The sequence below is a fragment of the Camarhynchus parvulus genome, chromosome 2, assembly GCF_901933205.1.
Source record: "Camarhynchus parvulus chromosome 2, STF_HiC, whole genome shotgun sequence".
Lineage (NCBI taxonomy): Eukaryota > Metazoa > Chordata > Aves > Passeriformes > Thraupidae > Camarhynchus > Camarhynchus parvulus.
In genome coordinates this window covers 37,563,072-38,139,787 of record NC_044572.1, presented here as the reverse complement: position 1 = coordinate 38,139,787, position 576,716 = coordinate 37,563,072, and the positions used below count along the sequence as shown (strand labels likewise).

Here is a 576,716-nt window from a genome sequence, read left to right as displayed (position 1 = left end):
ATTGCTGTATTTCAAGGGATGTAAATCCCTTGACTTTCATAGACGGACCTTGGGCAAGGTAATGGTGTTGAAGGATTAAATAAATGAAAGAGTTGAGGCTGGGGGGAAGGGGAGCTGGAGCGCCCAAATATTGGTGGATGATCATGTAATTGTGGTGAGAAACACGTGGTAGTTGGGCTAATCTGGAAGCATGGATGAATCTGAATTCCTCAAATCAAGATTAAAACCTCCTGCGTTCTTCAGATAAATTGGAAAAGAAATTATCTCTTAGGCATTCATGCACTTAATTACTTTCTCTCCTCCTCCCTCCTCTGCCAACAGCAAAAAATAACTGTGAACTTCTACATTCTTGTTTAAAGGGTGATGTCAGCTGTCAGGCTGTGGCTGACTACTCCTGGGGATAGGTGGTCAGCCTACAGTGGGTGCTCTGCACTCAGTACAGTAAGGAGATGGGTACTTGGTAGTGTTAATGAACCTAAAACATCGGGAAGCACTATGGAGAGCAGGAGGCTTGAACTGCGATGTCATAGCTACAGAGGAGAGATAATGTATTGAGGAATCTTTGCAGATGATGGATAGAATTTGTTTGTGGGAATGTAATGTCTGTGATCTCTATGATCATTGTAAATACTGTTCTCTAACCTCCTTAACTTTCCCTTTCTGAAGGGACCTCTTGTCTTGCTCCTATGTCTTGATTGAATTGTTTTCAGATTTCCTGAAAGTTAAGGCTTTTCCCCCGCCTTTTTTCTTTTACAAATTTGGTCTTGTGTGAGGCCATCCTCTCCCCTTCAGCAAGCTTGACCCCAGTTGCCTTCTTGATCTCCTGTTAACTAGTTCCACAAGCTGTGACTACTAGTGCAGCATGCTAGCTTTTAAAAACGGAGCTTCACAAGGGAGCCTGGGGATGATAGAGGATAGCGTGGAGTGTAGGGCAGGAGGTACTGAGGGCTCTGGTAGCACAAGGTTGGCCCCGTTCTCCACACATTCCAGTGTGAGGAATGCAGTGTGCTCCTCTGTGTGTGCGTGATAGGAGGGGAGGCTGTGCAGAATGATTCGTATGGGAAATATGCCATGACCACATTGAAAAAAAACCAACATCAGCTCAAATTCTGGTGGGGTTTTGGAGTGAGGAGAAATGCTTTTTACTTTTTATTAGGTGGTTTGTGGTCTATATGAATAGGCTTGAGGATTCAGCTTAGTGCTTTGTGAGCTGGTGCCCACCACAGGCATTGTTGTTCCTGCAGGAGAAGGACTTGGTGAGCTTAAGAAATCCCTCCAGAGTATGACTTGGGAATGGGATAACATGTGGAAGTTCTCATTGCTCTGCTTCTGGGTAAAATGAGAACTTCAGCAACATAAACATAGGATTTCTAATGCATAATACAAATAAGTGTACTCAAAATTTGTGTTAAATGTACTAAAAAGAAAAGTTAATTATTGGATATTTTTAAACAGCAAATGCCATAGAATTTTTATTAATCAGCCACATGGCTGTGGGAACTAGCTCAAATGATGCTTAAAAATACATGAATGCTCCTTTTTTCCATTTTGTTTTTGTTGTTATTTTAACTCTCCCTGCTTCTCCCATTTCCTGCCTCATATTTTTATTGAAAATGAAACAAGACCATTCCCATGCATCAAACAAAAGCAGTTCTCTGATGGTGCTTGAAACACACTCTGCCTCTGGATTTCCATGTGGGTCTTAGGGGAAAGAAAATAGCCTGTACAGATCAATCATGACAGGAGCAGGTCTGCTGCCATCCTTTCCCCACCCGGACTATTCCCCTTAGAGGAGTTTCTTCTCCAAAGGAGTCCTTTCTCATTAGCAGTTTGCTCCCTCTGTCTGTGAGAGATGATAGAGCAAGGGCAGCAGAAGAGCCGATTTGAAACCATTATTTATCCTTATTGTGGTTTTAGGGGAATGTGTGACTGCTTGTGAGTTGCAGATAAGATTAAAGTTACTAAGAACAGAAATCTCCGTGAGCTTTTCTTCATCTTCCTGAGAGCCAAAGCACTGACTGATCAACTTGGTTATAGTTTGTGCAGTTTCAGACTTGAGAAAGTTTGTGGATAATTGAACAATTGTCTGAAAAAGGCATAGAATTCAATGAACTTAAAGCTTTTGGGGAGATTGCATTCTTTTTGAATAAACAAAGAGTGAAGGTTTTTTAATTTTCTTTTTGACAAGATTTTCTAAGGTGATGCTGTTTAGGGGGAGGAGATGAGTTTAGTTATCTTCCCTGCTGCCTGCTACCCACTCTTAGATTTTTACAAAGGCTGTGTGTCAAATGAGGAACCAATGGGTCAAATGACGAACTTTGGAAATGGGCTATCCAGGCAATGCTGGGAAAGAGGCTGGAGGCAGATAACTTTATGTACCTGCCCCCTGAAATACGGTTCTTTTGCTTCTAGGTTCCATGCAGGTATTTCAGGGAAGGTCACATTTTTTCTGCCACCTCTCCTTCTGTTCATGTGGCCTGGTGGCCACTAAAACAGTTCAGACATGCATCCTCTGCTTGCTGATTTTCTCATGATAGTGCAGAGGAAACACCCCCAACAGTTCGCTAACAAGCAAATAAAACCGTGCAGAAACTAAGCTTTCCATTAAGAAAAACAACTTCTTCAAAACAAGGTCTCAGCTTTTCCCATAATCAACCAAAATATTTACTGAGCGTACGCATTAACGAACTTAATTTATGGCGTGAGTAGTGACTGTGTATACAAAACCCAAGTGAACTGAGAAGTGAGCAGTTTCATCAGTGCTTGTTAGAGTGTCAATGGAAAAACAAGTGTGTGAGCTAATTAAGTCATGTGTTAGCAAATGGCATTGCTGTGTAGCCACAGGAATAGGAGAGAACACTGGTGCTCAGCACAGAATGAAACCTGACTGAACAATATTCTGCAGCATGCAAAACAACTTGAAATGTTAAATGGTTGGAAAAAATAAACTTCCTTTGTATCTTTCTTGTACTCATGTACAAGAATCATAAGCCTTTTCCTTTTAAACAAATGCTATCTTTAATTTCCAGATACTCCTTAAAAAAGGCAGATAGATTCTCCCTTGGCTGCAATTAAATATAAAAACGTCTTTATCAATTTTTCAAGGAATAAGCCTGCACTGTGTCTTGTTATTTCTAGCCTGACAAAGCAGAAGTTGTATATTTTCAACATATTAAGATCCATTTTGCTAGATATTTCATCACAGGAAGGGCACTACTTTAATTAAGAGGCTATTTGCATTCATGTATGATTTTGTCCAAATCTGAGTGTTTAAAACAGCTGATCTATATCTGAACTTCGAACAGGATTTTTGGTGAACATGCAAATTAACGACATCGTGTTACGAAAGTACCCGTTCATGACTAATAGAAATTACCAGGGTAATGCTGCCTTTGTTCTCCTTTCATTATCCTCTTGTCCCGTAGTGTAATATTGCACCTTTGGTAGTGTTTAATTTTATGTAAGAGGAATAATGAGAGGAAAAACGTTGTAGAGAATAAAGATGTCTTTTGTTACACACGGGAACGATTGGTGCTGCTGCTTGCCACATGGAGGAGCTCGGGTATCATGTTAGGAATTACCATGAGCCTGGTGAGCCCGGCAAAGCCGCTCTGGAAAAGTAACTCTGGGATTACCTTGGCCTCGTGTCTGCCCTTGGGTGTGTGGATAAGTTTGCTGCAACCCTGTGGCAGTAATGCATAAGAGCATAATTTGTTCTGTAGTAGTCCTAATACTCTTTTCTACTCGTACCACGAGGATCTCAAACCTACTTAAACTGGTGCAAACCCTGGCTATGGTTTTTCTGTGGTTTATAGATATGTTTCCACAACTCCTCCTCCTGCTACAACATAGGATAACTAAGAGGAGAAGAAAAAAAATGAGATAAAAGTCCTTCCTACCTTACTGTGCCACACCAAACTGTAGATTTAAATAATGTAATTCAGCTCAACAATCTGGCTGTTCCAACATAAAGGGCCATTGACCTGTAGCTATTTTTGTCTCTTTCTGACCTACAAAGAGACTTTTTTTTTTCCTTGAGTACACTTCCAGTGGAGAAGTTTATGTGAAAATTCCCTGGATAGGTTCAGGAAAATCTGTCTGTGCTAGGTAGTCCGTGCCAGCGTCAGTCCTATGGCAGGTGGATCAGTGCAGATCAGGACAGTTCTTTGTCTTAGTGGGTGGACCTGGGAGTGGGGCTTTGGGCTGTGCATGTTCAGTCTGACCTGTTGGACCATCTTGATATCCACTGGCTGGGGAGGGTGTCCCTGGTTTTGCTCCCCATGGTCATGCTCTTTTATGTAGGCTGGATAGTGCATGTAAACTAAAAACATCAGCTCTGATGAACTAGAAAAAAGAGGAAAATGAGATGTGCACCAACAGGAGGGAGTGGAAGAGAGGCTAGAGGTCTCCCATGCCATTAATTTCTTAAGATCAGGTTTTCACAACCTGTTGGCTCATTAAACATGTTGGCCCTCAGTTTGAAGCACCAGTTTCAGGTGATCTGTGAGACTCTGCCTGAGGTGTGTGAGGAGGTGCCTGTGGGAGATGCTCATCTGGCAGCTCTTGGGGGGCACAGCCAGCCACAGTGAGGTTCTGAGTTAGAGGCTGGGATGGGAATGGAAAAGCAGTCCAAGGACCTTATCTTCCAAAACTACAGTCTTGTGCTGATCATTTCTGGTTAAAAACAGGATTTCACTCCTTTCACAGTAGTAAAATCACAACTCATGGCTTTTTTTTTCAGATTAATTCCTTTTGTTATCAGGCTTTACTGATGAATTATTGTCAGAGTATTACTCCTCCTCTCCTTCAGAGGAAGTATAATAATTTTTTCTCACAGTCTACCTGCGCTGTTGGTGGGGTCAGGAGTGAAACTGGCACAGCTGTAGCACCTGTCCTGTGTTGCAGGCACACATAAGCTTCTGGGGAAAGGAGGAACCACCTCAGGGTTTGTGGTACTGCTGAACTTCTGCATTTTCCTTTTTATTGCTCCCATTAGTGGTCTCAGTTGCAACACTGTGCGCTGAAATAGCAGAAGCCTGAAGAACTTTGGGGTTCTCCAGCCTCTATTGCTTCCTGCAGCCAGCTCCTGAGGGAAACACCAGCCTGGTGTGTCTTGCAGGAGGAAAAGGTAAAGTAGCACTGCTGCTGCTAACCAGTTCATTTTAAGTTACTGTGCAGTTTTTTGCTGCATGACATGCTAAAACTACAAATGTCAGTCTTCCAAAGTAGATGACTACTGTGTATTCTTCCTGGGTCAGATCCATCAAAAAAATCTAAGTTTTAGCTTTTTAGATAGCCCTGAAAGACTTTGTGTTATTGTAAATCTTTGTTGGAAAGGTTAAGATAAATGGCATTGGTTGCAACCAGCCTTAATTACACAAACAGTTTCGTTTTTACGTTTGCCTCTGAAGCGTGTTAAATTTCTCAACTTGTTTGACAGGGATGTCTCACCTTATTTCCTGAGATTTGAGGCACAGAAAAAAAAGCTCATGACATTACTGTCTGAAGCAATTCAGAAATGTGACACACTTGATGGCTGCAAGGGTGACTGCTGCAGGTTCAGCTGGAAGAGTGGCAATAGGAAACACTTCTAGAAAGCCAAGATTCTTCTGTGAGCTAATAGATCTTTCTGGCCATATGTGTGAGTAAAATTCACTGATAATAAGTTAATTATGATTCAAGTGTTTGGATTGAAACTAGGCTTTAGTGAATCCTGCAAAATCTACCTTTGTACCCTTGACTTTTTTCTTACCTGCTGCAATATTAGCAAATACATTAAGTTAATTGGGTTAGAAGGGTGGTAAATGCAGTAACACAGCACAGAACTGGCTCTAGATTAGCAGTTATGGGTGATAAATGATCCATTTCTGATTTGACGAGGGTAGAACAAAAAAGTGTGCAGTACCAGCAATGACTGTTATTGCAAACACCAGTTCCAGAATATGCACTGCTGTACACTTTAAAAATAAATGGCATGCCATTAATTTTGTTGCTGGATTCCAGGGAAATAATAAAAAACTATGGAAAATTTACACCTTCTCTGAATTAAAACACACGCTCTTTGTATTAAGTTGCAGCAATACACAAAGTAATACATACTGTCCAAGACATGCAAGGTAGTCCTAATTCCATAGATTTGGGGTGTTAGGAAGATTATCTGAGGTTTGAGGTTTCCCTTCCAGAAACTGGAAGAGATCAAAGTGTGCAGCTGAGTAAATAGAGGGCTCCACTTCACTTGGTAGGAATTTGCATTGGTGGAATTGCATGGTGAATAAGAGAGAGGAGATTTTGGCTAGGAAAGTGCCTTTTGCTTCTGTTTCTTTGAAGTTTAATCTAAATAAAAGAAAGAAAGCTTTCCCAATATAGGTCTCCCATAAAAATGTAAGAACTTCATAAACCCCTTCTCTCCTTAGTTCAATCATTTAAGCAGCCCATAATGATGCTGAGGTTAAAGAAGGTCTTCAGTTCCATGCTGAAGTCTTCAGCTGTGATAATTCTTGAGGGATCTTTCAGTGAGCAGAGTTGTGCTGACCCTCTTGAACAAGTAATTAATGAAACAGCTTTGTGATAAGTAGTAGTGTGCTAATGACCTGCAGAGGTGGTTTATAGAGAAAGGCAGTGGTCTCTTGGGGTCAGTATAGCTGGTATTGCATTTTTAGGAAGAATGAATAAAGGTGTTAATACTGCAGTTGCCAGACACAATCCATCTCAAGAAGTTAAATCTCTACTGAAATCCCCACTACAGGGTCAATAACTTCTATACGCTTAACTTATGCCTCCTTTCTGAGTGCTGGATAGAACTGCAGCTGTGTGCAACAGCCACCAAGCTCATGACTGTTAAAAACCACCCTTCTGCTTCTGGAAGGATTTGCAAAGGTTTTTTTGGGGTCTTTTTTTCCAGTTAATGTTTATGAAGCCTTTTTGTGCTCCTGAGAGGGGAGCGTGAATTCAAGGCTTTCAGTTCCTACTGTGCCAAATCTGGAGTTTTCCCTCAGGCCTCCATTCTCTGGGAGTCATGTAGTGCTGAAAGAAGGGCTGTAGTGTGGCCAGAGAGCCTGGCATACCCGCCAGTGCATTGTGCCTTCTGCAAATCTTGAACTCCAGCTGTTTCAGTGACTTTGAGAGGATTTCAGGGAAAATTCCTTCCAGCAGGTGCTGTGTGTCCATGGTACTACTTTCTAGTTTCCCACTGATCTTGGAAATACAGCAGAAAAAAAAGAGGATCATATATGTCTTTTTTTCTCTTGAAGTTACCTTTTTTTTCTTTTCATTTTCTGTTTCACCCCCCTTCTTTGCATTCTAAAAATTAGGCATTAACATATTTGCAGTCTTGAAAACCTGAATGATTGTAAATTTATACAATCACTCTTCAAGGGTAAAATTGATTCTACTCCCCCTCAATTTCCTACTCAGCATTTCTGATATTCTTCAGAATGTTGGCCGTAGAAACTGAAGAAATATAAGTAAGTGTAATTAAGACTTGCTCCCTTTTCATTCCACCAAGCAACATCTTTGTGTCTCCTGTTCTCTATCCCCAGTGTAGTACAGACCCCAGCAAAGCAAAACATTTGCAAAATATTGCTATTCCAGCTATTTCAAAGGCAAAGATAATTAAAAATACCCACACCCCACCCAGAGGAAAGAAATACCAGGGACTGGAGACTCTGAAGTCAGTACTTTCTGCTTTTATGGCATGGCAGGGTTCTGGGTAGAAACAGTTGCAATACTGAAATGGCTGTGAACTTGATGGCCTCTTTTGGTGAAAATAATTTTTGTCTCTGTGTTTAAATTCTCCTCCTTTCCCTATAATTCATATCTACATTTGATAGGGAGAAAGATAATACTGGAGGATTTTGAAGAGAACTGTGTTTATTCATGTAACTCCATGAAACAGCAGGAGTAGTCTATTCATAAGATGGGAGAGGAAATGACCAAAACATTTTAAAATGTGTCTAAATATGGGTCCTAGATAACTTATCTGACTCTCTTCAGAAGTGGTCTCTAGATTCTATGGGCAGGAGCATTTAAGACCTTTTCAAATACACTTTTTTTTTTCTGATGGCCTAATCCACAAATTCATGTGCCTCAGGACAGAGGGGGAAAATCCAGAAATTTAGAAGTGTTTTAAATGTCCATTCCCTAACATGCATAAAGTGTGCTGTAGAAGAATGAGGAGGATATAGCTTCTGTATCTGTAAAGCACCAGAAATGAATTTGATGAGCTACCCCGATATCTCCCAGGCTAGATGAGATAATACATAATTAGAATATTTATGATCAATGGTGACAAGTAGGAATAATATTCACTAGCTGCAGCACTCAACTTCCCTGCAGGCTGAAATGTGCATTAAAGTGGATGTAGTATGTGGAGTGCTAATACAATAGATGCGGATCATTGTCGGGAGAAAAGGCTTTAAAATAACTTCCCAGTCTGCAGTTTTTCTCTTTGTCTGGGAACAGGATCTTGCTTTGCTCCCAGAAGTAAATCCTGTTTTAATGAAATGCCTTAGGAAAGCTACCTTTCAAGGTAGTGTTCTCTGTCTCCTTCAAGTGTTTATACATACTTAGAAGACATTCTGAAAAGTAATGCAGAGGAATTTTAAAACATTAACAAGACTCACTTTTTTTATTAATTGCTAGTGGCTTTGTGTTAAACTTGTACTTTTCCACTTCAAATACATGCAGCCTTTCTTTGAGCTGAGGGAAGGTATTTGCACTTTTCTAGCATGTGGTTGAGTTCCAGCTGCCCCTTTGAAGTGCTGTTTGAGGCCGTAATCCTCTGAGCACTCTGGCACAAAGCTCAGCTGGAACTGCACCAGGACGATTTGCAAGGTGGAAGCCACTGAAGCACTTTGCTTCAGTCTAGCAGAGAAATGGGAAAAGTCCCACAGATCCAACTGAGAGCTCACAAAATGGGAAAGTTTTCAGTCTCCCTATCTCCTTCCAGCCATTACCAAGAACCTGCTTTGTGAGTTTTTTTCAGCTAATATTTTTTTTCAAAATCTAGTCTCTTGTGTCTTTTCTGGAATAAGAGTTTTCAAAAAAACCATTGTGTAGGCTGAAGGACATGCCGTAATTAGGAGGTAACAATGCTGTATTATAGCCATTATTACTCTGCTCTTCAAATATTTCCTGCCAGCCCTTGTTCAGTCAGCTTTAGTCTTTTGTGTGATTCCAGTTTCCAGAAATCCAGCTTTGTAGTCCTTAGATACTCTGTCAAAATCTCCCACTCTCATGTCTTTTCCACTTGCTGCCTCTGAGGGTTTAGTCTTGCAAGATGTTGAATGTACTGGATATAATTAGAGTCAGGAGAAACTCTTGTGTGCATCAATTGTTGCTCACACCAACTACTTATCATACTCCAAGCACCTCACAGGCACCTAAGGTAGAGATGCCATTCCGGGTGTCCCTCCACACACTTAACAGTAGTGGTTATTTTTCATTCCTGAAATTACACACATACTTTACAGCACAGGGGTTGAAACACTCACCATTTTGCAGAATCACAATCCTGAGGAATATATGTGGTTTGAAGTTTGCTGTGCCTACCCAGAAAACACTTTGCATGCTGGTTATACAAAACAGGAAGCAAGCTGGGCATGTTCATAGTGGAGTAAGGGGCTGCAGACAGGGCTATGGCTGTAAGCTGCGCCTCAGATCCCAGTTCCTGCCCTCAACAAATTACCCCCTACACTGAAAAGTAGATTTCTGGGGATAGCCTGTCTCTTAGGACAGGAGGCTTTAGCTGATGGTGTAAGCAGCTATTTTTTCTGTGGAAGAAACTGGCGTGACAAACCCAATGCTTGGTAAATATGACAGATGAACAGAGTTTTACAGAGCAACAATATGTTGTGATGTTTGATTGCTCACTGTTTGGCAGAGCTGTTCCAGGGAAGCAGATGATTGCATGTGAGCTTCACCTCACTGGCTCAAAACGACTGTAATGCTCTTCTTTAATATATGGAATACTTTTGTTATATGCTGCTCCTTCAGATTTCCAATAGAAAATAATTTTTAGTGTTTCTGTGTCTACAACTTTTATAACAAGTGGTCCATAAATCCCCTCTCTAATATTGTGTAGCTCTGTAGTAATGGTGGTTTATCACAGGGATAATTTTATAACTTGTGTCATATGGGGACTCAGGTTGTAAACTGTATGCTTGTTCTAAATCTTCAGCAGTTTGTTCTGATCCAGCTCACTGCTGCACTTCTAATCCCCTCCTGAATATGCTTTAAGTAAGTTGTACAATGGAATTTTTGTATTTACCTTTATTGAGGTAAAATTTGTCCACTGAACACATGTACAGGGAAATATTATGTTGTGCTTTTGTGATTTTGCTCCTGATAAGAATTTTATTCTTAATCGATGTTTCTGCTTATAGACACAACTAATTTTAATTAAATCACTGAGGTTTGCCTATTAAGAATTTGTATGTATTTACCCTGCAAGGCCAAGAACTTTTCATTATTGTTGTTTTTTTGGTGGGTTTTTTTTGGTTCATTTTTTTTGTTGTTGTTTTGCAACTACACTGTGAGCTGATATAAGAAAAATTGCCTTCTGAAGAAAGCAAGCTTATCACTACACAGTTTCATGGATAAGAAATACTTAATTTTTTCTAAGACCTTGTCATAATGCTAGCTAGCTAAGATACAGGATATGTGTTAGGGAATGAACATCTATGGCTAGTCCAGTGGATGTGGAGTCCTTTGGCTGTCTCTCTTCACACCCCCCAAGCATAATGCAGCTCCTTGTTTGCATCGCATTACATGACATTGGTACAAAGTGCCAATCTTTAAGTACAGATTTGCATCCTTTCTGATAACAGAAAGAGAAGATAACTTTCTTTCCAAAGCATTTTGTATCTCTACACCAGTCAATTGCAAAGCTTCTCAAGGGACATCTCTTTTGTAGTCTTAATGCACTCCTTGTACATCCCAGACTTGATACATAATCTTTTAAACTGCACAAAGAGCTCTGCTCAGTGAAACTAAGTCTTCCACAAAGATGAGTCATATTTATTGCATTGGGCATATTTAAACTATTTATTCTGTCTATCTGTCTAAACTGATGTAGGTAAAATAGGCAGTTACTACGGACAGCCTGTAAATCTGGCATTCTTTCAAGGCCTGGAGCAACCAGCTATTGCTGGTGCAGAGTCATGGAATGAATTTTAAAGTAATCAGTTTATGCCAAGTCTTTCTTAATGTACTTGCAGGTCTAGTGGCAACAGGAAAGAAAAAGATAGTGGTGGCTCATCTGGGAATGATTCTATTGTGTTGAATAATCTGCAGCTATACAGCAAAATGTGCTTTGAGCAGGAGAGGTCTCTAGAGGTTTGCTGTGTTTTTTTAAATGTTGAAAGGCACAACTTTCTTGTGTCACTGACAAGGCTTTACATCAGAGAGTTGATTCAAAAAAGTGTGGAATTTATCTTAATTTTGCTCTTTTCAACTTCAGTGACACCATTTTGCCACTGAGTGGGAGTAAGATTAGAATAGTGCTGAACATCTTTGACAGATATTTTCAGCTTGGCAATTTTCTGGAATTGCAAAGAACTTTACCCGCTTGGTGCATAGAAAATACATTTCAGACTAAGTCTTGGGTGTTTAATGTGGCCATAGAAAATTCCAGAAAATCTGGAGCAAAGACATTACATGCATTTCTCTTCTCCAGCTGTAGTGAAAAAAAATATTTTTGTGTGTATGTATGTGTTTGAACTCTTTAGATAAACATATACAGAGATAGAATTTAGCTGATGCTTTGGTGCATTGAAAATTTTAGAGTATTGTTTTGTTGTTTTTTCTCTGATGAACAAACATTTATCCCTGTTTGGGACCATTGATGTAGAACTGTTGCTTCTTCTAATTATAAAAACGAAACATATCCATTTAAAGACAGCACCACTAGGCAGACTTTTAAAAATATTCTTTTAGTAAAGCTGCCTACATCGCAACTTCTGATATAGAGGCAAGATTGTATTTTGACACTGGAGTGCTTCTTGTGCTATCACATGTCGCAGTATATTGGTTTTTGTTTTCTCTTTCTCTGCTGCTGCCATTTCTCTCCTTCCTTTCTGCTCCTTAATTGAGATCCAGAGGCCGTTGGTCAGGAATGACTCTAGATTAACATTTCTGTCAGTCTAAAAGTCCTGTGGTCTGGTACTCTGTCCTTCTCTGGGTCTGACAGTCACTTCTGGTGCCTCCTGTTAACATCGCACAGGGCCCAGGGCTTCTTGCCAAGGCTATCTCTGAAGATATTTGGCAAATTCCATGAGTAACTGATGAAGTTTGAATGATTTTATGTTATTTGACTTGGATGGGATGAGTTGCTAAGATCAGATATGCCCCTTTCCCAGAGGTTTCAAGCCACTAGGATTTCAGGGTTGAGCAGTAAGGGAAGCAGCAAGCCCTGAGCCGTGAGTGATGCTCTTGTTTGGGCTGCGCTGGCCAACCCTTATGTTCCTGAAGCTTTGCAGAAAGGAAAAAGGAGAAAAGATTCTCTGAGCATAACCCCCTTCTCTACACCAGCTCAAAACAGAACTGGGGGAAGTAGTGGGGGCTTCCTTCTATCCTCTTTGAAGGAATGTTTTTAAAATAGGATTTCAAAGATACAATATTGGAAGTTTGGGAGACTGCTGATTGCTGCCTCTGAGAAGAGACCTGTAAAGCAAGTGAGATAACTGGGGCAGACACTTTGCCAGTAGGAACCTAATCTCAATTTAATAGGGCTCTGTGCCCACAAAACAGGATTTTGCTCTCTTCTGTAAAAGTTTTTATGTGAGCTTATGAAAGTCCTAATACCAGAGATGTTGAAAATACAACAGTTTTGGGAGTTAGGTTCTTCAGGCAATACCTCCAACACCATCTAAAGTTGTAACAGTGTTTGTATCTTTGTGTGTACTAGCAGATCACAAAAAATTCATCAAACAAACAAACCCCATCCCCCAAAACAAAGAAAAAACCCAACAACAAAAGCCACAAAAACCCCCACAAATTCGGAGACTGATTTTGCTTAGGGAAAAAAAAAAGAAAGACAAGGGGGAATTCAAACTGCAATGAAGAACTGTTTAAACAATCCTGAAACTATAAAGTTTTCTGTCAGAGTAACAGATGTTATAGCATACTACCCCTCCCCCATTTTTTAATGGAAAGTGAAAGTGTGGGACTCTCTCATTTGAAGGAGCTAGGCACAGGAGTATAGATCTTTGTTTCAGGGAATTTGAGAATGTGTCAGACATCTCTGAGTATAAGAGGTCTTTGAAGCATACTACTAAGCTTTGTACTTGAAAGAATTAAAGGATGCTGTATAGTTTTGTGTGAAAGAGAACTTCAAAGCATACTAAGAAGTAGTGAAAGATCTGCAGTTACTAAATTTACAGTAAAGAACGATAGTAAGTCTTCCTTTTTATGTATAATAGCAACATGATATTTATGGAGAAGGCACAAAAGATGGTGACTGAATGGATCAGTCAATGGGATAGACAGAATTTTGAATCACTTAGTGTTTGAAATCCATCAAACGGTGATGAAACAGCCATGACTGCTCAAGGTGCTGAGTTAAGTGTGTTGCTATGGTCTTCCACATTAAATGGTTTCTGCTCTTTAAAATTTCTGTGTATTTAGTTGAGCCTTGATTTTCCACAGTGGCAGCTGTGTTTTCATGTTAAGCTATTAGAAGTCTGCTAGACTGTTGGGCACTGATCATACTACTGAGCTCCAGCCTACACTAAGGTTTTTAGTGTTAAGGATATTTTTGTTATATTTCAAGAAAATTTCTCAAAAGATGGGTGAGAGAGAGAAATCCAAGAGATTATGTGTTGTAGGAAGAAGCTGAGAAGTGTGAAAGGAACACAGGACCTTATGGCATAAGTTAAAGCCCTCAACTCTAAGTTTCGCACAGATCATCAGTCACATGCTTGGTGCCAGTAGCATGCAACAGTTGAAGTTTTTAGCTTTTTCTCATCTTTTTCTCTGTTTATAAGGATGAATATAATGATTTTGTTTGAAGGGAACTAAGAGTTATCTTTCAGTTTGGAGGACCACGAATCCCTGGAGACGGGAGCAAGTGGGATGATGACCTGTGACTTGCTTTGGCTGAATTTGGATTCTGAAAGCTGTGTCTGACAGGTAGACTAGCACAAAAATAATATGTGAATTAATAGTGTACTATCTGCTCCATGCTAATTGCTTTTTTATGCATTTTGGTAAATTTGAGGGAAGTGATGCCTTCCAGAGGGACCTTGATAGGCTTGAGAAGTGGGTCAATGTAGGGAGAATTGTAAGGGGGCACAGTATTCCCCAATGAGTTGCAGCTGTGTTAACACCTGTAAGTAATTAAGAGCAAGGGACATAAAAGGGTGGAGTCAGCCAAAGTGTCAGAAGACTGCAAGAAGAGCTAGGAGAAGGCTGCCTGTGAGAAGACTGCTGCAAAGACCAGGAACCCCAGAAGAGAAGAATCCCAGGACCCCAAGAGAGGGTGAGGACCAGAAGAGTCCCTGGAGAAGATGGTGAGTTCCCCTGGAAGGGATGAATACTATCAGAAGAAGACTGACCCCAGGAGGGTAGACCCCAGGAGAGGGTTGGAGAAGCTTCGGACATGCCGGGGCTCTGTGGCAGTCTGGCAGCAATATCCTTCATTGGATTGCTGCTGGATTAGCTGCAGATGCTCCTGGCTGGATGCTTTGGGAAAAGCCCCTGGAGGGGATGGACTCTGTTGTTGTAATGCTCACTGTAATATATAAATGTGGTTGTAGTGTTTAATGTAATGTATAAGTATTAGTGTAAAGTGTTTAGGGCTACTGTGACCCACTGGGATGGAGTGGGGGAGGCGGCATTGGTGAAGCTGAGAGTGGCAGGTGGAAGCCACAAAGAGGTCTAGACCTGATTATCACAATCAAGACACCTGGGAATAGGTGAGCCACCAACAAGTAATAATTATGGGACATTTGAGAGATTTGGTTTGGGACATTTGAGGTATTTACTTTGAGTTATGACCTCCTCGACAAGTAGAGATAGATGCTGGTGTAATGTAACTGGTATAATGTATTTCTGTAATGTAGCAGTATTGTTGTGTAATGTATATGTATAAGTATTGTTGTAAACGTGTTTAATACAACAGGTCAATGTGAACATCATGAAGTTCAGCAAAGTCAGGTCCGGCACATGGGCTGGAGCAATCCCCAGTATCAGTAGAGTAGAGAGGAGTGAATAGACTGGGAGCAGCTGTGAGGAGGACTTGGGAATATTTGTGCATTCACAAACACACATTGGATATGAGGTGGCAGTGTGTGTTTGCAGCCCAGAATGCCAGCTGTGTCAAAAGCAGCGAGATCAGTAGTGTGAGGGAGGTGAGGTGATTCTCCCCCTCTGCTCTGCTCTCATGAGGCCCCACCTGGAGCACTGCACCAGCTCTGGGGCCCCCAACATAAGAAGGATGTGGACCTCTTAGAGTGCCACAAAAATGATCAAAGGGCTGGAGCACCTGTCCTATGCAGACTGAGAGCTGGGGCTCTTCAGCCTGGGGAGGAGAAGGCTCCAGGGAGATTTTGTTGTTTTCAATGCTTAAAGAGCCACAACAGATGGGCCAAAGTGATTGAGAGAGACACTGAAAAATGTTGCCCAGAGAAGCTGTGAATGCCTGGAAGTGCTCCCATTGAATGGGGCTTTGGGCAATGTGGTCTAGTGGAAGGTATTTCTGCTCATGGCAGGGGATTTGGACAAGGCAGTCTTTGAAGGTCTCTTTCAACCCAAAGTATTCTATGACTCTGTATTCCTCTATATTAGGTGTATTTTTGTTTTCATTAGAAGTAGGATAATCCATGTTGCACAAAAGAATCCTTTGTTTCCGTGTAAGTAGCGACTAATGCACACTTATTTCATTCCCTGTATCCATGCCTTTTAAGCTTATCCTAAGAAAGATGATGCTTGAAAGTATTTGGAAAAAAAGTGAGTGTAGCCAGGAGAAGTTGGCTGTTGCAAGGACTAGATTGGGGAATGGGGCAGGTAGGGCCAACACAGCTGCCACTGGTAGAAGACACTGACCATGATAAGGATCAGTGACCGGGGGCAGAGGAAAGGCGTGACTTGTGGGGGCTGACAGCTGACTCAGGGAGAGAAATTTGCTGCACAAACTTCTCTCCTATGCATTAACTTTGCCCTCTAGAGAAGACTTAATAACTGAAGGAAAACCATGTACCCAGAGAAACTGTTTAGAGCATAATTCTTCCAGATTATAAATTGGAAGAGCAAGTTTTATAATCTAGATTTTTGAAAAACTAAAAGAAATTCACTCACCCCCATTTTTGCTGCTTCTCTGAATGACAGCAGTATGTCATCAACTAAATCAATGTAAATGAGTGCTGACTCCAGTTTTTTTTCTCACTTAGCTGTGAAAAGTATTGAATGTTTCTTCAGTGATGTTTTATTCAAAATTTATTCAAAACCAGCTGGAAAGAAGAGGGAGAAACTGTGGCTCCAGAGATTCACTGTCAGCTGTGCCATACATCTCCAGAGCCTGTTATATCTTGCTTTGGGATCTTTGTTCTATACATAGCTTCTGAGGGCTGCCTACATGCTCATTATTCTACTGCCTTGATCCTTTTGTGTGTTTATGAGATGAATGAATGGCTAAGGTCAGTCTTGGACTCAGTGGTTTGTCAGGTGGCGCTGCTAGATGTTGGAAGAAGGTCACAATTCCTTTTTTGAAGATGAGATAATCTGGCAGTGCTGATGTCTCTTTAAATATAGAAAGAAAGATGAGGAGTCTGTAAGATCTTACATGTTATCCTCTTCTTATATTTTGAAATAAATACCGTACCAAAACCATTAAGTGAGGCACAGCTGTAATTCTAATATACTTTTACAGAGCAAGTACTTTCAAAAGTATCCATTGGAGGACAGTAGAACACTATGAATCAAGGAAGTATGGTGTTTCAACTTAAAAAAAAAAGCCACATCTCTCTTCGGAAAAGAAAAATTAAAGTAGAACATTTTTTGTTTATGTAACACGGTCTGAAAATCCATTATTACTTGACAGTTTTTCTCTGTCTCTCACACCTTCTATAGCTCCATTACTGCTTTGTTTTTGTTTTTGAAATTGGTGGCATGTACTCACTCCCTGGATGCTTGTATAATCACTTGTTCTAATTTTAAATAATTCTCAGATGAACTTGAGTTTTTCTGTTCATTTTTTAAAAATTATTTTTATTTTTAGTTTGTCAGCTTTTAGTAATTTGCAAGTCTTACATTAGCTTTTTAACCTAATTTATATTTAAAATGATTACTATCCTTCCATCTTTTTGCTTACATCTCACAGAAATGGTGCTGAAAATGAGTAGCCAATCATTAGAATATAACTGAGATATAACTCAGAAAACCTAGTGCTGGACTGAAGAACATTTTGGACTCAACATGGCTCTCTGGGAATGGAAAAAAAAGACTTCAGGCTTTCATTCAGTCTAACACAAATAAACTCTCATCTACCCTCTCATTGTTAGCATTATACTCCTTTCTGCTCACATCCATCGCACTCAAAATTGCAGCTGCTCAAATTATTTTTGTCCTCTGTCGTTCAGAGGTTAGAAGACAACTGCGTTGTATTTAAGATTTTCTTTTCTTTCTTTTTTCCCCTCTCCTTACTTCTACTGCCTCTCACAGCCTTGGACTTTTCTGTGTGTTGTATCCACACCTCTGAGAGTGAACTCGGATTTCCTCCCAAGTTCCTTGCCAGGCCGTCCTCTCCTTTTAAAGCAATATTTCCTTTCCACTTGAAACACACTGGTAGGATGTGAAGGATTGCCTTGAGATTTTCTCTTGGAATTGGTGTTTAAAAACAAAACATTTATATCTTTAATATCTGACTTCCATGTGAGAGTATTTGGAAGACTAATGTATGAATAAGAATTCAGTGGGGGTAGTGGAAGAGGGAGGAAGAGAGATGGGAATTGTGGAGGGGACAGCACCTGCTTTCTGGTTCTGCCACTCTGGTAACTTTGTTGTCCCTTTGCTGTCACATTTTTATGTTTCCTGTTTGCAGTATGTGTAAAGTACATTGTGCTGTTGCTTTTACATTAATTTCAAAAAACTCTGCATAAAGCATTTATTCAGTGGCTGATAATGTAATAGTAATTTCCAAAGAGAAAAATAGTACATTAAATGCTTTTTGCAAATAATTCAGCGGAATTTGGCTTTTCACTCCTTATTTTTACAAAGGGTCAAGCTCTAGAGCAGTAAGTATCTCTACACTTTGGTGACCTTTATACAATTCCAGCTTTAGTTCTCAGTTTAGTTCAAAGGAAAAACTAATGCTTTGCAAAGTTCAGAAATCAGTGTATGTACACACATAGAGAAACCATGATCACACATGACATTTCCATTTTATTGCACCCAAATTTAACTGTGGATAATGAGCTTGAATTAATATTTTGTGCTTCCCTTTCCCTGTTACATAGCATGTGGTGCTGTCTCTCTGTTTGTGTGCAAAGCTTGTCCATTGTATTTAGTTGTTTTAAATTGTAATATAATGGTGAAAAATAAGTACTTATGTGGGGGGATTTTCTAAGAAGTCAACTTCACAGTGATATCTGATTAATTTATTCCTATCCCCTACTGTTACTCTCCTCAAATGATTTCCAGATGCCTAGTCTAGGTATCAAAACATGTAATAATAAGTGGGATGAGATAAGAAGTCAAAGTCTGCTATTATTTAGTAAGAGGGACTATCCCTACCTTATTCTAGACAGTGTGGTGCCACACCATCTTCTGCAATCTTACAGGGACAGCCCTCTAGGAAAGCTATTTGTCACAAGTCGTTTGCATAATGTTTATTGTGTAAAGGAGGAGGGTGAATGGATTGCCTTTGTGCTGCTGGACCCCTCTGTGTGTAAGCAAAGCAGGGAAATCCCTAAGACTTGACCTACAGTTCTGCCTATAATGGGCCAGGCTGCTCCCCTGCTACTTGCATCACGGGTTGCCTTTCTTGTCTGATTGCCTTGCTGGCTTCCCTGCCCTCAGCAGTGTTTAACATTGTTCAGGTGTACCAGCACGGCCCAATGCTTCCAGTTAAGCAGTTCACATTTGAGAAGAATTATGAATTGTATAATATCGAATTGAAGCCCAAAAAATTCTAAATGAATCATGTCTGAAGTGATTAGAATTCCCTAAAAGGCTCCTATAATGTGATATTTGAGATTTAAAAATTTAGCATGGTTCCAAGTTTATGTGACTGTTTTCTCTGAGGAGTTACTTAAGCTCTACCTTTGATGGTTATAATTATTATCCAAATTGCATAATGTGATAAAATTGTTGCAGCTTTCAGAGGCCTTTAACCTTTATTATGGTGCCTCCAGTTCTTGCTTAACTGCAATTCATCAGGTACAAGTCTTATGTGTGTTGAAGCTCACAGATGGAATTGAATTTTTTCTTTACATTGATGATAAATTGCTAATGAATCCAATATAAGCAGCCTGAAGAAAAGTGGTGGCTGTCCCTGGCTTGCCACTTCTAGCCATGGACATTAATATTCAATATGACCAAGAACTTCTGTTAAAATTAAAGGTTATTTGATTCTAATAAATGTCAGGAACATTTCTCTGCATTTGTCGTCAATGTTGTGATTGGTTTGAGTCTATTCTAATCTGCCATACCCAAATTTCTCTTGCTTATGCATCAGGGGTTCCTAACATGGATGTTTTCTTAAACCAGATATCATTAGATTAATATGAAGAGCCATACTGTCATTTGCAAAAGATCAGGTGGGTACCCAGAGCTAAATTGAATCAATCTCCAGGACAGTGTTGTGAGACTTAGCTGGCAAGAACCTACTTACATAAGATGGGAAGTTTATTTCACTGGAACTTTTTACAGATTACAGTGGCCAAAACTTACAAAGATCCTTGGAAAAGTGGAGTGCTTTTTTCTCCCTGCTGTTCTTTTCCCACCCTAAATTAGTGAGTGGGGTGTTTTATATAAAATCTCTTATTTCAAAGTACAACCACATAGTCTAGGATTAGACTTAGAATAGACTTAGAATTGTCCAGAGGATAAAAAAAACCCTGATTTTAATCATATCAGTGGAAGATTAGAAAAGTTTTTGAATTTTTGAAAGAAATTCCTCTTCCATTAACAGTTCTGCCACATAATCAGAAAGAGATTGAGTCTTTTGTGCCTCCTATGCTCTCTAGGAAGCTAGATGCTATACTAGCTAAAGATCCACCTTCTAACTTTCATCCCAGATTTATTTATGGCTAGTTTCCTGCCTACGTGTTCTTGCTCCCCTTTGAGCTTGAATTTGGACACACAATTTCTCCCCTAGGGGTTTCTCTACCACTGTACTCCAGGACAGCAATGCGCTTCCTCAGGCTGTTTTGCCAGGTGTTGTCTCAGAAAAAGAAAGATGCTGCTTCAACTTCTGGTTGTGTGCCTCATCTGAGGAGAGAATGCACACAGCAAAATCCCTGTCATGGTTCCTGTCAGGGGTCAAAGTGACATTTTCTCTCTGCTGTCACCTTTGGACCTCAGATCTTTAGTGTTGGTTCTCAGAAGCAGCATCCTGCTGGGGAGTAAATTAAATGGTTCTGGAGCAAATTCCAGCACTACTGAGGAATGGACTTCTGGAAAACTGTAAACTGAAGAGTCACGAAAATTTTCTGCTGCAGACTTTGTACTGATTTTTAGGTGCAATGAGCCATCGTGTAACTGTTTGAAGGTGACTGACTCAGGTGTGTGGAATTTGAACCAGGCTCCATTGACACTGAATCTAATGGAGTGTACAAAGATGCTTGTCAGGTAAGAGAAAAGAGGAACCCAGCCTTCCGGAAAGGGGACAGAGAAGTGTTGGGGGATGAGATTAGCTGATGAAATGCTTATTATGAGAATTATAGGTAGTTAGATTAATGCTATCCTAAGTACAAAAACACAACCAAAAAAGAAGTCCATAGTAATTCCTTTAGAGGTAATTTTGCCACTTTTTCCTGCCTTCCTTGAGTTACAGTTTAACTATACAACCTTGTCTTCACTATAGAGCTAATTCAGAGGATGAAAGTGATTGGGTTCAGAGTTCTGACTGGATTTCTAGATAACTTCAGGCATGGGCCTCTCAGTTTTATTCCAAAATGAAGGACTGTGGTCTGGCAATAATTATTCTGGATTCACTTATAACTCCTTTCTGTGCAAGCAAACCTTCACTGCTGTCAGATACGTTTTGCATCTGGAGTATTTGTATCTGGATAATCAATAATTCAAACTATTTTATAATTTATTATAATAATTAATTAATTAGAACCGAATCCTATTGTTTCATGCAGTGGCGATGAAACTGGCTTAATGGTTGTGAAATTGGACTATTTCTGGTCTTAAACAACTGGACAATTGAAAAGTGGAGACAGAAAGGGACCAAGTAAGCATGAGGTTTTGCTATTATCCCCAGACAGCATACTCTGATACAAGAAGACAGTGAAGAAAATATATTTATTGCTACTTACTGCTTACCACAAAATCTTACCATGTGTTCTTTGGGCATGTCAGAGCTGGATTTCATAATTTCCCCTGTTTTCTGCAGTGGTTTTTGCTCTCCTCTTGGCTAGAGACCTGTTCCTTTCCTCCTGCTCCTCTGTTCTTTCTGCAGGAGCCAGGGGCATGGGGAAACTGGTGATTTTCTGCCCTGCTGCTGCAAAGGTGAGTGAGACTGAGCTTGCCTTTGTGACAGGCTGACAAAATCCAAGCAATATTGATTGTCATAGGTAACTGCAATCAAAGCTTGGTGTCTTGAGAAGTTTTTTGGCTTAGCTGAGGCATGCTGGAAGGCTTTCTTTGCATAGGAATAAAAAAAATCCTGCTTCAGAGGTAATTTAGTGCTTGCAAGGGACTGCCCCTCATGCCACTCCATTGCCATCACCACTATCCTTAGAATTTTTTGCTGCTGAGACTTGTTGCTCAACATCTCTACCCAAAGATCAGTGCCCTAATGAAAAACATGACAAGTTTTCAATGGTAACAGAAAATCTTCTTTTTAATTATAGTTTTTATTCTGATACTTTGTTTCTTGCTGTTACTGTATTTGTCAATGACCAACATCAGCTGACACTGTGAAGTCATGGCCTAACTTTGTGGATTTCCATCTTGACTGAAGAAATTCCAATTTAACCTTTCAGGCTGAATTCTTCTTCATTAGGCTGGAGTCTCTTATTAACTTACAGACTCCTCCATTCCATTTCATTTAATTAAAATAGTTTCTATTATATGAACAAGAATAGATTTTGATTTATGGAAAGCTTTGTGCAATGAGGAGTTAGTGTTCCCATTGTCCTTTCCTACCACTTGCAATCCCAGTGTAAATCAGTGGTTATGAAGTGAAGATGATAACCTGAATGCATTATGCTGGTAGTTTTTGGAAGTAGTCAGGTACAGCTTAAAGTTGCTTTGAAATTATTCAAGATAGACCTTAAAACTTTCAGAGTTATTGTAACACATTTAATTAGTATTTAAAACAAGATCTACATTTGCATGCTTCCTTTTGGTATGTAAGTGTGCACACCATCTGATAAGCTAGAATTGTGGAAGGTCATCTAGAGGAAGAATAGAATAAAATTTTCCCTGTCTGTGAAAACATCTGCAGACCCAAAATAAAAAATGGGGGGAGGGGAGAAGAGAGTGGAATGAGCTAGAAATTCTAACAGGGACATGGGTTGCTTACAAATAAGTATAAAGCAGAACTGGGGAACTGGATAACTGCAGCTGATGATCATTGACTTAGGATAGATTTATTTGGGGATGCCAATATCTACTCTTAAGTGTCAGTGAAAATACTAGATGTCAGTGTGCACTTCTTTCAGACCTTATGGCCCTGCTGAAGCTCATTTTTTTAGTCAGAGGTGGTTGTGTTGGAGTGGGGAGTAAGTTTCGAACTGATTAATTTTGTGACTGAGTTTTGTAGGAGCAACTTGGCTCTTACAGGAGCTGCCAGTTCACCCTGGGTGATTTCAGTGGTGAATTCTCTGACCCTGGTGTTCATGCTGTCTGTGCCAGTGCAGCATGGGAATGATGGTGCTGTAGAAAATGGGCCATGGTTTGGGGCATCTTATCTGTGCTTGGTTTGGACTAGGTGGTGCAAAAACATCTCATTCTTTTAAGGCCCCTTTTCCTTATTTTTATTGCCTGGGACCTCTGAAGACTATTATTTGAAGCACTAATTCTCCATGAAGCCTTGCTTGGCCATAATGCCTCCCAGAAATGGAATAGGTATGAGATACTCTCACATTTCCAAATACAGCACTATCAGGAGTCTGAGACGGGGTATTTCTGAGGGTATCCTTGTGCAAACCAGTAATATGTATCCAAAACCTGTTAAATTTTCTGGACCCCAGAAAAATACCAGGAAAAGAAACCCTGTTCACTGAAGGCCCAGCAGCTAGCTGTGCTGAGCATTTGCTGTTCCCCTGAGCATGAGGGTCAGCATCTCTCAGAAACAGAGGCTGAGCTGCCACCCTCAGTGGTGTTTTGCTCAGGTTTATTCTTCATTCTTGTAATTAGGACCTTCTGATCCCTTTGAGAATGCATAATTGAAAGCGTGTTAGCAGAGTATTTGTGATGGACGTGTATTTTGGCCAGCTTCCTAGATTCCTTTTTTCTTCTCATACCAGGAAGAGATTAAATACAGCCATATACTCCCACTGCATAGTGCCCTTACTTTCCTGCATTTTCTGTTGTTTATGAAGACCAGAGATCAATATACACCCAATGTAAACCTCTAAATACTTTTAATGTAAGTAAACTGATAATATTTGTTTGAATAATTTGAATCAAGTAAATATGAGTACATCTATTAAAATCTTTCACGTAGGTTTATATTGACCACTTTGCACTCAGTTTTTATTTTCATTTCACTATAACTAGATTGCATGCATTACTTTCCTCTAAATTTGACCAAGCTAAGTGCTAGATTACACTATGGGCTTGAACTTTGCTTTCTGTAAACAGCTTGTAAAACATTTAGGAATAGTAGCATTATGGTGACATTAAAAAACAAAAATGTAGATCAGCCAATTTCATACAGACAGCCCTCTTTATCTAATAAAAATTCATGAATAGTCATAAATTGTCTGTACCCTTGCTTTCATGGGGAAATAACAATAGTGTTTGCATGTTTATCTCTGAAAGAGCATCTGCAGCATGTTTGTCATTAATATAAGAAAACAAGAAGAGAAGCAAAGCTGACATGCATTTGCAAAGATGATGTTTTTATATTCATGTCCTAATGCTGTTATTGACATTGAGTGCCAATAGCAGAAGCTCTGTCACAGAGGCAATTTTAAATGCATGTAAAGAGGCTAACTTTCATCTTTCCTTAATTAACTTCATTTTGCATCCTGGAAAATACAGTAGGATATAATAGACCATGTGGACCCTCCTTAAGGAGACAAGATGTGGCAGAAGTCCCTTTAACAATTTCTATTCTATTACAAATCTAATTTAAAACTGAAGACAAGCCTCCTCAGGAAAAACACCTGGGACTGTAGATTATGTAGATGACCACCACCATGGGCTCCCAACTGGCTGTTTGTGGGCAGCGCCCATGGTGTGGTACGGCAGTGTGGTGTGCCCCAAATCCCTCCTCCTGCACCCTGGCTCTTGCCTCTGCTGCTTCCCTGTCTCTCAAGGAGTGCTGCTGCCATTCCACCTCCCCTGCAGGCTTTGCTTGATCTGCTAGACTGAGCCTGAAAGGTCCAGGGCCAATTGTGGCTGAGGTGTAGGCAAGCATCCCTTATCCTCCCAAACCTCCCTGTGGTTTCAGGACAAGGCTGGGAAGACAATGGAGCTGACCCTGCCCAGATTGCACATGCGCACTGGTGGGGCAGCATGAACTGCAAAGTTGGCTTGGGTGGGTGTCCTTCAGGAGATCAGCTGCTCTGTTTAAGCTCTACAGCTTCAGTGAGAACAGCCTTGCTCATCAACACCACATAAATCATGATGGACTACAAAGGCTTTTTTTGGGGAGGCAAGCCAGGCCTTCAGGAAAAGTGGACTGCTGCTCCAGATACACTATCTAACCTTCTCTGTCAGTCTGATAATAATAATGCTTAAATAGATATAGGACACTTATAATAATGGCCAAATTGATGTTTTTGCTTGGTGGTGTATAAGTAAAGCACATATAATTTGCCTTATGGGTAATTTATGTACTTGTGGGATTATAGCCCGGGGTTTGTTCTGGAGGTCTCAGGAAATTCACTGTATTTGAACACAGTTGATTTGTGATGTTTTGTGAAGCCGTGATGCCCAGACATACTGACAGCCATGCTGAGGGCATGGCTGCTTGATCAGGAGACATCTTGTATGGAGCAGACAGCATTGTGGGTTGGATCTTCCTCTTGAGTACAAGACCAGAGCATTGGGGAAGACCTCTGTGAAATTTCTTTCTCTTTTTTTCCCAGATGTATCCTAAAAGGGGGATTGCTATGTCTATAGGGACAATTTTGATGTAGTGGTGTTCTTTCTTAGCCTTAGTGTGTCAGTACCTCCCCCACATTATCCCCTTTTCTTGTATACACAAAAGTGTCAACCTTAAAGTACTCATCTTGAGAGTGAACAAACATAGCTGTAATTTGTCAACAGTTTTAAAATGTCCAAGCAACTGTCTCCCTTTCCATCACAATCGCTGTAGTTGTTGTTCTGCAGGATGACTTGAGGTTTTGCATACACGGGTGTGTGAATGAAATTCTTAGAGTTAGTTATTTCGGCTTACTTTCTGCATGGAGAAGGAATTAATTGCTAATTGTAAAAGGAAGTGTCTCTATAAGATGAAAAAAAGAGAGGTTTTATTTGTTTATTGTACCAGGCTGTCCCCACTCAGTTATCACTCATGCGCATTTAAGTTTACACTGGTGTGGTTGGTGGCTCTATGACACTATTAGTCTTACACTGTTTGATTCCTAAGAAGTCAGTTCAATAACCACAACGAGGATGGATTTTTTTGTTTGTGTTACAAACCTGTCAAGTAAAGGGATATTTTTCTAAGCAATTGCTCCCCAGGAGAAGCAGAAAGGCGGAAAAACGGCATTTGGTCTGACCTTGTGCTATTGAGCCAGGACAATATACTGCAGAAGAAAAGCTGTCAGCAGCCTATTGTGGCAAATCCTTGCTGCTCCTCAGGGCCTCACACCAATGAAAATCTGTGCCAAACAGATAACTTGCTTTCTAATCTCCCTGTTTGCCTTATTTGTGTCTGTGGCCTACTATAAAATATACTGTGCCTGAAAAGACTCAGAGTGGATGTCCTTAGACCTGTCCATGAACCCTTCTTCCATAACATGAGCCAGACTGCAGCTAAGATAAAACTATTTGTATGTCTGTTCTTGCTGACAGGGGCCACATTTCCCTTCCTGCTACATTGCACCTGGCTGGAGATCATCTTGAGTTATTCTGGAAGGACACTGATATGTGGTTCCAGAAGAATCTGGCTCTTTAGTGCTTGTTTACTCTGCTTGCATCTTCTGCTGCTGTGAAATACCAAACTGGTAAGGGCAGCGTGATTAACTACTTGCTTCTCTGTGCCAATCTTGGGCAGCAATTGTTGTTACAAATATGAACTTCTATTACTATGGCAGATGCTTCTGCTATGTAGCCCAGAGGAGACTTTTCCCCATCATTTCCTCTCCTCTCTTCCTTGTCCCCAGGCTTTTATAAGCAAATACTGTGAGAGCTTAACTCCAGCACTTCATCATTCAATAGCAGTGAGCTTGCTGTCTGATTAGGTGATGGGGGATTTTTTCCCTCCAAAATGAAGACTTTGGAAAATGAAACTGTTCAATACTTCATGCTGAAGTTTTTCATGTGTTTGAGTGCTCTTTGGATAGACGGTTATGTTTACACTGTTTTATTCCTCTTTGTATGAATAATTCATTTTGTAGGCAGTCATTTGGTAGACAAAAAATAAATTCTGGGATGGCAATGATCTATTTTAAATCTATTAGAGTTCATACTGGAGTTTTGATGTTGTTCTATTTAAACCTGATGGTTATGCTTTTCTACATAATAATTTTTTGATTTCTCAACCCAATGCAGTTCAAAGCAACTAGGAACTGTGCAAATGGCTTTTCTTTACCACACCTCCCTCACACACTGTCTCCAAAATATCCTAAAGATAATGCCAATTACACTTCCTGCAGCTAAAGTTAAATGTGTTTGTGCTGTGCTGAATTAAGGATTTTAAGGATCTCAACCAGGTATACATGAAGCAGCACCTCCAGTACATAAAATTTTGAAACAATGCTTGGTATTTACCAGGAAACATTGATTGGTACATTGGAAATGAGGGGAAGAATTTGACAAAGTTGCTTGGCATGAAGAAGAGAAACTATGTAAGCTATGTAAGCTATAAGCATATGTATGCAGAGTTTTTCTCAAATATATCTCCCTTCCAAACTCAGATCAACCTACTATAGTTTCTTCCCCGGTCTCCACACAAAAGCCACAAAGAAATTAAGTTTGTGGCCCCTGTGGCGCTATTAGTCTCAATTCTGTTGGAAAATTAGGCGCATGGCTGATCACTAATTCATAACGCTGTCCCTAACACTGTCCCTGCTCCTCTTCCATCCTTTTTTTCTTATTAAAAAAGGTACATTTCATAAAGTGTTTCTGTGTATTATCTCTCAAGGGAAAGCCCATCTGTTTAACAAGCTTTATCAGATACATTGCTCAGTATTCCTTACTACTCGAGCAAAGATGATTAGTTGGTATGTACATGAGATAAAAATCAAAGTGTTTAGGACATGAGCTATAGAAGAAACAGAGAGAAAAATGTAGCATGAGGGGTTATTTTTTTTTCTTAATCTCAACATTAATGAGCATTTAATGTGACTGTATTATCTCTAAAGAGTAGGAACATAATGAGATAGTAAATTGGTGCATCAAGAATTTTTTCAAGCAGAGCAATCTTTGTAACCAACTTGACTTCAGGCAAAATAGCCAAATTGCTGTCTTTTGACAGTGTATTATATATCAGCCAGGGATATAAAATATCTTAGGCCCTGGGAAATGTCTGTACTGGATAGGTGCAAATGCAATCTTGAGCTTGGGAACAGGGAAAGAGTTGAGGACCATTTAGTGTTGTGCAGGTTGTGTGCCTGGACCAAAGTTAGTGTTTTCAAGTCAACACACAGCCTATTTCTGCCCCACCGTTTACACTGTGGAGCTGAAAAGAGAAATCCTGATTGTACCTGCCCACAGGAGATTGTACCAGCTCACAGGAATGGAGCAGTTAATGGAGGAAAAGCCTGTGCGTAATTTTGTTGAAAGTTCTCCTCGTAGCCAGCTTTTTAATCTTTCCTCACCTCCTCCAGGGAGGAACACATGTTTCTATTTCTGATAATTGCCATAGTCCATAATAGCCCCTGTTATGAAGGTCTAGACAGAATTATTAAAGTAAAAGGTCTCAAAAAATCACTCTGGGTGGCTACCAAAAAGAAAAAAAAAGATTCAATCAGTCTTCAAGCATTCACATAAAGCAGTGACACTGATAGTGACACTTCACTTCAGCTGATTAGAGATTGAGTTTTAATGGTTAGAATACAAGCCTTTTTTTACAACCCCTTCTAAATTAGTCAGGGGGTTACACTCATGCAGGGTGGAACTGGTTGCCATGACTGGAGTTATCAAGAGCTCTGGATGGGGAGATTATTTTCCAGGCAGGAGACAGACAGACATACAACCAGTCAGGCCAGACCTGGCTGCTGTGTTTGAGCCTAAATGAAGCCCTGGGTAGTGGGCAGGGCGTGTGCAGGTGGTGGCCTTAGCTGAGGCCTCTCAGAGCAATCATAGCCTGCAGACATCCTCAGGTGCTCAGATTTAAATTGTATTCAGTGGCAGGGAGGTTTGTGTTGTGGAAAGATTCTGGTTAGACTATTCTTTATTCCTGTGAACGCTGCAGACATGGGGAAATGCAGGGAGTAGCTATAGTTCCCTGTGGATTTGTTCCAGTTCTCTTCAAAGGCAGAATGTGGTGGAGCCAGCCACTCGAGTTCCTCAGGTAATAATAAAAACTTCGTTTGTGTTTTAAGTGTAGCACTGCCGGGTAAAAACCTGTCCCTCTATGTGTCCTTGGGGATAGTGGGGAGTCAAGCTTGGGAGTGACCTTGTGAAACAGCTTTGCTCTGATAATTCCTTACCTGGCATGGAAAAGCAGCTGGAATACACATGAGGGAAGTTGTGCTTGATTGTACAAGTAGGTGCTTTCAAAACTCATCCAGAACTTTCACCTTGCTGAGTAGCTCCAATAAGGACACTGAAGCAGAGCACATAAATTTCAGTGAACGTGATGTAGTCAAGCTGAAAAAGTAATTTTTCTTTAAGTCAATAGTGTAATATCCAGGATTTAGCGTGTGCAGATGCAGTATTAAAGTTCAGCAAAAGTAGTTTCAGTGACCTTGAAAATGGGCCTTTCTATAGTAAAGATATAAGTAGTGCTGTCTGAAATGACCTGCATAGTCAGCAAATGTGTGGAAGCTGTTGGATACAGCTTTTAGCTCTATAATGTACTTAGAAGTCTAATCAATAAGCCTGACTTTGGGAAATACAATCTTTTTCTCCTCCCTTTGCAACAATTATGAATTATATTCCCTTTCAAATCAGCTGAAAAATACCTTTCCTATTTCCCAAAACTTTGAATTGGTAGGTACAAGGCAACTATTTTCTTGTTATTCCACTATTGAAGACTTTCAGATAAATATTTTCAGTACATCTGTGCTAAACCCCCCTCCCCTGCCCCCACTTCCAAGTATTTCCTCCGGGCTTGATTTAAGAAGGTTCTAAGGAAAAAAGAAAAATAAATCCCAACACATGATGAGGTCTTGTTCAAAATCTGATGTTTGCAAACAAAGGCTGAGGATAAAATACATGTTAGAGGCTAACTTCTTTAGTGCTGATATAGATGAAAACAGACATGGGGAAACTTGGGTTTGCATGAGGTCTCTTAAAGGCAACGAGAGCCTCTTGGCTCTTGTTGCAGCATTGGAGGTTAATGTGTTTCATGTTTGCTCCTCATGAGGCTTTAACAGGCCAGCTCAGGTGCTATGCAGCTTTGTAGGGATTCCTAGCCAGGAGCTGCACACAATCACAGCATTATGAGTGACTTGGAAAGCTTTCAAGCTTTTCCAAAGCTTTCTACTAATGATTGCAATTGCATTGTGTTCCTGAGGGCAAATAGGCTGTTGCAGGACCCCATTGCAGGCTGATTACTACCATTCCCACTGTGTTAATTGCTGAAAAGCCTCCTGAGGTTTTAATAGGAATCCTTGCAGAGTAAAGTGCTAGCTAGGTGAAGAAAGGAGGCAGCCCTCCGGTAAGATCCATCGCTTTCAGGCACAGGATAGAGAAATGTAAGGACAACGCGTATTCTCCTCATTTTGCAAAAGGTTGACTCATGAGAGGAGGAAGAGGAGAAACAACTCACACAGGGCTTGGGGATTTGGCAGACCCTGGGTGCTGCTGCAGTTGTTCATGCAATTATCATATGTCTGGCCCTATGTCAGTGAGTGTCAGTTATTAATATTTTATCTCAAGAAAGTTTCTGATTAAGACAATGTAATATTTCCTTTTTTTTTGATTACTCAGCCATTTTAACTTTAAAAAAAGAAGGCAACAAACAGGTCTACTTGGGAGAAAATCTTCAGTGTGTGAAGATGAAATTTTATTTGGGACATTTTAACGCCAGTCTCTGCTTTTCATAGGTCTCCCTTTTGTTTTTCTTTTGAAGTTCTTCAAAATGCTGAATGTATTTGGTGTCTATATCTGTCCATTCTGCTGGGATTTTTTTCCCCCGAGTTTACTTTTCTGCTGAGCTTTTATGAATATGTAAATTCATGTGCATACAGATCAGCAGTGTCTGGACTCTCAAAGTGATTAAATTGGCCTTTTTTTGCGCCTATTTTAAACTTAGACAGTTCTTGAATGTTTTTTCTTTCATTTTAAACAAAGGAAATTATTCATATCATACTGGTTTTTTTCCTTAATAGACCATAAGGGATTTTCTGTTTATTAATGCAAACATCTGGAAAGCACTTCAGCTGTTCTTTATGTTAATTTCCTTAACAAGGTTCATATTTTAAGAACAAGTTGTGTATTGAGAAACAATTTCTGGATGAGTTTATCCACAGCAGCTTGTTACCCTCTGAGTGCTCATTGCTAGTCTCTTGGTGGTAGCTGGAAAACAATCATCTTGGAAATGTCACAGTCTTGATACAGATTCCTAAACTTTCTGGAACAAATTCTGCACTCTGTTTTAAGTGTGTCTGGAGTCATTGGATTTGTGCTGGTGTAGGAACCAGATATGGCTGTCTCTGAGGGCCAGCTGGAACTTGTGTGCAGCCTGATTTATTAGAGGTCACACTAGTAGTAGACTTCATTATGGATCAAACAGTAAGATATTTCTAAACTATTTTGCACATGATTTTGTTAGTGCGCAGCTTGAATTCTCCCAGAGAGTGCGGACCTGGGGATTAAACCACAAAGCTCCAGTGTTATCATTGGAGAGATTTACTTTGGCTCAGCAGCCTTACTTCAGAGCAGTGATACAAAACACTGCATGTGTATGTCTGAAGCTCAGGGCTGGCTGTCTGCAACTTATATAAGTCCTGTTCACAGGCTATTTGACAACTTTTCAAATTCAAACTTTTTTGCTTTGATTTTTCTGCGGCTGCTGTCAGCTTGTTTTAAATGGTCATTTTTCTTGGAGAGGAGGACTGTGTCTTTTCATGTCTAGGTCAGGGCTCTGAGAGCAGTGACTCTCAACTGTACCCTATTCTTTCTTCTCAAGAGTTATGCCATTTTAGTGAGTCAGGATAATGGTTGCTTTCCTTCAGGATCTGAGGAGGATGGAGTGATGCAGCGACCTGTGGTCCTATTTGTCTTTTAGATTTATTTCTGCATAAATAAAAGGGTTTCTATTAAGTTCTATGGCATTTATTAAATGGTCATTTTTGCATGTAGATGTGGGTGTCTGGAAAGACTTACTGCTGCGTTGCTACTTGGATACTGAAGACAGGATCTTGTGAGAGCCTGCCAGATGTGCTGCTGGAGTCTGCAGGTGTTTCATGCCATGGATAGGAGAAACATAATACATAACTCAATGTAAATGCTGTTAGTATTGTCAGAAAAACCTAGCACCTATAGCAGCCTTTAAAAAGGCTTCTTTCTGCAGGATTCTTTTTTTTTTTTTTTTTTTTTTTTTGGGTACAATTCATGAATATGGATGGATGAACCCCAGACCTAGTAATGAGATGCAGAGCCTTTCAGTATGAGAACATTGCTTTAGAGATTTGGTTATGAAGCTAGTTATTACCTAGTGTAAGCTTTGCTGCTGTGAAGGGACCTTCCTCAACCCAGGTTTTATTATAAGCTCCTTCTTTGGTCTTGTATGGCTTTGTGTTCAAGCTACAGTTATTCATGTTTGAAAACGATGATGTGTTCAGTAGGAAATAAATCTGTCTCTGGAGATAGCCATCCTCATAATCTAATATTAGAGGGATCATAACTACTGGGGTCTGGAAGGCAAAAGAGGAAATGAACTTTTAATGTGAGTGGTGTTAAATTTTACAGGGGAATTTTGGCAACTTATTTTTATAAGGAAAGCCAAATCTCCATTTGGGTTTTGTTTCTTGTATATGCTGAAATATCAATGCTGAGTGGTGACCAAATCTCGTTTTACTATGGTTTGACAAGATTGAAATCCAAGAAAAGAAGGGTAGTTATTTTAAAATCAGTATTTAAAACAAATCTGATGCATATAGCTTGCACTTTAAAAAGAACTTGCTTAAATTTCTTCCTTAAAATGTTGCTGTATTCTTGCATAGTACTTTTCTGTCAAGAGCTCTCAGTAATTTATTAATGGAGGCAAATGTCATAATTCTGTTTTACAAATGGGGATCCCAAGGTGTGGGGAAGAAAAAGTGTTTTCCTTAAAGTCAATAAGGAGAGCAGTATCTAGTGTGATTGTGGGATCTAAATCTGTCACATCCATGTGAAATGCTCTGCTAGGATTTTGTGCTGTTTGCGTAAAAATAAGATCTTAAAATCAAGTCTGTTCCATCTATTGCTAGGAAAAAAATAAAATAAGCTCTCTTAGAGCTAAAATGTACCTCTTACCTTCCCCTGAAACCTGTATTTGTTTTTAGTAGACATTTTCTCACTAGTATTTAACAGTATAAAGTGCTGTAGCTGTGATTATCGGCCTGACAGAACATAAGCATTTCCTTAGTTTGATTGGCATCAAACATCTTGATTTGTGCAAAGCAGGTTTATCACAAGCTTTGGACTAAAAGTCTGTAGGTGAACTCCTTTTGCTTGAAAGTGCTTGAGGAAGGCATTGCATAAAAGGTAGAAAAAGTATTACTCTTTTTTTTTTTATGGCTGTAGAAGGTGTCCTATCTCATCAGATCAACAGGATCATTTCAAGAAATCTAGCTCAAGTTTTTTAACTCTGAAGAACCTTTACTGACTTAATGGTAGTTGACAATGTTTTCCTGACACTTGTGAATTCCAGGGTCTTACATTTTTAATGGATTCCTGAAGGTTACTAGACTGTACATTTCAAGCAGGAAATTTCACAGCTAAATATTTTCTAAATTCTCTGCACAGGAATCTTAGTTAGTGAACATGTAAGCTAAGATAAATTAACTTTGTCAATAAAAATATGCTTTGGACCTCTAAGTACTTGCTGATAGATATGCTTTGTATAGGTAAATAATATTGATGATTTCTTCAGGGATCCTTGCAAGCTTATGGAGTTCTTTTACAGAACTAAATTTAAAATGGCCATGGAGGAACCTAGGGGTTGGTCTAGTTTTAGACCTGAGACTTATTTCTGTGAATTCCCTAAACCTAGAAATTCAAGGGTGTTGCTTTCAACTGAGCCAGGAAACCACCTTTGTTCCAAAGCTGGAAATGAGCATGATAGCCTCAGCTTTACCCAAGATCTGGGTATAGCTCTTGATGCGTTACTACCATTGTGTCTGGTAGGCCAGTATGAAAGACTGATGCGAAGGCTGGTGTAGATCAGAAGCAATGGGAAAGCTCATATTGTTTAGATCATGCCAGCATTGCAGAGTGTTATAAGGAGAGGAAATTTTAAAGGCTGGTCAGGTTTGATGTTTGACTACTGAATCAGCTTTAGGAGTCAAACCAGTGTTGTCTCCATTTGATATTGGGTAGGTTCTTTATGAAGCAAACCCTGTGCAGTACAGGGTGTGAGAGCTAGGTGTGAAAGGCTGGAGGTGTGCTCTTAAAGAGATCTGCTTGCTTTTGGAACAGCAGAATGGGAAACATTAACAGAAGGAGAGTGCATAACTAACAATTTATTTCCTTGACCATCCGGGTTGTAATATATCTCTTTTTGGTCCACCTTTGAGACACTGAGGTACTCAGGAGTCCTCCTTTGCATGACTATTCATTCGCAGTGAATAAGTGCTTAAGTCCTTTGTGCTTTATTGCAAATATGGATATTAGGTCATGAAAAATAGTGGCCTGCTTATAATTAATTTACTGCCATTTATCAGAGACTTGAAACTTTTATGGCACAGAACAGTAGTTGGCCACAACACTGCTGAAACTTATGTGAACAGAGGATCTGGCTCAGTGCCCCCAGCTGCCTGTGAATAAAAAATGAGATTAATATTGTCCAACCCTTTCCTTTTGCACACTATTCAAAAGAAATATTTTGGCCCCTATTATCATTTAGCCAATTTGCCAAATGCTTGGTTTTTAGCATAGTGTCATTGGAGTATATATGAGATTTTTGTTATCTTAATTCTTCCAAATTAGTCCTTGTTATTCCACTCAGTAAAAGAGGGTTCAGTTTTCAGTACTCTAGTGTTCTGTCAGTGAAAGGCCAGAAACTCCTGATTTGAACAAAAAAGATCTTAAATAGAAGCGAAAGTAATCTCTCTTTTGTCGAGGGTGTTTTGTTCTAGCAGGCCACGTAAAACTTGTTCATTTTCATGCATTGCTTTTTGTCTAAGGATCTAATCTAACAGTTTTGATTTCAGTAACTGAAAGATGCTCAAAAATTTTATTTGCAAACCTCTGACTTTGCTGCTTTTGAGATCATTCTCTCTGAGTTGCTTTTGCTTTGTGGTGGCGAGTACCCTTTAGCTGAACTCCACTGGATGTTCTCTGCATCAAGCCACCACCACTGCTGAGCTTCCTATCTGTTGAGCTTGTGCCACTACCAGGCAGTAGAGCATCCTCTCCCACTGAGAGTTACTCAGCAGCTTCTCTCTGCCGCTTCAGTTACTCTGGTGAAGCCTTCAGGTGCATCTGTTGTGGTTCTGCAGTAGCTGGAAAAGAGCAAGCAACAGTTTCCTTTTGCCTCTGTCACCACTGACTACAGCACTGGTCCCTCAGACTTTCTTGGCTGCTGTTTTGCTGGCAGATTTTATTGCTTAACATGATTTTTTTTAAAAAGACACTTAGGAAAAAACAGAGTAGCAAGGTGGCAAGAAAAATGGGTAACTGTGTGGAGGGTCAAAGCGTGCAGAAAAATAGGAAAAAATGATTAGATAAGTTCAGAAAAAGAGAGGTGTGTGTGAATGACTAACATTTCACTGTGCTTCATGATCTCCTTTCTCATCCTGAATATGTCAGAGGGCTCACTATAATTAGATACAGTCTCTTCCTGAATAGCTGAGTGAGCCTTGTAAATATGAGGATCTCTCCTTTAGTTACATGTTCCTTTCTAAATCACTAATTAGACAGAATGATTTAATCCTGAATGAGGAAGATGTCATAGCTTTATAAAAAAAAAGCTCCACCTTACTTCCTTCATTCTACAATAGGACCACAATCCCTTTCATCTTCTACAGTATGTGTTCATGCAAATTAATCATGTTGATTAGTGAACAGACCCAGGGGTCAAAGTTAGGTCTGCATGGGAAACTTGTGTGTTTTCTGGCGTCTAAATCACTGGCTGACTTTTAAAAAAATTATTAAATTACATTTTAATTGATCTAATAGAACAGATCCAGTTGGACAAGATCTACAGTGGTCACTAGTCCAACTGCCTGACCATTTTAGGGCTGACTAGAAGCTAAAGCAGTTATTATGTCTAATAGTAGTTAATAATTATATTTATAATAGTTAATATTACAGTAATTTTCCCAATGCCTCTTAAACACTGATGGGCATGCGGCATCAACCACTTCTCTAGAAAACCTGTTACAGTGTTTGACCACACTCTCAGTAAATGACTCTTCCTCATGTTCAGTCTGAACTTCTCCTGGTGCAGATTTGAGCCGTGCCCATGTGTCCTATCAGCTACTCTCTCCCCTTCCCCTCCTCACGAAACTGCAGAGAGCAATGAGGCTGCCCCTTGGCCTCCAGCTCTCCAAACCAGGCAATCCCAAAGTCCTCCACTGATCCTCCCAGGACATCCCTTCCAGCCCTGTCAACAGCTTTGTTGCCTCCTCTGGATGCATCCAAGGACCTTTACATTCTTCTTTAGTTGTGGGTCCCAGGACTGCGCACAGTGTCCATGGTGAGGCCACACCAACGCTGAATGCAGTGGGATGGTCACCTCTGACTGGCTAGTGGTGCTGTGTCTGATGCACCCCAGGATGGGGTTTGCCTGCCAGCATTCCCAGACCCTTTCCTGCAGGGCTGCCCTCCACCACTCATCTCCCAATTTATACCTGTGCCCTGTGCTGCTGTCCCACGTGCAGAATCCAACATTTGCACTTGTTAAATTTCCTACTGTTAAGGATTGTCCAAATCTCTCTGTATCGCTCTGCAAGGCATGTTGTTCCTCCAGGGACTCAACAGCACCTCCCAGTTTAGCGTCACCAGGAGTCTCACCAAGTGTGCACTGTGTCATTAGTCATACTTTGGAATGCATACAGCTGAGGAAAGGAGGGGCACTTGTGAAATGTAACTATAAATGTAATAGTTGCATTTTTTTAATAGTTTTTTTTTCATGTCTCAAATGCTGATGCAAGACTTTGAGCTTAGTTTGTCATATTTTGAGGTTTTTTCAGTAATTTTCCAGTAATCTAGGTTTAAGATTATCTACTTGAAACTGCAAATACTTGAACTTTGTAAGGAATCATGTTACCCAGAGATTGGCATCCTTACTGTTTGCTGAAACTGGCAAAATGTGAAGGTTACAGTCTGGTGCACAACTGTTTATTAATTTATTTTGAAGCCTATAGGTAAATGTGCAGTATGATATTTCTACCTGTTGAATTCTAAAGAGGTGTCAAACGTGACTGGAATAAATCTGATGCAAAGGTTTGTTTCCACAGGTGTTTCACTAGACATCGCTGGGGGGTGGGAAGGAATAAAGTTGATATCATCAAGTCCTTGCTGGAAAAATCTATTTTTTTTTCTATCAGGAGAAACAGTGCATTCTTGAAAAATGTTCAGGAGAAAATCCAGTAACATTTGTATTCTTTATTTTATTTGGAGAGCGCTGGAAGCCTTTCCTTTTAAATTGTGTTTTCATAGTTTTTTACATAAAATATTTTGTTCTGTATTATGTAATAATCTTCAGTTGAAGTAACTATGGGAATTTGCATGCTTTCCTGACTGAAGCAAAAAAAATTGGTAATTCCTCTCATAAAAAAAAATTTCTTCCTTGAAGAGGAATAAGTGGATTAATTGTGAGTTTTGTACCTGCTATACTCAGTTTAAAACAAATATTTCAATTAAATTTGAGGGGATTTACTGGCAGTGAAAGTGGCAAAGAGGCATGGCTCGCTCAGTTTGACATTATTGGTTATTGGTTTGTATAATGAATAGAAGATAATGAAAAGATAATTGAAAAGCTGAACTTTTCTTCAGCAGCAGCATCAAAATTATCTACAAGCTTGCTGCTTTGCTTTAGATGAACTTAACAATTCCTTTTCTTTTATTAATTTGCTAATGAACAAAATTAATGGATATAGCCAAGCTCATACCACATACTAGAAAAGGATTTTTAGTTGACTTTGAGTTTTTTGATTTTTATTGTATAGCTTCTAATATTTGAGATCATGAGGAGTTTCAGATTATCTAGTATTTGAAGTCATGAGGGGTTTCACTGACACCGATTTACTTGCTCATTAAAGGAAGACAGCAAAGCTGTCTGTAATGGAATTTGTATCTTGCTGTTCAGGAAGATGCTCTTCTGAAGATCTTTTACCTTGTTATACAAGTTTAGCTGTAGCTCTGTTCTGCTCCTTGAAGAGAGGAGAGGGTCATCATTCCTCCTATACTGCCAGTGAGCTTTCTGGGACCATCTGTCAAATATTTTCATCTTTTAATGTCCTTAACTCTTGCAGATTTGAGGCATAAACTGAAGGGATTGGCAAGTGTGTGAGAAGGGGTGAGATGTTAAAGGATAACAGATCTTTTCCTCATACCTAATTTGTAGATTTGGACAGAATGGATTTTGTAGCACACAGTTGCCCAAGCTTAATGGTCCTTCAACAAGGTTGCTCTGCTCCTGCTAGACTGATGGCAGCTGTTTCTCATCCCCTGGAGAAGGGATTCAGCTGAAACTCAGAGATGCAAGGTGCTTCTTAGGCTTTTGCCGTCTTTCTATTTTCTCAACACTGTAATGAGGCTGATGCTGCAATAAAAGCTCAAGGAATGTCTCCCAGCAGTCCTCTTCTGTTCATAAAAAGAAAAAACTTCCCAACACAAGGCTTCATCCTCTTGATACAGGTTCATGAGAAAGAGCCTGACTTGGACTCGACTCACCTGGAAAGGTGTCCCATAACAGCCAGTGTTCTGTGAGCCAGGGCAGAAGTGTTGCAGCTCAAGCCTGCTGAATGGACCCTCTTGAAACAAGGGCTCCTTCTTTTCACTGCCTCCAATTCACTCTTGAGTTCCCTTCCCAATGGGATATAATTTCTTCTGTGTAATTTTTACCAAGAGCTAGTTTTCTTTTGGAAATGTGGAAACTCTCAAACCTGCAAAGGTTCTGGCAAGGGATAGATTTTTGTTGCTTGCCCCAAATAATCTGGGCTTCAGAATTTATCTTATATTACTTCTTATTGGTTTTATTTTGGATTTCTTGTTAAAGCCAAAAAGTAGAAGTCAGAAGTAGAAAAATGCAGCCAGTTTTAATCCTGTCTATGCATTGCTAAACATCTTATTCCAGGAAGAAAGCACACATGCTCTTTATAGATATGTATTTGTTCCAGAAGTCTTTATCTATTTCAGGTGTTAGAGGGTATAGAAACACATAATGGGTAGTTTTCCTTGAGAGTGACTGCAGTTAAACTGAAGAACAGGCTCAGTTTCTTTTAGTCTGTAAATTTGGATTTGATTCTGGACATTGTGCTCAAGACGTAGCTAATTTTATGTCATACAAGCCATTAAACAGTCTAATACAAATGGAATTGCAAAGAAATATTTCCAACCTGCATGCTGACAAATATTTGCTTAATTCCTTGAGTGGTAAGATTTTTTCCCCAAATTTAATTTATAGAGTATGCAAAAATCCTTTCTGAAGCTGTTCTTCAGACAGAGTCTGTGCCTTACATCAAGTCATTTCTTGGGAGCTGGCTTATCAACAAAGTAAAATAGCTCAGATATTGTCTTGGCTACAGCTGGGATTGCCCCTGCTGGAACTCCTATGCTTCTGCTAGGAATATACGACTAACAGTTGAAACATGCAGGAACTTAAACTGCCCAAGAGAAATCTTCAACATTTTCCAGTTATACAGATATATTTTTTGCACAAAAAAAAAAAAAACCAAAACAAACAAACAAAAAAAACCAAAAACAAACAAACAAAAAAACCAACCCATCTGAAGATTTGTAGTCCAAAGGTTGCCATATATTTAGGGAGGGGAATGGAGGATTTTGTTTTTAAAAGCAATGGGTTCTTTGAAGACTCTTTAGTTTTCTTGTTTGCTTGGTAATGTGTCTTTGAAACAGTACTTTTCTAAAGTGACTTGCCTATCTTATCTTACCTGAGGGTGTGGACTGGTTTTATGTAAATGATCATCAGTACTCTCAAGGACAATACTCTGTAGTGATGAGCCCCAGAGAAAAGTATAAAGTTAATGTTTTTTGTTTTTTTTTTTTTGTTTTTTTTTGGGGGGGAAGGTTGGGGTTTAATGCCTAAAAAAAAGCTATTGTAACAGCTAATTTCCACATAGGTATTTTTTTCCACCTGAGCAACCTATATACAATAAAGGAAACCCTTTGCTGCATTTAGGGAAAAAGGTATTAAATTTCTGGCTGAAAAAATACAAGAAACTGAGATTTGAAAGGTGTTGCTTTGAAAATATGCTGCAGAAATGGTTCATTAGTGTAGAGCTTTACCACTAACTTTCCTTATACATTACCTTGAAAAATGATTTTATTGCATTGCCATGATTGATAGCATAAAATACTTGAATTAAGAAATATGAGAGTGAAAGAAGACATCAAAGGTGTATATATCTCACTTTAGCAGGCCAAACTTCTTGTGGATTGGAGGGCTTCCAGTTCTTAAGGTTTAGGGAAAGAATATGAGAGTAGGCAGGCATAAAGTGAAGCTTTTCCCACTCCATCAATTGCTTTCAGCAATCTGTGGTTTAGGGACTCACTAAGTCAAAGGTTGTATCCATTTCTCCACATTTAATAGCTGTTGTTGGACTTTGTAACCTGAAGCTGTCTAAAAGGAAAGCTGCCCTAAAACTAACCCAAAGGCAAACAGCAGATAGCAACAGGCTTAACTCTGCTTTTTTCTTATTTTTTTAAAAGCATGATATTCTGTTTTGTTACTGAATGATTTTTGCAGCAAAAGCAGGATTGACATTTCCTTCAAAGAGGAGTTGCAAAACTGCATCATCCAGACCATGAAAAGCGGCCAGTCTGAGATTGAGGGATGAGATGGTTTTGCTCAGACAGGCTACTATTATTTGCAGAGTAGTTCTTGCTGCAAGGAAATGGGTGCTCTCAGATGAAAGAATTGGTGTGAAAGTGTTGCTTATTGCTTTTCTAAGGAACTTATCAACTCTGCCTCTAACTCAAGTTCATGGCAAGCTCTGCTTAATCCTGTTTAGAATTTTGTCCCTCTAGATATTTCTGATTATGTACATTTTATTGAATTAGTCCATATTGAGGGAGATTCTGCCTTTTGAATAGGCTTAATCAATTTTCTTGACAAAAATAGCGCTCAATCAATCTTATAAACACTGTGAGGCAAGTGTGTGCAGTTGCACACTTATCCTCTAATGTAGGGTGATGACCCTGTTAAAGGTTTTTTGGGAAGCATATTCAAATTCCCACTGTTTAATTCAAAGTGCTATTTACTAACAGCTGCTAACTTAAAATGCACTAAAAATATTACTTTTCAAAAAGAAAATGAAGTCAATGATGACTAAGGGGAATTAGGTATTTAGACCACTAAAACTTAATAGGATTGAATTTGTTGAGAATTCTTAGCCCTGTTTCTTACGATCAGGCTTTTATCCAAGAATGGGCAAGATTGCCCAGAAGTAGTCCTTCTAGATGGAATTTCTCTTGATAACTTACAAGCAAGAGAGAGAAAACCTAGTTTGTGAAATCCCAAAACTACATTTCTGCCTCTTTTATCAAAACGAACCATTGGTTTAAAAAAAAAAAAGCCAGAAGTTTGTGTAACTATCCTGGTTTATAAGCAGGGGATGCTTAATTGGGTAGAAAAATCAGGAAGCCAATACCCTGGGAAAGCAACATCGACTGTGAGTACCATGCTGCAGAGTTTGTGTGAAGTGCTTAGAATTAATCTAAGTGGAGTCTCAGGTTATGATTTATTTCCTTCAAGGCTACCCTGGCCATTATGTCCCTGCCAAATGCCATTTCTCCATTTACTTGACTTCCACTCTGTGAAGTCTTTAAGACCAGATGCTCCAGGTGATGAATTGGGAACAAAAATCTCTCTTGGTAGCTGTTCAGCAACTTCATCCAAATCACCTCAGAGACACAACTCCATATTACCTTCTGCTTTTCCGCTCTGTTCCATCCCTGCCCAGTGCAAGTGCCTGAGTGCTGCTGAGATTCACCACTTTTGGTCATGGTCACTGTAGTGTGGCGCCTGGAGATGGGCGCTGCTCTTCCCCTGCCCTCCTGCAATCAAGAGCCGTGTCTCATAAGCTGGATATAGGAAAACAATGTCACGGTTTTGCAAGGACTGCTGGCTTGAGCAAGGAGGATTTCATGTTCATTTCAAAAAGTAACTATAAGCAAGGAGCGCAGACCTGGTGCTGCTTAATGTGCTATGGGTAACACTAATTTCTTCCTCTTTCCTAAGGGAAATTTTTTTTTATTGGTTTTTATTTTTTCAGAAAAATTTCATACCATTGTCCTATTCTGTAAACATTTCAGTGAAGCATTTCAGTGGACTCAATGTTTTTGTAAATTTATAATGCTTTCTCTAAGTTTATATTATCAGATTAATAAGCGGGTCACATAATGGTATTACTTGCAGGATAAGGCAAACAAATTTAGACATCAAAGGCCAATTTTCCCTTTCTTTTACTGTGAAAATTTTCACTACCCTCATATGTGTAAATATGTTTGAGTAATACCAAAATAGGAAATTTGACTTGATTGAGGTTTACTCCCTTCAGTCCATGCAGTAGCACTCTTTATGAAGGGTCTCCTCTGAGTTTCTACTAAACTATCAACAGTTTAGTCATGAACAATTTTCTTTCTGCACTGGAGACAGCGTCTAGGGCAGTATTTCAGGTCAAGTGATTTATCTGATCTATTCCACCAGCAACCTTATCAGGTAGAGTTTTATCTTCTTTAAGTATTGCCTTCAGAGTCAGATACTCAATACAGAACAATGAATAGGAATTCTCAGGTTCTTATACAGAAAGTCTCACTTTTCCCCACCACCTAATTAAGAACCTGCTTCTGAGAGTTTGACTCTTAAACATGAGGCACAGGTGAAAAGAATGGCAATAGATTTAGGAAAAATCTAGAGATAAGTCTTCTAGATAATTAAACTTAGAGTACAATTAAGTGCTTTGGCCTGAAATATCAAGATCTTATTCTATGAGAGCTGGGATTTTTAACTCCCAAAAAAGCTCTCAACTTTTGACCCAGATATATGGGCTGACCTGACTTAAGAAGGAAATTTTAAATGAAATACATTGCTTATAAAAACTTATTAGGTAGGGAAATCAGGTTTGCTAGTTTACTGATATAGTCTTTTAATTAAAGACAAAATATGCTAAGGACAGAATTTTTTGTGAATGGCAGAATGAGAATCAAACAGAGAAGATAAAATTTTTCTTTTATGAAAAGTGCCCTTCTGAAGGAATGGTTACACACACCTACTAAAATTCAGCAGTAGCATGTCAGTCTTGTGACCATATAGCTAATGGAGATGTATGGACAAACCAGAGAAATGAAGCCCCAGAGGAAATTTATTAGCCACTGAAAAATAATTTCTGCAAATCTGAGAAGAGGCATTTATCTTTGTTTAAATCACTCTAGTCTGCAGCAGGATTTTGTTTGCATCTTACTATGTTTTCTTAAAACAGTATCAGGAGGAGAATTTAGCTGCTTCAGTATAGATTCTTAAAGAGAAGTAGTTATCCCTTAATAGGTAATATTCTTGCATGACACAAAATATGGTACTTCATTTGCATGGTTGTATGATTTGATCCTTTGAAATACCAGAACATTAATTGTCATATATGCTGTATAGCACTATATTGGTTATTGAAATAGATATCATTAAAATTCTTTGCTCTCAGTCTCTTCCTAACTAGTGTAACAGCCCATGGCTCGCTTATTTCTGTTGGCTTTGATGCTGCTCATGATACCATGGGATTCTTGGAGGCTCTCCTGGTGTCATTAGGTACTGGGTTAGAGCATGCCTGGGGGCATACTCCAAACCTGGATACAGGCCTGGCTATGGAACAAAGATTATCCACATAAAATAACTGCTCTAGTATTTTCTAACCAATTTTAAAGGGCTCTAGCTCACTACAGGACTTTGTTGCCATGAAACTTTTCCAAGCTTTTCAGGGAAATTCCGAAATAATTTTGTATTCTTTTGCCTCCAGGCTAAGAGCTTTGCTATCTACAGAATGCCAGGAAAGACTGTTGATTTCATACATTCACATCTCAAACATGCACTGTATCTATTTTTGAAACATCTATGCCTCAAATTCTGAATGCTTCTAGATATTACACACGTGTATTAAAGCAAAAAACATCCTGGCTTCTGGATGTGCCATGTCTACGGTTTCCACAGTGGATTAGCCCATTTTCAATTTAATTTTTTATCATTTGAGTCCTGATGGTCCAAACACATGTAACTCTATCACATGTTCTGTGACAAAGTTGTTTCTACTTATTCAGTTATGGGACTTCTGACCAAAACAAGATTTTGGGAAATTTTACTCTGTGGAAATTCCCCAGAGGGATTACTTAGTTTCTGGGAAAACAAACAATCAAACCTCTTAAAAATGGGAGTAGACAAATTTTCTACTCTAACTCTGCTTTGCTTTGCCTGTCTGGATGAGCTTACAGATAAAGACAGAAAGGATGAAGTAAGAACTTGTCATGAGTTGTCTGAGCTTTTTAAAACCGAAAACATTTTAGTACCACTACATTGCTTTATTGTCCCAAAAGTTTGAAGACTGATTTTAAAAATATTTTTGTTTTTCTTAACATGCTTTCAATTAAATTCTCCAATTAGTATTACCTGTGTTTATGTTGTTACAGATGTGTGTGGTTTGGCTTTTTGTGTTGGTGATTTTTGTGCAGAAGAACTAGTCATCTGTGTTTTCAGGAATTGGCCTTTATATGGTCAACAGCTTTTGCCTGGGTAGAGATAACTGAAGAAGCTGATATCACACACACAGAGTCTTCTTTGTTTGGAAACTTCATGCTAGATTACTTTGGATGCCTCTATTTTGCTTTCTTTTCCCAAACACATTCTGAATATTTTGGGTGTTGATTTTTAGTTAGTGACTGGTCTGAAGACACAATCTTTTCCACAGCAAAATTGCTCCTTAAGTTTTCTCCTTATTTGTTCTTCTGACTCTGGGTTGGAGTGCTATTACTTTGGAAGGTTAATTTGTTTTCCATTAACTCATTTGTTCTTCAACCTTTATGTCTAGTTTTGTTAGTAATTTAAACTTTCCTTTGTTTCCATTCCCACAAAAGCTTGGGAAAGATTTCTTCTCCCCTTACCCCTTGTTTCCTCTTGAGCATTTGTGTCTGAAATGAGGTTTTTCTCTAGACTGAAGTAATTTATTAAACCTTCATTATCGACCTCCCTTCAAAATTTTAACATAAAATGTGGACAACTTAAAATCACTGGTCCAGTAACTGTTTCTGCTTAGCACTAGACATGACAATCGGCCTGCCATACCATATGTCCTGCGCAGTCTACACATTGCCTGGTTAGCCTTGTGTCCATGATCAATAGTTAAAGGAACAAAGTGGTAGTGTTGAGCCCAGGATCTACAGATATCAAGTTTGGCCAGTGGGACATGGTTTAGTGCATGTACTTTAGTTTTAGTGTAATAAACAGCAGTTTTCGCATGTGAAAATAGACATTGTTGATAATAGATGTAGAAAAAACCCCAAAACAGAAGGCAATTTTACATCCTTGCCCCATCTCCATCCTCCCCTGTAAAGAACAGATATCCTTTGTATTTCTGGAAAATTTGTGACCTTGACTTCTGGGTACAAATGCATGGATAACCTTTTCTGTCCATTAATGGAACATTATGTCTGCTTTGCTGCTCCCGTAACAGTGTCACTTTATATAAACAGTGCATGTGCTGTACACAGTGACTTTTTAAACTTGCCACTTGATGTATGAACTCATGATCAAAATGAAATCTTTGTCATATGTACATAGCAATTGTCCCATTTATATAACCTTTGATCATCATTGCATTATCTGAGTGCCAGTTCTACCAACTAACTTAGAATAACTCTTTTATCCAGCCTTATAGCTTTTTATTTTTTTTGTAGGTTTTGGGTTTAATTTATTTGGGGGGCTTTTTGAAGAGATTTATAGTGCCTCACTTTCTTCTCTTAACCAAAATCCCTGAACTCAGTCTGGCTCTTTTTGGTCTTCAGGTTTTCTTAGATTTTTTTAAAATATACTTTATAATATAGTATATTACTATTTAAATATTGAAGTGCAGCCTTTTTAATAAAATATTGAACAACTTATCTCAGTACTTTTTGCCAGATTCCATTAGAACAGCTGAAAGATTGGGAGCTATTTTGTATGTCATTCTCATTATTGTTTTCCACTTACAAATTCTACTTAGTTTGAAATGGAGTGTCCCTGTGTTCTGCAGCCCTGTCCTTGCAAATGTCACTTTTACTGACATATGCCCTGTATATCACAATGTGTGTTTTGCTGACGTTCTGGCCTCTAGGGCTGTGTCTGGATTAATAAACTGCGCTCTGTGGACAGAGCTGTCCTGCTGAAAAGGGAGCACAGTTTAACCATGAGGATGCAGCTACACTGAGAGACTTCTCCTCAGATGCAGAGAAGGATCACTAAAACAGGCATAAGTTCTGTTTGCTCTCTGAAAGTGGGCACAGAGATCACTCCTTGTGCAACCTTAATTTGGTAGTGGTTATAGTGCCTTATGTGGTGTTTTCTTTTACTATGTAACATGCCACCATAGGGACACTGGCTTTCCTACTGTGGTCCTGGAATTTAATGTTCCTGTCTGGACTTAGTCCCTACAGACCTTCCCCATGAGGGAAAGATAGAAAAATACCTCAGAAAATGTTTTGGTTTGGAAAGGAAAAGTAAGGCTTCAAGGAGTCTCATAGAGAATTTGTTGTTTCACCTGTTTAACGTGAAAAGCAATGGGAAATTGCTGCATGGCTGTGGGAAGTCTTGAGATAAGACATATGGAAGAAATACATACAGCTGTGACTGGTGGGTCAGAAATGCTCCCTTTATTAATTCTGAAGAGAGAAGTAGTCTCTGCAGAGGTTGAAACAGGAATAAAAGCATAGATTTCAGCTGGTTTCTTTTTACAGTTGATTGGACCATGTGATAAGTACCCATTTCTCTATATGGGTATGACTTTGAGGGTTTTATGCCAAGATCTTATTTCCATAGCATTGGCTCAGTGGAATCATTGTAGATTAATTTTACATATGAAGAAATGACTAATAATAATCTAAGAGAGCACTCTCCCTTAAGTAAGGGAGAAAAGATGCTCCTTAATGCAGAAAGATATTATTGCCTTTGCTGTTTTGATACAGCATTAATGTATTGCCTTCTCTATAGTTATTAATGCACTTAAAATAGATTCTATCCTCCTTGACATCTTCCACTCTGAATTTAATAGAGACTTTAATGAAATTTTCATGGTAAAACAACTTGCCAGAAGGTCAAAAAGCCAAAAATAAAACTGGGAATGTAAGTCATCTAAATGTCCTTTTCCTTTTCATTTGTGATGATAGCTCTTCAGGCTGGAAAATGAGCTAGAAGCTGATTACCAAAGATGGGAAGGGGAGCATAGGGAGGGTGGGGGCTAAAGATAATGGAACATAGTATAAAGTGTTGAGAAACCAGTCTCTTTTGCTACAGTCTAAGAAGTTTCTATTCAATAGCTTGACAGTTATAAATGTTGTGCTTCCATAAATGCTTTCAGAATGACTTACACAGAACCTTGTTATTGCTTATTACATAGTCCCTTGAATCTATGTTTTTGGCTGGTGATTTCTTTCTATAGTACACTTTTCTTTCTTTAGAAAACAAATTTTTTAAAGGACTGTGTGAAATGTGCAGCACTGAGCTGTAAATGCAGCCACTCGGCTTAGTCGCAAATAATTCTGTGTGGAAGCACCTGAATTTATTTGGCTAATTGAGAGCTGTGTGGCATTGTTCATTTCTCTGCACTCTCTTGAGTCTTTCCAAAATACCTAGATCTACTAAGGATTTGTTCCTGTGCTCTCTGGAAGATAAGGTCGTGCACTGCTCTTAAGTGCTGGGACTCTGGTTGCAGAAATACAGTTTGTAAAGCATAAACCACCAAGATAAAGAGAATGGGTTTTGTAAGACATAATAGAGAGAAAAACATGTACCTATAACAAGAGCCACTAAGAAGGAATAAGTGCCTGTTTTCCTAAGGAATTATATTGCAGGACTAATGGACTGATTATTAAGGGCAAAATGGTAGTGCAGGCCTTTAGAAGCTGAAAGAAGAAATTATATTCTGCAGCCTGAGCTTCTTGCATAGGCATGAGCATGGCAAGCCCATGTGGAAGATGTGTGCCTCAGGCTGAGATTTGTTCTGCCTTTGTAGACTATCTATAGAAAATGAAGTGTTGTGATGAGGAAGACTAATCCACTTCCTTCTGATAGGTCTTGAGGGAATCAGCTATGGTGCTGGTGCTTGTGAAGTTTGTCTCAAACTGGAATTCTGAATTGTTTGAAAAGTCCGAGTTTTCCTTGGTGTTGACCATCACTGAGATTCAGCAGCATGAAGGAATACTTTGTCTTGAAAATGAAACTTCTTGGGGTGGGAAGGTATATTCCCTGCTTACACAGACAGGTGAAATACTTGGGGGATACCCTATGGTAATTTGGGGAGCACTGGTAGAGGTCAGCAGGGAAGGCAAAGCAGATGGAGAAGCTGTCAGCTACCAGCAAACTTCTGTTTTGGTGCAGTATAGATTTGTAATCAATTTTCTACATTCAAACCTTGCAGAGAAGCCTTACACAAACACCTCTATAGTTCTAGAACATCTACAAGGTCAAAAAGCAGAGATGAAATGACATGACCTGTTCCCGGCCCATATTATGGTGCCTGTTCTGAGATTTATGTGTGAAGGTTAAGTGATAAACAAAGCATGTGTAACTCCTAGACAGTGTCTGCTTGGAGTGTGTGTGTAAAGAGCTTGAGTAGTTAACATTGCTTATTAGTCTTCAACATGTTCATTAAGAATGGCTTTTTCTGTATCAAATCTTAACAGCATTAGACTTTTTTTCTGTTGCTAATGCTATCTTATTTAAAAAAATGAACCCAAATCATCAGTCACTTGGACAGGTGTCCATACAGTTTAACCTTTTGTAGAGACTGTTCCTCATCTAAGTATAAGCTTTGCTGGCATCTGTTTATAACTGCACACATTTAATAGTTACCATGCTTGCACAGTAAGACTATTTAAAAAATAAGATTTTAAATGCCATTTACTCTGTCGTTGAGTTAGTAGGGGGAAGAGTACAGTAGAAGTATCTCAGAAGTATCTTATCATCCCACCAAGTCATGGGAAGGGACTCCATCTGAACAAATGGTCTGGACATTATCCTGTCTGCTAAGTTGTAGTGGGATCCATAAGTAGATCTTCATCTAAATGAGATGGAAATTCTAGTAATCCAAAATAGCACCTTTTTTACAGCAAAATACAAAATATATTGAGTTTGAGTGCAGGCATGATCACAGATTATGGGCAGAATCACAGCTGATCCAAAGCACAGAACACCACATGATTTTAAAATGGATTTCTGCTTTGGAAGAGGAAAAAAAGTCACATTTTTATAAAAAATTGGTACAGCTGTAGACTCGACTAACTTGCTGTAAAATATTCTTTTACTGCCTGGAGGGAAAAATTGCAATAGGAATCTTGTTTCCAGAAAAATTCTGTTCCTCAGAGTAAGGATCTTTAACTGCAAATGAAGACAGGAAAAGAAGGATGTGTAATATAATCTAACTTAAAAGAAGTAAAACTACAAAATCAAACAAAAACCCCTAGAAAGGCATGTTGTACCACAAACCTTTCAAAGTGAGTTTGATTGGGAGAAGACTATTTAATATTGCATTGGATAGAGAATATCTGTGAGGTCAGACATCAGCCAAGATTTATCCCTATGCTGTTAGTTAGCTGGTAAAGCAAGTATGCAATAAAAATCCCTGCATACTATCTCTTCCTTATTTTTGGACTTTTAAGACTGTTCAGATGCATAAGTGATTGGAGAAGCAGGACCACTTTTTTTTTTGTTACAAGTATTAATAATAAGGAATATTTTCAGAATGAAGCATTCTGGTTTGAACTTGGTTTGACAATTTTATTTTTGAGTGTGCAAAAAAAAAAGCACTTGGCAGATGTAGGTGAGTGGGATAGAATGCCTCTATTACAAATCTTCTCTATAATGCCTGAGGAGAGGTCAGTTTTGTGATGCCCTTTGCCAAGAGTTGCAGAGGAATGTTCCTGGACTGAGCCTAGGAATTAAGGATTATGGCCACTATGTTTGCTCATGCATGTTCTGCTGTCTGGCAAGAGGGTTATTCACTTTTATCCTTTTCCCTCCCAGAATTATTTTTTTATTCCTGGCAGCAGTAATCTGTGCTAATGTGACAGAGAAAATTGGAGCTCTGATAGTCAGAATAGTGGGTACAGAGCAGTACAGATCATTAGGACAAGTTCATCATGTACCAGAGTAGTCGTGCTTCTGATACACTTGAAATCCTTGTAATTGATACTTTGCCAATATACTGAAAAAAGTTGCTGTAGTTTATAAAATTTGATATATGATTGATTTCTAGTAGCAGAGTGGACTGGGGTGTGTGATGGTTGTATTATCTCTGATGTAATGTGTCTCAACACATCTGAAATAATAAAAAACACTTAAATATTTTGGTCTCTTGATGGAAGGATAAAATATTTCATTCTCCCTAAATGGAGTAGGTAAAAGTGCAGACAAATAAAAGTTTTGATTTTGCTTTCAGAAAATCCATACAGTTAATTCCTGTTTTGGTTCAAGGTAGTATATAAAATAAAAAACCCTTGCCCAAGAAACCCTGAACCAAATGAAGCTATGCTTCATAATCAATAAAACTCAAGGAGAAATAAGGATTTCATGTCTGTCATTTAATAAGTGAGCAACATTACACATCCTGTGATCAGAATCACTTTCAATAAGTTAAGACATATGCAACATCTCCAGTTCCTGTCACAGAAAGCTTAATGCTGTATTACTCTGTCAAAACCACATTTACAACTTTTATTTCTGTAGCTGTAAATTATTTTAGCAGCAGTGAGCCCAGCAGAAATAGTTTGGTCCAAGAGGTATGTGTTGGATTATGCATAATGACAAATACAGTGAGAACCCTGCATTAATCCAATTGCATGGCACACGAAATATTACCACAGCTTTTTGTTTTTGTTTTAAACTCTCTTAAACAGTAGCTGTCCAGTGGAAGCACTTTACTTTTGAACACTTGAAGGCTGTTCACATGTGATGCAAGTCTCCTGTTAGCTGCTGAGTGATGTCAACTGCTTCAAATGCCCTTCGCACAATGCATTATATGGATGCTGCATTCTGGTCTTATATTTCTTTGTACTACATGCAATTGAAAACAACAAAGCTGACATTTAATACTCAGTCTTCCATATTTGTTTAGTGCGTGAAAGTTTAAAATAAATGTCTTTGAAATAACTCTTCAGAGGCCACTCAGGATTATTAAGAATAAATCAGACAACATGAGATCAGCTGAAGATCTGTGACTTTGGCTTCCAGCCAAGTCAGCCTTTAAAGTTAAATCTGTATTCTGCATCTTTCCATGAGGTGTACAGCTGGGCAGTTCAGAATGTCCAAGAGGGACTGAGGAACAGGGCCTTATCAGAAATCTACTTTCATCTGTTTGGCACTTCCATCTGTGAGACTGTATATACAGAAAGTAGATTAGTGTTTTAGCTCCCTATGGACTACAAAATATTGTTTTCTGCTATCTTCAAGAACCTCAATAAGGAAAAACTGCCAGTCTTTCTTTAGAATGATTCCTTGGAAAATAATGTTTGAAAAGTGTGGAGGGATGATGTTTTAATTCGAGGTAAATGCTTCACTTCCACTTACCTGTCTAATCAGTTGGCTGGGCTGACTTTAGCACTGCAGTGTGTGCCAAGGAGAAGGGAATATTTGGTTTCTCCTTGAAGCCACAGTCTTTATAGTCTTGCATCTGAGAATTCTCTTTTCTGAAGAAGCACCCCAGCATGAATGCTGTGGAAGTCGTGAAGCAGTGCAATCACGTGTAGGTTGTGTGCTCATGTGAGGGACATTCCTAGGGACCCAGAACTGCTGCATAAATTACAACAGTAATTAATTTCATTTAATACACAGTTTTGGCAGTGTTGGTCCAGGCTTTGGGCAACATCATGGCGGGGGGGTATGAAAGGTGTTTTAGAGCAACACTGGGTTTACTACTTCTCTGCTATGCAAAACATGGGTCGTTGTACCTGAGCTTTGAATGTTTTATGAGAAACCAAAAAAAGCATTGGGAGGGCTGGTGGCTGGTCTCATTGAGTCATCCTCCAAAATCCCTAAGGTTTCCACTTAAAAGTCTGACTTCAGTCCACTATGATTTTGTTTCCCAAAAATAAGAACAAAGTATTTCTTTTATATTCACTTCTTTATGAACATGTTGAGATGAATGCTTTGCCCAGGTTTATTTTAGCAAGGATGGTATGAGAAGGCATGGTCCTACCTAGCTATCCCAAGGTCCTGGTCGGCCCTCCAGTAGCCACTGCAACTTGGCCTTTCTTCCTCTGAAATAAGGAGGAAGCAAGAATTCCTTCTGCATAAGCCCAAACTCAAATGCCTGCCTCTCATGTCCAGATTTGATTAATGTAATTCACATGCTGTGCTCTGGACTAAACCTTTTAAATCAGCCTCAAGTTGATGAAAAATTACTTTGATACCTGTGGAGCCTGAGACTTTTCTGGATGCAATTCAAGATGCTGGGTTTTACATACAGGTCCATAAATGTCCCTGGAATTTTTTCATTTAGCAAAAGGATTTGATTTTTCTTATCCTCAATATGAAGTAGAGGCACGTGAACTGAATCAAACTTTGTTTAATGGTGTGAAATGCTGTTAACACTTTTTTTTGTGAGGGTAATTCTTTGTGGGGAACTGGGGGGAAATAGTAGGAAGAAGAGGAATATGATATGCCATTTTGTGATGAATTATTGCTGCTTATTTCCTGGTTTAATGTATTCTCTTGGCTTTTTTATGTTGTATCTTAAATGTACAGATATGCTCCAAAAACCAGATTAGTGCCGGTCTCCACAGCTTCCACATCTCTTCTGCTGCAGCCCCTTGCTGTGATTTCAAATAAAATGTCATACCTGCAAACTGGCACACTAATGAAGTTACTTTCAATCTTTTTCCATTTCAAATTGAGGCGTCTGAGGAGCTCAGCCAGGTTTAAAATTCTATATAATCTTATATAATTCTATGTGGGATTATAAATTACAGCAGACAAACTGTCTCTGTGTTCATGTTACAAGTCTAACTTGTCTATGACTTCATAGGATTATGGGTTAGATAGAAAGGAAATCTTTGCAGAAACTTCAGCAGCAGTGGAGGATCTAGCTAGTATGTTTAAACTATTTTGGGGATTCTTGTGCCCTAATCAGAGTTTTTCTATGGAAGTCAGTGATTATACTTCTCTAAATATGTTACCAGCTGCAGGTTAATTACTGCATATGAGGATTTGTCTCTTCAGAGCCTTTATTTAACTGAGCTATTGCCTTATGGTGTCTGAGTGGCACTGCTTCTCTACAGCTGGATGGTCCTCTCTCCTCAGGAGCACTTTGACCAGCAGGCATGTTTCTTGTTTAGTTGCTGATGCAGTCTTTCACGTGGAAGAAAATCAGTGAATTTAGCAATTCTAGTAAAATCCTTTGACAGAAGCTGGTTAGTTAATAACAGAGAGTTGTTGTCTTGAGCATCGTGTGGTTGATGAATGGACTTAGTAGTAATGTATTAGTTAACAGAAACAGACCATCTGCTTTTGTGTATTGTTGAATGATGAGCACAGTGGGTATGGAGTGAGGGGAAAGGAGAAAAAAATACTGGTGCTCCAACATGTCTTTCTCCCTCACTTTCCCCAGAAGAAAGCTGAAAGAGAAGAATGCATCTAAAAATCCAAGCACAGATATCAAGTAAAATTATCTTAAAATGGTTATATAGACAATATTTGGATTTTCTGGATATTTTTCAATTTTTGTACTAAGAATGCGCAGTGGCCCTACAGAAAGAAATTAACTGTATTTGTGTTGGTGGTGATATTTCTTTCCTGTAAGTTTTTCCATGAATGTTGTCTTCATATTTTTCAGAACACTTTCCTAACGTGTGCATCCATAGAGTTTGGAGACTCTAGTGGCAATTTATGCCCTGGAACTTAAGGGCACCTTCAGCCAAGGTAAGTGCATACTTTTTTTTTCTCTAAAACTCTGCTGCCAGTCTGAACAACTCAATCACCAATTCTGAGCAAGAGCATGTTTGGCTTTTACAGGCAGATAGTAGTGCAGACACTCCATCACTCCTGTGTTCAGGTTTACTTATCTTACCAGTATTAAGTGTGTGTAGGAAACTTACTTGTCCAATATTTTTTCTTGCTCCCTTTAGAGGGTAAGTGACTCTCCATCCACTCCCTCAGCAGTACACTCTGAAGGATCCAACATGATTGTGGCAACTGTGGGTTATGCCTGATTATACTTGCAGAAAATTATAAAAGTTGAATATAAAGACTATTTCATATAATTTCTCTTGTCTTTCTCTATTAAGCATTTTTCTTATTCAACTGTTTCCTGTATCCCATGATGTTGTTTGTTTGTTTTTTGGGTTTTTTCTTTGTTCTTAGTCATCCAATGTGAAATTTTTTCCCCCAAAAGGATAGTGTGAGAGATGTGACCTTCATCTAAACCTTACATGCTGCTGTACATCTCTTAACAGGAGCACCTGCTGTTGCCCTGGCCTTGCAGTGGATGCCAGACAGTTAAAAGGGCTGTAGCCTTTATAACTATGATTTTTGCAGTACTCATCTAATCTGTATTTAACTGGAATTTAATGTGTCCTGCAGGGGTTGACAGTACTTATATATTGTCATTAGCTTGGGATAGTAACCTTGAGGGAGGAGAAGCTTAATCAGACTTTATTTGCTTCTGACTCTTGCTATGAAAATGTTGGCCTTTCTTGTGGGTATGACATCCACTGCTTAATTGAGCGGGCACTGGTGTAGTGGCTGGGGAGGTCTCCAAAAGTACTTCAGTCATATTGTCCCATGCCAAGAGGCTCAGTACAGGGAACAATACAAACCTGAAGAGAAAATTGAGGCAAATCAGTGGCCCAATCCTCCTTAAAGCACAGAAGAGCAGCAGAAACCAGAAGGAGAAGGAAGGTGCTCCTGTCCAGGCAGTTGTTTTTCTCTTATGCTTCCTATCCCAAGTCATCCTCTTCCTTCCTCTCCCTAATCCTAAACCTTCCTATTCCTCTAGGAATTAATTTTGTATTCAGCAAGCATAAATTGTTTGTATAACGGTTCGCTCAGGAACACAAATGCACATTCACATTAACTTTACAAAATATACCCAAACAAAGTGCTTCTATGTATTCTGTGATTATTTTTTTAAGAGAGTTTTTGGGCAGGAGGCCAAAACTAGTGAACACTTGCTTTTAATGCAGTATAGTAGCAGATGGTCAGAAACAGCCCATGGACTCAATGCCTCTTTTGAAGTCAAATATGATACTAAGTAGTAGAAGTAAAGATAATAAGGTTAGCAATTTGGTTTATGACAAGCAGGGGAAGAAATTTGTTTTCAATTAACCTACCAACCTACCAAGGTTAAGGTTTTTAAGGATATAGCAGCATTTGGGTTTTAGTGCTGTTTAAAGTCTCATTGTATTTTGCCACAAAAAAAAAAAAGAAAAAAAATAAAATTAGCGAGTGCTTTTAGGCTAGATTTGTAGTCAAGGATCCTGGGAAGAGTTGCAGTAAAAAGCACTGAGGCCAGATGAGTTACCCTGGGTTTATAGGCTGGTACATTACATGGCGTTGCTCCCATTGTCCTCAATGATTAGCAAAGTGAAGCTTTCAGATGCTTTTCACATATATAGAATATTTACTTATAGGAAAAGGTGGAATTTATTCTAATTATTCATTTCCAATTACTAAACCATATGCACATCACCTAAACTTCTCAAAAATGTAAGTACTTGAGTTACTGAGTGTCCTGGTGTGTGTGTAGGTTCCCATGATGGTTTGATACTTAAATTTATGCTTTTATTAATACATTACTCTTATTAAAGGATGTCTTATACTCTTTATACCTACAGTTTTAGAAATTTAATTTTTATCTTTGTGTTCATATTCACGGATGACACTTTATACAAACTTATTTAGCAGAACAAGATTTTTATGTATTTACCAATGCGTATTTTTTTGTGCTTAGATACATTTCCTGGTCCTAAAAGAGAATGTACAGTATGAGGTGTGGAACTCCTCCTGGAATTTAGGGCTGGAGCACTGTTCACCACCTGACTTGGTTGGCAACTGTCCCAGTGTCGCAGTGTCAGGGAAGATGTGTGTGTTCCACCATTCACTCTACAGTGAAATACCAAGCCTGAGGATGTGCATGACTCAGATGTGGAGGTTACCTACAGCCCTTCTCACCTCAAACTGTTGTGTTTACCTCTTGAATTAACTAAATAGCAATAAAAGAACCTGAATATTCTGGGTAACACTAAATGGAGATCTCCAATGTTGTGTGCATCTGTAAACTATAGCTCTTAACCTTTTAATATAAGTTTCACTTTGCTCAGCATGCAATAATCTGTCATGCGAAGAACTGGTGTATGAATCCTAGAGGATGAGATCTTGCTACAATGACCAGTTGTATAATATCTTGGAAGATAAAAGTCACAGAAAATAAATTTTACCTGTATGTATATGGTAGGGTATTTGAAGATTTCATTTATTATGCTGGTACTGTGCCCATGTGCTTGTTGTAAACCTCTGGAAGTACTGAAGAGTGATACAGGTTGTCTTTTCAGTGCTTGCCTCTTGCTCCAAGGCCAATACTGGTTACAGACTTTTTTATGTCCTGGAGGTTGTTACTTCCAGGCTTTAATAGCTCGACATCCATTTCCATATGAAGTGCATTTCCTGCAGTCCCTTTGTAGGACTAATGAGTCCAATAAACTTGTTAAAGATATCTAAAGACTTTTCATGCAGTTCAAATGAGTTCATGTGGAAAAAATTAGCACTCCTCATGCCTGTTAAAATCATCCAATAAAAGAATGATAGAATTAACTTGTAAACAAATCACCTCCCTGCCACTGCTTTATCTTAGGAAGTAAGAGTCCAGCTCCTTGGTTGTACAACTGCAAGCAAAATATGTAAGGAGGAAAAAAAATTAAACAGTTTTAAAGGGCACTGTATAGCTTGTTTCTCCATTAGTTGAAGTAGTTGTGTGATGGGCTGCTAGGTCAGGCATCTTCTCCTCATGGTTTCTCATGAGATTTCCTCTGCACCTGTGTCTCCCCAGCCATGTGACAGCAACTGGCTTCTAGGTCTTAAGAGAGATGTCAATAACACACATAATATCATCGTAACCTAAGTTCTTTTTCCTTCCCTGCTACTTTTATAGTTTTTTTGAACATTCTACTGCTGCAAAAATTAATTGGATGCTCAAAACTATGACAATACAGTTGAGAGAAGGTTTTGTTACCCTTACAGTAGGATTGTAAATAAGCCATTTGTTGTCACTCTTTGTGCATCCTACTCTTTTTGAAGGGTTTATCCAGCATAACTTTAAAATCAGTGTTTATATTTCTTACAGAATTTGAATCCTTCCTGTATGTAAAGATGTTTTGTGCCAGTGAGTTGGCTTTTCTGGTAACTTGTAGCCTTAAAATGTATGAGTGACTATGGTTCAGGGAGGAGTCTCAGAAATAGTGTCTTCTGAAGTAGAAGAAAATAGCTGAGAGTATGGTATTTGGGGGTTTTCTTCTGCATTTTATATTTGGAAAAATGTTATTCTCTGAAGAAAAAAGTATTAACTTGCACTAGGGACATGGTGCTCTTCCAAGAGGAAAGCCATACTAGATTTTGAAAATACATATGATGTTTACTTCAGTGATTGTCACAATAGGCAAATAAGGGATTAAAAAACCCATTAAAATAATATGATTTTATTTTCTTAATAATATATCCCCTAGACTAAATCTTCTGCATTAAGTTAAGTGCTTTCTTCAACAGCAATTTATCTGTGTAGTACTAAATTTTGCAAAAGTAAAATATGGAAACATGAACTGTGCTTGGTCATGAAACGATGAGTTATGTTTGGTCTTGTCATAACCTAGTCATGAAAGATCTTGTCTTACATGTATGTAAATGTTTATTTGTTTAGATTTCTTCCAGCATATATCCTCTCAGTTCTCAGTCCTGTAAAGATCTTACAGGACTTGGATTTTTTTTATTGTCTATAAAATTATATATTTCAATAATTACACTTAGAATTTTACAATCCATTGAAGTAGCAGCTCTTCCCACATGTGAAGAATGTGCTGATTGGAAGTGGCCCACTTATGCTTCCAGACAAGCCCTGTGTGGTTTCTTTCTGAGGAACTGGGTCAATCTGTGCAACTTTCAGTCCAGCCTAATAAGCTACATTTTGACTGCAGGAATCAAACTTTCTTGCTGCCTCTTTTGTTGTGCAGACTTACTAATATCTACCTCTGCCTGATGCAGCTTGTTAGGATGCAAGGTAAACCTAGTTTTCTGCTCTTTTTTTTGTAATCCCATGTGTGTTTTCTTGATATCAGTTGAATAATGAGACTGAGGAAAAGTAATGAGAGGGAGAGTATTTTATCCTAGTTATTTTTACATATCTGAAGCAAAAGGTTCCCATACTGAGGGATGCATATGAAATGAAATTCCTCCAGTGATAACTGGGACTAGTCCCCAAAATAAGAACATTTCTAGGTCTAGTGATGTGTCTGCCAGCTAATTTTGCATTATTTTTGTTTACAGTCTTTTCTCTATACACTGTTTAGAAACTATAATCTTCAACTCCTAGAAACTAAGCATTGCTAACAGAACTGGTTTTTATGTGCTTAAAATTTTGAGATCTCATTTACAACAGCTGTTTGAAAAAAAAAGAAAGATAGTGATAATTCTGAAAAGAGTTTCTAAAAACTCAAAAGTAAACTGGAAAGTCCACATAACTTTTAAAAGAATGATTAAAAAATAGTATATTGCTGTTTAAGGAATACTGCACAGCATTGCTGTCTAACAGGAACAAAATCACTAAATGCATATTAGTACATCTGTCTTCAAATGGTAAAGCCAGTTTACAGTCTATCTGCTAGATCAGAGAAAATCTACCTTTCAATTGTGTTTTGTCACTTATGTGCATGAAAAAATGTTTGTATTAGTATGAATTTACTTACAATACTGAGGCTTGAAGCTGATCTTCTAGCAGTCTCCACATTTTTATGATAGTGCAGCCCTTTTTAGTTCCAAATTCTGCTCTTGCATCTTTTTTCCACATAAGCTTTGTGCTCCTAAAGAGCATAAAGGAAATTATAGGTATAAGCAAGTCCCCTGTGAGTTGAGTTCCAATGCTGTGATGGGATTAGATTAATTTTGCACAATTCTGATTCTCATTATGAGCCCTGTCAGAAAGCTGGATTCATATGGTGCCATTTTCTATCCTCATTACCACTTTTGTCACAAAAATGAAATTTTTCATCTGTCATACAGGCTGGAAAAGACTGAAGCTGGCAACAGTAGTGTGATAACCTTTCTAGTACTGTGCAGTTTGACAGGCTGTGCCTTTCTGCTTTGCTCTCTTTAATGGTTTCTCAACATGTGGGAAGGAGAGAAGGGATGGATATCCATCTCAAGGTATAATATAGGATTAATAGTGCTGTCTGTATTCAGAGGACTTCAACTTTCCAAACTGAGCTGGGTGCAAAAAGAATGGCAAATTTAGAAACAATGGTACTGCTAACTGGGCCCTGTTTTCATTTTCATGTGGTCTAAGAATTGAGATTATTCTAAAAATATTAAATAATCTAATTCATACCTGTGTTTCCACGAATTCTTGATGGCTTTAGTGTGCTAGTTTACATGTCCCAAATGACGAAGTTCCTCTGTAAAACAGATATGACCAACTGCCAGTGTTTTCCAATATTTAACCCAAAATTTCTTACTTTTAATTTATTTTCATTAACATAGTTGAATGTGCTGCAAATTGCCCTGCTATATAAAACTTCTGTCCTTCTTTACTGTTTATGTCAGTAGACCAAAGAAATATAGCTGTCTTTTCATTATTCCTCACATGCTCTGTAATGAAAACTACAACAAAGGGGTTTTGGGTAGATATCCTTCATTTTTATATCTCACATTTGTAATACCTCCTGACCTTCTCCATCTAGAAGAGAAAATAATTTATGGTGCTATGTCTATATCCTCCCTGTGATGATATCCTCATCACACTACCTGCATGATGAGGGAGTGTGATAGTACTGCTCCTGTAAGGACTAGCAGAGAGTTGCTGGGATGCTGCATGCTGAAGTTAATAAATTTTTGCCTGAGTGAGAGCTGCTGAAGTGTGGATGCCCAAAGGCCTCAGTTGTTAATAAATAAATGCCTCATAAGTGCTAATACACAGCAGTGTTTTGTAAGAATAGGGCAGGAACCACAACCTGTGCCTCTCAGAGGCAATATGTTTGTGAGAAGCTTCTTGCGATACACCCTTGTAAATAAGTCTGACCATTTCTTGCCCACGTTTCCCTTCTGAAATGTATTGACTGACCAAATGTCACGAAAGTGCTCATCCCATCTGCAGTACCTTTTAAGAATGAAACACATCATACAGGGTGTTATGCAAAGGACATCAGGCTTCATAAGTTTTGGTATTTGTCAAACTGATTTGTGTAACTAACCTTTTGTCAGCACGGTGGGTTCTTGGAAATAAACCCACTTTTCTTGCATTTAGATGTAACAGGTGTGCCTGCTTATTCAATAAATGTCTAAGAGCAATTCTACAGTAAATGTGAAAATATGGAAAAAATCTCCAATGTGCTAAATCCTTTCCTGTAAGGGAATTTTCAGGAGCACAGGGGTTATAAAACATGTCTGCCTCGGCTCCTAAGTGTTACAGAAGTGCACCTTTACATGAAGACATCTGGAACATAAAGTTCAACTAAATCACTGAAGATTCCATCCCAGATGCAATCTATTTCAATGTAACCTTACATCAGTGAGCACTTGAACTTTGCCTGTTGGCAAGCAAGGTCTGACTCCAGCTCTCTCTTATCCTTTCACAGAGCCACATAGCTTGCCCGAAGTGTTGTTTGGGGTTTTATTTTTGTTTTGTTTTTTTCCTATACTTTTGTTTTGTTTTGTCATAATGGAATGCAGCTTCTTTTCCTGGCTGCCCTGAAGGCTTGCAGCATCACTTGGTATGTCTTTGACCTTCCTCTTCCCACACAGGAAAATCTAGCTAATTCAGATTTTCTCAAGAGTTTTCTTAATTCAGTAAATTGTATTACAGTAAATGAAGGTATATAATAGCAACAACAAGAACAAAAGTTAATAGAGAAATTTCACCTCAGCATTAAAACCAATTAACCTAATGTTGCCTATGTTCAAAGGAAGCAAGCCAGACTAGTACTCTTGTAGTATATGTTATTTACTCTTTACTGTGTCCTATTTAAATCATGAAGTTGAGACAGAGGAATGTGCTTAAAAAAAGGTATTATTCTGATAAATTTCATTATTATGTATAACATCTTCTGAAAGCCCTTATGCTTTATTTGCTTCAGAGATGCTATGTATAAAACAGGCAGGAAAAGCTGAGTCTATGAAGTAATGAGGTTAGACCAGGAATGACTTTGGGTCCATTTTACTTGTAGCTATTCTTGAACTATTAACCTTTTATTTTGTTTGATTCTTCAGTAAATGAAAAGGTCTTAAGGATCCTAATCCATCCTGTGGAGTAGCTAAAATGACAAATCATTTTTAAATGTATGCTTAGAATTAGAGATTATATAGCAGGTTGGGGGATGGGAAAGCAGAGAAAGGAATGGTTAGTAACAGCTTGTCCAAGTGCCTCAGGGTGCCTGTAGAAAGAAATTTATTTATTTTTACTATCTCTTCCCCTGTAAGAAAATAAAAGCTAATTCAAGTGTACAGTCTTCATTTGCATCTGACTTGTGATGTGTTGTATCTCAGACGTGTCACGACTTGAAGACTATTTCCGTTCCTTTTTTTTAGCTCCTTTGTCAGCCTGTAAAGTGCCCCTGGCATATTGGGAGGCACTGACAGCCTTGTTACCCTGATAATTTCCTTTTGGAAGAGGTACATCTACTTGAAACAGTAACAGAAACACCATACCAAACAGAAGGGTAAAATCAAGCCAACACAGCAGAAATTGTTTAAGTGGCAAAAGAAGAGGGAGCTTTGTCTTCTGGGATAGGCAAATAGATAGATTTTAATTTTGTTTAGAGCTTCTAGGGAGGATATGTATTACTAAGAACTTATTTATTGATCCATTGGGAGAAAAATCTTCAAGTAGCTATTGTGTGTTACTGGACTACAATTTTTGGCCTTGTTTCTTCAGTTTCCTAGGACTGTTTCTCTCCTTTACCCTATGGCAGATTTCATGATGGAGAGAACCCTTAGGTAAGAAAATAAGTGATCTTTGCAGCATCCTATTTTCTGGCATGATGAGGTTAGAAAGTGGAGTATACCATTTTTATCTTCTTTCTTTTCCTTGTCCAGTTCCTATTTTGCTGTGAGATTTTTATGAGTGCATGGTGTAGACTCAGTTTTCTGTAGGTAATAAAACAAAATAAAAAAAGAGATTAGAAATCAAATCTAATATCTAATCAGCTCCCAATAGTGTGTGACTGTAGAAAATATCAATAATGTGCTGCTAGTCAGGCATGTTCTTGTAATCAGCTCCTACATTTCAGAATCATAATACCATGAAACTTCCTGCTTTTGAAACCATGGATGAAAGTCTGTGGCTTGTTTTGAGGATGTTTAGGAGCTCAGGTTTTATAATCAAATATGTTAACAGTAAGTGGATGTTCAGTAAATTGTATTACTGAATTGAAAATCAGTTTTAGAAAGAATAATGTTGGTAAATGTCTATGCAGATTGAAAGCTTTTTTGAAGCTATTATATTTGACCCCAGAAATAATGTTATTGCAATAAAAAACAAAAATCACTGAACTCTTACATTATGCAGGGTTAAAATTTGAACTGGTTTTGCTTATTTCTCTCCACTGATGAGTCATTATTTAAGTGTTATGATTTGTAAATTTTATGTCTATATTAAACAGCTGCTAAGTGCACACATTAATGGTTTTTTTTGGTTGGTTATTTTAATTTTTTTTACTTGAGTGAATCTGTTGTTGCTGCGTTAAGAGATGGGTTGTGCCTGCTGTACTTAATTCTCAAAGCCAATAACATTGTCTAATTCAAACTTCATGGAAAAAGTTAAAGCAGAGTCAGGCCTTCAGATTATATACCTTCAGACTTTCTAAGATTATCCTGCATACTATTTCCCAGATATAAGGAGCATATGGTTACTTACAGTCAGGGAATGCATAATTCTCTTTGATTTGCCATATATTATAAACTAGTAAAATATATTCTAGTTGGTAAAAGATGTATTAGCTGTGCAAGGCTCAATCTGGTCATGATAAAAGCCTCTACTGGAACATTCATTGTCACAATTTGTGACAGTTGTTCTGGATGCTACTGCCTAAAGCTCTTCAGTGATTGATATGAGGTGGTTTCTATCTTGATGAACTATTTGCCATCAGAGACTTTTGTTAGTAAACCAAGGTGTATCCATCTAAGTGTCTTTCTGTATCTGCACAATCATCTTTCTAACAGTATTTTTTTAGATTTTGTAGCATATTTTCTTTGTTTACCATTCCTAATGAAGGACAGAGTCAGAAAGAAACATTTTTGTAATTCCCATCCATTTAACACGTAAAGGATTTGCACTGGTTTCAACATAGGAAAGTTACTGCACTTGGGAGCAGGCTGCAATTGTTCCTCTTGGTTTCACTCCATGTTCCCCAAAGTGTGGGCCATTTGTTTTTCCCTTTGAAATTGTATTAGAATAATATCAGAAAGTGTTTGGTTATTTGATTTTTTGCCTTTGATTATGAACATGTGATCCTGTGTTAACATTGAGTAGAGGAAAAAGACAGCAGTGTGAAGGCAATGAACTGCATTTAAGCACTTTTTAAATGGTGCCAAATCTTTTCATAATTCCAAATCTTTCAGAGTAAAGATGATCTTTGGTTGGTGTAACATGATAGTTTAGATACTGCTAGAGAGCAATTGATGAAATCCATCATGTGGAAAAAGAATTTCATAGTGTAATACCTCTGGTTGTCAGAGTATATGAGCCAAGAGGTAATAATCACAGCTAAGAAATAGCCCTCATTCTTCAAGATGAATTTTTTTAATAGTAAAGAATGAATTGTTGCTTTGAACAGAGAAATGCAGTAGTTAGAAGAATTATCTGCTGCCTCCTGGTCAACAGATTATGCCAGTTTTGAATTAGATGAGTAGTGTTGGTTGAGAGCGCTGGTTTTTGTCTATTTATTTTTTAAATTAGAACTCATTTTTCAGTGTTGGTATTAGGAGCCCCATAGTGTGTACAGAAGCATACTGCGTATTTCAGAGGATGTGACTTCAGTTTGATTTTTTAAAAAAATAAGTAATTCATGTGGTTTAGATTGGAAAGGATCTTAAAAATAATCTAGTTTCAACCACCCTGATGTGGTCAATGATCCCTTCCATTGGACCCCATCCAACCTGGCCTTAACATTTCCAGAGATGGGACATCCACAATTTCTCTGGGCAACCTGTTCCAGTACCTCATCAGCCTCACAATAAAGAATTTCTTCCTAAAATCTAATCCAAACCCACTCTCATTTTAAAGCCATCACCGCATATCCTATTACTACATGCCCATTAAAAAAATACCTGTGAAATTAAAATGGCTTCTAGTTACAATGAGCTGGTGTGCATTTTGTTAATTTTTGTAAGCAAATGTCAAAATCCTTTTTCTGACATGTGTTAGAAGCTTGGTCTCTTTGAATAGTGGCCAAACTACAATATCTTTCACTGATTTAGCAAGGAAGTTGGAAATTTTGGATCAATAACATAAGTCATCACCAATCCTAGTTCTTTCTCAGAGAAAAAGCACAGCCAGGAATATCTACTATTGCAAAATGTTAGTTTTAAATAAAAACACTCAATTGTGCAAGGAAATAAACTAGTTTTTATGAATCCAGAACTATGAAACTAATTGTAATAACCTTTTTTTTTTTTTACCTTTCTTGATATATGGGACCAGAGCACTTGCACAAAGTTTGCATGCAAATGCTAGAAATTAACTTGAATTAAGAAAATACAATGCTGCTGTTTTGTGGTGTGGGAGAAGGATTCCTTGTCAGGAATGGGTTGGTCATGAGGTAAGTGCAGGATGCTCCCTGCTGCTGTATGTTCTTACCATCAATATTCATCCACATTGCAATTTCCATTTCAATTCCAAACCTCAAAATTGCTGTGCTTTTGTGTAATACACTGCTGGCACTAAATCATGCTACCTACTGATGTTTAGTGACCTGAATGAAATTGTTTCGATGTAATTGACTGACATCCTTTGTGTGTAGAAATCAGTCTGCTCAGCAAAGGCTAAATTATGTTTTTAAGCCATAAAAAGAAGGGGCTTGTCTACTTTAGATTTTGAAAAACAGAGTAGGCCCATTGATTTCATCCACAAGAGGTAAAATATATCAAAAAAGTATACAACCTTAAAAGCTATGCTCTAAAATTGCACTCTTCTGTTTCTCTCTGTTTTCCTATTATAAACTATATTTTTTCCCCTTGTGATAGCTTTCTCTGATCAACACTGTGCTGCTCTTGACTGGGTGTACAGCCTTAGTTTTTTTTGGAAGTAGGTTAGGTGTGGTTGCCAAAAGGAAACACAGCAATAGGAACATGCAACGTGGGTGGGTATGGGCTGTGTGGTGAGCGTGTTAAAAGTCCATTCTGCACCAAAGGCTCACTGTTTAGAGGTGCAACAGCACAGTATTTAAATCTTGTTTGGAAATGTTTGTTAGGTTAGATTTAAATATGCTCTGTGCTGTGTCTTCCTACTTTGCACCTGTACTCTCAGTGTTAGTGAAATGTGCTATAATTATCGCATAATATTTTGCCTTCATGAAAAAAAAGAAAAAGAATTGTCTGTGTTTTCTCTCAGCTTTAGGAGGGAGCATGTGTGATCTGGCCTGAGGGAAAAAAAACAGAGTAAGGGGAGACAGTAAAGTTCTATCATTATTTTATTGACTTGGGAACTAGCTAATAGTTCTGTCTAAAATCTGTCCTTTAGTAATTGTGTGAGCACCTGCAGAAAATCCCAAAGTCAGTCCCTATTTGTTTTGCGTCCTTGGATTTTCATCATCTTTGAGGAGCAGCTATGAACTGTTCTCAGACCTGACTGTCGCTGTCTGGGCTTGTTGCCCATGTGGCCAAACATTAACTCTCCTGACCTGACCCCTCCTCTTCGTTGTATGCCTCTTAATTTTAGCAGGAAAACTTAAATGACTTTTACTGCTTGACACAGGTCAAAGACAAAATTATGTCCTCTTCATTAACTCTCTTTCCTGATAAAAGAAATACCAATCAGGTCTCTGGCCCTTTGGCTCACTATGTCCTCTGGACCAAGTCACAACCTGTGTGATTTCCTTTGCCTTCACTTTCCTTACACTCTCTGAGTTGTTTTTATGTAACTTTTCTCTATAAGGTTTTGATTTGGGATATGTGCAGGATTTGAACAATGCCAGGTGTCAAATCTGTGTTCCTAGTTGTGGGTTCAGATTTTTCCTGGCTAGGGTGAGAAAATATAGCTTTAAAGGCACTAACTTTCTTTCTACCCCCCACTATCTTTGAGGATGGCTTTCAGACTTTAAAGAAATCTTAACAAAGGAATGCCGTGAAAAATGAATATCAAAACTACCATGCATATGTATTTTAAAAATATATATGATGCGTCATGATATCTCTTTATGGTTATAAACCTTTCCATTAAAATGATAATTTGTCCTGGCAATGTCTTGGAATGCCAATGGTAAATTCATTATTCCAACCCATACTATTTTAAAGAAATGTAAGCTGGTAAGTGTGTCTAGTGCTGGGCAGTTCAGCTGGTAAAAATGTGATAATCCTCCAACTGAGGTGTGTTAAAACAAGTATTTTGGAGAAAGGTAAGCCTTTATGTTGCATGAGCCTTGGCTGAGGGAAGCGACACATATTTCATGCCCTGAAGGCTGGCTCCAAAGGGAGAAATCTGTCAGGAGCTCAAAGGCCCTGAGGAGCCTTTTGGGTTTCAGCTTTATAACTTCTGTTCACTAAACAATGAATCTGCTGGAAAATGCTGCCCATTTTGGACCTGATGTCTGCAATGTTCTGTGGAGATAGCACACCTAATCAGTGAGTAGAGAGAAAGGGCAGGTCTGTAGCCTTGTAGGTGATGTGGAGCATGTGGCACATGGACAGCATTCTTGGAGCAGAGAGAGAGGGAGACACAGTCTCACACTCTGCACCATAAATCTTCCACTTCTCCTTTGCATTTCTCTCCACTGTCCTTGGTAATGTCTGGTTTGATTGAATAAGCTCTCTTCTCTTAGCCAGAGACACATGGAAATACCTTATGCTAAAAGAAAGCCAGAAGAGCCACTGGATCTGCTCTGCTGCCCAGAGCTCTGCAATAAAGTGAGACATGCTGCCTGCTGCAAAGGAAATGGTCAGTGCTCTGGTTTATTGGTGCATAGAGACAGGGGCTAAAATGTTGACATGCAATATTTTAAAGGAAGCTGATGATCTGAAAGCCTTCTGAAAGATACTTTATGTTAGATAGTAATAAATACAAAATAAGTATAGTATATATATACTATACTTATATATATAAGTATAGTGTGTATATATATATACTTATATAAGATTGACTTATACTTACAATATAAGTCAATATATTTTCTAAATATTCCTTTTAATCCTCAGTAACATTGTTTTTCAAAGAGAATTTACAGGTTTTTCCAGGCTTTGACTGTTACTAGGTTCTTGGGAAGTAATCTCGATTGCTTTTGCATGCAGTTTGTACCCCTTTAAATTGTCCCCTTAACTTTGGATCTGTACCTTGTATCACAGTATATTTCTTACAATGTTAGTAGAAGATCTGTTTTGTGTTTCCTGTCAGGTTTTTGCTTATGATTTTGCACAAGTGTGCAAAAATCTAAACACAATCCCATCATTCAGTCAGAAAATAATCTCCTAGTAAGGTGATATGTGAGGCTATGGTTAGCTGAAATTAATCTGGCTTAGAATAATTTTCTTCTTTTTCCTCCCTCCCTAAAAATAGGAGGTGTGCCTGACTCTTCAGCTAACTAAAGTTTTGCAGACCATGAAAACCAAGGATGATGGGTCAGTAGGCTTCTCTTTAAACACCTCATTATACTTTAACTGCAGCTAAATATTGAGGGAGTTGTTTGGTTTGTGATTGTACAGTACCTAACTGTCTATATATTCCTATCTGCCTCCTCTTAAATGGGACTGGAAGTCTACATTTGTACTGTTTTATCCAGTTACCTATTTATGTCCCTTAGGTGTGTCTCATATTTTTATCTCTGCTGTGACCTTTTCAGGAGATGATTTTTTGACTTCTTTGCATGCATAAATATTGTTCACATTCTTCAGGCCTATTTCTACATTTTGTTTTCTACAGCATTGCTGCTGCTGTGCAATTATAGGCACTTTTTCTTTTCCTCCATTTAGAGACTATGCAAAAGAAAACAGTATGATTTCCCTCATTCCATCTTTCCCTGCCATCTCCTACATAAATTGTTTTGTGCTGTGACTTTCCTAGTCTTATTAATGTTTATTGATTTAACCCTATCATTCCTGTACCTCTTGCTTTGTTTGATTGCTTTACTGTTACTTCACTGTGGTTAAAGCTAAAAGCACCACCCTTGTACTGCTGAGTGAAATAAGCTTGGCTTCACAATTCTCTATTCCCATCAACTGCCAGCACACACATCACTAAGAAATTCACATGTCCCAGGAAAAGAAGGACGTGTTCCTTCTTTGCTGAGCATAGGTTTCTAGGAAAATTTAGATTGACAAATTTGTTACTCAGATGAAAGCTTCATTTCTATGAATGTGCACAGGTCCAGTGGCCTCTTCTGTACAGGTGCTAACAGCTACATTCTGTGTGCATGACACCAGAATACTCAAATTGCTTTCACCTTTTTGCCCCCTTACTTTTAAGTTCCTTCTCTTTCTGCCTATCCCTCAAAGGAAAAGGATTATTCTGCTCTCGTAGGTCTTTAGCTGTCTTTTTTGTGATTTGTGTCACCTAGACAGAGCAGTGGATGAACATCCTGAAGCATGGTCAATTAGGACATGACCAAGTCCAGCTTGCCATAGCTAAATGCCTAACAGAATAAGTACTTCAAAGCCTTTTTTTTCCTAGCTCCCAGGTATGTTTTTGGTCTCTTGTACATCAAACCAGGTTATAAACATGATAGATTTTGTATATTTTTCATGTGCATCCAGCTTGCGGATGGGGACTTAAAAAGGGACTTTCTTGTTCACTTTCCTGCTGAGAGCTGCCTACAGATGCCAGGGAGACCTGTCAAATGTACAACTTTCCCTTATTATTCCCTGTTGTATTTTTTCTTATTTTGGACCTTTTGCATGTCTAGTACAAAAGCAGAGTCATAGACACCCAGTTTTGCAGCTAGTTTCTAGTCCCATATCTGCAAAAAATGCAAATGCTTGCTTTTACCCATTAGTTTTTTTGTTACCTTGTCTCATCAGCTTCCAAATAGAAGGTATTGGCAAGAAATGCACTGTAGAGTTTACTTTTTCTGACCTATTTTAGTTTACTGTATAATTTGAACACTGTTGAAAAATATACAGAACAATTACTCTCCTAAGAAAAAATGTCTTGGAATTGAGCTTACACATAGAGAGTATAGCAGAACAGTGGAGAAACTAAAAATACATTCTTAGGGCAAGCATTAAAGAGAATGAATAATTTTTTGGAATGATCTTGAGGAAAGAATTTTTATAAAAATGAACTAAATCAAACAAAGTCTCTTTATTCCTCTTTGTAAATGGTTTTGTATGGTAACAAGATTCTTTCCTTGTTCAGGATGATCTCATTCTTCTCAAATGGAAGTGAATGAGAGGACAGAGAAAAAAACTGATTATAGCCAAAAAAATTTCCAAAATGCCAGACAAATGAGGATCACTTCAAGCCCATAATGAATGAAAATACTTTTCTGTCTGCTAGCATTCTGTAGCTTAATCTATACCTGCATTCAGTGAAAAAAAAAATAATCCTCATAAAATGAAATACTGTGTGATAAGAGTCATACAAAAATATGATTTATAGGAAATAATAACCTTCTAAGTTATTACTTAACTTCTTTTCTTATCCAAAAGCTGGGATTAAAAAGTAGGTCAACAAGCCCATTTAAATAGCTTATTCCACAGTGTGGTTTAAATTAGTGCTAGTGACAAGTGTATGAAGTGCTGTGCATTTTATTTTTATGGCATTTTGGTTAAATTTAGAATTGTTCGAAGTGGCTGTTATATACAAGCCTCTATGCAAATCCTCAGATCTTTCAGTCAGTGGGCTTTGTTCTTGCTTTTAAACACATAAAATGTGTTGTCATTGTGTTTGTAAACCAGGTGTTTTATCTGAATGTGCAATTACTGTAATAAACATTAATGTTAGTCCAGTGGTAGAGCCTCTAGCATAGAGGAGCTACAATTCCAGCTCAAAGGGTAAGGCATTCATATTCTCTGGGCACGTGATTTCTGTTCCTAGTTTTGTTCACAAGTCCTTCCAGAAGAGTGATATTAATCTAGAGACAAGCTGAAACCGTTAAGTCTCACTGAACAGAACTGCCCTTGTAATGTTATTTAGTATTGATAGGTCAGGCAGCTTCCATCAGACAGATGGCCCGAGATGAAAGAGTGATTGTAGGCAAGGAAATGGCTTTTGCAGGAGCTCTGTTCTTGTTTCAAAAAGCCATTCTTTGGCTTGCAATCTCCCTCTCTGCTGCTTGAGAGCTGCCAGAAACAATTCTGGCCCTGAATTTCAGACGTACCTAGTGCCAAGGTGAGGAGAGAGGTTTCCAGCCCAGCTAGAAATTTTTCTCTCCCTCCTGCCTTTGCTGCTTTGCAGCATAGGGTTTTCATCTGCACCCTGACTGGGAAGATACCAGCAGAGATGAGTGAATAATGAGGAAATCTACTCACTAGTGTTTTGACAATTGCTAAATAGAGTTTTGCGTAGATCATGTTTGTACTTATTTTATCAGCTATGGAGCTTTTTCTGAAAAGCTGTGGGAGTGAAGTGTTTGCTCAAAAGAATACTTGCAGGGAACTATTTCTGGGCTGTATTCATGATTAATTTAATCAAACCCCAGTTTTTTCTCACTGTAAAAATAGCTGATTAATGATTACGTCATAAGTGAGGAAACAGAAACAGGGCATAAATCAGCGTGTTAAATTCGAGCTTGGTCTCTTTCAGAGCTCTACATAATTCAGCTGCAGCAGCATGTCTTCAGTAGCTTTCTTTGTATCCTGCTCTCCCAGTAATGATACCCTTGTCAGTCTCCTCCTGCCCTGCTCTTGTATGCCATTCTATTTTATGTAGGTTCTCATTCTGCTTTCATTGTGAAGTATATGAGCACCTAGCAAGTTTACGGTACGTGAGGTGACTAGCATCTGTCGTGTTTGTCTCATCCCTTCCCTGTGTGAAGCACTAGAGACTTAGTAGGAGTGCTTTGTTTTGGTAAGATTGTTATCTGCTTATGGGAAGCAAGATACACAGAAAAAGAGTGATTTGCATTTGGAGTGAGAATTTATGCCATTTTTAATAGTCCTTTGCCCCTGTAGGAATTTGTTTTGTAGCCTTGGCTGGCTGCTGACGAAGCCCTGTGTTTTAAGCCTGTAATAGCTGAAAGTTACATTTTTGTACTTGCATGTTCCAACAAAACTTTTTTGTCAAGTCTCTGACCTCACTTTATTCTTGATCATTCCATAACTGTCTCCTAATTTCAATGGACAACTGAAGATCCTGAGAAACCAAGGTACCAAAAGAGCTGCCGATGCAATGAAGTGCTTTTCTGCCCTTGCTGCTTTTTTCTTCCTTTTATAATTTTGCAGTTTTTGGACAGACTTTTTATTTGTGCTCTGAAAGTTGAGACAGTGACCAAGATAAGGGAATAGTAAGGAAAGTTACTACATATTTTCTAAGTAATTTATCAAGTGTTGTTAACTATCATACTGAGCACTGTTCAGTCAAGGCAATATATTTAAGCCACAGTAAACTTTGCTCGGCAATGACTTAAGTCGTTGGTAAGCTTTAGCTAACAATCCACTCCATTTGGGAAAGCACTTAAAGTGCATATTTATGTTCCCTTGACTGCAGTGGATTGAAGAAAATTATTAAGCACACTTCCAGTCAGGACGGATTTCCTGTATTGGACCTGTGTTGTAGGCATATCTTAATAGGAACTGTCACATCTTGTTTCTCTTCACTCCTTACATGAACAGTGAGAGGAGTTAGGTGTGATGCAGTGGGGTTCTATCATGTCACAACTAGTTACTAATATAAAAAGTAATTTGAACATATATTTTGGGGAGTGAATTGGTCTGAAAAATCCTCACAAATTTCTGTAAGAAACTCAAAGAAGTACCTCTCTAAGGTCTATTCATAAGTTATGATGTCATATTCAGATTAAAAGAAGCCTTTAAGAGTCAGTTAAGTTTGGAGAGCTTGATAGGCTTAAGAGCAGAAGGAATAAGCCTTTATTTGAGACACTATCGATTCTTATTAAATTTGATGAATCTGAAGGACATTTCAGGAATACCTCCTGTTTAGCATTGCAAGAGGAACTCTAAAGATGCTCTGAGAAGTTACTGCTACCAAAATATTGACAAATCACTCTGTCTCAGCACTAATAGACTACTTATTCATGAGCTGAAGATGAATATCTTGTTTTCCTGTGCAAGGAAGCAGCAAGCAGACAAGTATGAAAGCCCAGAAGTAATAGATTCCAAAACATGGCGTGAAGGTTGACAAAGAACTCATACCTTCCCAGCACAGCAATGACCACTGAAATTATGAGACTCCATCAGGAAGCTGAATCAAAATTTTTACATATTATTATACATATTCAACAGCGATTATAGAAAAGAAAATTCAAAAGTGATTATATCTTGTAGCAGAGGTAAACCCTGTATAAATTTGTTTAAAACAGCCCTATAGAGTGATTGTAGTTCAAACCAAGAGTTTGGACAAATAGTAAGACTTGATTGGAGTGCAATAAACTTATTACTGAATGGCTGTCTCTCCCATAAATTCAGATACTAATTTATTTATCTGATGTCATAGCACTGATGTATCGCCAGGTACCACTCAGATACACCACAGATATTTGCCATTTAAAATTTATTAGGCTTTCTATAATAAATGTGAGCATGTTCCACAGGTGAGTGAGATTTCATTTCCTATTCTAAAAGCTTATTTACCTAAGATGCTCCCTAAAATGTGTTTCAATTTGAAGAATTACAAACCTTGGGTCTGATATTAACCGCATTGTGAGAGGTCCCATTTGTGACTAAAGGTTTCTTTGGGGAAAAAAGGTCTAAATTAGGTAGCTGTTATTTTTTAGAAGCTAGTTAGATTTTTTAGAAGTACCACAACAATCATATTTAACCACTGCTTAACTGATAACATTTCTTCTTTTTAATTGTGTAATTTTCTGAGTTTTACAACCAAATTCCGTGATGATCCCATCCAAAGGTTTTTCTTGAGAGACAATCATTTACAGTTGTTCAGCTGTGTCTCGTTTCTCTAGGCACTTTTTGGTAATCTGGACACAATTTCTTGATGCTTGTTTATGTGGACATAATTCTGGTCGTAAGAGCTCATCTAGAAAGCCAAATTGAGTAATACTCAGTGTAAATCCTTAGAAAAGTATTTCTCTGTGAACAGACTGAGTAAGCAAGGCTCAGGTAATAAAGTTTATCTGGAATGGTGTTACCATACGTGATCCATATACCTTTGAAATATTTAGATCTCTAAATTGATTTATTGCTGTTCATTTTACCTTTGTTTTGTCAAAGCTTGCTTTTTGTTTCTCACAGTAAAAGGAAACAAATGCACTCATGCTTTAATAAAGGATGAAGTTTTTGTTTTGCCATCATTATTAGTCTTTCAACAGAAGCAAGGCAAGCTGGGCCAGCCAAACAAAAACTCTTTATTGCTACTTCTGCTGCACTGACATGGCTCTAGGTAAAACACACTTTGGTTTTGTTTCAGCTGCTCTTGACATATGCTCCCTATCTTAATCTGCAGCCCTGGAAAGAACCCAAATCTCATGGAGCTTGATTCTGAGGTAAAGGTTGCTAACAGGATAATGAGCTAATTTGTATGATTTTTTTTTAAAATTCTCTCCTGTTACTCTGTTTCGATACTGGATACATACAGCTAAATGACACCGTGTGGCACCTGGCTTGGAAAGTCAAACAGCTTGGATTTTTTGTCATGAAGCAATTTCAGTTAGATATGCACAGATGTAGTTACTTCAGGATACATCCACATAATATTCTCATGTTCTGTGACTCTTAAAACAGTAAAACTAAAACTTAGTTTTCATCTGGACAAATGGGTTCTCTCGCAGCATCAACATGACATTTTGCACAAGGATTGTCCTTTTCTACTAGAACTAATAAAAAGAAGTACCCACAATTTTTGAAGCGGAGCATGGGGATTAATTTCTTGGTGACTCTCTTGAGAATCTAGGTATGATTCAGCCATATCTTGATTTCAATCTCTGAAAAATTTGGGAGATGATTCTCAAAGTCTTATTCCTAAATGTGTTTTTAAATCCTGGTGATTTCACCTAGCATTGGCTAAAACTGCCTGTTGTGAGCAGTCATTTGTGGTTTTGTGGTGATTTGGCAACTCTGTTTGGAGTCACCTTTTTGCCATTGCTTCCATCTGTCAGAACTAAGGTCAGTGCAGGTGACAGACTTAATACTCTGGATCCTCTGTAAAATCATGAGTCTTTTTTCTGGTGTAGCTATGGCTGTGTCCCCCTAGAGATACAGGCCTGGGCATAATCTGGCTCATCTCAAATGGCCTTGCTGTCTTAAATGGAGCTGCCCATGCATAATGGTAAGGTTGTACCCAAATTCCCACAAGAAACTGGCTAAAGTTTGACCTGACAATATTCTGCAAGCAACAAGTTTCTTACTTATCAATTCCCTGACTCATTATGGTTTCCTTTATTGTTATTTATTACAATTAAAATTTCTCTTTCTCTTAGAAATAACCTTGGCATATAAAAAGTGTTACCAGCTGATTTGATAATGAATTCCTGGAGGCCAAACTTCTGGCAAAAGCCTGTAAATTAAAAGGATTGCAACATTTCAAAATTCCTTTGTCAGTCACTGTCCTTGCTTTAAATACTTTTTTTATTTTCCTACATTATTACTGTCTGTACAAGAATGATGGATGGCAGAGAATGAAGTTCCCATTAACTTAAGCTGTTACCCATAAATCCTCCAGAGAATTCTAATTAACATGTAAGTTTAGTAGTTTGGGCTCATTGTGAGAGTCTGCTCGTGGTGCTCTGTATTTCTACCAGTGCAGTCCAGAGGTCCATAAATCTTCATTGCTCTGGGATTCCCAGTATGTCCCATTACCATGACAAAGTGACATCTGATGCAAGAAGTGTAAATACTGTATAGAAGTTCAATAAAGTGTTTCATTCTTCACTGCTGAATTACAGTTTTATGGCCCATAAATAAAGGCAAACAAGGAAAACTAAAATATGAGGAATGGTTGTATATCACACACGTTATCTGGAATGACATTGTTTCTGCTCTGGTGACAAATGTCTCACCTTCAATTTGCATTCATGTCTTGTGTTATGCCACTCTAAGGGCAGAAGGTTGATGTTTTTATAAATGACCTCAAAGAATAAAATGATAGATTCTGGTATCATCCAGCTTTTCATGGGACAATATTAGATGGACATAGAGACCAAGGGATAAAGTTTATCAGCCTGGTAAAGTTTCAGTAAAACCAGTATTTTTTAGGGGTCAACTATTTATAGTTAAAAAATTAAGGTTTTTGGACACACAGTGCAACCCTTTTCCCCCAGCAAAACAGTATAAACATTCTAAAATGATCTGCTTTGTTCAGCAGCAGCTCATGATGGGTTCTGTTGTAGTGATACATGAATTTTCATAATTCAATTACTACAATAATCACTTACCAAAAGATGTGATGACAGAAGTGAAAAGGATTTCATAGATCATCAAATCCAAGCTGCTGTGCTAAGCATATTGGCATATCAACCAATAAATGCACCAGCTCCACCAAAATTGGTTCTGATGTCTTCTCTTACCTGCATGAGAAGAACATTCTGGATATGCATTTGTCTTATGGAGGGTCCCCTCTGTGCTTATCTATAGTCTGATTACATGCATTGACTCTTCAGTCTGCACTGCATTTCAATAGCTGTTTTCTCCCTCCAGTGTTCTTAACCCAGTGAATTCATGTATATCTCTCCAAAGTCTGCTGCTTAGCCCTCCTCTGACTTGTAGTAGTCCTAATGCATCATAAAACATGTAACCAAAATTTGTAAGCTTAATTCTAAACATGGTCTTACAGGGGTAATACATGGTGCTTGGACTTCTTCTACCATGTGTGGTGCAATAGCATTGCATTTGTCTTTTTTATGTTGATATTTATGGTTCACTGTCCTTGAAAGCTGTGTTACCAGGCTTTTCCAGCTACTGAACTCTGGGATTAACTCTGATCCCCAGCCCTTGGTAGTCTTTGGTAGAAAGTTTTGTTATGTGCCAAGACTTTGTCTGTCTGATGAGACCTGAAGTTGCCTTTCCTTTCCCAGCTGAAAGGGGAGCAAGCCCTAGTGGATAGGTAGGAGGAGATGCAGTGACCTTTGGTCATGTTCTAGACTGTCACAGGTCAGGGCTGTAGGCTGCAGAGTCTGCAATGCCTACGCTTATTTTGTGAATTATTTTATCAATTATATTGAATTTATCTCACATTCTTTATGTTTTTAATGTTGCCTTATTCTGTTATCAGTAGACTTTCTTAAGTTCAGAACAGTAAGTGGCTTGTTATGATTTAGGTAGGTGGTCCCATCTTCATAAATCAGGTATGAGTGAAGCACTGAGTGGGGTAGTTCTCTATTATTGCTGGCTTGATATGAAATTATTTTAAATCTGCCTCTGTCAATGTGTTTTCATTTTTTTTTTCTTTGTGTTTCTGGGCTCAATTGGAGTAATAGTACAGGTGGCATTTTTGGAGGTGTCTGTTTACATCTGGAACAAAGATTCAGAATTAAGATTGCTTCATTTGAACAAGCTGACTTCTTCCCTGGAGATTATACCTAGTATTTCCTGCATAACTGTGGAAAGAGCTGCTCCAAATATCCAATGTGTTAGTGGTCTTGGTTAACAGGAGATACCATAACTCTCACAGCTGTCTCTTCACTAAATTTACAGGTTAAATCAAGAGACAGTGCGCTTGGCTCACACGCAAGATTGAGGTCAAGGCATATGTGCTCTGTTCTCATTCCTGCCACAGATCTGCAGGATAAGTGTGAGTCAGATTCTACCCTTTAGTTCCTTTGTCTATAAAACTTACATACACATAATCAATTTAACAGTCTCTGACAACCTACAATTTGAGTTCAGCCATGGCCTCTGGCTCAGGGGTTTCAAACTGAGTGTCATATTCACGTATATTTGGCAATGTTGCAGAAATGTGGTAATTATTATACTAAGTCAGTGAAAGAGAAAAGAAATTAAATATATTTTGTATGTTCTATCAAGTTCAGCACCTGAGAGTCAGTGAAAATGGGGTTTTTAAGGTTATTTGCAGAAAGTCTTGTATTGTGGCAGACACACTGGCTGTACCTTAAGTGAAAGACTATAACCAGATATCTGGGGTTTTAGAATCAGAAGGTTTAGGAGCAGGTGCATATTCCACTTTTGTTGAGCTTCTCATTCCTTTCTTCTTTCAGAAGTTTTTCAGCCTCCCTCTAGGAGCAGCAGCACTAATATGCCACCTTCTCCTCATTGTTCAGTGCCAGGAGGGTAACGAGGCCTGACTTGGAAATGCTGTGTGAGTGGCAGGCAGCTGAGCAGTCTGACTCAGGGTATCTCTGCATTACAGCACTGCAAACCTGGCAAACCTAATTATGCTCACAGGGATAATGACAACTCCATATGGGATGGAAAATTGTTTGCATGTAGGCTTTGCTTCTTAACTCTTCTGCTTTTCCTGTAGTTAGTAGGCAGGCAGCAGCCTCCAAAGCTAACAGCAATGCTACTGCTGGTCCAGCTGGCACAGAAGATTTAACTTCACACGAGCCAGCTGGCTATCTCCTTGCCTCTTTTCACCTAAGAGACTGAAATATGTCATCCTTGAGATATGACCAGACTCCTGGAACTCAGAGCTCATTCTGGGAAAGAAACAGCATTATTAGTACCCTGTACATGCTTTCCTTCAGGAATGTATAAATATTAAATATGGATATATGTATTTATATGCTTTATCTATCTATGTTCATGCACAGATGTTAAAACTAAAATGCATACCAAGGAGACCTCAAGCTTAGAAATAGATATACAGAAAAAGAACCAGGAAATGAAGAAACAAGGTTCTCTCTTTTCATTTTGATACGACTGCCTTACTTGCACTACCCTGCATGTGTGGTAGCCTTAATTATCAGCTGGATTGTTTAAATATGCAGCCAATATTATTCTGTACTCAGAGTCATTGATACTAGCAGGATCACAATATTTTAATTTCCTGTGTTTTAGGATCTAATTTATTACTCTTCAAAATGGCCTCAGTGGTTTTCATAGTTATTTTCCTTTCCCTAGTAAATACAAATATATGGAGAAAGATAAAAATGGCTTTTTTAATATCATTGTTTTATAAGTAGCACTGCTAGGCTTTGAAAGTCATATCTGGAACAATGAATTGAATGGGACATTACATTTACTGGTGCTGCTGTTTGGCTGAATTGCAATTTTACAGAGGCAGCAATGTATCAGACTGAGCTATGAATCTTTCCCAAGAGAATGTAGGATTTGGAGATTACTGAAAGTGATAAAAACACAGAGAATTCCATCTATTTGGGTGTGGTGCTAGGGCAATATTGGTAATAACTCATTAAGGTACAGATGCTTCTTTTAATGCAAATTGCTCCAGCCAATCCTGACAAGCTGCTTTTTAATAGCATGAAAATTAAAGCAGCTTATTTTGCATCTCCCCTTTTGGCTGCTCAAAACTTAAGAAATGCTCAAATTAAACTATTTTAAAACTACCCAAGCTTGCAGAAATGAAATTAAAAGCATGACATAAAAGCGCTTTAAAAAGTTCTAATTGTGGATTCTCATCTTGTATCTCATGGAGAGCAGATGTGGCAGAAAGCTGTGGCAGTAGTCTGAGATGCCTACGTTGCAGAAGTTTATTAAAGGCAGCAAAGGAAAACCTTTACCTCACATAAGTAACAGATGCTGTTTATCCCCTGAGTGCCTACTCGTGGTGGCACTGAGTGACTTAGTTTATATTGGCTAAACCGAGAAGGCCTGTATTCAAACAAACCTGTAAATAAAGCTAAATATTTAGTTAGTGCAACTTTCTTCCGGGGTAACAAATGAGGATTGTGGCAAAGAAAGCACTGGATTGCACTTATTTATTGAAAATTAACACAAATGAAGGTAGGATTGAGAATATTTAAAATGGAAGGGCTACAGATATTAGGTTATTATAATCTGAACTAGTGAACTACAACCTTTCTTGCTCTATCCGTTTTATTAGAGCAATGTCCACAGTGTTGCTTAATGGCTGCAACTAGGTAAATACTCATGGCCCTTGGTCAAAGGAAGGGGCTCTCAAAAAGCATCTCAAAGGTTATCAGAGGCTGCTTGTGGCAAGGCTGCTCATCACACACTGCTCAGTGCTCTCACCTGTTCTGAGCATTTGATATCTGCTCTGTCATTTGGGATCCATGGGACCCATGGTTTGGAGTTCTTGGGAATTACACAACATCTGTTTTTATGGATGGCATCTAAACATGAGGCATCTTACTTAGCATCGAAAATCTACTGTTATGAATAATATATGTTTAGGAGGCTGAAAATCAAGCAAAATAGATCACATGTAATTCCAAGAAAATATCTCAAAGGCCATAGTATAAGACTGTTTTATAAGATGAATTTGGAAACTCTTGTCTACTTTGCCAAACATACAAAGATAAGCTGAAGTAAATAGATAGTGAAATGGCCTACTTAAGGTCTTCGCGTCTTTTGCAAGTTTTAAATGCTTTCACTGCAGGCAATGCTTAAAGTTGCTTAGCACCCAAATTTTTTGCAGTAGTTTTTCAGCTACAGCATCCTTCAGAGGCATCTGCAGAGATACACCCAGGAATGCATCCAACCATTCCAAGCGTTTTGACGCTAAGTAAGATGTGTCATGTTTGGATGCCACTCATAAGAAAGGATGTTGTGCAATTCCTAAATTCTAAGAATTCCAAACCATGGATTGCATTGTGAAAGTTCTCTTTAAACTTTTTAAGTGAAATATGTTGTTGGAGGTATCTTCCCCGAGGATTACTGGCAAACACCTCATGTTTATAGGGGTACCACACAATTTAGACAGCACAGACAGGATGTCTCTTTCATTCTAATTTGTCTCTGTACATGGTTTATAACATCCCCCAAAATTACTCCTTGATGTGCAATTCTTCATGCTTGTTCTGCTCTCAGAAGTGAGTCTTTTTCAAAGGATTTCAAAGAGGACCATTTTAGCTCCAAGTGTGCTGGGCGTGAAAAAGGATTGTTTTGACACACTTTTATGCTCTGGTTGCTCCAGAAGCATTTAAATCTGAAAACTGCACTTGTGATGGGTAAGTCTCAGCCTCTCAGATAAGGTGTTACAAGCACTCAAAAACAACATTAAAAGGACATGAAGGTTGTAAAGTTAAGCGCCTGCCAAAAAACAAATTAGGCAATGATAGAATGAACATCGATAGTGAATCCTTAGTTCAGTCCTGCTCTGTGTATAGGTTATGATAATTTTGAAGGGATAAGGTACCATTTTTTTTCATGAACTGTCTTTTCCTCTCCTGGGATTGTCTTTCCTTACTGCGTCTGTATTATCACATTTGTCTTTCCAGTTTTCTCACTCAGTCATTCCTTGCTTTATCCTTCCAGACTTCTCATTACCACCCTATCCCTAACATTTCCTTGCCTCAAATTCTTGCTTTACCTTCACTCCTAAATGTCTCTGTCTTCTTCTTTTTTCACTCTGCTGTCTTATATCTTTTTCCATTCTAGCAGTTGGCCAAGAAAAATGAAACTCTAAGGAATGACAATGACAAAATCCACATCATATTTTATATGTACTTTTCTTAAGGTGCAGAGAACTGATTTCTGTATGAGAAATGTTTGTAAGTAAACTTTTGGAGGAGGGGCTAATGGGAACCCTTCCAGACTGTTGCCAAAGTCAGCTGTCTCCATACATTTGTCTTGCAGCTCCTTTTGCCATGTCATGTGTTTTGGGATTACCAGTGGGGATTCGGCTTCTTTATTTCAATTAAAGTTATGCTGAGTTTTTAAAGACTCTGTTAATAAATTAAGATGTTAGAAAGGTCTTTTGGAGGATACTATCTAGAAAAAAAAATCAGAGATAAAAAATATAGTTGGTATTCCTCACATATTTGTATTTCACATGTGAGCATGCTAATTTTGCGTACAACTCCTCTGTGAAACTAAATGTTCCTTTCACTCTTACTTGCCTTATGTGTTCTCTCCATCCTTTCCTTTTATCTTTTTAATAAACTGACTTTTTCTGTGGTCTCTTAAATTAGTTAATGCCTTTGGGAAAGATTATTGTACTTATGTGGCATCAACTGGAACAATACCTTGCAGATTCAATGGGCATCACTGGTCTGTGCTCTGTACTCCTGCTATGCCTAGAGATCAATGTGCTGAGAGGTGTAAACACACTGAGAAAACCAGTGAGCCTGGCTCACTGGGTGAATTTTAATTTAATTTGAAAACTTCCAGAGCTTTCTCACTGATACTGCAAAAAATCTGACTTACATTCCTAATTTTCTACTCTGTAAGTAGATCTGGCTAATTTGTTCCCCAGCTGTTTAATTTGCAAAGGGGGCTGTCATTCTGTGTTAAATAAAACTGGAAAAGATGGAGCCCAAGGAAGATCTGTGTAATGATGAAAGTTTGTTCCAGTTCAAAGCTGCTGTTGATATTGGGTGTGATCCAAAAACCCTTGATGCCAGATGCAGTGCTTCCATTGATGTAATCAGATTGCAAATCAGGGCCGGTGTGTTCAGCCCACTACTCCTTAAGCTACTGCTCTGGTACCTGACTCTGGGAGGATAAGCTGAGCCAACAGCATTTAGAAAAACACCATTCCTTGTTGCCCTCTGCCTTCGTACTATATACAAGAGATGCTCACTCCCAGTTGTATAATTCGCTCTGTTTCTCCCCTCAGGAATGTAATGTGAGATATTTTTTTTTCGTTCTTCAGTCTAGCCTTGCTTTTAATTTGTTTTCCTCAGGCCAGATGTGCATGGTTTTGTGTAATCTACAGGTGTTGTGGACCAGATCTGGGTGACCCTCACTGCCCCTAAATCTGAGCTGCTGTCTCATTCAGCCAGGAACTGATTTCTGGATGATCTCTTTGGACTCAATACCTGAGTCTAGACATGCTTGGTGGCCTCATCATTGGCACTTTCTATACTTCTACATTAAAAAAAAATAAAAAAGAAAAAAAGTGAATGTTTTGAAAATCCAGGCAGTTTTATGAAAGATAATGGATGAATCAGGCTTTATAGCGATCTGCTCTCGTATTATTGTATGTTAGAGACTCATGCCAAATCATGGTCTTGGAGAGTGACTGGCCCTGGGGCTAAGAGAAGTTCCCTGGGGGGTGAGTCTGGAATTGGAGGTTTTCTATTTGACTCCACTTGTCAGGGAAATGCGCCTCATTGCACAGTCTCACAGCTGAATTGGTTTCTCAGTTGCCTTATGATTCATATTACCCTTTGTTGTTGCTGATCATACTGTTTTCTTTTTTGCTTCATCTGCCTGTTTTTTCCTGGCTTTATCTGTCTCTGTACTGCTAAAAGTTCCCATTTTCTTTTCCAATTTACTTTTAGAGGGAGCAGAATGGAGACCCCTGTCAGATAATCTGTCTCTGGTTAAAAAATGCTGCTGCCCTTAGCTAGGCAATGTCTTATATCAATTTGGTGGGCAAAGACACAAAAATACTTCTCCTGCTCTCAGAAAGGAGCAAGTATTTCACTCTTTCCAATAAATGTTTCCTCTATGATTTTTTACAATTGTTGATAGCAGCTAAGAAGTTATGGTCAAACTTTCCTTTATGGACTGTGTACTATTTTGGGCATTGTGCTGGTGGGTGAAGAATCCTGGTATAAGTCAATTTTCTATTCTGAATCTCTTCTCCCACATATAAAAGGAGAGTAAACATGCTGGCTGGCTTTGAAATCCACTGCCCAAAAATGTTATTTAGGAGTTGGACATTATGATCTATAATTATAATCAAACCCATATGGGCATTATGCATGAGAAGGCAGCCTGATAGCATATATGGTTGTGAGTATAAAGAAACCAGGAAATTCCTCTGCTGCTGTAGACAAGTGACAGTGGAGGCATTTTTAAGTTCATTGTGTCAGTAATGCAGAGAACCTGGGGAGGTGTGTTGCTACTTGTTAAAATTCCTTCCTGTATTTAATTTCTCTGCCATGGTTTTGCATTAGCATAATCCTTTGACCTAAAGATGAAAATATCAGCAAAGGCATGAAAACTGAAATCAGGTTTCAGAGTTGACTGTCGTGCTGTACTTTGTGAGCGGCATTAGTTGGTGGAGGTGAGTGGGACAGTAGGAATGATTCCCCCCAAAAATCTAGAATTGTATGTCAGAACCAAACTTATTTTTGAAGATTCAGCTTTTTGTTTGATGTATGCAGTTTTTACTTGTATTGAAGAATTCTCCTCTCTCCTGGACTGGGAAAACCTTGGAAGTACTTCAGGAAATCCTATCTAAACCATCAACTTCTTACTGGCTTACAAAAGTAAAAAAGGTTTTGTTATCTCAAACAAATGCACATTGTTATTGTTGATTTAGAAAGTATTTTTAGCTCGTGAACATACCCAAAGCATGAAGTGTCAACTATGAATCTTTGTTGTTTTATGATTTCAGGTACGTGAGTTGCATAGATCTGCACGCAATTCTATAGATGAGCAAGGTTTTAGATCTACCTCCAAAACTCCAGGTGCTCCTTTTGGTATTGTCACTTGCCTGGACACCACATAACAGTCCAAGGACAAGCTGCTGTCTGAGAGACCTGCATTATAAAAGTAGGTTCATCAAAATTAATGTCTTCTCCCTTACTAGATTTTTATTCTAGAATTAATTGGTTTCAACCCCTGGCATCAGGGCAGTAAATTTAAACTCCCTCAAATCTCTTGACTTCATTTAATACCTGTTACAAAGAATATATGTGTTTTGTTGTTTGGGTTTTTTTTTTTTGGTTTTTGTTTTTGGTTTTTTTTTACAGACCAAAGTAACTGTAATGGCTCAAGCTCCTTTGTTAAAGGAGTAATAAGGTTGCAAATTGCAGAATTCATCAATCTGGAAATGCTTGTTCAACCCAGTTCTGTTCTCCTATTTGTCTGCATCATGATACTGGCTTATAATATTTCACTTGTATAAAAACTCAGAACAAACCCTTGTTTACAAGTGAAGTAGATTACACTCAGTATAAATCAAGATAGTAAATTGAAGCTGAGACTATTAGACTATTTCTTTTTTCTGAACTACAACCCTTTCTTGCTACTGAGAATAATAATAATAATACAGTGTCTACAAGGTAAAACTAGCTACTGTGAGGTTTTGAAAGAGTTGTGACCATACTGTGTTACATACTTTAAATAAACCTGAGGAAATGTTGTGAATCTCCCTGAAGGGGAATTAAGACTGGTGTGGGAACACAGCACAACCAGACTTGTTAGAACACCTCTCATAAACTTGTTTTTTATTAGTAGACTTGAGATGATAATGGCAGAAAAGCTATTTCCTCTATTAATTCACTTACTCTTTAGTGCAGGTCGCACATCTGCACACAGCTGGAGCAGCAGTGGGACACCAATGCTGCAGCACACTTATTGAGAAGTGGTGGTCATCCTGGGCACAACTGTGTTTTCTAGAAAGCTGTTTGCAATCTCCTTTGAGGTGCCTGTGAGCAGGAGCTATGTGTTACACCTGTAGTTCCTCTCTGCACGCAGCAGCTCATTTCCTCCTTCAGCAGGGTCAGAGTACTCCCATCACCGGTTGATGGTCACCTTAATCAGCTTTTTGTCTTAAATTTACCAGTTCCTGGGAGACTTTGCATGTGCTATCTCATGGCACATACATTTCTCATGGTTTCCAGGTGATGGTCCCTCCATGCACATGTATAGGTCCCTTGTCCCCCTTCAGGGAGGCTGGTGCAGAGGGGTTTTGTGGCAGGAGCAGTGCTGCTGCTGAGCCTTCAGCTGTTACTGAGGGAGACAGAATGTGTGTGGGGGAAAGGAAGATCTGACCCTGTTGTGTAGGTGGGGAACTGGGCTACAGCATTTTGCTGATTTGCCTCACCCCTGGCAGGAAGCTGGCAGCAAGGCTGTGAACTGAGTCCAGGATGTCTGTGTCCTCCTGGCTTACCTTTCACCCTCAAGAACAACTGTCTCTGAAGTTTTCAGCTCCTGTTGCTCTTCTTGCTCTGCTGCAAGACGTGAAGTTACAGCACTCCTTCTTTCCTGGATATACTGGAGTAGACTCCAGTGTTTGGGGAAAACCTCAACATATTTGTGATTGGGTTTCTAGGGCTTGGTTGGCACACTTACTGGGACTTAGCCTAAGGTGTTTGTTCCTCTGAATGAGCTAGAGACATTTCTTCTGGTCTTTATTCCTCAAATTGTGAATGGAAAAGGAGCAGCCCGAAGATGTGTCAGGTATCTGAGGAGAACAATTGCCTAGAAGAGTCCCTTTTCCCTGTGACTTTTCTACTCAACATACCTAAATTATTCAGAAGAAAAGAAAAAAAAGGCTAAACACTTGTAAGAAATGTCCAAGAGGAAGTCTTGAAAGGATTAGGAGAAATTATTATTGAGGCTGCAATTACTTGTAATGTCTTTTGATGAAGTCACTTTGCTTTACCAGTCCTTATCTTTCTACCATTCCCCAGACCAAGTGCTGAAAAAAACAGCTGACAAACCAACCCTTGTTTTTATTTCAGTCTAGATGTTGTTAATATTTCTTTAGATAGCACTGAAAATTGTACTTCAGTGTTGTCATGCTGTCACGATTAGACTCTGATGAGGATCTGAGTCATGAGCAAGCCTAGCATTGTAACTTCATGTTAACCTTTTCCCTAGCTCTTTTTGTTTCACTCTCTGAAAGTTCAATAGCTTTTATAGATGAAAGACTGTGTGGAAATATCTTTTATCTTTAGGTAAATTCCGTTCATGGAATTCACTGAATCAAAGGCCCAGAAATTCCTTTAAATGCCAGTACTTCAGTAATTTGGAGTTATTCTCCACTGAATTGTCTTAGTTAATTACTGTCATATTTAAACTGGGTTTTGGTTGACCAAGGATGATTAAAATACACTTCGGGTTAGAACAGCATGTTTAAAAAGACTTGACAGAACTGTTTCTTTGACTGTCTTTTTGCTAGTTGAAAGAATTTCCTTTGAAGTTTCTCATCTTGAAGATGTTCTTGAGACTTTCACTCTCTTTTCCTGATAGACTTAGGAGTGATTATAATAATAAAACAATAAACTTCTTGTTGCAAACCATACCTACATGGAGGACATTATTCAGAACAAGAAAGGATTAGATAATTAAACTGTAATTAAGAGAATGAGAATGTCTTCTTGAAATACAATGGTGGGATGACCTGTAAATTCGGTAAGTAAACAGTCTATTGCTGACACCGGCAGGAAAATAATAAAATAAATTAATACAGGTATCTTTGCCTGAAATGAAATTTCCCATTTTATCACTGTTTTAATATAGGCTTACTGGTTTTGAAAATGCCACTTGCAGCAAATAGTTCTTCTGTTTATACATGAAAACCCCCTGGACTTTCTGGGAATTTAAGGAAGGGAAAATAACACTAGAACTTGGCTGACCACAATGCATGCAGTAATGTTTTGGTTGTCAGATGAAACATGTAGGAAAACTTATGCAGATGTCTTTTGGGTTAGGAAAATTGGTGTCCTCACCTAAAAGGAAAAAAAGACACCCTTTGGAGGTTAAAAATGAGAACAAATTCCAGTCTATACTGAAAGATTTAGCAAATTCATGTCAGTTTAGAAAACCAGAAAAATATAACTACAAGGGAACACTGTGATTATTTTCTCACGTGTAATTCAATTGGGACTCATCGCTCAGGAAGGTCATATGATCAATAAAGTCTTGTTCTGTTTAATTATTATAGAACAACTTGACAAACATCTGAGCCAATTTTCCCACACTGCCTCAAACTTGGAATAGATAGAAAAAGCATCAAGTTGATTAAATGCAGAGCTATGGATGAGTAGTCAGAAATGGAAGGAGAAATGTGGAACAGTTCTTTCAAAACCCTTGATCATGCGAAACAGGTAAGTATTGGACAACTTCGAAATGCTGAGATTATTTTTAATGCTGGGACTAGATTTGCCTAATGGTGCAATCAGTAAGAGATAAGTGCCTTACCTCCTTAATCATTTGTGTGTGTTGAAATGGATTACTGTGGACTTGTCTTTCAGCCCAGTGGCTTCACAGAGATGTGTGAATTCGATCTCATACCCAACCATTAAACAATTAGTGCTAGATGAGCAGGAGCACATGCACAGTGAAAACAGAATTTCTCAGTTTTCTCTAAGATTTCACATTATTTGATGATTTGGGGTTTTTTTGTTTTGTTTTGTTTGGTTTTTGGTTATTTTTTGTGGGTTTTTTTTTGGTTTTTTTTTTTTTTTTTTATCTAATTCTCTTTCCTGAGCTTTGGCTGTTTCAAATACTTTCTTGCAGGCTTCTTCTATTATAGACCTTCATTGCCCATATTCTGAAGACCAGATATAATCTCTTCATCTATCTTGTGTGGCAATTACTGCCTGCTGCAGCAAATCAGCACAGCTTTTGCAGCTTTAGATGGGTATCTGTGTAATCTCTTCATAGACTGGCCAGCAGAATCCCACTACTCAAGCACACTGATCCTACACATTCATCATGTGAATATTCAAGTGCTCAGATTTTACTAATGGAAGTGCCCTGGGGAGAAGATAATGAACTTCAAGCAAAGCAAACGTTAATCTTTGGTTTTGAGGTATTTGCTGAAAACATTTAAAATTGCGTGTCTATCTGATTTTAAAATTTCCAAGTTGAAGCATAGTTGGCTATTTACATTAGTTGGAGAACATGGTCAATAAAGTAGTACTTGTGTGAGTTTCAGTGGAAGTTAATTACAGATAATTAAGGAATAGACAAAGTATAAAATAATTGATCCTAATGCCACCAAGTTAATGAGAATTTTGTCATTGATTTCACAATGGACCAGATTTCATAAAAGACATATCTGGCTTTACAGAGAGGAAACTTTCCTCCTGCTTAAGCAAGTTTCATGTTACTAACCGTTTGCTGAAAGTGTTTTAGCAATTAAGAATGTATGAAAAATTAAATACAAACCAAATATTGTCAGAATGTGACAATTGTCAGATTTTGCTTTGTCCAATTCTTCTCTTTTCTGGCTGACAATATCAGCTAGTATCACTAGCTCTCTGTGGCTGAAAAAGTCAACATGATTGATGTGACACAGTTCAGTCCAGAGAAAAATCTGCGGTCAAAAACTGATCACAAAGTTAGTTATACAACAGGTCAGGGCGCTGAAGAATGAAAATGCTAATCTTTCTTTTTGTGAGTGGAAGAAGGATATGCAAAATGTGCCTTCTCCTTAGGGAGGAAGCTGTACATTTTATAATGATGCTTTTCATTGTAAATGTTTGTTTCAAATCAATATAGATATATTTGAAACATCAAAAATTCTATAAAGTTTTAAGGTTCAATTATTTCAAATCAATAGGGTTGTAAAAATAAACACAGTCCACTAACATTCTTTGGTTTTATTGCACAAGAGAATTTTTTCTGGTTTTTTTTTTGTTTGTTTGTTTGGGGGTTTTTTGGCATTTTTTTATTTTGTTTGTTTTTTGTTTGGTTGTTTGTTTGGTTTTATGTTTGTTTGGTTTTTTGTTTGAGTTTTTTTTTTGTGGATTTGGAGTTTTCATTATGCTTTGTTTTGGTCAAATTAAGACCTTCAAATTTGTCAAAATGTGAATCAGTGAGAATTTGGCAAAGAGAGGAGATGTTACATGGCCCAAGGTGCAAATGGACTTCTCTCTCTTCTTGAGTTTTCATGCCTAATTTTATTCTTATTTAACAAAGACTGGATTTTTAACTGTGGTTCATAACCAAGTTTGGGGTTCAGAACAATATTATAGAATTATTGGTGGCTGTATTTAAAGGGTCTGAAATTTTTAAGACAAATATCTGCAGATCTGAGGAGTGAGTGACCACAGGGCTGAAGAGGAAATGAAGTCCAAGAAAAGAGTGAGAAAATTAGTGGCTGTAAGCAATGAGGGAATTCCTTGGTCCTTATCACACTGAGTGAAAATGTGAGAGGAATGGGCTCTGAAAAGGCTGGTATAAACCAAAAACCAGAGGGACAAACAGTCAATTTCTCAGGAAAATCACATCACTAGGGATATTTACATATATAAACTTTGGTCTTATGGGGTTGTATTTTCATATTTCTAACACATGAGAATAACCACTAAAACTGAGAAAGTTGCTCATATCCTGTGGTGGAAGAATCAGCTCCAGGCATCAGCTCCAGCAGAATTTACTTTTGCTAAATAAATAAAATCCCCACTAGCTGCCAAATAAAAATCATTATCACATGAGTTTCTATTATGCTTGCTTAGTCTCTAGTGCATGGAGTAGATATTACTAATTTATCTCATATCTCACACTGCCCAGCATTTGGCTGATAATGGCTTTAGGCTGGTAGCAGGCAGGATCACAATGTATGGCAGTCACATCTCTAGTCTGTGTACTGGGCCACTTTTGAAAGCGCAGCACAAAACCACAGCTGTCATTCAGCATCCTCCCTACAAGACATTCTTGGCCTTCTGAATTCGCTTACAGCAATCATTTCACCCTTCGGGTCTTCTTCAGACAATTTAATTCACAAAGCAGACAAAACATAATGTATATGCTTTTATAATTTCTCTCCTGGTTTTTCTATTATTTTTTTCCAGTTAGTCAAATGTCTTTTCTTCTGTATATTACTACCTGTACAATGCAGAGCAGTACAATGTAAGACCAGAGGGCAGCGTAAAGTCAATTTTTTCCCATCTGTGCATTTTTTTTTTACTTTTGCAGTTCAGATCCCCAGAGGGAAAGGTATGCTATTTGTCTTTATCTTGTGTTTAATGCTAAATGTAGTCTGCAATGCAGAGATGGGTGCTGTTGCTTGGGGTACCCCTTCCAATTTATGTTGCGCCTACTCAAAAATTATATAAAAATGGTGATGTTACAACTGTTGGGAAATGATGTAAAACTCCCATACTCATTCCAGAATATGAAAAGTTGCCCCAAGTATGACTCTCATTCATTTAAAAGGGCTTCCTTATTTATCTTGGTTCCAACAAGACAAGATATAGGGCTGGTTTGTGTGTGTATTTCAGAGGCTGAACAGCGCTGGAGGGACTAATTTTTCTGCCTTCTGTAGCTCTCTTGCTTATTCTTTTAGCCAGATGTCAAGCAGAAGATGGAGAAAAACTTTAGGTGCTCTCAAGAATGATGGTAATAAGGGAAGATGATAGAACATAACTGGATTGTACTCTTGCAGCTGAATTGCTATTGATTTTAGAGAATGTAAAATCTCATTGCAGGACAGGCATCTCTCCAGCCCTTGGCAATGCTTTGCCACCTGCCTGCATGGGGCAGGGTTGGTTCCTCACAAACAGCTTTGCTCTTTCCAAGGAGATGACTTGTAGCAGGAAATTCTGCCTTGTACATTGACATTTGTCTCTCTGTATAGTCCTTCTCCTATTGCAACCATTTGTAGACATTATGTTGACTTCAGCTGTGTTGCTTTAGAGCAACATGTGATGACTTTGTATTCAATATAGAATTGTAGCATTATTTTCATATTTGAAGGTTCTGTTATAGATAAATAAGATACAGTCCCAATCTCATAAACTGGGAACTAATATGAGCCCAGAACATATTTCAGAAGCAGTTAAAATATAATTATTTTTTAAAATTATTTTTTAGTATGATTTTTTCCTTCTTACCTTTTACTTGCAGATTTTTTTTTTCAATGAAAGTATATTTTTCTTACCTAATTTAATTTTGTGCATAAGGAAGGAACAGAAGTGAAAATATTTTTGCCAGTGTTTTGCTTGTTTTCCTTATAAACAAACAATTCTAAAATTAAAAAAAGGGACTAATTCTTTATCAAGAAGATAGATCATATAGTTTATTATTTTCAAAATTTTAAAGCTTATCTGTAGTGTTCAGCTGTAGCAAATAATACTGCCCAATTTGCATTTTGTATGGCTTTATTACTATAAAGGACATAGGACAAAGGGAAATGATGCTATTTGTGGTTTAACTTTTATATTACCATGTATAAGAAATGTATGTTGTTCTAAATTGTTTCGTGGAATGGGTCCATCTCAGCAGAAAACCCTTCTGTTGAAAGATAGTGTTTTGCTGGATAGCCCATAGATGTCTCATAAACATATTCATGTCCTTTAGTCTTGAGAAAATACTTGTTTCCAGGCTGTATCAACACAAATTGTTTTTCTGTGTTGTGTATATATCTGCATAACTAAGGAAATATGTCACAAATAATTCTACAGGATGTAGCTTTCATTTTCTTCTCTAGTGATATCAAACAGCAGTATAATTATGAGGAGCACTGTGTAGGGATATCTTTAACTTGCAAAGACAAGGTGTCACATCTAATACAGAACAAATGTAATAGGGTAATACAGTATGACAGCAGAGAGTTCAGACTCTGCGTGCTCAGTTACACGCTGGAATACGTGTTGGAGCAAAGCAGGAGACAGAGTTCAGGATGTAGAAGTCTTGTGAGATTTATAGCTTTAAGTATAAAAATTATATTCTCCTGTCCTTTTCTTTTGTGTGTCAGCAAAATTCTGGTGGCCTAGAATCTGAATTCTTTTCCACATATCTTATTTATTATTAAACCCCATGATACTAAAAAGTGGCTTTTATATCCTACTTGTGTAGCCAGGCTATAGATTTTGTTAAATGTACAGGTTGTCTTCACCTTTTCTTCACTTCTACCCATTTTTGTGATGCAAAATGCCGTAAACATTGCATTCCAGGTTTCTTTTTGGGATTTAAAGTAAAATAAAAATTTAGACAATATGGGTGACCTGACTTCAAGGTCTGTTTTGGACCACTCTCAGTAAGGCTTTGTATGTGATCAGCCTGAACTGCTGTCTCTGCCAGGCTCCAGGAGCTCCATCATAGGTTCAAAAGGTTTCTGCTCCTGGGATAACCTCAATGATGCACAGCTGACAGAATAATTTATATTGTTATTAACAGATATGAATTAGGGAACTTATGATGTAGGCATTTAGGAGGATTGGAAAATACAAAGCAATGCTTGTTGAAGAGTTTGCATTGATTAAGTGCAGTGACAGTTGTTGTACCTCTGTTCAAGGGCCAATTTTATGCAATTCTGCTTGATAGATAAATTTGAGATAAGCTATTTTTATACTGTATATACTGCTTGGTAAGGATGCAAAAGTTTCTGATTTTCTCAGACAGTCCTGTCTCAGAGATACCTTGTGAGTCAACACAATTCTTCCTGGTGGATGATTTTTTATCATGCTTCTAGTTAAATCATTCAGTACTAGCAAGGCAGGGAAGGTATCCCAAACAAGGCTCATAACAATATTTTGGGAAAACTAGTGAGTGAAAGGCTGTTTGCATGGTTACTTGTTGATAGCAAGCATTGGCACAAAGAGAGCAAGAAGGTAATGTTAATACATTTAAAGGCCAGTGTGCCAGTACTTTATAGCTGAGTCCAGCTCCCACGTAAGTAAACTGTTTTTTTTTTTGCTAGAAAAGATACATGACCAACGCCTAAAACTTTATCAGTCAGGAGCAAATCATGAAAGATAGTTTAGAGGAGAAGTAAAATTCCTCAGTTCACTTTCCTGTCTGCAGGAAAGGACTGCTTTTGTTTTTCTGCCCTTGCAGGGCCGGAAACTCAATTTTTTCCCAAAAGACATAAATACTCCTGGAAAAGTTCAATCCAACATCTTCTGCATGCCAAGTGAAGCAATAGGTGTAGCTGGAGCAGCACACAGGACCTGGTTGTATGGCTGGGGTGCAGTCCTGAGTCTTGTGGGATGAGTCTTCCTTGGGCATTACCTTCTGGAGTCGCAGGATGTAAATTGTGGTACCAGCACAGTGGGCACAGACTCCTTAGTTGCTAGAGCTCTGTGTCCATCAGAAACAGCTGTGTCAAAAAGTTCCATCATGGCAGTGCTTTGTGGTCTGCACACTCACCCATGGACTGTGCTTCTGGAACCCCTGCTCCGAAAAGGTAACTTCAGCCAGGAGATGTTGCTTTCCAGAAACCTCATATGTAAGTAATTTCAGTATCTGAGGCCACTCATAAACAGCAGGCTGTTTCTGGAAGTCCTTTCTGGTATATGCTTCCCCACTCTGTGATCCTGGCCCCTTTCCCTACTCCTTGATTTGTCACTTGAGAATCCACATAAAATGAAGAATGCAGGACATTCAAAGGAAAGTTCCTGGAGCTGAAATGTTACAGCTGTTCTGTCTCGTTGTCTTTAAATCAGTTTCAGTTTGTTTTAGTGGTGTTAAGGAGAGCTAAAAACCTTAGAAAAAGTTACTGTTGACATTTGTGGCAGAGGGTACCAACTCCCTGCAACACAGGAGGGAATATGAGCTCTTGAGAGCTGAAAGAACTGGATTTTTTTTTTTTTGGTTTAACGTTAAGCATATATAGTATGCTTAACTATATATGCTTTATGTTAAGCATATATAGTATGCATTAAAGTAGCCTGAAGTCTTCAACCCTAACGACTGCTCTTAGGACAATTTAGTATGAATTTTAACTTAATGAAGGCTCCTGGCTCTGCAAGACACAAATATCCTGTCTGATTTCATGGCTGGAAGAGATCCTAACTGGTAAATTTCTATCACTGGCGTGTGGCTCATAATGGTTCTTTGCTGAAATAACATTTCAGATGCTAGGAAACATTAAGCATTCCTCTTTGAAAGGGATGCTTTCTCCTAAGTTTTACATAGTGTACTTTTCTGAATTTTGGTAATTTTTTCCCCCCTCATATACACTAATTGGACACTGCAGCTAGATACACCATGGAGAAATGAAAAATGAAAAAATCTATTTTAGCAGAGTTTATCATGAACTCTGATGAAGATGGCTGTGGGTTCAAACTCATTTAAAAATGAAATGTTGATACCCTTTTTATTCATTTGCATGTTGCTGTATGTAAGATGAAATGCATCCCTGATCTCTCTCTTGCCATCAAATTTGTAGACAGACAGACAAGCAGTGGCAGATGTACCATCTACACCTCCGATTAGGTTGCTGTGAGGTTGTTTTGTGCTTTGTCTTTGCACAGGAAGAGGATAAAAACTGGAATATTGTGGGACCTGGGCATTCAAATATCTTTAGCTACTTCTGGAAGAATCTGTCTGTCTGTGGAACTGTGCCTCAAAGTTGGTGCCTGACTGGTGGCAGGTTGGGTTGGAAATCAGTCAAATCTAAAGGCCAAACTAGAAGCAAAAACTATGTGTGGTTAAGGATCCATTTGGAATGTTAGTCTTGCTTTATTTTTTTTTATTTTATTTTATTGCACTTTTTTTTTTCACTAAGTAGAGTTACCTTCTTTGATGAATTGAATGTAACAAGGTTATTTAGAACTGGAAATTTGATCTCTACTGCATCAGACTTAACATTCATTTCTATCAGGGAATGGCTTCTTAGGGTCAGCCTCAGGATTACATTACAGCTCCTGTCTGAGCTAGAACTGCTGTGTATCACGAGGTCAGTGTAAATAGTGAAAATCTGCAGCCTGGAATGATCCAACCTGACACAGACACCCTAACTCCACATTATAATTAGCATGCCAGGACTTAATTCCTTGCTAAAACACAGCGCTTCTTTCACTTGGGAATGTAAAAGTGCTTATAAATCTAATTTAAATTCCCATTTAAAAAAAAAAAAAAAGATGATCTAGTCTTGAAGTCTCTTGGGCACTTAAAAGCTCAAATATGGAAGGGTATGTTCTTATACACAAGAAGATATTGATAATAGCACATAGATTGATAACATTATAAAAACATCAGTTTGTGAAATGATTTTACAAGACTATTTTTGTTTATCTTGGTCAGGCTTAATTTTCTGCCTTGAGAAATCAGCATTCTTTCAGCACTCTTCACGGAAAGGCTGTTGCTGACCCTGCTGGTTTCTATTGAACTAGCTCCCCAAAACATAGTTAGCAAAGTTACATTTGCCTTTTACTCAGCAGAATTTTCAGTGTTCCAGTCTGTCTCTAATTCCCAAACAATTACAAGAAAAGCCAGCTAAGGAACAACACAAAGGAACCGCCCCCCAGCCCCTCCCCAATCATTCCAGCATGAAAAAATGGTCTTGGGCGAATATACAAAGAGATCAGAAAGTGATATAAAGATATATAAAAAGATGTGAAACTTTTTCAGAAGTGGTTGCAATTTATACTTGAAAGAGCCATAATGACACTGTTCTCTGCACTTATATTAGGCATTTCATCTGAAGATCTCAAAAGGTACTAAGGGAGTGAATTTAGTAGCATTGTAGCCTCCTCCTTCACCTTTAACAGGTTGCAATAGCAGTAGAGGAAAAATTAAGGGTGGGCTATTACAGAATTCACAATGTCCTCTCCAACTTAGGCTGGCATTCTCTCTCCCATAACTGATCTGCTGCCACCTGACCTTGCCAGACTAGCACATAGAAAATCATAGGTGCTGCAAAAACCTGATCTGCTAGAAAACATTATGCAGGAGAAAGTCTGCAAAGTTCTGTCACAACCAGAGCCAGAGGTGCACGATGAAGCTGAGGGGCCCTCATGCCAGAGTTCTAAAACATAAAAAGCTACATGGGATCTTGGTTAGTTGTCTAGACCCCCCTGTATGCTCAAGGAATGGAACAGACACTTTTATCTCACAGTTTCTGACCTATTTTAGATGTTCCTTTTAGCACCATTAACTGAAATGGTTAGGTAGATGTTTAAAGTGAGGTGAAATTATCTCCCCACCAAAAGTAAGCACTTGGTGGTATTACAACTGGGCTACAAAGAGAACTTTTGATTTAGATCTTTTGATTCCTGGGTAAAGACTCTAGTAAAAAGAGAGCATTAAAGTCATTATGAATTTAATGGAAGTTTCCTGAACTGCTGTGCTTAGTGCTGGACTGCAGGTGGTCTTTATGCAATTGGCATGCTGTGAGTTGTCTTAAACAATGAGATCCTACAGGGACCAAAGCAGAGAAGTAATGTCTTATGTCTAATGCTTGGACCACAGCAGATGAATATTCAGATCCCTGGAGAGTCATGATTCTGAATGTGTAAGCACATTTTATCTCTCTGAGACTGTGCAGTTAGGTGGCTGCTGGAATGTGAGGTTTTGGTTTTTTTTTTGTGGATGCAGGATCACCAACAGTGCTGTTTTGTGTGACACAAGGAGTGTGGGATTTTAGGTAGCTTGCTTTGTATGGCACTGAAAGACTTTCTGGGAAATGGGAATGACAGCCTTAGCATTCAGAAGATGGAAAAGGCTATGGGTAGTATATTTTGTAGCTGTTTCTTGCAATCAGAGCAAGAATGAAACAGATCTGATTGTCTTGATACCTGGTGTGGACCAAACAGGGAAAGAAAATAGAGGAGAAAGGGCCCAGTCTGGCTTCCTTCAGTTAGTGAGACCTAATGAAGGTCTAATGTTGCTCCTGCCGGGATCTTTCAGCAGCTTTGAGGTAGCTGAAGAAATACCTTGTATATTCCCTAGAAATGGCTCCTACTTGTTCATAGACTGGAGTTTTGTGATCTTTATGGATGGTAAAGAGTCTGCAGACCAAAAACCTAACTCAAGTTTATGCTGTCGTATCCAAACAGGTTAAAGGTGTGGCGCTCATAACCTACTATGTTAAAAGCTTCTGTTCTTTCAATGGCTTCCTGCATTGTATTAGGTGGAATTTTTTTTTTTTTTGCTGTTGAGACTTCAGCCTGCAGAGCTTTCTCAAAAAGCTCCTAAAACACAAAATCTTGCATGCATTTGCAGAAGCAGTGGGTGCTGAGGAAGCGGCAGTTACAGGGCTGCCACCAATTTCAGTGGCACAGCAGGAAGGTCTTTAAGAGAGGAACTAGACTTACAAGCACTCCATGTTCTTGGGGAATATTCCTTATTACAAAACAAAACTCCTTTCTTAGAAGGCTTAAGGCGAAGAAATAACTCCTTGCCAAGATAATGTCTGCTGCACTTGGTTACTGGCTTCACTAGACCTCTCGGGAAAAACTTGGTTTAGGAATTGGTGAATTGAGCACTTTCAAGAGAGTATTTTTTAGGGAATGACTAAGCTGTGCCATATTCAATTCTGGTCTTGGCAGCTTAAAACCATTTGCTCAAGTGAGGGATTCAGCAGCCTCTAGGTTTCCCCTCCCTTTTGTGTATTTGTCCCATGTCCTTTGACACATTTTGTCATCTTAACATCTGCAGAGAGAACTAACTTAATGTCTGTGTACCATCTGCTGGGTAAGTAAATATCTATTTCACAGCATGACAAGGCACTACTTCCACTAATGAAAATCTATAGAGATGTGCCAAAAATCAAGGCACTCTTCAGAAATTAAATACTTCTCTTCAGTTTGTGTGCTCCATTTTCATGTACTTCTCCAAGGCTTAGACTTTTTCCTCTGAAAGAAGTATTTAGAATATGCTGGCAAAGACTTTTTTTCCTTTTTTTTTTTTGTGAACTGTCTCCAATTAGGAGGCAGGCAGAAGTGGTTAGTTGTGGAATTCAGGCAACATTGACAACCTGATTAATGCATAAGTGGCTTACTGCTTCTGTCTTTTTGTATCTGTACTGCATCTAGAGATCATAGTTCTGTGAGGTTGGTACTATACACACATGACCCCTTTACTACTGAGAAGATGCCTAGGCCCACAAATTAGAAAGAGCTGAAATGTTGTCTTTTTTCCCCATTCAGAGTTTTTGTATCCCTCACTGCCTTATTATTTTGTGACAGGGAGGAGGCTGTCTTGGTCTGGGCTTGCTGTCCTAGGTCTCTTGCTCTTTTTCATTTTCTCTTGGAGTCCAAGTGTAAGATTTTTGTCAACAATAGCATAATCTTACTGACAATTCATGGGGTTTTTCATAGTTTAAATTACCTCATGTCTTAAAAAGAAACCAATTAGAGGGGTAAATGTCAGCACTGAAGCTGATGGCCTGGATATTGGTGAAAGCTGGGGTAGAGCTTTGGGGAAGATCACATGGCTCTGACCTGAGTATCCTAGTAGTGATCAGTCAATTGAATAAAAAACTCAGTCATAAAAGAGAGCAAGCAAATTTATATTAGAAAGTGTATTAACTGTATGATGTTTTTCTGGGTCATTCTGAATGACATACTTTGAGAAAACCTTCTTTGATTTCATTTTTCGGAAACATTTGCTTCAGCCCTCCGGTATCTCCTAGCAACTTACTGTTAGTGATTTCATCTTATGCTGTATGACTTTTTAGTAATATATTGGGAATTTTTTTCTTTTATGGTGGCTCTTTTTTTCTTTTCGTTCTTCTGTTCAGACTGGAGAACTCAGAGTCTGGGCTTCCCTAGAGCTTCAGCTATATTATTCTCTTATTTTGCTGTTCCATCTCAGCTGCTAATTGCATTTTGTGTCTTTTTGTAACAGTGGGATGAGCTATTCTTGTCCCACCAGAAGTCTGGTTTCTTTTGGTTTATTTAGTACCTTTTTTACTTAAGAGACTTTATCTGTTCCTTAAGCATTCTGTTATGTTTTATTTACTTTATTGTCTATCTTGGTATTTAATAAGCCCAGTGCAGTGCCTTCCCAATGGATTTCCTTTGCCTCCTTGGTGTACAATCTTTTTTAGCAATTAGAGAGAGTGTTTTTCATTGGTTTCCATTTGTTTGGCCTGATGGACTCTTCCCTGCTGTTTGACTGGCACATTGCAATGCTGGCTTAGCCACTTTTCCCCAGACTGATTATCTATTTTCTTATCATAGCCTTCCAGAGCTTCAGCTATTTTCTAAATGTTAGTCTTGAAGTTTTTCTTGTCTTTCTGTTAGCTTGCTTGCAGGGACACAAAGTGATTTCTCCCTAAGGCAAACTGGATTTTTAGCTCTCTGGCCATAGTCATGCACTTATTATAAAAACCTTGTAGGGTCAAAGATGATTCAGTTGTTGTGACAGGGTGACTTCGGGAGTCTCTCAGCTCTGCTGCTGTGGTTGACCAAGAAATGGACCCTGGGACAGACCAATAGCTATCTTATGTGTGCCTAAGGTGGGCTTAAATGCTGGGATTTTTTGAAGTGGCACTCAGCCTCCCTAAGATCCTCATGGCAGCTGACCTTAAAGGATAATGATAGTGCACAGAAACCCCATGTTACAGACCCACCAGAACAGTAACTCATAGTGTTGCCCAACACAAGAAACGGAACCATTTCTATGTAGCAAAACCAGAAATGATAAGCAAGAAAACAAAAATCTAATCATCACTGAAATGTAAAGTCATATTCTTAAAGCATTTGTTGCTGTGTTTCTCACCAGCATGCTTCAGGGAATGGGATTTGGGAAGCTGAAACACAGGCTTGTATGCATTCAAACTTTTATGGTGATCCCCTGAAATACATAGCAGAATCATTTCTCTTGAATACGTAGAGTTGTGAAGTATACTGACCTCTGGCTCAGATTTTCTGGACTGAATCTTTCATCTTCATCCACATTCTGCCATAAATCATCACAATCCAGTCCTCATTTTGTGCACCTCTACATGGAAGACGGCAGAATAAGTCTCAGGAAGAAGCTCTGCTGTGTGGAGCTTCATCAGCATGAGCAAGTCACTAACCTTCTGCCAAGCTGGTGCAGGTCACCTCTTGTGAGCTGGATGTGCTGTTTGTTCCTTAGGTTGATCTGTTTCGAGCTCAGCATTGTACAGTCAGATCAAAGTGCTGCATGGAAAGGATCAATTTGCAGGACAGGCAGCATCTCTAAAGGCTTCCTGATCTGGGATTTTGTACTGACTGACTGAATGCAGTTCTTTTGATCAGTTTATTTATTTTTGTTCTTATAAACCCTTGCATTTCTTTCTCCCCATGTCCATGTCTAAACATCTCGCTTTAATTTTTCTGCATAAAACTCCCAGGTTGTAGTTAAAATTTGGAGAGTTGAAACGACTTTAACCAGCTTCCAGAAGGCATTTGTGAGAGGACAGGGACAGAATTTAGACCTTTAGAGACTTGACACCAACACTGTTTTCACTCCAGTGCTCCAGTCATTTGGGACGGCTTTCCTTTTGGAGATTTGCCTTATCTGTCTTTTAGGAACTTGCGGTTGAGCTTCATTTAGTGCAATCCCACAGTCCCCCTTCTAAAGATGTCTTTCAAACCATGGATTTTTTAAATGATCTTGTGAGTTTAACTCCCTTTTATGATAAAGAAACCTCATGATTGCAGACTCACATAATGGTTGAGGTTGGAATGGGCCTCTTCAGTTCATCTTACCCAATCTCCGTGCTCAAGCCAGTTCACCTAGAAATAGATTCTAGCCCATGGCTGGATGGCCTTTTAATGTCTATGAGGACAATATACCTTGGGCAACTTATGCCAGTGCTTGGTCACCCTCACAGTGAAAAATTGTTATCTAACGTTCAAAGGGAACCTCTTGTGTTTTTGTTTGTGTTCATCACTTCTTGTCGTATCACTGTGCACCTGGCTCTGTTGTCTTTATACTTTCCCTGCAGATATTTATACATTTTGATAAGATACTTTTGAGCTTTGCCTTCTCCAAGCTGGACAGGTATATCTTCTCAGCCTTTCCTCATGCTAGAGATGCTTCAGTCCCTTCAAGCCCTTCTTTGGACTTTCTCCAGCAGATCTCACTTGTATTGGGGACCCAGAAGAAGACCCAGCACTGCAGTTGTCTCACCAATGTTGAGTAGAAAGGAAGGATCACCTCCCTGAGTCTGCTGCCAACCCTCCTCCTAATGCAGCCTGGGATACCATTAGCCTTTGTTGTGGCAAGGGCAACTGTGTTTTCCTGATTTTAAGAAAGGTTTTGGGGTTGTATCTTTCCTCCCCAAGCCTGTTTGTAGGTCTGTGTTCTTAAATAAAATAACTGAACATCTTTTGGCAAAAACATTTTTTCAAAAACTCAGTACATTTAAAAGAGTATTATAAAAGTAATAAAACCTTTAAGGAAGTCTGGAAGAAAATACTTCCATTTTGTTTTTCTTAATTCTCTGTTATAATGATGCCTTAATTTCAATAGCTTTGGCAGCTCCACAATGTCTCAGTTTTCAGTAGAAAAAGGTATTTGAAAACTGCTTTTAAGAAATCTGTTTGAAAATAAAATAAACATAATATTTTTTCTTTTGCTGAGCAACCAGAAATGTTACATAGCTGCAGACTGCCAATGCCACTTCCTCTAGAGAGCATATGTAATGGTTTTTGATGGCTCCCTTGCTTTAGCCTATTTAGATTTCAATTTTTTTTCACTGTATAGTATTGTTTCAACAAAAATAACAAATAGATCATTAGGGGAATTATCTTTATCTTTTGTGTGGCTGTGAAGGAGATGACAGAACAAAAAGTTTCACTGCCAGTCCCTCAATAGAAGTGAGTGGTAATATCATCCTGTAGTTCATGTAGAGTGGTATACAGAGGTCTTCAAAGAGATTTCAGAATTGTATTTCTGTACAATCTGTGTGGTAGATACATTAAAAATGCATATTCCTCTTACATGCATATTCCTATTACATGATGTATCTCTAAGAATGTCTTCTGCCAGACTGGGAAATGGCACAGAAACTACTCCATTTCAGTGTTCGATCTTTGTGTTTGTGTTGTCGGGGGAAAATACACCCATATACCTCTATCAGTGTAGGGAAACCTCAATGATGTAATTCTGAGGACTAAGTCCTCCTGAAGGTTCCTTGTTAGCCAAACTTCAAGGTGACTGGCAGCTATGGATCTCCTGTGCCTGAACTGTAAATTGAGTACATCTATGAAAATGACCAAGTAGAAGATGAAAGAAGTATTCACAATGTTCTGCCCTTTTTTTCCAATAGCAATGCAAGCAAGCATCAGACTTGAATGTGAGGACTGAAAAAAAGAACACTTGGAGGTGAAATTTGGAAATAAGCACAGTTCCTTAGTGACAATGGAAAATCTCTGTTGAAGGAAGGCACTGCTGATTAGAAAGGGAGGTCAAAGAAGTGGGGTGTGAGAAGAAGTAAAAATGATTTCCAGGTGTTTGGAGGTGGGGAAGGTGATGGTGGCACAGAGAGCAGAGTGCAAAGTGTTCCTGGGAAAAATCTCAGTTTGGTTTGGAAAAACTCCCTAAAATCCAATGCTACTTCAGACCTCTGTCATCTGAGTAGGGCTCAGGAAACACCTCCCTCTGCCCTTGAGCACTTGGCATATCAGACCACCCTGACTCCTGAAAGTTTGATGAGAGACTGAAATCAGCAGGGTATTGTTGAATTCCTTGCAGCTAGAAAGGGCTTCATTGTGTTTTGAGTGGAAATTTTGAGATTACTTCTTTTAGGTAGAGTCTACTTGTGTGTGCATCCCTGGAGCCAGCATGAAGTGATGAGAACACACTTCTACTGAGCACCACAAATGGAAGCACAGGAAGCAGAAGACCTGTATCCTATTCTCACCTCTGTTTCTAATTTGTTTCTTAATTTTGAATTACTTATATGGTTACATCTCCAGAGCTCGGCTTGTATATCTATATGATATATGATAGCACCTTTAAAAGTTTACTTCACAGAAGGTGCTACTCAAAAAGGGATATTATTGCATAGTGGTTGGTAGAGAGAATTTAAGTGGCTTTAAGTTAAATGACTGATTTCTGTCCAGAGGTTTTGTATGAGAGCTATTTATACTACTACTGTCAAGTAGGAGCTTCACATTATGGGGAGGCTTAGACTGATCTTTTTCTATATTTCTTTCCTTCAGTTTTATTCTGTTAAAATCTTGATAGGCTAACAAGAGACTGTCCAGATTTCTATAACAAATAACTGCTATGTACAGCCCCGGAAAGACCCCTGCTCTAAATCTTTTATGATGCATTATTTGCCACATTTTAAACAAGAGCACTGGATATTCAACCTATCCTTTGGCATTGGAATTTACACCCTTGTTTTAAAATTTCATCTAAACCTAACAATTGCAATTAGCTGTAGTACATTTTCAAGAAAAATTTAAAAAATGTTTGAAGATATAAGAATAAAATAGCAGAGGGTTACAGGACTATCTAAATGTGATATGCTTTTCACATAGTTTGTAGGAACTGCCACTTTTAATCATAACCATACATCTTGAAAACTCTACTTGGTTTCAAATATTTTAGTGCTGCAAAATGGGTCATGAAAACTCCTTGACCTGAGAGTTTGCCAATTTAGAGAACGGAAAATCAGGTCTAGGAAATGTAAGGGTATTGAAGTGTTTATAATATATTGAATGAATTGTGTTAAACTCACTAAGTGGAGATTTGCAAACACATCAAGTTTATTCCTACAGCTTTGACTGGCTGCTTTGTGCAGGGCAGGTTTGAAACAGCTTTCTGAGAGTAAATTTCAGTGATTTATTAAATTGGCTCTCATTCAGTGAAAGTGGTGAAAGTTTTTTTGTATTCAAATCTGGGCATTGTAAGGAGATCTTTCATGCTCTGACATTTGCAGTAGTCGCAATGTATGCCTGCAATATGAAAAAAAGAGCTTGCCTTGTTCAACAAGAGTTTTTCAATCTCATTTGCATAAATTTTAAAGATTCATTTTGTATTAAACATTTACTCTGCTTTAATAAAAATCATAGCCAGTAGCCATGGATATCATCAGTATATGCTCTGTTATTAAAAAATGTACTCCCTCATGGCACATAATGTGGAACAAAACTAGTGCTGTCTAAAAGCTGACTCAGTTCAAGGCTCACAATCTGACTGCTGTTGAGCACAAAGATTTGTATTTCTTAGTAGGTGGAAGATTCTCATTTCTTAAACCTAATTTCCCATTAAGTTTTACTTTCTAACAGGATTAAGGAGGAATGATGCAGTTGTCTGGACCTTTTTCAGAGGAAAAAGAATGAACTGCCCTCAGGAGAAACGAAGTGTCTCATCAGTTTCTAGAGTTCCCTGTTAATGTGTTGTGGGAGGTAAATTTATACCTTTAAGACATAAAGGTCAATGTCAGACTCAAGCAGGGCAGAATCTGGAAGGCTGATAAGTACTGATGGTACCAGTCCTATCCTGTCTCATCCTAAGGATTGACTTGGTTCTTCCCATAAATGCTCTTGGGTCTAATCTTCTACACTGCCAGTCCAGCCTGTGTAGTAATAAAGATTTGGGTCTGTTTGACTATTGACAGCCCAGGAAAAAAATCCTTATTGCCAAATAGACTTGGGGAAAATGCAAAAATGAGGTTTTTCTTAGCACAAGGAATACTTCTGGCTCCAGTTTCTAATCAAGACCTGGATTTAAATGGTGCTTGCAAGTTGTTTGCATTCATAGTTGAATGTATTTTACTAGGGATAGCCACAATCATAGCCTGGCTTCCGGCCCCCAAATTCTCAAGCTTTTGTCCCTTTATTGTTTTTGGGAAGCTCATTGATTTGCCCTTCTTCCATTTCTTAAGGATATAAATATTTTTATGAAGCTTTCATATTCCAGTATGGGATCTTTGGAGCACTTCGAATTTGTGCCATCTCTATTTTTGACTAATCTTTTTAATACTCTTGCCTTCGTTTCAGCATGTGCTCTCAAGGCTTGGAAGGAGTGCTTAGCACTGCCTTTGAAATATACAGGGTAAAAATGTACAAGTGATCTCTCACAGCTTTGATACTATTATTTTTAATATTGAGGGGTAAAAAATGGATGTTCCACTGCATTTACCCATAACAAAGTTTGACAATGTACACAGGAAAAGGACAGTATAAAACTTGTATGATTTAGTTACCTTTCTTCAGCCTCCTCATTTATCATTTCACTTTAATTTTTAAATATTTCATTTCATCTTGATAATAAGCTTAAAATTAAGCTTGACATGAAATGCATAACCTGTATTATTAATATCCCATTATTTTATGGTTATACAAGAGCAGATTTGAATTGTCACTTTAAATCAGACTATAAGTCAAAGCAAAGGCTCTAATAGAATGCTAGATCTGTATCTTCACTGAATTAGACAGTAATTTGGCAGTCTCTTCTGCTAAATGTAGTGAAATAGCTAGTTAGTGTGATATGCTCAGGCAAATCTGTTGTGTTGCATTGATGGAGACAATTCCCTGTGGCCATTGCACTGGCAGTTGAGCTGATTCTTCTTGATACAGCGATTCAATGTGCTCTTAATGTTGAGCCAGGAAAATGTGTTTTAGAGCCTCCTAATGTGAATGCTAGGAATTGGGCTGAGAATCACTTTTGTCACCCAAGATAGCCTTCCTATTTTCTTGTGATATCTGTTCATTGTAGTCCATGCCTTTACATTTTAATGGTGGAAGGTATCTAATTGAAAATTATATTTTAACTGCATGCTATTGCTGAAAATGCTTAGTATTCAAAAAGAGCTTCCTGTACTTTAAAGGGAATAGACCTTATATATATACTTCATATTCTTTATATTATATCCTATAATATACTTTATAAGGACACCTGAGCTCCTTTTTTTTTTTTTTTTGGAGATATCCCACCATCAAGACTTCTGTGCATCCAGAATGTAACTACAATACTTTTGCTGGGAAACTGACCATGCTCACTACAAAGCAAGAGCTTGATCTAGAACCCTAGCAAAGTAGTCTTCCAAAGAGAAAAAGTGGTGTGTTAATAAAAGTCTATCTTATAAATTAAGTGATGGTGTTATTAATACATTAATGGAGACGTAAATGTTCAACCTGACTTGTCTTTGTGGTTTTCCAAAGAAAAATCTAATTTTTAGATGGTCAAATGGGCTTGGACTGGAAACGTTTAAGAGTTGTTTTCCCATAAGTGCACATTCATTAAGGAATATAATTTTTTTTTGCAAGTGAGGTAAATTTACATGCAGAAATATTCATTCAGATACTATTAACTGAAACAAAAGAAAGCAAAACTACCTAGCTGACCTTCTATGTTCTGCTCAAAAGAGGCTGTCTTTAGTAGGACATTAGCACTTTTTATCCTCCTTTAGTTGCTGTCCATTTATGTCAAAAATCCCCTCTTGGTGCTGATAGGTGAAGATGAAAAGATTCTGTGTAAAAATGAGTCACAAATTTCTTACTTTTCATGGGATTTTTAATCGGTCTAGAGAAAAATATTTGTATTGTCTGTGTTCCCGTACTTCAGGTGTTGTTCAAAAAGAGTTCAGTACGTATTTAAAATTTTATTTCAGAACAGAATTTTAGTTCTTCCAATAACATGGGAAAAGAGCAAGGTGATGGTAAAAAGCAAATACCTCAAGAGTAGGCATTATGGATGATTTGTGTTTCTTCTGGGAATAAAGCAGCAGTTTTTACCTTGGAACATGAATTTTAGTGAAACCAAAGCTTGTATTTCAAGAATTGCTAATATTGGAAAGAGGATTCGAAACCAATACTTAAAGCAATCATATGTGACACGAAGAAAGATCTTACAGATAAATACACTGAAAGAACAATTTAATCCTGTGTTTCTCATATTTCTTTTACTTCTTGTTCTTCCACTGAATGTTACCTCAGATCTTCCAAACATGATTATCATTTCAGTCTTGCTGTCAAATTAAGAGGACAGCAAGGCAGGAAACAAGTGTCATTGAACTGCTGCCTCTTGAAAGGGGAAACAGTAGCAGCCAGATGCTTGTATTCTAGTCTCCTCTAAGCTGCCAGCTTTGAACTTAAAGACTTTTTGCTTTCTTGTAGTGTAAGTGCATACTTTAAACCTCTTCAGACATCCTTGACTTCATCTGCAGTGAAAATATTCAGCTATACTGATATTCAGTGAAAACCACTCAGTACTTCCATTTGTAAATGTTTCCATCTTAAAAAAAAATTAAAATCCGCATTTCAGCTGCCATGAAAGTGTGCTTAGAACTATCTCCTCTCAAACAAAAAACACTTTTTGTCAGGCTTTATCTGGCACAACATCATCTCATAATTTCTGTTTTCTGCAAAAGAAATAATGTCCTTTCTCTGAACTTTGTTTCATGGTAGCAGTCATCTATAAAGATACCACTGGATTTTTCAAAAAAAATAAAGCACTTGAGCACTTCTTTCCCTGAGTTGATATTGAGAAACATATCCTCATTTCACTCCTGAGGACTTTCCTGTCCCACGCTGGTGAGGTTCTTCAGAAACCTATACTGAGAAAGAAAAGGATAAAAGGGTAAAGGCACAAGTCCCTGCTCCTGCATTCATCGCATTCATTGAACCTCAGTTTAAGAACAGGACCTTGTCCTTAGAGGTTGGGTCTCTGTTTCCTTCCACAGATTAAGCGGAATTATAAAGCAGCTAATTAGCAGCTGCTTTACTGCCAGAAAGCACTCCAAAATTTGCTTTTCCCCCCCTTTTTGGTGAAAATTTCTGTTTTCTTTAAATATTTTTACATTTGAGACTTTCCTAAGATTTTGTCCAGGCTATCCACCCACCTTTGAAATGTCACTGTTTTTGCAGTTCTGTGACGCTGAGGAACAGAGGGAAGTAGAGATACAGAAGTTAGCAGGAGCACCAGCACATGGGTCTCAAGAGTAAAAGGGAGGTCCTTTGAGGTAGAGACGCCTGACAAGAAAACCACAGTGAGTGTTCTTTAGGTTGATAGGATTGTTTTGAACTGCTGAAAAGATAAAATGTGAATTTTAACCTGGCTAGAGCTTGGTGGTGGATGAACTCCCCTGCTCCCTCTGAAATACTGGTTCATCTGATGCTAAAGAACAGGACTGGGAAGTAGTATGGATTGATTAGGGTGATATGGAGCCACATGATGCCCAAGTTACATTTCTGTAAGGGATTTTACTGAGGCGGGCATTTACTTAATGTTTCCATAACTGTAAAAAGGAATAAAATCTGTTTCCCTATGATTCTATGATTTTTCTCTTTGATTTTGTTGTCTAAAGAAATGTAAGCTTTCCCTTAATGTGAGAATTTATGACTAGTTGCCTTCTCATGTGGGCAGTTCCAGGGTTTTCCTACTTTTCATGGAGTTGTTAGGACCTGACAGGTCTTTCTGATCTCAGTCTTTCAAAGCCAGTTCAAATGAGTCAGTGTCCTCAATATTTATCGAGGGTGACAAATATGTAGGTGTGCACAAAGAAGCACCACCACACTGCAAAACAGACAAAACTGTAACAGGAAATCTTGTGCAAACGGAATATTTTTTTTGTTTCATAATGCTGAATATTTGTCTGGGTAGAGGAGTAGAGCTCCAAGCATATTGACGAGTTGAACATAGCATTTTGTACATAAGACAGTGTCAGCTTTCTTAGGTGGACTCAGTGTCTTGTAGGGAATCTGTCTAATGTGTTTCATTTCTGTGAAATGGCACTTATCAAAGTCACTCTTTTGCTCCTGGTGGCTATTAAGTTAATTTAATTTATTTAGATGTTATTTGTAGTGTGTTAGAGGCTAAATAAACAATCTACTGACTGCTTTCATTTTAGCTGTATACATAAATCTGGCCTAATGTTGGGATATTGAAAACATTTGTAATTTTTTAATAGGACCTCCATGTAAATTCCAAATATGGGTTTTTTTCTGAGTTGTTTTATAGATTATGTATCTTAAGTGTTCAGATTTTTTTTCAAATGCAATGAAAATCAAGTACTTATATATTTTTACAATATTGGTTTCTGCTATCTTACAAGTGTAACAATAATCAGTAATAATCCAACAACTCTGATGGCTCTCAACCTTTTTTGAACTGCAGGTATAAGAGAGATGAACAAATGTATATTATCAGCAGAGGAGGTTTTCATAAACCTGTCTGCATATAATTTGTCAATGCAGTAGAAAATCAAATTTAATCTATATATAATAAATTGAGCTGACATCCCCCAAACAAAGCTTATTACTCAGGAGTGGCAAAGCACTGGCTCTAGTAGTGACCTCAGCTCTGACTCTGCAAAAGTGGCTCAGTGCTAATTGCCAATTTTCATTTGCAAAGAGCCCTCAGAACCTCTTTCCTCCCTTGGAATTAGCTCTGGTTTGGCCTGACTCTGGATGTGTTACAGTTTTGTTTCTTTCTCTTGCCTTGGCATAGTTAAAGTTTCTCCTCTCTTCATGCGCTATAGGAAGAGTTTCAATGCAAAGTTAATGTAGCTAGGGGGTTTTTTCCCCATTTTTTTCTGTTCTCCACACAAACTTCCTTTAAAATCCAGGGCCAAATACTTGTTGGCTCCAGGGCCATACCACATTGCACCCCTGTCTTCAGACATACAGTGCCACAGATTCACTGCTCTTTCAGCTAGTGTTATCTAGGGCCAAACATGAGTTAAAATACAAAACTTTCTTTGTTATATTAGGCATCCAAGCTGTAAAAAGCCACCATACACAGCTGCTTCTGCCATTTGCATATTAGCTGAAAGGTTACCTTGGGGTTCAGTTACTATAGAAATGTCTGTGCCTCACTGTATTTTCATGACATGTTGGTTTTTTTCTGCAGAAAAGTTCTTTAAGGCCAGTTTTTTTCAGAAACTGATTTATTTGCCTTTTGGTTGTCCATCATAGGCTAGCAGCACTCTTAAACTCTGAAAAAATCAGTCCTAATTAAATGCAAATTAAAAACCCAAAAATATCAGCAGGATTTTAACTTTCTGGAGACTCAAAGTCCAGACTCCAAAGTATTTAATGTGAATAGGAATCCTTCTGAATGTCAAGTGAGTGAGATTTCATTGATTAATTTTGTGATAGTTTTTGAAATGCTTATGACATTGTCAACTTGTGGGAATAATCTTTTGGGAAGTCTCCTCAGTCTTCATAATGTTTATGTCCTTCAGCCATTGTTAATTTTAGCCACGACAGTTGCAACTAATCTTAACTGGCTTTTTTAGTATAAAGCATGTCATTATAGAAGTTGGAAAGCATCTTCCAATCTAGGAGGTAAACATATTTAAAAAAAGTAGCTCATTCATACTACTTTTTTGATCCAGCTGAGGTTTGAAAGACATCCTGTATGATATTTCTGGTGGGAAAGTTAAAGCAGTATTTGGAATTATAGCCACTCTTTAGTCATCAACAAACTGTTATTTTCACTCTCTGAATGAATGAGCACAGCTCTTAAATATTCTTTTTTCCACTTTCAGAGTCCTCACAGGTGAAATCTACAATCACATTTGCCCTCTGATGTATTACTTTACTGGTCTTGAGGGCTCTGGTGAGGAATTTTGTGAGTAAGGGCATCCTGTGATGAATTGTCCCAGTATGTAAAATAATACCAGCTAGGTGAGATTAATAGGTTATAAAGCTTTCATTAGCAAAGCAAACTTCTTTTCTCTGAGGTGCTTCAGTGCCTTGTGTGGGTGGCTCATTGTTTTCTTCTCTGTGGGATTTTGGAAGTGTTACCCATTTGAAATGTGGAGTACTGTCGTGTACCAAATGAACTGTGCTATATAATCTACTGTTATATTATTAACTGCAGTTTTTGCAAAAAATACTTATCTTTACTAGTTGTAATAGCATGCATACAAAGAAAAATGTGCCCTTATATGTCTCTGATATATCTCAGGATGGAAAGTTTGCTGACAAGTGCTCCTTGTCTTTGATAAACACCTTTAAAATCTATCAAACCAGGTTTTAAGTTTTATAGTACCTATACATACATTTTAACTGAAATCAAAGCAAACTCCAAACAAAATAGCAAAAATGTCTCAGTTTTCCCTTTTCCCCCTTTTCTCCTTTTTTCCCTTTTTCTCTTTTTCCCTTTTTCTCTTTTTCCCTTTTTCCTTTCCCCTTCATAATACAATGAGTTTGTCTTCAGATGGCTGATCTTTAGGAGCACTTCTTAAATGATTTTTTAAAAATTGTCTCTGTAAAGACTGCACTTGTCATCACAAGCCCTTGCCTCTGAGAAAACTCTTGCAAAAAAAGCAAAGACTCATTGAAATCCTGTGGAGAGAAAATTCAAAAGGGGTTGGGTACAATCATTGTCTCCATTGTGCAATCACTGGTCGTATGAATTCAAGTTAAAATTCAAATGAACACTTGCGATAATGTTCACCAATCTCACACATTTTATATAAATATGAGATACATGTTATTTATATACATGGTGTAAATAGCATCAGTTTCTTAGCTCTTTTAAAATGACTTGAAGAAATGAAGTAATCGCTTCAGCTGATGAGGCTTTGCAACATGTAATTTGCTATGGGCCCCATCATTTCTGAATGTGCTCAGATTATGTTTGATGTATTATTGAAAATGTGACTCCTTCATTTGAAATGCTTCTCAACTCTCAAACAATAAGAACAGTCACAACAAAGAAAAGAGTGTGGAGAAGGATTGAGAATGTCTGACAAAATAGCTAGAATAGCCATCTAATAAACACCGTGGTAAAGGAATATTTGGATAGGCTGAAGCTATCCTTTCTTTATTTTGCCTTTGCCTCCCTATATTTTGACTATTTTGCAATTTGTTTTCTGCAGCACATGCCTGGAGGTTTAAAGGTATTTCATATGTAAAAAACAGTTAAACTACTGGAAGAGTTCATCTATATGGAGAGTTGTAACAGTTGGGTTTTTTTTTTCTCCCCACAGAGCAGTGGGGTAACAACAGAGCAGTATCTACTAGATATTCTTTATCGCATCAGTGAATGCTGGGGAAAACAGGGAGCTTGCACAGGGAGAGGTGAGCCTCTGGTGCTTTTTTGCCAAAGGTGATTGAGAATGGAAGAATAGCCTAGGTCCCTTCAAGTGATCACAGGAGTCAGTTTTGTTTCATGGAAAGCGTATGTTAACCTTATTGTGATGAATACTTCCCTTTATCATCTCTTACCACCTTATTGAACTGGGTCAGCAATATTAAATTACTCCTTTGATAACAGAATTAGGACAGCTGCAAGGGCTGAACCGGGATTTATATGGCTAAACAAGATATGATTAGTCTCTTCATCTCTGTGTGAGGGTTGACTGTGGATATTTAGCTGGGGCATTCCTTGTAGGAGATAAAGATGAGTACTTATTCCACTGCAGTTGGCGGGAAAGTCTGCAAAATCATCCCTGATCTCAGGAGCAGCATGATTTCACCTGGCAGAGTGCAAGTTACTTGCAGTTATTCTGTACTTAACTTGTTTCTGCTTGATTGTTTTGTCACTGTTTTCCCTGAGATATGAAGCTCTGTCTCTTCGCCTACAATATAATGTGATAAATTGTGATATCTAGCAGATTTTACACTGCTTTCCTAACTTATTGTATGCTGCTGTCATAAGCAACAGTAGCAAAACCTTTTAAAGCAATGTTTGAAAAAGAAAAGAACACAAATGAAGGTTCAGAAATACTTTCTTAAAAGAGCACTTGAGAAAGAGTGGTTTTCCTTCCAACATTGCCTCACTGACAGACCAGTAATGACCCAAGAATTTGTGGCAGGAGTAGAGATCTGTAAATGATTCTAACTCTAATTTTTTTCTTTTTAATTTGAACTTGCCCAAGGAACCAAACAAAGAATGTTAAGGAACAACACAAAGGAAAATGTATCTTTATTTTTCTTTTCCACAAAATTTAAACAAAGCCCCAAACTGTAGGTTGATTTCAGACTGAGTGGGATGTTTTGCTTCAACAAAAAAATCAAAAACTACATTTAATTTTCATTTGTGTTTAACTGCTTCTAAACAAATAAAATGACAAAGCAAAACACACCAAGAAAATAGAGCAGCAAAGTGCTTAAGAAATCTGCTTGTTGCTCATCACAAAGTAAATTACAATTTCTGGTCAAAGTTTCAAATGCTGCTTCTTGAGGTTGTGTTTTCAAACAAATGTGATCTAGTCAGAGAGGAATTTCTTTTGTGTTCTTCCTGTGCTCAGGCAAAGCCTTTTCTCTGGACAGTGTATTCCCCTTACTTACCTTATTTTCTTTCCCTTCTTGTTCTCTGTTTTGTTTCACTACTCTACAGGATCCTGTCTGGAAAACCATGGTGTACATTTGTAATGCATAGAATCTAGTTAAGTTGAACCATAGTAAAATTAATGAAGCTCATAATAAATTCTAAAGCTGTGGTTTTTTCCTTGTATAAAATGTTGCTCTTATTTGATACTCTACAATGCACCCATCCCAAGTTATAATCAGCTTTAGACAAAGAGAGTTTCCCTATGGGTGAAAGCCCCCAACAAGAATTAGTGCACTGATTTGCAACCAGGTATTCGGGTTGATTTTATCTTTTTATTACCCTTTCTCCTCTGGTATAAATTTTGTGTGCAACCATATTTTATTTATTGAAAAATCATTTTTGTATGTTCCAGATGGACTTTGAGATCTTCATCTTCAGACAATCTTGTGTGCCCTCCTGCCTTTAGTCCCCTTATATGGAATGTGGTCATTCTGATTTGACTGAAGTCACAGAACTGCTGATCATCCCAACAGCAAGGTTTGATTCACATCCTTGTTTACAGAAAGTATCACCTCAGAAGTTTCATTTTGTCACATCATCCGACTGATCTGGAAATACTGATGATGCAGTGAGGCCATAGCTATGTTAAATTAATACACTGCTGTTCTCAGGCTTTTGTGAATAGTCTGGCATTAAAATATAAACTTATTCTGTCTGTACTTCTATGCTTCTGTTATTTCTTTTCCACCTTTTTTCTCCCACTGGGACATGGTAATAAATGAAAAGGGAACATGGTTCTGAAAAATCCTCAGATCTCCCTTTTTAAAAGGCCACAGAGGATGATTATAAAATTGCAATTTTTCTTTGTTCTTCTGAGAAAACACCTTAGTTTTGTGTTTATGTTGATCACAATCAGTAGAAAATGGAACTTCTCCATGGAATACTTAATTTGATCTAATGATATCCTATATTTTTAATATAACTGTATTTATATGATTCTAAAAGGGACAGAAGATTGAAGTCACTGGATATAATAAAAAGGAAGACAAAATATATAAATATATAATATATATAGCAGGACAAAAGAAATTGCAATTAAACTGGATAGTCTGTCAACACTGAATTCAAGCCCACTAGGCTCCTGGATGCCTATTTTTAGAAAGTGCTTTGTTTAGGCCCAAATAACATTGCTTTAACATTGACATTGGCAATCAATACAAAATCCATCAAAATGTGAATTTACATTGATGTCTAGAAGCTTCTTCCTTAGGCTAAGCCATCTTGAGAAGTTTACAGGAGCAGACACATTAGTTCAGAAGGTCTTTCCTGTTTTTTCTACTCTTTAATAATTAAAATAAATATTCCCTTGGAATCAAGCAGTTAGCAGCAGGAATAATGGTTAAAAAGCAAGATGGTTGGACTACATATGGTATCCCTTCCATATCCTATTTTATCCTGCTAATCCTGCAGATGCAGTAGAGTGGATTTCTACAGGGAGAAAAGGCAGTCAGGGGAGATGGGCTTTTTAAAGAGGATTTGGCACCACTCTGGGTCTTAGATGAAGGTCAAATGTTCAGAAGAGGCCAGCATTAAGCAGTTCCAACCATGACACTTGCACACTGATTTCTCAAAGAAGTCAGCATCTTGTATTCAGTGCTTGTTCTGATAATCTTATTTGTTTTGGTGGCAAAGCTGAAGTTAAGCCCTTCTGAAAATCTGACTGCTGTAGCCAATTATGTTGACAGAAGCCCAGCTAATGCATATTGAATTGTGATTTGGAATGGTCAGGAAATGGAAATTTTGTGTATGTTTCATACATAGATTTTGGAAAGTTTATTTTCAGAGAAAACTGATCAGAATTAAGAGCTTGTTGCAAGTTTCTTGTGTAGCCCACTGATGTTTAATCAGTGCAGTCTTTTCTCTGAAAGTTAGGGAGCAAAATGAGCAGCACTTCACTACTGGATTTAATTGTATTCTTTTGAAGGTTCATATATAAATTGATATATAAACAGTAGATATTTATGGGATGAGTAAGATCCAGCCCTGCTCATATGGTGGGTGTTTTACCATTAATCTCAGTAGAAGCAGCATTGATTCTAATTTTAAGGGAAAATAATTAATTTAAAACAATGGAATAAAAGTTCAATACTTCACCTAAACATAGTAAATGTTATTCTCCTGCTTTTCTAAATCAAAATTCTGAAAGCAGTTAAGGATATTGTTACTTTAAAATATATTGTTGTGGTTTCTCCAACCGTACTCTCATCTATACAACTTTGTGAGGAAGGCAGATATGTATGTGACTATGGCTAATTTTTCAATTCTTTTATTTACATCAAAATATTACAGTATATTGTTATGTATGTATATGTACTTGGTTACAGTAATTTAAAGAACTTGAGATAAAAATAATTTTTCTCTGAATTCATTAAAGAAAAACTTGAGAGAAGTTCAATAATGAATCACAATCCCAGCCTCCAGCAAGTTTTTTAGACCTGCTGCCAGGCATTAATGGGATATTTTTTCCAGAGTTATAAGACGGTTAAAAGACCAAAATTTTAGAAAAAATATTTTCAGCAACTTTAAATAAATGTTGAAATAAAAGATGTGTGAAGATATACTGTACAATGCACCCATCCCATGCGCATGCGCTAGTATTTCAGAAGTGTTCATCAAAAGACTTGCTGCTCACGTTACTCTTTCAATCTGTTTTCTTTTCTTTGCAGCCAAGCAGAATGTTCATTAGAATGTTCAAGACTGAAATAAGAATGGTGGAAAAGCCAGCAGCACCATACAAGTAATATTATTGTCCACAGCAATGAATAAAAGAGAGAAATTAATATACTTGTGATTTATTTTATCTCCTACACTGTATTTCTTTTCTCTGTGATTTGTCTGCATAAATCACAGGTTCCCAGGTATTCTTATTCTCATCTGGATATGCATAAGCTCATTTGTTGGAGGCAGGTTGGAGAGGATATAAAAGCATAAAAACGTCCAACTTTTTCCTGTTAGCCATAAATAGAGACAATATTGTCTAGGCTTTATCTGAAGTTTGATGGGGGTTTTGTTGTTGCTTTGTTTTGGTTTTTGTTTTCCTCCATATAACTGTTTTATTTCCTAGTGTAAGATAAGTTTTTAATTACAGACTCATTTATACCCCCATATATATGTAAGTGGTGTGCTGGTTTCTAGCTAGTGTGTGCTTCCACTGTGACCTATTTCCATGCAAACTTACTTGCTTGATATTCATTTCTAGGTGCAATGTGGAAACAGCAGCAATTTCAAACCTTGAGAAGTGTGTGTTCAGAGGAATTGATAAACAGAAGCATGCTCCCACTTCAGCTGTAAGTGAACATCAACAGGTGATGTTAAATGTACTGGTATCACTTGGAGAATCCCAGTTAACACAGTCCAAAGTGTAAGTGGTTCATTGACCTAAAACCAAAATGTGGCAAATTTTGCAGGCTACAGATATTTTTTCTTTATAACTGATAGAGGCAGGAGTTAGTTTTTTCTACATGTCTTTCTTGGTCTTTCTCAGTAGTTTCTTTCTCTCCTTGCAAATTTTGGCTCATAGCTAGCCTGAAAATATGAATTTCAATGCATAGATGCTGACTATGGCTTATATGGCCTTATGTTTGCTCTCTGCAGCATACAGGAGAAGCTAAAAGATGTGTTAGAGCACATATTCTTAGCAAATAAACCTCCCCCCCTCCTTCTACTGCATTCACTGATTATCCCTCTTAATTTTCTCCTTTTTACTCTGCAAAGTAACCAGAAATGCTGATATTGGATGATTTGCCTGAACCTCAGCCAGTTATTTTAAGCTAATTATTATGGATTTTAGGCCTGTTTGCATCTTCACAGGCAATTAAACAATATTAGAGAGTAGTCATTACAAAAGGAATCAGACTCAGTCTGAATTGAGGCTCTTCTATTTTTCTTCATCACCAGAGATGTAGGAAAAAAGGATCCCACCTAGGCACGCAGCACAAACATTTTGAGAACTGAGATATCATGAATTTTCCACTGTTCTTTTGCAATAACCACCAAAAGGAGGAAAGTTATAAGCAGATAAGTATATTTGGATTGTGGATTGTATCTGTTCAGCTGATCATGCTTAGTGAGTTAGAAAACCCCAAGAAATTAATCCCCTCTCCAGCCACCACCTTCATAAAACAACAACCAAGGAACAGTCTGAAAGCACAGTCATTGACTCTGAGTTTCATTTGCATATTCAGCAAGGTCCAGAACAAACATTAAGTAAGCCAATTCATAATATCAAGATAATCTTGCTTTTCACAGAAATACATTTTCATTGTTTATTTTGTAAAGGAACCATTCTAGAATTGAAATGGAAGCATTGCTTTTTTTTCCCTTACATTTTCATGCTGCATTCTTTCCCATCTTTCAAAAAATAATCAGATACTGAAACTTTAGCAATATTCTGTAAGCTTTAGATCTGTTTTCCAATAATATATAAACTCTGATTGTACCTACCTTATTGAAATGCAGAAGCCATTTAGCAAAGAACAAAGAGAATTTTTAGTTTAGTATGAGAAGGAAAGAAGGCAGATTAAAAGATCTTTTAATGTTTCTGTGTAAAAGATTTAGAAGTGGAGCTCTCCTACAAATTCGTGAAAATTATATAAAAGATTTAAAGCATTTTACAAAGCAAAGAAATGTAAGATGATTTTTAGATCTAGCAAGAAAACTGTAAACATTGTTTGACCATTATATGTTGTGAGTGATTGAAGAATGAACTGACAACACTGTTTAAAATGTGAAAAAGCATATGTATTTAAAAATCCTGTAAAAGAACTAGCAGATGGACTATGAAGAATGACAGCTGGATCAAACTTCTTGCTTCTATACATAACCCAGTCAAATACAGCTGGCTCCAACGAATTTTTGATAAATATTTTAATCTTGGTAAGAAAATGAATGCAGTGATGTGCAAAATGAGCATATGAGTATCAATAAGTTTTTTATGTGTTAATGCCATTTTTCTGGGGAAGAGTTTGGCAGGCAGGCACAATAAAGAGCATGCCAGAGGTGTGCACATGAGGCACCAAGGGCTGCTGACAAAAATCAGATATTAGCATAGACTGTGGGCAGGAAGAAATGGGCTAAATGTTGAAATAAACCCCCAAAATATCTTTATTTGTATTTGCCTTTGGAAATGATCAAAGCTAGCTGCCGAGAAGCAATGCTGTTAACAGGCGTGTGTAAGGAAGGACTCAAGTGGAGTCCATTGCAGCTGGAGTGCAGCAGTTATGTGAAATGCAGGCCTGGAGACCGTGCTGGAGTGGACTGGGCTATTTTGGAAGAAATCACAAGCCTTAGGTCTGACATGGATGGGTGAGTCCAGATATTATTCATAGATCCTGTTTAAAATAGGATTGAGAAGTGCAGGCTATTTTTTTCCCCCTGTGACATATCACAAAATGTGAAGGCAATCTGCATTTTCAGAACAACTAAACTAAAATCCTACTTGATCTACCTCTTGCTTATGCAGATTAGGTCGAATATTGAAGTGTTTTTGCATTTAATGTTCACTTTCTTCACAGTCTTCAAATAAGTGGGGGGAGAGGTGTGTTGAAAAATATGTATAACAATTATAATTCTGGTTTCTTTTCAATTATTTTAAACTTTTTTCATTTATAAAAAATCTAGATCTGTCTCAGGTGCTCTTTTTTGTTCAGCTTTTTCCTTTTTAAAATGGCTCAGTAAACACATTTTGACATGCACGTGAGCTATTATTTGTAATGTCATGTATGAATATATTCGTATATTCTAAGTTATCTGAAGTCTTTCACCTTACAAATGAAATAGTAAGTAGGGATTAAATTACACTGCAGTCATGTAGATAAAGCAAGCTTGAACTTTAATACAACAGAATCTCTAAACCCCTTTTGAAAGCTTCAGCTTTAACTGAATAAGATTTTTGTTAAAATTTTAACATTTTTAGGCAGTTTTTCTATCTATTTTTACAACAGTTGTTCAATTAAACACATGCATATATATGTCTGTTAAAGGAATGAAATAGTATGTAAAGCATGTAAAGGACACACATTTTTTTACCATGTTCTTTACTTAAACGTTCCTCTCCAAAGATAACTACAAAATAGGTCACAGTATAAAAATAGTATAGTAAGCAAGTTAAGGACTAGATTCTGTTTGCAAACTGAGTGTTCTAAATCTGCCCTAACTCCATTGATTTCCACAGTCTAACTTAGATTAAACTGTGTTGCTTCTAATGAACGTGCTTTAGCATAGGTAAGATACTAATTCCTCCAAAATCCTGACAGCAAGGACCATGATTTAGCTGGCAAAAGATAAGAAGGTGGAAGGAAATGCCTACCCTCTTTCATTCCATCTGCAAATTTTACCTTGACTCCTGTACTGCAAGGATGACCTTTCAAGCAGGTGGGTGCCATGTCTCTCTTGGAGATGCACAGGAGGCGCACTCAGCCTTCCTCTGCCAGACAACTGAGGGTGCCCATCATGGAGCTGCAGCCATCCCCTACACCAGGAGTGTCAGACAGACTCCAGATTCTGTTTCTGTGTACACAGTCTCTAAGCAGTGTGGGTGGATGAGCACTTGTGTTGAGGGTGCCCAGATTTCTGCAGCGGTATCGCACAGATGTCGGGACACGCGCTTAGGGGAGAGGGGGTTCATGAACCCTTGGGGAAGGCAGTGGTTGCTAGAGCAGCTGGAATTACTTCTGCCCTGTTTTTGGATTATGTCTCAGGTGTTCCTGAGGACTAAGTGAAACAGTATCTGAAATGATTATGCAGAATGGATCAAAAGATCATGGTAGGCCAACATCCTTGGACGCCATTAAGCATAATCCTGCTGGAGCACTTATTTTTTAATTATACACTACTTCTTCCCTAGTAGGCCAATAATGTAATAAAAAAATGGCTGTTAATGTTTTTTCTTTGTTTGCAACTAAAGCCTTCTTTCAAGTTCAGTGCAAGTTTGATTACTACTGAAGCCATTTGTTAAATACAAGGAGGAAAAACTAAGCCAAATGTTTCTCTTTTACTGAATTTTGGCAGCTGGAAAAACACCAAGGCTAGCAACTGCCAAGCAGAGACAGTTCTGAATAGAGGTTTAAAACAAAAAATTAATCTTTGTCAACAAATCTTTCATAAATTATTTGGTTCATGGCTGCTGAATCAAAATATTTTTCCCAAAAACTTTGTCAAAATATAGTCTATTATTTAGAATTCCTTTCTCCTCAGAGAAAAACTCCAAAACCAAGAGAAACTTCAGGTTCTTAATACTTACTACATATAGTTGGCCTTGAAATTACAAAAAGAGGTCCAGTACCTAATTAAGCTATTTTTTTCAAAAATCTGCCTGACTACAGTTACTTTCTGAGTTACTTCAGAGAGAGCGTAGGACTTTTCCCCACCTAGAATGCATAAAATTGCAAGTTTAATTATTAATCTTTATTTCACATATTGTATTCATAGTGATAGAGTTTTGTGCAACATTACTAGAATTTAGTGCAGTCATATTATTAGAGAACAGTTAAGAATTAAGCCCATTGTGCCCTTTTTAGATCCTCTAAGTACTGCTGAAGAATCCCTCATATAATTTGTCTTTACCAGGAGCATTAATGCAAGTGGACAGGTTTGAATGAATAATCAAACCTTCCTGATATTTATTCTGAAGTTCATGTGGAGGCAGTCAAAGCAGTAATAGGATGCATGTCAGACTAAGAAAAGCATTCAGGATATGTCAAGGTAGAAAAGTGAAATGATCATTGCACAAGAAATGGCCAAATGTCTGAAAGCTTTTTTATGACAAGAAAGAGTACTGAAGTATGTGATAATTCAGATAAGCTTTTTTTTTTTTTCTGATAAAAATAATCTCCCTGGTGCTGCTTTCATTTATCCTTGTATTCTACCAGTCTGTGCTTTTTACAATCTCTTTGTTGCTGTAACACTGGTTGATTGAAATTCTCAATTTGTAGGTCTCCTTGAACATGTTTATTCAGGGGATGGGACTTGCACAAAACAATTCACTTGTGTGAGGCAATCTCATCGCATCAGCCTTCATTATCATTTTTAAATTGTCTAACTGGAGTACTTGTCAGTGTTGTAGATCCTGTGCTCTCACAAAATGGCTTCAATTGTTGTGTGCTGATCTTTGGTACTACATCAGCCTTAGCTTTACTGTGATATCTGAATTAGACAAGAATCCAACTGCCAAAACTGTAACTCTTCTGCACTAATACAATGGCACATTTTGAGCACTGGAGCTGAGGTCTTTCTTCATATGCATTGTGGGATTTTTCCCACTCGACATATTTTTGTTTTTTAAAAATTTAAATACCATTATCCCTATCTATTTTGAGATCCTAAGTTTATGCACATGACGCAGCTTACTGCATTGCTCCACTTCAAACAAGGGTGAAGAGTTCTAAGTTAGTTTTGCATTTTCCACAGCTGGATGATGTGTCTATCCATTCCCCTCTTTGACACATTGCATGCCTTTAAATCCATCATGAGTCATTTTTCTTATGTGGAGGCTAATTAACATCTTGGGAACAGATTGCCTGCTTTGTCTTGATATTTTTTTGGAGAAACCAGATGCTGTAATTACTGTGTATACAGTGCTTTTTGCCTGTAGGTTGCTGGATAGCACTCCCCATCGCTTTAATTAATAGCATAAAGTTAATTTAAATAGTAAAAGATGAGACAGATTTGTTTAGAAGTCTTTGAATGTAATAGGAAGAAAGATTTTTCCTGAGTAGTAAAAGCAAAATAAACCTGTTTCAAATAATTCATGCTAGAACACTTAATCCCTTTCCTCTTTAGCGCTCCTAATATTTACTAGAAATTCTCCTACTTTTAATTATATTCCTTTTGTCTAATTTTTACCATGTATATGCTAGTACTCTGTGTTGATTTGCTGTAAAATAGATCTAGATTTCTCCATAATTATATTCCTGGTGAAACCTGTATTTATTGGTCCTTCTTCTCTATCTCAGCGTCTACTTTGATTACCTTATTCCTAGTGCTTCATTTCTTCTGATTTTCCATGAGAAGCTAAACAAACTGGATTGGTATTAAGAAGAAAGATAGCTTATAGTTAATTACTTTTTAGGTGACAAGAGGAAATAAACTTTCTGTGAGATCTGGTTTAAAAGGATCTATATAAAGAAGCAAAGGGAAAGAGAGACAAGGCATAGAAACATGAAGACATTTATAAGGGATGAGTCAAATCAAATAATTCTCCCTCTAGCCACTCTTGGTTATTTTTTCATTGCAGATTTACTTATGAACAGTGTCAGCTTGTCTATATTTTAATTGGTTCTGTATACAATGTCCTCTATAGTGCAGCTGAACACCTCTCAGATGAGAGGGGCTTGTTATATCAGACTTTCACCAGACGCTTTCTGAGATCCAGACATGCTGTGTCGTGTTTTAATCATCAGACTAGACTTCAGCATGTTCCAAGCAGCTAAGACAGATTTTGTCATGAAAGGTATTAAAGAAAGGTAAGGAAGAAAGAAAGAATTCAATGGCATGTGTCATCAGCTGAAATGCCAGACACATACACAATGAAAGGGTTTGAATTGAGGATGATACATCATATCCAGAAATATGGATAGTCTTCCTTCATGTTTAATTAATGACTATTACAACTTTTTTTCTTTGTCATAGTTTGTGAGTACTCAAAATATTCTTCCTACAGCCACTAAGTTACATTTACAATTATCAGTTACATGATGATGAATATCATAATCTTCTGTCCCAACCTTCAGCTCAGTAAGATGTGTGTTGCGCAGCTGTGATTGTAACTATAAAGTGATAGAAAAATATTACCTCTGCAAAATGCATCTTGTTTGTTGGGTTTTGTCCTGCCTTTTTACTAGTCATGGTGGACCCCAAATAAATAAGAAGAGCAGTATCAATGACCTTTAAGGTCTATGTGAACTGTTTATTAGTGTCAGCAGAACAACATAAAAATTATATTTCCAATAGGAAATCTTGTTTTATACCCTGGTCTCTGAAATCAGGAGGAAGTACAACATAAATGCCGCATAGGAAATAAAGAAAAAAAATGGAATAGCAATGGAATGAATCTGAGGAACCCTTAGAAGTCCAAGTGTTATTGACAAGACTTGGTGTGTGCCAAGAAAATAATACAGGATAAAAGAAAATACAAGCCCTGTGTGTCTTGTTTTGGGTATCTAGTTGGTTATTTTTCTGTATTTCAGGAAGCTTTTAAATGGAGAAGCTAAAAACATACTTGTTCCTCTTATATATTGTCTCTTTATAGACGAACATAACTTTTTTATGAGCAAAGTCAGTCCCTGCAATGTGCTGGCACTGTCAGAGCTGTGGAAAAACATGCAGTTCCAACAGCAGTGTCCACCTTGGGAATCAGTCAGCTAAAGACAGTTAAAGGAAGGTTTTCCATATTTTTTGAGATTGCTGATGATCTTGGTTAATTGTCAACATCAAAAGGTTTCAACCTGCAGTTGCCACACCATATAAGTGGTTTGTGGATTAAACCACTAGACCATACAATGCTTACCATACAGTTGCTAAGTTGGAGGTGGTGGTGGTGTGTGGATTGAGATATTTGTGGACTAAACAACCTTCTTACTCTTCTGCATGGGGAAAAAGAAGTGAGGCAGGGCAATCATGCAGCAGAAAATAGTAATCAAGTACAGAGCAGTCTGAGGAAGTAGCTGGAACAAAGAAGCAACAGGGAAATATGAGAGAGGACACAGACCAGGTCTCAAGGCAGGGAAGATGGGGAACAAGTCCAGAATAGGTGCAGGTTCTTCAGGCAAAGGAATAATCCGGTTAAGACAGAAATGATGAAAGGAGAATGACATAAATTTCCTAAGTGTTTGAAGTAAGCTAGGTGCTTGGTAAAGAGAAAAGGACCTTCATCCATCCCAGCTACTCTCTCTTTTGTCTCTTATTCATGCTGAGTCATCACCCAGCTTATTTTACTTACTAAACTGGCATAGCCTTAACAGTAACTGAAAGGCTGAATGGTTTTAATTTTACAGTATTTTGTGATATCAGTAGGCAGAAACACAACTCACTCTACAGAGAATTTTTATGAGGTTCAGGTTCATTAATTTTTTTTGCCCCCTGAAAGAGGCAGGAACTTTATATGCAGGATATGCCAGATGGAAAGCAGCCAGCTGGAGACCGTGGGTTTTGCCAAATTCCAGGTACTCTGACATGCTGCAAAGGAGCTGATCAGGGACCATAAATGGCATATAGGATGTGTTTGAAATCTACCTCAGCTCTGAATAAGCTTCACAGGAATCTGTGACTTCATAAAACAATTCTGACAAATTAGCAATTTCCAAACAATAATAAGCAGCTTCTCAACCCCTCAAACCACACATCACATTTAAAAGCAATTCTAGATCCATGCAGTTTCTACTGGGCTGAAGTTGGTATCAGTCAAAAGGCTGCTAGACTTAAATTTATTAGTGCGATTGCTGGCAGCCAATACTGGCTGAAGTGAAAACCTAAACTACTGTAATGTGTTGCTGGAGTGTGGTCTAAAGATGATGAGATTATTTATGTTCCTCTAAACTCTAGTAGTTTAGCTGAGTGCCATTTGACCAATTTGGATGGGGCATCCCTCACAACTGAGCTCCAGTGCTTTTTATAAAATCATCATATTCTGAGTGATGACAGCCCTGTGTCTTGTTCCCCTGTATTGCGTGTACTGCAGGGCTGAGATAACTGTTCTGGGCACACAGAATGAAGATGTTGTTATCTAATATTGGTATTCTGAAGGGCAGAGGGGTGAATGAGTGTCACTCTGGGAGCACACCTTATTTCTCTGCTGGTAAAGCACAGACTAATATGGAAAATCTCATCCTGCATTGCTTTTTCCCATATGACTGCCTGGAGTTGTAGCCTTCTCTTTTACTGTCAGATTATTTTCTTCAATACTGACTTGAATTAAGGTATTATTTATTAGGTACAGAAACATGAATTACAAATAAATGCTTTATAAAGTAATTAGTATTTTTTTGATAGTTTAGAAACTGAAAAACATGTAGGAATTTGGAAAAGTAGGCAGAACATAGCTCTTTAGTAGCCCATTATTCTTCTAAGAAAGCAGTAGCTGGAAACATTCTTTGCTGTGTTTTACACATTTTAAATAGCTGTAAAAGAAATCATGTATTTTTTTAATTTCATGAATGAGTGGAGAAAACTGCTGTGAATGGTAGTCAGTCACAAGAACTAATTGTTCCAAACTTCAACAGGAAAAGCGAGGTCAACCAATTTGCTTTTTCTCAATATTAATTCTGCTTCATGCTATGAATGTGCTGCATTTAATATTCATATTCATACAGATTTTAAATATGTTTTCCACAGGTTTTAGAAAGGAAGATGCAGAAGTGGAAACATTGCCTGTGAGTTTCCTGACACTCTCCATCCAGTCAGCATTATCTCTGTGATGCCTGCCTGTGAAATGCCCCACCGCATCCCAGCTGAACACAAGATCACTCCTTTTTTTTTCCCCCAATCTGAAGCTATCAGTGCTGCTCTACAGTCATAAACTGGCTTTGGTCCAGATGAGGGGCAGCTGCTTTGAGTGGTGGGTGGAGGTCTTGCCATACCAAGTTTGATTTCTCAGTGTCTGGTGGGTTTGGGACAGCCTCAAAAGTGACAAGAAATGCTGTGTGCTGTAACAGAGCAGCGCAGGCCTCCCTGCAGTTAACAGCATCCTGCCACTGACTGTGCTGGAGTGCAGGTTACCAGGTGTCACCAATGTTAAAGCAGTGACCTTTCAGCTTATGGACATCTGCCTCTACGCTGTGCTGTGCCTTTTCTGGGCTTTAAAACAGTCTGCAGATAAGTTAATGTACCTGTCATCTTGCCCCCAGTGAGATTTGTGCCTGGTCTTTCAGCGATCTCTCCGGTAATGCTGCTCACATTTTACGGTTTTGATTCCCTCATACTGTAGATTTAGTTTTATTTTTCTGTAGATATTCCCTGGGGCCAAAACAGAAGGAAGGGGAACTCTTTGCTGCAAAAGTCTTATATTTATGAGGCTTATGATGACAGGGAGGGGGAAGAGCCTTAAAAAATAACTCCAGTTGTTTTTAAATCTTTGTTCACATTTTAAAATTATCTGCAGAATGCAGATTTGCGCCTATAAAACAAACAAACAAGAAAATCTTGTGATGTTATTAATAAAGCAGGTGGCTTGTCTTTCAAAATCCCATTTTAACCAGGCAGTGATTTTCAATGAAACCTGGCATGTTCATTTTTGCCAAACTTAGCAGCCCCCAAGGCCTGGTGAAAGTCACTTGAAAAAAGCTTTCTTAACAGATCAGTTTTCTTTGCTGAAGCTCTAGCACCTCTTGTTTTTGTAAAGATTTGTTTCTTTTACATCTTATTAGTTGAGCAGCAAGCTGGCACTGGTGACACAGATTAACAAAGTAGGCTAGTTATACAACATTGAAGAACGATTCATCCTGGAAGTCATTTAGTTAGCACCTTTATGTATTGGCAAATATATTTTCCTTTTTCCATTTATTGTAGAGAATTAATACTTGTGAATCTATTGGCATAATTGATGTCAGCTGGGGAATTGGAGCCAGCCTTGCAAATATGTTAATTCTCACTGCAAATGATAGAAAGCAGTGGGAAAAATCCAGATCTAATTTGAATCCACTGACTTCTCTGAGTTCATTGAGCATTTTCCATGTTAAACACATGATTTTGTTCAAAAATGCCTCCCAGACTCTTGGTTCACATTTTATTGAGAAAGACACTCTTCTAGCTGCCCATTAAGATACTCTGCTTGACAGAGTCAATAAGCACTCATACTTTTTGAACAAGTGTGGCTATTTACTTATAGCTATGTCAGGAGAATAATAATGAGTTAAGAAATTTTGATGAAAGGCATTGCTTTTGTGGTCTTGCTTCTAGTACAGAATGAGAAAAGGATGGTTTTGGTTGAGCAAAAAAAAAAAAAAGAGCATGACTCTTTCTTTCCTCCTCCATATCCACAATCTCATTTTAGTTAGAGGGATGATCTGCAGATACTACATGCCTGCCAGCCTGACCTTGGTGCCAAGGAAGGTCATGAGGCAAATCATCTTGGGTGCCACTATGAGCTCTGTGCAAGACAACCAGGAGATCAGGCCCAGCCAGCATGAGTTTATGAAAGACAGGTCGTGTTTAACTAACCTGCTGTCCTTCTGTGGCAAGGTGACCCTCTTAGTGGGTGAGGGAGAGGCTGTGAATGTTGTCTACCTGGACTTCAGTAATGCCTTTGACACTGTGGAACTTTTATCTTTCCCCTGTGTGCAGTTTAAGAGATGCTGTGTGGGGTGGATATAGCACTGATGGCAGCAGGAGGGCCTGAACTCTTTCCCTGCATCTTTCCAGATTTGGGGATGTGGGCATGGTTTGAAGGGCTCAGTAGAGTCATCACTCCTCCTTAGATCTGTAGAGCATGACGGCTCTTTTTAGATGTGGCATCTGGATTTCTTTTCAAACTCTTGGTCCTGCCAAAGTGAATTTTTATGTATCCTACATTGTGAGTAGGAGCCAATTGTGGCAGAAATTCTCCCATCATGAGATGCTTACTAAGCCATAGGATGAATATTGATTGAACTTGTGAAAATCTTCCTCAGTACGAATTGGTCTCAACAAAAGCTGGTTGGGTGTTTGAAATTTGTCATGTATTTTCCACAGACAGCAAATAATGTTCCTTTTTCAGCTGTAGAATCCATATCTCTGAGCTTTGCATTGTAGGAAAGGACTAAGGTAAACTCCTGAGGGATCATGTATAGGACTTTCCACTTGACTCCTGCTGCTCCATCAAGAATAAATCCAGAGAATCACAAAAGTGCCTACCATCTGAATTAAACACCCTAAATTGATAGAATAGCACTGAAAGCAATGGCATCTTCAGGTATATGAGATATGAGTAGAGTGTGAATTGGAAAGTAGAAAAAGTCTGGAAAGCTCTATTCTGAAGGAGAAATGAGTCTTGGTGTCTCAGAGCAAGTGCTTGAATTCACAAATCACTTCTGTATCAAATATACAAAAAAAAAATCTTCAAAGTGGCACTGTTTTTGCATCTGGCTTCTGAAATTCCTCATTTTCTAAACTTGGGTACTGAGTGCACTGTGCATTGGGAATTTTCTTGCACAGTTTTCAGAATAATTATGATAATGAATTCAGTAACCCTCTCTTAATGTGGTTATCATTCTTCCCTGGTTTCAACAGGAAATTATAGGTTAATTTGAGCAGAACTTTTTAAATATGTTAACATTGTATAAGAGGTTCCATCTAAGGCTCACTACTTGAGGATTTTGCCATGATCTGATAATAAATGGTGAAACTGGAATTCCCATGTTGAGGAAAGAAATACTTCAATTTGACAATACAACAGTAATTTTCTCTTGCATGAATTTAGATGAGCTTTTTTTACAACATTATTTAGCTTGTGCTGTGTCTCTTTTTTTCTCTGCAGATAAGTGTTGACGCTCTGTGCTGATGTGCAGTGGTCTTCTGGTCGGATACTTCAGGTCTATAGAAAATATACATTTCAGCTAGAAGAGATTAGTCCTGTGCAAATTTCTTTTCTCATGTTGTTTTGCTTGTCTGACCTGTTTTTCTATTGTTTGGTTTTTTTCTGGTGGTGTTCTTTTTTTTTTTTTTATTACTTCATGCCAGCAATTTTATAATGACAGACTCTCCCCTTTCCTGTTATTTTCCATTTAGTATTGAAAAATTTCCCACAGACATATCTGTAAATTGTGAAAAATAGCCCTTTCTACCAGGTATATATTTTAAGGTATCTTTAAGTAAAATAAAGATGCTTTCTTTTCAGCACTTGTGAAGCTACATCTGCAGTGCTGGATCCTGCTCTGGGTTCCCCAATACAACAGAGATGTGGAACTGCAGGAGAAAATCCATCAAAATGTCACTAAAATGATGAAGGAATTGGAGCTTCTGTTGTATGACTAAAGGCTAAGACAACTGTGACTGTTCATCCCGAAGAGGATAAGGCTTAGGAGCATCTTATAAATGTGTGTAAGTACCTGAAGGGAGGGCACAAAGACAACAGAGTCAGGTTTTTCCCAAGAGTCAATGGTCACAAACTGAAGCACAGGAGATTCCCTTAGAACAGTAGAAAACACTGAGGATGATGGAGTGCCAGTGCAGGTTGCCCAGGGAGTTTTTGGAGTCTCTATCCTTGGAGAGATCCAAAAGCTGTCTGAAGAGGGTTCTGGATTGCTCTGCTCTAGGACCCTCCATGAGCAGGGGGTTTGAGCAGCATGACCTCCCCAGCCCCTTTCTAACCTCAGCTGTTCTGTGATTCTGTGAAATGCCAAACTTCATGATTTTGGGTAGAAAGCAAAAATCTCTGGTATCTCAGAGTTACATCCATGCTGACCTTCTAACAAATTTAGCATCACTGGAATGTTACAGTCTTTTGTTTTTTCTGCTCCCCTCTTCTTTCTCAGGGCATATATATACACATTGTAGTAAATTCTGGATTTTCAAATAGCTGATAGATACAGAAAGATATTTTCTTCCCCTTCTCTTGCTTTTCAAGCAAATTAGTTTGAACATGATAAAGACATTTATCAGGTTCTTGGAGATAGATGTGGATTTACTGGGAGATGCAGAGGCTTTTCCTCTCTTGAGGTGCCTCTTGATACAGCACACCTTAGCCTTTATGTGGAGGCTTCTTTGCACCTCCTAAGTCCAAACCAGTAGAATCCATCACTTTCCTTATGCTTAGCTACCTGAGACCTTCAGATCCCCAAAGTGCTGTCAGACACCTACAGCTAGCTATTTATTTATTTAGAGTTATGGTAGTTGCACAAGCAAATGTAGTTCTCGTCTAAGAGGCTTTGCTGATTACAAGCCCTGCTTACTCACAGCAAGGTAATTTACTGCCTGCAGGGCAGGACTTGGATATACCCAAGCTTCCTGGACGGCTAAATGGATCATTCCATTCCAGTGCTCATTCACTTGCTGGCCTCTCTCAGACTGTTTACAAAAGCACTTATCCTGCAAATGCTTACTCATGTAAGCTATAATACTCTAATCAGAAAGTAAGTGGGGCTTGGAGACATTAAGATTTTTTTTTTTTTAGTGAGTAAGCACTTTCAGGGCAAAACCCAAGGGTATCAGAAATGATGATAATTTTCTGCATGGTACATTGTCTATTTTTATCTCGAAGTCTGGATCTTTACATAACTTTCTATTAAATTGTTTGAGATCTTCCCTTCTAGATCAGTCGAAGTCCAGTAGGCAGACATTCTTATGCTTCAAAGCATTTTCTAATGACTCCCTATAAAATGAAATGAAACATTAGCCTGAATTATAGCTGTGATCTGCTTCTAAGTTCTTTTTTAAGCACTAAATTATATCCTAGCAGTGACTGTGTCCTTTCTTCTGTCCCTCTGAATCTCACTTTAAGCTTATCAAATAACTGCTTTAACAAAAGTTGGCATTGAGGTTCATGACTTGTCCTTTTAAATAAGATTGTTTACAAATGTCTTCTCAGCACCTAACGACTTACATGAAAGTGCACTTTTTCATCTCCAAGGATGAAGAAGAAAATGAAGATGTGCCTGTGCAGGGTCAGCTTTGTCCCAGAGACTGAAAGATAGTCATCAAAGCAAAAAATTCACTAATTTGATGAGTGGAAGACTGTGAACTACCCAGGCAGACATTAACTGGTATGTATATGCTTGACTTGCTGCTGCTGCTGCTATTACCACTCTTTTTAATAGTACTCTGACTGCCTTTAAAAGCAAGTTTCTAGTAAGAATGCTTTCATATCTCAAACAGTTCTGGTGATTTCACTCTTCAGCTATTTTCTTCCTTCAACAGTTAAACAGCCTTTATAAACTCAAACTCCAGAAACATTAAAGCAAAGGGAGATGTTTTGCCAAGCCATATGTTCTTAAATGGTGTATTTTATGAAGCTGATAATAAATACTTTAAGGCATAGTTGCTAAAAAAAAATTCCAACCTAATGTAAGCAGGCACAATTCCAGTGATTTCAACATTAACATTAGGGATTAATTTAACAGTCTATTTTCACTCAGGACTGGGTATAGTGTTCAAACTGTGTAGGTTTCATTGACATTAGATGTTGGGCTGGAATCTAGACAAAAATTGCATTTTTTTTACTCTACTCAATTTAAGAATTACTTCACTCTATTTCCAGCTTTATTGCTTTGCAGAGGTATTAAAATGCTGATATAAAGTGTTCACTAGGTATAAAATCTTGCCTGGTATTTGATCATTTTTCTATCTCAACAACTTTTTAAAGACATTGTTCATCTGCAAACATTTTAATCCTCTTTTAGATGAATAATAAACCTAAACCTCTAATACACTCACAATTCTATATAAAAACACCAACTGTAGGACTTAAAATGACTGTTCAATTGAATAATAAATTGCAATTCCAGGTAATCCCCAAGTAAGCAAAGCTTTTAGTCTTTCTACTTGGTATGCCAGGGAAATATAGATAACCTCAGATAGGTAAAGTAGTGATGTTTCCTTTATGCTTGTAGAAATGTGCTGCACAGATGTTGCTTATCTAAGTTTTGATAGATGAAGAGAGAACAGATAGCTTGGACTGCCAGGCTGAGCAGTCTTATTCAGTCACCTTTTCTCCATCTAGATAATTGGTTTTGGAGGTGGCTCCTTCTGCCTTCTCTTTCCTTAGATGTGAAACAAGAAGGTTTGAATATTGATAGATTATAAATTGTTCAAAACTTTCCTTTGTTCTCAGTCCTTCACTGAATATCTGATTTCTCTCTCCTTCCTAGATTGTATTCTATCCTGCACTTTACCACTTTAAATAGATATCTGAGGTATGAGGCAATGATATGAGGGTAAAACTCATCCTTACAGCTTAAATACCCTTTTCACATTGTTTGAAATTTTTTAGATTGGAATTACAATTTTAAAAAATCTATTTATGCCAGGAAACTAAAATCTCATCATGGCCAGAATTGAGAGGGTATCATGTCATCTTTCTGACTTGGTTTTTGGTCTTCAGAGAACCAGAAATTTCTATGTAAATTGCAACATTTAAGAAAAAGGTTTAAAATCCTTGTAAAACTTCAGATTTTTTCATTTCCATTCTTCCAAAGGATGTCAACATGAAAAAGGAAAGATAGAAGGGAATGGCACTTACTGGTATTTTGCTCTTTAAAATAATGCTGTATTAAATGGAGTAATGTGTTAAAAGGCCATAAGCAGACAAACCCAACTCATTGATTAACGGATAATTTTAATGAATGAAAGGAAATGTACAGCATACCTGTCGTTTTAACAACATTAAAGAAGTCTACAGAACATTAAATTCTCAAATAATTTATCTTTTAAAAAAATCTATTTTTCCCTTCAGGTACTTAAAAAAGGAGATCATAAACATGCTTTGGAATTAATAATTAATTATCAGATATTAAACTTTGATAATTGTCTCATGACTATATAATATTTTGGTTTCTTGTCTCATCACTGAATATGTTTACTTGTGTTAGTGTATGCAAAGTCCTTTCATGATACCATGGATTTTGACAGAAAGTTATGGTAAGTTTTGGAAAGCAGAGACTGGCCTCAATGTTACAACCTTGTCTTTATTCTTCTCTAAAACCTATTCAGGGATCCTTAAAAAAAGATCTGGTCTAATTTTTATCACTGCTGTTGAAACAAACAAGATATTAAGTAAATAATAGACTACTGATATTTATGGACAGGAAAAACCTACAGAGGAGCTGAAGATTATAAATATTGCTTATAAGAGTAGCTAATGACTACCTCCTAAACTAATCAAAAGCATTATTAAATTTTTGGGCATTTAAAAATATTGTCCTAATTTGATTTTATCCCCTGAATAATGAAATACAGAGTTTTTGCCAATGTCATTCAGTTTCTTAAATCCTCTGAACTATAAATCTATCTGTGCCACCTGTGTGACTCCAAAATCTCACTGGTTGGAGTCAGAGAGGCTGGGAAAAGAGGTTGTCTTACAAAAGAGACCAGAAAAGACTTAGAGAAAAAAATAATTACACACACTCAAAAAAAGGTAAAAGTTACTTGTAACTTTTGCAGATGAGAAAACCTATAAGAGTAAGAAAAGCATTCTGAAAAATGTCACTAGCAATCAGTGCCAGTGAAATCCATCCAGGAATGAAGAGGTACAGTAATTATTTGGCTCTAGTTTTGGTGATGTAACCTTTGGTCCTCCTCCCTGGTAAATGGCAAAAATCCAGTGACACTGATGGGGCCAATATTTCTCTCAATGTCCTGATGCAAGTTTGACACAATAACCAATAACCAACCCAGTAGGACTTTTGCCACTGACTTCACTGGCAGCACTGCTGAACCTTTTGCCCCTGGGCCATGAGGCTGAAATCAATGAGATATCTGCTTTAAATTAGGTCATGTATTCCTGTGTTGTTTGTTTGGGGTTTTTTGTTGTTTTTTTTTTTTTCTTATGATACATCAGGGTCAGATCCATACCATGGCACAGAAGTGGAACAATCAGCTTTCAGTGTACACATGAAGGTTTGCAGAGATGTGATGCTGTATTACAGATTCGATCAATCTGAGCTCATTTTGGCTGTGATGTAATTTCCATTGGTCCCTGGGAAAAAATAACAGAAACAAATCTGGCCTATTTAAGTAGCACTTTATTATTTCTGCTTTACTTTAAGGGCAATAATTGTCATTGCCATGGGTTTTGAAGATACATAGCATACATTATCAAGTACTCAAGTGGTGTACTTTGACATTGTATGTGAAGAGGAGAATATGTAGTCCAATATGATAATTATGGGAAAAAAGCCAACCCAGCTAACAGTAAACATCTAATTTGCAAATGAAGACCCACTGGGAAAACATAGACTGGATTGTGTGATTGGATTTTCAAAGAAAACTTTTTTTTAAAATTGCTTTTTATATTTATTTAGTTTGATTAGTTTATTTATTTTGATTAAACAGTCAGTGCTTTGCAGATTGTTCTCCATTAGCAAGTGTAATTTTCATTTTTCTCTCTCTACTGAACCCATTTTTCTCTTGTGCTATGTTTTGTACTGCATTTGTATGACCTCTTTCACTTTTATTTTACAAGCAGTGGGAGAACAGATGAAATTATCTCTGTTTTCCGTAAGGACGCGTTCACCCTGAGCCCTGGAGCCTGATGCTGATCTCCTTGAATCAATGTGGGTTTGAACAGATAAAGATGTACAGTGCAGCATTTCACCAGCACACTGGCACAAAAGCTGTTTGCACAGCACTGCTGCACCACTCTGAGCCTTGATCCAGCCTCATGAGTTGCTAGCTGTGTCTCAAATTCCTTACTGCCCCTGGCTAGTGGATGTGACACCAGCTCAGCTCAGCTCCAGCTCATCTACCTACTCTGAATAGATGTAAAAAGTAGGAAGCTACCAAACCTATATAAAATCTTGTTTCCTGTTGAATGAAGCTGTGTCCAATACGTCTTCATATCCTACAGCAAAATTATCTTTGCAGAATACTGCCTAAGTACTAACTAACCACTAAGTACTAACCAATACCACCTAACCACAGTACTAACTACACTGTGCAGTATAATTAAAAACACATTCCTATCATATAGGCTTCATGTAAACCTATAAACACTTTAAATCAGGGGTATTTCTCCAAATCTAGTGATAAAAAAGATTCTCTCTCTGCCAGTGTATTCTAGAAGAGGTTTCTCTTTGCTGAAAAGCATGCTTTGGCTTGAAGGAGTTGGCAAAGAGTGATGTTGGGTGAGTTGAGGCTCATTGAAACATCCTTGTAAACTGAAAGATTAATGTATAGACTTCTTTAAGCCAAGGCTGGTTACCCATTTTATGAATATTCCAAAAGAGCTGAGAATGTTGTTCAGATGAATATATCTGTACTTGCTGCTCAGACACACAAGTGTTTTTGACATGGTACCCACTGCAGATTTTGGATGGAAATCTCACAACTCACAGGTGAGTGTTTCTTGGATGCCTGATAAGGAATATGCATTCCCTGGAGTCTTGGACAAAATGTACTCCTTGATGATTCAGCATTAGGCCTGGTATTTGTGAAGTCATGGAAGTGACTCCTATGCTTAGAATATGGAAAGTAAAGAGAATTTTAATGCAAAAGGAAACCCCAATTACTAGGCAAAAGACAGCGAGAGCTCCAGTCTGAATCAAAGAGCAAAGAGTGTATTAAGCTGTACAAGGTAAGATAAAGCCTAGGATGTGGAAAAGGATAGAGGTATTGCAATGAATAACATTACTGTGCAGGAATTTTGAAGATTTGGTTGACACACATCATGAACCAAGAGAATGGTAAAATCCCTAGCTCTGGGCATAATGCCTCAGAAGAATAGTTAATATTGAAATGTATGTTTGGACTAACCACCTAGAGGCAAAAGGTGCCTTTTTGCCATGGGTGAATTTTGCACAAAGGCCAAAGTCAGATTTGGAACCAAAGATTTATGTGAGAAGCACCATGTGAAAGCATGGTGTTTCCCTGTGCAATGTATATCTGTGCCTCAGTGGAATAAAAGGGTTTCTGAAAAAGAGGGGAATGTATAAACCAGTAATTTTAACCCCTAATTTTAACTAGATTCCTTCACCAGCTCTCCAAGGAGCCTACCAGAGGAATCCCAGGTGACATGGCATGCAAGGGGAGCTGGAAGGCCGGGCAGAAGCCTGCAGTTGTGAGGTTTGGTGACTGTGGAGAAAATGCGCTCCTCTGGGTGCCTTTTGCATGATCCACATGAATGTATATATTGCAAGGACATCACTTTATGTGGGTTTTCCTTGTTCACAGGCAGTCTGGCAGAATGCACAGCCAGAGTGTATTTGCACCACACAACTGAAAAGATGAAGCACTTTTTCATTCAAGAAGGGAATTTGTTTCTTCCATAGGGATATCCTAGGATAACAATTTTTGCAATCAGCATTAGGGCGTCCTATCAGACATGAGAGGATAAGGGAAATTTTTTTTTTCTTTTCAGCTGTAAGAAAATTTTCTTACAACTTCTGTTTTAGGATTTCCTATTTCTACAGCTGGAGATTGTACTTTTACTGACAGGTTGGGTCAAAGACAACAAGTGCATTAAAAAAAGCCTTATGTGCTCAAGGGAAATTTATGGCGATACGTGTAAATGTACTAATGATATTCGTCTGTAGTTGACATACCAAAGATAAATGTCAACTTATCTATTTGTTAATGGATCTATTAAAAGCTGTGTTTATACTTTCTGTCTGTTTTTTTTTCTTTCTCAAGCACTTACACACAGATGGATTGTGCAAACAAATACTTCATTAATCGCAGGACTCAGAGCCAAGTGAACACTTTTGAGTCCAAAATAATGTCAATTAACCCAATTTAATGGCTTTCTTGATCCACCCCCACTTTTTAAACAGTTCTTTTTAGATTTTTTGTACAAGACCAGAGGGACACTGAGTAATTCTATACTATTGAAGGACTCTATACATCCCATTAAGAAAAATAGAATCTGTGCTATCAGAATGGCATAGCACCATGGAACATAAAGAACAACACAAACAACAAATCTAAATGCTTAATTAGAATGAGTCACTGAGGCAAAGTTGGCACAAACAGTCTAAGATTCCCAAGCTGTAGTGAGGTGATGAGGGGAAAAGAATCTTTTCTAAATATGATAACCATTTTGTTTAAAATAATTTCTAAGATACTTTTTCCCTACTACAAAACAGCTGCTTTTTCAGTATCAGCAGTTCAAAGAAATTTGTCTCTAAGTTGAAATAATGATTCATTATATGTGTAGCTACAACATATACCTGTAGGTTTGTCACTTAGGCACACAAAAAAATGTTTCACTAGGAGAGCTTTCTGGAGTTATATAACAAAAAACAGAGTTTTTTTTTCTCTGCCTAGCTGTGTAAATTAGAAAGAACTACTTAGCAGTCAATTATAATATGTGCAGTGCAAATATCAACCTGATTTTATGAAGGGGAAAACAAAAAATGTCTTAAACCAGAAGCTAAATCTGAAAACAGACAGCAACTGAATGTTTTGTTATGTCTTAATGACTAATAATAAAAATGTGAATTTTCAATTTAGTCTTGTATGGTATTTTCTGTAAGTGAAAAACCAAAGGGTTTAAAAAGATGCATCTAATCTTGTATTTTTGTGAGCTGTATTGCTACCATGTGGTCAAATGTTTGACTTCTGAATGAAATTCTGTGCAACAATATCACAAGTTACAAGCCAGTAAAATATTGCCTATCAAAAGCTAAAACCATAATATTTTCTCCCCTATTATCTCACTGGTATAAAATTCATTAACTTTGGCAGGTATAGATGAAATTTCTAACTAATTAGATGAAAAGATTTTGCTATACATGTGTTTCTGGCATGGTGTAAAGGATTAATCAGGTGATGCCACAAGACTCTGCAAATGGATAACAGATATTTTTTTTCCCTAGAGTGAAAAAACAAGGCACACTTTAAATAATATTTCCTGGGTACCAGTTATTGAATCTATGAAATGTTAAGGCTACAAGCATTTTTATCAATGTTCTTAGTTTTCTTAAATGTTCCCAGATAAGAAGGAGTTTTTAATAATAAAAACTTAAATGTGATGTTTTTCATACATCAACACATAAGGATTTTTTTTCATTTCAACTTTCTCAGACCTTCAACATCTTCCTATAAACCCATGCCATTTGAACAATTCCCATATCTGTGAAAACCCCCAATTTGCCATTAATCAGACAGAATTTGCCTCTGCTGAAAAAACCCTGTGATTGAGAACAATGTCTTCAATCTATCTCTCTGAGAAAATATTTAATAGTTCAGTCCTTCTGGACAATGTTAAAATAATAGCTTAAGCCTAAACTCCCATTTGGTTTTCTCATTATGCTCACTGGAGCTAATGGGACTATATGCATGCTTAAGCATGGACTCCAGGGCTTTGCTTATAGGCTGTAGTTCAGAAAGGAAAGGGGGTAATATTTAATCAAGGAAGCAAGTTTTAGTTCAAACTTCCACTGTCACTGTTATGTCTAATAGTGAAGGAAATTATTTAAAAACTGCTGGCACTCCGTCCTTATTCAGCATGATCTCAAAACCACAGAATGGTCTATTACATTTTTCTGCTACTTGAAACTTGGAGCATGAAAAGTTATGGGACTTTTCCCACAAATCCCTTGCCTGCAAAAACAAGCACTTACAGGACTGACCTGAAAATCCTGAAGTTCTTTCTGAGTTTTCTGGGAGCTGGGTAGAATCAGAGCCTTATAGTGCAGGCACCCAACTTAACACCTGGTTTGTATCTAAGCTCATTCAGAACCCAGCCTGCTAAACTGTTTAAAAAACAGTTTAGCAGGATGTCTTGGGAGCATGTCTAATGAATAATAAAGAGGTGTCTGCCTCTCAAATGTAGCTTGGGTCACTATTTTAAATTTCATTTCAAATTAAAAAAAAAAGGCTGAAAAAGGAAGTTTATATTTTAGTCCATAGCCTTTATATTGGATAAAATACTTATGTAGAAAGTGGTAAACTCTGGTTCAAAATCCTTCACTGCCACTTAAAACTACATCCATTTTAGGAATAAATATTATCCATTGACCGTAAAGACTTTCCAATGATGGGTCATGTTTTCATTCTGAATTTCAGTTGATTATAGATCATAATTATTATAAAATATATAAATTCTTACATGATAAAATATTGACATATTTATGTTGTGGGAAAAAAAAAAAGTCAGCATCACTTCATTAGGAAGACCTGTGGCAATTTTTCCTTCTGCTCCCTGTACTATTTATCTATTTTATATTTAGGAGTCTCTAAATAGCTTTGTGACCTGCCAATTCTGGTTCTTAATAGAGTTCACTTTGATCCACCTCGAAGGTAGGTCTGCCCATAGATGCATAGCATGACGTTACAGACTCTTTTGGTAGTGAAACTTTTATAATTTAGACATTGTATTCCCTAATTTTAGGTAATTGTTCTTTGTATTTTATATGTCCTATGCATTAAGATTGTCTCCTTTGTCTTTGCTGAGGCAAGTTTCCTGTTGACAGAGTCAGGAACAGAAATTTAATAAGGTAAGTTGGGCTTTGGTCAAAACTGAGATCTTCTATATATTACATTAGGATGTAGAAGACATTAACCCAATCTAGGGGATGGGAACATTAGCCAATATTTCACGTGCCTTGGTTTTATCATATTCCTACTAGGCCCTTTATATTCATCTGATGTTGAGTGAACCTCAGTATAATATTGCTTAAAATATTTTTTAAATATTCCCAAATCTTTGAAGTCATTAGACTTTATCAGGTGCAGCATTTCACATACCTTCTTTTTTATTTTTTCCTCTGTGGCAAATTATGTAAATGTAGATCATAATATGATGTGTTCTAGAAAATGTTTCCTTCCCTGTGGATGAGTACTTAATATTGCTGTTTGAGTGAAAGAAATAATTGTAGCACAGGATGCACCTAAGTCTAAGAGGATGTTGTATTGTTCTATTGAACTGCTGCAGCTTTTAATATTCAGAATTTTTGTCTCAGGTCTCTTAGAGTAGTGCTGTACAGAGTTATTCAATAGGTCAAGAAGGGCAATTATCAATATTTATTTACTTTTGTGTGGGTGTGTTTGTGCAGCAGTGCTGAAACGTTTCTTGAATTTGATTTCTGAAAAAAAAATGTATAGCCTGGTTTATATGCTTTGCATGATTGGTTTTGGCAAAACTAGATTTTTATTCCTGTATTTTGAGGTCTGGAGTGACCTGGAATGATCTATTCTGCCATTATACCTAGCACGTACCAGAGGTATCCCATGGGATTCAAAAAAACGTGTTAAGAACAACTGTCTTAACAAGTTTTAACTCCCTGGTTCCCAATAGGAATTGTTTCTTGGTTTATTATCATAAGCCAAGGAATAACTAAATAGGAGATGATCTACCAACTATTTAAGAAACAACTAAGTTACACATGACAAATATAACTCTGTATCTATATAGGGAATGCCTCTGAGAGATATAGGATTATGAAATCCTAGAAGATACAATGTATTCCTGTTGAAAATTATGAGATAAAAATAGCAGAGGCAGATTTGATGCAGTTATGTGCATTGCCTTTCTTAGTTTTACTGTAGTTAAACAGAAAAAATATAGGAAGACATGGATCATTATTACCAACTCTAATTGTGGTTTTTTGGTTTTTAAAAGTCAAGTAGTTCCATGGTGTGTATCTGACTCGTCACATATTTTCATATCCCTTAGTCCTTTGGCTATTAAAGCTGAACTTGAAAAAAATGAATTGGGAGCTCAAAAGGAGTCAAACATTAAATTGGTTTTTTATCTTTAGTCTGTAGGAAAGGCAGAGTCTGGTTGTGACAGCCTAAAGCAACCCTGGAGAGGCATGTTGCTTTCCTTTGGTCATGAGCAGGGCACTGGCTCCTGGGAGCAGCGTGTTACACAGCTCAGCTTTGCACTGGGTAAATTAAAAGCTGCTTCTTGTCTCTTGTCCCCATTTCCTACACATTTCCTGTTTTCCTTTTCTGTATTCATGCAGTATTTTGGAAATGTTGATTTTGACCAAGACTGAAAGATAAATAGGTAAGGCCAAAATGTATCCATCAGAACTCTGCCTGGTGGTAAAGCCCCCGCTGCTGCAGAGGCAGCAGGGAAGGAGTGCTGACAACAGCCCTCATCTCTGATTTCACACAGTTCTGGTCTCTGTCAGCCCTGAGACATGCCAGTCAACCAGGCAGCACACGACCTGGCATGCATCATAATTGTGAACATTAGCAGTATCTGCTTCTGACTCTTAGATGAGATTGTTTTTCTGGTATATGTATAAAGAAAAAGATTTCATAGAGAAGAGGGACTCATTGGTCAGTCTCCTGGGAGGTAGAAGTCGTTCTTCCACTTCTGAATCTTTTCTTCTGCAGGCCAAAAGAGCAAAGTTGCAAAAATTCTATTATTCAGAGCAAATAGGTTTCAAGGAGATTAAATATTGTATTGTGATGTGATAGCCCTTTCTATAGCACATCAAATTAGAAGGAAGCAGTGAGACAGAGGTGTCATGAAGTAATATTGCAATAACCTGGGAACTTGTCAGCATGTTCTGTTGGATGGTCAGGCCATCAGTGACAATATCCTGGAATTCCGCTACCGAATGTGACAAAGTTGTGCCCATCCCCTCAACTCTAAAAGATCCCTGGATACTGTATGAGTCCAAAATTAAAAGGAATAGAGAATAGCTTCTGAACAGAAATGGTTCCATTAGGGAAAATGAAAGCAGCAAAGAAACCTGAGTAATGATGAAGGCAACTATAGACTTAAAAAGTTGTATGCTGACTAGCAGGGAACCAACCAAAGGAAAAAGAACCAGAGATCTCCCGTATACCTAATTCTAAAGGAATTTCCTTATTTTCATTCCATGTTCTTCTTTGATGTTACATAGAAGCAGTGCACACAATGTTTTGTTAAAGTGGTTTTTAGATATCTATTTACAATTTAAATATTAATGTAGCAATTCTTTCAAGAATTAGGGGGTTATTGAAGCAGAGAGGGAAATACAGACCAGATTATATAATTTTGAGACACATCTTTAAGAGTTGCAAACCTGTTTTACTCTGTTCTCTTTACCCAAAGCAACGCTTTCTGACTAAAAGCCAGGGAAAAGCCATATAATGCAGCTGTGGTGAAATTTATGAGTGATTAGAGCTACAAAACTGTATGTTTTGGTTACATTAACATGCTACTCAGTATGTAGCATGGGCTGTGTTTGATGCACTTTTGGCTACTGCAGTTAGGACTCAGTCCCAGACACCAAATCCAAGCATAGCTCCCAAGGAAGAGAGGGTGAAACCCTGAATTATGGTCATACAAACAAAGAACAAACAAACTATTCACAGATGCTAGCACCATAAAACCTGGATGAGGTTTCCTGCAAGCTCCCGCAACCTGCCATATGCCAGAGGGATGCTACAGATATTGTGGCTGTTGGCAGAGAGAAGCACAGCCAGGAGAGGGAATGCTTCATTCAGCATGTTCCTCTTGCAGCCCCTGGCAATAGGTTTTCTGCAGTTTCCTACAGAGCTGCAAATAGAAACTAAAGCTCTGTCTGACTCACTGAACCTTTAAGAAGAAGACAGGTGAAAAAGAGTTTTTTTTTTTTTAATATCTTCAGGGTGTGTTCCCACTGCAGGACAAAGATTTTATTCTAGTTAGGATACGAGATGTCTGTTACTACTCACAAGTGTAAGGACTAAATTCTTAGTTCAAATTCTATTGTGATATTCAGTAATATTAAACTGAATTCAGTTTCATTTTTGAAAGAAGTAAAAAGGAAGATCTCTTTAAATTTTCTTAGCATAGCTGTTTCTTTCTTAAATTCTGTGGTAATTAAAAGCTGAATTTAGCCTTTTATGACTGACCTTCTAATTCTTCTCTCAAAGATCCCTGTGCATAACTTTGCTCTATATTTATTTAAAATCCTATTCCTCAGGGTATCCAGAGGAGAAGCCCTAGTAAATACCTGAGAGCAGTGTGTCCTCTTGGGATCCTGCATCTTGAGCATCCCAAATATTATCTATCTTTTGCTCCACCTCTTTAGTAGCATTCCTGTTTCCTTAGCTAACATAAGGGATCAAGGGGCAGCCCTGCAATGGTTCCACAGCTTTGAAAGCAGAAATTTCTTTTACATAAGCTTTATTTTTCAGTCACTGAAACATGGCTGATCTGAAAAAATTTGGAAAAAATTGACTTTTGGCAGGATGTTCAATATGTAATAGGATCATTTAATATTTGAGCTTCTAGAATAGTAGCTTAAATGCTCAAAGGTCAAAGTTGTATCCTGTGGGCTTTCTAAATTTCCATATTTATCTGTCTGGTGCATCTATCCAGCACCCCTGATTCTTTGGGCAGATCCTTGATTGCTTTTTGCAGTCAACTGGATCAAAGTCTGTGCAGCATGAAACGTGTAGTGCAGTTTATGAATCGTGTCTTCTGTATTACCCATTGGAAATGTATCCCTTCACTTCCACTTGGTGGGAAACAACTTTTCTGGTGTTGGGAGTAATAGCAGAAGGAACAGTAAAGTGTAAAAAGAAGCACAGGCAAAGGCATAGAGAACAAAAATGTTGCTTTGCAGTGTGACATTGTTTCACAGTTATCTATTTTTTCCCTAGTTTGTAGGAGTAGGAGAAACAATATTACACTTAAAAGAAGGATTGTGGGACTTCAAGTGTACTTTAATTTTTGAATATGTTACCTAAAAGTTCTGTTTTGTAGATATGAGGATAAATCACTATTTCTGCTTCATTGAACACGATTTTAGTGGCTGTCTTTTTTTGTCAGACTTCTAGTACTAAGATCTGTCATCATTGCATGTTCATTTTCTATGGCTCTAGCCAGCCCTTTAAATCTACCCCCAGGTTTGTGGAATAATTATGAGCACGAAAAGCCAAAAATATGACTTAAGATTAGCCTTGAAGTCTGCTTCAAACAGCTCTGGCCAGCAGCACTCTTATGGTTTTGGGCTGGTGGGGATCCCTGCTGCCCTGTGGGCAGGCGCAGTATCCTTGCTGGACTTGTGTGTGCAGAGCTGCCCCTGGCACATGGAAGAAATGAGACTCAGATGATACAGAAGATTATAAAGTTGTGGTAGGGGCGAACACCTCTATTGTCAAGGAAAGGGCTACCACAGCCTAACTCCTGCTCTGTGCCTTGTGTTGTAACTGCTACCAAAGACACCCTGCTGTTTTTCCAATTCCTCCAGCACCAGGAAGCACACGAGGAGCCTGCACTGGATGGCACAAAACAGTGCATGAAAACAGCTGAGGTTGCTGCGAAAGAGCAAGCTGGGGGATGAGTGCCAGTTCAGCTGCTTTGCTGCAGCTCTGCACCTGCACAGAGCAGAGTAGGGCAGCTGCAGACAGGTAGGTTAGTGCAGTAAAAAAAATTGAAAAATGCGCTGCTTGTTATTCAGCTTTTGTGTGGTTTGTACAAAATCTCTTGTGATGCTTTTTAACTTTGAGGCATCTTCTGGAGGGGCACAGATTCCCATGTGGAATGTCAAGTGATGGTACGCAAGGAATCAGTGTAATTTTGTGAACTGCTTTTCTCTTTGACTAGCTCTTCTCTATTTGACCAGATTAGGAGAAGCAGATGACATCAGAACAAAAATAACAGAGAAAATTCATGGTAATTGTAAATTATGAGGGTGTTGACACCAAGTATTGGACTGGAAGGTGGGAAGGGACAGAAGGGTCTAAGTATTCTGGATTGGAAGCGAATTGGTATCTTGGTCTGAGCCTTCCCAATCTGAGGTCATATCCTCAGAATGTACTGTATGTTTCTCTTTCCAAAGGAAGGAAGTATAATAATTTCAGCACTGAGAACCAGTACTACTGGAAATGCTTCCATAATGTTCTTAGGTAAAACAACAGATGCCTAAGCAAAAAAGCAAGTATGGCAGTGCTCCTATTTGTGAAGGTCTGAATAAGTCTGTTCAGCAAAAGCAAAATTTAGAACACATACTCAAACCACCAGTCTGTTTTGTGCTTATGTGCAAAGAACATGCTAAACAGAGAGATATGACACCCAAATACTCATTTGCCAGTGGAAAAACAGCCCCAAGTTAATACATAGAAACAGTTGTACATCTCCAATGCTAAATGAGCAGGAAACATAAACAAGGCTAAACAAAAATTAGCTTGAAACCTATGATGCCATGGCAAAGAATTGACAGTATGAAACACAGAGGTAGCTCTTCAGTATTATAATTTTATTATATCTTCTCAACAGAGGCTTCTCATATTCCCAATTCCACCTTTTGTTGGCAAATGATGAAGCATGATAATCTGTCAAATCACAGGTATGAACTGAACAATAATATTTAAGAAGATTCTTGTCTCCCTCTTTAAAAAAGAAAAATATTTTATGTTGATAATAGAAAAATCAATATTTCAGGGAGGGGTTGCAAATATGTTTATTCAGCTGTGCAAGTTTCTGCAAAGTTACCTCTTTTCACAGTGAAAAATTAAGTATGTAAGATTGGTATAAGTCTTATTTTTCTTTTTCACTTTTTATTAGGGCTGTTCTGGAATATTAAATCTGCATGCAACTACTGCAGACTTTCCTCCTCACTGATACTTTGTTTTATATGGAATATATTTTTACATCATTTAAAAATATTGCTCTCTACAAAACACTTTCATACTCTGTTTTTCATTTGCATTCCAAATAATTGCTGTAGGGTTTTGTTATTCTTAGCAAAAGGAGATAGATCCCCAGATGTATTTCCTTTTGTTTTTCTTTCTTCCTTCTCCCCTGTGTAAATACTCTTATAAAAGTAGATTTACCAAAAGACCATTCACTATAAAAAACTTCCTCAGTGGTGACATGATACCCCACACACCCACTTGTGTAGTCTTTATCAATAACAACAGAAACAGTGTCAAGTGATAAAAATATATGTGATTTAAATCAGCTGTTTTGGGAGTATATTTATTCAAGACCCTTCAAATGGAGATGAATAGCAGCTTTCTAAATGTGGTGTTATGAGGGTAAGCAAATGAGTCACTATTTGTATTCTAGAGCAATAGAGTTGGGCAAGAACAACACTGCAAGAGGGAGCAAGCAGTCGTATCTAACTGTTTATTCTATTACATTCATCACCACAGGGTGTATCTGTGCATGTGAGGTCAAGGTCAGTGATCCTTGCTCACATGAATCATTCTCAGCACTAATGAAAATCACCCCTGGTGCAGCATGTTGGAGCACCAACAGCTCCGGCAGAATTCTGGCACTCCTGACTCACTTGTGCGAGCCACAGTTCACAGGTGAGGCAGCACGGCAGCCGTGGGGGACATCTGGGGCTTGGGATGGATGAGAGCCTAACAGGGGCTATTGGTGGAGATGGGCATTGGGAAGAAGGAGGGTGATTTTTAACTGGAGGACAAAACAGCGCTGCTCTGGGCCAGCTATGGTTCCTTTACACCTTGGCTGTTTGAGTTTCAAAGCTGAAGAGTCTTTCAAAATGAAATACTAATTAAAATATCGCAACCTGGATCTGAGTTAGTTTCCAAATAAAGTTTTAAAATGATGAAACAAATCCTAATTATCTTTCTCCACAAGCTTTTTGAAATCAAGGAAACAGAGGTAGAATAGAGTGGCACAAGAAGGAGGGTTTATTTTTCTTCTCTCTCCCTCCTCCTCTTTCAGTCAGTGCAAATTCTGTATACACTTTCTCTGTGTTTCCATGTCCATATAGAAAGAAGGATACATTTTGTGGAAGCCCTGACCACACACACACACACACACACACACATATATATATGCATGTATGAAAAATATGAAAAATGAAAAATCAACGATGGAATAACTTTTCAGGGCTGCTGCAGTCACTACTATAATTTGATATGCAAACACATTTATTACTAAGATTGGAAACAAAAGTTATGCACATTATGTTTCTCGCAGTGCGATAATCCTTCTACAGAAATTTTGGCGGCCCCTCGCCAAAGCCATGGGAGGAACTCGATGGCCGGAGGAGTCCCCAGGACTCTAGCGAGGAAGAAGAGGGTGCTCCGAGGAGGTGAGGAAGGGAGGGAGGCAGGCTGTTGTCTCACCACACATGGTCTTGTGGGAAGTGGGAATCTCAGGTTGAGTTACTCATCGGTATGGAGTCAGGAGTGCGCACAACCAATGATTTTGATGGCAGGAGGTAACGTACACATGTTTTTCAGGGAAGGTGCTGTAGGAGGACTTGCCGGCGGGCAGGAGGAGGTTTGTGCCGGGGGCTGTCATTTCCCAAGCGCGGAATTCTTCTCATCCCAGGAGCGCATCACCGCCGCCTCCGATGCTCTCTCTCCCTACGGTAGGAGCAGGGGGCTGGCGGCGCACGGACCCGGCCGGGCAGGGGGGGCGGGCGCGGTCCCCAGGGCAGCTCCCGGTGCCCGGAGAGCGGGGCGGGGGGCGCGGGGCGGCGCTGCCCGGGCTGGGCGCTGCCCGCCCGCGCTGATTGACACCGGCCCGGGCGGAGGCGGGTCCGCGGGGACCGCGCTGCTCCCCGCCCGCCGCCGCCGCCGGGCAGCGCGTCCCGCGCTCCGCCGCCGCCCCCGCTCTCCCGCCGGGATCGCGGTGCCGCCCGCGGCATGGCCGGCGCGCTGGGCAGGGGGGCGGCCAGCTGGCGGATGCGGAGCGCGGCGGGCGGCAGGAAGGAGAAGGCGCCGGGCGCCAAGCCCCAGCCCCGGCACGGTAAGGGGGCGGCCGCGGCGGGGCTCGGCGGGACGGGAGCCCCGAGGTCCGCGCGGGGCAGCCTCGAGGCCAACTTGCTTGGGACTTGTATTGCCCGGCCGGGGCAGGGGGATCCTTTTCTCCTTCCCCCTCCAGCGGGGGAGGAGGGAGAGGAGCTCCCTGCTCCCAAATTCCGCCGAGCTGCGCCTTATGTCTTTCATTTGCCGAGGCGAAAAGAGAGGAACGGTGTTCGCGCGCGTTTTGGCATCTTGCTTTGACAGCGGCTTCTTCGATAATTTTTGCAGAAAGCATTTCTCATCTGGCAAACGCCAGTGAACCTGAGAAGAGTCCCCGAAATCTCTTTTGGCTTTCACGATCTTAATGCCCGGAAAGCACTGTTGAAAATATTGCCCTGTGTGCTGTTGTCTCCTCCTCCCTTACTTGTTCGGGGAGACAGATGCTCTCTTTGAAGGCTGAGCAGCACACAGACAGTTCTACCAAAATCAGATCCTGACTTTGAAGACATAGAGTGGAGTGGTGTTTCACGAACTATGGAAAGCAGTTGTTGAGGTTCATGACCCTTGTGTGCTAAACATTGAATGCAGTTTACCCAGAGCCAAGGCTGTCATGTACGGTTTCCTTACTGTGCTGCCTGGCTGTCACTGATCTCTGCTTTGAGGAACAAACCCAACTGGTTGTGGATCTGCTTGCAGTGTCTGGAAATCTCACTAGAATCTGTTCTAGCTGTGTGTTCCCCTTTGGGTTTTAAATCCACTATTCGGATAAGTGGGTTTGCAGAGGTCTCTGACCCAATCCTTCTGGGGTGAAGTAACAGCTTAAGTTGTGCTTGAGTTCTGCATCAATTTGCATTTGTTTGTTGTTGTTTATGTTAGTCCCCAAAGTAACTTTGTGTCTTTTCCTGAGAAGCTAATTTGGCTGAAGGAGTGATTTGTACTCTTTACATGTCCAGAGGTTGCTGTAGCTCATTCAGTAATCTTGATGACAAAAATGTTGGGATGGTGGGGAGCCTGGTACCTCAGGTGTTGGCATTTTGAGAAAATGCTTGCTAAGAAATAAATACACTCAAATGCAGGTCTGAAATACAAGCAAACTCGGTGTTTCTTCCGATTGACTGTCACCTGGATGTTTCTGAGCTGGAGTGCTTCTGCAGCAACATCTCCTTTTCCATTTTGCTTCTTTGTGCCCCTTTCACAAGCCAAAAGAGGAAACAGGCTAAAAGTTGGGGCAAAGATTTTGTCAGTGGATGTCAAAACCCCTCTAAAATAAATTCTGTAGGGAAAAAAAAGTGTTATCCATTTAGAGAAGAAAAGTGGTTGTTTAAAAGTAATTGTAAATATTTATCCTATTAATTCTGAGTGTAATGCTGGTAGTAGGGACTCACATGTTGATGTTCATGGGATTCATTTAAGTTGGGTACCTGTTATATGTAGGTATTACACAGTAGCTGGGCACACAGACCAAAATAAAATTCTGGATGCAGTGAATTCAGTGGGAATTTTGCCACTGACCTAAGAAGAGCCAGAATTGAATCCACAGACTGTGTAGTGTGAGGTGTCGGGCCAAACTGAAAACATTTGGCTGATTCAGCTGTGCAATTGTGGCAAAGTTTATAATCCTGCATATGCTGCTATGATTAATGTATTATCATAACAGCTCTAAATTAAATTAGTTAAATTATGGAGTTATAAAATAACTTGGTTCTGATTTACCCTAAGAAAAAAGGTGTGGTATGCTTCAGTCTATCAGGATTGCTTCTTATAAATGTTTTCTAAAGTATCGTATCATACTGAATTCACGTTTAAGTAGTTACTGCAACAACACAGAACACTGAATTACAGTGAAGCCCATGCACTTTGCATCCTTTCAACTGTCATTTAAAAATAAGCACTCTATTGTATTGCCTTTGCAAAGTGAACTAGACTTAGTCACCAGATCATTTACTAACCTTTGAGAGCTCCAAATGCAAGGTAAAAATGAAATTAGAGTAATCTGCATGTCCTTAATACTGATTGTGTGCTATAGGGAAATATTTGGGGGGAAAAGCCAAAGATGTGATATTACTTTAGTATGCTTACAAAATTTTCAAAGTTACAGAAGCACTCTCTTTTCCAAGAATGAGCTTTTTAGTAAATTTCAGCTTTTGCAAGCAGTGTTGATAAATTCATCATGCAGGAACAGTGAACTTACTGAAGATGTTTAAGCTAAAGCATTAGAGGGGTTATAAGTGAAATACAGCTAAAAGTAAAATTGTGGTATATGAACTGCCAATGATTTTTAACTAGCAAAGAGACAGGCACATTGGACTCATTTATACCTGCCTGCATTCAGTTATCAAAGGGAGGTGGGAACTGTTCACAAGAGAGCTATATGAAATACTTTGAAATTTGGGAAGTAATATTTCTTGGGAAGTAATATTTCTTCCTAATCTCTGGTTTTGCTACAAAACCATTTAAATGGGCCACCATCCTGCCTTGGTAGAAGGTGTCATAGCTCTATGGATCTCAACAGCATTGTTATGATTGACACCATCTGAAGACCATGCACAATATTTCTGTGTATGTTTGGATTAAGATATGTTTATTTGGGCATCACTTAAGGATCTAAATTGGCAGGGTGCATGTTGAATTGCAGCTGAGCAAACCTGCCATTTAACTGAGTCAGGTTACAAATATTTTCCAGCTTTGATATTCTTCTCACCTTTTATATGAGGACTTATGGAGACTTTTTTATACTTTTCTGATATTTAAAAATACAAATATGAAAATGTCCTTGTGTTCTCATGTGTAAAGTTCTTGTTTTACAGGATTTTTGGTTTCATACCATGTAAAGCAATATAAAGCAGAACTAGCATTCCCACCCATCGTGATCTATACAGTAAATGAAGTCTTGTCAAGATTCCAGCAAAAAGTTCAAGATCCTGTTGAGATGATGAATATTAGGAGTCTTGTAAAAAGTCCATTTTAAAATTATTTAATGTTGGGTTATCATTGGCAACTTACCTGTAAAATTTCCAAAGAACTTGAAAACTGACAGCTGTAGCCAGAATTCTATTACAGATTCTCTTTAGGCAGAAGAGATTAAGTAACATAACAAAAAATATGTACATAAAGTTATATTATAGTGTACTGCTTGAGAAAACTTTGAAATATTTGTATGAGGAAACCTCCTCCCTTGAGGAGTAAATATGGAAAGATTGTGACTAAAAGCTATGAAACAGAAATAAGTTTTAAATTACTTTGTATCACCAGAAATAACTTCTGGAGAGAAAGCAATGTTTTATATTCCTTTTAAAACTATGTGAAAGTTACGATAAAAACACTTACCAGGGAAAACCAGCACAGGTAAATAGTGCTGGATGTATGTATAGGAGTGTGTTGTCAACACAGGTGCAGCTTTAGACAGAAAATATTTACTTTCAATTTATTTGATTTTTTTTTTTAAAGAGCTCATAAAATGTGCCATATTTAGAGTGGCAAGTGCAAGTCCTCAGCCAGCACAATGAAACCAGTTGGTTTTATGCTAATATATTGAATTATACCCTGGTAGGCTGGATAGATGATTATGAGCTCTAGCAACACAGACTACAGTTTCACCTGGATCTGCTGACTAATTTTAGTCTTCACCTATCTGGAGTTGTCACAGAATAAGACAAAACCGGTTGTTGCCATATCTGTTCGGTGTAATGGAAAGGTTGTAGTGTGGGAAGGGTGAAAGTAAATGTATTATTGCTGCAGAGATGTGGTCTCTTCCAACTGTGTTGAACTGCTGGGAGAATGGAGAGAGAGGGAAAAAGAACTCTACAAAGCTGTTCATAGTTCTCCTCTTGAATGAGCTTAGTTGTATGCACAGTGCAAACATCCAGGTTGCTCCTGGACTGGACTAATTCCACAGTTAGTAAGGAATTTAGTAAGGAAATTAAATTATGCTTGAACTTTCCATTTTCAAATGTTCTCATCTTTTTACATTTCTTCTTGAAATATTCAAGAATGTGCTTCAGTATTTTCTGTTGGCTTTTCCTTGTCTTCGTTCTCTGTCTCCTGGGAAATAATGTTGTTGGTCGTGTTGAGGTAGTCATAACCAAATCTTCTGTTTTGCTTGAGGCAAAGTTCTCTCACCTCACTTTTTACATGTGCCTTATTGTAGCATTTGTGAAAGTAAATGTCTGAAATTAACACAGGCTATATATATATATATATATATATATATGTATGCATGTATGTATATGCTTAATATAAAGGAATAGAACTTTTCTTAAAGCAAGTAAACATCTTTTTTGTGATCAGCTGGAATAATCTGCAGGTAGGTTTTAAATATTGAAACATTTTCCTAGCCTATATGTTCAGAATGTGTGAACATTGATGTTATTTCTGTTTACATCTACTGACACTTTGATGCCTCAGCCAATTTTGGGGTCTCATTAGTAAGGCAGTGTTTGCTGTGTAATGCAGACTTTGCTCTGAAGGCAAGACTTTCCAAACAAATGGATGGGTAAGGAAGGGTTTTGGCCTGGAGAAAAAGAGGGGTTGGTTTATCAAACATATTTTATCTTGATTAGCCTTTCCCTTTTTCCTTTGATGTAAGTGCTGGCTAGCTGTTGCCTCTTTCTGTGGTTGTTTCTGTTTTTTTTTTTTTTTTTTTTGTAAAAACTTATTTGCTTATTTCTTTTGTTTTGTTTTTCAAATTATTCCCTGTAAGAACGGTGATACCCTAGTGGATGCCTAGTTCATAGAAGAGGATATTTATGATACTGATAAAACCTAGCATTATAACTTCCTCAATTAGAGATAAGTAACCAGAGCTAAAAATCCACAGATTATTCTAAATTTTAATTTATGATAGAATGAAAAACCCACCATCTAGATCTTAGAAGCAGACTCCAAATACAGTTTTCTAATATTTATTTAAATCTAATTTTGGCACAGAAATGTAGTTAAGAAACCAAAGACTTCCCTTCCATTTCATAACCAGATCTATTTTTCTGACTTTTATTTTTTTATGGAACATTTGTCTAGTTTTAGTCAGACAGAGTCTCAAGTCACCTTGCTGGGAAGTACAAGGTGTGATCTGAAAGGAAAAAAGAAAGAATCACTTTCCTGATCATTTGGCTTTTATTGTTGAAAATTCTGAAGCTAGGTGAAATGATTACTCTGACAGAACTATAGAAAATATCTCATTTCAGTACATTCTAAAAGATTTTATATTTTGAGTAACCCTGGCTCCAGGGCATTTTATACTTGCTTCTGGAAGTTTCCAGTCCTATATTCAGTTTAACATCTCTGCCTTTGTCTTTCCATTTAGCCTTGCCATGTTAAAACAATGAACCATCTTGTCCATTAACTACAGTTGGAATGTCTGTTTGTGCACTGAATTTGTTTTGTCATATTGCCTTAATAATTGATTGGAACTGTGGCAACTCTTGACTGCTTTCCCCTATGAATTTGGGCTATTCCCAGGGCTGTTCTGAGCAGTAGAAGCATAAGCCATCCCCAGAACTGGAATGTCTTTACCCTCTAAGGATTTAACTTCCTTCTGAAACTGTTCTCATTTTCTGTCCTCATGCATATGACATTGTGTAGAGGGTGCAATATTTCCTATAACAGCTGAACAAGGAATGTTGTTATTGTAGGTTCACTTTGATACATTCTGTTTTGTTGATGGGTTTTAAATTGGTGCTGATTAATATGTTGAAGCATTAAATAGCAAGTTAAATAAAACTCTAATGGCATTCTTTGAATAATTTAGAGAAGTGGCATGGTGCAAAGGAAGGGGCTACAGGACAGGGAGGCTGAGCCAGCAAATGCAAATTTGTACCTCTTGCCTTGTGAGTGAGCTTGAAGATAGCACTTTGGTTGCTATTTAGACAGTGTTTTGAAAATAAATGCCCTTTTAATAAAAAGGCATTACACTGGCAGTTCCTTGAGTTATTAAATAGCATTTGCCTTAACTATGTAGTAGTATAATTGAGATATTTTCTTTATTTACATGAAAAAAAATCTTTGTTTCTTTTGGAAGGTAAATTTTGAAGGATCTTCTTAATAAAGAAGCCCAAAATACTGTTTAAAATGTGTTCTTTTTAAGATGGCTTTGTGGTCTTGTCTTGTGCACTGTGATACCTAAGAATATTTTTTGTGTGTTCTGTATGACCGATTTTCATTGAGTTGTGGATGCCACATTCCTGTGGAAAGCATCAAAAGTAGAAACGGGGAGTAAGAACTAGAGGGTAGAACCTTCTCCTGAAGGCAGATTAAAGTAGAACTGTTAGTTTGTGATAATGAACCCAAGAACCTGTGGATAAAAGCAAGAAAAAAGTGTTGTTATTGTCAGTGACTGCATTGTGCTTTGCTGTACAAACCATTCCAGTATTTTGTTCAATACTTATTGCTCTGAAGCTCTGAAACTACAGAGCTGTCTAAACTGCTGGCATTTGTAGTGAGGGGGAGGAATGGGAGGTTGAGAAGAGATACTCCTTCTCCAGAAGTTGGGTTGAGTAAATTCATGTAGTGTAACCAGATGTCCTCTTCAGTTTCATCTCTTTGGCTGATTGTCACTGTGGTTTCATGTGGGAGGTCATGGTTGCTGCTAGACGAGAAGTGGGTGGGAGTAAAATTTTTTAGGAGGTAAGTGAGAGGAGGTTCTGTAATGAGAAGCTGTACACAGAGAGATCAAGGGACCCCTGCATTACATTCATATCAGCAGGACTGCCAAACAGATGAGATGCTGTGTTCTGGAATGGGCAGAATGTTTCAAGACTTCTGCATCATTTTTAAATATAAGACATCTTCATAATCAAGTCCTGACATCAGAATTGTGTTCCTTGCAATGTTCAAACCTGAATTAGAGGGAATGGGAACACAAGATTCAATTTTTATTTAACTTAGAGGTGTGAATTTTTGGCTTTCTAGCTACTTGGAATTCCAAGATATATTCAAGCCTGTAAATCCATTTAAAAGCTGGAAGAAAGTGGTTTTTTTAGATCACTGTATATGTTTTAGGGAAACACGGTCTTTTCCAGTCCCGATGACGTTGGAATTCTCTATGGCAGTCCAGCTATTGATTTCTGTTAACACTGAACTTGCCTGAGGGCTGTCAGTTGTTTGCGTTAATGGTACTGCTGGGTGCAGCCTAAATTGCTTTGAGCATTTGGCCTACAAAGGCAAGTTCCAATGAAGCAAAAGAGAACTTACCACTGCTTATATTCATTGTGCAGTTGTGGAGAATTTCCTGTTATTTTTCACTGAGAAGTGGTAATAATCTGCTTAGAACAGAAGCATATATTGTTGGGGGTTTTGTTTGCGTGGGTAGTCTTTGTTTTCTTAATGTCCAGGCTGAAGAGCTAGTCCCAGCTCAATTACTTTAATTTTTGGGAGAGGACTGTATTGCAAGTGTAAAGGTGGGAAAAGGATCACCTTACAGAAACTGCAGTGGCTGGAGTGAGATTCTGATCTTGGAAGGGTTTGATCTTGTGGGCTGTAACTGCTTGCTGTATGCACCAAATCAGGGAGCTGATTTTTCAGGCTTTCTGAATTCTTCTGTTTTGGCACAGGGAGAGAGCACACAAATGATCTCACAGAAGAGATGATTAAGTGACACCTGAGAGTTTTTCAGAGTTCTTAGCAGCACTGAGCAGTTGTTCCATTGCAGGGAGGGTTAAGCTGAAGAGCATCCTTGACTAGCTTATTTTCCCTCTTATTCCTGCAACAACATTATGCCAGTTTGATGGCAGATGGACATTTTTAGCCCAAGGCTTTTGTATTCTGCAAACTCAAACTCTGTTTTATGATTTCCTTAGCAGAAAAAAGAGGAAAGTGACAAAATTATTTATTGATGTATTTTGACAATTGTATGTGGCTGTTTGATGGTGGTGGTGGGGGGGTTGTTTGTTTGTTTGTTTGTTTTAAAATCTAGATAAAATATTTAGATCAAATAAGTTCTGATTGTATTCAGCATATCTAGTGGAAACCTGAGGAATTCATAGAATGATTCAGGTTGGAAGGATCCTAAGGAACATCTCTAGTCCAGTTTCCTGCTCTATGTCAGCTGTGAGATAAGTTTGCTCAAGGCTTTCTTCAATCCAGTCTTGAAAACATCCAAGGAAGGAGTGCACAAAGTCTGGCAACTGGTTACTTTTTCACATCAAAAACCCAAAGAGCGCCTGATAATTTTGGAAAAGTGGGAGTTCTAGATAACTGGCATCTTCCTAGAAATAAGTCCAAGAGTAAGTGGTGCTGAAGTGATTCCACTGATGATCTGAAGTACCACTTACCAAATATAATGAAAGCTGTCTTATTTTGGGATGTTCCAGAAAAGATACTATGGAAAACTAATAATTTGCTAAATCCATAATGTTCTGAATAAAAATAAGTCGAACTATTCCTAGGCTGGCAGCCCATTATCTGAGTTCACCTAGAAACTTAGCTAACTTTTTGAGAAGTACAGAGGAGTATGCCAGCTGTCTGGCCCTTCAACTCTGCACGAACCAGAAGTGCAGGTAAGAGTTTGTGATGAGAAGGGTCTTGGCAACCTGAGTAACTGAAATGTTCCAGTGTCATTACAGCACAGAAGTGTCAGGTCATTATGGAAAGAGTCTGAAAGACAATGCTTTACTTTTTGTTTTGGTTTGGTTTGGTTTTGGTTTTTTTTGGTGTGTGTCTTTTTGTTTTGCCCTGTTTGGGTTTGTTTGTTTTGTTTTTTTTTTTTTTTTATCTTCCACAAGGTCCCAGCTGTGGGACAGTAATGAAACTGCTTGTTCTGATGTCCCACTTGACACCCTGCCCATAGGGTGGGTGCGTGGGTTTCTCTGGATGTCCCCTGTGTCTGGCTTAAGGAATTTCACAAAGAGCCAGCAGCTCCACTGCATCTTTATGTCCTGGTATCTTCTTGCATACAAACCTACAAGTGAATTTCACAATTTTCTGTCAATATTCTTATGTAAGATATCTCCATGTAACATAGCCTGCATGCAGTAGTACAACCTTGCTGGTAATATATTTTCCTGATATAAAAGAGTACTGTTTTTCTTTAAAAAAGCACATCATGACTTTTGGTATTAACTGCTATTGTCCCACATATCCTAATTAATTCAGCTATTTGGTATAATTAATTTGTTAATGCTTCTCCATTCATGTAATAAGAAATATTGGTCCACCAGCAGTCTCAAGGCAGTCATGTTAAAAGATTGTTTAGAGACTCACTTTCATTGCTTAATAATGTTTTAATAAGGCCTTTCATTGAGCTCTGTGGCCATTAAAGTCTTATTTTTGAAATTTTCTCTTCCTTCTCTTGTCCTCAAGTGTTTGTTTTTTGTTTTGTTTCCTTTAAATCTGACATCAGATTTTATCTTTATTCTACTGCTCTTTGTAGGGTTTGTTTTTAACAAGTAGAAGAACTTCTATCAGTACAGATATGATTCAGAAATCTTTGATCAGTGATTTTCCTTGAAGTCCTGGTAATACTTCAAGTTTCAAAGCTAGGGACAAAAGATGATTGAGAAACTAGTTTGGTAAATAGAAGTCATTTATGATTTTCCTAATATAGGGAAAAAATAAGAACTCTATCTGCTACCAAAATTCCAAAATTGTGAAAATTTGGCAGTGGCTGACTCTGTGATGCAAATCCCAAGATAGATTTCTCCCATTTCTGATATTTTACATGTTTCTTAAGAATTAGCATTTGTACTTCAACAGTTGTTTTTTAAAACGTGTCTATGTTTGAGAAAGGGTGTGTGAAGCCAATCCATACAGGAGAAGGAATTGCTATGTACTAATAGCTTTTTCAGGAACGTGTGTTCTCTGGTCATAACTTACAGAACCTGAACCTAGCACAAAAGAACGTGCAGAGCGAAGGGTGCCGTGAGGAGCTCTCACTGTCAGAGCAGCGCTGCGCAGTGCGTGTCTGTGTTTGCCACACTTTGCTATCTGTGTGTTTTTGCCACAGAAGACATGCAGCAATCACAGCAGGCACTACTGAGCAGCGTGGCTGGGAGCTCTGCTGCCATCTGTGTTAGCTCTGCCTGCTCCTCTTGTGTGCTTGCTTCCATATGTGTGTAGTTCAGCACTTAGTCTCTACAGCCATTGGAGTAATAGATCTGAAAACAGTTGTGATAATTGAATGATGGCAAACAGTCATTTAAGAAGTTAATTACATTGTTTTCAATATATGTTCTAATTTTTTTTTAATATCTCTTACTCCTTCAGAAACATTTCATGAGATACTGCTGCTCAGTCCAAGCTTGAACTCATCACTTTTGGCTTTGTACATCGGAATAGCCTCCACAGCAACCACTGTGATGCCATAAACAGAGAGTTTGACTTCAGGTGAAGAATGTAGGCAGTAAAAGCAGAATAACCCATAAAGGAAAATGTGGGAGGATGGGGAAGACAGGGAAAGTGATTATTTTGGCTTTCTGTGTAGCGATACACCACCCACCCTCCCGGAACTTTTTTTTTTATATCTTTACTGATAGCTGAAAGAAAATAGATTCTTTTATGATGTCAGAGATGAACCTCCATTTTAGATAGTATAATTGAAAATATATACAAGTAATGGAGTTTTAGTCTTCATGAGGTTTCTTTTTCTCTCTTTCCATTCATTTTAAAAAAAATCATTTTACTAAATCCACCGTGGGAGGATAGTTTTGCTGCTGTACTTTTCCCAGGATGCAGCAAAAGAAATTGCATTTGCAGTTCACAGAGAATGAAATTAGACTTGCTCTGTCCTGATGATCCACAACTCCTACACCCAGCACATTTCTGGGAGAGACTCTTGCTTGCTATAAGAGACATTGCCCTGACTGTACTTGCACCTGCTCTTGTGAATGAAGGAACAGGCACGGATTTGGGCCCACGTAGCCCCCAAATTAGAATTAGGCACTGCATGGGATGCCTATGTGTGGGTCTGCCTCCTTCCTCTCTGAGGTGTTTGTGGAAGGGGAGAGTTCAAACACATCACTTTGTTTGCTTCTAGGGGTTGAGACAACTTTCTGTTCTGTAATAGATTTATACCTGCTCAGAAATACCATGGTCTCAGAGAGCATCTGGGAGCTGAAGGATGTCCATTTTTGCCTTGCATCATCTCATGTTCAACCCATAGTTGGGTGCTTAACTGTGAAATCAGCAGAAAGTAATTGGGAAATGCAAATGTCATTGAGGCATCTGAAAGAGTGGACTGGGATTTTTTTTTCTTTTTTAAGTTGGATACTCTCCTTTTCCTTGTTGAATAATAAAATTTTTCCCTTTAACCCTTCAGCCATCCATCCATTAGAGATTATGTACATAAACCTTTTTTTCTTGTCTTTTGTGTCTAGCCAGTTTTTTGGGTTTTTTTTTGGGCTGTGGCTTCTCAAAAGCATCTTCAGTTAGACAAACACTCAAATGACCTTAGCGCTCATGTAGCAACTTAAGGACCTGTGTGCCAGCCTGCACAGCAATAAGTGCTTCCTTTTCTTACAGGACAGAAATTGAATGCATATAGTGCCTATGGAGAAAAACATTCTCAAATAAGAGCAGAGAAAGCCCAAGGATCAGCAAGGATTTCCATTTAATATAATGCTGATCCTGTGCTCCACAAAGCTGGTTAATGTGAGGAGTTTTACCCTAGATCGATCTATCTATATCTGTCTATATCTATATATCTATTTGTTCAGCAATTCCAGCAGTTTTCATTTACATTTCAAAGGCAGAGAGAGACTGAGACTACTCATATCTGCAATTCCAGTATTCCAGTAGTCCCTCCATCTGGATGGTTGTTCCTGTGAAACTGACACAGTCTGGACAATTTTCATCAATTTCATGTTTTCCATCTTCTCAGATGAGCCTTTAATCCCTTGCTTGCTGATCCCTGGTTTATAATCAGATTTGACAGTGATAGGATGGCAGTAAATATCTTGATATAAAGCTCTATAACAAAGTAGAACTGTTGTTTCTCTCATTACTCCTTCGTAAGGTAAAATTTTATTTGTGAAGTGTGAATAACTTTGAAGCATAAAGCTGCCTAGTTTTGGGCCATTTTCAGGTGGATTTATTAACAAGTGAGATGTTTATTATTTTTTCCCCTCTTAAAAAGACAAATAAAAGGCTTATTTGTGACCTACTTCTTAATATTTCTGGAAATGAATTTGATATCAACTTGACTAATTATTCTGTTTCCCTAGAGGCTGATAGGATACTTGTCCAAATAAAATCTAAGATAATAGTTATTAGAGATGTGGATAATAATTTTCATTCCCAAACAAAGCCATTCTGGAATAATTTTAATGCCAATAAATAATAATAATTTTAATGTCAATAAAAACCTTATTGTTAACTGAATAAAATATATTTAATAGTTGCATTTAGCAAAAGCCTGCCCATGGTTTGGGGTTTTTTTTCAATGTTTTGTACGCATGTGTTAGCTGCATAATTTCTGCATCTATTTTGCTTCCCATCAAAGTGGAAAAATTCCTTCTCATTGCCTTTTAAGCAATCCTCTGCACAATCTTACAGGTCAAATTAATGGTAAAAATATTCAAAAGAGAAGGTTGGAGATATACACAAAATGATGAGCATACCCAGCTTAAGTGCAAGCTGTGCCTATGGAATAAAGCAATTTTGTTCAAACAATAAGCTGTAATCAGTAATGTTTCATTTTAATAAATTTTTTTTCTTGAATAATTTTTCCTGGTTGTGGCTCTCCTTTACTTTTTATATTCTTATTTATAATTTTGGCATTATCCCATTGTAGCCTGTCTGCCCATACTTTATTTTGGGAGGAAAAAGACTCTAAATACACTGCCATATTTTATTTCTTTTTCTCACTCTTCTTTTCATGATAAACTAATTTCCATGTCTATACAGTTCCAAAAATTCTTCCCCCTTTATTCAGCTCCCATAACCTCAGTTAAATCTGAGCTTCACTCTCAGAGACAGGAATTTAAATGTGGTTTCTTCCTCTCCTGCTTAAGCCCTTCCATTTCTTTTTTAGGATTTGGTGTTCTTGCCACCTGTGTATTCAAATGTCCATCTGGCTACAGAGTTTTCTAATTCTTATATATATATATATATATATATATATATATCTGTTAATTTTATTTTCTTAAAGAAATTTGTGGTGGTTTTCCTGTATGTGAAATTATTCAGTTTTTTCCTTCACAATTGTAATGAGAGTCCCGATTGTCAGCCCAATGAGCTCCAAATTCCACACTTGCTTATATAATAGTACTGTAATTTTCATTTATGCTTTCTCTGCTTTCTCTTGGTTTTATGCCAATAACTTCAGCAAGATCAAACATTGTAAACTTTCTGGGTATAACTTTAGAGATAGAACAGAAGATTCTGAGGAAACCACACTCCTAACTATATGCTTCAAACCCAAACTCCAATCACCTGATGCACAGGGAAGTGCTGGTGATGATTGTCCTCTTTGGAAGCTGCTGTTTTCCTTGATGTTGCTGTGGGAAGAGGTCTTTGTTGTTTTGGGTACATATGAGTTAGAGAACTCTGGAAATTGCTGACAGAAAGGGAGAATCTGATTTAGGGCATTCCCACAGATTTTTGTGGGGGTAGGGAATGACTGCATTAGTGCTCATCACTGGCACGTAATAAGAACCTTTTTTATTGGGTCATTGTTTCTGACAGCTTCATCCAGCTGCCTTTTCAGTTCTCTCTGGACATGCTGTTACAGAACTTTGAGAAACAGATTGAAAAGTTGCATGCAGCAAATGAGCAGTACAAGTTCCTTATTAAATGCTACTTTTCCCTTTGGCAAGCTTTTCAGCTTCAGAGAGTATATTTTTTCCCCTGTACTTGGAATTAATTTTGTATGCCTTGACAGCCAAATTATTTGCTGTAGGAGTAAAACACCACATCTGTCCTTCACTGAAGCTGAACACTTTGACTGAGCTGGTCCTACCAGCCCACAATAGCATCAAATGGTCCATGGGCCAGAAGAGAATCTCCTGGTAATAGAGAATTGCAATTTGTATGGGCAAATACAAAGCTGAGGTGGAGTTCAACAAATGGGGACAAGTTGCAAATAATTCAGCATTCAGGAAAAAGTGATAACAATCATTGTTCAGGCCAGCATGTGGCTGACTTTTAATTAGCTTGGAATTATGCTTTGCTGGTTTAGGTAAAAGACAGTAAAGATTTTGTCAGCTGAAAATTAATTGCTCCAGTTTTTTTGCAGAGATTATTACTGAAACCAACACAATTCCAACTAAAAACTGGAATTCTGCATCATATATATTTTTATATATGTTATATCTATATATAAATTAAACATTGATGTGTAAGAATAGAGTGCCTGTTGTGGAAAAGAATGTGCACAACTCCATATGAGAGGGGATGCAGCATTGCCTGACTCGACCAGTTAAAAGTGGTTTTCTGGCAGTGAGTGAAGAGCTGAATTTAATGATTTAAACATACAGAGACCTATGGGCAATGTCTGCACAGTGGTTATTTGCATTTGAGAAATGGGAACAGGTATCCAAGGAATTTACTGAGGTAAGTTAATAGGTTTTTGAGTGTGCAGAAAGATATATGTGCTCTGGGGAATGGTAGCATGCGACCAAATCGGAATGCACAGGGCTTGAACGTTGTTGGTACTTTGCAAAATTGCTTATCAATAGCTTATTGAGTAAACAATTTACCTTAGCAAGTGTGGAATATTGTTAAGTGATGAAATAAGAAATGTGATAGCAGTGATAAGGAGGGTGATAGCAAAGACTGTGATTAACAAAACAGTAGAATTAGGACAGCAAAACCTCACACACAAGGTTTTATTTCCAGATAAAGAACATTCTACAACTGAGCCTGCACAAGGTGAGTGCAGTATGTTTAAAAATGAGATGTGGAAAAGAAGAAATATTGAAATGGATCAAAAAAGTGAAGAGGACTATAATGTGCAGTGGTCAGCAATAATCATCATTCCAGTTCATTCCAGTTGAAAAAAGTATTTGATAAATGTCCTAATCACAGAATGAAACAGCAGAGAGAGACCATTTTAGTTTTCCCTTAATCAAAGCCAGGAAGAAAATGAGATTCCTGAGCTAAAAGTCTTTGAGTTTCTCTGCTCTGCTTGTGGAAGCTGACGGGTGTCCAAGCAGGAATATGATGATTTGTGAAAAACTATTTCATACAGTGAAACTGTTGCATGTTTGTATATTTATCAAATTTGTAAAACGTGGAGAAACTAGTGAAGGCAGCTTTTCCACATAAAGTTGGAATCATTAGATACCTATCAGGATAACTAAATTAGGAACTTGTTTTAGTTTATCTGTAAGAGGACAGAAAACTGTAAAAGACCTGCATCTTTCAATAGACCAATTAACACAGAGCAAATAGTGAACAAAGAGTGACTGTCAATGCTTATAAAAAGATATATATATCTACTGAGCAGTCCAGGCTGAAAGGGAGGTGTGTTGGGGTGGGTTTTTTTGTTTGTTTGTTTGTTTTGTGGTGTGTGGTGTTTTTTTTTTTTTTTTCCCTCTTTTAAGTCCAGAAATATGATTCTTGCACAGAGATAGTTGGGCTGTGCCTAGAACTTTGTGTATCTGTCAGAAGATATCACTAAATAAGAATGTCTTTGGAATTATCCTGGCATTTGAGATGTTTCAGAGGAAATTGAACCAGGTACTAGGGGAGCTCTTAGATGTTGATATTGTTGCTGGTAATGTTGTTGCAAGGAAAGGAAAAGTCTGGGAAGAGGCAGTAGAATACTGTGAGGTTGGATTGTAGCAACTCTTTGGGGCACGCCAGGCAGTGCATGTGTCTAAATCAAAGGATGAAAGGGAAGGGTAGCACTTGTGGGAAACAAAAGCAAGATCAGAGTCCTTTAGATCAAATCCTGAGTGCCAGTAGTTCCAAAACTTTGTGCAAACAGCAATATTATCTGCACTGTGATACTTCTGGAAATTGCCCCAAACAAGCACTGGTGTAAATAAAGAGTGTGCATGGTGGGGTTTGCTAGCAGAGTGTTTGGAGACACAGGCAGCTACAGGAGAGTAAAACTGGGAACAGATCTACCTAAAAGACCAGTGGTGAAGGTTGAAATGGCAGATCCCTGGCTGACAGTGTGTGACTGCTCACATTACTTGAGAGCCAGACAGAAGTACAGCACAGGGACTGGCAGTGGGATCCTTTATTGCTTCTTGCAGTCCATGGCACTACCATACAGCAGGCAACAGGTGGAAGTGATTCATTCCAATCTCTTATGTGTATCTCTTATTTGTGCTTTTCCTGTCACAATTTCCTTCTCCACGTCATCCCAGGCTTATTAAGTACTTTCAGTACCCCCTGTATTTTCTTGTCCTACTCCCTGTCTTCTAAGCCATTCACATCCAGTAATCTTTTCCAGATTTGTGGGCAAAAAAATATGTCTTCCCAATCTAATTTTCCCAAAAAGCCTTTAGCCATGTCCCCAGAAAATTCCACCAGGGACAGATATTGAACCAAAAAAAAAAGTCCAAAAAAAACCCCACCAAAACCCAACAAACCAAAAAAACCCAATCAAAGTTTGGCAAGGTTCTAAGCTGGTAATGGGCTTTTCCTGATTGGAAGTGGGGACAGCATTGATGTTCAGTCTTACCAGGACTATTACAGTGCTTTGTAATTGCATATTTTCACATAGATTCTGTCTAAAATATTGTTAAATTTTGAAGGACCAAATTATGCCTAGCACTCACACCTTGGATTCATAGGAGACATTTGAAAAGGGACTTAATAAGATATAGGGAAAGCAAAACCACACTTCTATCAGACACTTGCCCACACTTGGGTATGGAAGCCAAGTATAGTATGTCTAAGAGAACAAATACATTCTTCTTTTTGTTTGATAGTGTTTGTGGGTTTTGTGTAGATCTTGTGCAATAATAATTTTTTAACAAATAAACTGCTACATTGTGTGATTTCAAAAAGGATGGAGGTATAACAGGTGAACATGCATTGAATTTCCTTTTTGACCCTGTGTATATTTACTCACAGGGAAATTCAGCATGTTCTTCAATATCCCTATTTTTAGTCCATTTTGGACCTCTGTCTTTAACTGAATTAAATAAATGCATGTATTTATTACATTTGCCTTTTTATTTCAAAACAGCCCAGCCAGGTAGTAGAACAACTGCCTTCTAGAAAGTTCCTACTTTGAGAAGAAAGTTTGTATCCCGGATAACTCTGCCACTTCAGGAAGTTTTTGCTCTTAAACCACTGGACCAGGTTTGCTGGCAGGATTTGTGACCCTGTGGAAGGGAAGCAGTTTGTGAAGAACAGCAGCCTGTGGGAAGGACTGGTGTTGGAGAAGTTCATGAAGGTCTCCTGTAAGATGGACCCCACCCTGGAGCAGGGGAAGAGTGCAAGGAGTCCTTCCTTGTGGAAGGACCAATTTTAAAATTTGGTTTTATTGCTAATTTTCCTACTCTGATCTGATTGGTAATAAAATATCTCCCTGACCTGAATCTGTTTTGATTATGACAGTAATTGGTAGATGATCTTTCCCTGTCCTTGTCTCAATTCATGAGACTTCTGATGTATTTTTTCTCCCCTGTCCAGCTGAGGAGGGAGTGAAGAGCAGCTTTGGTGGGGATCTGGCACCAAGCCAGGGTCAGCCCAGCACAGCTGGGATAATTTACACAAATTTGATGCAGGTGGGAACAGAATTGAAAAGGGGCATCAGGGTGAGCTTGGCCAGCACTGTGACCACCCTGGCATTAGAAATCTCTCACAAAGGCTGACTGGAGAAGAGCTGAAAGTGGAGATGAAGAAGCTCTCTTAGGAAGTAAGGTTTTCCTGTTTTTCTGCTGGTCTAGCAAGATGAAATGGTTCATACCGTGGTCAGAAATGTGCCAGAGAGAGAATGGGAATGCATGTTTGGGACAAAAATGCAGGCTTGGCAGCCACATTGGACTGATTCAGGCATACAACATTAGTGACAAGTCACTATCCTGCAGCTGCAAACAGGGCAGCAGCATTAGGCAATGTTTGTGCCATATTTTCCTTTTCCCATTGCCATATCACCTTTTTTTACTCCCTTGCGATTTAAGCCTTTTGGAGGCATGCCTCAGAGCAATGTGGTGATTGTGTGTGGATATTATATCCTCTATTACCCACTCTTTCAATCCAGAACGTGCCAGGTATTGCACCAGGGCTCTGTATGAAAATGCTTTATGATCACCCAAGTGCTCAAAAGGTGACATAGGAATGTCATCTGATACAAAAGGGAGGAAAAATACATGGACCATTTCTGGATGCTGGTATAGAGGCTTGAACTGAAAAAATAATTTTGTTTAGAGTGTCTTGAAAGCATTCAGGGTAGCATGGCCATTATGGAGGGAAGTCTTAAATAACTGCTGAGAATCTGAAACGTCTCTAAGGAGTCAGAAAGGGTAAAGAAGATGTGGTTTTGATCTCCAGAGTAAGTACCAGGAGAAGGTCAAGAGAGTGCATTAGCTAAGGGAAATATCTTGAAAAAGGCAGGGTCATGCAGGAAGGGCACTTGGGAAAACACAGGAATAACTCTTCATGAGACTTGTAATGATGATGAACATTCCTAGAAAACTAAGCACTGTGGAGTGTGATGAGGACAGGACAATTAGAGATCACTGAACTATCACAGTTTTCATGCAGCATTTTACTGTCTAGGAGAAACTTGACCTTTATGACTTATAACCTATTGAACTAACATACAGCCAGTCAGAACTTCAAGCGTGTTCTGCTGCAGCTCTATTGCAATTTTATGTTTTACTGTTTATATTCAATTGAAAAACATTTCTTTTTTGAAAAACATGCTAAGGCCATTTCTCTGCAATGCAGCTTCCTCCTAATGATATCAGCTCCTGGTAACTTGTTTATGTAAAGGCAGAGCATTAATTTTCTTTCTTACAGCAAGGAATACTTTTTCCTGCCTTCATACTCTAGATTCCAGCTGGGAGCATATGATGCAGCTCTGACCCAGATTCACCTGCCATCTGGACTACCTTTTAGAAACACCCTTTTTCATTGTTTGTAACATCAATAAAACCTCTTTACCTTTGCCCCCCAGTCCATTAAAGAGGTTCTCAGATATAACTGCACAGATTAAAGCAGAACACAGCTGATGTGTATGACAGAAACAGCTGCTGCTTACAAGTATTCAGCCTTGTCACCTCCAGTTCCCATTCAGTCTCACAAGTAACTTGTTCTCTTCATCAGGAGGAAGTGGAGCTGTGTTTGCAAAGATCCTGGTCAAAGTGACTTCACTGCTCTCGTGCTCCAGGCTCATACAGGCTATTTAGCCAGGCTGTGAATGCCCGGGGGAAGACCAAGATCTCATTTTTGGTTTTGGCCCCAGAAGTTCAGGGAGCAGGCACTTGAAAGGTGTCAGTGTTCAAGCAAATCTGGAAATCTCACTTGATTTGATGTATCAGAGCAAAACCAGTTAGCTGCATTTCAGTATCACATCTAATGGCAAAGACTGTTCAGCAGAAGGTTAAGAAAGATCTCTCTTGTTGATGGAATATTTTGAATGAAGACGTTTCCTACAGGAATGTTTCTGGGGTTGTGCGTTTTTGTGTAGCCACAGATGATCAAAGATCTGGAATGTTAATTTTGCCAACAGACCCTTTCTGGCTTATCAAGCCTCAAACTGTTGACGACTGCTAAAGCTGATCTATGAAAATTTGGAAAATAGCCCTTTTGATTCTTACATCCCTTAGGGTTCCTTGTTGTTTTTAAAACCATTTCCTAGCTCATGAAACACAATGCAATTGCATAACAGTGAGGAACAGAAACTAATTGATTGCTTAATGATGATCAGCAGTGTGATGTCCACTGGAAAGCTGGTGGAATGCTGATTTTAATGAAATTTGTGTTGTAAGAAAAGGAATAGCCTTTTTACAGATATCTGATTTTTACCCTGTGTCACTGAATGTCAACATAAATGACTTTTACTAATTTTGCAGGATTTTTTTGAATGCTTCTCAGATATGTATGCATTTATGTGACTTTTTAAAGTGAAATTATCCTTCTAAAATTTAAATGAACATGTGGCAACTGTCTGGTTTTTAGAAAAAAATAGCGTATATGTTTACTATCTTGAGTTATCAGAAAGCTAACATCTTTGAGTAAAATCTAGGTAACATTTTGAATTCAAGATCAAGTGTTTTCCTTACAGTGTCTGTAATTCAAGAATTGCTTGCTTTAATTTATTTTTTTTCTTTTCCCTGAATCCTTCAAAATAATAAATTTAACAACTATAATAATCTCTGTGTGGAAAAACTTGAAAAAATAAAAAGCTAAATGCATGGCACTACTCTAGATTGTTTGACCTAATTTAGAGAACTAAGGACTTCAGCCTTTTGGATTAAATTCAATCAGAATTTGACGTCTACCAAGCACTATGCCAATTGCTATCTGTAAATATGAAACACCTATGAGCTAAAGTGAGGCCATTGAAGAGAAACCAAAGAATTACAGGTCCAATTCACTGTCAATTAAAACATGATTTGAATTTTAAATTAGTCTCCTGACATTAGCAATTGCCAGGGCTTTTCAGAGTCACGAGGCAGAAATCACTATTGTATGCTTTCGTGTTGTAAATGATGAGATTCACACATTTGTGTCACAGTCTAGCTGAGAGAAAAACAAAGCTGAGACCATCTGAAATGAAATCATGTTGTGATTTGTGCCAGATGGGTGCCTGAAGTAATTACAATGTCAGTGCTTCCTAAGTAGGGTAACGATATGGACCTAATTCTGGTCAGTCTGGAGAAATCTGTTTTGATGAACTTTCAACTCTATTTAGCTCAGACATATGTTGAAAGATAACCTAATGGGATGTTACTGCAATCTGCTGCTTCTTACCCAGGCTTTTGAATACACTACTGCCATAATTGTGCCAGTGATGGTTTGTACAAGTATTGAGACAAATAGGCTGAGGCCTATTATTTTTATACTTGGTGTGAAATCTAGAGAAATAATCTGTTCCTTGGGTATTGTGGTTTGTTATAAGCAAAATAGTCATGACTTGGGAACCTTTGTTGAATTTAATTTTTTATCAGTTGGAAAAACCTCTGATCATGCATTTGGGTACTGAAGGGGGAGCAAAAAGAAAGAATATAAGCAGTTAAAAGCATCAAGTGCTTTCCTTTCCCTTCCCCAGGATCAGCTTAACCCAAACACCTATTCTAACCCCTCTCTAGTCTTGGCTTCCCTTATTTTCACTTCAGATTAGGTTCAGTGTTCCCCACTGCCTTTGGGGAGGTGAAGCGCAGGAGGGGAGGTCACGTGCCATAATTCCATATTTTTGCTCCTCTTCATTTTACTGTTTTTCCCACTGGTCTCTTTCTTCATGTCCAGCTCTAGAGAAGGACCACTGGCTAAAGTGCCTTTGGGGGTGCAGCTGCCCTGGCATGGGTTCCCCACAGCTGCAGTCCCTTGGGGGTGTTGCTGCCTCAGCGTGGGTCAGCCATGGCTGCAGTCCCTCCTGCCCAGAGCCTGTTCCCAGTGACATTTCCAGGGCTCTGTGTCCTGCTTCTTGTGGCTGCCACAGGCACTCTTAAACCTCTTTTAAACCTGCCCGAGGTTTTTGGGGGTGATGGGCTGTTTATGCTGGTTTCAGAGGCACCTGGAACCATCTCAGGGCACCTCTGCAGCCCTCTTCTACCAAATCCCTGCTGTTGATGCCCAGTATGCAGCTGTAGTGCAGATTTTCCCAATCTCATTTTAAAGTTTTAATCTACAAAAGACAGTGCACAGAAGACACGAACCTGCAACACTGTGTTTTGTAAGGGCTTGGAGGAAATGGTTAACTTCAAGGAAGGGCTGTTTGATGAATAGCAGATAAATAAAGAGGACTTGGTAAAGAATAATTTCTTAAATCCCAGTTGTGTGTCATAGTCCTTGTGTTTTATTGACATCAGTGTCATCTTTCACCCTTTAATAATGAGACAGCTGTATTTCCTCATGGACTCCTTTAAGATGACTTCTGACAGGTAAGCAGACTGCTCATTTATCTTAAACCTCAGCATGCTTCATGCTCTTCTTCTTTTGCTGCATTTTAATATATTATTTGCTGAAACAGCCTTAGCTCACTGGAATGAAATAATTTTTCAGTGGGCTGAGGCAACAGAAAGCCTGAGCACCTGGGAGTGGGCACTCTCTTGTGTGTGGCCTCACACCCCTGGCACACAGGGGTCTCTGTAGCCTGGGGTTTCAGCAATGGTAAGTGTCCAGTTTGCTGACCCAGGATACACAGCTCATTCGTTGTTCCCCTCCTAAATCTCTACAGAAGTGTCACAGCTATGTAATCTAAAGAGCTTCAGACTCAGCTGACTGATGCTGGGATGTCTCTGTGTGGATTCAGTAATGTTGGTTCTGAAGTTGCTGTCTGAAGTGCAATGCCCTTCTGAGGGAACACTTCATGAGTGTTAACACTTTATGTGAGTTTGAAATGCTTTTCGAGTTTGTTTTCTAATTGGTCATCATCTAAAGCTTATCTTCACTTTAAAGAGGGAAACTGGGATTTGAGTGTCTGTTTGAATCTGACACACCAAGTCAAATGCTTCTAGATGGCAGGTCCTGTGACCAATATATCCTATTCATTGGAACAGAGCAGTCTATTTTAGAAATTGTCCAAGGCCTATTTTATTCAAAATGATCTATCACGCTGGCCTTTATATAAGCTGAAGAAAAAATCTTTTGCAAAGCTGACTGAAAGTCAGTGGACCAATTTGTGTAAAAAGAGTTCGGTGTTTCAATTTAAAATTATATTGAGGATGGAGGAGAAAAGGAGAGACCTTTTTGTGCTGAAAGTTAAGATGAGGACAAAAATAATTCTGGTATAATGGTCTCACTCTGGAAAATGGGATTTCATTAAAATCAGCCTTCAGCTGAATCTATCAGAACTGTCAGTCACAAGAAGAGGTTGTTAGGCATGTAATTCCATGGAAAGATTCTAGGTCCACAGCCTGCCTGTTTATATCTTCCACGATATATATACCTCCACATTTTGTGATTTGAGAAATATGAGAATAGTTTATTTAGTCAGAAATGCCAAAACATTGAATTACTGAATTAAGATTTATGTAGAGGGGAATGTGATGCCTTGTTCTGAAATCTGTGAAGAGTTTAGATTGTTATCTGTGAGTTTATATTGTTGTCTGCCTTGCAACTCATCTCTAGTGTGTTGTTGAGTTTGATTTCAGAGGTGATACATAGGAGTGATGTTGAACATGGCTTAGTATTTAAGTGTTTTGGAGAATCTTGACTTTGGCAAGACATTTGCTCTGATGAGGCTAGGAGGTTAGGTGCACATGTAATCCCAAGAGTTTGTCATATGAGCAGGGAAAAACTTTTTGAAATTCAACAAAGGCAAGCAAAGAGTTCTGCATCTGGGGAAGGATAATCCATCAGGTCAGCCACCGGTAAAGCTGGGGGCTGACCTGTTGGAAAGCAGGTCTGCTGAGAGGGATCTGGGGGTCCTGGAGGACAACAAGCTGTTGATGAGCCAGCAGTGTGCCCTGGGGGCCAAGAAGCCCAAGGGCATCCTGGGGTGCATTAAGAAGAGCATTGCCAGCAGGTCAAGGGTGGTGATCTTGCTCAGCTAGCGAGTCTTAGTGAGGCCACATCTGGAGTGCCGTGTTCACTTTTGGGCTGCTCAGTACAAGAGAGACCTGGAGCTCCTGGGGCAAGGGGCCGTGATGTGTAGGGGGCTGGAGCACCTCTCTTGGGGAAGTCTGAGCTGGGCCTGTTTAGCCTGGAGAAGGCTGAGAGGGGCCTCATCAATGTATGTGTCTGAAGGCAGAGTGCCAGGAGGATGGAGCCAGGATCTACTCAGTGATGCCAAGAAACAGGACAGAGGGAACAGGCGGAAAATGAGAAACAGAAAGGTTCCACCTGGACATGAGGAAGAACTTCTTTATTATGAGAGTGATGGAGCACCAAAACAGATTTTTCAGAGAGTTTTTGGAGTCTTCCTCAATGGAGATATTCAGGAACCATCTGGACACATTCCTGTGCAATGTGTTGTAGGCTGACCCTGCTTGAGGAGGGAGGTTGGACCAGATGACCGTCTGTGGTCCTTTCCAGCCTTATCCATTCTGTGGTTCTATGATCTTCAGGAAATTAATTACGAATAACTGCCAAAACACTCGTATCTATTATTGAAGTTGTACATATTCTAAGATAATATTTAAAAAACATAAGTATCTCTCATATTTATAAAATTTTCTATAGTAACAGAATCAAAAGACTTTATGGCACTAATTGAAAATGGGAGAGATCTTAATTATAGTATTAAAGTAATGTATAATAATTCTTTTTGCTGTTTTACTACTCTTTCTAAATTGCTGGCTATGTTAATAATGTCTTTTGAGTGAAGTGTTAATGAAGTTGTGATTCCTACATAGAGGGAGAAAAATTGCAAACTCTGGATGTTCTTGTTTTCTGTGAGGAGTATTTGACATCCTTGATATACATGAAAATATTGGATTTGCCACTTAGCCACTTGATTTTATGTGACACGCTATCAAACTTGTTCCGGCTGTATGTAGCGTAATTTCCACAGAAAGTGGTGGTACATTTTGGATTTAGCTTTGAGGGCTTAGGGACTGGGTGCACTTCACTGATTTATTTTAGTCCACATATTCAAGCCATTAGAAAGCTAAGGCTCTCAAATTTATCTTTTATGTGATCTGAGGAGACAAAGTACCTCACCAGTCTAAGCATAGCTCTCAACAAACAAAGGCTCTTTATTTGAAAGAGTAACATGACCAGAACCTGTACTGTGGTTTCAAGAAACCAGCCAGTTTGAGTGGTTGGTTTTGGTTTGTTTATTTATTTTCTTTCCCAAGCTATAGGGCTCTGGACGATATTTAAGTTCCCTTCCAACTCAAACCTTTCTTTGAGTCTATGATAGGGCTATATGCTCTTTTGCACACACAATATATCATAGGCTACTTGGTCTTCAAATAAGACAGATCATTTCTTCCAAGAAGTTTCCCAACTGTTCCCTAACGTCTGCAAAAGCTGTTATTTTGCCAGCTGTTCCTCCTGCTCCTTAACATCTGCAAACTCATCCTAAAGTGAAAACTTTTTTTGGACTAAGAGCTGTAAGATGTCTCTCCATTTGCAGTGTTGTATGGACCCATTTGAAAATTCTATATGTCAAAATTTCAACATTCAGTGTGCTTTATTCAGCACATTGAGTGCTGTTGGAGTGGGCAAAATCTATATATACCAGATTGAACTTACACAAGCAATGAGTGACGGACAAAATAACTCAGAAAAGGAGCATTTTCCTTGAGAAAAAAAGCCTCTAGTAGTCTTGTCTTTCAAGAAAAGTGTAAAAAATCCTTTAAAAATTAACATCAGTGCTAAAAGAAAAATCTCATTAGATACTAAGTGCAGTGAAGACATTGGTGTTATGGCAGAATGTTGTTTTCCCTGTGTATCACCTCCTAACACTCAGCTGTTCTCTAGGTGCTAAGTATTTATTCCTCGTGCTTGAGAAACATGACTTACTGCTTCTAGCCCTGCCAAAAGCTTTTTCTGCCCTATAGGTATCTAGCTCCCCTTTTCTAAAACTTGTCTAATTGTTCTGGAACAAAGCCAATTACATAAACCCAGTGTTTTCAATTTGGTACTTAGATTAATGTTTTCTGGAGCTTTTCAAGTTGAATAAAGGCTTTGAGTGTCAAAAAGCTTTTATTTCCTCCAATATCTCTTAATCTGCTGATACAAGAAAAAAGATACTGTCTCTGCAAATGCTACTTCAGCTATTCTAACACACTCTTATTTCTTGTCCTTGTCTCACCTGGTCAGTAGTTGGAGGTTGTAAAGATTTTTGAAGGTTGGAAAGACAGCTGCATTAGGGAGGGATTAATTTCATCTCTTCTTGATGCAGCTCAAGCTTCAGCCTGTAGGTCAAAGTAGCCAGCTAGCCTCACTCTGTGGAAGAGAGAAACAGGGACAAGCAAAGAAAAATTACATTCTTTTATTGCTTATTTCTATTGTAGGAAAACAGAAACAACAAAGGGGAAAAGCCCCAAAACTTCAACACTGTCAGAATCCACTTAGTTTTTCTTCCACCTTTTCTCTTCAAAAATTCTGCAGCAGGGTTTATGCTCAGATCTCCAGAATACAGTCAGGATGTAATGGCTTTCCAAAACCCAAGCAGGGAAAAGGCCCATTCATCTCTAAGATATGGTTCACAGGAGTAAATTTAAGTATAGGAGAGAGGAGACTAGGAAACTAATTACTCTCAGGGATTTAGGATTAGGATGCTGGTATTTGGTAATCAGAACAAAATGCCATTAAAATAGCAATTTTACTGTCTGACTTTTTAATACTCTATTGCAGTGGACTTTACATACCATTATGTTTGCATTATGTGGCTGACATACGATTTTCAATGAAAAATGCTGCACTTAACCTCCCATTATTAATCTTTTGAGACTTTTTTTATTCTTTCCAAAAGTGAATTACACTTGAATTTTTGTACTGGACTGTTTTAACTCCTTTCTTCTTGGTCTGACTTCTGAATGTGGTAGTTCTAATTTTTTATCTCTCTTAAAAAAAAACCCAAAACAAGATAAAGAAAAAAATCCAAACTTTTCATACCAATATTAAAATTAAGTTCAGACAGCTTTTACACATCTTGTATTATTGTTGTAGACATATTTTTTCAAATGCAGTACTCCAGGGTATCTCCAATGGTTCCAATGTCAAGTAAGTGAATTAAAGCTCTGTTTTAATAGATTTCAGAGGGACTTATTCACTCTTCCCTGCATATGATGTTTTTATCTGAAGCCTCAAGAAGACACCTGAGGAGATTAAAATATGAATAAATTAATTTTAAAAGAGAAAGACTATACTAAAATATGTGCTTAAATTTACTAATAGTTGTTGAAATTTCTGTACTGTTTATTAGGGTCTGTTTGTGAATGCTGGGCATTTAAGCTGTATTCTCTTTTGAAAAAAAAGTGCCCTTTTTTCCTGGTTATTGTTGGAATATACTTCCTTGTAATACAAAACAAAAATTAAAGATACAGTAGGTAAATACTATCACAAAAGGAGAGAAAGACAGGCAAGCACTTAATCAAACTAAAGATGATGTTCTTTTGGAAATGCCACAAACATTTGAGATATTTTAGTTATAAATTATTCAATTTCTAGTCTTGCTTTCTTACTAATACAAGTTAACCCATAGAATAGTAGCAAGGGGTCATAGCAATTATAGCTCTTTTTAATGAGTAAAAGTTAAAAGCTCTGAGTGCCATAAAACTCTTGTATCTTTTCTAAATATTAAGATATTCTGTATAGAAACATATTTTATTTTGATACCTTTAAGTTCATACAGTTTTCAAATAAAGAAATTAATGTTTTGGCCTCCAAATGCACATTTTATCTGTGTAGGTCCTGTGCCATTATTACGTCATATAGACTTTATTAATGGTATGATTTGATCTGCAAATTTAGTCACAAACAGCAATCTGTGCAATTTATGGAGAAAATTGCAAATTTTCTTTTTTCCTTGGTAAGAGGTAGAAAAAAATTACCTAATGAATTTGTGTATATACTTAGCTGATCAACTTTAAAGGACTTCTGAGATTTTATTTGGCCAGAATTATTGTATTTGGAAACTGACAGAATGCAAGATCAAATACTCTATTTCCTGTGACCCTAACATTTAATTTAGGGTTATTATGTGGTCTATGTTCAGCATATTTTTTCCTCTGATTTACAGTAACGTGTTACTTTGGCTTTGCATATTTCTTTGGAGAAACTGTTGGGCTTGTTGTTTCATATTTGATTTGTGTTAAGAAAACCTTTTCACAAAAATGCTTGTTTATCCACTTATTTGCTGGTGTAAGAGATGCTACAGTTTAAATAACTTATGTTATACAAATTCTTGTGAGGGAGGGTTTTAAATTTTATGGTTCTGTATTTACTCTTTCATTGAAATAAAAGGTAAATGGTTTAGATTGTCTATTACTAGTGTTAACATTTAGAGTAAATGAACTAGAAAATGACCATGCTAGAGAAACAGTGTCCATAGGCAATATAGCGTGCGACTCTTTAAAATTGTTCATCTGTTTGTGTATGTGATTTATTCACATCCCTCAGGAAGGTCAAGCAAGATGAACTCTTTGAGTCAGTGAATGCACTGGAAAGGGCAGTAACAGTGCCTCTCAGTTCAACATAACTGGGCTTAAATTTATTAATATTCCACACCCTGCATAAAAGCATTTCATGATAACTGGGCAGCTGGCCATGGATTTGGTTTGGAATTGTTGATTCTGCACTCAAAGATCCACAGCTAAAATTTTGCTTATGTGTTCCTTGGCAAACTGTTGGCACAGTGATGATGATGTTGTCCATTGAGACAACATCAAGGCCTGTGAAGCTTTGGGTTGAAGGCCTAGGCATTTTTTGGCCTGCACTAGGTGTTGCTTTCATTACGTCTTTGGGAGCAAGGGTTTTGCTCATAATATTTGTAAATTAGTATTGTCTCCCTCCACCATTATAATAAAACTGATAATTGAAAATAGCTGTGTAGTGATAGGATATTAATAAATGATTAGAGAAATTATTTTCTCATGGATTGCAGAAGATTTATCAAAGATGACCTCTTGGCACTCAAGTCAGAAAAGACAAATGGTCTCTAAAGTCCTTTGGCTGAACAGTGAAAGGTAACCAGACCTGGAGATAACTAAAGACAAAGAAGTCCAAAGGAAAAATACCTTTGTGTAATGGGCTTTGGATGAAAGCTAAAGAGAGGAACCTGGTAGTAATACAGCACTTGCTCATCTTTCTTGAAATGTTTTCCAAGTCAATTAGCACAGCAACTTGTGCTGCCTGGAATCCCAGTGTCTTGTCCTTTGTACTCTATTTTCCTTTTCCATTTTGTTAACATTTGTAGAAAGCACAAGAATGAAAGTATTTTTGGTAAGAACTCAAATCTATTGTCACAGTTTAGATTAATTACACTCAGTTATACAATGTGACCTGGAATTAATAGCCAGGCTTTATTTGGGCTATTAAATGAGAGATTTTTTTAATAGAATACTTGCAAGAGTTGAAGTAATTTTTTTTCAAATAGTATGCAAACTGGATGATTAATTAAGCTTGCTGATGTGCCTGTGGCAATACTGTGGGTGAGAGAACACAGCATATGTGCCAGATTTGTGGTGTAGGTGATTGTGGACCACATGTTTATGTACATACACACACTCAGTGTTGGCTCTCCGTGGCACATGACCCCCTGCTAGTGTGTGACATGAACATCTCATGCTGATAATTTTCTCTTGGCATAGCACTACTCTGATATCACCACATCCCATGGTATTTAAAAGGGAAAAAGAGGTTTGCCTGGTGTTTTTTGATTTATCAAAACTTATAATTTATTATTACTACTACTACTACTACTAATATGATATTTCTTCATTTTCTCTTGGAACAGTGAACATTTTTTCCAATCTTATTTTTATATACAAAGAGTACAGAATCTGTTCTTGCTCTTCTGTGGTTTGCTCTCATTCTGTCTCTCCTCTCAGACGGAGTTCACTGGCAGCCTGCTGCAGGACGGTGAGGCTGCACTGTGGGCTTCCAGCAGATGTTAGCTGAAATCACTGGGAAGTTGCAGCTCACTGGGGCTGCCACAGAGTTATTCATGCTGCTGTGGCCTGTAGACTTTCCCTTCTGGATGAGATCCCTGTGTGTGTTGCTGCCAGTGGGCACATGGACATCCCCTGCTATCGGTGTGAGAGCTGACTCCACCAGGTGGTTTTGGTGTCCCTTGTCAGGTTGAATGGATCTGTCCATGCCATTGGGGCATGACAGTTACTGGGGAAAGAAGAAAATATCTTTCCTTCTTAACTTTTTGAAATTTATAATATCTTAGTAAACTTTATTTTATTCATTAACTTGGAAACGTCTTGGTAACATGTGGTGAAGCAGATAATAAACCCAAACCATTTTCCTGGGTAAAACAAGGTGAGCCCTTCACTGTTCAATTCAAACTTCAGTCTCTGTGAACAAAGCTGCCCTTGCAATCGTACCCAGGTGGCCTGGGAATCTCTTATTTAACCAAGAGCTGCAGATTTTGGCAGTCTTCAGAAAACATGATGAAAAATAGATTTTAAGTAAATATTAAATATTACAGAACTTGTGTGCAGTCAAAATTTTAATAATGCACAGCAGTTCCAGGTTCCCTGAATGGGCAGACTGATGTCTACTGTAGCTTTATTTTAGCAAGTCTTTTTTTTGTTTTGTTTTTTTTTGGGGGGGGAAGGGTTTGCTTGGTTTAGTTTTAGTTTAAATCAGTTGACTGCAACAGAAAGGACTGTGGATTCTTCATTATATATTCTCAGGCAGATACAATTTTAATTTTGTTTTGTGCCCAATTTGATGTTTTCCTTTTCTCTTAATATTGTTGAAGCTCATTTATAAATGGCCGTATTCAAACCTGAAATAAGTGGAACAAGGGGTAGCTGGTGCCTGGTCTCCCACTGAAGTCACTTAAGCCTTTCTTCTTTCTTCCTGTCTTTTCTCTCAGCCCACTGGGCTTGGGGATTAATTATTATTTCACTGGGTGACAGTCAGAGATTATCACATGAAGAGACTTTGAGCTTTCTCTGTCATGAACCAACAGACCCTTTTTTGAGCTGACTGGCCCTTAAGTCATAATTTGAAGGGTTTTTTCATTGCCATAAAATAGAAAGTACATATATTTAGAATTATGCTGGTGGTAAACAGGGATATGTGGGCAAAAAGAAGTACTACTATAACTTCTGTTGTCAGGCTTAGAAGGTGGAGACTTGGACAGATTTTGAGAATGTGGAAATACTAATGAAATCTTAATTAGGTGTGGAGTTGGCTGTTACTCTGGTAAACACAAAAATAAAGCCATATTTCTATTCTTTAGTGTAGCTGTGAGGATAACATATGGCCTCCAAGCTTTTAAGATTTTTTTTTTTTCTGGAAACATTTATGCATCATTAATACTTAGCCCTTCTGGTAGGGAATAAACCAGCATTTACAAACATTCCCTTTTCTTTCTGTCTCAGCATGAAGCATGTTGTTTGTTGAGGTGGGATGAAAATCAAGCTAGAGCAATTTAGAACATCTGTTTCAGATACTGGACATCCAGTCTATTATGCGTTTTTTTTCTGATATAAAGTGTCACTTTCATTTAGGGGTTTTTATGATATTTTGATACAAAGTAAATGTATGAGTTTGCAAATTATCTGGACTTTCTGCAGCATCTTGATGTGCAAATGTTATTGCTTAATATTAAATAGGGTTGGCATTTTGGAATTCTGGTATGTCTGAACACGTGTATCTGAGCCTAAAGAAAAAGATACTTTGTAGATGCATGGAAGTAAAGTGCTAATATCTGAACGAGTGTAATTTTATGCCTTGCATGTGCTAGTATGCTTTAGAAGAAATATTTCTCCTTGAAAACCCTTTGCTTCCATAGATAATTAAGAGCGAAAAAGCTGTTTTCTATTTTTTTTTTTTTGTCTAAATAAGGGCTTCTTTAATATTTGATTTCATGACTGCAGAAACTCAGAGATCTTTTTGTATTTGAGATCCTCATTTTGCTAGGTTTATCTTCATTCTGGGGAAGGAGTTTGTGGGGGATAGGTGAGATCCATGGTGAGACTCTTCAGGGCAGTTGCTGCCTATGCAGGTGCACTTGGAGCCCTGGCAGTCACACCAGTAAGAGCAGACAGTAGATAACATCAGTCTGCAGCCTTTCATTCAGCCAGGAGCTCAGTTAGATCTCCCTCTTCTGTCCAGGTATTAATTTCCTTGTTAAACTCCACTGAAATCAAGCAAATGTTTGTTTTGATAATTTGATATTTCAGTTCTCTTGGTGTAGCTGAAATTTGATGAAGGTAAGCAATCTAGATCTAAGATATGTGGCAAAATTTCATTGTGCAGCATATTGTTCATTCGAACTCTGTTGTAGCAGCTTATTTTTTTGTTTTTTCTTTTTTTTCCCTTTTTTCGCCTTTTAATTAAATAAGCAAAATGAGATCAAAGGCTAGAATTAATGACATTACCTGTCTTGATATTGAATCCTATTTTGTGTTCCCCATTAGGTTTTGAGGTGTTGAAAACTTTTCTTTTGACAATACCTGAGGACCTAAGTACTAACAGGAGTGAATGTAAGACTTTTGGAAGAAAACAGTAGGGGTTTCTGGCAATTTTGGAGACAGTTTGGGAGTGTTAGAATAAGCACTGGCTATTTCTGCAGAAATGATGGACAGTTCAAGGTGCTGACATTTACATTGTTATCCCTGGTTGCGAGACTTTATACAGTACTGAAACAACTGCAGCAACTTGTACCATGTTGCGAGATATTCCAAGTCTGTGTTGCCCTGTGTTACTCTGGTTTTGCTGCTGTGAATGGGGGTCTTTCTTGGAAGTATATAAATAAATAAATAAACAAAAAGGCAGTACAGCCTTGAGGACTGGGTAGCCAGGCAAAATACAGGTCTCAAGGAGTGACAAGAGAATGATTATGGGGGTGACGCCCGCCTGCATTTCTCCAGGTGAAGTGAATTTCAGAAGGCAGGTTTTGCTAAGAGTTAATGATGGTTTAGTCATGATTTAGTCAATGGTAATGATGGTTTCGTGTTTTCTTCATTATTTTTCTTCTTTTTTTCCCCTTTGTGTCACCTGTACCACTCCATTAAATATTTAGAAAAATGGTTTGAAGTTGTGTGGCCCATCAGAAATATACTCTGGGGCTTGTAGGGATGCATCCTGTAAGCTCCAGCAGGAACTTACAGTCCTGTCTGCCTGTAACTGCTATAAATTTAACAATTATACTTATTAAAGGAGAAAAATAGGGCAGTAGAAGGATACATTTTCTCTCCACAGGTGTGTTGTCCTAACCATTTGCAAGGAGGGAGTAGGGGGAAAATTTTACTTTACTTAAGAAAGGGGTGTTCAAAGCTGCCAGGCAGAAGCTCCACATGGTTCAAATTGCTGTCTGGAGGCATGCTAATTGGCATGCCTCTTCTGGTCTCCTACTGAAATGTTCTTACAGTAGCTTAAAATAAATTAAACCAAGGAAAACTGAAATGTGTAGAAGTAATTGTTTGAACTCCAAAAAAACCAGGGGAGAGTACAGCAAAAATCTGCTTTTTATGGCACAGTTGGATACCTGTGGCTTTACTCTTATGAATCTCTCTGGTCTTTCAGTTTGGTCAGAGAGTTAAGGTACTTGTACAGCTGTGAAATAACTTTGAAGTGTATGTATTTAAAATCTTCTCTAAAGAGTAGCCTCCTGAGGTGTGAAATTTGTTTTCTTGAGAGACCCAATGGGATACCAGTGATCCAGCGCTCCTTGAGCATCCTTTATCTCAACACAGTGCAGGCTGTATAATACACTGAAGCTGTTCTGCAGCAAAAAAGACACAGCTTTGAACGAGGACCACATTTGAGCTACTTTACACAGCAGGGGCAGCTGTTTTAAGGATGCTGAAGTTCACTGTTTTTAACAGAACATTTGAAAGGCACTGCATCAAAGCCAGACCAGGTGCATTAGGTGTTTGGGGAAGTATCAGTAAGTGCCTGACCTGCTGTGGACTCTCCTAGCAAGTGCATCATGTTTTCTGCTCTGCAGCACTAAGTGTGGGTGTCCTTGTGCTTTATGAATGCACACACTGAAATTCTATTTGGCTGCCATGTAATAGCACAAGGTAGTAGAGAAATCTTGCATTTGCTGCTTCCCTTGAACTGTTTTAATGTGTTCAGTCAGTTTGAGTTGCAGCATCTCACCAACTGTTCCAGTTTGCTTCAGAAATGTTACGTGCAGCACTCCCACAGCCTTTTTCTTTGGGAATGAAACTATTCCAGGCAAGTTTCAGAAGGCAAAGATGAAGAAGCTGCTACAGCTTTGTTAAATACCATAACAGAGTTTGAAGAATTCTGGATTTGTATCTCTGTGTAACAACAGTACATTTTCTATGAAAAATGCATTAATTATATAGGTACATTTATTGAGTGAGACATTTATTCTGCCCTTGTAGTAAAGACTTCTGTATTTTGATACCCAAAATTGTGATCTATTTTCCTTTAGTCGCTGCTCAGGCTGTGTGTAGTTCACAGTATTTTTTGATGCTACATATGTGATAAAAACTTATAGACATAATTTGGATAGTACTGCATCCTTTTTTTTTTTAATTTCTTTTCTTTTTTCTTTTTTTTTTCCCTTTTGCTTTCAAAAGCAAAATGTAATAATTTGGTCCCTAGAGAAACACCAAAGGAATATGTAGATGTTTGCTGTTCTGATAATTTAACAGTGATTTTCACTAAAATTGTTCATTTTCCTCATGTATAAAATTGTTCATGAAACACAATTCCCAAACCTGTATATTATATCACTTGCAAGTCAATAGGTTTGTGTTCAATTATTTGTGTTATTGTCACAGCTGAATACAAATATGATGATTTTTGTTATGGTAATAGGTGAAAACTTCCTAGTATTCCTTCTTGTTTCTGTTGTTTTTATTCCAGATGGAAAGGATTGTACCATCCAATTTAATAGCGGCTACTCTAGAAATATTTTATAAAGATTCTCGCAACAATGTTTTGAGCCATTTAGAAACAAAGGCACTTCTGATAGCCCAGGAAAATTGATGAGTGATCACATTTTAATGGGTGCAGGCTTTCCCAGCATAAGGAGAAAAGAAAGAACAGAGGAAAAATGATGAGAAGAAAAAAAAAAAGAGAAGAAAATGCTGTAATGGCCCAGATTTTAATACTGATAATAACTGAAGGCAAGTTTTAGGACTAACATTTGTTTTCTTTGATAATTCAGCACATTAAGTGGGACTTAAATGAAATCCTTTGGTTCTCTTGGGCAGGCAAGATACAGCAATTGAGCAATGTGTAATGTGTTTTATCCAATAGCTGATGCAGAGGATGATAAATCTAGCTGAAATATATTTGCTGGCTTTAGGCAGAGTGGAAATAATTAAGATTTTTAATTGTCATCTGAGAAAGAATTTATACCTCAGAATTTATAACATGGTTAAAGTTAACTGCAATTTTCTTTGAAAAAAAACTATGACAAGCAGGAAACTATTAAAGCATGATTACTTGGAAATATTTAAGAAAAAAATACTAAATTCTTTGTTTATAGTTATCATAACACTGATAGAATAAAAATCTTGCAGGGATAAAAAGATTTAAAATAGATACTGATTACTCAAGTTTAATTAAAAAAAAGCCCCAACAAAACAAAATCCAAACTCAAAACAATTAAGCATTGCCAACCTAGCTCTGCATTGGGATCAATCTGGGTAGAATATATTTCAAGTTTTTTATTGATGAATCTAACTTGGAAACTAGCTTGAAGCAAGTCCCATGAAGGCACAGCTAATCAGCTGCAAGCTGTCCTTTTGCTGGGTTCTGCCAGGAAATTTTCTTGACACCAACAGAGTTTTTCCCTTTCCCCTTCCTTTTTTTCATGTATTAAACCACCTTTTGAACTGCCTTCTATCATCTGTGGAACAAACTTAGTATTTGTACAACATCATGAGTTACTTATTTGTGCCAATATTAGTAAAGCAGTCAGCATCTGTTGGAATGGAATTTTGTGGTGGTAGGTCATCTTGCAAAAGAGGATATTAGCTAGAGGGAGGAGCACTGAAGGTAGAGCCTTTATTGAGCAAAAATGTATCAGGCCTGCTTTGTTAAATACAGCATATATTTTCAAAGATTTATTGTATAATACCTTGATTGGATGAGGAAAAAAAGTGTCTAGAACTAATCAAAGAGGCACAATTCATTGGTTTTAATAATCATTATTTGCCCCCTTCTGAACTGCAGGTGCTTGGCTTGAGTGTATGGATGGTAGTGCTTATCTTCATGAGCTTTGATTAATATCTAATTCTTTGCATCATAGAAGGAGCTAATCAGATATTCAATTTGCTAATCAGCTTCTCAATTTGATTAGTAACATACTAATCACTTAAGAAAATCAAATGTGACATATGTTTACGGTTTTTGACTTAAAGTTACAACCATCTTTGAGGGTAAGGAGGTAGGAGGATCTGCTTAATACCACCAGTTTCATGCAGGATGAAGTATGAGGCAGCTGCAGGCTCTCCAGGAGTACCAGGCAGGGAAAAAAGCTCAGGAGCAGATGCTGCAGTGCTTGCTGATAGGGCTGCACTTGAACTGGTGTCCCTGGTGCCTGCTGCTTTACCTAGTCAAGAGTGAAAGTGAGAAAGCAATGTCCTGACTCCTCAGCTGATAATTTCTGTTTTCAATCTTGGAATTTCCCTTGGGATGTCCCTTTCGTAGGAGTTTGGTTTTTTTTTTGGTTTTTTTTTTTGACATGTCCTGACAGTGGAGGAACACTATTTTTAGTATTTAGTGTTGTTTCAGGATAAACGTCTCTGAGAACATGCTGACATGTGAAATATTGTCACCAGCAGTGTGGGGCTTTTACTTTGCCCTGTTGATAGGCACTGCTCCTCAGAGCAGGGGGACTGTTTCTCTTGTCTTCACAGGAGAAGCTTTTTTAGCCATTTTGTGTTTCCTTTTTCTTTTGATTGTAAAATTCTCTCTCCTAGTGAAGTTGTCAAAACTTGCTTCCTTTCATGTTGCTTTATCTTCATATCTGTCTTTTTGCTGGTGAGGAGTGGACAGTGTTTTGCCACTTCTTTTGTTGTATTTATGTTGCTTCATTTATATTTGCTCATTTATGATGTTCAGGCTGCATTACTGAGCCCAGACTGTATTAAAAAGAGGAAGTGGTTCTTGTAAACCTATTAGAAGTTAGAGTTATTTGCTTATCTGAAGGTTTATTAATTAATAATGCTTTCTCTGTGTTGCAGATCTGTAGGGATATCTCTGCTCTGTGTTCAAATCCATTTAGGTAAATAAACCAAGGAGTAAGGTATGCTTTCTATGTGCCTCCCATTTACAATGTTGCATACATTGCGGGAACCAGAGTCAGATGAAGCATGTGCTGAGGACTTAAGAGACCAAACTGTCCTTTTATCTGAGAACTTGTTGAAATAGAGAATTCAATGGACTTTATTATATTAATTGGTGTTTGGTTCACCAATAAAGTTCACCAAGCATAAAGTAGCATTTTAATTATTGTTTAATCAATATTTAATTTCCACCTTAAAAATGTTGCGCCTTCAGCTCTTAGATGGCTCCATCTCTTCACTTGTTTGTTGCCTGGCAATATTTGAAAGGGTAACTGACTGAATATTGGTCCAAATAAAAGTATTTGTAGTTGGAGTCTGAAGTCATAATTGGGATGGTAATGATCTCTAAATGTAAATGTGTTCCCTTTGTTTATCTAATGAGTAGGGAAGTGGATGTATCCCCATCTGCTTCAAGTAGGTTTAGTATCAGCTGTAGCAAAATGTATGCTTTAAATCTATTTGACTAAAAACCAACACATGCTGACCATGTATTTGTCAGAATAATAAAAAATCTGGGAGCTGAATGATAAATATTGTGATTATTGCTTTTGGTGTGTGTCACCTTCTAAAAGCAAGGATTAATTCTGGCCCGTGGAAGATGGAAAACCATAATTTTAAAAGGTAGAAACTTCAGTTCTGAAGTAGTGGTAGCCTTCACTTGCCTCTGCCTGAGGTAGTTCAGGTTTAAATATTATACTACTTGCAGGCCTTCTGTGGGAAATGAACATGCAGAATGCAAGGACACATTTCAATATTTGATGGTATTGAACAGCCCTAATTTTTTCCCCGCTTTTTGGTAGTATGTGTCTAGACAGAATGGGGAGCCTAAGTTTAGTCTTTTACCTCAGATTCAAAATGTCGGGGAGTATTTGTATTTTGCTCTTTAGTTTAGAGTCTGGTACCCTCCTATGTTGAATAGGACAGAGAAAGGCATGACAAAGCTATGAATAAAATTTCAGAAGGAAACTGATCTTGCTCTGCTCTCTGACTGAGGAAGCCTTTGCCAAAGTTGGTGTTCAGATTCATGAACTTTGACTACTTTTTGCCTCAATTGTCCATAAAGGATTGCATTCTTATGTTAGAGCAAAGTTTGGATGCTTTGATGTTATGACAATGTTAGGCCAAAGGGCTTTTGGGTTCAGTTTCTGTCAAATTAAACCTTGGAAACAAGGAGAGAGTGACTGCTGCTAAGTCAAGGCTGAGCTAGGGGCAGGCTGAGCACTGTTTTGCTTGCAGAAAAAGTATATTGCCAAGCACTGAAACAAATCCCCCTTTGCTACAAATCCATAAGAGGATATTTCTGTAGCAGTATTTGTTTGACTTCATGAATATTTAGTTTGCAATGTGTTTTGAATGCATTGTTACAATATTTCCATCATAAATATGGCCATTAAAAAGGACACAAAAAAAGAGGGTGGCATTGGTTAAGACAGAGGCAGGGGAATGTGTGTCTTTATATGTGCTCAATTAAGCCTTAGAAACTAGTAATTTATGGCCACATTGCGACACTTATGCTGACAGATAGAGTAGGATGTTATGGAAAGATTCTGCCCAAATGGCTGAGGCTGCAAGCATTTCCCCATGGAAGGAAAGACACAGAGAGGATATACTCCCTGTGATTCAGTAGTGCCTGCAAGTGTGGCAAGTCCTGGACCTTTTCCCTGCAGTGTCACTGACCATGAAAAACAAACAATCCTGTGGTTCAGCCCTCATTTCTTCAGCCTATTCTGCCTGCCAGTGGGAGTGTACAGTGCTGATGCTTTTGGGATCTTTCCAAAGAGCAGAACAGCTGGGATTCAGACTTGTGCAGTGTCCTGTTACTTGCTCTCATTGGCATTTCTGGAAAAAAAAAAAAAGGAGTTAAAACCCCCACAACCCTTAACACCAGATCTGGGCATGTGTCACGTGGCTCTTTGGCAAACACTCAAAAGTATATTCTGCTTTCTGGCATTTCCCTTACAGCAAATATGTGCAGTTGCCTACTGGTGCTGAAATGGTATGTGATAATGAATTTTCCCATAGAGATGGGAATGTCATAGCAACCTTCTTAATAAAAGGATAACTTTTAATCAAACTAATATACTCCTGGTAATCTAGAGAAAGAAGGGTATTTTCTATGGTGTCATGCTCAAAGAAATGTGAGACACTCACTAGGTTGTAAATAAATCTGCCTGCTCCTTCTAAAGAGCCAGAGACTGCAATAATGGCATTCAAAATGATGCTGACATCAGCCCAGTAGTTCTTGCCACGAGTGAAAGAGCAAATAGTTGCCATTTAATTCTAATGCATCGAGATAGCCTGGAGCTAAATAATACATTTTTGTTAGTAATTATTTAGCACAATCCCAAGCTGCAAAATAAATTTGCATACGACTCGTCCCTTGAGGATTATCTTGCTTAGAGGGTATATGGGAACACAGGAAGGCAAACAACTCCAAGTTGATGGTTTGTTTGCATTATTTCAACTGTTAAAATTATCAGAAGCCTTTAAATAAAAATGAAATCTAAATAAGTTACTGGTTTTAAACATTAAGGACTCCTGCATGCAATATTTAACAACATTCCATCAAAGATATTACCTTTTTATGTGAAAAGGAATGTATGAATACAAAACCACTTTCCTGAGCCCTTAGGTATGGAACCCCTGTGGTTGTTTTTATTAATGTTCAAATAATTGAATGCATACAGCAGAGGCCATGTGAAATTCCTCCTCCTCTCATTCAGTAAATGGAAAAAAAAAAATCAATTGATACTTACAAATCTTTGTGGATCAATTTTGACATAGCTTTAAAATGCAGCAGTGGTTGTGTTGATTCTGAGATGAGCTCAGTTGGGTAGAACATAGTGCTAATAACAGCAATGTTGTGGGTTTGATGCCTGTCCAGGCTGTTTACTTGGCTGCTGGACTCAGTGGTCCTTGTGATGCCTTCCAACTCAGAATGTTCTGTGATTCTGTGTTGAACTCAGTGTAAAATGAAGGTTTGTTCATTGGCAGTGATGTGAGTCTGTGTCTTTGTGCTTAGCTGTGATATTTGAATGAGCTGGATGTGACCAGTGAGGCTCCTGAGGGCTGGAATTAGGAGCTCCTGGCTCCACTGGAACATCCTCCCTCCTCATCTGTACCTTGCTGGGCTACTGAGAGTGCTGCCCCCACCTCAATGTCTAATGGAAATATGCTGGAGAGCAGTATGCAATCTGGCAAATCCTGAAAATGACTGTACTGATGAGTAAAGAATAACATTTATCCCCAACAACCTCCCTCACTGCAAAATGTTGTTCCAAATTTACACTGTTTTGCTCTTTCTTATTTTATTTCTACATTTCTGTGGTTTGACTGCTCTGGTTGCATTAGAATTGCAGAACTTCTCCTGTTATCCAAGTATTACAGATAGCCAGACATTGATGCCACAATATATATTTAACATGATAATACAAGGTCACTTATTTTGGGCAGCCTTCTCAAATGTGGGACATTTTCCTGTCTCACAAGCATCTCTCCTATGAGGACAGGCTAGGAGATCTGGGACTGTTCAACCTGGAGAAGAGAACGCTCAGGTGTATCTTGCCAGTGGATATAAATACCTGAATATCAGGAAGCACTTCTTCACTGCAAAGGTGATGGAGCATCAGAAGATGTTGCCCAGGGAGGTTGTGGATTCTCCATCTTTAGATATATTCAAAAGTCATCTCAACAGGGCCCTGGGCAACTGACTGTGTGTTGCCCTGCTTGAGAAGGAATTTCAACTAGATGACATCCAGAGATCCCTTCCAACCTCAGCCATTCTGAGATTCTGTGAAATCCTTGGTTTGGTGTCTTATGATTAGTAATTTTCATTTGTATGGAACTTTCAGGCAAAAAAAAAGAAAAAAAAGAAGAGGAGAAAAAACAGTATTAAAAAAAACCCCATAGCAGGCCTTGTTTAAACAGATGGACTACAAAAGGAGGGAAGCACAGACCTTTGGGTTAGCTGCTGCTGTACATCTTAATTCTCTGAGGGAAGTGAAGAACTCAATTCTGGGGATGGCAAATAAGCTCATGACCTAGGTTTTTGGATCTAGGAATACCCAATATCTAGGAATAGTGGTCTCTGGTTGGTATTGGAGAGGCTGCACAGGGACCTTGTACTGGGAATAGACACTGCCTAATCACAGCTGAGAGCTGCTGAAACTGCTGCAGTCTCTTGCAGCCCTTCCTCAGCACACAGGCTGACTGTAGATAAATGGGGGGGGGGGTCAATTATGCTTTTTTTTTTTTTTTAAAGAAAGAACAAAGTTAAAGACAAAAGGCTGAGATGGTTCATCAGTGAAGAAAGATGAATGTGGAAAAATCTGTCCCTCTCCTTTTGATACATCATGTTTCAGTGATTACATGTTAGGATAGAAGCAGCAGGCTGCTCTGTGCTCGGATAGGCCCTCTTAAACTAATAGGTAGGTAGGTATTATTGGCTATTATTAGCTAATAGATAGGGGCTATTATTGATTTGTAAAGTGCATCTTGACAGAGCTGCTGGAAAATCCGGGAGTTTATTACCCACCCCTGTCTAAAGCTGCAGGAGTTTGTGCCTGAAGCTGCTGCCAGTGGTAATTTCTCTCCAAATCAACTATCTTATATTTAAACTGGAATCAGACTGATAGTGGCTCTTCTGAGATGAATTAATACAAGGTTTATAGAAGTGTTATGTAGGCAATGCTGTGTCTAACTCAGGGTGCAGGCTGTAGGTCCCACCACCTCCCTCCTCACCTGCAGCATGACTGCCTGTTGCAGATGAGTTCTTGAATCTGAAGCACAGCCTGAGTTTTCCAGGCTTCTTAGTTCTAATGTATATAAGCTTTTTTTAAAAGAGACCTTTTTTGTTCTTGCATACTTGGTTGCTGCATTTTCCATTGAGAGAAGTGATGAGGATGCTTTTATCTTGCTGAGGCAATCTGATGTAAAACGGATGAGAAGAATGGCAGCAACTACAAATGCTTCTTTGATAAGCAATATTTTTATTGGTGATGCTTAAAATTTACAAGGGGAATAATGTTTCTGTGACTTAGGTGTTAAGACTTTTAAAGCTGAGTTTCATTAATAGGAAATTTTATATCTAGGAACTGAGCTTGTAATATGCATTCGCTAATTTTGAATGAACTTCACTGTGGCATTCAGATATATTTTGTTTACAGTGACAAGTGAGTGCAAATGAGGTTTTAAAGGTTGCCAATCTGAATGTTTTGGCTTTCAGTGTTAACTTGGAGTGGCTTGTTCTGAGGGAAGGGCATATAAGGGAGATTTTAGAATTTAAATCTAGTCCTGAATTGTGATTCACAGTAATTAGATTATTAACATTTGCTATAAAAATATGTATTATTAAATTCAGCTGTGTTCATACTGAACATGGCCCAGTAGTAAGTAGACTGACCTCAGAAAACTACTCGGAGGTTCAGGAAAGAGATGGCATTTTATTGTAGCACAGAGGAAAGTGGAAGCACAGTGCGGTTCAGACACCTGTATCATTATGACAATGGAAGATTTCTCTTAATTGACAAGCCTGGGATTGAAGTGCTTTTCAAGAGTCACATTTGGGGAATAAGGAAGCTAAATTGCCCTCAGATTGTTGCACTCAGATTTTGACCCACAGCATAGAGTGAAGACTTGGAGCTGTTCTCCATTTAATGGGGACAGGACAGGCATGTAGAGAAAATCTGGGAGGACTTGAGGTCTGAAAATCCTAGAAAACCTAATCTTCCCACAGAATAAGGACAAAAAAAATTCACTCTGGTTTGGTCCTCTGTAGTGAGTCTGCATGTTATCACTGACTTGGAGGTGTTGATTTGCTGATGTTGTGCAATCACAGGACTGAAATAATTTGGCTTCGTCTTTAGCAAAAGCCAGAAAGATCTGAAAGTTGTTGCTCCTGATGGTGGATAAATTATACATAGATTAATGTTTTCTTACACAAAATACTTGGGATCTACTGGTTTAGATATTTTGTTACTTTTTAGTTCTAACTATTTAACACCTGTGTTTTTTTCTGAGAGATGCTATAATTCATGGACTATATAAACTTTTTTTTTAAATGGCATGTTACTGGGTTGTCATCTAAGGCATGCTTCCCAAGTACATTATTTATTGAGAAGTATGTTGTTTCTAATCAATTACATGCCTTTGGGCATGCTAATAATGACCTCATAATTAGAGCAAAGTGCATTAGATTTCAACATGTAGGGAATAGTGCTGTAGCATTACTGTTGAATTGCACCAAAGGTGTTAAGCTTCTCTAAGAAGTGGAAAAAATTACTGAGATCTCAAGTGGCATCCGGTAACTTGAGAAACCAAATTCTGAAAATAGATCTAAGTGACAAATCTAATTGTGAATTTTACCCATGATATTCTGCCAAAAGTCAAGGAGCTATCAGAAAAAGAAAGACATTTTTTATGGCCTTCTTTCAAACATTCCCTTTCAATAGCTTTGGTGAGCTCTCTGCACCTAGGCTGTGAAGGAGACCAACTGTATGGAAGCACTTAGTGGCCAGCACCTGCCCCTAGAGGTACAGAAGGATGCCATAATTTATCACAGGCTGTACCATGGGCTGTGATTTGATTGCACAAAGTGGTGACCCTTGGCCTTCTCTGGCTGAAGAATAGAATTCCTAAAGTTCCTCTGCGTGGCACACTGCGTGGGGCTACGGTCATCGAGCTGTATGCAGTTGGGTTTATTATTCTGTGGCTTGACTGCTAGGATAACATTGAAGCACTGGAGTTGAGTTGTACTGCAAAAAGGAGATGTTACTGCAAATATTATAAATGACCTTGTTTATTTTATAGATGCTGCAAAATAGTAGAAACAGGTGGAAATAGGAATGTGAGTTTTGATGCCTCTTGCATGCCTCTGCCATTCTGCATTTCTCTGCTGCTGTTACTTGAAGACTGGTGCTAAAAGATGAGGGGAATATAATTACTTCTTAGGCTAATTTTTAAAAAAACTTTTTGACCCGTACCAAATCTACCCAGATTTAGTTATTGGTGTTTTAGAATAGTGGAATCAAACAGCATTCTTAAACTGCACGGCAAATCTCTCAACCTACCACATGAAGATGAATTCTTCAAGGTTCTAGTTTCCTGGCTTTGTTTTAGGTGGTGTCAGAGTAATTAGTGATATCTATATGAATTTGTATCACTGATGAATTCAGCAGAAAAAAATTACAACATATTTCCAGGTAACTACATTGAAAAATTCTGTTACCTCAGGTATTTGTCTGCTCTCTTTTCTTGCCGGTGCTTATGTGAAAATATAATCATGATTGCATGGCAGATTTACTGTTGTTTACTTAGTTCTAAATGGAGAAAAAATGTATAGGCCTGCTACAGTGCTTTTTCCCTGTGGAGTGTGATTTTCTGACCATGCAGCTTGATCATCGTGCCAAAGGGATTCAGAGGTGTCCAGGGCAGCCCACAGGATGGTCTTGACGATGTTGCAGCTGAGCCGGTCTCTCTCAGCTGAGTGACACCCTGGGTCAGACTGGGTGGTTCCCTCTTCCAGTCACGATAAGAACTTGGAAATACAAGAACAGACCTGTCCAGTTATGTCCATGGGGAGTAACTGAATGCTCTTCTCTCTTCCTGGCCACTGCAGTGTGTCCTCTATGGAGAGCCATATCCACCTGTGGAGAGGCTGGGGATGCTGTTGGAGGTTTGCAGTGAGCTGTCCCCACTTCCATGACCACCCAGCTCCTACACATCCTCTCGTACCTGCCTGCAGCCTATTGCTGGATGTGCTCCCCTGGGGCACATTGGTGCAGGAGGATAACTTTAGAAGTCAGATGAAAACTGGAGAATGAAGATGGGAAGTGACAGATGATGTATACCAAAGTACCTTCTCCAGCTGTTCCTTGGAAATGGAAGAGTTTTGCCCAAATAATGTGTTGTTGCCTGTTCAAGGTCACCCTGAAAAGTGAAGGCTGTGAGTGCTCTCAAAGTATTGTTTGAAGTGAGATTATTGTGGTAAAGATTTAATCTCTTTTGATACTTCAGCTGTTTCCTGCTCCAACACCATCTCTGGGCAGCTGAGATTTCAGTCATTTTTAAATACATTTCATCAAGATGCCTTTGGGATTCTTCCTGAGATTTCTTAGTAATTTCATTAAATAACTGCCTTTAGTTATCCCCAAATTTCATTTTAATTGACTTTATTAAATGGGCTTTGACTTTCCTGACATTTGAGTAGGAAAAGCTTTTCCTGGCATTTGCAAATGTTCAGGCTGTGTTTGGGTTTCTTTTTTGCTTGTGGTTTTTTTTTTCCCTTCTGTAGTTAAGTTTTATGACAGCATTTCCAATTGTTTCTGTGCTTATATACGAGTGCCTAGACCTGCTATCACTGTTTCCCTTTTCATCTCTATGATGTTCTTTTCTGTACTTAAAATTTTCAATTTAGCTGTTTTAAGAGACTTTGGAAAAACTGAATTATTTTTATAGGCATGTATAGATTCACATAATTAGATCTCTGCATCATGTCCAACCTGTAGTGTTGTTCATGAACAGCACTTCATTAATTTTGCCTTCTATTCTGATTTGGGGCTTTTAGACAACTTAAATGTCAGATTATTAGTTGTAAGTTTTATAAAAATTAAAAAAAACAAGTGAATCTTATGTGCCTGATGACGAACCTGATGTTTTTGAACTCTGTGTTCTCCGCAAATCCCAAATTTAGTGAGCAACCATGGTGAAAGTGACAAGACATTGCTAATTAAGTTATGCTTTGGGCAAGTTGATTATGCAGGCTATTTAAATGACTATTTTAGGATGGATATATATTTTATTTCCCTGGCAAAATTTTGCAGTTAATAATAAAGCCTGAAGTGTCTTGATCTTTAACCCAAAAAATTAACTTATGTAGAAAGAAGTGAAGGGAAGTAAGTACAAGTTCATTAAAAAGAGCTCTAGAGAAAAAAAAAAAGTGCAGGGTGTAATACGAAAAGAAACTGGAGAACATGAACTAACAGTGGTGGAGAAAAACAGTGATTTCTTTTTCCCCTTAGTGCTAGATGGAATATCCTTATGTATCACAGTAGCAAGGGAAATGCATATGGAGAAAAAAAAGCATCTGACTACAATAAGAGATGATTCTGGGAAAATGAAAAGAAACTAAGGACTATGTCATAGCTGCAGTTGGTGTGAAGTAGAATTAGATTAGAAGATTAGAATTATACTGACAACCTCTTTAGATTTATATCTTTCTTTAAGATTGTCATCTTTTTAATAAAATAAGGCAAAGCAAATTATTTTTTTTTTTTTTGGTAACGTGTTTGGGGAAGTGTCCATTGCTTCATGTTCAATGTTATGGAACAGAATTAAGGGGGGAAAATGGCAAGCTTTCTGAAATGTCAATTTGTAGTTAGAAATTCAACCAACAGACATTTACTTGAAGCAATAGGTGTGTCTTTTTTTTTTAATAGTTAATCTGTGAAGAAAAATACTCTCTCAATAAAGAGGGATAAATGGGGAGAACTATAATTCTGGTTTACACTAGCTTCTGATTCTTGGCTCATTCTGGAGAGTAAGGAGACTAAGATTCAAGTTTATATCCCAGTAATGTGTGCTTAGCCATATAGGTACTCTTGTGGTTGCTTGTCTGGAAAATTGTCTGCTCAATTGTTATTATTACTATTATTGCTATCCTATTGTAAAATTCTGTAACTTCCTGTGTTTTGTAAATCCAGTCTTGCAAATGTCCATACAGAATTTTTGAGGTTTCCCAGGTTTTCAGAAGAGAAACAGCTTTTATTTAGTTTAGGCTTTCATTTTTCCAGCTGTTCTGATTTTTTTTTCCTTGTAGAGTAGTAGTTCTTAAAGATGGAGCTTCTCAAAGCCTTGGCCTATGTACATAAGCAGTGATACCTTTTGACAGCAATTCCAGAATTTTTTATCTCTCTCTTTCTCACTCATATCTAGAATATCTTCTGAAATTATTGAAGTACTTCTGAAATTTATAAATATGATAAATACTTAAGAAGTTTATATCTAAAATTCAAGGTAGACTTTTAATAATTTTTAACATTCTATCAAATAGCAGAGAAATGTTTTTGAAATGAATCAGATGGTTACTATTCAGGTCTTTTCATCTTGAGACCTATCTTTTGTTTGGGCAGCTAGCAGAATGATAGATCTATTTTTTTCCCTCTTTTTGGTATTATGATATAACCTACTTTCCCACTTTTCCCCTACTCAATGCATTTTTGTTATCTTTTTCAGGGCTACATTGAGGAAAATGTTAAATATTAAATCAGATGAGAAGTGAGACAGTATTTTCTCTTTGTGTCTATTTATTAAGTATAAATATTTTATTGCCATGAATAAAAACTAGAATTGAGAATGATGCTGGACATTTGGAGAAGGATAGCAGTGATGAGTATAGCTTGATAAGTCTAGTAATAAAATTTATTTTCGGAAATAGGTTTGACTGTCCATATCATAGAGCTGAGTCTGTATTGACTATAGGAACACAGCACTTTTGGATTCCTGTGAGGCCTGGTAACATCTTGGAGTCCCCTGGTTGCCTACCCATTGTTTTGAAGTGCTCTTCCAGTTAAAACCTTGCTCTGCTTTCATCCTTATTCCATTTTTCTATTCTTCATCCTTCTCCTGAAAACATCCCACTGTATAGTACTAATTTAACTGTTAAGAATACACAGATACAGTAAGCTACAGTGCAATATTTTTAGTATTTCAGTAATATATTATTTATATATCACTGACACAAGTAGTGCATGGAAATTCTTTGCTGACAGCTACGCAGCAGCACCATTTCAGTCTTCTTACATTCTTGCTGCCAGGATGTTGCATATTTATTTGTGTCATTGGGATGTGAGTCAGAAATACTTTATGTTGCAATGCATTGTCCCAGTATATTTTACCTGGGTGCATTTTTTGAGTGTCTGTCTGCAAATGCCCCCCAGCTCCCTTGAATTTTTGCAGAAAAATGTTTTTGTTTTCTCATGGAATCATTAACCATTGCACTTTCCAGGAAAATGTCATTGGGATATTCTTGTATTGTTTTTGTACAAAACCTATTCATTGGGGTACTGACTGCATTATTTTCCATGAAACTCTGCCAATGAAAAGAAATAACGTATGTCTTGAAGATCACAATTTAATTTATCAAATTAAATCAAGATTTTTCACATGGATGGGAAAAAGGAGTATTTGACCTGTGCTACCCCATAAGAAAGTGACGAGCTGTTGAATTTTCCTCCAGAAGGTTCATTCCCAAGAACTTACAAAGTATCTTGTCATTTAGGATCTGACTGCCTAGCACTGTTTTCTCAAAAATCCAATACAAGGTTAGGAATTTTTAAGGAGAAGTAGAAAGCAGAGCATCATGGTGACACTGATTGATTCCATGGTGTGCTTGTGTGTTCAGTATTTGAATCTAGTCTCCATCTCTCAAAAAACATGAAGTTGAGTTGGAGTGGGCTCTATAAAGAGCAGCAAATATGATCAAGGGTAAGCAATGACTTCTGTCCAAGGAGGGTCTAAATTTGCTAGAGCTCTTTATCCTGAAAAAGGGAGCTTATTTTAGAACTCTATAAAATCATAAGTGGCATGGAGAAAATTAATAGGGAAGAAATGTTCACTGCCTCATCCAAGAAAAGAACAAGAGTTTAGTGCATAAACCGAAATTGCTGCAGGAAGCTCCAAATAAAAGTTGACATGGATGTAAGTTAAGGTTGGAAAATTTAAAAGAAAAGAAATCTTTGAAGCACTATTTTAAAAATAACAACAAAGCCCACTCCCCCCACAAAAAAATGAAGCAAACAGTCTCCAAAGGAAACCTCAGTGTTGCAGTCTTTAAACTCCTCAAACTGTTGGCGTCTGAGGATATTCTAGGCATTCATGCTATATACTTGTTCCATTTTGAAACTCTTCCATGCTTCCAATTGACTTTTGTTCTTGTAGACATCCTCAGTGGACTTGGGTTATCTCTTGTACTTGGGGTCTACCAGCAGATTAGCAGGTAGAAGTAAGTTATTTTAAAATATATTTTATTTTAAAATAATACTTACTGAAGTATTTCTGTATACACATATCTAAAGATACATAAAGGTTTTATTCACTCTAGTTCAGTTTAAAGTAGTATGCTGAAACAGGAAAGTGGTTTCCCAAATTCTGCACTTGTAACAGTGATAAAATTCTTGCTACTCATATGAAAATATGCAGAAATCTGGTTTGAGCTCTGTGGCGGTTTTTTAAGGTTTTGTGGTTTAATTTTCTGTATATTTTAAAGTAAAAACTATAAATGTCGTAATGGTGCAAAGAAAATACATTATAAAGAGTCTATATTTTTTAAGAACACATGTGGTCCCATATATTTCATTTTTATAATCCCTGCTTTTAAGTAACACTTGGTGAAGGAGTTTAATAGTGCCATTTTTCTTCCCCTTTTTCTAGCATGCTCTGTCACTATATATAAAGAAATCTCTTCAATAGCACTTAACATTGTTAGTGGAAAAAAGAAAGACTTTGTTTGCTCCAACAAAGTCATAGAGGCATTTAGCGAGAAAACCCTAAAGATCTTAAGGAGGTTTTTAAGGGGGATGCTCCAAAAATACTTTTGATAATGTTGCTAATGTCCAGGTGTGAGTAACAGAACTCATGGCATTGTTGAAAATGTTCTCTTTGCAAAGCTCTGATGCAAGGACTGTTTGTTAAGAAGGCAACCCAGCAGATTGTGCAAAAGACACAATCTCCCAGTCACCTTCCAGTGATAATAAAAGGACATGGAAGTATTCTGTACTTTACCCAAGTGTTTGGATCCTGCATGATTTATTGAAGCAGTTTATCTACACAAACAGCATTGCAAGTTTTTAAAAAATAAAGGTAATTACTTATATTTCAAGATAAAAATTGACAGTGGGTCCTGTTTTGTGTTTTAGTTATTTATAGGTTCCTACTGAGTACCTTGAGCTATGCATATAGAAATCATCCCTGCTATAAAAAGGACTGTGGTTCCTTCCCAAGAGGCTTTTTTCATGGTACAAAGCAAAATAAAAAATTGCTTATAGAGCACATCTGTGATATTGTGTAACTTAAATTTCTCCTGCTGCTTGACATTTACTTACTCGGGGTGTAACTCAGAGACTGGTTTATCATTGTAGTGACTTTTTTTTCTTTAATGAACGTGAGTGTGTTAAATTTGAATAACTACATTAATGTGACATCATTACTGAAATTTACACACATGGAGTGAGTAAATTTGGAATAATGATTCCCACAATGCTCATAACTTGTCCCTTTTCTCATGTGAGCTGTTCTGTTTTCTGTTACCTTCAGTAAGCCCTTGTGGCTTGTTAAAGACAGAATATTGCTTCTCTGGTTGAATCACTGCCTTTCTTAGATACGGCTTTGGATTTTACTAAGTTTGTAATCATGGTATAATTTCTTCAGCAGTAGTTTAATGTCAGTGAAATAAATACAGTGGGAAAAATCCAGAAATATCTCTTTCCTCAAACATGATTTTAGCTCAAGTGAGGACAGCGTCAGGGACTGAAATTGTGCAGAAGTTCTGGCCAAGGGAAGGTCAGTCATCAGACTTTAAGGTAGGCCAAGCAGAATTTTTTTTTTTTTTACTGCCAGAGCATGTTTTGCCTTGACATTATAAAATATCTCTGCTATAGGTATTTTGCAGCTCCACAGTGTTAGGCTGTTGCAACTTGTTCCAGTAATGGGATTTCTGCTGGCACAGTGACATTATTTTCTTAGGTGAGATCAATTAACACAACATGCAAATGCTCTAGATTTAATTTAGTTGAATCTAAATGAACAGTTACGCCAGATTATCTGTGTTGGCAGGAGGTATGAATCTTTTCCGGAGGAAAGCTCTATTGGAAATCTTTTCAGCCAGAGTCATGATAAAATTTTTGGAATAAGAGTTTAGGTCTATAGCTTGCTTGAGACAAAACAACAGATTGGGGCAGATAGGTATTGGCATACCCAAAACTTATTCTCAGAACAATGTGAACTCGTTGGAAATTTAATTTAATCAGAACAAAGCAAGTGACTGCACGAACAACAGCTTCTTTTGTTTATGTGTAAGCATAATATGTGCTTTTACTAACTTGTGAAAAATAAAGCAAGAAAATGTATCAAGTTTAAGAAAGGTGGTTTATTATTACTCTTGGAAACTTTGCTTGCTGTATTTCATAAATAAGCATTCTTCTAAGTGGCAAATGACAGTGTGGCTGTGTAATAAGAATGTTATTTTAAGGTCAGACCCAACAGGAAAAAAAATTATTTAGTGCCATTATTAGCAAGTATTTTAACCAGTGGCAAAGAGCAGGATTGTCAGGCAGTCAGAAGATGTCGACAGAGGAATTTTTACAGTGGATACCCGCAAGCCTCGTGTCAACTATATAGTTTAGCCCCACACTCTGCAGTATTTAGGCTTCTCTTCCCCTTCAAGGTGGCATCTCCACAGGCTTCTTTGCAGATCAGCAAGCAAAGAATTATTTTTTTTCCTGTTTAAACAAGGAAAATTTTGCTGTTCTTTTTCCTTTTCATTTTTTAATATCTATAGATGCTGTAAGCTGGTATTTATGTACTTGAAGTGAAAGTTTACTGAAGTAATCATATGTTTTGCTAATTGGTCTGGTATTCAGTCTGGCTGAAATCTAGCAAAAACCAGATCACAGAATCACTAGGTTGGAAGATACTTTCAAGATCATTGAGTCCAACCCATGCCCCAACACCTCAACTAAACCATGGCAGCAAGTGCCACATGCAGTCTTTCTTTAAACATATCCAGGGATGGTGACTCTACCTCCCTGGGGAGACAATTCCAGTATTTTGTCACTCTTCCAATAAAAAACTTTTTTCCCTAATATCCAACCTTGCTTCTTGTTTCAGTGTGTATTTGGAGCTATCTGTGTGCATACATTGATGAAAAATAATCTAGTGCATAGGTGAATAATATATTTCACATGTGTCAAAAACAAACCAAAGGTGCTTCACCAAGTGTCCTCCAAATAAATTAATTGTCGAGCTCCGACGTTTTATCCTCAGAGTAATTTTCTTTTAATAATTTACAGAAGAGACTTATTTGAAAGTTCTTTCACCTTAATGATTTCTGTTGGTAGCACAGAGCTCCAGTGTCATCAGCATTCTGCACCTAAACCTGCCATCTGCTGAGGAGCTGCCAGATGCATTAACTCTTATCAACTTAACAGAGATTTGTTTTAAGAGAAGCTGCCTTCTTTATAAGACGTTCAGATTGAGCCTTGACACTTAATCTAAATACTGGAGCTAGAAGGATTTTCCTGGAGGTAATGTTGTGTGATTATTAGTTGATTAAAGTAGTTCTCTGTGTCAGTTTCAATCAGGAATTGGCCTCCTATGTGCCAGAGACAAGGGTTTATCATGCTGATGGACATTGGTGTGCAACTGAGTGTTTTTCACATAAATTGGAAAGAGCAGTTGGGTAATCCCCTTTTGCAAGCTGTAGCAAATCCCACAGAGTAGCTCTGCAAACATGTCCATCTAATGCAGTAACACAAAGCAGCTAAAAGTTAAATACCCTTTTCACCTCCTGTTTTCATAAGGTAGATTTTCATGTGTGTCAAATTTGTTATGTATGACACAAGTTCATTTAAAAATAAATAGACATTCACAGATAATGAAATTTTAAATATGTCAAAAATGTAATGGAGCGGAATTGGATATTCGTCTTATTGACTATGAACAGAAGAGCTGATTGTAGCAAATAATTATTTTGAGGGTTTTTTGGTATTGAAATCAGAAGTAAATATAATTTTTAAGCCTATAATCACAGCAATAATGAGCTCTTATGCCATGTTCCAAGTATATTATGGTTGGACTTGTAGCAAAAGATGGGTCTGAATATGGTTTTCTGCCAGCTTTGCAAGAAGGTGGTCAGTTCAGAGGTAAATATAATTTTTTGTCCTCATTGTACCTTTGTAAAATTAGTAAGATTATGATGAAATAACTAATTCAAATAAAAGGAGAATCTCATTTGCAAGTCATGTAGGAAAATTGTCTTTAGATTTCAGGTTTAGCATAAAGTAGGACTTCTAATTTCCAGAAATTTATCTTCAGAATTTTTTATGATTAGTTGCTGTTAACTTAGAATATAGAAAAGTGGTCTTGTAGTAATCACATTTCCATCTGCATTAACTTCATCAAAACTCTTACCTGACTGCTCTTGTTTAGTTAGATCTATTGAGAGTCACATATAATTTGGTATGGCTAATTTGCATAATTCATGATTTTGCCTCCTTTTAATCATGAGGAACTGGCATTTGGAAAGGCACATGTTAGAAAAGATTTCTTTAGGATATAATGGCACGATCTGCAGCTTGCAAAGACAATAACCAAGGAGGCTGCTGGGGCTGTCACCTCACTCAGAGGAGATCTGGCATAGGAAGGGCTCTTGTCCATGAATCCCTGTGTGAGAAAGAGGGCCCACAGGGCTTCCTGATGACAACCATCTGGCATGCTGATGTTGGACTTGGGTGCATAGCCTGTCCCACAGTGTAGAGAAGGAAGTTTCTGGAAAACCAGTGCTGTCTACTGCCTTATTCTGGATTTTCCTGTTTTCTGGCTCATTTGGGGCTGCAGTGTATGTTTTTATTTTCACAGATATGCACAAGTTCTGATATACAGTGGATGGAATCAGGGAAGATAGCTACCTGACCTACTCATAGCATCTTTCTTCAGGCAAGCCTTGCATTTGTATTATTTAAGTTATTATCTTTAAATAGGTCAACATTAATGCAGTATTTGTAAGCCCATATTTCCCCCAATTTCTTGATTTTATCTTTCTTCAAATTCTTGTTTGGCAATTTTTAGCACAGGTTCTGAAAATTCCAGGTGACATTGATTACTCCAGAGATACATAATTGAGGTTCTGCTTATCGTAGAAGAGTGGAAAAGAAAATAATTTAGTTCTTCCACTTTTCTTCTTGACAAATGTAAAATTCATTTTTTCCATAGTATTAAAGGTTGCATGAATTTTCTTTTATCTCTCTTCTTTGTACCTTATGTCATTTGTAATTACTGTGGCTCTGAAAATTTGTTTACCCTGAAGTTCCTGTGAAAGTGAGTAGCAAGAATATGATTGAGATTTTTACATTTGTGTCAGATAAATATTGGATATTCAATAAATTTTGGTTTTAATTTTTCATATTTTCCATTTAATGAATTTACACAAGAATGATATTGGCCAGTTTTGATAGAGGGAAATGAAAGCCCAAAATGCCTCTGCTGAAAGTTTCAGAAGTAATATTCCTGTTTGAATAATTGAACCTTTTTATGTGTTTCTGAGTTATTACCAAGTAGCAGCTGATTTGGGGAGTAAGAGGCTTAAGTGGGTGTAAAGCCTTTTATCAGGCATTTTAATTTTTGATAGATTTCTGTACATAGCAAAAATTAACAAACCAGATTAATGGTTCTCTAGAAGATTCTCTGTATTTATGTGCTGAATTGTCCTCCAGCTCATATTGTAGACCTGAATCTTCTACTGACTAAAACTTTCAACTGAGTACTGGGGAAGCAGATATCCATACAGTGAAGTTAAAAAGACTAATTTCTTTAAAAAAGATTTCTGTACTACCCTTTCTGAAATGAAGGTAATACTAGCTACCTTAGAAAATTCTTTTGTTTATAATGAACTTTACATGTCTTAGACAACAGAAGGAAACTTGGGACACAGAAACACTTCTACAGGTTAAACCATAAATTTTTATGTATGTAAACTCTTCTTCACCTCTTGTCCTCTGCATGATCCCTGCACTATGAGTTCAAATGCAGCACTGTGAAGAAATAGTGTTGAGTGCCTATGGTTTTGTTTTTAATTTTTGTTGTTCTTTTAGTTAAATAAATGGTGTCTGCTTATGAAGGGAGTGAGTATTGTTTTGCAAGAAGTGGCCTTCTTTGTTGGCAAATGGTGACGGAGACACAGAGAGACATTTTAAAGGAGACTGATCCAGGGAGGTGCCTTTGAAGCAGCTCTGCTGGTTCTGCTTCATGCCTGCTTTGTGGTTGTTGACCACTGAAGGATGCCACAGTCATTCTGAATCTTAGAATTGATGATTATTTGAAATAGAACTAGGAAGAGGAAGGGAAGGATCAAATTGAAAACTGCATCAATTTATGTAGCTTTATTCTTAAAATAAGGCAAATGAAGCATGAGGTTGTGTTGTGTGTGAGAGTAATATTTATCTGTTCCTGTTCTTCCATTCTGGTGGTGTTGCTTTTCCCAGAATGGTAATTTGTGGCTGCTGCATGACCACACTTGGCAGTGGCACGTGGAGAGGAGAAATTGGATACAGCTTTCTGGTCAGGCATGAAGGGGATTTCAAAATTGCCTTGAAAATTCAACAGAATTGAGTAAGTGGTTATGTTGGTTAGACAAATAACAGTGAAGATGCTAAAATAAACCAGATCTTTTTTATCTTGCCCACACTCCCGTGACACCTTTTAGGATAAAGAGAGTAAGTGCTATTCAGTTGGTCTGGAATGGTTACAGTTGTGGGATAATACAGTTGGCTCTTCAGTCTGTTCTCTAAGTCTTGTGATTGGAGATGTGCTTTATTGCTTGTATCACTCAAGTGGCGTGCAAGTGAAGAGGGATGTAATTGATTTAGCAAGGATGCACTTTCAAATACAGCTATATATTTTTCATTAACAATAAATGGAAAAGGAAATTACTTTTGTTTTGCAATGCATCATTCTCTTTACCATTATAAGCTTACTTTCAGGTATTCTTCTGAATGTGCAGATTTTTTCAGCAAAACAATCTACTGGGAATTCAGTCATTTCAAATAAATCTCTAGGCAGCAGGTTTTTGAGACTTTATTTAAAATAAAACTTTAATGATTTTTTCCCCAATGATCTTAGAAGGTTTGATATGATTCACTTTTATATACTAGACTTATATTTAGATGTTTTCATTGATTGCATTCTGAACTATAGAAGTTTATCACAAAAATACCTTGTTCTCAACACAAGATAATCTTTCAAATTGCTCTCCTGACTTGCCAATATGTGTGTATTTTGAGAATGGTTGCATACAGAATATCTCCTGATATTTATATGTTTTAAGATAGAAATCCTGAGTTGCTGACCAGAGGAAGAGTAAATGCCTAACATGTTCTGTTCTTGCAATCTGATGTTGTGGCCATCTTGCTGTACTTCCCCTCACACCTGCCCAGGCTCTGAAGAAATGTGCAGAAATAATCACATAAATTAATCCTTCAAATACCAAGCCTGGTTCTTCGATATATTAATTGCACCTTGTTAGAATTTAGTTGGTTTATTTTTGCACTAACATAATATTAGAACAGTGTATCATGAACATGGTATTGGTAAATCTCTTGCATACCTTGGGACACTTGCATCCCACCATGCTGATGGGATTTACTTTTTTCCTTTTCAAATTAAAAAATCCCAGAAACCTCCAACTGATCCAAATTCAAAAGAGAATATTTTTCCTTGTATCTTTATGTATAATGCTTAGACTTTTAGACCTCATAGAATTCATAAGTAAATTATCCTTTTTTTCTTTACTCATTCTTTCAGTTGAAGATACATAAATGATGTATGGTTACTAATTTTTTTTTAGGATATGAGGAAATGGAATGAAGCAGTGCTGAGGCAGGTTCACATTGCACATTAGGTAAAAGCCTTTCACCCAGAGATCACTGGAATGGAGTCCCCAGGGAAGTGGTCATGCCTTCAAACCTGTCAGAGCTCAAGCATATGGTTTAGTTTTAGGTAGTCCTGTGAGGATCAAGGAGTTAGACTTCATGATTGTGATGGGTCCCTTTCAACCTAAGATATTCTACAATTCCAGCTTGCATGGAAAAGGAGAGTTTCAGTGGTCATTAACATTATTCTAATGAGAAAATTGCAATACTTAGCATATTCTAATATAATGCTTGCAAGCTGAGAACTTAAGTACCTGTGAAGCATCATATATTTTTGATAAAAAAGGAACAAATGTACTGCAGGTTTGTAGCAGAAAATAAATTATAGATTTCGTGTAGTAATTTTATTTAGTTGCAAACCAATGTTCTAGCCAACAAAAAACCATTCAATATTAGCTTTTCTCTGAGAAGACAAGTATAAAGTACAAATGTAAAATAACTAAATGAAATATTTTCAATGAATGCTTCTTACTTTGTTCATTTAATCTGAAGATAATATTTTTAGGCATTTTAATTTAAACTCATCTAGCTCTCAGAGAAATATTTTGACAGGAATCCTATTCATGGATGTTTATCATTTTCATTGTGGAACATCTGTCTGCCTTAAATCTACTGAATTTGCTGGTGAAAATGTAATTGCAAATGGATTCTTGTAAATGGCTGGGATACCTGTAATTACTGTATCCATCTTTAATAGAAATGCTTTATGCATTCCTTGTGTCTTCTGCAGAGTAATGTGATTTAGTAAAATGAACCAGTGACTAAAAGCAGGATTCAAAGTACATTTTATTCCATTTCCAAAATGTTTTATTCTGTAGTTGTCTTTAATGAGAGTATTTTCTCTGTGGTAAATCCTTCATGAAACCAGCATAGGAGCAGAATCAAAATAATTTGGAAATTCAGTATGGGTTTCAGTTATATCAGTTTTAAATTCTGTATATCAAACATACTGCTATATACCTGAAATTTGTTCTGCAGCTCACAGGATACCTGAGGTTGTAAGGCTCCCTCAACACCACCCCAGTCAGTATTAATACAGATTAATGAAGCTCTCCTAAGCTTCCTCTTCTCAATTTCCTTTGTTCATTTGTGGCCACTTTTCTTACAGGTAAATTTTGGTACCTTATGATACCGTATCTCTGATATTCGGAGATTTTGAGGGATAGTTTTGGATACTTTCTTATTGTGTATATAATGGATGTATTGTAATGTAATGTAATGGTCTGTATTGACAGATAACAGCATCTTCAGGTTCCTTTAAATATAGCTCAATGAATAGTAACAACATGGATAAAAATACTGAAATTGTTCTAACTGAAAAAATGAAAAAAAATTGAAGGAGTTGTCTAGCTGTCAGAGGTTGAGCTTTAAGCCTGTAAGTCACTTCAAGAACACTGTGTATTTTGTTGTATTTTATGTGAATGATGCTGAATGAACCAAGTGATGGGTCCCTTTTAAATTACCAGATCAGTGGCAGATTTGTACATTTCCCATTAAGGACCATTGGATCACTCTCCATGTGAGTTAGAAAGAATTGAAGTGCAAAATTAGGATCAATGCCTAAGAGAAAGATTTCCTAACAGTTATTTTTGAAATGATCAAATGCAATTCATATTTGAACTACCTCTTCATCAGAAGCCCGCTCTTCCAAACTTAGAACTCATCCATACAGAAAGCAAAAGCTGTAATAAAACGGGTGTTTGTTTCTTCCGTGCAAAAGGATGTGTATCCGCCTGCATTGCCAAGAGCTCCAGGAATAGTTTCAAGGTCCCATCTTTAAAAATACTGGCAAATGTTGGGGAGTGAAAGGGGAAAAAGAAAGCACATGATGTTGTTAAAAATTCCTTGAAAAAGAAACTGCAAAGGCTAAGTAGGAACTCTGTAGTGCCTGAGAGGTTTTATTCTTGCTTCTGTTTTGACTCACTGGAGCTTCTTTGGAAGAGTCTTAAAACTTCAGCTAGTGTGCTCAAGCATGATGATGCCTCAGCCTTTTTGTAGGCATTGAAATTAGTCCTGCAGAAATGTATGAATATAGTTCTTGTCTTAGGGATTCTGTCAGCAAGAAAAATTGTAATTATAACTGTGTACTGTAGCAAGTATATTATAAATATCTAGATAAAGCAAAATTCACACTGGCTTGTATTTTAATTTTATGCACTTCTGTAGTGCTGTTTCCTTACACAGGTTGATAGGATATGTGTACCTGCCAACTGTAACAGTTTTTTCAGTAATTAAGATTTTGGGTTGTTTGTTTGGTTTGTTATTTTTGTTTGTTTGTTTTTGCAGATAAATTTTCACTCACTCATTTGATCATTTTCCCAGGTACGTTTGTACATCGCACAACTGATTGGAGTTCTTGCTGTCTAAAAAAAAAATCATCATCAAATACCTCTGAGAGCTAGCTTTACATGCCATCTAAGTTGACTCTCAGTTGTATTGGATTCAGTGCCCTGATGAGGAGTAACTGATTTATTCATATGCTGCAGTGTGTTTCTCTGTCAGATTTCCTCTGCACTTCCTTTCCACTGTTCTGGTGGAATTTCAGACCAGTGTAGCTTCAGGTCTTACTAATTGGTTTCTGTGAAAATGTATTTTATTTATTTCTTGCATAGCTCTCCTCAGATTCAGAATATGAAGCGATATTGTGAAATCTCAGGGTTTTTTTATGGGTTGGAAAGAAATACCATTGAAAGTTTAGTTTTGGGTAACCCAAAGCAAACCACCTTTACTTTCCAAATGTTTAATCTTCGGTGTTAATTATGTTTACAACATTAAAAGTTTTGGGCAAATATAGAGATAGTCACCAACATATGACCTAGAAAATCTCCAAGTAAGTACTAAAAAAAAATAAAAAAATTAAATAATAAACAGTCACTCAGCTGTCAGTTTAAATTTAAACATAATAGGGTTCTTACTATCATGTCCTTTTTTATTGCTCAAACATGGTGCTCCTTGCAAAGAGTACTGTAAGACACACTGGAGAAATGGGGAGTCTTCAGGCCTGGTGGGCAGGAGTCACATTACCTGTGACTCTCATGTCTTGGGTTTTTTATTTGTTTGTTCGTTTGTTTTGGTTGGTTTTTGTTTTTGCTGTTTATTCTTTTCTTCTGTTCTTCTCCCCATCCTGGTGCTGGAGCTGTCATGCTGAGACTTTATGCTTTCCCAAACCTGTATCACTGTTGAATGCCTGCATATGATTTTTGTACCCAGATGTGGTGAAAGCATGTCCTATTTAAATGCAGAAGAAAGGTGAGATTTCCTTGCTGAGGCAAGCCCTTAAAAAAACAGAAGCATTATACAAAAGGAAATACCTTTTTGTAGTAATTAAAAACATTTTAGGTGGGTGGAGGGTTCTGGTGGGTTGCTTTTGTTGGAGTTATTTTATGGTTTTTCTTTTTAATTTTTTTTTTATTTGACCTTCCTTGTCAAATTTATCTTGCTTCATGACTTTATTTCAGTGTAACTGTCCTAAATTAAATATAACTGTTGGGAGAAATTTAACTTCCATACATTCTGTGAATGAGTTCTTGTTTTCCAAATTCTTTCCGGTTTCAGTGCAAGGCTAGGCTCATTTTTCACAAAAACTTAACAAGGAAATATGAAGGATTTTTTTTTATTGATGCTGTATATTTTTTGAGTGACTGACTGCCAAAGAGAAAAGGGAGGTAAACCTATTTTGGAAATCTCGAGCACGAACACATAGCCTTAATAGGGTAGGAAGCATTCATAAAACTAGATGTATTCAAGATATAACCCATAATACAGTCTAGTTCTAGTGGTCTCTGATGCAAGTTTGAAGCAAGGAGACTGAAGTGACCCTGAGATGGAACAGAAATAGAAGAAAAAGTGCTTACACTGTGAGGAATTCCTACAAATATAGTCTCTGTCCTCAGAGAAGGGCAAAATACTCTTTCTTAGCAAATAACAACAGAAAAAGTTTTCTGCTTGACTGTGGTTTGACTTTTCATCTTTGGTATTGTCTGAAATACTATAATTCTTTCATTTAATGTGCTAATACATGTTCAGTTTGTGAACTATTCCAACATTTATAGTTTTTGCCCTAAAACTTCAACCTAACTCGTTTTTCCTCATATTGTATTTGTATGGGTGGTGATTAATATTCCTGTCTTATGGGATCTTCTTAACAGAACCTTTCTTCACTGTGTCAATTTAATTTTGAATTTAATCTTTTCCTCTGATGTGCTTTCTGTCCCCTCATTCTTAATTAATCTGTCAGTTTATGCTGCATTCTACCATCCAATTGTTAATGAAACTAATGAAACATATTGGATAGAGGACACATCCCAGTACAGCCTGTTAATACATATTTCTCATTTGGAGAAATAATTGACAGTTACAGCTTGGTCAGTTTTCTTATAACTTAAGCATTATTCGCATAGAAGTTTCACTTAGACTATTTTTTACAAAATTTGCATGGGAAAAATAATGGAAAATTTTGTCAAATTGCTTTCAGAGTTAGCGTATGGTTTTCTTTTCTCTGTAAAGCCCTTCACACTGCCAAAACAGGACTTGGGGTGTTTTTGCATGACTGTTTTTTGACACTTCCATGTTGGGTCTAATTCATCTTCTTGATACATTTTAGGTACAAAGTTTAATTATTTTTTCCACAAATTTAAATTAAATTAGATTGCCTGTAACTCCATAATTTCCCGTAGTTTGCCCAGTCCTAGCTTTTTTAGGCAATCTTTGCATTTGCCCTCTCCTAGTTTTCTTACAATTTAGCTGCCCTCTTTGACTTCTCAAAGAAAACTGGCAACTCAGACTGCTGGATTGTTCGGGGTTTTTTGTTCGTTGGCTGGGTTTTTGTTTGTTTCTGTTGTTGTTGTTTTGTTTGTTTGGATTTTTTAAACTATTCCAGAGCTTTGTTGTCAGCAGACAGCAAATAATCTTGTGTTTGTACCCTAAGAGTGTTGCATAAAGGTCAAATTCATCCTGACTCCAATATTTTTTCCCCACTGTTATTTATGGACCTTATAGTGAAGAACTGAAATGAAACTGCAGATATTTGTTTCCTTGTAATATTTAGACAAACAAGTTGTGATGATAAAGAGAGCTAATGGAATATGAGCAAGTAGAAAAACTCAGCTCAACTACTTCCATAGTTTTTCAGCAAGTGAAGGAGCATTTTGTTGTGCTCATGCTAAGAAGGAGTTCTCAGATTAAGCCACATACATGAGATTGTTGTAGTGCTGTGAATATCACTAATTATATTTTCACCATATGAATATTCTCTCTATATGGACTGAACCTGATGAAAACTTATTTGTGCCTCCTATGTGATGGCAATGCAAATCACTATGGACTACTCCCCACAGGTTTATTTATATCCTTTCAAACCTGCCTTTGTTGTTGGTGCAGGGATGTGCTGAAGATCCTCCAGGGCCAAGGGGTGGCTTGGTTTAGATCCACAATCCTTTACAAGTATTGAGGGCTCAGAGCAAGGTACGTGAAAGAGACTAGTACCAGTGTGTAAACTGCTCTAAATCCCCCTACAGTGCACACTTGTTTGGTTTTGCTGTGCCTGGGCTGTCTTAGCTGGAGAAGATTCCTTGCTTCAGACAAGCACCTGTTTCAAAAATGCCAGTCCTATCGTAAGCTTCAGAGTCTGCACTAAGCGTTTTGGGAAAAGCTCTTGTGTTTTCAAAGCCCTCATTTGAATGTCCCACTGTAAAAAGGACAAGTGAAATTCAGGTTCCTTTCTCTCCAGTCGTTTATTTTTCCCATGTGAATTAGGTCAATTATTGAAGCAAATGAGCATAATGTTTGTTTAAATGGGGAAATTAATTCAGTGTCTGGTTCCCTAATGCTTTGCATTTTTCCTGGCTATTTCTCTTTTTCAAGTCTGGTTTTCTTAGTTTTTGTAAAAAATAAGAGTATATATTTGTGCTCAGTATTTAAAATTTTCCTTGCTAAGCAAGTTTGCAAGAAGCAGTTCAGTTTCTGGCAAGGTAAAAATGAGGTTCTAAGGTGAGTCAAAACTCCATGACTGGTGCATTTTGTTATGTAAACTGCACAAATTGCATGAATACAGGAACATTCCATTGGGTGAAGTCATCAAGAATGTGGGCAACTTCAGCAAACTTCTGAATAATTTTTTACTCAAAATATTAGCTTGAATTTATGAATTTTCTGCTGATACAGATGCAGAATACTGCTCCATAAACATGGTGACATGTTGAATGTTGTCTATGCTGAAAGTGTCCTTGGAACACCTTGTTTCTGTTCCAGAAAACATGTATGAATGCAGAAGACCTTCAAATTACTAAAAAATCCTTCCTATGAATCAAAAAAAAAAAAAAAAACAAAGAAGTGATACATTAAAATCTGCCTTATTAGAAGTTTTGTGCATAATTCTGCATTTGGATGTAGTTCCTTCAAATAAGACATTCGACATTGAAACCACCATTATTAATCCTAAATATCCACTTTTTTCAATTAGATATAATCTTGGTGTTACATTTCTTAGTAGCAAAAAACAGCAAACTCGAGGAATAACAAAACCTTGATTATGAACATGGCTTTCATTTTCTTGTGACAAGTGACACACATGAGAATGCATATATGAACAAAAATTGTTTTGTGCAAAAATAGGAGTGTAAGTGTTCTTTCTCTTCATGTCTTAAACTTTGCTAAGGTCAGAAAAAAGACTGAGATACTGCATGAAATTTGATTAATAATCTGATTTGTTTATAATATATTAATAAACTCTAGAGAGCTTACTAACACCTACCTGTATTTTAGTACAGGGAACTCAATTTTGGCCCTGTAATTTTTTCTTACAGTCCGCTTTAGAAAATTTCCACTTTCTTATATGCATGTGTATGTTCTCAGCTTTCCTTTCTACACCTTCATGGGTGTGAACATTTCTCAGTGAGATGCTCTCCTCAGAACTATGACAGTACTGCATGCTGCCCATTGAGAAATACTCCTCCACAAATTAAAATGAAGTAAACTAGGAAATTGTGGCAAATTATAATTATGTCGTAATTATGAATAGGGCTGAAAAAGATTTTTTTTTCTGATGTAGGACCAACTAAGTATTCCTTAGAGGCACTAAGTTATTAACATGCTAATGATTTTTTTTTTTTTATTCTGACCAAGTTGTAGCCAGCATGAAAATTGCCAGCATTGACATTCAAAAGAGTTTTTGAATTGCTAAGTGGAAAATTGAAGAGAAATCGATGTTTTACAGTAGAGTGGATCTTTGATTAAATGTTATATGCAATCACCAGTTTTCCCAAAAAGTTGTGGGGTGTAGCAAACTTCAGGAAATATTCTAGTACAAATTTTATACTCCTTATGTGAATGTGTTTTGTGGGGATATGGGGAATATTGTACTCTGTGGATCACTATTCTCACTTTAATATCACTTCATGTTCTCTCAAAAAGAGGAAGAACTGTGTATAATTGTCAGAAAAAGGAACAATGCAACCCAGACTTATGTCTCAAGTAACCATATTATTTTCAGTAAAATAGTCAGGAGCTTGAATGAAACAACCAAACAAACTCTTTGTTGCATGAGAACTCATGTCCCATCTATAGCTGCAGGATTATAGGGTGATATGCAGTTAAATATTCCCAAAGTTTAGTAATAGCTTGCTTTTGTCATAGATTTACTATAATTTCATTTGAATTTATGATTTGAAAGAAGAACAGTTCTTGGTTTTTTTGATTGGTTGGTAAATAACTACTGGAAATACCTTCTAAAAAGGCAGAAAAGGGCCCCTCCTTTGTCATGATCCATAAAATCTACAATGCCAAGGCAGAGGATGAAATATCTGTCCTTGAAACTTCCTGCTAGAATACTCTTTGTGATCATGAAGATGCGTAAAATGAGTGTTCTGATTGCTGTTGTTGACATAGAAGAAGTGATGTTTACTAAGGTATGTTGGATGTCTTTAACATCTGAACAACATGACTTACATTTATTTTGTTTCTTTTTGGCAGCCAGTAGTGTGGGTTTAATATGTTTTAAATCAAATTGCTGGCTTCAGAGCAAGTTCATTAAGGACTTTGATAATGAAATATTAGAACAAGCGAATTGCATTTCAGCATGAACTAAGGCAAGCACAAGTTTAACAAGGTTCGTGAACTGGGCTGAATTTATTAAGCTTTCCTTATCTTCTCTTTTATGTTATTAATTGAAAGAATATGCAAATCAAATAATAACTCTGAGGATGTGAACCTGTAGAAATTAAAGATAAATACATGATGGACTATGAAGTCCTGAGTTTCATTTTCTGAAGAGGGTTGATGTTCACCAGTTCTGGGCTTTTCCCCTGTGATCTGGTTTGAGATTTTCATATATCCAGTAAAATTTGAATTCTAGGTGAAGAATTACATAAACTTTTGGAGATTGTGAGCTGTTGAAAAAGTGCCTTTGTTTCTCAGTCCTTGCCTATGAGCTGTATTTCTGTTATAAAAAGCCAAGAGTTAGGAAGCTGGCATGTCATACTATCCACTTGCTGCTGTAAATCCATGTCCCTTCTCTTCTCACCCTTTCCCAGGAGATTTGGGCTTTTTGCCTGTGCTAGAAAACCTGCATGTCATCCTCTTCTTCAAGCAACAGTATTTGAAACAGTCCCTGTAGAAGTGAGCAGAGATGCTATTTTTGTACAAGATCATGCTAAGTTCAGTGGTGGTATTGATTTATGCGGAGTTCAGACAACACACGCTGGAAATACTGCATACAAATACAATTAAGATGAGCCTAATTCAACTTCTTTATTAGAGTACAAACAATAAGCATTCATTTATAAAAGGAACTTTATTTCTATTGAAGGCATAAAGTTATTCAAACTGGGGAAGCTCCTGATGGCGTTGTTATTGCTAGGATATACTCTGTGTATGTGTGGGAGCGTGTGTTGCTCTCTGGTAGATGGCATTGACAGCATTGGGAGTGGAGTTCAGTGCACCATGGAAATGATGGAGAGGTCAGGGAATGATTCATCCTCACCCAGCTCCTGCCTGGGGCTGCAGTGGTGCGTGGCGGGGAGGGACTGACGCATGGGCACTGCACATCGCAGTTCCCGTCATGCAGCCGGACACTGATTTGTTCCAGTAGGAGTTTTGGTTAGTCTCTCTGCACACTGCTTTTAGTTTTCAGATATTAAGGTTGTCCTTTTAATTGGGCTGCCTGATCTAACAGATCCTGATTTTAACTTTTGTTACTGTGCAGGCCACTCAGGTTTTCTATGTTCTCTGTGCTTGCTCACATGAATACAGTTGCCCTCAGCTGGGTTAAGGAACATTGTGAAAACTCAGTCCATCCCAAACATGAAACAGTATTTTCCTGAATTTAACCAGTGAAACAAAATCCAGGGAAAGAGTCTAGAAGGAATAAATAAACTAGTTTTTAAATTTTGGACCATAATTCTCACAGAAAAGCATTTCCTGGCAAGTACCCGTACACGATCTATTACTCAAATGCAACTAAGTGTTCATTTGTTGGGTAATTCTTAAATGTGCAGCAAGATGCATCTACCTGCAGCCTGCAAAATCTGTCCTATACTGTTTTGGTTATAGCATTCAGCTGCTTTGGAAAATATTACAAGTTCAAAGCATTAAACAAATATTGGCTAATTAATGGAATCATTTAAAGAACAAAAGTATACTTCCAGTGATGCAGAAGACTGTGCTTAGCACATAATAGAGCAGCAATACAGCACATAATAGAGTAGCAATACATGGATTTCAAGTGTCTTTAGCAGATTTAGAAGATGCATTGTATTGTGTGAATACATTTGGGTAAATGTCTTACTCTGATAATTTCACATTTATAATGACTGGACTTAAATGCCAGAAAATGACCAACAGTGTCACGATTTTTAAAAAACGCCCCTGTGACTACTGAAAATACTTAAAATACTTGCATGTTTCCCTTAACTAATGATGTTTTTATGATGAAATAGTACTTTAATTATTATACGGTGATTGCTGATTTTAGAAATTGCAGAAATACTCATATACGTTAGACTACAACAATCAATAGAGTATAGTAATTGCATGTCTTTTGTTTTTAGGCTCAGTTTGGGCATAATTTTAAATAACTTGTCCCTATAGAAAAGACAGTACAAAAAAATACAACCAAAATGTCAAAGCTTTATTAATGACTTAAAAAATTTCTCTTCAGCACATACAGACACTATACAGAATAATACTAGTCATAGCAATTATTCAGCAGTTTCTTGGGAAAGACTACTGAAATTGAGGAGCAGAAAACTTTTTCACAGGAGTTTCTGTTTTTGTCACACTCTCAACTTCTAAAATATTATATCCAAAATTCAAGCATTAGCCTTTATTTAAACACTTGCCTTTTGTGATTGGGGCATTCCTATGATTTTTTGCTCTTCTTATCTAGAAAGCATTAGATTACAGTGATTATGAAATTATCTGCCATTTCTCTGGGCTATTTGGTATTTTTTCCTGCTGAATTCTCGAGTGGTAGAAAATCAAATAGTCTTCTAATGTATTTTCTCTTTAAATAGCAAACAAAAGGGAACAAGAGACTATGAAAAATGCTGCTGAACCTCTCTTCAGACGAGACATAATATGATGCTAATAAACATCACTCTGATATTCAAACAACAAAAGTTTTATTTTTCAGTTTTCTTTTAAACTCCAATAACCTTGGAAAAATAAAGTTGTGTAGAAAAGGAACAGAAGCAGAGGAGAGGAGGGTTGGAAAGAAAGCAGAGAAATTATCTGTTAATGTTAGAATCTGCGCTAAGTTTGGAGACCCAAAAGCGTGAATTCAAGTTTCACTTGGCAACTGCATGACTGAGTGAAGTTTTTTTGTCTTGATGCAGACAGGAATTGTACAAGATTTACAGACACAGTAAAAGGCTTTCAACAAGGTTGCTGCTGTCAGCACTGAGTGTTTCTCTATAGAGTATTTTTTTCAAGCTCCTGCAGGTAATAAAGCAAATATAATAGTGCATCCTTTTAATTTTCCCATCTTCACTGCTATTTGCAATGCTAAAATGTAGATGCTTTCTACATCTTGCTCTTATAGTCTAATATTTAATTCAATTAAAAAGATTTCTGCAATATTTGTATTTTCAGAAAGATTTGGTTTCTTTTGTGTCTCTGTAGGCAGTCTTTCCAACCCATTTTCTTTTTTTATATGATGCATGTATTCTTCAGTGTATTTTAGGAAAATAATACCTTTTGCAATGGCAATGAAAGATCTTTGGACTTCACAGTAATGCAATTTTAGCTGAATATTCTTTTGCTCCTGCTTCTTTTGTGCCTCTGGTGCTGATACAAAATTTAAGGTTATGAATATGTCTTAATAAGACTGTTCATCTTTAAAGAAGGAACCTTCTATGTGATGAAGAGATTCTGTGGTGAAAAGTTCTGTGTAATGAATGCGCTTGAAGAAGGGGGATTGTATCTCACAGTATGGAAGCAGTTGGGGCTGTTGGAGTAATTGGAAGCATGAAGGGACAGGACTGCTCTGCAGCTTAATGTAAATAGTCACCTCCAAAAGAGGAACTGAGAGGAAGCATGAAGTAAGTTCTCCAGGAACAAAGCTGTCTTTGCAGTACTTTATGGGGAAATTTATGTGAGTGATTGGCAGCACTGAGTTAGGAACAAACAAATCATCCTAGTGGAAATTATGTCAAAGTAGAGTGAGGAACAAATGTCAAAGTGAGTGTGAAAACAAATATGAGATACTAATGGTGTTTAGTGTGTTGCATAGCTAAGGGCATTACTTTAGTTAAAAATGCGGGTTGTGTGTTGTGGTCAATATCAATGGAGAGCTGCTTAGAGAAAAGAAATCAGAATGAGGAAAGTGAGGATCTGCAAGGAGACAGACCACAAGACTGTCAGGAAAATATGAGTTTTGACTTCATGAGTTTCCTGAAGGTCAGTCTTGTGATGCTGTCGTTTCTGTTTGTTCCTTGGCATAATCCTGCAATGTGGTTTAGAGTTCTCAATGTCCAACAATGTACTCAGTTACTGTTATTAAAATAGACACCAGAGCCCTTACCAGGCTAACATCTACAATATCAAAGTGGATTTCCTTTTGTTTTATTACAAATATTTATATACTTGTCTATCTCACTCTATTATCTCTATATCTCCCCCCTTTTAAATAGTTTTTCTTTTTCTTTCTTTTCTTCACTGATGAACTACTGGTAGAGTGGGTTCTTGTTCCATATTGTCAAAACAGAAAGCTCTTGCATACATGCTCAGAAATGTGACTGTTTATGGAGGTAGGTAACATTAGCAAATGGCTTTCTTCAGGTTGCCTGCTTCTTCCATTACTTGTGCAAATTAGTGGAGCCCAAAAGTTCATATCTGAAGGATGAAATCTGAGAAGCCAGCATGAGAGGAAAGCTCAGGGTTGGAATAGCTTGGTTTTGCTATGTTGCTTTATGCCAGAATTTACCATGTTTGATTGTACATTTTGTCAAGGTTGCTGGTTTTTATCTCTGTGGTGAGCAGAAGGCTCCTGCAGGCAGAATAAAAGGCTCTTGGGGCATCATTTGTCAGCTAATCCCACTGTTAAAAAAATGCTCTCTCAGGAGAAGAAAAACCTGTGCTATCTTCACAGCTGTGAGAAAATATTGTGCCACTGTGAAACTTAATCATATCTTGGGTATTGGCTACCCTCTTTCAATTAATATTTCTCCACTGGGACACTTGTCAGCTTGCCCTCAGAGGAGACTCATCCACCTTCTGGTATCTCTCTTGGTGATTCAAGTGGTGACAGCAGGAAGACTGGTAGCTGCTTTGTTTCCTACCATAAACACCTGTTTGTAGGTGATTGTGGTACCGGCTGTGATACTTGCCTGTAATCAAAGATGCACCAGGTAGCCATGACGTGGCATTCAGGCGCCCAGAATGTGACAATTGCGTGGCAAACGTATCAGGCACGTGCCTGGCATGTGTCATTCACATGCCAATCATGTGCCTGGCATGACACTCGCACATCTACATCTGGCAATCATGAGCTCAACACTTCAGTACAGAACAAGATTGGAAATTTACTGACTTAGCATTGCTTGGGCTGTAGGGCTCAGAGGCTGTTGCTTGTCTTTCTCATTAACATTTAAGTTTGTGCAAGGAAATTTGAAAAACCGTTATCACTTTGTTTGATTAATTCTTCAATAAACGAAGAACCCTGCAGAAATGCTTGATATAAGAAGTATCCAGTATAGATGATCACTGCTTTGGTTTGTGTATGAACTCTCATTGTGATGAAAGTTTCAGAATTTGCTGAAGCAGCAAAAAATTGATAATGTGGAATGAAGTCCAGTCAATGAAGAGTGATAAGTGTAGTGATCAATAAGTGAGTGATTTTTGAAAAGCAGTTGATGACAGTGAGTGTGTGTTGGTTGCAGATGTGTTTGCTGTAGGAGCAGGGCATGCTGAAATGGGTAACATTGCTATGCTGAAGGTAAGCCGTTCCCATTTTCTTCCTGCCAGTTAAAGTTGATTACAAATGGCATTATCTGGCTCGATTTAAATAGTGCTAAGTAAAATAATGAGGATTTTGTCTAAACTAGGGAAATGAGGGATAGGATGGAGTAGTCTCTTGTGTGCAGTGGCTTAGGGGAAGGTCACTTGTTCAGTTATTTGGTTTTAGGCTGTGGTTTTGATGGCTTTGCTTACATGCAGTGTTCTCTCTTCATATGTCTCTGTGACAAACAAAAAGAAAATGTGACAAGGATTTCAAATGGATTGCCATTAAAATGAAGCCAAATTAAATGAATGTGTATTGGGAGATTAATTTTTTTTTTAACTTGTTTGCCCATAATTCAATAGTTTTTCTTCTGTCAAAGAAACTTCTCAGGGAAGAAACAATATGTAGGTTTACGACTGAAGTAGTTATCTGACACTGATTGGATGTTATTACCTTATAGAGCTTCTCTGACTGGTCACATATACCTTGACTATTAGTTTAATGAATTGTGGCTTTGTGAGTCGTGCATTCAACAATGAAGTTTTACCTATTGTAGTCTTTGTACTTTTTAATAATGAAAGGTTTCCCTTTTCTGATTTTTGTCTTAGAAGTTCTTACTCATGCGGGTAATCCCATTAAAATTCACTGAGACTGCTAGTGTGAATAGTCCAGGTCTAAATTAATAAAGGAATCTCATTTCTATTCTTCTAGAGTACAGGTATATAAAACACTGAAAGTGCTTTAAGTGTTCTTTAACCCAAGCTGTAAAACATACCATAAATTTAAAAAGTGACAGTTTCTATAATACATAGAAACAACAGCAGAAATTATGGTGACTGCTGAGATGCTGGAATTGCTATGAATTTCCTTTAGTTAAAAGGAAAACAAGGATCTGATTCTGCTTTTCTTGCACTGTTTTTATGCCAGTGTTATGCCACTGAGTTCAGTGGCTGTCAACCTGACTTGCATCTGTGTAGTGTGTATATATATATATATATTATATATATATATACACATCTTGCCATTTGAGGAAAACTGATCCAGTTTATGTCTGGGTTTTTAGTGGAAGGAGCACCATGCTGTAAAATTCTGTTTTATATATAGCTAAAGGTCACTACTACCATTATATTTAACTTTTCTCTAAATTCTCTAAAAAATTTATTTCCATCAAAGTTATGTACATGTCCAGTGACCTGCAGTGTTTTAGGTTATGAGGTGAATTGGAGAAGGTAATTCTGAAGAAAAAAACCTTGAAATATCAGGCAGTTTAATATTTTGTCAAGTATTCTAAACTCTAGCCATAAAATTATTTTTCATAATGAGTTAATCTTGAAAATTTCATATATATTTTATCAATAGTCTTAAATGACCTTTACTGCTAACAAACATTTTAATACAAAGTTGAGTCATCATTCTTAAAAAATAAGTAGTTGAGCAAATCCCAGAGATCTTTATAAACTTCTTCTATGTATAATAGAGTTTATAAGCTGCTTCATCTGAATCAGCATGCCTGAAGAGAGAAACTTCATAGGTCTTCCAGGGCTTTGAATTCTGCCATGCTTGACTTCTCAGGGCTTTTCAGCATTTTCAGCCTACCCGGCAGGCTGAGAGATATTGCAGATGGCCAGCAGAGCTAGAAAGATTTCCCTCACTCAGCAGCAGTCGTTTTTGCAGACCACAGTGGCTGAGCAAAGTGCTCAGGCTGCTGAAAAGCAGCGGCTCAGGGTCTGTGCTGCGTGCACTCGCTGCAGAGAAGTGCTGCTGTGAAGGACTCCCAGAGAAAGCTGGAACTCATCAGCTATTTTACCTTCTGTGCGTGTGTGTGGTGTTATTCTCATGCTTTCCATGGTTCTTTTTCAGAAATACATCCAATCATGGGAGGATGTTTCAGAAAGAACCATTGATTTTTAATTACTAGCCATATAAAGAACATGTCATATAAAAACCATGCCATATAAAGCCCAACAAAAAAATAACATGGTGGTGAAATCCTGAAGGTGGTGGTCCAACACTACCTTCCATCTCATGGAAGAGATGTATAAAAATACACAGATTTCTGCAAAACTGGGAAAAACTTATCTATTTTAGACGCTTTTTTTCGTATTTTAACATTAGTAAGGCACTGTCATTGATTAACGTGTTTAGTGAACTCCTGGGCCTCTCTGATAGGCTTTAAGTTTTGGAAGATACTCCTGGACTATGCTGTGCAATCCATAATTTCAAACAGGGGCTGACTTTTAGAAGCAAAGTGGAGCAGCAGATCCTGCTTTGGATGGGAGATATGGGCTTCTGTTCCCTAGTTAGTCCATGGTTTCCTGCATTTCCATACTTTTATTGTGGAACTGTATATGTCCAAATTCCAAATAGGTAATGTATTTCTGAGATCTTGCATCAATAAACACTCAGAAATAATTACAAACCCTCCTCTTACACTTAGCTTAAAAGCTATCTGCCTTATAAAAAATATAAGCAAATTCTCCCTAATATTCCCTGCCTTCATTTTCCACACAATTCAGCAGAGGAGTGAATTACACATTACACTCATGGGAAAGTAATGCAAGGGAAAAGCTAGTGCCATAAATATCTCATTGCCCAGGACATCCTCTTAGGTCCTGATATTTTATGATGCATTTTCCTGAACGTGCACTGGCACACACACTCAGCCTGTGGGATTATAGCAGTCACGCCTCGAAAATATATTTACATTCACTAATAGTGAATCACCTGAATTTATCCCAAATAAAAAATAAATCATCCCACTTTCTGTATTCAGTAATTAGATTCCTTTTGCACATTTTTATTTTTGATGCATAAGCGTTTCTATAAATGGATTACATCTGGGTACTGTGATGAAAAGGTTATTAGAAATGTGACACAGACAGATAGTCCTTGTGTTAAAATAAGTCCCCAGTGGCAAAAGCGAAGCTCTACATTGGCCTTGTGTGACTGTAACAAAAGATTTTAGCTGCTGCTCTGGGACACTGTGCCATCCCAAGGAAACATAAATAGGTCCAGGTCCCACGATTTGTCTTTCAGATTTTTTTACCAGTGCATGTCCAGGATAGTCTGATTTGCTAGACATTATTTTTAGATCCCTAGTACTGATGAAGAGATTCAGATAAAGGTATAGTTGACAAGCAGAAACATTATATCAGCCATGGAGACAATAGCAAAGGCATTGTCTATCAACCCATGATAGAGAATATGCTTTTTAAGTTCCACACAATATCTTTATACTTCTCAGCTAAAATTGTAACAGCTAACCAAAAAACCACGTGCTGTAAACTAGCAAAAATTGTGTTAATATTACCATGAATTCAGGAGTGAATGCAGTATCTAAAGAAAATGCAATCCAGAGGTTTGAGAGTAAGATAAACAGCAATAACTTTCACAAGCACTTGCAGAAACATCTGCTAACATTTCCAAACACAACAGACTTTCACCTTGATGTGTTTGTACTGCTTGGAAAATGATCTGGTCTCCATTAAATTCAATACTAAATGGCCCAGTGGGTGTAATGAAGCAATAACATAATAAAAAAAATCCCTATACTTGTAAATGTTGCCAGAGCTATCTGAGTGTTTTATAATGAGCAGATAATCTGAAAAAAAAATATTCCTGCTGTGAAAGTATAAATGATAAGATTTAACCATAAGACTTTCTCCTCAAGGTTTTTTTTCTTTTTTTTAACAGAGTGTTTTTAGAAAAGCATTTACAGAAAAGCAAATGTAGAACTTTGTGTTTGACTTAGAAATATTTTCCAAAGGGAGCACTGATTGAAGCACTAAATTTGCTCTGTTTTGGTCTTCTATGGTTCCTATGTTTTCAAGCTCTTTTGTTTAAAAATATCCACACAGCAATTCCCTAAAACAAAATTATAACAAAATGGAGGGGGAGATTGTCTTTAGGATATTTTTATATGTGGTAAATATTGCTATTTACTAGGACCTTAGAAGGTTTGAAAATTCAAACCATAGAGCTCTAAAAATATTTGGAAATTATCTTTCAAATACAACAAGGAATAATTTCTGAAATTTCTTAGATTCAAAAAAAAAAAAAAAAAAAGGAAAACCCCACATATTTCTGGCATTTCTTTTGAACTGAAAACAAAAAAAATCTTATTTTCAGTTATGTCTTGCTTGTAGCCTTTAATTTCCTCTTCCTCATTGTTACTACATTTATTGCCAGTTTATTTTATTTCATTTTGTGTCTAATGGCTGCATTTTTTGTGCATAACAAAGATATTAAGGCGTTGAACTGTCTTTCTAAAAATTATTATTCTTTATTCTGCAATGTTTGGGTTTCTTTGTGGAAAGTGGTGGTTGTTTATTTTTTTAAACAGAACTCCCACAGAGCTTATTCATGTGGCTTGCCTTTTTAATTCTGTTCCTGTTTCATTTTGTAAATGTGTTTTCATCAGAATATTGCCAAAATACTTATTTCTGAAATACTTAATCACAAAAGGGAAAATAAAGGTGCCTGTGTATCCAAAGATATAACCTATCAGCAAACTTGTCACAAACGCTAACCGAAACTTAATTTTAGAAATTGCCTACTTGGATACAGTGGTAGTGATTGTATTGGAGTGTTAAAAATGGAACTTTCTCATCTGCAAAAATGAGTTGCTCGTTATGCCCAAACAGCTGTTCATGCTCTTGCTTTCTGCTGAGATAAAGTTTTGACTGGATATTTAGGTACTGGGAAAACTAAAGATATTTGAGGTGGAAAATGGCACTTATAGGATATCTGAATGACAGGTTGTAGGCTGATTTCACATATAGGAGTTGGTCCAGAGAGTCTGTAGAAAGAAAAAAAAAAGTGATTTTTATCTATGAAATCAAAAGTAATATTCTTGTATCAGCAATAGTGTGACCAGCAGGAGCAGGGCAGTGATTGTCCCCCTGTAGTGGGCACTGGTGAGGCCACACCTCAAATCCTGTGTTCAGTTTTGGGCTCCTCGCTACAAGAGGGACATTGAGTTGCTGGAATGTCTCCAGAGAATGGCAATAAAGCTGGTGAAGGGTCTGGAGCACAAATCTGATGAGGAGCAGCTGAGGGAGCTGGGATTTTTTTAGTCTAGAGAAAAGGAGGCTCAGGACCCTATCATTCTCTGCAGATACCTGACAGGAGGGTATGGACAGGTAGGGGTCGGTCTCTTTTCCCTGGTAACAAGTGATAGGAGATGTCCTCAAGTTGTGTTAGCAGAGGTTTAGACTGGATATTTGGGAACATTTCTTCAACAAAAGGGTTATCAAGCAGTTATACACACTGCCTAGGAAACTGGTAGAGTTGCCATTCCTGAGGGAGTATTTAACAGGCATGTGGATATGCCTCTTGGGAACATGGTTTAGTGGTGGACTTGGCAGTGCTGAGTTTACAGCTGGACTTGAAGATGTTGAAGATCTGTATAAACCTAAATGATTCTATTATTATAATTCCCTATTATATTTTTCTTTTTTTTTTTTTTTTTTTTTTTTTTTTTTTTTTTTTTTTTTTCCCTTCCTTCCTTCCTTCCTTCCTTCCTTCCCTTCCTTCCCTTCCCCTTCCCTTCCCTTCCCTTCCTTCCCTTCCCTTTTCCCTTCCCTTCCCTTCCCTTCCCTTCCCTTCCCTTCCCTTCCCTTCGAAACCTGTTCTGACTGCCTACCTTCTCAGAAATATTGCTAAACCTACGGTTTTGTCCAACAGAGGCAGCCAGAATTGTAGTTGGATGTTTCTGTCCCTTTTTTTTTGAGCTCGGACAACTCTGACTGCTGTTAACAGGAGTTTTGAGTTTCGAGGCTGTGAGCACAACTTCGTATGCAAAAATCAAGAATATGGAATAAAATAATGCACTTCAGGTTGCTTGACAGCAACAAATTTTCTTGGTAGGCAGAGCCAGTACAGCTTTGCTAGCTCTATCATTTGTCATGCTAATTACTGCCTCAGGTACAAGGTCTGTACCAAGATATACTGCTGGTGGAGAGGGAAGTGAGGAAACAGGAGCTGCTCACTTTACCTGCATGAGAGGAGCATCTCTCTGGACCTGAATAACACACCCATAGCTGAACCTGTGTCTTTTTCTGGCCCTATTTAATGCAGAAATCTTGGTTTTCACAAGGACTGTTTCTGAAAACAGATTGAATAGAAAGCAAATGAGGGAGTTTTCATGGCTTGTAAGTCATCACTGTAGTGCTACTCAGATTTTAGAAGCTGATGTTTGCAAATTAATTACTTAGCCTTTAAATAGTTCCAAACCACCCAAAGTGCTCCATTATGTTAGCACAGGCTTGAGAAATAGATATGTATTACTAGCTAATTGAATAACATATGGTGTTGATTAGTGCTTAGCTCTTTTTATAGAACTCAATTAAAAAACTGACTGCAGTATATTTTCAGACTATGAGATGTCTGTTAGTTGCTTCTGGCACGAGGGAACTGCTGAACCAAGAAACGATGAACTTTTTCTGCTTAGTCCATCTGTAAGTTCCTTTAGGATCTCTTGGTGCATGTGGCTGTGATGGGAGCTAGGCTGGGGTTTGCTCATTTGCTGCAGCATTGAAATGCAGCCTTTCCTGAAAGATTTGAGTGCTCTCCCGGCAAAGCAAAACAAAAGCCCAGGCTTTTATTTTCTGTGCTATTGCTTAAGGTATACAAATATACAATAAGCCTGTTTCAAATGGATAAGTATCTATTCTTATAGGGTTCAGTTGGCAGAGAAGCATTTCTTGGGAGTACTCCTGGGACAGAGACATAAAATTATAAAGCCCTTCAACCCCAAATAATGTCAATCTCATTTTACATCATTCCCCCTCAGCAATAAACACACGTGGAAAACGTGCCTTTATTTCTTTTGCTTGATGCAGTTTTTGCTTTAGAGATTATTTTCCTCTTAGACTTCACAAAAACACCTGAGATGATGATGATTATGAGTTTCTTATTATTCCCATGGATGACTGAAGTGGTGTAGCAGCTAGCAGCAGTGATCAGACTGGTTGGAGCTGGTAGGATGCAGGGAAACAATAAACAAGAAAATAAGATGTTTCCCTCCCTGACTTTTCTTGCCCCCCTGCTAAGATGCCTCTTTTACTCTATTTTGTGTGGAATTTTTAAAGAGAAAATTTGGTAAATATAGACTTTAAATGTGATTTGATCTGAGCTGTATTAGGCACACAGCAAGAAGAGATTCTGAGTTTTATCCACAGTTTTATCACTGACTATTAATTTATCTCTTGGGTGTATGACTTGACAAAATCTTCCTCAATTTCTAGAAACAAGTGATTATTCTTGCTACTAAAATCCATAGTAGAAAAGCCTTCCTACAGTGTAAAATTACTTAATGCATATATTTTCCAGATTTTCACATCAAATTTATTGTATTATGTGCCATTGGGTATTTAAATTTAATCAGAAAGGCTCAAATAGAAGGAGATCCTGAGAAATTGATTGGTTTCTAAAAAGCATTTCAGAACCCAGTAGCTTCCCATTCCACAGCAGCTCTTCCACTGAAGTGGCGATCATTCATCCATCCATCCATCCAGAGAAAACAGATGAGTCCTGCAGCGTACCCTGAAGGTTACTGAGGTCATTTGGGAGGGATCTGTGTTCCACAGATGCAGTGCTTTCACCCACTGTGAGTGTCCTCTCACCGCTTTGCTGCTCAGTCCCCTTTGTTGTGCGTTTGTTGTGCTGCAGCCGCGATGTGCAGAGTGGGCCGTTTGTGACCTCAATCACTCTGGGCTCTAAACCAGGAGCAGGTGCAGCCACGACCAAAACCGGAAAGCTGCAGCATTGGGATCATCCAGTGATAATGGGGGGTGGAAGAAGCCAAGGATATTTTATTTTTGTATTCCTGATCCTTCCCCCAGGCTACCCTGCCCCCATCATCCACGTTTAAAATAGATGGCAGTATGATCATTTTAGGCTTCTCCCAGGAATACATTTCTAGAGCTAGCATTTTATTCAGTGAGCTCAATTAAAGGTTGCAAAGGCAAGTTAGCACTCATGGGCTTTTTGGTAAAGGCATCACAAGTACTAGCGCAGCAGGGAGCTTCAAGGAGCATAACAGAAATAGGAAAACTTCAACACAGAGATACCAGTTTTGGGAAGGGTCCTGGCACACAGTCTCAACTCACAGTGTGAAGAAGATTCTTAAAAGCTTGATGCAAAAGTCACTGTGCTACAGTGACTTATGTCAACTGGTGATGTCCTACTACCTGAAAGATAGAACAAACGTATTTATAAAATTTGAAAAGATGAGAAGATTCCAGTTATTACCAGAGGGTTCAGAAAGTCAGTAACATCCCCCAAATATGTGAAAACTGACAAGGTGAAGATATTGATAAATAATCAATCTCTCTTTTCCTCTTTTCTTTTTTAAACGTTGCATTAACATCAGTTTCTTGAAAGCAGATGGTGTCTCTCAATATTTGTTATCTCTTGACATCTCAGAAAACGAGTACTATTATTATTATTACCTGTGAAAGTTCAGTCCTTTTAATGTTTGGAGAGACATCACAGGCATAGCAAAATTCATCCCATCTAATTTGAGATCTACAGCATAGACATCTGTAAATGAAGAGGAATATATTTTTCTGACCACAAAACATCTGAGTTTATGCTTTAGTCTGCTTCATAGTGAGATGACTCTGCATAGGGCTTCTTGGTGAAATTTAAAGTGTCTAGGAAAAAAGTCTGGGAATAAGTAACCGAGATTCAAACATCTGCATTTTTGATGATTACTACTTGAATGTCTTCAACAGTTTTGAAAAGAAATATTAGAAATCCCTGCATATTGTAATTAGTGGACTTTGTCCTTAATGCCCTGTCCATCTTTTCTCTCCTTCAGCTATTACAGGAATGTATTTATTGTAGCAACCTTTTGGGAAGTAGACAAGGAGTTATGCTTTAAGATGTGTAGAATCCTAGGATGGTTTGGGTTGGAAGGGACCTTCAAGATCACCTAGTTCCAGCTATGCTGCCATAGGAAGGCAATCTTCCTAGGCCAAATTATGCAAAGCTCCATCCAATTTGGACTTGAACCTGTCCAGGGATGGAGAGTCCACTTCTCTGAGTAACTTGTTCCAGTGCCTCAAAAATGAGGTATTTTTTCCCCTAATACCTAATCTAAACACATCCTCCTTCACCCTGAGGCCATTCCCCCTTGTTCTGTCACTGCAAGGCCTTGTGAAAAGTCCCTCTTCAGCCTTCTTGTAAGCCTCTTCAGGAACTGGAAGGTTTCTCTAATGTCACCCTGAAGCCTTCTCTTCTCCAGGCTGAACTAGGTCCTTCATCAATGGCAGGAGGTCTGCATTAAATACAACAGACTTAGGTACACAGTGGTCTCTGAGATTCCTATACTCTGTTGGCCTCTTGAATGTACCCAACATGTTTAAGTATTATGTACACAGAACCAAAGTCACTGTGATAGATACAGTTCTATGCTGATAAGATGGTCTGGAAAGAGAACAATTGTAGTACAAATGAGTAATACTTCCTTTCAGTTTTCTTGACTAGAAAGTAGGCCATTGGCTTGCAGCTGAAAAGGTAAGGATTGTTTCAGGGAAGGATGCGATTTCTAATCCCCTACTTTCAAGCACATTTTAGAGCAGAAATCTCGAGGAGGTAGCTATGTTATCTAAGGCAGCAAACACTACAAATTGTAGTTGTGCTGGTTTTCCATATGGGACAGTTTTCTACTTCACAAAGCTATAATGTCGTGCAAAGTTCATTTTACTGGTAAGCATCATTGAGCCAAAATTGAGTTCAGAGCCCCAGGGTAAATAAATGTAAGCATTTATCCAGAGCACTATTTAAATTGGCATGAAATTTTGGGATCTTTGGTTGCCTAGTTCACTCATTTCTGGTGCTCTGCAGGCTTCGTTAGGACCCCTAAAATTGAGAAGCTATCTTTCTTTTATGGGGAAAAAATAATTCTCTGCAAAACTGATGACTTTAAAAGATATGCAACCAGTACAGTCAACATGAACTCTATAATATGATGGCAGTGAAAGAGGGTTGTCATTAAAAGCTTATCCACATATTATCAAGCCAATAAGACACTGACAAAAATTTAAAAAATTACTTTTAAAGGTAAGTTTTTTAAACCATATTCTGTGTAATTTTCCAATAGGACGAGCTAAGCATTCTTTTCCTTGCCAATCAAAATTGCTGCCTAAACATTTTTACTCCAGAAAATGGAAGTATATAATGATGCATGCATGACCTGAAGGCTTGTTGCTTTCATGAGTTAGACATGTGTGTTGGTTTAAACAGTGGTGGATCTTTACAAGATTTTAAGAAATTGATTTTTTTTCCCTGTTTCTTTAAAAATAGTATTTGGAGTGGTAAAAGTATGTCAGCAAATTATACTCAAATACCTCCCTCTTCTTCATCACTTACTATCTTTAATTACTTGTTCCTTAAGAAATATTGAATATTGAATAAGAATAGCTCAGAATGTTTTAATCAGAAAATGTTTCTGTTTTTAAAAAAAATTTCTTCACATTTTCAATTTTTTCTTAAATGGAGTGTTTTGATTACTGCCATTTAATACTGGCTTTACAGGTGTAAAGGTTTGTAATATGTCCCTTTAATCCTTTAGCAGTGTCATTATATATTCAGAAATCACTGTGTATCTGTAAAGAAAATGGTGATGTACTGTAGTGTAATATATATTTCTGAAACTTCTGTTTTTTTAGTTGTTACCTAAACTCCAGTTATAAATTATCCCCTTCCTCCAGATTTGAGAGTGACAGGGACATACACAAAAATGTATTGCACCTCTAATGATGTTACATGCTTTTCTAAGGAAAGCACATGGTAGATGCACAAATCACTTATTTCCAAGGTGGAATTTCCCTTATTATTTTATTGTGCTGTTATTGAGTGTGCATTTTGTAATTTTGTTTTCTGGAATGAAATTGTAATGCAAGACAGATTCTATATGCCAAAAATAAGACTTTAATGGATTAGATTGTTTTGACTGGAATATCAGAAGGATGTAAGAATATGCTAATACATTTTATTAGGCTGCCAGCTTATGTGTGTAAATGTTTCAAAAGGAATGAGACATGTATACACATAGTATATAATGTTTAATTTACTAGATTGTATTTGCTTACAAAGGTGTACATCCTGGTTGAAAAATCTGTTTGTTTTTTTTTTAATAGTAATCTTATGCCTATATGGCTAGCAGTATAGGTCTAGAGGTATATTGTTCTTGTAATTTTAAATTCACACTGCTCTCTAGTGGGGAATGCTACCAATGCAATAGATTGTGTATATATATATATATATATATATTTTTCATGCACAACATGTATATAAAATGTGATTACTGAACTGTTACTGGCATCTAGACTAATTCAGTAAAACTAGTTCTATTGTGATTGCATTTTAATCCTTATACTGCATTGATTAAAGACTGAACTTACTAATTTAAGAATATTTTAGACAGATGAAACTTAGGAGTGAACAAACTCCAGAAGGGCTGAGAGGTTGATAGATTTATACTTCTTCCTCAGGAGAAACCTCCTCCCTCCATTAGGAGAAATGTGCTAGAGGTCTGCTATTGAAAAACATCAGGTTTTCTTCTAAGCTTCTACAGTCTCACAGTGTCTTTTGCTTGGAATGAATTGTTTAGCCTGCTTTCTCATCTCTTGCCTTCAACAGCTACAATCCTAGATAAGAGCTGACTGTACACAGAAGCTGAAATAATACTGCCAGATCTAGTTGAGTGAGGTTTAGATCTGCAGCAAGTGCAGAGGTCCTCAGACTTGAGTCTGTACTTTCTTAAATGAAATGGGGTTTGGTTAGCATAGAACACAATGCTAATTAGATATCAAGCAGATCTGAAAACTGAGATTGAAACTGATTTGAATATTGATAGATTTTAGATTTTCTTCTTTAGATAAATTTGTCTTTGTGATTTGATTTGAAGGCAAAAATTGTCTTTAAATCTTTGTGAGATCTGTCAAAAAAGTTGAGCTGATGAAATTTAAGTAATTTTAAGCTATCAAAGAATGATTTGCAGCATTTTGTTGTAATCAGACCCAAATCTGGAGACTTGTTTTAGACACTGAAACTCTTCTGGATCTGGCATTAAAGACCCATTTTCTTGTGTAGCTGCAATAATCTTTTTTTTGTCTCTAGGTTGATTGATTTGTCAATTAGACACCAAATAGCATCATCGTATTTAAGGCTGCAGTAATTTTGTCACTCAAAGTACAGATTAGATTCTTTGTCTAGACCTTCATTTATTCACTAAGTCTGGGTGAACAAGCACTTTAAAGATTTATATGGTATATAAAGGTCTCATCAACATGCTAAGTTGGTATAACATTTTGCATTCCTTGAATAGCAAATTAGGTTTGCAGTGTTCAGAGCATTTCTTTACCTGTGCCATTTCTGCTCACTTTTAATCATGGAAGCTCACAGTTACACCGGTTTCACTTGCAGTTCTGCAGATGGGATTATCTGCTCATTTCTGGTATTAGCTGAATCTAAACTAACTATCCTTCAATTATAATCCGGGGTGGTTAAGATAAGAAACTAATAACATGTTTATTTGTCTTTGAACTACTCTGAGAAAGTTATGAAGTTATTAGACTTGGGCTTGAAAGCAATCACAGGAAGTGGTGAGAGGATGACTGGGGCTGCTAAATATTTAATAAACTCAAGGGTGAGGTCTGTGCATTTAAGCTTATTGAACTAATACATTAGGGGAGGGAGGTTCTTCTGTTAATTATACCTTCTCCCCTTTGTTTCCCATTGACTGAAGGGTTGTTTTATCTCACATTTTTTTCTCAGCTCCTGCAGTGTTTTTACCCTTTCTTAGATAAGTTATCACAGGAGGTGCCAGACCCACATCTGTTGGTAGCTCAGCTTTGGGCTTCACTTGGCTGTGAAGTTAGTCAAGTTGCAGAGAAAAACTGAAAAGTTGAACTGAAAGCAAAAAATAGGAGTGGAAATACAATGTCAAAATATAAAATGCAAAAAATTATTTTCTGTCTTTTAGTGGTTTGCAGATATTGCTATCTTTTCCATATTATTTTGTGTTCTCATCAATTTTTTCTCCTGTGTTTTTTTCTTCTCAGAAAATATGAAGAAGCCCTGGAGCCCTGATTTACCAGTTGATAACCAGTCGTACAATTCAGATTTCACATCTCTCCCAGACCGGGAAGGTGAGAAAGAACTGGCACCTGATGGCACTGAAGAAAAGAAGGAGAGAGAAAAGAAACACACCAATTTCACTTTGTGTAATGTCTGTAACATTCAGCTAAACTCTGCTGCTCAGGCACAAATCCACTACAACGGCAAATCCCACCAGAAGAGGCTGAAACAGCTCAGCAATGGAAATCTCAAAAGTGATAATGGTAAGCATTATAATATATAGATCATTGCCATGTTTGGATCTGAGAATTGCAGCAATGTGCACAATGTTGATATATATGGATATAAACTTTGTTTTATTCAGACAACAAATACTTTGAAGTTAAAGCAAAGGCTTTTGGTGACTTCAGAGTGCTGGAGGTCATCCCTAGCATCTGGCAAGTAGCTTAACATATACCATCTGTGTTATTACAAGAGTTTTCAGTTTATATTTTGTTTACATAATGATGTTGATTCAGATTCTTTCTCATTTCATTTACATTTTGATGGTTTTCAGCATAATCAGTGATACTCCATATTTCACAGTCTACTAGAAAGGTTACCCTTGTTAGGGGCGTGCTTGCTTTTAATGAATGTAAGGTGGTTGTGAAATAAATTGAAACAAGTACATTACACAGAATTACATTCACAAACTTCTTTAACTTTAGCTTGCTTATTCTGGGTTCAACCCAGAGCTAACATAAGTTTGTTTCAAGATCATGGCTGAATTGAAACAGAGATAGAACAAAACTTATTTTGACTTTGATAATTTCATTGACAGCTTTGAGGAAAGCATTTCATAGTAGGTGACATACTCTTCAATCATCACAGCGAATTGTGATCCCCAAAGAAAAACACATGTGGCATTTTGTACTAAGGCAGATTAGATAATGGAGGCAAATGATGGTCCCCGATAAGAAAAAACAAATTACCATGTTGCAATTTTTTCAATTTAATAACAGGTAGTACTCAACTTTGCTGTACCATGTATAGGGTTGTACTGCATTCTTGTATCTGCTTCTGTGAACCATGTCAGAGAAATAATTGTCTTAATATGTTGACTTAGGACTTTCAGACTTTCTTTCTCCATATCACACATGTTGCTTACTCTTTTATACCTTGTGTTGCTTCCTGCCCCACCTGTAGAAGCATATGCAAAACAACAATCCTTAGACAGAACTTCATATTATTATTTTAATAGCCTCTGCTTTGTTCCCACACTAAGAGTGGGGAATAACATTGATATTTTGCCTAAGCACTCGATAAGAGTGCTTTTCTCTGTATGAGGTGTTGCTCATTTCTGTAAAACACAACAATAAAACAAATAACACCCCCATAATATTCAACAATACAATTAAATTTGTGGCCGGTGGGACTGCAGCATTTGACAATGTTTGGAGTTCAGGCTTAGAAAAAAATGCTACTACCATTAGTAGGAGCTGTGGAAATGCATAAAGAAAGATTGATTTCCTAACTGATTAAAGGTGCAATGTGGTTATCCACAAATGCATTCTCTATTAAACCAAATAAACACAGTCTAATTTATTACTATCTTTGGTTAAGGAGGAATTGTTATTGTTATTATTAGCACAACAATTTTGCTAATGATAGATTTTTTTCCTGCAGTTCATTTTTCCACTTTAATCCATGATAATGAAAGAATCAGCAATTAAGCAATGCTTAAATTAGTATCAAAGAGCTTCAATCATGGTTCACATTTATATTCTGGAGAGGCTCAAACTAGCAGTATAGCAGCATATTTCTTACTTCCTTCTTAGGAGTATTTAATGTTATGTGTAGCTGCATCAATTTGTAGTCAGAAAATAGCTGATTGACTATCTAGCTCTTTGTTTCAAAGTGCAGTTATTTTGTGAGTTTATGTGAAACTTAAGGATTTTCAAATCTGGCAGATCTTTGAATATCGTCAAAAGTAGCACTCCAATGAGAAAATAATGTAGGGTAGAGTATAAGGAAGGAATTTTTCACCTGTCACCATGTTCAGTTCTCTTCAACTGAGTGCTATAAATTAAGAGAGACCAGTATAAAATATTTCTTGCTGGAAGTTAGAACTGAATAACAACTGAATACTTTGGTAATCATCCTCCCTTCACTTTGAATAGAGAAACTCTTTGAGATGCCTTTTCTGAGATGAGTGTAAATCAGAACATGTGAGTCCTTTTACCATTATAGGTTTTGTCATAACTTGTATTTCTGAAATATGGGCCACATTTTTCTGACAAATGATTGCTTTGTTGATGAGACCCCAGCAAGCCCAAGTGACATATGACCATGACTAAACAAATTATGACTTGAGCATTGCAATTTATCATGTACATGCAAATGGTGCTTTTTGAAGGTCATTGATTTAACTGTTACACATGCACATTGTTTTCTCAGTGAATGTCAGAAGGATACTTTATTTAAGAGAATGGTATTTCTTATGTGGAAGTCCAATTGTCACAAAAGACAGCTGTTGTGGTTGATGTCCACATTAGTGACACAGTAATTCTAGAGACTAGATTCTGCTGTAAATTAAAAGTATGTAAGTGTTCTGCTTTATGCATTGTCTTCTAAGGTTTTGTCATTATAGTTACTCAGTATGTCTCTACATATGAATGAAGTATCTGTACTATGCACAAGGAAACTTAATTTCTAAATACAGTGTTTCACAAACTCTGTTGTATATGCCTTTGCGCTGCTGGATGCTCTCTTGGAACTAACATACGTGGAAAGGTTGGGAAAAATATTGGCAGTTGTGATTTCCCGTTTTGTTTCATCTCCAAATTATTCCCATGAAGCAGGATAGGTTTGTGTGTTCTGTATCACGAAGGGGATAATAGAAAGGGAGGATTGATTCATGTGAAACAAAAGCCCATGTTTTGTTCCAAAATAATTTGCAATGGACTGCTGAACAGAGGTAGGGTTCAGCTGTATTAGCATTTGACTGTGTAATTAGAGTTGTCATGCTACAGTCATCAACTTGCAGCTGTGTGAAGGAGCTTGTGTCTGTTGGACTTGAATTACAGAACATTCACTTTACTTGAATATCTCTGTCTAATTTCATCAGGTAAGTTGCTTATGCACAAAGTCTCTTAAAATCTGCAAATCTATAATCAGTAAATAATGTGCATTTCAGGCTTAAAAGCAGCGTTTCTTTGCTGCTCTGTTGGTATCTGGACTGTATTTGAATAACCAGATATACTCTGAAATGTTTTGTTAGTTTCTTATTTGTCTGTTTGGCAGCTTTACTGTACCATACCCCTGTGGTTCCTTCCCGGGGCAGAGCAACTACAGTGTTGCCGCGCAGTAGTGGCAGCCCGGCTAGCCCCACAGAAGGCACGCCAGCAGCCCAGCTGGGACAGCCGTGTGGCCACTGAGCCCCAGCTCCTGACAGGAGGCAGGCTGGCAACAGCCGCCTAAGGTGCTCTCCCCCCGGCAGGGTGAGCAAGGCAGCACCTTGCAAGGTGGGTGGACGGCAGCAGGAGACGAAAGCGGCACAGACAAAGGCGAAGGAGGCAGCAGAACTCCGCAGCAGGAATGGGTTTATATTGAAGAGGGTACAACAGACCTAAGCAAGGACCTGCGAGGCTCGGCCCTGAGGGTCGGGGCGAACAGAGATTATAAAGTGGTCTAGAGGGGCGGAGCAACCCACCCCTTGGCCAGTAACTTAACAGAATATAATGATTGATACAGAACAGTAACAAATGGGGGATGAGTTGGGGAGGGACAGCAACCCCTGCTCCAATCACCCTCCGCCAAGAGTGGAAGATTCCAGGGACTGGGAGTGGGCAGAGGGTGATGGACAGGGAGGTTACCAGGGAAACATGGGAGGGGTTAACAAAGAAATCATAGCAACTAAGGAGGGGACTAAGGATTGACATAGGAACGGATACAAAAAGGCGGGAGTTCCCAAGGCAACTGGGGGATTGACAGTTAACCGAACCGGGGGAAGGTGGGGAGGGGAGCCTGAGGCAGAACCATTGTAACTGAAACAGGGGGAAACAGAACATACCAACTTCAACATTGCAATTATAACTTGAATAACAAACTAAACTGTAAACTGAAAAGTGGTCACACCGCAGCACTACAGAACAGCACACTGCAGCCACAAAAGGGATGTGAACCCAATGTTTCTTGTGTCATTACTTGGTACAGTGATTTGTGATGACTTACACAGGATATAGTGAGGCATCAGCGCTACTGTTACTGAAATATGCTTGGGAGCAACACAGTTTTTTGTGTACCTTCCTCCTAATAATTGCCTTTAATGTCTCTCAAAAAGACTTCTTACACTTTACTCATTACCCCCTAGAAAATATTCTTCTTACTGGTGATTTTGTTTTTGATTTTCTACTCTCATGCATGCAGTGGAAAGGTGACAAGAAAGTCAGTGGAGATTTTGAGTGTGTTTTGGGATTAAAAGGAGGGCAAGATGCAGTTCCAGTCTGGTCTGCTGCCATTGCACCACTTCTCATAAAACCTGCCTGGACACTGTGGGAAGAGGTGACCTCTTGTGGGAGATTGTTTATTCTAACCAGCAGCAGCAAAGCTCACAAAATTCACTGACAGAATGGAAAAATAACTGTGGATGCAAACGTATAGCAGCACCAGCGAGAAAACTGATGTTTCTAAAATTTTACGTAAACCAGAATTTCTTCTGTGCATTCTTTTGTGTAAATTGCTGAGTCATCGTGAGTGAATGAGCATGGTTAGGACAAAAGCTAAAACTGCTTTCCTCTGCAATACTTTTTACAATACATTGGAGAATTAGCAGGAAAATAATGAAGGAGGTGAGCAATGTTACAAAATTAATAGAAATCCTTATGCTCTCTGAACTGGTTTGTGAAAAAACTGATGTCTGAACCATTATTCTTTTGAAACATAGAAGGCTGTGAAGCATTTAGTGGTGGTTTATTTATCTAGCTCTCTGAATTCATAACCCAGACCGAAGTCCATCTAATTTAGTATGTTTTATTTACTCTCTTTTAAACTAAATCTAACTACAACTCTTTTTTCACTAAAAATTTCATTAAAGCAAAATTTTGTTGTAAAGCCAACAAGGACACTGAGTACATGGAAAAAGAGAGCAAAAAGTATCAGAATTTTCCCCCTTGCTAATTTCAAAAAGCAAATCCCTTAATCCAGTACTTAATGTTACTTTAGAATGAATAATGATTTTATTGTTATGGTAATGAGTATTATGAAATGTGCACTAAAAAGGAATGTATATTTCCCATATTTTATTCTTTTTTCAACTTCATTCAGTAGTTGAATATAGTTTCCTACAACAACGTTTGAGTTGGCAGTTTCCTTAAATCTACACAATACACTTTTTGCACACTGGTCACAGAAAATGTTTAATCTTTTACAAGTTTTCTTTTGCATCTAAATCCTTCCTTTTTACTAATCTGCAGGTAGAAAATCCAGGTGATTTATCCAAACTACTTGCCGAGTTTCTGTCCTTGCACTTTTGTGTTGCTGTTTATTTTCTGTCTCCATGCTGCTGTTGCATTTTACACCTCTGCTGTCATGTTTTGTGATCATGAAAGCTGATAGCTCTGGGCTAGACACATTCTTACTTTTAGGTGGCAAACCACCAAGTTAGGGCTTTCAGGGAAGTGGTATCATCTTCTCTTTTCATTGTGTTAGCCCTCCTTTCAGAGGAATAGGATTGGATGGGACATTGGAGAAAAGAGGAAGTCCTCAGGCAAAGTATGTTTTCCTTCAGAATAGGTGATTTTCCATTAATTTTCTGGCAAGTAAGAATTGTCAGGTCAGCTTGAGATGTCCCTGGAAGTCACATATCTAGCAATTTTTTTTAACGTCCTCTTCTGATGCAGAGCTTCATGGCCAGTTAACAGAAAATCCAATATGTATTTTCCTCTGATTTTAAGCTTCTAGTTTGTGGATCATACATGCCAGTATCTTGTAAAGCATCACAGCAGGTTCCTTCTGGGCATTTGTAATATCTCTCAAATGTCAAAGCTGGAGATTTCTAGACAAGTAGGACTGGCTAAGGGCAGTGTGTTGTCACTTCTTTGCTTCCAAATGTAAATCTTCCTCCTTATTTCAAAGCACTTGTCTGTTTTCATTTTCTGCTTTAAAGAGCACTTTTGCAAGCAATGCTTTTAAACCACCATTTGTATTTGCAGAAGCATTTTTGTTTTATTCAGTAATATCACCATAGAGGACTTCATAGTTCACCAAAAAGTTTTATCACAAGGTGAATGAAAGAATCTTAAGAGCCATCTCACACTGGTCTCATGCATGGTGTTGATATTTCCTCTAATAAGTATCATAGGATCTGCTTGCCTTTGTGAGTGTACGAAAAGGATGAATGGATGGTAAATGTGGACAAACTCTTAATATGTGTGCAAATATCCATGTGGACCTGCTGTAATTAGCTATCTGCTATTATAAATAAATGAAATGGACATTGCTAAATTTTAATACAGATCAGTCACAGGTAAAGTTGACACTGTAACAAGTTGTAGGAAGACTGTGGGGAGTGTTTATTGTGTGTGCCTGGAATAACTTCACTAACAGCATACAGTCACATAGATAAAATATATTTTAGCTATTCCTGGAACATTCTTTTGGATTTGAGGGGAAAATCTATAGGAGTTAAATAATTTTTCATGTGGCATATCTAGCAATTGGTTCGCTAAATAGGACAACAAAATTTTCAAATAAACCATGGAAGCTTGTATAATTGTGATTTTCAATCATGGATAATTTTCATAGAGTTGGGGGATAAGTTGAAATTTATGTCTAAATATACTTAATGTATTTTTGAAGTTTCTAATTGTTCATCAAGTGAACTTAAGGATGTGCTTATGTTTTTTGTTGAAGTATAGTGCTGGTCTCAGCTAGGAAATTCCTTTATTTTTGGCTGTCTTAAGTGACAAATGAATAAAATGTGCCATAGCAGCTTATTATCGATCAAACTGTTTAAGGTGTGTGGAGAATCTCAACCACAAAGAACATCTGTCCCAGGTGTAAAGGAGCCTCTAACTGCAGATTCAAAAAGTTACAAAGAATTCAGTTTCCTACCTGTGTGTAAGACTGCACAGATTCTCTTTTAATAGCCCCTGCTGTATAGAGTGCCCTCCTTTTTACCATCTTGAAGCAAGATGCTTAGTAAATTGCCTTCATCCAAAGGACATGGAAGGTTGCCCAAGAGAAGTTCAACAGTGGCAGCTGAAACAAGTTTAGAAGTGGGTCCTTCTTTGCTGCCTTTTAGCATACCTGGAGAGGGTTTTTGAAGCGATGTGGAGACATGGAGGATGAAGTACTTAGAGGTGTCCTCAACAGCACACAGACGCTGCTGTTATGTGCAGATTAGAGGGTGAAAATCTTCATCCACTGTTCGCCTGCTTGCTACATTTAATCTTCCATACTCATGTCTCTGCATATTCCAAATATTGCTCTGTCACAGTTTGCTTGCCCTTTTTAGACATTTATAACATGATGTTTTCAGATCTTTATGTTTCTCCTGGGTGTGCAACTCTTTCTATCATATTGAAAAATAACTACCCTTTATGTCCTCAAATTTGTGTTTAAAATACACTAGAAAAAAATGGGACATCCTTCTTTTTGAACTTCTACTTAGCATCAGTGTAGCCTCCTTCCTGTTTTTGGGGTTTTTTTTTGAGGTTAGGACCTGCCATGCAAACTATTTATCTGAACCAGTTTTTCTCTTCACTTAAAAGATAATACTGTTTTAGGCTAGTGATACCTTCATGTTTTACCTCTTGCAGGAATATTGATAATCAATGCTAAATTAGCTGGATAAAGCTCAGTTACTCTGAGAGCAGTGTATGTCCATCTGTGTTGTTTCTGAACCGTGTGAGGTGTTGGTCTGCCATTCTTTGCTTCTCCCTGAGTGTGGCACCATTCTCATTTCTGAGAACGCTGGCATTTGATCTTGTACGTACAGATAACAAACTGTTGAAACCTGTTTTGCAGGCTCTCCATTTAGTTCTGCTTATATCACTAGGTCCAATATAGATTATGATGACCATGGCTTCCATCCAGACCTTCTCAGTAACTTGTCTTCTTTAAATATGGTGGGGTGTTTTTTCCCCTGCACTGGCATCTGGTAGGCAACAGATCTTCTACGTGTCATGACAACGGACAAAGTTTATCAACGCTTCCTGGTATTAATTTCCTAAGAGCTTTTCCCATATTCAGTTGTTTTCTGACTTCAAATTTAGATCTGTACTCTTCAATGAAGCTATAAAACAATAATTTTGTATGTCTCACGTAGCATTAATTTTTAATTTTTTTAGGATATCAGGGGATTCATACAGAATATATCTGAGTAGAAGGAAAAAAATAACAAATATCAAATGTGAGACAAATTTCACTACTGCTGACTTTTACTGATTCATGGCTTTTTTTTCACCTCTGATTCAAAATTCACTGTCTTCCTGATAGTCATGCCACTGAAATGTTTAGTTAACTTCTTATCCTCAGACATATTTCTCAGTAGGGGAAATATATCTCAAGATCAGAGATTTAAGACCAGTGCCAATGAAATTAACTCCAAAACCTGTTGATTTCAAGAGGAGGCGAGTTCCTCACTCCATTCAGGAATGATGTCCTAGGTTTATTTGTAGGATATTGTTTTGATTTGCACCGTATTTAATAGTTATTATTATGGCATGTTAAAAAAAAGTAAAGAAACATCTTATTTATTTATTTATTTATTTATTTATTTATTTATTTATTTATTTATTTGGTCATCAAACTGATGAAAACCAATGATTACATGACCATAGTTCTGACTCAGCTCTATTTTCCCCTATGTTTGCTATAGCAGCTTTGTGAAAAAAAGACTTGGGTGTCCTTGTGGACAGAAAGTTGAACAGGATTCATGAATTACACACTGGGACAGTGCCGTGCCCATTTTTGGGTGCCCAGTGCTTCAAGAGAGACATCATTGTAAGGGAGTGGGTGTGGAAGAGCATCACCGGGCTGGTCAGGTTACCTGAGCATGTGACTCACAAAGAGAGGTTGACAAGGCTGGTTTTATTTCCTGTGAAGAAAAGAAGAGCTTGTGGGGTATCGTATTGCAGTCTTCAACTTCCTTGAGGGGTTTTTAGGTAGAAGATGGATGTATTTGAAAGGGCAAGAGGGGAGCATCACAAATTGCAGCAAGGAAAGTTCTGGTTATATATATGGATACAAGCATTCAGAACTTCAGTGTAGAAGTGGGTAAGCACAGGAATAAGTTGACCAAAGAGGATGTGGAAATTATTCTCTGGAAACTTTTAGAATTCAACTGGATCTAAACTTGAAATTATTTCTGCTTTGGGTAAGAGGTTAAGTAAATTCCAGAGACACCTTTCCGCCTGAATTTTTTTAAGGTTCTGTAGAAAATACTGGGAAAACTTCAGTTTTAAAGGTTCAGAGGCCTACTTGCTTGATTTATTTCAGCCAGGACCAAGATATATATAGCCAAAGGCTCAGATTTTTCTTCATAACTGTGTGTTTAAAAAAGAAAAAGTAACCAAGAAAATTCCACTCAGAATGTCGGGATGCTGATGGTATTTGGCAGAAGCAAAACAAATACAGTAAATTCTGTATTCTGTGAAAGGCTCTGAGATGTAAAATAAGCTGTTGAAGCCTTTTTTACTACCTTTATTTTTTCATCAAATCACCTGTAGCATTTACTCAGAACTGCTGTTATCCATGTTACAGTGTGTCTAGTTAGAGATATAAAAGTAAAATTCTTGTCCTCTAAAAGAGAAAATCTAGAAACAAAGCTGCTAGCATACATAGATTTTGTTTTTAGATCTTTATTTCTGTCATTAGTAATGTCAGAGGGAAGAACAGATGCTGCAGGATGCGGGAAAGAACATCAGATACCATCTTGTTCGATGACGTTTTAAGATAGATGTGATCTTCATAGCAGGCCAATACTAATAACCTTTCAAACTTTCTTTTTCTTAAAATAAATTAGCTTTTAACCTAAATCATTGAGGATTTCAACAGTAGACTCTGTAATGTAAACAACGGAGTGATCAAAACTCCTTAGAAAAATTATCCAATAATTGATATTGAATTTGTTTATTGGTTTTATGTGGTGTTGTATTTTCTGACCAATCACAGCTCATAATGAAATTAAATTATTCTTAATTGAAAACTAATTTTTGTATGTTAAGGGAAACGTGGTTTTGTATTTACACATAAGTAAAAGAGTATTCCCAATGTTTTAAAATCCTGAAATTTTAAAGAAAAAAGCACTGGCACAGCAGTACACTGTATTGTATTTTATTTTATCACTGACTCTTTTCATACAAGCGACCCTTGTCAAAACCAGATGAAATATGCTTGAGAAAGCCAAAGAAAAGATCCTGAAACTGTCAGGCTTTAAGAAATATATATTATTCAGAATTGCAGTGTTGTCATTTAAAGACTTTTTTCTGTGAAATAAATTCTTTCAAAAACAGTGGCAAACCTCTCTGTTCTTAGGAGCACTCCAAATTAAAAGATTGTGGAAACAAATAATGGTACAGCTAAAGAAAGAGCAACTAAATTAGCTTATAGCTGGCATAGAAGTTTCAGCACTATTCAAGAAAGAAACATTTTAGTTTTACCAATGCTTTAATTTCTTTGTAAGCCAGAAGAGTTTATTTCAACAGTTTGGCTCTTAATTTTCTCTCTGTGGGGCTGTATGTATGTTATAAATTTATTTTTCTCTTGGTACAGGCTAAATTTTGTAGTCTAGGTTAGTTTAATCTGTTATATACCTGCAAAATTTTCTATAAGGGAAATAATCTGCTTTTTTGGTTTTTACTTTGATATTGCATACAGCCCATCCTATAAAACCCATTGAGCACATTAATGAGGGTACTAGAGGGTCTGACTAATTTTGAATATGTGTGCTTCTGAGTACAGTGATTATATATTATATATATATAGTACACACACATGCGCATCCACAAAGCCCACTTTATTCCTAGTCTACATAGGAATTTTTTAGCTCTTGGCTACTTTGGCAGAAAATTCCAGTGCTGTGCTTTATAGGGAGTGCATTTGTGAACCATCTGCTGATTAGCCCAGAGTTCCTGTATGGTAGTCAGCTGTTAGTCTTTAATCTTTGAAAAGTGTAGTCACTGGTGGTTTTTTTTGCTTGGTTGTTTTGCGTGGTCTTTTTGTTTTCTTTTTTATTATTGATTTTTTTTTTGAAGCATTGCAGTAATTTATTATTTAAAGGAATTTTCCAAATAGTATGTGTTTATTTTGTCAAATTGGAAATTATATTAATAATTGTTTCAGGTAAACCTCAGCAGGAATAGAATTTTTCAAATGGTCCAGAAAGATGACTTACATTTCTTCTAACTCAGTTTTTTATTATTTTCATTCACATGTAAATTTTATAGTCCAGAAAACCTGCTGTTTCACAGTGTGATGTAAGGCTTTTCCTTTCTTAAATGTTTATATTCTTCTATTCAGTAAAGTCAAGAAAGCTCCTTACACATTAGTATTCATATTATGATACAGCTGATATAAATCATCAATTATCAAGATTAGGCATTATTACTTCTGACAGATCTCTAGAATTATGTTAGTTGTTGATAGGGTTAATGAAACATCAGATCTATATGCATGACTTTTTTTTTCTCATGGAAAACGGAGTAGTATAGATACTGTGCAGTGCTATAGGATATTCCTGTTATATTATAGTAAAAACTTGTATTCCTTACTGTAGTCACTCTTTCTTAATTTCTTTGGAGAATGATCTTCATAATATTGCTTTCCTATTTTGCTCACTAACTGTGGATATTTCATGAAGTGTCATCACAGAAAGCTTGAGTATTCAACCTTTTCTGATCCCCAAAGTTACCGAGAAAGAGACTTGTCACCCTGACTTACTGTTAGTGGATATCCAGAGGATTTCTGGTTAATGTGTTCTGACAGAACTCTCCATGCTCCACAGTTCACCTGCTATAGATGTTCTGTTCAAATGTGCTGGCTGAAGCAGTGTGTGCAAACACAAAATGGCAGAGCTGGTGAGTTAATAGAACAGTTTCTTCAGGAAGACAAGGACAGGATGAAAACAAATGATATCTGCTTCATCCTTTGTATTCCTTTGATAATAAAGCATTTCGCAACATTCTGGAAATCAATGCAGACAGAAATATATACACAAAGCACAGCAGGATTTTGAAATGTGCTCAGTTTGTTTATGTTGTGCAAAAAAGAGCCTAAGTCTCCTTTTCTCTTGATATTGTGCAAGGGTGAAAAACACCCACTGTGACCCAAAGAAGCCCTGTGGGAAGGACAGCATATTACCCTTACTGAGGGCACTAATCCAGCCAACAGCAGCTTCCTACTAGAGCATTTTGCTGTAACAATGTGTGAGGTTAGGCTTATACTGTTTAATCTCACAGAAAACTTTAGAAGGCCTAGGCTCCTGTGGAGAACTGCTCTCTTTGGTAGTGAAATGCCCTTCACAACACCCTGTGAACAGTGGCATGAGCCCCTGAACAAACTTACATTTATGTAGAATGAAATGGAATCAATGTGGTGACACGAGGAGAATGGCTAATGAGCGGATAGTAGGATTTGAATGGGGTTGGTCAGTGCTTTTTTCCTGATTTGATGAGAAAATTACTAATGAAAATTCATTTTTATAGGATAGGATTAACTAACGGGAAATTTTTGCAATGAGTAAATGAACAACTGTGGGCATGCCTACGGAACAGGGGAGGGAAATGTTTGTCTTGCATGTTGAAGTAATTGAAAACCTGACAAAACATAGAATATATTTTGTTTCCTGACCGTCTTGAAGCCATTAGGGAAATTAGCATAAATTTCCATAGAATTCATATGTCACATTAATTTGAGTGCCTGGTGCATACATTTCCTACTCAGATGGTGGGCTCCTTCTGCCAGACACCGGCAGGTTGGTGCAAATTACCCAGCAGAAGTTGGAATGTTCTTTCGTTGCAAGCTGACAAAGCAAAAGACATATGCACAAACCCAATACCCTCCCCAGATCTGCTACTCTCTCCTTTCTTCTTCCTTCTCTTTCAAGGAGCCCTGGGAAAAGAATTCATTGTCATTATCTGGGGAAAGCTTCAGTGACATGCTTATCTGAGGACTGCTTGATTTTGAGCAGGTTAAAGACTTCCAAGTTCCACTGTGGCATTTCTCAACTTTCTGGATTCAATGATACTTTAATTTTCTGCTTTGTTTTTTTTTTTTTAAATACATACTTTGAAAACAATGCTTACATGCTACACAAGTTAAAAAAAATTCTTAGTAACTGGAACTATGTTTTAAGAAAAGACACTTCTGCATTGTATTTTTTACCCCATATATATGACAAGACGCCACAATGCAAAACCAACCTTCACACCTGACTCAGCACAAGAAAGATTTATTCCAATTTATTTTTTAAAAAGTGTATTTTTTAACACTTAAGTATTGAGCAATGGATCACATATTTCCCCTAGGGAACCCAGGTCTCCTTGCACAGAAAGCCTTGGGTGAGCCTTGGAATTTTTCTTATAGAAACATATTTCACTCTTTATACTTTACTAGAAGAAAAAAATCTTTTCGAGCATAAGAAGACCCATACCATATTTTTTTATGTTGCAGTATCATCAGTTGTTCTTCTATCACTAGTTTAATTAGATCCTGATGTGTATGGAATTTTTTAATACCGTATGGTAATATTATGTTTGCTGTGTTGGCAGTCCTTGGGATGGGATTCCGTTACCCTTATCACTGTTTAAGGCAGAAGGAATGTGAAGGCCCTAGAATAACACTATGAATAGCACAAAATAACTCTAGCATAAAAAATTGAAATTAAGGTTTATTGCTTTGAAGTTGGTTTTTTTTTCTAAATTCACCTGATAATATGCAGCCATTTTTCCTCTTTGCTTTTCTTTGTTGACAAACCTTGGCATTCAGCCATAACTTTCTATCAAATTAAATTGCAAAGAATTCCCTCAGAAGCTCCCTTTCAGCTTCATTACTAACTCCTTGTATGAATACTGAAAGTGTTGGCAACTATAGTTTCATGATGTTTATAGGATTGCTCAGAAGTTTACAGCATTTTTTTAATTCTTTTTCTTCTTTGTAGAGATCACAGTAACAAGTTTTTATTGTTCAGCGGTTGTTAACATACAAGACCTAATATTCCCAGAGGTATGGTAGGTTCTAACATCCTTGGCTTTTTGCAATTAGTGGAAAAAGCCCCAGTGGGTATTTAATTTACCTGGCAGTGCACTGGTGTTTGAAGCTGCTGCTGGCAAATTCTTGAAGGGCTTTTTCTGAGTAAATGCTTGGGGCCTTGATCTGTGATTTTTTAAATGCCTTTGGGAGGTGAGATCAGATGCATAAGAATGTGATTGTGTTTATTTTTTACATGAATCTCACTGCTAGAATCCTTGGGGATTTGCTGTATCAAAGATATTTATGAGAATATTGCCCTTGGCTACAGTTTGAAAGGGAGCAATGTAGGACAGGGACAGATGAAGGGTAGGCAAGCTGGTGACTCTGGTCATAGGGAATGTTGAGAGTCTCCTAGATCTGGATACCCTTTCTGATGCATAGCACTCAAGCAAAATAGGAGAGTGAGCAATATTCAGCAGTCACATTTCCACTTCATGGGTTTGTTTTTGTATTACAGTTCCTGAATATTCATAATTTCAGAAACAGCAAAGCATGACCAGGATTAATCATTCAGTATATGCTGTTGTCCGTGCATGGCCTCATCTTATTTGGAGAGCAGGATTTTCAGGCACGTGATTTATAATATTTAAACTTTGCTGTGAAGCAAATCTTTGTTATTTAGGCACTTGAAGTTCTGTGTTCTTTCAATTTTTCTGCTTTAAAGGGAAGAATAGGGCAAGAAAATAGCAGTAATATCTGTCAGGTTTGTCATAGCAGTTCCTCAGCATGTCTACATTTAGGCTTCCCATGAGTAATAGGTAATAAAAATGATCCAGCAAGCATAAAGAGGGGAGAATTGTAAAACCAAGTTTCAGCTGGTTTTTTTTTGTTTGTTTGGTTGGTTTTTTTGTTTGTTTGTTTTTTGTTTTTTTTTACTGAGGATATATTGTTCTCGTAATAAGAAGAAATTATTTGCCTTCAATTCAGCCAGAGATCTTGATCAATTAGAGAGAATTGTTGGACTCAAGGATCTTAGAGGTTTTTACCAACTGAAATAATATTATGAACTAGCCAAAGTGCCATTTAAACAAATTAAGAAAGTTAACATTTATATTAATGTTGCTGACTAGAATAGTCCCATAATCTGTTAGTAATATATATCTGCTGATTTATAAATTATGTATATGCATGCACATGTGTGCACAGACACAGGGTATTAAGTAGTTGCTGTGATAGTTTATAAATCTCTGCCCCTTTAAATTTGCTGATTGAAAAATGAAGAATTCCTGCCCTTTAAATGTTCAGCTTTCACAGAGGTTACAGTAAATCTCTTAATCTCCCAAGCACTTATTCTCCTCTCTGTTTTTCACAGACATTTATCCACAGGACATTCATTTCCAATCTGTATTTAAATCCAGGAATAACTGTGTGGGCTTTGAGCTATCTGCTTTCATGCACTGCTAATGGGCTCTACCACAGAAACTCTGGATGAGCTGGGGGAGAGAAAAAAAGAGATTCAAGCCATGTTCGGCTTCTATTTCAGCTTAAGCTGTGTCTCTATTTATTTTTGGTGAAGAGAGCATTAAAGAAAGCAATTATTTGGGGGTGAAGGAAGGGCAGGAAAGATCCACAATAAAGGATTTATTTATTCTGGCTTTACGGAGAAGGCCAGTGTATCAGATTTTCAGGCTTATAATGGAACATAGTTGAATTTATCTGCTGAATGGGGTGTGAGGATTTGAAATATATCCTGGATTTTTGTTAAACACTTTCAGCACTTTTTTTTCATTTTCCTTACAGAATTTGTAGTCCAGAATCTTGAATGTAAATGATCATGGCTTCACATTGTTTAGTAAATACACAGGAATTCAGAGTAGCATGTTTTCCCATTCTCAGTGGGTACTTTGCAATCACTATGCTGAATGGCACATTTCTGGAAGAGAAATGTAGTATTAAATTAATATTATGTTGTAAAAGAAAACACAGAAACATAGTGTTCTTTGAAGTAGTTACAATGAAGCTGCCTCTTGACCTTTTGGCATTTCCTCTCCTGCACATCAAAGAATTCGTTTCAGTTTTATTCAGAGCACCTAGGGAGGCAAAGTACTTATGGAGAGAGATTGAAAGAAAATGTGCTGAGGAGACCTTTAATTCTGCATTTCCAGCCTATGTAAATTAGCCCAAATTTGAAAACTATGCTAAGATATATCCAGAAAAATATGTGGTATTACCCTCCCCATCCTATTTTCCTCTCCAGCATCATTCTCTTCATAATTTCTCTTCTCTGTCTTCATTCTGTGAGCCTTTCTCCAGAGTACTAATCCTTCCTCTTTCTGTGCAATGTATTTTCGGACGGTTCTTTGTTAAACCAGCTTTGTTTTGGTGTTTTGACTTTATAATAAACATGCTATTTTATCAAGGACAACTAAATAGCTTTTTGTCAATAATAGCTAGATGCATTTCTTCTTACCCGCTTATAATATTAGATACATTCCCAGTATTATTAGTATAAAGATTTGGAGGAGTGGTCATTATTTTCTGGTAAATGTGCTTAACTTTTGAAAAGTTACCTTTAAAAATATTCTCATTAGAGAGTGATGATGAATCATTTGGTAGAAGACTTTTATATATCTTTCTTAATTATGTGTTTTGGTCTCATGTGGAGCTATAAGTGAAAATAAGCAGGCTAATTAAACTGTATTGCTTATTAAAATTCTTGCCAAATTTGGTTAGACCCTCTTTCCTGGTGCTGGAAAAGTCTAACTCAAATCAGCATTCATATCATGAGTAAACACCTGGATAGATGGAGATTAGGAAAACATTTCGGGTCAGATCTTGTGAGATGCTGCTTACCTCTTTCAGGTCAGATTAAAGAGCTCAAATCAAGGAGTACAGTGGAAGGAAACAATGAACTTGCGCCAGTACCTTGGCCTCTCACAAGAGCACAAAAGAGCATTTGAAAGAACTGCTGATCTATACCAGTTTGAGGTTGGACTTCTTAATTTATGGTATGCATAACCTGAAACACAGGTAATAATATGGTCTAATTAAGTGACATCCAGCTACTTAATACATGCTTGAGCAAATTTATTTTAAAAACACTCTGGTGCCAGGAAAAGCATGGCAACTTTTGCCATCCTTTGAGTCTTAAACTTGCTTTTTATTTATGTATTTATTTTCACCTTCTTAGGGGACCAAATCTCTGTCCAACATTTCTAAGTATGTCTCAGCCTCAGTAAATTTAGACACTTTGGGTTCTCTAACTTTGTTTTCCTACTGAGTTAAGAGAATAAACAGTGGCTTTTGTAACCAGGAAAATATTGCTGAAGATCACTACGCTTTTTAGGTTATTTAAGCATGAAGCTGACATATCAACCTGCACAATGACCTGTCCTCTCACTGTAGGTTTGCTAAAGATGAAAACAAACAAACAAAACAAACAGAAAAAAAATGTTCAAGGTAGAATAAAGATAAAACCTGAAAAAAAAAGGTGATTTAAAATTTGCGTAACGTTGAAGTAGGAGTTTTCTAAATCTGGAAATCTGCTATTTCATAAAGTGTTCAATGGTTTCTTTTCAAACACAAACACAATGTGAGTTTTCAGTCATATCAAGTTCTTGTTTGTTGTAGAATTCTGCATGTTGGTGATGGATTGTCTGCTTCTTAGCAATAACATTTCTTAATAGAATTGATCATAGCAGTAAATAGAAATTGTCTGTGAAAGAAAGTTGTTTAAACTAGTATTTAACTTCCAAGTCATAGAGGTTTATGCTGATGAATGGCCCATTTAAAAATGAGGTGGACTAGAGCCCAGATAATTCTCCTTTGCAGCTTACTGAATTTGGTCTTAATATCTTAGGACTCTGGATGTTACAGCCATTCCTTTATTTTTTTTTCTTCAAAGTAAATTCAAGGAAGTGAGATAGAGCCATGCTCTCAGGAATCGAAACCTTCACAAAACCTGATTTCTTATCTCTTATTGCAAATCTTATGGACTGAAACTCAAATTTCTATTTCTTGATTAGAGACCTAGGTTTTAATATTTAGCATTTAAGCTTAATTAATTTTCCCAACATTTAATAACTGCATTTAAATTAGCCTGGTTTTCATGGCTAATTATCATGAATTTATGGCTGCCTTGACATTTCTAATACACCAATGATTACAGTGGAACCACTTAAAACCTTTAGTACATCCTAAGTTTTTTACTTATGAATTGTTTATTCTGTTTTATGGGAGATCACTGTGGCAGTAGGGACTGCAGGTACTCAGCGCTGGAAGAAATAGTTTATATCAGCCTCTCATTTGGCAAATTATCCAGTAGTCCAGTGGACATTTTCACCTACTTGTAATGCCAATGGGGAAATTAGTTACTAAATAAAATTTCTCAGCCAGCCCAAATGCAGGTGTGGAATATGAAACATTCATGTGTCCTGACTCGCTCAAAATCTTGCAATGAGTTGCTGGCAACCAGAACTCGAGTGAAGGATATATGACTCAGGTTTCAGTTGTTGTGGTTTGCCTCTGACACGTACACTCCAAATCTGACAGGTTATTTACTTTTTCATTTTCAGCAGTCTAAGTATTTTCATCAAAAACTGTGGTGCTTCTCTTCCTTTATCCACAGCTCCCTAATGAGAATCAATTATATATTCAATTAAGACTTTTGAAAAGCAGTGGTGTAAAACTTGGTTTTGTTCAGGGACTTTTATCCTTTAATAAGTTCCATCTGATAATAATTTCTGACTCTTTGGCTTGTAATATATATTAAACTTTGTCTTCTTAGCAGATCTTCTGTCATAAAATTCTGAAGAGAACTGTGGTTGTATTGACATGTTTTTAGGACTGCAAATGGAATAGTAATCTATGTTTCTTTCCCCAAACCTTGACACAGGAATGGTTTGTTAGAATACCTGCATGTCTGCTGTAAGCTAATTTTTCTGTGAGTTTTAGTTTGAGGATGTTCTTATTCTTAAAACAATGACAAAACCACCACCACCACTAGCAACCCAAACAAAGAAACCCAAATCACAACCAACAAAACAAACACATGTACCTCTTCAAACCATAGTTAAGGATTTTTTTTTAAATGTGGTAAAATTTAAACATTTTACGCCTCTTAGGACATCAGAATAATTTATGGCATAAATGTTATTTTATGCTATGTACATTGTGAAAAGGATAATAACATAAAATTACAGGTAATTCCACAGAGAATAAGAATGGAAATTTGTAGCTACATCGTTTCTTACAATGCTCAATTTATGAGATGTTAAGACAGGGTTATGAACTGGAAGCTGCACAAGTTTTCAATACCAGCCAAATTCATAAATTACTGTACTCCTCTGAAATGTGGCTGAATGCATCTGAGGCTGAAGTGTACATGCCAAAGCATCATGGTCAAATACTCAGGCTCATGTCAAGGAGCTGTGATTCCACTCACTTCCCTCAGCCATTCAGGGCTTTGTTCTCTGAGGAGCTGCTGCTGCTGCAGGGGGGCTTCTGTCACTGGTGTGACTTTTTGCTGTTTGTTGTTACTGTTTTGCATAGCCTATTTAGCTGTAATGGATGGATGGATTTTAAAACCATCTGCAGCTGCTATTAATATAATTTTTCAGTGTGTGTATTTCCACAAGATTTTGGTAACAGCTGTTTGAGCAGAACTCTTCTTGATTTACTTCCTTTCTATTTATTTTACAGTAACATTTCCTTTTTTTTTTTCTTTTAGGTAGTGTTTGACTATCAGAAAATGTCAGTCATAAATTTAAAGAAAGTCCTTTGTAAATATCCAGTGAAGTATTTAAATTTTAAGAAAAAGTACTTCATGTACATTCTATGTCAGCAATTTAAAATCAACACAGCTTATTTTAGTGGTATTTTTGTCAAGAGCTTACCAGAAGTTTGAGTGTTACTATAAAAGCTGTCTATTTTTACTTTAATTATGTATGTGTGTTTTTCTGACAAACAAAGGAAATTATTTACTGTAAAAGTTGTACTCAGCCTATATTTATTGAGAGATTTAAAAATAATCTTGCAGTTTAGCAATTTCCTCAACAGACATATAGTGTGCTTTCTCCTTGATTACTGTTGGATGTATGATGTGTATCTAGGTAATAGAAATACTTTCTAATTAATTAAAGGATTAAACAAACTTTATAGGTATATAGGTTTTAATGATTAAAGATTATTGCTACATTTTTACACTCATAGAGAAATATTTTACCTGATGTGCATTTCTTTTCTGTTTTGCAGGAAATATCTTCAGTTAATGTTAAAGCTTTGGATATGCAGGAAAAATCAGTGACCACTTTAAAAACAGTTGACTGAAAATAAAGGTGTTATATGTGTTTGGAGCAATAGAATATATTTGCCCATTTTTGCATTCTAGAATGACTTTTGGTAGTTTTCTGGAAGTGATTGCTTGTCTAGACATTTGTGATACAGTGATTTCAATTTTAACTCTTTTAATTAGAGGTAGGAGTCCCCAGGAGAAAAAATAGGTTTCATTGTAGTCTTCATAATGATATTATATAAGAAAATGAGAAGTCTGAAAGTTTGAATATTTTAAACTTTTCTTCCACAAGAGTCATTGCTCTTGGACTGAAACAGGATTCCCATGCTCTAGTAGATGTACAAGTGCTTAGTTAAGATTACAAGCAAGTGACAAAGATGTTTTTAATTCTTTTTTTTCATCTAATATTATTAGGTAGTTTAATCAATCTATTTCCCATTTATACTGTGGTGAGGAATAAAATAACATTTTCAATTAAATGCCTTCATAATTTGGTGATGATTGTGCTAGTTAAATTAGTTCTTGATGTTACAAGCTAAATTAATTGTAATTAAAGCACTTAGTAAAAGGCAATAAAGTGAAATCCATAATTTCTTGTCTCTGTAAGGAGGTTTTGCATTTCTGCCAATAGGGTTATACTGATCCTTCTTCCTTTGTGTCTTAGTAGTTTTTATTATATTTTTACTGCTACCCAAAAGACAAAAGAATGCAAATTCTTCCTTTCAAGTCACATTGTCTGTTTTCACCATGGGAGATCTTGCATCTCTCTGAAAACCAAACAAGTATTGTGGCAGGATACCTTGTTGAATATACCATCAGATGTTGCCACTTTTCTTACCATAATATTCCCAGCTATTGCTAGTGAACATCAGCACTGAAGCAAGGGATGATTGTTTTTCTAAATGTGACTTTGCAGCATTGCTTATATTAGATGCTAACTTGTGGTGCTTCTTCTAGCCTGACCTGAATTTCTTGGGGATTTACAGATACGTTATATTAAGGCACCAGCCAGACTACATTAAAATGAAATACAAGTCTAGCTTTTTTTGACAGGTGGAGTGCTTAACAGTTCTACTTTCTAGTCCTATTGTTTGAAAGGATCAAAAGAGGCTTGATAGTCTAAAACTTAGCGTTATGTTGCTTTGAGGAGAAAGCTGTCTGTTTTCACATCATCTAAAGCCAAATAATCCGTGACAAAACCAGAGAGAATAAGTCTTTCTTGCTGAAACATTATTTGAAAGGCTAATAGTAGAAGAGGAGATGCATTTCTGGAGTAAAAGATAACAGCTTGAAAATGTTGTCTTGGCTGGCTTTGGCTTATGTTGCAGAAATGTTAAGCCCCTCCAAAGACAACCTTTGCTCGCCCATATGCTAATACTTCCTGGCCAGCATTACTCCTGATTACAGAGGAATCTAATAACCTTCCTTGGCAGAGATTGCCATCTTCTCCTGCCACCAGGGATCTCCAACAGCAGCAGTGAGTGGGTGGGTTCATGGGAGTCCTGCCCATTTTTGCACTGTTCCACAAAGATCTGCCCTATGTGGCTTCTTTCAAAGAGTGCTTTTTTGGAATATGGCATTAATATTTGCCTCTCCAAGTTTCAACAATGATATAAGAATAAATATTGCCGTTTAAGAGCTTTATTTTAGTCACTAAGAGAGACCTCTGCTCTAGGGGTTGTAGAAATGGATGCATAGATAGATAAGATGATTTCTGTCTTGAACCATACTTTAATCTTGTAACAAGATCCATTCATATTTTATAGTTTGTTATTCCTGCTAAATTCCTATGTTCTCTTGTTAATATTCTTTTATTGTTGCTGTTTTAAGAAAAGGCTTTTCTGAAACAAAGCCTATACTTATGTTTTTGCTAAGCTGTGTTTTCCCCATTTAGTACATTTGGAAACTGCCTTCTCAAAAGTAGGCATTTAAGAACTACTTTTTTGTGTATACCTAACAGAATTGTGAACGTCAAAATTCCCAGAGACAGCACATAGTTTAAAAAATAAACACCCAAAAAACCCCCACCCAAACAACCAGAAAAACCCCAACATTCAAACCCCCTTATTTGGGGAATTTAAACTATCTACCTGCAACATTTCCAGAATATTTCTTCATCTATTGCAGTGATTCTTATAAGATACACTACAGAAATGGGATCAGGCTAAAGAATTGATCTCTGATTTTGAAAGCTAAGAGGAACTCCATGCTGAACTGCCTTGCCTGGTTTGTTTTTCAGAACATCTTCAGTATGAGGAGCATGTGAAGGCTAGGACATGGTTTATGAGCAGTCACTTGATACTGTCTTTCCATGGAATACTTGAAAGGTTTTACTGGGGTATCACTTGCTCTGTATACTTGAAAGTGTTTTCAAAGTTATTTTTTATGCCACAGCATAACTTTTACCTTGATTACTTCCAGTGAGGGATAGTAATGTTAATCTAGTGAGAATATGTTCTTCTGAGGAATACAGTTTTAAATAATATCTTGGGGATGTTAGGGGAGCCTGCTAAATCTGAAGAGTCTTACAAATTGTTTTCAGTGTCCTCATGAGTCTACTGGATATAATTTTTTCATGACCTAAAATACAAGTCCATTTCTCTTTCTCAACTAAGTTTCATGCTTAATAAGTTCAGACTGACCAGCATTTGACATAAATGTTGCTGTTCTCTTTAAAACTTCAAATCCAAATTTAATTAGAAGCAGATGCTAGAGTGAGTAATATCTTCAGTGCTCTGTTCCCACAAAAGGAACCTCCATGTCACTTATAAGACATTTGATGTCTGATGTGGTTTCCGGTCTGCTTGTGGGAAATGTTTTTCTTAGGAATTAATATCTTATGGAGAACCAGATGAGCTCCAATATGTGCCACAGGTTTCCATCTCTTGTCCCATGCCAAAAATCTGATTTTTTTTTTGTGAGTTCCAGCTTTGAGTAAATGCTCTAAGTGGAAGATACTTAAAGAGCAGAATCAGTGCCTCCTTGGGCTGTAAAACATTCTTTACTCTTTCTCTTTCATAATTTTCTAGCTATTTCCCCATAGTTTGTAATCTTTCAAATCTAATAATGTTCCCATTGCAGTTCATTGGGGCTTCCTTAAAGTGGTTTGAAGAACTTTGGTTCACAAGAATTAAAAACCATGTAGATACTGCATGTTTAGGTTTTATGCATGTGGAAATTAGTTAAACATACAGTGCTTTCCATAATTTCATATGAACTTCTTACATTTTTGATAGATGGAAAGGAAAACTGTGTAGTGTTTTGCCTTTCAAGTGTGTATATGGCAGAGAATTGTCTTAATATTTTTTCCAATTAATTAGATATATTTCTACTTAACTTTGCTACTTTAAGTATACTTTTCTTATCTGAACTTTTTCCCCCTTCCCTGAGTCTGTTTCCAAGAATGGTTCATTTCCATGCAAAGGAGAGAGAAATCTTTTAATTGCAATTAGTCAATCTGGTTTTGGCTCCTGAATATAGAATGAAATGAAAATATTAATTTTAACTTCTTTACGACATTTTACTTATTTTTATAATTAACACCTGCTGTAGACATTTTGCATTTTAATGTAGAAAAGAGAATCAGTGCATAAAAAGAAAATAATAATGCCTGAGCAATAATAATGCCTGAGCATTAGTTGTAATTTTCCCACACTGAGACAGTAAATTTTTACTAGAATTAAAGTTCTTTTCCTTAGAATAGTAGTGCTTCAAATTGTTAAACTTTTTAATATGAATTTTTTATTAGAAAGTCATAATTAAGTTTCCCTATGTCTGATTAGTTTGCAAAATATATGTTGGAAGGAAACATAAAATCAGTCTCCATAAATAAACAAATTTAAAGGTGAGATTTACTTGCCCTGTTTTTGATTGAGTCTGGAATTGAAGGCAATTGACTTTCTGATTCAAACTGCGAGTATTCTGCTCCTTGTTCTGAAAAATTTTGCCAAATGTTACGTATTTCACACATTATATGCATGTGTGCACACAAATGCACACACGTACAGGTATAAATGGAATATTTCTGTGTATATGTGTTGCTCTATGCCAAAACACAAAATGGAAATTAGCAGATTGAATAACTGTACCTGCATTAGCATGTGCTACTCCCCAAGAGCAGCCTATGCTGTGATCAAAATATCCTGTACCTTTGCAGCTGTTCGTCCTTTTGAAGGCCCCTCAAATGGCTTAAATTTAGTCAGCCAAGTCCCAGATGCTCTCTTTAACCAGTGGAGTAATTAGATATATTTCCTATATCATGTCAGAAACTTTCAGTTTCCAAAAACATTCTTAAAAATATTTCCAGATCTGAGTATAATGAGAGGTGCTTTAAAGGTACTGCATTGAAAATACGATCCAAATAATTTAATGGCTACCAAACAGCAGATCACCTTTTTTGTACCTGCAGGGCTGCCCAGTTGTTCATGTTTTTATAATAATGCAGATCACAGGAAAAATTATGAATTACAGAAAACTGTTTTATCATTTGCACTTCTACTGAGGGTTCATTACTTATCTCAACAACTGTAATAGTTGGTTCATAAAGCATTTTGTTTGATTTTCAGTGTACAATTATGTTAGAGCTCTCCCTTTGTTTTGTTAAGTGTTTTGATGTCTTTAAACTTTTTGTTACTAACTTTAGTTTTTTGTAGAAAATGATTACTTTCAAATTCTGAACTCCTAAACAGCTCCTAAACAGCTGTTATTGCATAATTGCTAAACTGGAATGAAACACTATAATGTTTATAAAAGGTGACCCTGTTCTGTTGATATCCTGATGGCTCATGTCAGGTGCAATATATGCAGTTTAGGGAGGCCAAACCAGCCTTTGTCTTCTACTTTAAGTTTACAAGTTTTTATTAAATTGTAACTTTGTTATGTTCTAGCCTAAATTTAAATTTTAAATTTTCTTTGGAGGCATTAGCCTAACTGAAATTTCTGAGAGGAAGCTTTGGCCATGAATCACTACTGTTAGGTGTTCCATGTCCATGTGAGGGCACTGCTGCTTGTGCACAGATGTGGAGAAGGCTGAGAGAAGCAACATATCTTTACAGACATAACTGAAGATAAATCTACTAAGTATCCTATGTTATTAAACTCCAAAACCAAGGGAAGTGACTTATTTCTTGAGAAATATGAAAAAGTGAAAGTATGCAGAGAATTCACAGTAATTTTATGCTAAGACACATGTTGCAAAAATTAAAAGCAGATGATTATACAGGTTTATTATTGCCTTTTTTGTATTGCTGGACACTGAAAATATTTAGGAACATATATATCAATAGTTTATCTTACCATGTCAAATTTGGGGTGGTATAACTTTATGGGAGTGAAAGTGAAATGAACACATTAATGCTCCCCATCCACCCCACTTTTTTTTTCCTTAACTCATTGACTGGCAGAATAAAATAGTAATTTCCACTCTTCCTTATTCTTTCTGAATCAAAGAAGTCTTAAAAACAAAATCTAAAATTCAGACACTGTAAGTTTAAATTATAGCAGCACCTGTAGAATTAGTTTCTGGGCAAATTAAACATAATATTACATCCCCAACACCCAAGGGGCTGCCAGAGCAGTGCCAAGCACAATTAGTTTCCATACTGTGGGGCTTTAAAAAGTTCTGCTGGGGTGCAATTGAAGCCAGTACCCAGATATTTTTTTCCTGGTGATTTCCTATATTAGCTCTCCAGAGAATATGTTAAAGTGCTGAAGCTTAAAGGGCTTCCATGTTTTCAAGAGCAGGGAGGATATCTAACATCAGAGTGTTATTTACACACCAACCCAACTGTTTCAATAGCCAGTTTATCACTGGGGAGCAGAAATGGCTTTTAAAAATTTTAAGATAGATTAGCACTCGTACTGTCTGAAAGAAAATTCATTATTCCATTAGGAAGGGGGCGCAGATACTGAATGGTTACAGGATTTAACCCTACTGTTTTGGGTAACATTTATTAATACAATTTTATGTAGTACTACCTGTTCTGCTGTACTCTGTAGTATGAAACAGTGATCTGTGTAAAAACACTGGAAATTGTGTTATTACTCCTATTAGCTTAATGTAATAAAATTGTCTGATCCCTACCCTCAGACTCTCAGTCCTTTGGCAGACATAGTAAACTGCCACAAAAGCCCAATAATCACATTATTATCTCTCAAGAGGTGAAACAATGTCTGTGTTTGTTGTGCATAGTGCCACTCTTGCTCTGTTCCAGACAGTTAATTTTCTCCATGTGTTTATAATAATTTGAGCAAAGCAGGAAGTATTTAAGGTAATTGTCTGAAAAATCTGAAATATTATGTTACTGCCTATCATTGTAATGGGATATTATTTTGGTATTTCTTTTGGTAAAATAGCTAATTTGTATTAACTGCAAGAAGGAAATGCGTTCTTCTAAAGCTGTTTTTCTTACCCCAAGAACTAGGATATCGCAGTCTCTTTAAAAGGTATCTGAAATATGCCAATCAGAGGAGTTTCATGCATTGTTTTGAAACTGAAATTTTATAATCCCATATGGAGTGATCAGGGCAAGATGGCTGCATTTAAAAGCAGCACAGTTTGTGTCTCACAGCTGCAATCACCCCCACCAGGAGCATATGAGGCTGCTTCCAGGTTTCCCCCACACAGGTTCAGTCACCTTCTTGTAGATTTGAACTTCTTTATGTTTCTTCTTTCTTAGCTCTGGGTATCGATTGGTGAGGGTTGGAGGATTTTCTCTTATTCTGTGGTTTTTGGTTTTTTTTTTTTTTTCCTGATTTTGTTCCCTCCAAATAGATTCCACATGTCCATTTTTCTTTTGATTTCTGTGGACTGTTATTACATTGATAATATGGAGGAACAACTGACCATGACTCTCTTGCTGTACGAGCTAGATTTCTGTATAACCTGTCATATAGCTCAATTGAGGAGGGATACATACCCTAGAGATGTTCTGTTAGTGCTGCTGTAGGGCTTTTTAAATTAAAATACAGTGTTCTCTAGAATGCTGATGAGTTTCAGTGACAATTTCAGTAAATCAGACAAGACATTTTCAGCTGTTCTTCTAAATTTGATGCCTTATTCTTTGTGAGATTTGGGCATACAAAGGACTCTCTTAAAAGGAAAGAAGTGGCTGCGGTTCCACAATTTACAACAGAAAAAAAAAAAAAGAAGAAAGTTTTGTATCTCTGCTTAACACATTTTAAGAAAGTAGATTAGAAGGATATAGGAAGCTGTCAGTTCCAGCATGTCAGTAATTATGGGAAGGGAAGGGAAGTAGGGTGAGCTCTTCAGTGTGTCTCTAATACTTATCATGGATTGCTTTGTTGAGTGTGCCATCCAGAATGCATCTTCAAAGCAGCCTATTGACCATGGTTCATATGCAGAGCCATGTGGCGAAGGAGTACTTGCCAGAGAGGAAATAATAAAATGGGAAGGATATTTCGTGTTTATTTTAGTTTTAAACGTGAAAGGATTTAATGTCATAAGTGCTTCATTCTGGTTAAAAGAAAATCGAGTGAGTGTCCCTAATGGGACATAGGGAATTTATGGCATGGTGTTGAAACCAAGATCATGACAAGCAGTACTTCACACTATGTCTGTGGAAGCAGTTATGTTTTCAAAAAGGATGTTATGTGGAAGGTCACGTCTTTGCCTCCCATCAAGATCCTTCTACAATCCAGAATGCAATTTGTATTTTTAAAATTAGTATCAAATGCTGACTGTCCTCCTGACTGTGGGATAGCTGCTATAAAAATTAGTACTTCAGTTCCTGTTTTAGAAACATTTTTTTCCCTAGTTGCAAAGTCCCTGAATGATGTTGCCTAGATATCAAGGAGTTTATGCTTACACTTCCAGCTTTTAAACCAGAAACATTTCATATTGCTATAAAACAGTTTTATGTCACACAAATTATCATGGTCTACTTTGCATACCCTCATTACAACTTGGCTAAAGTTATGAGTTTGTGGTGGAATAATTTCTGGATTCAGTTATCACATCCAATCAGTTTTTCTATGTAATGAAATCACTAATTTTCTCCAGCTAAATGAGGGTCATGGTTTAACCCTAGCCAGCATCCAAATACCATGCAGCAGCTCACTCTTTCCCCCACCAGTGAGATGTGGGAGAGAATTGGATAGGTAAAAGCTGGGAAACTCAGGAGTTGAGATAAAGATATTTTAATGGAGAAAACAAAATCTGTACATTCAGCAAAGCAAGGAATTAATTGATTTCCATGGGAAAGGAGATGTTCAGCCATCTCCAGGAGAGCAGGGTTCCATCACATGTAATGGTGGCCTGGGGAGACAAATGCCATCGCTCCAAACATCCCTCCACTTTACAGACTGAGCACAATGCTGTATGGTTGGAAATGTCCCTTTGGTCAGTTGGGATCACCTTTCCCTTATAAGTTCACTCCCATTCTCCTTCCCAGCATGGCAGTACAAAAAGCAGAAAAGGCCTTGGCTCTGCATGAGCCCTGCTCAGCAATAACAAAAACATCTCTACCTTAACAACCCTGTGTTCAGCACAAATCTGAAACACAGCCTCCTACTACTCACCATGAAGAAAATTAACCCTCTCCCAGCCTAAACCAGCACAATGGAGTGATAACAGTTTTGATGAAAGCGAAAACAAGGCAAACAATACCCTAGGGATGCAATTATATCTCCATTAAGCATAATTTCACTTTAGTTATTCATGTTTGAGTTCCTACACTCATGTCTAGACTGTGTTATTTTACATATTCCAATCCCTTTGCTCTCATTGGGTTTTGGGGTAGATGTATAAATTCTTTGAATCTTTGAAAAATAGTCTAATTTGATTTCTTAACCTTCAATATAAACATCAGATTCTGGCCACTTTTAATTGTCTGACAAAGAGGCTTTGATTAAGTGGGCAAGTTTCTTACTGTTTAAATCTTTCAGTTCCCTAGTCTGAATTCAGAAGATGCTTTCCTAGTGTAATATAATTTAGACCTTATACCACTGAGAGTGACTATATAATGGACTCTGTATTACTGGAAAATTAAATTAGCATGCAATAATCCTTCAACTTATTTGCTCTTTCCTGTCCTATATGACACTCTTAATTTCTTTTTTAATATTCTGAAATATATTTATGTGCAGTAAAGCCCCATTTCTATGTTAAACATGTAGATTCTATATTTAGAGGAGCCTTTAAGGGTGCTTTCTGCACATCTGCAGTTGACATGTAGTATTAGAGTTTATCTGAGTTAAGCATTTAATTAAGCTTAGGGATTTCTTAGTACAACTGATAGATATGTGGAACTTTCCCTTCTTTTGTATTCTTGTAAAATGATTGAGAGAATTTTTCCCCACAAAAATGCTATAAAACAGTTTGATATGGGTTTTCCTACCCTCCCCCTGTTAAGTTTCTTAAATTCAAGGAATCATTACATGTTTATGCTAAGCATAAAAGGCTCTTTGTATTCAGGTGAAATAATTTTCCCTTCTGCTAGAAAGTGAAAGGAAGTGAAGTTGTCAGTGGTCACAAAGCACTCTGAGTTTACCTGTAGTCCTGTATTACGATTTATGTTATTACCATCTTGATTCAGCATGATTATGGAATGCTGTAGGTCCCTCTTGAATTTGTCCATTCCTGTATGTGCCATGAATTTATTGTTTTATCCAGTTCTAGTCCATTTGGTGTCATCAGATCTCTAGTTCAATACTTTGTGAGTTGTATCTGTGGTCTGCTTTTTGCTCTGTCACCTGATTTTACTCCGCACCCATTGCAGTGGTACTGCTGTGCCCCTGCTCCTGTTCTGTGGTGTTTGAAGTGCCGGGATGCTTATCTGAGATCACTGCTGGGTATTAGCTTTGGGACAGCGCCATTTTTTTTCTCTAAAAAAAATGACAAAAAAAAAAACCAAACAAAAACCAAGGAACATATTTGGGAGAATTTTTCTGGAGTGATCCCAGGTTCATCATTAGTGTAGGGGGTCCTGCAGAGCCCTGGGACTTCATGGCAACAGCAAATTGAAACTCCTCTATGAGCTGGCAGATATAAAGCCATGGGACTGCCAGTGAAGTGCAATGTGCTGTGAGTTCAGAGCTTCTGCCATCACCCAGTGGTGAGTCCAACAGCTGAAGTGATAAAGAGGACAGAAGCATTGCATCTTGCTGTAATAGAATATTTGAATTAATTTAGGTATGTCCCCAGCAGTTTAATCTTTCTTGAAAGACTCCAGAGAACAAACATAACAATGCCCAAATCTCAAGCTAACCTGGGTACAGGAGAAGAGTTTGTTGTTTATTGCAACTTTTTTTCTTTTTTTCTTAGAGGATGAAACCAAAATATTACTTGACTCTTTTTCATGTATATAGTTGCTGGTGTATTTTTTATTATACTTTGTTCTCTCTGATTTATTTAACTCTGTTTCATGGTCTTTGCATTAACTTTTGCCAAGTAGAATACATCTAGAAAGAACAGTTGTAATCAAATATTTGATATATGAAAATAATTTAGAGTGGAAAAAATCCCTCTGTTTTTGTCTGTAAACAGAAACTGTTCATCTCCTTTAATCTTGTGATAAGGTAATCTACTCTTAAATGGATAGCCTAATACCCTAAAAGTAGATGTCTCAGTGTTTGTTTCTCATATTGACTTGAATGAATTATGAATTTCTATAGCTTTTTTCCTATTTAACTCTTTTACATAAGATTTTTAGTTTGAAGCTTCTTTCATTGCTTATAGTAACGTGTCAGAGTGTAACTGGTGCTCCATTTAAATTTAGTACCAGAAATAATAATCAGTTTAAGTCAGACATAAATTCTACAAAGTCCAATTTTTCATTTGATTCTAGTGTTCCTTTTTAACTCAACAAATGCCTGTCCATAAACACTAATTTCAGTTTACTAATGGTATAAAAACTTTGTAGTCAATCAGTGAACACAGAGTTAATCAATACAAAACCATGGCAATTGATCTCTTCTAAAAATGTCTTCAAAATCATCACTTATATATGCCTCAATTTGCATGAATTTTTGGGTTTTTTTTTTAGACAGGGAGGCTGCCAATAATGAAGCAGAGAAAATAAAGCACTTAGAACCAGCGCTGTGACAATAGTAATAGCTCACTTTTACAACAATTTTAGGTATAAAAAAGTACACAGATTTAATAAAAGAACCCAAATGCAAGTGTGCAAGTGCAAGACGTGCAGGAAGCAAGTTAATGCAACCATTTGACATGCAGTAAAAATGTAGATTTGTAGTAAGTATGAGCTCCTAGGTCAACCTTAGAAGTTCATAAAACCCAGCTGTTGACAGCTGGTAACTTGTGCCTCATTGAAATGAATTGTATGACACTAACTCTTAATTTCACAAGCCTGCATTTTGTTGTTTTTCCACAAGGCCTTTGCCTCCTTCAGAGTAGCAGGATAAGCAGTGCTTATATTTAAAAAGGAACTAAACTCTCTGTTTTTCCCATTTGACTAGAAAGTATTTTAAATTAACATGCTTAGCAATATAGTTCAGGCATTTTTAAATTCCAAACTTGATGACAACACCAAGATCAAATCATATCTAGTTCTTACCTTTAACTGATATGAACATGTATCATAGTATATTTTGTTGTGTCTGTGAGCTAACAGTAGAAATGAAATTTATTATTTATGGGCTCAATTCATTTTGTTGGCTTCTGAGAAACAAATTACATTTCACTGTGGTCAATTTGTGGTGTAAATATATTAAGGAGGTTGTTGATGCCAAGGGTTTCCAGCTGTTATGACAACAAAAGAAATTAAAGATGTAATGAGGAAGACATAATGGGCTTCACTGGGCACCAGATACCCTTCTGCTGACCTCTGTAATTTTTGTTGGAATTTCTGCTTGCAGTTGATAAGGTGAGGGGTGATTTACAGCCAATTTTAGTTGAGGAGCAAGTGGAAGGTACTAGCAGTAATCAGAACAGGTTGAGCAGAGAATATTTTCATGTTTATAGCACCTTGTGCTGCATTTCTGTGGGTCTGTAGAAGTGGTCAAAAGTCCTGGATGCTTCAATATTCCTTCCCACACATTAATGGTGAAGAAACCACAGGAAGTTGCTGGGAGCTTCTGCTCTTCCATGGGGAGATGGGTGCAGCTGAGGAGGCTCCAGGCACAGTTGGGTTCATTATTAGTCTCTACTGATCTCCAGGTTTGGATGCCACTACTGGTCTCTGTTCCTAGCTTCTATTACCCATGCTATTCATAGGATGCCAGCCTCCAGTAGTAAACTTCAGTAATCTTAAAAAAAGGGGGGCATAATATTTTGGAGTTGTTAACCTCTTTCATTTTGTTTCTCAGTGGCCTTCTCTGTCTTACATCCCTGCATTTTCTTTAAAGCATGACACTTCTGCTTTTTGATGTAGAAGTAAGAGAAACAGGCAGGAAGGGGATCAAAAATGTTAAGATCCAATGCAAAATAGTTGAGTGGTTTAAAAAAAAAGAATTTTGAAAGGAAGTTGATGTTCAAGTTATTTCCTGTGGGTAGCGTTTTCCACTTGGCAAGAAACAAGAAAAATAAATGTAAGTTGTAGAATTAGACTGGCAGTATAGCATAAGACACTGTACTTCAGGCCTGATTATTCATTTGTCTATTTTGCTGGTATCATTTGGAGTTTAAGGGTTAAAATTGTAGTTATATAACTGGCTATCTTATAACAGCTTAGCATGTGAACAACAGGAGCCAAAAATATGGATGATTGATTTAGTACCTTATTACATTACATTTGTTACAACTGTCCTAAAAAATAAACTTCATGCTGGCAAGAGGTGCCAGATTGACTCTGGAATCTTATTTATCCATCAAAAGAGGATGTTCCTGACAGCAGGAGTTTGAAATCTCTTTTACTTCCTTACAACTCAGCCTAGCAGGACTCAGTGCAGAATATAATGAAGCAATTTTGTCCTCAAACCATTTAAACCCTGTTTCTCTGCAGAGGCTGGGTGGTATTTGCACTGCATAGGGAAGGCACAGCTGCATGAAAGGTGCTGAAGTTGTGAGATGGAAGAGCTCAGGATTATTACTGTGTGTGTGGTTGCTGGCTGTGGAGCAGAGTAAGAGGGTGTGCAGAGCTGCATCCCAGCCCATGGTGCCTTCCACAGTCCATGCAGAGAGTGGATTGTTCACTTGCAAAGGACTGCCCAAGCAATGCCATCAGGCTTTGGGGAGGGTGAGAGAGAGCAGTAGGGGAACAGAATAAAGGTGAGGGGTCTCCTATTATTTTCCTGTGTACATTGATGCTCTTGTGCTCCTAGTACTGTAGAGAAGAGGGAAAAACCTTTCTGCATATAGCTCACTGCAACCAAGCTGAACTTGTTTTGATTTTAAGAATAAACATTTGTATTCTTGTGTGCATGACACTGTACGTAACCCCCTCCTTAAGCTAGTACATTTCTAACATCATAGTTTCTCTATTGGTGGAAAAATATTACCAATTTTGGCATAGAATCTTTGGCTTGTTTTTATGTCTTCTAGTGGTTTATTTCAGGGTTGATTTTTCTGTTCAGACTCTTCTACTTCAGTTTTGCGTGCACCTTCTTCACAGTACTTTCATCCTGCACAACAGTGTGGTACCCTGTGAATATGAATTGCAGCAGGGCAATCTTTGATATAGGTGCCTCCTGATCAATCAGCATTCTTGTAGAACAAAAACTGTTTCCAAAAAGTGTTGAGAGATTGTCTTGACTCAGTCAGTGTCTCTGGAGCATGCAGGAGTTGTGCTTTGAGTAGTCTGGGTGTCTGCAGAGCCTGCTGCTGTACTTGTGGAATTGACTACTGGCTTTAATTTTTGTATCCTGTCCAAGCAGAATAATTAAAAAAAGTGAAGGAAGGAAATAAAATTCTATCAATGATTTTATCTGAGCAGCTAAGGTTTGAAAAAAGTTCAGAAGAGCCTTTAAGAATAAATTTTCAGACATGAATGTTTGAGATGTGCAGATAACGTGGACTTCAGATAAAATTTAGAGGGACTGAAATATATTTAGTTCTGTCATAGTGCTAGAGGAAATTGGTAAAAATATTTAGATTAAATAAGGATTAGATAAAACTGAAAAATCTATTAAAGCATAAATCTCAAATTGGCAGAATGGAATAGATGACTGCTGCCAATAATTTATTATTTATTGTATCTACATATCAAAAATGTACAGAGAGTTTTATAAAATTTAATTTTGCATTTTTCCAAGAGGATTTTAAGTGAACGTTCATTTCTACTGGCATAGAGTCTCATCCAGTACATCCCAGAATCCTTGAAATCTCAACCTGAACTTTACTAGCGCTGCAGTAGTGCCCAGGGTTGTCTTAGTGTTGGTGTTTGAGGTTTCAGAGAATAAGCAGCAGATTTAAATCAGGAATTTGTTTTGTAATTTGGCTCCAATCAAGGAAAAAAATCTTTTTTTTTTTTTCTGAAATGCTGGCATTTCCATAAAGACCGCCTGTCTCTCCCAGAGCTGTAGTAACTTCAAAGGGTTTGTCATCATTAGCAAAGCTTGGATAGAAACAGCCAACAGGATGTGGAATGTTTGTTCAGCCTCTCCAATTCCTCAAGGGACTAAACACATTTGCTATTTTGTATTGAAATACAAGAGATGATGATATAAGATGAAAAGAGAGGATAACACAAAATATATTCCTCACATGTTTTGCACTGAATATGTCAAAGCATTGCTAGTCATAATTGAATGTAAGTGCAAGACTGAATTCAAGATTATTGGTTAAATTCAAAGTTGAATAGAAGCCAATTAGATTTTTTTTCAACATTTATTCATAGGGTTTTTTGCTTTCTTTGCATTAAAATGCAGCATGCTGTGTTGTTGTAATATAATACCAAGATTATCAAAGATGAGTACTGCTTGTAATATATTAGAATGATATATACATAAATTTCAGGTTGAAATTTCTTTTGTTCACTCTCCTCCTGAGGAAGACTTTGTACAATTTTAGGAACAAACCAGTAGAAAAAAAAGACTGTTGAGAGTTTAATTGCTCAGTGGTAAATGTCAGAGAGAAGAAAAGTAAATTTTTTCAGAGAAAATTCCCTTGCTGAGAAGTAGCAATCTGAAGGGGCTCAATGAATAGTTTTTTCATCATATTCCACTGTTTGATTGGGACAATTATCCCTCAGAGTTAAAATGGTGCAGTTCTCAGTGCAGCACTAGCTTTTGCAGCTTCTCTTTGTTACATGTAAGCATACTGGCAATGGAAAATGCCTTTAACTACCGGTGTAATCTTTAGAGTCATTCTGGAGTGGTTCTTGTTTGCCAGCTCACTTTTCTACGTTTGTGCCAAGGGGTTATCTACTAGTTTGAGTCTATTTGAAGAGGAACTCACTGCTCCAGGTAAAGAGAAATGAAACTATGGACAACTCTAGATACTCAGGCTTTTAACATCTAAGAAGGCTGATGGACTGGAGAAGCCATACATTACTCTTTCACTTGGAGAAGAAAATCCAAGCTCCACAGGAACCTGGAATGGTAATAAGCAAAATAGTTTTCAGAAAACTTATTTTTCTCTCTTTCAGAAAGAGTTGAAAAAAAATTAGTTTGTCAACTTAATTTGTCATGGGTCAAGATTAAGATTATTCAGTGTGTGAAAAAAAACCCCAGTGTAGCCTTAGAAGTTACTTAGGTTTTTCAAAGGAGGAATACCATAACAAGTGTTTCTATGTATTTTTTGCTTTATTCTGATAATGCTCATTATTTCTGGCTTCTTTTTCAAATTTATGAAGAGGGAAAAAAAAAAAAGAATCACTTTTTCAAATGAAATGAAACCCAAGGATTTTATACCCTCCTTGTTTCTCTGTGCTCCAGTCTCGCTCTTCCTCCAAATCTTTGGCTCCTGCCCCCTCCATGTCCATCCACCTGGCTGGGGTCGCTGGTTTTCACCTGCTTTGTTCTCCAAAAGATGACAATTTCCAGCTCCTGCTGTATCTCACAGTGTCTATTCACTTGGTTAAATGTATCTTCATTCCCTTTGTTATTCCAAAGGGTTGGCAGTTCATGGCCTTCTGTCTCAGGCTCCCACCGAGAGCTCAATCTGCATTTCAGTCTGCAGCCCAATCTGCAGTTTGTGAGCCCAGCTACCTGCACCAGGTGTATCCTCAACATAGCTCCTCAAAGGGATCCTACTGTCTGAATCCCATCGATTTCACAGGGAGATAGACACTTAAATATCCCTTTGAAAATGGCCATCTGATGTATTGTGAGGAACTCACAAGATGTCCATGGTAGACTACTGAGTTACGAACCTCAGTCTTTTAAATCTTGCCCTATTCTCCTGATTACTGCATTGCCTTTCTTCTAGAGATGTTTTAATGTTTTTTCTTTTGTCTCCTATTTCTCAAAGACAAAGACAAAAGAAAGGCTTTAGTGGTGTCTCTGGCAGAAATAGTTGGGAGTAGGGAGAGATACGGGGAAGCAGGAAGAAAGAAATTCTTTCATATTCCCCTTTTAAGTTTATTTTAATTCTGGCACACTAATCAAACTGGTAGTGTTCTGCAGAAGTGTAAGCCTGAGTACTTCCGTCTTTGTCAGAGTTCATTTGGCTTAAGTGTCAGGGCAATGCTTTGCCAATGGTTAGTATACTTAGTGTTTCTGTGACCATGAAGCAACCTTCTATAAATATGTTGCAGCAGTTGTATGTGGCTGTCTGAAGAAGTCTGTCTATGAAGATTTATTTGCAAATGTCCTTTCACCCTTTTCTTAACAAGCAGCTTTCAAAGTCTGTTTATATTTTTGGCAGAGCTGTGAGCTTTCTCTCGGGGCTGCTCACATTTCAGAGAACAGGTGACTTGCATACTTTTTCTTCATAAATTATGAGTAAATTACATTGTGACTCCAATATAGAGCAATCATAGTTGACCATGCTATTAAACATGCTTTGAATTTCCGGTTGTTGTTTATGAGGCTTTTTTTTGTTTTTTTGAGAATTGGGTATTTTAAAATTTATTTTGTTGCTTGGGTTTGTTTTCACTTGAAGACTTCAAGAGTAATTTTAGGATGTTTAAAATTATGTTTTCAAACACAGCTTCTCTCTTCATGTCTTTTGTTGTATTTCATATATATTTTCTGAAGGGGATAATGCTAAATTTTTTAACTTAAAGTAGTATTCAGTAATTATTCCTTGTTGCTAAAGGAGAACACACAATGTTTGCTAACAATTGATACATACAGGAACACACAGGAAATCACGGAGCATCTTATCAGTCCAAGAAAATGAACTGCTCTTTTCTCAACTGATTAAATGCTGTAGAACTGATTATTTTAGGATAGGTTTTGGTTTGCATTAAGTCCGGAATTAATTGGATAGAACTTTGGGGAAGCAGTATTAACAATGCACCCTGTTTTGTGGCTCAGTGATGGAAAGAATTTGCCTTGTGGTGCCCATGGCTTAATTCCTGTTGGAATCATCTGCTAGACTTTGTTGAAATCATGCCAGTGGATAATTTGGCCCCCTGATATTCCAGGAAAAAGGAAAATGGCTGCTGAAGCCCACTAATATCACTGGACTTTAACCAAATGTCTCTTAATGTGGGAGTGGGGAATGATAATATTTTTTAAAGGAGTGATGTGTTTAACTCCAAGGTCAAACAGTGTCATTTTATATTTGTGTACCACTAAAAACTCTTTCATAAAAGAATTAAGGCACTGTGTCATTTCTATAACAGTAAGTTTTAGAAATCAGAAGGCTGAACAGCACAACTAACTAGAAAAAAAAGAACAGATGATCACACTGGAACAAACTTGAAAAATGACGCTGTCACAATCGCCTTAGAATTCAGATGCTTGCTGCAGGCTCCTCCAGCTCCAGAACTTTTGCATTTCCCTTTCACTGTCCAGGCATAATCTTTTTTCTTCCTTGCTCAGCCTCTGACCTCTCTCAAATGATATTGTCTCCTTTCCATACTGTGGTTAACTGCACTGCTTCTGATTGTGCCCAAGTCATATTTTACCCAGGAAATTTGGCAATATCTGTGGTGAAAATGGCATCTCTGTGCAGGGCATGAGTGTCCAGGAGAAAGCCCTTGACAGTCTCTTCTTTCCAGTTTTCAGGATCCTTAGGCCTGGTGTGATGGATTCCTTGTCTCCCTTACCCTTTATTGTGATAGTAGCAACAGAAGCCAAAATAGGCAGGAGCTAGTCCAGCAGGCCAGGCAGTTTGCTCTCTAGATGGCAGTGATCCTTCTCAGCAGATTCCTCTGCCTGAGCAGTTCCTGTCAACTCTCAAGCCTGTTTCATAGCTCTTCTCCCTTTCTACAGTTTCAGAGGATGAGAGGCTGTGAGAACACAAACTGCATCTGGAAGTGTCAGAAGGGCATAGGGTGCTCAGGCCATGTAACAGCATTGAAGAATATAATCTTAAAGCAGGAGCACACATTGGTTCTGTTTATGCTGATACTAGCTGTGGTATAGTTGTGAGAGATCAGTATCACAGAGATCTCCACACTAGCAGTTTGCACAGAATTGCTTTTGTTTCCTGTTCAGAGCTTGACTTCCTTATAACATGAAGATAATAGTTATCCTGTTATTTATACTGTAGCTCAGATACCAATGCTTAATGAAAAACAGTCAGCATACTGGCAACACTCAGATTTTAAGACTGTAATGGGAGTTATCAGGATCTTCAGAAGCTTGGAATGGAAAACTCAAAATTATTTCTACAAAGAAAACTTTTCATTTGTAGACTATCAAAATGATCAGAATAGCATCAACATTTTTAGTATTCAAGTTTAGACTAGGTATAGCGAAGGTATTGATGAGTCTGTTGGTAACACATAAAAAGTCCCTAAGCAGCCACTGACAGCATACATCAAACAGTTTGGGCATTTAATAATGGCATATCTTGATAGCACAGAAACACATATCATGTGGAATGGCTCTCAAGGTCTTCATGCACAGAAGCGTGAATAAGTTGAGTTTTTAGAAGTGTACAAATAGCATATGGCCTGAAAATAAAATTTATAAAAAATTTTCAAATATCTCTGGGCACAGTCTGCTCGCAATAAATAAATAAATGCATTAAACTGTTTAATAGGTACCAAATCCTAGTGCTGGAAGGCAAATCCAGGTGTCACTGAATTCTGCTTTAGGCTTTGTTTTTGCATTTGTGTCTTGGAGACTTGTTCATTAACAGCTGCATGAAGAGGTTTAGAGCAATTCAGTAAGGTTAATGTTGTGTTCTGTCTCCCCGGGCTCAGATGTGTCTGGTTCCTTCTGTAAATTAACCTTGGAATATGCTGTCTTAAGACCATGTGCAAATGCTTTGCCTTTGACTCATAGAAGTTGAATCCAATATTTGATTGTTGAGCAAGAGCAAAACAACTCTTCCTGACATCATCAAGCAAATCTTGTACTTCTTTTGTCCATGTACAGTGACAAAACTGTGGGGCCTCTCATGTTATCTTGAACCTTTAACATATCTCATGATTTTTTCCTGCTGTTTGTCACATGTTTACCTATATTTTAGGTCAGTCATTTAGACTGTCAGTTCCTTGAAGCGTCCACCAGCATATTTTGTTGTATGTGTATACATTTTTCATTCAAAGGCACCTTGATCCAGCTGGATCTGTAGTCTAAGTAGCTATTATGCAAATTTTAGCCTTTAATATCCTTGAATAATTGTTTTTTAGCAATATTGATTGGCAGCAGTTATCTGTGGCATAGTAGGTTTATATCCCATGAAAAGGAGGGAAGTAATATTTGAGACAAATCTTTGAAAGCACCCGTTTATTTTCTGGAATACATACAAGCAGCAAATCCAATATGTTTTTGCTGAAATGCAGCAAAAACCATACACAGATTCTCTGAGAAATTTGAACTCCCTGCCCTGCTGTTTGCTTGGCCAGGGCAGGTACTCTGAAATGCTCCCAGATTTGTATGGTTAATATTGTAGGTCTTATTTTCACCTGCAGTATACTTACAAATTAAATGGAAGTAAAATTTTGTTTAAGTTCTGGCATAGATTTTAAAATCTAGAGGAAAAGGTCTGAATGTTACTAGAGCTTAAATATCTCCTAATTTACTCCATGCACATCAAATGCTATAAAAATATGCTTTCCCCAGGTACCTGCCTGGGTCATCTTGCCCTGACCTGTGCTGAGCTCTGTTACACTGCTGCATTGCTTTATGATTCAATTTTTATTTCAAAGCTTATGTGCTATATGACTGAGCTGTTGAAAAGAACAGAAGTGTTCTGAAACTGTTTGGGAGGTGAGTCCAGACTGTGCCTCTTTCTGCTGACTGCTTAATCCAGCACAGTGTTTAACACAGCCTCCAAGAGTTCCCCTGAGCCTCAAATCAGCATCAAACTGAAAAGCAGCATGGTCAGGGTAACATGCTATGTTTCCCACAGCTTCTGAACACTTATTTTCTTTTCAGCTGGTCTTCCAAGCAATTGAGCCTCTAAATTGGCATCATGCTAGGTGGCATGCTTAGGAGGGTACATCGCTAATAGCATTAAATTGCTGATTTCTCTTAAAAGATATACAAAATAAAAAGGGACTAGATAAAAATTCAAAAGCTGTCTGACATTAATGCAGCCTACAGATGAGAAATGTGGAAATAACTGCTTGTACCATCATCATTAGCTGTGACTCTCTTTCACCTTACCACTATTCTTTGGAAGCAGTTAGAGCTTGTGGTTTCTTGAGAAGTTTTTTATATATTGTGGAAGCAAAAGGATAGAAATGGTCTGGGAGAAAATCCTTTAATGCATTAATTGCATGGATCCAATTTGATTTTCTTTGTCCAGTAGTTTAAGATTAGGATGTGATACTTTCTTATTCCCTGACCTGAAACCACTAAGTTTACCTCAAGGTCTCATTTGCCAGTTCTCTTTGCCCTTCTTGTCTTCCCACAGGAAATAAATGGAAGATTGATTTCAGCTCCACTTCAGGCATAACAAGGATAATCTGGCTGAAATGAAGTCTTCTTCTATGAGAATTTTGCAAAGTGTAGGAAGAGGATATGTAACCCACTGGAGATGGATTAAACTTGTTTGAGATAGTGCTCTTTAAAGTGAATTTTTGTCTGAAAGATAGACTACAAGAAATTTTTTTTAATAACTTAGAAAAAAGGCGACTTAGCAATGATTAAAAACAATCTTTCTGAAACAATTTTTTCCCCTTGAGTTTTAGTGAGCTGTGGAAAAGTACCCATATGAATTAGGACCTCAGAAATTCTGGGTTGTCCTACACATTTGCATCTCATACCTCTGAATCTTAATTCTTAAGAATACTCCCACTAAACCAGATATAAAGTATATTTGTATGTTGTCATTGTATACTTCTGTTTTATTTTTGTCATTTTGTTTGTACTTTCCTTGAGGATTAGAGAACTTGAGGCCCATCTGGTTAGCCTCCCATTGTGCTTTTCTATTATATGTATGTATATTTCAGTGCAGTAAAATATTTCCCAGTTATATTTTGCTATTTTACCAATGTGACTATTTCCACTAGTCACAACACTCGTACAACAGTTTTGGTTCATGTCCCTAGAGTTTAGATATACAAGGAGCATTCATGGGGAAGTAGCAAAATATGAGTAGCAGTTTCATGGGGAAGCCCCTCCAAAAAGACCAAAGTATTTCTATCTGATGTTTGCAAGCTGAAAATCTATGACTTTTCTGCTAATGTATGTGTATCTGAATCATTAAATTCAAACTAAAGCCATCAAAATGAATACTCTAAATTATGTTTTAGTACCCTTTCCTTGATTTCATTAGGTTTTTTTTCAGTTTTATCTTTCATGGCTTTGACAAATGGTGGTACAAAGGGTTTTGTAATGATATGGCTAGATATGATTCTGCACCATTTTCCTAATATTCATTTTTATTTTCCCCCTAATATTCCTCCTTTTGTCTGTTGCTTTACTTTTTTTTGTCCTGCCACAATAAAGGTACTCTACTCCCTGTAGTTAGAGACATGACAGAAGATGCTCTGCATGTGGACAGCTGCTTGTACTTTTGTGAACTCAATTGCAAGCGTTTCACACTGGTTTTTCCTGCTGTGTCCATTGCTGGCAATGAATTCAGTGTTGAGGTAATCCAACTTCAATTGCCAAAGTGCTTAATTTTATCTTGTATCCTAATTTTAGTGTGCTTATTGCAACCATGCCAAGAAATAGATGTGGCAGCACTTGGGTTTGTCCAAATAACAAAAAGAGCCCCTAAGTGTTTTTATTTGGCACGTTGAAGTCGAACTTTAAAATGGGAGTTGAGTTGGCCCAAGCAGAAAAGATTCTTAACTCATGTTTTGTTAGTGATTCTGTGCAGATATATAGGAGTTGGTACTGTACATGGGACTGAAGTATTTGGCTGAATGAAAACAAATGAATGGGAAAACAGAGCAAGCACATACCTTTCATCCTCTGACACTTTGCAGCTCAGGAACTGTCAGAACCAGAGTTGCTTTCTGGGTGCATAGCACCTTTCAGAGTATTTTTTTTTCTTTCCTGTTGGTCTGTTCAGTTCCCCTTTGAATCTATGAAATCCTTAAGCATCCACAACACTTCTAGGCCAAGAATTTTGACTGCTTAACTCCATGTTGTGTAAGGAGCCATTTTCTTTCATTCAATCTTGCTGCTTGCTTCCTTTGAAAGGTCTTGATATTTGTGTTGGAAGATGCAGTTAAACTTCTAGCAAAGTTTTTAGGAAGGAAAAGCTTTCCTCATTGTGTTCCTTAGTTGTACCTTGGATACCTGGGATAGGAAGAAGGATAAATACTCTAATCCTATATAATACAGATGTCCTTGCGAAACCTCTATGAATTAGGGTTTTATTAAGTAGAAGCAGAGAAACGCTGTTTCACAGCTTTTAAGATGCCTAGAGATTCAGATAATAACAATTATAATGATTATAATAATGATAATTATGCAATTCACTTTCCAAAAGCACACAATTAACTAATTCTCTCATATTCTCATTTTGGTTTTCTAAACACTGAGGTCTTATTTTGGCCATTGAGTATCTTGCTGAAAGTTCACAGGTATTCTATACTGCAGAAGAAAGTTAACACCCAGTTCTAGGATGTCAGAGCAGCATCTGCAATAGTGGATCATCCTTTGTCTTGGGACAGAGGCAGGTTTTTTGACTTCCAGAAGATACAATTTCATTTGGAAGCAGAGTCCTGCAGTGGTCCTCAAGCCATTGCTTTCTCAGGGTACCCCCAGCATAAATGAAGCATCATCTCTATCTATCAATCAATAAGGAGTACTCAGAAACAATAACATCTTTTGAATAGAGGGGAAAAGAAAGCTGATATTCTTTTAATAAGAAACTTATTCTATTAATAGCTCATCTTTTCCACTGGTCTAATCTTTTAAAATACTTTTAAAATGTCCAGGTATCTGGCCAGTCTCTGAGGTAATCTGATCATTAAACATGATATTTTTGAAGACCTTTTTTCTAAGTTCTTAAGGACTTAGATTCCTAAATTGCTTGTGGCATAGATGATTCAATCCTATATTCAGCTTTTGTTATTTAAAATCATGTTTTAGTAGAAGTAACAGTACTGCTGTAGTTAACATTGTAAGATAGTTTTAGTTGGTTTACTGCTGAAGTTATTTGTTCGCCTTTCAGCATGTACAGCTCTGAGTTTTGTTTCTGAAGAAATATAAATAGGTAGTTTTAAAAAGTCCTTGCACAACTATACAAGCCCTAGAAAAAGCTATATATTTTTGACATATAAAGTTGTTATGAGATTAAAATAGAGCTTATTGAGAACATTGTGTTATAGTGGCCTTGCCTGAATATTGACTGTTGTACAAATATTTGGAAAATAGTGTTATACTAAAGAAGTTACACCTGTAGGAGTCACAAAAAAAAGTTGTTTGCAATTATGTAAGTAGATGGCTGCTCAAGGTAGAATGAATGCAGGCTTACCTTACTCATGTATGCAAAGACACTTGTGACATAAAACGGAGGAGGTACATTAAATATCCACAAGGAAAGAATAATTAAGAAATTATTAAGTAGGGATAGTGAGTTATATAGCAGGCCTAAATTTCTTATATATTTAATTTTTCTACCTTAGTAAAATGCTAAATTATATCTTTTGGTTAGGTGCTAGCTGCAAATGGGTTGATTCAGACTATCCTATCCAATAGAGCAGAAACTAAGAGAAAGATTTCATGGGCTAATATGGAGAGAAGTTCTTACAAAGTTCACAGCATTCCTAAGCAGTACAGGCCAGAGAAAGACAGTGAACTTGTACCCAAGATTAAGAAAGAAGCTTTCCTTTTCTGTTCTAGTTAACATTCTGCAGAAGTTGTCAAATGGCAAAATGACTGAATTAAAGAGTTGTTTCAAAAGGGATGGCTGGAAGAAAGAATAATGACAGACTTAAAGAAGGAATAGTATTTGAGCTTGTTACAATCATTAGCTAGAGTAGGTTCATCTAAAATTTCATTAATAAAAACATACCATTTTCTATAGATCTACTATTATTTTATCAGTATCATTTTTAGATAGCACAGAAGTAGCAGAAGTTTGTTCTGTGGCACTGCTGGCCATGGATGCTTTATGAAAAACTGCAAATACATTTCCATTTCAGTCCGTCCTGAAAGGACACTGCAGTCTACTTACTGGAAGCTGAAGTCTCAAAGTAAAGGAATTTGATTATTTATCTCCCAAAGGCTGACACTGTAGTTTTGAGGATTGGTGAAGAGCATGAATTTTCTAAGATTAGAAAAAACATCTCTGAGAGATTAAGGAAGACTATAGTAACCAGCCCTGCAGCTACAGACCACAGCAATTTAAATTTGTAGAACAAGTACTCCTCATGCATGCTCAAGGATACTGTTGACATAGAAATGAAAATGTTCATGAAATATTCCGGTGAAGGGAATAAATAGAAAGTAGTCTGAGTTAATTCCTAGTACATATTTTTTGTGAAGAAAACAGTCACAGTTTCTAATAAATGCTAAACCAGAGAGATACTATTTAACAAGATTTTTTTTTTTTTTAATTTTCTTTGTGTATGGTAGTAATTAGATATTTGATCATGTCCTTGATTTTGGGCAGTCTAAAGCCTTAAAAATCAGAAGATATTTTCCTCTAGCAATGAGTGCTTTTCTTCTCTCCCTCCAAGGCATTTCAGGCTCAGTGGCTGGTCCTTCAAACTGAGTTTCTGTAATTTTTAAGAGTATGCTGCTGAAAGGAAATGTCAACCACATTCTCTGTTGAAGTTCATGACTGTCATATAATATTAACTTTTCAACAGTACATAAGAACACTACAGTTGAATTTAAAGGATACTCAGTTTGATATATTATCCTTCTGTCATAGCCAAGAAACCTTAACATATAGAAGGTCTTTTATCTTTTTATGAGAAGAAGAAAGACTTGGCCTTTCTCTGGTGAGCCGCCACATCAATGCAGTATTGCCATGAGGCACTATATAGTCTTTTAAAAGCAAGTTTTGCTTTTCATAGAATCATGTTAGTTGGAAAAGTCCTTTGATATAATTGAGTCTGATCAGACATCCGCTACTATGAAGTCCAGCACTAAACCATGTTCCTAAGGGCCACATTCTATTAGGTTTGCGTGACAGGGTTTTGGCAGTAGGGGGCTACAGGGGTGGTTTCCAGGAGGATTTGCTAGAAGCTTCCACATATCTGACAGAATCATTTGTTATATTTTCTCTCCCCTATCCAGCTCAGTAGGGGAATGATAGAGAAGCTTTGGTGAGTACCTGGCATCCATACAAAATTAACCCACCATGCACACCTACATTATTTCAAAATTAATTTGTAACATTCACAGTGCATTCCATACTTGTTTTTAGAAAATATTTGCAAAGTCAAGCTTCAAACTTCACTCACCTATCTGAAGAGTTTCCCATCAAAAATACTGGCCAAGCTGTATTGGAATATTTAATTTCATTTCAGCTGCTTACATGAAAGATTGTAAAACCTTGTCTTTTTAAGGTTCAAAAGAGAACCTTAAAAAATAATTTGAAACTTTGTGGGTTTTTTAATCTTATGCTAATATTTTCCTTGAACAGAGAACAATTCTGTAGCCTCCTATCTTTCAGTCACTAAACGTCAAAACCATTTAACCAGCTAATTCTAGTGGTCTTTGCTGAAACGAGTGCCTGTCTCACAACAGACTGTAGATAGTCCAGTAGTTGTAGAACTCTTCCATCAGTCTTGACAATTCAACATCAGGATTTCTCTGAACTAATGTTTCTGACATCCCCGAGTACTGCCCTGACTATTTTGGAGATATGTCTGAGCACTAGCTATCAGGTACAGGCAATATTTCTATTGTCCTGTTTTGTGGTCATTGCCAGATAAGCTTATGAAGCCATTGCCAAAACATGGGAATGCTATGTTTCTGATAAAGTGTAAAGAATCTTGCACTTCAGATACTAATTTTTACTTTTGTATCCATCTGAATTATTTAACAAATATTTAGCAAATATTATTATATACAAATTGTTCATTAAAGAAAAATGTGGCTATGAAGTTGTGTTCCACAACTTTTCTAAGACCTTTTTTCTTTCTAGCTGGTGTATGCAGAGTTCCTAGAAAGTGAGGTACCCAAATCACTGATAGGTCTTGAAAATGGTTTCTTTCATGCTTAGTATATCTTGGGATTCTTCATGGTGTTGGTGGTGTATTAATAGTTCTTTACCTGTGCAGAAATATGTGACACATTACTTTGAGGTTAAATCCTTCAGTTCAACCCTTAGTTCATTCCTTGAACAAATAAGGAATGAGAGCTTTCAGAAGATGTGCTGAAGTTCTATTTGCCTGATTTTTTTTCTCTTTAGTTCTAAGATACAGCAAGCTTCTAGAGAGAACTGCAGAATGTAGCACAGTGTTGGCTCTTCAGGGAAAATATTTCTCCTGTGAAACATGTAACATACTGTTCCCACTTTCAAATTCCCTAGAAAACATCTGATTGTACCAAAATCATGATTATTGTTTTCTGTGGAAGGCACTGTAAAGGCTCAGGCAATTTGGACATCCACTGAGCATCTCTTCAGCCTATCAAAACTAGTTTTGCAGGATATTTTGCCTTGCCCATGTAATACAACCCACTATATGCTTGTGTATTCAATCAAATCATCATAAATCTTAGTTGTACAGAGATGTTTTTGATAGCAAGCATGTTAATTATTTATCATTTCACTGTCTTTGCTAGTAAGTCTTCTGGCTATGGGATATGTGCAATTCAGGCAAAATTAATTGGAGGTGCTTAAGCCCTGTGATTTTTCTCATTTTCCTATGCATAGCACAAGCATGCAATGTTATAGAATTATAGAATTTTTTAGGTTGAAAAGACCTATAAGATCCTGGAGTCCAGTTGTCAGCCCACCACAAAAGCACGTCCCTAAGTACCACATCTACATACCTTTTACATGCCTTCGGGGACTGGGACTCCATCACTTCCCTGGGCAGCCTGCTCCAATGCTTGGCAATACCTTCTGTGAAGAAATTTTTCCTAATATCCAATCTAAACCTTCCCTGATGCAACATGAGGTTGATTCCTATTGTTTATTGCTTTTTACATGGGAGAAGAAACCAACTCCCACCTCACTCCAGCCTTCCTTCAGGCAATTGTAGGAGCAATCAGGTCCTTCTCAGCCTCCTTTTTCTCCAGGCTAAACAGTCCCAGTTCCCTCAGCCACTCCTCACATGATCTGTGCTCCAGAGCCTTTGCCAGCCTAATTGCTCTTCTTTGGCAATTCTTCCAGTACCTCCAAGTCTTTCTTGGAGTGAGGGGCCAAGAACTGAACGCAGGATTTGAGTTCAACAGTGCTGAGTGCAGGGGAAGGATCACTGCCCTGGTCCTGCTGGCCACGCTATTTCTGATAAAAGCCAGGATGCCACTGGCTTTCTTGGCCACCTGGGCACACTGCTGGCTCATGTTCAGCCAACTGTTGACCAACACCCCCAGAGAGAGAGAGAGAGTCTATGAAGGCTTTTGCAAAAATGAAATACATATTTATGGTGAAGTCTCATTTTTAATTTAAAACCAATTTCTAAACCTACAATGCTTGCTTGAACTTCATATATGCTTAAAAAGGAGAAGAAAAGGCAGCTTGCTTTTGAGAAGTCTTAGAAGAAGATACTAAAATCAAATTCGATAGTGTCACAAATTCTAAAACTATGACTAAGGACACAAAGAATTGTATTAGCTGTGCCATGTCATTGCTTAGATGATCTAAAATAAACTGTCATCTTGTGTGATCTATAATTGATATTGTGTATTTTATTATCTCATTGCTATCCACTTGGGTTCTAGACCTTTATTAAAAATTGTTTACAGATGTTATTGAGTGCCACTAGGTTTATTTGTAAATCACTGACAGGATGGCATTAATGTCCCTAAACATAAAAGAAAGAGATAAATTTTAAAATCATTATCTAAATGCTGGAAGTAAGATAAATATAAAACAATCTTGTACATTCTTCCTTGCCAAGAATCTTTCTATATGCCAACACATTTGCCATTACTTTAACAGCTTCAATCAGAGTAAATTGGAAAGAAAAAACATAAAAAGAGTAATTCAATGCACAAAATGCTTCTTAAGAGTCACATTAGGCACTGCCTCTGAATATGATCTTTGCTTTCACGGTGGGTTTAGTGCTTTGATGTATGTTAAAGTTATAAGGATGCTGAATAGGGATGGAGCATTTTTGATCATGGGCATCATTGCTCTTGATGGAACACTGTAGTTATGACTTAGGCATAGTGGTGCAGCCAATGCTTGTGATTTCCTTGCATTTATAGCTCCTTTGTCTTCATGGCTTCTTCTTTTCCACCAATCTGGTCTTAATATGAATGTGGTAACTACCCATGAGCTTGTTCTTGTTCTGAAACCTTTTTAATTATAGATTTTGAAAAGTATGTGTAAATCAGAAATATCCTTAGTAAGCAGGAAAGGTCAGAAGCACCAAAATATGTTTTATCTTTTTAATAATCATTGAAATTTCATGCATCTTGAAATAAGTACTTGTATTCATGGCCAGTGTGTAATTTGGGATCAGCAGTCTGTATTTTGATTGGGCAAATTGAAATTAAGAATATATCCCGGTTACTGGCTGTTTTGGGCCAGAAAGAATTTGAGATTACTCATTTAACTACAGCTTGCAACAGATTGGTCAATTTGTAACAACTTTTTTGGTCGATATTTGTAAATACTGATTTTGGAACACATTGTTTTAGGGGAGCTGGTTTTGAAAGTTTGTCTTATCAATTTCAAAAAGATCCAGCTAAAAAACTACATGATCCAAACTAAAAATGGTCCATACTCTGTTTCACCTCAGATAAATTACTGATTATAACTAGAGTGATACAATTATAGTTTTTCTTAAATATTCTCTTACAATTATTTTTATCAACAGATTTTAGACTTTATCTAAACTGGAAGGTTTGTTGTTTTTGCAGTTTTGTTTGTCCATAACAGATTCAATGAAGTTTAGTTTTACTTCTTGGTCATTGACTTCCTCCAAACCAGGACAAATTAGAATACTTTTGTGTGACTCGGTGAAGACTCTTTTAGTCTGCCTTCTGCACAGCTGCTATGAAAATACTTGTTTAATCAAAAGATTTCTGTGCCCTTGGGTACAATATGTCATGAGTTGTGTTTCATTACTAATTCACGCAGTTTCTGGTGCCGGAACATCTGCTCCATATTTGGAGAGGGATAGAAAAATGCACTATCCAGTAATTGGATAATAAAGCTTCTGAGCTTGAGGTAATTGCTTGTGCTAAACTCTAAATTTCTTTTGCTGCAGGCCAAATTCTCATTCAAATCCTTGACCCATCTTTCTCATTAATTAAATCACTTTGATTTTTACCAGTACTGCATTGCACATTAGTAAGTCTTGCTTTTTTTTTAATAATTTAATAATAGTTGATGATTTGTGTTACCCCATTTATTGCTATTGTTTACTGCTTAAATGTAAATCTAACTACACTTAGGTTTGTTACAAATAGCCAGCACTTTTGCACTCTTTCAGTTCATAGAGTCATACTGTTCTTTAGCAGTTTTCCCCATAAATTTTAAATAGATGGATGCCAATTCTCCCAAATTATATTTATCTTTCATTAAAATTTCAGTAAATTTTCAGGACAAAGAATATAAGATTATCTTTTTTTTTTCAAGCTACACATAAGTCAAAAATTATTTTATTGGTCTTATGGAAGCTTAAAGGCTTTTGGAATAACAAACTATTTAGAATCATTGATAAAATTAGCGATAATTAGTGGACTTCCTACATATTTTCAGAAATACCAAACAGCCTTATTGTGACTGAAGAATATCACAAAACTGTGTTGAGCAAATTCAGTTCAACAAATTGATCTTGGAGGAGGATTTGTTATTTTTTCACTAAATGGTCTGTGCTAGCAGTGAATATTGCAGTAATATAAAGTTTGCAGTATCAAAGTTTGTTTTAAATAGACTTCACGGTTGTTCCCTGCAGGGCTTCTGTGAAAAGAAGAAAATGAGAGCAGAGAAGTCCTGTGGGGAAGAATAAATGTTCATTAGAAAAAAGTAGATTTGGTTAGAAAAGGACTCCTTGATGCAGTCCACAGCAATATTATAAAAATTACTTTGTTCACTGGAATATTGAGTTGTTCTGAACATTTTTGTCTCCAGTTCTTCCTTGGGGTGTCTGATGTTTCTGATTTCATCAAGATTGCCCATCCTTATATACTGCAAGACTTCCTTTTGCCAATGGTAACTCACTGACCCTCTCACTGATTTCCTTGCTTTCCCTACAAAGGCTGATAATTATTTTAGTAATAGATGCTAGCTCAATAATATTTAGTGACTAAGGTGTCCTCCCTCATTGTTTTTCTTCCCAGGGGGCAATTGTTCTAAAAACTGTCTCTGTTTTCATCTGGGGTTTAAGGGTATGAAAATTAATTCGGATCACAGTTATATTTCCTACCATCTTCCTTGACTAAAAGTATGATAAGCTGAACTGAAATTTACAGAAGCAGTTGGCAAAAATGGCTGGCAGTCTACTTTGAAGCCATCTTGTTGTCCCACTTGCAAGAGGCAAGCAGGGAAATGGAATAAGAGTTTTAATTACATGTGCAACTCAATATCATGTTCTAAATATTAGTGTCGTTGCTTTCCTTATGGTAAGGAACATGCTGCCAGAGCTACTCACTTCTGTCTTTTTTCATCTCTCAGTGGGAGGCTTTCAAACCAAGCCCAGGAGCTCTGGCTTGTAGAGAATATCCCCAGTGGATGGTTATTACTGCCACAGCCATCAGGGAACATACTGTGGACTACATTAGTCATTGACTCAAGAAATTTATGCAGAAGTGGTAAAGTTACCTTAGAGAGGCTCATTGTTAATTAAAATCTCAAAAGACAGGGAAAAGTTTAGGCTTCTCAAGGTCTGCAGAGTCACACTTAGAGAAAACCAAATGGGCTGTCTTTCAGCCATCATTCAGGGTCATGCCCTCTGCTCAGCTAAACCTTGCAGAGACCCATGGCACACAACATAGCCAATTGCACTGGCTTATGAGTGGGACTTTGGCTGGTATATTTTATTAGTTAATATGCTTGTATTTGAATAGAAAAAAATAACTTGAAAATGCAGAGCTTCATTCTCTGGTGTGTAGCCGATCTCCTAAAGTATTAATGTCAGTAGCAGCAGTATTGATTCTGGATTTAGATAATCATTGTAATGAAGTGTAGTAGATCCCCCCCCAAAAGTAAATTGGACAGCAGCAAGAAACTGTTCTAACTCTCTCTGAAATGACAAATTCCCAGACAATTTTGGTGGTACCTGATCATTGCAGGGAGGTGGAACTAGAAGACTTCTAAAGGTCCCTTCCAACCCAAATATTCTGGGACTCTAAGAAGAAAGTATTGGAAGATGAATGGGAATATTATTATTATCAATCTGTAGTCTGCATGGCTGAAACTGCTTATTTTTCTATAGTAATTTTTGGATTTTGGTAACATCTCCTAGGATTCCTTTGGTGTGAGAAAAATGGATGCTTGTGAAAAACTACCTAAAAGTCTACCTCAAGGCAAGACATTAAACCTATGCCTACTAAGAAGGGGCTCACTGCTACAAACTGTTCTTTTAATAAGCTATGCAATTAATAATATTAAGCTGTTGATTAAAAAGCTGTGTGAACCATCCTTGGAAATGGAAGGCACCCATGGTAACATCTGAGTACGTATATTTTAGATGCCTAAAGTTAGGGAAACCTGTATGAAAATAATAATGAAAGAAAATTATATTCTATACCGCAATTTATAAAGGCAATCTTAGGGGAGAAGTAGCAAGTTAAGTAGGAAGGTACAGAGATCCACCTTGCCTATTTTGCCTCGACTTTTTAAAATTTTTATTTTTGTGGTAGCAGCATAAAATCTTTTACTTGAGAGCATTTGAAAAAAACCCAAAAATTCTGTTGTCAGAAGTAATGATTGACAGAAGAATTGCATGTCTGACCCCAGCTGGTCCTGGTAGTTGAGTTTTAGCTGACTGGGGCTTCCTATAAATGAAGTCATGAAACTTCATCCAGTAGGGTTGAAAGAGCAAAACTGCTTCCTCCAGGCTTGACATGGAGCTTGTGTGAGTGCCTGTTCTATATGAACAAATTGGGCTCCCTAGGTTTGGATTTGTAAGGTGTGAAATAAGCTTCTCTGGAAACATATATATTAATATGTTTTTTCTTATTGTTATAGCACTGAAGAGTGTGAACTTGAGGCTGCTTGATTAGCTCTTTATAATAATGAAACTGCTTTATTGTGAGCAAAATTGACTTGTGTCTATATGATTTTGCCATTGCAGAGGACCTTCATATTCCTGATTTTCTTTGACTACAGTTCTCAGTCTTGTTGTAATCTACCTTTATCCTGCTGTTATAATGTTTCTCAGGCTGAATTCTCTCACACATTTGCCTTTTTATGCACAGCTTTATCAGCATCTCTGATTCTTTTTAAACGTTTCTAAAGATATGACTGTGTTGCCCTAATATCTTTTCCCAAGCAAAATATATTTTGATTTTGATCTTGTTAGGCATTAGACTTGCACATCCTCAGAAAAGTCTCTTGGGTTATTTTTGGCCACAAAGTGACCAGGAAAGAAATATTTTTCCTGTTATAATGTAATATATAATAACACATTATTTATATTTCTGGCAGTGCAAGCCAGAAACCATGAATTGCCTTAAAAAAAAAAAAACACAAAAAACATGCATTATTCTTCTCCCCAGAGATGTCCCTCCTGATAGGTGGTGTAGGACCTTCTTAGCAGGAAGCTATTCTATAGGAATAAAGGGAACAACACTTGAAAGTAATGTTCCTTGTAAGATACATTCAAGGATCAGTTTGTGGCTCAGCAGATGAGTTGATCAAGTAAATTCCTGTTTTAGGTGTTAAAGCAGAGTTCAAAAAGTAATTTGAAAGTTGAACCTACTAGGGTGCCAAAGGTGCATGTTTCTAGTTTAAAGCAGTGGATGAAGGAAAAAACCATCCATCACTTGATGATGTGAAACAGGTATTTTTCCTTCATCATTAAAAGGAAATGATAATGTCTAAAGAGCATTAAATGTAAAAAAAAAAAAAGAAAAAAAGAAAGAAGAAAAATTTAGTATTTGATCAGAATAGCAGAAAGAGAAAGGGGTGGAAAAAAGATAGAAAATATGCCTCTAATGATCAGAAACCAGACTGAGATCTGGGTTTTATCATTTTCAGAGGTAAACATTGATGCACCAATCAAGACTAGGGCTGACTATACAATTCCTTAAACAAATGATTTAGTTGTCCAAAGATATTATTTCAGGTTCACTAGATACTAGATTTATGAATTTGTGTAGAATTTATCATATACCTCTGGCTGAAAAATAGTGAGCTGTTCTGTCTTGTGATTTTAAATAGGGCTATGAAAGCTGTAAGGGGGAATATATAATCAGGAAAAGAAAGTTTTCCCCCACTGTCTACATTTAGTTACCTGAATGAAACAAACAAACAAAGGAAAATTTGGAATGTTTTGATTTTGAATCAGATGAACTATTTAACATAACCTGAAATGATTTTATATTAGCTCATAATTTCATCCAAAAAAAAATCGTACACTGACTTAAAGCAAGTTTTTTTCTCCTCTATTTTCAGCTCAGTTAACCATAATAGCGGACTTTGAAAAGAAGACTTTTGCTATAGGACTGAAAAGTATGTCTTACAGAGAAAATACTTAATATTTGCATTATTTGATATTCCTTGTTTGGGATGATTGTGACAGAAGTTAATGCTCAAGCTGGTGGCTAGTTTTCAGTCCTAAATTAGAAAAGTAATCCCAACATTGTCCAGAAGCCTATGAGAGCAAAAAGGTTGTTCCCATCTCTCTGAAAATGTGTTTACTACCTTCCCAGATCTGGACCTTAAATTCTTATTCTTTCCCTGGAACAATGCTGGAATGCATTTGATATATCCCATGTCCCGGTGAAGCAGTGCTTGTGTTTAGTTTTTGTGTAAATGCATACATATGCTTTTTCTTCTGTCTACCGCACGATGAGCATATTACATTGTAAGTCTTTTGTAAGGAGTGTTCAAATACTGCTTTTCTTGGTTACTAAGATTGTTACTAAGTTGAAACAGATTCAGAGTAAATTAAAACCGTAAATTTAACTTCTGCTTGAAGTCTCAAGCATAAGTTTCAGATGTGTTGTTAAAAATTAAGGTTATTAATTATAGTTATAAAATAATTAATAAAGATAAATCATAATTAATATAATTATTTAAGGCTATTAAAAATTAAGATCCAAAAGTAGAAAAGTGTGTTATTGGATTTCAGCCAGTGAAACTGGACAAGGTCATGAACTGGATATCTCCACCTTACTCCAGAGTCTGCACAGCCTTTTTCTGCACAGAACTTTTTCTTTCAGGAGTAGTTTATGTCATGCAGTGCAGAATTAGGTATGGGGAGACAAGTCAGATTTTGAACAGTCCATGCAGTTTTCAACTGAATTCTAACCAGGAAAACACTTATTTTGCTCAACCTTTAGGCTGAATTTGACAGACATTAGAATAAAAACAAGTACTCTTAGCTTCTGTATAATGATAGGAGCTTTATGTGTGAAAATGACTGACCAGGATATAAGCATGAGAATATAAATTTAATTGATATCTGAATTATATTCATATATTTGAAAATGAATATATGAATTTAATTTCATATATTTATCATCTTGATATCACAGTACATACTCATATAAATGAACTTATGAATTCATATTCCCATGCACATAGAAATGTATGTATTTCCCAGGGTTGAACTCTAGGGTCAGTTCTGTTTAATACATTCATCAACAATCCGGATGCAGGAGTTGAAAGCACCATTAGCAATTTGCTGATGACACCAGATCATGAGGTTCTATTTACTCTCTCAAGGGACAAAATGCCTTGCAGAGGAATATGATTGGATTGGAGCACCAGACAGTGATTAATAGGATGAAATTATTATGTCCAAATGCTGAATTACACACCTGGAACAGAGTCACATGGGGTGAGAAATAGTGAGATGAGTGGTTGGAGAGCAGCCCTGAAGGAAAAGGTCTGGGGGTGCTGGTTGGCAGTAAGCCCGGTCAGCCCAGCAGGGAAACCCCATCCTGGGGTGCATCAGACACAGCATCACCAGCCAGTCAGAGGCGACCATCCCCTGCATTCAGGGTTGGTGTGGCCTCACCATGGACATTGTGTGCAGTCCTAGGTGCCACAATTTAAGAAAGTTGTGAAGGTCCTTGAATACACCTAGAAGAGGGCAATAAGGCTGGTGGAAGATCTGGAAGGAGTGTTCTGTGAGGAGCAGCTGAGTACTTTGGGATTTTCTTATTTGGAGAGTCAGAGGCTGAGGTGTGACCTCGCTGGTCTCTACAGATTCCTGTAGAGGGGAAGATGCTGATTCCCCCTTCTCAGGATTCAGGGAGAGGAAACAAAGCTGTGCTAGGGGATGTTCAGTATGGACATAAGGAAGAATTCCTTTACTAATAGAGTGGTCAAACACTGGAACAGTCTTTCTGGAGAGGCGGTCAATTCCCCAGGCTGGTAAAGTCCTGTGCTATTCATTCTGGTTTTCATGCCTTTTTATTTATTTAAATAGTAAGTCCAGAAGCACAGTGTTCCACAGCTGATATCTCTACAAGTTAGACCTTCAGGATTGAAATGGGTGGTTGTCAGGATTTTAGTTACTTGGCTGAGTGATGTGTTAGATGCCAAGTTGTATGTCACTTTATTGAATTTCCCAGCAGAGAAATAAATCAGCAAGGTTTTTATAGCATTGCAATGATTGAACTTGAGTGGCTTTCAGCAGAAGAAAGTAGCAAGCAGATTGTAGAAGTATTAGGATGACCTGAAATATTTTGATTGCACTGTTTGCAATACAGTACCATTGGGATGTCAACAATCTACAATGCAGAAAACATGTTGGATTTAAACTTTGGGTGTAGTTGGATCAACTAAATAAATATTTTCTCAGTATAAAAAACTTTAACCATTCTATATATAGATTGTGAAATTACAAAACTCCCGTTTGTTTCATTGTAGATTTTATAGAAGACTACATGAAAGATGCATATAATATAAAGATAATATGTTCCTCTAAGTCTAGAGCCATGAGGAGGATGACTGCTCTGAAGTACTTTGCTTGATGATGGAATTCAGAGCTTTTTGTGATCATGAGAGTCCATTGGTTTGTTTTATAAAACACTTGAATGCTCATATATTTGGAAAGATGAATCATGCCAGCAGTGTGAATAAAAAAATTTTCATTTTGTCAGCTCTTTGGAAATATGGTTGCCATAGTGCATTGATTTTATTTCAGTTCTTCTAGAGTATTGAATATTATGTCTTTGGAAGTATAATCTATGTATTGCTTTTGCGCTACAGTTTGTGCTATCTTCGTCATGCAATTTACCAGTGACTTGATTGAAAAATGATTCAAAGTTGAGTCACAGACATCCACATACATAATTACTTGCAATTGTCTTTCCAAGCAAGTTTTTGTTAATCATTCTACTTAAAAAGGAATTAGAATAAAAGCTCCTATTGTCCTTCTCTCCCAAGCTAAGAGACAATGAAAAATACTGATAAGACTGTATACAAGCTAGTTTTCAAAGAATCTGACACAAATCCTCTCAGCCATTTAAAAATCAGTAAGTTTTCTTGTTGCAGTGTGAGAAAAAGCTAACTAAAATAAGAGTGTGTGATTCCATCATGGGTCCACATTGATGAAGGATAAAAACTGATATACAATGATGTTCTGTTTTTCTTCTCTTGTTCCATAGATCACACTTCCAATCAAGGCAGAACAGCTTTCGGTTAAAGCTGAAAGTTGAGAAATTGAGAGCAACCTGCCTTATATCTTTTGATAGAGGGAGAGGAGAAGGTGACTCATTCTTCTTGCAGTAATGTGAATTTATTCCTCTATTTTCTTTGCTCTAAGTACAGGTGTCTAGTATGAAATGTTACATTTCAGGTCAAATAAGTAATCTGATCTGAAGCACTTTTTTCTCACTGAAATAGAAGTTGGAAGGACGTTTGTTTTAGATTGATGTGAACTGAGGCTTTCTTATTTTTGTCAGAAAACTTAAAAACCCCGTGTATTCTGGTCAAGTCTTTATATACCAACAAATACAATTAAGGGTGTGGTTTTTTTCCTTATTTAGATAAATCCTTGGACTAAGACAGCATTATCATACTGCTGAATAAATACATAGCAGTCCACTTGATTCTAAATGGCCAGTCCTTCTTCTCTTGTTCTGGTATTTTTTTCTTCCTGGAGCACCATATCCATTTGGACGGTAATTGAATGAGACTTCTCCCTCATCTTTCACTGTTTTGGTTTTCTTTTCTCTTGTTATTAGTGTTGTGCTTGACTTCCTCCAATTTTTTGTGCCACAGATTTCTGTCATAAGATAGAAAAGAAAACCAAAAAGGCTTTGATTGGAGAAATCACTCAGGGCTATCCAGCCTTGATATTTCTTGATCTGGGTTCAAATTCATTGTTGTAAAATTATAATTAACATTTCTGAAATGTTTGCTCCAAATAGGTTTAACAAATAATAGGAATACGGTGAATCTTACTTTTTTGTTCTTCCACCGTCACCCTCCCCCTTCCCCAAACAAAGATTTATTTGGTCCTAAAGTAGAAATGCTGATGCATTCTAAACAACTTTTCTGTGTAGGGCTTTTGAACATACTCTTTGTAAAATTCCTACTAATATCTCACTTTTTTTAACTTCTTGGTTGAGAACAGGAGAAAGTTGGCAATGCTGGAAACCTTGTGAGCTTGCAAGTCCTTTTGCCAGAGGTACTCTTTTGTTTTCAGTATAATAAAGCATAGCTGAACAGTGTAATTAAAATTCTAAAAGGAAATTGAAAACAAAATCACCAATATGGTCACAATAAAAATAATTATGATGATTTAAATGCAGGTTAATGAATTTGAAAGACACACATAGGTGTGAGTCTGCATCTTTTCCTGACAACACTGTCAGTGATCAACTGATACAGTGAAAGTAATAAATTCTAACTACTGTGAAACAGATAGAAATGCAAAGTTCAACTTCTCATCTAAATGCACTTTTGAAAAATAGTTCTTTAGGTTCTAGTGTTTTTATTTATAATCAGAATCAGTGTCTTTGCTGACAAGGTACTTTCTAACAACAGAGGGAAAAAAAAAAAGAAGAAAGAGGCAGCAGTTAAAAACTATGTATTCCATACAGGCTAATAGTTTCCTGCAGCAGGGTCTCTAACACCAGCTTCATTATCACTGCTTGATCATGCACTGCTTGTTGTAGTCTGCCAGGTGCTCTGGCAAAGTTTGTGTCAGGATGAGGGACTGAATATTAAAAGCATTTTCCTCTCTCATCTCTCAGATAAACATTTTAAACTATTATTTCTTTTTTTAGTAACTGAGATCCTCTGTGTATATATGAAGAACATATCTATATTTAATGTGTGTGTGTATCTAAGTACTTATATCCATATATGTACAAATGAGAGCCACACCTTATTGACATAAGCTAGGAAAGTCTCACCTAGTTTTTATGTGCTTTTACAAGTAGAAACCCATGCAATGAATTTGCTTTTCTTCTAATGTTTTTTTCTTATGGAGATTAAGATAGTTTTTTGTCTCTTTTCTGCAGACTGCCAGGAAATCTTAAGACCCAGTGATTCTTTCCTGAATTCGTTTTTCACACCAATTAGTCAAGTGACTGCTTTCAGAAAATATTTTATTTTATTCCAGTGAAATTGAGGAAAGAGGCAAAAAATTTGTGATTTCCCTATATGAACTGGAGCCGAGATCTATACCTGCATGCCAGCTGGAGATTCTGATCTCATCTTTATCCTCTTGAAAATCGAAGAGTATTTATTTGCCTCAAAGCTGAAAAAAAATTGACCTCATAGGGACTAACTACTTTCCTTGTGGGACTTGATCTGTGGGCCATTGCTGATCCACAAAAAAAAAAGAAAAAACAGTTCTTAAGGTACTGAAGACAGAATAGATCTCCCTCTGTCTGCTGAAATCTGAATTTTACAAGAGAAATGATGGCAGAAAGAGACTAAATCAAGTCCAAAATGTTTCAGACATTAAATCATAGACTTGTATCCCAAATGATTTCCCTTTTCTAAGTGTCCTTTTTCTTTCTTGTCTGTGTTTTGAGATCATCATTTCCTAATGATTCAGGACACAAAGAAATGCCAAAGCTTGGTCATAACTTTTCTTGATTTCTTGTTCTCTGGATGGCTGAGAAGTGTAACTGATACTCATGAAAGAAAGTGTGGAAAAATTTCTTTTATCCATTAGATTTTCTTTTCCTACACTGGGGGAAGGTGTCTGGGATTTTTTTGTGTAAGGGACTGCATCTTGTCTTCCTGCTCCTTTGGCACTGGAGAAGCAACCAGCTGCTTTTAGCTCCTTAGGGTCAGACATTGTACTAACTGCAGTTTTGGAGGGGGAGATTCTTCCTGCATAGATAGATCAGATGGTGCACTTGGGTTTGTTACTCACCTTTTCTCTGCAGCCCATGGGCCTGGTGGACAGATTATGTTTCTTTTCCAATTTTCTTACATTTTTGAAGCTCCTTGTAAGACCTTGTTCCACTGGCTGTTTAATACCCTGGTAAGTCAGAAACAAAAGTGAACTCACAGGTGACCTTTCCTGAAGGGTATCAGAAAGAATCTTGTATGTAAGTAGATAACTCTTCTATCCTTTGGCCATTAGCCAGGAAAAGCACTGTGCTCACAGGTGTGGAACGGGTGTTTTTCTAAACTCTGTGTTAACCTGTGGAAGTTTGCAGGCAGCCCTGACATGGGAAGAGACGAGAATCTTGACTCCATGTTTCAGAAGGCTGATTTATTATTTTATTATATATATTATATTAAAAGAGAATGATATAGTAAAACTATACTAAAAGAATAGAAGAACGGATTTCATCAGAAAGCTTGAAAGGAAGCAAGGAATAGAAAAGAATCAAAACAAAAGCTTGTGGATCTCAGAAGAGAGTCTGAGCCAGCTATGATTGGCCATTAATTAGAAACAACCAACATGGACCAATCAAAGATGGACCTGTTGCATTCCACAGCAGCAGATAATTATTGTTTACATTTTGTTTCTGAGGCCTCTCGGCTTCTCAGGAGAAAAAATCCTGGCAAAGGGATTTTTCATAAAATATCATGGCTACATTAACCCCAGGTTAACCTTGTGGGACTCAATGATTTAATAGTCTTTTTCAACATCAGCAGTGCCGTGATTCTGATTATTAGCATTGTGTTAGCACATGGAATAGAGAGACAAAGGTGCTGGTGGCAACCTGTGGTGTAGTGTAGTGTGCCAAGTACACTGCCAAGTTCTATGGATTACAGAAGAAGGGTGGGCTGTATGGGCTGAATAGCTGTCAGAAAGCTTCCATTTCAGTCATTGATGGAGGTGGGCTCCCTTGTGTGCAAGTCAAACAAATCACATGAAGATCTGACACACGGTGTTGAGGTAGAGGCTTAATGCGCTTATGCATTGGCAGAATGAAGACAATCCATATGGAGCTTAATAATGGTTATTCTTTCATCTGAAACTTTGTCTTACTTTCTGAATTTCCCATCTCCCCATGGACCTGCCTGATTGAAAGAGAATCCTTTACTTCTCTTTTTCTTTTGGTAACTACTGCATTAAAGACCTCTTGTTCCAGCTTGTGTTGATTGACAAATTCAGTGTGTATGTACCTTCTGCTGTGAAGGTGTTTTACGGATGCCTCATTGCAAAAAATTTGGGCTTTCAAGTTGAAGAACATTTCCACTATCTTGTGTCATAAGGCCGTGTGACAATAAGACAAAAATGAGTTCTTGAATAGTAACTGCAATACCTGCATTTTTCTCTTTCTTCTTGTAATATTCTTTCATCCTTCACAAAGTTTAGCCATTATAAACTAACTGTCTTTTGAAAATCGTTTTCCCACTGTGATGTTCTGTCTTGTTGGATGTTTTTTGCTTACATGAGCTTGTTTTATAGCATGGCTAGACAAAATGGAATCTATCATAAATTATAGCAGTTACCAGTGAGAATAAATCAAAACTTGAAAAATATTCAGTGTGTTCCTGGGAGCAATTAGGATGTGATTCACTGTCAAAACCTGTGGAAAACAAAGTATCATGGCTGCAGTGGTGACTAAACCTTTTTTAGTACAATTTTGAAACAAAAATATGCTATTTAACGTTTCTCTCCCCTTTTGCCTTTTATAAAGGAACAGATAATTTCCTCTTAAAAAGAAAGACAAACAAAAAACCAAACTTTGACTCACTGGAAATAGATGTCATATGTTAAAACCAAGTTATTATTCTATAGATGACTACCTTGTTTGTGTTGTGTTCAGGGAACACATTTTTAATTTGGTCTCTTCCCTCCTGTGCTTGGCTGTTACTCCCATTTGGACTAGAAAGTCTGATAGTCTTAAAGCCTTAATACATTTTCTAACCCCTAAAGGCAAAAGGTCAGATCTGGACTGTTGCTTATCAATCTACCTCTCTTGGAATCAGTGGAATTAAAAGAGTTTTCATTTATGCAGGATTTGGTATAAAGAATATGACACACGCAGTGCCGGGGTTGTAAAAGAAAACATTCTCAGGACTAGGATATGACTGAACTAAAAGGCTTTGATGCTATTTAAATGGTATTGGAATTCTTGTTCTATAAGGGATGTGCTCAAGTATGGTTCTGAATACAAAAACTTTTATTGAATTCTGAGGTTCATGGGGGTTTTTTGTTCTTTTTGTTTTTTTTTTTTTTTTTTTTTTTTTTTTTAGTTAGGCATGTGGAGAACATCACAAGCTGCAATTTAGAATGGTTCATATGCATGTTGTTAGTGCTGGAGCAGGCATTCTCAGGAAAAAAATGAAACCAGCTAGAATATAGAATATAGTGATATGCCACTGACATATAAAAAACAGGAAGAAAAGAGTAGGGAAGAGACATGAGACTTTTCCTTCATCCTGTTAATTAGCTTTCATACTGGCACTTTGGGATTCGTATTTCCACCATTGTGTCACCTTAGTCAGGGCTTGTACTGAATTATCCTTAGATACTAATTTATTTCAGCTGGGGTTTAATATAGTTCCATGATTTTTCTTTAAATGTCTAAAGCAAAACTAAACAAGTATTCCAATCTTAAAAAATATTAATGTTTTAGAACAATTACTATATTCTAGAAGTTTAATTTCCTATTTTTCTCACAGTGCCTCAGAGAAACTTTCACAATCAGTGGTGTGGAAATGATTGTAGATGCACGATTTAAACATGAAATGTTAAAAGAGTAGTTCTTTCTATAGGAGTCCCAGTGTTTTCCTGGGACTATCTCACATGGCTAAATTCATTTCAGATGTTGTCATAGTAACTACTATATGTAAATCTGTATATTCGCTGTAATCTTATGATGTACGGGTGGTGTGAATGTACACATGGTGTGAATGCCAACACTTTGTTTAATGTCTATGTAGTATGATATTTTTATCATACCACATTTGGGGTATATGCATGCGTCCTAACTTTACACACATGTACACATCCCATATTTTTTGTGCATATTTGGTAATGAAAAACATGAAAATTTTCCCTGTAACATGTAATAAGGAGTATTGTGATTTTATTTCCAAGTTAAAAAAAACAAAACACCTATGTGCATGGGTTACTGTGACAACTTCTTAAAAATACCTATATAGTTTTAAAAAAGGACAAAGCACAGAAAAAATCTGTAGGATAAGATAGACATTTAAAAAAAATATAATGCTTTAAATAAGGAATTCTTTGCATTATAATGGCATATCAAAATTGTTGTAGTTGTTGTAGTTGTTGTATGAGAGACTGATAAGCATCATGTGGAGTCTTGCTTTCAAGAAGTCAGGCAGGGTCATGAGGAAAAGGTCAGCAAGTTGTTTGGTGAAGATGAATGGACACCTCAGTGTTCTGGGGTCTAGTGCAGCTTGTGGGAGAACAGAGACAAAAAATTCAACTGGTCCTGTCCTAAATCTTCCTGCTCTTTAACAGAACTCAGTTTTCTGTCCAAATCTTAGAAAGAATTGACAATGACATTTTTCAAATATGTTTACTGACAAAAGAGTAATGAAATGTACTTGGTCTGAAAGCTATGACTGATCTATGTTTAAGCAGAGGGCAGAGCCTTGCTCAGGAAGTCAGTGTATTTTTGCCTTAAGTTGACAGTGAGACACCTTTGGAATGCTTTTCAGCCATTAGAAACATTAGAGTAATTTCCAAAAGGTATGGATCAGTGGGGTGGAGTTGGATGAATGACCCAATAATTCAAGATGGCTCACATTACTCAAACTGATTTGCTGTTTGTTAAAATTGCTGTTGTATAACAATGTGATCACAGATATGAGAAAAATAATTTCCTCTGTAGCTGCTGAGGTCACTGTTAGGCTTTTTTGTAAGTTCTAAGCATACATCAGGTGAAAATACAAAATACCTTAGGAAGACTTTCAGGAGAAATCATTGAATATGTATTTGAAGGTGCACTCCTTGGAGCCCATTAGGAAGTGACAAAAAATGAGTTCTCACAGCATGTAGACTGTAACTTTATCCATAGTGAGAAGTGATCCAAGAAGCCATGTTAGCATCTGCAAAAGTCTTGGCCATACGTTTATCTTGGTTTTTGAAGGTGTGTACAGTGGCAAATCTTTTGATATAAGCTGCAGAAAAGGGCTGGACTACTGCTTATGGCTAGAGAATGATATTTAAGATGACGTGGTTTCCTAGAAGAAGTGGGTGTTCTGTTTCCCAAAATTATTTTCTAAAGACATATTCAGGATATTATAAAGTCATATTCTTGATATTCAGGAGTACTACATTTTCACCATAAGTTAGAGTTAATTTATTTTCTTTCTTTTATGATTGAAAATACTTTAAATGACAATATTTTCATTATAACTCAAACCACATAAATGACCTTTTCTTATCAAATTGCTGTGCAATTACTGTAACTGTACTGATTGGGAAGTGGAACACATGCCATTTGCTTTTTAATGTGTGTAACTGAAAAAACCCACCCCCTCAACTAGCTGATAGAAGGAGAAAAAGAATTGATAGAGTGAATGAAATGCCTTATTTATTTTTAGAAAAGGTTTTAAATTTCAAATTTCTTGTCATGGCATGCTAAAACTCTGATAAATGTTTAATATTTCTTAAAGCTAGTGTGCTTTTTGGCTGCTTAATGGAGAATATCACATGCCTCTTTTTTGCTGTGATTCTTAATTTAAAAAGTGGTATTAAAATCTTACTAAAATTTATGGCCTAGTTTTAGAAAATAAGGAGGGATGTAGAAAGAAAATAGAAGAAGAAAACTAGAGATGAGAAATCCTTGACAATTTCTAGTTCAGAAAAGGCTTTGGACATGATATGATTATCTGGCAAGGTTGAGATAGTTTATTTAACTTTGAAATATTCCAGCTACTCATATACAAAAAGTAAGGCTTTCCTGTAATCATTTCAGCTTTAATATCTCAGAATTGCAAATTATTTTGCATGCAATTCTTTTGAGAGGAAAATTAATAATACAAATGCATTTCTGGTTAACAAACTGGATCAGGAGGCATAATAAGCATAGTTAGGAGGATATGCCATGAGAAAAAAACAGCTCACAGAGATATGGAAAATCTGCAGATTAGATTGTGTCAAAAAAAAGGTGCTAAAAGCCACTTAGTGACGGGGCCTAATGTTTCACTTGTGGATGCTGACAGCTTCAGAATTTATGGCAGTATAGTGTTACGGTGGTCATGTTGACAATTGTATTATAAATGCAAACCTAAGTATTTTTACTGAAAACATTGCAGTCCTTTTAACTATCATTTTGTGATGAATGAAAAATTATATTTACTGTAACTAAAATGACAGATTTAATAATGTACAAAAATCAATAGTTAATATATGTAGCAGTGTATGTCTTTCAAATGGTGTGAAATAATTTTCTTCAAAAATAGGGTTGATTTACAGTCTTCTTTGAAATATGTTTAAAGATTATATTGATGTTGAAGCTTGTACAACCTCAAATCATACAGTCCATTTGAGTAATGAAAGGTAAAGGAGGTCCTCTTGTGCAATCATAAAAAAGAAATGCATGGTGTCATTCCTTAAAAAAATAATGATGTGTACAAAGATGTTGATAATTTAAATCCTTAACAAGTTCATACTCAGAAATGAAGTAGAATATCTGTCATTTTGAAAAAGAGGGCAATTTTTATTTTGTCAGATGGACTTTATCTTAATGCAAAAAGAAGAATCATGAATGATGAATTTTCTCAGAAGAACTTCAGTTTTTCCTGTTTAAACTGCCTGCTTTCTTTAGGGCTCCTGGTGTAGTTTACTTGGCTTTTCTCTTTATTATTATACTAGACATATTTCTTTATCTCTTTTATTCTTACACTTTGTGGGGAGTAACAAAAAAAAATTGATACTGTTGAAAGAAGAAGACAATTTGTTTTGCTGTTGTAAAGAATTAATTAGCCTTTTCAAATGGGCTATAAAGTTTTTAAAATTTTTCTTCCAGTTAAAATTTATCATAATTTAAGCATTAGCTAAATTGAAATATTTCAGCTGCAGAATTCAGTGTTCCATGAACTCTTCTGTTCTGCTGTCCACCACCTTCAATGAGTGAGGAAGCGTTGCAAAAACAGCCCATTAGGATGATATTATTTATAGCCCAGTAATTGTGAATCTATGTATAACTGCTCTTTTGCAAATAATTGTGTCATCCTTACAGCTGCAAGTGAGTACAACTGTGCCAATAGCCCACTCAAACTCAAGAAAGTATTTTTCAAAATTTAGCCTTCTCTTTTAAATAGTTTGTGCAAAGATTGATAATTTCAACTGTGAAGGAGGCATCTGACATTTATATACCAATAAATGTTTTTAAAATAGTCACAGGTTAGAGACATAAGTATCTCCATGTAACATAAATGACACTTGAGAATTTAATTGTAACCACAGTGGTAAAAATTAGGGGTGGTTAAGTCTGACTTGTGCAACAAACCACATGGAGCAATTTATAGTTCTATTTATTGTGCTTTTGATATACTTAGAGGTACTTGCCATAATCCTTGCCTAAACTCAGTGCTGTCACTTACAGGAATTTGGAATCCTACATTGTAAAATGTTTAACGATTTTTTTACAACTGCATGAACTCTAATAAATGGGCCACTCTTCCTTTCTAAATTTTGATTTTATATTGTCCATATCTTCCCTGGACACCTGTTCATAAGGCAGTAAAGAAGAAAAAAGTGAAAAATACATTATAATATTTACATTTCCTTTGAAAGCTTGTTTGGCGCTGAATGTTTTACATTTTTCATTGCAAGTTGTAATAATATGACAATATTTGTGTTTTAATAATTTTTATCTACGTCATAATTTTTGATCATCAAGTCTTCCACACTTTATGTACTGGCTTAGATTGAGTAATTAATATACAAAATTCAGTCTACCCAATGAAACTGTTTGTTGGTTGGTTATCCAATGAAACTGTTTGTTAGCTGGTTTCTTGTTCTTTGGAGTGACACACTATTCTAGAAGGGAGGATCAGGGACTTATCTTTTATTTCTTTAAGTAAGTAGGTTATTTTTTCATGGTAGAATTTTATAAATCTCAGCTTACTTTCTATGCTTGAGTAATAAATATTTGTTAAATATAAACATGCACCACACACAAACAGACAGATCCAATTTAATATTAAAAAAATATAGGGCTACAGTTAGATGGAGATACTAATTGGGCTAAAATTTACAAAGTTCCTGTTGAAAGGTGTTGAATCAAAATCAGAATACTCAGCAAATGCATGGAATATTACTGTTTGCAAATGGAAGCATCCACAGTGGTCTAGCATGGCACAGTGTGAAAACATTTTCACCTTATTACAAAGACATTGCACATCAAAAAGGGGATACAGAAGATAAATTCTTTAAATTTGGTGGCCTGTGTGTCCTCAGCTCCGAGGCTTTTCTTGTCTCCTGAGATATTGCAGTAATGATTGATCCATCAAGTAGGATCACGAGGAAGGGGGTTTGGAAAGGTCTGGAAGACAAACACTTTAACAATAAGTATTCTGGGACAAATTAAGAGTCCTGTACCAAATACATTGCATCCTAGGCTTGTTTAAATAAAGAAAACACTGGCACATTTCAAGCACAAGTTAAGTAGGAAATTACGACATAAACTCATTAAAGATATATTGAAATTTTGTCCTTCTGTACTCCTGTACATTGATTTGAGCCTAAATCATCTCCAACACAGCTGCACAGTGAGAATCTACATGCTGCTTGGAATTTTTTTTCTATTTCCTAAATATTCACTGTACTTACTTGCATGCTTATTATGTATACTTTGAGACTATTTGACTATCTGGTTTCTGACTCTAAAGATTCTAAATTCTGGTCTTTATTTCTGTCCCTAAATGCATTCCTTATTACCTTTTAATTTAATATTGTAACCCTTTCATTTCCAGTTACAAATATTAATGCCCCTTCCTTCAGCTGCTGCATGTCTTCCTCTATTTTAATCAAGATCCTGATTTCCTGGTCTTATTTCTGTTCCTGCTCTTCGTCTTCATTATGGAGGTTTTTTAACAATTAGATATGCTTATTGTGTATCTGTTCTTGTCTGTTACTTGCCTACTCATTTGCATAAGTTCTACTCACCTTGGATGCCTCTATACATTTTAGACTTACATCTGCATCTAATTACAAAAGGTGCTTCATCTCTAAACATAATCTCAGAGTTAGAACATTTACTCTGATCCTCCTCCACCATTTTCCTTAATACCCTCTGGAGTTCTGAAATAAATTGTCTACGAGGGAGATGTCTAAATTTAGCAGCCTATTGGAGATAGGCAGGCTTGTTTATAAGAAGTTTTTTTCAAATAATAACATTTGAACATTCAAACAGTTGTAAGCCATTAAAATGAACATGTATCTCTGTCCCTATTCTGTACAGTCACAGTTAGTTTGGTTCTTCCCACTCCTGTGCTGTCATACTTCTCTCCATCCCTCTCTTGTTGATGCTTTGCCTCAGATAATTTGTCTTTGTTCAGGACAGAGACTGACTTTATTTATTTACAGACTCAATCCCAAGAGACCCACAGTCGTGGTTAAAGACACTGCATGGTACAGCAATATAAACAGTAATTGCAATTAAAGGGAAGGCCCTGAAACAGCTTCTTAGAGGGAAGAATCTACACCATAGCCATTCTCTTGTACTTTTTCTTTCTGCCACATTACAGATTCAGTCCTGCAAGGATTTGAGCTTTCTGCAGCCTATTGAACTCCTGACTGGACGTGGCAGAAATCTTTATGACATCAGAGGAGAGGGGCACCTTGTTTTTATTTTTGTTTTCAGATAAACTTGCAAGGCCAGAAAAATCATATTCTAGTAAACTCATCATATTGCATAGGGAGTGATTTTTACGCAGGAGGTTCTAGAATATTTGTAGCACTGATGCAGGAGAGAAGGAGAATAATGGTCACATTAAAAAAAAATCCAAGGGAGTAATTTTAAGATAGCATATTGGCAGAGAAAATTGCAGCATAGTGCAGAGTGATAGATTACAGTGCCTCTTGTTAATGCTTCAGTACTTAACCTCTACGAATCATTTTGAATTTGAAATGTAAATGAAAAGATAAAAATATGAAGATAATTTCATCAGATACCTGAAAGGTCTTTTGTGATGTTCTAACTAAATCAGCAAATGCTTTTCCTGGTATCAGTGGCAGCAAAACCACGTTTCTGTTTGAGGAGTTTGACAGATTTCATTTTGAGAAGTGAGGAGAGCTAAGCCAGAAAAGGGAGAGACATTTGTTATTATTTAAGCAATAATAGTGCAGGCAATGTAGTGAAGCTAAAAGAAAGAAAGCACTTTAATTTACAATAAATTTGCAACGCTGACTTCATGTCATGTTTTTGCCAACCTGGCAGAGAATATAGGACTCATGTTTGAGGGAAAAAAAATCATAAAGATGGTTGTTTCTTAAATTTTCTTTGGGATGGCATGGTTTTAAAAGCTAGCAATGTTGTTTTGACACACTCACAGAATTTGCAATTTTTCTAAATGGGATTTGCATAATCATAGCAACATAAAAAGAGAGAAAATATAAAATTACACCTTTTATAAATTAGCACATCTGGTGGAGGAGATAAAAATAAAAGATGGCCTAATGTTTACATTAGTTTATCAAGTATTAGAATGCTGCTAGTGTTGCTGGCAAAATTTGTAGTTTATGATTGTTGATCAAGTCTTAAGGGTAACTTTTCTCCAGAATATGCATACTTTTCCTTTCACATTAAAAGCATAAAAGTGAATTTTACATGCTGTGAACTCAAGTTCAGATTGAATCTGGCTGGAGGATACAATGGGATGAATTAGATAGGCTGCCATTAACCTTGTGGTCCAGATGAGGTTATCAAACAGTACACATGACTACTGGTAATGTAATAGAAAAGACCTCTGATGTTATTGCTTGTATTGTCATTGCCAGAACACAAGGTTACCTCCTCTGCCTAAAAAGAAATTTCTTTCAGCTGTACACGATGGGAAAAGAAGAATTTTCCTCATGCTATTAAGCGGAATTTTTTGCATTTGGTCTGAATGTTACTTGTGTTCTTGTATTATGTGCTATCATATTTTCTACCTTGTATATTGGGAACTTACCTATTTGCAGTAATTAAAAGAAAGTCCTTTGCGCTCTTAGAGATGTAAATGAAGGTATCACCAGCAAAGACCCTGTGTACTGTGTAGTTAGGGTATGCATTACAAAGAACTTTGCTTTGTTTTGCAAACATCACATAGAATGTAATTTTTCATGAGTATCAGTAAATCTCACTGTAAAAGTAATTAACCTGTCCAAATGGTTTTTGCTCTATGGGCAGTATAAGCATTGGAGTTCAATTCACATGCAAATGCTGCCTTATCTTCATGTAATCAGAATCCTTGAAGTTCTAAAAGACCTCTAAGATCAAGTCCAGCCATTTACCCAGCACTGCCAAGTCCAACTAGTGATGGTCTGAGCCACATCCCTGAGCGCCACATGGTGGTTTTTGAATTTCCAGGCATGGTGACTTAACCACTTCCCTGGGCAGCCTGTTCCAATGCTTGACAACCTGTTCAGTGAAGAAATTTTTCATAATATCCAATCTAAACCTGGCACGACTTGAGGGCATTCCCTCTTGTCCTACTGCTTGTTACTTTGGGGTGTAGAATCTTGCTACACCCTCCTTTCAGGCATTTGTACAGAGTAATGAGGTCCCCACTGAGCCTCCTTTCCTCCAAACTACACCTCCCTCAGCCACTCCTCATAAAACTTGTGCTCCACACCTTTCACCAGCTCCATTGCTCTTTGGAAACACTTCAGCACCTCAAAGTCTCTCTCATACTGAGGACCCCAAAACTGAATACAAATTTTCTCTCCTTTTGTGTGGTTACCATGGCAAGTAGTTAAAATTTTGCTGCAAAAGGTTGCAAGACTGTGAGGTTTTCTCCATTCTCCTTCAAAGTGTTAATAAGTACAATCCTGACAAACAGGTTTTATCTTATCCAAGGGTTTTTGACTGTACCAGCAAGGCTCTTTAATATCTGAAACTATTTTAACTATTTAACTTTTAACTAATGTTACTCAGCCTCTGGCTCTATATGCCAAATGGAGGCTAAGCAAACACACAAATTCTTCTTCATCTAACTACTAAAGTTTAAATTTATTACTGAGAGTCTATTCCTTATTAAACATGATGTGCAAGATATCTAGCAAAAACTTGTTTGAGAGATTCAAAAAAAGTTTTCTTCTATTTCTGTGCAATGTCAGACAGTCTTACTAAATCACATTTGCACTAGAAAACGTGATGAAGCTGAAGACATAGGCAAAAGTGTGTAAAGGCTGTGTCATATCTTGCAGACACTCAGCAAAAGTGGTGTTTTAAGGATATACAGCCAGCATGATGAGTGGTTCTTTTTTGAGAAGCTTAAGATATGACAAATTATAACCACAGCTGGTGCAAGCAAAACTGTTAAATTGCTTTCCTGTAAAAAAAAATTGTAAAAACATCTTTTTTTTCCATATTAAACCTCAATAAATACTTGACTATTTCAGTGAGTTAAAATAATAAGTATTTAAATGACATAACTGCCAGTTTAACTTGGCTTTAAGACACTTGACTCCTTCATAATGAACAGCATTTTTCTGGACAGTTCCTAAGGCAAGCAGAACCATGTGAGACCTGGATGAAAACCACAAATTCTGTTTCATAGAAAAAAAAATCAGAATGTAAATGTTGGACTCCAGATTAGAGTGACATTAGAGTCCAAAATGCATTCCATAGAAAATTAATGAGTATTCCAACTCTAGCCATAATGTTTCAGCAGGAGAAGAAATTAACACAAATAACTTTGAAATTTTCTAGCATTTGATTCTTTCCTTGTAGGTCAAGACCTTCTGTCTTCATTTTCAGTGGCTGGTAACATATGGGATGGTTATTAAATAATATCAATGAATTCCCTTTAGACCTGCTAATGCTTTCAAATTAAGACATCTATATCAACCTATCTATGTACTGATCTGTTTTACAATCTGCTGGGTCCATCTTCCTTTTTTCCTATGACATGTATTTAGGTTGAGCTACAATTTCTGACTATGCATTAATAATCAGAAAAGTTTGAATTTAATCTCAGACCTTTTCTCCTCATTATATGAGGCTGCTTCTTCTTTCCTCTGGACTAAGTGCTCTACATTGTGGAGGGATAGAGTGTAAGAAAATAAAGATAGTGCAGAAGGTAATCTCACCCCTGAGGAGTTGCAGCTGTACTAATCACCAAAGATTAGGAACAGGCCTGCCTTTAATAGGCCCCAGCTGTGTCCAATAAGAAGACAAGTGCTACAAAAGAGTGGGTTAGCTGGTTGTGAAGAGAGTTGGAGTTAGTTGGTTGTGCTGTGAAGGGAGCTGGAGTTTGTTGTCTGTACCGTGAAGAAGGAGTCAGTGCTGTGAGGAGATGCCCATGTGAAATCACTGAGAAGGTATGGGACTTTTGCAATAAGTTGATAACAAGTGGTGACTCTGACATGATTTTTGACATCACCTTGTGGTGATTTGGGTAGAGAACAGTAGAGAGTGAAGTAAGGAGGTGATCCTGTGGTGGTTTGGGAAAAAGGACTTAAATATTAAGCAATGTGATCCCCAGGCGATTCAGGAAGATGACTGCAGACCCAAGAGAAATAAGATGGTGGAGTCAGGCAGACTGAGAGCCTAAAAATCCAGATGAGCTATAGGCAGGCAGACCTGGGAGCCTAGAAGTCGGGACAATGTATGAGATACCACCCCCAAGAAGAAGAATGCTGGATATGAGTAGATATTATACACTTTGCCTTTTTAGTGCATTGGAGCAAGCCCCGTGCCCCCTGCCAAGGTATGGCTGCAGTCCAGAGGAGACCCAGGACAGTGCCATGGTCTCCCTGAATGGCGGTGTGTGCAGCAGGACACAGAAGTGGCAAATGGCATGGCCACTGCAGCAGCCAGTGCCTCAGCAATAGCATGGCCCCTGAGGAGTACAAGGGGAGGTTTGCTAAGTTGCTGCTACATGAACACTGGAACAAAAGCAACATGGAGCTCTGAGAGGCAGAGTCAGAGCTGTACAGACAATATGTAAGAGATGCCGTCTAAGACTGTATAGTGGCCATCTCCACAGTAACCTGATGTGATTCGGGATTGGGCTGTAGGGCGAGGTGCAGCTGGAGATGGAGCCCAGCGTAGCACTGAGAGCAGCAGGGGATGCTGCCTGGTCTGGACCTGACAGATTTTGACACCTGGAGTACAGGTGAGCTGCTGGGGACACAATGGGAAAGAACATATCAAGTGAAGAACAGATTGCTTCATCTACATGGAAAACAGAGCAGGGCCAAGAGAGGCTTGCAGTGGCCAACTAATACAACAGAGAACTGTGAAAGGAAGAAGAGAATTATTAAAACAGCAGTTGGAGCTGGGGACAGAGTAGCTCTATCATTCAGTATGGTGTATTCATTTGCTGATGAAACATGCATTTTGTTTGTGAATTGCAGCTATTAATCTTTGATTAGGCATAAGTGTAAAACTTTATATTCCATAAGCATAAGTACACTCAACAGATACTGGGTCAATGTTGTTCAAGTTTATAGCTATTGATAAAATTATGTAACTGTTGATTTGTTACTAGACTAATATATAGCCTTTAACCTATTCTTGTGACTTGCCGTATAAAGTTGTACAGCTATTGATATTGTCAATATTCTAGAAGTGTAAGTACAAGAGTTTCTGATAATGTGTAATGTAAGTTTGGGTAATGAATCAAGGTCAGCGCACAGACATGTTCCAAAGTTAAATGCAAACTGCACAAAAGATGATTTTACTGGGTTTGCTATCTTTTGCAAAGGGCCCTGCAAAAGACAATAAACACAACATTAGTTTATGAAAAGCCTTAGGCTGATGTTCTAGACTTTGAAAAGCAAAAACTAAATCAGAACTTAGAAATGTATGTTCTTGCTATGACGTGTTACCTGAACATTTGTATACTGTTAGCCCTAAGTGAGATATGTGAATGTGTTATAATATCAATTTACTCAAACATATCTTTCCAGAGATGTTGCAACTTTGTAATTAAAAGAAAAGGGGGAATTGTGGAGGGATAGAATGTAAGAAAATAAAGATAGTGCAGAAGGTAATCTCACCCCTGAGGAGTTGCAGCTGTACTAATTACCAACGATTAGAACAGGCCTGCCCTTAATAGGCCCCAGCTGTGTCCAATAAGAAGACAAGTGCTACAAAAGAGTGGGTTAGCTGGTTGTGAAGAGAGTTGCAGTTTTTTGGTTGTGCTGCAAGGAGAGATGGTGTTTGTTGTCTGTACTGTGAAGAAGAAGGAGTCAGTGCTGTGAGGAGGTGCCCATGAGAAATCACCGAGAAGGTATGGGAGATTGACAATACGTTTACAACACACCATAAAAGGAAGCAGGCATATTTTTTTCTGCTAGGATGAATGTATCTGGGTGTTCTGATAATAAACACCAAAATTCTTGCACATTTGTCAGTGTTTGTGGCTCTGAGGTGTAATAGATTGTGCTTGTTTTTAGTTCTGAAAGCAAAATATCTCATAAAATCAGTAATACACTTTTCATTATTTTTATCTTAAAAATAGTGTGATTTATAGCACTCTTCCAGTTTGGCTGTTCTTCCCATGAAATGACATTGCTACCATGCATTTGGAAACAGTTACTACAGTACTCTAGGTAGTCATTGTTTTTCCTGTAAACCATGCTCAAAATGTTTATGGCTTGATATGAAAATGCTCATGTTCACATATTTACAAGTGTTAATGTTGTTTGGCACTGTATATACCAGGAACCAGTTGTAAAATGCCCAGGAAATCTGGGATTATTAATCCATATTTTTTATCAATTTGTTCCGTTGTAGGCACCAACACTGGCATTAATAATCAGGGTTCCCTATCTATTTTTTGCATCTTTTTGTCAAACCACCTGTCTAATACTTTTAATGTAAATTCAGGGTAATGTCAAATTAAATATGCTATATAAATGTGTGATGTTATGTATCCTTCAGTAAAATATTTGCACCAAAGAGAGTTTGAGTTTTTTGTCAAATTTATATAACTGCCCAATACCAAAATAATCTTACTTTTAACTTCTGGTCGGTATCCATGGTCATGACAAAAACTGGTAATAGCTGACAGAATGGCAGTAGAGATACTTTTTATTTCTATCTAGTAAAGAGAGTAAATTGGTACCACGTAGTCTCATATATTCTCCTGAAAATTCAGTAAGTCAACAGAGTTGGACATTTGCTTTGGCCCAGCTTTGTAGGGTAAAGGAAATGAAGGAAAAATTATAACAATCTTTCTGTTTAAGTCTTTGACAAACTCTACATACGCGTTGGACCTGACAGAGACCTCAGATGTGTCAAAAATATATAGAGTGTTATAATTTTTCTTTTGTTTTTGTTGTTAAGCATTAGGAGAGATTGTGTTCTGTTCTTTCATGTGCGCTAGCGATTATTGTGCAGGCACCATGGGGATTATCTAGTGGTTATCCTTTGTAACTGAGAGCCTGAACCTAGAGTTCTTCTAATGGAGTCTTCTAATATTTGAGCATGGAAGTTCTCTTTTTATGTTTTGTTTTAGTTTTTTCCCCAGTTATTTTTTCATATTCTAAAGCATCTAGAATTTTGAGGAATAAGAAAGTTTGTACAGAACCATGGATAAGAACTTTAAAATTCTTAACCATAGGTCCAATCAGAGCTTTAGGAATATGTTTGTGAAATTTGCATAGTGGAAGAAAATTACATATTCACAGTGCAGTTACTGAAAAATATCCCAGAGTGATTGTGCAGATCCTTGCTCTTTGATTGGCTAATGATAGGTTTTAGGCAATCACAGTAAAGGGAACAGCACATTATGCAGTTATTTAAAAATTAACTTGTGCAAATCAGACATGTATAGTCAATCAGAATGCAAGGAAGTAGATACAGTTTGAGGAAAGAAATAGTCAAATTATTTCAGCAAACTAACAAGCCTTGTGATTGGAAGTGATTGATGTGTCTTTTCTGAAACTTTAAAAATCATCTTCCAAGAATGAGAGAGCATCAAAAATATCAGTGTAGATGTTAGGCCAAAATACGCAAAAGAGATATTGGGATTTAGTAAAAGCTATGCCATCTTTATCAGCTCCATCTATATGGCCACTTTACCAGAAGAACAAGGTTTAGTTTTGCTGTTCATTTAGAGTATAATAAGTAAAGTGAAAGGCCTGGAAACTACATTTTGTGATGAGATGTTCTCACAGTGAAGAAACCACTTTCCTTTGTCTCTTTGTTTCTTAGCCCTTGAATTTATTTTTCCTAAAATTGTAACTGGGACAAAAAAGTCCAAATAGCAACTTGAGGTGAGCAAATACACATATTTTAAAGATTAATATTACATTGCTTATTTTGTTCACTGGTCTTTTGTATGGGTGTGAGTAAGATCAAAGAAATGGTGTGTCCTGACAGCTGCTCTACAATAGTTTCAAGTTGCTAAAACTAGGACTTGATTCATTATCTAGTTCATTGCTAGAAAGCCGACTGGTTTTCTCAAAAGTCCTATAGATGAAAAAGCATTGATTAGTAAGTGCATTCCAAGAAGTGTATAGCAAATATGTAGTTCTACTTACATAGGAATTGACTCAACACTGTTTTTATTCATAGTGTGATTTTTCCCATGAGAGGTGGTTTAAAATTGGAATATGATGTAATTTATTTCCTTTAAATCTTCATTTGAGAACTAACATTGATTTGGAGACAGACCTTCCTCTCTTATTTTATTATTAAAACTTTCTCAATTTTGAAAAATACATACTGAATATAAAATGCTGACTGTTCAATGCAGACAAAAACATTTATTTAATTCATCCTCTATGAGATCCATCTTGGAAAAACAGTCTTCCAGCTCTAACTGCTGGAAAATTATTTGCCTTTTTAAAACAAGAGAGGCTTGTATTTTAAGTCCTATTAACTTCCTATTTATTGGTGCTGGCTGTGAAGGGATATTTTTGTTGCTTTGGATAAATATGTTCAAAAAGAATAGCACCTTTGTTGATTTAACACGCCCCACCTATTTTAATCAGTTGAACATCTGGCCATCTATGGCTTTCCATTTGATGATTGTGTTTAACTTTTGGGTTTTGGGATATAGCTCATACTAGAAAATTCAGCCCATCTCTGAATATAAAAGTGATGGTTTAATAACGGAGATCTGTTGATATGTAGACTAGAGACAGTGAATCTCACTGTGTGAGATTAAGTGTGTTATTCCAAGCACAGTTTGCACTTTTTAAAATGTAGCTGCTGGACTGAATATCCTTTCAGAGTTTTGTGCGGGACAAGGCTTCTTCAATGATTAGATTCCTGAAATCTGATTCTGGTTTTAAATTTAATGCTAAAGGATAGTAGTGTTCCTCCTTAGTGGTACAGAGAGTCTATGCACTAACTATAAAACTGATCTGAAAGTTCTAAGATCTAAAAAGTAAGTCAAAGCATGCGGTATTGCCTGCTAGAAGAATAATGAATTTCCCATTTAAGTCAAGGAAGTTCTGCATGTTTATACTAAAAGAACATTCATAGATGTGCAAACAAAAATTACACACAATGGAAAATTACCCATAAGCCATTACCTTCACTGTACTACAAACATCTTGCTAAATATGGTGGTTTAACCCCAGGGGGCAACTAAGCACTTCACAGCATCTTGCTCACTCCTCTGCAGAAGGATGGGGGAGATGATCAGAATATCAGTGGGAAAACTCATGGCTTGAGATAAAGATGGTTTTATAGATAAAGCAAAAGCTGCACACATAAGCAAAGCAAAACAAGGAATTCCTTCACCACTTCCCATGGGCAGGCTGATGTTGAGCCATCTGCAGGAGAGCAGAGCTCCATCACGTGTAGGGGCTACTTGGAAGACAAAAGCAATTACTCTGAACATCCCTCCTGTCCTCCTTCTTCCCCAGCGTATATATATTGAGCATAAAGCTGTATGGTATGGAATGTCAGTTGGGGGCAGCTGTCCCAGCTGTGTCCCCTCCCAGTTTCTTCTGCACCTCCAGCCCAGTTACTGGTGGGGTGGTATGAGGAGTAGAAAAGGCCTTGATGCCAACCATGCAAGCCCTGCTCACAATAATGAATGTAATAATAATGGAAAGCACTTAAGCTATTTTCTATCTTTTGTTCCTCTCCTTTCTTTTTTCTTGCCCCCAGAGTCCTTATGGGTTCTTTCCCAAGCAGCAGAACAGTTGGAGTTTAGTGTAATGTTCACAGAAGGATCTAAATCTTCCTGCTGCAAGGAGCTGGGGAAGGTAATTCAGCCACCAAGCACATGGAGCTTTAGGTTTACAAGAATGAGTCATTATTGGAGGTGTCACAGGTGTCACTGTGCTACTTTTGGGAAGCTAGCAGCCAGAATGAATTAGCTACAGGAAGATTGCACAAAAAAGATGTATGAATTAATTTATTGTTTCATCAGGCTATCCTCAGGACTGGGTTAAGAGGCAAATAATTGATATTTGGGTTTTTTTAAGTCCTAGTAAAAACATCCCTTTATTTTACTTTCAAGCCCTGTTCCGCCAGGTGAAATAGTGTTAGAAGGACTCCCCGCCCCTACTCATATGTCCCATATTGTTATTACTTTCACTAAGGAAGAATAAGGTCTAAAATGTTCTTCATTTCCGAACTCAAACGGCGTCCAAATTAAGACAAGTTCAGCGGCATGAATTGATGACAGAATTTGTATTTTTACAAATATCTTCTTTATATACTTCATCTGCATTTTAGGCTGATTTTTTTCACTTAAAAACATTTGTGGTACAATATGTTTTCTGTTTAAGTGTATTTAACATAGCAGAATAGCATGATTGACATGTATTTTATGTATTTTCTGCATTCCCTTCAATGTTTTTACTGTCAGATGTCCCTGGGGAATATGTGTTCCGTAGATTGCCCATCACAAGGAGTTGTGTAGAAAGTATCAGAAAAGGAATTGTGCTATTCAAGCACCAAGGAGATATGGTCACAAGTGATCTGCTTTGAACAGCTTAAGTGACTGGTATAGCTTAGAGTAAATTGCTATTTTAACAGTGCAAAGGTGCTGGAATCTGCTCCCTGGCACGTTCTGCTCTAGTGCAGCATAGTTCGACTTCCTTTGTAATAAGCTCTACCGCTCATGCTCTGCTATGAAGACATTAAATAATGACTGAAACTTAATTACTATTTGACTGGCACTCAGTTGGCTGTGATTTATGATGGAAGGTTTTCCTATGCGTAGTCCATCAGTTGTCATCATCAAGTATTCTTGCACTAATTGACATTTTGACCAATATTTGGGTTAGTATTAATGCTGTTTCATGCTGTGGTATTTTTGTGGGCCAGACTGGTAATCCTCTTTTTTATGTTGGCTAGCAACTACCTAATTTTGTTGTCTTGTGTACTGGAGAAACACATTCCTCTCTATTTCTGTGTTTTCTCTTATGTGGCATAATTGACTAAAAATCTAAGGTTCGGGAATGACGTCAAAACTTTGCAAGATGAGACCTATTATAAAGAACCCTACAGAGAGACAGATGTAATAATACCCTACAGATATTTTTCTAAATTAGAAAAATATCTATGCATGACCCAGTTTCTGCTCCTGCTCTTTCTCTAAATATTCATAAAACTATGTTAAGATATGGTTTTGTGGTAAGGTGGCAGGTAAAGTCTTGTTCTATAGACATGTCAAAGAATGAACAGGAAATGGTGGCTAGTGCCATGATTATTTGCACAGACAAATATAATTAGTATCAACAGAAAGTATTACATGAATAGCTGAGAGTCATGCACAGCAGGAGATAGGCACAGGAAGCGTCTAACCTAGCACTGAGAAGCATTTTCAGTGTCTTTTATGATAAGTTGAAAGGAAAATACGGACTGTTCTTGTCAATATCATCTTTGGTTCAAATTGCATCTTGTTAGACTACAATCAAAATATATGTACCTTTGAGGATAAAAACTGAAAATCTGTGACTAGAGTAAAACTCATAATTAACAAGTTAAGACCTGTTAATAATACATAGGCTGTATTGTATTAATTTTCATAGTTATTCATACTTTAGTTTTGAGTAAACAAAGCCTTTATTTCAATAAGTCCAGTCCTGTTAAAAAAGTTCTGAAACACTGCGGATAAGTGTTTAAAATTTTATAAAAAGTTGTCATTGCATAGTTCTAAAGAACATAAGATGCTCAATATTTCTATGCAATAAATTGTCAAAGACAAATGCTAATTCTATATATCAGGTGTTTTCATCAGCTATCAACAGTGAATATGAGATTATGGAAAAAATAATGAAAGAAATATGGATTTACCATCATTCTTCTTGATTATTTCCTTAAGCAGTCATTAAAATCCAGCGTTGCTACTTATTGTCAAGTTCTCCCCCTACTGTCTGTGGTGGTTTTAGAAGAAAATCCTCTATATTTTGTAATTTAAAACTCCTTTATAGGTAAGTTAACCTACAGCAAAGGTAGGGAGAGCAGTTTTATTCAAATGTGCCATATTAGATGTCAATTACAGATCATAATAAAGCTTGAGAAAAAGATCCCGCCATTTACCACGTGGTTTCTGGATGCTAAATATGCATTTTAATATAAAAGGGAAGAGAAGAGAGCTCTCCTGTTCTTCAGTGACACCAAACCCAGGGGCTTCAGTCTGCCACAGCCAAACACCTTGAACACAACACGAAAAGCTTGGGATTAACTGTATATAAATGCACTGGTTTGATGTAACAGCAGCTTGCTTGAATTAATGTCCTGTGACAAGCCCTCCCTTGCAAACCTTTAGAAGCAAACTGTTTCTTTGTCTACATTTTAAGCTTGGCTACAGACTCTGGTAGATTCTGCATTGTTTCTCACATACTGTTTTTTGGACAAAGTCGAATCATCATCTGTGAAGGACTAACTACCCAAAGGGTTTAAACCAAATTGCTAGTGCTTTATTCAGCTTTGACACTTCTCAGTGTGATCCTTACTGCCTTTTGTAAAACAAGCAGACAAGAGAAAGGCTTCAGAGACTTTCTTCTGTTCATTCTGTAATAGTTTTCTTGCCACGGGAGGCTTAAGAAGATTTGTACTGCCTGCTTTCTTTTCATTAGCAGTGAGTGCAATGCTGTTGGGTAAGTTAATGTGTGAGACTATAAAAGGACAAGTACAGGAATTTGGAAAAAGGGTGGGTTTTCTTCATTAATACATTTTTAATGTCATTTTTCTTGATTTATTCTGTATGGGGTGCAGGGAAAAATAAAGTAACGTGTGACATTTGAGATATTTGCAGTTGTTCTCAGCCAGAATGAGAATTAGAATCTAGCTGTTTCTTGAATGCAATACTGTGCTTCACTGATTTTTGGCAGCAGCATGTTAAAATTCTTGTTATTAGACTGACAAAGAAACCTGATTGAATTTTCAACCCAATCATACTTCCTGTCATGAAATGTAATAATATTTAGTAATATCCTTGTAAATCTGTATGGAGTAAAATGCATCAATCGGGTCCACTATATTACACTAACCTTCAATGCTTAAATTGCCATTAAATCATTTACTCTGTCTTTCATTCTGAACATTTATTTTAAAGAAAATTGAGCATATTTATTGAGAAAACCCCAAGTTTAGCAAATTGATTTATACTTTCTTTTCTGTACACTAGCTATTTACATCGGATTTGACTCTCAGCATTTTGATAGCTTTTTGTGTTGTGACAGTTAATGTGTAAATATTGTTGTGGATATATACATAGGATAGCATTTTTTTAAAAAAATAAGACTATGCCATCTTTACTGTTATAATTTTTCAGAAAACTCTGGGCTCATAATATTTGTTATAAGTACTGTAGAATAAATAGTAAATATAAATTAGCCTTAGAGATAATTTTTTTGCAGTTTCACTTTGTATCTGGCAGATTGATGGATGGTAACTCATGCAGGACATGTATGTTTTCATATATGAAGATTAACAGGATGATAAATGATAAGTCATTAAAGGATTACTGTATGCTACATCTCTGGACTTTCTAATCATCACTGCTTATCATCAGCAAATGTATTCTACTTTAAATTTTTTATTGTCTTATCTGTTATGCACATTTCTGGTCTTTTCCTTTGTCCCCAAACACATACTTAAACTTCTCTTCTGGGATATAAGGAATACAAAAATTAGGGAAAATGCTAGTAACTCAGGTGGAACAGTTCTGTGGGAAGTCTCTATTTTTTTTTTTTTTTAAAGGGTAGGCACAACAACAGTTCTCTGCCTGGTAGACCAGTAGTTCAAGGTTTCTAAAGCAATTATTAGTGAAATGTACGTGGGTAGTGTGTGAGTTTCTTACATATCAAGTTTTATTGCTTTCCCTCCCCCCCACCCCCAACAGTTACTAGTATACTCTTTGACATTCTAAAATATTCAAGCAGAGATAACTGTTGATAGATGTAACTCGGCACTATTTCATATTTATAGAATCACATTATCTCCAGTCACACTTGTCAACAACTCTGCTCTTTTGATTCTCAAGAACCGTAGCTTGAAGCATTATCAGTATGTGATATAATTAATCAAGAAAATGTTTATCCTATGTTTTATTTTTGTGTGCCCATTACTACATATTACCAGACACAGTTGTTCAGCCCTCAGATAACTACAGTCACTGCTTGATGGTTTAATTGTGTTCTATTTCTGTATCTTTTATAGGACAGAGCAGACTAGTGTAGATCATAGCCTAAAAATGGCCCTTACTCAATGGAAGTTGTATAGTTTTGTTTTTTGCTTACAATATCGTGGTGATTTCAAACGGAGAGCTTCTTGCCAAATGTGAAATTGTGGTGGTAGAGGAGTAGTCACAGTTGATCAAATTCCACCAGATAACTCCAAGACCTTGTTTCCTGGCATAACAATCAGAACATCTCTGAATAGCATATGTGAGCAGACATATATACAACCAACACATGAACACATTTAAAAAAGTTTAATGTGATTAATCTGTTGCCCTCCTTATGAAATGGGCATTAAGGCTCTCAGAAGCATTGACTGTCTTATTCCACTTCCTTGCCTTGTGTGCATAGATCTGTCTTCATTAGAAGTTTTATCCCATGGTAAGCATGAGATAAAATTCTCACATCACTGAAGTCAGTATTGACATTTAATGCTTGAATAGAGTCAGTTTATCACAGTGTTAGCTTCATGTAAAACACCACCTATAGTGAGGAAATCAGAGGAAGAAGGGCAAAATTTCTGCAGTGATCCAGGCTTGATGTTTTGAAGTCATACCCTGCAGTAGTGGGCAGTGACATACATAGAGGTGCTTATACTCAAAAGGTATTCAGCATTATTCTGATTCACTTCACCTTACTCTACATTTCAAATATTTTGGAAAGTATTTCTCTTAGAAATGCAGTGAGGTACATTGAGAATGCCATTTATAAACTAACAGATATGGTAGGTGTTTTTCTTCTGCTGCAAGTAATAATGTGGGCCTTTCTTTTTTTTTCCTTTTAAAGGTCCTTCCTGCATAAATTTTTTTTGGAAGACATTTTATATTAATAGAAAAACAATCTTTGGCGTGGCCTTTCAGCAGAGTATAACTTGTAATTATTTTTTTTGTAGAGACCATTTTAACTGTCTCCAAGGACTCTGATCAGCATTCTTCACTCAAACACCCATTGAGTTCAATAGGCTTTTTCATGATTAAAAGAACACGTAAGGAATGTTGAATAGAGCTAGCCTATTTAAATGCAAGCAAATCCTTTATATTTTTCAGAAGGGAATTAACAACCTAGATATTACACACAGAAGATGACTTTTATGTGGTGTCTGAGTGCCAAAAAGATGGCATCTACAATTTTAGAGCTATTTGTTATTTTGTCAGTGTGGCTCCAGGCTACATATCACTGGATAAAACCTTTATTTTACATAACAAATAATGAAATATCGCTGCTTCACTGCCTCTCTTCACATGATTAAAAGAGATTAAATTTGCTTAACATCACTTTATATTAATTTCTGATTCTACACATGCTATTGAATCCTACTCTTGATTTTTTAAATATGTATATAGGATTTTTCTTCTCTCTACAACACAGTCCTCAGTTGCACAATGAACTAAGAGCTACTCATCAAATGATGCCACATCTTTTAAGGGAAAGAATAATCAAGAAATTGACAAGTAGCTTGGGAAAGAGTTCCTAATATTCAACTATAATTTTCAACTACAACATGAACAGGCCAATACTCAGATTTCAAACTTGCTTCTCTTACGAACTCTCTACCCATCTGTTGGATACTCTTGCAAGAGCTGCCTTTCATGACTTGCACAACTCAATTAGGGAACTGTTTTGTAAGGAAGAGAAGGTGATAAATTGCTTTGTTAATGAGGATTCTGTGTGGGTTACTGGAAAGGTAGGTAGTATGCTGAAAAGGAATGCTAGTTAAGATTACACTATATTTCTGTTGTTCAAAACCATAAAATTTTCTAGGTTAAGAAAGACTAAAAACTAGAGTTTTGATGATTGTAATATGATTCGTTGCCTTTGAAGGGAGTGGAAATACCAAATATATGAAAGGAACTTGCTGTATAGAGAAAAATTTCATCATGAAATAAATTTTCCAGACCACGTGAGACAGATTTAGTGGAAACATCTATAATTAAAGGCATTACATCTGTGATGCTTGTTGAGTTGTACACTATTGTATTGCAGAGAAAGAGCTCCTTCATATATATTTATTTCCTTTGGGGCATTCTGCCCCTTTGTGATTTGAAGAGAATACTGCAACAAGTGAAATTATTCCAACATATTATTGGGATACTAACTTCACGTTTGAAAATATGAAAGTTCTTTCTACAACTTCTTTTTATGTAATTTCATTTTTCTCCAATAATGGCATAATCAGCTCCTGATCTGCACAGAAGTTTCTATTTCAGAGGTCCTCCTGTAAGAAGCAGTAGTGTAAGATAGAGAATGTTACTGCTTTCATGAGCAGGCCTCTGCTTTCCTGGATTTGTTTTTAACTTCAGCTGGAGACTACTCTTTCTGCATATATTCTGCTTGTCTTTTTCTGTTTCTCTATCTTTATTTCTTGATGCTTCCTCCAGTGTTTATTCTCCAGCCAGTTGTTCCTGTCTTCTTTTCATTCCTCTGGTGCTGCATATTAGAGCAGCTGCTGTTGCACATTCTCCTCATGCACTACCATGTGCTGTGGGAAGCATAAATAACTCAGAGACATAGTTTATAGTCTTAACATTTGCAATCAGGCTCCTCTCTTATTTACTTTACCACATGACAGAAACAGCGCAAATACAAATGGGAATGCAAAGGAGTAGTATGTGTTTCAAACAAAAGGGAATGGTGATCAGCACCAAAATCAAAACTAAAATGTGTCTCTCGTGAACTTGAGTCCTTTACATGAGATGAAAATAACGACAGTTATGTGTGTGTGTGTATTATATATATCTATATAGTGTTAAAAACATAGGCGTCTCATAGGTTTTAGATATGTACAATTGCTCTTTAAGAGTAACTGTTCTCAGTTACTGAGAATAAAGTTCTGTAGAGAACTTCACTTCGTAGAAAATCATTACAGTTAGATCTGACAGGTCTTGATAGTTGGTTTCATGGGGCCTGTTGAGAACTTTAATTCAAAACACTATTATGTTGAGCTGCATTACAGCTCTAGTTGCATTCCCATATCAACAGACAGTTCTCTCACAGGCTTACTTGAAACATTTTAGCAAGGTGTTTATCTGTGATAAGTCATTATTGCTTCTGATATGGGAGGTCCTTGGTGACCAGCCAGAGAATCTTTATCTCAGTCATTTGTCCTATTCAAGAGTCTTTCAAAACAACTCTGTTGAATTCAGCAGATTTATATTGTTCAGGCTTGGTAAGCAGTTCATTGATCAGTTTTCTTTCTGTGAAGAGAGAATGCAGGAGACAAGTATAATCTATGGTACTTTTACTTGTGCTGACTGAGAGTAATGCAATATGATATGCCCATTTTCTTGTGGAGTTTTCATGGGCTGGACCTGAATGGATGCATTTTATGGTCCAGTTGGCATGCTCTATATATCTGTTCATACTAGAACTGATACCCTTTTTATCAAAGTCCATCTTTTATGTCACTGTATAGAGTTTTATTTTATGGCTTTTCCAAAGCATAGAACGGGAATGATATCCATTAACACAATAGACAATTCAGTGTCCCTGTCATTAGACTGACTGGTTCAGCACCTCTTGCATGATACAGCTGTATAAATCTTTAACCTGTATAGAAGTACCCTTTAAATCAATAACAGTGATTGAAAAAAGGATTAATGTGCTGGAATCACTTGAGAATGCTTCTGGTCATGGGGTTGACAAGTGTCTATGAACAGTCAGGCAGTTAAAGGAGATCTGTGTTAATTCATGTATTTAATAAACATTTACCTGGTTTCAATACTCTCTCTTCACTTACTTTTCAACACACAAAAAATTAACTGTTTCACCTGCTTTATAAGATAGCACAAACTTGTTGTATTATGTTATTGTGGGTTGACCTTTTAAAAGCTAGGTAACTCATCTGAAGAAGTCTATAAGATGTGAGAGGTATAAAAATTACTAGCGTTCCTATGGCTCAATTCAGTTATTGCTAGGCTTTAGTAAATGGTGGTGTATATGTTCTTACTCAAACTGTGCACTAAAATATAACATCTTAAAAAACATTCTTAAATTTGGAAAAGGGTTTTTTATCTACCTTACTAAACACCTGTCTTCCTATACAGCAAAATAGGTTTGTAGTAGTTAGATTTAGGATTCCAAGTCAGTGTCAAGGAACTGAATCCTCTTACAATTTACTTCTTGGCTTTAAATGTGACCTGTGCTAGGAAAGAATTACTTGGTTTTCTATCAATTTCACTGCCCAAGGTCCTTGGTGCTACAGAGGATAAGGCTGATAGATTGAAGGGAAAGCTGTTACCTACTCACAGTTCTGAGATAGATAAAGTTCAAAAATATCTTGCAGCTGTAACAAAGGAGAAGAATTTCTTTGCATGTTCTGAAATTTCCTCCAAGATTACTTTGAAGTATAAATTAGTCTCCTGAAAACAATTACATGAGAGCTTTCTTGTGTGGCAGAAGAGAAGGATGACCTTTATATGTACATATATATATGAACAAGTGGTAGGCTTACTGGGGGTGGGAATGAGTGGCAGCTGGGGAATGTGCTCTGAAGAAAACTAAGACTGCAGCTAGCCTGCCATCAGGACAAGTTTCTGGCACTGTTACAACTCTTGAATGAACCTAGTTCTATTTGCTGTTAGGTATATTAATTAGCATTCATTTTTAATTTAATCAAGACATTTTATTCTTGATATAATCAGAGATACTTTTACTAGATAGACATCTTGTTTTTATAGTCTCCTAGCAACAGAAACTTTTCTTAAGCTGACATTTACAATCTCAAGAGTTCTGTGTCCAAATTACTTTGAATAGCCTTAATTTTCAACAGAGTTTCTAAAATTTAATCAATCTCATCTTTTGTTAGTTTTATTTTCTAACAAAGGCATTTGATTAAGTTATTTTCTGAGCCTTGATTATGGTATCATCCCAAATGTATTTCAGATCATGGCACCAAAAATGTGTCTCAGCCATTCTGACTACATCTTTAATTGGATACATTACTAGGATATATTGTTTCTCAAGTATCCTCAGAATCAGTGATCTTGAAGAGAACTAAGTTAACAGAGCCTCTGCAGTAACTGCTAATCAAAGCCATTGATCATTGTTAACAGAATTTGTACCAGATGGTCTCACTGCCTGACGTTTGCAAGTGGCAATGGAAGGAAACCAGAAATATCTGTTTTCCAACTTCTAAATACTTCTGTGGTCTTAAGGGTGCTCTGTAAACCTGTAAATAGAGAGATTAAGGGGCCAAATTTATGACCCATACAGAAAAGACACAAAATATTTGTTTATGCAAACCCAGTGCATGAGTGGAGAATGGTGACAGTAACATCACAAGCAGTGTACCAAGGGGTCCTTTGAATACTTTGCAGATGTTGCCAGGTTTTGTGCTCTGTGACTGGCTCCCACAAAGCTGCCTGAGATGACAAACTGACCTGAGACTGTTGGCATTGTCATTCATGTGTATGTGGCAAATACAGGTACAGTATGTACAACAGAGTTGTCCTGCACCCTGAGGTCCTGGTGGTGTGCGCTGCGGTCATGTCCAAAACTGATTGTCATGCGGGAGCAAGCTTACAGCACCAGTTTTTCAAGGGTATCTGATTTTTGGATGCTCTGAACAAATGTGTATTTTCAAAATGTTCTAGGATCAGTATTTAGGGAGAGCTTGAACATAGGAAAATTTAGATGCATGCTAAACCTAGGACAGGACATCCTCATAGTGGTCCCTGAGTTCACCTCAATTCATTGTGACCAATAAAGCCATTGAATGGCTGAACAAATATGTTAAATGCTTGTTTCTGTCTGCCACTAATGGTCTTTATGCAGTCATAAACCTTCTATTATTTCTACGAGATTTCTGTTGTGCTTGTCTCTGGCACTGCTTGTGTATTACCAAGGACTATGTACTTCCAGATTGCAGATGCATTAGTTCCTATCAATTTATACTCATATATATAAACCAGTATTTAACACAGTACTGGATGTGAAGGGGTTGTACTGCAAATAGATACAAAGTTTTTCATGCATTTTGATTACTGTGTTGTAGACAGAAGTGAACTTTTTCCCCCCCATCCCTTATAAGACTTATCACTGCACATAAAAGAAAAAAAGAGATTCAATTCTTAATACTTCAAAATTTTATCAGGAAGCAGTTTGTGGCAGTAAATTATGTGTTTCCTCCTATTGGATTTGTACAAATCATGTAGGTATTTTCAGAAAAGTGGAGGTAATGTGTGAAGTAATATGGCAGTATTAGTTTTTCTTTCTAGAAATTCTACCTGCTTGATTTCTGATGTTTCCTTATTTTTAAATTCAAGTGCCGCATGGTCTACTGCTCCCTGGGATTCTGACACCACTTGTGGACTGCCTGGTCCTGGTTATAATCCATGCAGCTCATGTCTTTCTTTTAAGACATGCTACAATCACAGTAACAGTCTGTTTCTTAGTTATGTGCATTGCATAAGTATAAATACCACCATTTTATGTATGAAGATGCTTTATATTCTGTATGTAATAGGATTCTGGTAATGATCTATGGCTCTGTGGAATCAAAATGTTTTCAAGTAAATTAGGAGCTAGCTACCTGTGAAGATGTGAACTTGGGAGAGCGCTGGTTGTGGGAGACTCAATAATCACTAGCTTGGGGAGACTCCTCACAAGCCTTGCATGGGCCACTATGGAAGCATGGAAAGAAATGAAGTAATTCTATAAAAAGCCAGGTGAATTTCCAACTAGAGTTGTAGATTATTTTTAGGCTTGTTTTTGTGAAATAGTTTCATTTTAACAAATTGGAATTTACTGATTGTGAAAGATTTCTATTTAGGCATTACTTGACTTGGCCACTCATTATCTTTGTAAAGGCTGATATCTTCTGCTGGTGTCTGTTTGGGGTAGGTTTAGAATCACACAGGGATGAAATGCATTTTCTGACATGTGGGAAAATCTGTGTGCTTAAGTCCTGCATTTTATTACCTTCTTGGAGAAAAAGGAGTAGAAATATGTTGTTGCAGACTGTATTCCTCCATGGGTAAGTGTAAGAAGGAACAGAAATTAGTGAAGTTTGTAATCCTGTAGAGATCAGAAGCTTCAAGTTCTTGGCTTGGCTTCTTCTGTAGTTCTGAAATTCTGTGATGCTGAAACTAGAAAGCCCTATTTAATAAATGCGCTTAATAAGGAAGTGGCTGCTACAGATAAAAGTAGATGAAATATTAGAGCAGATTGATCCATGAACCAACCCCCTTAGGCCTGGTCCTTACTCACAGCTCTTCATTCCTTAGGATTTCCTGCAGCATGTCATCTCTTGGCAGCCTCTTTCTCTCTGACCAAATGAATACCTTACAGCCTTACGTTCCGTCCCTGTACTTAAATAGATCCTCACAGGATAAACTGAATCCCTGATACCTGTTTCAAATGTGGATAGGATACTTACAGATCATACCTGTAATACTTAGGAGAGAATGCCAGGCTTCTGAGGTCAGTTTCCTTGACTATCCTGTCTGTGGTACCTTTATATTTTAAAACATGTGACCATTATGGCAGTGTTCTAAAGACATTCCCAGCTATCATCAGACCTCCTCTTGTTGTTTGCCTCTTCAAAACGTTCTTGGCTTAAGCAGGAAGCATGTAAGCTAACATTAAACTTTGCTCCATAATTGTCCAGATGCTTCTAACATTTAGAATTTATTAAATCATCATCTCTGGGATTGATAAGTTTCTTTTATTGTGTTAGTTACAGAGAATCTTCCAATACTAAACTGACCATTTTTTATATGGAAAAATTACCTTTTTAATACAAAGCTTTAGGATCTGTGCCTGTAGAAGTATGAAAAAAGACACCAGTATCTTTATAAATTCAATAAAAAATAATACCTTAATACATAGGCATTAAGAGTTATATTTAAATACATATTGCTACATTTTGCTGTAGAAAATAAACTAGATATTGGTTTCTGATCCTGATGAGTGTTTTCTTTGTTCTTTTTTTGAAAGTACACTGTATATATCAGGAGTTGTCTTAAGTCTAGGAATTCACAAAGGACTCTCACATTATCATCTGTGTAAGGAATAATAAAGCAGTCCTTGCAATGATTAGCAATTAACTTATTGAAAGATAACCTTTTTCATGGAAATGAACCACTGACAAATTTATCTGACAAAATCAACCCTCAGTTCCTGAAATACATGGTTATCTTGTTATGCCTGACTTCTGGTTTTGCAATGATACTTTATTTCCTTTTGAAGCCTTATAAAGCAAGAAAAAAATCCCCACCCTAATTTGTCTGTTTTGAGAAGCCTGTTTTTCTGATGAATACTGCATTACAATATGTTTTTCTGTCTCTTTTTGAACCTGCATAGTGATACTAGAGCTTAGCAGGTTAGGTGATATTTTGGGCATGAGTATCTATCTTCCTGTTGCTCAGTTCCAAGCAGAACACTGTGCTCTCTGTACCTGACCTGTTATTTACATCAGGAAATGGCTGTGAGATGGAGCTGGCAATCTGAGCTTGCCTTTAGAAGTTGTGGGATTCAGTCAAATATCCATGATTGGCAAGTGATTTCCTTTTTTAAGTACTTGCTGTAATTGCTCTTTAAAGATTACAAATAACAATGTGATATAGATTACAGATAACAATGAACTCTAAGATCATTATTTAATTATTGTTGATCTTTGTACAGATGATGGACTACACAAGAAAGGATTTAAGGCGTGGAAGTTTAATACTACCCATAATAGCTACAATCCTAATTTCAGCTAATTTAAAACAGATCTGATGGTTGTTAATAATATTTTTGATGCTGCTTTTTATATCAGAGTGGGTTGTAATTAATTTTGTATGATGTGTTTAGTTTTAAGAACTCTAGCTTGAGCCAGTCCTCCCAAACAGTGAATGCTAGAGTTTTAAGAGCTCTAGGTTAAAGTTTCAAATCAGGATTTCCCCACTTCCAGTACTTAAAATACTGAATAGGTGCAGCACGTTGCTATTTCTCAATCTTGTCCAAGTCCCTCTGAATGTTATTCCATCCTTCAGATGTCCCAATGACACCACTTATATTGGTGTAATCTGGAAATTTGTTGAGGCTGCACCTGATCCCTTTATCTATGTCATTTTTGAAGACATTAAATAACACTGTTCCCAATAAGGACCCATGAGGGACACCTCTTGTTGCTGGTGTCCATTGGTACTCTGAGCCATTGACCACTACCCTCAGAATTGTGCAACCAACTCCTTGCCCATCCGACAGTCCACTCATTGAATCCATGTATTTTCAATTTACAGAGAAGGATGTTGTGGGAGACCATGTGAAAGACTTAAACTAATAGGAGATTTTTCACCTGGGCTGAGAGAACAGTTGATGAGTTCAGTAAGGCAGAATGTGGTATTGGCTTACACTCCTAACAGTGCTCTTAAAAGGCTTGTTTTTATCCCTTAAGAAGTCAATGCCCACCCAAACATCAGAGTGTGAAAAGTTTTGATTTATCCAGGTGTGGCACACTCAGAGAGGTTGTAAAATATCCTATGAAATATACCTACTTCATCAGGGTGTTGTTGAATGCATTCTGAAAACTATGTAACTGTGCAAAGCTCTGATGTATTTTATTCATTGAGAACATGGCATTAGCAGGTGTTGTTGATGGAAAATAGCATCCCAAATATTCTCCTTCTCACAATACTATGATTGGTTATCAATGTGCCAAAATGTCAGTAAGGTCGCCCCAAATACATAAAATGTCATTATCTCCTGAATAAAATATTTAATATTTAGGAAACCCTTTAAGTACTTGCAATAAAAACTTCCAGACCTGGAACAGTGCTAGTTTTTTTGTTTTGTTTCATTTTGTCTTAAATATCAATAACAGACTCTTGCTTCAATTTTTAGACTTGATCTGATTATGTGACCCTTTGTATTAAAATCACATCTTTCAACTGTTAGAGATTATCCTATTGCTCAATTCAAGGAAAAAAAGAATAAAATATAAAACTTAACAATACCGAGGCGTAGTCATAATTAAAATTATGGAAATTTAGGAAAAGTCTCCCAAGAAACAGTAAGATTTGTGGTTTCTTTTATTCTTTTTCCTTTAAAATCTGTAGTTCTTGTCTTGACTGGAAGTACTGCTCAAGCTTACTGTAAAGAGAGTGATGCTGTTAAATCTTCAGGTTCACTGGAACACAACATGAAGTGTGGAAATTTTCATGTATCTTTCTGTAAATGCATGTCAAATCAATTACTTTGTCACTTCCTTTAGTATAAAAATATTCTTGTAATTCATAATTAAGATCCTATTGGTAGGTCTGTGATAGTCCTGTGTTCTTGTTTCTCTGAATTTCCCATATTAAAAAAAATTATTTCACATAAAATTTCCAGTCAAATATATAAAACTATGAATGTTTGTGGAAACAACAACAAAAAAAGGATTTTTAATTTAGAGATTTTGATTGGAAAAACAGATTCTGAAAATGAAATTCCTTTATTAAGGTTATAAAATAGGATTTTATTGGTCTCTTATTACTCCTAGTACTTACCTCTGTAGATATATTCTTCATCAGAAAAAGGCCATTTTATGTACAAGAACATTGTCTTTTCATAGGAAAATAATGTCTTGTGTTTCCCTATTTTTATTTCATATTTAAAATACAAGGTTAAAACCTCTTTAGTTATTAATGGCAGGTGTATAATTGCCAATGAAATAAAAGCATTCTGTTTACTCCTGTGAAAACCTGAAAAACCTAAATAGCATTTCAAATTGGAAGGTATATGATTTGCCCTGAATTTTTTATTTTGCTGATTAAGCAGCAGACCTACAATTATCTGACAGAAGCTGCCTTCTTGACATTTTCCAGCTTATTTTTTACTCTCAAGTAGAGCTGTGTATTTTGCATAAGATATAGATAATCATGTAAGCTAGTTGCATCACTGGAGTATTTTTATTTCAAATTCAAATATATTGAGGGGTACATACATGAGCTTAAAATAGATTTTTCAAATCTCATCTAATGTCTATCTTCATCTGATTTACATTGGTTTTGGATCTCCTTCCCTCACTTTCCCTATCAAGGCAAAATCTATTTAAATTTAAATTTTCAAAAATATGTGAGCCATTTAGAATACATCTGCAGAAATTTAAGTATTAACATATGGGGCATGATTGTTAATCCATGCTTTCTTTCCTTCACTTTAACTTAAGTATTGCATCCTCACTCCCATGTCATGTTCAGGGTTAGGCAGAAATATTTGGAAAACTCTGCTAGGGCCAAGCAATGAGACTTTTCCAAACAGTTAATTATTTGCACAAGTGTTGAAAGGTTTGTTGCCCCTGTTGGTTGGAGATTCTGGTACAGTTTTCCCTGAAAACACCAAGTATACTCTAAAGGTCCTTCATAAGGGTTAGTGTTAGCTGCTAGTGGATAAACTTTTTCCTAAATTCTGGTGCAGGATCTTAGAAACTGCTGTCTGTTTTCTTAAAGAACCAAAATACAGATTTACTGAACTGTCAGGTACCATAAATGCTTGCTGTATATCATTCTTAATTTGGCTCAGGCCAAAGCATTTGATGTATAATATAGTGCCATAGGTTGTGCATGCACAGAAATTGCACAGACAAGTATTTGTCTCTCTTCTTCAGCTGCCAGCCCAGATACATCATCATATATCATTATCACTTCTAGCAATGACTTTGAGACATCCTGAGCACTAGTAACCCTACTGTACACTTATATGGTAGCTACCTCCCTATGGAGAGTTTCAAAGGTATAGCTACCTCATTTAAGGCTCAAAATAAGTTAATTCTTTCTTACATCATAAGAAAGCAAAATTTTTGTTGGTGCTTAACAAGTACTGTCATTGGGAGAATGCAAAGGTGTGCTCATAGTGCACTGAGGGGAAAAGGTATGCTTTGCCTTTAATATCCTTAGAAAAGGTTATGCTAAATTAACAACACAGGAGACATGTACCCAGGGCACTTAAATTCTCAGATTATGACTGTTTCATATCTTGTAACCTGAGGAAAAGAAAAGCATTTTCCCTACTGCACAAGTCTTAATTTTCTGAAAGACTGGCAGACTTTGGTACTTTGCCAGATTTTGAAAGATATTTGGGTCCTCAAAGATCCACCTTTGGGCTATGAAGGATGCCCAGCTGCTTTGGAAAGTACAAAAGGAGCTTCTCTTCTGTTTATACCAAACCTATCTCATTTTTTAATTGTACAAAACATTTATCTGTATTTTGGAGCACCTATTAAAATTAATTTTTAAAATTTTTGCTTTGAATATCCTCCTATGAAACTATTGTGCGACCTGCTAAAGTGTTTGAAAATCTGCTGCCTGTTACAGTTGCTGGACTGTCAGGAAAATTGTATTCCATTTGCTGGAGACTCTTATGCCTACTCTAGCACACGCCAGTTAAATGTTCTCTGCACTCACACTCCTTGTGCACATGGAGGTTTGAATGAATTTAATGATTTTCAGAATGATCAATGCTAATTGTTGATACTACAGGAAAGAGGAATTTGTAGAGCAGGTAAAGCTGTCACTAGAGGTATGAGCTATTCAGTGTCCATTGCTTAACTGCTCCCAGTTACTACCAGATGTAGAGAGTTGTGGGATTCGGTTTAGAGATAATTCTTTGCTTGTCCAACAGATACCCAAATTAAAGCATTAAACTGATTTCCTATGAATAACTAAGCAACAGTTAAATAGCAGAGAATGTGCAGTGTTAACAGTTTGTCTGACAGACTGCTGCAATGGTAATTTTAACAAAATTTTATGTAAAAAAATTATTAATTAAAAATGTATGTGTGTTAATTGTAGCTGTTCAAATATTTATGAATAGCTGCAATCTTAATTTATATTTTTTCCATAGATAAAATAAATGGGTTTTAATCTGTAAACATTTTAGACACCAGAAGTTTTATAATTTCTAGTAAAAAATGTACTTATTTTTTCATAATGCTCCTTTTTATCCATATAATGAATTCTAATGACTACAAGATGAGCTGAAGAAAGAATGAAAAGAGAACCTCGTTGGAGTAAATGTAGTTCCTTAGGTCTTTTCTTCATCTTTGTATTAGTTCAGTCAAAGAATAAAGATTAGTACCAGTAAATTAGCTCTGCAATTATAGTTGGAAGTAAAAGCATAAAAATGGTAAAGAAGAAATATTTGACTTCTAAGATAGCATAGAAATTACATATATTTTATATGCCTACATGTGAGTAAAGTAACTCTTAGAATATAATTAACTAAAATTCCAATTTATTAAGGATTTTTTCAATCCAGAACTGACCCTCTGAAAATTCAGAAGAATGAAATATTTTCTTTGCTCTGATGGTAGGTTTTCACAGCTGCATTAAATAATAGAAAGTAATTATGTAAGCTCAGAAAAAAAGAAAAAGCCAATTCTTTCAATTGTTCTTCCTAAAATTATTTTCCTGATCTTCTAATGCTCAGACTGACAATCTGATATAAAACTTTTTCTTCATCTGTTCATGTTCCTGGGGGACAGTATGCCACATCTTTCCAAACAAAAGAGGGGAAAAAAACCCCAACTTTACAGAACTAAAGGAAATGAAAAGCACCAAAATGTATCTTATGCATAATAAGCTGAAGATTCAGATATTTAATTTTTTTGACAATTGAAAATTCATGTAATTTCCTTAGAGAATGAGAAAAGCTTGAAAAATTTAACAGCAAAACACTTTTTTGATGCAGACTTGAAATAGAATCATTAAAAATTAAGAGAAAAGAAATTGCTGAAGCAATTCTTAAAGATAACATTTATTTCCTAGTTTCTCTTCCCTTAAACCTATTTCAGATCCAAGGAAGGTGGGAAAGGAAAATTAATATAAGTTTTGAAAAAGGAAGCTGAGCAGCTCCATCTTTTCATTAAAGCAATTTGAAATCCAAGCTCTGCAAAGGCAAAGATCAGGTAGGATCAGGTGTCAACTCAAGAAGGCATTGGGAACCCACACTTACAAAATGAAAGCAGTTAATATGCTCTTGTGTGGATATCTCTGCTCTTAGTTGGCTGTTGTTTTACAAATTTGATTGATTGAAATGAGTTTATTAAAATAAATAATTTTGATTATAAATCCAAATATGAATCAGTTAAGGTTTTTTAGAAGATACTGTCCTTGGAAAATGGATGTGTTTTCTGTATTATGTAGTAGATATAAAGGCCAGAGATTAAAGCCCAGTTGAAGGACATCCATGTGTCCCTTTTTGAAAATAAAATTCTATGCTTTGCATAGATATTGCTGGCTTTCTCCTAATTTAAGTATTTAAGCAGTATAAAAGGAGAATTAAAACTAAGATAACATATTTTAGTGGTTGAAATATTAGTCATAATGGCCTACTTTGAAAATAATTTTGGTGGTTTTACTTGTTTTCAGTAAGTACAGCAGAGTAAACTCATAAATAACCATCTAGTACCAACAATATCCAACTGATATCAGAATGATAAGTAATGCTGCAAAACAGCAGTAATGCATGGAAATAAATCAAGTATAGGATGGGAAGATTTATTTACTTTTCTGTGAGTATTCTAGCTTATAGGGGGTATGCCTGACAATGTTATTTTGGAAGAGCTGCCTTGTACTTCACTGAATCCTAATGCTCAGAGATGGAAAGTGTACTCATTTTAATCTGTGAGAATTTCAGGACAGATGGATGAACAGAGATCATCCCTTGCTTGCATTCTTTGAATGCCATCTGGTTAGCAAACACTAGCAGGACAGAAGTAGCATATGTTGTTTGGCTGGCCCTGTATCTTGCCAGGAAACACAGCATGGTTCAGGGATGGGTACGTTCAGTGTTTCAGAAACAGTGAGTATGTTCACAGGTGTAAGGAATTCTCACTGATAGTGGAGGCAGATATAAGAATATTTAGCAGCAATATTGAAATCCCAAGCAAATGTTGATTATTGAAGCCCATATAGATGGGACATGCAGAGCACCACTCCTGAATTCATCTTGCTAACACTGAGTGTATCTAGGTTATTGTTCAACTAACTGAAGGTCAATTATTTTTCTGACCTATATTTGAAAATGGGAAGAAGACTTTGTCTAAATTGGTAGAAGAAAAAACATGGATTAGAATGTGTAAGGAAAGCTTTATTCTGGGTTACTGCAGCTCTCCACATCAGAGAGTCTGGTTTCCATACAAACTAGAGCTGAAAATAAAAACAAAGACATGTCCCTGTGGGAAAGAGCCAGATACATTTGGTGCTCCCACTGTCTGGTTCACTGCTGCTGTTTCCTCATCCTCTTAAACCCTTTTCCAAGGGTCAAATCAGCATAGACATGTTGCAACCCAGCAGCACAGACATGGCTCTATGCCCTTGCCCAAAGGCACAAAGGGGAGTGAAATCGCTCTCTCTATCACTCACTGCTAAATTCATGCCCAAAGGTGAACAAGTGTGAGCGAGGGTGTAAAACAAATATACACATCTTGAGAGCCTCACTAACCAGCGAGAGACTGACACCAACCTTTACTAGGCACACAGGATTACAAAGGAAAATGTGGGAGGTCAGATCAAGCCAGCTATTTCATAAGAGTGAGATTTGATTAAGGCCAGGCTATGACCCAGCTAGATGGGGCCAGAGATGGTCTGAACAGTTTTGCCATTAATTTAAGTGGGAGCACAGTCCTCTGCCAGCCTGTAATCTTTATCATTTTTAGTTTGTGATTTCATTATTAAAGCAAGCTCTTTGCTGAAGATCAGAGGCAGAATTTTTATCGATTATTATAGAGCTAGTACTTTATCTTGGCTTCTTGTATAAATATAAGCTTGTTTATTAGCTGTCAAGCAGCCCTGCATTCAAGTATATAAATAGCATTAGGAAAAAATGCATTTAACTTTTAAAAATCTAAATTCACTTCCTATGTAAAAATAAATTTGCTTTGAGAATTGTTTGACTTCAGCAGATTAATCTGTTTTGTTTTTGTCAGGCTTTCACTTTACTACTTTTTTAACAAGATAAAATATCCATTGAAAGTACAATCATAATGAAATGGCACAATATAAATAGATGACTTTCATCATAATGCACTGTTTTTAGAAATGTTCATAATTTAAACAATTATGTTTCTTGACTTCTTGCCAATTAAGTTTAGTCAGCTAGGGGCTGTGAATTTTAATGAGAAAGCTGAATGGTCTTTTGCAGATAAAATCTGTTGGCAGGAACACAATCACAAGAAAAGGTATAATCTTTACTTTTCCCGTTCTTTCTCCAAGTATCATAAAAAAGATAAGAGAAAAAAATTAAGTGGCAGGAGAAACAAAACAACTGTGCAGAAAGTGCTTTACTTAGGTTGAATATAATTATAAAAATCTTTGTTTACTATCCCTTGAAATCAGCATGATAGGTGTGAAAGATGAAAGAGATATTAAACGTACCCATGAGAAAATTAAAATGAGAAGCAAACCTTAGCCAATAACTGTTACGCTGTAATTATTCGGACAGTTCTAATGAACCTCTTCAGAAAAATTTTGAATCTAAAATCATAAAGGAAAAAATAAATAGGAGTGACATAAGATACTTCAGATGGTAAACTGTGGTCCATGCATCTAACTTTCAATGGACACACCAGAATCCCCTGGGGATTAGAATTAGATTAGCTAAATGCCTAACAGCTGTCTCACAGGCATGAGACTAGATAAAGCAACCAAGCTGTAAATCTGTGCAAACTGCATGAAAGACTACATAATGCAAATTGATTAGTTTAGGACTTGCATTAATGTGGTTGTGAATAAAAATAACCCACCAACAAATCCTCTCCTAATTTTAACAGCTACTGAAGAGAAAAACTTAACAGACGGATCATTATGAGGTATAAGTCTACAATGAATTTACATTGTGATCAAAGAAAAAACCAGAATTACTAATCCCCATGAAGAAAGAGTTCTAATCTCTGTGCAGAAAGGCAAATATTTGAGGTTTTAACTTGGATTAATAGGTGGCTTTCATGGAATACCAATGCCCTTTGCATTTTTGTAAAATGAAAACTATGAAGACCTATTGATTTGCATTCAAGGATGAAATATGTGATGTGGTACATGTCTCAGTAGACAGATCATACATTATTGAAATGTAAACTACAGTAACTATTAGTTAGTAATTGATTCTTTTTCTATAGTTTTATATAGCTATATGTTATAGCATTTGAAAGTAAGAATGGTAGGAATATTGACTTAATTTCTTAAATCTAAAAATCTGTTTTGTAATATTTCTTGTCTACTCAAAATTGTACATATTTTATTCAGTTTAATTTTGTCACAGAAAAATAAATGCCATTTAACAAGTGCTATATTTGTAAGACATTTGAGAGCTGTAAGGTTTTATGTCTTAAATAGTCAAGAGATAATAACTATTAGATGATTAAAAAGCAGTGAGGTCAGACCAATATTCTCTCTTTGAATGCTCTCCCTTCATATCGTCTTAGTCTTTATTTATGGTCTGCTACGTTAATATTAATATAGATTTTTCAGTTACATATGCCAAAAGAAAGAGAAATTTCATCAGATTATTGGGCTCTTGGTTTCAGTGAGACTAAAAGCAACCTTCTTGTATGAAGCACTGAGTTCTCAGACCTTTGGGAGCCAAGTAGGATGCCTCTGTGATGTTTTTGAATGCAGATAGATGGAAAGTGGTTCTACGTATTTTTAGAGTCAAACAGAAGTCATAGAGCAATAGTTTGCATAGAAGTAAAGCCCAAGGTAATAAGTAAGATGTACTGAATCAGGTGCTAAAGGGGCAACATAGCTTCTGGCTAGGTAGAAAATGCAGAATAAATTAATGTACAGGGTTTCTCTACACTGTCCTCTAAGTGTAAACAGCCAGAGCATGTAGTTACCTCCCTCCCCTATGTGTGCCAAGAATTCACCATCTAAGAGTTTCTCTGCTTCTACCCTTGAGAGACCTGAGAGTGTAATATCTTTAATGCCTTTTTAATACAGGGCACCATTGCAACAAAGCACCTGTAATTCCAATTCTAAAGCCAATCTGCTATGCCTATGATAATTAAATGCTCATTTGATTCAAATCAGATTTCCCTCACTGATAACTGTAATCACTTCAGAGAATGCTAGTCTCTGTGTTCCAGCAGCACTGTATAAATACAATATTTCAGTTGTTTCTGTGTTGAGAAAGAAGTATAAAAATTGAATTTGAACTTTCAAATTTTCTTTTAGTGCTTCTGTGATATAGGAAGAAGTTGGTAGTTTTGGATTATAACTCACAAATGAAAAAACACTTGCATCCAATCTCCATTATAGACAGTTAACATGACTCTACATCAAATCTTATCCTAACCTGTTGGTTTACTATTTGTGTACTCTGCTGCTTCTGAGGAAAAAATGTAGTCTTCTGCTTCTTAGAGGAGTGCTTAAGCCATCAGTGGGCTAGATAACAAATGGTGTTCGAGTTCTTGTTGGCTGTATTTTAGGGAGTAACTAAAGCAATTCAAGAATTCAGTACAAATTAATGAAGATAGTTCATGGAGATAATGCTGAATTTTGGCACAAAGTTCATACAGTTTGGCATTTATTAAAAAAAAAAAAAAAGCCAAAAAAAAAAACCAAAACAAAACAAAGCAACCTTCCCCCAGAAGAAAACCCCAAAAATGTCCCTAAATCACAAAACCAAAGAGCCTGAAAGAAGAAAAAACCAAAATAATGGAAAATGTATGAAGATGAAATAATGTTTTGTTCTGAAGCACAGACTGTGTATTTATTACTTCAGCACATACAACAAATAATGTTAAAGGCCATAAAGCGTTGTAGCCTTTTGCAATTTTATATTACTCAACTCACTGATTTCCTGTAGCAGTGAATTGCACAGGTAGATATATCTCATAAACTGTTCTTTCCCTGTCTTTCCTATGAGCCAGTGGTTTTATTTTCTGGTCACAGAAGCTTGCTGTATGTCATCACTGCTTTTTTCCTGGCTGAGCCTTCCAATCAAGCTATAGGAAAGTAACAAGGAGCTACAGGAAACATAATCCCGCTGCAGCTCTCCGTGTCCTGAGTCCATAAAGCATGAAGCATTCAGGCCATGTTACAAAGAAATTGAAAGTGGACTTACAGGAAGTTATTTCCTAAATACAAGGCCTCTTTATACCAGTCCTTCTTTCAAGGGCATGTTAATGGAGTCCCAGCAGCAGACTGAGATTTATAAGTGATGGGTGGTATCTCACCCCTAGCAAAGGAAACTAAAGGAAAAAGCTCTCATGCTACCTCCAAGTATTTCACAAGTGAGTGAATGAATTTGTGCTCTTATTAAATTTCTTGCTGTGCTGAAGTTTAATGTGACTTGGTATTGGGAAACCAATCAAGGTGGGAAGACAGGAGCAAAATACAGGTGTGTATATTCACTGCTTTTTAAAGTTCTTATTTGATTAATCTAATACTATACAAAAAAGGGTGCTTTAATGATAAGCATTTTCCTGTGGTGAAAAAAAATGTGCTAAATGGCAATGCAAAAGTAGAGATTGTCCTCTGCTAACAGTAAGGAAAGACATTCATAAATAAAGAAAATATGGTTCTTCTTTACTGGAGGACATGTGTTTGAAGCGATTCCTTCCTTTCTGTTCAGCCTTTCTTTTTATTCTTTGTACAGTCTGTACCTGTCTTATACCTTCTTGTTATTTTCACAGCATTTGGGATATTTTACATACATCATATACGATTTTTTTATTCTCTCTGTGCAGTCCTAAAACCAGTTTTAGTCAGGTGTCAACCTTTCATTCTTTCAGTAATCCATACTTGACCGTTTGTGATTTGTGGTTGGAGGGCTTGAGTATCATCCTGTGCTTTTATTCTCTAAGTTTCTGCCTTGTGCTTTTTGTCTGGAGGAATGTTGCTACATTTTAACCTTCTGTTCCTTGTCTGTGATATGCTTGAGAAACACAGCTGTGTCTCTCCTGGTAAAATTTCTTTTTCTCCCAAGTCTTGCAGAAGCTTCCATGTGCTTATTTTTCTAAAGAAAGGTGGAAAACAATCTATACTCCTCACAAAGCTTCTGAGGACCTTCATTTTTCTACTTGATTGTGCATCACTCAGCTGGTAACTTGGAGCCCTCTGTTAAAACCATTTTGAAATCTTTGTGGGGGAAGGGATTATTCAGCCACTGTATTGCTGCTGTTGCTATGTGGTGTTGGGTCTGCCATCACGCCAAAGTTTGGGAGAATGGTCCAACAAATCCCAGCTCTCATAGCTGTCTCCTATCAGTGATATTTGAGCACTGACTTGAAAGGCTGATGAGGGATTTACTGGACATACCCTGCTGAGCAGAAGCCAAGAAGGAGTCAGAGAAAGGGAGCAACATAAAAGGGCTTCCTGCTGGTTTCCTGGTACATTCATCCTATGTGTATTGACATTATGTTTCTTTCTCCCTCAGCAAATATCTTAATTGTTTGAAACAATCCAACAAAACAAGTCACTACTGAGGTGACATCATTCTGCAATGAATGCTGGAATTCTTGAATTTGTGATTCTTAAGATTTTAGACAGATTAACTCTACCTGTATGTTGCTTTACTTGCCTGAATTTACTTTATTCTCTTCTACAGATATTGCATCATGCCAATATGCCCTTGATGTTTTTTTTCCCAAAATTTTGCTTCATAGTAGCCAAAGAACAGACTATAAGATCAAAGGAAGTTGTGTCCTCAAGCTTCTCATTTCCTTGTGCAAAAAGCATCACTTTAGCATTGAGGTTCTCTTGCAGGAGAAGACTCCCTGGAGAGACAACCTGGTTGTGGCAGGTTAGCATTAATTTTCATGACCTTATGACTTCACTTATATGGAAGTCTTATGAGGGGTTTTAATCAAGATCTGTTCCAGTCTTTTATATTTACAATCATAGAACACCTTGGGTTAGAAGGGACCATTGAAATTATTCTTATCTAGCCTGCAGTTATGAGGATCAAAATCTAGTAGTTCTGAGAGGAGATTATCTTCAAGTAAAAGATTGAACAGAAGATTGTTCAAAATTGAGGATACATATGAGTGGTTTACTCCCTAGTGGCTTAACTCCTCTGTGGTTCTGAGCAGTCAGACATTCACCAAGTTGGCTTATTTCAGTCACTGTCTTTGCTAGGGATGTGGCATTGTGTAGTGTAGAGAGAACAGTAAACATCATAAAATAAAATGGAAAGTAAAATGTAGCCGTGATGCAGTAAAGCACGTGAATAGAAGTATTTCATAGCAAGCACATCAGGGGTAAGTGTAGCCAAAGGTAGCAGCTTTACTGTCTCTGTAGTTAAAGCCAAGAACACTCATGTAAATTAAACACAATATCTTGAATTGATACTGTTCCAAGAATAGAAGTGTGTTGTGCATTCTGGGATGGGCAGGAACAGAGCAAATCTGAGCCAAAACTGGAAGATGTCTCCCTCTTCATTAAAGAATCAATTTTATCAATTTTGAATACACCTTTCTGAGATGCTAATCATACCCTATAAAATAGGACACTTGTGTAAATTTTTTTTAAATGCAAATGGTAAAATATAAGTTTCATAAATTTTTCCAAATTCCCAAAAGTCTAGCCTGACTAAACAGCGAAGTTTTTTGGAGGGAATAGTTTATATTGAAACTAAATTGTTGAAAAGTTTTGTTTGGAATGTGTAGATTTTGTATGACATTGAATATAGTGATTAATAATGCTGTCTATATAGATACTATTGAAAAGGGAAAAAAAGTGCTAATAAACCCCCTATCCTAAAAAGCCTTTGAACTCTCAACCTACAATGTGTGTGGTTGTTATTTTGTTTATTAGTCTATACAATTAAGCACATAAACAAGGGTGAAGATTTTTGAATGTTAATTTTGCCACTGGAGGGAGCCCATATTCCATAGATGCTGCAGAAAAAAAAAGGATTATAGTTTTAAAAAAAAAAAAAAAAAGTTTCTATAATATAATACATTTTTCCTGGTGTTGACTTTGCATGTACGTAGAATTTCTGCTATACTTACCATAGTGTTCATTTTTATTACTTCCAAGTAGCATAAAAATTGAAAGTCAGAAAAGCAATTGCCTACTTTGAATATAACTTTTTCCAAAAAGGTGATACTTTGGAAAAAAACTAATTATTGCCTTAGTATTAACACTGGAGTAAGGAAGTGCACAACCAGACCACTCTCCAGAGCTACCAGAGCCTTCAACTTGTTTTTGAAGTCTTTGACTATCATTAAGTTTTGTTTTTCATAAAAGCAATTATCTTCCAATCTAAATGGACTTACTAGTATGATTTTTATCTTTTGAGACCTCTGACTTTTTAAATATGATCTTGAGTTAATCTGTTCTGAAGCATGGTTCAAATGTCTAGGAAAGTTATCAATGTAGTGCTGTTTGTCATCATCTTATAATAACCAGTTGACAGGCAAGAAGCTATTAAAGCTTTCCTCTCCCTTGAGGGTTGTTTGATTTGTCATTCTCCATTTTTGCAGGCTGTGTACTCAAACCAATTTGTGATAACACGACCAGAAAGCTAAATTCAGTAAAGAGTTCATGCTGACATTGTTATTCCATGCCAGAGGCCCAGCAGGGAGAGATAGTGCTATAATTCAGACAACATGATGAAATGAGATCTTGTATCACAAATACTTTAGTAGATGAAGAAACATAAACATTTCTTCTTTTTAAAACAAACATTTCCTCTTTTTATTTAAATTAAACGAAGATGTGGGACATACTGAAGTTGCATCTGCTATTTTTGTTTAACATTTTTAAAGAAAATTCAACCGAACTGAGGCTTAGGGAGATGGTTGAATTACAACATCTTTTCTCAACACATATTTTAGGAATTTAGATTTACTTTGCCAGTTAGTTTTTATTTCAAATATTTGAAGTAGGTTGGAAGAAAAGCATGCAATGAGCTATATTTATCACAGGAGATACTTTAAAAGTAAATTGATTAAGCCTAAAAGAGTTTTACGTTTCCATAATTAAATTGATATTGATTTGTTGAATATTTAAAAGAATCATTTTTGAGAACATGAAGTCAGAATGTCCTTGCTTTTAGCAGTGAGATCATAAACAGTAGCAAGAGTCTATAGTTAATTTCCTGCCTATTTTGCAGCATCTTAGTTAACCAATTTTGAATTTTCAATTAATTATGTAGCATTTCTAATCTTGATATTTGAAATGGAATATCCTTTCTTGATTGTTCTTTTTTTATTTATTATTATTATTAACTTATCCCTTTTGTATATAAATGCAATATGCTCTTGCTATAATTAGGGTTTGGGGCTTTGCATGTGTGTGTTCCACATTGGCCACTGAATTTAGCTTGAGTATTATACTTTTCTGGATGTGGTTGAAGAAAATCTGTATTAACATAAAAGAAAATATAGCAAAGCAAATGCAATAAAATGAAAGCATTGAAGTGTATTGAAAAGATTAAAGATGAATTATTATCTTGTCAAACCACATTGAATTGAGGTCATAGATATGTTTTAGATCCTATCATTCTCTAGTGTCAAATCTGAGATTTTTCTTGAAAAGTATGTTCTGGCAAGTCATAAGCAAATAATTTCATTCATTCTTGATGGTTTGTTCCAAAAAAACATACCCTAGGATGAACTGCAAATTTTAATGAAGCAATAGGAGATAAAGAAAAATAAACCATATCTTAATTAAAACCAAAATAAGTTAGTTTAAGTATTGACATGGAGAGTTTCTGAATGTTTCATTGTATTTGAGGTAAATAATGGCTTTAGGCTGTTCCTTTTCTGTTTGTACAGTTTGAAGTTTTGCTGCTTAGACTGTGCTCTTAAACACAAAGGAATGCCATTTTCAAACAGCTTTCCAACCACTTCTTTCTATCAGGAATATTCAAACTCAGAGGAGCTCTTCAATGAAATTTAAAGTGAAGTAAATGGAGTGTTTGGCTTCTGTAGAGTTCTTTTGATGTAGGCATTTCAAGCAGTTCAACCAAAGAGGTTTTTTTGATTTTTTTTTTCATTTGTTTGTTTTTTTGGTTTTATATTTATTAGGACCAGGTAGAGAAACTAAGATGTAGAGCTAAGAAAGCTCAAACCAAAAATAGTATTTCCAGAACCCTGATTCAGCTTAATTCATTAGCCTGCATGTTTTGGTCACTAATTCTGCATGCTAATATATTGTGGAAAATCACAAAATAACCTTGCTTAAGGCTGCTAACTCTTTATATCTCTAAAATCTCATTTCTTTTATTAAAGCAAATAATGTTACTTCATCTCAGTAGTGCTTTTGGTCTGCTTTCCTTAGTGGATGTATAGAAAATCAGTACTGGCAGTGTTTTCTCTTTTGTTTATAACCTTGCTACACAAGTATTTTATGATGACATCAGTTCCTATTGAAAAAAGAGATGAGATCTGAAAAAGTAGATGATGTACAGGGGATGGTAATTTTTCAGACAGGAGATACAAGAAAGGCCTTTGTGACCTTGACCCCAAATTAGATATTCCAGGAGAGATTTCTGATTGAGCTAATGACCCTTTTTTTTCCCATCAGAAGTTTGAAGTAAAATTTATTTCTCTATTTTCTAGAAAAACTCAGTGTAGAGCAAGGAAAAGGATTACCCACGCAAATTCAAAAGAATGCTCACATCAAATCTCTATTTCTAATGCATGCAGTGTTTAAAGAATTAAATCCTTCCTCAACTCCTCATGTGGTGCCAAATTGAGCTTTCATCTTCTGAACAGAAAGAGAAGAAAAGCTGAAAGAAAAAAAAAACCAAACCAAAACAGATTGAAGAAACATTTCATTACAGAAGAACAGGAAAGAGGAGTACTGTAGGGACTATATGTCCTAAATACCATGACCTCACAGTTAATACATGTTAATTAGTTGAGTCACCTGAACAGAAATATTCTGTCCAGGCTTATGTCCTATCCCCCCAAAAAATCTGCTTTCATATTTTTCTTTACAGTTGATAAATACTTGAAAAATTGTGATCATATTGCCAAAGACTGAGAATTTATTTTTATCTGCCAACTTTTAGTGTTTTCTTCTAGGCCCAGACATTTTTTGCTAGTCCCAAAATTATTTGAAGATAACGAAAGATATGCATTCTCTGCACTCACGATAGTTCTGTGGGGTTTTTTCTGTTGTTTCTAGTTTGCAAGTATAGTTACAGCATTCAAAAACCCAAAAATTCCAGACATTTATAATTTGAAATATGGGTTTTATAGTTTTTTGTTGTTCCTAATGTTGTTAAATAGATTAGCATTTTAAAGAAAATACAAAGGCACCCAGATTTTCTTACTAAAACTAAACATCTATGCATGTCTCATAACAATCCATTTATACTTCAGCAGTTTAGGTTAAACAAGGTTGAGCTTGGCTGCACAAGAGAATAGGGAGGAATGCATTTTCAAAATTCCCCCACTATTTTTGCTGAAGAGACATTATGAACCCTATGCATCTGCTAGGTCTAAGTGTCTCTGTTGCCAAGGTGTAAGATGCTTCATTTTTGTTTCTCAGAAGATGGTGCACCTGACATGAGATAACAAGTGCACTTGAAAGCTTTTTGGTGCCTTGAGAATTGTGACACTTTTCATGCAACATAAAATTCAGATTTGAGCCCAGTATATTTTTGAGACTTTTTTTTAACACTTGGAAGAGCTACAGAAAAAGTATTAATTAATTATCCTAATTTAAATGTAATATGTATTTTTTTAAAAAATTGCTTAGACCCTGTACTAAGGGATGTGGTGTGGCAAGCAGATTTCAAAGAGATATTTGAAATAGAGGAGAATGCAGTGGTTTGTTTGGGATTACATCTCAAAGGCCTGAGATTATTTAATAGACTATGTAAGTGGCAGGAAATTTTCTTGAAATTATGATGGAAAGGTTCTTTGGTTTTGTTCCTCAATATATCAGTGAATATAGCAGGCAGGCTTTGAGGCAGATTATAACCTCTCTGTCTGCGTTTTGAAAAAAAATCTGTCTTCTTCACAGATGAAGCTAAATTAGCATTTGGAAATGTGGTTTAACTGAATTGTTTCTAATAATAGAAAACATTAAAATAAATGATGTGAAAATGTGGTTGCTTAAACTAGTGTTGAGACTGTGTTGATGTGTTTTTTAAATTTCAAGAGGGGGAAAAAGTAAACAAATTAAAAGTTAAGTACTAGAAGAACAAAATGGAAACAAATTGTGCAGCCATCTGCAGGACATATTTTAATGACTACCACCAAAGTATTTTAATAGAGTTTGAACCCTTTAGAGAACCAACTGTTACTTACAAGCTGACCCTATTAAGTGATAAGAACTGGTTGACTGTTTGGTATCTAGATGATTAAACAAAACAAAGTTAATGTTGCTTAGAGGTTTGGAAAGCTTTGTATGAGCTTTGTGACAATGAAGTAAGTATTGCATTAAGGAAATTATTATGGTTTTCTCTTTTAAAGAAAGACAACAAATTAAAGTGTGAAATTAAGGTGTTAGATATCTAACTTCATGGAAATAAGCCGTTTTTCAAAACAATAAGCAGTAAGATAATAGGAATTTTTAAGCACATGGATCTTTAAAAAGACTGAGGTATAAATGACAACTATATGGCTCGCTTGTTGGCAGACTAAGAGAGCCTTTCCCTTCCTTTACAAATTATCTGCTTATTCCTTTCTTCGCCACTGCAATGCAGTTATTTTTATTACTTTTTAATAATAATAACAAACCCAAACAAATCTGTTTCCTTAGGTTTTCACAAAGACCACTATAGAGATGCCAAAGCAGGAGGGATTTCAGTTGTCACTGAACAGCCCTGGCTCTCAGTAGCTGGGGCCACCATCTCATCCTTTCACCCACAGAGTGGAGTTTTGCACCTTGCTGTAATCTATGCCCTTCACAGAAATGATGCAGAAGGATAGAGGCAGAAGTCAGTCTGGCCTTCTGTCCACAGACTCATTCAAAATATAATTTTTCCCTCAACAGCACTTAGCTAGGTTTTTGGAATCATTAATTAGAGAGTAGAAATATGTTCTGTGGCTAGAAAATGTTGATAATACTAAATTACAGTGCATGATTTAACTATGTGGCTATCCTAAAGCATTTATCATATTATACCCTGATAATAATAATAATAATAATAATAATAATAATAATAATAATAATAATAATAATAATTTTGTTTTATTACATATTAAGGTGTCTACTTATTTTGGAAACTTCATTTAGATTACAGCACTTGCTGATCTGGGTCCCACCAGAACAAGACCATTGCACAGAGTGTAGCAAATAGTATAAGAAAGAACTGTGCTATGGGCAGACATGTTTTGACCTTCCTTTTGCTTATCTCCATCGGCTCTGCGTTGTGTACTAACATCAGGTTTTGTGCAGTCCCATGGTGAACTGAATCAGGGAACAGATTTGGCAGAAAATGAACAGATCTTTTGCAGTTTCAGGGTTTATAAATTTTCCATTCCGTCTGGGCAAGAGATGTGATGAGTGTGAGCACCAGAGGAAGGGAGGCAGTAGGGCTTAGTACTGAGAGAGGATGTTAGGAAATGGGGATGTGAGATTATCTCATTTTACAGAAATGCAGTTTGTTGTTGTATTAATGTAATTGCTTTGCATAGAATCAGAGCAGAGAGGGTAAACACAGAAAGTTAAAGAAAGCCCACAGAATTTCTATGTGGAAAAAAATGATACTTTTTGTTTGGCTTTCCCCTGTAGTGTTTATTTAAAAGAACTGAAGCAGGTAATGGTAAAGTGGGTTTACTTTCACTGTAAAGTGGGTGTACTTTCACTGGTCCATTTATAGCAACATTGAAAAAAGCTTCACCCGAACGGGAACAGTATTAAAGTAGACACATCAGAGCTTTTTTCACTGCAAACAGTTCAAACAGGCTTACTTTAAAGAATCATGTGATTTATTCTCCTGGAAACACCAATATAATTTTTCTGTAGTTTCTCTGTATTTTCAGGATGTCCACATGATTAAACTTTGGTGGCTTTCCTCAGAATAAGGTCCTTTTCTCAAAATTCCCCATTACTTCTTCAACCCTTTGCTAATAAAAACACAAAATAGGAAGTTGAAGCCTTCACAACCAGCAGTATAGTAACTATGAGGTCCTTTGGTACCCACTGTAGGCAGGAGCTCATAATTCCTGTGCTCCTCTGTGGGGTGATTTTGGTCCTGGGGTAATTTAACCAAGAGTAACAACAGTAAGAAACCATCCAGAAAAGTCCTACTGTGCCATAGCCATGACTCCTGACATGTCAGGAGAATACATTTGCTGATGCATTTGCTCTACCCAAGTAGCAGCACAAGCAAGAAACATTACAAATGTGAGAATTAAGAATGAAACCACAAAATACATCATTTTTTTAAATGTAAAAGAAATGTGTCTGCATTAAGAAGCATCAGAGGATTTAAAAGTAATTCAATATCTTTTTCCGTAGCCCAATCTTTTTGTTACATCATTAAGCAGTAAGTAATGGGATTTTTTGCAGAAAAGACATCTTTTATTTTCAAATCAGTGACATAAATCTAAGCATATGGATTAGGAAGTCATCCTTATCTACTTACAGTCTAATCTGCTGATGACACATAGTGTGTTCTGTTGGCATTTCTTTAATATTGTAGGAGATGAAGAGGTCATCAGTCACTTCCAGATTACCTTCAATAAGGTTTTCAGAATGAGCTTTCAATGAGGCTAATTTTTAATATAAAAATTGTGTACAATTTCCTGACTTGGGTGATGAAAGTCAAATGAAGAAAACCACAAATGCAACTATTGTAACCAGAGTCTACTTGCTGTCTATTATTCCTGTCTTATTCCTCATGCCTAGCCCTTAATCTTCATATATCAGAAAAATATAGGTCTGGAATTCCTGCAGATCCACAAAAGCATGCACATCTAAATAAGGAAGGATTGTTGATAGCGAATCCAAATAACAAATATATACAAATATTTGTATTAATGTATTTGAAAAATATGACAGCTAAAATGGCTTTAAAGTATAAATTCTTGGCAATAAATGCTGTTAATATTTTCCTAATTTTTGGTCTTGTACAATTTTTTTTTCAATTCTTTTAAAGTCGTTAATAGATCACATGTTGTGTGATGTCCCTTGCTGTTCTTGCTGCAGTTGGTTTTTCACTGACTTGTACGTCTTAAACTTTTGAATTTTACCACTGCCATACAAGGCTTTGTCAATAGAGTGAAAAATTATCACAATATATTTGGGGGATTAATCCTTTATTATGGTCCTGAACAGTATGAAAACAGACTAGATAAAGGAGCTGAGAAGGAGACTGTGTTCCTTTTTGTAATTGTTCTCAGTCATCCTCTTTGTAGGTCAAGTATGGTGAGATTGTCAAATCCTGTTTTACCTGATAATTTCCATGAAGATCAGGATTAAAGACTGAGCATGAAAATGAATGGTTTATTAAGTTTGGTATTTTTTAGTACTTTGTGAAATTGTTGTGAAGTTGCTTATATAAAACAAAATTTGAAAAAATAGATCAGTTTTTCTTATATAAAGATGGACTTACTAAAATTAAAACAGTGCTGTATTACTGTAATGTCTACTGAAAGATTTTTCAATGTAGAAAGTAAAATTTGAGATCTCTATCTATAACCTTTAATTCCTATATACAGACTATATAACATTAATTCATTTCTGTAATGGTGTTGTGACTAACTAGTCAAGAGTCTTGAGTATTAAATACAAATAAAAAACCAGGCCCCTTCCCTTTTAACTTTGTACTATGTTAATCCATGCTTTTCATTGTAAAACTGCTATATTAACTGTGAAGGCAGCAGCAGCAGCTGCAAAGGTAGCAGAAAGCTAGCAATATATATATACAAAGATAGCAATAAATGGATCCCTTGTGTTTTCTCATGAGAGTACATTCTGTCAGTGGGATAACTCTGCCTTCAGTCAGTAATAATTTATGAAAATTAACTATTCTGTGTCAAAAGGACTGTATTCATTTAAGTGATAGGTCTTGGCAGGCAGCAAAATGTGGGTTTTTTTATTGTATCTGTGATGCATAATTTTAATCAGCTAAGGAGCAAATTATCCCATCAGATAACTGTCTTGTTAGTGTCACTTTTCATGAACCAAATGAGAACATCTTGACATGTTTTAAAACTGATATATTTGTATGTAGAAGGAAGGAAAGTGAAAAAAAAATCTCCCAGAAAGAATGAAAAGCTGACACCCCAGTTTTCAGAGTATATTACTATATTGCTGGCATATGTAAATGCAGTTGGAAGTGATAGTATAAATGACTGCACAGGGGCTAATTAGTTTCTTGCTTTGTTTTTACTTAAAGGGAGGCAAACAAAAGCTAGAGTTTTTGTTATTGTGAAATCAGTTTTTGTCCTGTGTTTGAAGAGTATGATGGTTACCTTGCTATCTGCAGTATAACATCATTATGTAATTATATTTACTTTCCCCCAAGTAAATAAATAAACAAATCAACATAGTAGCTGATTGGAAATATCCAATCTACGTATCACTGAAGAGTTCTCTCATGTTTTTTTGTGTTGTGTTGGAGAGAAGGAAAGAGGCTCAAACATACTTATACCAATAAAACCTGCATCCTAACCATACCACTTTAACTTCTCTCATTTGCACTTTTCCATCTCCTATTTGTTTCCACTCATAAAAATAAATAAGTCTTGTCAGAATACAAAAGTTTGCTAAGACTTAGAGTCATTATTTGTAATAAACCCATCTGTGAACAGCTGTATTAGCTATGATAGCCAGATGTGGAATCTGTATGGTCTTACTGGAAGTTACTTTCTAGTATTATGTGTGTTTTACTATCTCATATGTGTGTGTCTGATGCAATGAAAGAACCTCAGGAATTAAGGTAACCTCAGACAGTGTCAGAAGTCTGCCCTCCAAGCTGGCCTGCAGGACTGAGAGCGCAGATTTGGAATGGACATGAGGTTCAGCGTAGACCTAGCTTAATCCCTTGTGTTCAGACTGAAGAAAGTATAATGAGACCATCTGCTTCAGGAGCTCACTGTGCTGTTATGTGTCTATGGCTGAGTAGATTCCAAAGCAGTGCTTTACCATGCTTCAGTTTTTAATTGCCATAATCATTAGAAAGATATTCCTGGTATTAACCCTAGGTCTTTTTGTCAGACCTTTACCTTTGTCAATAAATTATGATTCTTGTCCTGCTTCTGTAGACTGATATGTGGAAATGGCTCTGACATGGAGAAAGACATCATGACATTTCTCTTAAGACTTTATGATGAGGAGATAAATGGTCATGTCTTTCCAAAATCATTTGAGTATTTGCAAATTCTAAAAATCTTAATTCCTTGAACTTTTCTCAGGAGATCTATTGTAGATTCTTTTTTTTAGATAAAGAAGTCCATCAGCAACCAACAAAGCTGACGTTTCATTCCAGTTGTCATGAATTCCATGCCCATTAATAAATCCAAAAATCAGGTTTGCCTTGTATGAAACAGTGTTGCATTAATGATTTACATTCATATACTGCTCACTGTGAAACTGCAGTAACTACTAATTTTTTGCCATTTGGTGCTTATGCATTTGTCTTCTCCAGATTAACTGCTGTCCTCAAACACACTTTTGCCAAATGCCTTGTTAATTTTAGGGCATGTCTTCAGCTTGACAAAACCATTATTTTGATCTTATTTTCCCTCTACCAATTCTACAGGAGAAGTTGTAGTTTCTCCTGTTTTGGAGCTGCTGACATTGTGAATGTATCTTTTTTCTTGTTCCCCTGGTGAGGTTTCCCAGTGAGAGCTGTTTCAAGACACCTTTTTTATAAGACTGCTGGACACTGGTAATTAGCCTTTTGGTGCAATTTCATTTTTCAGCTTTTGCCTTTAGCTCGTTTAAGTGTCTCTATATTTAATTTCCTTGAAATTGCTTCTGATGGAGGATACTGAAGCCTTGCTGAAGTTTCTGACCTAATGCCACAGTACTCATTCAGCGGTTAGCTCTTAGATGCAGAGAAGGTTATCCCAAATTAATGCTGATAAAAGTCAGCCAGTACCACTGTCTCTGACTCCCTATGTATCATATGTAATCTTTAGCACATCTTGCTGATGCAGTCGTCAGGCATTCTGCTGTCAGAGCAGTGGAAAATGTATTTTCACTGAATTAACATCTTGCAGATCAAAGCTTTAATATTAGCAGAGGTTCTACATAATGGGCTGCAAACACTTTATACCATTAGTAGGACATCTTGAGCTCCCTCAGGACTTGCCTTTGGGTTATCAATCACATCTCACTTTCAGACAGGGTTTTTTCTTTGGTAATCAGGGTGATGCTTAACATGCTCATGTCCTGCAATTTGCTTTTGGCATTGGTTTACAGTTTATTGCAGAAGAACTCTTATGAATTCATTATAAACACAGAGAACTAACCTTAAGAACACTCTATATGCAGCTTTTATTATTTTTGTTGTCTGAGGAAGGAGCAATGACATTTAATTAGCACTTTAGGGAAAGTTGTTGACTTGAACCATTACAGGAGTTTAATCATATTGGCATCCAAAAAACATTTACTTAATTTTTGAAGTGTAACCAGTGTTGCTTTTCATGGAACAATAAAGGGACCAGAATTATGATATATTAAGTTGCATGTACTGGGGTCAAAAGGCAGGAAAAAATAATGCTGACATATGCCAAACGGCATTATTGGAAATTTTATTTAACTGAATTTGTAGAAAGACAAAAAGTTTGAACACTGTCTTAGAAAACATGTCAGAAGGTTGTTGGTAATCATAGGGGAGTAAGATTAAGATTTACTTACTTTATTGTCTGCAGGTTTCTTTGACCAGGGAAGTGCAATAAAAGATGTGTTCACTCAATATTGAAGGAAATATATTTATTTGTTTTGGTCTGTTGTGTAATAAGTTCTTCAACTTTTACAATATTGAGGTATACATGTTACATACAGGGCAAATATTAGAGCTGGATTTTTTTTTGCTTGTTTTGCCTTTTTTTTTGCTTCTCTCTTGGCCTGTAAATATATTTTCCCCAATATTTACCAGCTGAGGGAAAAGCTACACTGCTGTGCTTTTACACTGACATTGCATCAAAATGGTTTCAGCAGCTCTCTTGATTGCCTGCCAGCTGGAGGCAGGCAGCCGCCAGTTCCCCTCCCCTCCAGCTGCCTCTGGAGCTGGGCTGGGTTTAGCAGAGGTGTGGTACCATGGTTGAGAGAGGCAACTGATGGGGATGGCTTTACAAATGCCTTCTGTGGTTTTGGAAATCTGCACAAGAACATTTTGTTCCAAGACTAGCTTTTGCACCTGGAATAATTCTGTCTAAAAGGGCATGTTCAGCCATTTCTTGTTCTATGTTATATTTGTTCATTTGTTATGAATCTCATTACGGAGCTGGGTGTGACATTCAGAATGCAGGAGGGAATGTAATATTCATTAACAGTAGAAATGGCTCTTCTGCAAGCTAACTTGGAGCTTCCTAAATGTGCATTTTCTGTAAACAACCATAAAAGGCAATCAGATATCCAGTTGGAAGGATTGTTGGCCTAGTGTGGTTACGAGTTCTTTAGCACAGAACACATACTTTGTTCTTGAGCATTTTTATTTTCAATTGTAAGTTCTGTTAAAAATAATTTTGGGGTTCTGCCTTAATTGTGACTAGAAATAGGGATATGGGATCAGCAGAAAGGTCCTTGTGTGACAGTAGCTCAGAAAATGGGAAGGTGGAAGATTAATGTTGTTATTTTGCTGTGATTTTGGTGGGGGTGCCTCTCATTTTGAAACTGAGGGGGATCAGCTGAGGTTTGCTAAATGAGTCAGTGAAAGTGCTAGGTGAAGGACACTAAGGAAAACAAGGCTGACATGGATTTTGCTGTTTATGCTTGGATAACGTAATTTTTGTGTGCGTATGTAAGCTGTTCTTTGTAGTTTTATTATTGTTATAATAACACCTTCCCTTGGATAGATCTTTCTTCCTTTCCCTGCTTTTCTGGCTGTGATGCATCAGCTCCATTGTATTCAAGAGTTGCTGTTGTATAGATCTGTGATATGACTTTTCAAAATCTCCCTTTGCTACCAGAAAGCTCATTGTCTGGAAATTTCCATACAGTCCACTGTAGCTACCTGTGCTTCCCCAGCCAGTCTCTTCCTGCATCCCCATCTTCCAGTCCATCATTTGCCTCACCTTTCCAACATTTCCTGATGCAAACATTAAATGTGGAAATAAACAGAGTTGGTAAGGAATAGAAAAAAATTCTAATTAGGAAATAAAAAACTGGCAGTGGGACATAAGTGGGTAGAAGGAGTGACTGCAGGGAATCTTCTTGCAGCTCTGCTCCTTAGCAGCTTTCACCTCAGCATCTTTTTAATATTTCTGTGCTGGTTCATTTGGAGAAATACTGCTGAGATCTGGGTAAGCAGAGGATAAAAAACCATCTGAGGTCAAAAATCACTGGCATAAGAGGTTTGGAGCTGAGAAGGCAGCATCAAATGATGGAAATAATTGGGCAGTTTCTCTTTAGAAAATTAAGCCCTTCTCTGTGCTTAAAATTTGCAAGAGCCCTCTGCCTGAAAATGTTTGTCTGGCTGTCTGGAACTTGTAGTCTGTAGCTATTAGCTATTGAGACTGAGATGAACACTGACATTTTAATGAACTTACTTTTAAAGGCATATTTTATTTAATGCATTTCCTAAACATGAAAGGAAACACCCTAATAAGCAAATATTTTAGAAGATCGATCTGTGTTCGGAATGTATTGTGTAAAATATTAAACCAAAATTCAATCTTCAAAGTTTGAAAAAAAATTATATAAGCCTCAATGTGACCTTAAATATGACACTGCCATCAGTGACTTTATGATAAATTGGCAAAAGCAATAATCTGTGTCTGAAATCAGATATGGCTGTAGTATCTGTGGAGTTACATTTCTGCTTATGCAGAGGGGTCCATTCAATTCATCAAAAAAGTGGATTTAAAAGCAAAATGTAATCTGTTAAGATGTAAGACCTGGCAAGTTTTGTGTTTCTTCAGTAGCATAAAATCGAAACTGCTTTAGTTGTGGATGGAATTAAACTTTTCCCTAGATATTTGCAATATTACATTTTCAAGAGACACCAAAAGCTGGCAAGCAGATGAAAGAGGAAAATGTTTTAAGATATTTTACTTTAAAGTACAAAGAGATGGGATGGGGAGAGGGGTATGTAAGTGTGTTGAGGTGTTAAATGGGTGCCTGGATATTGTTAACCACTGTAGTCGAGTACTCATCTCTGTGAGTTTTATGGATTTAGCCAAGTTTTTAATCTTATTATTTAGTTACGAAAGAGGAGAGGGGGCATCTGCAGAAGCAACTTCAGAGCTGTCTCTGGCTTCAGTCTGGAAAGAAACCTTGGAGACATGGTTGTACTCAAGAATGTTTTCCTTTGTGTAAGGAAGAAGCTCAGAGGGGTATTCTGCTAAATAAATAAAGACAGTCATTGGGATGGCAAGGACAGCGGATGTGCTGCATAAAGATGGTTCTAAAGGTGAGTCAGATAGGGCTGGTGAGACTGGAGTACCCTGGCTGTTTGGGAACAGATGAACAAGAGCAAGGGTCAGTTCAACATCTAAAAATATAAATGGTTTTAATCATATGGTTCAATTTCTATTGAAGTTGGTAAAGAGACTAATTTATCTTGATGTCCTTGACTGAGACAAGACCTCTGGATCAGTTTTCTTGAAGTGCATGAGGTATCTGCTACTCCAGATCCCTGATCTGCTTTTATTTTAATCACTTTTTAATGAGAAGTAGTAATTTTATTGCTGCTTTGATTTGCTACAGGAACCTAATAACAACTTGATATTGGAAGGTTTTGTTCAAGTTTATCTCAGATCATACAACACTTCAAAATCTGGATTTGTTTTTTCTTAATTATGTGTTGCACAGAAAAAAAAACCTAAAATCTTCTAAAATAAGGAGTGCTCTTTTGTGTTCAGACTAATACTTAATATTATTAATTAATTTATGAAGTGCCGAGTTGCATGAATCGTTGTTTTCCTTTGGTTTTAACACTACTTGTGATGGATAATAAAATAAGAAAACCCATAGTGCTGTTGAGCATTTATAACACTTCATTTAAGAAGTGTTTATCTCTCTGTTTTGAAATGGGACCATGTTTATTTTAACAATATTGATTAATTAGGTTTCTGTTTAATGATGCATATATAAGGGGGAGGATATCTGGCTGTACACAGCACAAAATACTTATTGAAGTGAGCCTTGCGTTGAGTGCAGCAGGTCCCTGCCTATACAGCTTGAAAATGTGTTTGAATCCCTGTAAGTTCAGAGCCTCACAGAAAAAAAAAGTGCAGACAGGAGAATGTTCATGTTTTGTAAGTGGGGGAATGACAGAGGCTGGCTTTTTTACAGGCAGACATCATTGTTTTAAAAACACCACAACCATAACCCAAAGCTAGAAGAGTGTTTTAGGGTAAGTGTCTGAGATTGCTTTCATCTTCTTGCAGCTACCTCTATCTAATTCAAGAATAAATTACTTTACAATTTCTAACCAAATGTAGAAGGCTGTCTGAGTTGGCTCTCATGAGCTGAAAGGTGTGCCTACCTATTTTGTATATGTTAAAGCAATTTAAGATTTCATGACGTGTGAAAGCATTGGTAGAACATTGCAGTTAAGCAACCATGACATTCAAAAGCTATTTTGTGGTTGATATGTTTTAAATTTTCAGAACTTATTTTAGAGCAGGGCTGTTGAGGGCTGTCTGAAGCTACGTGTGCACATTACTATTTTTTGCACTGGCCCTAGTCCTGGTAGAAATAGGCTTACTCACAAACAGTGGTAAGTCTTTATATTAAATGGCCTAGTCTATTTCTGTTGCCTTAATCTTGTCCTTATGAGTTTGTATAAATCTGCTTCTTTCATTGTTATGCATGGCACAAAAGGTACTAAAAATATCTAATGTCTTTTTACTGCATACTGAAACAGTGATAATAAGATGAAGAATATTTTGTTTTATGTAACTCCTCCTAGGCTAATATTACTCCTTTAAAATGTCATTTTGTGTCAACACACCCAGCTAAAGCTGTAGGACCTTAAATACCACCCACACAAATAGTCTCTGATTCCTGCTAGCAGTCGTTTTCCTTAAGTATCTATCCAACAGATGGATCCCAATTACCTTGTAAGGCAGAAACAGTTAAAGTAGGATGGAGCCACAGGAACTTTGTATTACAATGTAGTTTCAATTCATATTACTTGCTATCTTCTTGCAGCATAGCAGCTTGAGACCCTGGTGATCTTCCCTTTTTAGTAGCCATAAAAATGTTCATACTGTGTTGTGTTTTCCTTTGTCTTAAAGCTCTTGCTGGCTTGGAAATTTCATATGAAGGGTGTTGGTTTGAATGGCCATTCTCAAGTTCAGATAAGAATAGGAAAGGGTCATGTTGCTGGACTGAATCTTTTTTTGGCAGAGAGTTTCTGGAAAAAACAGACATGCAAGCTTCAAATTTAAATACACACAAGATATTATGATAGTAATGCATGGAAAAATGGAGAAGAGAGTTGCTACTCTGTCGCTTTGATAGGTGCGTACCTGAATAGATGTTATACCATTTGTATGGAATTTTTGGAATATTTTTTTTTTCCCCTTTCAGGATACCATATATGCAGGCAGCCTGGACTAGCTGCATTCACTTCTCTTTTTAGCAAGCAAAACCGCAAAGTCCTAATGTTGATAATGGCTAGAATGGTCTTAAATACTAGACTGTGAAATATGTTCTTCATGGGAGATGGGAACAAAGCTGATCTGACAAGCATTGCATCATAAATGAAAAGGAAGTCTTGCTTTCTAACCTGTCTCATGGCTCTGTAATTCCTCTGTTTTCTTGCCAAAAATAATTTACTGCTAATTTAACTCCAAAGATCTTGGCAAGCTTTTTTTTTGTTTTTTTCCTTTTGCAAATTCCCAAAATTTGATCATCACTACTGTTCATATATTGACAGTGTATATTCCTGTAGCTGCTTTGGGTATTTTAAATAAATTTCAAGTTTAAGCACATAGAAGTAGTGCATTTTAGTTGATAATCCTCCAGCATATATTAACTCTGTACTGTTAAAACTGGTTTTAATTAAACATAAATTAGTCTACAACCTGCCACTGTGGGTCTTGTAAGCTAACATTTAATATACACAGTAGTTAAATAGACAGGAGTTAGATCCAGCTGATTCATTATTAGTAGTGTCCTCTGATGAAAATGAGAGGAGAGCTGAGCTCTTCATCCTTGATCGTGTAAAAGAGGGCAGATGAAATACTGTAGCAGGCTCACCTTAGGAGTGACAAAAAGCAGGAATGAAATGCTAAGTGCTGAGTTACATGGGATTAGAGCTGGGACATGGCCAGCTGGAGAAGGGAAAGAAAGAGAAGCAGAGAAGAAAGCAAGAAAGCTCTGGAATGCAGCCATAAGACAATAAGGATGTTGGAAGAGATTTCAATGGAGAATGATCAAATGATGGGTTAAATATTGTCCCTACATTTTAACGGATATTATGGATTAATGGAGCATGAACAACTGGAGCACACAGGGGGTGTGGAGCCCCTGCACACTAATGAGGGATGAAGAAGAGCTCCACTGTCATATGAGAGAGGGGGGAACAAACACTGCTGAGAGGTTGTACTTCTGTCATCTTAGTATGACAAAGACAAGATCTGTTTCTTGGGGTTTGGTTGTGGGGGGTTTTTTGGTAGTATTCTTTTCTGTTTGTTATTTGTTTCCCCCGCTTTCTGCAAGCTCCAAAGTCTGTGAAAACACCTGAACTTCAGTGCAATTACTCTCCATATAGCTGAAGTGACTAGTATCCATTTCTTATAAAAATACAGGAATGACCATAATAAATCTATGGCCTCACTCTCTTCATTTTCAGTAATGCCTGGGACAATAGCTCCACCCCATTAGGTTTTTTTGGGAACGTCTTTTCAATAGATTTTACCTGAAAATAAGTATTTTTAAGGAACAAATGTAAAGCAAAACTATGGGATAAGGCAAATTCTTCTTTGGGAATATGATATTAACATTCAGTATTCCTTGAAGACTAAATAACTGGTTGAAAACCTTGTCAGTTTATAAATAACTTTGTATCATTGGCACTGGGACACCTTGGAGCTCTGTTCTTAGCAGCGAAACATAATCATTGTGGTTTTTCTTTGCTCCTTGAAAAGATGCTTGGGGTTGAGATCTGCTGTTCTGACATTGAATGGCCCCCACTGATGTTTATAATGTGAATTTTACATATTTTTTCCTACCACTATCTCATTTTTTTTCCTTATTACTGTGTCAATTTCCCTTGGGGAAAGGCAGAAGAAGATGCACAGAAATTAAATGACAGTTAATCCAACAGTACCTTCACAAATGTATTTCTAGGAAAAGTATGTTTGCTTTCTGTTCTGCAGTTTTATATGGACTTACTCTGCCATCTCCATAGCTCATGAAATGTAACTATGCAGTGTCCCACTGTAATACCCATGCATAATGCATGGTTTTTGCCTAAAAATTGCCTTGCATTAGAAACAATGCAAAATCACAGACTGCTTTGAGTGGCATAACAGGGGAGTAAGGGCAAAGAAAATAATCTGTTTGGAATAACTTAGTTTCATAAAATATTTGTTTACAGCATGAATTTTAATAATTAATGTTCGGATTAAAACATTTTCCTTATCTTCTTCTACCAGCAGTAGGGTCATCACCTATAGCTGCACAGAAGGGAACCAGAAAAGCTTCCAGACGCAAAGCTGACAAACACAGTGCTTCAGCTGCAACCTCAGCATATGCTGCAAAATTACATAGATTACTGCACTAATGGGAATGTGTTCAGGGGTTTTTTTTCTGGCCAGATCACCGGTGTGCTGTTTAAGCTCTCTTTTTAGTTCTGAATGTCATTTTTTCCTTTTGGTATTAGAGAATGTGTATGCCAACACCTTTACGTACCTTTTAATACAATAGGAATTGTTCCTGCTTCCCTTCCTTTTATAGAGCTTGTTTACCTTCAGGAGGCAGATAAGCCATTTGTGAACTAAAATCTCCTTTCTCTATAGCGCATCCCTTAGTAGCTCTGTTGTCTCTGTGCAGTATATTCACTCTAATACTGTGAGCTCTCAAGTGTAGAGACTTGATATGGCTGTGGTGCTATTTTTATTATTCAAACAAATATAAATAGAAGCTGCAGGTGGGCACTGTTTCCTCTTAAAAATGTTTTTCTTAAGCTCTAGGTTTTTAAATCTTTGAAATGCATGGGGTTTTTTTTTTCTTCTTCTTTCAGGACAATAAAATAGGATAAGACTCCTAGATTAACCTCTTTTATAGCTTATTGATAAGAGGAATAAACTGATGCATAATAAAGCATTGGAAAAGCTCTTCTTGTGGATGAATATTCTAAAATTTTAAATACACACAAAGGAGCAAGCAAATGCTTTGAAAATATTGAATCCTAAAATTGATATTCCTTTTTCCTTCATTATTCACACTAGTTTAAACATAAGATCATGGCAGAATTGCCGTAAGTAGACTCCATCGATTTTTTTAAGATGACTTAAGATTGAAGTGTCATGAAAACTGCTTAGAGAAATGCAGAAGGCAGATAATTAGAATAATCTATTTCCCAAGAGAAAAAGCAGAAAAATATTTGTGCAAAAATAGAAAGGTCTAAAGGTAATTGTGGCAATGGGGAAGAACATGATTATTTCATAGGCACCTACTTCTAAGGGAAGGTTAGTTGAGAACTACAAATACATTTAAAATTTATTGGTGCACAAAAAAAGAAAAACAGTCCAAGGCCCCTCTTTCCATAAATGTTTAGATAAAAGTGATTAATCTTTTGTCATTATTTGGATGGACTATTGATGTGTGTGTAGGCTTGCAAAGTCAAGATGTTATTATTGCTATGCTAATTAAATAAGGACTTGTCAAACATACATGTAAGAACACCTGCAGCCTAGAGAGCAGGAAAAATATTGCTTAATAAGGTTTTCACTGTTACCCTTGTTTTCTCCCCCAAATCATAAACCCTGTAATGGCGCAGGGAATGAGAAAACTGCACTTGTAAGAAGACCACTTAATGCCTGCCAAATTTCTCTTCTGCGCAGTAAATTTGTGCTCTTTCTGAGGGCTTACATGTAAGTATCTTTTTAGCATATATGGATGTTTTAATCTATTTTTGTGCCTCACATGATAGGAAAGAGAAGGGTTGGGCAGTGCCAGTAGTAGAGCATCACCTTTTCCCAGAGGCATGAGACCAGAAAATATGTATTCCATCTGGGAGACCAGATCTTGCATGCATTTGCATAAAAATATTCCTCTGCATATGTGACCACTAACACAATGTACACATAGTACATCTTAACAAAACTTTGATGTGTACAGGCAGTATAGATTCTGATAATTTATGCAAAAAAATATTCTAGGCAACTGGCTTGCTATGATTCTGTTTCATTTTTCTGAGGGATTATCTTCACTTTGCTAATGTTGTTTTCTCTTGAGGAGTGCTTTTTAGCTTTCAAGCAGAAAAACTGAAATGATAATGCTCATGTTTCAGTTGGGAAACTGCTTGCTGTCAGGATCTGATGTGGCTTTTACTTGTGCCATAATTACATGAATTCATGACAAGATTGTGAAATCAACAGAAAATTGATAAGATTTTTAGTGTGTGATGGAGAGAAATATTTGGATATACCCAGAATGGAAAATATTCATCTGCTTTTGTATTTAGACCATCCTAAACCATATTGAAATGTGTCTCGGTGAAAAAACATGTATGCATTTTGCACCTTCCAAAAGTCAAATATGCTAAATTCTTGGTCCCAATCTTGATCTCAAAAATAGATCCTTGGGTATTCTTTGTTTTGTTTAGTGTTTCAGGTTGGTATGGTTACTGGGTTTTTTGAGGGTTTTATCATCATTATGCACAGCGTCAAATACATCATAAAGAAGACTGAAATGTATTTACTTGCTATGATGGGCAGTAATGTTAGAGGAGAGCTTTTCTACCTTATTTCAATACATTATAATACATTAGATTTGAATGGCTTCTATAGGTTTATTGGTATATACTTCCTGGAAAAAAAAAAACCTGTCAGCCTACTGAAGCTGAGCAATTTTCAGGTGAAGAGAGAAATCAGTGCATGTTTGTAGGGATAATTGGAGGTTGCAGTTGCCACTTGCCCTCAGTAGAGATTTTAAGCACTGGAATAATTTTAAACATGGGCTAATTAATCCCAGTAACACTGCTGTGAGGCAGATAAGAAATGCCATATTGTACAAGCACGGTAGAGATGATAACTTGAGGCACAATGTGTTAAGTGTGTAGCTAAACCAGGATTATCACCCAGTACACTTGAATTCCAGTGAGTTGCGTGCTTGAATAATAACTTTCATCTGAACTAGAAGAATTAGCAAACAGTTCTCACCTCAGAAAAGAGGAGAAATTCTCCTAATTGTAAGAGAATGTCAGATTTTCCCTGTGCAGAATCTTGATATGATCAGGATGTTCTGTGGCCTGGGTCATTCACCTTTGTTTTTTTCATGCATATATATGCATTAAAATGCAGATAGACATAAAATTGATGTGTCACATGTAGTTTTGTCCATTTAATTTTATAACAATGTGATCCCAGCACCATACAAATTTACATTGGCTTAATAAGGACTCTATCCATTAGGCAGTGGCATTTTGAGCTAGAGAATAATTTTTAAAATAATAATAGTAATAGTAAAAAGAAACCAGAATAAAATGGTAGTCCTGGTGTTAGAGACACTGTATTTGAGGCTCTTATGTCTGAGTTCATGACACATCAGAACAATTATGCTTATTATTGCCCATTACACAAGAAGCAGTATCTTTGTGTAGAGAGTCTGTCAGGAACAGCTTAAATCTCCGAACACACTTATTTTTCATCACAGGCAGCTAAATTCTATTTCAGCTGGAGACTGTTCCAGTTGAAGAAACCCAATACCTAGAAATTCCCCCAAGTTAGCCAAAGAATAACTGTGTGGCTGTGTTTTATTGCTCAGATCAGCACATAGGTTGCATGAATAACCTTATTAGATTAAAGATGATTACATGCTCTGGGTAATATTAACAAGTCTAAAGCAAGAGCAGAAGATATGCTCTTTAAGAAGAATTTTGTTAAAGTTAATCTCTTATTTAACAGTTAGACTTACATATGTATTGAGTTTAAAATTTTAGTTAGAACTTTTCCAACTTTGAAGTTTCCTGGTTATTTCAAGATAATGTTGTAACCTTTAAAGCAAAATTACAAGAAGAATGCAATTTGTTACAAAAAGCAAATGTCTAAATGGAAGTTTGGGGATTTCTGTTTTAATATCCTCATATAAAATGTATTAAGATAATATATGGAAATTGTGGAAGTCACCACCAATTTCTGCTATGGTTTTGAAAAAAAGAAATCCCCTTTCCACCAGGGAAAATGACATTGGATTAAATAAACTATTGCAACTTGAAATAGAAGATTATTTTATGATACTATTTTTTCTATATACTAGATTTACTAGCAAGGAATACACCAAGAAGGTAGTGATCCTTAGTCCTGACTAGGATTTTGATCTTCATAATCAACAAAAAAGACCTAGCTTTCATTGTGATATACTACTTTGTTTTTCTCTGAAATTACCACCTGGGCTCGCATTTTTCATGATAAATTTTTGAGCAGCTATGTGGCCACTAATACAGTATCTCTCCAAGGATGAATGGACTGGCGTTTTCCACTGGTTTCACATGATCTCTCTGTTTATTATGAAAAATTATGAGAAATACATATCTTGGAATAAACAAGAACATAGTTTTTGACTATAGAACCTCAAATTAATTCATAGTTCATAGTTGCAAAATTTTTAGGACACAGTCCTTCAGACTGTGCAACTAAAACATAGGTTTTTTTACTGTCTTTTGTGTTCATTGGTATATAGACTACAGTCAATATTTTAACAAATATGTATCACTCCCACCTATGGCATTTTCAATGTAATAAAGATTGTAGCAGTTCCTGACTTTCTTACATTTAACTGAAGTATTTTGAAGATATTTTAAGATTTCTATCTGTATACTAATCTGCAGCTGTACTCTTCTCCTTTTTCAAATCATCAGCTTGAGATAGTTAAAGTGCAATAACCAGGAATTTTTACTTAGGTTTTGGGGTTTTTTTGTTTTTTTTTTTGTTTGTTGTTTTTTTTTTTTTTTTTTTTTGTTTTGTTTTTGGGTTTTTTTTTGTTTGTTTGGTTTGGTTTGGTTTGGTTTGGTTTTTTTTTAACTTATGAATAAATCTTCACCGCTTTGTACCATAACACAGTGAAAAAATAGGAGAAATCATTTTTACTAACATGAGTGGTCAACATCTGCTTGTCAGTACAGTAAGAGTCTTTTGTGAGCATGCAAGAATACATAAATACACATCCACTCATACCTACATATAAATAATTCTGAACAGTGGTCAGGATATCACAGGAAATTACATTGGCATTTAATAAAGCTTACAGGTGTTTGGGCATTAAAATACTCTAACACAAAAATGACTTTAACAGTGTTGTAGTGTCCACAGCCTTATGAACAGTTAGTTGTATCCTGCTGTTAAGCTTGCGAGTGATACTTCATTTTAGATAGGGATCATAGGCATGGTAAGGAAAATGTGTGAGTGATTACCAGTGTTGCTTCTTGGCTGGAAAAATAACCATATGATTCTCAGATTTACGTTGGAGAATAAGCCTATTCCCCCTTTACCCAAAGGTGAAGGGCAAGAATTCATACTGTGTTTGGAAAGAACTTTATCCAGTTGTATGCTAAAGTCTCTCTGGGAAGTACAAGTAACTGCTAAGCTTTGCCCTTAAGCAAGTTCACAGTTCTGTCAAGCCAGCTATTTCCCACTACTGTTAGCAAATTTATTCAGTCAGGTTTTGTTGACTCTTTGAATATTGAATTTCAGATAGGGTCTCTTTTATATTGATTTTATGCATATATAGACGCATAAAATATCTATATGTTTGTTTAGGGACATATATTTATAAAAAAATATGAGGCACAAGATGTTGTATGCTGCAGTATGTGTACTAAATGTACTTTTCAAAATAGTTTATAGAAAGGGATATGAAGATGCTGTGCTGAAAAGTCGAAATGTGATTTAATATTCCTGTTTACTTGTGCCATTAAGCTCATTTTTGCATGCTTGGTATTTTAGTTCTTGTTACTCTGAAGTCCTTGCTACAAGTCCTGCCTAATGGGAGTCTCCTGGATGGACTAAACTGGTCTTCATTTTGAGAGCTGTGTAATTTGAAGATCTGTAATTTCCTAAGTAGTAAACTCATTTTGCTGCGGTGGGAAGAGGACTGAAAGCCTTTGCTTTTCAGTCTAGAGAGTGTGGATATGGGGAGTAAGAGGAAACGAAATCACAGCCCTGGAATAAGGCCTCAACCTGTAGCAGTAGCCAGAGTGACACACACCGAGTCCTTCCTAATGTATATATTTTCCTGGGAAACCTTGATAGCAGCCTGGTGAAAAAAACCTCCCAAAGCTGTGAAGAAAATCCCTCCTTACTACAGTGTGCACAAAAGATTTCCTAATGAAGCTGGAAAGGAGCTGGAGAAATTATATCTTGCTAATGTCCAGATTACTTCTCAAACAAGAGACTTCAGCTTAAAATGTTATTTAGCTGTTCAATTTCATCAACTTTCCTTAAAGGTCCATTTAGTTTTTTTCCACACACACAGTATTTACTTCATAATGAAGCTCACAAGCAAACAAGCAATAAGATTCTAGCTTTTTATCTGAACAAAAAAGGTTATCTTAAAATTCTATTTATTTAAAGATTAGTTCATTTAATTGAGCTCTTATTTTTGGAATATGCTTTCTCTGTGATTAGTATTGTGTTCAGTATTGCATTCTGCAATTCAGTCAGAGTGGAATTGTTTAAAAGATTTCATATTTTGCACTCTTCATTTATTTTTCTTTTTTTTCTTTTTTCTCCTGAATATACTTTTCCAGAAAGACACAAAAGCTTCGCTTTGTATATTTTTATGCATTAACATAATGGCTGAACTCAACCAGTTTTCTGCACCATAAAGAAAAAAGAGCCCAAAACCCTGGCCTTAATTTCACAAATATTGAATAATGGTATATTCAACTATTTGTGAATAATGACAATCCTGCTGTTCATTACTGGCTTTTTAAAACACATCTTTAAAAAAACACAACCCCCTCACAATATTTCATGACCAGCTGACTTATTTTTTCTTTGAAATTGTACAAACTTTTTTGTGGCATCAGGGTTAATCTAAGGGGACTTAACTTTGCATAGTAATTATTTTATTTATCTGTAATACTGATTTGTAGTTGCTTAAATAAAATTCCTCCATTACTGAGGAGCTTTTATGCTAAAGATCTATTTGATGTAGATCCTCTAAAAGTAAATGTGGATATTTTTATCAGTAGCTTAGAGGGAACACAATTTCTTTGAAGCTTGAAGACAGAAATCTCTGAATGACAGAAATGTCTTTAGAGGGAGGAGGGGAGGAGAGGAAATACCTTCATAAAATCTGAAAAGCACATTCCTGTTCTCTGATAGCAGATGCCATAGCACAATGTTTGCCAGAGTTTAGCTAAGCTGATAAGCACAGTGAAATGAGAAAAAAGAAGTTACCAAGTCAAGCAAATACTGACTATCAATGATTTAGCCAGCACATTTATAAATAAAGTATTTTACAGGTGTGAGTGGAATTCAAACAACAAACGGTGAATATTTTGGCTAAGTGATGTAATGGCAGATCAACATAGCTGACCTAAAGGTCATTTTAGCATTGAATAACTAGTACTTTACAATCAGCTGTTTAATCTGTGACAAGAACAGTGCAGAGTTTGTGTGAGAAAGTCATGACAGAACTGATTTTCAGCATTTTTCCAAGAAAATGTATCGAAAAGAAATTTGACTTTTTTACATGGTAAATTACACAGATGACCAGATTAAAGCTATTATATCACAGAGAGGAAAAGAATCCTATAGAAGGATGTCACAGGCTTTAAGAACAAGTAAAAAAAAATCAATGTATGCATTTGCATATATGTATATATATATATGTATATGATTCTGTGCTTCCAGTTCAGTAAAGATTACCTGGATGATAATTACCTTTCATTCTTCTCTTGCTTTGAACAATTTAGTTTTAATCCAAGGGAAAAAAAAAAAAAACCAGGCGTTGTTTTTGGGTTTTTTTCCCATTAAATTGCCAGCACTTAGTTTAGATAGATAACATCTGTATGTCATTAACAAGTCAGAATATAAGAGAGAGTAATTAGGAAAAAGAATTAGCACTTTAAAAGATAAAGACTAAATGAACACTTAGGTACTGTGAAGATCAGATTTAGTGCAGAATACCTAACAAATTCCTAGTTATTTCAACCAGTTTTCAAATCCCCCGCTAGGCTAATTCCTATATAATATGGTAGAAGGACATGGGTTCTATTTTTGGGTTTGCAATCATATTTTAAATGAATCATATTATTCCTCTGTCTCATTTTCCATATATTTAAGTAGGGATAATAAGATTTATCTGCCTTGGCAATACATTAAAGAGAGTATAATGCTCCAAATTATTAATTCTTATTAACACACATACACATGCCCCCCTAAACAATGGGGATCAGTCTGTTACTGAGCTTGAAGTAAGAATCTGTCTCAGTGTTCCAGAACTAAAATCCTGGTCTTTGAAGAAAAAAAAAAAAAGTTAAAAGTATGGACTTGCACTTACTTGAGAAAGAGTAAATAATTTGAGATAACATTTTTCTGACACACTGAGGAAGCAGAAGGTGTAGTAGCACAGTTATGAGAATCCTTTCTTGGGAAATCTGACCTTCTAAGCAGCTTTGTTACAGGATGAGTCCAATGGGGAGGATCCAGAAGTGTTTCCAATTCTTGGGTCCTCCTGTAGGCAACAGCAGCAGCAGCTGCCTTCTGACCCCTCATTTACTCTAAGACAGACACAGATCAGTGTCCCCTCCAAGGGTTAAGTTCCAGTGAGAAGGGAATCCAAGTGCTTTACCCAAAGAGATGCTGCAGGTGTGGGCCCAGCCTCAGCAGTCCATGAGCACAAGCATTAACATTTGCCAGCAGTTAACAGGCAGCCTAGAAAAGTGGCACTTGGGCTACAATAACTTCCCATGTTTATCTCAGTGATGAGTGTAGCAACTAACAGGGGCAATGTAATGCTGTAATAGGATTATTGACAACGTATTTGCAATAATAAGCGGAATAAAGTTTTAGACTTTTTTTTAATTGTAAAAGCTTACAGAAATAAGATAGAGGGATTATTTTAAATAGCATGTGTTTCTGTAGTGTTTTGTAACCCAACCATTTCTGTATTGTTCAAATTCATGGGAACTGGAAAAGGAAAAGGAGAAAAGCCATTAATCAGCTTGCTGATGTGTTTACCTTCTCAGGCTGAAAGAAATGCTAAGAAAAGCAGGTAGCATACATTATGAAAAACAGATGGAGTGTCAGATATGGCTCTTTGAGCTAAATCTGTGCAATGGCAGAGATTTAACACTACCCTTAATATAAAAATCCCAACCCTATAAATACCATGATGAGAAAATACTCATGTGTGTATAGAGACCTGGTATACACTTCTGAACCTAATGCATGTTTCCCAGCTGACATTAGGCAGGTAACTCAAATCTCCTGTATCATCAGTGCATATATAGCTCAGCAGCAACCTATAATCTCACTTCTCAGCCAGTTCATTACCCATATAAAAAATACAGTGTTCTATCATCCTTTGATGGGCCATGTCATCTGCCTCCAAACAGTGGCTACTGTTTGCTGTAAGCACCCAGGCAATTTTTCAAGGAGTCCTGAATGTTCGCTAATAGCTACCTAATATTGTTTGATAATTTTGGGAAATGATTTTTGCATTCTAGTTATCTTTAGCCTTAATTTAGGATGCAGATAAATCTGAAGTGCAAGAATGGCATTCTGTCTCAATCTAATGACATAGCTGGGATTTAACTTATGTCATTGTTTTTTCACTTCATGATTTCCACTGATATTCAAAAAATGCTATTTGATGATGACTGGAATAGAATTCACACAGAGCATCCTCAACTAAATTTTCACTTTTTTAGGCCATGAATAATTAGATATTGAAATAAATAATGATTGCACAATAGAATGATAAGTTCACTCCAAGTCTGATGTACAGATCTCTTGAGTCTCTTTTCATATGCTGATTTTCAAAAAAAGGAAACAACCCTCTTCCATAGGGGACTGACAAGACTGATTACTGTAGCAACTTTAGCCATGTAGTGAGATAACCTGCTTTAGATCATATATAGGTGGTGTTTGCTTCATGTGCATTTTGCAACCCACTGTTTGGAAAGAAGCCATCTGTGGATTGGGAGCTTTCTGTTGGGATACCACATGTAAAGTCTTCTGGTTTGCTGCGGAATATTGTTTCTAACTGTGCAAACTGATCTCCTGGGGCAGAAAATTCATCTTTATACATCAGAACTAGGGTTAATCTCTAGAGAAGGCCAGCTGTAATAGCAAGTGAATTAAAACAAACTGCATACTGACAATCTCAACATGCAAAATGCAGAAATGGAGACAGTGAATTTATTATTATCATTGCATAGAGATGCTTCTGCACAGATGTGTAGATGGACACCATTCTGTGGATTGTGAGGCTGTTGTGATTAATTATGATGAACCCATTTTGGTGAGTCTTCCACAACGCCTCTTCTACATGTAGAATAGGTACACTCTTGAATCTTGTTTATCTGAAAAATATATAAGGTAAAGGAACATTCTATTTAATAATAAGAATAAGAATAAGAATAAGAATAAGAATAAGAATAAGAATAAGAATAAGAATAAGAATAATAAAGTTTAATAATGATTGCCCAAGTAAGATTCAGTTCTTTCACATGTAATAACTTAAAAGGGAGCCGACTTGAATGAATTTGATTCAGCACTTACCTTGACTTCCTAAGAGTTCATTAACTTGTTTCAAAGAAAATGTATGCATGAACACACCAAGTAATTGTCACTTTGTTGGAAATGGTAATTGTGTTAATAATTGCTTTGAACCTGTATAATCATTTTAACTGTAGTGCTGTCACTTGGAAAAAAATTAGTCCCTGATGTTGATGCAAAAAGAGATACTAGTTATTTTTTACTGTGAGGTAACCTTTGCTGGTTTGTTACAAACACCAAACACAGTGATGGTATGAAGTTCTTTGCAGATGTGTGTGTCCTTGGGCCAAATATTTAAACTGCCCAAAGCATTAGACATGTATATTTGAGTACTCAAGTATTTCATTAAAACTCTGAAGCAATTTTTTCAAATTTTTTGTAATCTGCAGCTAATTTCCAGGTGATCTTGTGACGAGTTGGTGAAATAGTAGACTTGATTAATAGATAGCATAATGGAAATCAGAATGTGTAATGAATCTTATTCTTACCGTTACCTGTGCCCTCTATATACTAGGAATACTTGACAGGGCTGCAGGGGAGAAAGGTTAAATGTAGTTATATCTTCTACCTTGACCTCAGAGTGTGCTCAGGAGTGCCCTAAACATTGTCTGGGTCTGGTTCCTTGCTGCTTGGCCCCTGACATGCAGAAGAAATATGTGAGTGAGTCATCATCTGCTGGTGCCATTGTGGCATGGTGATGGGGGAAAGAGCTCTGCCAGACTTTCATGCCTGAGGAATTTTCTTTTTGCTGCTGCCAAGGCTTTGGATGTTCTGGTTGGTGCCTTCAGCTAGAGAAGAGTAAGTGTAGGCATGAGGGAAAATTTGGTCCCATGTCCAAGCAAACAATTAGTTATAATCTCCACTCTTGAGTACAAGCCAGGAGAAGAAGTTTAGACATGCAACAAGCGAGTCTCAGAGCTTATCCTGAGAAAGCACATGGCAGTAAGCTTCCAGGTTCCCACTGATATTAACAGCTGAGCTATAAAAATGACTTTCAGTTCAAATCCAGACTCCCCTATTGATTTCTAGCTTGATTTTTGCATGAATGTTCTATCTTTCTCTTATCAGCTTCATGCAGCTCTAGTTGGTTTGGCACTTTGTGATGTTCTTGACATTGTTCAAAGAGATGTTAAGTTAAAGCTGAACAGTTTCCTTGACCTGAAGTTTAAACAAGAATTTGACAGTCCTGAAATTTTATTTAAGACCCAGAAACATTTCTTTAAAAGTACATGGAAACTGTCTTTATTAAGCATTTCAGAGAACTGAACGCTAGCTGTAATTATTTTGGAGGCAAATACTAACTTGTCAATATTTTCATAGGCACTGTTCAACTCCAGATCAAAAATAATTTACAAAGGAGATTTTTATGCTAATCTGAAGCCTGTGAGATGCTTTTCCCCCCCCCTAGACTTTTTTGTTTCACAGATGTACGTGAGTTGATGTGGGTGCCTTTTACACACTAAGGTATGAATAAACCTGTAGGTTTCACAGTCATTCTGTCTGGATTATCAAAATTCTGACAATTTATATAGGGACTGGTAATGGTTGGGGATGTTACAGATAGCAGAAAATTATTGATAAACCTATTATTTTTAGTCATAATTGAAGTGCTTTGCTCCAGGTTATTTTAGAAATGTTGCAGTCACCATTATTAGTTTGTGTCCCCTTTTTGTTAAGGGTTATTGCATGTTGTCAAAGTGACAGCTAGACCTGGCCCTGAATTGAAAACTAAAAATATGAAAATATATTGAGAAAAAGAAGAGAAAAGCCTTTAAGGCATTTGAAATAGCAACATAGGGGAGTTTTCTGAACAATGGACTGAGGAAATCACTGCAAATTGGAACTGGATTGTGCTGTAATGTCTCCTTTCTCTGCAATCACTGTTTTGAGGTGGTATTTGAATGCTCTATAGACTCCTTTCTTATCCTTTGCTCCATGGTAACTTTTTCAGTTAGGAATTTACTGTTACGAGAATAAGAGTTTTCACTGATCTCTTTTCAGGTCTTGTAAATTATTGCCTTGTGATCGTATTTTCTACTGAATAGAGCTGAGGACTTCAATATTCGTGGTTGCAAGGTGTCAAACCAGAGGAAGATGTGTATTCACTTTCATGGATTGTAAACAATGCTTTATACTTTTGCAGAGACAAAAAGCTCTTGGGACCTTAATGGTGATATATAATTTTTTTATTTCCCTTGAAATTTAAAAGTAGATTGCCAGGATGCTGAAAGAGCCAGGAATTACACACCTGAGTTAAATGTATGGAGAGTCTTGCTTTGATCAGCAATTTGCTCCTAATTGGCTTGCAAGGGAGATTTTTGGGGGAGGGAGTAAGGTGTGGATCAAAGTAATGTAAGGATTTCACAACTGTTTACAGCAATTTCTCACCATGCTGTAATCAGATACTGACCAATACTAAGAAATCTGATGCCCTGTTACAATATTGCACAATTCACAAAAGAAAATTATGAGATAACTATGTGCAAATGAAGTGAACTTATCACACTAAATATCTGCAAGCAATTTCTTGCCTGTGAACAGCAGCATAGTCCATTGGGACATACAAAATACAAGTGGTAAGTTTTGGTTTTTATTTATTTTACTTGGATATAATTTTTTTTTTGTAGCTGATAATATGACTATCACCATACATAGGTGCATGTCTATGCCTACAAAGCAGCAAATACTTCATAATAAAATGTTATATTTTCTTTCTATAGTAGCAGCAGTTCACAGTTCTGGAGAATTTTGTTTGTATCTGTTTGCTGATTTATAGATGGGCACCTTAAATAAAGTACATAATTGGGCTAATTCAAGTAACACTGGCTATAGGTAGTAGGGAATTCTTAAGTGGCTTTTATGTCTTGTAGGAAAGGATCACATGGGTGCAGCTCTTGTGGCAGTTACAGTCTCCAGAGTGTCTTTGCACAAATGAGCAGACTGGATCCTTAATAGTGTAGAGAGCAGGCGCAGAAAGAGCAGCACTCAGATGATCCCCTTCATTGTATCCCTGTTGCTAAGCAGAGAGGCTTTTGTACCAGTTGGAACATTTTCAGGCTCTATGGCTGCATTCCTAGATGAGTTGCAATCATTAAATGTGAAAGCAGTGATTGCCAGCATTGTTTGCCAATTCCAGTTTTATAATAAGGGGCAAAAAACATCTGATCAGCCCCAGACAGAAACAGAAATTTGTTTGACCTGTAATTATGTGCCAGACCAATGGTGGTGTGAGTTTAAAGAGACAAAAACATAAACTTCATCTGAAGGTATGGACTGTCTTACTGTTCTGAGTGCAGATTTTCCTTTTTGATAGGGAGTTCTCTGGAGGACGAAATTCCCTTTAAGTGGTTCTCTTTCTGCTGGTAAGAAGTGGGCTGCTTTGTTGGTTTTTTTTGGTTTTGTATTTTTAAGCCTGTTTTTTTGGTTTTGTATTTTTAGGCCTGTTTCAAGGCTCCTTTAGCGTCTTATTGTGCTTGGCACGGAGTAAATTCTTTTTGCGCAAAAGATAAGTCTAGGTATGATCTGTAATCCACTGGTTTTCCAGTTCTGTTGTCTCATCAGCTTTCCAGCCACCTCTTCTAAGGGCTGAATAACAAGAAAGATGGAACCGAACTTTTTGTTGTTTCTGAGTTGACAGCTGTAGAGATGGAGAAGTGATAATAATTAACTTTTAGAATTTATGTGACTGAAAGGGGCCTGTACAGTAATTTTCTATTCTTTTGGACAGACTCAGTGGAAGTAACTCAGGGTTACTGGTGATTCTTGCTGTTAAATCTTGGTGAAAGGTCTGATAATATAATTAATACCACTCAGAGAATAAAACCAGTTCTGTTAAAAATGTACAGTTGTTTGCTTTTTTCTTTTGCAAATTTTTCCAAAAATACAAATATGATTCTCCAACATAAACAGATTACCAGGAGAAAAATAATAAAATTAAGTGGACTTTATCTTATGAGGTTGTTAGAATTTTTATTTATGTATTTTAAAGTTTATGAAATTTGACAGTTTCTATATAATTTTTCCAATCTTTCTCCAACCTGTTTACAAGCTTTTTTTTTCATGAGTAGATGACTAAGAAAACAAGTGAGACATCCTTCCTCATTCTTAACTCCTAATTCAGAGTAAGAAGGAGTTGGGATTAAAGTTTCTCCCACCATGAAATAAGACTTGTCTTTCTGAAACTGGTGGCTTTGTAGAAATGGCTTTTCTTCTCATTGGAAAATAACTTTGCATTAAAATTTCCAGACAGCTTTTGTGAATGTAGTAAAATTTTCTTCTCCCATGGATAATACAAAAAAAAAATCAAAGTTCAAGCCATAATTTAGTTCTGGCATTGGAGACTTGCCTTGAAATACTAAGAATCCTCAGTGTGAAAACCATGTTTTTCTCTATGCTTTCACAAGAGGCTATATAAAAGTAATTTGTGAGGTCTCCAATATCCACTTTCCTTTTACAGGTCTGGTATTGTAAATTGTAGGGCAAATAGAAAAATGTGAAGTAAGTCTACAGTTGTGCTTTTTGTTCTAATTTTAGCTTTACTATTTGTATAGCTAGAATCACAAGGCTCTGACAGTTTGACAGGTTTTGTCAAGTAAAAATTTTTTGGGGACTTGCACTGGGCATGGTAGTCAGGGAGCAGGTATCAAAACAATAGATGGTAACTTCGAAGAATGGTATAGGAAAAATTCCTACTTATTATTCCTTTGTTTGGTAGTAAAGAAAGCTTCTATTCAAACCTTCTCCTTTGAATTTAGCAGTAGCATTAGGTTATTTCCTCTTAATAGCTAGCTAATTTTTCACCTGATTGATTTTTGCTGAACCATTACCTTTCACTGGTAGATGTCATTGCCACAAATTCTGCTCATTTTAATTATGGCTTATATAAAGAATTACTTTTTATCTTTGTTCAAGCTGCAAGTCACATTTTATCATGTAAACAAAACAATTAAAAGTGCATAGAGAGGAATAGCTGTGAATAATGTGCCTATATAAATGACTTACATAAGACAGAATGGTATATAATGCTGCCTCTAAATGTGTTGTCCCCCATCTTGCTGTTATTGCATTACCTCACTGTACAGTAAATGCACAATGTGTCATTAATTATTTAGTTTTCTGTCTTTCTGGGCTAACATTTCAGTATACAATAACTCCCCTTTATTTTTGAATTTTTGCTGTTGGGGCTCATTGGTGCTGATCCTTAGATGGGAGCAAGGGCCTTGTCAGGGAGATACTCGGGGTGCCCCCTCGGTCCTGGTGCTTTAGAGGTGAGCAAAGATTAAGCTGCACTCCTGCATCCTGCGGGTGGGTCAGTGTTGGCACAACAGAGTCACTGTGTGCTGAGAGCAGCACCAGCTATTTTGCAATAGCTCCTCTGTGCTGGCAGGTCCTGCTACTGCCTTAACAAGCACTGCAATGCAAGCAAGTCTTGAATCTGAGATATTACATAACTTCAGTAGGTGGGGGGCTTTTGAAACTCACCTTGGCAAACAAATATTTGTGAAGAGTTGCTTCATAAACACGTTCACAATGAATATTCATCTGCTGTACAGAGGAGTTTCTGACTGAGATTCAACTTGTATGCATGTGCTAGGACAAATTTTCTACCACAGGAAATTACAATAATTTAAAGGAAGACATGATGGGAATAAAGAGTAGAGAGGGCAGTTGTAGCTGCCTTAGTGATTCTGTTTTGTCTAAAAAAATGTTTGATTTAATTTCCAAGAATGTCTGCCATATTCAGTTCTAATCCATTAGACCATTTTTTATGGACCATTTTCATCCATTTTTTAAGGATAATTTGGGTTGGAAAGGACCTCAAGAAATCTCTAGTCCAACCTCTGTCTGAAGCAGAGAGAGGTTGAAAAGAAAGAAAGCTGTGAGATCTGACTGGGTTGCTCAGAGCTTTTAGACCTTGAAAATCTCCAAGGATGAACACAACACATTTATTTTGAATATTTGTTTTCCTTAACTAAGGAAAACATTTAATCTTATGTTGAAATGAAATGAAACATTGAGGTTATTGCAGGATGAATCTGAATCAGTTTTCAGGAGCAGAGTAGTAACCCCCAGGATGTAGTTTCATCCTGGTTTAAGTGGGAGGCAGCCTAATTCCCAGAAGAGAGGGGAAGGTTCCTCCCTTGCTGCTCTTGCAGGCAGAAGTGTGAATTGTGGGCACCTGTCATCAAAAAATAACTCATGTTGACAGCAGTCTATTTTATGATGATTTTGTTGTATTTTTGCATTAGTTCTCACTGGAATATCTCCCCTTATTTTTAGTAGGAGTTATGCAGTTGAAACATACAGCAAGTGCTCATCTCAGTACATATCTAAGTGAATTTTGGTACTTTCAGTACTTGCACATAGTAAGATAGTAAAAATAAAGGCTTTCTGGGCAAAAAAATGCAACATTTCTGTTGAGATTTCCTTTTAGGGTGACATACCTTTGACTGATCTGTCACAGCATTATAGAGATAAAAGTTTGCTGGGGATAGATAGCTACTTAGGCCAGAATGCTGCCAAAGCTTTGCAGGAAATAGATTTGATTTGATTAGACTTTAGGTCCTTTTTCCATCCCAGCTGTGCTTTCAGAGAAGTAATTATTCTGCTTGGCTATGACATGAGTCAGCAAAATGAAAAGCATATTTTTCTGCCTTTAGGAAAATTGTGGCATAGTGTTTGTGTTAACTCACAGTTTTCTTGCTCTTTAAGAGCAAAACTCTAAACGCCTTCATCAAAGTCATGCCTTGTGCTGTGATTCTAGTCCTACAAGTGGCTGTTCTGATCATCTGATTTTACATGCACACTATGGTCACAATATGAAAGCTACAGTTGTGGAAATACACCTTCTGTTCCCATACCTACACAGGCATATCTTCCCTAATTTATTAAATGTCATGGGAAGCTCTGATCTGTGACATTCAGGGGGACAGTTTGAACTTTCACAAGGGTTAGAAATGGGAGAAAACTTGGCTATAGGCAAATTAATTGTTATTTCATTTAACTTTTCAATTATGGAACAAGAAATCTAAATTTGTGTTATCCTGCATGCATAACTTTTGTTGACTCAACCAAATTTATGTGTTGTCTAGAGAAAATCGGAACTTGTGCCTCCTGGACAATTAGCAAGATGTTATGCCACCTTTTACTGCACACATGTTTTTGATCTTGAATAATTCACATGCTACTTAGAGTTCCAGTCTCTCACACCATTGTTACTCACTGGTTACTAGTCCATACTTACTTCTGGTTTTAGTTTTCCTTCTACATTTCAGCCACATAGGTTAAAATAGAGCAAACTCTATTAGAGCTAGTCGAATACACATGGATGTGACATGAACTTGAATTGACCACAGGCAAAGAGCCCTTGTGGTTAGATAGTGATTTTTTTAATCATCAATTTTAAAGTAATGAAATGTGAGTAATACCAAATAAAATGTTAAAATATTATCTACCAGCCTAATTAATCATCATAAGCTTAACTACTTCAAAGTTAACTTTATTTTGCCTTCATGGTTTAATAGATATGGGATGTAACTACCAAAGCAATAAATACTGAAAAATATTATGTGTATCTCTATAAGAATAGCTTTCCTTAGGTATGGTTGTATTTCCTTTTGTTCTTTATTTGTCTGCATTGCATTCAAAGCCTAATATGTTCACTGAGTCAGGCCAGACAGGATACATAAACAGTACTCCATCTCTGCCAACTACATTCGTAGCTTCAAGTGCTTTGCATTATTTATTTGAAAGTGTCTGTTGCTTAAGCATTGTCTTTGACTGCATGATTTTAAAGTGACAGAAGGTCTACAAGTTTGGGTCCATTTAATGAAAGTGAAAGCTCATTCCTATAAATTTTGAGCTTCAGCAATAGGAAACAGTGTCAGAAAGGGTACTGAATCAAGTTCTGTATGAAAGTGGTAATTGAGTCTTCTAAACAAATGATTGCATGGCTGTCTGTGCTTCCACTTTAATTTCTTACCACTGACATTTATATAGTGGGTATCTAACATGTTTATGCCATCCTTGGTTGTTTAGGCAATATAAAGGACTCATAAGAAAAGGATTGACATCTAATATTTGTAAATTAAAACACATGATTCTGTATTCTGAATAAAATTGCCTTGAATATGTAATATAGATTATTCCATGTGTTATTTAATGAGAGGCTCCAGAAGATTATTTGGGACCCAGATTTCAAAAGCCTTGCAGATTCTGAAAGTTTGGTTTTGTGGCATTTATACTTGTGTTAGATATTATAAGGAGCCCTGCTAGAATGTCAAGAACTGTATAAAGATAAAAAAGTCTTCAGACAGTTCCTCTCTGAATCCTGCACTTAGTTCTCCTGACAGGAAGGGGAATGTCTGGTGGTGGTTCCTGATTCTGCATATGAATTCTACATTTGTTGGATAATAGTTGACAAAATCACTACACTAGAGTAAGAAATGTGAAATACATCCATTAATGGTTCACTAAAATTCCTGTGGTGTGAGTCTTATTGAAATTTCATGGCTGTTGATACTTTTTACAAGCATAAAGTGTAAGAGCACTTTTACTCACAATAAGTAAAATTTTTTATAATGCTCTCTATATTTCCCTGAGACCCTTTAGAAGGAAGGTCACGATCCTTTGATACACAAGATATGGACTTCAGAACCTACAAGAAAAGCTTGTTGTTTCCTCAGAAGAATTTCTTAGTATTAGTTTGAATCAATAAAACAGGTAATGAAAAGTCTCTATATTTAATTTAAAAGAATTGTGTTTAAAAATGCTTGGAAAGCCTTTCTAGTTGTTTCATAATGGAATAGCTAAATGTTTTGTTTTGAAAATGTCAGAATGTTTTTTAACTCAATTGTAGTGATTAATTTTGATGTTTTTACATCAATTTCCAGTATTCATTTAAAAAATAAACTGGGATTTTGGAGGTGGTTAGGTTTGTTTTTTTTGACATTTTGAAATGGTTCCTGTCATTTAAAAGTCATGAAATATGGGAAATAAACTCTTAATCAAAAAAAACAGATAGATCATTGTGCTATAGAAATATGGTGAATACTTCCAAAGCACAATATAAGAAAGGGACAAGCCTTTCAAATTCTACAAATGTTTATCTTTCTATATTTATTTTGTGTGAGTTTATGGCATAAGTATAGTCCCTCAAGAAATACAGCGAGAACACTTCTTTATTGATAATATTTAACCTGTGTAAAAGATAAAGAGAGCAATTTCTGAGTACTTCTACCTCACTTAATTGAATTGCTCTTTATCAAAAAGTGTAGTAAAATGCAATTTCTAGCAATGGCAAGGTGATCACAGACGTGGGGGTAAACAGGAAGGCTTAGGAGAAAATAATGGTATGGTAAATTAGAGATAAATAATTTCTGAGTGCAATATTGTTGAAATTGACTAAATACTTTCCAAATAGGACAGTATGAATAAATAGGAGCAGTAAAGCTTGAAAATGGAGGAAAACACTATTGAAATTTTAGGTACTATTTTCTCTGTAAAGTGATCCATTTGTTTCAAGTCCTGTTATGTCAGCCAAAGAAATCCTTATTTCAGGATTGTGCTGGAAGACTTCAGTGTTATGAGAGTGCTGACCTTGGATTACTGGCAATATATACTGACCTTGGATACCCTGGAATATCCAATCTAAATAATTATCCACTGATTATACTAGCTGTTTTTTAAATGTTATTTTATCTGGAACTTGAAAATAGGATAATGAAATTACTTTGTCCCAAATCTTTGATTTAGCATAATTCAAGTCCACTAAGCTTCCATGACTTTTAAAACCAAGTTTTATAGTGCAGCTATAATATGGTTACAAAATGCAGGTGTCATTGGTCTGAGTTCTGCTGGAAGAGATGATTTTATTTATCTACATTTTGAGATATAAGTCTATCCACTTTCACATTAATGACTTTTTTGTTTGGTTTCTTCAGTATATGTGCATATGATATGTAACACTATCTGAAAATATGTATAACTTACTAGAGAAATGAAAGACCTCACATTGATTCAATAGGAAAAACACACAGAATTTAGAATCTTCCCTGGGGTCCTGTCCTATTCCCATTTAGACTGACAGATACCTTCCTTTCTCTCTGTTAAAATAGGCTCAGGGTCACAATAAAAATTTGAGAGTACTGAAGGGCTTTTCTCTTCTCTTTAAAATTGCTTCCACGGCACCTTAAAATGTCCTTGATGTTTAACTGATTCTTCTGTGCAGATGAGAATTGCTGCTCCTAATAGCTGATAGTTTGATAAAAAAGAGCAAGTTACCATTCAGTTATAACACACCAAATACAGACAGACTTCTGTTTCTATTTTTAACATTAAGAAATACTTCATAGATATTGAAAGTCAGGAGACAAGTTAAGGAATGAGAAGGACTGCAATAAAAGAAAAATATAAATAAATCATGGAACCTAATATGAGGGTCCCATATGCCACACACTGATGACTATTTTATGGCCTAAATAATAAAACAATTTTTTCTCCTAGTTGGATTGTAGAGAGAGCAATATATATAAGACTTGTTATTATATCTGCTTGATTTTTTTCTCTGTTTTCTTCTCTCTTCATTCTACTTCATGGTAGTTTACATCTTAGGGATGCTTTGAATATCCCATGGAAATACTGTCTCCAGCTACCATTAGAGAAAAGCAAATTTAAAACTCTGCATTCCTAACACTAACTTAAATAAAGCTAAGATAAGGTGGTTGTCAAGTTAGTTAATTCAATGCATACCATATAAAAATTTCCTCGTATAAACCAAGTTATCAGACCTGAGGATAGCAAGTAATAGCAACATTTAAATGTCCTTTGATCCTTTGTGAAGATGTAGATTAAAAAAAAAAAGGGAAATTATTTTACATAATAAAAGTCATCTTGTACTTGGGCTTCTCAGTGCTGCTGTCTGGAAGTAGCAATTCTCTATGAAGTTGTTTGCTGTAAACCTGAAAATTAGAGGGTGTATTTGGCTTGTGTGGTGAGGATGGGGGGTAGAGGCGTTGCTTCCCTGAGAAGCTGCTGGAAGCTTACCCTGTGTTCAGTAGACCAGATTTCCCCTGGAGGAAAATTGGTCAGGAGTAACAGTAGCCAGAGAGAGGAGAGAGAATATGTGAGAGAAACTGCTCTTCAGACATCAAGGTCAGTGAAGAAGAAAGGGAAGGAAGTGCTCTCAGGCACAGGAGCAGGCCTTCACCTACATCTTGTGGTGAAGAGTGTGAGGAGCCCTTCCCCTGAGGAAGGAGTAGCAGAGATAAGGTGTGCTGAACTCACCACAGCTTCCACTCCCTCTCTCTGTGTGCCACTGTGGGTGGAGGAGTTGGAGAAAGTTTGGAGTAAAGTTAAGCCTGAGAAGATGTTTTACAATTTGGTTTTATTTCTCGTCATCCTATTCTGGTTTTATTGGTAATAAATTAAACTAATTACCCTGACTCAAGTCCTTTTGATCCATGAGAGTATCTGGTGTGTTCTCTTTCCCTGTCCTTATCTTGACCCACAAGTCTTTCACTGTATTTTCTCTCCCTGCCTAGCTGAGGAGGGGAGTGATAGAGCAGCTTTGGTGGCAGTTTTGGTTAAGTCAAGTCCTTCTGATCATGCCTTGAATCATTGTAGGGTTTTTCTGTACTCATCAAAGCTGGGGGTAAAGTCAAAGCACAGCATGTCCAGCAATGTATGTTCTCCCTAATATACATTTTAGGGAAGAGAAACGGGATATAAGGAGACGTTAACTGGGAAAAGAAAAACAATTATGTGAAGAAAGAAAAACTGTGAAGAAACTGTAGAAAATCCTGTATCTCTTCCCTACTGAGCAAAGGAGGTAAAGTAATGGTGCTGCAAGTCTCCTCAGTGCAAGTTTTTTATAGAGCATGTCTGATTCATTTCATTTTAAAGTTGTCAAAGGGATGAAGCTACAGCTGGTAGGGAAGACTTTCCTCAGGGCTTGATAAACTCATCCTCAAGCTAATTCTTGCAGCTTGGTGGAAAGCATATTGCCATTCCTGAGACTTTCAGACCCACTCTCAGCCTCTTGTGGTTTGTCAGTCCACAGCTCTCTGCCTCTTGGGAAACAAATGGATCCAGTTAATGTGACTTGTATTTGTCAGCTGAGCAGTCTTCATTTTTCACACTAATCAAGTTTTATGGGTAAAAAAACCAGATACTTTGGATTCAAGCAAAGCAGAAATTTACAGCTTTGATTTCCAAATTTGGAAAAATCTGTGACACAAAGAAGTAAAATAACCTTGGTAGCCTTAACACTTTTTCCTGAGGTGAAATAGTTTCTTTTGTGTTGGTTAGGACTGTTAAGGCAAATCTTGGCCTTAGACCCAGGGGAGCAATACTACTGGCAGACACCCCTTTGTGGGGTGCCAGACCTCACAGCGGGAGCCTGAAGGCACTTGTGTAAGGGAGGTGCTCTCCCTGTCCCATGCTGCTGGGAGCAGCAGGCATAATAAGTGTTTCCCATCAATTTACAAGGGATGAGAGTTCCCCTGCCTTCCCCTTTTGGCACTTTTAACCTGTCTTGTGTTGCTCATCAGAGGATGCACAACCTTTCGCTTTTGCTGACTTCTCTCAGATTATTCCTGTGCCTCGTTAGTCCATTTCCCTGGCATCCCTCTTCTCAGCTTTTCAAGACTGCTATCAGTCTTCTAAAATCAATAAGAGGATCGATTGTACAGCTGTTCTCTTAATTTTACAGTCTGTACCACATCCATAGCTTTCCATAGAAATCGTGCAGGGTATGAATAACCCAGGCATCAAACTTGTCATTAATTGAGCCTTGAAACTCCATAATATTTGTTAGTTGCATGCCTGTATCCATTTATATGAAACACTGATTTTTCTAATGTAATGGGGCAGTTTCTAATGCCATTATTCATCTTGCCTTGTGTCTTTTAATGGTGAAAGCTAACACAGTAGATGTGTTCAGAGTTCTGAGAAACATGCCAGAATTTAGCTTCAAAAGAAACAGTCAATACAGATGTGATAAAATCATTGACTTTCAGTTTTCATAAGTTATAATATCTAGAGAAAACTCCTTTTGGATACCTGGATTGCAGCAGTTTCAAGTACAGCTCAGGGAGTCAGGGCAACATCTCACCTTGTGCCTGAGGATCAAAACACCCAAATTAATATTCTTCTTCAAGCTGAACCTTTCACACAGAGAGACTCCTTTAGCAATCAGTTGATGCTATGCATTTTCTCTCTGTTCATATTTGAAATATATTCTGTAGTAGAGGATAGACTATAAACCTTAGGTCCTTTATTTTTCCACTTCACAGAGGTGTATTAAACCCATTCTTGGTGTTCTTGAAGCTTTAAGGTATTTTGCTGTTTTGGGCCTGTTGCTAAATGCCAGGTACCTTGAAAAGGCATAAATTAAGAAAGGCGTTTTTCCAAATACTGGAGAAAATAATACATGCTAATGCATCTAAAGAAATTGTGGGCCATAACCTGTGCACATTTGAGGATAATCACTCTTTTTTTTCTTTAAAAAATGCAAAGCTCAGTTAAAAGTTCTGCTTGTTGGGGATTCAAAAGTAATAATACACGGAGTTTAATTTACATTTTACAGTTGCTTTTGGAGTTAGTTTTAAAAATATGACAAAGTAAACAAAGCTTCATTTGAAAAAAAAAGACAAATTAGACTGTTTTCTGCTAATGAATGTCAGCAAAGTGTAGCCTGATTCCTTGTGATAGGGGTAAATATATTTGCACTAATGTGCTTAAAAGGCAACTATTAGTTTTTAATGAATGTAAGAGATTTACTTTTTTAGCAGAGCTACTAAAATAATAATCATACATAAAGGAGTACTTCATACAAGCTCAGGAAATTATATTCAGAGATTTAGCTAGGGAATTTGGTTCTGGTTTGAAAGATAACATTTATTTCTACATGCAAAAAATTGTTTAGTTCATTAGCATACTTTTATTCTGCAGACGCTGAAAAGCGTTAATGCCCCCCAAATTACTTAGATGTAACTTAGTTTTATGAGTTATCAAGCACTAAAGATATAAATAGCCTTGTTATTCTCTGGTAGCTGTTGCAGTACTGTTCCAGAACAACACTATTGCACAATAGGAGGCATTTTAAATGGTGGTTTGTTCCTCACATTAGTGTACCAGATAAGCTTGATTCTGAGATAATATACTGACTGAAAGTGGACCTACGGTTTTAAGGCATCTGGTGAAGTGCAAACAGTCACATTAAAGCATTAAAATGTGTCTAATGGGCAGGCAGTGTGTTTTTTGAAATGAGGCTTTTGTTTCATAATCTAATGCAGCACCAGTGGAAGATTAGTGACATCATTTTATCAACTAAGAAAAGTGGTTGGACCAAAATGTTCTACCTGCATGTTGGGTGCAGATTTCTCTTGCTCATATCTATGAATAGATGAGGATGTGTATGTCCCTAACATATATTGCCATTGGCAGTGGAAAACAATGGAGTTGAAGTTAGGAAAACCTGGTTGAGGAAGAAGACATTTGGGCTGTTTCCTGTAGAAACTCAGCTGGGTGTCACCAACAGGTTTTAACAGTAGCAGTCATATGGCTACACATACATTGCACTTTGGGAATTTCTCATTACTGAAATCGATCTCTTTCCATTCTCCAAAAAACTCATGACAAGCTCTATAGGCTGTAGCGTAATATCAGACAGCAGGGATAAATATCAGTGCATCATCTACAGCGTGGATTATTGCTGTTGCCACAAAGAACTCTTTGTTCTCTTCAGAGCACTGATCTCTCCTCTCTGGTGACCAGTGACAGGACCCAAGGGAATGGCCTGAAGTTGTGTCAGGGGAGGTTTGGATTGGATAGCAGGAAAATGTTCTTCATCCAGACAGTGGCTGGGCGCTGGAACAGGCTCCTGAGGGAAGTGGTCACAGCACCAGCTTGACAAAGCTCAAGAAGAATTTGGACAGCAATCTCAGGCACATGGTGTGACTCTTGGGGATGTCTTATGCAGGCCTAGGAGCTGGACTTCGATGATCCTTGTGGGTCTATTCTAATTCAGAATATTCTGTGAAATTCATAAACTCATATGAATTAGGCACTAAGAAACCCACTCGTAACTTCAGTTTAGCTCTGCTTGACTGTTGCTTGAAACTTTGTTAATTAGGGCGAGTGTATCAGATAAAAAGTAGAAACTAGAGAAACAGTGTTAAAAATAATTGCCATGCTCTGGAAAGCTGATTTGAGGGAACTCAGTGGCAACTTTGTAATTGGCAAATTTATGCTAAGAGTGATTTTTTTTGTCTTTTTTTTAAAATAGGATATAAAACCCAGAATCAACCTGGTTCTAGAAAAATATGCTCTACAGAACTGTTAGTTGTTAATACCCAAACTGTACGAAATGATAATACTCTTCTGCCAGACTGATAAGCACCTGTACAAAAGATATAGATTGCCAGCTAAATTAGTCTGGTAATCCTGATAAGTCCATAGTGAGGTCTATAACATCTGCTAGGGGCAAAAATGTATTCTGTACGACTTGCCTACCATCTATGTTTTCAGTCTATGCATGTCAATCAAATTATTTTGGGAACAGCTTTAGCTTCTCAGATATAGAAAATGGCCTTGAAAAATTCCTTCAAATCCATGTCCTATATCTAACTTTTGTCAGGGTAAAAGATGATTGATTCTTCCTAGGTTGTGGCTTTGAAGCTGACTGGGGCTTTCACGGTGGCTCCAGACTGGAAGTGAAATTTAAAAAGTATTTGTGTTTGATCTAATCCTTCTCTTTTTTTTTTCTTTTTTCTTTTTTTTTTTTTTTTTTTTTTTTAATTTTTATTTTTACTCTTTCTCTCTAAAGAAAGAGAACATATGAAAGCAGTGGTGGTTGTACATAAGCAGCAACAGAGAAGTTGTTAGAAGTGACTCTATCTTGTAGTGCAGGAGCCACTTTGGATTATATTCTTTAATCATTATCACATGGCTAAAATGCATTCCTAAGGCTGCTCTAAAATGGTTTGCATAGTCTGGCTCAGTGACATCATATGGGAATACAAAGGTGATTTTTAAATTCTAAATGAGTTACAGATGGGTTATATATACATGCAAACTGTATTTGTATTGAATTCTTGCACAGCTTTATGAATAGAAATAAGAACATTACAATTAAAGCTAAAGAACTCTCAGTGTGCAGTCAGGTGGGCAGAATGCAGGTGATTATATACTTACATGAGAAATTGCAGCTGAGGAAAAAACTCTTTCTTTTGGTGGGCGCATATTTTATCCTCAGTACCTTATTCTGTTTGGAGAACATACTTTAAATCTTGTTTAAGTATGAATGAGGTAGTTGATGTGTCTGAGGCATCAAATGAATCTCTGAGACCTGACTGTTGATAAGGTATGGAAACCAAAGGCTTGGCAACTCTCTACTCACAAACTTCTTTGCAATCAATACTGCATTAATTATTTAATTTCTGCTAATTTAAAATAGATATTCTTTCAGGGACTGCATCCAGCACAGTGAAATGTGATGTGGCATCAGCATTGAGAATGGGAAGTAAAACCAGGAAATTTTAATTTGACCTCCTAGAGCAAGTGTGGCATTTGTCTACCTGAGTATAATTTATGCATGGTAAACTGAACATTTTTTGTGAGACGCTTTCCCTGGGAGACACCTTTCCTCAGACAGAGGACTAAAGGCCAGAAAAAAAGAGATCATTCTAACAGCAGCACATTAGTACTGCAGTCCTGACTGAATCCTGCTGAATAGGTTGTGACAGAAAGCCAGCATGATAGACAGAGGCTGTTTCAATTTTTTTGTACAGTATTTCACTTGCTTGCCCCAGGCATTTTATTTGTGGGGATTTCAGGATTTTTGGTTATTTCACATGAGCACAAAACAAAAATTCACTTAAATGAAATAGTTGAAGAAAAAAACGTGAGCCTGAAATGGGGGAAAATAAATGAGAGCGTGCTTTTCCTGTGTGATTCATGTTAACACAGCATAATTTGGGAACTGAAGTCCATTGCTTTGCAATGTGTTGTAAGAGAAATTATTTTATCATAGAAATGGAGGACAGCATCTTGGATAACAAATGTGTTCTTGTGTGTGACCTTCTCCCACATCCTTTTCTTCTAAGTTTAAAAGGCAAGAAGCTGTCAGTAGAGGTAGTAATTATTATAAATCTAGTCCCTGGAGGCACTCTCATCTGTGCTTGTATTTAATAAATCGTCTTTTCTGCCTTTTCCAAAACAATATTTGAAAGTCTTTTGGGCTTGCATTTTTTTTCTTTTCTTTTTCTCTTTCTATGTCTGATCCTATTGCAAGGCACATCTCTGGATTACTCTGTTGGCTCCCTATGTTCTGCACAAGAGCAAAAGCCTGTGATGAATGTTAATCCCTCTCTGTGGTCATGACTAAACAGACATGCCATGTAATTGTTGATTTCACTGTTTGCTTTCAAGTCCTCTATGTTTGGATCTATATATCACAGCTTATAACTGTAAATCTTTCCATATCTTTTGACCAAGTGGCTTGCTGGTACTTACAGCAATTTTTGAAGCTACTCAATCCTTCATCATTCTCCAGTTAATAAAATTTGTGTTTTTAGAGAATGAGGATAAAAGCCATCTATGTGAGCCTTCCTGATTATTTTGAACAATTACTTTTGGGAACGATATCGTTATAGATTATGCTCCATTCTTTGTGTTTTGTTACATACCTTAAATTACTTTTTGTATACTATGCTCTTGGAGAGCACTTGTGAATTAGAGGCAGAGGTCACGCAATGGCACAACTTCAGCCATGGAGGTTTGAAAGCACAGCAAGCTCGATGTTTCTCTCTTCACTCTTTGAGAATGCTGTAAAAATGTGGTACCAAATTGATGCTTTTTGGAGACCTTATAGATGCAGTCACAGCAAAGGTGAAGAATCACCATATGTGGTTTTCTTCTTGACAGAGGATGGCAAAAATATTTGTCCACAAAGATAATTAGAGGGGGTAGACCAAAAAAAAAAATCCCACTAGTAGCTGGGTTAATCAGTGCATTTGAGCAAGCTTAAGTGAAGGGCTTGTTTGTGTAAGTTTGGCTTGAAGGATAATTTTTGTGCGTTGGTCCACTTCTTAATTCAAAAGATTTTGTCAGAAGATAGTTTTTATATCCTCATTGCAGCTGATGTAGTCCCTTGTGTCAACCCATCAGGAATTGTAGTACCTGATGTGAGATGACCCAACAAAGGCAGCAGATGTTTTTCAGAGGGTTTTGTTTCTTACCCAGACTTACAAAGCTTATTTTGCTGAAGTTGTTTAAATCATAATCACATACAGAGAGTCTGGTCATAACTGAGAATCTGTAGCTCAGTGCCATGACTATTTTCCAAATGTGTTAGTTATTCAACAGAACTGTGTTGCTTAGATGTGACAGACCACTTTGTGAGTGCCATCAGCTGCCTCTCTGCACAAAGTACAAGTAAGGACCAGAGTTTGCCAAAGAATTCTATGGTTATTTCCATGGCAACTATCTAGGTGCAAAGAATGTGCCTCAGCTGATATAAGCCACCTGGGCATTTCTGGGGGCTGTCAACAAAAATTAAGTTGTCAAGTTCTTGAAGAAAGTGGGAACTGGAGTCTTTCATGTTTTCATGTGAACATACACTTAAAGTTATATACCCCTGCTTATTGTTGGAAGCACTTCTAGACAGTTGCCCAAAAGCAAACCTATGGTGTATTTCTTTACAGCATATTCTGATAGAAAACTCTGAAATTATTCTTTTTCAAATAATAGCTATTGCTATAGCTATCTTCTGTATGAGGACCTAACTCAGACAAACTAAAAGCATAATGCAGGATTTAATATAAGTACAAAACATTAAAAAAAAATAAAGGGCAAGTTTATTTTTATTTATTTGAATTTGTTTTGCATGATTTTTTGGTTTTATTGCTGTGGAAACTGAAGACTTGAAAATGTTTGAAACCTGTAAAAGTGGGGATTTTCTTTTAAATTATCAAACACTTCATGAAATAGCACAATCCCTCAAAACATAAAGCATACTTGAATGTCAATATTTGCAATGAGATCTGTTTATTAGCCATACAGATATGTTTGCTCATCTGTATGCTCTCCTTCTTAGGAAGCTTCCAAAACTGTCTGGCATATACTTTGGCCATTGGAAATGTAGTAGAATCCAAAATTGTGACAAACGTGCCCTTTTTGGCTAAACCCATGTCCCTTCTTGGACATGTTTGTGCCAGAGCAGATGTGGTGTGCAGCTGAACATTATTTACTCCATGGGAGCATCCAGCTGAAAAAATTACCCACACTGTGAATGCAGCAAACCTTCATTTCTGTTGCTTAGCTGAGATCCACCCTGCCAGTGAATCTGACTGGGGGATTTGCTGGGGTGTTGGTAGGGAAGATTTATTATCTTTGGAAAAATAGCATAATATTAGCAGAATGCTCTTACTTGCAACAATACAGTTTAAAGCCAGGCCTTGATAAGGGGTGGTACTAAAAAAGACTTGACTTGGCAATGTTTTTGCATAGGCACACTGGATGTTTACAGCAGAGTTGGCCACAGATATTCTCTGCTGGAAACAGTGCTTTACCCACAGCTAGCATCAAGTGAGATTTTTCTTTTTTTCTTTTATTTTCTTTTCTTTTTTTCTTTTCTTTTTTTCTTTTCTTTTTTTCTATTCTTTTCTTTTCTTTTTTCTTTTCTTTTTCTTTTCTTTTTCTTTTTTCTTTTTTCTTTTTCTTTTTTCTTTTTTCTTTTTTCTTTTTGCTTTTTGCTTTTTTTTTTTTTTTTCTTTTCTCTCTTCTCTCTCTCTTCTCTCTCTCTGCTCTCTCTCTTCTCTCCTCTCTCTTTTATTTTTAAACTAATCTGATTTCCTAAACTTTAGGGTTTAGGGTCTGAAAATCTCTCTTCCTTTGTTGGGTGTACATATTGTTTTAATTAGATGATGAAATTCTATGCAATACTTGCTTGCAATCCTCCCCTCCTAATTAGAATTGGACTTTCATGCATTTCGAGAGCTTCATTCAAGTGCAGGTCAAAGGGAATCTTGGCTTGACTGGTTGTGAAATGTGTTCACATCTATAGATATGTTCTGTGATGTACATATGAGAGGGAAAAAATATACTTTGATAGTATATTTAAATGCAGTTAACACTGCCATGGGTGTGTGAGAGAGAAGAGAGAATGAATGGGGATGGAAGATTGAGAAGAAGAGTGAGAAATCAGAAAATGAGTTAAAAAGAGAGCTCCTGAAAATACTTTCAAATTCCTTACAAAATAAACAAAACAAGAAAACCCACAAGAACAAAACATTTACTGAATGAGTCAAATGAGTAATAATATAGAAAGAAAGTAAATGAGTCATAATATAGAAAGAAAAAAACTTCCATGTGCAGGTAGCAGGCAACAAAACCATATTTTCACTCTGAAAAATTTTAACTAAGGTATTGCTACTATGTTCCAGGATGTAGACTAAAGTACTGTGTCCAGAGGAAAGAAAAAAAAGTGTAAGGGTGTATTTCCCTGTCTTATAATTGCTATAAAAGAAAATATTTATGCTCTCAAAACCATGTTAATTTATTTTTTCCTTAAAAGCTGTGTAAGAATATGGCCTAGCAAAGTCAAGAGTTTATGGAAAATAAATAGAATTCATTATATTGAAAATGGATTCCTGAGAAAGATCAATAAATGCTATATGCAGCAGAATAAAGTTATCAAAATGTAAATATTTTAAACAAAAGAGAGTTTAACAATTTTCAAGATAAGCTATTCCCTCAAAGTGTACTGAAGATATTTCCTAGTTTACATAATGTAATTAAATTCAAGCCTGAAGAATTCAAATTCCTCCCAAAGACATTATTGGCAGGGTGATTTAATGCGGTGATAAGGATAAAAGTGTGGCATGTCTGAAGGCCACAGGAGTTTATAAAATTGCATTTGAAAGCTGACAACAATTGTTTACAAGAATTTTTTTTAACTACTCAATAGTGTCACAGTGAACAGACCTTTATCTTTATTAGCAGCACAACCCTGTTCCTGACACAATTTGGGTCAAGTTCACCCCAATGTAACTTTGATAGTCTTACAAAATCCATACAAGGAGAAAATGACCCATTTTTGTCTTGTGAACACAGTGTAAGGAAAATGTGAGTCAGTGTTTTCTTACAAATAATAAAGTATTTTGTGTATATTCTTTCAGAATTAGGAGGGATTAGTACAGGTTTTATATACACTTCCTCACAGTTGCATTTTTCATGTGATGGGAGATGTGAGTCGAATGCTGCTGTAGAGCCAAGAGCTCCAGGGATTCAGCCTTTTTTCTTTCGCTAAGTAATCCCTCTTATTATATTTTAAATCCACATTTCATCTGCAAACAGGGGTATACTATTTCCTGTCTTATAAAATCATCTAGTAGGAACTGCAACAGCTCTTGCAAAAATACTAATATTGTATCATAAATGCTAATATTCTTTCATCCTTTTATATTATGAGTGCCTCAAGTCTGGTAAATTAAGACTTCATCAGTCAGGTTACAGAAAGATTAATTCTGTGAAGCATATCTTGACACTGGTGGGGGCAACATCTCAAAAGGTGACAATATTTTACTGGTGATGAGTGAGGGTCATTTACCTTGCTTTGTTGAAAGGGTCTCTAACTTGGAATAAAAAGGGAGAGAGTTATTTGTATAGTGATGCTTCCCACTGGAGGAGCTTTACAGTCAAACTGTCCCTCTTTAAAGGATTTATTTGCTCTATAAGAATGTCATGGTGTGACCCCAGAATGACAGTGAAATGCTATTTATGGTATTTAGCCAGTCATCAGAAATGACTAATAATCCCTCTCATAATGTACATGCTCTGATCACTCATGTAATATGCCTTTATTATCTCATAATTTGGCTTTTCTGATGCATTCAAAAATATGTACATATGTGTAGTAGTAGTAATAAACATCTGCCTTTCCTAAAGTTCTGTAAATCACATACTTTGCAATTTCTAGGTAAAAACTATTGCAACTCCTGTGATGTCCCCCTTCCAAGTAATAGGTGTTTCTTGTTCAGCCAGTCTTGCATCTGTCTTTTTAGAAAATCTCCTGGCAGGCTTGAATACACATTAGTCAAGGAAGGAAGATCAAAGGCTAATCCATTTGTAGCCTCTCAGATCTGACCTTCCCTTAGAAAATATTCAAGGAAAAGTTTAAAATGACTCTTTACAAAAGGGCAAAAGACTATAGCAGAAAAATATGAAATATCAAGTATGAGCAGCAGCAAGGACCAAACCACCAGTTCATCTGTTTCTGAACTTGAAAATCAGATGAAGTAGTCACATAACATGTGAAGAAAAATCTTTTCCTTTGAGCTAGCTGTTTGACTGTTGCACTTTTTTCTTTTTGTAACTTTCTTCTAAAGAAACCCTGAAAATATTAATGATAAAGCATTTTGAAGCCTTGAAACTGTGGTTTCTTTGTGATTGTTATTACCTCAAAATTATCTAAAGCTCTAATTTTATGGATTTTATATTAAAATCAAACTCCAGTGAAAAGTCAGTAATTAATAATTATTTTTAAAATATCAATCGGGATTCCCTTTAATGAGACACCTAAGAATAACTCTCACTCATAATAACTCACATTCCCATTTTATTGCTTATAACAAAAATTTCAATTAGCAGGAAGCTGCCCATCAATTATGTGATGCATTTTCTCAGTTAAAAATTGTATTTTATTAGTGAGCTTGCACTTTTTATCTCTGGGAAAAAAACCCAAACAGTAACCTAATAAAAAGCTTACTTGGACACTGGGGACAGTTTTAATTGTCTTGAATCAGACCAAGGCATTTTCCTTTGGTCTTGCCTATCTTTGGTGGCACATTGATGTGAGAGACTTAACCTGAAGATTTAATTGTTTTATTGTTTACTCTGGCGGAGTCCTAATTTGACATTCTTAGCAACAGACAGAAATTTATAAAATCACAAGCTTACTAAAGTACTCAGCAGGTGTCCAGGAGAAAAAAAAAAAAAAAATAGCCCCAATTCCTGTAGTGACTGGGTGATGATGAGAGGTGAAGCACATGCTGTGGAACTGTAGACAGTAATCCTTGCATAAGGGGACAAGATTTACAAGGCCCAGAAGACAGAGTGATAGCCAGTCATGAAATATTTTATGCTGAGCAGCAATGAGCATGAACCCAATGTGACTTTACCCAGACCAATTCCTAGCACTTATGAATAATGTTATTATAATAATAATAATACTTATTATTTATAATTTTAAAATAAAATATAGTGCTGAAATATTCAGCTAAAATATTCAGCATATAATTTAAATTCCTCTTTTGAATCAAATGTCTCTGGCATACTGATGGGAAGTAAAAAGTAACCCAGTAACTTGCAAATTTTATCACTCCTAATTCTACCCTTCGATTGGCTTCATATCCAACAATGAAAAATAAATCGCCTTGTTGAGGAGGAATGAGTGAGAAAAAAATGAGGAAACTGGAATCCTAGTGTGGCTTTTGACCTGTGTAGCAAGTTAATTATACACTTGAGAAAGCATCTAGCATTGTTGTGTTACGCTGCATGCATTTGTGTGTGCACAAGGCTGGATACAAGTACGTGTGTATATTAGCATGCATATATGCTTTATGCAACAGTGCACTGCCTCGTGCTCGGTACTTCCCGAGTTTGTTCTTAAAGTCATTGGTTTTAAAGGATGAAAATGAAAATAGAGCACGGCCCAGTGGATTTTAATGTATAGACAGTTACTCTTGGTAAAAATAATTACTTAATTAAATGCTCTGGTGGACAGTGATTAAGGAAGGAAGTGGTAGATAAGTGATGAAAAGTGTATCAGTACATAAGTATCAGAAACACGATAACTTCAGTGGGATTAAATAGGCGCTGCAGACTTCTGCATTAAGTGGTTTTACTGAGGCCTTCTCTTTCTTACGTTATTTTCCATGAAAGCTTTTCTGTCAGTGAAGCAGTTTTCCATTGCACAAAACTAAACTGCCAAATCAATGCAACCCTCAGATGAACTAGAAGTCACTTTTGCATTGCAGTCAACTCTGTCTGAGCAGTCAGAATGTAAATGTTCATGAAATGACCATCACCTTCTTATATATGCAGAAAATAGAGGATCTGCAGGAGAAGTGAGCATAGGAGTCCAGTTCTCCATTCCTGCATCTTCTGTTCTGCTTTCTGCACACCCTTCCTCAGGCTGGGCAGAGATACAGACCCCTACAGCCAGCTCTTCCTCCATTAACACTTCCAGGCTATTATGGTATTGACATGACACGGTCCTCCTGCACAAGATGGATCCATAGACAGCCAGTAGACCTGGAACACTTGTCTCATATCTACAGAGACTAAAGAGATGTGGCTGGGGCTTTCAAATCTAGCTGAAATTCTTTCAGCTGTAATGCTCTGTAGACATATGAAGTGAAGCTATGAGATACATCTTCATCTTTTGTATTCTGTTCATCTGTATAGTGCAGAGAAGAAAAAATTCTTTGAGGGCTTAGATCAGAATTTTCTGTCTCTCTGTATGTATTGAGACACCTAGAGTAACTAGGCTTATTATAAGTGTTACCAAACAGCAAACTAAAAACCACTGAATTATCTAAAAATAGCCACAACACTCTATTTAGGCTGTTGAATTTCAAGATTATTAATTTTCTAAGTATATTGGCATAAATAAATTGCAAAGTGTTTGTATTGATCCAGACTCTGAAAAGTGCAAGTCAGGGAGGGTATATAGTTTTGGGATACAGTGTTTTTGTTTAGCTGTGGGAAACAGAGCTTACCTATAGGCTGCTATTATGGCAGGGTGCTTTCAAATCTGATAATTTAATTCAGAGGTATGGCAGATCAAAAGGAATCTGTACAGAAAAGAGATGCAATGAGAAAGGAACAGACACAGACAGGAGTTTTTTGCTGTACATGACATTCTAAATTAGAGTGGCAGAAGTCTCTGTCAATAAGATCAAAAGGTGGGAACAGAGATGAAAACACTCCTTTCACTGTTGTTTATTATAAACCAGGCAGGATTGTATTTGAACATTATTGGCAGAAGGTTAAGAAGCAGTTACACCCTTCCATTTCCCCCAGGAAAAGAGTATTGAAGCATTTGAAATTAGAAGAAATAAATAGTTTCTGGATGAATTTTAACATTCTTTTCCTGTTCAGTATTAACACTAAATGCCTATATCACCTAACAGCAACTTTGTGACACACTCCCGTTTTTTTTCTTAAAGGTAAGCATGAATACTTCAAGTTAAAATATTTTAAGTTAAACTACAGGGATTTTAGCAGACCATGGTTATTGTAAGATGAGAGCTGGGTCATTCAAGAGTTATACTTTTTTTCTGTGCCTGACATTTTTGAGACAGACATTTTTGATCTTCGATTTTTTTTTTTTTTTTTTGCAGAGTGTAATATTGAGGCACTCTAAGGTCGTGTAAGAGCCCAGGAAATTTCCCCACTCACTGAGGAAGCTAATTTATAGTTAATTCCTTAGGAGATCATTCAAATCTTCCTGAGTAAATTATATGTTTTTTTCACTTGCAGGTGTTCCTCATGTTCTGTTTTTAAGAGCTGTTTAGTGTTGGTGAGCACAGTTGGTAGTTGCTGTGGTGATCCCAGATGGAGCTGAAATTCAGTAGGTGTGGGTGATCTGCAGGGATCCCAGATTGTTTAAGGGATTTGGAAGCATTGGCTGGGATTCAGCTGGCAGAGTGTGTATGTGTACACATGTGTGTGTCTGTAGGAGTGAGGTAGGTGTCTAAGCTCCCCTTTGGATTGGTGAAACTCCAGTCGATACAGTTAATGGAGCTTGGAGAGCTGCTTGGCCGCCCAAAGCTGTTGTCTATTTCCAGATGTAATGAGTAGCTCTTCTGACTTTGTTGACTGCATCAGTTTGATCTGCTTTGACTGTGGTGGGAAATTGGGCATCCAGATTGCAGGTACACACACAAATAGACACATAAAACCTGAAGTGTCAGTCTCTGAGTCAAATCCCACCTACAGCGAGATATTGCTGATATTTTCACTTCATGACAATTTGTTTCTTGCACTCTGCTGTGGAGCTTGCATGTGTGGAATTACAAAATGCTTACACCTGGACATGCCTACCAAATTCAGTGCTGCTGTGAATAAATCTAATACAGATTTTTAAAAACAATCTCATAAAAAGTTGAATACTGTGCTATAACTTGCATCCTTTTATAGCCTCAAATTAGTGTCTTGCTGGCTGCCATTGTGTCTTCTCCCCTTCTTGCATGACACTTTCTGACTTGCATTTCCTTTGATAGTTTTAGCTAAAACAGCTTTTCCTTGAATATGAAAGAGGAATTCAGATGCAGCAATAGTGTTTTCTGTGAGATTAGTTTAACTATTTCTATGCCACTGGAGATAAAATTTCTTCCTGTCAGATTACAATTTATCATGGGATGAGTTGCCTCAGGAGGTGTCTGTAGCACTGGCTACTTTAGTTGAGGTGCTGTCTCTTAATGTCATTAAAGCAGGACATGCCTGAAGCTCCTACCTCTTAGTTGCAAATGTGGTGCTGGCACCTTGCAGTCACTTTGCGTGCTGCTGCAAAGTATCTCAGTTCTCCAGAGCAGGAGGGAAGTTGTAATGTTGTGCAGCCAGCAGTGTTTCTGTCCCTTCCTGGCTGTAGGTCTATGCTCCATCTTCCCTCCCGCTGATTGACCCAAAGAGAAAGCAAACTGGTTTGCATCTATTCACACTGGGACTGCACATGCTGGCATTTTCCTCTTGCAGTTAAGTACTTAAACCACAGCTCAGTGCCTTCATAATCATTGGGAAACCTGAAATCATACTGCATTGCTACTTTTTTCCCCCCTTTTCTTCTTTGAACAGTATAAAAAAAAAGAAGGATTTTTTTTTTTGTGCATGTATCTTGAAATACTTCCCTTCAGGTACTTAAGGGTATGGAAAGGGATTTTTTTTTTAATGTTCTATAGGAGCAAACAGAATACAAATAAAATCTGTTGCAGATTTTGTGTTTCAAGATATTTCTTATAGGAAAATTAGAAGCAGAAATGTTTCCTTGGGAGGAAAATTGATGCTGCCTTAGATTACTAGAGGTCACTAGATGACTAAAGAAGTTGTTTCATGTTCAGAAAATGGCAATATTTAACTAAAAGTCTTTCCTGGTTCAGCCACAAAATTAGCAGAGCAACTAGAATTTAAAACACAACTTGGAACAAAATTATAAAAGTGGAATCAAATACTAATCCATATAAATTAGAAGTAAGAAGTATAGAAAATTCATAGGGAAAGCCGGAAGCAGGAAATGAAAATTCTGTGGTTGGCAAGGCAAAGGGCAATAAGAAGATTTTAGTGTATTAATAGCAAAAGTCCTAATCATATAAGCCACTAGATGGAGATAGTAAGATTGTTACGAATGATTTGAAAGCACCATAAGTGGTAAAAACATATTTTTATCCTATATTTTGAAAAATGCTTGATGCAGTTTCCATGTAATGAGTGTGCTAAGGCACATTCCAAAAGGCCTGGAGGAAAGAAAGGAAGATGTAAAGCAGCAGCTACTTGAACTAAAGACTATTTAAAATCAACAGTCCTGGAGAATTTGCGCACAAGAGTCCTAAATGATGTGTTGAGAAAATCTCCAGTTCTTTGATGCACCTTGTTGAAGGAAAAAAAAAGAATGCTCAACAACTCAAAACCAAACAAGCAACAAAAAACCCCACCCAACAACCCACCACCCCTCCCAAAAAAGCCCCCAAACAAACATTCCCACCTTGAAACATAGGCTGATACCTGTACAATAATTGCTTTTTATAATTTTAAACTAAATTAGGTGATCTCTAATTAATAATGTAATAAATTGTTATTTTAGTTTAATCAAACACAGTGAAAGCCGGCAGAATGAGTAGATAAGTTTACTATATACTATCCATTTTTTTGCTTGAGACTTATAAGTTGATTGATAAGAATTATTATAGAAATAATAGAAGTGCATAGGTTTGGCCATTTGATCCTGTAATCAGAAATGCAAAATGCGTCCATTCATAGATCAACAGATGCATCTTGTAAATCAGAGTGCAAAAATGCAAAAATTCTGAGTGTGAAATCGGTACAAAACTTTTTAGTACAACATCTGGATTTCTAAATTTAAGTTTTTAAATTACGAGAATACAATGTCTGGATTTTGTGATATGTCTACACAGTATATTGCAAAATTGTAGAGTGTTGGAAAGATGGACAGAAATAGTGAAACATTAATTAATCATTCACCTCACAAGAGGTAGTGATGAATTGTCTGCTTGTGATATGCTCAAACCCCACATGTTGGAGAAATTGTTCTGAAAGCTGTACAGAAATAAAAGGGGAAGAGGGAGAAAGGGAGGATTATGCAGGTTGGATATTGTGTTCTCATCAATTCCAGTTTTCATTTTTGAGAGAAAAAAAAAATACATTTTGTGTGTGGATGTGTTTCAAAATATATTTGACATGCATTCAGACAAGCTTCTTGGTCTTGTTTGCTTTTAAGACCATATTTCTATTTAAAATTGTTATCAATATACATAGTCAAAGAAGCTTCTGCACCAGTTGTCTATTAATTTGCATTTATTTTAACTTGAATCTTGTCCCATGCTTAGGAGCAGAAGATGACAGGAGTGGGCATTTAGTGAAACAATTAGCAGCAACATTGCCCAAAATGTGGGTTTTGTTTTATGTTGGCTACATGCTGCTTTTTTGTTTAATAACTATCCATGCCTATAGGAAGGAAATTCAGAAGAATATGACTTTTCAATTGCTACATGTTATCTGCGTTCAAACTACAAAATACCAGAAGTAGTAGCTTTAAGCTTAGAAAAAAGCATATTTTTCTATTTATATTACTTAAGCTGTGTATGTGGAAAATCCCAGTTGCTTAAAAAGAGCAGTGCTGTAAGTACTGTTACTGAACTGATAAAGTCTGCTTGGCAAAGCTTTGTAGAGGCTCTCAGAATCAAAAGTGATCCTGTTTACCTCTTGAAAATGCTTTTATAGGAGGTTCTGGTTAGCCATTTCCAATAGAGAAAGGAGCAGTTGATCAGATAGCAGCTAAACTAATGAAAAGCATCATGGAAGTGACAGGAAGATTAATTAAGTTCCTCCAGTTGTATTCACGTGTTGTGGTACAGAGTTCCTTCGGGTACTGCTGCAGTTAAATGGTATTCATGGTGACAAATATTGCACATTTCCAGAAGTGACACTTCTGAGTCAAGGGTAAAAAACACATTTGGTAGTTTTAGCCCGTGAAGAATGTTCAAAACCAAAGATGAGCCTATGTGGTTGTTTAAAATATACAAATTTAACTTGCTCCTTCCCTTCTTGTCCTTTAGTGTAACCTCAGGAGATTAGTAATGAATCACAGAATCTGCATTATTGTGTAGTATGTCTTAAACTGCTCCAGATGGCTTCAAAATAAAAACAAACCAAACTTCTAGCCCATGTGCTTAGTATATTTGATTTGAGGCACAAAAATATGTGTGCTTGGAAACATTTTCAATTACTTTTGGAGGCTTACAAAGCTGTGGCTTGTTTGCTGTTCTTTCTTTCTGCACTGTGGTCACTAATAGGAATGAAACAACTTCAATACATAAATTTCCAAATTATCTGGAAATTCTAGACCCACTTTGCCTCCAACAATCTTTTAGTTTTGATGAATTAATAGGTCAAGTGTGATTTGGATTGTTTCTCCTATTTTATTTTCAGAAATGAATGTTTCTACAATAAATTTTTGTTCTTAATAGCTCTCTCTGTACAGTAGACGAAAATTATTTTAGGAAAATCTGGAAACCTCTGAGTTGTATGAGATCTTTTAGCCTACTGCACATGATGCATAGACTTAAAATGTTGTGTCAGTAGTGTATTTGTTGACTGTTATTATACTTCTGCCAGCAAAGAATTCCTCGATCTGCTTCTGGGTTTGTTAGAGATGATCTGTGGTCAGCCTCAGTAACTGACATCCATCAAAGCCAATTGGTAGTAGTTTGGGTATAAATCTAATATTAGTTGCCTCCTGGGAGAGTTCAAGACTGGAAGAGGGTTTTCCAGGAATCCTAGAGAGTTAACTGGGTGCATTAATGTTAAATATTAATTAGTCTCTGCACCAGTCTTGCCTGTGAGTGGCTTTAATACTTATTATGGAGGCATTGTTTAAATCATTGGATAGATAAAAATCAGTAGAAAGCACAGAACAGAGGAGCTACTTCATGAAGTTGGACCTCTGTCTCCAGATCAAGTCAGGTATGGGGAATAACCTGTAGCTTTCCCTGGTCTGGACAAGTATAGGGCCTGTGCTGTACTTCTGGGCCATGTCTGCTATGTGCTTTTTGTTTATTCCAAGGAGGTGATGTCCTGTGGGTTGTTCTCTATTTTGAAAACCTGCCCTTTGTGGCAAAGCTTTTACCAAGGGGAGAAAGGGCAGAAGAACTCAAGGTAGAGATGCTGTTATGAAAAAAGAAACAGGTTGTTGGAAAAGAGGATTTCAGGGAGTAGAAGTTGCTTCTTTTATTAGAAATAAGAATGAGGGCTAGCTGGTTTAGGAGAAGTAATCTTTTTCTTGTTATGTTTATGCTATGTGAACCATGCATGAAAATATGATAATTTTGCAGTTGACCGGTATCTGTAGCAAAGTTAAATGCTGGTTAACCTGTGCCGGCTTGTTGATGGTTGGAGAGTTTGCACCATGGGCTGACATCATGGACTAATTTGCTCATTCATTCTGCATGATCCTGCATGCACAGGCTGGGTCTGCTCAAATCTCCAGGCACACATAAGTGTTTGCTGCTCCTGACTGTACTTCCCTACATCTGTTCTCAGCAGAATCCTCAGTGCTTGCATTAAAACACCAGCCATTTGGGATTGCAATTACTAAACTAAACCTTACTTTCACTGACAGTGACAATATCCCACTTAGGGAATAAAATTTATTTTTTCTTCTTTGCTTGAAACACTACTTCTTTTTGCAGCTTATTAATGTTGTATGTGTGTAAGTGAAACAGAGTTTGTCATAGAGTATGTGAATTTGGGCTGTGAAAGCTTTCCAGTGACTTTTCCCTCCTGCCTTGCATTTCTGTAGTTGAAATGAAAAGAAATTTAAGTTCTTGTTTCAGTTTCTTTGTTTACTTTAATTGCATGCTTACTTTCAGAACACAAATAAGATGCAATAAGGAGGAGGGAGGTTGTCCTTCTTGTTTTACATCCTACGCAGGAAAACAAAACTGGAGGTAACATTCAGAGCCAAGTAGTGGAGAACATATCAGTCAGAACACGAGGCACTTTGGTGTTTGCATGGCCTGAGGATCTGACCTGCCATCAGACACCACCGACTGGTACAGGTATTGTAGCAGAACAGCACTTCAAGAAGGGGTGTTTAAAAGCAGCAAGGTCCTTGCTTGAGCACTAATAGCACATCTACACAGACATGAGCATTCTGTTCCCATGGCATGAATCAGGAGACATGTTGGCTTGGTGGAACATTGAGGTAGCCTACATCTTGCAGAGTTTGACTCCTGGTAGAATAACCCCAATTCTTTTTTTCTATGATAGGGTAAATGCAGCTAAACAGGCAAATGCTGTGCCTGGGTGCAGACTGTCTCAAAGGACGTCACGCAGTGCCTCCGCAAAAGCACTTCAGAGCTGGGAAAGGAGCTGAAGGATTTCACAGAGAATTGATTCTCTGAGCTTTTACCCTCCGTGAAGGGAGAGGAGGGAATGCTTGTGCTGCAGAAGGCTCCTGATAGTAGCTTATACCTACTGCTCAGGGAACATTAGAGTGTTTCAGCTGAGATATTTTAAACCAGTCTTTGAGGATGGTATTTTTCCTTTTAGCGAGGTGCCCTTCCCTGCGTTTTAGAAGTGAATGAGCATTGTAATGATGAAATAAAGGAATGTGCTGTGAAACTCTGTTACTTGCTGTCCATAGTATGTAGTTGAAACATAGGCCATGATTTCTACACAGCTTTTTTTTTTTTTTTCTCCAGGAATTTTTAGATGGCATTTCTTCACTGTGATTTAAGATCTGCCTAACTTACATTGTTGGTCAGTTTGAGCCACACAAAAAGATTTGGTCTTCCTCCCTTGTGCACTGTGGCTTCAAAGTGCACTTCTGCACTGTGTGCTTTTCAATCGTGAAGCAAAGCTTATTTTGGAGTTTATGTGTACCATGGATCTCTCATTTCAGGGCTCGTCTCTTGCTAGGGGCAGCTGAAATAAGAAAGGGCGCTGAGAAAGGCTAGGTATCAGAAATGAATAGCAGTGGGACTGCCGGTGAGGGACAGGACTGAAATTGGTGCCCCAGTTCCCCGTCAGTGTTTAATCTCAGTAACATTCATACAGGTGGCGTGAAACCTCATGAGGGCAATGCTGCAGAGGACTCTTGCTGAGAGATGCATAGCAGCACTGTACACCAGGGCTCTTACCTGTGCTGCTGCAACTGGAGTGTTCCTTGGCTGCTGTGCTGCTGTGATAATTTTGCCCAAAGTGATTGGACCTCATGAAATAGTACTTATTGTGTGGTGGTTTTACAAATAAGAAGTGGAGCTTTAAATGAATTACACCTGTCATCCTCTTTCCTGTAGAATGAAAGCATTCATCCCATTAGATCACATTATAATGAAATAAACGCTTCAGCATACTGTCCATTACTTTTTACCTTTATTTAGTATAAGTGTATTATCACTGATACATGCCAGACTGACAGCAGGAAACCAATGTCCTCTATTGATTCAGAGAAGAGACATGTGTGCATAAATACAGACCGCGTTGTCTTCACCACACTGCTGCACTGGCATGTTGTCAGATCAATCCCGAGGCACTACCATGTACAAGGTTGGCAGTATTCTGGTGTTTCTTTGGTCCTCCTTCCTCTGAAGCTGCTACTGGTTTGTGTAGCATCAAGGATTGTGTGGGGACCTATTTACAAACTTTGGACCACTCCATTTGCCACAGAATAATAGAATACCTACCAGCTGCTAATAACTTACCAGCCTGGGCCAGAAAGCAACTAGAGACCTGGAGGGTGAAAGGTTATAAACTCCATCGCAGATCCTCTTGTCGTATGTCTCCTGTCTTCATGCTTTGTTATTCAGGTGAAGAAATTGTCATTTAAAAAATCAGTTCAGCTGTATTGAAATTGAACTACCTATTTGCCAGCTGCTTTTTAAAAAATAGAAACAGACTTGTTTTTATCCAACATTTGGGTTGAAATTGTTTATTGAAGTGGAACTATTGATTAAAAAAAAAAAAGTCTTAAGGGGTACATGATCTTGCAAAGTGCCAGGCATCTTTATCTTCTATTGAAGATGGGGTATTGAGGCACTCAAAGCTTCTCCTGGAGCCTGCCCTTCAAAGAAAAATACACTAACAATATACGCTTTGTCTTTCCCATCTATTATGTAATTGAGCACGTTATGTCACTAGACGCGTTTACTGCCAAGAAAAAAAAAAAGCCTGTATAATTATAGAAGGGCTTTTTTTTTTTGTCCAAACCAGAGTTAGGTTAACCAGGATATAAGAGCATGTCGTTGCGAGCTCGAAACGAAAAGATCTGTTTGTAGTACTCTTAGTCCTGATGTCACAGGCACAGCAAGGACATCAGAAGGAGGAGTCAGATTACAGTAAGAATGGGCAGTGCAGCATGCAGCCGGAGTAAACGCTAAATCAGACAGGGATTGTATCAGGGATAAGACTGCCTGCAAAGCGCTCATCCTGAGGAGGCACACTGCTCTCTCACGCTTCTCGTGCTGGGAAATTTCCACATAATGTAGAATGAAAAAGCTCTGTTTTACATGTCAGCCCTGTGCAGGAGCTAATGCTGAATACACAGCCGTGGGATCCTGACTGCATGATTAATGAGAAACATAATGTATTTTGGTAAGTGTTAACCATGATGTAATTCTGCTTCTGCTCACATTATCAATAGGAGTGATTATTACAGATTTCGGATTCAAGAACATTTCGTGCTGGCATGCACCTAAAACTGACAACTGGGGAATCCTGCCGGCTGTGCAGTTTGAAAGGATTCCATTGTCTGGGAAATTTTCTGTTTGAGTGGGCTACTGCGTAGTTCTAGTGGTTTGAAAAACAAGCTAGATAAGATGAACTCGTGCTAGGTTTGTTTTAAATGAACTTGTGTTTCATCTGCTGAGAGAGGATGAGAAATGCTTGTGAGGCATGGGAAGTTTTAGACCAACTTAATGTAATGGACGAGCTGCTACTGCACTGTCAGTGCTGGGGAGGCACAGCAAACCTCAGTATTTCATTCAGCTTTTAATTTGAAAAATTCCAAGGTATAAAGGGGAAACAATATTTTATTTGCAGTGCTGCGATTGCCCAGTACTCTGCATTGTGCACATCACCGGTGTGGAGTTGGCTCCTAGCGTGCCACAAAATGCATATTATTTTAAGCCTTTAGGGGTCTTGGAGCTGTTAAAGATTTGTGCAGAGTTTAGTTTTGTTGCTTGACAGAAATCTTCCTTCAGCTTACAGCTGAGCTGGCTGCATACCCTAAAAACATGCTGGAGTGTAGAGCTATGTCTGAGCAATGTAGTGCTGCAGTACTGGGCTGGGATGTACGATTGCAATATAATGCTGCAAGTTAGTGCTGTTAAAGAGCAAAGAAAAATAAAATACAGAATTTGATGGTGTGATGGAAAAATGCTATTCTTGGCTGCCTGAAATCTCATCTAGTCTCACTGTTAATTTATAGCAGCATAGTACTTAGAGTGAACAGAGAGCAGGGAGTTGAAGGATTTCTGGGACATTCAGCAGCTTTCTCAGTTTCATTAAATATTGAATCAGGAGTTCACTTCAAGATTTAAGGGAAGAACTTTTGTAATATTCTCAGCTCTGTCAAAAAAGTACTATGCCTTGTGCCACGCTAAGCACTGTCTTCTTAAATTCCAATTTAATTTTCATAAAATTAAAGACTCTGTATGTATGTGTGACTTGTCTTTAACAGTGAAATACATCAATTATGAAAGCCGATAGATTTAGATGTAAACTGTCCTAGCAGAGAGAAATATACAAATTGGTTGAGTTGTCAGAACTGTTCAATGTCCCTTTCAAAGAAAAATTTTCAATATTTTAGCTTTACTGCATTTTCAAAAGACTGAGGAGGAATAGGCAAGCAATATGTTTTTAGGTTTGAGTAATTTGGATTAAGTCTCTTCACCATTAAAGAAGCCAGGTTAACTTGCTATTCATTTTTTTCCAGTATTTTTCTACCTTTAACAGCATTGCAAGTGCAAGATGAATTGTTTTTTTGTTTTTTTTGGTTGATTGGCCCTTTTTAAAAAACAGTTTTTCTTGTGTGGGATTAGAAGTTGCAGTTTTCTAAAGTTATAGAGTTAGGGTAATATGTATATTTTAGCTGCATGGTACTTAATTTTTAATTTTTTTTTCTGTCTGTAATTTTCAGAAGCATGTAATGGTGATCAAACTTTTTTTGGAGTGACTTTGAAAAAATAAAAATCGCTGTTTCGTATGTTTATTTGCTTTCTGGTGCAACACAAGTTCTTAAATGGAAAAAACTGTGGTGTGCTCTGTAGTGAATTTCACTACTGATAGCAGACCTGAAAGTTTCTGCTAGGCAAGTTCTCTGTCTGCTGTGTTCAGCCTGACGTTTCCTTCAATATTAAGTTTTAAATGAACATTCTTGTTCCTCTCTTTTGAATAAAAAAGCATGAGCTGGGGGATATTTACCTGTGGTTATTTTGGGCATTTTCTTATTATTCTGGGTATTTTCCTGCACTGTCAGTGAGAAGCAAGAACATCTGTAATCTCACCTGTCCCTGTTACTGCACAAAGCAGTATTGCACTGAGCCAGATGAAAGCCTGACTGAGTACATCGTGCACCTACTTTGATTTCAAATGGCTACAGCCATCACATAGACAATATTGGAATTTTATTTTTCTAAGGGAAAAAAAAAGTTCTTTCCTTTAAATATTAATAAAGAATTCTGTTGTTTTCTTGGGGCTTTGGTTTTTTTAATTCATACATGCAACTATTGGCCCACATAAGTATAGAAAGGGAAGAAAAGGAAAGCATTTTTCTGTATGTTTCTATGCATCTTGTTTGCTTTTCTGGGCCTTCAAGTTGAATTGCTGCTGATGTGAGGTGGCATAGTGGGAATGTGTGTGTGCAGCATTAAGGTTGAAAGAAATACCGAAAATTAACACGGAAAATAAGACCTAGCCCTCTGATAGTATTATTGTTATAGAGCTAGTATTAATGGGTGAAGGGAATTTTTTAACTATCAGAGAGAGAAGTTGCTAAATTCGAGAATTTGTCATCATGTTTCTCTCTCTCTCTTTAAAGCTGTGGGCTCCAAGAAGATATCCTTCCTTTATCTTACATCCTAGTATGTGTATTTTTCTTTTTGAACTGATCTTTTGAATAATTAAGCTCATTGTAACCCTTCTAAATTCATGAGCCGTTCTTTTACAGTGCAACTGAATTGTGATGTAGTTGTTTTAAGAACTGCTAATTTTCACTCACCGTGCTGTGCTTTTGAGTTTGTTATTTGGTCACCGTGGATACATTTGTTACTTATTGTATTGATTTTGCATTCATCATTTCAAGCTGAATAGGAATATGGGATTGTAATAATAATAGTAATAAAAATCCTACGAAATGATGTAGTGTGTTTATGGAGTAAGCCAAAAGCCAATGAAAATAATACATTTCTGTTAAGTGTTATCATACAGAGAGGTTTTGTGCTTAAGAACATACATACGTACCTCAGAGCAACTTTTGCCTGTATTTATGGCCAAGTTAATAATTTAGCATAAGATAAAAGTCAGCTGTGACCATTCTCAGCCGTTCCGAGAGGAGGAATGGTGGGTGGCTCTCAGTGCCACAGCACTGATGTTGCACACTGATGAGGGAGAGCCTCCTCTAGTCCTGCTCAGCATGAGGGCTCTGCTGTGGCTGATGGCCAGGGCTGCACCTCTGCCTTGAAAGGCCCCACTGGCCACTGTCACCTTGGCTTGGCTGCCTCGCCATGAGCGTGCCTTTCCGGGCCTGGTAGCGCAGGCAGCCACGGGAGCTGGCTTCTCCTGGAGCACGGTGGCCCCGTGGCCGCCCCTGGGGCTGGGGTGGCCAGTATGGTTGGGGCAGGTGGGAAGTGCTCTTGGCCAGGGGAAGGGGCAGAGCTGCTGCTGCTGCTGTGTGTGTCCTGCACTGCTCCATGCTCCACGGCCGTGGAGCCGGAGGGAACGCCGCAGTGCTATTGCGGTTCTGGGACAGTGAGCACGGGTCCTCAGGGCTCGGGGAGCCTGGCTGGAACCGAGAGAAAGTGAATCCTTCACCTCCAGCACCAAAAAAATCACTGCCCCCATATTTTGGCCTTACTGAAGAAGCACAACCCAAGGAAACTCTAAAATTAAATTTTACAAAGAAAAGGGGGAGGGAAAAAGGAGAAAATTGTACCTTTCTTTTTTCTTTTTTTTCCCCCTTCCCTCCCTGCCTTCTCTGAACCTATTATTGTTTTAAGTAACTTCTCTTCTCATTGTTTCATATTATAGAGGAAATTAATATATTGGCATGGAAATTACTATGTGTAACATAAAGGGAAACAAACAAATAATTTTACCCAAAAATGCCATAACATTTCTGTTTGTATGGTGGCTGTTTTAATCTTTAGGCTTCTTTTTTCAGTCAATGTTGCAGAATGTAGTAGTTCATCTGCATGCATGCTACTATTCTGAATATCACTTTTTATTTCTGGAACACTTTCTTTAAGAGATTCATGCCTGATGAGTCATGGAATAAAAAGAATACTTCCTCCCCCCACACCCCGAATCTCATCACCTCTTTAAAGAAAACACACATTGTACAAGCCAACTGACCAACTGCTGAAACAGGGTTTTTTTTTTGTTTCAATGAAAATATTTGATTGTTACTGGTTTGTTTTTAGGAGATTATATTTCCTTCTAGGTTAGACACTGCGGAGGCCTTTAGTACCATTTCTGTTTTCATTTAAGTCAGGATGAATCGGTGTTGATAAGGCTGTTCTTTTAAAACGTTTTGAGAAGCACAGATACTGGATTACTAACTGTGTTTTTTCACCAGCCATCTGCAATAAGAAAGTGTAGTTAATATATAATGGATGCTGTGTGTGACAGAAGAATTCAGCTGAGCAAGCCAATGTATAGGATTTTGAAAACTGCAGGAGCCTGATGTTTATATTTGGAACATTACAGCCTCTTGGGCAGTGAAGTTCATATCTTGAAACATTGAATAATCACTAATGCATGTATACGTAATAACAATTAAAAAATCCTGTTTGAACTTACAGAAACTGCTCTGTGCTAGATTGTACCCTTTTAGTTTCTGTTACAGAAACTGTTAATTTGAAATGCTTCAAAATACATTCAGAATGTTGCCTTAAATAAAAGGTCCTTTTGCCATTTCACAGACAAAAAAAAAAAGTCATTCCAAGTATGACTTTTCTTGTGGGTGACAGAATTGCTCCAAACCCAAAATTGGAATCAGTGGCTTCCTGCTTCATTAGAGAAGATTAGATCACAGTTGCTTCAGCTGAAGGTCCTTTAACAAAGTGTGTGTGGCTCACGTGCTCATGTGAATGTGTGTCTGTGCATATTTTAACTGGGATGATTGTAGAGTCTAATCCTGCATTCCTTCCCAACAAATGTCTTTCTTCTGTTAAGAAATTAAATTAAGAAGAAACCAGATTTTAAAAATTTTCATTGTGATATTATACATCTGTTTTATTTTTTTTCTTAAAAGGCAACACATAAATTTTTACAAAGTATTTTCAAATAATGAGAGCCTTTGACTGTATTTATATTAGAGTCATATGGCTGATATGTCTCTGTGCCTGTGTGCAAATATCCTTCCACGTTATTTGGATTTTGTTTCATGAGCTAGTGGCAATTCTAGAAATTCTTGCAATTACAAAAATGTTAATCAGGTTACAGGAAACCTTTTACAGCTTTTGCCTCTCATTGCACTAAAGAAGGTGGTGGTATTTGAAAAAGGAGAAATATATTTGGACTGGGAAGAGGAAATATTTCAATTTGCCATTAGATCATGAAAAGTTCTTGAAATACAATAGAGGTCATAAGGGCTTCTGTTTTTAAAAAGGAGATATGACATGTAATATACTGCAAAGATTAGTTTTGCAGCTGAAATTGCATAGATGATTGGTAACATTCAGAGAAAATGCAGCAAAAGAGAGAAATACCAAAGCTTGAAGCGGCTGAGATTGCACTTGAATTAAATTGCTGGGGATGAAAGTGGAAAGAAGCTTCCTTCTATTCTAGGGCTTGGTCATTATATGGCAAAACCACACTGTGTAGGTCAGCCTGTGTGCTCAGTTATTTTAGCAACACTTCTTTGAGTTATCTACTTAGGGGTGAAAAATCTAATACATGAAGCTGCATTACTGACTCATATGCTCAGACCTTCTTGCTCATTTTGTTGACCACTTCCTTCAGCTCATCAGTCTCATGATCATGTTCCTCTTAGACAATTATTTTTCTGTGTACATGCTCACCATAAAGAGTTACTGCAATCTGAAGCATGGAATGACAGCTTAAAGTAGTTGGCAAGGGTCTGGATCAAATGTAAAATATGAGAATGCAACTGTAATTTCAGATTGGAATTGTAAGGGAGACTCTTATGAAAGTTCAATTACCATACACACTTGCCTCTTGTTAACAATACAGTGATTATTATTGTGTGATAATACAGTTCTGTCTCTTTTGATGCTTAAAATAATATCCATTTTAAATTTCTTCAGGTTTGAAAAAATAGACATCTTCCATCCTTATCTGGTGTTTAAACAAAAGTACTTTTTCTCCCTCTGTTTTTTTCCTCCTTTTTTCCTTATTTCTTTCCCCCCAACTCTTTTAAAAAGGTGGGGTTAGATCAATCTATTTATATTTTTTATACCTCTGCTAGCTGGCTGAACCAGTTGTTTGGAAATCATGAGAAATTCTTTCATCACTATGAGATGAGGTCCTGGATCTTTTACCAAGCCAACTAATTTACTCTGTTTTGTAGTCCCTGCAGGTTTCTGAATTTAAAACCATGATGTAACACTTGCTTTTCAAGTAAAGCTTGAAAAGCTCCTGGGGTTTGATAATGTATAGTATCTTCATCTCTGAAGCAGTTACAGGAGATACAAAAATGAGATTGACTGTGTCTGCTAACTCTGGGCATGGCTTTTTGAAATTTTAGCATATGCTTGGGGTCTCAAAGGGCTTTGGCTCATACTGGTAGTTTTTATACTGTGTGCTGTTTATGTGTTCTCTTTATGACAATGCAAACCAGCAGTCTCTTCCCCAATTCTCTCAATCAGAAGACAAGATAGAACTAAAAAGCAGGTTCATGCTAGAAAACCTCCTCTGAATATTAAAACTTCTTTCTTGAGAACAAAAGAAAAAAGCTAGGCTTAATTTTCTCTTTGAGTATTACTTCACAGCGGTTCTCTCATTTATTGACTTTTATGCTGTAATTGAAAAAGCAGATGGATGATTCATTCAAGTGAAAGCAATGAAAATTTTCTCAGCTTCTTTTTTTCTTGTTGACCTTGTTTACTCAGTTTGTTTACTATGGAGTGTAGTAAGTTATGAAGATAGAGGGAGATAATGATTGTGTTTTCCAATATTGTTACCCATCATTGCACTAAGGATCAATACTGAATGGAAAGAAAAAATAAAAAAAAAAACACAGAAAAGCAACTCAAAAAATGCCGAACTTTGACCAGATCTGCAACTGTGAATGCAAAAGGAAGGAGCAGGTGGAGAGGAAGGCAGTCTTGGCACTGCAAGGAATATCAGTGCTCTTTTTGCTAAGCCAAGTCATTTTTCAGTAGTGACCTGAGGGTCTACTGTCTCTATAGTGCAATGTTTAGCAAATTAGGTTTTGTTTGCTGGTATTTACCTGTGATAGCAAATCCACTCACCTCCTGTCAAAACCAGCAATGTAACAGGTGCATTCAGTTTGCCGATATGTGACTATTGTGTAGCAAGCACACTGTTTCTCTGTTTTTCTATTATTGCTGGTAAATTGTGCTGCTGTAAGCAGCAAATTTTTCAACAGTGGAAGTTGCATGGCTTGTCTGCTTTTAGGTAGCATAGAAAAAAGTAATAACTTTGCAGACATACGTCAACTTTACATAATCTCCTATTTAACTTTGCAATTCCTGTGTTTGTAAAGGACAAATTCTAACAAGCCAAACAGGCCATAAAATGTATGTAAGGATGTATTTAAATCCTTTTGCTTTTTGTCTCCTTCTGACTGAGGGCATGGTAGCCACATGAACATGGGTGCTATAAAGCCATTGAACTGTATTTCTAGTATCCTTACAAGATTTCAGCATTCAAGACATGATGTAATCATTTACAAACATTTGTCTCGCCAATCCTGACCACAGTCTGCCTGCCTTGTAAAACTGGTTGTTTGGTCCTCCTTTCCACATGCAGTGCTAGGGCAGTTGCAACAGCCTCCTAATAACACATTTGTATTCTTAGGCTTAAATCTTAGTAGCACTGAGTACTTGGAAATTGCATTGGTCTACATGGTATGATTTTTCTCTCCCCATTATTTCTTCATTAAAGAAGGTTTCGAAATACCCACTCTTTTTTCAATTGGGTTGAGATAAAAATTTTCATTACATTTATAAATTCCTAATGCTTTTCCCCTTTTTCTTTTTTTTTCTCCTTATCCATTGCAGTATTTTTGTAGAACATAAAATATATATTCCTACATAGGTATAGCTGACAAACCTACTTAGTCAATGCTAGTTAGCACCCCACCCATATTAGCATTTAGCTCTACACACACTAACAATGCATGCAGTAGGCTACCTGCATGAAAACATGCAGGTTTTCAAGGTTGAAAGGATCAATGGCCCTAAAGGGGGACAATACTACACAAATACCCCCACAGATATGCTCCTTCATGTGAATGAACTTACCAAATGTAATAAACAAACATGCAAAGGCTGAAAACACATTAAAAAACAATCAAAGCAATGCTGCAAATCTCTCTAGCACTGTGGATACAATCAAAATGTAATTGTGGAATGACTTAGATTGTGTGAAATGTGTATGGACTCTGCTGGCAGAGAAAGGCAGGCAGCAGGTAAAGTGGGGTGGCTTCCTGGTGCTGCAGCAAAATAGTACCAGCAGCACCACCCTCCACAAACACTCCAAGATGACCAAAGAAAACTGCTCTATTTTGCCACTAGCTTGAAGCAGAATTGTCATCACATGCTATCATCAACACACAGGGAAAGAAATATTTAAATAGTCTGAAATTAACATTCTGAAGACCATGAATGATGATGCTGTATGTCACTGTGACACCCAGAAAACTCCACAGATTTCAGAAAGAAAATGCAGATGTGTAGAACATTAATTTATTTTTACTTCTTATTATCCCCTGGCCTATTTTTTAAAAAAGAAAGCTAAATGTATCCAAAAGATTCAGTGTAGGGATGAAAAACAGAACAGAACTGTCTCAGGTAGGCAGTCTTTGATGTAACTTAGCATTGAAAAACATTAATAATTAATACTCTTAAAATATCCATCAGTTTTTCCTAACAATGTTTATGTGATTTGTATAAGTTTTTTGTGCATTTCTAGTAGGAACATTTCTTCACAGGAACATTTACAAAGATAAAAATTGCATGATACTTTATTGTAATTTATTATAGGAGGATTTTTATGTTGAAAGCTATGCCAGCACATTTTCAGCAATACAAAGCTCACTTTAGATTCATCTGCAAACAGAAATATTGCCATCTGACCTCAGTATATAGTCAAATGAATTATGAATATTTTATATCAAATATCTGTTTGAGAGACTCCAGCTGAGCTAATATCTTCCAAATCACAAAGATAAGAAGAAATAATGGTAATTATAAATTGTTAGCCCTTTCTAGATGCTCACAGCAATAGGTGGTTAATGCCGTCAGAGAATATTTACCATAATGAATAAGTTAATATTTTTAAAATCTTTGTGAGGTGCCTTTGATGGGCAGATTTCCAGTTTTGCAAGTTTTTCTGTCTCTGTAGTCACATTATATTCTATATAATTCTCCCTATATATTATATAGGGAGCTGATTGTAGTAGTAAATTAGTTAAAGTAATATTGATGGTTTGTCTGAAAGAAGTTGGGCAGATTTTGAAACTGTCAGTATAATGTCAGTATGGCAACTGCTAGAAGGTATCAAAAAAAGCTCTTGTAAGTTCAAGGGTCTTTCAGAAAAAAATGAGCTTTCCTCACTGATACTGTTTTTACAGAGTCAGATCTGTTCATGGAGAAGGAGGATGTTTCAGAAAGTAATTATTATTTGTAATGAACTGTGGAAAGTGTTGGACTGTGCTAACAGATTTGCTTGAACTCAATTTCATTTCCTGGACCTAACATCCTGGGAAACTTCCATGGCCCCCAGAAAAGTAAGAGTTTCAGCTGTGCTGGAATATTAAACTAGACCTATTCTAATTAAGGTAACTGCCAAATAATTTGTGACAGTTGTGTTTAATGTCTCCAGTCATTTCAAATGTGAGTTAAATGCCTTTTAAAACTTAAAACTGATCATCAGCAGTGTAGTCAAACTCTGGCAGCCAGTTGGGCAGTGGGCCTGGGGTAGAGGCAGCATGATCCAGTGATGGTGAAGGATTTAGCTATTTGGGTTGCAGACCCTCCTTAAATAGGTGCTCCCTGTATCTTTGCAGGAAGGGGCAATGAATGTGATGGAAATATGAGCTTGGGTGGTTGGATAATTTCAATAGCATTGGCCTCATGTGGGGAGTCCCACCTATGGGAAGACGCATCTGCAGGAGGGAACGCAGTGCTGCAGGTCTCACCATGCTAGAGGAGCTCTGAATGTCTGTGGGGCTAGACTCCATCATTCCCTTGTCCAACTCAGCTTTGATGGTTTCCATAGAAAGCCTCCGGAATCAACAGGCAATGAAAGTTACCCGCTTTTTTTTTTTTTTTTTCCCCAGGAAGTGTTTTTAAACTACAAACCTCTTTTCTATAAGCTTAGCATTCAGTTTTCTACTGCAAATATGTATAGTCATTATTGTTCTTATTAATTTCTGTTACCAAGTCATCTATGCCAATAAGGATAATGTGACATTCTTGAGTCAACTGGACTGTTTAGTGCTATACACTCCTAGGCTAAGCCAATCCCCTCTTTGGCTTACAATTGCAAGGAATTCATCTGCATGTGTAGGATGGTGGCTTGCAAGCCTTCCTGGTTATGTACAAGTTTGTAGAGTAACTCTTAATTCACAAAAGTCCTATTTTTATTTTAGTTTTATTTACTTTCCTGGGGGCCACCACTCCAATGCCTTGTCGAACTCCTTTTTTGCCTCATTAAGGCACATTATTGGCAATATCATTAAAAAATCAAGATAATTCATTGAATAGTTTAGTAGTTTGTGGTGATTCTCCTTCAGTCAACAGACTCCCTTAGTTAAGCAGAAGAGCAGCAATAAGAAATATCTGGAGTTTCTTATCTTCACCACCTCCCTCACCCCCACCCTCTCACTAGCAGAGGAGGCTTAACATTTTCCTTAGAGCATCATCTCATACAGCTCTGTTGAAGTTTCTGACCACAAATCATATCAAGCTATCATTTCTGTGGGTTTGTAGCTCAGCCAGAAAAAGCTGCATGTGGGAGAAGTTCATTTCTAGTCTGCAGGATTTTGACATTTGCAGTTGTGTATCTGGAGCTACTGAATGGACATGTATTAAAATTGTATATGGGTAATAGTTCCTAGTGACAAGGAAACTATAATTTGTAATTAGAAAGTCGGTTTGACCTTTGAATTTGAAAAGGCCAAATAATATTATACTACTATAATATACAGCAAATTTGAAATTTATAGTGAATTTTAGGGGTAAAGATACAAAATCTTGTACTAAATCATGTCCAGTAAGAAGCCATTGCCCATGCTGTTAGAGCAAATCCATGAAATTAAGCAAATGTTCTCAAAAATAGATTTCCATGACAAAAATTTAAAGAGTTTCTAGTCCTCTTGGGTGTGTATAGGCATTTACTGCTTTATGTGGGTTTTTCAGTGTGTGATAGCTCTAAGAAATAGCTCATGCCAACTTTTCCTTGCTTGCAGTGAGCAGAAAGAATCTTGAAATCATGTGAGGTAGTAAACCTTGAAAGGGGCTTTCAAGTTGTTTGGTTTTTTGTTTTTTATTTGGGCTAAAATCCACTTGCTTACATCTGCAGAGGAAGTTGTAGGGAAAAACTAAAGGGCCTTATAAATGCAAGAAATGGATATTTTGTGGGAAACAAATTCTCTGCTAGTGGTCTATTTACTTCAGGCTGTCAGTCACTGAATTACACTGCATTTTTTCAGTCTTGTTTTGCTGTTCTTGGGGTTCCACCTGTCTTGGTAGTCTGACTTTACCAATTTAGTAGCATGACCAGGCACGGTCTTGCAATGCTCTACAAAAATATGTTGAAAAGTGCCCAGTGTAGCAACCTAAAGATGAACTCTGCATTGTTTTATTTTCTATCCCTGCTGCAATCCCAAGGCTACAGGCAACCTCTAAAACTTCGTAAGAGTTCTCTTAATACAGTTGGTGCTTGACCTTGGACACAGAGATTTATTTTACTTTCACAACTTTTGGAACTGTAAATACTCATGTAGCTGAACACCTGGGTCATTTGGTGCTTTCTGTGAACTTAAATGGTCAGTTAAGTGAGAAATAAAATGTAAATTTTTTTGCCATGTGGTAGCAACAGAACTACATAGCAACATGAAACAGCTGTCTGTGCTCTAGGTTTTGTCAATGTACTTTAAGTATAGTTTAGCTGTCTGAGGAGTGTAATAAAGAAATCCTATGATGCCCCATTTAAATTTTATCTATATTTATACAAAATTACCATGTATACTGCCCAAGTCCAGGTGAAAGAGAATAGCAAGAAATACAGGTTTGGGGAGTCTTTTCTTAGATGATAAATCAAGTCTTTCTCTAAAGCAGAAACAAAGGCAGCAGATTTGTGAAGCTACAGATACCATGTGTTCAACTTTAGAGGAGCAGAAGCTGTAAGGTCCCAGCCTAATGCAGATATGTGGACAAAAAAACTGTGCCAGCATCAGCATTTTAAGGCTGAGGAAGATTGTGCAGATCTTGAATTTTGTCATGGTTTGGCCAACACTGCTGAAATTTTCTCAGCGTTTCAGGTTAACACGCCCAAAACATTCTGCTGTGAATCAGGTGATTTATGTTTAGTTGCAACTCCAGATCTGTAAAGTTGGCTTGAGCTTAAGCTCTGGAATGAAACCCTTATACAAGCAAGCTGTGTTTGGTTTCAGGTTTCTTAGAGGCTTGCATGCAAAATAGCCTCATTACTTGAATTGATACCTCTAATTAACCAGATTCAGTGTGCTGCAATAATTGTCCTTTAGTATCTCAGCTCAAGCTAATACCCAGTGTAACACTCCTTAAGCCACTGGAATCATGGAGGGACTGTCTTCTCAACACACTGTCTTTTTTTACTAAGGTTATGGAGTTTTTTAGTGCCATTTTTTGTCACAGGAAGTGTTTTCTTGACACTGAATCATTCTGAATTTTTTAAAATAATGTCAGGAAGAAGGGATGGGCGTCTTCTTGCATCTTTGGCAATATACTTAGAGTATCTTCATTTTCATCTGCTGTTTATAGTTTCATTGGGTATTTCTCTTTAGTATCTCGGTACTTTGTAGGTTTGTTTTGTTTTTAAAGAAAACAGTGACAAATTCTGGATTATACAAGCAAATTCTCTTGTATATAGTGATGTGGGTTGTGTATTTGGGGTTTTGATTAATCCTTCAAATTCAGAACCCTTGGTAAATTTTTAATTCTTTGTCAGTAGAATAGCAGATTTCTTTGTTTAAAACTCATTGTCATGGAACATTTTGAATGTTTAGTCACATGCAATCGCACAAATAAGAGATGGATGCCACTCCTGCATGTACTTCTGAATTACAAAATAATTAACTTTTCTGATGTTGTTTCACTGATTTGAGGGATTGGAATAGTTAAATATGTGCAAAAGTATTTGTAGGATTGAAAATTGTCTGTAGTTTAGCAAATCCTTGCATTTCTATAGCAATCTGACAATTGGTTGGCTCACTTCACTGGTTTAATATAATTTCATTCGTGGAAAATGTATTGTGAGATTACCTCTTATGGAAAGCAAAGATGATTACAGTATGTGAGGCTCCCTTCACTCCTTAGCAGCAGAGTGGGAGGATGGGATGAGGGATCTAGCTTGTCAACACATGGTTCTGTTAAGGCTCTTTGCTCTTGCATTGTCCTCCTTGCTTCCTAGGTTTTGTAAGGTTAATAACCCAAATTCATTAAAATTCAAACGTTTTAATTTTTGTAGAGAGGGTGACTTTCTCATCTCAAGTTGTAAAATCATATTGAGAAATTACCTGAAACACTTGACACAAAATTCAATTAGATAAAAGCCTGTTGGCTAAATTTATGTGTTACTTTTCTGTTTTAATCTGAAAAAGTAATAAAAATATTAGAAATGTGTCAAGTGCTGTGATGCAAAAAAGTTGAATTTTATGAGGTCTTCATTCCATATAACTGAAGCAAAACAATGCAATGACTTAACATGGATCAGAGCAAATATATATATATATATATATATATACACATATATATACATACACATATATCCTATATACACATGTATGCTATATGCATACTCAATGGCATCTGGAATTATAATAGACAGACTTAAAATTGTGAAGATGCAAGATCCTGATCCTTCTGATCTACGTGAATTATCAGAAAAGTGCACACTGGAATTTTTCTCCTCTTGGCTTGTAACAAGGCTTGTTTTTAAAGGCGTTGGTAGAAATGCCTTTAAAAACCCCTCATTTCCTTTCGGATCTCTCAAATAATTGTGTAATTCAACAGAATCAAAGTTATTGATCTTATTTTATTTTATTTTTGCCTCTCCAACACAGAAAGCCTTAAAAATAAAATAAAACCTGTCAGCTGAGACATTTTTCCCTGTGGAATAAGTTTTAGTGTCTTATGCCCAGGGCTTGATCTTTTTGAACACCTTAGGAAGAAAGTAGATGACAAATAGCCTTTGACTACAACAAACTGAAATGTTTGAGATGGGCTGCTTTTATACTAGGCCTGCTTCAATAGATATTTAGAGTTATTTCAAGAAATGCTGAATTATAGACCATTAATAACTATGAGGGCAAAATCAGCGAATGCCAAATTTGATTTTTGATACACACAATGTGAAATTTTAATCGTTACATAGGACTAGAAGTAACTATTTTGACTGGTGAGATTGTGTGAGCAAGCATGGCTCTCTCTAAAATGTTATTTAAATGTTTTATAACATTTGCTGTGTTTGATTCCTGGAACAGGGGCTATAAAATTTTAAGATGGTTTGATAGAGGACCACAACATAGCCAGGCAGACTGAAGAGCAGTCTAGGAAAGATACTAGTACTTGAGACTTTGTCACATTTCTTTTTCTTTAGAGAGGGTTTCAGGCTGTTTCTGGCCTATGTAAAAAAGATTTTGTCCCTTCAACCATGGCTTGGTATCCCTAGCCAGCAGTGAAATCTGCACATTGGTATGCAGACTGCTCCTTGCCACCTTTCACGTCCCTGCGGGGGGTGGTTTTCCCCCTGGAGTTTTTATTTGTTTGGTTTGTTGGGTTTTTTTCCTTTTAGAATTTTGCCCATATCAAATGGTAGCCAAAATACACAGGATACTGGTCTGAGCCTTCTGTTTACAGTTACAAGCTGTGTGGTTGACTCAGGAAACCCTATAGTGAAATATGTATCAGAACCTATAAAACCTATATGTAAAATACTATAGTAAAATATGTATCAGAACCTATAAAAATTTCTTTGCTTTTTGCGTGAGGTAATAGCTGTGAATGGAGTGAATAATCACATGTAGCTTTTTTATGGAATAATTTTATGTCACATGGTAGAAAAATGCTCTTAAGGAACACCAGGGTAGGATATGGAAAAGACTGAAAAGTCATAACTTCATACAGCTTAAAGAAATGTGTACATATTACTAGGTTTGCATTTTTTAGCCCACACTTTGTGCTGCTTTACAGAAAATTCTTGTGTGTACTTGTGTAAATGTAACTGGACTGTAATCAATAGAATTATCCACCAACAAGAATGATTTATATTAGCCAGGGGCAGGGATTCCCATTCATTAAATCTGTGGAGGACAAGCCTTTATCTATTTCCGTAGATGCAGCCTGGAGCCTCCAACATGTCATGGATTAGATAAATTGAGCTTGACATGCCTGTGTTTCTGGAAAATAGGACAAAAATTTCTTTTGTCCTTTGTGTCTTTTCTGCAAAGACAGTAATGCTTTTCCCCCACCTATAGAGAATGACAGGAGATAATTTTACGTGCTTGAAAAACTTTTTTTTTTTTTAAATTATAGGCATATTTTATGTAGAGATTTGAAAAAAAATCTGTCAGCATTTTCACAAGTGTGTGGAGAAGGACAGTCAACCTAATAACTGCCACATATTCCAGCTCTCAGAGCATTTGCCTAAATCAGCTCCATCAGGTGTAAGCTTGCCAGAATTGAAGTTTTCATAGTCCTTTTTTTTATAAATAGCCATTTTGTTAGAACTTCTCCACTGTAAAAGAATGTATTCACTTCCCCAGAAAAACACTAGCCCTGAGGTCAAGGGATTTTTGTGGGCTGCTGGAAACACAAGCTAAATTCCTCCGTGAAGTGAATACACATTTACACAGATTTAAACTGCTCCAAAATGGTATCATTGTGCAAGCCTCCCCAGTCAGTCAACAGCCCAACTATTGGGACATTTCCCTGAGGTGCTGAGGACTTACAGAGCAGGCTTCAATATGGGCCTTTGATTAAAATACAGACTTTGATTTCTTTAAATTTTTGTAGCTTTTAAAAGAATTCGTTTCTACATTATGTGTGAAAGTGTAGCTTCCATGTAGATCTGAAGAGAAGATAATTTCTGACAGAGTTTTGCAACACAGAAAAAGCTGATTTGTTTGCTGTTTTCTTATCCATAAGCAATCACATCTTGAAGCAAAGCATCAGCCAAACTAGCACAGAGGAATAGATTAATTATCAGTAACTTTGTAATTGCCGTGGCATGTGCAAACCCGCAGCCTGATTCAGAGATTATTAAAACATGGTTTCAAACTGGTCCTTTACGACAGGGAATAAAAAGGTTTATAAAAGTGAATTCAGTATAGTCTGTTTTGTTATGTTTTCCCTTTTGCAGAAGGGTCATGGCTGGGATCTGTTAATAAGAATGAAGGTACCCTGCTTGGGCAGTGGAGTCAGTCTTTTGGAATTTGTGTTTTCTCTTTTCTTGCATTGCATCTATGTGTGTAGAAGCACAATTGCGCAGTTTCTGGATGAAAATAAAAACATTTACGCACAAGCATATACTGTGAATTAACACCTAGTTCTGTGTTCCAGCATATCATATGACACGTTTGTCTCTGTTTAAGAAAGGGAAAAAATAGTAAAATCACTTGAATTGCACTAGAGCAGCATGTGATTGCACTAAATAATGTTTGGCAAAGATGTAATTTGTAGATACCATAGAGTTACACAATTACTACTATTTAAGTGTGCTATACCATGTCCTATTAAAACTTTATTAAAATTAAATCTGTGACTAAATATAGAATTTCCAGAAGACAACAGTTTAATTCTGGCCAAGGTTCAAATTTCCTCTATTGGAAATCAACATCCTATTCTTTTATTTCCAATCTTGTTTTGCCTTATACTGTCTTACTTCCTCTTCTTTCCCCTCCACTTTTCCCTCTCCCAAACTTGATGTGAGCTCCTTGCCCTTAGCATTTTCTTCAGGGTTTTGTGCTCTATCAGCACCAGCTCTCCTTTTGTGGCTCCCTTGCTGAACTCAAAGCTCTGTCCTGCAATGCAGACCTGCTGATAGTTTGCGTCCCTAGCTTTTTTTTGCAGACAGATGAAGAATGGCTGATCAGTTTGTCAGGACAACAAAAAGGATCCTAGCAAACAGGAGTGATCTGCAAATTCCTGGTGCATTCCTCATCTCTTCATGCTTGGAAGGCTGCTCTGTTGTTACTGGTCATGCTTTTGTCTTGTGTGAGTGTTCGACTTGAACCTGAACTTTTCTGAAGTCGGGCAAGAGAGCAACAACTGATGGCAGGGCTCCAGTGAGATGTAAGCTGATCTCTGTTGCTTAATGCTGAGGGGAGTAGCTCTAATCTAATCATCAAGTACTCGGGTACTTAGCAGAAGATACAGATATTTTTCTCTCCCCACTACAACAATATTTTTTTTAATTACCTGCTGATGAAAATCCAAGGTGTAGTAATGACTGGCGTAGTGCATGTGTGGCTTGAGATGGCATAAAATTCTGTCCTAGGAAGGTTCAAACTTAATAGTTAACTAAATATTTTATCCCTCTCTTCCTCTGTCTCTGTGGGGACAGCAAACTGCCAAGCACTGTCTGGTTTTCTTTGCTTCTCAATACAAAGCATAGGTTGCCTGCTAGGAAACGAGTTTTGCATCAACTTCTTTTTCCAGAAACTCTCGGCCACAGAGCCTTAGGCTCTTGCTTTTTGCACAAACAGCTGCATCTCCTGAGGACTGGACTTGTTTCATTTCAATCAAGTATAGTAGAAGTTTATGAAAAGTAATGGGCTGGGGTTTAGAGGCAATTGGGCCATATGATCTAATATGCTTTTTTTTTTCTGGCTTTACATCCCAAGAAAGAAAGATATTTGTGTTTGCTCTTTTGGTTAAATTTTCTTTAAGAACTTAAAGTATTTCATTCAGAGTGGGAGTTATTTCATTGTTGGAAAAAGTTCCTGAGCCAAATAGCTTGAAGTGTTTTTAATTTAGAAATACATACATACAGGAAAATTGATGCTATGATCTATAATTTATCTTGACGAGTATCTTTCAAACCACCATGAACTGAAAAGTTATTTATGTCTAGGAGCCTGTCCTGTAAAACATACTTCTATCTACTGTGGCACTGGGCACTATCCAGTAGTAAATCCTGTGCTTTTGGTTCCATTCTAATTTTTCCACTTATTCTTTTACCTACCTATGAAAAATCATAAACCTAATAATTTTAAATGTGTATGTGTTTGGGCTATTTTTTTGAATCAAAATTTTTGAGACTGTGGTAGTTTCTGATGTATTGTGCAAGCATTTATGCCATTATGCATGGGAAAGAAAAATGAAAAATATTATTTTATTTCAATAAGTGTGATTTTTTGTCACATATATACATATAGTCAGTCCTGTGTATGCAACTCTGTGAGGTTTATTCAGGAGGGAATCGTGGTCTGGGCTATGCTACACTGGCATAGGTTGACAGAGGTATTTTCATGTCCATTCTTGTGTGCTACCTGTAACACCAACAGCCAAGTGCAGCTGCAAAACCACAGACTTTCTGCCACTTGTTTTCTCAATACACCTCTCTCCTTCCTTTCCTTCCACTCCCTCTGTGGAGCTAGCTTTGACTTTGCTCTTTTGGCTTGTATTCTGCCATCCTCTCGTAACTTCATCACTTTCTGAAGTTGATCTGCCTGTTATTTGGTAAAGCAACATAGGTTTGACAGCTAGCAGAAGAGTGAAGTGGTACCCTGGAAACACGCAGTAACTTGTCATTAAGTTCTACTTACTTTGCACTATGCAATTACAAACACGTAAAACCACTTTCCAGTGAATTATTAATGCTAAATGGAATTATTGGTGCTGAAGAGAAGATGCATTGCTACCCAGAACTATTTTCATAGAGTTTACTAGTGGAGTGTGTCCATTTCATGACATTAGTTACATATTCCTCTCAGTCATGCGCTTGTTTCATTTCAAGGAAAGACACCAGAAGTTAATAATTATTTCTTCCCCAAGCATGCTTTTGAAAAATGGCACTTTTAAAGCTGATAATATATTCATCATATTCAACATATTCATAAAAATGAAAAATTCTTTGAAAATCTGTTTGCAATACAGTGTTCTTCTGATTAATAAGCCTTGGAAATTTGTGCTCATTATACCATAAACATGACCTTTATAAAACCATCAGAAAAATCCAACTGTAGAATATTCTAGGTCAAAGACTTTTTAAAATGTCAAAAAGCGTAAAGCTTTAAAATTAATGTGATTTTTATAATACTTGGCTGATGCTTGTATTTTTGCTTAGCTTATTTATTTATGGTGGGGGTTTTTTGAGCCTTTGTGGTTAGGATCTACCAGGAGACTGTGACCTCAGAGGAGCACACTTTGGGATGCATCTTAATTGCCTTCAGCATTTTCTTGAGTTTCAGTGTTTAGATCCGGTTAATTTGTAAACACATTTTTTGTTGTACATGATCTGATAAGATCAAGTATCTCTCCAATAGAGGCTACAAACCATATACTGACCCACTGGTTAGGAAACATCCATGATGTGTCAGTAAATAATGGTGCAGTCAGTTCAACAGTGTCACAAAATACGTCTGTAGGCTGAAAGGTGTTGAGAAACACTGTGCATGCAGTTTTGGGGAAATGTACATTTGTAACGCTGTGACCTTCTTCTAACTTCATCAGGTAGTAGTGCTCCTCTGAAAACACCCATGCTTCCCGCCTTAGCTTGAGTCTGAAAGTAAATCTTTCTGCTGCAGGCTGGAAATCACGCTAGGGTAGCTGCTTTATGTGGAGAATAACTAGCCAAGATCATCACGAAAAGAAAAAGGAAACCTGTTTTTTTATACAGAATCACAGAGTGAGTCAGGTTAGAAGGGAACACAGTGGGTCATCTGGTCCAATCTCCCTACTCAAGCAGGGTGCAGGACTGCATCCAGATGGTTCTTGAGTATCTCTGGTGAGGGAGCCTATGCAACCTCTGAAAAATCTGTTCCAGTGTTCAGTCACTCACACAGTAAAGTCCTTCCTCATGTTCACCCGGAACTTCTTGTACATGAGTTTCTGCCCATTGCCTCTTGTCCTGTTACTTGGCGCCACCGAGAGGCACCCAGCTCCATCCTATTGACACTCTCCCTTCCAACAATTATTTATATTGGTGAGGTCCCTTCTCAGACATCTTTTTTGTCCTGGCATTACTGCATGGTGGTAGAAATGTCTCTGTACTTTTCTGGCTCACTCTGTGCAAGGCAGGCATTTTGCTTCCTTGGATTCTCTTTCTTACCAAAGAAAGTACAAAGTAGTATAAAACATGAGCAGTATGGGAAGAAACTGTAAAATAGAGCTGGGGATATGTAGTTTGCCAAAAGCAAATAGAATCATTAGTGCAGCTGTAGAGTCATTGGTGAACTTCTCTTCCCTCTAGCATTTATGGCACCGAAGGAAGAGCAAGTTTTGACATTGTCTGTGAGATCATTCCAGTCTAAGCGAAAGCACATTCAGTTTGCAGTTAGCCTACAACCAGGAGAGGATATTACAGTGCTCAGAGGACTAAATCTGGGGACCTAGAGGTCAGCTCCTTTGTCTGACACAGATTCCTGTGTAAGCTTTGAGAAGACTTTTGCTGTCTGTCCTAGGTTTCTTCCTAGCTGAAAAATTGGGATAATCCCTTGCCAGATGGAAGTGTCCAGAGAATTAAGACTAGAATTACACAGAGAAAAAAATAAGGCTGCTAGGTATTTAATATTTGATTTTTTTGTAAGGCAAATAGAAATTAAAAGCTTCTCCATTCTCAAGAGGGAGGAAAGCTGAGGTTCGTGAGTATTCTAGTTTGTCTTCTCCAAAGCCATGACTTTCTGTCTTGGGCTTTCTGGTTCTCTGGTAGTTGGCATGGTTGGTACTTGGTATGGGCATAAGAATGCTGGTAATAAGTTGGTAATAAGAATGCTGACCAAATTGGACAATTTCTAGTTGCTTCCTTATACAAGAAACAGACAGAACTTTACAGAAAGTGGAACATTCATTTTGGATCATTTAACTTTCAGTGATCCAACAGTTTCCAATAGGGAAAAAGAATCCAAATTTGTCTGACCAACTGCAATAAAAGCCCAAAGGACTCTGAAGAGCTCAATTAGGTAGGTCATGTTGCTAAAATAAAAAGCTAAATCTCTGCCCTTGTGCAATTTGAAATCCATATAAGATGTGGCCCATAGTGGGTTAGACAAATTCCTTGCTTGACCGTGTTAGGTACTGAAGTTCAGGTCATGGCTTTTCAGTAGCTGTTATGTAAAAATCCAAAGCAAAACACACTACTTTATTCAGTAGTGTTACCTGGGGTCCACGGCATATTTTAGACATGAGGCAAAAGAGGTGATACTTTGTGGGGTTAATGGGGGCTCTGACACGGATTAGCCTTGAGGCCTGGGGTAAGATCTGCACAATGCTGAGCAGTTCTGACTTCAGTCCCATTCAGTCAGAACTGGACTTCATTGTCTCTAAGGTGGGCCCACCTTCCTGTAACACAGATGACAAAGAAACGGGAGGGAAAAAGGTAGCAAAATGGGAGCAGAAACTTTTGTTTAGCAAAGTAAAGGAAATAATGGCAGGAGATAATGGGTATCAGACTACACATGCAAATTTGCCTCTGCATTTTCCCAGTCCAGCATCATAATAGTAGTTTCACAGGTTTCTACATAATGGAAAGAGAAATTTACTCCTCTGTACACCTAGAGGAGTACATTTTCCAATCAAAATTATTGGGATATATGGTCTTATGTGTTTCAAAATCTAGTATGTGTGAAAGAAAAGACTTTAAAAAACACTGCAGGATGCATAGCTGCAGTCTTCTAAAACTAATAATAATAATAAAAAGAATTCTTTTTCTAAACTAGCTCACTTTGCAGGAACCAGAGAATAAATATTTTCTCTCGAAAAAATAATACTTTGAATAGCAGCAAATGACCAGAGTTGATTCAAACTTTCCAGGTGAACGGTGTATGTGCTGAAAAATGCTGTCCATAAATAAAGAGTGGGTACTGATTTGTGCCAATCTGGAGAAAAAAAAAAGGAAGGGAAGAAAATATCTTTGTAATGAGTCACTTTGAGTTGTTTGGATCTGGATGTTTGAATTTTGCCAATATTTAAATAATAAAAACAGTTAAGTATCTAAGTAGGAGCTATAGAGTGTTATTTTAGGTGAAAGAAGAGTTTCAGCTGACACAGTGGTGGGATTTTCCCCCTTTAATTGTCGTTATTTTTTTGGTTTGGCCGGTGAACTGAAAAATCAATTACTCACAGATCTCCACAGCTGAGACAGTGTTGCATTCATCCTCTTCAAAGTGACTAGCCACTGCTAGCATTGCTAACAGCAAAACCTGTGAAAGAAAAGCTTGTGTGGCCACACAGTGTACTTGATCCTCAAGCTGTCTCAGGAGAACCAACCAGCAGGACTGAGGATGGTGTGGTTGGAGTCCTATTTTGAAGGCTCTTTTTTTCAAGTGGGCTTCAAATATTTAATACAGTTGAGTTTTTTTCTTTCTTTTCTGGAACTAAGAGTGATTATATGTATAAGTATTGTGTTTAAATGTGGCTATCGTATTTTTAAAGATTTTTTTGAGATTATTAAATAATGAAAGCACTCTCCAAAAAGAGTGTGTGAACAATACAGAAGTCGAAAGCACTTTAAGATTATTTCCCCTCCTAAAAGAAATAAATTTTAAAAAAGAAACAAACCACTCAAAATTATTAAAAAAACCCTTTCAAGAAGCTGAGATCTAAGACCATAAGTGGTCATCAGAAAATACATTTACTGAGCACTAAATTCGCCATTCACATCATTTGTTTATATCTAATGTCCTTTCAGTTCATAGGTAATAATACATAACCTACAAAAAAGAAATATTCAAAATCAGAAGTTTATCTCTTTATGCACATAAAAGGTACAAGTTGCATGTTAGCTAACTTTCTGTATGCTGAGTTCATATTTTAGACACTTTGTTACAACTAAAACTAAGTAGTTTGGTGATTGAGTCTCATTTTTCTGTGCCATGTTAGATCACTGGTACTGCTCATTCTGGAGCTGAATTTACCTTTAAAGGGATGATTCAGCAGTTTTTGAGAAAAGTATCTGTTGTAAAAATGAAGATTACCATACAGTGATAAAAAGGACTACCCTAGTGACTATGGACCATAACAAATTACATTAAACTAATTTCTAAAAGCCACATCTACAATTCATGTCATATTTCCTCTGTTAGATCCCAGAGAAGTTTATTCTTCTGATTTTGGATATCTTAAAATTTCCTGTTTTATCAGATTCCATGAAAATATAAATACTGATATCTCTTATTTTAGATCATGAAAGAGCATTATTCACCATGGATAGCCTGCTGTTCTTAAATGTTTGTGTCTTTATTGTCTTTTCAAAAAAATCCCTCCAAATATACCTTTCCTTTGGCCCACTGGCAAACTTGATTCATAACAAATTAAAAGTTCTAGCTAATATTGAGTTATCCAAATGTAAGCTTATTAACATTTATAAACTTGACCATGAGCTCCCCACATATCCTTTCCTTTTTATACTTTAAAATAGCCTGAGTCATTGTTCTCAAAAATTTTCTATGAAAATTCCTGGTTTTGCTCAGGCTCTCCAGGATATATTTTAATGCTTAGTGCATGTGTACTATTAGACATAAGGTTCCTATATAAACATTATTAGTTATAGCTTTTGAAGTTCTTTTAAAGCCTCCTAAAAGTCAACTTTTCAGTTGGAAATGTGTGGTACTTTCCCAGCTTCGCCACTGAGTCATACAGCTGAAAGGTTCTCTGAGCTTTTGCCAAGGCACAATGTGTATATTTTTTTGACCTCAGATAAGTTATCATGGAAATATTAAGAGAGGTGTGAGATGGGTTGCAAAACATGGAAATATCCATATCTTAGAGAAACCAGTTTATGATCCTGAAAACCAACTCTAGGAAGGAAAGGAAAGGGTACATTAGTTGAGTGTCTTTGCTGTATTCAAAATAGCTGTGCACATGGACAGAAGGAAAAACTTGCAAAGTAGCGAAGGAATGAAAATAAAATTCTGCAGAGATTTGCTTTTTCGCTCAGTGTTTATGGTGGTAATAGTTAGTGATGGAAGAACTGCAAAAGATTTAGATTAATGGGGTAATAGTTTAGAGTTTCTGCCCAGTTTACATACCTCCAAGTTTCAAATGCATTGCAAAAACTTATCTACATTTTTGTGTCTGCAAAAGCTGAGCTAGATTCTTCCTTAGGGGAGACTATTTGATAATGCATCTTGGGATTCTTTTTCTGGAAACTAAATCTGCAGTTAAGTTTAAATTTGAGGGATTGGGAATAAGGGAGTGCATGAGGAAAGACTGTGCAGAGAAAGATGTAACATAACTTTTCTATAGCCAAGTCACATATAATAAGAGGGGGTTGCCAATTTGTTGAGCTATTTGTTAGGGAACCTGAAGAATAGGGATCTTGGCCTTCTTGAAAAACATTAAGGAAATTTGCTATTTATTTTCCTGTATTTAAAACCACCCTGCTTTATGATGTCTGTTTACCCTAGGGCTATTTTGTTTGGTTTCCTATGTGTATATTCAGTCTTTGTGATTCTCTTAATCCAGATTTTAAGGTGAGTACTTACAGCGGTTTATACGCTTTACCTAACACCGATCCAAGCAAATTTCAGGTGAACTGGGCACAAAAATTTACATGGGAAACTTTCTTTTCAGTAAGTCCTATTTCTTTGAAAGCAAAATTTCCCTCAGAATGTGTTAATTTTTTGTAAAGAATTGTCACCAAAAAAAATTGTGAAGATAAGATTAAAACTTAAGCATTTTTAATGGCACATGGTTTCTTATTTCTAGAATGGTTCTCATTTTACAATCTATTTTCAGTTCCACAGTGAAACACGGTCTCTAAAGTCAAAATGGGGTACAGGGGAAGCAGGGGAAAGGACAGACACCAGTATTTGTTCTCACTCATACTCAAAAATAATTTAAAAAATAGCCAATTCCTCATGGAATGGACAATTTGAAGTGCAACAAGCAGGAATCATCTCTTCACCTGTTTCTGTCATATTCCCTTGGTTCGGGCAAGAGAGGTCTTGTGGTGATTAAGTTCACATCACCAGTGATTTCAGAAGGAGAACCCACGTGACTGGGCTGTGTCACCAAGAGCATGAACCTCATGTTGCTCACGTGCCTTTGTAGCGCGTGGGCTGTCTGTGCCCAGAACACGGTGTTGTATTTCAAACCAGATTACCCAGTGGTAGGGCAAAATGTCTGGTCTCAGCTGGAGACACAGAACTGCATCCCTGTGCAAAAAAATGTGCTGTTTGATTGGCTTTGGAGGAGTTCTCCAATGTCAAAACAGGCTCAACGTGATATAGGAAGGAGCAAAGCTTTGTTGCAAGCTTTTCCCCAAACTTGTATGCCCACGCTTATTTTGGATGTATAGCCAGTGCCTCTGTCCAAGAGATTATCTTGCCTGTGATTTAAATTGTCTGAAAATTAAAGAAACAAATGATTACTTCAAACTTGGACAAAATGCTGAGCTGATTAAGCTTCTAAGTAGAATTATGTTTGATCTCTCTACAAAGAAAACTAAGGTAACAATACTGATGTGAACTTCTCAAATGTATGAACATTCATCTCCCATTTAGAATCTGATTCTCGTCCTCTTTAGAAAGACATGAGACTCTAACATCACTAACTTGTAAAACTGGAATTAGAAAATACTGTATTATCCTGCCAATTTAAGGTGCAGCATGTCCCTTGTAAAGACAAGGTTATCTATGTGAACTTCAGGGAATAATAATAATAATAGTGAGTATTTAGTGCAGGCTGTGGACAAAACCTATCAGTGTTGTGGGATTTTATCCTCGTTTTATTGGTCAATGTTATCCAAACCTTGCTGGTAGAAAGCTTGTAAAAAGGCTGACATTGAACCTTCACCCTCATTGTGTGTTGAGCAGCAGTGCTGCATCTGCTCAGGGAATGCTATGGAGGTCTTTGTGGAGAAACTCATCCTACACAATACCAAAACTGTCATAAGCAAATTTTATGGTTCTTCATTTTAATCCAATGTTCCGTAACCTTGGTATTTGTCTGTGTACACTCTTCAAGAACTCTTCCCAGTGTTCTTCTACCCCTCTCCATCCCTCTGCTAATGGATTAGGTGTGAAATAGTTAACACTGGCATTCTCAAAGTTTGTCCAAGCTAAGCTGAGTTGCAAAAATGGTTGCCATTGCTTCAGTTTTTCTGTTGCAGATTCTAGACTACAACTCTGTGCATTTTAAATGGAAAGAGAAGCTAATTTTTGCAGCCATAAACATTACAGAAGTTCTTAAGCAAAGGCTCAGATTTCATGATGCCTCTCACATGCTCCATCATTTAGGGACATGTCTGACACTATTGAAAAAACAGAGAGCAGCTGTGCTCCTGAACATACTAATTTTCTGTGCCACTGTAGCCAGAACTGGGGTAGATTTTAAACTCTGTTCCAGAGGCTCTGAGTCCCAGCCAAGGTCCCACAGAGCTGGCTGGATTTTTCCATTTAAAGCTTGTTCTCGTCCCCAGATGGCTTTGCATCGCACTGGCTGGCAGGAGCAGGTGCGCGAGTGCCGAGTCATGCCACAGGAAAGGATCATAGAATAGAAATATTTCATCCTCCATGGCTTGGTACCTCAGATGAGTTTGAGATAGCAATGCTGTTGCTCTAGGTAATCCAAGCCTGTGCAGCTCTTCTCCACACAGTCCATGAGCTGCGTCCCCAAGCACAGGTGACATTTCTCAGTCCAGTTTGCATTTGTGAGTTACAGAATATTTGATTAGCCTCAAATTCTTTGCTATTGCCAGGCAAATGTTCACCTTGAAATTTTTGTGTGATTCTGCACAATCTCAGGCGCAATCTGTATTTTTTTCTTTAGTAAGAGTGCTTATTCTTTCATGGTGTGTGAAAGCTTTATAAAATTAAAGCAAAGTATTTCCAGCATTTTAAAAAGTGCCTTTATGGGTCTTTCCTATTCCGAGGTAGTATGATTGGCATGTTCAACACTACCCTATCATCATTCTGACCTGTTAGATTTATTTTTACAGTGTTTTTGTAGCCATGTCATGGGAATGTAACAATTGCCAAAGCAATGGCAATCAAATACTTGATAATTCTATGCTGCTTGTGCTCTACTTTTCTGTTAGCTATATCCTCAGCTGCAGCATTCAAAAACTTTTTATTTCTTATACACTTACATTGAGGTAAAATGTAGAAACTACTCCAAAAATTATTCTTTAATAAGTTATTCTTATTCTTTAAACAGTTATTCCTGGGATTAAAAACTATCATGAGATTACAGTGATCCCTAATCCACTACCTTTAATTTACTTGTGATTCTTAGTGAAACGCCTCACAGAGGAGTTGAAAGTTGTCAAAAAATACAGTCTTCAAAATTTGGCTCCAGCTGATTTTATATCTAGAAGCACAACTTGGATGATCTTCTACAACTGTTTAATTAAGTCCTATGTTTTTAGCCCTCAATTAGACGTGTAACATGACAAACCATGTTAGCAGATTTGCTGGCCAAATATGGAGAGATGTCATATATCTTTCTGCCTACTTTATATTTGTACTCTTAAAGGATGTATGCAACTTATCTAGTAAAATCTCTGTACGTATGAGAGGGAAAAAAGAAGCAGATTTTTGATCTCTCCCTCTGTTGATCTGTCTGCCTGTGTCCCTGTTTAGTGAGTAGGGTAAAACTCCCCTTTCATTTTTTTTCAGTGTTTCTTGGACTCTTACCAGCATGTTTTTACAGTCTGTTGCCTGCCTCTCGGATTAGAAGAACACTGGCATATTTTAACAGTTTCCTAGGATCCAAATAGTCTTTAATTAACACGGAATTGATGTTTTGGAGTGCAACCAATATAGGAGACACTGAAAGCAGAGAATGAACTTGGATCCTTCCAGCTTGTAGATGGCTGTGGCCAGGGGCAAACAAATACGCAAAATAGCGTCCACTGCAAACAGGTAGTGCCTTGTTAGTATGCAAGGGAATTTCTTCATTTGCATTATGTTCCCACAGAGCTGGTGGTTAGCTGGGAGGAGCTTTCTGCTGCACAGAGTCTGAATCAGCTCCACCCTTTGCAAAGAGCAGAAAGTGTTCATCGGTACTTTCCCATAAACAGAATTGCAGTGGCTCCTGAAACTGTTATTTTTAGATTTGTATTGACCAACTGTTGAGGCAGCAAGGTATGTTGTGTTTGTGAGGTTTAGGTTGAAACGGAAGCCGTTGGCTCCATGAGTGAGCATTTAATTAAAAAAACAGAAGTCTGCAAATTGAATGACTTTTGCTGAGCTGAACAGCAAGTTGTTCTTTATCTTTTTGAGTAATCTGGCTTTGTAGAGTTGAGCAACAGGGTAGGGATGAAGCGCTGAAATGATAAGAGAATGAAACTAGCTGAAGGTCTCAAGAGAAGTTAGACATATGCTGAACTGTTGTTCCAGATTGTCCATGGAAATAAATGGTTTATAAGATAATTCTAATCACGATAGACTGAAACATGAAGCAATTTCTGGCAAAGAATTACAACCAACTCAATCACTGAGTCAGCTGCGCTTTTTTTCACTAATGCAGTAATTTTTGGACAAAATATATTTGCTTGATGAAATATTATCTTTTTACTGTTGCTTTTTGTGTGTGCGCATGTGCTGGCTTTTATCCCCCCTCACTAATCATATCACCTGCTGAATGCTTTCTGTCTCTTTGTACCTGCAGGTGGTACATGCCAGAGCCCTGCTCTTCCAGCCCTTGTTCGTCCTCCGGCACCACCCCTGCAGCCATCGCTGGATATTAAGCCGTTCCTCCCGTTTCCTCTGGACACTGCTGCAGCAGTGAATCTCTTCCCCAACTTCAATGCAGTAAGTACTCTCCCAACAGTTACACTGAGCCACAGCTTCCGTGGAAGACTCAAGTGGGCACAAAGCAGGATTTTATGTACTCCATTACACCTGGAGTATCCTCTCCCTTGCCGAGGGCCAAATAGCTCTTTCAGACATGCTGATGGGCCATAAATTGAAGCCTACCTGGGTGTTAGTCAGAACAAATGCAAAAGGAAAAAAGTTATATGATCCCAAGTGACATGCAATAAAGTTTCAGGCCATATTCAGTCCCAGGGCTTGTGAATTTCCCACAGTAATTTAGGACGCACGGAGCTTCTCTAACTTGCAGTTCACTGCAACTCTCAGAGAGGGAAAGTTTCAGAGCATTGGGATTCTACATCTCATCTCCAACACACTTCCTGAGAAATACTAAAAATATACAGAGCCTAAAGAAGAAAACTCTGTCAGGGCAAATAAAGTAAGAATGAGAACCATGTTAGCTGCTGTATGAGCTATTCAGTGGGAAACAATCCAGGGTATTTTTTTCAGGTTAAGATGTGTTATTTCTCATGTCTTAGATTTAAACTAGGATAGATTTCTCCCTTTTTTCTTTTACTTCGTCATGCCATGTATGATTATAGAAATCCAATTCCTTCTTTAGTATTTTAATTATTTTACTGACATATGTCATCAGTGTTCCAATTTTCCTCTTTCAGACTGAGTTATTTAATGCTCTAAAAAAAAAGGGTCTACATTGGTTTTATGTTAGTTTTGACTTTATAGAATTATGCCCCTTTTCAATTACTTTTTGGTGCTCTTTTCCTTATTTACATATACTCTATGTATAAAAAAAACCTATTAAGAACATGTGTGCTTACCTGCTTTGAGAGACAGAGAGGGGGTGGGGTTTTCCGTTCTGAACCAATTCTAATTGACATGCAGAAATCTTAATTAAAATAATTAAGAATAGTAAAGGAACATGTGCATTCTAGAAAAAAATATAGCAATCAATAGCAAATTTCTGAATTTAAATGTTTATTTTTTACCTTTCATAGATGTTCATTTTGCTTTAAAGTAATTAAAATAAGCTAATTGCCAAAGCTATTTATACAGTCTTGAATTCAAGAAATTCACAACATAAACAGAGAAACTACAAGCTACAAGTCTTAAAAAGCACAGAAACAATATGTCAATGAACTACTATTACAAGTAAACTTTAAATTTAAAAAGCCTGCTAGTATGCCACAAGGTTTTAAAATGTGCTGGATTTAACCAAGGTACTGATAACCCATAATGAAATGGATACAACTTTGGACTTGTTTAGTGTGCATTAGAGTTGAGATCTTTTAACCAGTTGTGCCTTGTGATCACTGTTTGTATTAATGCAATAGGCCAGCTGAATTTTTAAAAGATATCTATTAGAATGCCTTGTATTTTTCTTCCTCAGGATTTTCCATGGTTCAGAGGCTTCAGATTGTTTTGCTAATTCTTTAATTATATAACTGAAATGGAATTTTAATGATGAATGTTAATAATTGTTAATCCTGTGCTACTCTATAAATTTCCAGTTTCTTTCTTCATACACAAACTGTTTTGCTACTATAATTATTTTGAGGGAGGGTGGATAAGTCATATTAATTTGGAAGTAAGAAAGTAAAAATAGACTCATATCAAAACCATGTTATTCCTGAACATTATCTTAGTAGCATATAATTTGGTAGGAGCACTGGTAAAGTGAGCCCAGTTTTCAGGAGTGAGACTTGAAGCCCTTTTTAACAGCACTTTGAAATCTGTTCCCATGCAAAATGCTGCTTCCTGTGATGTGTGGCCATCTGCCAAGTCCACCTTTGGCAGATATGTCAGTCCTGAGTGTGAGGATGCTGTCATCAGAGCTGCTGTCACCTGCCTTGCTGCTCATAGTTTATGCCTTGCTAAGTGACCTTTGCCTTCTCATCATGTGTGCTGACATGCAGTGTCATCCTCCGTGTTCCCATTTTCTTTGTGAGCAGCACATTATTGAACGCTGCTATGTTTAGCTCATATGCCAGGGATGGTTAGCAGCAACCTCCAAATGTATAGACTAGCTGAGCAGTTTTGCACAGTTCCAGAAATTCTCTCCAAGCCAACAAAACTTTTGGGGACATATCAGCTGCTGACTGTTATCAGCCCAAAAAGAAGTTAACCCACACATCATGTTAGACTTTAAACACAACTTCTGGAAGGGGCTTCAGTATGTGAATGTGAGACAGAAAAAAAAGTGTTTAATCAAAAAATTATCTTTTTAAAAATATGGCTCTTCATGATCAACTGTAGCTGTTGATGATGCTTTATCCTTGTAGACTTCACTGACAGTCCTATGCAGTGTCAGTGGAGAATCACTTATGCTCTGTGCCTAAACCCAGGTCAAGCAAGTGGTCCCTAACAGAACACCTGAACTGGATGTTCTCTCTTCTTTTATCAATAAATTAGCATTTCCCTTGACTGAGACATCAGGGTCATAAATTGAGTCATAGGAAATGGATTTCTAAAGACCTCTTGACCCTCACAGGAACAAATTCCACAGAACAAATGAGTTTGGCAGCATGTCTGGACTACTTCTCAAAAGGCTAGAGGGAAGCCCAGGATTTTGGCCACTTATTGGCCATTTTTCAATAGCCTTCACTTGAAAACAGCACAACCAAGGGGAAACTTGAATAAAAGTTCAGACGCATTTCGGCGAAAATAAGTAGTCTCTCGCAATCCTAATTAACATGGGAGTGTGTTTTTGATGGACATAGGCATCTGAGGTAATCAGCCTAAGCTTCTTCACAAAATATAATGGAGAAAAATCAGCAATTTCTCCAAGTTATGCATGGATAAAAATGAACAAAGGTAGCTTGCAATGCAAGCTATATGTATACTTTGGCATGGAGTGAAGTGAACCCTGAAAGTCCTCATTCATCTATTCAGATTGTAATGAGGGACTGGCTCAGCTGCATCTACATTTAGATGAATCCCACATTATGGGACAGGTCATAAGCTATTCACAGCTCATATATTAAATTCCACTCAGAAATCACATGACAGAAGTGCTGACATTGTATTGTATGTTTACAGAGGAATGTTCCCATTTATAAAGTAGTTATGCTTCTAATTTTATCTAAAGATAATCTTCAGGGAATTTGAGGATTCAGATGAACTGGAGAGAAAGATTAGGAGAGGTGGAAGCAAAAGTAACTTACCAGTGGAGAAAGTCAGACATGTACATCAGAACTAATAAAACCAAATACTAACCTTATCTATCAAGGTTATTAAGTATTATTTAAGTAGTACAAAATCTTAGTAAAGTGTACTTTATAACATTTTTCACTCTATTTCAGTTTATTACAAGCATGTGAAAGTTTTATTTGTTACTGATGACTTTGCTCTAAAACAAGCTTAGTTTTTGCTGGCTGCCTCTGAAGAAAACATTCAAAAGATTTCTACAAAGGCAAAAGCTTTCAAGGAAGCAGGGACCAGAAGAGATAACATGAAGTACACCAATCTTTACCAGTAATATCCCCGGACAGAGAGTAGAGGAAAAAGCAAAAACTGAGTAACCTGAGAAAAGTTAGGAAGATAATGTTTGAACCTTTGAACCATTCAGTTTCAGGAGGAGCGTTTTCTATTTATAGGAGAAAGCGTAAAGCAAACATAGCAATTAACAATCTGGTTAGCTGAACATTTGTAGGTGCTATGCTCTTAATTGTGAAGCAAATGGGTACCCTCAAGTCACATGTAAAAGGAAATTGTAACAACAAAGCTGTTAAAACTGAAAACAGCCCACTGGAACAGACCCTGAAGAATCTCAGGTTCACTACAAGTTTATCTGATCTGAAAAGATGAATCAACCGTATGGGATTTAAATGGCTAAATTTTATTTAATGGGAGAAACTATGGCTATAAATAATATTTATCTAGCTTTTTAAAATACGGTTTGAAAAATTTCAGAGGAATGGAAAAATAATTAAATTCCTCTGAAAATAGTTTGAGATCATTTGGCAAACATTTGTTATGTTTCTGCATTTTCATCTGCAGAGGGAGAAGCTGCAAGCCTGCGTACATCTAAGAGTTAGTTCTTAGAGATGCAAAGCTTTAACAGTTGGATTAAGCATGTATGGGTCTTCGCATGTGAATGTGCCTATTCTGTTCACAAGCTGATCGTTTGTTGCAGAGAAATTTCACAAAGCATCAAAGTCTAGAATTTAATTAACTTGTAGAAATATATTGATGGGTCTCTGGTCTAAGGGGAGATGCTTAGTTTTGCAAGATATCAGCATCAGCTCTAAGCTGATGGACCCTCTGACAGAAAAAAATCTTTTGCAGATTTTTTGGTAGTCTCCAAATCACAGATTCATCAGAAGTTGGGTTTTGCCTATTTCCAAAGCTCTCAGAATTATATACTTCAGTCTCTTGAACAGGAGACAGAACTTAAAGTTTAGAAATGCAGGACATTTGCCATTACAAGGTAGAAAATTGGACAGTGCCTTACACTCCTTGTTTGTTTATTCTTTGAAGGATATGCTGACCATCTTTCTGAAAAAATTCTAAAAAAATATTTTATCACACTTCATAGTATGAGTGCAATCTGTAAAGGAAGAGGTACACGGTGTAGAAGATCTGAATAAATGCTTGAAAACAGAAGGAGTGATGTTGTTTGAAAAGCTTCATCCCTAACTCCAAATGAAAGCCTTGTTGCTAATAGAAAATTTTCCAAATAAGCATGCTTTGGAAAGAAATATCACTACAGTTTTGTCTAGAAAAGTATGACTTCAAAGAGCAGTGGCAGTGTCAGAGTTGTACTAAACATGGATGGAAAATGAACTGTTACCCTACAGACACGTTTGTCATGATCAGGGAACTAAACAAGTAATGCTTGTTTAGTTCCCTGATTTTCCTGTTTGCTTGTTCTATGCCACTAATAATAATAATAATAATAATAATAATAATAATAATAATAATAATAATAATCATAATAATAAATGCCCAGTGCATTATTAATAGTTTCCTATTTCACCTTCCCCTGGTTATGGGAAAGGAGGAGGAGGAGTTAACAGTGTCCCTTGCCCATAGGTTGATGCTCTAGGGGTAACTTGGGTTAAGGTGCCAGAGTGGTGCTCCCTGCTTCCTGGAAACCGCCCTATGCAACAACCCAGCAGCTTCCAGGGCAGCACAAAGGCTGTACTCTCTATTTATAGAAGTGAACCTTGTGTTTGTAGGTATAGTCTTCTCCTATTGTGGCCAGACAGTGGATAGAAATGGACAGTGCAGAAAACCTGCTCTCTGAGAAGTATTTCTGGGAAGGGTTATGCCAGGAAATGCAGAGAAAACCTGTCAGAAACCTGTCAGAAGAGATTTAAAAAATCTTTTCCTTAGGCTCTTGTCCTGGGTAGTTATTGTATCTAGAAGAGAGATATGTGCTGCAGAAATGATGTGCCAATTTTCTAGATGTTGTGAATAAGAAGTAATGTTTTGATAGTGAAGCCTGGAGGAGGGCTCTGAAATACATGTTGGTTTTTTAAACATTATCAGGCTGAAATTTACAAAATAAAGTCAAATCTTTTGTATGCCACTACACAATGGTTTTGTTTTATGCTTTCTGACTTAATTGAGCAGAGTAGCATAACGAGACTATTTTTCCTCATATAAAATTCTTTCAAGTTCAGTCGTGATGACATGCTGTCAGAATGCTTTGTTTCCAGAAGAGGATAATCAGGCAACAACACAATGGCCTAAGTCTGATGTGAATCAAAATGGAATATTGCCTATATAGAAGAACTTAGCAGTAAAAATATAGTTTGTGCCGATTTTTAATGTTATTTCCACGAGAAGTTCCTTTATCAGGTGGAGAACTGTAGTGCATCAAATTTTTGATTTGTCAGACAGAGTGGATTATCGCTTCTGGGGTCAATCTTTGAGTAACTGCTCATTTACAGGTACCTAGAAACAGAGGGTTTGACTTTTTCATTTCCTTACATAGCACTGCGGTTGAACTGTAAGACAGCTATACTCTTCTTTACAATCTATATCTCTATTGTTGTTTAGCTGTATGCTATTGCAAATAGGGAACAATACAAAAATAATGGCCAAGTTCAGGAATTCTTTATTATAATAACATTTTTACTGCTGCCCAGAATGCTTAATTAAATCTGCAGGAGAAGTACAGGAATTAGGAAAAGAGCAAACACAAGAAAATCCTGGCAATTCAGATGCTTTATTTGGTGCTTGCAAAACAGGAATGAACCAACATCAGTATGAAATATTCAGTCATTTGAAGTGGCCAGATTTATTTCCCATACACTTAAATCCTTAAGCTACATCCTGGGTTCTGTTTGAAATACCAGTAAAACACTGATTTCCTGATGCAGAGGAAAGATTTACAGCTCAGGAGACATCAAGAAAATAAGCTTTTTGTCTTTTTCTGGTTTTAAATCAGATTAGGCTGGATTGAGATCTCTAGGCATACTCTGCCTGTTTTTATATATGGTCTATGCTCCATGTCATGCACAGGGACGAGAGTTTATATTTTGACTTGGTACAAATGAGTGTTTCTGAAATGTTGTCGCCTGTGACTGCATGGATGTTATTTCTGTTTGTAGTGTCTCAGATCCCTAGGACCTGTCTCCAGAGTCATTGCTGTTATGTTCTTCGGACTTGATGCACTGTTAAGGCGCATCTAACTTTAGTCCCTTTGCAACCTCCTTTAAATGTTTTTTTTCCTCAAAAAACTTGGAACTTGTAGTTGGGCCTTCTGCAAGTTTAGACCCAGACAACAACAAAATTTTTCTTACCATTCTTTTGGAATTATCTTATGTTGTAGCAGTGCTCCTGGTCTGTGTTTTGAATTGCTTTCATTGGGCCTATGTGAAGCTCATGAAGCCCGAGGCCAGGAGTAAGTGCATGCACCAGAGTCAGAGCCATCCCTGGTAGCAGGACAGACTGGATTCCACTCAGTCCAAGGATTGAGTGGAGAAGGACTTTGGTGTATTGATGCATGAAAAAATTATCATGACCTGGCAATGTGCACTTGCAACCCAGAAAGACAATTCTAGCTGGGGCTACATCAAAAACAGTGTGGCCAAGGGAGGTTATTCTTCTCCTCTATTCTACTCTCATACAGCCCCACCTGGAGTACAGCATCTTGCTGCCAATGAAAGACAGCAATATATTAGAGCAGGTTATGAGGAGGGTCAGGAAAATTGTCAGGGCAGTGGAACACCTCTCCTATGAGGAAAGACTTGAGAGAGTTGGGGTTGTTCAGCCTGGAGAAGAAAAAGCTCTGGGGTGACCTTATTGTGGCCCAGCAGTACTTAAAGGCACTTACAAGAAAAATGGGGAGAGAGTTTTTACCAGGGCCTGTAGTGATAGGACAAGGGGAAATGTTTTTAAAAAGAAAGAGGGTAGCTTTACAACGGAAGATATTGTTTGTTGTGGGAGTGGTGACGCATTGGAACAATTTGTCCAGAGAAGTTCATAGAATCATATGATAATAGAATTAATTGGGCTGGAAGGAAACCTTGAAGATCATCTAGTTCTAACCTTCCTGCTGTGGGTAGGGACACCTTCAACTAGACCACGTTGCTCAGAGCCTCATCAAACTTGGCCTTGAGTACCTCCCATGGGCCAACCTGTTCCATTGCCTCACCACCTTTACAGTAAGTAATTTTTCCTTAATATCAAATCTAAACCTACTCTCTTTCCTTTTAAACTCATTTCTCCCTGTCCTGTCACTACATGCTCTTGTAAATAGTCTTCTCTGATCTTTCCTCTAAGTTCCCTTCAAGTACTGGAAGGCCACAATCAGGTCACCCCGAAGTCTTCTCTTTTCCAGGCTGAATAATCCTGATTCTCTCAGGCTTTCCTCTCAGGAGAGATGCTCCATCTCTCTGATCAACTTGGTGTCTCTCCTCTGGACTCACTCAAAGAGACCCTTCCTGTGCTGGGGACCCCAGAGACAGATGCTCCAGGTGGGGTCTCACCAGAGGGGAGCAGAGGGGCAGAATCCCCTCCCTGGCCCTGCTGCCCACACTGCCTTGGATGCAGCCCAGGAAGGACTGGCTTTCTGGGCTTTGAGCTACCACTGCTGGGCCATGTCCAGCTTCTTGTCAGCTATCACCCACAGGTCCTTGTCAACACTGCTGCTCTCAATCTGTTCATCCCTAGCCTGTGCTGATATCGGGGGTTGCCCTGACCCAGCTACAGCACTTTGTTCTTGGTCTTATTAAACCTCATGAGATTCCCACAGGCCCACTTCTCCAGCCTGTCTAGGTCTGTCTGGATGGCATCCTGTCCTTCAGGTGTGTCAACAGCACCACTCAGCTTGGTGTCATCTGCCAGCTTGCTGAGGGTGTGTGCAACCCCTCTGTCAATGGTGTTAATGAAGATCTTAAAAGACATTAAGTTCTATTATATTAAATTAAGATACTATTAAAGATATTAATTTGCAGATGCCACATCATTGAAAGTGTTCAAGGTCAGGTTCAGTGGGACTTAACCTGATTGGTGAAGGATGTCCTTGCCAAGGGCAGGGAATTGGACCTGACAGTCTTAACAGGTTCCTTTCTAAACAACCCATTCTCTTTCTGATTTAGTTGAGCAGTTTTAGGATTATGTTCCAATTAGGGAATCTGCAGTCTTCTATCCTTATGATGAGCAGCTGTCACCTCCCATTGCATAGAATACAGTAGCTTTGAGACCTTCAAGGAGTTTGCTGAGTACAAATGGGTAGATGCCATAAAAATATCAATTAAAAAGTTTTATTTTTATTTAAGTTAAATTTGTATCAAGGGTTCTCTGACCTTCCATGATTGCTTTCTGAAGAAATTCAGGTTTCTAGGCTGTGTGTTCTCCTGGGAAGCAAATCTTAAGGTTATCTTAAGATAGCCTTTTGTGTTTTTGTTATTTCACTTTGCTGAACATTATTATACCTATCCTTGAATTCATTTCTCTAACTGTAATGTCAATGCAAAGAAAATACCCATTTCCTGGTTGCTGTCCAACTTTTGGGGTATAATGTGTGTCTTTGGTTAATCTGCTTTGATTTATCTGGAAGATTTATTTTGTGTAAACATGTGTGAAACAGCATTGCCTGTGTTTTGCCTTCTGCACCTACCATCTCTCTCTGTCTTTAGTCCCATGGCCTCATTCAAGGTCCTTATGGATACCTCAGTGCTGGTGGTCAATTGGCCACCTGCAGACTGTAAATACTTTTTGGGTGCAGGTCAGATGTTGCTCTTTGTGGAAGCTGAGCTTATCGTACATGCACTTTCATCCTCTGTTTGATAGCTCACAGTTTTTCAGGATTTTTCACACAGTGTATCACTCTCCAGTGACTCAGCCCCTTGTCTCTGAGGAAGAGATGTTTGTGCCACTCCTCCTTGTCACATGAGAATGGGTGAACTTCTAACCATTCTCTTCCAGTTCTCATGTCCATAATTAAACAGGTCTGAGCCACAAACACCCTGTTTGTACAAGCTCATAACTCTGCTATTGTATAAATGGCCACACAGTAGGCTATGGGGTATAAACTCGAAGACATTTTCATAAGCAGTGTTGCAGGCTGGAAGTGATCTCTGGGGAAAGGACTACACATACCTAAAAATTACATTACTATATGCTTTGTTTTCAGTGTGTTTTTAAAATTTACTTAAGTGGTTTCTTGCTCCTAAGGCAATAAACAGGATCTAAATACTTCACATTCTTGTTTGCTTAGCTGGTGATTAGGAAGAGCAAAAGAATAGTCTTTGAGTCATCTTGTCCTGCCTTACACCTTTGCTGGAGGGCACTGCACTGTGAGCCAACTTACTTTTGGGAAGTCATAGTACCCAAGGCAAAGGCAATGGCACAGCCTTTTATGGGGACTGAGGGTCCCTCAGGATTTTGCTTTGAATGCAAAACATTTTCATAAAGGAAATTAAATGAAGTACTCTTCAGATTTGCCAAGTCTTGGTGAGGGAAATTACTTAAAACTAAATTTTAGAACACATTTTTAAAAACATTTTAAATAGTGTTTTAATCGGTTGATGTTTACACCCTTTGCCTTAATAGCACTCAGATGAGAAAGATCAATGATTATTTTATTCTGCAAAGACTATAAAAATTTAATGGTTTGCATAATAAGTATAACTCATAAAATCTACAGCTTAAATATGGATGGTTATTAACCTATTTTTAAAAAGCTGCAATTAAATTAAAAACGAATTACTTAAAGCAATGATTTTATTACTGTAGTCTGAGGATGAAAAAAGTGATAAAATTTGAAAATCACTGTTATTTCTGTTGATGAGACAGACATTTGGAGAGATTTAAAGTAAGGCATGAATTTTTTCTAACCCTAGGTACACTTGTGTTTCTACCATAGATGAATAACTATTTGCAGATTTTTTTTCTTTTTTTCTTTTTAACAACCTGCAATTTTTTCTTAGGAATTTCAAAGATATCTTCAAAAAATCATGAGTTTACATGACAGGTAATTTCACAAGAGTAAATGCATTCCTAAGCACAATTACTTCATTAATTGTTTATTCATAGCATGCAGTAACAGTATTTCTACTATTCAAGAATGTGCCTTAAAACTCATGCACACTTTTATCCTTTATGATAATGGAAAATTCGGGACTTTTTTCTACTCTTTTTACTCACAGTAGTTGCCTGGCAAATGTCACATGCTGAAGAACTCATTTATCTGAAGTCTTTGCATGTTGCACTCTCCATTGAAATATTTTTCTAATGTCCGTGTCCTGTCTAATTTATTTTATTTTAATATTTTTTGATAAGGGAAGAAAATCTCCAAGGGTCATATGTTGGACTTGTACAGTAAAATTGGATACAGAATTCCAGATTCTCATGCAACTACTGTTTTTCCTGGCATCTTTCCTTTTGGCTCTAGGGAATGCTTAAAGGAATCCTATGTTAATATTCATATAGATTAAATTAGTAATCAAATTAATTAAAGAATATACAAAACCTTGTTATTTCCCAGGAAATGCGTGTTTCTCTTTTAAATGCATTGGTTTATACAAAGCAGATGAGTATTGAATTCTTACTATTTCAGAGAATACAAAGCAGAGTTTTTCTATCAAACTTTTTTTTTGAGAATTAAATGTTTTGTGATTTCACAAGTAAAAAGTTTTAGATAGCACATTACATTTACACATTTTTATAAGAAACTATAAGAAAAAATTTAAATTGATTGCGTAGTTTCGTCACACAATAAAAACAATTATGTTTAGAACTAAATGTAAAAGCTGTCATAATGACTCACAAAAGAAGACTAAAGAGTCTACAAGTGAAGGAAAATGGCAGATAAACAATAGATTTCTACAGGAAAGAGACATTCTTAATAACAGAGATAGTGTAAGACCTGCTGCAAAGCTGTCTGGGAGAAGTTTCTTTCAGTAATTTGCTACTGTGAAACTGCCAGGGTGTTTGAATGCGAGACCAATTCTAATGAATTGAGACCATGGAAAGAATTCCTGAAGTTGAACATAATAGGCCTGTGAAAGGAATACTGAAAGAAAATTTTAGGGCAACAGTATTTATTTACTTCTGGAACATTTGTCAAGAAAATAGAAAAAGGTGTAAATCTGAAGCCTTTACTTCTTTTATTCAGGTCCAGTTCTCATTAAGCTTATCTGTAACCCACTATGCCCATGCTTTGTTAAAAATTAAAATGCCAGGACTAAGGCAAGAATTATATGTGCCTGCTCTGACAAGTTACAGAAGACCAGAAGAGCTGAGAACACAAGTAGCAATGCTTGCCAGACTGTGTCTTCAGTGAGGTATATTTTAGGAAGTTCTTGTGCCAAATGTATTGTCTTGGCATGTGCTAGCCCCCCATGAGGTAACATACTTAACTGGATGGAATCAGCAGGAGACTTTGTTTATTTTAACTACTAATGTGGTAATTTGAGTTTTCTCATTCCCTTTCCCAGACAGAGCCTAATATATCCGAGCAGAGAGATATACAGGATGACTTCCTTGAGTAACCTAAGTAGTAGGAAGAGATGAGAACATATGAACTTTGACTTGCTATAAACAGTAGAAGTCTAAGTACTATTTTTAAGGTGCTATGCTTGTGGGAGCTGGAAGTGGATGAAGAAAAAAAAAATGTACATCACCTTACTCATATTTTTGTGTTTGTAATAGACTGATTTGCTAATGGATCTAACCTATTACATTATTGGTATTGCTAGGACTCAGATGACCAAGATAAATCACAGGGCTGATACCTGAGTTAATTATAGCAGTGCCCTCCCAAATGGCACTATCAGCTCTGGGAGGCAGCAAAAGCTATTGTTGGCCTTAGGAAGTAACATGAGAGAGTGGTGCCTGGGAGAGGAGAGGCAGTGAGGAGACTGCCATTTCCAAAGGATTGGAAAATACTGGCTCTGTGGTGTTTGACAAGGAAGAGAGGTGAGAAGACTAGCAGAAGATTTTCAAGAAAAGAGAGGTATCTCAGCACAAGTATTTGAAAGATGCATTTGCTTAGCGTACACACCCCGCCATAAAAGTAATGGTGGAAACCCTACAAAGTGAGTTAAAATACCCAATTTCCACTTAGAGTCCTTCTGTCCTTGTTCCTGGCAGGAACAGGTCTTTTCCTTTTTGCCTTCAAGCTTTTCCTAGGAATTTATTATCTCCTTAAAGTTTTTGAGACAAGTTTGTTATCTCTAAATCTCTATTTTTGTTTTTAGGGAAGCTATTTGAAACCTAATTATTTTTTTCTTCTAAATTTGAATAAAAAGAGAGAAATTACCTAGGTACTTACTGAAAATATGTCTCAAACTGAACTATAAACAACCACATAATTAAAAAGAGTCTATGTAGCTGAAATCAGAGAAAATCTTTGTTTAAGAACAAACCCTTAGCTACTCTAAAATATCAGAGCAGCACAGCTGTTCACTCTCTCATCTTCAGTATGGATTCCCTGATAAAGGGGGATTTTTCATAAATTTCTGTGCATAGAGAGGACAGCATATATTTTGGGTCTGAACTCTCTTCATTTCCCATTAAACAAAATAATTAATAAAGGTAAATTCTACTTCAGCAAGTACTGTGTGTTCAAGTCTCCTATTTAATGCCATAAAAATAATATCTCCAATTCTCTTCAAACTGACTGAGTTTCTAGAACCTGAAGAAATGTCTGTTTCAGATTACACTGAATTGCAAAAAACTATGGATCTGAAGATTAGTTTGTGTTCTGTTTCATTTGGTAGAACCCCAATGTTCCCCACTCAGTTGATTGGGAAAAGTTTTATTGCATTTAGAATTATCTCGCTTAGCTGTTTCTTCAGAAACCACTGCAACTTTTAAAAGAGCTTTTAAACCACTTATAAAAAGAGCTTCCATTTTAAGCTTTGTTTTTTTTAAGAAGCTGCTGTGATATGGCACATAAATTGATGCAGACTTTGAAGGTAAAGGGTTCTCTCTGTGAGATCTAAATTTAGCGTCCCTTGAACAGATCAGGTAAAAGTAAAAAAAACCAAAATTCTGTGGTTAATGGCATTTGTATTAATAGAAGCAAAAAATTAACTTTTAATATAAACAATCAAGGAATTGTGAATTTTGGTAAAATTAAAACTTCCTTTGTTTTAGTTCAATGAGAAAAAGGTAGAACATAACCAACTCAGTAGTCAAAAACACAGAACATGCAATGCGTAAAATGTGTTAGGATTGTCATCCTTACTTACTCATTTGGTGATTCGTTTACTATCTCTCCTTAATACTAGTTTGACTCCCAATAAAACACTCCAAATAAATATTTTATGCTTCTTAAAAAATAATTTCTGCAGACCAAATCACAGCAGGAGGAAGGCTGTGAAGATCAACTTCGAGTTCAGTAGTTAAACATCTAAAACATTTGTCGAATTCTTCAGAAAGACACAAGATTAATCAGCAGAGCAAAAAGCCACCTAATACTGCAATAATGTATTATTTAGCCTATAGCTTCTTTTAAATAAGAGGAGGATTAACGAACATCTGCTTTGATCTTTAGCTGTCATTGACAACATTTAAGTCTTTAACCTACACAGGGTTTTAAGATGATTGTATAATCAGCAGATTTATTTTATTATTTTTTTTAGGTGGCTACAGCTGGTGATAAGTGTGCATTATAACAGGCTTTCAAGCTATGCTAAGGACTTATTGTCTTGCTAGGCTCTTGTAATGTAATAGTATAAAAGAATGTCTTACTTTCCATTACTTGCTCCTGGTCATTGAAAACACAGAATGAGAGACAAACACCAAGTCATAGACAAAGTTTTGTTGAGGAAAAACAGTCTGGCTGATGGGGATGGTTCTTAAAGGGGTTGGCTGCTTTATTGGATAAAAGTTGAAAATCTTACAGAGAGCAGTAGTCAGGTGGTTTTTGAACTTGAAGAAATTCTCTGTGGTAACAGGAGCTTGTAGGGACTTATTATGAGTTTGGGAATTAATTTGAATGTTGTTTGTAGCCAGCTCCATCTCTAGATGATAAGATAGCCATGCATTGTTGTCTTTCTTCTCCTCATGTTTTCTGAGCCTGAAGTAGCCTCTTTGATGTATTTCCTCCTCAAGCCAGCAATACTGAAATATGTAGAACGAAAGAAAATCTGTTCAAGTTAGTCTAATGAGTTTCAACCTAAAGGTTCAAGTGGACACTATAGTCTTCTAAAACACATCCTTAGGCTTTGTTTTATTTAATCTCATTTATCAGTCATTAATTTTGCACAACAGATGTCAACCCTGAGTAACTTAAATTTGCTTTACCATACATCTTTTATCTTATAATGTAATTACTACCAGTCCCTGGTTTACAGATCACTGAGAAGGTCTGTGACTATTGGTCATTTTCTTAATTTTCAGTTGATTCCCTCATCTGGAGCAAGCTCAGAAAATGTCTGCACTCTGGTGTGAACAACCTAAGCAGACTGCCAGAGATCGGTAACTTCAGCAAAATGCTTCTTGACTGGTTCTGCAGATTGTTCATCTCCATTAACTAATGACGATTCCTAGGGCCTGGTTAAGCTTTTTCTTACTTTAGGAAAGTAATTTCTCCCTTTTAGTGCTCTGATTTACTTTCCATTTCTCTAACAGGGAGTGATAGTGCATTCATGCCCCTAAGGCTCTGTTTTCATGCTCTGGTTGTGTTTTGAAAACAAGGCAAATATTCACAGAAGGCTTGGAAAACAAAATGTGCCTGAAGAGTCTGAAAAGTGAAAAAGGTTTACAGATATGTACCATATAAAAGTTTTTAGGCTTCTATCCTATGTGAGTTACTACTCCCTTACATTTTCCTCCTAAATGCTACAAAATGTTTATTAGTATTGGGTAGTCAGGGTTTGACAGTGATGACTGTTTGATACCATCACCTAATTTTTGTTTTCATGTGAACATCTATCAAAGCTATGCTTAAGGTGAAATTAGTGCTTTAATGCCTAAAAGCATTTTTTTTCATCGCCCTATCCAGATTAAAGAAAAAATAAAATTAGAGTTAAATCCTATTTTTGTTGTTTAATCTGCTACACAGCCTCACAGATCCATCTCTGGGTAAACACATGGAAATAATTCATTAAAGTAAGCATTTTTAGGTTTTTAAGAAGTTTGTGTGGAATTGATTTACTGAAGAAATCTACTGATCTTTCTAGATATTGAATAGTTCTCCTTTCCAACAGTTTTTGCCTCTATTGCAATGTTTTCCCTGGAAGTATATGGCTCTAACTCCTGAGATTTTCTTGACTTAGTTTTCATATCTCACTTCTATTGCAATCACTGCCTGCTGGCTCCTCCTTAGACAAATGGTTAAATGAAGTATTTTGAAGATATTCAGATTTGGCCTTCTAATCATTATTAAGGAACTGAATTAAACAAAGAAGCAAATTAGAATATTTGATCTATGAAGACAAATGTCTTAATCCAATTGTGTGTTAGACGTCAAATGCATATTCATGTAATGATTTAAAAAGGAAGGTGGTAGAGGTCAATAAACTTAATGGTAGAAAGAACAAGCAATTAGACTGCCATAGGCTTTTCTGGCATTTGCTTGAACAAAAAAATAGATCTAGTTTTAGTTCAGAGTGAAAAAATAATGTTGAAATAAATTACCGATATTTTCATTACTTTCAGCGAGAAATTTACCATTATTAAGTAAAATTTTTCCCCAAAATTATAATGCCACTTAAAAGATCGGTGCTGCAAATTAGTATATTTAACTAATTTTAGTAATGTTTGAGATATTTAACTTGAGACCATTCTGGTACAAAGACAAAAAAAATTCTGGTTTTGTTCTTTCATCTCTATATACTTTACAGTTCAAGCACATGTCAAAGTATGCTTCTAAACCCCTAGCATAGAAGGATATAAACAAATCATTCTGTGACCTTTCAGAAATTTAAGTTAGAGTGAATGAAGTGTATCTGACCGAAATTGATGTCTAAAAGAAAAGTCTCCAATCTGTATCAACCATTCAGCTCTTTCCAGAGTAATGCAGAAAGATGGGTAGCCACAGAAACCAACTTATCCCATCTGAGATGCTCACCAGGGATGGCATTAATCATTTGCAGGAGACACTTACCCTCAGTAAGTTCTATACCAACTGTGCTGTCTTAAAATGCTAAACCTGAAGTAGCCAGTTGACATGGAAATTCTGGTTATAATTTAGGAAAGATTTTTTTCACAGTAAGTGTGGTCAAGCACCATACTGGTTTTCCTCTGTGGACTTTCCATCCCAGAAGACACTCAAAACTTCACTGACCAAAACCTGGTGTGAGGGCCTGGACAATGCTGCTGGTTAGCACTACTTTGAGAACAAAGGATGTGGAACAGATGACATCCAGAAATGTTTTGTTAAACTAAACCCTCTCGTGAATTCTAAAGGCATTACAGCAAAGCAGAGACTAAGACTATTGTGTTTCGAGGAGATAAGGAATGATGAAAGGGAGGTGCTGAAGAAACAAAGCCAGGAGGGTTTTGTCCAGCCTGAAATGCTGCTGAATACTGTGGCTCAAGCAATGCAAGGTTGATAGGGAAAAGTAATATTTTATGTTAGACAAATAAGCTTCAAGTTCCCCCCTCTCCTTTTCCTATCCTTCACCTGCTCATTCCCTGTCCCCCAACTCCTGCCACCTTTAACCTTCAGCTCGGACTGAAACACAAGTATCAAAGAAAAAGAGTGAAGGATGAGATTCGAATTAAGGAAGGTTTGTGAAAAATACATTGTGATGTTCTAAAATGGATCTTTGTTTAAGACATGCTTTCCCCAAGTTTATAATTGCTGCATTTTTGCTATTTTTCTTCAGAGACCTAAAATCTGATTTCCAGTGCTTGGTTCATCTCTGGCTAAAATTTTATAAACAAATGTAGGAGAATGGAGGGTAGGAGTAAAAAAGCTATCAAACATATGGGTTGAACTGCCTCCTGTCCGAAGGATGACTCTCAAGTAAAGCTACGAGTCTTAGGACTGAGATCTGGCAACACTGGATAGATTCTGTCCAAACTTGGATGTATGAGTGACTTAATTTTAAACCCGTTGGTGTCTCTGTATTGTGATAGAAAAGGAGAAGCTATTAAGTAGGGATGAAAATTTGTGGTTTGTATTAAGCTATGATGTCATTCCCTGCTGGATATTTACAAATTGTTTTTTCATCAAGAAAAGACTGCTTCTTAGTAATTGAAGTTACATTTCAGCATTAAATTAAGGAATAGTTATTTCCAAGGGTTTGGTGCCTTGAAAGCAAAAGAAATTAATGCTGCCTATATACAATATTTCAACATCCACACAGTTGCTTGAGCAGAATGTATGCTGGTTGAATGCTTCAATTAGACAGTGAGATGTTCAGTTTGGAAAATTCACACTGTGAGGGAGAAGCTCACAATTAGAGTTTACAGTATAGTCTACGTGCTGCTTGCCAAAACATCTGATGCAAAATGATGTCTTCTTTTGACATTGTGTGAAATGTAATTCCTTTGATTAATCTATTTTCCTGCAGTTTAATAACATTACTATTAAAATCCTGGATGTTTGTCTTTTATGCATTGCTATGGATGTGCATTCCTGTTATTTTCCTTCATAGTAAAACTGAGTTGTGATGTCCTAACCTCTGATGGAATATTCCCTTCTGACCCTGTTACTATTCATTTAAACGGGCTGCCATGTCTGGAACATGCCAACTCTCTCAGTCCTCTTCGCACTCAGCAATGGGTTGTTTAAAGACTAATGCACAGGGGTAAGGAATAGAGGCCACTTCAGTGGGTGATGCAAATACCCTCCTCTTTTAGATGTCCATCGACAAAGAAAATTTAAATTTATCACAGTGTGAGTTTGGCATGGCCATATAAATACAAACAAAGAGCTGTGATCTCTCTTTCTGTAGACATGTAGTCAAGAAATTTACTTGTCTTTTTGTTCCTAAATACAATGGCAGAAATAGCTAAGGACTCCAGGACAATCCATTCTTGTAGTATATTTTTCTGCAAAGAGATGGAGATAAACCTCCATGCTGGTTTGCAAAACTTGTTGCTAGTTGTTCTAGTTTCTAAACTTCTCGGTCTTCAGTGACTGTACACTTCAGCACCCTGTGTACCTCATTTTCTCTTTGATGGCTTAATTGAGGTGGAAAGACATTGGCATTTACTTCATGTCCTACAGGAGATAAGTGTTTGAGCGGGAGATTGACCTAAATTCCTCTAGACTGTGTGGTATCTGCTTACTGCAGGCACTTTTCTGCAGTGGGATGAGGTAGCTGCCGTTTCCTTTCAAACATAAGACTGTGATGTGAAGTGGACATCCCAAAATGGGTCATTTTCAGTTCCTCAAATGTAGTACCCATAATTTTAATGTGATTTAAGTCAATTGTCTCCGTTGCTCAGAGATACCAAATATTCTTACATACTCTGGAAATTACCTAAAGGTTTAGATACATCAGCTAAGTCTTTCTTTGTAATTTTTAAGTAGTAATGTTGGCTGTAACTTATTGTGTTCTGTTTAATGTATTTTTAGTTTTAAATGGTTACCAGAGTCTATTAACAAATAGTCTATTTTTGAGTAGCTGTGGGCAGAGGACAAATGAGGGTATGGTATTATATTTAACTTACATATTTTTACCATATAATGGTTAGAATGTTACAGGTTGTATCTGTGTCCATTATAACTTCCAGTATTGCTGCAGCCTCAAGTAGAAGTCATACATCTTTTCTGGAACAAAGATTTATTAAATGCTGTTAATGGTTGTGCCAAGTAAAGACAATTAAATGAAAACAATGAAATAGCTAATAAATTTTTTTTTTGCTGAATAAATAGTGAATTGACAGCAAATAAATTCTGTAGGAAAACAAGTTCACACTTCTCAATCCAGAATATCACTGGAGTTTCAGTTTAGGGTGTCATAAGTTAGCCACATTCTAGCTGGGTGCCAAATTATTATGATAGAACACGTTACAAGAAAATTCTTTAATTGAGAAAGAATGAGTATAGAAACTATGATATAGGCATTTTAAGTGTATCATTCTAAAGTGAGACTTTCAGCAAACTGTATTTTGCTTTTGAGTTACCATTATGCATTTGATTTAGCATGCTGGTCCTTGAAGCAAGTATCATATCATCTGCTTTGTTACCTGAAAGGGCTAAATACATCTACTATTCTTACAGAACAGGAGTTGGGACATAAAGCTCTCAGACCAAAAAATTTTGATGGCATCTTCTTCTTAACTCAAATGTATTGTCCAGGAGCTCATATGGAATGAATTTTGATCTAATATTAGTGTAGCTTGATTTGTTTTATATCCGCTTTGCTTTTCGATTAAAAAAGAGCTCCTTGGTCTGTATTGAAATAAATGCAGGCATTGCTGGATGACAGAACAGCATGGGAATTATGTAATCACTGAGTTTCCTTCATCTAATCAGGTCACCTAAGTAAGAAAGGATGGACTAACGCGTATGTCTTAAATTTTTCATTAGGAGTAAACTAGACAAGGTGATTGTGATAAAAGCCTGTTTGGAAAAGGAGTGCATTGCAAGAAATTATATAGAGAACAGTAGACAAAAGAATGAAGGAACAGGCAGTTCTGATCCTAAGGCAATTTTTCCTCTTCCCCCAAGAACATTAAAATAAAATCTTGAGAGTTTTCTGTCAATCTGCACATTTGTTATATCTGTGTATATGAAATATTGTATCTCTGAGCTACTGGTTTTCTATGTTTTTGTGTGTTAGTGAAGAAGCTCTAGTATTATGCCTTCCTCCTTCTGAATCTCACAGCAGAATGCCCATTTTCCTTCTTACTAACTTCATTAATACGTCATCATTTGGCACCCTTCAGTTCCTCATCTTCAAAGTGGGCTCCTTGTCTACAAGGTCTTCCTCCAATTCATCAGTACCAATGATGTGAAAGTGCCACTATCCTACCCTCTGTGTAATTAAAACTCTGTGTCTAGTAGGAACAAGCTCAGGATGTGCAAAGCCCCCTGAATTCTAGCTGATTTTGGTAGCATAGTTGACAAACAGGAGGAAGAGAGATATTCTTACAGATGATGAGTCAGAAGGAATAAGGAGAATTCTACATCTCTCAAATTGGAATTGTGTGTTTGTACTCACACACCCTGGGATCTCTTCAGTCATGTTTTTCCTGTAAATCTGAGTTAAAGTGCTACATGCTGCTGAAGAATAGAAAGTCTTACCTCAGTGTTTATAGGAACATTTTGTCTCCCACAGTAGCAAAAGTGGACTTGTGTCATTCAACAGTGTAAACACTGGATGGCAAAAAAGAGCAACTGTCAGCAGAAAATTAGACTAAAACAGATTTAAATACAGAATACAGTATGTTGGTGCCACTTCTTTCCAAGTAACCTTTCAGTGATATTGTAGCATTGGAAAATTGTTTGATCTGTTGTCACTTAAACATGGGTATGAACTTTTCCCAGTTTATGAAAAATGCTTAAGGAAAGAAAAAAAGAGTAGGAAGACAAAAAGGCACAACCAGGAATCAATCACAGGTGCTTTGGAACAGGAAATTTTATATAAGGCTATGGAGAAGCAATGTTATTTTGTATGAATATTATATTTAAGATTACGTGCTTGGTATTATTCTGGCTACTCAATAATGAAATCAAATGAGGCTTCAAGGGATGAATGAGTATTGAAGAAAACAATGAAGGATATACACTTTATCTCTAGAAAGTATATTGAGGCCCCTGACAGAAAAAGTGATGAGCTTGTCACCAGAAAATATTGATGTTCCTGTTGCCATCTCAGTTAACAAGCTTGTCTTGTTACAAGCTAGTGTCTAAGAGCAAAAAAATATTTAAGACATTAAAAACTCCTGCTTAGAGAGAAAAGGTAATGGAACAGAGAGCAAATACTTTGACACAATGTTGTGGAAAGTTTAGGACGGAAAGTGTAGGAGGAAAACTTTTCTCTCCTGGCTCAGTGACCTGGTTTCAGCTGTGATAGAACTAATTTTCTTCCTCATAGTACAGTGCTGTGTTTTGGATTTAGAATGAGAAAAATTTTGATGACACACCAACGTTTTGATTGTTGCAGAGTAGCGCTGACACTAAGTCAAGAGATTTTTCAGTTTCTCACATCATTGTGTCAACAAGGAAGCTGGGGATGCATGAGAAGTTAGTAAGGGGACACAGCTGGGAAAGCTGACCCAGCTGGCCAAAAGGATATTCCATACCATATGGCATCATGCTGAACAAGAAGGCCGGGTGAAGTTGTCTGGGGCATGGCAGCTCACTTCCTTGGGGGCAGGCTGGGCATTGGGTCGTGAGCAAATGAATTGTGCATCATTAATTTTGTGTATTCTTTCACCTTTATTTGCCTTCCTTTTCTGTCCTCTTAAACTGTACTTACCTCTGCCCCTCTGTTTTATCTTTTTTTTTTTTTTTTTAATATTTTCCCTGTCTCACTGGGGGAAAGTGAGCAAACAGCTGTGTGGTGTTTAGCTGCCTGCCAAGTTATACCTGGGGTTAGATATTTCTTCCAAACAGGTAACTGAATTCTCTGAGAAGCACCAAGGTAAACCTGAAAGTCAAATCTGCAGACTTTGGGTGGGCTGAATGATTCTCTTTACTTGTGTGAACCTTTTTGCAAAGGATGTCCCTTTGCTGTTGAGGAACTGTTTGAGGCAGCTTCTGTTATGGGCACCTGAGGACTTTCAGGAGCTGCTCAGCACCCATAGGTGTCCTTTAACAGCAATGGCAGCAGTGAGATTGTTTGTCTATTTGAGTCACTGGCATCCATGCGGAGGAAAGTGAAAACCAAGGTCTTGTCACCTCAGAAGTGCATTTGTGAGTAATTGTAACTCTCCCCAAGGAATATATATTGTGGAAATATTTTTTCCCTTCCTGGCTGCTTTTCAAAGAGGCAAACTTAGATGAGAATATGCATGGAGTCACAGCTTCCCTGGTTTGTTAGTGGCTAAGGCAGAGCTCAGTACAAGAGTAAGTAGTAGATGCATAAGTAGTAGGTCTGAGATGAACCTCTTTTATATCCTGAGGAACTTTTTCCTTTACAGGACTTTTTTTGGGCTTATTGATCATATGGAGTTCTTTCACCCATCCATTCCAGTGCTTAGCTTCCAATAACCTGAGCTACCATCCTAACATAATAAAATTGCTTAATTGAGCAGATTCATTACTGAATTATGAAATCAGAATTTTTTCATTCCTGCAATTGCATCTATGTTTTTGTACCATCAGACAATAACTTTTTTTTCATTTATTTTGACAAATGCAGATTAGCTGTAAAACATCAGTCAACTACCACAATGCAAATTGATAATGCCTTACTTAACTACTTTGGATTATTAACTTTAAAAATTAGATGTTCATAACAACATTTGTAGAACTGTGAAACTTTTGGAAGTGCAATACTCTGATTCTTTCACATTGGTTGAAACAGTGTGGCAATAATGTGGCAACGAGCACATAATGTGTGTAAGAATGAAGAAGACTCTTTCTAGCTTATGCACTAGCTAAAAATTTGCTTTTCACGCTGTATGTATTGCAGAATGAGTCCCACTTTGTCCTGCTCTTGGTAGAGTTGTCTCAAAGACAGCATTCAGATAAAGCACCAAAGAATAGGATGTTAAATTGCTGAGGATACAGTATTGACTTTAGGCCCTAAGTCTTCGAAGTATTTAAGCATGAATTTGCACATCAAAGGTATGCACAATGACCTGCTACCCAGCAACTTCTGGTGAATTAGCACATTTCATTATAGATGACTAAAAGACTGAACTCCACTGTCAGAATAGTCACTCCAGCTCTATTGCTAACATAATATTCACTATTAAAAGCAAATAACTAAAGAGATTGAACCATATTATCATGTAATTGTCTTATTTATCTTTCTTTTGCATTACAAAAATATTTGTCTTTGGCATGGTGTTTGAAGATACTTTTACATGATGTTTCCATTTGCTTTGATTTTAGGTCAATAAGTACTCCCCTAGAAAAGAGCTTCATTTCCTTTCTATGAAGTTCAGAGCACAAGCATATCATTCAATATGTTAATAAATTCCTAAACAAGGAGGTTACAGTGGGGAAGCCCTCCAAAACCTTCAGTGTAGAAGCACCACTAGCCCCTGCAATAACATGCCTAATGCACTAGCATAGAGAGCACCAGAGAAAAGCTTTAAAGTGTGTGGTGGTGGCTTGTTTTGTGGTTTTGGTTTTTCTTAATCTGAATATGCTTTGAAATCAAAAGCATTAAAATAATTTTTAAAAGCATTGATTTGAATAGACATTATATGTTGTATTTTTAGTTATATTGCAAATGTGCCAGCCTGTATAATGAAAATATTGGACACCTACTTTATCATTTACTGCAATGCAGTCAGATCAATCCTGATGGGATTTATCTATTATCTCGTTCAATTCCCTCAGAAAAAAATGAAATTATGTATTTCTCTTTGTGCTGTTGAAGCAGCAAATTCACTAGGTGTATTGTATTTTTTGATACTGGGTTTATAGACTTTTCCTTCTTTTCTCTGCAAGATTATCAACTTTTGTGAATCAGTATTTTATTCTAGCAAACTTCTCTTGCCTTTCTAACTAAAATTCTGCAGTCCAGACAGGCAATCCTGTATTTTGGAGGGGTCCTAGTGGACTGACAAAGGGAGGAGAGGATATACACAAGAGAGAACATGTGAGAATGCTTAGCACTTATTCCTATAGCAGTAGAATGGAATTCTTACCAGTGTACAACACATTTTTGATAGCAATGTAATTATTGTTCTCAAGAATTCAGGGGTTTTTTCCCCCATGTGAAAAATTGCACTAAGTAGTTGTGAATTAATTAAATTCTTATCTGATAATTAGCTATAGTATGTTCAAAGTAGCTGTTCATGTAAGTTCTGAAGCCAGGATGTTTTTTATCTCTGGCATCTTCCTAAGTTATAATAAAATGCAAATATCCTAAATGTTGCTTTACAACTTCAGTTTAAATGCAGTAAATTGTGCTTAGTGTGAATTGTCATGTTGGTTTTATAAACTCAAGATTCACCATGACTGACATAGGAAATAAGTATGAAACTGAAGGAATGCCATTATTACATAATGAATCTCACTTATATAAATACCAGTAACATTATTTTTGCCATTTTTGGTTGTAATATAGCTTGTCGTAGTTAAATACAATTTTTGGTCAGGGTCTGGGAAGATTAAAATCAGCCTAATTTGATGATGTTTACTTGGAATAGTACTGTTACTAGGGATTTGAAGGATTAACTCTAAGCTGGATTTTTGTAAGTATAAATTCAGAATGATTAACGTGTTTGTTTTCGTCCTGTAAGTAAACCTAAAAATTGTGATATTCCTTTAAAACCACTAACTACTACTGCCTTTAGTGTGGGGAATACTTTTCAGATGCAACAGTCACCATTAGATTTTGATTTTGATTCTGATTCTACTCTCCACATCTGTGTCTTCCTGTTCCTAGGGGCATTTTTGCAGGTGGGGGGATGAATGTTTCAAGGGGTTTGGCTGTTTTTCTGTGTATGTTTTAGGGTTTTTAAAAGATTGCTTTGTTTTAAAAAAAGAGGAGGTATATGATAACCTCTGGAGCCTTTGTTGTTCACTGTAAGATTTATTCTCTACTATTAGCTCCTGGTATGTGAAATGATGATGCATAGGTTCATAGGCAAGAAGATAAGGAGGATTTCAAAAGGGACCCCAAAGACTTAGGCAGTGCTTTTTGTGTCATAAAGTGAGGACTACAAGGGAGCTACAATAAGATTGCAGTAAAGGTTTTACAGGAACACTTTTAAAACTAATGCAAGTACTAAATGCATAAAATCAGTAATCAAGCTGGGAGCAGCAAATGTGCTATGTTATCTACAAAGATAACACATAGTGCTCATTTTTCTTACTAGCTAATTTAACTACCAAGCTTTTATTGTTGCTTCTGCTCAGTCCTTCCATTATTAGCTGAAGTAGAGATTTCTCACAAAAGTTCATCCTTGGCAGTAATAATTTGCTGTAATATAAAATAAATGACTTAACATAAAAGATTTTACTGATTGCAGTGCCAGTTGGCACTTTCTTGTTCTCTGTTGAAACCAGCACAACACATTGTCTATTACAGCTGCACAGCTACCCTGTGACCACTCTGTGTTACAAGTTTTAACATTACCGCTTCTGTATGTATTTTTCTCCCATAAATTATTCTTTGCAGAAGAATGTTAATTAGTAACTGATAGATATAAAAATTGCCAGGGACAGCCCATTAATTCCATTTACCTTAATGGCACTCAGATCATAGCTTGCAGTACAGCTGTATTCAGACTGGATTATAAATGTAATTTTTTGCATCATTAACTACCCTGATTAATCTTAGACAGCAAAAGCATAATTATAGAAACACAGGACTTACAATGTGCCAGTTTAAAGTTGTAGCTTTCTTCCTTTGTAGTTACATCAGTGTAAACAACATAGGTTTTGAAAATTAAGACTGAAACAGTTTTTCTTCATTTCTTAATAATTAACTTTTGCCTTGTACTAGTCATTTCTCATTTCTGGTTTTACTTGGGGGCTCTTAGGTTTTATTTTGTCTGTGATTTGTTGAGGATTCTTTAAAGTGCCTTTTGTAGCATGTTTTGCTTTTGACTGGTGCAATTACTGGATATTTGCATAGTAATTGACCACCATTAGCGAGGTGTTCATTCTGATCAAAGTGTATTAAGGAAAGCACATGTATTTTCTCTCTGGTTTCTGTGGAGGCCAGAAGATGTCATTTTGATTTTCACATTGAAGTCATCGGGCCAAACTAAAATGCAAATTCAGGTACTAATCTCAGACAGAAGCAGATTTGATGATTTGCTGGTTTTGCATACAGCAGCCAGGAAATAGCATGTTCTACTTGAGTCCAGGTCTAATATTAACAGTTGGGAAACCTGACCAGCCTGGTATAGTAAAAGTTTTTGCCACGTCGGGGTTTTGACTTGTTTATCTTTGGATTTGATCAGCAAAAGGTGAGATTTGATCAGAGAAAGTCAAGAACTGACAGAAAATTTGCACTGCTAATGCCATTTCAATAATCATAAATCTGAAAGGAAAACTAAAACCAGGTTCTTGAATGATGATGGTTCAGAAATAATGTTTGTAAACATGATGATTCTTAACAACATACTGGATTTTTCAGGGTCAGATGACACTGCTACATGCTGCAAATGTGCTGTGTGTCTCCTCATGTGGAGTGTGAATGGAAGATTTTGTAAAGGGGGAAAGAAGAAAGAAACCTTTCCAATCATTTATTTATTCAAATGGGTGATTGCATTTATGCCTTTTATAATAGCATGTATTTTGTGTGTGTGGAAGGAAAAACAGACGCTAGTCCATTTCAATATAACAACCAACATTTGGTTTTAATTCTGTATTTGAGTGTCCTGCTTTCTGCTTCTTTCAAGCTGTAGGCACAGCCACTGCAGAGGCAATCTGCTATGCAAATTACAAGGAAATAACAAAAAGTAGGGTTTTCTCATTAGTGCCCAAAAAGGCAGCAGCACTTTTTAAGAAGACACAGGAAAAGAAGGAGGGTTGGAGCACTGTGGTTTGCAGCTGCTTCCGAAGTACTTTTTTAGTTATCCTACCCCATGGCAGAGCTGTTTGTGCATACTGTTGCTGAGAGGTGCTGGGGTAAAAATCCGACTGTCTTTTGAAACATTAACCAAAAGACACAAGGTGTGGCAAGGGTTGATCAAGAATGCTGCTCTGAGCTAGCAGAAGGAGTTGGTGGAAGAGATGATGGCTTCAACTCTGGATTCAGTAGCTGACCTTCACAGTGACCTTGAACCATTACTTACTCTCAGTTCCTATGTGTAAGATGAGGATAATATTTCCTGGCCTCTTAAGTGTGTCACAAAGATCCTGATCATTAATGATTAATCCTGGTCGTGGAATGTGTGCAGTGTGTATTAAGATCTAATCATAATTGTCAAAGCTGAGATCCAAGGTCAAGCCTTGGTTTGCACTTGTTCCATCAGAGTGTCAAGATAAGCAGGAATAAGTCATGGGTTCATCTCTAGTATACATCAGTATAAAAACTTTACAGCAGCAGGAGGAATGATGTTTTCATTTGTGATGTTGTTTTTATAATCACAGATAATTAACTGAGTAGAAAACAGGACCAGTGACAGTGCTGAGAGCCCTGAAGACATCTAAGATGACAGGAGCAAACCCTGTGGGAATTTTCACCGCACTTTTTATGTCTTCTTCATTTGATTTCAGAGTTCAGATAGTTGCTGCTATTTTATCAGGTCCCTCATACCTATTCTGTGTTTTAGATATCCCCAGGACAGAACTTTAACTATAAAAGTGGAGACAATGCACTTACAATATCCATAGGCCTTAAACAGTGCAAAAGAAGTGAAACCTTCAAAATAATCGAAGCTGGGCTGCTTGTGCATCATGGAGTTTCTTTTCTGAAAAGACCTGCTAGCAGCACAGATGTCTTTAAGTACTTGACTTGCAGACAACAACTGCGCAGTTCACAGGCAATAAAATTACCTGTTTTTACATCCACAGGTACTGTTGTGAGGTGCTCCAGACATGAATGATCTTGAATCAATTATGCCTGTGCTGTATCCTGCAAAGTCATAAGGCTGTGCATAAGAACAAGTGGATTTGCCAAAAGTTCTAGTACAGCTCAGTTTTCATGTTAATTACCTGTCTGTAAATGAACTTTGTAAAGGGAAATACTCGGATGAGACGTCCTATTGTGTTTAAGTTCATAATATACACCAAATCCTTTTCAGCCTCCCTAGTTCCAAAGACTCAATGGACACCATAGTTTCACTTAATGTGAAGTGAGGCTGTCCTGCTGGCAGGGATCAGCTGAGGAGATGAAAGAACTATTCAGGGCTGTTTACCTGCAGTAGTTCACTGTCTAGCTGCTTCGTCCTTTCATGCTTGCCTAAATTCTGGCTCCCATCTGCATGTATTAGTTCATCTGGGATTACAGCCTGGAGGGAGACAGAACATCCCTTGTTACTCACTGGACTACAGCCTAGAGTCCTCACCTGGTCAATGAACCTCTGATTACCTTCTGTGTGCCAGGATTTGTATGCCACCAGTGTAGTCAAAGCTGATTCAGGCATCCAGTTCGAGTTTTTGATCTTTTGATAAAGATCAAAATCAATATGAAGCAACTTTAAACAATCAGAGATTTCAAGAAAATGCATGAACTAGTCCAAACCAATACACTCTGCCATGACAGTAAAGTGAATGTGTTCACCTTGTGATAGCATCCTTTCACAAAATCAAAGTCACCAAAGTTGCGCCAGAAACCAAAAGTTCTTATTAGCTCAACATTTTGGTATTTGTAATTATATTAATACTTATTTTACAGTAGTAGAATCTTGCAAGGAGAGCAGATTGCCACTTTAATCCTGCTTTAAATTATCTTGAACTCATAGACAGGTATTTCTATATACAGACATGTAAAAACAGGTTTCTTTCCTTCCTTGGTTTCATTTAGTTCTGTTTTGATCTACAAAAAGCTCAGAACTCGGGGTCAGACTGGTACTTCCCTGGCAACACCTTTTTCTAAATTTTAATTTTGATATATTACTCAGATAAAACTTCAAAGATGAAATTGCATGGAAAAGTACATTGTTAATGTTTCATCTTTTTCCAAATTATATAAAAACATGCTGAGAATTATTTAATGCATCACATTTCAGAGATGAGTAGGAAGGGATTAAAGCACTTCAAGTAGTGAATGAGCCATAACTATTTTCTCCACAGCTGTTCAGTGCACTCAGGATTGCACTAATGACTTAGTCACTAAGACTGACAGGAGAGTTGGAATGAATCTCAGTGGTAATCTGTAGAGAATTACTGGAAAAGTACAGTCACAACGTGGGTACCCAGTGAAGGTATAAGTGTGTTCTTTTCATCAAAATGGAAGGTAGTCCTGTTTTTTTACCATGAAGAAAATGAGATATTTCAACTGGTCAGGAGTTGGGTTATAATATCCGCTTATTGGAGCCAGAAATTATCTCCATTTATTTCTAAATTATTTCTTTTCTATGTTTTCCTGCTTTCTGCTTCCTAGAGAGTCTGAAGAAGAAATCAGGTAGATGTTAATTTTTCAGTTAGAAGTACTTTATTAAAATGCAAGTCACCTTTGACCACTTATTTCCCCCCATCTTGGGATCTTTCTCAACTTAGTACCAAATTCTAATGTTGTTTATGCATACATAGTTGCTAAGAGCAAGGTTTGTTTACATTACTATGTAAGCTCTTAAACGATATAAAGAAATTGCAACTTTTTTTTCCATTTTACAATTTCATATTCCTCTCTCTCTTAGTGGAAGTGAATATCCTGAACACTCAGTCTTATCCTGGTTAAAAAATCAGGGAGGTTTTAGAGGTAATCATGTTATGGAGGAAGTAAGCAGGTTAATGACTTTTCCTGTGGTCCATAATCCATGATCTGAGCAAAGTTGAAGTATTATTTGCATGCAAGGAGATATAATGCTCTTAAGTGATCTCTATTAGGGTTAGGAATATAGCCATGAACATTATTTACCCTCATATTTGACCATTACATATTATAAGGGTGTTTTCAGCTGCACATGCAAACTACAACCCTTCATATGTGGAAAGTGTGAGGAACGTTATTCTCCTCTATTGAGTGCTAGTGATGCAATTAATTTAAATAAAATCGTCTTGAATCTCCAGATGCGAGACACAGTGATGAGAGTTGGTCACATGGTCTTATATCCTGGAATTATCATAAAAAGGAGAGTAGAACTTCCTTTCAAGAGAAGGAAGCGGGAAAAAAAAAACAAAACACACCAGAGGAGCACCTGTAGTCAAATAATTATGCTGGCAAATATCTCTGCTTCCACCTGAAGTGAACTGCTTGTATCAGGTTCTGAAGATAGACAGACATCTATTAAAAGACAAGAGAAAAGTGCAATAATTTTTTAATTACTCTATTGTAAGCGGTTGTGAGAATTATAGTGGTTAAACAAGCAGAGCAGCTTTATAAAATTTTTCAATTGAAATGTTGAAGTGTTTTACACTGAAACAATTATAAAATGAGAATCTGGAAAGTATCCTTCTCTCCAACATTCAACTGCTATATTTTAGCCTTTGCTTCCTGAAAATACTTGCTCACAGAAGTATTACCCACCAGGACCTGGGATAAAATTATTCTGTCCCCTTATTTTTTTTTTTCTTTTTATTATGGGATGTATGGATTAAATTATGTGTTGGGGTCCCTTTTAGTTTTTTATTTTCTGATTTTAAGTATGGCTTAAGAATGGTATCTTATCCCAGCGTTGAATCTTAATAAACTAAGATTTTGAAATGTGTTGAAATGCTCAAGAATTATAGATTTTATAGAGTATTTTAATGATGTCTGAATCATATAATGATTTTCTAAAGTTGAGTATATACCTCTTTAAACATTGCAGTTCTAGAACAGAATAAAAATGGTAAATAAGAAGAATAGTTTAAATAGGCTAAAAAAGTGTAGCAGCATGAACAGGAACTAGGCATTGCAGAATCATTTTCTGTCCTTAAACACATACATATGCAGTCACTTCTCTGAAAAACATGTCGTTTTCAGAAACCACTTTGCATCCTGATACTTGTAAGCAATTCACTTGTAAGAGTGAATCAAGTGCCTCTCTGCCAGTTCTCGGGCAGATATCCTGCTTTTATTGTTGTTGTGATTAGAAAGACTCACTATCATTAAATACCAGTTATAACATTTGGTACAGTTTTCTGAGATGCATTCACATATGAATGATGCTATTGGGAATTTGCTGTGCAACCCCCATTAGGCCTGCCAACCTTTTGTTCCTAACTCTTGAGCACAAACATTAAAATGCCCTTAACTTTTTAAAATGGATTCTTTTTCTCATGAACTCATTTTTGCTTTGTTCTTGGTGAGTCTCAGAAAACAAATGGTGTTTGTGAACCTTAGGTTTTTATCTTTATTGGTATCTTTAGAGATGTCTTTAGGGAGAGTATGGCATTTATGTCTCTTTGTTTTAAGCAATTGTTTTGGGTTTAATCATATTTTTACCATCTGCTAGTGCTCACTTAAGTGAGCAGATAAAAGAAGCAATCCACCCTTTCTTTGCACACCACTTTGTTAATGCCTACTAGAAGTGGAATGAGTAATTCTCTCACTTTCAAGGTGATCTGTTTCATGTTGGTCTGTTCTTATGCTGCAATTGTTGTATTGAGTGTTGTCAACTAGATAATTGAGCAGTATGATAAACACAACACATTTGGCTGCCTTTCATCTTCTCTTCTTTAGGAGAATCTTATAGGTCTGATAGAATTTTCCTTTGGATAAGCTGAGAATCAATCATGGTTTCACAATTGAGGAGATTATTATCCATAGTATTTTTGCTCTGTTTGTTGCATAAACCAGAAAGTATATCTTGAATGAGATAGAACTAAAATAAGGGCTATCCCATTTTAGAAAATCAGTTGAAACAATTCTCTGAACAAGTCCAGAGAGTTGTTCCCTGAGATGTTAGGCAAGTAGCTTAACACAAACATTTCCCAGAGAGCTCTATGGATTGTAAGTCCAACTTGCAGTTTTAAAGCTGTGTTTAGTACTTCACAGATGAATCTGCAAACAGGAACTTTGTGGGGAACATAGGAAAGGAAATATAATAGTAAGTACTGTCAGTTACATTAGGTTGAGTAACTGGAACCGATGTACAATTTTTGTTCTTTATTTCTGAGAAAATACCATCTATCTAAAAAAGAAGTTTTCAAAGTAAGTTGAACTACTCACATCCTGGGCCAGTGAAGACTGTAGGAAAGCCAATGAATAGGCTGAGAATTCCCACTGGGTGTGAGGTTTCAGCTTTATATAGTCAATGAGGTTTAGGGTTATTCACTGAACGTCTTGGACAAAACACAACATTGAATAGTTGCTCGTTAGGTGAATGTTGTCCATCTTCTAAACAGAACAGAGTCAAAACCTTCTGGGGAAAAGATGTGAACATATTTCAAAAATATAAATTCATAAGGGTGTCAAATTAAGGCTTATAGGCATTTCATGTTTTTAAGGGCTTGATCTGCAACCTTAATGTTCTCTTAGTACTGTGTGTTTCTGTATTTAGCATACATACACAGATTTGTTCCAGTTTGACAATCCTTCACATGTTGTTTAGTGTGTTTGATTAGCATAATCACTGTGTGATTATTTCTCACTAGCCTTAGCATATGCAAATTCTTGTCTTTTGACTGACAACCATTATTAGACAATCAGAGTATAAGGATTTGCATAATCTCTCTGTGGTTACAGTATTTGTGTGCAATACCACTGTGAATGCAAATCCTTTTGCTCTGACTGGTTTCTGTATATTCAAGCAGCTTGCCAGGAATACTGTTGCTGCTTCAGCATCTTATTTGCAAGTGGAAAAATCTATAAGAAAAAAAAACCAAAAAGAATGGAAGAAATACTAGAGTCACATCAGAAAGGTGACTAGACAACTGCTAGAATTAAATAGCTCCATTAGGAAAAAAGAAAAAAAAAGAGAAACACTCTTACAGGATTTCAACAAAAGAATAAAAAGTTTACTTTGGGAATTCATTCTGAAGTACTATTTGAGTGACCTGTTGCGTTTTTTGGTAACTGACAGCAATTTTCTTAGTAATAGATACCACTTTTTAAAAGAAAAGTAATTATTCTGTAAATATTGCACATCATTGTAGTTGGTGCAGATATTTTACATGAATTATATTTAACAAGAGTGAGCAATATTTCTGTTTATGTATGTGGAAAGCATCACATTAGTTTTACCCTCTTTCATTGATAAGAACAGATATGGTAGATACTAAGAAAAGATGGGTAGTGCTGAGTTCAACTTTGCATAATTATTCACCACAATTACTAGGGCAATATTGTATAAATTAGCTGCAAAAGGCTAAGCTATGCATGAAAGCACATCTAGAATGTGTATTCTAACTGTTTGATATTGTTTTATTGGTCCATGAAACCAAAATATTGTTGAACATCATTTTTTTGTGTGTGTGTTTAATTATGCTTACTAAGCTTTTCCCGTAATTCCTTTTGAATTGTGTTCTTTAGTTGGTTTCTAAGATTCTTTTTCACAGATTAATGTGGTTTTGGAAAAAAACAGCCCCGGAGTGCCAACCGTAACAATGGGACTTAATTCTTATGGAAATGTAGAATGTCAGATACACTTAGGATTAAATTGCTGAGCTGTTGCTGAGCTGTTCTCTTTCTGACATGGTCACCTGGATATTAAGAAGGTGTCAGATAGGTTGTAAGTTATAGGTCTGACACTTCTGGAAAGCATCACATTCTGCACAGAGATTTTCTTTTTTAATGTGCATGGTTAATAAATACTTTTATGAGTGTTGGGATTGCTGTGCAAACACAGAAATGAACAGCAATATGTGACACACAGTACTTCATGTTTTTCCAGGAAGTTTTAGACCCTTTGCGCATGCTTTGTGCTGCTTGAAAACACAAATGCAGTAGATGCCAGATGTTACTTGGAGAAGGAGTAGCTCCTACTCAGCTGCACAGTGCCCATGATGTGGGCAGTCTATACAGCCAATATAAGACTGAAAGTCTAAGAGTTCTCCAAAATATCTAACTTTCTGCATAAGTAACAATAATGCAATGTAGTGTATCTAATATAATATTGCTGCATGTCTATGAGTGACCAGCATGATTGCAGAGGAAATGTCTCTGAATTCTTGATGCCACTGAGATCACAGAGGAACTACTCAATTTTCAATTTGAAATAGTCAAATTATGCTGTGAGAAAATTGCTGGCTCTAAGAGTCCTGAGCTATAAATGACAGTGACTATGCACCATTGAGGAGAATTCTTACAGCTTAACCTTTTGTGTTTCTATAAGTATGGCACAGTAATAATCAAGTAAACAGTTTTATGTTTGAACTGGTTGGTGTTAAAACTGCATTTATCATGCAGTTTTAAAAATGGGTAAGGCTGAGCAGTGAGTATGACGTGGAGGATGTGATATTTTGGGATTTTTGCTTGGTAATGGCAAAGATTGATATAGGATTTAAACTATTTCTAATGCTCTTATTAGTTTCACTGTTTATTGGAACATAAGAGAATGAATGAAAGGAGCCCCCACTGAGTTATCTTTATTTCTTATCAATGTTACAGCCCTAACACAGTGCAATATTACAATCAAAATAACATTAAAGGAATTAAATTATGAGTAATTGTACATAATTATTACAATTAGATGTATATGATTATATATTTATGACTATGTTTCTCACCATTGAGAAACATAGTCATAAATACATATGTATTAGTAAGTACAAAATGAGGCCAAATAAGCACAATATTAATTGTAATATTATTATCAAATATGTTAGGATCTGGATTTTAAGAGGTTCTGGGAGGTGGTGGTACCCGTGTCACTAAATTCACTTAGCTGTTCAAGTAATGGAAATCAGCCTTTTGATGGGTAATTTTTATTTTTTGATTACTTCTCAAATAGTCTGAAGCAATTCTTTCCTGAGAGCTTCAATGACCTGATTTGTTTTTCTGCTCATTTAGTATAAGACCATATCTGGTCTGAGTCAGTCTTTTTCAGCTAATTTCTTTGGTCTTGAGGTAAAAATACTTTCTTACTTTTTTGATTGCTTTAGGCCTAACATATGCTCTGAACAGGCTCTAGGCATCCACATCGTCTTATCCTTTGACCTGGATGGTTTTATTTATAGACATTAGTGAATTTAAATTAATTTACTACAAACCTTAAGCTCATATCATGGCTTTTGGTTTTAATGCAAAATTTAAAAATTAAATCCCTTTGGTTTATGTCCTCTTTGTGATTTGAGCCTTTGTGGCTCAAATCTTGCATGCTTTTCCTAAGGCTCTTGCTTTGTTATGATTTTTAACTTGTGCATATTCTTATGCCTCTGGGATAAGAAGTCACAGAAAAGAAACTAATAAAAATTATATATATTAAAAATTATTGAAATTCAGGAAGACACTGAAATTTCTTGAAATTTGTGTTTGAATTTCAGCTTCAGCATAAAACAATTCTTAACACACACACACACACACAAATACACACACACACACACGGACAAAACTCGTGCGCGCATGTGAAAACACTAAGAAATTATTTGTGGAAAATAAGTAAGATTTACTTTCCAAAGGATCAGATTATTCTGTATGTAAAATATACCATCTCAGGTTCTACATTACACAGATATTTACTGAAAATTTAATGAGATGAAAACTTGGCTACAGCCAGCCTTCAAGGATAGCAGCTATGGTGATTCTGGAAAATTCTTCCAGGCATGTGGGATAACAAGGGATCTCCTGGGTCAGCTTCTTGGTGATTTTGTGGTAGGTGTTTCCTCCAGAAAAGTTCATGCAACTCCTTTCATCTTCAGTCCACAAGATAAAGAGCGTTTCATGCTCTATAGTACGCACAAGAACAAGGAATACAACTAATATCATAGGTCTGGCAAGACTGAATTTAAAACAATCAAAATCAAATTATAGTGATAGGGTCAAAGCTAAGAATATGCAGTAAGGGGAAAATTCCTATCATGCCCTTGGTTTAAGCCTGGATTTTTTCTAAAGTATAGTAAGTTCCTGAAGATTTTGGGAAGGGAGTACAGTATTTGATTGAAGAATGTGAATCATATCATCTTGCCACAAATTTCAGCTTGAATAATTTTCAGCTTGAATAAAACACAGAGGATGTGCATCTATTGAAACCAAAAATTAATCAAATTAACTTATATATTTATCTTCATTTCTCAATCTAATAATCATTCTGTGGTTTGCAGTAAACCTTGAGCACTGTGCTATCCCTAGACTGACCACAAGGAAAAGTGAGATATATAGAAAATGTCTGGTGCTAGAGAGTAGAAAGCCAAAAGGGGATGGACAAGTCAAACAGTGCAGCTCTCAGAGCAAACTCTCTTTGTATTGTAATGTACAGTGCAAATATATTGTCAAGAGGAAGTAAAGGGACATGTTGCCAGCCTTGGTCTTCAGCACAGCTTTGACATCTGAATGATAATCTTTCACGTGAATTGCAAACTTCTCTGTCCTTCACTTTAAATGAGAGTAAATTAAATTAGTTTAGTCTAAGAAATGAAATCCAGAATTGTAAAAGATAACTAGTAATGAGTAAAAAACAGATTTTATCAAAGTTAATCATGATAACCTTTATTTTGAAAGTGCATACCACTTACATAAGTTGAAATGAAATTTATATGTGTAATTAGTAATGTTCAGTAAGTCTCAAAGTGCATGGAGATGCTTTAAAGCATCTCACCACTTGCTGGTTATCTCTGCTATATGATACTATTACCCTCTCTATATTTCCCTGCAATTCTTGCTCTCTATTTTCTGCAATCAGCAAGCTCTACTCCTCTGACTCTCAGCAGGTCTCCTCTCTGTCTTCCAGTATCTGTGAGATCTGAGTCCTTATCATGCTGCACCTAAGTATCCTGCTGCCTCTCAGATTTCCTGCATAAAACTTGTGGAAGCTTATCTGATGCTTTTGGATGTTTATTTGGAATTTATGGATTGGTGATGTTTCCCAAATGAAATCTCCAGGGAAAACTAATAATATTAAATATCCCTCAAGCATTCTGTCCCAACTTTATTAGAATCTGGTGCTAAGTTTTTAAATCTAGCTGTCCTTTGCAGTATCAAAGAACAATTCTCCCATCCTTGCAAGGGTTCAAGGCCAGGCTGGATGGGCCTTTGAGCAACATGGTCTAGTGGGATTTGTCCCTGCCCATGGCAGTGGGCTGGAAATAAATGATCTATGAGGTGCTTTCTAACCCAAACAATCCTATGAGTTTATGAACTGGCAGAGAAGGGATTATTATTTTGAAGCAGTTTTTCTTAATTAATTTGAAAACTATCCAGAACACTTCTTCATTTAGAGCCATAAATACAAAGCACCCTATTCCCAGTAATGCCATGTGGTTGTATACCTGGAATTCTACATCTTTAAAAACTCAGAGGGAAGGGTGCTGATGGGTTGCTGCATCAGCAGATAAACAAGAGAAAAATCTGTGGTCTTATTAGGAAAGAAACCACACATTTTTTCCATGAGACCAAATTAAAATTAAGTGTAACATAAAGCAACTATTCTACACATTCATGATCTTTTTAATTCTAAAAAATATTTTGTCTCATTCTCAATATGAAAGCATCAGTTGCCTCAGAAATCCAACCTCATTTGGTGCTAGAATACTTATTCTGAAGATGAGTAAGTCCAGTTAAAAAAAAAATTAGTTTTTCCATCTTCTGAACCATGGTAGTACCTTTTATTTAACCCATAGAGAGCTTTGTTTGCTTTCTCAAGTCACTGTGAGATAATGGGCACTTGTGAGATAGTGGGAAAGATTAACATGGTAACACTGAAGGCCATTATCTCACATTATCTGACAAATGCCATAACTTGAGGAAGTGAACAAAGAAGCTCTCTAAAGAATCTCACAGCTGTGGTTAATGTGAAACCAAACGGTTACACTGGATCAAAGAATGCACAATTTCTTGTTACCCTGTACTGAGTTATCCCTGCATCTGAACTTCAGGTTTCCCTAATTGCTTTAGACCTGCAGTGGCAAGAGAGAATTTTTCCAAGCTTGAACAGCACAGAATTAGCATCAATTAAGGCCATGTCAGGCTTTAGTGTTAAAAATAGCAAGATACAGGTCTATTGATTCTGCTGATATAAGAATTCACCTCTCAGTGGAGCAGTCAAAAAAAGAAGAGCTGTTACAATTTATTTATTTTCCCATGTATAGGTGTCCTTTTTGGTGTATAGAATAGTATTTTTGGATTGTGGGCATTTTCAAGATTGTGTTACTCAGTAAATGTGTACTCCTAGAGCTTGGTTTGGTCACTGCAGAAAGTCTTACACAACTTGCTGTTGTCTTTCGGAGCTTGATATACTATGCCCTCATCAATGTTATTTTGAGGTTATATTAAGTGGCATCCCTCGTTTCTATGTGGGATTGGTGTTCTTTTGATATTGGTCATCACACAAATGTATGAGGTGTTTCACATCAAATTGAAGAGGATGCTCAAACCAAGAATTTTTTCCAGACCAGTCTGCTGTCTTCCTTGGTTTGGGGGGTTTGTGTGTGTGTCTGTGTGCTTAATTTTTTTTTTTTAACCAATCTTATTTTCTTTTCAACAGGAATGAATTTAAAGACCCATTTCATATTTGACACTGAACAGCTGTCAGGTGATGCAAAAATTCTGTAGTGATCTGCTCTGGATTCACTGCAATAGAGGCCATGACTGTCTACCATTACAGCTTTCATGAATAATTGATTACTCTAAGGACAAGCTCTGATTCTTTATTTATCAAATAACCCGTTGCCAACAGACTAGAAAATAGTGAATCATGGAGACATGGGCAGGGAGAAAGATGGAATCTGTTTCATGACATACACAGATTATGCTCTGTGAATACTGATTATCAGAATTAGTCAAAATATGTGATTTTTTTAAACAATTTAAAGATAAAAAATATCAGTAGCTTAACCAAGTTGCTGCAAAGCTATTACCAGATTTTTAAAGTATCTTTCAAATGATTTTGTGAAAAAGAAATAAGAAGCATTTTGTTCAATGAATTTGGGGAAGGTGATTTCAATCCTCCAAGTAAAAAAGTACCTCAAGTAGTTTTTGTGAAATTCTCTGCCAAAATGGCATTCTTTTTTTTAATAGGGAACCTAACTTGCAGATGCTATCAGATCAGTGCTCTGGTAGAAGTTAGCTCAGAATAATCCTTTCCATAAAGGTCCAAATTCATCCTTATAGCAGGGTTTATACAAAATAGTTTCCTCCAAATGACTGTGAAAATAATCTTTGGAGGATTTTTATCTTTCGTAAGTTGTGTAGATGTTGTTTCAAGGAAGAGGTTAATTTACTGGTTCATGGGATATTATTATTATTATTTGATAATACTGAGGTATTGTGTGCTATTCTGAAATTATATGTACATAATATTATTTCACATTTTCATTAATCCTTTTTTTAATAATTTTATTTTAAATGTTCTTGTTTTGTTTATTGAGCTAACTTTTCTCTGATATAAAAATCATAAATTGATGTTTGGATAGCAAAACCTGTTCAGCATTTACAGCTCACATCTTTCTTCATTAAAGGGAAATATAAAATTGAACTAAAGATATGTGTTTCAAGGAAGTTAATGACATTTTTCTTTGTTTCCTTGCATAACCTTTTTGTATAACTACATAGAAAATAAATGCTCATTTTCAAAGAAAAATAGTAGTTTTCTGTTGGATCATAGTATGGAATGATGCAGAATCTGTTTTGAGATATTAGATAACAGTGCACAGTGGAACAGCAAAAGCTTTTTATTTTTCTTCTTCTCTCTTCACAGATGGACCCAATTCAAAAAGCTGTAATAAATCATACATTTGGAGTTCCTCTTCCTCATCGAAGAAAGCAAATCATATCATGCAACATTTGCCAGCTGAGATTCAATTCTGATGTAAGTTGATCATTTTGTATCAGATTAGAAATATGTACTTATCTTCTAGGATGTGCCATAATTTTCAGAAATTGAGCCTAAATAAAACGTTGTGATTTCAGTTTGTCGCTCAGCAGATGAAAAGGCTGTAGGCTGTTTCAAATAAACACAATGGCTTGGTAGTGTTTATACACTCAGCCAGATTTTCCCTGCCAATATATCCCTGTAAGCTCATCAACATCAGTTGTGCTGCACTGAGTGTAAATAGGAAAAAATTGACTGATCCATTACTGCTAATAACACTGGTATATTTGCTGGATCCTAATTATTCTACCAGTCCTGGTTATGTGTCCCTTCAGTTGGCTCCTACCTTTCATCCTCTCACTCTTCCAGCAACAAAGCAGAACAAGCTGAACTGGAGATGCTCTCTAATACACCAAGGAAGGAAACCTGTCTCCCATACTTACCCAAGGGAGCTGTGCTGTGGTGCTCCTTGCCAACTAATACCTGTTGTGTCACAGAAAAGCCTCTTAGGTTTTAGCCCTTCTATTTCCTTCTCAGAATCACTGTGTATGCAGACCAAACCTGACATAGTTAAGTGATTTTTTTTCTGCTATTCTAGGCTCTTCAGGAAGTTTCTTCACACGGGCATTGATAGTGGGAACTAATCTTCCCCTGTCTTTAATTCACTACGTAATTTAAATATGGAAGTTACTTCTGCCAGAATAAAAATATTTTGACTTAGAGTGAGGTCAAACCCAAAAGTGTCCACAAGGTTCCTTTCTAATTCTAGTCATAGGAAGAAGTGAAATAATTCTTGTGTACTCCTGCCTCTTACAAGGTAGCTATTTATATACAGTTTGTACTATTTTTAGTTTATTGATTATTTATCAAAACCATGAGCTTGTCAAAAACTTAAATTGAACCTTGAAGCCTTATTTTAGGGATTTCCCATCTGGGGGTGAAAATATTGTATTTCCTTTCATTCCCCTCGGCTTTTTATCCCTTGGAAATAATTTCAAAAATATCTCAGTCACAATTTCTGGACCAGTCAGCATCACATATTTAATTTTACTGATGACTCCAGGTTATTTAGCTCATTTACTGAATGGACACTTTCTTTTATAACACGGACATAATTCTCAAAGAGTGGTGCAAGGAAGGGCAATACACTCTCTAAAACTGTCATGTCCATCACAGATAAAAATAGAAGAGTCAAATTAGGCTCTTCTATTTAGAAACCAGATGCCAAAATTAGGACTGTGGATACTGAGTCATTAATGAGGAAGGGATGATGGTGACTTCTGAGCCACAGTGGATCTTGCCAACACCAGGCAGCCCAATTTATCACTCAAAATTCTCAGCTTTTTCAGCTTTGTCTCAGGAAAAAGCATGTCACACTGAACCAGACACAGTATATAGCTGAAAAAGGGATCAAATACTTCAGTGTTACATACCAGAGTGAAACACTTCCTTTCAAAGAGGATATACCATTTGTTTGTCTTCAAAAAAGTCTAGACAAAAGATAAGATGAACATATTGGTAAAGTTACTCAGTTCATTAGCAGTTACATGAATTGGATTGATATATGGAGTGGAAAATTTTCCAGCTGAGAAGATCTAGGCATTTTCCAGAATAAAATGTTTGAAGTAAAAATCCTTCTACACAGAGACAAAGCATCAGTGGACACTGATACTTTTTTACTCAGAGGACTACTCTGTTCCCATACTGCTCCTTTTCTGCTGCTTTTAGAAAGGTTTCTGAAGAAGAGAGAGGGAGGAAGAACAAGCCATATTCAGAGCCATCTACAGTGTCCAAAAACTGGTTTCAGAAGGCATGTGTTAATTTAAGCTGTTCACAGAAAACTCTTGGAAGACTAGTTGATATCTATCTGTCCCTTCACACCTTCAGGTGCTTGAGGCTTGAACTCAAATAGCCAACACTGTTCAGAAAGAAGGTTGTTTTAATGCTCCCCTCTCTCTAATAGATCAATATTATCTCTACTGAATGGGGAGACCTTCTTGATGAGTATGTTTCATTTTCCACTTTTAATATTTGCCTAAGTTTTAAAGCAACCACAGTGTTGATTGATTGAGAGATTGCGATCCAAAATCTGTCCATTGATTAACCTGGAATGATATCTCTCCCTCTTCTCACTACCACACAGAGGCAATTTGTGGATATCTTTATGATGGTGTCTCCTCATTCCAGTGATTATAGTTATTGCTGCTGAAAATCACAAAGTGCTCTGCTGAGATGTTCAAGAAATAATTTGTATTCAGAGATCCACTGCAGCTTAGGAATGTTTTTTTGAAAAATGAGGGGAATAGGTAGAGCTATTTCCTCCATTGCTTAGGTAATTTTGAAATTTCCACCTGTGTTTGAAGCAAAAATGTGGTAAACTAAAGATTTAATATTTGGATTCAAAGAAAAAAAAATGCTTTGAAGAAAAAGAGGTGTTAGCTATCATTTTTTGATAACTCTACTATGAATGGCAAGCACACACATTGTAATTCTTTCTCCTATTATCATGAAAAAGTTTTCATTTACTCAATATTCCTACCTTTCATTTTCATCATATTTTGTTGAACACAATTTAAATCCATAACAGCAATAAATAACTTTTCTGTCTAGGAACATAGGCTTTGTGTCTATTCTACCAATATGTCTCTATTTTTAGATGCGGGAGATAGGTTTTATCAGGGAGTAATGAATAGAAATTCCATTTGCCTGCTACACAACAATATTATGAAAATGTTTACAATAAAACTGGTCTGTGGGACTTGTCTTTTTTGCATAGAATACACAATTTTCTCCCTTTAGATAGAGATTTCTTTAAGAGAAGCAGAGCTTTTTTTCCTGGTTACACGGTATAAAAATCACATTAAAAAAAGATGAGAAAAGGCGGTACAATAGTCTAAAATAATTTAGCCTCTTCATAAAGGAGTTATCTATGAATCTTCATGACAGCTGTGTGTTCATATGTTTTTTTAAAATAAATCTCATACAAGGGAAGGGAGGAATGTGCAAATAACCAAAGCCTCTCCATGCTGAGCAAAAACATTAGAACAGCAAAGGTAGGTTTTGTGGAGTCCATTTTCTTTTCCAGAGAAATCTAGATATATCATTTACACTCACATTGTGCATTCAAACTAGGGTGAAACATTTAAATATATGCTTAGCTGCAAGGGCCCGATGTTGCCACTTACATGTTGGCAGCTGCTGAGAGCTGTTGCACCAGTAAATGCTTGCTTGTAGCAAACATTAAATCTTTAAGATCCAAAAGTATCTGTAAAATGTGGTCCAGACAACTTCAGTAGGATATTTCAGATGCCTATAGGTAGCTGTAGGAGTAATTTTCTGCTTATGGCCTGAAAAAAAAAACAACCAAAAAACACTTACTGAATTTTTCTGCCTTGCCTATGTGATCTTCTTTTGCCCATGAGATTATTTGATGAATTTATATAGTCATCAGTATCTGTCAACAACGTCAATTTTTTGCAAAGGAATTACCTTTTTCTTCCCTCATTTAACGAGATGGCTGAGTGATGACCCAGTATGCCTTTATAGAAAGGTTGGGCAGCATTCTGATCTTTTCACAGGACTTGAATTCCATTATGATACACTTTAAAAAATATTTCCAATTATATGAGCCAGAAATTATTGTTTGACTTTAATAGCAACAGTAGTAATATTTCCCTGCAAATCAGAGATGCTCATCAGTCCTCATTTGTTGTTTTTTACCTTATTTTTCTCCATCTCTATGAAACAAAGGTATCACCAAATTAATATAGTCTTCCACTGTATGAATTTATCTGGATTCAAAAGACAAAACATTAAAAGATAAAACAACTTCCACTAAAAAAATCAGTGAAGGATTTTTTTGAGGCTAAGGATGCAATATAATTCTGCAGTATTTTATTATGGTTCCAACTTTTGTTGGGAAAGAAGCAGGACCAGAGGACTAATGTTCTATTTAGGCTATGTTTGATATCTAGAACAAAAGATTAATGTATCAACTTGTAAGGGCCTAGGGTATAATAAGGTGATAATAAACAGTCAACATGAATTTGTCAAGAACAAATCATGTCAAATGAATCTAATTTTTTCCTTTGACAGGGTAATTGGACAAGTGGATAATAGGGAATAAATAGATGTGACATATTTTGGCTGTAACAAGGGTTTATACAGTCCTATGTGGCAGTCCTGTAAAGTAAGTAGGAGAATACAGTCCAGGTGAAATTATTAAAAGTTGGCTGCACAACAGAATGAAGAGCTGCAGTAAGAGTAGCTCCTGATGGTTTCCTGTCAAAACAAAAGGTCACAACAAGTCAGGATCTGAAAGAGTCTCTTCCATGCTTACTGCTACTCTCATTTTTCGTTAGCAGCGTGCCTGACAGGACAGTGTACACATGCCAGTTTTGTGGATGACATCTAGATGAAGGGTGGCAGGCTCTTGATGGATGGTTATAAGTCCCAGATCTCGGTCCAAAATTATCTCCAGTTGGAGAAAACAGTCTGGAATTCTGACAAGTGCAGTAAATAAAAGCATGAGCTATTGTGCTTAGACTGGAAAAAGTAAATGCACAAGTACTAAAATGAGTAAATGTCGGGTTTAATGGGATTATGAATCATAATCCAAATATGATGGCTAATGCAGGAAAAAAAAAAAGAAAAACTCACCCAACTAATGCTATGATAATGTTTTCCCCCAAACATGAGATTTATCAATAAGTAAGTATTCCACAGCAAATATTCAAGAGCAGTCCTACAAGAAGGACTGGGGATGCTTGTAGATGGGAGGCTGGACATGACCCAACAATATGCACCTGCAGCCCAGAAAGCCAAACAGGTCATGATCTGCATCCAAAGCGGTGTGGGCAGCAGCTCAGGGGAGGGGATTTTCCTCTGCTCCACTCTTGTGAGACCCCACCTTGACCACTGTGTCCAGCTCTGGGATCCTCAGCACAGGAAAGACATGGACCTGTTGGAGCATGTCCAGAGAAGGGACACCAAGAAGTTTAGTGGGCTTGAACACCTCTCCTGTGAGGAAAAGCTGAGAAAGCTGGAGTTGCTCAGCCTGGAGAAGGGAATGCTGTGGCCTTTCAGAAATTAGAGGAAAGATGGGAACAAACTTTTGGACAAGAGTTAATGGGCTAAAACTGAAGGAGGGTCAATTGGATCAGACATAAAAAATAAGTTTATTAAAATCGGGGTTATCCCAGAACACTGGAATGGGTTTCCCAAAGAGGTGGATGCTCCATCCCTGGAAATATTCAAGGTCAGGTTGAACTGACCTCTGTGCAGCCTGATCTAGTTCAAGATATCCCTGCTTCTTGCAGAGGTGCCAAACTAGATGACCTTTAAAAGGTCACTTTCAACTCAAACTATTTTATGATTCTATGAGTTGAAATTGGCAATGCCTCAGGTGAAGAATTATTTATAACAGTGGTCATCACACTCCAATGAAAGCATAATTAGTTGGAGTATTTAGAACACATTCACTAGTATGACAAGACGTGAAAAAAATTTACTCAGCTAGGGAGAGTAGAAAGAACTGGACAGATGTACAGCAAAAAAGACCAGGGAAATATAATTGGCTTCCATATATCAAAGGGAGTTAATAAGAGTTTAGTGACCAATTGATCTTTGTGTCCCTTTGTTTTGATAGATAAATAAATTTGACTAATTCTTCAGATTAATTTGATTTAAGAGTTTTTTTTTGTTGGACTGCTTCATGAAACAATTTTAACTGTAATGGTAGTGAAGTTCTGGAAGGAAACGTACAGACAGTTGAGGGGTGTCTGTTGGCAGAGAGTATTCAAAAATTAGGCACCTGTTTCTGAGGCTGGACAAGAGATGATAAATGTAATCCCACATCTGACAGATTATATGACATCTTGCTTGACTAATCTACAAATCTCTCTGTAGTTTGGAAGATATAATAGGAATTTCTTCATCCATGCCCAATGACAGTTACACTTGGCCTGTGGTCTCTCTTTTACAAAGAGAGGGGAACTTTAAAATATTGGTCCATTAAGAACCAGGAAAGCCTGGTACAGTTAAATACTAGAAGTTATTTAGCATTTCACCCTTCTGATTTGAAATCTGTTGTTGGTCAATTTGCTTATATGGTATATGAAGCCATCAGTGCTATTTGCTTCAATCACTGTTCTGTTTCTGGCTATAACCACAGGGTCTTATTCTTTGCATGTTTGGTTGTACATGCAAATGTACAACAATTATGGGTTAGATTCAGATTTACAATTAAGCTAGAGATTTAGAATCCTGGTTTGGTATAAACCGAATAATTTCTGCATGAATTGTAGTGCTCAGCTTTTTTAAGCAAAGTCACTTTTGGCAGGAATTTTTAGCCATCAAGCACATTGATTGATTGATTTATTATCTTGGGGCATTTTATTTTTTTTCTTTCCAAACCAATGTGCCTGTGTTATATGAATTCCTCAGCCTGGTTCTTTAAGAAAGATTCTTTTGTGTAAATATGTACAGATGCTCAGGATCTCCTTAAAATCAGTATTACTATATGAGGGTATTATATTGATTGCAGCAGTTGTACCTGAACAAACACAAAATTTCATCCAGATTAAACATATATATATATATAATTTATATATTTCTGTAACTGTCTCTGTATATATGCTATTTCTTTCTAATAATGCACCATCTTTCCTGCACTATGGAGTTAAAGTAAGGAGGAACAAATACTGATTCCTGTTGCAGAATTGCACATGATATTTATTTGAGATCAGAATATGAGTCAGAATGGAAATACACTCAGAGTGGATATTTTTCCAGAGGTATTGGTCTGTGGTAGTCGCTGTAAAAAGTAGCAACTAATCACAGAAAATGATTAGTGTGGAGATTTCTATGGGATATCTGGCATTTGCATCAATACTATATAGAAACCATAAGGAATTGCTAACAAACTATTTAATTACTTGATTTTTTTCACATTCTAATAGTCTAATCAAATAGCACTGAATATTTTGCATTTCAGTTGCTTACATGAAGAATTTTGCGAGCAATCTGGTATATCCTCTGTCTAGTATGATGTTCAGTGGAGTCTGTTTTTATTGGCTTAGCCTGCATATTTTAGGAGAATGACCTCCTCTTTCCTAGACTACAGTTTTAAAGATGGTAATATGAATTGCAGTCAGATCCTGTGCAACTCTGGTCTTTCCCATACTAGAGCATTCAAACTTTTTATTTTTTTTATTTTCTTTTTTTTTAGTATTCATTTTGAAACAAAATAATACTTATTTGCTTATATATAACCTTTTTCATGTATGGAATAAGTAACTTAATTTCTAGATTATGAAAGCCAGAATAATCTGAATTTAAGCATAGCAATAAATTTTCATATAAACTGCAGTTTCTTAAATCCTTTCTAAAATGCTTAAGTAGAAAGTATAAATAATTTCCTTTTACTGTATAAAGTACATTTCCCATAATTTTCAGTTTCTATACAGTAATTTTATGTATCTATACAACATAGAAGCAGAAATTATGCATGTCTGACAGAGTACCTTGTTTAGCTTTGAAATACTTTTGATGTTTGAACTCCAGGGTACTTTTGGAGTACTTTTGGTGTTGAACTGAGTCCTCTAACTGATAAGGTTGTGACTATTTCTTTGTCTCTTAAGCACTGGCAGCAATCTAAATATTCTGCATGACCCTCAGTAACTGCTGTGAGTGGTCTCTGTATGGTCTGCAAGGCATGGAGTTTGCTAGACAAACTCACTACACAAACTCTTGATAATCCTTGTCATTCTCTTCTTTAATGAAAGTAACCTATTTTGTCTAGCAAATCTGTACTGTCCTAGAACATGGAGTAGCCTGAGGGTATCAGGCCCACAGGGACATTGCCTCAGGTCAAGAAGGCAGTAGAGTAGAAGAAGGTTTTATGTGACTGAACTTTAAGAAAGGACAATTCTTAATGTCAGCTGCTTTCTTAGGTGGTTGCTGGTGGGGACGCATGGAGTGCCTTGGTGTCCACTGCATTCGTGTTACAAGAATTACACTTTCCTCTCAAAATTCACTCTCTAGCCACATTCAGCAGTGGTAGTAGAAGAGGGAGTGTCTTAATGAAACACTGGAACAGGCTCCCAAGGGAAGCAGTTGGGTCACCATCCTTTAAGGTAAAGATGGGTAGAAGTTGTACTTAGGGACTTGGCAATGCTGTTTTAACAATTAGATTTGAAAATCTTAAAGGTCTTTTCTAATCTAAACTATTCCATATATCCAGGAGAAAGTAAAATCTAATGCTTTCAGCTACCTGGTTCCTGAGAAAGAAGGTTTGAGGAGAAATGTCTAATGTCTATGTAAGCTGAATATCAAAGTCACTATAGAAAGAGATTAAAACATCCAGCTGATCATCAGGTGTTGCTGCGTAGGATTTAGATTATGTCAAACTAAAACTTTTTTTTGTTTTCATTTGGCAGCTCTTGCTTCCTACCTCTGTTCATCCTATTAGGTTATTTCATTTTCAAAGCTCTCACTTATTTTGATAAAACAAGTCAATTGTGCAGAAGGTTTGACATCTCTTTTAAATTACTAGAGTTTGCCAGAAATGATATGTGAATAGGCAATTGCTCTCTCTGATAGTGCTGTTTATAAATTGCAAAAGATTAATGGCTGGTATTCTGACTGTGGAATATGAAGACAAATTAGTTGAAAAGGTTTTTGCTTGTGGCACTGAAGAGAACAGTTGCAGTATTTGCCCTTTTGGGGCCAAATTTTAACTTTAGGTGGGCGTGGATCTCAGAACTGCTAAGAGCTGAAGGAAAGGCAGGGGTGATAGCAGTTAATAAGACAGAAAGTCTGAAATAAAAGCAATCTCCCTCCACATCTGTGTGTGTTACCATCAGAAATTTCCTTTCTCTCAGAAATGATTAAATTAATATGTAAGAATGTATCAGAAAACATTATACTGGGAGGCAGCATGCAGGCCTAAATGGTCTCATAGGTCCTAGATCTTCCAAAATCTGCTTTCAGCGGATTATCTGTTACTCACTGAGACATCTTCCAGGCAAATTACAAATGTGTTTCCAGTTGTTTTAATGGATTTGGTCCTGTAACTACATTCTTTGAGTTACAACAGAGTCAGACTTTTTGCCTGGAGGAGGATGGAGGAATATATGAATGAAATTAAAATGCTATGGTTGGGCAGGTAGAGGCTAACCAGAGCTTTGAAGTTTTTGGCTTCAGGAATTGGGAAAGAAGACAGTGTTTAGTATTGTACATTGAAAACTGTAAATTGAAAAATACCATTTTATACATGAGGGATTTAGTATAGACAGGGGGAAAAATAGTGTAAAAGAGGGGAAAGGAAGTCTCTCCCGGTTCTGCATTGTGACATTCATGGAAAAATCTGCCTGTTTAATCTGCAAGGAGAGATATCTCTTAACTTTTTGCCCTACACTTACCTGTGTTTGAGGCAGTTTATTTTTTTTTTCTGTCAGCTTCTTCCTTTAACATGCAAAGTCAGTCAACTCTAAAAAGCAATTGAAATTTAAGAGTAATTGTGCTGGAAAGTCTTTACGGAAACCACTTTTCATAAGCAAGTCCTCACTTGAAAGGAAAGAAAAATTTTAAACTCTTTGTTGTGTGATCTTCATCTATCATTTTTTGGTCTGTTTTAAGTTCTTACTTTCACATTTATTTTTAAAAATAAGAATTCATATAGCAGGGAGTCTGAGATTCTGGATTATTAATAGTCAGTGCAGATAGCAGATTTCACTGTAAAAGTGGCAAAACATTTTCTCTTCCAGTTAGCAAGCAGTGACTTCTGGTTCACTTTCTCAGGCACCAATAAGGACATAAAAAATAACCAAAGATAAGCAGACAGGGGTAGGGTAAATCCCAGCTGGGGTACAGAAAAAGTGAAGAAAATGTGCAGCAAATTGTATTTTTCATCAATTCCCCCCCGCCCAATAATTTCTTCTTAAAATGCATTAAGAGTAAAGTAGTGTTTTAGTAGTGCTTATACTTCTTATACTTGGCTTTGGTTGATGATACTCTCTTCCAATACCCATAAAATCTTTCCAAGTAATGTAACACAGACTCTGGACACCTTTTTTTTTTTTTTTTCTCTTTTTGGTCAGTAAATTTGTGCTCCCATAGGTACCTGTAATACATCCTTCTCCACTGTGTCTGTGCAGCCTCTTCTTGGAGCAAATATAATGTTTCCTTTTGAAAGAATTGCTATTAAACACAACTGGCCCCAATGTAAACAAATTCCACTTCAGAACCTCCAGGCCTGACTTTTCCAGCTCCCAAGTTCTTTTATCACTCCTCTCATGTCTTGTGCAGTCTCTGGAGATTTTGCTATTCTGTGTACTTACTTACATCACAGCTAACAGCTGGAAACCTTATCCTCTGAAGGAATGGAATTGCAACCCAATACCTCCTTTTAAAAGCTTTATATTGGAAGAAAAAAACACGCATTTGAACTATACTTTTGAGGGCACATTGCCCACACCTGTGCATCTGTTTTTTTTTTTAGCTCAATTGAAAGGGAAGTCTTCCAAGGTTTTAAATGGTTAAAAGGGGCTGACTTCATCAAAGAATTCAATATGGCACTTACACCTGACTCCCCCATAGACTTTAAAATTTGAATTATGAATTCAAATAATGTATTTAAACTGAGATAATGGTCTACTGGTAGACCATACAGGTACTTTCATATATATAATTGTTTGATGAGGTGACGTCAAAGTATGATTTTAAAAATAGATTTAGTCTGTTTTGTATTTAGATAGGTCTCATTGTGTTGTGGTGGGATAACTTTAGATATAAATGCATAGCAAATGTACTGAATTAATTTATGTTAGCAATTTTTATATGGGTATAAATGTTTCTTTTTATCCCTTAGAATGGAGATTTTATAAGGTAGTCTCTGAACAGGTTTTATCCTTTCCCCAGCATAGCCTATTTTCTCTGCATCAGCGGACTTGTCATGATAATCAACTTTTTTGTCCCAACCATCAATCACTCCTGATTACAGCTGGGGAGAAGTTCTGTTCTGTTGATCAGCCCATCAGTGCACATAATGTTACACCTGGAGACAAGTGAAAATCATCCCTTGGTGGGAGAATCACTTGCCTTCAAGCCTTTTGTCTGAAGTATTTTAATTTACATTTAGAGTATTGAAATTGTCAGTGCTTGCTTTGATTTTTTTCATTTCTTTGACAAAAATAATAAGTTCAGTTGATCTTTCCCTACATGATAGAAGAATGCTTTTCTATTTCAAATATCTTGTGGTTTTTTTCACTTTATTGTACAAATATTGCAATAATTATAACAATGTAAATAAAAAATAGAATTATGTGGTACTCCATTAGTAGAAATTTAGAATTCTTATATGCTAGCCCAGAATTTTTGAAAAAGCAATTTTGTTGGCTTTTAATTAGATATCTTGTAGGGGTAATATCAGTATTCAATTTATATGAAGGTTGTAAAGCAAATTTCATAGCAATTAAGTATAATTAAGCAATTAAGACATAATTCCTTTATTTAATGGATTCTTCTTATATTGTGGTCATTGCTGAATAATTTTTTTTCCTTGTAATAAAGCTGGTTTTCAGATGTCACAAGAAAGATGAAATTTCAGCTTGAGGAAGCACCTTTTGTTTTGCTAGCAATTAAATATGACTTTTAATTAGCTATCAGAATGACCAGATGTAGTTTAATTGTACCATTCTTTTTTCATCTATGGTTACTTTTTTATTTTAGGTATCGTCTCTAAATAATCATTGTCACAAGTTAATCCTATCACATGTCAAAAAACCACAACCTATAAGACAACTATAAAGCTGATACTTCAAGGATTACAGGATGAAGTGTAAATGAAGAAGAAAGAATGTGACAGGGTGGGGTGATAAAGATTTGATTAGCAATCGTGTTTTTACATAAAAAGCTTAATTAGCAATAGCTCATTTTCCTATTCCTGCTGGTCATTTTCAGGACAGTGATATATTGCTTTTTTTGCTGAGAGCCATGCCACCCAATAGAAGGTGTTATGTTTTCATTAGCTGCAGACACTTCAGCATTATTATCTCTCACCTCAGTCTACACACCAATACAAAACACGTCTAAATCTTGTAATTCAATAAGCTAATTGTATATGCAGTAGCTTTAAAACTATGGGATATTTGCTCAGATGTTTTGTTTCTTTTTAAATTGATGATAAAAGCACTAAATTGCAAATCAAATAATCACTGAGCCTTGGTCCTTATATTCTGTGTGCTTGAATACTTTGTTTGCCAAATACAGAATTTCATCACTTGCATAGAAGTTGTTCTTCCAAAATGACAATCTGTTTATTTTTATGGTTTAGTAACTAATCTCAGCATATGGCATAATTTTTATTTTACGGATACATCAATCTGTGTTACCTTTTCAAAGACTCTTATCACTTGTTATAAAGACAGGACAGAAAATTATTTTTTTGTTATTGAATAGAGATTTTTAATGGGTTTTCAGTAATACAATTCTAGACAAATAGCCCATCACAAGTCACCTGTCCTTCTTCAATTTATTCTCTAGCATGTTTTTCATACCAGAGCCATACATAAGGATAAACAGTTGTAATAAAATAGATTTCTAATGTAAACACATTCTGAGAAGCAGCAAAAAATAAGTAAGAATGTCTGAAGATGTCAGAAGACATGCAGTATATGGAAATAATGAACATTTAGGACTCTGGGAGAATGAGGATTTTTTTTATGCATTTAACAGTATTTTCCTTTGTGTAATTCTCAGGGGCAACGAATTTTTTATTCCAAAATGATTTAACATGCCTAATCTGTATCTCTTCAGTGTGTGAAAAGGCTGTAAGAATGAAACCTCCTTCACAAGAGAGCTAAGAAAATGCACATCTTGTATATGTAAAATTGGTCCAGAAGTATTTTGGCTGTTCTTCTAAGTCTGAGCTCCGTGTCCTGATTGGTGACAGGCCTTACTAGCATGGTAAACCAGAAAGGCTAAGACACAGAAGCCTGGGATATTTGTTGGCTTATTAGTTTCTCCTGTGCTAAATTATTGCTGTTGGGGGTTGTGCTGCCACAAAAAAAAACCAAAAAAAAAAAAAAAAACAAAAAACAAAAAAAAAAAAAAAAAAAAAAAAAAAAAAAAAAAAAAAAACAAAAAAACAAAAAAAAAAAAACCCAAAAAAAAAAAACCAAACGGCAAGAAACAAGGAGAGGACACACATTCAAAAGAAAGCAGCAGATGCAGTGGCATTCTGCAATAAGGATCACGAGGAGTATGGACTGCAGTGAGAAAACAAAGGTTCAGGTCCAGACACTGAGGTGTGTTGTTCTAAGGTATGCAAGAGTGAGAAGGAGCTATATAGGAGAAGAAACAAACAACCAATATTGAGTAATGATGCAGAGTAGGAGATCAATATGTGGAAAAAAAGGAGACTCTGAGTCTATCATAGGTAATGATTAACATTTGGGATATAGTGACAGAAATGGATGATTTGAGAAATGAAAAGTTTCAGGTGGCAAAGTAAACAGTAGGAGAAATATTAGAGCCATCCAGGAGATATTAATGACAAATTATCATAAAGCTATTTGTTGAAACCCGAGAAAAAGTTATCCCAAGGAAAGTATGGCCAAGTCCAGAGAGCAGAAAGGCGTGAAGACAGAATTTTGAAATACATGACCCTGGCCAGTGCAAGTCTTTTTTTTTTTTTGAACTGGGAGGAGGTTTGTCATCCCTATATTCTTCAGCTGGGGTTACTTAGGATTCAGATCTTCTCCATAGTCAGCCTTAATTTATATTTTTTTTCTTACTCACTAACAAAACCTATGCAAAAGTTAAAGTGGTTGAATTCTATCAACCTTTTTCTGGTAGTTGCAATAAGGAATAATGAGAGAAGCAGTTCTAGAATAGCTTAAACAGGCAACTGATTTAAATGTTGATTTTCAAAATTAACAATGATTGTACATCATCTTTCTCAGAAAGTCTACTTGTATCCAAAAGATGTCGATTTCTGTATTCCCTGAATAGGAAAGTGAAGGCAAAAATATTTGCCTTCCTTCCCCCCAGCCCTACTGACATCCTCATGTTGGCAATTTGTTATGGCTGCTACTCCTGACATGAATAGTAAGAGATGCAGCCTCAGTGAGGAGGTATAAAAACTTAGAGTGGTTGGACTACGAATTTTAACTCAATTATTGAAACTGATTGTTGCAGTCATAATAATCTGTGTATTTTGCAGGCATGATTCCTTTTATCTGTAAAAAAGGTCCCATCAATTCTAAATATGCATTTTTAATTGAGTATGTATAGTCACAGCAAACTGAGGGGTTTGAACTATGGCTATGAAGCAGGATTATCCTTGGCTGAGTGGGTAACAGTAGTTAATTTCATTTCAATATGTTATTAATAGAAGATGAATTACATTTAGGACAAGGCAGGGGTTCCTGGTGTTTCACTGCAAGCTATTTTGGTGTGTGCAAAGATACATTTTCAACCTGAAAAGTGATGATAACTTGTAATTGGTGAGTGATGGATTGGCCCTAGAGGACCTTTGGCTGGGGAGAAGCATAATTCTCTTTTATCAGCACCAAAGGATAAATAAACAGGATGATGATTTTATCATTAACATCAAGTCATTTTCTGAAATTCTTGCACTGTAAATAACCACATATTCAGACATATTATCATAGAATCCTAGAATCATTAAGGCTGGAAAAGACCTCAAAGACCATCAAGTCCAAATAAACCATATCCCCAAGTGCCACATTTCCACATCTTCTGCAAAAATAATGCTTAAATTCTGTTGCTGCCTCTGTGGTAATATGCAGGACCAATTATGTCTGTCTAATCAGATAAAGGAGGTAGAGGGTCTCTGCTGTAAAATATCAGGGGGGTAATACCATTATTCCTGAACCTGTAAAAGTCATAGACCTGTTTGACTTAGTGAAAGATGTTTGCACATGACTGAATAAATGCTTTGGCTATAGAGTTAATCCATAAAAAGCAGGTAACTGCTTGTCCTCCTACCATATTTGGGATAGTCAACACTTTGGCTTAGCCTGAAAGCTCCTAGTTTTATTCCTGGCCACTTGTCTGCCTAAAGCAACCTGCTAGATTTATCTTCTGTAAGCCTGAAGGTGCTAATGCATCTTAAACCACTCAGCTGGAAGTAATACCTAGTTTGTATTTGAGATGCAAAACACAAAAAGGAAGCCTACAGAATGGAAGAAAGGACAAGTAGCCTGCTAGGAATACAGAGAAATTGGGATACTGGTGGATGAGGAACTCAGCATGACCCATTGATGTGCACTTGTGGCCTAGGCAGACAACTGAATCCTGGGCTGCATCAAAAGCAGGGTGGGCAGCAGGTGGAGGTTCTGCCCCTCTGTCCCTCCTGCAGTGCTGTGTCCAGCTCTGGGAGCCCCAACAGGACAAGGATGTGGACTTGCTGGAGTGAGTGAGTCCAAAGGAGGACCATGGAAGTGATCAGAGGGCTGCAGCACCTCTCCTATGAAGACAAGCTGGGAGAGTTAGGGCTGTTCAGTTTGGAGGAGAGAAGGTTCTGGAAGGACCTTACTGCAGTCTTCCAGTACCTAAAAGGGGCCTACAAGAGAGTTGGAAACGGATTATTTACAAGGGCATGTAGTGACAGGACTAGGAAGGATGGCTTTAAACTGAGACAACTCAAGTTTAGATCAGATATTAGAAAGAAGTTCTCTACTGTGAGGGTGATGAGGCACTTGAACAGAGAAGTTGTGGATGGCCCATCCCTGGAAGTGTTCAAGGCCAGGCTCGATGGGATTTTGCATAAATTGGTGTAGTGGAAGTTGTCTCTGGCCATGTCAGAGCTGATGGAAATAGATGATCTTTCTCAATTGTGTGATGTGGCTGGTGGAGTAGGTGGCACACAGAGGCACCTCATCCAGAGCTGGGAGTGGAGGCCTCTCAGGGCTCTGAGGAGACTGGCATGCACGGGCACAGGGATGACATGGTTCCTGCTGTTAATTCTGAAAGCCAGGAAGATGCCCTGAGAATGTTGACTTGTCTCAGGCCAGTTAATTTGCCTCAGGCAGATAACTTACTGACAAGTATTTGTCATAATTTGGTAGATCATAGGAACTTACATCTGCAGGTCCTTTCTTTTACAGTCACAATGTTTGTTGTCTGCTATAACCCTTCCAAATCCATGGTCTGAGCTCACACCCTTAAGGTCTTTTCAAGGTAGGGTCGTTGTTTTCTTGGTCTATCTAAGGTTCATTCCTGTCAAAATACCAGTCATTCGTAAAACTATTTATACTATAAAGCGCAGTCTTTGGGACATAAATTGAGTTACTTATTTAGTCTATTTATTTTTATTACATTTTGTTTGTATTGTTATTATGAGATAGACTCAGATGTAATCTAGCTCTCGGATCAAAAGTGAGAAAGTATTTAAAATGAAAAAATAGTCTCAAAAGTTCAGTTGAGACTGAGAGTTCTAATGATTATTGGCCTTCTTCTGATATCATACTCCCTGGATATCATTATGTGGTGCTTCTGATATACATTATGTCTTTATATCTGTCCATAAAGTGGTGCACAAATTATTTACAACCCACTGGGAAAAGGGCAATGGATTATGTTTCTCTGACAAAACTGTGAGTCTCTTATAGCTGGCTATTTGCTGGGGATATATATCTATGTCTCAAGTGTACTCCACACTGGAAAGCTTTCCATCTAATATTATATTTCTGGTGAGATGGAAGCTTTCCCATGCTGTGTGTGTAACTATATAAATACTTATATATATACACACACATACAATTACCTTTCTCAAAAAGATTTGCTAAAATATAAAATAAATTGGAAAATATTCCTATGGTTGTCTCTAGCAGTGTTAAGTAAAACCTAATAAAAAAGAGCAGAAAAATCAAGTTGTTTCTATTTGATTTTTTTTTTTTTTTTGTTCTTGTGTTCTTAATTTTTATTTTTCACTATTTTTCACAAGATACCAGTAGCATCTGAATATTAGTGTAAAGTGCCAACCAAGATGATGCAGTTACTAAAACAAATGCTATAGTGAGGCTAAGAATTTAGCTTATTCCAAGTTGATTATGACACATTTTTGTGGTGAAAACAGAACTTTTTTTTTTCTCAGCTGATGTATTTCTGTGATGTACATTTGGTTTTGTTGGCTTAGTCAAAGGCTGTTCGTCCATCTTTAAATTCTTCACACTGTTTCCAGATGGAGTATTGCACTTGCTTTCAATTGGTAGTCTAGGGTGAAATAAATGTCAACAGTTCTGTTGACTTAAGTGGTGCCAGGATTTCACCCACACAATCCAAACTCAACATGTTTGCTTTCTGTTTTGGTTTTATTTTTCTGTCTTTCATAGGAAGGAGGTCCTTGCCATTTCCAAAGGGCAAGGAAAATATCATGGTTCATTGTTTCTAGATTTTGGTATATAATGATTTCATAAGTGTGAATGTTGAAACAGTTGTAAAACTTATGCCCAAATATTGTTTTGTTACAGGAAAAGTAATGAAGCATATTATTTCTGGTCAAAAAATAACTTTTGGATCAATATGATGGATAACATGTCTGTTAGGAAGGTAACAGAACACAGCTGGGATTTGAATAAATGAACTGAAGTCCTTCTTTTGCAACAGGGCTTCTACAGTAATTTTCTAACTTCCTATCATGGGTGCTTTCAACATAGATTTCAAAGGAGGTTGGAATATTGAAGCAAATAGCACATCCTTGAAGATCTTTTGTTGTTTTTAACACATTGAATTAGCTCATTACAGCTGAATATGTAGTGGAAAATAGCATCTGTTTACACTGCAGAATTATAAAAATTACTTTCAAGTAACAGAATAAGGAGCAATTTGCAAAAGCTAATCATATTTGTGCACTTATTTGTGAAAAATAAGTCATGAATACATACCCAAGAGCAAAAAGAACTTACTGCTTTATGCAATTTAATAGTAATGTTAAGCATAACATATTAAAGAAATTTTTTAGGGATCAGTTTTAAAAGTTATAAAGCTATGGATGTAAGAACCTGGCTGCCCCATATTGCTGCTTTACCTGTATTCATTGGTGGTTGAACGCCAGAAATCATCCTGAAGCTCACTGAGCCCATGTCGGAACCCAGGAAATTCCTCTGACCGTTTGGCCCAAATCAGTTCAAACTGTCCATATACTCCAAATGTACACCACCAGCTTGGAAACCCATTAGGAGATTTCCTTGTTGAGACTTCTTGGCTTTTTTAGATAGAAGTTTTCAGTACAATATGCTCCATTGTATAAATTTGGGGTGCTGCAAAGCACACTGAGGCATGCTAATTATCCCAGCAGTGAGATGTTATGGATGCAAACTGAGAGCTATTCACAGTTTCAGTTCATCATTGGAGGTGAAGTTAAAGATTCCTATTTCCATTTTATTCAAAGAAGGTACAGAAATCTCTACAGGTTTTTACTAAAGAAACCAGTTTTCTGAAAGTAATTTTTTAGGGACTGGGGAAGACATACTGTCTTTTCCTTAGCTCTGCCATAACAAAAGGAAGAACAACATAAAAACGAGAGAACAAATAAATAAGTGTAAATTTGTTAATCAGTTTTGTGAACAGATATGAAGAGATTTGCCTGCTCCAAAAACTTTGGAGTCTCAGCATTAAATTTCTGTACCATTTGGAAATTTCCCTCTTTAAGTAATCTCTGCCCAAACAAATGTCTTAGGTTTTAAAACCAGAAAGGGCTTTTATACCTGTCTAGTTTAACCTTTTTTTACTTTATACCCCTTATGATTTCATGTAACTGTTCCAGTTTTGAACCTGATAACCTGTGCTTGACTGGAGGAGACGAGAAAAATTAAAGCCAATGTAGAAGTATATAGCATCTCTGAGACACTTCTATAGCGCTTCAACATCTAAAATGTCCAGTTGATTTCAGAAGCACTGGTCTTGTCCAGTATAGTTTATAGGATTGCAGCCAGTTTCTTTTTTCTTCAATTTGGTTTTGTTTAATGGGGAAAAAAAACCCCAACAGATTTTCAGATTTCAGTGTAACATCAAATAAGTAGAAAGTTTTGTAAGAAGGAGACAAAATGTAACCGCAGTGTAAACAGTAAGTGATGTCAGAACATCTCTTTAAGTTTTATATACTATTTAATATCCCTAACTGTGGCTTCCTACATGGAACCTAACAGCTTAAAGGAGTAAAAGATTCTGACCTGTCAGCTTAATACTGGAATGTATCATGGCCTTTTCTGTATTGATGGCAATAGAACAGCCTACAATGTCTCATTAAATAAATCCCAGTTTTCAGCCTTCACTACTTTTGGAACAACTTGATCTATCCACATATATGTATTACTTTAAGAACCAACCATATTAATTGATTTAATGACTAACTTTAATGGCAGATTTAATGACTTGCTCACAAGCAGGTCTGTGTGTTAAGGTATGTGTTAAGGTAATGATACAGAGTGTAAGGCTCTGTGCTAGTTGGTAGAAGAGTAGTGACAAATCTTGTGGATACATACAGTATCTTGTGAACTTCACTGAGGCCCTGCATATGTTCACAGAATCACCCAAGGAAGACTGAAAGCAAATTTAAAAATCAATAAAGGAATAAACAAGCAAACAAAACAAATTTAAAAATATATAAAGGAATAAATAGAACTGTGTTGTAGACTGACCGATCTTCAAGTTCCTATGCCTTATAAACCTTTGTTCCCTTTGGATATTTGGATTATTTTTCTCAAAATATTTTCTCCTTGTCTAATTGCTTAGAAAAAATAGTTTTAATGCAGATTTACTTCCTTGGTATGGCACTAGTTTTTATCACCACTAAGCTATTTATATTCTATTTATATTGATTCATTACATAAAATAATTTACTTTTGTTTCTAGTAGGTAGCATTTATTCATTTCATATATTTTTTTTTTTTTTTTTATGTAATGTCTATTTCTGCCTAGAGAGAGCAGTCTTATGGATACACCTATAGTGGCACTTTTTAAGCAAATTACTGTCATAGAATTCTTTTAGACATACAGAATATGTGTCTAAACAAGCAAACAGCTAGTGACCTAAGAGTTCTTTTATTCCAAGGAAATGCACTGCCTCTCTATGGATGTTTCTGCACATAGAAGGCTTGGGTGCCTTTGAAGATATTAAGAGAATGAAAGAATCTATAAACTCTTCCCTTCTTAAATTATCAGTCTTTGTGCATCTGTGCTAACTTTTCACAGTGGAAAAGTTCAAACGATATTTTATGTATATTTACAGTCTTCTAGAAGAAGGCCGGAGATTTAACCCGGGAACCTATAGTCAAGCTCATATAAAATAGAGTTGTAATCAGGAAATTTGAGCATTTATATTTCTTATTGTGGGTTTTGAATTTCTGCTTATGGGTAGGAGCTGATTTAAAGGACATCAGAAATATTTACATTAAAATAATTATTGAAATATATATTGAGAATCCAAAATGAAAAATCTGTGAAACTGTATATTTTTATGAAATAATCGGGAAGTTGAATCAACATTTTTCTGAACACAAAACTGAAACTTGAAAAGCTTTTAGTAATTATAGTATTAAAAACAGTGACTGCAATAAAAGCATTAAGACTGTGTTTAGGAGCAGTTACAATAACTCTGTGGACTCTCTTTTATGCTTTTGTATATAGAAGTCATATTAACTTGTAATTTCAAATATAAGGTTCAAATCATAAGGAAGCACTTTTTGAGCTTTTACTGGTTTGCATGAAATATCTTGTAGTATTTTTGTGTCTGACCATTACTCTTCCATGATGCTTTGCTTCAGTCAAAAAAAAATATCAGAAACTCTGAATTCAATGAGATTTTTATCATGAAGGTAAACAGACAGAAACAGTTTCCTTGGCAACAGAAAGCAGGTGAAAACACTCAGACAAGGTACTCCAAACCCACCTACTCAACTTTCTTTAGTTATAAGTTCACAAGATCCATGCTGAGGGAATCAAGTGGGTTTTGTTCAAACAGTGAAAAGTTTCTAAATTAAATGAGTGTCTGGACAGGTAAGTGCATGTGTAGATCCTTGACTCCAATTAGGTGTTGTGAAAAAACTCTCATTCAAACAGGTGCTGGCTCTATATCCAACACTGTCATTCTTTTGATGACACCAGAAAAAACTGAACTTTTCAACACTATTCAGAAAATTGATGTTAAGTTCAACAGGATCCCTTGTTTTTTAAATAATCATAATTTGTGTATAACCTGAATATTGAACTAAATTTACATTATCAATACAATGTATAAAAAATAAGTGGTGGTGCACACTGCTAGTGCGAGGAATCTGGGGTACATTTCTACAAAATACCAGTATCATATATCATTTGTTCAAGTCCTCCATTTGGAATATATCAGTTCCAGATTCAAAACTGGAAGCATATTATGTTTACTAAGCTGAATTAATATATGCTTTATTTTATGATATGCATAGCTCATAGCAGTGTGTATAGATTAACTTCTTTTGTATATCGGTCTAATCATCTGAGATTAATCATTTGGTTAATCTAAATGAAAAAAATACCAAATGAGTTTAATATTCTCTTGAAATTCTAGCTACACTAAGATTTGCTATGGTGAAAATAAATGATGGTGCTAATGAATGTGGTAAAGATGACATTAAATGTTAAAGTTAATTTTATTGATGACAACAGTTTTCAAAATACCACGTTTCACCTCCCCATCTAAAGAGCATCCCCCTAAACAACCATATTGCTTTGTAAGTCAGAATATATAAAATTCCAGATTGTAGAACTTGATAACCTTGTCAAAATAAGTTTAAAACTTTTTTCTTAACAATAAAAAGGATGAAATAGATGACAAAATGAACGGCCTGTTTATCGTATTTCAACATGTAACAAAATTTTGTTGTGCTGCATGAAGTACAGGTGTCCTTAAAGGAAAAATGCCAGGTATGAGAACTGATTGATTACTTGAGTTATATTCCCTTCAGTATATATATTTTGGCACAGTGCATGTTGCCTCAGAATGCAGTATGTTATATTCAGGCAGATTTTTGTATCTTGCCTAAATTATTTCAGGTAATGTCACACTCGGTGGCAGTTTATAATGAAAGCAGATGCATGGTCATAAAAATACTGTCTTATGGAAAAAGTGAAGTTAGGTAGAAAATTTTTACCTTCTTCATCTGACCAAGATAAAATAAGTTTTGCTTTCTATAATGAAAATATTATATTCCTTTTCATAATGAAAATGAAATTGATTTTACTAAGCTATGTATGGTTTTAGCATAAGAATGGTGTCGATGCCAATCTCTCACAATGTGATGCAGGCTCTTGCCAGGTGCAATCTCTCACCATTATAGAAATTACTCTGGAAGAAGCTCGAGAACAGGGAGTGGGGTAGAGCAGATTAATTATACAAGGGTGCTAGTGAGCTCAGGAAGCACTCATTCACTCTGATCAGTGTGTCTCAGGGTACATTCATGAGTATACTGAATAAATGCTTTAGGAAGAACAAGAGGGAGCAGAAAGAGCGAGCTTTCTTTCCATAGAAAGATAAATACCTGGGGAATAATATATTGGGGCATTTTATTCTGCCATAATGACAGAATAAAATGGGTTGTTTTCTTCAGAAAAGACCTTTGTGGTTCTTGACCTGTTATTGTATATTTGGTTCTAGAGAAAGGGTGAATTGATCGATCACAGTTTAGGGGGCAAAAGCCTTCTCTCAGAACAAATCTGAAAGAAGTCATGTTACACATATCCTTGATGGTTAGTACTACAATTACACCTAAGTGAATAAGGTAATTGGATTACGGAGTTGTATTGTGATAGACTGCTCAAAAATTTTAAGTGGCGCAACTCAGAAGATAAAAGTATGCTTAGCAGAAGGTAGAAATAATGATAGGCAATGTTTATCTTCACCATAATTGACTGCAGATTGAATTTGTATGTATCAGGCAGAAATTAGGATACTTGTTCAATATGAACCATGTCATCATATTGACATAATCTTTAAAAATTACATTACATGTTTTTACTTAATCTCCTATTGTGCTAAGGCTTGGACAGGTAATTAGTTGTTTCATGTACAGTGTCTGTGTAACTGCTAAAGTCTGTGGAGTTTTTCTGTTTTCTAGTGGGTAAGCACAGGACATGGGTGTAATTCTGGATTTCTCATGTGCACTCACTGACCAAACAAATAGAGGGCCTTGCAAGAAAGTATTTTTTAAATTTAATATAGCCTCATGTAAAAACTTACCTACTAAATAGAGTAACTATATGTCTATGAAAAAGACTGCACAATTCTCTACAAAATTTTTTAGCTGTTTCTCACTGTTAGAGCCCTGCTTTAGGCTGAACCAAGTGTTGGGCATCTCAGGGCTGTTAGACTTTCTCCCTGTAAGCTTCTCCAGTTTACTTACAGGAGAAGTTCCATGGAGATCAGCTCTGGTTATGTAAATGGCATGTAACTGGGAGGATACAGATGTCTCAGCTGCATCCTTCCCTGCAACCTTCCCTGGGCAATGCTGTCATCACTGGCTGGTCAGGCTTTGGAGTCACTATAAAATGACACACTTGTTCTAAAAATAAGAAGGTCATTTGAATTTTAACACTTTCTTGTAGGCTTAGGACATCAGTAAAATTATTTTTCAAATACTTATTGACAGTCCAACTATAGGAAAATATTTGTACTCAGAAGTTATGGTAGTGTGTGATAGACCTCTCATAAGCAATTTCCCTGACTTCATCAAGAACAGAAGCCTTCTTGGCTTATGCAGTTATGTATTATCACTGTGCATGTGTCCCCAGCTCACTGACAGTATTAGTTTGAACTGGGAATCTAAATTTTTGTTGTTGTTTTAGAGCTTTTTGGTTTGGAGAATCCTGACATCAGTTGCTGTATTAGCCAAAATTACAACTATTGTACTGTGAATAATAACTGAGGTGAGGGTAGCATCCATTAGCTGGTAGAAAAAAAAAAAAGAAAAAAAAGATGGCATGAACTTCTGAAGTCCCAGGCAGACAGAATAGACTTTCCAGCACTCTCATCCCTCTCAATTTTTTGCTTTCTTAGGGTGCAGGCACGCTGTAGCCTTGCTACTAGTAAGCCAGGTAAAAGCATGGAGCCTTACCAGCAACAGACATCTTTCAAAATGCATTGTGAAATGAGAAAGACATAATGCAAGATAGTTGGATTTAGTTTTGTGAGAAAGAATCAGTGGAACATACTCACTACACCTTTTGCAAAAGGTTTCTTTTATTTGAAGTGGCCTTGATTATAGAGGTGTTGCCTAGAGGGAGTGAATTAAGGCAGGAAAACAATCTGTAAGAAGAATGGTAACATGAGGTGGATCAGGAGGGATATGAAAAAGAAGATGCAGTGCTGCAGAGTTAAAAATTCTCTGAGAATAGGACAGGACCTGTTTTTTTTTCTTGATGCAAAAACAAAGCATAATGTTTTTGTTGGACCACTGCCTAAAGAACGTAAGTGAGAAGGCATATAATCCAGTGAAGTACATTAGTCAGGCAGACAAACATATTGAAGACTGCCATGTAGATATGTTGACTGTAATTGCAAAAGAATACTGTCTGGATTGTTTAAAACAGACAATCCAGATCCAATTTCATCTTTCTCAGTGTATTTTACACATTTCAATTTGCTTGATAATATGATGTTGTGATGGTGATTGTGGTACAATGCTGCACTTAAGCAAGGAAAATACAGCTGAGTTTATCACTACAGGTCTGTTTTCTAACTGTTCACATCTGCATACAGTATTTTTATTGTTTTGTAGTATGTTTATCTGTGTGGTCACAACATAAATAAACAGACAGATTTTATACACAAATCCTTTTTTATATTTGAGCAATTTGTCAAGGTTATAAAATATATGGCTTAGAAAGGTCCCTAATTATTTAACACTGGTACATGGACCCAGATGAAAATATTAGGAGATACTTAAATTGACTTGTACTGCTCAAATAGGTAGGAAGTTGTTGCAAATAACATTGAAAAGTGATTTGCTAGCAGACATTTTGCCACTTCATTGAAGTAGTTCCCACAGACCAAAGTTGGTCTACATGTAATTTTTAGGATCAGGGTCCTCAAAATTTATTTAAGGATCCTTGAGTTTTCAACTTAGGTACAAAGTAGTAATAAAAATTATTATAATTAAATTATTTATTTATATAATTATATTAGTTATATTATTATATTTCATATTATTTCTATCTAGCATAGTTATATATCTTTATAATAAATAATAAAAAAAATTTTTTTACCTTCATGTTGGACATCTTTTTCAAGAATGTATTTTGTTTCCTAAAGTTCTCTATAATATTACACCAGCAATATTTCATGTATTTCTCATGCTTCATCACTGGTGTTAGCTGACAGTGACTTGTCTTTGCAGTGCTAGGATTAATTCTGTGCATCAAACATGGAAACTGTGGTGAAGGAAGAAAGTAAACTCATTCCTAAAGTATTCCTTTAATGTATTTTTTTGTAAAAGTGTTCCAGAAGGAAATTCTTCTCACCTTTCTGAAACGATACAGTCTCTTCATTCGGTTAAGCATCATGGTTAGCAGCAAAAACTAGTACTTAACTTGTTTTTCACTCTTCTGATGTCTCCTATTATTGCTTAATTCAGCATGAAAGTTGGGAATAATTCTATTTTATGATCTATCTCGTTTATGTATTCATCCTACAAGTAAATACTCTTTCAGCAATGAATTTTATAGGCTACGAGTAAAAGCCATTTAAGCAGTAAGGATGATTTTGGTCCTCTTATGGCTGCAAGAAATGATTCAGTGAGGTACCATATTTTATGTTGCATTCCTGAAAAATATGTTTATTGATATTTTTGCATCTCCTTCATCTTACTCCTGCAAGGAAAGATAATGACAGAACTCCTTTTTTTTTTTTTTTTTTGGTCTTTTTAATTAGGGTTCCAGTTCGGTTGTAAAAGTTCAGCATAATCTAATTTGGAGCTGGTTAAAGGCTTAGGAGCAATCTGTTTGCTCTCACATAGAACTCCCATTACCATGCCAGCTACAGTTATATTGAAACAAGCTTAGATGGCTTCATGTCCCCGCAGAGGAAAGAGATTTAAACTTTGACATAAAAAGACTTGAAGACCTTATTTAAATAGAGGCTGGGTAAACTGGCAGCACTCTGTGGGAAGTGACTTATTGACAACTCTGAGTAGCAGCTATCATACCTGTAAATTCGAGCAATGCGTTTCCACTTTAGAGCAATTTCATTCATATATTTCAAAGCAGTGAAAAGGTCACCAATTTCTACATAGGCCTTCATTATATTCACATATATATGCCTTCAGCATCCAACATACAACTTGAGATGAGGTTTGTGGAACTAAAGCTGAGAGAATTTGGAGAGAGCTGTGGATGAAGAATAATTAAACTTAATAATAATAAATAATGAACAGAATAATAAAAGTCTACCAACAATTCTGTGAAGAAGGCTGGGATTTGTATCAAACTAATATCAGCATTCATACTTAAGTATTAAGGACTGCCTTGTGAATATGTTTCAGATGTTTGTCTAGTGACACCGTTAGTTAAGGGAAAAAAGTGCAGTCAGGATTGAAGCTGACTGATGATTACATTTGACTAGAAACTCTAAAAATAGTTGACATGATAGCAACACGGGTGTACAGTATTATGTCATTTTTAATGCGTCATTGTTACTTAACACTGGTCTTTTGGTTTTGATTACAATTAACATCCTCTGACTGTTTGTATTTGGCTTACAGTATGTCTCAATGTTATGTGTTGAGGATTGTAAAAGGTGCATGATTGTGCTGTTTCTGTTCAAGTTGTTTCTAATTAAAAACTTCACTGTCCAGTGTTCTTTCAATAAGGGTACCTAATACAAGATTTACATTATTTTAGGTATAGAGAAACTGGCTTTCAACCAAACTGAATGATGCATCTCAATATCCAAGAGAGTGTGTGTGTGTATATCTACACATGTATACACTTACACATATATTGTGAATTGGTTTTAGACAAGGGCTCCTACTTCTTTCCTACTCACCTTATGCTTTTCAAATCTCAGGCATCTGGAAGGATTCAAGACTTTTCATGCAATCTGAAGGCCATAATTCCCTCTATGTATCCTTAGAGTCATAGTTAATCACTATAACTCCACTCCCCAAAATTTAGGACAACAAACAGCATTCAATAATGGTCTAATGACTAATAAATGCCAGATAATACAGGATTCTTCTACCTGCATGAGCAGCTTAGTGATTGGAATGGCTGTGTCTTTTTATCCCATTTGATACTTTAGGTTTATAGTCACTAAATTCCATATATATATATAGATAGATAGATAGATAATTTTGATTCCACAATAGAAAGCATTTACCTCTCTTTTACGTTCTAAGTATCTTCTATTGTTTCATGTTTTCTAAAATGAAAATACTGACTTATGGGTCCTTGAGCTGACCCAGAATTGTTGCTTTTCATTTTTTCCAGTTCTGTAATAGCTAAATTTTGACTACATTTCTGAAGTCTTAACTTCTCTTTCAAGTAATAATGGAGTTACTTTCCATAAAGATTGCAGTTCAAAAGGAAAGATATAAGCAATTTTTCATATTGTCAACTTATCAGCTGAAATACTGTCTTTCTTATAAAACTTTAAATAATTAGTGAAGAAAAAAAATTCTGAATATTCATCCAAATTTTCTAGTGGTTTTTGTATAAAGTTTAATAGTTCAAATACTAATCTTAAAATATTCTTGCACACATATTAAATGAATAAATTTGGTAGTAACTCTTAAAATAATAAAGTTATTTGTAACGTAGTGCATGAATTTTAATAGCAGTGTATATACAAATCTATTTTAGCTTAGCAATATGAAGTAGCCAAAATATATATTTGGAACTGTGACAGGATTTGTAGGAGCTTCCTCCTTTGAAAAGATGCTCCTGGCTTTGAATTTCAAACACTAGCTTTTGTAGCAGGCGAACAAAAGTAATTCTCTATTTTTATAATTTTTTTAAAATTTGTTCTTAAAAAAACAGATAAGTACACATCTGCCTCACGTTCAGTTAAGTCTTTGCTGATGGGCTTTGAAGGGTGTGTTTTATATTTTGCTTTCTTTTGTCTGCAATTTAGTTTTGGGCTGGGGTATTTTTGGTTTGTTTTTTACTGTCAGTCTTTGCTGAGAAGTTGCTGATACCACTGTCAGTACTAAACTGTTCTTTGCAGGAAGCTTTGATAAAAATTCTACTTTGAAATAGAAACTGGAAAAGTACAAAGCTATCGGGAGGAGAATGACATCCTCCCTGTTGCCTGAGAATTTTTTTTTCATGTGAAAGCAACATAAATCTTAATAGAAAAATTAATGGTAGCAAGGTAGACTAAAACAACCTAATTTTGATGTGAAATTAATCTACTGTTATACAGTAATATACTGTATTAATTGAATTTGTGTGGCTCTAGTACTTTTTCTGTTGTTTTCCAAGCATCATTCTAATTATAATTTTCTGTTTGGTCACTACTTGGATAATGTAAGTGGTACCCATTATTGAAAGGTAGTCTGTATTTGTACTAATACAGAGAATGCTAGTTTAGAAATGAGCCTGATTGCATGGTTCATTTTGTTCTCCTTTGTAGAGCCAGGCTGCGGCCCACTACAAAGGCACTAAACATGCCAAGAAGCTCAAAGCACTGGAAGCCATGAAAAATAAGCAGAAATCTGTTACTACCAAGGACAGCGCAAAGACTACCTTCACTTCCATCACTACCAATACCATCAATACCAGCTCTGACAAAACAGGTTAAGCGACAATCTTTGTTGGTTTCCTTTGGTTTAGTTTTGATTTGGCTCGTATTTTTTTTTCTTCTTGTTTAATTACATGTCTGTTTGGTTATGTGCTTGCCCCATCGATTCATGCTCGATCCATCTTTCTGTGTGATATTGATTTCTTTAAGTCTTTTCAGTAGGCTGGTGATAGTCTGATAGTCATGTAGCTGATTTCTCTTAGTGAAAAGAGGCTTGACATTCTTTTTATGATGGAATGCAGTATTCATTACTTGATTAACATATCAACTGATCTAAACCTCCTGGTCTGTATGCACTATCTCTTTATCAGTAATTATATATGGCACATTTCTTTTAACCACAATGTAAAAAATTGCACTGTTTGTGTCTAGAAGCCTCTTAAAAATAATTTGCAGTAAAAACCTAATTTTCATAAATTTCAAACATTGCATTATTTTTTTTAAATGGCTATTGCATGGTTTTGAAATGGAAAAGAGCTGTATAACCTCTATTCCACACAATCAGGTAAGTGCTATTGATGCCAATTATTCTGCTTAAAAGAGTATTCATACTGAAAGAATATTGTTTAATTTATTGTGTGGGTAAAAGTTACTCCTTTGCAAATAAAATCTACATATTTGTAAAGTCAACAGGATTTGGTTGTCATGGCATTTTAAATAGGCAGCTATTGAAATTTCAAAGGAAGATTGTGAGGTCATTGAGAGGTAGTCTAGTGTCTCAGAAGGTGTGACTGCTCTTGTGTGTAAAGGCATAAAATTTGTATATTTAGACATAATCAATCCCCCTCCCCAAGCAAGACAAAAATAACCATGGGAGAAAAAAACCCAAAGTTGTGAAACATCAGAGACCTACCTACTGATGCTGAAAACGGCTTATTTGGAAGCACTTCTGATCCAGTACGTTCAGCATTGTAAATGGATGTGCAGTAACCAACTACAATACAATAGGAAAGTACCTTGCAGGCATGTGCAGTACTTTCTTGAAGGCACATCTTCGCTGTATTTGCTATAGACAGATAGCTCTATGTCTCTCTCTATAAATATATCTTAGTTATAACTTACTATTATAGACGTTTTCTTTTTCCTATGCAGATTTAAAACATAATTCTGATGGCTTTAAGAAATATTTGCTACATTGTTTTTGTCTTTGTTACCACAAAGAAGAGAAAGGAAAATATTCTGAGAGGTTTTGTGTGATGAAAGAAATTAAGTATAGAAAAATACTTAATAAAATAGGAAAATAGGAAAAATTTCAAAAGTTATTTGGGGAAATATGTGTTTGTAAATATACAAATACCTTAAAAAGTGTCTTGTGATGTCACTTGTTGAGATATTCAGAACAGGAAGGAGGATGTTGTGTGAAAGAGTGATTTATTGTTTACCAAATATTATCTGGTGGTTGAAGAAAATAACTGAAGAAAAGGAAGATCTTTTAAAGCTTTAAACTGTATTATTCAAAAGCCTTCATCTTATTCTGCGTAAGTTTGAAGGATTTTCCAATGTACCTTAAAACCAGTCTGAGTTTTTCTGTCAAGCTTTGCATTAGAGCCCTGACAAGATATATGAACTGTCCTGTATCCAAGGTCAGTAGTCTAGATCAGTTTTCATATCAGCATAAGTAAGAAAATATCAGAAATCCTGCTGTACTCATGAGCAGTGGCCTATGTTGGAGTTTCTTCAGCTTTACACAGTGGTTGCAAATTCCTGGATTCATTTCATGGGATGTTTGTAAACATATGTTTATGTATATGAATACATATATTTATTCTGTTTTAGAAACACTGACCCTAATGGGGTTCTAAAAGTTACATATTTATGTTAATTGGCAAAAACCAAAAATCTTACAATTTCTTAAATTATTGAGAGCCATATTCAACAGCTGCCAAAAGCCCTATTCAACCAGTGGCATTCAAAGCAAGGTAGGCAGTTCTATCCAGATGCAGTTATTACAGGTCAGCATTGATGTGACTGGAAACAGAATAAAATCCTTGGTGTAAATTATCCTTTGTCAAGCATGTATACATGGTGAGGGGAAAAAAAATTGGGTAGTCAAAAGGATGAAATTTTCTGTCTACTATGAAAATTCAACAATTTCATAAATTGGATTTTATTTCCTTTCTGGTTGTTCTTATGTCCTGTATTAGCTTGATTGAACTTTTAAGGGCAAAAGGATTCTGAACAGCAGAATATATTGCGCTGTGTGAGTGTCTACATTTGGAAATTATCACTGTAAAAGTCAAACATCCTGATAGTAGTATGCAGCTGTCAGGGAATAGTTGTACTAATGAATATAATTCATACATTAATCTTTTGTAACTAGAAGAAAGTTACTAAGTCCATGTACTTGTGATCATTTGGAACAAAAGATTTTTTACAGTATTTTAAAACTGTCTGCTGAAGATTAATAGTTGATCCCAATACACTGAGGATAGGGTCGAGTATATATCACTTCTTATATATCATCTACAGCAGGGGTTAAATGCTGAATTGCATGTCAGTCACAGCATATTGGTCAGGGCTTCAGATCACTGGTTCTGTGTGCATTTAGCAGTTACAGTAAACAAAATGTCATCAGGAAATCTGTGCTGCTATGCTATAAGGGATTGTGAAAAAAATCACATAGTATACAAACTGATTCAAGGGCTAAAGCTGTAATTTGTTATGTTTCTTATTCTGGAACTATTTTGTTAGATGTGGTGCCAGCACATGTTATAGACACTGTGCAGCTCACGATATAATCTAAGTCCTTAAAACCTCTCACACAGGATTCCTCGTGTTTAAATTATGTGTTAAAGAGAAAACATAAGATATGAGGGTTTTTTGCTCATTCTGTGAAAGTTGTTAATTTTATTTTTTCCTTCTGACTAACTTTTGGAATGATTAGAAGCCTTGAACTCGAGAAGTTTTTGAGCAATAAAACATCATGAAAACATCATATAATGGCAATGCCATTCTTGAGATGTGAGAACTTTTTTATCCTATCTATTATTTAACTCACTTCTTTTATCTGTATTTGCCAATTTTTCTGTTACACAGATAGTCAGGACAGAAAAACAGAAAATATGAGCATTACAAGGAGAAGCCTACTTTATGGCATTATACAAACCATATTTCACTATTTCTTGATTCTCCAATTCAGGTGTGACAATAAAAATGCATATTTTTGCTATATATTAACACATTTGCATTCGTATTCCCTGAGAGGAAATTGTTAAACATCTTTGATAACTTTGCAAATTGTTCCTCCTTTCTGAAAAGATGTTTTCAAGCTGCTTCATATCTTCAGATGTAAGGACTGATACTTTAGAGAACTTGTCAAAATGTATTTAGATAGAGTGCATTCTGTCATCCTAATTAAAATACATGTCCAGTAAGGTTATTGTCCTGCACTTGGATTTTTGGAAAATAGATTGAATCACCAATATTATATACGGTAAAATTATGTCCCTCTAGTTGTTGCATATGATTAAATATTAATCTTTTCCAAAGCTATGTGAAGTTAAGCAGGACACTCCATGACCACATGATCACAAATTAAGTCTTGAAGATTTTGGGTTGCATTTATTTATTTATTTATTCAAGAGAGAATTCAGTATGAGTTATATTATTTGGTATCAATGGAAAAGAAGGAATAGACCTTTCAAAGTGGAAAAAGATGTCGTTAGGAGCCATCAGTATGGCAAAGTCTTAAATGCTGCTTTTGAATGTTATACGTCGTGCCTTGGATCCTATGCACTTAAATGCAATGAACAGCTCTTAAAAACAGACAGAAATGTGATGAGCAGAAAAAGTGTGTATCTGGGCCAAGGCACAGACAAGATCATCTATCACTAGTACAGTCTTAACAGCTAAGAGACCCCTGTGCTGTCAGAGAACAAAATACTGTCTGTCCTAAAAAGCTTACAGTTTCGCATAGGATGAGAAACAACCTAAGGAAGAGACACTGTAAATGTAACAGGCAGGTGTTTAAAGGAGTGGTAACATAAACGTGTTCAAGTGATAAAGGCATCACAAGAAATGAAAACACTGAGGGATGGATTAGAAGGAAAAAGAAAAGGGTTGGGTTTTTTTCAAATACTGACCATGTGTGGATAACAGAATTGGTGAAGGCATAAGATTTAATTTTTATTTTTTTTTAATTTTTGTCTAAGATGTGGTAGGATATTTCTGGTCAGCAGATGAAACTCACTCCTGAAATAGCAATTTCAGTACAGCTGGGATAATTATGAAATTGAGAGCAGTTGTAGTGGGAGAGAACAGTCATTCAGGCAAGGTCTTGGACATAAAAGGGAAAGTGGGGGGAGAAAGCAATCAGAAATGATGTGGTAATTTAGGGTAAACTTTGCAGGAGGAAAAAAGGTAGATGGCATGAAATGGAAAGGTTTAGAAAAATATGTATGAGTTTGTCAACCAAAATACCAGAGGATGACAGATTTTTTGAGGTTCTGTGAAGGGATGTCATTATATATGTCTGAAGATTGACACGGCCATCCCTACAGGTCAGAGCAGAGTCAGCCTGAGCAGGATGCTGAGTATATTTTTCAGTTGAGTTTTGGGTATCTTCACAACCTTTTGCTCGGCAACCCGTTCTATATTTTGACCGCTCTTAAAGAGCAAAGAATTTTTTCTTGTGTTTCAGTCCAATGTCCTGTATTTCAGTTTCTGGCTGTTGTGCCTTTTTCTGTCATTGGGGTATTAAAAGAGTCTTTGTATTTTATATTCCCTGACTTCATCAGGGAATATATACACTGCTGGTTTATTTTTCAAGTGGTGCCCTCCAGGGTTCCAAGTCCTTCTTCACAAACCTGCTTTCCAGATGCTTAGCCTCCAGCCCAGACTGATGTGTAGCGTAATGGCTTCCCATTCCGTGCTTTCCTTCATTGAATTTCAAGGGATGTCTGTTGTGTGTTTTCTTCATTCTGAATGAAGAATGGCAACCCATCCATCTGGTGTATCAGGCCCTCCTCCCAGTTTTTAATCACCGGCAAACTTGCTGAAGGTGAACTCTGCCCCATTGTCTAGGTCATAAATGAAGACTTCTAAAAATATTGGGCAATACTGGTCACCTGCACAGTAAAAAAGTTCTTCCTCACATTCAGAAGAAACTTCCTGTGCATCATGTTCTGCCCAGTGCTTTTTTCCTGCTGCTTGGTGTCACAAAGAAGAGCCTGGCTCCTTGGCACTCTCCCTTCAGATACACATAGACATTGATGAGGTCTGCTGTCAGTCATCTCTTCTTAACGCTGAACAGGTCCAACTCTCAGCTGTTCCTCATAAGAGAGATGCTCCAGTTCCTTCAATCATCTTTGCTGCCCTTCTCTGGACCCTCTCCAGGAGCTCCATGTCTCTCTACCACCGAGGAGCCCAGAACTGAGCATATCACTTCATATGTGGCTTCACCAGGGCTGAGTAGAGGGGCAGGATCACCTCCCTTGCTCTGCTACCAATGCTTTTCATAATGTGCCCCAGGACATCATTGGCCTCCTTGGCCCCCAGGACACACTGTCACTCATAGACAGCTCTTTGTACACCAGGACTCCCAGGTCCATCTTTACAGCGCTGCTTTTCAGCCTGTGCGGGTGCATGGGGTTATTGTTCCCCAGATGCAGGATGTGCATTGCCTTTGTTGAATTTCAGAATGTTCTTCTCTGCCCATCTTTCCCGCCCATTGAAGTCTTTTGAAGGGCTGCACAGCCCTCTGTGGTATCAGCCACATCTACCAGCTTTGTGTAATCAGTGGTCTTGCTGGGGAGGCATCTGCCCCTTCATCTGTCACTGATGAACAAGTTAAACAGTACTGGGCCCAGTATTGAACCTTGGGGAAGACCAGTGGTGACAGACCTCCAATCAGACCCTGTCCCACTGATTATGACCCTCTGGTCTAGCCAGTTCTCAATCCACCCTGCTGTCCACTAATCCAGTCCACTCCTCCTGAGTTTTTCTATGAGGATATTGTACAGACAAGTGTTGAAGCCTTGTTAAAGTCAAGGCAGACAGCAACTTCTGTTCTCCCCTCATTTACACAGGTAGCTGTTTCACCATAGAAGGCAGTCAGGTTGATAAAGCATGATTTACCTCAGTGAATCCATACTGACTATTCCTAATCAGTTTCTTGTCATCCATGTGGATAGAGATGACCTCCAGAATGAGGCACTCCAGCGCCTTTCCAGGGATTGAGGCTGAATGGCTGATAGTTCCCTGGGTCCGCCTTCTTGCCCTTTTGGAAGACCAGGGTGACATTTGCTTTCTTCCAGCCTTCAGGCACCTCTGCTTTTCTCTGTGACCTTTGTGAGCAGCCTAGTTCTGGTGTTCTCTAGCTCTCTCAGCACTCATGGATGCATCCTGCCAGGGACCATGGGCTTGTGGATGTCACATTTGTTTAGGTATTCTCTGACCCAAGTCTCCTTTCACCAAGGAAAAGTCCTCCTTCCAATACTCCTTTACCCTGGTCTCCAAGGTCAGAGATTCCTGATTTTGTTTGGTTGGTTTGTAACGTGAATGAGCATGTCCTTATGAGACCATTGTGTCTCTTTCAGGTCTCTAGTAAGGAGTCAAGGGGCTCTTTGTTATTAGTAGGTAATGCTTTATTTAAGATTCATAATTTCTGTCCTAAATTGTAGGGAAAAGTTTTCAAACACAGTGCTCAAATGAAAACTCGCTTGTGTGAATATTTATGGATGGACAAGTTATAATTGACTAATGCTACTATTTGTATTAATATGCTTCTGCATGTTTGATTACAAATATTTGCCCTTTTCTGACCAGTACTTATGTTGTTTCCTCCAGTACCATGCATTAGCACACCTTGCTTGTTTTCTGCAATCTTTTAATGTGTTACATTAGCTCTGTACACAGATACATCTGTGCAGTTCCTGGTTCAGCTCCAGAACCTGTAATAGGAAGGAAGTCCCATTTAAAAATTAAAATAATTTTCTTAATCTCTCTGCTTTCCTTTTATTTTCAATTTAACTTTATCTCTCTTACATTCAGCTGTTTATAATAAATATACATTTTGAAAATGGCTAGGGTTTCATGTTTATGACAATTTCCCTATATTAAGAATTACTGAATTATTTCTGGTATTGCTTGGTGTACCTACCCTATTTTATTATTATATTTATTGTTTTTTCTCTGTAAGTTACTTCTTTAATCCTTTGTCCCTAATGCCAAACTACCCTAACTTTTTCCATCTTTATGAAAGCTTAAGAAGATATACAGCTGTATTTATAATATTAACATTGTCTATTTATTAGCATTTTTATAGGCAGCAGATTTGCTTGTGATCTTTTCTAGCTAAAAGAAATTCTACTTCTTAGCAACAATACTTATGTCAACTGTATTTAAAATTCAAAATAGTATTTAATACTATTCCAAATCTGCTGGTGTATGTAGAAACAATTTGCTGTATGATCCCAGTGTGCAATTTTCTTTTACATCTTAGGCTGTGGGTACCTTGTATGTGTAATTATTATATTAAGGATGTTTAATCTAAGGATACGATTCAGTGCAGTCTGTTTGCTTCACTTAGCTGTTTTGTTTCCATATGCTTTATTTTATCATAAAGCATGCTTTTGTTTTGGCAAGTGATTTCTTCAGATCATTTCAGCATTGCTTAGGGCACAGCAAAATTAACAGGGTAACTCTGGGTTCAGGCTCGTGAGACACGGGATGTAAATTGCTTTTCTTTGCGTTTTATTACACATCAAAATAGAACAATGACCTTGAAGTTTGAATTTATAAGGATTCTTACTTCATATTTACTTGTTTATGATATTTTGCCTGGAACATTCAGAAGTTGCAAATGTGAAATAATAAAGGAGAAGCAATTGCTTGGCAATTAGCAGAATGCAGATGAATTTCAAAGCAAGCTATAGGTCTTCATGGATCACTTCCCAACCACCCAATTTCTAAAGTTGAACAGTTTCTTTTTAATTTTATTTAAATAAAAAGTCTTTAAAAGAAGCTGTAGTCTGAAAGAGATGTTCTTATTTTTTAATTGGCTTGTCATTTACTTGGAAATTAGAAATTACTATTTCACAACTATCGATTGTCTTTATCACATGCCTGGAAAATTCAACCCAAACCAACAAAATTTAAGCATGCAATGCCATCTTTCACTTTAAATCATCTATGCTTTGACTTTTCCATACTTCAGACAATCTGTAGCTAACTGCAGCACTAAATGTTATCAGCATTCCACAGACTGTTGTACCAATTTTGTGTTAAAGCTTGATGGCAATTTGGAAGACAATAGCTTCTCTTTTGATCTCTGTGTAGAACTAGAGCTTTTTCTTTCTTTCAAAGTGTAGCTAAATGACGATATAAAAATTACAGTAATTTATGTGTGCCTCAATTGATCATGAATGTGAAATAAAATCCTCCTCTGCTTGCCTCTACATATGCAGAGAGCTTCATCACATGAACACCATGTGTTTTCTGTGGACCCAGCTGCTTTTGATTACAATTGCCTTCACAGCAATTTTATGCTTGAATAATCCTGCAGTTGGAAACTACTGTCAGTCACAACATCTGTATCAGCCTATTGAATCCATGTCAATGTCCAGTACTGACAATGGTATTGTTCAGAGGTCTGAAAAGCCTTTTCTGTTGAAATTTTAAGTAGAGTCCTTCGTTCTGTCTAAGGGAAAAGTCAGCTTGACTGCTGCATGCCCAAAGTAGTAACAATTGGAAATTTTGGGAGTAATCTGCTGTTTGTTAGGTGTCTGTTTATAAGTTATTTATGAGTACTGCTGCAAATCAAGCACCGTAGCACATATCTGCTGGATGGCTCATTCTGCATGGTGTGTTTTGTTGTTATGTTTGGCTGGGCATTGACCCTGTCTAAGAGGATGAGTCTGAAGACGCCTCAGTTCTGGCCTTCAGGATTTCTAAAAAATCATTGTAGTCCTAGATTTCCTTTCAAGTTTTTATTGCAAAGCATCAGTTTCAGAAGCTTGTTACTATTGAGTGTTTGTTTATGGACTAATTTGAAGTGGAGTAGAAACTTCTTGATGCAATGCTCTCAGATAGGTGCTGAGTTTTTGCAGGCATGGAATTTTTCAAATGAGAAGAGTCTTTTTTGAGGGCAACAAAAGGTAGGTCTTCATTCAAGTGATCCATCTTGTTTCAAGCTGACATCACGCTGGCTGGACACAGCAAAATTAGGAGGTAGTCGGTTATCTGTTGAGGACTGGATTTGTTTTGGGGGGATGTTTTTAAGGCAGGAACAACCAAATCTCCAAAGATGCTTTAGAGCTTGCTTAGATTATTTCCTTTTGTGGTTCATCTCATGTTCTTTCCATGCTTAAATCAAGAAAGCTTGAGAGTGTGGTTAAGGATACGAGTAAATGTACTGGGTTAAATGTTGGAGCCATCACTATACGATCCCCTCATAGCACCATTCAGAGGGATCTAAAGACAGCCATAGTTGCAAGAGTTCTACTAATAAATGTAGGGGAATCTGCTTTACCCAGACACTGGCATTTCATTTGCCATTCGTGTGACAAGAACTCAGCATAGCAGAAACCATTATTTCTAGAAACAGATTGTTCTATGTACATATAGTAGGTGTTTTCAGAAAAAGGCTAAAAGTGAGTAGTATTAAAATCTATTGTAAGAATGGGAAGAACAATTTAGTTGAGCAGCACTTCTGTTTATTCTGTCTTCCATTTGGTATTGGACAACTTTCAATTATGTATTTGAAGTCACTGCAGAACGGTGATTTCTTTCTTCAGCTAGAGAATGCTTACAGGTGAAATTCCTCCCTACCTGTGTCATTGCTTTGCTAAAATATACCTTCCACTCTGCTTTATTAATGGAGTTAGACATCATAAATATTCATTTGATGTTTGGTATCAGTCAAACAAAATAAATATCTGACAGGACCAAAGACTTTCTGTCTTCCTGCCATTTCCCCCCTTATCCCTGAATAAAAAAAATAAAATTTTGCTTTGAATTAGTGGATGGATATATGGCAAAATACAAAAATTTGCCTAACTTCTAATTGTTTTAAGGTTTGCTACCACTGCACTTGCAACTCATCTAAATAAGCCAAAAATTAGGCTAAACTTTAGTAAGGTATCTGCAGCACCAGCAAATATCAAGTTATTTTGAGACAAAGCATAGCTGTGACTGTAATATCTGTTGGAGGAGAAATGGAATCAAGTTTGTCTTCATGCACCTGAACTCTCTGCTTCTTAGACTTAATGTACTTTTCCGTACACAAAGTGGTTTGCTTATAGTTTAAAGTTTGGGCCGGCCACACCTGTAACTTTAGAATAGTTGTGTTCAGAGTCTCTTATTCTCAAGATTCATATAGGGTTTCAAACATTTTGAAGAATTATTCTGTGTTTCTCATTTCATCTTTGTGCATTCTGTAGTCCACTGTTGTATATCTATTAATAGTCTCAGTATTAAAACTCTTGTTTTATGGTATGTCCGTAATTGAATTAGAATTAAAGGAGCTAGAAAAATTTATGTAAATTAAAATTAAGAAACGCAAATTAGTATTATAGTAAAAAAATGGATACAAAAATAAATATAGACTCATAAAGGAAACAAAAAGGCACTTTTAAGAGTAACAGGACCAAGGAACTGTGTCTTAGATTTGAGAGGGGACAAAACCGGTTTATTCATGTAAACTTAATGATGATGTTGATGTTTAAATTCTTGCCCTACTAATAGTAAGATTTATTATGTTTAACCAGAAGTCCTAAATTAGACAACAGATCAGGAAAACTTGCATATAGCTTTAAAAGAAGCAGATAAAGAGCATTCTGAACAAGCTGTTATGTTTTTCTGTTGATTGTAGACACTATAGAAAATCCAGAAGAAAGCTAATGTTGTGTCAATATGCACAAAAGGTAAACAGGATGAATCAAGTACTTACAGGTCTATCAGCCTGACACTAATCTCATGAAAAATAAAGCAGCAGCTGGCAGGGAGATACAGTGCTGAAGTAAATGAGATCAATTATATAATGACAATGAATATGAATTGAAAGAAAGTTATACTTGTCTGCCTAATTTTTTTATGACATTATATATTTGATTGATAAAAGGTAAGGGGTGTTTTGTGTTTGCCTGCATGGCTCTAGAAAGTGCAGAAGTTAAAACTTTTCTAAGATACTAGAATGCTACAAACTGAATATGGAATATATTAAGTGGATTTAAGCCTGCTAATTATAGGCCTTGGAATGCAATCTTGAGATACAAATTAGTGTAGAAATATTCCAGTGAAATCCTTTTGGAATAAAGTCTTAACTATAATATAATTTACATCATATGTTACCTGCAAGAAATTATAACGTCTTTACAAATGACTAGAATTTTGGGCAAGTAATAAACATGAGCTGTAGATTCAGTGCATCAAATGCTTTTAATACAGCAAAGAACCATATGGAATTCATTGAAAAGCTGGGGGTACTTAATGTAAAGATGAGGTTGACTGGCAAGTACATGGCTAAATATCTGCTACACAGGAACCACTGGTGTATTGATGTTTACCGACAGCCTTGTGGAATAAATACTTTTTTTGAGCATGATGGAGCATTGTAAAGATTTTGGTTTGTCTTATTACTGTAAATGAAATAGATGGGGTTTTTTTCCAAAGAATGGCATCAAATAGAATGGAAATTTAAGGAAGATCTAGTACAATTACTAAAGAATGGTTTACTAGTTAAAGACCTAATGAGACAGATGCATTCAACATGAGTATTTATCAAAGAGAAAGTAAGAAATATTTTGATTACAGTCTGTAAAAACTAGCACAAAGAAACCAACCTTATGGTAAAACAGCCCCTATTACCTGGGAGATGTGACCATATCCAGACGCTGCAAGTGGGAAATAGTTATCTTTATTCCACAATCAAGATAAATGCTGTATAATCATCAAAAGGATTCTAAGATAAACAAAATTTCATGTGGAATTCTGGTATTCATTTGAATGAAGATACCAGGCTTAACTCAGGAATCAGTAATGAAAGTCCTTTGGAAAATATCCTGGTTTATGCCATAGTAAGCTGTGGACAGAAATTTTTCAGGCTTCAAATGATTTTTTTTTTCCTTACTACACCCAGAAAAAATGTTTTGCTGCTTCGAGGCTGCAAATCTTGTGTATTAATCATTTGAGACCTTCTGTAATGAAGTCCTCCAAGTGCCAAAATTATAGTACTTAAATTGAAATATGACCCCAATTTGTTTAACTTCAGTCAAACATACATTTTCAAAGCTCAAGAAATTATTCTTGAAGTTAAGTCCTGCTAAGGTCATATGATTTTAACCTTCTGTGTTTTGTACAGGACTGGACAAATGAATAGGGATTGATCAAGTAAAACCATAGAAAATCATAGTTGCTAGTGTAGTTTTGTTTGAAAAAACAAAAGCTTTATGGAACAAAGTTGACTGTATCCTGTCTCAGTCTCCTTAATTATGTTACAAAATTGACTCCAGATAATTGAAGATGTTTTATGTCTCTAGAAGATTAATTTCTTTCTATTAGCACACTGACTTTAGTATTTTATTTTTCTGTCATTACTAGATTTGTAATTGAGAATGAAAATTCATGTTTTAATTCCCAAGTTGTATACTTTCAGACATTCTTATTTCTCCTTTCAATCAGAATTTAGTACTGCTTCTACTTTCTTGTTCTACATCTTTGTTCCACTTCTGATTAGTTTTAAGACCTCTAATAAGCATTTTAGAAGATTCAGAAGGATTTACTTATTTAATCCAGTAGATCTGCACTGATCAAAGCATAGGCAGTTATATTACTTTGAGTAACCCATGTTGCCAGCTAAGTATTAGAGAGTAAGCAAATTTAAGAAATCAGATTTTTTTTATTGTACTTTTCAAATTATCTAATTTCTGCTTGCAAATAACCATTTTCTTAAATTAGAGCACTCAAAAGAACTCTTTAGTTCATTCACCTTATCAGAGGATTCCCGAGACTGCTGCCATGCACTTTTAATCCCTTTCTTTGCTATACTTTATTTTTTTACTATTTCTGGTTCATTTTCTGCTCTGCTGATTTAACAGCTGCAAGTTTCTAGCATTGTCTTAGGAGATCCTTCTGAAAGTTGCATCAACAGATTACCCACTATGGCTATCCAGTTGAATTTGCTTGAAGTACCTGCCCTTAATAGAACCAATATTTCCCAGCAGGGAAAGATGCCTCACTTTTTTTCCTGCTTTCACATATCAGAAAATGTCACAGACATTTCTTTTATGAAAAATCCTCTCTTAGGATTTTCCTGCTGAAGCTGAGAAGCTCAGCAACCAGACATAAACAATAGGTTATCTGCTTCTGTGGAATGCAGCAGGTCAGTTCTGGATTGGCCCAGATTGAGTGTTTGGAGATAATAGCCAATCCAGAACTGAGCTCTCTCGGACACAGTCCGAGAGAGCAAGGTTTGTGGATCATTCTTTACTTTCTATTCTTAGGTAGCTAGCAGCTTCTGGAAACTCTCCCTTTCTTTTTCTTTTTAGTATAGTTAAAACAGATGTTTATATCATAACTTAATAAATCAAGCCTTCTGATCATGGAGCCCATCTCGTCTCTTCCTTCACCCCGAAAAATTGTGGCCAACCGGCGACAAGAAAACATCAGCAGCTATTGATGACAATACCTAGGGAGCTTGAAATATGTGACAGATCTTGCCAAACACCCTCGTTATGCTTTTCCTACACGTGCTTTGTGGCTGCTAGTTCTTGTTATAACACCAGACACAGGGCAAGGGCAATGGCTGGGAGAAGGCTTAGTGCATTATCTCCCTCACAGAGTATGGCTGGTGTGAGTGAACTTGAGCAGCACGATTTAATAGATTGGTTGTGGAGACATTTGTGATGTTCTGTTCTGTGTGCAGAGGAGTGGCAGCGCTCACAGCCTGGGAGCATGCTGCCTGGGCAAAGCTTCTGTACAGATCAATAGCATGGCTGGCAGGATCTCACAGTGTCAATCAGCTCTTTTATTTCAAACTGCTGAGATTTGGGAACTTCTAACAATAACAATTGGCTTTGTTACTGGAAGCTTATGACTGGCACTTCCCTCATGAAAATTCATACACGCTAATTTATGAGATCCATCTACAAGACGGATCCATCACAAGTCAGCTAGATGTTTTTGTTTAAGTGTAGATAAATTCAGGCATGATACCTGGGTGGTCAGATACTTATTTATGATGATGAAGAGAGGGAATAAAAGGGCTTTCATTCCTGCTTCTTTTTTCTCCTAGTAGTTTGCCTGCCTTAGATGTGTGTTGTGTACTGGGTCCTGCAGCTCCTGCTTCAGGTATCACCAGTGAAAGTGGTAGCCCCATTACTGCATGGAGAAGGTGAATTATACCCATGATGAACAGAAGAACAGTATGGAAACTAATGAAGTAGAATTAAAGTTCATACTGACAAAACTGTTACCAGATTTGGGGGGCCATCCTCTACTTGCACAAGGGCTCCATCAATTTTTCAAGTTATTTACAGATATCTGAATGCTTTCTTGATTCAGTCAGGGGACCTATTTAAGGCTATATGAAGTATTTAAAAGGAAAACAGCCATCCAGCTGAATATTCACACTACATAATTAGTTATATTTAGTTACTTAACTAGTGTGTTTGGGGAAATTTAAAGGAAGCTTACCCAGCCTGCTACTGCAGATTTAAACCTTTAGTCATCACTCTTTTGTTGTTGATAATTTTTCAGTTTTAACATTTGTTTCACTGCACAAAATTTGAGATTCTCATCCTGTTTTTCCTGTGCCAGGGGATTCTTCAAGCTGTCCACTGTGATGGCTGTTCACAAATGCCAAGTCGTTACTGTACTGCCTTTTAATTATCCAATTTTATGTCTAGCTCCAAATCAAGGTCCCTGGTTGTCTTCTTTCACAACTGTGAAGCTTGCTTCATGACTGTCATCCACTGTCATTTTGGTTTAAGCTTTTCACAATTCCTAGCTCACTTTAAACAAAGGAGGAAAATTAATGGAATTTTGAATTAGCCCACTTCTGCTAATTGGCACTAACACTGTTGTTGTCAGCTGCTTTGTTTTTTGTCAATCAGTAATAGTCCTGAAGAACCATCTGTAACTGGAAATCTCTTATTGTTTCCTTCAGGTAACAGTCTTTAGAATACTTTAAAGACATTTTTAAAAATGCAAAACTTCACTTTCCAGGACACTTCAAAGTAAGCCTTTGAAATGAAAATACTCAGGGGGATAAAATTCAAGTGTTGTGGGTATTAATCTGATTCATGCAGAACAGGTCATTATATTTTGCATTATCTTCAGCCTCTGCCTCTATTACTTTAATTGAGTTTGTTACTGACTGCTACTTATAAAAGGGAAAAAAAAAAGGCAACCAACCAAGCAACTGTCAATCTCAACAAACAAATTCAAACAAACCCAACAGCCAAACCAGAAAGTTGGAATGAACAGTTTCTCTTTTCCTGCACTTATATGCAGCTGTGCTACTTAGAAATTAGTGTTTTTCTCTTCCTCATATGCTGTGGACAGGACACTGAACGAGTCAAGATACCTGTCATTGTGGAACTCTTGAGATATATTGCTGGCATTTCTAGCCTTACATGTTTGGGAGTTCATTTATCTTCCTTTAGCAGTGTGTTCTGAGCTCTGAGCTGCAGCTATTGTGTACACGTGTGCTTTATGGTTGGCAGGGAGTGCTTTCCAGTGCTTGAGCCCACCTTTTACCCACCCAGTCCTTCAGTACAACTTTCAAGAACATGCTTAACATTCTGAAGGTGACTACTATGTGCTTAGGTAGCATCTGAATCAAGAGACGCGATTTGTTTTTTCCTCCTTACCAGAGGAAAGATATTTTGTGGTACATAGAGAAGTTTCGTGATGTGGTGGTTTTTTGGGTTTTTTGGTTTGGTTTAGGTTTTTTTTAAATTTTTATTTAGATTGGGTTTTTAAATATATCTCTGATTGTGTGAACTGAGCCAAGACATTTCCTTTTAGTATTTGTAGTTAACCTAATATATTACTGAGTGCTTTATCTCCTTGTCTGAAGAATTTATTATTATTTGTTTTATTTTAGTGGATTTTTTTTTCTAACCTGAATATCTGAAGTACTTAAATGTAGTATTTAAGTATTGGCAATAAAGTTCATAAATTGACCAGAAGAAACATTAGGAGATGTAAGTATTCATTTCACAGAGAGTTTAAGGATTTCTTTGGTTTAATTTTACTTCAGTGTGATCATCACCCAAGAGGCTTCCAGAAGTTGAATTGTCTTTGAATTTGTGCAGTGTGTATGGGGAAGGAAGATGCATTTCTGTGGTACTGAATGGTTGACTGGTGTGAGGATAATGAAACTGATACCCCAAATTCTTCTTTCAGATATGAACAATTGTGCTTTTGTAAAAGAGTCGTTCTTTGCCAATCTACTGTTTGTTTGTTTTGGTTTTTTTACTTAGAATGAGAAATAATAACCCATGCTGGTGGGGCTGGAACTAGAGGATCTCTAAGGTCCTTTCCAACCTGTCCATTCTGTGATTCTATAAGTCACATAACATTTATTATTTGAACACATCTTTACCCTATCTTAGCTACAGACTAGTGAAGCAACAGGGTGATCTACAGAAGATTCCTCTTTTATATCTCTTAGGAAATGAACAATTCTAATAAAGGAACACAGGACTTCATTAGCAATGCACTCCTGTACAGCTTTTTTATTGTTCTCCCACTTTCATTTATTGCAAAAATTTGCCTGTCTTCTAGATCAGACATACTTATGATGTCAAACTCATGGTTGCCAGCTTTAAAATGAAGTGCTAAAACTCATCATAGTAAAATTATTAATAGACTACTTGTGAAGTTTTGTAAATGCAAAGAGCATGTACCCTGAAGAAGAATCCTTAAAGATTTACTACCGAAATTTATTTAATCAAGAGTTTCTGAATGGAATGTGTGCTTTAAGTGGATCAAAAAGTATTGATTACCATTGATAGAATTTTGCAAAAAGTAAGGGAGAGGTTTAAAGAGAATTTCCCCAGTGCCAATTGTATAAATGTATATTTACCATTCATCACTGGTTTATATAGTGTTATGAGCTGAATAAATAAAGAATTTCTGGGCTAATTGAATGGGTTCTCCAATTTCAATTCAAATTAATTATGCTACTATCATACTCATTGGCACTAAGATTATCAAAGTGGGGAAAAACTCAGAAAGCTGGGACACTTTCACATGTGCAAAAGTGGGAAGAAAACCCAGTGGAATTGAGGGATGAGTTCCTGAAGCTCAGTTATGGGTTAGGAGGTTGCAACATTATGTGTTTGGTAGCTATGTTGTTCAGTGCCCCAGAAACCACCAAAGGAAAGCTATGAAGAGCTTCAGGATTTAGCTAAAGTACAGTAACTGCCTGTCTGGTATTTGTATTTCTCTTTTTTGTATACCTCCCAACAGATTCAAGTCAAAAATAGATTTTGGGCACTTGTTCTCTGCCACATCTTCTGCCAAACCATGCACATTTGTCTCCATAGAGGAAGGGACTGTGGCCTCTCTGAGAAGGAGAGTTTATCGGCCCTCACAAATCCCAATAATGGCAACTTTTATACAAAGAAAATAACTAATGTAGCACAGTCTATTGAAGTGAATTTTCTGTTTTAAAATGGTGCTACAAAACAATCTTGTTTTCCTCATTCAGTCTTTATGTGTAAGTTCTCATGAGGTTGTCAACATGCTTTGCTGTGTACCATGGACATATTTATTGCTTCAATTAATTACCTGTTTGATGTCAGAAATATTGACATCAGATATCAGTATATCCATTGATATCAGAAATGAAGATATTTTTCCTGAATATTTATTGCATAGATGAGTTGGGGCTTGGGTTTTTAGAAAGCAAAGTCTTAAACTATGCCTCTTTTTATAAATGAACATGACAAATATTTATCTGGACAACTCTGGCACCTCAGACTATTAAAATATATCATATAATGTCTTAGAAAACAAAAAATTGAGGGTTGATTCTAATGTTCTTGGTGTCAATTTTTGGCAAATCTGCCTGAGAACAAAATAGACTCATAGCAATTATAGCAAAAACATTGGTAGCACCATTCTACAACAACATGATTTTTAGTGGTTTGTTCTGAGTTAATTAATGAACGTGTCTATGAAGTTGAGGTATAATTATAATTTCTTATAAATGCTGAATTGTGGATTATACTGTGTTACATTAGGGTGTTGTAAATATTGGTGGGGTTTGGGGGTTTTTTTGGGGTTTTTTGAATGGGTATCTTTGCAGTATGGCCTTATAGACTAATATGATGATCTATTTGTTGCACTATTTGAATGCTATTTCTGGTAGTATATTATTTATGTAGTTGCTGAAACTTCAGGCCCTATTTCTCCAGTCAAACCTTATAACAATTGTGCAAACCAGTAGAAGACCTGGCAGCCAGATTCATTCTACTTTGTGCCAGTAAACATTCTGACTGTTGTCTTAGATTACATATGGATAAGGAACTTTCATGAACAGGTCATCTCCTAAGGAAGAAAAATTTATTTACTTTACCATAAAATAGAGATGACATCCCTCCCCAAACCAAAACATCGTAGCATTTTGTACTTTAAAATTCCTGGAAGGACTGAATTGATTCAGTTTTTCATATGGTGTAGCACTCCAAATTGAGTTTAGGAATGATTCTGACTGATGTATAGTTGTTAAACCTTGCATTAGCAAAAAGGTTTGGAAGAAGAGAGAAGAGAGTAAGTTAAAATAAAAAAGAAAATCTTTGTATTCAAGTAACAGCAATTATCAGAAGTTCTGCTTGTATTAATATTGTCTGAGCACATTATAAAGTATTTGTCATAGCTAATGCATTCCTGTCAAATCAAGCAATATTAGAAGAGGACTTTTATAATGAATATTAATATAAGAGACAGTCATAAGTGAAGTAAATTATAGAGGCATACAAATTTAGTATTAACTGCTATAGCAAATAGTCTTCTGCTGTAAATCAATTTCTTTTTCTAATGTTAAGACAAAATTAGGGCACTTGGTAGTCATCTGAAAGTTGCTGAGCATTGATACCACTTTTCAAGTACTTTGCTCATGCATCTAACTAAATTAAAAGTAATATTCAAGAAAATGAGTTTACAGTCTTTTCACTCATCAGTTGTGCTGTTTCTTCTCTGTTCTTATATTCTGTTCATGCATCAGAACACCTCTCTGCTGTTCAGACGTCTATGACAATTCAGGCAAATTAAGGAATAACTACAAGAATTATCCCTCTACATCAGAAATAAGATGAATGAATTTAAAGTCTGGCTATCTGTTTTTATACAGGTTGTGAAAATGCCAGGGGTTTTTTGTTGTTTATTAGATTTTAATTAAAAAGTCTTTGCTTTTAACTGTCATTGTAAAAATATGCATCTGGATTTGTGTTAGGATTTTTTCCTTGATCTCAAATTTGGTGTGTGCTGTTTTGGATTAGGAAGTGGAAGAAAGACTTTGGCATTAAGTATTATGTGCATGAAGCTGGTCTTCATAATTTTACCAATATATAGATTTTGGTTTGGCTTTTTTTGGGATTTGGTTGGGTTGTGGGGAGAGAGATCATTTCTGGTTACCATTAATTAGCAAATAACATCAAAACAATACCCTTACAGGAAAATACTTTTCCAGGGAAACTGTGACTTTCTGTACAGATATTATTTAGAACTTTTCTTCTCAGTACCAAAAAACTCATTCAGAATTTTAGTAAGTACATGATAACTACAAAGACTGTTTCCAGTAAGGTATAACAATGCTAAAATCTTATTTCCTACTAGTTTAAGTTGAAAAGCAAATGAATTTTTCTTATTTGCTTTTGATAGGTGATGACAGTCACGCTTTTGGAGTTTTGAAAGCAATTACCATATGGCTTTTTTGTTGTTGTTATCATTGTCATAGTACTTGGGTGACTAATGATTCATCTTCTATAGTAAAAGCAAAAATTGGCAAATGTCGATTTAGAATAAGTGTCATTAATTAGCTTTAAATGGGTGTATTATTTTGATTCTCTGTAGGGTTATGCCTAAATAGAAACAAATCTGTAAACTGCTTTTCAAATGAGCAAGTATTGAGCAAAGGCATCATAAAATTTGATAATATAACTCTGTCTAGTGACAGGTCTTAGACATTGGAAGTGTGGAATTTAAGGAACTAAGTCTGAACTTAACAATTTTTAAATCTTTTGTTAATCTTTCATCCCTATTTCAGAGACACCTCAGTTTTTAGTATTTAAGTTCCTCACATTGACATACCAGAGTCAGCTTTTCCCTTTCTTGTGTTTCACAGAATTAAATTAAGGATTCATCAGACCTCTTGTAATTAAAGCTGATAATATGCTATTATATTTCATCTGATTTTTAGCTTATACTGTGCATGTAGATCTGCATGTAACAGTCAAAGAGTCTTCTTGGAAATAAATTAATTACTGTTTATGACTGTGCAACTGTTTTAATTTATCTACAATTACAATCCCAGTATGATTTTGAAGTTACTTACTTTTCAAGATTACCTTTGTCCGTATACCATTACCTTTCAAATATGAAATATCTATTCAAAAGCTGAGGAAAGCTTGAAAATATAATGGTTTTAGAACAAGCTGCTTGCATCTTTCTTCATCAGTAGACAGATCTTCCATAATCAGGAACACAAAAATGATTCTTTGTTTGGAAAATATAAGGTGAGAAAGCTATAAACATGGTTTACATTTTTCATGAAGTTGGGTCAGTATGGAAATAGCTGTGCCTGAAGAGAATTATTAATAAGAATAATATTTTAATTTCATAATATCTATTTTAAGTAAGCTGAAAACTTTCATTAAAAATGTTCTATTCCTGTAGAAATTATAACTGGTTTCAGTGAAGTCAAGTTTTTATGTTTCTTACTGTGTTTTACTTGGATTTCTAGATTTTTAAATTTTAAATGTTTTAATTTTAAAAGTTTAAAATTTTAAATATTTTAATTTTTTAAATTTTCATTTTTTCAATTTTTAATTTTTAAATTAGGGGAAGTTAATCTAAGAATGAGAATTCAGCTTTTAAGGTATGTAGTTATAGTTGCTGGAAATGTTATTTATAATAATTTTCAAAGGTTTTTATAGAAGAGAATGTAGAAGAAGAGGGAGAATAGATATGTCAAGATTTTAACAGTGTAGGTTAAAATCTTGACATATCACAGTGTAGGTGTGTCTGTTGTTTTTCTTACTGCTCTGAGGAATACCAAGGAAAAAAGTTATGAAAATTGGTTTAGAATTTTCTAGGTAAGTTTCTACTTTTTTCTCAACTTTTTCTCAACCGGTTTATTATGTGACATTATTGAGGAGTAAAACTATTGTTTACAGGAAATTCATGGGCTTCACTAGCAATACAAGAAAGTATCATCAGATTTTTTGGATGTTTTCAAAGTATATTGCATTTACTGAATTTTTCCAAGAAGCAAATTATTTCTGTTAAGATGCTCTTTGCCAAGTGTGTCTACAAATACTCCTTGAATTTTCACTGAAAGTGATTTCACTAGTCCTTTAAATTGTAAAGGTTGGTAATACTATTTGTGCCCAACTGGGGCTTATAGTTTGAAAGAGAGATAAATTTCTATTTATAAGCTTCCTAATGAGTAACTATATAAATGGGATTTTATACTTCAAGGTGGGAGGAAGAAGGAAGGGCAAACAATGGCCAAGTGACAATGGTTGATGTCTTGGTATCTAAAGTCCTTTGCAATTTATGTGTTTAATATTCCATTCAATCCATGTAGCAATTCAATTCCCTACTTTTCCAAAACAAATGAAGGAGGAAAAAAAAATAAGGGACACACAAATAAGTCAAGTAAATCTCCTACTTGGGTTTGAGTTCATCTCACCCAAAATGGGAATGCTTGAGTTTCTTTTATGGGAACAATTTGCATAGTCAATTGAATAAAACCATGTCTTCTAGAGAGCATTTCATCTCACTGTAATGTAATTCCCCAAAAAAGTTCACATAAATCTGCTCTCTCTTTCCAGTTCCAAAGAGAAAATATCCAGGTGTAGGGATTTGGTGATGGACAAGGTGTTCACGGACAACATATCCATTTGTGGCATTTGTTGTTTTGGTTTTTTGGTTTTTGGGGATTCTTTTGGTTGCTTGCTTTTGTTTGGGTTTTTTGTCTTTTATTTTTTAACTTAAATGAACATTGATGATACTGAAACACTCTTCTCTGTTAGATTAAATAAACCCTACTCTATTATGGTAGCTTTAATAACCATGTTAGTTTGGTCTTAGAGATGAATGAGAACCAAATTTGAGCTTCTGTCTTTGCGATTTCCTCCCCTTTCTTATTCCTGAAATACCTAATTCATTTCAGATGTCTACACACCCTCTACCTTCTGCTAGCTTTGGTAGTAAAAGCATGCTGCTTTTGGAGTGCCAGCCAAACCACCAGTTTCAGGGACTGCTATTCCTCTCATGCTTCACAGCTGTTACAGGCTATTTTCAGCTTATTATGTAGTATATTTTACTGTAAAATTATTTCTAAGCATGTTTTATTAACCCTGGGTGGGCTAATGTTTGCCTTAAGTTAATCACCAAACAAGTTAGTCCTTACCTGACCTCTGTTTCCTTCAGACTAGAGATAGTAAAAGTAATATAATGTCAATGTTTTAACAGTGTATTTCCCGTCTGCGCTCTCAGTGCTTCAGAGAGACCAATTTAAAGCATCTGTTTCCCTCCCAAGCTCCTCTTATACATATGCAACCTTTTCATCTATTATCTTTACCTTGACATAAGAAGTACAGGAAGCTCACAGCTAAGCCAAAAGCAACAGTTTTTCTTGCAGATTCTGCAGAAGAGTAATCTTTGAATAGCTGCAGGAACTTTCTTAATCATATTCATAATATTCCTGTTTACCATTTTGAGGCTTAAAATATTAAAAGTAGAAAGCTATAATTTTGTGTTTGCTAAGAACTTTAACTGCTTAAGGCCAGCAAGTTGTTTATGATTTTTAGTATACATCTTTTTACACGAAAAAATATCACAGAAGAATGAGAGAAAACCATATAGGTAGAATGTACAGTTTGGTTTTAAGTCTCTATATCTAGTTTGTCTCTTTGAGTGTGACATACAAATAAAGGCACCAGTTCCTTGAGAACTCCTATGAACTTAGTTGGCTTCGTGAAAACTTTTTGTGCATTAGTTAGACTTACTCCCATGTTATGGAAATGTTTATGGAGGCTATCACTCTTCACTGTTTTTTTTTTTTATTACAGATAGAAAACAAAGAGGTTACTATAACAGTTTTTTCAACAATAGAAAATAATTTTTTACTGTGAGATATATAAATTAGGACTCGTGAACCCAATCTCCTTTTATCCCTGTCTATTTTTTTCTTTTGGAGTGATTCCATGGGAACTATTATTGTTCTAACACTTCTGTATTAAAGATACTCCCTTCATTTCTTGGTCATTCTTATATGCACTAATTTTCTTAGGGTGGCAAATCTTTTTGGTTTGGTTTGGGTTCAGAAATTACTGGTTTACTTCAGTGAAAGGGGAATTATTCTGAACAAAATGCTGTCAGGGGAATGAGGGTGAATTTCGTTCGTAAGGATTGCTTCTTTACAAACAGCAACAAAGTGAGAAACCACTACTGACTTCTGTGTTCCTGTTGTTATAAAATAAGTTAGTCCACTCTTGTCCAAGATCTAGGACTTTTGCTGTTACAAATGTATTCATCAGTGCTGTCCAAGTTACTGCTTACAGCCTTGATACTTATTGAATCAGTTTGCTGTTGTTTCTGACTATTGTCAGTGTATACTTTACCAACATGTTTATTTTTCCATGTATAGGTTTTCAAGACCATAAGGTGTTCCATGTTTCACCAAAGGCATTCAAGAACCAAGGGTGCTCCATTTAAATATTCTTCTGTAACCCAATACAGCAAGCAAAGCTATTTTAGAAAATATCAAGAGAAATCAATTAATAAATGGAAAATCATGAAATGTTCTTTAAAATTATGATGCAGTGCCTAATTTCCATTGTATTGACATAAAACTGTTTTCCATAGAGTAGTTACTGAGATGTCATATTTACATTTTATCCAAAGAGCAGAGCCAGACTGCAGTATCACACACCATCCTGCCTGCCAGCTCCTATCAAGTATGGAGACTTCCATAGGTCATTACTGCAAGTTATCAGTTTATCTAAAAGGTTCAACAAGCTTAAGTAGCGTGGCCTAAGAAAAAAAAACAAGCTATTGTTTGTTGACATATGTGTGAAATTAATGCTGGTTTCTGCCCCCTTTCTGTCTCTTTTTGTTCCTTTTCCAGAGAAACATTTTGGCCATGATTTCCTCAGCTAAAAAATACCAACTTCTGAATATCTTTTCACTTAAATTCAGAAGTCATCCTGTGTTAGTATGCTCAGATGCAAGAAGGCTGCCATTAACACTATCCAGATGTAGAATTTATATGAACAGTAAGCGTAAAGAAAGAAATAAAATTAAGTAAATATTAGAATAGGGATTTATCCATTTTACCTCTCAACTGTCTGAAGACATTCAGAAATGAAAATATTTACATTTTTAGGACTATGCTTTTTGCTCTAATATTCTTGTTCTGGAGTCCTCTAAAGGAAAGAAAAATATCTATTATTGATGTGTAGCTTTTTTCAGTTTGTTTTTCTCCTCAAGATGCATTAACAAGATATCATTTTCCTTCAATTTGAAATTTATTTCATCTAACTGTGTATATTGGCTTTAACATTCTAAACTATTAGTGCTCATTCAAAGAACATGCACAATTTAAAATGTCATCAGTAATGGCTGGTTATGACATTCATAATGATATCTTCCTAAAATGGCCAAAAATTACTTGAAAAATTGAATGCATTCTCTCTGTGCATTTGCATTTGGTGAATATGGTCAAGTAATGATTCAGCTTCGATCTCCTAGACAAAGGAGAGAGAGAGTATTCCTAGCAAGTGCTAATTGATTATTCTTCTCTCTCCATGACTTCAATGCTGAAAGTTTCCTGGCAGACTATGTAAATATTGCTAAGGATAAGTTATTTCCAGAACCATTCTACCAGCACTAAGGAGTCTGAGGGGGAAATAAGCCGTGTAGATTTTAGGCCATGTGAGGAAAATTCTTCTAACATTAATTAAATCTCTTGATGTTTAAACTTCTGTGGTGAGAAAGGCACGAACAGAGCTAACAGCAGTTCTTGGTAGGTCTCTAAACCATTTAGATGATTATGCATTAAAGATCAATAGAGAGGATGAAAATATACATTTTGTAAAGAGGTTATCCAGGAAAGTTTTAATGACCCACCATCTGGAGAGGAAAAAAACCCACAAAACCACAAACCAAACAAACCCAAAGCAGCTGTACTAGGAGTAAGTTTTTTGCCAAAGGGTTATTACTGGGAGCATGGTAAAAGATATTAAGCTTCCAATTGAAATTTGTGGTTTCACATCTCTTAAGCATCTCACTTAATGCTCTCTGTCTAAGGTGAGAATAACATTACTTTAAAAAAATAAAAAGAAAAAAAGTTATTTTTCTCTTTGACTAAATATTCACATAGAGGACCCAGAATATCTGGTTTTTTTCCTTAGAACCACAGAAAAATAAATCACTTCATTCTGGATTTAAATCTGCACAAAAAATAAGAATTCTTGAACAGAGGTGCACATAGTAAAATGGAATTTTAGATTTTGTCTCTTTTGTTAATAACTGTCTCTAAAAGTCAGAATTCTGCGCTATATTTTACATTGTATTTGTTGATACTATGGTCACTGCTATCTCCTTAGACAGCTTGTTTAAAAGTGAATATTAATTTCACTGGCACATGAGGGACACCAGTCCTTATTGGATGTTTTTTAGTGAACACTGCAGATTTAGAAGTTACTGACAGCATGTTATCTCAAACTGACGAGTCACTGGAGAGCAAAGGTCCTAAAAGAATAAAAATTTGATGTCCTTTTCCATTCTCTGTCAAGTAATTTGAGTTGATAGTCTTAATTTGACTGTCCACCACACACAGTGTAGACCCCGAAGAGCACATCAATAGGTCTTAGTAATTATTTTTGAAAGAGGTCATTAAGAGGGAGTAGTACGGATTCCCCTGATTTATCAGCATCTGAAGGAAGTGATTCAGCCACAAAAGGGATCCATTCATTCAGGACCCGGTTTCAGTCTGAGCAGCAGTAGTTTGGGGGTACAGAGAGAGCTCAAAGGGTACTCAGACCTTTCTGCTCTTCCACTTTCTCTTTTCCCTTTTATCTGGACACCTGATGCTGCTTCTGGTTTCATATGATCATGGTAGCATTAGTAGGTGTCACTAGATAATTGAAAATCCTTTTTGGAGAAGGATACTGATGCTGATGGCTAGCTGTGGATCCATTTGTTTTAGTTATCACACTTTTAAAAAGGGTCTGTGAACACTGCTTCTCTCTGCTGCTTTTAAAGGTGATTTTGGTCAGAGGTGTCAAAGAAAGGCTACAGCAAACATTTCTATCAGAGTTTTTTTCCATTCTGCTCTCAAGCACCTTTGCTTCACCCTATCCCCCTTTTGCATTGCCTGCGGCAACGCTTACTGCTGTCATGCTCTATTCTTGTCCTCAACTTGTCAGTCAGAGATAGATCTCTTCAGACTGCAACACAATATCAACTTAGCACACTTAAAAATGAAATTTCAGCAAGCTAAGTAGAAAAAGTATGAAAAAATTATTTATTAGACATAAATTAAAAGCCATTACAGTTTTCTATAAGCTATAAGCCTCTAGAAACCTGTATCCAGATGCAAAATTAGAGTTATATCTAATATCTTATATATATATAATTTTATTTGTTGTATGGTGTTATGGAACTCCTGATTTCATATTTATGTTTCCAAGAAAATCAAAAGAAAAATTAAATTATCCACATTTATAGTTATGAAGAAAAAATTGTACCAATGCAAGAGGAGTGAATTAGTTAATATTATATTTCTATTATATTTCTTTTTTGATAAATGACTTCCTGGGTTTTGTAATTTACTCTGTACTTCCATGAAAAAAAAGGTGCATCTTTCAGCCTAAGATTAGGCAATATTTGTCATTCATGGTTCTTTAACAATTATGATAAAACCAAACAAATAATTAGAATTAGGCTTTGTATCATGGAATGCATTTATTCTAATAAGCATTGCTAGTGTCTTGCACAATAGCATTTTAAAGTACCAGAATTTTCATTCCCCAGATGAAATAGGCCTATTTATGTTTCAAATGTTGTCATCACCAAAATTAATCCCATACCAGCTTTGAAGACTAATCTTCAGTCATTTCTGTGTTCCTCTTCTGCCTTTTTAAGTGCAAAATTACATATTAGTTATTATTTGGAAAAAACAACAAACCAAACATCAAAAAACTACCAGCTTTTTCTCTGAGCCTTCATTGTATTGATTGATTGAGCTCATTGCATCTATGTTTGCCCAAATGTTAGGTCACTTACAGAGCCTAAAATAATTTTTAGCAGCATGAGGAAACCTGCTCTGGGAAGATGGTTGTTAGCTTAGTTGTACACCAAAATAATAACTTTTTGATTTGCACCATGATGTAACATGCAAATAAAAAAAAACAGTAGTTATGGCCAACCCTATAAATCAAAGAAAGACTTATTTAAAAAAAAATTTCCAGGCCAATTATGTTAGGCCTTAATACAGAAGAATTAATTTCAAAGAATCATTTATTAAGATTATGAAACTTTAGTGGGAAAATTCAATCTGTACCTTCAAGCAGGTCATTATGAGAGTGGAGCAGTAGATTTAGTACAGTGAGGACATGCACTAGCAGGCACATCCTGCCAAACACAGATGAGTAATATCTGCATGTGACAGTAAACAATCAAGGAATCAGCCTCAGGATTGCACACAAGTGAAGACAAAAAAGCAAACAGAACACTGTTAGTGTTAAAGAGGAGGATAGAGTGCAGTGCAGCAAAAATTATTTTAATGCTCCAAGGGGCTTTTAAACTTGTGTTTGGACAGCTGTATGCAATTTTGAGCACATGTATAATCAGAGGCCTTAAAAAGAGAGATTTAAAAGGTTCAAAAAAAGCCAAACTAGAATGACTCATGTTCAGAGGAGTCACATATGCAGAAACCCTGGCAAAACTAAGACCAAATTAAGAAAGCTGTTTAGGCAAAGTTATTTTTCAGGTTTCTAAGGTGCTGTAGGTGGTGAACATAAAGGCACTTCAAATCTCATGATGGGTTGTGGTGAAAGGGCTAGATACCAAATGATCAGTGCTAAAATGTAATGCCTGATCATCTATTGCCATCAGAATATTTTAAATAGTAATAAATATGGCTTGATTTCATTCTTAAGTTACTTAATGAAGAATATTTCAACTACAAATCTGCATTATTTTAATTTTTGCTTTAAATGGTGACAAAAAAATTAGTTGATAAAAATCCTCAGAAACTGTGCAACTTATGTATATATGTGTGTGTATGTAACTATCTTATTATTTATTCTTTCTGTGGAAGCTAAAGACTGGTTGAGATGATCATCATTTTTCAGCGGGTTGAGGCTGGTCACACAGTCAGACAGAGTCACCATTGTGAGAAGCTTATAGCAAATACAGTCTGCATTGCTAATTCATGCAGTACAGCTGTATATTTAACAGATGTGTGTGGGAGATGGTGTTGAGTTGATGTAGCTAATTTCCTTCAGGAAACATGGATGGGATCTAGGGACCTATGCTGCTACCCTCAAAGGGACTGTGAGGTGGAGGTCTCATACCAGTTTTGGCTGAGGTGTTGGTGTGTGTGAGGCTTACTCTGAGCCTGTACCTCTGAACTGACTCTCAGGTTGAGTATTTTGGGATGGAAATGGAACCCCAGATTGGCATGTGCAACACCAGAACCTCATTTACCTAAATAGTTTAAGCAATCAAATTCAAGTCTGTCAGAAAAAGCTATGATTTTTGTCATGTGCTTGTTTTCCTGCCCGAACTGGAGCTGAATTATTGTTTCAGTGGTCAGACCCCACTGATGTGTCATTTTATGCTCCAATTCTCTCCATTTCCTCAGAACCATGCATGGTGTAAAATCAGGGAATGCAAATGGAACCAGGAATTCAATGAACAAATCTATTCTGGAATCAGAAGAGGTGGACACCCAGTAACTCCATTTTTGTTCAGTCATTGCAATCCAATAAAATTTTACTGATGTTAAATGCTCTGACATTAGGGTGCAATGGAACATAACAGCCACAGCTGAAATAAGATGTAAGGGAATAAGCAGTAGTGTAGGGAAGATTTCTCTCATTGTTGGTGAGTTTTAAGATAGTATTTTGACATACAAAGAGATATTTCCATTCCAGACAATGTCATTCTTGTTTCTGTTAGCTGGCAATACTCACCTTTTCTTGCTTCTTGCAAGTTCTCTATTGCTCCCTGGGCATCCTGGCATTATAACATTCTGCCAATGCCTCATTTCTCACTGGGATTAGACTGGTTTAAAAACCATGCTGCTTCTGGAGGCTGTCCTCCTTAATAGAATTTTGTTGCCTTGCTGATGGTGTCACATCAGCAAGGTGTTACTTGCTCTATTTTCTCTCTCTGTTCCAAATGAAAATACTGTGTTAAAGACTAAAAAAATTTCTGTCTGGCTCTGACTAGTTTAAAGATACAGTCTTGAGTTTGGCATGCTGGAGTTTTTTTATTTTATTTGAGCAATGTTTTTAAATATTTATGCAGGGATATATTTTTTCTTTATACAACTGGTTGTACCTCCGGGGACTGAGTTAAAAATGGCGGGGCTAGACCTGAGACATGTTTGAAAGAGGTTTAAAAAGTACACATCTGATGTGTTAAAAATTATTATCTAGCAATTTAGCTAGTTTTGAAGCAAAAGCTCTCTCTCCTTTTGGACAGCTTTGAACATAAACCAGCTTCTAGGCACAATATCATGATCTCTATTCCAAAATATTGATGGTTATAGATTTCTTGTTTAGTTTTGATTTGATTTTGCTCTCAAGCTGAAAGTGTCAGCTACTGCTGAGGACAGAACATTGACCTAGGTGGATCACAGGTTCCTTAAAAGTGGTATGAAATTCCTGTTTATACCACAGTAGTGATGCAAGGATGTTTTTTCAATGCATTATTGCTTGACTTTCCTGCTTTTTAGACTGGGTATTTTTGTGGAGAAATTGCATTATTTCACATTTGAAAGAGTGGAATTAGATATCTCTGGCTGTGGTTCTTTGGGGATTATTTTGGCAAACCATTTCTCTTTGGAGATCTGAAGAGGTTTAAATGGTATATACAGGTCTGGGTGAGAGAGATAAGCAGACAGAGAAAGGGATGAGATGATCAAAACTTCAGGAAAAATGCCTGGGTTTGAAATTTATTAGAGAGGTTCTGTTCATGTAATGGTCTTTATCTTGTCTGGAAAACCAACAAAATGCTTAAATTACAGGACTATCCTTCCTCTGCAAACTTTGTTGCAATTAGCTTAAAGTTTTCTCAGAACCCATTTCCTGTTTATTTCAGAGTCACTATATTTATTGATTGTTGTGAGGGTCATATGAGCCATGGGACTTTTAATTTCAAAATTTATCTAATTTGAATGTGTAGAACAGACCAGCTTTAGTTCCTGAATTCCAGGAAAAGTATTTGGAAACTCAGTCGTACACTGCAATCAAAGTATTAAAATTCCATTTTTATTTCTGTTCTTATTATATGACTTTTTCATCAACTTTTTACTCTTGCACATTTGTATGCTTGAGTCTTTTAATATCTACTGGGCAAAGATAATTTACTGTTTCCTCTTATCTCATAAGCATTTTTCTGAATGTCTTCTGACATTTCAAGTAAATACCTACATTAAAGAGAAATCATTAGCTATCTATGATGTTGCTCAGTGTAAAGTTTTGCTAAGAACATGATTTTATGCAAATTTTCATCAAAAACTAAAAATCTATGAAATAACTAGACTCAAGGAAGACACAAATATCCATCAGCAAGTGACTTTGCTGTACTTGTTCAATGCTTTCAAAACAATCAAATGATACTGAGACTGGGGAGGAGTAAATCTGTTTCAGCTACAGAGAAATTTTTAACCACAGTGCATATCAATAACAAGTTGCCAGCAGTGAAGCAATTGTTTAAGTGTCTCCAAAAACCCAATGATTTAGCCGACAAAAAATGTTTAAAATGTCATTTTTTTGTAGGATGATCTTGATAAGAAAATAAGGGATGGCTTTGAAGAATTATAAATGTCAAGTTGCAGGTATCAAAGACAAAAAGAAAATGAAAATTTAATAAGTATTTAAGAGATGTTCATTAGGCCTCTCTTCTGTCAAACAGGATCTGTTGGGTAGTGCTGTCTCTTCTCCATTTAAAAAAATGCCCTGAGAAATTACTGCTGCACGGCAGACCTGCTACCTGCTGTAGGCATTTGTATGTTTCTTAAGGACAACATCCCAAAAAATGATTAATTTTTATGGTAATGGCCAAATTGTTTAAACTGCCAATGGACTCATTTGCCGTAGCAAACCAACTCCTAAGTAGTCCAGACAGACACCAGAAAAAAGTAAATTCTGTAGGAATTTGTCAAGAAAAGGTTTATGTGCTGCCCACTTTGCTCCTTCCCTCTTTGAACTACATCAATATTGACATTACCTTTCATTTGCCCAGTTTGGATAAAGAGCAAATTTCACATACATAAAGTAAATCTTTAACCATGTGTATAATGGAGGAGCTGCATATATCTCAGTTGTTCTAATTTTGTAGGCAATTGGGCTGTTTGCCTGTGTAGCTGAGCAGTGTGCATCCACCAAATTAGAATTCATAAAAATATGTCTTCCCCAGAGATGTCTGAAGGCTAGCTCAACTTAAAGCAGGTTTTTTTGATTGTGGGAAAGAAATAATATAATAGATTTGATTTTGACAAAATGATGGGTGACTGCACAGAGAAAAGTTCATGGGAATTAATGCCAAGTCTTCCATAAAATCATCTAATAACAGAAATGAGGTAAAACATTTGTTCAGTTTGCTTCTCCGATTATTTCAGACTCTTGAAAGTGCTGATACAGGATTTAATTATCTATATACAGGTGTACAGAGAATATTCTTATTTTATTTCAAAATTGGTTTTATTTTAATTTAGCTATATACTTGTAATATGCTCAGCATGATCATTCCTTACAGTAAAATAAAAAAAATTGAATTATATTTTTCCATTAAAAATTTGGTTTTTTTAACCTTCTTATTATCTGTTTGTATTATTATTTCTCATCTCAGACTCCAAAAATTTAATGATCTCATGAAAAAAAATTCACAGAACCTAAATTCCAGTCTGATCCTCCAGCTGTGATACACCTCCCACAGGGAATATGAGATAACCAGAATTAGAATCATGTAAATCTTTCAGGCAGCACAGGTTGCCTCAGAAAGTTTAAAATATAGTTTGGAATTTGATATGCTTGTTGAGATGGTCTCAGTCTAGGAAAGATATTGTAGATTCTCTACACACAGAAGAGATGGTGCTTTGTTTTAAAATGACAGGAACAGTTCTGCAATATTATTTGTATTATGGGAACAAGTATCCTATGGACAGGTAATAAAAATAAATACTCCATTCCACAGGCTTCAGTTGAAAACTGACAGATTTTTCAGAAGTGTATTTTTAATAAAAAATTTGATTAATGGAAATCTTTGCTTTTACATCAGTCTATTTTGGTTTATATTTCCATCACTTACATTAGCATGTAAGACTTATATATTTCAACTGTCTTACCTTCTGAGTTTCAGCTTCCCTGGTCATGATTTAATTGCTGGAAAGTACGATGTTCAATCAAACACTTCCAGGATGAGATTATGGCTACATTATGTAGGCCAGATTAACATTTTGATTCCTATATCCACCATCAAAAGCCTGGGCCCAGCAAACCAGATTGTAACACATATCTAGGAGTTAAATGCATTTTTTATTTTAAACTGAGCCAATTTGGTTTTCAAGACCCGCTGACAGCTCTTGCAGTTCAGTGTAATATCTGACCACTCTCTCTGTCAAAAGTGCACTGGCCTAATTAATGTCTTTGCATCGCTGTGAGTGACTGAAATACCCAAGTGTGGACAACGTGGGCAAAGTAACATCACACACAGTGTTGAGTCTAGATGGGAGTGGCATTTTAATGTCAGAGTTAGCTTGGTCACTTCATGCAAGCAGGAATACAGGTAGAAATGAAATGTTCCTAGATGTTTCTGAAGTTAAAATCGTTTTCCCAGGAGATGAAAGTAACTGGTAAATCCTTCTGGTATAAAAGAAAAGATACTATCCTCATCAAATCCCATTGTCTGCAGTAAATGCATGCACTCCAAGTATATATTAGGCATGTTCTTTATTAGTAGTATGCTCTAAATCTCTTTAATGTTGATTAGTTTATGTTCTCTTGTCCAGATGTTTGTAAGACCATAATGAATCTCAAAGTATGATTTACGTAAATGTATTGGACTGAAAATACTACTTTTCACAGGACTTTAGAATATATTCAATAAGAAGTGATTCAACATGTGCAAGTCATTATTTATAGTGTTCTCCAGTGATCCATGAAATCCCCTCATAGGATTTGTAGGAGAAGCGTGGTCATTGTCATAAGACTTGCAGTCTACATAGAACAACTTGACATCTGTTATCCATTAAAGTCGAACTGGAAAGGGCATCTGGAACTCCAAGCATGATAAGGGGTAAGGATTTCAGTTGGACAACACTCTTAAAAAAGATACTGGAATATCTGCTTCCAAGAGGCAGGAACAAACTCCTAAACCAAGCCCTGCTTTACATTAATAGCAAGACTTGTTTGAAAACTTCCTGTGTATTTTTCCTTGCTTTCATCTTTCTTTTTAAAGTGACATCTACCCATGTGTGACAAAAATCATCCAGTGAGGCAAGAAAAAATATGAAAGGTCATGTGCAATATACAGTCCTATACCAGTAAATTTTAACAGGAATATTTTGGGGGTGTTCTAGTCACTTTAGGATAATTCTTAATCCTTCCTTTTCCACAATAAACATTATTTATCTGTTAAATTAAAAGACCTCCTGAATATCCTTATCAGAATGATACTAAGAGTCATATTCAAAGTATGTCCTTTGCATTCACTAAAATAATATTGCAGTATTTTGATAATCCTTGCTTTGGTAAATTCCCGGTACACTTTGTACTTAAGTAGATTTGATTTTCACCTAATTTTGAAATGGACTAGCTTAAATAAAGGAATAGGCATTTCTCTAGATTGCCAAATTCAATCTGAATAAGTAAATTAACAAAATTTGTCAGCAGCTTTCACTTCTTAAAATAACTAGGAATTGTAATTATGTGCATAATTTCATCTTTGCAGTTTTCTGCAATTAAGATGCTATTTAAATATTTTGGATCTCACTCCAAAATGTTTAATTTTTTTTTGCTCATCAGGAAGCAAAATTCTCTATTTTGCTGCATTAAATCTGTATCAATAAGTCCACTAAGTTGCTTTTTGGGTAACAAAGGAGTAAGTTTCTCACTTTTCTAAACAAAGTAAAATCAATGCATGAAAGAAGAGCTAGTGATTAAGCCAAATTTGTTGCCTAGATAGAATAATTGAGGTATTCAGTAAGGAACAAGTACAAGCTCAAGGAAAATTTTTTCAGTGTTGCTACCATCAAAGAACTTCTGTTTTTTAATGGTCCATTAATAACTGGTTTTTATTCGAGCTTCAGACACCTGAGAAATGTATTTATAGACCATTAAACCATTTGTGATTTTTTTTTAAACTTTGAGAGATTAATTTCAAAGTCCCCTTACAACAATTGTTATTTTGCAGAAAATGTTTTGCTCATTTATTGCTTGAAGCACCTGTTATTTTCTCTTTATAAGTCGTGTAAATTATCAGCTGAGAGCTTAATTTAGCAAAAAAATAAGTGTTCCAAAATGGTGGCATATTTCTGTTTAAGTTTTCAAGGAAACATGTACCTCATCTTCGGGAAATCAAATTATTATGCTGTACCTGATAAATACCTCCAACTTCTTTATATGATGCATGAAACATCTTTAAAGAAAGATTTCTGTATATTCAGAGATGAAGGTTATTAATGACATTGATATCTTCTTGATCAGGCAAATCATTCTGGCATTACATGAAATATATGTTGATATAGAATCATCCAACAATATAGTCACTATTGTGTCTGCAATAATCAAAACAGAAGTGAAAGTGTGATTTAAGATAACTTTTGTGTTTGAAACACACAAACATACATAAAGGGTTTGGAAGAGGATTTTAATTTTTTTTTCTTAAAGACAATGTTAATGATTTCTCAAAAGGGAGTTCCTGTATTTTACATTTTTCTGTGGGCACAATAGTAAGCAGCATTTTTGACTCTGCCACTCTGTGATATTCCTTCCCTGAACAGCAAAGATGAAAACATGTGATGCAATGTCATACAAATGACAAATCTCCTGTCCTACAAATGTATGTATTTTTTAAGTCTGTGATCCAAAGTTTTCCATTGCTCTTCAGTCTTTATTTTCTTGCCTGTTGAATTCTTACAGCCCTAGACTTCTGCGGAGATTGCTTTCTGGGAAATTCCTTTGTCTTGTTCCGTGCCATTTTGGTGTCGGCTTTTTTATATAACTTCTGTTCTTGATATAGCTGTCTCTTCATATGTGCTAGATAACCTTCAAATCCTTTGCCTCTTAAAATCTCTCCATAAAGCCTGCTTACCTTAAATAGCCTTCCAGGTTTTTTCCTCACAACACACCTACTTCCACATTTTCTAAATATTCTCAGGGGGCAGCATAAATCCTACAAAGGCATGTAAACAAGCTTGGTAATGCAGACTAAGTTGTGTGAATGAAGTTCTAAGCCTGTTGGAAAAATGATTTCTTTTTCCATGATGCTTCAGATATACATACATGTGAAGTATCAGTATTTTAACACTTCTGATGGTATCATGCATACAAGCAAGGAAAGTCTTTGAATAAAAAAGGCTATATTTACTTAGCTTTAGGTAAGTTTATTGAGACTTTATGTAATCACAGAGCCCAGATTTTGTGCTTCAATCACGAGTAACACCCCTATTGGCCACCAACTCCCAACAACAACAACAAAAAAAGGAAACCTTACAGAAAGTAGGTTTGATGCAATTTTGTCAAGAAACTTAAAGTCCACAAAGTCTGGAGAGCATGTCCCTTCAAATGACCTAGGAGATCCCTCTGTCTTCAAGAGCTGAAGTAACTCACCACTACTGGAGGACTGGGAAGAAAAAAACCAATTAAACCACTTTGTTCAATAGCTGGTACAGAAAGAGGCTGATGTTGCAAACTGCACTATACCCATGCTAGATTTGTTTACAGTTGCAATATCATAGTCATGACTTCATTCTAAAAAAAAGACAGGAAATAAATGTTGTGGGCATTACTACTTCTGCTATTATGGCAGTTTGAACCTTTTTCCCAAATGTGGTTAGCAGGTTACAGGTATTCAAATATAGAAGAGTTAATTCTTGCTGTCATGCAAGTGGATAAGAGTGCTCAAAGTAAAACAGCGAGTTAGAGAGGAAATCTGGCAAGCGAATCCATTAATATAAAACAAGACAAAAATACAGTTATTCAGAATAGCAACAAATAGTATTTTCTTCATGCAGGTGAACAATTTAATATTTCACAGACTTGGCAGTGAGGTGTGGCCTTGACAGACAGATTCACAAATGGAGATGCTGTATACAATTTGCTATTTTTTTTTTACAGAGGATTTAGCATCAACAGAGTACATGTTCAAAATGCTAAAAGTGGAGGTGAAAATCACTCTCGGTTGTTCAAAACTGTCTTTCTTGCAGAACAAACTGCACTGAGGAGGCAGTAAAAATTTTTCTGTAATATTAAAACATTAAGGTGTGTGGGCATGCACGTCTGCGCTTAACTGAATATAAACAAAATGCAGCATCCTAGATTGTGCAGCTGGAGCGGGCACTCTTAAAACAAATGGCTTGATGCTAAGGACCAACAGAGCTCTGACACGGGGATTTACTAAAGTGAATTTGTAGCTAATCAATTTTTCTGTGAACTATTCTGAAAGATTTATGTTCAGAACTCATAGTAGTAATTGCAAACCAAACCTGAGGCTTTTCACCTTGAATTTCATAGAATTGATTTGGGCTGGCAGATCTGGATTTCAATCCAGTCATGTTTAAAGTGAGAGGGAGAACAAACTGAGAAAATGATGAAGGATTTTCAGCTTTCAGTCGCCTCTTAAAGCAATGGTACCCAAGAAGAGGATACTTGTTTACGTGATTTAAGAGTGATTACACAACTCTTCTTATCATGTAGGTGAAAAATCTCTGACACAAAGTATCCTTTGTGTTCCTATGATTCTTTTATTGTAGAGCTCTGTTCCAAATATGTAAGAGACTTCATATATAGCTGCCATAATTGATGAAAATTTTTTCCAGAATATGTCTTTCACTCTCAAGACATTCTGGTCTGGAGTAGATGTTGCATTAAAGCCCATCATTTTTGAAATTCTGTAAGCACAATTTGTAAGATTTTATTATTGTTCTCTGATCTACAATATTGAAAGATTTTTCATATAAGTTAGCATAGTGCTCATGCAAGCCCACTTGTGTTCCACATGTGAAAAGTGATAAAATTATTTCCAAGACAGATATTCACAGTAATGAATGAATTTGTAAGATATCTGCACAATAAGTTGAACTGTTGGCTTTCCAATTTGATATCCAAATACAAAGTTGACTACTTCATACATGAATCAGTGGTTTATGCAACCCAGTACATGAAACATCAGCCTAGAATTTTCCTCTGTTTCCTTTTTCCTAGTGGTGAGGCAGTTGGTTTTACAGCATCATCTGTGCATGAAGCTCAAGCTGGTTGGCCATTGGTCCCAATAGAACCCTTGTGTAAACAACATGAACAGACACATGGAAAAAAAAAAGTGCTAGTCTGGAATTCAGGGTAAATTGAGTGAGAATTTTGTAAATTTGACAGGTGGTTTAACAGCAGCTGCTGATACGGATGATACAAGCCAGTGCAGTGCAAGAATTTGGTCATAAAGCAGCAGCCTGTGAATTACTGTGAGCCACTGGACTGGATAAAAAGAACAGAATCTGAATGGAAAAAAGCTTTAAAAGCCTTAAAGTTCAAAGGGGGAAGAAGCAGTGTACATCTAGACAAGAGTAATGAAATTTTTTTGAAGGCTGAGTAGATAAACTTTTGAGCTAAATATGTTTCCAATTTATAAGAGCATTACTGAGATATTTTTCATAATTTACAAACTCATGAGATTTACTATATCTTTTGCAACTATTACCTCTTGAAAGCTTGAAACAGCAAAAAAAATATTTACCATTTGTTCCTGTCCATCATACGTGCAGATTGGTTTTTTATTGTCTGCATGCTGGCACTATTTATTTTCTTTTTTTAGAAAATAACATTGTTGAAATATTTGTTTTGGAGAAAAACTCCACATATAAAGAACTACATGGAGTATGCTAACAGCTATGAGAAATTAAGAAGAGGCTGGTCACAATTTAGGCCTAAGGGTATTGTTATACTCTCTTAAATTCAGCTGGTTAGTTCCAGTAATTATAATCTGACATACAAAACTATATGAAAAGGTAAAAATACACTATTTCTGTGGAAGAGATCTATGGTAAAATTCTATTTTTGAGACTTTTTCATAGATCTGCTGTTGTAAGAGCAACTTTTCTTCTTCCATTTTTTGGTGCTACTTATAGGAAAGTTCTCTTTTGTGGCCATAACCTGCATTTGAGCAAATTAGCAGAGTAACCAGAACTCTGTACTGCAAGCACAGCCTGAAGTGACTGGGGAGTGCAAGCGCTCCTGGTGATACTTTGGAGAGAAATTGATTATGTCTTGTCTTAGACCAGTGTAACCAGTGGCAGACTTAGCAGAATCACTGCAGCAACGTATCATGCTGCATGAGCAAAAGTGAGATCATGAAAAGTACTTGTCTAGTTTTAGCAGTTAGAATAAAGGAATGGCTTAGGTCATGAAATGCATTCGGAGGATAGCTTGGCAGCCAGAGGTATGGTGTAATCAGCTCACAAATGACTTTCACCTATGCAATTAAATGAGAAGCCTGTGTCTTTTTGTTTGTAAACTGTCTTTGAGAGAAATATGGTGTCCTCTGCATAGCATAGAAAACGAATTTCAAAGATATTTTTTTAAAACACTAATTACTCAAATATTTTGCTAAAACTTGCTCTTCCTGGGATTTCAATTGTTATGTGATATTTTTTCAGTATCCCTGTAGAGCAGAGAATGGGTTTATCAGACTCATCTTATTTGGCACTGTGGCAGCTGCATATTTAGACTGATTAAAAGTATTAATAAATTTAGATGAAAAATTGATAAACAGCTATCCATCTGCAAATTTCTTGGCATTAGGCACAGATAGGTTAGATCTGCAATTCCCCGGTCCACATTGTGTACCCTTTTTAATTCTGCCCTATCTGCTGACATTTGAAACAGCTGTTACAGCCCAAAGTCAAAAAAGAAAGATGTTACACAACATGGATGCTTTCCAGTCCAATAATATTTATTTTTGTGGAATTAGTGAAAAACTTAAGTCTGCAGAGCGACCATTGATCAGTTGAGAAAGTTGTGATTAACATGTTAGAAAAATCTGCTTGGTAGCTCTCAAGTATGTGCACTGAATGATTTAAAGGTATGACTCTTTCTTCAGAGAGAAAATTTCCATTCAAAATCCTGCAGTGAAGCTAGAAATGTTAACTGTGATGCACACTATTTAATTAAACTATTATTAAATTATTTAAACTATTTAAGCAGAAGTTGAAAGGCTGAAATCAGTACTCACAATTTTCCCAAGCTGAGTTCTCTGAGGTTCCATCTAGGGCAGCATGTTAGAAGAAATTCCTTATACAGTGACAATCTTACCTAATATTGGCTGAAATGTCGACTGCTGTGGGCTGTCTTTAGATTGTGAAAGAACTTAGACTAGGAGGCATTTTAGTCCAGATCATCTTTTCTGGCATCACTGAGTTTTGTTGTAAATGAAGTTTAAGAGCTAACAGCCTAATGAAGACAGTGGAGAAGATTACTTATTGAAATGGACAGTAAGTGAACTTTAAGTAGTTTCTTGCTTGCTTATTATGTAAGGATATTTATTGGGTTTTCCATAAGTAAAAAAGTAGTCAGACAGGACATAAAAGTGCACACCAAAATAAATAAAAATTGTTTGGGGTAAAAAAAAAACCAACCCCAAGAATTTATTTCCCTTAAGACAATAAATATTAAAATTTCAGATAGAAAGAAAGGTAGCTATGCTGGTTATTTGCTTTAATTTTATTTTGACTTTTCTACCCTTACTTAGTGTCAAGCTGCCTGTGCAAGTGCTATAGGTGGTTAGCAACTTATAACTGGCCCTTAGGCCTTCACCTTTTTAGGCTATATTTTTAAATATTTTTTTTACCTTTGAGGTCTGTTTATATTAAAAAGGACTGAATGCTTTGCTCTCATAGCTAATTGCAGCTCTACTCTTCCTCACTGACATTTTAGCCTAGCATGTAAAATTGGGAAATCTAATCTTCTTTGTACTGTGTTTCTAAGGATTCTCGTAACATCTCAAAGCTGCATCTTCTACTGCATGCTGTAGCATTTGACATGTTGAAATATAATATCCACCTTACTTTACAAGCACATGTAAACTAAGGACAGAAGGAGTGAAGGGATTTGGGTTTTTTTTGATGGGAATTGTGTTGAGATTGCCACATTGTTTGCCTGCTGAATCTTCATTTGAATTTCTTATGAAAAATGTCTGAAGGCCATAAGAACAAGTTTATAAAAGCATAGTTATGGAGCACTGCTTGTCACCTCTGAGTTGTGATGTTTATGATTGACTTTCTGTTCCTGCAGAACTTTATTGATGATACAAAACACATTTTCCGCACTGAACAAGTTATCTTGTCTACCCTGATCTTCATCTCTTTTGTCAGTACAATTCATTTTAGGAGTAGTGAATATTAAAGTGGTTGTCCAGAGTTATTTCCTGCCATGGCATTGACAGGTAGAGGTGTTTTCTGTTCTATATGTTTGTGAACAATGCGCAGCCTTTAAAAATCTTGGTTTCACTATTACCTGGACATGCGAGGTATCAGATATCTGCGTGCTGTACGGCAAACAGACTTGGGAAGCACACTAAAGTAGCTTTCCAGGACAACTGATGGAAGGCTTATTTTGAAGCCAAATGCCTCAAATCCTTCAATTTTCCAAATTACTGGTAAAGCTTTTGTTTTAATTATTTATATTGTAAATATAATATATTTGGGTTGCAGTGGTATAATTCTACTTTGTGAGGGAGAGGAGACAACGTGTAGCCTTTTGTAGAAAAGTTAGGCCACAAGGTTTTTTCTAGTGGTTGAATTTAGTGGAAGCCTGGAGCTGTTGCTTTTAGCATTTTCCCACCTTCTCGTTTTCCATTTCACAAAAAGCTTGCAGCTGTACAAACGTATGCATTTTTCTCATGGTCATGGATTAAGGGATGTGTTGATCTGTAGATTCACTTGGTCTACAGCTCAGAGGCTTTGAGAGGGAGGAACCAGTATTCTCTTTTCTCATCAACTCATAGTCTTTCTCTCCCACTCACAAAAAAAAAAATTAAAAAATAAAAAAAAATATATATACATTTCTAATTCTGTAGACCTGTATCTCCTAAGGCTGTAGGTCAATGGCCAGCATAATCAATTGGCTTACAAGATCACAAATGATGCAGGTTTTCTGAAGGAGAGGTAAGTAGGCTCCCTACCTGCCTGCCAAATTACTAATGCACAAGCATTATGTAAGGAAACTTGTTCAAGTGTTGGCCAAATTTTTTCATAAATTAAAACACTGGAATTTTCCCAAAGGTTGAAACCTCCATTATATATTCTGTATTGAAATTTCAGAGACTGTCATATCTGAATTTTTGCTTCAGAAAAGGAGTGCTGTTACCTTTCATAACCTCTGCTAAGGTTTTAAAAATGCTGTGTGATGCAGAGTGATCCTAAGAAAATCTATTTGTAATTTTGTCTGTATGGAATAGTAGCAACCTTAAGAGCTTGAGAACACACCTAATATAGTGTATCAATGCTTAAGAGATGCTTAAAGGTCTTTATATAGGATATTGCAGAAGCTGAAGAATGTTCAGAAGTTTGTTGTTCCAGCTGCTGTTATTCTACCAATGCAGTCATACTGCAACTTCTCACCAAGGTTTTTGAAAGCTAATGCAAAAAACTAAACCCTTGATTCCATATTTTTCATCCAAATCACTTTTTTGCTTTAAGTGCAGCTGGTTTCATCTGAAAAATTTGAAACACTTATTGCATTTTTTTAAATGATTTGCTATGTACTAAGTAGGAGTAAGCAAGAAGTGGTAAAATGCATTCTACATCATAAAAAAAACCACCATCCCTCTGGTAATCCCTCAGACCTTACACTGAATTATTCTAGGTTATTGTTATTAATTATATTATCCAGTTGCTAATTTTTCCCCATTCTCTGTGTATTCTTCTCTTCAGTAGGGCTTTGAACTAGATTTCTTGACATAAGACCGGATGTGATAATAGAAATTCTAAAAATATTATCTTTTAGGAAGGAAAAGTGGGTTTTAAAGAAAAGCCAAAATGCTAAACAGAGTGAAGGTGTGGCTGTGGAGTGATGATTGCTGCAGTTGTGTAATCCTTCAAATTTACATGCTCATTAACAAATATTTTTATGTCTAAAGGCGGTTGAGGCAGGCAGATTGCACCTATTCACCTAGACACTGTGTAAACATGAATATGAAAAATACATACAGTTATTCATAAAATAGCTACAAATGAGGGCAATTTTCAAATATTTGGGCTTGTATTAGTGCTTTCATGGACTCATTCATACATTTTTCTCCATTATAGTGTACATGGGAGAGAGATATGACAATGAAAAATAAGGAACCAGAACAATAGTATATTACCCTGATAAGGAGAACTTCTATTTTCTCTTTTTTAATTGTCTAACAGATAATGCTGGATCTGAATGATGTCAGATCTAGTGATGTTTGAATAACTATCATGTACAAGAAAGGAAAAAATTTTAACAGAGGAAGCTGGGGTATGATTTTGTAAGTGCTGTAGTATTTACAGCCATCTTTAGAAGGGAAGCTGAAACCTTTTTTGTTGCTACAGTGTTATGTTGTTAGGGAAAGAACTGCATACAAAGAAAAATGTGGCACATGAAGAGAATGACAATTTGGGTTTACCAAAGAAGTTAATCAAAGCTGTAATTATGGTCATTAATACCCTTTCCTGCTTCGGGGAAAAAAAAATTTGAACAGAGCTAGCAGAGATTGCAGTTATTATCAGTCCTGCTCCCGTTGCTTAAGATTGCTTTCTTCAAATATCCCTCCATGATATTTGTTCTGAACAGACTGGAGCTGTCATTTTCCTATGACTAATTGCCTAAGAACCACACTTTTACCATATAGTTACCTTCACTCGACACGACAGAAATTCTGTCTTTGCAAGTATTGGACCAAACCTTCTGAAAAATTAACTACATCATTATAAGTATTAATTTATGTCACTTCTAGTTTTCCAGATAACATAGGCATTTAATGTCAGCCTTACAAAAGGGTATATAAGAAAAGGACAAAGCAGAGCAAGAATTAGATACCTCATGTAAAACCTTCAAATATTTGCTATAGCTAGTCTTGTGCTGCCATTTTGATACTTATATCCATTAATATGCAGCTACTCTCTTTTACAGTCACTGCAAACTAAGAGCAGTCATTTCCTTTAAAGCCTATTCTACTAGCTTTGTGTCCTAAAATACAAACTCATCATTGTTTTGTGTGTAATTGGTTAAATCAAATAATATATTTGATTTTCTAAGATTTGAAAGTAGGAGTGATATCTATGAATGGTGCCACAAGGAAATACTTTTTGATTTTTACTGTTCTCTTGTGCACAGAAGTCTTTATATTATTCATGAGAACAGCTTTGGGCAAGAAAAACATCACTTCTTGTGTTTTTTCTTCTGTGGAGAACTTGCCTGATAAAATTATCATATTGAGTAGATAAACACCCCAAACAACAAAGCACTAATAACCTCTCTGCTGGATATGTGTGGATGGTGTCAGGGAGCACTACTGGAAGAGATAAAAAGGGGTTGATTCAGTGCCTTCTGACAAAGACAACATTTGATGAAAGGGAACTCATTAAATTGTCAAAGTAGACGGGTTTCTGTTGGTCTTTGCCTTATCCCAGGACCATTTATCCAGCCTTACTGTGGTTTACTAAGTATGTTTCTTCTGCCAGCTAATGTAATTAGACTAATAGTTCAGTTGGTAGCAGTCTGCCTGGAGGCAGAGGAAAGACTGACACATGAGAGCCAACATAGATGGCTCGTGTTGCACAAAATAATTGTTTTATTAAAAAGTAAGAAAAAGCAACCAAAAACATGTAAATTATACCAAGAACTGTGATGACAATGAGTTATTTAGAAATAGTGGTCTGTATTGTCTGTGAAACCCTCTGTAAACATCATTCAATGTTTTTGACTGTAATGATGACACGGGGTGTTTCATAAACTCTGTTTCAGTCCTAGCCCTGAAGCGACCTGTGGGAGTGGGAGAGGGGAAGGAACAGAGGGCATGCAGGCGGTAGTAAAATAATTTATTTCAGAATATGGATCCTGTTGGAGATTTAAGAACAAGTTAAATAGATGGTCATAGTAACTGCAGCTGTGAATAGTAAAAGAGTCTTTTCCAGAGACTCTGAAAATTGCAAAAGGTTTTCTTTTCCCTGGCACTCAACAGGATGCTACTTTTATAGCAAGAATGCTCTTTTCAATTTACAAAATATGTTATCAACCGTATGTGATCAGCTGGGGAAAGAATTCCTTGTAAAAACATTGGACTGAAGAAGACTAATAAAAATCTAAATGGGATACCAGGAAAATCAAAACAATTATTTACTCCAAAGATTAAGGAATGGCAATAATACTACCATCTCCTATACTGTTGTCTCCTCAATTCCTTGTGAAATCTGTTCTTTCAAATGTGGGCATTTGATATCTCAGCTACTTAAGGAAGAGCAGGTGTTTTGTAACAAAAGTCATTGCTGATCAGTCCCTGGAACACTTCCCCTACAGGCTCTATTTCCAATGCACTACAAGACAGATGTCTGAAAGAATGTCTCCTCCCTGCTCTCCCTGCCTTCTCTCCACTGAGAAAAGTTATGTAATTGTGATGCTGGTACCGCAAGGGACAATTCCTTTGTTAGACACAACTTCAGTTATTGCCAAAATCAGATTTACTAGTTCATTGCTTTCCTGTAAAGGAAGTGAGCTGCTGTAAAGGGAATAGCTTTAATTATTCCTGGATTCAAGACAGGGGAATGCCGTCAGGTATTACACTTAAAAGAACAGTCAGAAGTCAGACCTTTTAGAAATTCTGAGTTATATTCCAGTTATTTTAATTTACTTCTAGGCATTCTATGACTAAATCTGTTTTGAAACTTAACGTTTAGATGGAGGTTTTGAAGAGGACATTCAACTTGCTTAAAATACAAAAAAAAATCAACTACCTGCTTAAAATGGAGAGCAATCCTTTCCAATCTGCAGTGCAGTTCACTCATACTTTCCTTGTTCCATTTGATTAATGAAAGCATTGTATTTTCTCCTCTTCTGCTGGTGATTAATACTTCTCCATGTTACTTTGTTTTTGGTGGCATATTGCTGGGGAGAGATTCCACTGTAAATTGTTTTTGATATCAAGTTTTAAATAGGCTTTGCCAACCTACTTATTTTGTGAAAAATACTTCTCAGTTTGCAGCAGTGTATAGCCTAGACTGTGCCTTCTCTGTCTCTGTCAAAGAGAAGGGGAGTTTAGGAGAGGCCCTTTCAAAGCTCACTTCCATCACTACAGTTGACAGTGCAAAGTTAAAGAGAACAGCTTCTCTGCTGCTTCCTTCCCCATGTCTGCATGGTAGGTGTGTGGGGCAGCAGGAGTAGCAGTCAGAAACTAAATCATAGTTACTTACTGACCTTGGTAAGAGCAATATCTTCTCCTGGGTACATGGTGTGACTTAAAGCTCTAATGAGTTTTCGGGTAGGAAGGTAATACTTTGAAGCCATTGCTGTTAGTGACACAGAGAAAAGTTGCTCCCTGAATTCTCCTTGGGGAAATACTGTCTCCAGTATTGACTGGATATAACTCATGCCACCTGGACCTTGGAACAGATGCAGGCCCTATTTTTAAACATTATTTTGGACTTCTGTCAGTGCTAGTGATTCACACAGTGCCAAGGATGTTCCTGGACACAGGAATGCAATCATCCCATCATCCCTTCCCACTGCTGTAGCTGTCTCTGGATGACTTCTGGATGAAGCTGAAGCACCCAGATATCCCTGGGCAGTCTGGCATTCAGTACAAGCCAAGGAGCAACAGAGGCAGTTCATGTGCAGCTGACCTGCTTTGGAGGAACAGAGAGGATGATAATACAGATGGGGACTGCTGTGCACGTGTTGGCCTCCAGAAAGAGACATTCAAGGCAAATTCATTTTACTGTAGGATGTATTGCAAAACCTTTTTTCCTTGTTGGGCTTTTAGCTTTTTCAGTTTTTTCAGTTCTTTGGTTTTTATTGGTAATAAATTCAACTGATGCTCAATTTCTACTCATGTACTAAGATTAGCTGCAAGTATATTTTTTACTATGTTTACTTTTGCTTAAAAGTTGGGAAATGAATACTGAGGTGCATGCAGACGTAAACTGGTGGTAGTTTTTCAGCATAGCCTCAAGCATGCAAAAATCCTCTTTTCATTTGAGTGTGAGCTCCACCTCTTAGGCAAACACTTAGTCCTGATTTCAAATCAAATTTTCACTACAAAGTACCCATTAATTAAACTGTGAGAGTCACTTCAGCCAGTAGCTCCTTGCATGGGGACCCTTTCAGTCATAGCTGGTGAAAGTTGATCTTCTTCTGCCTGGCTGAGGAAAAATCTGTGCAATCATAAGGACAGCTCAGTGTCCAAACTCAGTCATCACCAAGTATCCCTTAAATGACCTGAAAAACAAATGGTTTCTCCTCATCATTTCCTTACCTTCCAGTCATATTTTTCTCAGCTACATTTTCCTAAGAACCCAAAACTCAGACATGGTGTGACATTTCTCTAACTTCTTCGCTTTCCACAGGCTTTTTACCCCTAGCTGTTGCTGTTGCTGCCAGCTCAATTAACCTCAACAGGAATATAGTTGTCCCTCTGTGGCTCAAGATTAATGAACTGTGCTTTAAACCAAGAGAACTGCTAGTAAAAATTAGGTATAATTTCATTAGAAAATTTTGTATTCCTAATTAATGAAGGAGGTCATCTGAGGACTTGACAGAATTGAGTTTGACCGGAGGAAAATATACACAGATCAAATATATGAAGTTTGCTACTTCCTTTTCATCATCACTCTCTCTGTGGGCACCTTTTGTCACCAAACATCCTGTTTTCTGTCTCCCTGCCATCAAATCACTGCCAAGGCATCTTGATGGGATGCATGGACTAGAGGCAGCAGTAAAATGAAGTCATTTGTTGTGTAGCCAGTTGTTTCTTCATCTTGTTTCTGAGTGATGAACACTGTGTATAATATGATTTATTTAAGTGTTAAAAAGCAGGGGCTGTCAAAATACTGAAGTCATTGCTTCTCTGCTTACAATCCAAGAAAATTCCTGGTATTTGTCTTTCATGCTCATTCTGGGAAATTTTGTAGTCCTTCAGTTTCTCAGTAATGCTTGCTTGGTACATTTGAGCAAAAGCTTGGGCAATACCTTAGACATGTTCAGACTCCCTTTCTGGATATTAAAAATAATTTTGATAGACATCTAGACAAAGAAAGTTAACAAGGAACTTGACCAAGAAAGTACTGACAAGCCAGGATAGTGACAAGGAAAGGGAGACAAAAGAGGTGAAGAGCTGTTTAAAAAACAGACTTAAAAAAAAAAAGTTCAAAAAAGACAGCTCATCAAAAATTTTCAAATACTCTTCCTGCTTTGTCATAGTCAGCTTTGTTTATTACTTCAAAGCTCTTGATCCTTCCATTATGGCATAATAATTAGTATCCATCCTGTAGAAGATCAGGTGAACACCATGGTTTCTAGTATTTCATATTGTGCCATTGAAGGTGGCCATAAAGTGATGAATTGCACAGTTGTCAATAAGATACTTAGGTCTTTTATGCCAAAAAATCCTGTAATGTTTGCTGTTTATGTCTCTAAATCATGATGTAATAATTTTTGCTTTCAGAAAATTTAAATGGGTCCTTCTAAGTTCTAAAAATATATTTCTATCTCTCCAAGTAAAGATATCAAATCTGGGAAGGATATATCTATAATAAATAGATTGAATCCAGGTTTTGAATGTAAAACTATGTCTAATGACTGAAATTTTGATAATACGATACCAAAAGAATTTTTTGTACAATATATTGTAGAGGGCCAGATATCCACTGACCACAAAATATGCAAGTTTGTATTCTGCGCATATAAAGGATAAGAAGTTGATACATTTGAGTCAAAATTCTTCACAGTGTTTTGTTTAAGTGCTGGAGCCAGTGATATGCTAGCACATATGCTTATGTTTCAGCATAGGAGAACAGAAAATCAGCTAAGCACAGAAATATCTGTCAGCCATAATTTTTTTGGAGGTGGTGCTTTGGTTTTGGTGTACTCCACTATTCTATTTATAGATTCTAAAGAAATTAAGTCTTATCTTCAAATGTAATTACCACAGAAGTAGTGGAAAATGGAATTTTCAAAGAAGCCCAAGGAAACTGAGGACACAGTTCTTTGTAGTCAGGAAAATAACATACTGAGTCCCAGTCCCAGCCTTGAACGTGCCAGTATCAAGGGTCTGTATGGGAGCATTAACACGGGTTTGTTATAAGCTATACAGCCAGTTGATGATGTTCCTGCAAGACTAAGTGGTCTCATATAGTGAAATATTTCATATCAAGTTGTGTTTGTTATGAGAAAGAATGTGTTTTCTACCTTCTGCAGAGGCACAGTTGTTGGGGTTTTTTGGGTATTTTTGTTGTGTATTTTTTTTTCCCTGAACAATGTTATGGGCAAAATGCTCAATCCTTTTATGTCAAAGGCAAAGTTTGATTTAAATGAGACCAGAATGCATGGGTATGTGCTAAATCAGATATTTTTAAATGTGTGCCACTTGAGATTGGGGAAGAAAAAACACGCTCATAAATATTTGTGATTTGTTTGAAGTCAGAGTACGTTTCTCTCTCTGTGGGTCTATTTATGGCTTCAGGATATGAAATTCTTAGGCTTAGTGGCAGGAACTGATGAGTGAAACTTTCACATACTCAAGAAAAACATGAGTTGTAATTTTCTGTTTCTTCAGACTAAAGAAAATCCATGAGTCTTGTAGCTGGGATATAAAATTAATCCTGCTTACTTAGGAGAACCTTAATCACAATACAGTTTTCCATTTGAACCATGGTATCTGCAGTACTCAAAGAAGTCAGTTCTCACAGAATATTTTTTCATCTGTCTTTGTCTCTTGTTAAAACAGACCTTTGATTTTGCCAGTGACTAAGATTAGATTGTAATGTAATATTTTTATATTTTTAGTTTTTATTCTGTTGCTATATTAAGACCAGAATCACAAATGGATTCTTTTGAATCCTGAAGTGTTCCTTTTTTTTTGCTACTGGAGTCCGGTTCCATACAATATCAGCAATCAACTTCTATACCAAAGCCAAGCAGTGACAGTTGCAATCATGAATATTTGCTATGGGCCACTGTTATGAAAATAGCACAGTGCCGCAAGCCTGCGTCACCAGAAACAAATCTTCCCTTTGACTGTGTCTGAATTTCCAGCTCAATTTTAGAACATTTATAATTGAAATAGCTCTTAAAGCACTGTCATAATATAGTGTTAAGAATTGCTGATTCAGTCTACAAGGCTTGAACTCAAATGCCTTCCTACTTCTTTTTGGTGTTGTTTTTCCTTGTTTGTTTGTTTTTTAATCCCTTATACCTTTAATGCTCTGCCCTGTATTTAGGACGCTGAACTCCAGACAGTCAGCAACACTGTAAAATATTCAAAGGGACCCACTCAGGTTAGATTAGAGGTTCTTGTGAGAAAAGGAATTGAATTGCCTCTTTGTAAGCTTACTTGACAGCTTTTAGAATTTTTATACTTAATCTCTGCTGAAAATTCTAAAGTTTATATGAGAATGAGCAGCTTTGCATCTTTAAATGTGTTGTACTTTTACATGGTGAACTTCAATGGCTTTCTATTTATGTTTTAATGTCATTAATGTATTTGCATTAGTAGAATATCAAGTGTATTCACATAAGGCACCTCTTAAAATGCAGAATAAATGCACTGAACTTTGATTTTTTTTTTCCTGATGACCTTTATATACTATGCTGCTTTTATTTGTGCATCTCAAAATACCCTCAAAATATTCAAAACAGCTAGCATAATTGATTGTATTTTCTTTTAGCTTTTAAATAATTACATAGTGAAATATTAGATCAGCACAGATACAGAAGGTCAGATACTTGAAACAGAATAAAATCTGCTGTTATTTCAGCTGTTATTGTTTTATTTCATTCATTGTCTCAGATTTTCCTAAGGAAAGAAAAGAAATTATCATCTATATTTTGCACAGGGCTAAGTACTGACCCTTATACTGCAAAGCTGGCAGTGGTGATTGATGTACATTTCTAATTTCCTGCAAGATTAGAATGAGCACCAACTTTGCCATCAATCCTGAGAGAATGTTAATGTCCCTTTCCCCTGCCTGGGCTATCTGCCCCTTGCCTTCCATGTCACCAAGAGAGTACATTGGCTAAGCCTACTACTGTACAGTAGGACCAGGATGCAGAAACTGATGTTTTAAAAGCACTGTTAAACTGATGTTTAAAAGCTTATAAAGCAATGGAGTTTGGATTTGGATTAGGCTTTTGAGGAAAATAATTTCGCTGCAGCAATTTTTGACTGAAGGAAAGCAGACATTCAATGGATTCTTTGGAATGGGAAAGGAGTGACTAGTTATCTCTACAGTTTTGTAGACAGATCATCAAGGGCTTTATTTTTTCATCAGTTTCCAAACAAAATGCTTAATATTTCAATTTTTTTTCTTTTTAAACCTTATTTTAATAAAAAATCATAAATAAGAAGAGATTATTCAGCAATGTAACCTCATTCCTTCTGCACTGATATTTGACATCCCCAGTACCTTCAGGTTATGACAACTTGCAGACACTCTTTCAGGGAAAAGAAAACCTGTGATTTGACCTTGAGTGGGACTTTATCTTTTGCTACATGTTTTAATGCCTGTCAATACCTAGAACATTCACATGAAAATCTGCTTTCTTGGATTTATGAATGATTATTTTTAAAAACCCTCTGTGAGAGTATGTAGAAACATGACAAAATATACAATGTATAAAACTTAATAGAGCTTAAAGGGTTGTATTCCCACTGACTGAAAGGGAATCATATTTGTGTAGATATTTGTTCAGCCAGCTTCAAGTCCCCCAGTAGGAAATATTTCTGGATCTGCATAGGTAAGTTATTCCCAGGCTTCATAAACTTTAATATTAGAAAGAATTTCCTCACATCTAATCTAAGTCTCTCTTGGTGTAATCCAATAGTCCTTGTTCTACTAGGAGGGATGAGGGAGAAGAGTGTATTCTCTTATTTTTAGCTACCTTCTGCAGATATGAAAAACACTGTCAGTGCTTGTCCTTTTTCTTCCATATTCACAGTTCGCGTTTTCTAAACTTCTAATTTATTTTGGCTCCCCCCATCACAAACCCTCTCTTGTTGCTTTGCGTTTGTATTGCTTCTGAATTAATAGCAAAGCAAGAAATTTTGGGGTTTTTTTTGACATTGACGTCCCCAGGCTGGACACAGGGCCTTCAGAGCTGATCAGAGGAGGAAAAAAATACCTCCTAAACCTTTTGCTTTGCAATTTCAGTGTGGTGGGGACCTGGTTTATAGCACAATGATAGAAGAGATCTGTGTTCATCATGTCTGTTACTGAAAGATTTTTCTGAAAACCAAGCAAATAAACAAAGAAAACAATCAAAATGAAATATACAGTAAAACTTCCCCAAATGCAGTACTGGGGTTGTTGTTCATAATTCTGTTTTAATAGATCAGATTAACCCTACTGAGTGTGGATTCCCGCAATTGTCTTTACTGAAAAGCATCTAATTTTCTAAACTGTTTCTTCAATGCATTAAAATTGTTTTGAATCCGGTTTCTCAGTGTGTTTGCCCTGCTTCCAATTTGATATTGCCTTCTAAGCTATTAGGAATGTTCTCCATTAACAAACTTTGGAACAGTATTAGTCTGCAACTCACCACTGTGGTATCAGTTAGTTGTGTCCCTTCTGCATCAGAGCACGTACTTAGCTCTCTAAGTGAAAGAATTGCTATTTTGTCCATTCTGATGGGGGGCAGTAAATAAAGCATAGTACAGGTAGAGCATCACTAACACCAAGTGATGTATGAAACCAAAGTGAGCCAGGCTGGAAAGTACCCAAATCCAGGCATATTTCAGCAAAGTAACTAAGAATTTTTTTTTAATATTTTTTAATATGATAAAATACAGTGCTGCAAAGGGAGAATAGCTCCTGTCCTTTGTCTCCTTCTCATGTCCCCAACCCACCATCTTCACTGCCTTCACTGCTGCATTTTGCTGTCCTCTACCCTGCTAAGTACTTAACCACATGACACTGCCATATCCAAACATCATGTATCAATGATTCAAACTAAAATATCATTGTGTATTTTCTCTCTCTTTCATTTGATAACTATGGGAAAAGCACAAGTTCTTAGCTGCAAGAAATAAGTTTCCAGATTTAGGTATATGTCTTGCTTGTAGTCTTTGCAACTGATAAGCAGAATGAAAATCTTATTAGTGTTTTTTTAGGTCTCAGATAGGGAATGCTATATATATATTTAGTTACTGTTATTTGTATGTATCATTATTATGTAATAATGGATAACAATGTACTGTGTACTTATAATTACCTTTGTTCTTTTAGTGTTGGTGTTGGGAAAAATCAAGTGAAATATCAATTTCTTCTCTTTTTTTACCAGATGTAAAGGCCAATTTATTAATTTTAATTTTATTAGTACAAGATGTTAAAACTTTAGCTTGGCTACCCAATCAGCATAATCATTATGTGTTACTAAGGCTGTTTATGCATCTGAAGTTGTGTGTATAAATTTTAACTGCCTGTTGTGCTGGTCATTTTCATGACCTCTTTTATTGCATTTTTCTTCTGTTGTACAGTACATTCTTAATGACCTTTTTGTTCAGTTTATGAGTTCTGTGTGGGCAGACTGCAGGAGACAACACATGGTTTTCTAATACATGGGAGTACTGTATTTTGTAACCACACGAAATACAAAGGAAAGGGTCAGGTTTAGTTCATTACCGTTAGTCAAACCATCACCAGAACAATCTGCCTCTCTGTGCCATCACAGCATTGGGACATCAACAAGCAAACACCAAAGGTCACACGATTTTTTTCTGTTTGTTTTCATTTCTTTCCATCTCCTCTCTTTGCCCACAGACGCTAACACAGGGACACCAGCAATATCAACGACGACAACCGTGGAAATCCGGAAGAGCAGTGTTATGACAACTGAGATCACCTCTAAAGTGGAGAAAATCCCCACAACAGCCACGAGCAGCAGCATTTGCCCTTCCGTGGAGACTGAGGAAGAAAAAGCAAAAAGACTGCTGTACTGTTCACTATGCAAAGTTGCTGTCAACTCTGCCTCACAGCTGGAGGCGCACAACAGTGGTGAGATGGAGCAGTGCTTGCTTGCTTCCTTTTTTTTTCCTTCTGTCTCAAGAGTGCTGCAATTATCTTCCCCTGAATAGATTAGATCTCTTGCAGCAGGGGACAAAGAGGTGGCAGAAAACTGGCAATTACATGGAATTCATTAACTATTAAAGTATAAAAATGACAGGCAAAGAGGCTTTCAAAAAAGAGAAAGAAAGGAATTTATTGCAAGTTGCAGATTTTCTTATGCTTTAGCCTTTGCAGCTTCAAAACCTTATTGAGCTAAATGACAGCTCTACTTCATTACCTTTGGTACTCAGAGTTTGCATAGTTTTGCTTGTGCCAACTGGCAAACTGAGGATGAATGCCATCAGCTTTGTTTGAAATTTAACAAATTAAGGCTGAAAGAGGGAGCATCAGTCAGGCAGAGTTCAATGATGGGAGTTAGAGTTCTTAGCTCCATGTTGTCTGTTAATAAATAACTTGTTAAAATTATGTATATTTTCCCTTTGTTTTCATAAACTGATGGCAGCTGCTGCATGAGGGTTGAATGGGTAATTGCCTTTCTCCATCTTTCACAGTTTTTTAACTTTTTCTTGTCATTAGAGCTAGTAGCATCGTTAGTTCTGATAGTAAACAGCCACCATTCACAGTCACTAATTTAAGCATGTTATTGATTGGCTCAGTGGTGGGTGGGGTTAAAAGATCTAGGGGTTTGATATGGTGGCAGTGACCACCTATAGCCATCTTAAAGTTCCTGATCTCGGATGTCAGGGGCTACCTCTAATCAAGGGTAAGTAGAGTTCAGAGATGAAAAGAGAACCTTAGGTTTGAAATTTAGAGACAGTGATAAAATACCTAGAGCAAAATGATCAAAGGCTTTATGATGCACTTTAAAAAGAAATAACTTTGGCATATATATGGAACTCAAATTAGAATGGAAATTTTGACTTCTTGGCATTCATGAGAAACAAAATTCCATCAGTTTTGAATGCTGTTTACTATATGCCAGATCTTCAACTGGTGAAAGTTCAACTTCAAGCTGTATCCCTTTAAAGTATTTAACTTCATATAGACTCTAAATAGTCTGATCAGCACGAGAGCCAAAACACTATTCTGAATATTTGAACACAACCTTCCAAGTTTCTGCTGCCTGTGCTGATAAACTGTGTGTGTGCTCACATACATGCTTTTTTTTTTTTTTAGAAGTCTGTGGATGCATACAGCAATTAGCACTGGAGTAGTGGTTCTGTATGCAGTAGTTGGTCCATTATCATCACAGACTACCTGTGTGGGAGTCAACAGTGTAAGCAACTGTTCAGTCTGAATAAAGGCACAGCAACAGAACACCAGTGTTCTCTATGCAACATTTATTTACAATTAAAAAAAAAAAAAAGGCAATTGTATTCTTCTTTCATATATGTTTCTCACATGTTTTGGTTTCTGTCCGAGACATTAATGATCCATAGGTTGCTTCCAGGAATCTCTGCTCCTTTCTGGTTTGGAGAGTAATTAGTTAATTACAGATTTAATTGTAAGCTACCTAGACATACTGTTTATCAATCTGTTCAGGAGGACTATAAATCAAAGCCAACTACATCTTTAATAGCTAAATTACTTTTCTTTTGCAACTACAATTCAGGTCTTATCAGCTGCAGGAGTTAATGAAAAAAGTCACACACATTTAACTTCACATCAGGGTACCTGATTGTGCTGCTACTTTCTGGTCTGGCTGCTTTGTTCCAGCTCATTACTTATAGGTATGTAATTTAGTAAATAAATACCAGCTGTGAAATACTGTAACATTAGTATGAGTGTGATACAGACCAAGACAGTCCGATTCCAAGGATAGTACATGGCACCAAGCTGAGGCTCATATGGTTTTATTAAAAAAAAGATAAAACAATGGATGTAACCCAATTGCCAAAGTTGTTTCTGTTTCCCATTTCTGTTGTCTCCAGGGACTAAGCACAAAACTATGCTGGAAGCTCGGAATGGAAGTGGAACCATAAAAGCCTTTCCCCGGGCAGGCGTAAAAGGCAAAGGACCTGTGAATAAAGGAAACACAGGCCTTCAGAACAAAACATTTCACTGTGAAATATGTGATGTACACGTAAACTCCGAGACACAACTGAAACAGGTACCAAGGCCAGCTTGTGGAGTGAAAATCTTTAGCTGTTATTTGTTTTCATGGTGGTAAAGTACCAACACAGTCAGCATATGTCAATATAACAATTTGTGTCCAAATGGAACTCACAGTTTTGTCTCTTGCACTTGGCTGTCATGCTGTATGTTTTGTTTTGATTATGATTTTCCCATGCATGGAATATGTCTTCTCAAAAGCTCTCAATTATACACCTTTGGTAAAGAGTTATAGAAAGTGTAACATATTACAACTGTCTTTAGACTGCTAGAATTGTCCTGAGCTAAACTCTGCCATTTCATGTACTGCATGATATTTGCCTTGACAAAGATGTGAAGGTGGATGCAACCAATGCTTTCACAGAATACCAAGTAACCCACTTAGAAATGTGGGATGGAGAGGATTTCTAATATTTTATCAATGTTTCACTCTAACTGAGAAGCATGACCTCTAAATTGCAATTACTCTAAGTTATGTTCAGTCATTTTTCAGATGATCAAAGCTTTCTGAAAAACACTTAGTTTAATTCCATATGCCTATTGTAATTAAGTACTTGTAAAGAAACTTTGCAAGAATGAAGATTAATTCAGTAATGGACAATAGCAATACCCATTCTTCTGGTCTCAGAACAAGAAGTCCAGTTCTATGTATTTTTATTGTGGTAATTCTCTTGAAAATGAAAATCAAAGTAAAAAATAGAATTCTGAAAATGTCCCTTACTTCTAATACTGCAAGAAAATCTGTGTAGAAAGATACTTCAAAAATGTCACAGAACTTATGAAGAAGAAAATGGCTTTTGTGCATTTTTTTCACTCTCTTAGTTTGATATGTGACCATCTCAGAAGGATCTCCAGGCAGCTTAGGGATTTGAACAATTTTCTGACCTTATATTCTTCCCCAAATAGGGGATGCTTTACTACTTAATATTCCTCAAAAACTTTCTATCAGCAGTGGATTGAATTTGATGGGTGATTTATAGAGTTAGGGAGGAGTTTTTCAAAGGCTTTAACCTGACTCAAGTCCTGCTGAAGTTAGAAAAGATGGGAAAATATTTAACTGTAGTGGAAGCAGAGCTGAACTTAGGACTGATGAAAATCTCAGCCCCAATATTTGGTGCACAAAGGATCCTTCAAACTTCAAAAGAGCCTATTCCTTTTCATTATTGAATTTGCCAAAGTGATGCTGCTGTAGAGCAAAAGCCTTTTGTATTGGAGCATTAATCTTGTGTAAAGCAGAATCTGAAGTGATCTGTTGTGTAACTATCAACTATCACCCTTTGTTTTCTTTCCCCCCCTTTCCTCCCCGATATATTTTAACAGCACATAAGCAGTAGAAGGCACAAAGACAGAGCTGCTGGGAAGCCACCCAAACCTAAATACAGCCCTTACAATAAACTCCAAAAGGGAACACATCCACTAGGGGTAAGCCAATCACTCTTTTTTATTTGACTTTTATTTCAATCCTGATGAGTAGGATTTTTAGAAAACGTAGGTGGGAAAATGCTTAGAAGTAGAGTAATAGTGTAAGTCATTGGAGTATCAAGTACATGAAGGAGCCACTGGAAGCCCACAAGGGATTTTTTAATATACTTTAAGGCATGTTTACTACAGTCTGTGGACCCTTGCTTTTGTAGCTACTCTGAATAACCTCAGGAAAAAAGCTTGTTGCAAAGGTCACTAGAGAGCAAGAGACTGAAAAAACCTCCAGATGTCAAACAGGATCTTTCCAGTTTTCACTGAGGACAATAGTGATGAAATAACTAAATAAAACTCTATAAAATATAAACCATTCATTTCATCCTTATTTAGAGAGTTATTGAGATAAAAAGTGACACAATTAAAAAAACCTGCCTCTTCTTTCATTCAACTGTTTCAGAATGCTTCTGGTCACATTTTCAACTACCAAGATAAACTATCTGAAACACAATTCTTACTAGCTCCAAAAGCTGAATTTTTTAATTTTTTTAATAAAAAACTCTTTAGGATGCTGCCACTAGTTAAGAAGTAGCTTGCATTGTGGGTGGCATAGTGAAACATCTGACTTTTCTTCCTCAATCAGTTAAACTGCATGAATGAGTCCTGCAGTTTGGCCACAATAACCCCCTGCAGCACTATAGGCTGGGGACCATGTGGCTGGACAGTGCCCAGCAGTGTGCCCTGGTGGCCAAGAAGGCCAAGGGCATCCTGGCCTGTGTGAGGAATAGCATGGCCAGCAGGAGCAGGGAAGTCATCCTTCCCCTGTACGAGATAATTGCACTGGGAGGCCACACCTTGAGTGCTGTGTCCAGCTCTGGCCGCTCATTTTGGGAAGGACATTGAGACGCTTGAGCGTATCCAGAGGAGGCAAAGAGGCTGGTGAGGGGTTTGGAACACAAACCCTGTGAGGAATGACTGAGGGAGCTGAGGATGTTTATCCTGGTGAAAAGGAGACTCAGAGGTGACCTTATCACTCTACAAATTCCTGAAAGGTGGCTGTAGTCAGTGGGGGTTGGTCTCTTCCACCAGGCAGCAAGTGACAGAACAAGGACACAGTCTCAAGCTGTGTCAAGGAAAATATAGGTTGGATATTAGGAGAAAGTTTTTCACAGAAAGAGTGATAAAGTACTGGAATGGCCTACCCAGGGAGGTAGTGGAGTCACCATCCCTGGATGTGTTTTAAAAAAGTCTGGATGTGGCACTTGATGCCATGGTTCAGTTGAGGCGTTAGGGCGTGGGTTGGACTCAATGATCTTGAAGGTCTCTTCCAACCTAGTGATTCTGTGAATTCTATGAATGTTATACCTGCTGCTTTGTAGCGTTTTCTAAATGGTTTTGGCAGCGGGAGGATGTTGATGCATTGTCCTCACAGAGATTAGCCCCTTATGGCTTGACCATCTCCTCTGATGCAGGCACAATATGGAACTTTTTTTTTTCTGTGAAAACCCATTTCTCTTTACATTGAGTTAAAGCTCATGGCAGCAGAAACTGTGTCCTTGTTGGAGCAGCCCTCATGAGTGGCATATTCGTGCAAGATTCAGTTGTAGAATAAAGCAGTGCCCCATTTTGGTAGATCCACTAATAGCGAAATAGCCCCATAGGGTTTCTCAGTAATCCACAAGAAAGATCAAGGTCTTCAATACAAACTATACTGAAAGGAATAGAAAATATGTAACAGGGTAAGTAGGATTTGGAATCAGGAAAGCCTTTCTGACAGGAATGTTATTCCTTTAGGAAATTATTTTTCAGGAGATGAAAACAACTATTACATTGTTGTTGTGGTTGTGTGCAGCTCTCTACCAATTTATATAATGGTGATTTCTGAGAACTCCAGCCAAGGTTCAAGACAAATAACAGCAGGGTGTCCTTTTCCTTCTCCCTCAATCCCAATTGCTCACAATATACAGGTCAGGCTAGAGGGCATCAAAAAGGCAAAGGGGATTTAAGAAGAAGAGAAAAAACTAGCAATAAATGAACAGATATATGTAGTAGAATTGTGGATTCTATAAGAAAGGAGAGACCAGTTCTCCATTTATTCTTCTTGGTTTTGAATATAAAAACTGCAGGAATTGTTGTCACTTAAAGTGCAGAACAGCACAGCAACAAGCCAACTAATTTCACCTTTAATTTAATGCTCTTTCTTTACTTTTCCTTTATTCCCTCTCCCTAGCTGAAACCAGGATGCTCCCCATTAATATTTCAAGTTATTTTTCCCTTAGTTTACTTAATTGGAAATGAAACTATTTGATTGTTTCATTGTTACCATTCCAAATAATGGCTACTTTACTCATAATGTTGACCTGTGAGTAAATTAGAGGTTAGAAATGAACGGGCAAGGTACTGCATATGTTAAGTATTACTAGTTTGGCAGCTACCTTGAAATCAGAATCACGTTGACAAGTTAACTGAAAAGATATCTAACTGGAAGTAATCTAGTAATTTAATTAGAAGTACCTGATTCCTCCAAGAATGGCAAGAAAGCCCTAGTCTTTTAATAGAAACAGCCATATGAGATCTTTGTTCTTCATTACACAAAATGTATGGACATCACCAAATTTGTCTACAGAAATTTAAAAAAGAACATGCTATATTTTCATGGCTTTGTTAGACCAAAAACCTGCTTTTACCGTGTTTTCAATATCATTTGTACTTCTCTGTCTGTTCTAGATTTACATGCTTCAGAGATAGAAAATTCATAAATTCCCACACTGATATTTCAGAGTTTAAGAAGTCCTGTAGTGTTGGGACTTGCTTGATATTTCTTCAAGCTGCTGCTGTCCAGCATGTATAAAATACTGCACTGGAGAAAAAAGGTTATCAAGCATTTGATAGTCCAAACTTTCTGCAATAAAATAAGTGTTACAAAAAATGTCCTTCACTGGGAACTCTAAACCAAAGAGTACTTTGTACTCAGGGTTACTTTTTTTCCTCATGCTTGTTTTGGGGTTGGTTTTTTTGTTGTTGTTGTTTTGGTTTGGTTTTTTGGTTGTTTTCTGTTTGTTTGTTTGTTTGTTTTGTTTTGGGTTTTTAAATTTTTTTGTTTGGGTGGGGTTTTTTTTGTTTTGTTCTTTATTTTTATGTGTTTGTTAGGTTTTGGTTTGGGGATTTTTTCTGTTCTAAATAAGGCTGTAAAAGGTATTTATTAAACAATTTAAGAAGGGAGGAAAAAGTAATATATTCAGCAAAGGAAGAAGACAGCTTGGATCAGTGAGCATAACACTGATCAAGGAAAAGAGCAGATCATTGCTTTTAATAGACACCATAAGGAATTTTTTATCTAGCATCTATTATATCCTTTGTTAAGATAATTAAAGAATTGGGTTTGATCTGAGTATTCCTCCCAGAGCTTTAAAGGGCCTGGAAGCCAGAAGTTTTGCCAATAGATGTTGGTCAAAATAAAAATCCTCTATCCATCTGGCCAGTAAAGAACCAACAGACCTTTTGGTATATGGTGGTGATAGTGTAATGATGAAACTCACTTGTGGTTCATGCTAGAGTACTCCTGCCCTTAATTTCTGATGATTCGCTCACTAGGTTTCTATTGAGTTGAAAATATCAGAGTGATATTGTTCAGGTTAATTACTTGAAAATCCCTTTCAAGTCAAGAATGAGAAATTTTGTTTCCTTGTAAGTAAAAGGTGTCCATACTTACACTGAGATGTACCACTGCATGGTACATATATTCTGTATATTCAATACTGTGTATTCAGGTTTATTCCCTTTGCAAGCGGCCTAAGATCATGCTAAGACATAGATCCACCAAAAGTCCATCAGAGACAATGAGAACTTTTCTTTGTCATTAAATGAGGTTCTAATCTTATCTCAGAGTTATAAAAGCAGGGCTGCAAAGGTATTCAGGCTCCTGGCATCTCATTAGAAACTTGAAATGCCACTGAAAACTGCAGAAATCTATAGAGACTACTCTGATGGTCATTTGTATGCATCCCAAATGTAAATTTTCTTAAATATTACTGAACTTCTTGTGAATATTTTCAGTCTTGGAGAAACTTCAGGGTTTGGTGTTTTTCCCTTTTTTAGGAAACTCTGAATGAGGGGGGTTTTGATTTGTGTTTGTAGATCCACAAGAAAATCCTGTTATGATTTAAAACGTGTTTTAAGAAAAAACCTCAGTGACAGGGACAGAAAGATCATAGTTTGGCAGAATGCTACTTTAAAATGTCTGCCAGGTTTTCACAATGCTTGTAAGAATGAACATGATCATAATGGAAAACAGTTGAATACGAAGCAGAATTATATGGCACAGCACCCATTTAAACATGTGAAACATGAGAGCTTTTCATAACTCATGAAAGATAAGATTGGTTTATTTGCTTGTTATTAGAAGCAGGAGTAAATGAAGAGGAGCTATATGGAGATTTAATTTTAAATAGAACTCTCATCCTAATAATTCAAACAAAAGTATCTTGTAAGACCGGGGAATAAGATATGTTTCCATTCTGCTCTGTCTCTACATTAAGCTGTCCAGACGGAGATCTATTAATTGATATCTGATTTTTCCTTGTTTAATGGTTGCAGGGTACATGCAGTTTTACCTTGGTGCAGATTCCCCAGCCCCATTTAAGATTTGCTTTGATTTCTAATCTTGTATTAAATTGTGAGCGTCAGCAATTAGGTGTGAACTGGAAATCCTTGTTCCCAGCCAAATCCTTGTACCTTGTCCATTGGGCAGGTTGTATCACCTGTTACAAGTCTGTAGCTCACAGAGTCAGTAGCCACCTCGAGGCCTCTCTTGCTTGATTCTGCACATATAATCTTAAATCGAACTCCCTCTCATGTAGCTAATATGAAAAAATTATGTGTCTCTGTTTGTTTGTTTTTTCTTCTTCCCCACAGGTAAAATTAGTATTTTCAAAGGAACCTTCAAAGCCGATGGCCCCACGAATCTTACCAAATCCACTAGCAGCTGCAGCAGCAGCTGCTGCTGTGGCTGTGAATTCCCCCTTCAGTCTTCGCACAGCCCCAGCAGCCACCCTTTTCCAGACTTCAGCACTTCCTCCAGCACTCCTACGACCAGCTCCTGGGCCTATACGGACCACCCACACTCCTGTGCTGTTTGCTCCTTACTGAACTCCAAACAGGAATTAATTGTACTGCAATAATTTTTCAAATCAAAACAAACAAAAAAAAAAAAAAAGAAAATCAAGGACATTGAACTATGCAGTGTTTATTTATAATTTAAAGTATATATGAAGAGCCAGAACTTTTGATAGAGAACTGAACAAATTCTGAAAGGGGGAATGGGTAGTATTTTCTCCAGATAAGAATATTTCTCTTGAGCATTGATCGTTTTAGAACTGATCTCCAGCATTGACTTGTAGTGACATATAAAACTTACAAAGCCTTTTGACTGTGCATTTTGGCACATATTTCCCTGCATTGTCTTTCCTGCTTTATGAAACAACTTACAAATTTGTCTAAAGGGCATTAACTGGTTCCAATGTATATAAAATACTTTATTCTGTAGATTAAAGAAGAAGGAAAAAAAAAAGAAACACTGTGAATAGTAGTACCCTTACCAATCCTCCTGCCAAATCAGCAGTTACTGGGTATTTATCTGAACAAAAGTAGATACAATAGATGTCTTGTAAAACAGTAGTATTGTGTCTCTATCTATGCCACTAGGTTTCTAACTGAGTTGCAAAAGATAAAATGAACAATTATGTCACTTTGGTAAGTAGTCGAAAATTATTACAATAATGTGGAGCTGTTCCTGGTGAGCAAAGTTTTCCTCACTCACATAAGAATGAAAATGATCTAGGTTAGGGCAAAGAAAGTGATAAAGAGGATCTAGTGGAGGAAAAATAATTCAGATACTGTACACAGAATGGGTCAAACATTTATTTAACTGAGAATGTATGTGTACACTTTGTGTTTCCTCAAAAAGTGTAATACATACATGATAGATCAATGTTTAGGACATGACAGTGGAAAACCAAAAATATGATCTTGTCATGAAACAGGCCTGACACTTCAGTGTTGAGCAGAGGGAAGACACAAATCAGTTACAGAGAGTCATAACTGACAAATGAAAAACAGGAGAGAAATTCTGGTCTCATTTAAGTCAGTTCAAAGTTCCTTCCGACTGCAGTGTAGCCAGAATTTCATCCCAAGAATGGCACATATTCATTTTATATCACACCAGTGGGAGTGTCTGTAGATACAGGTAATATTTTTTGCAATAGGCTTAGTCTTAGCAACAGACTTATTCCCTTGTTTTATTTCCTACTGATGTGATATAAAATGTCTTAATATACCTATAAAATATAAACAGTGACACATGAGATACATATTACGAGATAACTGCACATCATGGGTTTGGAACAAATACAACTTTTAGGATCTCAAGGGACCCTTGAATTCTGTAGCTGACCGTGATGTATGGACAGCTTAAAGCCTTATATATTTACTGTGAGGCTTAAAGGGGTTGACTGTGTCCCTTTAAAGTAAGATTTATCAGGGGTATATATAGATATATTGTATATATGTTAGAGTAAGAAAAATAACTTATAAACAGAAAATCTACTATATAAAATAATTATATAACCATTGATTTCACATGTGGGTCATTAAGTGGTAAGTAACAAACAACAGAGAAAAAAATAATCCTTGCTGCCTGCTTTTTCTCATAGGGAGCTGAAAAGTATCTATTAATATTATGGAGTGTGCTGCTGAGTCACATGCAACCACTCTGATGTGTAGCTAAGTGAAATGCCTACCATACATTTAGGCAGAATAAAATTTAAAAGCATAATTTAAGTTTAGATGGGGAAATTATTTGAAAGATTTCATTAAAAGGCAGTAATGTAAAATATTGGCCATGTGGTTGCTATATAATGCTGCCTGTGGTTAATGCAGACAGGTGGGAGATATAGAGGATGGGAATATACAGCACTTTTGACTTGCAGTTCATCAGTGAGCCTTCCATATACATTTGTATTTGCCATTTTTTAAACCTCTCCGCATTTAGATTTTATAAAAAATATATAAAGAGAGAGAAAGAAGAGGTTCCATGGATATCTGTGTCCGAAGAATTCCAAAGAGATGCATTTATTTATCTAGAAGTATTAAAATAAGTTCTGTATTATGTATTTGTATTTCATCCAGTTTATTTGCAAACGTTTGTGCCTTGAAATGAAATGAGTTTTTGTTTATATTTAATTCACACCTATGTAGCCATGAAAAATACATGATGGTGATTCCAGGGCTAATTACCAGCTGGATTGCTTTGGCCTAACTTTCAAAACAACAGTATGAGTAAGTTCCTGAAGCCAAGTTTAGACATCTAAGTAACTAGGGGCTGACATTTAAAAGGGCTCTCTACTCTACAGCTCCCAGTAAAGAGACAGTAAATAAGCCAGCCTTCAAAACCTGCTCCTCACACTCAATTTAGAACATTTTTCATTATATTTGGGTACATGAGATAGTAAGATTCAGTGTACTTGGTCTTTTAAGCCTGCTTTCAACCTTCCATCTGTTTGCAGAAACTGTAGTGCCATTGCCAGCTGCGTTCAGATTCTTCCTCTAAAGGGCAGCTGCTTTCAAGCTGTGCTCCATGAACCACCACTTGTTTCCAGAGCCTTTTGTAAGAGCCTGTGTAAGTAAGATCTTGCTAAAGGAGCAGAGAAGTACTCACATTTTGGGAAGGTAGAAGGTCTGGGCAGGCTATCTTTTACCCATGAGGAAGGAGGCAGATGGGAAAATGGGAGATAGACAAATATCCTGAAGGCTCTTATGCACAGCCTTCTGGTGCATGGACACCTGCTGTACATCCTGCCATGTTGTTGTGATGCCATCAAAATCAACAGGCTGATCCTTGCCAAAACGTGGCCTGTGGCATGTATGGAGGCACAGTACTAAGAGCAGAGTTCATACAAATTTTGCTAGAAATAAGAGTGTCATTCCAACTACTTACATCAGCTAATTTGCGATGACACCTTCAGTTTTCTTGGAGCTCTTTTGTCACAGTGCTCTATGGAACAAGTTTTTGTTCACACAAGTCTCTTTTAAAGTTCAGCTGTAAACAACAAACGCAGTTCTTTTTGTCTCTTACTCACTACCTAATAAAGGATAAAGCCTAAATGTTAGAATGTATAGTGGATTTTCTGTGCCTTGCTGCTCCACACCCCTCTCGGTCAGTAACAAGCCAATGTACCCAGGACATCAGTACAACAGTTCTATTTTATATATATGTATATATATATATATATATGTCAAGAAAAATACCGGCACAGCTATCTAATGGGGCAAAGAGAACTTCTGGTCAAGGGTATGTCCACAGCAGATGACAGAGGAGGTAGCAAACAGAAGACACTTTACACCTACTTGTCAATACATCCTGTGTGGAGAGCACTATTTAAGAAAAAAATGCCATCATATTTCCCATTACCATAGCACTCCAGGGCCAAGAGGAAGCCCAAAGCACAAGGAAGCAGATAATTTCATCGAAGACACAGTCACTCATTGGAATAAGAATGTGAAATCAACCTGCGGGGAAGTGGCTGAGTAATGAACTCAGAAAAACAATCAGGTTCAGGGATGTTTTCTTAAGTTCTATTCAAAGTGTTAAAGAATAACTATTCTGTTCTGACCCAAAGAGATGGTATTTTTGTGGGAGGTATATATCTATATATATTTATATTTTTATGCTATCTGCATTTTTCCAACTACCTATGGCTTCAAACCTTTGTTTCTGAGGGATCATCATTGCTCTGAACCATAAATTTAGTTACCTTCTTGAAAACTGCTGTAAAAGCTGTTGTGAAAAGTCAGTAAGCAAATGGCATAAATATGATTATCTAAAATGAAAAAAAGGACTGACCATGTCAAGAAATATTGTATTTGAAAAGTATACATCTTTATTTTAAGATAAATTATATAAAATTATATAAAATTAAGAATAGCTAAATAAAGTTAATATAACTAGAAGAATTACATCTGTCATTTTAGTACTGAAATATTACAATTGGCTCTACATTTTAAAAGTTTAAAATACTTTCTAGATGTTGAACCAATGCAAGGATGCTGTTGGTACTTTTAATGTTTCACTTCATTATCTTCCATTTACATCAGGAATACCATAACTGAATGGACCTGCCTTTAGTCACTTTTATTTAATTGCCAAAGATACAGTAGCATATTGGCCCCATATTCCCTGAAAAGTGAAATCATGCTTAGAAGGCCCTGTTTCTGTGTTTTACTTCCCATAAACACATAGTTTTTATTGTATCTTAAAAGTAATCTGGGGAATTTCTAACTCGATTTTTTTTAGCAAAATAAATTTATGAACATTATGTCATTTTATGAACATTAGACCAACACTGAGGAGCAAGATCTAAAAAGGTTTTCACAACTATAACATTATTTGGGGTAGATAGGAAGCACAGACACTCAAATTATGTGGTTGCACAAATCTTTCTGAAAACATGTGAAATCAGAACCTAGACTACTCTTTAAGTGTCCTGGTTTTGGGGTTAACTCACAAGAATAAGAAGTCTGGTCTTTTTACTAATATGTGTCTGAATTTTCATTTCTAAAACTGGCTTCAGCACAGTTCAAGCTACAAGACTCTAAGCTCCCAAAGTTCTCAAGAAAATAAGAATAGGCTTCCTGTTTATCAAGATGCATGTGAAAATGTGAGCCTATACTATGTAAAATGTTAAGTATTTTTCGACATCATGTCTTCTCTTGTTCTCATTGTTTATCTCTAAGTGCCATTCCTTCAGTGCCAATGAATCATACAGAAGCTTCTGTGCTGGAATTCCATACGTGACTAAAAGAACCAGTAATACTGATAAATCCTATCTTAAACCAGTTGAAATCTCAAACACACAGTGAAGGGTTTAGCTAAGGACCAGAGTTTTATGGCCTCTCACTTCTACAGGTTTATTAAAATTCAGGACCATTTTGGAGTAAATGTGACTATCTGGAAGATGACTATTACATAGCCTGACCTGAAATGTCAGCAGCTGAAAGAGTCTGTGCTCCAGACCAAAATTAACAATGGTATGAAAAACATAATGCTCTTAACTTTGGGACTCCTGATAGCAGTTGCAAAAATCTTTGATTTCAATAGCGGAAATTTTTTGGTCTTAGTGGATGAGGCCTTTTGCAGTCATGCTGTGCACTGCAATTAGGTGTCATTCAGCTCTGATTCTGTATTGATACTTTGATAAAGAAACTTGGCTGAGTGTGAAACATTGTTAGTGGCTGCCTGGTTCATGTGGTCGGCTTCATGCTGGGATGATGCTTGGGTGGTGAAATAAGAATTCAAAGAGTCAATATAAAGAAATTGATGGACTTATTTGACCCTTTTTCCTTGTGCAATGTTCTTAAATGGGACTTCTGGGGTATGAACAAGATAGGACATTGAAGAGTTCCTGGATAAAAATATAGGGACCTTGAAGATTTGTGAGATCTTAACTTTAAAATAAGTTTGATGAGAAAGAACTCAGAAGACATTCTTTGGATTAGATGCCCCAGTGACATTGTAGCAATGGTCTTCACATTAGGCACACTGTCAATACCCTAACATTTTTCCTGTTCACAGCAGAAATCGGGAGTTTGACACCCATCATTAGAAACAAACATAGTTAATAATATTCATTGCATAGGTATTGGACACTCAATTGAAGGACACAATAATTTTCTTTGGGACTACCTGTCTTCAGGTGTGTTCATACCAGCCAAGATGTCACTGCATTTTGTCAACACCTGGGTCTCCAGAAAGGATGTCCATACTTTTCATTTGTTTTTGTTACAATTTGATTTTTCTTCTCTGTTTCTTTATTGGTTGTCTTGTTTCTCATATGAATAACCAGAATCCATAAAATTAAATATACATTTAAGAAGTATGTAATCATCAATGCCCCTGTTGGGCCATTTGATCAGAGTCAATAAATTGAATAAAGAATTTAAAGCAGCAAAGCCACAGTAATGGTAAAATACTGTGAAGAGAGAACATCTATACTACAGTGCTCTTTACCTAATCTAGAGTTTTATGACACAGACAGCTCTTTATCCTTTAATACTTTCCTGAAATATTCATCTTTTGGGATCCTTCAAAGGTTTAATCAAATTTAAATGTTATTTCTTATGTTCAGTAAAAACATCTATGTATTTCTGAGTGCAAAAGCAATATATAAAGGGATAAAACCTACAAACCATTTTCTCACTACAAATGCCTGCAGCATTTGTTAACAATGTCAGCCCTTTCTCTGCTTGTGGCTTGTGGCTGGCATTTACCATGGGAACTGTTCTCATTGAGACGTGTATCAGGTGAAAACTGTCAGTTCAAAACACAATCTGTCAAGTGCAGAGATTTGTTTGGGGCACAACAGAGTGGGAGATGAGAGAACATAGGCAAAGCTATGCCTTTGTAATAGCCTGTTTGAACCCTCTCAAAACTGCCTGGTGGGGAGAGGCAGAGGTTCTTAATGGGGTCATTCTGTTGTATTTATAACACAGAAGATGTAAATTTGAAAAAAAAGTCTTGATTTGAGGATTTTTAACCAGTGCTTCAGTGTGGGGGTTGATCCTTCCCCCTCCCACCCACAAGTGTAATCTTTCCTTCAGACATATTTTCAATGTAGACTTGCCATGTTATTATTGCCAGTCAAACTGCTACCTGAATCTGATTTTTGCATTGGAATAAAATTATTCATGTCAGTTTTGGCACCCAGAAGGAGAACCCAGGAATTAAAAATGAAAATGTAATGAGCCTCCACTTGGGTCACTTTTTTTTTTTTTTCCTGCAGTTGCTCAAGTTGTACCAGTTTGCTAAAATCTAGACATCAATCAATCAAAGAGAAAATGCCTGTTTCTTTCTTCTTCTACTGTTTTTATAGTTTTAGAAAGGAGATAGAAACAGCTGTAGCTCTTTGACCCACACTAAAGCCACTATTGCCTCTCTGCACACACACAGGTTTACTTTCCTCCAGTCCTGCTAAATCACATTTTGTGACTCCCTCAGCACCGTGGGACACTGCAAGGAGCATTTAAGAGGGGAAAAAACCAAAACACCCACTTATGGACTGTGTAATGTGGATTATAATACAGTACCCCTTTATCCCCTTCAGTGGCATAATCAAACCATGTGGCTGGAGTCCTGCATTAAGCCCCTCATTACAGTATTGGCTGCTATAAATGGTAAGCACTGAAGCCAATTTTGTTGGCTGTGCTATATTTAAGCCTTCTCCCTAGCTGTGTAAGGTTCTCTGTTCTCCACAGGGGTAGTTTTTATGTCAAGTGAATTGTTGGAATAAACCCTAGAGCTTTTATCACCTCCTTATACAGCTGTGAAAAGCAGCAGGGAAAAAAAAAGTAAATTAGCCTTTCACGTTTTATTGATACCCATGTTCCACCTGACTGTCAGGAATTTCATAGTGGCACTAAATACTTCAGAAACTCTTCAGTTCTGCTCTTTGAGACAGGCTGCAATGGATCACTATCCCATGCAATAGATATATAATCCAGAGCAGTATGCAAATCATCTACCAATGGCACAGGCTCATTAAACTCTTTAAATTTGGATAAAAACCTCAAAACCTACCAGGACCAAGTGAAAGCACTAAAGAGAACACACATTACATGATGTGTCAAAGAACCTTAAGGAGAACATCCAAGTTAGTCCAACAGCAAGTGCCAGAGAGGGTAATTGTTCTAGAAATTGAATGGAGGGTGGTTCTTTCTGAACCCAAGTGTAAGAGCAAGTTTAACCCTGCCAAATACACTGCAGCTATTGAGAACTGGGGAAGTTTGTTGGCATTCTTGAACAATGTTCTTCCAGCTACAGACAATCTCCAACACTGCAGTGAAAAATTTCAAACATGAGACCAAGTTATTTAGCAGGGTAATGAAATAGTCTTCCTAGGGCTTGCAGATAACCAGCATAAGCTCTTCTTTTAGTAATGCAAGGCACAGTTAAATTACTGGGTACTAATTTAGTATCACTAGTACCATCAAGTACTGACACTTACAAAAACTGGCCCTGATCCATGCACTCTTCAAAAACACTATAAATTTAGATGACATTTTTATAAGTCCAAGAGTAAAATTTCATGGTCTGGTAGTTTGTAATAGTAGTTTTGACTCATAAATAGTCAATATAATATCTCCTCTTAAAAAAGAGTGGAGGGAGGTGACTGGGGCAATTATACCTTACTATTTAAAACACCTGATAACTGCCTGAGGGCTTTTTAAAGGTCAGAGTTATCAGCCATGTGGAAAAAGGCAGTGGGTTAAGAAGATAGTTGAGTTGTCTCAGAGGTAAATTAGGTGAGACCGAATTATCAAAATTTTAGTAATTTCTTCATTAGGTAAGTGTAGATTAATTATTCCAGATTTGCTTAGGTATTTGAGACTGTGATCCATAAAAAATATTAAATTGGCAGTATGGCAATTCAAATAATTTTGAAAGAAACTAAATGAAGTCTGTATGGGTTACCGTGTAAGGAGAATTGTTAGTCTGGGGAGAGAAAGTAGAAGGCAGTTTTAAGTTGCATCTGGCTTCACTGGTGATTTTACACACAGAAAAAAAATGTGCTCTTGAAATTCTTTGATAACACATATTAGGAGTTATCATCAATTGAGAAAGGAACATTTTCCAGAAAGAATAGAATGACCTTGGGAACTGATATAATAGAAAGGAGCTGTAACTGAATAGGAAAGAAAGGCACAATCATGTATTTAGAATCTAATAACAACTAGCTCTAAGAATGCAGTAGCTCTTAAACAACTGAAGAGCACAATGTACAGGTATTACCATTTGTGGCAATGGGTTACAAATTTGATATAGCTGTTAAAAATAAAATCAAAAATTTTAATTGAGGTATATTCTGTATTATACCACTACAGAATAAAAACTTCATATTTTGACAACTTCATTGATTCATAACAAAGTATAATTAAATCTTTTTGGAAAAGACATGAGGGATGAGAAAATAATATAATTTACATGGTTAGAATAAGGATGGAAGGCTGAGCACGAAAGAGATCCAATTGCTTCTTCTACGATGGGATGGAAATGGTGGTAACTATCAGGAAAAGAAGGCGGCTAGTCAAGGTAAGAAGGTCTTCAAGCATAAATACTTGAATTGAAGTCTATAAAATCTCCAGTGAAAAATCTCTGGAAGTTAAAAGATACTTATAAGTGTTAAAACACAGAAAAGGTGTCAAGCAGGCAAAGACTGAGGAGATCCTCAGGTGGGCTTTTTCTTGGTCATGAATGAGGTTCTGTGCCACATTTGCTGTGGCAGCAGCTAACTGGGCACGATGCCCTAGTCAGCAAGACTGCTCCCTTTTCTGTAGGAGCATACTTTAGTCTGTTGCTCCAAGATATGTTAGTGATTTTACTCATGACTTGATAAGTTGAGGAGAGAAATATATGAAATATGAGGGTTGACATGTCATAGGAAAAAGACTTCTGAATCTATTTCATCTATGTCAGAAATAGACTTCTGAGCCTATTTCATCTATGTATTCACATAAATATAGTAAGAAAATTGTTCCAAATCTGTTTGTAAGTATGTATGTTTGGTGGTGGCTTTTTGGATACTGCATGTCAGGTGGAAGAGTCTGTCCTATTCTTGCTGAAATAGAATTCAGTATAGTTTTCCTAGACAATTTCATGTCAAAATACATCTGTTACAATCAGTTGCTAAGCATAGTTCAGGCCTGTGAAAAAAATTAGACAGACGAGTGAAAATATTTAACAGTGCTGAAAGCAAAAAGAATGTCTCTAGTTCACCGAATTAATGAAAATATGCAGAGTTTAGCAACTGTTTAAGACTTGCTCATCTTTTATTTTGGACAACAGCTGACTTTAGGGCAGGGCATGCCACAGGGAGACAGATAACTGCAACCAAGTCCCTACAACAGAAAAAGGGGGTGAAGTCAAAATAAAAGGCCTCTTAGCTCTTCACTCATTTCGGACTCTCTGCTGAGGTTGCTGAATCCTGTGAGTTGTGTTCCTCAGTGAAGGAGTGCCTACATGTTGTATGAATGACTGTGCTAGGTAGGTAAGAAGACATTTAGTCAAGCTGTGGAGTTCCAAAGCTCAACAATAAAACACAGATCTTATTGAAGTTACTGCACTAGTCTGTAATGTCGGATTCTTAACACTTAGCATTCAGTTCAGGCTTTAACTAATAATTAGGTAAATAAATTGCCACTCAACACCTGCATGTCTTTGCTTTTTCAAACCTTCCTCTGCCAAAAAGTCAGAGATTTCCACCTTTCAAAGAGGAACTGAATATAAATGTTATGCTGTGTGGCACACTGCAGATACATTTTTCCTTTCCATTCAATCCCATATTTTGTAATCAACAAAAAAAAAAAAAGAAGAAAAATAAAAGAAACACACAAACCCAAACAAAACCACAACAACCAAAAAACCTCTCCCTGCCAAAGAACCAAAACCTATGAGTCAATGTTCAGCAATATGTTCAATATTTTGTTAGTTGATTTAGAATATTCTTCCAAATGAAGCATGTTCAAAATATTTTACAGAACTAAAAGCCTTGTGTGACTGCAGCACAAAAACATAATCTGTTTTAGCTAAAAAAAGGAAGCCTTCTGTTTTCTTTACAACTGAGGCCAAACCAATTTTAATTTCTGACTACTTAATTAATGTTAAATACAATTTAGACTGAGTTTCTCATAAAAAACCCTGCAACATTTGTAGATTTACAGTTATTTAGTCCACTGTTTTATCTTTAATTTGAACATTTTAAGTATGAGTACAGTTAAATTCAAAGTCTTTGTAGATTATGCCATCTGTTAATGGAAATCTATATTTCAGAGCTATGCAGAGCATGGTTAATAATTTGGCAGTTTTACAAATTGGTCACTTTACAGCCTGGCCTTTTCTTATTTATTTTTACTGTATTGGTGTCTAAAGGTTCTCTGTGCTCATAAAATAACAATTTCATTTTATAGCAGAAGACAAGTCTTAAAGTGATTTTCATTATATCCCAGCATAGCTTGAGAAGCTTTTGCAATTTTTCATGAGAAAGAAAGGAAGAGATTGGCCATCTGAGATAGGAGATTCAAGTTCATCTGACACTCTCTGGAGACCTAAGCTTGTGCTAGGACCTTGGTAAAGCTGTTAGGCACTAAAGCAGCTCCCCAGCCTCTGGTTTATTGGTAGATCAGTTGATTCCTTCATTACTATACACAGTAGTGTAAATGTGTACACCTCTATCACTAATTTTCACTAAATGTAGATTTTTTGAGCTGTTCTCCATGAAAACTCTACTATAGGATGGGATTACTTTGCACCAGAAGTGCTTATTTTCCCCACAGATCACAAAGGAAATATTGGATAATAAATGAAAGGTAGACATCTGTGCTATGTGAGTCTGAAATTGATCAAAAAGTTAAGCAAATATTGTATGCCATAAATTAATCCTGTGTAAGCAAGTTACTCTTTAGTTCAGGGTGGGGGACAACCAGCATGAAGTCGAGGGTATGGTAGAGCACAGTGATGGAGCTGAGTCATTCATATGCAAGATGAATGTGAAAAAGACATAAATATCCTTGTCAGTAAGTTTAGTTTCAGTCTTAAAAGTGGTTTTTTTTTTGCAGTGAAGGTTTTATTACACCAAGCATGTTAATGTAAAAGTTTTGAATTAGGGTTTATTTTTGGGGTTTTTTTGTGAAGTTTTGGACACGTGCATGTTTTGTTTATTTTGGTTTGTTTGATTTTTGAACTTTAAGCAAAAATTATGGTGTCCAAAAACTCTCCAGGGACCCACTCCGTTTTAGCAAGGGCAAGAAGAGTGGGTTGCTCCCCAGGGCGGGGGATGCTGGGAGCCAAGGGTGGCAGCCAGGCAAGGGCCCCCCAACAAGGGCCTGGTCCCAGAACAAGGTGTGCAGGAGGCCTGATAACAGGGACTAAGTCAGATGAGAGTCCAGGTCTATCCAGGCCAGTCTGCAGTGAGGTGAGGCAGGTACCAGCCAGGATCAGCAAGGCAGGCAGGACAAAGAGGGTGCAGTGCCAGACACACCTACAGTGTACCTTGGGCATCCTACAAAGGATAAATGCAGATCCCAAGTCAAGGTGTTCCAGCCAAGGCCAAGTGTCTCTCTCAGCTCCTTCTCTCACCTTAGCTGTCTCCAGCAGCTTGTTCCCATGTTGAGTGGCCAAGCTGTGTCAAAGCAGCCCAGCCAGCTCACCCTTGGGAAGTGAAGGACATGGATTCACACAGGGCCCTGGCAATGTTACTGCATGCTTTGTAAAGACTAGAAGAGATTTTTTTTGACTCTAGAAATTACAGAATAAAAGGGAATCAAAGGGCAGGAAAAAAAATGGAGACACTAAGCTTTACATATAAGCACAAAGAATGATAGAGCAAAGGTGGCTGAGTCCTTCTCCTATCCAGCATTTCAGGGAAACACCAGTATTTGCAGCATGGGATCATCAGGCTAAAATAAAGAAGCAGAAGACTGAAACAAATATAGAAATTTTTTGAGGACAGTAGAAGTAAATCTTAAGTATAAATTCTATTTGACTTATAAAAGTTTTCTGAGAAGAATGACATGCCTTCCTTACTTCCAACACTGCTCAGTCCCTCCCAGGTAAGAGAGCTTATCCTATCTGTTAGCATCTCAAAAATTTCCTGATTTGAGAAATCACAATTGTCTAAAACTATCAGAAGCCAGGTGTTTCCTTCCATTGCACAGAGCTGTTGGATAGAAATAGTAAGTTTTTACTTTTTGTAGGGGGCTTTTGCAGCCTTTTCTGAAGGCTTGAAGCTGTTTGATTTGAAAGCTCAGAGCTGACTCTTTGTTATAAACAAGCATAGCCTCATTATTTTTCTAGGCCTATAGCAATTTTTGGTGGCTGATATCTGATACATAGTTTGGAATAAAAGTGTTTTTTCAGATCGTAATCAGAGAGATGACCCCTGTTAACAATGATCACATTGTACTGTAAATACCTCCTGTCTTACCAGAGAGTGACTGTGAAATTTTCTGAGAATTGTTATTTCCACTTTTCTCTGCTTTAACATCAAACTCCTAGGATTAAATAATTTTCTCATGCAAAAAACTCTTATTTTCTAAAGCTGTTGGCAGTTTTATGTCATTCTGAAAGAAATTATAATAGCTTCATACTATTTTATAGAATCAGGATGTACCGCTTTTTGCTTGGGTGAGGTGTGGTGGATGGAATCTTACTCATTTGGCCTAAATATCTTGGTATGACCAAAGCACAAACTCATGTGCCCCAATACTGCTTTTGGTAGCATGAACATCCTCTTGTAGCTGTAAAGGAGCTGAATTTCTGTGTCAGTGTGTTATTGCCTTCACTTTGTTCCAGTCTGCTACCCTTTGTGACAGGTTGTGGTGGAGAAATCCTAGTCTAGTGAAGGCACCATGCAGATCCAGCTTTGTATGTTGACTGTTCCTCATGCTGGTGAATTTCTCAAGGTCGTTCTGCTACTAAAAATAGGCTCTGAGTAAGTGCTATGGAGAATGGCATCTGGTCTAAGGTCCCATTTAGTGATGGAATTGTCATGAAACTGGCGAGTAACCACCAGTTACTGGGTTTAAGTTAAACAATGACTAGAATGCTCAGCTCACTATAAATAATAAAATATTTAAATTTGGTAGAATTGCCCAAATAATATTTCCCATACAAATAACATGAAATAAAATGTCTAAAATCATAATCATATAACTCCCTGTCCACTGAAGAATTTATCCCAGTTTTCTGACTGTCCCTAAAATGCTCACCATCTTCCTAAGCCAGATCTTCCTGGTTTGTGTCTTTCTTTATCCTCTCCCGAAATCACAGAGCTAAAGTATCCATGATGGCGACAGCACTGCTTAGGATAAATTTCTTTGCTGGTATTGTCCTGGAAAACATTCAAGCCAGTAGGAGGAAAAAATTCTTTGGGGGATAGACAGTGTTTTATTAAGAGCCTGCCCAAAGAAAAGTGGGCTAAAAATGCAGCTTCTCTGCTGCTAGCAAGATGTCATTTAGGGTACACTTATTGATTCCCAAGAGAGACAGTAGGTTGTAAAATTTATAAGTGTTAGGAGGGGCTGAGTTAGACAGCATATGGATATAGCTTCTTCCTGCTTTGTCTTTGATGTTTTATACCTTATTGAAATTCTATTTCTTTTAATTAGCATTCTGAAATCTGGAAAAGCATTAGGCATAGATTAGCATAAGACAATGCATCAACATTGCCAATACAACGGTTATGGCCAGGATACCTTGCAGGAGAGAATGCATGCAGTTGTGTCATTCAAGCATTTGCTGAGCTACAGAGAAGGAATTTTGTGAACCAAAAATGTTTAAGGGTTGACAAAATTCTGCTCAAATCTCCTCCTAAATATTTAGCTCATTATCTTGGATGCCACTAGCATGGCGTAGCCGCTTAAATCTCCAGAGAGTGACGGTGCTATATGTTCTGCTCTATAAGTACTGCTTGAGAGCAGAGGGGGTGACCAGAGTGTCAGAGATCACAGATTTTCTTCCCAAGGATTTCAAAGATGAGCCTAGAGGGACTGGCATATGTAGTTGCATAATTCATCTGTGTGTTTGCACAGGAACAGAGAAAGTATTGGGGAACTCTTACCCCACTCAGCTCACAAATCACTAAACTCTCGGCAACATGGAGATTTAAAACACAGATAAGCAAGGTGGTAAATTATTTAATATGGATTAAATAAACTAGTGAAAGTGCATGTCCAGTAGCTGTGGAAAGCTATTATTGTTATTTCCCCATTTATTTGAAAGCATGTGCTTCTGCCCAATATTGACCTATCTTAACCACATCAGATATTGGTGGTGGTCTCCCTGGAATTAATATATTTCCTTAGCTTCCTTTCCTCATTATTTATTTTCTTCTGTTCATTTCATGTTCCCTGGTTTAGCTGTGTTATTAGAAGTTTGTCTAGTTCCACTTGTTTCTGCAAACTACAGTTAGTCCATCACTAAAAACATGATGATTAAAAACACAGCCTTACTTGGTGAAATCTTGGGGAAGAGAAAGATGTTTGGATATGTAGTCATGTATCTGGTCTGTAGATCAGTCATGGGTTTTTTTCCTTACAAATACTGATGTGCAATTTGTAAGGTATAAGGGTAATTTTGAGATAAATATGTAGTAGCTAGCCACTTAAAGAGATTAGAACCTGCTTTTGTCTTCATAATCTTAGTTGCAGCTGTCTCAGACTACAGCATTGGCTTTCACAGATGTACAAGGCAGCATGACTGCAGTAATTCCTAAAGATTTTGGAAACTGAAACACAGGTCCCAACAGGCATCACATAGTTACACTTTTTCCTCTTACATCCATAATCACTGCAAACTAATATCCCTCTTCAACTGCCACTTAATTCTAAAGATGCCAAAGGCCTATCTATGCTGGCCTTGCATAGATAGATAAATCATAGAATAATTTAGTTTGGATTATGGCAGGTCATCAAGTCCAACTCAAAGCAAGGCTATCTTCAACATTAGATCAGGTTGTTTGGGGCTTTGTCCAGCTGAGTTTTAAAAATCTCCAGCATTTGAAATCTCCACTGCCAAGCATTAAACAAGTCCCTGTGTGCCAGTTCTGTACAATTTTTTGAATGCTTCCAGGAATAGTGACTCTACCACTTTATTAGGCAACCTGTACCAATGCCTGACAATCCTTTCAAGGAAGAAATTTTTCCTAATAGCCAATTTAAACCTACTCTGGAGCAAGTTGAATCTGTTTCCCTTTGTCCTGTGACTGGTTGCCTGGGAGAAGAGGTTGGCTCCAATCCTGACTACAACCTTTTTCAGGTAGTTGTAAAGAATAATAACGTCTCCTTCATGATCTTCCTTTTCTTCTGGCTAAACAACCCATTTCCTTAGTCATTCCTCGTAAGACTTGTGTTCCACACCCTCCACCAGCTCATTGCCCTTCTCTAGGCTGGCTCCAGCACCTCAGGGTGTGCCTTGTAGTGAGGGCCCCAGAACTGAACATAGGATTGGAGGTGCAGCCTCACCAGTGCCAAGTACAAGGGGATGATTGCTGCCCTGGTCCTGCTGGCCACACTATTCTTTTTATAGGCCAGGATGCCATTGGCTTTCCTTGGCACATGCTGGCCCATGCTCAGATGATTGTCCACTATCCTCCTACCCAAGTCTTTTTCTGCCAAGCAGCTGTGCTGTCATTCTTTCTCCAGCCTGCTGGAGAAAGATGCTGGGGTTGTTGTGACCCGAGTGCAGGACCCAGAACCTCACGTTACTGAACCTCATGCAATTGGTCCATGGATGCAGCCTGTCCAGATCTCTCTGCGCAGCCTTCCTATCCTTCAGCAGATCAACACTCCTGCCCAACTTGGTATTGCCTGCAAACTGACTGACAGTGCACTAGATCCCCTCATTCAGACATTTCATTGGTAAAATAATCAGAATGAGTCCCAGTACTGATCTCTGAGGGACACCGGTCACCAGATGCCAACTGGATGTAATTCCTTTCACAACCACTCTGAGACCAACCAGCCAGCCAGTTTTCCACCCAGCAAAAGGTATGCCTCTCCAGGGTCTGAGCAGCCAGGTTCTTCTGGAGAATTTTGTGGGAAATAGTACCAAAGGCTTTACTAGATTCTAGTAGACATCTACCTTTGCTTCCATTTCTTCACAACTATTTTTTTTAATCCTCTTTTCCTTATTACTTTATTCCTCTGCTGAACATCAGTTACTGCACGTCATTCAAGTAGGTGGTGGTACTCTGTTTTGAAATTCTAGAGATCACTTACCATTATCGCTTCCCAAACTATAAAGGCACTCCCTTTGTCATCTCTATTCTCCACTTAGAAACCCTGGTGGTTTTTTGTTTGTTTTGGACTTCTGTAATATTGCTGCCTTGAAAAAAAAACATGTCAGAAATGTGTAGAAGTATTAAAGAACTTTTTGCCATTCTTTCAGAATTCATCTATGACAGCATATAAAGATTTTGTCTGTGTTGACATAACGTCTACGACTAAAATGAATTGGAATAGGATTTGTCTGATTAATAGCATCACCCTGGGAAGAGCTGACATCATTTAGTTGTGGGATTTTAGTATATTAAATGATTGCTTTTAAATATTTTGTCTGGAGTTGATTTTGGAGAATGTACTGGAAGGTGCTTCATGTACTACTACATGTCACAGCCATGCCATGAAACAAAAATATGCAGTGGGAAGCAGCATGAACCTGAGACTATGGTTATTATGTCACTAATGTGGCCATTAAGTTTTCATGTTAAGATTTATTATGCTGTCATTACAGCACTTTTGGTTTTGATGTATCAAACCACTACTACAGTACATATTTGTTGACATCTCATCTGTTTTAGAAAGGCAAATGATTACAAGTTACCAAGGAAACTAATAAGCAGTATGCAAGGAATTGACTGCACAATTTGTTTTGCTGGATAGCAAGTCACTGCTGTTTTAATGTCAGTTAAATTAGTCCTACTTCTCACACTGACAAAATAAAAACAAACCATGTACCATTTAAAAAAATTATAGCCATATCCATTTAGTAAATGGAAATGAACATTGTATTGTAGCTTATATGAAGATGGAAGATAAAGAGGGATGCAATTTGTTGAAGGTTTTCTATACTTTATATACAAAGTGCTCTATTTTATGACTTTACAGAAAATCTATTCCATTAAGTCCATAAGACTACATGACCACAGACCTTAGAATCTGAAGGATTTGCTAAGACTAGTAGATACAAACTTGCTTCCTTACTTTGAATTGCCTGGGCAGTTTGATAAAAAAGAATTTCATTCAGACCTGCTGTTGAGCTGTACTGTGAAAAGAGAAGTTTGGAGTAAATCATATCAGTGGGATTGAAATTGATTTAGGCTGGTGACTCAGATAAAACAGGTCACCTGCCCCAGCTCCTGAGCAGATTACACTGAGGAGCTGTACAATGTCAGGAATGAAAATCAAATAGTTTAATTTTTTTGAAAGCAAGAGGAGATCCTCAGGGGACTATACCTTTTGAAGCCATAATAGCTGTTGTTAGGTATTGTTGTGTCTATTTTCTGTGGAAGAAATATTAGGGACTCTCTGTAGCCCTAGAGAGCATTTTTTCATGGTTCTGACCTTCGAGCGAAGGACCATGAATTTTTAAAATAACTTTCAATATTCTTTGCTATTTTTTTCTGCCCTGTTCTCCTGAGCCTTATGTATTCTAGATGGTTTGGTTCAATTAGTTATACCACATCCTCTTTCCATATATGTGAGCTTTCATTCTTGGTAGATCCCCCATAATATTTACAAGGCAGATAAAATAAAAAAAGCAAAAGCTGCTGGTGCCTTCTCACAGCTTAAATTGACTGTCAGTGGCCACGGAAGGCCAGGAGGGTGTGTGTAGCTGAGTCCCAGGGGAGACAGGCAGCTGAGCAGGACAGGCTCACCAACAATGGAAGGAACAGAAGGTGGAAAAAAGGTTATAATTTTGAAGATATAATTTTGTGGACTGTTGCTACCACAATGACTTTGTTAGCTGGATTTGTTTTCTCACTTGTTGGATTTGCCTCAGTGGCAGTAGCGCTGCCTTCACTGTAACAATTGCTCATTACAGCTTATGCAGAACAGATCCATGGCTGCTACAACCAAGACCAGACCATCTCATATTATCTACTTTGTGTACACCTTAAAAGGATTAATCTTTCTTCCTCATATCAGTAATACTGAAATGAAAATAAGTATGGGTACTTCTTGATACTGAAAACCTTCAAAAACATATTAGCTGGGTAATATTTCTTAACGTCTGTGATAGCAA

General features: G+C 36.8%; 1 protein-coding gene across 3 annotated transcripts; it reads left to right on the top strand.

Annotated features, from left to right (window-relative positions):
- Positions 1-147,484: 147,484 nt before the first annotated feature.
- ZNF385D (zinc finger protein 385D) lies at positions 147,485-564,756 on the top strand. 3 transcript variants are annotated; one of them, XM_030963381.1, is made up of 9 exons: positions 147,485-147,599; positions 230,715-230,993; positions 426,586-426,728; positions 466,572-466,682; positions 495,313-495,475; positions 549,095-549,328; positions 551,272-551,450; positions 552,773-552,874; positions 557,783-564,756. In XM_030963381.1, the coding sequence occupies exons 1-9, from the start codon at positions 147,497-147,499 to the stop codon at positions 558,014-558,016; spliced, it is 1,548 nt and encodes a 515-aa protein (XP_030819241.1). In that variant the 5' UTR covers positions 147,485-147,496; the 3' UTR covers positions 558,017-564,756. The 3 variants fall into 3 exon arrangements, with proteins under 3 accessions (XP_030819241.1, XP_030819249.1, XP_030819258.1); XM_030963389.1 differs by lacking the exon at positions 147,485-147,599 and adding an exon at positions 197,974-198,083; XM_030963398.1 differs by lacking the exons at positions 147,485-147,599; positions 230,715-230,993 and adding an exon at positions 397,438-397,774.
- The last annotated feature ends 11,960 nt before the right edge of the window (positions 564,757-576,716 follow it).

What these genes read in the sequence shown, in the direction of transcription:
- ZNF385D (XM_030963381.1), top strand. Translation starts at nt 147,497, where the DNA reads ATGGCCGGCGCGCTGGGCAGGGGGGCGGCCAGCTGGCGGATGCGGAGC. An exon ending in GCTGGAGGCGCACAACAGTG is followed by an intron (nt 549,329 to 551,271) that starts GTGAGATGGAGC and finishes TGTTGTCTCCAG; the next exon opens with GGACTAAGCACAAAACTATG. An exon ending in CCGAGACACAACTGAAACAG is followed by an intron (nt 551,451 to 552,772) that starts GTACCAAGGCCA and finishes ATATTTTAACAG; the next exon opens with CACATAAGCAGTAGAAGGCA.